We start from the raw sequence: 564,531 nt of genomic DNA, 5'->3' as shown, positions 1-564,531 counted from the left end.
ACATCTAGGCTGCAAAGCAGGATGTTGCCTGTGGAAGAGAGAAAAATGGTATTTCCGAATAACAATGAAAGCCCAAATTAAACCAAGCTGTGATGCACACTTCTTTGCTGTTTCCCTAGGTTTTGTTTAAAAACACAGGACAAATCCAAGGAGAGTTCCAGCTGAACACTCATCCAGTTTCCTTCCTGCCTCAGACAGACGTTGGATGAAAAACTGGTTAATGTGTGCATTGAAAAAGGCACGGTGTAGCAACCTGTTACCTCTCCACTGCTGCCACAGTTCTGCTGCCAGAGCAGAGGTGCTCACTCCAAACTGTGTAGGGTATTCAGTTTATCTGATCATCAGGGAAGGACTCCAGCAGCAGATCACAATTCTGAAAGACTGTGATGAGTGTAGAAAGTGAAGTTGCTGCTATTGCTGGAGAAGAATGGGAAGAGTAAGATGGCTCAGTGTAGGCTTGGAAACTTTTTAAGATGTGGTTGTATGCAGCTCTCAAGTCAGCCTGAAAGCCTGGCTAGGAGAATTGGGAAGTAAATACAAGCATTCCCTGCAGCGCTTTGTAGTTTCGCTTTAGAAGGACTGGGGAGAAACAGAAAGATACTAAATGAATTGAGAACTTTAATCAAAAGGACTAAAAAAGAGATAAGCTGACTAGAGGAAAAAAAAATGCAGGTTAGCAAACAAAGAACAAAGAGAGTGTTTGAATACAATTACCAAGAAATAAGGAATAGAAATAGGGCACTCATGCAGACAGAGAACAGGGAGGGAAGGTTGAGCAAGACAGGATTTTTTGAAGATCCATATGGAGTTGTACAGAAGGTATCGGAGGGAAAAAGGATGCAGAAGTTCATCTGTCTCTGAGAACCTAATTGAAGTGAAGGATGGAAATTGGGTCAGAAAAAAATAACAAAACCCTCCTTCTCTTCCTCCCAATTTTCCTTCCCTTCCTTTAATATTTATGTATGTTATTAAAGAAACATTTCTGGAAGGCACTAAGAGCAGAAGCTGTAAGTATCCCTGCAGAGAATACCTTGCTAGAGCAAAATGTTCAGCATTTGTGCCTGACTCCCTCCAAGCACAGAAACAGTGACTGGAAACTGCAGATGACAACTGGGAGGTGTGTGGGAAAGGCCAAACTCAGATAAATGACAGTGCAGCCAGGGTAATAAAGGAGATATAGGAGAGGGCAACAAGCAAAAGCAGTGACAGGGACGGAGGAGCAGGAGGGATGGCACTGCAGTGTGGAGCAGCGTGCCACAGCCAGGGTTTGACATCGCCAGCAAATGAATGGGAGAGTCTCTACAGCTGCAGAGGATGGATCTGAGATCCTCTGGCTGGCACCCCAGGGAAACACTGTCTCTTGCTCGTAGTGTGGCAGTGGGAGCGTAGTTTGTCATGCTAAAGCAAACAAACAACCCCCACCTTGCTGAACCGTGGAGTAAATAGGATATTGACAGTCTGTTCTCAGTGAAAACACCTTCCAGAGTGGCAGTAAAAAGCACTTCGATGGATTTGGTTTTTCTCTTAAAGCTGTAGTTTGACAAACGTTTCTTTTGGTGGCAGTACTGGCTTAAGCAGCTTGTATCCATGTCCTGGTCACCCTGGCCCTCTGACACTGAGCTGCTCAGGGGGCAGGTGCTGACCACAGCCTGGGCCAGTTCAGAACACAGCACCCCAGTGAAGCGTCCTGGTGTGGTGTGTGCTGGGAACGGGGCGAGGCTGGGCATCAGGGCGGTGGGGCTGTGAACCAGCAGTGGCACAACAAGAGAATGCTCGTGTCCACCACTGGCCTTCCCAGTGGATGGACAGATGGAATTTGGTTCATTTAATTTGCATGGAGGCAGCAAGTAGACACGGGTATACTGCTATACCTGAAGCTTGGAACAAAAAAATGTTCTGGTGTTGGTACCCTGAGTAGGGTTAGAGATAAATGGCTTGGAAGTCTGTTTTGGGACTTTACAATGATTTAAATGTTTCCGTCACTAATAAAGCCTCAATTGCTCCAGGAGGGACCTGGTTTTCCCACCATGGAGTTTCTCTCTGTTGACATGTTGGATGCTGAGGACTTAAACACACGTGCTTCATTGTAAACCTCAGTGAAGCATGCTGGTTTACCAGCTTCTGTTCCTTCATATTGAAAGGAGAGTTTAATTTCATTTAGCTGAAGAGGGTGGTCTTGTTGTTCAAAACACTGAACACAGAGAGGTTGGACTTGCAAAAATACTTAAATAAAGATTTCTCTGTGCCTTGCTGCAGATGCAGGAGCAGGAGGGTGGGTGAAAGAGAAGCATGCCAGATTTCTAGAGCAGCAGGTACAAGTATTGCCCCCCATATAAGCTGAGAATAGTTGCTTTTGACGTGGGACCTGAGCAGTGGAACAGCTTGGGTTTCTGAACAAGAAACTCTTGATTATTTTTTGGATCTTTTTGCTTTTATTTGGATTTGCAGAGAGAGGATTTTGTCTGTACTCCTGCTGTAGAACCGACTCATTCTGAATATTTATCTGGCTCACACAAGTGACTCTGTGTCCCAATGGAAACAACTCAGGGAAGCCCAGAGTACCAGGGCCCTTCCAGGGTCAGTACTTTATGCTGTGCTTTTTTGATATACTTAATTTGAGAGGCAAGAATGTTTGCTTCCTTCCCAAGGATAAGTGCATGCTTCACATAATGGGGAATTCTCAACTGTGCTTCTTTCTCTGCAATGACTCTTAAGATATTGATACTTTGGTATCCTGAATCTGGGTTATAAATTGCTGCAGAGTTATTTGTTAATAAAATGTGCAACACTGTGCCACAGTGTCTTATAGCAGGTGAATTTCTGATGTAGAGCTACCTGACTTAGCTCTTGATCCCATGACGGAAACTTGGATTATTTTTCTACTTTCTTAAACCCACCCTTGAAACAGTAGAAAGATGCAAACACTCAATTTTTTACTCACCAGGTAGGCTTCATTCCCATGCAGGCTGTCTGCCAACAATTAGAGATTGTAGTTGGCCAGATAGAATTTTAATTCTGTCCTTTTTGGTCACCTAGGAAAACTAGTGCTAACACCAAGGAAAGTGAACAAATTTCTGGCAAAACTGAAACATTCAGTTGTTCAAAAGCCAGTGTATAAAACAGTATATAAAATGACAACATCTAAAAGCTTCAACAATCCCCTGAGGGTGTCCCATTTCTAGCTTGGAATAGAATAATGTTTAAGATCTAGTAAATAGCAGATTATTCGATTCATTGCAAGTAGTTGAAAACTGCATTAATCAAGAGAGGTAGCTGTTGTGGAATGCCATGGTTACAGTGAGAGCATGTTTGTTTGTTTGCTTTGCTGTGTAATCAAACACACAAAGTTGTATGAAACAAACAGATTAAGGAGCAAGAAACGAACAATGGAATTATTAACAGGCTAACAGCAGGCCCACTACTTTGGACGAGGCACACTCGTACTCTGCAGGTGTCAGATGATCTGATTTAGGCATCCAGGAGATGGTTCTTCATTACTGCTCTAACCTGCTGAATCAATTAGCTCTCTCATTAGTGGTTTTACCATCATATTCAACTCTCAGAGAGGCTGTATTGCCACTGCAGAGTGTTCAAGGGACATTGATGGCCTCTACCCGAACTGCTGCATGAGGTGGTTGTTGCTGTGCCAGGCAGGGGTGGCAGTCCCTCCCTGCCCTCGTGTGCACACCCAGCTCCCCTCTCAGGGCAGCAGCTGTGGGTGGGTTCTGTCCCGCATTGCCATCACAGTTCCTGGCAAAATGATATGGAGGTGCTCTGAGTACTGCTTTCACCTCCAAGGGTATCTCAACAAGGTGTGTTGAGCATATTCTGACCTCTTACCATCGTATTTCTTTTTTCAGAGAAATGTATTTTTTCCCAGAGTACACTCATGGCTGACAAACGGGTGATCTCTCTGGGGTTTGTTGTAAAGCCCCCTGTAGGATGCCCAGGTGGATGTTTTATTGCACTTGGATCCAAACTGGCTCGGGAAGAGTTCTGTATTCACCCCCAGCAGAGTGTTTTGCCCCTCAGACGTATCTCTGAGTTATTTTGCTTTAATCATTATGATGATAGAATGGGAAAACAAGGCCCATCACCCTCAGTCAGCACAGACATATTGTCCTACCCACGGAGAGAACATTCCTTAACTTGAGAGAGGAGAGGGATCTCACTGGGAGTTGTGCCTGAGTGAGCAGGACAGAATGGGGCTACCATTTGTAACCAGCAGGGAAATTGAAGGAAACACCTGCTTTAGTTTTCAGAGAAAGATTAGTGTTTGTGATGGACATGTTTTTGCAAGGTTAGGCTGGCAGGTCTCTGCAGACAGCACCACCCTCCCCTCTGTCCTCTGTATTTTTTGTGCATGTTTCAAATGGATTTGGATGTCTCAGAGGAACTGAACACTTAGGAGCAAACCCCATTCTCCTGCAGCTCAGTCATGACTAAAATAGCTTAGATATGAGAATAAAGAGCTGCCTGTAGTTCGTAAGCAGGACTAGCTGAGCGCTGCTGGAGCTGGAGTGGGAGCAAGGATAACAAGAACATGTGGTCATTGGGGGGGAGCAGGGAGTCACCATGCACCAACCCATGTTTTCAGGCTCTATTTCAGGACTGTCAAGCATTTCTCTCGTAGCAGCCCAGGCATGTCTATTGATTTGCATGCTGTGGTTTCTGCTCAACAGATATTCCGTAGATCTCAGAGTACTTGCAGCTTAAAAAGAAAATTCAGCAGCCAAGGAGAGCAATTCAAGAACTGATCTTGCTTTAGTCTTCTCGGGCACAGTTACTATTGCAGGAGGAAGAAAGAGAAATAATGATATCAAATCAATAGTGAGGGAATGAGTCAAAAGAAGATTGTGATGTATGGGATATAAGAGAAAGGAAAAATTACTGGTAAATGAACTGGACCAAATCCTGATGCTCTCTGAATCAGTGTGGAGACAGCAGGCAGGATTTGGCCCTTAATGATAATAATTCCCTTTTCCTGGAAACTTACTGAAGCTTTCAGTGAAATTATTTCTCAAAAATAAAGACATGTGTGTCAGTGTAAACACTGTGATCAGTTAAATGCTAACTAGCGTGGGTTTGTGAAGTCTCATTCGTTAATCTTTCAGACTGTATAAGAGAAGGCGCTTTTGAAGTGCAAAGTATTATCATTATCATTATACGTTCATAAAACAGGTTTTGTGCCTCATTCAAATGTAAGAATGCTGAAAGTGGCACACAAGGATGCCAGATCTGTGCCAGATCCTGAGTCTCTGCTGGCTTCCCCACATTCTTCTCACCTGGAAGAGTCTGAAGGGGTGACAAGCTTTCTGATGTGCAACGCCTTGAAATTCCCTTTTTAATTTCCTGCTTTCCGTGCTTGAACTGCTCTGACACCTTCTTTGTTTCTGATGACTGCTTGTAGATTATTTGTGGGTTTTGAGGGATGTCCAGCTCAGGTCCCTCTGACTCTATGATCATACTTAGATGCAATTTAACACAGTCTCCTCGCTCTGCTTGTACACAAATAAACAGATCCTAATGCCTGGAAAATCGGTAGGAAGGGCAGAGAGCACAGTGCTGGGTCCGTGAGATGCAGGGAATTTGTGCATTCACACAGTGATGGGAAGGCAGCTGTGAGCCTGCTCTGCCTGCACTCCTGGTGCACAGCCCTGCAGCCTGGTAACTGATCCTGAGCCACTGAGTCCTGCTGGGAGCCAAAGAACACTGCCCTGGGCTCAGCAGTGAGCCACATCAGCACACACTGGTTAAAGCGTGGTCACTCGCTGCTGCTCATTACAAGTTGTGTCTTGTTAAATACACCAGCACCAAGAAGGGAATGAGAATCGGTGTCAGCGATTCCTGCAGCTCACCCGGCTGGTCTGAAGGGAATTGGCCTCATGACACCTTGGAAGGGAGCTCAAGGGCAGACAGATGGACACCGGTACAGCCTCCCCAGGGAAAGGGGAACATGGATAGGGGGCAGTGTGGAAAAGCTGACTTTTGACTGCCTTGGACATCTTGGAATATGTGCAGGCGTGTGTGCTGGGCTTCCACAGTCAGCTGAGAAATCCAAGTGTCTTGTAGGAGCAGAGAACCACCTGTTGTTGTTCAAAGCATTGCACTTCTCCCATCTGAAGCCTCTGAGAGTCCTTCATCTCTATCCTTAAAGCAGCAGTAGCCAGCTTTTGAAAGCAGTACATCAGAGTCCAGCACAGCTCCCTGGAAGGGAGCAGTACATCACAGAACCTCTCTGGGTTTTTTGCCCCTCATTTTTCTTCTGCTCTTCAGATAAAACCTGGCTGTGTCAGGCTCCTTGGAATAAAGCTGTGAACATTGGAGGGGGCAGAGAGGCAGCTCAGCTCCTTCCTGCACAGCTGCTCAGGAGGGAGGCTCAGGGAAAAGCCTCCTGTGTGTAATCTCAATTATTGATAAATAAGTGAAAATTGATGTTTGGCCCTGGAGTTCAGTACTTGAAAATGCCAATGAAGTAAATGGGGCTATAAAATCACTGACTTAAGCATCTGTCATACTAAAGAATCTGTGAAGCAGCGTGGCACAGGCACAAGGTATGCTTATCTCCAGGGACGAGAATAACTCTCAACAGAGCTGAGCAGAAATGAGAATTCTCCAATGGGGATTTGCAGAAAGAACATCACTGAAATTTTTCTGGAGAGCTAACTTTTTTCCCTCTGTGAAAATTAAAAAGGACAGGGGAAGGTTGGAGGCGGGGGAAAAACTTTTCTCATTTTTTATTGCTTTTTTTTTTTTTGTATCTCCTGGAATACCATGTGCGAGTACAAAACTTTTTTCTTCTGCTTTCTCATACCTGTTTTTTTAGGCAGCAAACTGCAAGAAATTCAAAAATAAGGAAAAACATAGCCTCAGCTTATTTACTGCTTTCCATCTACCAAAAGATGCAAGCCATTCACAGGAAACATCGAAACTCCATTTTCTGTAAATCATATTTTCAGCTTTAAAAATTGTTTTGCCAAAGTTGTTGCTTTCTGTGAAAGAAAATCTTCTGTTACGAAAGTATCTTTTTGTTCAAAAACATTCAACCAGTTATAGCACTCAGGAATTTGCACTCAGGTCCTCTTTTAACTTTTTTTTTATCATCATAATTTTTTTCTTTTTTTTTTTTCTTTGCCTTACCTTGATTTTAAGGTTTTCTTTGCTTACCAAATTAATTTCTTGGTTTCCTCATCTGCTTCACATCATTTTACCTGAGCTGTTTATTTATTAGCCAACCCTCTACAGAGGTAAAAATTAAAAGAAAAAGAAAAAAAAACCAGTATTTTGAAAATAAGTTAGACCTGGAGACAGCAAACCGCCATGTTTCACTCTGATGATGTGTGAGTTGCATGCTGATTCCATGGGTGATAGATCTCTTGAATAAGATGTGCTTTGCACTCTTCAGTGCTGTACACAAGAGAAGTTTAATTTAAAAACCTCACAGCAGCTCCTGTTAATCACTAAAAAATGTTTTTCCTCGATGTACATAGTCTGAAAGAATTACTGAGATATCTACCATTGACTCTCACCTGCTCCTAATAGCTCTCAGTACTGATTCCTAATTTATGTGTGCTGTTCAACTTTATGTGTTTAGCATGTGAATCCTGACAACTTAGGGAGCTCTCTCTAGCAACTTTCAGGAGCTTTAAGAGATCAAGTAGTTAATTAATTTCTGAAATGACATGGAACCCAAAGATATTTCACAAACTTCCTTCCCTGTGTCCTCAAACAAGCGAAGTTATTGGAGAAGCCCCTGCCTCTTGAAATAAGAAGCACAAACCTATTTTGATACAGGAAGGATATGATAGCTTGCAGAACACGGCAATAATAATTAATTTTTAATGTTTATGGTACTAAACAAGAATAATTCTGCTTTATTCTGATAATTTGACAGTCATGCCTACCCTGAGCTGATGGGCAGTGATGCCGTGTTAGTGTTCTGTGTACGCCGTGCTTTCAGCATTATGCATCATGTTTTCAGCATTACTGCTGAGTGTGAGACATATTCAGAGAAGAAATGCTCTTGCCCCTGCAGTGCAGCTCCCGTTCTCTGGCTTTAACTGTGGTCACTCAAACAAAGCCCCTCAGCTGCCACACGCCAGGAGTGCAGCACAGTTACCCCGTGAGTGGGATGTTTCCGCTGATCGCTTCCTCACTGGCTCGGTGACTGCAGTTGGGGCAGTGCAGGGAAATGCTTCTGCTTGGTTTCTAGAAGGCTTTGGCTGCTGGTGTGGGAAGTGACCCAACAGACAGTTTACTCCAAAGAAAAGTCATTAGCTCAAAATTCAGAGCTGATATTGAGAGAAGGAATGGCAAAGCTGGTCTGACTGTGCTTTGTGGACCACTGAGCCGGTGGGCTCGCTGCTGATTTATTGTTTAGTGCTTGGTGGTGACTTCCTGTTCACTGCTTTTCACGGGTTTGCTTCCATTCTTGTTTTTCTTCTTGTAGGTAGGTAACAATAGCAAATAAATTGCAGAAAATTTCGAGGCAAAAGCCCCACAAGCTGCCTGGGCTTGCCTGAGTGTGTGTGGGATGAACCCCTGAGTCATGAAGGTCACACCAGGAGTCCTGAGGTGGCAGGTCACACCATGACCCAGAGGAGCATGGGGGTCTCTTCTCACATAAGTTGCTGTGGGACCACCACAGCAGGTCCATCTCGTCCTTTGTCACTTCCACACCCTGTGGGTGTCTTCAGCTCCAGGTAGGAGAGATCTGTCAGCAGGCAGGTTCAAAGAGGAAGGTTTTGTGAAGAGGAACTAGTGTGAGTGAGCTCATTTAAACTGTTTGCAGATTGTCTGAGGAGATCAAGACTGTTATGGATGTGTTTGTTCAAACTTGCTCAATTAATAGTTTTTATTTGATCTGGTGGATAAACTGTTTGCAGAGCAGTTCAGTGAGAGTGTTCCATTGATTATTTGATATTCTGTGTTTATTGTTAGGTTTACATTCCTTGCATTATATACAAGATGCAAGATTATTTGAGAAATGCCTCATCTATAATGTGTAATAGATCCTCCATCAGAGTAATGAGCACCAGCTCTCAGAGTTCAACAGGAGCAATAGTTAAGGTATTCATGATCACATAAGAGTGCTGTAACTTTGGGATTTAGCTGAGCTATCTGTGCAAAGAAATTCATGGGCACTCACAGTTTTGTCCCCATAATTCTTGCCCACAAAACTCTTGTATCACAGGGGAACAGAAAATGTGAAGAAGTCACAGAGTGATAAGGAGGGTTGTCCCAACAACTCTGCGTTTACCTGCTTAGGATGAAAAATGACAAGAGATGATGAGAGGCACTGTTTTTCCTGCTTTTCCTTTCATTGGGAAAGGCCAGGAAGCGAATCTTCCATAAAAAAACTTGGACAGTCCCTGTCCCCACCAAGAGAAACAGCTCCAGTGCAGGCATTCCCAGGCCCTGGCAGAGGAGCAGCCCAAGGAATGGCTGCTCTTTCCTGTCAGAGCAGCGCCACTGCTGTAAAACAAATTACCAGCAGGCATTTAACCACTCCTCACACTGCTGTCTCCACAGAAATAGCTGGATACCAGTATTTCATCTCACATCTCAGTCTGATTGACCCACATAATCCTTCTTGTGGGTATGCTCGTGCAGAGACAAAGGAATGAGGGGGAAAACGAGCTCAGAAATGCCCTGTATCCAACATACACGGGGACTCACGCGTAAGCTCACACACACAGAGGCCGTGCTCGGTACAGAACCCGGTATCTCTGCAAAGTCTGGGGATCTGGGGTGTCCCAGGGAGTGTGGTTAATGAGTAATTCTGCTGTAGGTACCGCTCACCCCACATGACTGACTGTAAAGTTAGAACGAGGTGCCAGCCTGAGTGTGGGGATCAGGGTTTGTATATTTAGCTCATCACTGCAGTCTGCACAGCAGAGAGGAGTAGGATGAGTGCAAGCATTGGCAGGGATTTATAACAGGTGTTGGTTCAGTGTAAGTTCCTGCTGTGATTTAGCATTTAGTGAAGACTGGGGTTAGAGCTTTGGAGAAGATGCAGACATTAAATTCTCAAGTCTGTTCTTGTGCTCTGTGTGGGCTCCAAACCCCGTGTGGGCACTGTGACTGCAAGGGTTGAGGGCTGGGGTTCAGTATTGGTCAAAAGCCAAAACCAGGGAAAGGGTAGAGATAAATTTGGGTAAAGATGTTTTTATACATTTATACTTTTTTTATTGCAATTGTGTTTCGTCCAGAGGTCAGGAATGAGCAGAGGTACCCAGGCACTGATACCTCATGTGTCAGCTGTGTCCTGCTGGCCCAGGGCAGGTTACAGCTGTGTTGGGGCTGTTGTTGGGGCTGGGGCCACAGGCAGAGAGGAGCTGGATCCAAAGCTGCATTCTAGGAGGTGAAGGAACCAGGAATGACTGTAATGCTGCTGGAGATCACTTCTCCAAGTATCGGTTCCATAGGCACCACAAAGGCCAGAGAAACAGCTCACTTTGGAATAAAAGGTTATGCGTGAGATTAGTGTTTGGAAAGGAGCTGTGTTTGAATTGATTTTAATTCCACATTCTGCAGGGGAATATTGAAGTGTTAGGAGTGAGGAAAGACTGGTGCTTGATTTTCCTCTAGGCACAGAAGCAGATAGGATTTCCAGGAGGTTTATAGGTGTTTTGTCAAACAAAAGGAATGACTAATTCTTCTCTGCCTTGGTTACACAGATATACTTGACAAATTGAATTAAGGTTGGGATTTGGGTTCAGGTTTAGGGTCAAAAGAAGCATATACGACCTAGGGTTTCTGTTGGGACAGGAAATAAAATTAATTAGCTAATTGCTACTGGTCACCTAGAATTGACTAAGAATGGACTGTGGTAAAGCACACCTGTATTGTTTGAGTTTATTACTACATTTTTGGAGGCTCAGAGAAGTAGGAGACTGCCAGCCTTATCAGGAATGAGTGCCTGATGTTCCGTGTTTGGCTAAGGAATGGTCCCTTGGCTGCAGTGAAAGCTCAGCACGCGGGAAGTCTGGGGAATCAAACACTTCTGAGTCAAATTTATTTTTATATTCTCTAGGGCAGGGAAATGCACGATGAGATTGCACTCATCTTAAATGCATGATGTGTGTTCGAGGCACTGATAGCAGCTCCCCCCAGGTCCTGGCTCCCTGATGTGGGGAAGGGGAGCACCGGGGTGGGGTTGAGGGGTTGTGATTAGAGTTCAGAGTGAGCACAGACATTTCTGAGTCGGGCTGAGTGCTGCTTTCTGTGTGCAGTGGAACTGGAGGATAAGTGAAGTTGCCAGCAGTGATGAATGACAACTGTTTGTTTTTCTTCTGGATTGTGTTCCCCCGGGTATCGTTAAGGCCAGTGATAGGATTAGGGACAGGGAAGAGACGTGTTTATGGATCAGGTTTATTGTTGCAGTACTGCTGGTTTTCTGGGATAAATGTGAGTATCAGTATGGGAGAATAGATAATGCTTGGTTTTCATCAGGGACAAATTGTCTGCATTCAGATGAGGGAAAGGGCTGGGTTAAGTTAGATTTGGAAAACAGAAATTTCTGAGTTGGGTTTATTGCAGTGTTCTCCCAGTCTGTGAAGTCTGGGATGAGGACTCAGGTCAGAAGGGAGGAGTTTTTGTGTTTGGGTTTCCTGGTACAGTGACATCTGTGATGAAGGATGAGTTACAAGGCAATTTTGGGAAAAAAAAAAAAACAAAACCATTTATGAGTTTGCTTTGGGTAAATTTGCCTGGGTTTGTGTAAGTGGTAACATCACGGAAGATGAATGCTAAAGCTCTGGTTTTTGTAGTATTCCTCTTGAATGAGGTTCAGCTAATTAAATGATTAGTGTTAAGATTTAGGAGGAAATACCCTTTTTTGCTGAGGTTTGTTGTGACAGCCTTCTGGATGCAGATGTTAAAGTTTAATAGCAGTGTCAGTGTAGGCTTTGATGCTTTGCTGCCATGCAAAATTCACTGCAAAGAACAGGCTTAGCACTAGGGCAGGATTTTGGGTAGGAAATATGGCTTAGTTAAGTTTGATACCAAACCCTGAAACTGCTGTATTCTGCGTAAACTGAAAATAGACAAGGGAGAGTTGTTCATGTGCAGTTCTCATCTACACTTCCAACATTTGAAGATGGTTAAAGGTGTTTGCACCTGGTGTTGGAATGGGATTGAAAGAGCTCAGGTTACTTCTGGCCACAGTTTTAAGGTGTGGGCAGGGCTGATGGTCCATGATTTGCCTTCATGATAGAATTTTTTATTCCTTTAAAGCTTTAATTACTTTAGGAAGGATTTACAGTCCCCACATGCTACTGAATGCTGCACACCCAGAGTGGGATCCCAGGATGGACCCCAGTGACCCGGTGCCAGCACTGGAGATGGAGCAGGTCTGGCCTTGGTCTCAGTCCTGAATTGGATACATGTGAGAACAAGGTGAGAGCTCCACATCAATTGCTGGATTTCCCAGTTCCAGAAGAAATGGAGAACAGTCTTTATAACAGTGGGAAACATCCTGCTCTGTTTTGGTGCAGAAATCTGCCCTGTGGTTTAGAATTTTTCCACACAAGTGGTCACAAGCCATATCTGCCAAGTTCTGGGTTGATACCTGCAGATTAAAAGCTCTGAAAAAGAACTGACTATTATCACTGCTTGGTTTTCTTCATCCTTGTTTTCCTTTATTTGATAGAAAAAATTGCTCTTCTACCTGAAAATATGAAAATTTACAGGATGAATAGGAGTGATTTCATTCCATGCCCAACTGTTGAAAATTCTCAGAAATCACTTCAGAAATTTCAGTATTTTCCTCCTGCCCTGTGTCTGTATATTAGAAGATAAATAAATAGCTAAATGGAGTATGTTCAATTTTGACATGTGCTGATTAATGTCTCAAGCAGACAAGGACTTCTTGGGCTGTTCTTTTTTTTTAATTAGTGCTTTTTCCTCCTGTTGTTTTACTCAGCACAACAAAATTTCTGGAGGACCCTTGTGCAGCTGCTCTGTAGTCGGTGCCATTTTCAGATTACACTGGTGAGGAGTGAGACAAGACAGGAATATCCCTCTGTGTGTGTGAAATCCTCACTGCCAACAGCAATTAGGAAGTGGACTGAACACCTACAGACAATGCAATTTGCCAGTAGTTTTTAAAGCAGAAGGACAGTTCTTGCAATCGTCATTTATTTTAATATCCATGGACAGAATTCTTTCAAGAGAGGTATCTCTTAAATCTATTTTTAGATTTAAAAAAAAAAAAAAGAAGATAGCATTCATTTGCTTTCAGGTGTGAAAAGGATAGAATTTATTTTCTCACTTCACTTTCCTATATTCACAATTATTTCTTGCAGAAAAAAATCAGACACATGTGCAGTACCCCTAAGGAAGAAGCAAAGAAAGGACTAGCTCAAGCATTAATAAAAGCCATTTAAAATGCCAGGTACAAAAACATATTTTGAAAAGCAGTTCTTAATTGATCATTTTCTAAGTACAAACCTGGACAGTTTCTTTAATTTCTGTAAAACAAACTTACTAAGTTTGAGGAGGTCAAAGTTTCTTTTGGCTAGCTTAGGTAAGGGATAACAGGACTGGAGGATTTTTTTTTTTTTACTTCTAGGTATTACCTCCAGAACAGAAAAGTTATTTTTGGGTATTTGAATGTCAGCTGTGTGATCAAACCAGTGATCACAATCCATGTCGCCGTGAACAATCACATCTTCTCAAAACCCTGTCTGAGGAACTTTGCAGGCACTGGCCACTTTTATCAGAATCAGGGGATTGTGGCTTTAATCCATCAAAACACTTAAATCCCTGAGAAACTTTGAGCATATAATGGTTCCACTGAAATCAATCAGGCTGTGGATGTACTCAAGTGCTCTGCTGGATCAGTGCCTGCAGGAAAGGGGACAGAGCTCTGCTCCTTTTGTTTTAGGTATGGTCTCTGCATGGGCTGTGCCTGAAGCACAATGGCCACGCCGTGTTGGGAAGGGGCTCTTGCTCGTGCTGATAAACTGGTTTAATTCTTCCATGCTGTCTGTCCAGCAACGTTCTTGGCATTACATTAACTGGGGGAGGAAAAGGTTATTGAGCGGTGGACCTGATTCTGAGTTCGTATTCTTAAAAGACTTCATAAGTGAGTCATAAATTAGGGGGTCATAGGGAAGGGGGGGTTGATTTGCTCTGTAATTTGCAAACATCAGAATTTTCCAGGTGGAAACGGGAGCTTCCAGAGGCAGGGTGCCCCCTCAGGATTGTTGAAGGCACGTTGCCTGGTGTGCAAGGAAAAGAGACTGAAAAAGCCACAGGAGAAAGGGGAGCAAAGGGAATCAGCTCTTTGAGACAATGGGTCCAATTGTCATAACACAGAGTGAGATAAAGGAGAATTACAAATAATTCATGGCACAGAAATGCCAGACAACTGCAGTAGCCAGGACTGGGGCAGAGACTGATCTGGGGGTCATGTGAAAACCTCCAAGTCCCAAGGTGTGTCTGAAGGGATAGAGCAGTGGAGGTGGGGAGAAATGGAATTTGTTACTGTCTAGCTTGGATAAAGGACTGTGCAGACAAAGAGTACATCTCACTGCTGTGAAAGGAAAAAAAAGAAAGAAATAAAGAAAAGAGGTAAAAAGGACAGGGAGTTTCTACTCTAATTTTTGGTAAGGCAGGTAAAGAAAAAGATCATTTTCTGTGGAGTTACTCTGGAATAAGAGGTGAGAATCCAGCTCTGAGTGGTCTGTGATAAAATCAAATTGATCCAATTGGCAGAGAAGACCTACAGTTAAACAGGAAAAATAATGTGAAGAACTTGTGCTTTTGAAACACAACAAAGAACCACAATGGCCAGGCAGGACAATGAACTGGAGAAGAAAAATCACAAGTGGTAGCAGCTGAAGGATAGCTTTAAATTTGACACCTGCAAAATGGTAGCAGTAATTATGTTTTGTTCTTACTGTTAGAAAGGGGAAAACCATCGAGGTAAGGTGACATAAAATCTAAGAATCAGGATTGGGGTAGACCATGTAATTTAGAGCTGTTTCAAGAGGATGCTAAATGGAAAGATGGAAAATAAATAATAGCAGGAGCTAAATTTTCCTTCTGCAAATGACAGCAGTTTCAGTCAGAGTCCTTTAAGTGCTTCTGGCAGGAAGCAAAAAATAAAAGCAATTGTTCTAAAAAGTGGTTTCAACCAACAATTGCATGTGTTGATGGAGGGATTTCTTGCCCATTTATTCTGCATGACTACTTGTCCACAAATCACAATGATGGTGGTGTTTCTGCCTGTATCTCAAAAAAAAAAATAATCTCAGCCGACACATATCACTCCATATTTAGCATCCAGAGAGCCTTAAAACAAGGTGTAGCTCATCTGCAATTAATATAATCAGAAAAAAAGTTCAGCATAAATTCCTTCACTGAATCTTAGCCAGAAAAAATGTTCTGAACTTGAGCAAGTTAAGGTCAAATCAAACAAACAAAAGATAGAGATTGTAAAAAACCAAAAGATTCTATGCTAGATTAAAAAAAAAAAAAAAGAAAGAAACATCAAAAAAAACCAAACACCAACCAAGTGATTGGATGTTTTAGAATGAAATTCATTTTCAGCTTGGATAGTATCCATCTAAAAGTTTTTTCCCCTACAAATTAACAGCATAAAAGTCCCAGACTGTGATAAGTCTTATTCAGAGCTATTGTGTTTGCTAAATGGAATGTGACAGTGATCTGAAAAAGGGCTATACTACAGAAAATAATTAGTTGAGAAGTAACTTGATAATTTTACCACTGTGAAGAATGAATGGAAATCAACCTTCACTTTAATTATGTGCAAAGGAGAAGTATAATTACCTGCACAAGATACTAATCAGAGAAAATGATAATACATTCCTCTCTTATCTAGTAGATAGCAAACTAGCTTGCTTAATCTGTTCACCTCTGGAGTATCAAAGACAGCAAATTAGTTACTGCTGAGCTATCTGCATTCTAAGGTTACCTGAATCATTTTATTCAGTCCTTGAGATAAAACGCTTATGCGTTGAAATTTTGAAAAATAAAATTACCAGCCACTATTTGAACATTTCAAAGTTAAAGGAGAAAGTCACAATCGCTTTCTGCAGCTCCAGAATACCAACGAACTGTGGAAATGTAGATGCCCCGGAGGTAAGAGGTGGGCAAGAAATGAAGATGTTACCCTTAACTAATTTGTCACAACCTTCATGTTTCCCAAACAGGGTTGTCAGGGGAGGTTCTTGAGAGTCCTTGTCAAGATTATTGATGCTTTCCTAACTTCTGTGGGAGCAAAGTCAGGACACTGCTCTTGACAGCGCAGCTCTGTACCCTGAAAGCAGCGTGGCTGCTGGCAGCCACCAAAACGCCCCTTCCCAGATCAGACCCAACACTTAAATTAAGTGGAGGAAATTCAGTGCTTCTTTGTCTTCCCCATCGCTGGCACAGGGGGACAAACAGGTTTGATTCTGTTGTGCTGAGGAAGACAGAACTTAAGGGGTGTTTTCCCCCAAGTTTCTTCTCAGATATCTATCATGGAAATGAGCAAAAGCCTCTGAGGCTTTGATGTGGAGCCTGGTAATTCCACGTGTGCACTGGCACAGCGTGACTGAGAAGTTGTAGTGAGCAGGCAAGTTTCCCCCAGCCTGTGAGGAGGCTCTGCACTGAACTTTCTTGTACAGGCAGTAATGTTTGGCTAATGAAGCTCTCCAGCAGCTGAAGGCACCTCGCTCCTGTCTCCATTAAAACACTAAAGAGCAGATCAATAAAGTGAATCAGGACATCATATAGTTATATTACGGCAGTAGTCAGGGAACACCACAAGGTCGGGAAATATTAGAAATCAGTATTGGGGCATTCCCTTTGTAATGAATCTTCTGCAATCAGATCTAGAGGAATCTGCTAAATGCAGCAGAGCTCTGAGTGCAAGGGAGATACATGGCAATCATTTAAACAGGCATGTTTGTAGCTCATGGAACATATTGTGTTCAGTTGGTATGAATCTTTGGAGAGGATTTCCCCAGTCTGCATCTGCTTTTGGTTTGGTTGCTGAGAGGACTGATCCATGTGCTAATGACACCTTGTGGGTCACCAGAAATGCAGCGGCAGTGTCAGAGATTCAGCTTGGGGGTTTGGAGAGGAAATAATGAAAAAGAGATTCTTCATTGATCCTATGTTCTCCTTTTAGTCATGTTGGTTTCTTTGTGGCAGTAAAATATATCCAGTCTCAATTCTGTCTCTTCAAAGTGCCGGTCTGAAGAGCAGAAAAACAATGAATGCATCCTTTGCATCACCTTCAGCTTGGCAGAGCTGCTTTGGAGGTGTCTTTGGCCCAGTGCAGGCTTATCCAGCAGAGCTCTCTGCATTGCAGCTTGGGTTTGTCAGTGCTGTTGGAAAATAAAGGGAAGTTTCCAAAGCCAAGTCTCATTTCAGACTCGGCCCATTCTGAAACTCAAAGGGCTGGCAGGGCTGGTTGTGGATGTGGTGTAAGGCCAGCTGAGACTGCCACGAGAGAGCTGAGGTTGGCCCAGGTGTGTAGGTGAGACATAGCCCATAATAATTGTGAAATGTGCTCTAGACTACCAGGGTAACATTTTCAAGTCATTTGATAATGATACACCTACATGGTTTTGGTAAAACCTAAATGTTAGCTGGAAATTAGCATTATTTCACAGTGCAGCTCTGTACCCTCGACATGGCCGTGTGTGCAAGGAATGCAAAACAAGGGTGAGCTGCTGGAGCCCAGAGAAGATAGTTACTAGTCCTCTCCTTCCCCTCCTTCTCTGTTTGAAAACTGTAATCATCATCTTGCCAAGAATGTGCTGCTTTCTGAGCTGAGAAAAGCTTTTTTTCCTCTTGACTCTGACACACAACACAAGCTGCTGATGCTCAGGGGTGGGTGAGGACCAAGGCAAGGATGTCCTTTGATGGAACACCTATCCTTCTTCTCTCCTTCCCTTCACCTCACTCATGTTTAATGTACCTGGAACTTATTTTAGCCATCTCCAGTACAGATTATCATGTGTACAATGATTCGTACAACACGGCCCTTAAAGGCTGCTCAGTATTCCTTGCCACTGCCATAAAATAAGGAAATTCCTGAAGAACTGACACAAATCATCAAGATCTCTGCCTTTTCTGTTACAGTTGTGGATGTCTGATGCTTCTTTGGAAAACCCTGCTGTGTATTTTTATTATTATTCATATTTTACCTCTCCATTCAATTCAGAAGAATGAAAGGAGATTTTTTTTTTTTGCAGTCATTCTTGAAGTGATTTTGTTTACTTTCCCCAGTAATTGCTCAGAGTGTACTAACTTTCTATGTTCAGTTTTTTAAATAACCTTCTTACTGCAGGTCTAATTCTCTAGTTCACAGATGCAGGATTTTTCGAGAGAGCATCAGTTTTTTATACTGTTCTGACACTGCCTCTCTACATCTCCAAATTCACTTTAGGTGTTTCGCCTTGTAAAAGTCATTCTTGCTTTCTGAAAGTGGAACCAAATATCGTGCATTACACATTAATCCTAGAACCAAAGAGTCAAAGAAAATAATCAATTTAATTTCTTTTTATTGCCTGTGTAATTAGTTATATGTCATAAAAGTTCAGATTGCATCTGGAGTTAATTCCCCGAGCCTCATCTTAAATTTTCTCATCAACATTAAATTAATCTTATACATCCTTTGCATTCCACATCCGCAGCTTTCACCAACATTTCATTGACATGAGCTTCTCCTCTGAACCTTCTCAGGCTTACCTCAGTGGCAACTAAGAATCGCTGTACCCAGTCCATGTTGAGGGGAGCAGATTGCCAGCCTGTGAACCTTCTCTTTTGACAGTTCTGTGCTTACTATTTGTAAAGCCAGGGATTATAGACTGCTGTGGAATATATGAATGTTAGTTTACTTTTTTCCTTGATTAAAATGGCAGCTTTTCTTCTCATAACTCTGTCGTAGAATGCCATCAGTCTGCTGGATCTCAGGGGTTTGGGAAATGTAGTGATATTGTTCTGAGTCACTGATAGCTTCAGGTTCTGTACTCTTTGCTCTCCTGCACAGCCCGAAGGGTTAAAATGAAAGAGGGGGGGAAAAAAAAGTAGAAGGAATCAGGAAAGAAAAGGAAAGAAAAGTACTATCCAAAGCAGAATGAAGGTGGGTGTGTGTCTTTCTGAGTTTTCTGTCATTGAAAATAAACCCTTGGATTTATTTTATGAGGAATAAATGGGGCTGATAAGAAGAGAGGTGAAGTAATAAGTGAAAAAGAACTGCGAAGACTTAGAGAAATAGAAGTGGATAATGTGAGAAGTATGGGACTTAAATTTTAGCAAGGAGAATTTAAAACAAACATGAAGAAAACGTTCCTTCTGGTGACAGCGGTTCTGAAGGTTATGGATTTATGCTTACTGCAAATTTTTAAAAGTAACACAGATAAACATCTGTCAGAAATGTCTTGGGTGTGTTTATTCCTGCTCTAGGCAGTGATACAGACCGTGTGATTCCTCTGCATCTGCTTTATGTGATTTATTAAGCTGGGAAGTAAATGAGAGGGGAGACCAAGAGTGAAGAACAAGCAGTTTGGAAGGTGCAGTGAGAACAGTTTGTTGAGTGGCTGTGGTGGCACGAGGAGTGATCAAAGCCACATCCAGCAGCAAACAAGACCATGACAGAAGAAGAATCTAGCATCAGTTTAGAGCCCCAGTTTCAGAACTTTGTAGAAATATAATGGAGAGGTTGTGGTGCTTCTCTAAGCTGTTTTTCCTCAAGTTTTTGCTTCTGGTTCCTAACAGCCAGCTTTGTGCAGTTTACTTCTTGTCTCTTAGATGGTAAAATCTGCCTCATCCTCTGTGCTCTTATCAGCACTGAAGTGAGCTTATATAGCTGCTTTCAACTCTCTATTCACAGGAAGGAGTTTTAGAATATTCTTTCATTATCCAGTTGTGTGGAATATATCACAACTTGTGCTCTTCCCGTCTTTGTTTTGCTCCTCTGCCAAAAAAAGAGTTTTTCCTCAGACCCTTTTCTTATCATCATCCCCTATAAAAGCAGAGTCAACATATTGTTATATTTACAAAGAGTCTTTCATTTGGATGATGCAAAAGATATGCATGTGCACATGTCCCTGTGTGCGTTGAATAGTTGCTTGTTTTGGGAAGAGGTGAGCAGGCAATTAACCCATTTACATGCACAACTGGTGGTGCTGACTGAACTAAGGAGCGTGTGTTCACACTTTGGAATGTACACAAATCTAACACAGACTGGAAATTTGGCTTCTGATGCCGTTTTTATATCATTGGTTATGGGGAAAAAATAAAAACAAAATTCAAGCTGTTTTCCAGATTAGATAAACAAACCCTTGGGCTCTTGCAGTCAGCCTCTAAGACAGGGTGGAAAGCTCTAGAAGTTGCAGCATATAATGGGTTTGTGTGCAATTTCTCATTTCAGTGAATCACAGATGATAGTGGGACTTCTTATCACCACACTTATCTGCTGCGAATACAAATGTATTAAGATGAGTTACTGTGTAATTACGATTGCTCCAGACAGATTTATTATGAAGTTACCAGATTGTTACCCCCAAAAAAGCCTGTCTTATTTCATGATAATTATGCAAACTGGTGTCATTTTTGTGCACAAGTTCTTAACTGATAATAAAGCAGGTGCTCTGCCAGTTTAAATAAGCAGTAGAAATTAGTTACTTTCCAAGAAAGAGGAGATGGGAGACACATGATTGATGCTCAACAAAATCTTCACCTGCAGAACACACAGGTGAACATTTTAGAGGATGATTTTCAAATACAGGAAAATGACATAAGGATACACAACACACAAATATAAAACCTAGTGAAGTACTTCAAACTAGAGGAGATTGCACTTATATGGTATTCTAAAGTTTTCACTCTTAAACATTCTTTTATTATTAATTTATCTCAGTATTTTACGTAGGGAGTAGTGAGGGTTATAGCTCAGTGTAGTCATTTGTGCAGTATTTTCTATAAACTAAACTAGGATTTATTTAGTAATCCCTATTGGGGTTGTTTCATAACAACAGCTAAATTAAAGCTTCATGAGCGGAAGGGCAACATTTCTAAATCAAACTCAGTGTCTGGCTCCATAGAAATTCATCACCAGTTTGTCAAGAGAAATAACCGGTCCAAAACTTTACCAGAAATTCAGAGTGAATCTGTGGATTCTGGAAGAGATTTGTCACTTTCTCTCCTGTCATGCTGCATTTTCACATTCCTCTGCTGCCAGCTTCAGCTTGTGTTCAGTGTTGAAGTGCCATTGCAAAGTCTGTCTTGACAGTTGGACTAACCTGACCAGATGTGGGTAATATTGGGGAAACTTGTGCTAAACCTGGACTAAAAAGGATTTCTACCAAATTTTGAAAAACAAACGAATTAGACAATAGCTGAGATGATGGTCTGAGTAGGACACCCTTTTTTTGGTGCTTATCCTCATGCTCCCTTCCAGACTTTGGGACTCTGCCAATTACTGTTTAAATCTGTATTCATGTCCTTTTATAAAAGTTAGCATCTGGTGCTGATACTGACTTTTCCAATGACTTTGAGTGTAACACAGCTTTCAAAATCTCATCACTTTTCAAGATAATATAAATAATTAACCTAAGAATTCATTGAAAATAAGCAAGGACACAACATGCCAAAAAGTTGTTTGAACACTGACAGAATAGATATTGAAGAAAGAAAACATTAAAAAAACCCAGCAAGGAACGATTGCCATCTGTCAGGTTACGTCAAGATGAAGGCACTGATATTAGCCAAAGTGCAGTGGGAGATATCTGCCCCATCTCCCAGGAACTCCTCCTGGCCTCACTGAGGATCTGCCATGTGTGTTCATCCTCACTGCTGCTGACAGTGTGACAAGGGACATCATGACTCACCCACAGAAAGGCAGTGCCACTTAACAAGGTCAATGCAATCAGGAATGGCCAGTATCAACAGTGCCTGTTTCCCCATAGTTTTGGATCTCTCCAAATCCAGGCTCTCCATATTGCCAAAGGGCAAAAAGTGTCCAAAGGCAATATTGTCCAGAGTCTGTGTTCTGCAAGAAGGGTTTGTCAGATTTGTTGCTCACTTATTTAGGTAAAAATCCACAATTGTCTTGCTTATCGTTTGTGCTGTGGCGTGTGAGTTCTTAAGTGTTTTCCTGTATTTCGGAAGCAAAGGATTCAGGTCACGTGGACTAAATGCAACCTTGCCATTACTCCAAGCTCTGCCTGAGCAGAATGCCCTGGTTCAGCTCCCAGTGGTGTCACTGCAGTGGGCAGGGAGGGCCCCTCTGGGCAAGGGCACGCGGGGCACTACCAAGGTCACCAGCAAACGCCGCCTGTTGCCATCGAGAGCACGGGCGCGTTCTGACAATCAAAGCCACAACTCAAAAAAAAAGAAGAAAAGTCATAATTCATTATTTAGAGAGTGCATAAATAATGGATTGTTGGCTAGGGGAGTGGAGGAGCGTTCCATGGCAGTCGTGTTCTCCTGTGCTGGCAGCAGAGGGTCTCTGTGAGTGGGTTTGCTGATGTGTGGATCGTATACAGCCTGTTTGCTTTGAACCAGCAATAAAGCCACGCATGTCTTGCTGCACACTTTTGTCACTTGCAGTATTTTCCACAATTTTTCTCCCTGATAACTAATCCCAAATCCTCTTTGCTGCTTTTTAGACAAGTCATGCTGAGTTTTTTACTTCCATGATAAAAGGAAGCTATTCGAAAACAAAGTGAAGTTGTTTGTAGGGGAAGCATATTTTCTGCGATGTACTTTCTGATGCATTTTAAGTTGAGAGTCTAAACTCCTTTAATTTCTTGGAGAACAAGGTGCATATTTATTTACATTATTACATATAAGTATAATAAAATGTATATATTTGGAAGTAAATATTAACCAGCTTACCAAATAAGGCAGGTTACTTTGATCACACTGGAATTCTATTATTCATTGTCACATCTGCCTATACACTGAAATCTTTATCAACTGGACATGCCCAGCTGCATCAGTAACTCTCTGAATATGATTCTGGGCACTTGTGTAGCTGCCTGTGTGTCTGTGTTCCTCCAAAGTACCACAGCAGGCTTGAAAGGAGGCTGCACCCATTGTGTTCAGCAGAGCGTTTTGACAGAGAGAGTTCCCACCGTGTACAGAACTTTAAATTGTGTTTTAAATTAAACTAAGCCTTATGTTGGTGGCAAGGAGACCATGTTGCTGAAAAGAGACATCATTTGTGACAAAAGCATTACAGACATTGAATGCCAGACACTGTAAAACAGTTTCCCTTCTGCTTTAATTGAGAGCTTTCTCAAACAGCTGAACCTCAAAGCAAATCACAGTGATTCCCATTTTCCCACAAACTGTTGAAATGTTTTAAACTTTATTTTTTAAAAAAAGCCCAAACTGGGAGTGGTTTTGAGGATCCCAATTTAATTTTTCTAGGCTGTGATAAAGGAGATAAAATAGTTACCAAGAAGAGCAGTGGGAATGAATAACGAGTCAAAGGCATTTTAGTTACCATTGTAACTGTAGCTGTATCTGTGCTGGGTCTCTTAAAATACTGATTTAAAGAAGGTGAAGGAAATTTACCACTTTTCCCCTCCGCCCCCCTCATTCCATTGCTTTTGAGATCTAAATTCCCCTTTTCCATTGTGTGCACATGCATTTTTTTAGCTTGAGTGATCACCTGGCATCCAGAGATCAATGGGAAGCGTTACACAACCATGTCGTTACATATATTTCAACAAGCAGATGTTAGTAGGAAGAGTTCTCTGACCAGTTTTTGAAGCTGTTGTCAAAATGTGGCTTAAACATCAGAAGAACATTCTGCAAATTTACATAACCTCTACAAAGCTTGAAAAATTAATTTATGGTGAGCATCACTCAGCACTCATTTCCAGGAGAGAAAAAAAAACAACCACCCAACTCTTTGAATGTCCTTTTCAGTTGAGCTCGTATTTATAAAATTGCAAAGATAATAACGAAGCAGATTAAAATTAACAGCAACTGCGTATGTGGAAGCGCTGCTTGGGATGAATACATTACAGAAGTCAGAGTGAATCAGAGCCAGGGAAGTGCTGCAGCCCAGGACTGGAGTGGGCTGGGATGGTGTCACCCTTGGGACTGGGAGCTGGGAAGGAGCGTTGCTGCAGAGCAGGACACTGCTGATCTTTGCAGGTGGGCACGGACCCTTTGTGGGTTTATGGTGCAAACTTCAAGGCCTCATTCTCAGAATTGTTTTCTGTTTTCTTCTTCCTTCACCTGCTCTGCTTTCAATATGTCTCAGTTCAGTTAAAGAAAAAGAAATACCTGATTTGTAAACTTCAAGGTTGAGTGTTAAATTCAAAGTGGTGTCGGAGAGGAGAGCCTGCTCTGATCTAGAGGAGCATTGTATTTTCACTGGGTTTCAAAGGCCTGGAAAGAAGAGTGATTCAGGCTTGTTTTTCCATGGTGAAAGAGATCTCATAAGCTCTGAACCAAAGTGCTGAAATCCTCACGATGTCTCCTGAGCCTGCCAGGTGCTTCTTCCGTTTTCAATCTAAATCTCCGAAGAACTCATCTTTTGATTTTGAAGTTTGAAGGCCAGAAGGGGTTAAATCACCTAATCTGACCTCAATAGCACAGCTATTTATTTGGTTACTGTGCAAGCCCAATCAAATGTGCAAGATTTGAACTTGCATTTCAAAAAGACACCGAAGCGGGGTTCAGAAGGTGCAGAGATCAGGTTTGTGCCTTGGACAGCAGCCCAGAGGGACAGAGAACTGTGTTTGAATTCTGCATCTTCCTTCTGCCCTGGAAATGCAAAGGAGCCCAATTTGTACATTCTGTGTTAGCCTCTTTGCCTCGAACACAGGAGGACAAGAAAATTATAATTTCTTTCCTGCACAGTAGAAGAAACATTTTGATGTGTTGCAAATGCTAAAATGTCAGGGATAAAAGGGCTTGCTTTGTTTTTAATCCAGGAGCGAGAGAGTTAGAAAACTTAATATTAGCAGAACTACTTCCCTGCATTTTTAAGCACTTCAATAAATGTGTTCTTGATTGGATGTAAACTTTCCCCTGTAGTGTTTGCAACCCAGGAGAATATTAAAGTAAAAAATCTCTTTAAAAAGTTGGAGGACTGTAAGTGATTTTACATATATTTCAGTCTTCAGGGTCCTCATTTTTCTGGCTCATATTAATTTTATTCCATATTTATAGCTTAAGTGAGAAGAGAATCAAATTCAAGAGGTCCATAACTATGTATAAATAATTACTGTTTATGAATATTACTGCACAAATTATAAAGAGGATGGCAAATCAAAAGAGATGAAGTGAAAAACTCTCCTGAAAGATGGCTAGGTATTTCAGCTCACAGGGGCGTATCAGAAGGGCTCAGAAGTACAAGCATTTTGTGGATTTTGGTTGTCTGTGTGCAGTCAGCAGCTGGACCTCTTGGAGGTCATTCTGCCATGGAATTCCAAGCCTTTGGCTGCAGAGTTTGTGTGTCAGGCACTCACTGCTGGCCCGATCTGCTGAAACCTAAACTTTCCTCCTCCTCGCTGCAGAGAGCACAGTGGGACTTACCCAATGAATTAAAGGGAAGTCTTATTTCCCCCTACAAGTAAAGATGTAGGAAGTGGGAGAGTTGAGGGGAGAGTAAAGGACTTTTGTGCTTTGTGCCCGTTCTCCAAAGCAGTGTGTGAGCTTGTGCCAGTTTTCACCCAAAATGTATGCTGCTAGTTTCCTTCAGATGTGATAGTTATTTATTTGGGGGATTTTCTGTAATGAAAGAACTCTCCAAGGGTTTCCACAAGTCAGGGGTAATGTTCGATTTTTTTTTTTTAATTTTTTTTTTCACTTGAAAGGCTCCATAGCACATTTATTTACATATACATTAAATTCAGAATGCTGAATGCTATCTCAAATACTTTTGTCTTTCAAGAAATTCTCATGCTCACGTCCTGCTTTAACTCAGTTTAAGTTTGCAAATGCTGATGAGCTCGGGTACAAAATAAAACGGGCTGTGGCACTGTGAGCCTTAATTTCTCTGAGCAGGGCACAGCACTATGAGCCAAGAGCCCAGAAACAGAAGATTCTCAGGAACAGATTATTTCTTTCTTGGAAATTGGGATTTTTATGGAAGTACTGCTTAAGGTCCTTAGGACTGGAACAACTATCTGCACCATCTGCTGACCAGAGAGCACAGGCAGAGAGGAAGGGGAGGACTGGGGGCACTGATTCTCCCCCCTCCACATTTAACACCATTCTAAAGCCAGGCATGTCCTGAAAAAAGAAGTTTTATCCTGTAGTAAATTGGTATGGAAAGCTTCCTCTCAGAGGCTTGTACCTCCAAGCTTGTGTACCCACAGTTCTGATCACATGGCACTGTCAAAGGGCTGCCTGGCACACATGGAGAAAACACTCCTCAAATATTAACAAGTTTAAAATGTATTTAATACAGCAAAGACCAGTAAAGTTTGAAAATGGATGTATAAATATTTATGAAATTACAACACAAATAAATATTACAAAAGCTCATCTGATTAAGACAAGAGCTATGACAATTCTTGTGAATTTTTAATATTAAAATAAGCATTACATTAATGAGTCTTCATTATATCATTAAACATTTTACTTTGTTTTCTGTAGAGAATTTCATTTTTACTTGACATACTTTTTAAAGTGTCTAATGGGCTCTTATGACATTTGTAAATGAGCCAAAACATAAGGAATATAAGAGTTAATTCTTTATATTCATCACTAATTCAGACTAATTTATCATAAGGGAAATAATAGGGAAGTAGTCTCTTTTTTTTTTTTTTTAATTTACATATAAATAGGTCTAAGTCATAAAATTAGGATACAGATTTTAAACACTCCAGAGTCCAAACTGACTGATGCAGGGTTTCACTGTCATCTATTATAGCATAGCAAGGACCTGGATTTAAAAAAAAAAGAAAAAAAACAGAAAACAGAAAAATTCAAACATTTCAGTGATGCTGGAAATTGTCGATTGCTCTGAAGTACTTCAGTGGTTTGTGTGGAGCCAGCAAGGACCATGCACTCGAAGCCAGTTCCTGTGTGCTTCAGGAGCTGCATTTTCCATGTCACAGCCTGGTTTTGTCCATGGCATTTGTCACCCAGCAGCGGTGCAGGGTGTAATCCCTGTGTTCCCTCTGCCAGGGAAGGGACCCAGCAGCTCTGGGGCACACTGACACCCGGGAGCTTGGCATTCCTTTGTTCTTCTGCTGGGTGCTCAGCTGGCTTTGGGAGGGAGGGTCAGGAGTGTCCATCTGGGCAGGAGCAGTGCATGTAAGAAAGGGTTTGCCCTGCAGAGCAGCTGCCCTCAGACACTCCCCTGACATTCCATTTGTGCTTTTCCTCGCCGGGCACAGAGTATTTTGTTTGTATCTGGGTTTGTTTGAGCTGGGTTTGCAGTGGATGTGTTTGTTTGCAGATGTACTGGAGAGCTGATTTTGAGCTCTCCCACCGTGACATGTGCAGCAAGGCAATGGAGTCAGGAGCAGTTGTGATCAAGTATTTATATAATCCAGCACAAATGGAGTTCAGCATCCTCTGGGCTTCACTGGCCTGGCTGAAAGGAGTGAAAAGCTCCTGATCCTGCCTTGCACGGTGGTAGGGGCTGTTCACTCCTCAACAGACTGTATCAGGTGAGTGCTGGACAGACAGCGTGACCCTTCCCTGGTTGAAATTGATCTTCTGCCATCTCCTGTTCCTGTGGGTCAGGGAAGAAGGGCATCTTTCACAAACTACAGTTGCCATAACACAAATCGTGCATTTGCAGTGCCCTTCTCCTGCAGCTCTGTCCCACACAGTCCTGAGCTAAGACAGGTTCTGCCCAGCAGCAATGCTCCTCATCCAGTCATGCTGACCCCCAGGACACTGCCTGGAGGCTTCTGGCCCTTGCACTCACAGAAAGGGGGGGGCTCAGGGGAGCAGCATTGTTAATCCTTCTCCATTTAATAGGTGGAGCTCGTGTGGAGCTTCCATGCATGACATTAAACCAAATTCTTATTAGGAAGAGGCTGGGCAGCCCAGTGCAGGTGGTGTTACCTTCTTAAAAGCACAATCTGCTCCAACACAGTTGCTTATAAACTTTTTTGTTTGGGGTATTACCCATCTTTTTGTCATTTCCCCAGGCCACGTCTCCTGCGTGGGAATTTACAGCACAGTGCTCGGTTCTGTGGCTCCATCAGTGCAGCCTGCAGTCATTTACTGGATTAAGCAATATCTTTGAGAAGCCAGGCTTGCCCCAGTGCACAGCATCCATGTGAGTGCCCTGCACTGCCCCCTCAGTGGTGCTGTTAGGGGGAATCTCCTTCCTCCAGCAGACAAAGGGCATCAGCTCTGTGAGTGTGTCTCCAGCCTAATGCTGTGCTCAGACTTCTCCTGCCATTAGATTTATGCACCCAAGTAAGCAAAGCAAATACTGATGCTCTCTGTGCGTGGAATAACAAACGCATTTCTTCACAAACATTTGAATTTCTGTCAAACATTTTAGCACATTTACTTTCTGCTTTGCCCTCCCTCTTTGTGCATTTTTTAAGCAAATTAACTCAGAAGAAAAAAGTAGTTTACAGATCAAAAGGAAATGTTGAATTATACACTTTCTTATTCTCTCTATCCCAAGACTGGTAAATGCCTCTTCTCAAATGGAAACTTGAATGCTGCCACATTTTTCACACTTCTCCACTGATCCAGTTCCAATGTGATTATCTTATACTGCTCGTGCAGGAATGAATTTTACAAGGGAGGCAAGGACAAGAAATCTCCCTACTCCACAGAAGAGATGGGTTTCTTTAGGAAGCCGGCTGACCAGTCCAACCTCAAGATTCACATTGGTTATAGCTTCACCTACCTTTTCTTTACTCTTCCTTCCTTTTGGAAACATCAGAGACCTCTGCTCAATATTGATTTTTGTGATGTGTCAAGTCTGGCTGGAGCTGAACGTTGGAAGAGGTTAAAGCTGTGTCAAAAGCAGAGCCATCCCCCCAGTCCTTGCTTTGCTCTCGGATCAATTTCTGTAGGGTTTCCAACAAAACAAACCAAACAAAAACTGTATCGGGCTTTTGAGGCACAGAGTTATTAGGTACTCTAGAGTTCTCCTTCAGTTATGCTCCTTATTAAAAATCTTGCTGTATGGCATCATGGTGCGTGATAAAGGCCTGACAAGTAGGAGCCCTGCTGTGCTTTCCTCTTCTTTCTCAAGCTGTTCCTAACCTGACCTCACCCTTGTCTGGCCCAGCTCTTCAGAAACTTTTGGTTGTTGTAGGTGTTGTATTGAGATTGGCTAAACCCTAAAATTCAGGCCAAACCTCCAATAGCACTGGGCTGTGAACTGGGGGAGGGAAGAGGGATGAGGGAGGTGAAGACTCATATTTGCTTTCCCTCTTCATAATTATTTTTTAATTTCCGAGTCTTCCTGTGTAATGAGAAGTGATTCGCCTTGGTTTGAACGATCTTAGGGGACATCAGGTGGTCTCTGGCATTCAGATCACCTCATTTCTTACCTTTTTCTGGCACTGTTCTTTCTCAAACTTTGTGGAGGACATTTGGCTTTTTAGGACAATGACTTTACTTCCTGGAGAATGAGGCTAGTACAAGGCATGCTGTTGTTTATGAAGCTTTTTAAGAGCCTCCTGAGAAAGGACAATATGTTATTTTGGCTAAGCATGGTGGAACAAGGTTTCCTAATTTGTTATTGCTCCAAAACATAACCATGACCCTAAAGAAGCTATTAAATTTTTTTATATAATTTATGTGTCAAATAATGTCAGTGCCTGAGCCCCAGAAGCTCCTATAAAAATTAGAAACATTTATGTTAAATATTTTATTTGGGAATAAATCAGAGGTCAGAAGAAGGCAAGGCAAAGAGTGAATACATTCACAGATTCTGTTATGCTGCCCTTAATGTAACTTCTGAAGCTCATTTGAAATAATTGGGTCTGCTGGAAACCTTCCAAAATATTTCAAGGGGCCAACAGAAGAATTGGCTATGCTGTATCTAAACTTTAGTTACAGAGTCTTAGTTCTTAGATGTCTAAGTCTTCTAAAAAAAAAAAAAAAGAAATAAAAGAAAGGAAAAGATTTTCTTAGAACTCTTCACTTGGTCTTATTAAAATAGCACTTCTCTGTAGAGACGAGTTAATCATGATTGCCAGACTAAAGATTCTGTTAAACATAAAAGCCGTCGCAGCCCTTGTAGTGAACTGCAGCTTAGGGAGAAAAAAGACTGAGATGATGTTGTTAGAGGAAAGGTTGTTCAAATTGTACAGACACCCATCATAATTCGTGCTAATGGTAAACAAATATGCAGCAGAATGAGGGAAAGATCAGCAAAAGGCAAAAGAGCTCCTAACGCGCTGTGCTCTGAGTCCAAACGCGCCCGAGCAGGGGATCTGTGCCTTATCTAGAGCAGTGCCAGAGATGGCAAAAGGTAGAAAAAACAGATTCGTTGCAGTTAGCTGAGCTGCTATCATGATTAGTCTGCCTTATCTTTGAGCAGCTCTCCTCTCCAGCAGTGTCTTCTTCACGATCAAATGGCACCAGAAAGCGCCATTGAGAGATCAGGGGTGAGATCAGGGCGGCGATCGCTCCGTCCCGCAGAGTACGGCAGCGCCGGAACACGAGCGGCTCGACACCTCATTTACTCACCCAAATAGCCATGCATTAACTGGCTGGCCACTTCCCTGAGGCAACAGCAGCTGCCCGGCGAGCTGCAGCCGGAGGTTTTGCTCTGCTCGCCCTTGAGGAGTCGGGCAGCCTCACCCGGAGCTGCCGGGAGCGGAGATCGCCCCGGCCGCGGGCGCGGTGCTGCAGCGCTCCCTTCTAATGGGCACACATCGCATCGCTACTTCGCTCCCGCTTCTTGATAGCTCCAGGAGTTCTTAGTAACCTTGACACTTCAGAAATCTCCTTGTCTAAGCCAAGGAGCCTGGAGAGACATTAGGGTGAGAAAAGGCTTTGACTGACTGGTCTGGCTTTCTTAAATATTATGGAAAGTGTTATCATGAAGAGGCATCGCTCTGAGCCAAGTGGAACTACATTTTATGTTGTACAGAAGGAAAGACACATCAGAATACATCTGAGGACTGATCAGTAAGAACAGTCGTTTTACAGGGTTGGTATTTCCAGTTCATTTTATATTCAGGTTTGAGAAGTGCTGCACTTCTTGCAAAAGGAATTGTGTAAGAGCAGTTTTTGAAACTACAAAAGAAAGGTGGAAAAGGCAAATTGCACTAATCCAAGTCTGAAGAGCCCTTCTTGTGATCTTTAAGGATTGAGTCCCAAAAAAAAGATCGGCTTGTGACTGAGTTCTGAAATGGGGTTTTGTCAAGTGTCTACTCAGAGCTGCAGAACGAATCCCTGCAGAAAGCCCTGAGAATGTGCCAGGCAGAGGGACCTGCTCCGCACAGGCTGGGGCTCCTGGAGAGCTCATAGTGCTCTCTGTGCTTCTGCAAGAGCAGGGCAGCAAATTCCAATGAAGGAGGACTCAGAGAACCCCTCTGAGGAGAGTGCTGAGCCTGCAGCGGCTGGCACGGGGTACTCTGCTCTGAGCTGCCACAGCATAAGGTCGACGAGAAGCTGGGCTGGCAGGAATCAGGTGACACAAAGTCTGTGTGAAGGCATGAGGAGAAAGGAGACAAATCTGTGGAAAAGGCCCTCACCACCACTTAGTAAACAACAAGTGAAAAAATCAGTATGGAAAGGGAAGATGTTTCATTCTGCTGCACAGTGTGTGCGCTTTCTGCCCCACCATCCCTCACACTCTTGCAGGGTTTGTGCCACCAGGGGCATCCCCTTTGGTCTGCCCCAGCAAAATGAGTGTTGTGTGTTTGACCCACACTTACACTGGTGCTGTCACAGTGTATTTGCACAGCATCACTGTTGTACAAACCCCCTTGCCTTGAAGGGTGGGACGGGTCAGTACTTGGGGAGAGGTGGGAAATGTTTAACCAAGAGAAGCAGGATTGCTGTAAGATCTTGACTTAACGTGAATATCAGGGCTTGAGCCTATTTGGTGGATGGAAGAGGAGAATTTCTCTCTTCCCAAGGCACGTGCACAAGTGTGCTGCAATTCACCACTGCCGGTTATTAAAGCAGGAATAAAATAATCAAAAGCAGGCTGCTGTAGCTAAGAAGAGTTTTCATGTTTGTACTGTTTTTCAAGATATGCTGTATTTCCTTTCTACTACGTGGCCACCAAAGGTGTTCAGACCCACTGTGATAATTACCACTTCTCTGATTGCCCTCTCTAAATGTTGCGGGTTTATAATTATCATTTTAATTTATAATTTAGTTTATAATTTTACTATCATTTTAGCAAGGGAAGATGGAGAAATGGAGAAAGTCTAAATGTGTGTATGCATGTGCTTGCTCCTGTGTATGTGTGGAGAGAGATTTTATTCGATTTTGCTGTCATATCCCTAATGTGACACTTCAGAGCAGAACCTGCTGGGTGCCTTCAGCTCCCACAACTTGATTTTTCAGAGGTGGTGGCTCCCTGCGGGTCTGAGTGACTCCAGTGGAATTGTGGCTGCTCAGCACCTTTGTAAGTAAGGGCTGTCCCCTGCTGTCACTGGTGAAGGTGCTCAGCACCTTGCCATGTCAGGCTTCCCCCAGGACATTTTCAGTCAGACCTCATGGCTAAGGAACTCCAAAGCTGCCACAGCCTTTTCTCCGTTCCTCCCAGTCCCACACCACCCAGTGAAATGCAGCTTTTCCTGAACATCTTGCAGTGGTGACGAATCCTACAGTTATGATAAAAAGATCAGGAATATCCCCTATCTCCTTTTCTTGTGCCATCATTCACATACTCTGTAGGGTAGTTCTCTTCCTCACTGTATCTCCCAAAGCCCTTCCATTCCTCGACGCCGGGTGCTCTTTGCAGTGTTATGTCAGTGATCTCCTTACCCAGCGTATCTGCTCCTCGTCCTGCCTCTTGAATACTTCTTATAATGCCACATCTCCCTTCCCTGTAATCTCTTTGAGATGCTTATAATGCTTCCTTTCCTTGTCACACCTTTCAGATGCTCCATATATTATAACCTGAACATTTCTGTGCTCACCTAGCCAGAAAGATTGCCAACGCTCTGAATGACAAAAATGATCTAAAGAAAGAAGATGCAGTGAAAAAGTAAAGGTTACGTCTTACTGCTCTCAGGAAGGATCAGTGTGGCTTTTCAGGTCTACCAGCCAAGCAGGGACTGCAGCTACAGCGTCACTTGTAGTTCCAATTTGCCTGGCAAATATCATGAAATTTCACAGTTCTGGCCATTGTGTTACAAGAAACCTGTGCTGGCAGCATATAAGAAAAGCTAGACATTGATATAATTCACTGAAAGGATTTTCCTGTCTATCAGACAGAGAATTAAATTACCACTAGGTAGGAAGTTGTATATCTCCATTCAAACTGTGGAAATAGTTCTCCACAGCTTAATTTGGCAAAACATGCTCAAAAAGACAAATTCCTCTGCAATCTCCCTGAAATCAGGGGGACTGTGCTGAGTTAAAACCAGCCCCCACTTTGAATTTAGCACTTCTGCAAATTATTTGAGTAAGCCTCTTTCTTGCAATGCAATTCAAGGCTTGTTTGTGCCATCACTGAGATAGGAACTGGAGCTCCACCTCCCAGAGCTTCCTCGCAGTGTTTTGCTGTGTTTTGCTTGGACACGCTACCATCACTGTGGTTAAAGCAGAGTGAGGTGAAATGTGAGGCCCCAGTGCCCCAGCTAACAGGGAGGAATGGCAGCTGCAGGGCTCTGCTGATGTGTCTCAGTCAAACACAAGAAAGGAAGATATTTTCAATTTGTATCCAGGGATACTGCAGCAGGGAGCTGTTTTTATTTTATACCTGTAGTCTCTGCAGTTACACAGGGACTGAAGGTCAGAGACAGCACATAAATTCATGATTATTCAGTGATGGTGTGTGGTGCTTGTGAACACTCTTCCTTTGGGTGGGAAGCCCTCCTGCTGTTTGTAACTCCAGTGCCAGACTCAATGCACATCCACTGCCAGCTTTGGCACGAGAGGGATGGAAGGCTCGTACTGTGCCAGGAGGTACCAGGTTCTGGTGGGTATGGGATGAATGCCACAGTCCCCAAGGGACTCCGTGCTCACCCTACAGACAGACATGCACATCATGTACATCGGCAGCTGCCACCTCGCTTTCCCAGCCAGTGCTTCTGACCCTCTGCTTTGTCCTCCCTCTTGGTACCAGGGCAGGCTTTCACCATTTTTTACTGTAACACCCTCCAGAACTGACTTTTCTGCCCTCCATGACAGCTACAGGTGATTGCCCCAAGGCCAACCCATGTCTGTGGGCACGAGTGGTGCTGCTGCACTGGGGCCCCGCCACCCTGCTTGCAGCTTGCTCAGGCTTCACCAAGGTTTATGGGCAAACTAAATCAGAAAATTTAATATAATAACAATAATTCCATGTACCTGTGGCTCAAAATTTTAGTCAAGCCAATCCTCTCTTGTCTGAGTGCATGTCAAATTGAAGTTTTGGTGTTCATTAGGCATTTTGCTGTCACCTCTGCTAAGCAATGTGATACCATCTTCTCTTGTTTTGAGGCTGACAGCTTCAGTCCTGGCTCTCCCTCATATCTCAAGACTTACTTTTTTCCTTGTCCAGTGGTGATTCTGTTTTACTCTTCCCTCATCCATCATCCATCACCCATCACTGGATAGGAGTATGCTCTCCACCCATTCTGCTTCTTCCATCAGCACGTTTTGCTGCATCTGCTTTGAAGTGGTAATACAGGAGGTGTCTAATCAGAGCCTGATTATCCTTTTGCATGGAGGTGGAACCATTTGGATGGGCTCTAATCTCATTAACACTACTTTCCGTGTTTCCATCCCACTGATGACATCTGCAATTCCATCAGTGTGATTAACACCCTGGCCTGGCTTTTGGCAGGTTTAGTCCCGATTTATGCCTGTCTGGGATGAGAACCAGGTTATCTGACTTTCCCCAGCTTAGGAATTTGATCCCTCCAGATAGGTTTTGAGGGGGTTTGCTTCTGTTTTGAGCATGATCCAGCTGTTGTTTTCTCCATTCCTTCTTATTATCTGGCCAATGAAAACGGTGTTTTTCATATAAATGGATAATTTAATTACTGTCGCACCAGTGTAAGATTGCTTGTTGCAGAGTTTCCCTTTAAAGCCTGAAGTTATAAATCAGTTAAGAAAGTGGCATCGCAGTGGTGGATATGCTTGGGTTTTGTAAATATTTTTATCTGTGTCTGTATATTGAACCATGCTAGGAAGTGACTGGGTAAGTACTGATTTTATGAGTGACAGATAATCTAGTGTGATTTAGTTCCTCAGCAGACTTGTTACCAGGACTTTGCAAATTCCTTTCCTGAAGAATTTGACATTCGCTGTTATTAAGTCAAAAAAGCAGCACTTGCTCCGTATTGCAGAGCTGACATCACACTTACATTTCTCTGCTGAGTCTTTATTCTTGGTTATCCTGGAACTTCTGCTTCAAGTAGACCTCTTTCTCTTTTTAATTTCAATTTTAATTTCACTGTGTTTTTGTGGAAATTGGGCTCTGCAGTGGTATCTTACCCCAGCATGCACCATGGATCAAGTCTTTGCAGTAAAAGGGTATGTTTGAAATGAGCAGTAATTTTCAGTGAATGTCAATCTTACTGTGAACTACAGGAAGAATAGCTCGCTTTATTTTTTTTCCAGGAAGTTATTATCTGAAAATGGAAAGTTAATTTGTTTCTGGAGCTCACCTAGGATTCTTTTGTCATAGTGCATCCAGACTCTATGGTTGGTAGGCAGAGACATCCAGAAGAAACAGAGAGATTGTTTGCACAGTTCTGTGTCCACAGCAGAAAATCAGGCTGTGAATGGCACTGCTTGGGCAGGAAAGTCCTGAAAAGAAGTCTAACAGTCCAGAAGTGTGTGGAAACATGGCATGGAGAACAGCTCTTAAAGTCCCTTTTTAAGTATTAGAAAGGTTAGAAGAATTGCTTTTGTGATTTCTGAGCACTGCCACGTGACAGAGGCATTCAGCTTCTGCCCTGCTGACCAAGAATCATCTCCTGCTGCTCCTTAGAAAAGTCGCTGCCTGGTATCTGAAAAACACTTTGTATCTGCAAAGAAAGATTGGGTAAAGGTAATAAAATATTCACTTCCAATCTACTAAGTTGGTGAAAACTGAGCTGGTCTCTGGTTATCAGCTGACAAACATAATTGCAGCTTATAAATCAAGTGGGGCCACTTGAGAATTTGGCAGCTCCTCTGGTTTAAGATGTTTGCTAAAGTTGCTAACATTATGGTAATACAAGAAAAGTTACACAAAACTCGTTGGTTTTGCTCTTAAATAAAAATAACAAACATCTATAATTGGTTTTCCTTTTCTTCTCCTTGGGAAGAAATGGCATTTAATTGTGGAAGTGGAGCTGGAACGTGGAGCTGGTTGTCCCTGTTCTCTCTTTAGCTGAAGCTGGGAGAGTAGGGAACACATGGCTTGCACCTCGCCATGGACAGCAGCAGGGGACAGTGAGAAAGAGGAGGTACCCAGGGATCAGCTTTGAGAGGGGAGACTTTTAGCAGAGAAGGGAAGAGAGGAGCAGTTTCTGTAATTTGTATTATGTGAGAAACAAGAGGCTCCAACTGAGGCAAGAGCCTTGCTGACCTGGCATTGGGCACTCCACAAAAAGGAAGAGCAATCTTGCACCAGAGCATTTTTAATCTGAATAGGAATTGAATAGAGAAAATTACCTACTCTGCTCTCTGATTTTTCAGACAGGTAAACAGAAGAAAATTGAATTTAAGTGACTCATCCCGAGTTACATGGGGATTCTGTAGCACAGCTGGGAATAAACCCAGATAATCTTTCTTTCAGAGAGTTGGCAGCATTACCCACCTCATTTTATAGTCAGGTCATTGAACCCAGCCCAATGCCTCTGCTGGCATGCAGAAGTCTGTCTTGAATGCATCCCAGATCTGTCTCTCTTTCCCGATCCAGAAACACTTCCAGAAATCTCTCACAGCTTCTCTCAAATGCAAGCAATTCCTCTTTCTCTGCTCTTTGCAGGAATTACACAACCCCAGTAGTTCTTCTGCTCTGGCAGTGTTTTGACCTGCTTGCTTTTCTCCTGTGAAGATGAGAGCAGCCCTTCAGCATTCCCAGGGAGAAATTAATAACGAAGGGAAGGGAATAATGTTTCTCATCCACTGTCTCCCATCTGTTCTTCTAGAGGGTTCTGTCACCTCACAGCTGCATAAATGGCTGGAGAGTTACATGGAGTTTGATACAAGCCTCAAAATGCAGGTCAAGAGCAGCTGTTGGTAAAGAAAAGAGATCATAGTCCAAAGGGCACGAGTTTGCCTCTCACCTGTTAGCTCTTGGTCTCTACTGAGATTTTAGCAGTACTAAAAGCAGTATGGAAACTACTGCTCAGATCCTGTCTGTACTCCCATATCCACATCTGTCACATGGAAAACACTTCCTTTGCTAATGTACATGGCTGGTAACTCTCAGGTAACTACACGAAGAAAACAAGGAAAACAATCCCCCTTACACTTTCTATTAGAATGATTGATGCAGCTTGGAGAAGTTAAATTGGGAAAGGAGCAGCAGAAGCTGAGCAGCCCCTGAAAAGCTTCCCACGAGTTCCTGACAAATGCATTTGATTGCAAGCATGGTGTGACCTCTTGGCTACAAAAGAAAGGCCTTGTGACCCTGCCCAGCTTTCCCCAGTTGGTGTGAGCACTGAGTTTCCCTGGGGTGGGTGAGGTGGCAAGAGACCCAGAACATACCAGTGTCTTCCTCGCATTGCTAACTCCCTTCGTGGGGAGCAAGCCCAGGTCCACTCCACTCCATCCCAGGGCTAGAGGTGCTGAAGGATGTGGAGCAGAGCAGTAATGTTCACTCACTGCTACTGCAGTGCAGCAATGCATGACTGGGCTTCTGGAGCCACTCTGGCAAACCTGCCCAGTGCTGCGGTGTGCCCTGGGGAATTCCCAGCCTGCACCTTCCCTTTTCTGGGTGGAAGCTGTTGAGTCAGGCCGGAGAAGGAGCCCAGAGCAGTTTTCTGCAGTCAGCAGTTACACTGGTTGCTCAATGTCACGGTAGTGCCATTGCTTGTAACCCATTCAGTCTGAATACCCAAAGTGTGCCTTTATAATTGGAATCCCTTTGAGGTCAAAACGGGATCTGAAATCCTTGCTGGTTTCTATTATTCCTTGCACTGTCACAAACCAGAGATTCCAGAAGCCAGTTCCCAAGGGAGTCCAGGACCCCCTTTGCTCGTGCACTGGTTCACTGGACCTGCTGTGTTTCCCTCTGTAAACGTGGAGAGTGTGTGCTGAGCTCCTCAGATGGAGTCAGACAACGTGGCCTTTGTCTGTAAGAAACTTAATAGTACAATTAAGAAATAAATAATCAGTATTCATATGAGGAGTAGATGGACAGTGTGCCACTTTGCAGGGTGAATTTATGGGTCCTGTCTGTACAAACAGAGTATAAATGGAGTCAATTACTGACATACCAGGAGTCTGTAAAATAGCGTCTTGAATATGCTCCATTTTTCAACTCCTGGAAATTGGCTTCAGCCTACTGCTGCTGGAGCTCCACTAAATTTGAGTAATTTTGGTCAATGCAACTAATCAAGTTTACTTCAGCCCAGGATCTAATCCGCAATAAAGACTGGATTTAGAGTAAAGGCTTTCTCAAAGCAAAGTTCTTGTAGAGAGTTTGAGGCGATCAAAATTTTCCCTTGCCTGCTTTTTGGTTCCTTAATCCCCAATTAATTTTTAGATCTAAACACACATGCGACTTTTTCAAAGGACTTTCAAAGGATGCTCTGAGTCAATCCAATCAGTTCTGAAGCACAAAATACCCCTCGGTTGACATTCTGAGATCATGAGCTGTGGTTATGTGTATTTCACTGTTCACATGGTAACAGAATCAAAAGAAAATCATAATGAAATACAATGGTTGGATTCAGAAATAGGTTACAAAAACATTCTTTTGAGGAGTCCTAACAATGGGGAAGAGATGAATTTACATTGGGCCAAATTTGTCATTGCTGCAATGACAATTAACTCTCTGAAGTTGCGCCTTGGAATAACTCAATAATTAGGTAAAATTCTTTCAGTGAGACTCGTGCCACCCCCACCCTCCTTCCAATGCTAACCTGAAAATTATTTGGCTGTGAAAAACGAGGAGTTGGTATTTTTATTAACTCTTTGTATGCCTTTTAAATCATTAAATATTTAGTGTAAATTTGCATTAGCAATTGATACTGAAGCTGGATTTGTCAGAAAAGATGAGCCTCTGATGGTTTAAAACAGAAACAGCTTCTGTTAATGATGAGAAGAAAGGGATGAAAACAACTTAATTCTGTAGCTCTAAGCTGTCCTTTGTCTTAAAAGGTAAGAAAAGAATTACCATGGAAACATGCTCAGTTCTTCTCATAGAAAAAAGAGTTCGACTTAATTACTATGAACCTGTACTATCTTATCTTAAAATAATATTCCAGGTCTTTTTCCCAAGCCATGTATTTATATGTGTCAGAAAGAACGGAGGAAAATGCTATCAGAAGGGAAATAAGCATTTGTCTGTGTTTAAATCATAGCTCTCACTCTGTAGCAAACATTTTTATTGCTGTTGTGAAATTCACACCTCTCAGGAGGAAACCTTCTTATAGAATCTGCTGGTTCCTTCCAGCTCCTGTACGTGTATGTAAGCAACTGTAGCAAATCTCTTTTAACTGGCAACAATAAAGAACAGTAATTGCACACTTTAATTTAAAATTACAAGAACGTTCCTTCCTTTTCTGGAGGGAAACCTCTTCTGTGGGCCACTTTCCAGAACTAAATGCCTCATTGTCAGAAGGGACAAGCGTGGTGTTGTCCGGATGAAGGGGGAGCGCGGCAGCCGGGATGTGGGGCACAGCAGAGCTCACTCCTCCTCATCTTCACTCTGTCGGGCTCAGCTCAGGGGCTTGGGAAATACTAGAAGATTGTGGTGCCATGAATTTATGGTGGCAGGTCTCGGGTCTGGCTCGGAGCAGGGTTTGTCCCAGAGCTGCGTCATGCCTGGAACCACCGCGGCATTCCCCAGCTTGTGAGACACTGCTCCCATTGCTCCCTGTCCCAGCCTTCCGTCAGCCTGACCCTCGCTCTGGGTCAGGTGGAGCTGAATCCTGCAGCTGGGAGAAGGCACAGATTCCTTCTGAGACAGCAGCGAGAGCTGGCTGTGCTCCTCACACCAGAGCTCATCCCAAAGCCTGGCGGTCCCACCCACCTCAGCAGCCCCCAAAGCAGGATCGGAGCACCCCGTGAAACCCTGACAGTCAAACCCACGCTCAGTGTATTAAACATCTCACATCTCACACCTACAACAGCAGCTCTCCATGTGTCTCCAAGTACTGCTCAGGCTTTTGGTGATGGAGCTTCAAAATGCTTTCTCAAGGCCCCAGGGAGAGTGGAGCCTGCATGACTGAGAGATGTAGGAACAGGGTGTATCACTGTTTATCTCTGGAATAATCCTTGTTTTTCACATCACATCTGTGAGGCTTCCAGTCTTCTTCTGCAGATAGACTGCCAAGAATTATATCTGTGGGAGTTTGCAGCTCCCTAGAAAAAAGGCAAACAGAGAATTTTCAGTCTAAAGTAATTTAATTTAGTGGAAGAAAAGCATTAAAAACCAACAAAAACAAAGTTTCCATGAAAGGCCACAGGAAATACCTTTCCTGACATTCTCTACAGTAACTGTAGAACTGATTGGTTGATACCTTTGCACCCCTGGAAATGTGTGAGATTTAATTGTTTCAAGGCAATTGCTTTTAGAACAATATAAATTTGTGGCAATCGTAGATGTGTTCAGCTGCACTAGGATAAGTTAAGTCCTGTTTCCATCTACTTTTTTGGTGCCTTTGCATTGTAGCAGCAATCTAGAGGTTTCTCAAAATAAACTGGAATCTACCAACATGCTTAACATAAGATGATTTAAAGTGTCATTATCTTCTGACTTAGCCTGGCCGTGATTTTGCCTCGTGTTCCTCAGGGTGAGAGACAGGAAGACACAGACAGAGCAGAGAATTTGGGGAGATTGAGTTGTCTACAATAAAACTGTTGTAGTATGGGTTCAAATGCAACACATCAAGATGTGAATGTGCCACACAGAGAATGTGCTCCCCTGTGCCATTATCTTTGTGCCCCAGGAAAGTTGATACAGCCCCTTTTACATCTGGGCATCAGAGCTTTAGAAGCTTCAACTTTCAACATTTTAATTCAGCTGGTTTTAATAATGCTCATAACACACAAAGATCAGCTCCAACTTCACCGAGGAAAAACTGTATTTTCTGGTATCTGCTAAGCTGTGTGTCATGAGTTTCTGTAATAACTACCAGGGATTAGGTTAATAGCATTACAGCTGGAAGTGTTACTTGTGGCTTTGTGGGAGACCTGTTTACAATTTACAAGGTTGGAGTGATTAGTAGTGCAGATGCAGGCTCTGCTGGTTACAAAAGCTTCTGTTGGCTGGAAAGAGTAGTGGATTCATATTTATGGAAGGAAAGTACAGTATTTTACAGTAAAAAGTGTTGCTGGGTGCGGGGAATCTTGGGCTCGTTAGGGAGCTATTCACAGATAGAACAGATCCTTAAATTAGATGAAAATGGCCATTGCTGACACGCTGCCAGGATTTCCCCCCATGCCCTGGCATTAGCAGTGAGCATTCCAGAAATCATGGAATGAGCTGGCTCTGAAAGCACCTGAGTGGCAAATCCCCGTAATCCCTTCAGTGAGGGTGACTCAGGGCCTCCAGGAGCTCGCTTGCATGGCAGAATTCCCCCATTATGGAGCACAGTTGAGAGCCTGGCAGTCACCACGGAGTTGGGGGAGGGTTTTTGGGAGAGAAGCTGTGGCCATCCTTCACTCAGCCGGTCCACAGGGAAGGAACGTTGTGATGCCTTATAATGGTGTAGACCTGGCACAGGTAACCCTCCATTTCCTTTGAGCTACACCTGTGTGGGCAGACACTTCTTGTTCTGCTCTGGACATCCTCACATCTGCCCTGGGCTCCCATCTCCGTGGGGTCTTTCATCCAGACCCTTGATCAGACTTCTCTTTCATGAAGAATGGTGCTTCAGACACTACCATGCTGTCAGCTAAACTATTATTAACTATTTGTTACTGCTGAAAATGCAGATTTTCTGATCTAAAACTTGGGATCAAATTAAATTGGAGGTTGGAACTAGGTGGTCTTTAGGATTCTTTCCAACCTGAGCCATTCTGTGATTCTGTGATTCTAAATAAGATTGTTGCATAGTTGACAACCTGATGCTACAAAGGACTAAATGCTGACAGTTTTTATACCGATCTCCCTCCTTTAAATTGCTGGCACTGGTGTCCATGGCACTGCTAACTGTGTCTAACACCACCAGAGGCCAGCTAACACTGTCCTTCCCTTCATGGGCTTTGTCAGCTCTCTCTTTTTTGGTGCTGTGGTTCTCTCGGTTCGGCTTCTCTGCTCCTGAGTGGTTTCCAGAGATCGACGTTTTCCCTCAGTGTCTATAAAATGGAAAACTACTGATTCATCCTGACTGTTCTTCAAAGCACGGGAAGGAGTGATTAGACTCTGACCACAATGGCGAAAAGCCTTATGTCTCATTTAATTCCCTTTCTGCTGCATTTTTCTTAAAGATATCTTACTGGCTACAGCTTTCTATGGATAAACAGGCGCTGCGCTGGAGAATTTCACACTCAGAGTGAAGCCTACAAAATTTGCATTTGTCAAATTTTACAATGAGGTGGAAAAATGTCACTCTTTACCAGGAACAAACTCTGAGGCATAATTGCTTGTAAGCTAAGCAGATATCCAATTCATTTGGTCGTGAGTTAAACCACACTTTGGTTTAGCAGAGTGCAGCCCCCCAAAAATGTTGGCTGGCTTTTGTTGGGGGTTTAATACCATTGAAAACGTTGATGGTACATGATGTGACTAATAGTAGAGCAAGGCTCCTGAATCATCCTCACACAGCCTGTCTCTTCCCAGACTTCTGTACTTATCCAACATTTCAGTCAGCCTAAAATGTTTCCCAGTCACAAGGGCAGTTGTGCAAATGGTGCTTCCTTCAACCACCCTGCCCTGCACACCAAACATTTACGAAATAAGTTGGGTCCTTCTGAAGAAGTTTAATCTAAAGAATGCCCTAAATTTATCCCCCAAGGCAGTCAAAGACTGTATTAGTTTGAAATTCAGTCCAGCTCTCCAGGAGGCTTCCTGTCACTGCTGCTGGGAAGCTCCCATGCCAAATGGCAGCTGTGATTAAAAGCATGACAGGCAGTGACCCTGAGTTTGCTCTTGTAGCACAGGACTTTAAAAATGCTTCAGTGAACCTCAGAGGAAAATCAGATCACAGGAGAGACTCCTGCAAATTTGCCTAGAGGAACTGAGTTGTTTGGTTTCATTTTGTTTTTAATTCTCTTCAGAATGTTATTTCTTCATGGAAAAAAGAGATAAAGACGGCATTGTCCCAGGGAAGGGTGGCGGTGGCAAAGGAGAGGGTAATGGGGGCATGGAGGGGAATTACAAGTGCTTTTTGTTTGCTCAGGGGTGTTGTGAGGGCTGTGTTGCTGATGCTTCTTGTGCCATATGGTGGAACAGCTGATGGTTAAATGCTGATGCTGAAACATGATGCTGACACAGCAGATGCTAAAACGTGATTGTGGCAAAGATGATAGCAAAACACTGAAGGTGAAACACCAGTGCAGGAAATGCTGCTGATGAGATAGAAACTTTTGATGTTTGTCTGTGAGAAACTGTGTTTCTGGAGCTGGCAGCAGCTGTAGTAGCCCAGACAGAGTTTGGAAGGCCGGAGTGGAGATATGTGGGAAGCCAGAAGAGTTTTCAGCTGCTTGTCAGTGGGAGATAGTGGGAGGCAAATGTCTTGCTCCTTGCTCTACAGGGAAGGACACAAACCCTTTAGGAAGAAGCAAATCCACTATGGAACTCAGTTCCCAGCTCTCCCAGTCCTCCCAGCAGAGGCTGGGATCAGCTCCATGCTGTTCTCACAGGCACGAGAGGGGCTGGCTGCAAACCAGCAGGTTTCCAGCTGGTCACAGCGGAATAATGGGGTCATCCAGCACACACAGTCTGCTTGCTTGCTTGTCTCCCTTAGCATTTATGTATTTTTTATGGTTCTAAACACTGAGAACAAGAGTTTTAAACATTTAGTTGCAACAAAATGTGGTCCAGTGGGTTTTTTTTAACAGGAAAAGACATTTGGGATGTGTTTGTCTAAGTTTCTGACGGATGGCTTTGACCTTATTAGCAGATATGCACTGTGATCTTGGGAGGCACAGAAATGGCATTTTGTTTATTAAGTACCCCAGTTGCTCTAGAAAACTGAGGTAATTTAAAAAGCTGGAAGAGGGCCAAATAAATTAAGTGGCAATATAAAAGTTACAAGAAGATGTATCTTCAGAATTAAATATTCTCCAGTCCGATGGTCTGTGCCCTCAGAAAATCCAGGGTAAATGGATGCCAGAATGCTGCTCAGGAAAAGCTTCTCTTGTTTCCTGCAGACCACGTCGTATTCTGCATCATAGACTGTTGACAGAATGTAGATTGAATTTTAGAAAATAAAATTCATACTATGAAGATGCTTTGTAATTATTTCAGTAGGCATTTGCTTGTGAAAGGTCTTGCAGTATGCATAGGGAAAGTTTGACCAGCAGCATGTGCACATTTGGAAAGGAGGGAGGGCACGGTCATTATCTCCCACAAATACTGAGGATGTTCAGCCCATGAAATTGGATTAAAAGCCTTCAAATTGTAGGTTTCCTTTGAGAGTGCCGGTGTGTGTTTTGTTGTCTGTTTGCAGCTTGCCGTGTCCTGTGGCAGGGTGTGGGTTGGCTGCAGGGATGGGGACTTGTTCCTGGCTGTGGCACCATCTGCTGCAGGCTGCTCAGACAAGCTCGGGGACACTGGCAGGCCTGAGGGATGCTCCTGCAGCACAGACAGGGTTCAGGGACGTGGTGAGAGATGCTGGTGGCAACTGATGAGAAGAGCAGAGAGAAGCCATGGCTCAGATGTGGCTGAGGGGGTGGGGATCGTTTGCTAACCGCTGATCCTGGGTGTGGGTTTAAACACCTGAGAGCATCGGGCTGTGTGTGAGGAACCAGCTGATGAGATCCATGACCTGTGGGGGAGCCTCTGCAGACCTGGTCCCTCAGACACCCCGGGGCTTTCCAAAAGCACAGCCTGCCAGCGCATGGGGACAGCTGCCACTTCCCAGGAGCTCTCTGTCCCCTGTACAGGACTTGTTGTGCCAAGGAAGCCTCTGAAGGGTCACAGTGATGAGCACACAGCAGGGAAAGCAGAGTGAGCTCTGCTGTCAGACCCTTTAATTCTGTTTTGTGTAGCAGATCTCTGGTTGAATAGTTGCTCTAGTTCAAGGTTAGGGATTCAGAATCCTTTGGGGTCTTTGTTTTAAGGAAAAAAAAGGACATGATGTGACTAATAGTAGAGCAAGGCTCCTGAATCATCCTCACACAGCCTGTCTCTTCCCAGAGGAGGGAAGGACGCAGCAACTCTGCCCCAGGCTCTGCCTCACCACACTTGGTCCTGAGAGGGATGTTCCCAGGTTCTCTCGCTGGAGGGGCGAGCAGCTTGGGCATCCCTTGGCTGGCTGGGAGTAACTTCAGGGAATCAAATGCCAACTGCGAGTAAGAGTGCAGATTTTACGGGCTGCTACTCTTCCCTTCTGAAGTAACGAACTCTATCAAATAATGTCAGTGTTGGAAGTGGGTTGACAGAAGCAAGACACAGGATTTGGCCCAGATCTCAGCTCCTGGCGTGTGTGTGGGAAAGCAGAAAACACTGTACCTTTCCTCCAGTGAGAAACTTTCATTGTTGCAGACTAAAATGTGAATGATTAATTAGTTATTTTACAATAAATTGTGGCACTTGATTTAACTTAGGTGGGCATTCACATCCAACTCATACCTTTCCTGGTTCCAGGCTTGCAAGCTCTTTCCCAGACCAAACCTTGATTTGGAGTTCCCCTGGGAGGTATTGTGGTGGCTGTTTTTCTTTGCTTGATCAAAGTGACAAAAACATCAAAAAAATTATCATTATGGAATATGATCTAGAGTCTACCAACACTTAAGTCCAGAAAACGAGCTCCAGCATCCAGCCAGGTGTTGGCAATGAGTCAGAAGTCTCTAGCACAGAGCCTGGGGAAAGTTGTCCCTGGGAAAGTTCATTCCAGCGTGAAAGCTTATGGTTATCAGCTCCAGAAATGTTTTTGAAAAGTAATTTGCACCCCAGTGATTTGGGAAGAGGTTCAGTGTTTGGTACCTAATAAAGATAGCTGGCATGGAAGGGGATGTTATTTTAATTATAACATGGTGATGACATTTTCAGGAAGGGATCCCACAGAGTTCTGACTGCAGACGTTTCCATACTCACAGCACTTAAACAGCTGCCAAAGGGTTTTCATTAATAGGTTATTTGGATACAGTGTATACAGGCTTATGCTGTGCTATCGCTGCTTCACAGCCCTTCTTCCACTTCCTTGGCTTCCTTGGAAAGATGAGCCAAACAGATCTGGCCAGAGCCAGTGTCTCAGAGCAGAAGGCAAGGAAGCACAGGATGAGAGGCAGCAGTGCTGCAGCTCTGCACAGAGAGAGGGGTGGGAGCCACAGCCCCGGAGACGAGCAGCCCTGTAATCCCCTCCACACTCAGAGCTTTTCTGGGACAGCTTCAGTGGCTGCCCTGTGAGCTGGCTGACCCAGCAAGGCCCTCCTGGAGCCCTGGCTGTGCTGGGGGACTGCGAGCTCCAGCGCCTGTCTTTGCATGAGAGCTCTCTGACTGCCCGCTGGTTTTGGCCATCCCAGCACTGGGGGTTTGCTCTCATGTGCTGTGCTGGTGGGACTAATTGCCAGTGACCTTGCTGGCACTGGGAGCAGCTGAGGATCTCGCTCAGGGGCAGGAGCACCCCGTGCCCGGGGTGATGCACCCGAGGGACAGGTCCCACCTGGCCTGTGCTGGGCTGACATTCTGGAGCTCTGGAGCCACACCAGTGCGAGGGGAGAGCCAGGCCCAGCCACTCGAGCTTGCCCAGCCACTTCTCCTGAGAACAGGAGGTTCTCATCGTGCCTTCCCTCCTGGGGGAGGGAGGGATTCAGGGGGTACCTGGGGCCTGCCAGAGCCCGCAGCTATTCCCAGCTCGCTTCAGCTGCTCGCTCACATTGCTTAGAAGCTTTGGCAAAAACATTGCCACGCCAATCAGATTGCAGGGCCCTGTTTTGTATGTACTAGGGTCTCTAACCAGCAAAGCCTTATGTAAAGAAAAAAACCCTGAAAATAACCCTGTGTAAATCATCATCAATTTTTTTATTATTCATTAAAATAACATTAATCATAAACCTCTTTGGTATTCATGTGGATGTAATATGTAGTTCCAAAGGAATTATGGATTAAAGGGGACTTAAGCTCAGAACACTCAGTTCTCTATGAACATGCTGTGTTCATTATGTTAGATTTAGTGTGAACTATTTTCTTCAGTATTATTAGAAGGGAGTAATGGCTGAGTTTCGCATTTATTTGAAAGTGATTAAAGCAAAATTTTCACCTTGAATAAAACAGCAGCAACATATTAACAATTTTTATCATGCCCAGAAAAGAAATCTCTTCTCAAAAGATTGGAAATAATCCTCTAAAATCTACCTGCAGCTGATTATATTAACCCATGTGAAGTACACATTTCCACCTCCACGGTTTTTTATTTTTTTAACTTTACACTGTTGAGGTTGTTAATATCTCTGCTACTCACATGCACCTAGGGGTAATGTTAGGATCACTGCACATTCACTCTTCTCTTTCTGACTTCTGAAGGCCCTACATTAATATTCTAAGACTCATTACTGATATAAAAACTAACTGGTTTATTGAACATTGCATGTCTGGCCTCATGTCTGCATAGTACTAATTAAAAATCATGAACTTCTTTACCAGCAGGAGGTTTTGTAAAATGCGGTGTGGATTTTTGGAGGATTTAATCCTGTTTCTATGTATATAAACCAGAGGGCATTTTCTAGACACTGTTGCGAGTTTAAAGGTATTATTTACAGAAATAATTCCATGATGAGTATGCTGGGTTGGATTCTGCCCAACCCACCATTTTTCACCTCAGTACAAGACAAATTAGCTCTAGGCATGAGAGGTCTGATGATGGCAAATTAGTTCAGCCCGGGAATTGTGAGGGTGTGGATCACAGCAGACCTTGTTCCTGCCCCTGAACCTGCCATACAGTCGGTATCATTTACTTTCCAAAACACTCACCTCACCTGAAGGACAGAAAGTCCACCAGATGCCTGGAGGTCAGCTTGTATTTCACCGCTGAGCTTTTCCTGCTGGAGGGGAGATTTACGTTAGGACCTCTGTGGGACAGCATACAGGGCCATATTTTATCAGGCAGTGGATGTCTTTTCATTTTGTATTAGCCAAGTGTGTGTAATCCTAATTAAGAAATAAGTTAATCCTAATGTCAACTGGCATAAATCCTGTGAGGAAGAGTGTTTGCATTTACCAAGTGCTGCAATGTATTTGCTCGACTTTGGCCTCCGTGTCGTCCTTGCTCCTGTGCAGTCTAATCTGAGGTCAGGAGAATCATCAAATCATGGAATGGTTTGGGTTGGAAGTGATCTTTAAAAGTCATCTAGTCCAGCTTTCACTAGACCACGTTGCTCGAAGCTCCAACCAACCTGGTGACCTTGAACACCTTGAAGAGTTGGTCCCACTGTCCTTGTGAACGCTCAGCTGTTTGCTGGAGTGTCACAAAATGTCCTGTAACAGCCTGGACACTGCTGAGACCCCTCACCCCTCCTTGTCATCCACAGTGCTCCTTTCTGTGAGTTCTGGTAACTCTTGAGGATTTTTTCATGCTTTTATGAAAGCTGAAGTGCCAGAACTTCCAGCCACTACTCCTATGATCAGATGTTTGAGTTGCCTGCCCCAGCTGTGGCTGTGTGGTTAACTTAGCTTCACACCATTATTCAGAAATGAGAAGAAATTACAAAAAGGCAGAATTAACTCCAAATAAATTCCAAATGATCCCTTCACCCTGCCTCTGATCCTCAGTCTGGGCTGAGAGGATCCCCTTCCAGCCTGGGCTTCTCCATGACAAGCACCTTCCCCATGGCCAAGCCTGCTCTGTGAGGCTCCCAGTATGATTGCAGCCCAGTTCCCCACAGAGGGTTTCTTTGAAGTACTGAACTCATGCAGCTGAGGTGCCAGTCCCACAGTGTATCCCTGACTTTGGTTGGAAACCTGGTATGTGCCTTTTTCCATCCCCTGCGTTACTTTGCACATGTGCCTAGAAGAGAACTAGAATTTTCTCGGAACGAGTTTGGATTTGTTCTTTGATACATGGTTTTCTTGAGGACAAATCCAGGTTTCAAGTCATGATCCACTCCCTGTGTTATTAGGTAAACTCACCTGGCTTCAGAGACAGGGAGCCTGTGCTCAGAAGGATGGGTTTTTCATGGCTGTTTGAAGGTACAGGTGAGAAAAGAGCTGCCCCAGGAACAGCTGGGGGCAGGATATGGAGCCAGGGCACCCTTAGGGGGAAAACTGGGGGGGGAAAAGTGGGGGGAAAATCCCTTTAAAAATCCCTTTCCCTGTCCCTTCATAGAACATTGAAGTCTGAATTCTGTAAATATGCTTTTATGTAGAATAAAGATGGCTGTGTAAGGAAAGCTATAGCACTAAATACCTTCAAATAGTGCCTTCTTAAGTCTGTAGGGAACTTTTATCTGCAGGAGTCACAGCTCTCCTGCTAGAAATCAACCCCTTTATCTCCTTCTGTATGAACAGTGGTGCAGGGGGAGAGCAGAGTTTCTGCTGGCTCCTCTGGCATGCATCATTGTGCTTCTGAATCTCTCTGCTATTAATAATGAATTAGTCTCCACAACACAAATATAAGGTGTTTAGTAGTGTCATCTTTGGTCTAAAAAATATGGGAGAAGTGAGAGATGAAGAGAGCTGGTCAGGAGCTGCACCAGAAATTGGAGACTGAATGTAGGTTTCTCATGGGTATTATGCTGATCCTCTAGCCAGTTTAAAAACTTCACGTTTCTTTTATTACTAGCTTGCCCTGAAGAGTTTTTCTTTTTGTCCTATTTCTTTCCTCTTTTTTTTCTTCCTGTCAGTGTAGCACAGAGATCCATGTAAGCACAGCTTCGTGTTCCACCAAGAACACTGAAGGGCCTCAGGACACACTATATTTGCAACATGTGATGCCATTTTGCAAGACAAAAGTCATATTGCTGTTACTGAAAATAGTAAGAAAAACCACAGTGCCACGTATTGCACCAGTCCATGTTGCTGGAACGTGCCTGTCTGTCCTCCTCGCGTGACTTCTGGCTGTTCTTTTGTTCCTGGTGTTCCCTTCCTTCCTTAGCATCAGATGGTGGTCAAAAACTACTTGCTGTTTGTGCAAATGAAAAAGGAATGAGGTTTTCCTGTGCAGGTTTTTCAGGAGTGTGGAAGGCTGCCAAAGGGAGCATCCACACGCCCAGGGACTGGCGTGGATGGTGCTGGTGCTGCGTAAGCTACCTGGTAAACTGAAGGATAATGCTAACTTCTTTTTTCTTTTTTCTGGGGAGATAAGAAGATTGGCAACATTAATTTTCAGCTGAATTAGCTCTTTTGAGAACGGTCCAGGAGAGACTCTTGAAGCAATCATGAAATCAGAGCAGCTAATGCTGTTCTACAGTCTGCACATAGACCCAGGAGCCCCGCTGCCCTGCTCCGAGAGGGATCCTCAGGCTCTGTCTTCTCTTACAGGCTTTTAATCATGTGTTTCCATCACTTGCTCATGTATATCACAGGTGAGGAGGGAGAAGTGCCCACACAGCTTTGATATTCAGCCAGGATAAGTTCAGAGTCGCATTCAGGCTGCTCTGCAGTGTCCTAGGCAGAGCAGCAGCAGAGCCAAAGCAGGAGATGCGAGCTGTCTGTACCTACACTGAAGTGTACCCCAATTTATGCCCTGAGGAGCTTTGCTGTTTCTGGAAGGTTTGGGATGGGGTTTCTCTTGAAGTAGCAATAAAGGCTCACATGCCCAGCAGTTCCTCTGCTCAGCCCTCTGCCTCCCTCCGAACAGTGCCACCTTTCAAGTGCTCCTCTATCACTGGGAGCAGATGTGCTCAACACCAAAGGGAGCAACTCTCCTTTCAGGCTCTAACCAGGGTGCAGTATCGGTGCTCTGATTATCAGGAGAGGAAAAATACACCGAGGGAGTGAGAAGGCTGTTAGAGCCAGAGAATCCCAGCACGCTAAGAAAAAAGCATCCTCGATGAAGGATTTTTACTGGGCATGGTGGGAATTTGCTGCAGGGAAAAGTAAATCTTGGGAGTAATTGGGCTGAGAGAGGGAGGAGGGGAAGAGCTGAGTTCTAGCCCCTGGCTCCCACACAGGGCTGGGGCTCTGCAGCCCCTCTGCAGCTCCCGAGCTCCATGGCACAAGGGGGTGTCCAGTGCCTTGCAGGGAAAGGTCCATAATGAATAAACATCTTCATTTTGAATCACTGTAGGCTTCTGATTTTGCATTTCATTTCCAAACTCAGTTATCCAATTTTCAGTTTAGGCCCTCTGAAGTGTAGAAAAATAGACATATACTGCAGAAAAGGGGGAGGAAAAAACTTTAGGAATTGCTAAAATGATGCACAAAGAGAGAGAGAAAATGACCTTTGGTTGGGCATCCAACAGCGCAAAGAAATTCTAAAGTAGTTTACTTTGAAGTACATTTCAGTCAGAGGGATTTTCTAGCAGTAAAATCAGGCACTTAGCAGGGATTGCATATAATTTCCACTCTATGCCAGTATAAAGCTTCAAACATAGTGATTTTTTTCCATTCAGCACCAATAACTGAAGCCCTTGGTCATTAATAATGACTCATTCTTCACCTGTGCTGTTTGAACTGCATTTGTCATCTATTACTAGCCTGTAAAAGAACTTAACTCAACTCTTCTTTTTGCCTTGTCTTTCAGTTTCTGAGTCATTTTCTCTATAAATGACACATTTTAGAATTTGACATTTACATAGGACACTGATGTTAGAAGTGCTTTTAGTTTGCATTTGTCTTAATTTTAGGTGTTACTATTATACACCACTGTGTTTTAGCACATTGTTTAGTCTAATCCTCTCATAGGAATGTGAGGTCAGCAATGGCAGAGGTCTGGGAGGGGGTGGATATGGTAACTCCAGTGCCAGAACTGCCATGTGTGAGGTGGAATAACTCACCTAGAAGGCAGCCAACCAGTCAGAAAGGCTCAGTTTTACCAGAAGATCTGTAGCTGGCATCTGTAAAATGACCTAGTTCAGTGTTCAGCTGAGGCAGCCGAGCAGGAGCTGGTGGTGTCCAGTCCTCAGTGAGGAGTCCCAGTGTCCGTGTGGGATCAGCCACGAGGACACAGCAGCAGTGCCTGGGGTGCTCCCCTTGCTTTGTCAACAACCTGGGTAGGGCCGGACACAAAAGCTGCTTCACCTCATACCCTGCGTTATGTTTAGGGCTGAAGGCCAGGTGAGGAGTGACAGGTCAGCCCCTGCACCCGCCTTCTGCACATCTGTGGGAGCTGGCATCTCAGAAAAGCCCAGTCTGGGAGCTTCATCTGCTGTTGTGTCCTCACAAACAGCCAAATCCTCTGGTCTAAGCACTTGCAAACCTATCTGTACAAGGAGAAATACTCCTAGCTAGAAACTCTGCCCGTGATTAACACAAATTCTGTTGGTATTCTCATTATTGTGTGGTTCAGCCCAACAGAGCTTTCTGTTTGCCACTTACACAGTCCCGTGCTTGGGTCGTGCAGCAGCCCCGGTACCCTAAGCAATGCTAATGAGGGAAACAAGCCCTGCTCACACCAACATCACTGCAAGTTTGCCAGTGACCTCTGTGGCAGAGAGCTGGGCCTTTTTCGAAATTCAGAAATAAGCCAAAGCTGTAAAAACCAATATTTTCTTAAGGGAGTCATCCTTCTGTGTTTTCCTTCAGTGCCTGAAGTGCCTTTTGTAGAAAGGTTACTAACCTGCAACAGATGAAAGTTAAAAGAACACGGTTAGAAGGCAAAGTAAAAGGTGGTTATGAACATATGGTTGGTAGATTTATTTTTAGAAATGAAATACAAAAATTTTGAACAAATAGGCAACCGGTGCAAAAGTACCTTAAATTGGAAGAACTTCGTAGTCAAATATTTATGTCTCTCTTTGCAGAGTTTGAAAAATTAAATTATTAAAAGCAAATATTGTGGCAAATAGGTTCCCATCAATCTCAATAAAAGTTACATTTCACTATCTCTGTCACATTATTACTTTTTTGCTTTCAGTCTTTTAAGATTGAAGAGAACAGTAACAAACTCCAGTAACAAATCAAAGCTTTTCATTGTAATTTACTTGGTGAGTAATTTCTAATTGATTCAGACTGATGGGGCTGCATAATTTGATGTATTGCCGAAGTGAGAGATACTTTGGACGGAGTGAATTTATAAGCACCTCTTCTCCAAAGAAAAATGGCTGCTATATTTCATTTTGTCACTTTTAGCTGTAGCAATGTTCTTGTATACCTATCTGTGTGGAATTCCAAGGGAGGAAAAAAAAAAAGCCAGCGTGTACACCTGAGGGGAAGGGCAGGCCTGTCGCACTGAGGAGCTGGGGCTGGCTCACGGGGAGCGGGACACGAGGTGCGTTCATCCCACAGCAGCAGCCTGGTGTGCGTGTTCCGCCCGCTCCTTCCTCTCCCTTTTTTTTTCTGAAAGTGCAGTTGCTTGGCAACATAATTTAGTCACCTGCAGGTCAGGGTTCAGATCTTGTTAATGTCATTGCGAATTAGAAGGAGGAAATGACTTTGGGGGTTTTACAGCTTCTTTGTGACAGTGCTGTTAACCAAGAGGTTCGTATCCCGTGGTGGAAAGCCTTTCGTGGCTGCTTGTTTTCTCCGTGAGTATTTCCATCCGTGTTCTGCAGTATTGCTCAGGTGGAGAGGGGAGAGGAGAACATGACAGAAGATATGTAATTTGATGGGTACGTTGTACATGTCAAAGGTCAGAAGCAGTGCTTTGCACCCAATGACAGATTGCTCCAATTTAGGGCAACTTAAGCTCCAGACTTTGGAAAGCATTGCTCCCATGTCAGCCCTACCCCACAGCACATTCACAAGGCTTTCAGGAGAGCAGAAGCAAGTTCCCCTGCCACTTTCTTCCCCACAACAGAAATCCCTGAAGGCTGGTGCCTCAGGGGAGCACTCTAAAATTAGCAACTACAAAATTCATCTTGAATTTTTGCTCAATGCACTCTCAGAAACCATCTGACTCTTCCTGCTTCAGCCTGGTAGAATAAAAGCTTCAGTTCTCCCCTGCACCCTGCTCTGGTCAGCTGGAGAGGTTTGCTGAGTTTGCCGTGGAGGATCCAAAGCACCTGAGCTGCTGCAGTCCCAAATGCTGGGAGATTTGCAGGGCCACTGAGGCTTGGGGAAGTGTGTGCTCTGAAGCTCCCCGGTGCCTCCGGGGTGCTGCACCCATCAGATCTGCTCAGCTCACCCTCCAGAGCCGGCAGCACGGGGCTGCACTTCGAGGCTGGGGATCTGCAGCAGCTCAGAAAAACAAATCGGCTCTTTGCATGTTCTGGGTGTGAAGGAAAGGCTTTGCAGTTTTGATAGAAATATTTGTGTAGAGCTGTCAGAAGGGTTTTTCCACTTCATTGGCCTAACCAGCTGAAAGGAAAGCAGGCATACAGCCATGTGTACATGTACTTAGATCTAGCTGTGTGTTCTTATTATTATGGCTGAAGATCCAAATTTGAGCAATTTGGTCCAAAATTAAATATTTAATTTTATTTCCAGGATGATAAACACTTCCTATTACAATTGCAAAATAAGGTGCTTAAAGCAGAAGTAGAAGTCTCAGTGAAAAATAAGAAGCCATAACATTTCCCTTAGAAAAGAATAGAATTAAATATTTTGCACGTATTAAAAAAAATTCATCATTGTTTGAAGCCAAAACAGTTTTATCAAATTCAATCTGAACTCACGGGTGGCTATAATCTTACTGAAATAACATTTCTTGGCAGACTTATTATTCACCAATTTTCATAGTCAAAATTTCCATTTGATTTCCTGCTCAGATTTGCCTGCATCTCCCCCACAGCGTGGTGTGCAGCCCTGTGCTGCTGGCTGTGCCCCGCTGGGGCTTTCACACAGCCCTGTCCCACCCGGCCCCGTTGTGTCTGTGCGAGAGGCTGCACTTGTGTCCCCTGCTCACAAACACCGCTAATCCCAGAGCCATTTGCATGGCTGATTTGTGCTCTGGACTTCATTAATCTTCACTGAGGCTCATTATTTGTGCTATGTGGCTGGTCAGCTCAGACATATGGGGCCAGATTGCCAGCTGCTGGGACTCAGCGTGGCCCCGCTGATGGATGGGGCAGGCTGTGACGGATTGGAGCTGCAGCACAGGACCTTCCTGCCTCTGTGATGGGTTTTGTAATGTATGAGCTCGCACACAGGTGAAACCCACCTGTGAAACAAGCTGCCTTCAGATACTTTGCTTGTGTAAACATTTGGGATTGTGTGAAAAAACCCCAGTGAGAGCAGGTGTTTGCAAACAGGAGTTAAACGGCGACCAGTAACAGCTGAACTGAAATCTTGCTTAGAAAACTGCATATTTTTGTTCGTGTGACTCCCCAAATAATTTCTTAGGTGGCTCTTTTACTGCCTCAGCTGAGATGCAGAACATACTCTTGATTCCGGCTCCTGCAAAAGCTTCAGTAGAGAAAACAATATTATGCAGCAGTTGTCCTAACATGTAAAACCTGAGTAATACCATAAACCATTGTTTACGGGGCTCAGTGAGACAAGCATCAGTGCTTCAGGTAAAGCTTTTTAAAAACTGATGCTGGCAAAGGCCCAGTGCTCTGGTGCCAGCTCATAGTGAGCTCTGCAGAGGGGAGAGCAAAGCGCTGGCAAAGGGGAACTTTACCAGCTCTTCTGTGTTTTTATTCAGAGCTGAGGGGGCAGGAGCAGCTATGCATGGCAAAAATGTGTTGTGTGTCTGCCTTCATGTGAATTAGCTCTGGAAAGATTTCAGATCGATTGCCCAGCTCAGGCCCTTGCAAAGGTGTTGGCGTGTGAGACCCGAATCACTTGTGCAACGGGGCCTCTGCCGTCAGGGGTGCTAATTGGGACTGATGCTGCACTGGGGAGCTGATGAGGTAGCAGAATGGCAGAGAAAACTGCGAAGAGAGGGAATATTTCCTCCTTCTTCCTTCCTTCCTTCCTTCCTGGTAGCATTGGCATTGCAATTTAGGCTGATCCCTGGATTTCTCAGTCTGTCTGTGCTGTGCCAATCTCCAGCAGCACCTTCAATGTATGGCAAATGCCAGTAAATGTGAGGCCACCTTAACCCATGAGAGAGGTCATACATTTAGAAGATCTGAAAGTGGAAGATTTGTGTTGTTATTGATCCCCATCCCTCTCCGCCTCTTCCCCTAACATTTGACAGGGAGGTTATGGCTGGTAATAATACAGGAAGTGGAACTTTGAGAACTTTTGGAGACTTAATCCATGTATTTCAAAATGCTTTCTAGATGTTGACTGGCAGAACTGGTTTTCTACTAAAGTACAAGACTGGGGGAAAGGGCTTTAAACTGTCAGAGAGCAGATTTATGTTGGATATCAGGAAGAAATCCTTCCCTGTGCGGGTGGGCAGGCCCTGGCACAGGGTGCCCAGAGCAGCTGTGGCTGCCCCTGGATCCCTGGCAGTGTCCAAGGCCAGGCTGGACAGGGCTTGGAGCAACCTGGGACAGTGGGAGGTGTCCCTGCCCAAGGCAAGGGTTTGGTACTGACTGATCTTTAAGGTCTCTTGCAACCCAGGCCATTCTGTGAGTGCATCAGAAAAAAAGGGCATTGAACCATTAGATATTTGGGGTTTAACCGTGAAGTCTTGCACTTCGCAGCAGCTAGGGATTTATGGGTCCGAATGAAAGGAATGGAGCACAGATTTTTACAAGTCTTTCTATATTGCTTTATCCATCATGAATTGTCTTAAAGACATCCAAACCTACTGGCAGCCGGCTCTGCGAGACTGCCATGCCTAATGTTGGGGGCAAGGAACAGGATTTGTATGAGGGCAAAAGTCCCTGGGTTTTGTTTTCTACATGTATCTAGTGCTTCAGGGCACCCAGAGTTAATGAAATCACATAAAAATTAAATGGTTTAAAACAAACTTCTCTGTAAAAAAGTTTCTTTTATTTTCCTTTGTAAAGTTTGGACGAGTACCTGTTTTGTTTTGTGTTGTGTTTTCCTTAGGTAGAGAATCAACGGGGCTTGAAAAGAGCTGGATCTGTAGAGCTGTCAGCAGAATCTATAAAAGAGACTCTCTGGGAATCCCATCCACCTCTCCACTTGCAGGCAAAAAGACGAGGAAAATAACACATCAAAACTATATTTCTTAAATATTTCATACATAACGTCCAATGTTCCAGCTCTCTCAAGAATGCCAGAGAGTGGTGCTTCCTTTAGTGTTTTATATATGATACTTTAAAAACATCTGAAGGAAGTTTATACCTTGCATGAGCTACCTATAGCAAACCACCTTACAGTCAGTGAGTCCATGTGTGGTTCTGTTTTCTCAAAGGCAGAGGAAGGTAAAGCTGGAGCCTCTCTCCTGGAACGCTTGATCTTTAGCTTGATGGGGCAGAGCTGTTCCTGAGCTTGTGTTTAGGGCTGGGATATATTTCAGCAGCAAACCCATGACCAAATCTCAGATGAATCTGTGATTTGCAAGAACTGATCGAGCAAACAAATATCCTAAGCCTTCAGCAGGTACAGTAGATTGAAAATGAATTGGATGTAAGGTTAATGACTTGGCAAAAAATCCAAATGTCACCTAGGAAGGCTGGCATCGTGCCTCTGGTGTAATTATAAGTCCACAGTGATTGTGCATGTGAATGGCTGAAGCTAAACACAAGTTTGAAATATGGGATGCCTTACTCAAGAGCTGGTAGAGAACAGAAAAACATAACCCTGCATTTTAGCTAAATTGGCAGCATAAATCCAGATTAAATCTTTCTGTATTTCTTAATTAACTGCAAAGTTGCTTTATGCGGATAGAGTTTGATGTACATATTTGTGTGTGATTGGCACAGAGATCAACAATGTCAGCTTTAAGTAAAGACAAGCATACAAACTCAAACAGCAAGATGTTTGCCCAGCAAGGCAGCACCACTCTTGCAAACAGAAAGTCGTTTCTTCATCTTTGCTCAGAGAATCTTGTTTCCTAAGTGTCTTCCTTCACTAGGAGCCCTGCAGAGTCAGGACTGACTGCACTAAACAATTCTGTATGGATGCAATCAAGTGTATTGTGAAGTACCTCCGTTTTACTTACTGGTACAAAGATCCCTGCAAGGTGAAGCCTTTGAGATCTGGCAGCCTCAGACAAAAAACAAACTACTGCAATTGTTACTCACTTAGTAGACAAGATCTGCTCCAGAGCAAACTTTGACCTTCTTATTTCCATTATTTGAATTAATCTAATGTGTCTGGGGGATGCTGGAGAGGCAGCAGTGTAGCTCCAAGGCCATTGTCTATCCCATGGACAGTGTAAGTGAATTAAAGTTGTCTTTTGCTTTTCTCGCTATAAAACCTGGGGTGTGTTGGGCACTGTATTGCTGAATGTGACTCCGGAATACTCTCCTTCCCTGAAGAAGGTACAACGAGTAGGATCTGATTTCTCAGATGCCCACCATGTGTAGGACAGGAGGGGTGAGGGTGGCAGAGCTGCCTCCTCTCTGCCTGCGCTCCAGGCAGGAGCACCCGTGTGGCCTCTGGGGGGCTTGGAGCAACTTCACACACCACAGGAGACAAAGGGAGCCCCTCAGAGCAGCAGCAGTAAAGCTAATTAAGGTGTTAATTTTCCTTGTACTTGTGCCTAGACCACAGTAGCTACTTGGAGCAAGAAAGAATTGGCAAAGGCTTTCAGTCACTGAAGGCTTTGATAAGATCCAAACTCCGACTACTGAAGACCTGAATGATGCAGGGAGTGTTAAAAAAGGTGCAAAGAGTTCCTGCCAAACACCTTTAATCATTCCATGCTCTCTGTTCTCACTAAAACTGTTTCCATGCAGTCCCTGACACGCTGGGTCATGAGCCCGACTGGGTGTTTCTGTGGACAGACATCACAGCTCCGCGCGGCGCAGAGGACAGAGCGTGACTCACCTTGAAATAGAATCTTAGAAACAGGATTTCTCAGAAATTGTTTTGTCCTGTCCAGGCTGTGGCAGACTGCAACAGAAGGTGATCACTGCTGTGGGGAGCTGGTCTGCTGTAGAAGAAGTGAGGAGATGAGAGTGTGCAGTATTTTATGGATGGATTTTCTCCTTTGTGTCTGACTTCCAAGTCTGCCCATACATCCCTTTGGAGAAAGGCTTGCAGGAGTGGAGCAGCCAGGAAGGAGGTGAAGGATCACTGTCTGCTGAAGCTCTTTCAGCTTTCTTTCTAAAACCCCGAGGGAGGCAGAGGGGAAGGTGATGTGAGATCAAAAGCAATAATGGAGGAGCATTTGCAGGGGTGATATTTTAAAAGATGAATTGTTTGGCTAGAGATATTTCTTTCTTTTTTTTTTTTCCTCTGATATCCACATGCTGAACTGAAATCAAAATGTACCTGGTCAGCGCAGAGCATTGCAAGCCGACAGTCCAGACATCCCAGACATTTCTTGCCTTTTCTTTTATTACCCTATCCAGAGCAGGAATGCTTCCCATAAACAAGTACACCCTTGCCAGCCTCTCACACACAGCCACTTTTAAACCTCTTTATAGATTTAAGAATACAGCATCCAAGAGCTTTAAGACACTATTGCTTCAGAAGGAAGGGAAAGCTGCCATCTGTCTCTTCCTTGCTTCTCACTCCAAGCAGCAGGAGAATACTTTTTTCTGACCCAGCTCTTCCCATCTTTTAGCCCCTAAAGCATTAGTTAGAATTAAATGTCAGTGTGTTATTCCCATGGGAAAAATAAGGTAATTTACTTCCATGCCTGTGTAGTGGAACATCATGTTAGGGGAGGCAGCTAAGGCAGGGAGGACAGTCCATGTCCCTGAAAGAATAGGCTGCTGCTTTGAGCACTGAAAAGGAATAAAATAAAAATCTGCATTCTCATTTACATGCAACTTTGAGGAGGTGAAGTATTTTATGTTTAAGAGTCGTTTTGTCAGCTGGCTGGCAATGTGTTAAAGATGCTCAAATGCAGAGAGCAGAGCTGTGGTGGCTTTTCCCCTAATCAAATGGCATGGCAGGGAGAAAAGATGTAATTCTGAGGCTTTGAAATCAACAGAGCTGTGACCACAGAGGCTGTGGTTTCACCTGTAGCTGAGAGCAAGACATGCTGTGTGCTGTATTCAGTGGATTTCCTTTGTAAAAACTCCCAGTTGCAGCAGCCTCACCCAGCCCAACAGGGGTTACACACATCTGGGGGCATTCCTACAGAACAGGGGGTCAGATGAATTTCTGTGCTTTTTTCAGTAAGTAACTCTTGTAGCTGCACAATGAAGTCTTTTATTACTGTGAAAATCGAGTACCCATACAAAATAGCTTGGATTTCCACTGGACCAAGAGAGGTGGAATTCAAGCGGGGAAAACAGCAGAGTTTGTCTCATGATCTCTGTCGTGGAGTTTTTTCTGGTTTTTACAGCTGCACCAATGGCTTTTCTGATTGTAGGATCAGTCTTTTGGGGAACTCTTACCTGTGGTGTCAGAGAGAACCACACCCAAGTCTTTGGTAATTCCCACCTCAGGCTTTACCCTCTAAATGTCAAAAGCTGTCCTTTAAAAACAAAATCTTTAAAACCTGAAGGTGGGCTGAGGGGAGATCAAGGGGCAAAGGCTCCCCTGAAATGTGTGTCCTTTGAAGGGGCAAGAGTGGTAATTGTATGGATGAGAATTGCCTTGAAATTCAGGATCTTGGTGGATTTGAATTTAATATAAACAAGCAGCCAACTTGGGCTTGCTGAGAGTTGCCAGTATTCTCTTGGTGCATGGAAAGGACAGGAATTGTTCTTTTCATACGTCATTTACAAGTAACTGCAGTGACTCCACAAAGTCGGTACAACTCCCTAACACAAAGCAGAAAAAGTACAAAGGGAAGAACAGGCTATTTTGTTGCTGGTTTTTAAATAGAAGTTCTCTGTAGGCAGAGTTCAGCTGCATCGGGGTGGAATCAAAGGGCTGATATGGAGGAATTTTTTTCACCTTCTGGAATTTGAATATCTGGCTTTAGTGTCAATTATCAGTACTCTTTATTTACTGAACAATGCCTTGTATGAAGATAGCATGGTAATTTGATATTTGCTTATGAAAAGCCCATTTCTAAAGCAGTGGTACTGCAATTTTCAGCAGTTTTCACAGGGACCTTTTGCCAGAACTTCAAAGAACCCTGTGCTTGAACAAACGGCCATTTGGAATAGGCTTGTGTTTTCTATAAACCAGGGAGAGGAAATTTTCACCGAGAGGTGAAAATTAGTGAAGCCAATCTTCAGACCTTTTGTGCACAGCCCAAGCACGGCGGCGTTCTCCTTATTCCCCTTCTCACATGCCAGAGCCACATTTTCCTCGGCAGGCAGCCTCAAAGCACTGCCATTCCTGGAGTTCAGAAATTATTTTCAGATCAGACCGAAAGCCAGTTTTCACACCTATCCTCACTATTTATTTGCTGGAGTGATGACAGTTCCATCCAGCTATGGAGTAAAAACGTGGTTACTCCTTCCACGTGAGACAGCGTTCATAAGCGCCGTGCCCTGCTGCGTGGGAGGGCTCCAGCTCTTCTCCCAAATATCTCCATTATCCCTTTCGAATATGGCATTCCAGGTGGACAGGAAGGCAGACCAGAGAACCTATTACCTTTCCCGAAAGTGCCCTAACCTTGATGCACGGTGATTGAGAGAGATCAGTGAGCAGAGCTCTGTGCCTGAGGCCATGGGCCAAGCAGGGGAAGAGTTTTGAGTGGGACCAGTTACAGAGCTGAGCAAGGGGGAGATAAAAGGGATCAGGGAGAAGAGATAATAGTAGGAGAGTAAGGTATGCAAAACTCTACATGCTGCCGCAGAGGAGGGTTTAGAAAAAGTCCTTTGTGCTTGTTAAGGTTTTTGTAAATCCCAGTCTGCTTGAACATGGGATCGGCCTTCAGAGAGCAGGATGGCTGGCAGAGGAGGAGGTGCTTAGAAAAGTATCTCTTGACATTAATTCCTTGGATAGAAAGAAACTTGCTTGCGAAGGTATATTTTTAAAGGTCTTCTTATAGGCCTTATCAGCCAGAGCTCTATCTACAAGACGTGGAAACTGTAAGGATTTTTAATACTTTGTACCCTGAGATTCATTGTCCAATGCCCAAAAGGAGTTTAAGAATCATTTATCCATCTTTCACCCTGTTACTCTTCTGTTCTCCTCCAGATACTCCTGTCCTGGCAAAACTGTCTCTCTTTTAATGAAGTGTTTTTTTTCTTTTTCCCTGTGCAGCTGGGTGAGGTGGAGCAATCCCACGCTGTGTGACACAGGTCACAACGTGGGTGAGTCCTCCCTTTCCCACCCCTGTCCCTGGACACCTCTCCTATTTCACCACCACTTTGTCACATAAGTGCTAATCAAGGTTGCCCATGATGTTCACATCTGAGCTTATTATGCAGCTGATATTAACAATCATTATAAAAATCAGCCTGGCTCTGGCAGTCAGGTGGTGCTAAACTGCCTATGATGGGCTGAATTCAAGGCCACATCATTTCTGTTCTGAATATCTGAGAAATTTAAGTCTGGCTGTATTAAGACCTTAACTTTGCACACCACTAATCTTGGAGCAAGCTGCTCAGAAAACCTTGACCCTGTGGTTTTCCAGATTTTCTGATTTCATCTTAGTTAAAGCTTTACTGCTACAGTACGAGGTATATCTAAGCTTCCTGCATATCAAAAAGGATCTGCACAAATTGCCAAGGAAAGAAACGTTCAGGGGGCAGACTTTAAAAGGCATTTAGATGGTAGAGGGGCACATTGAGGGAAGAAATGATCAGAGGAATTACAAACTGACACATGTTTTGGAATTCTCGGTCTTAAAATTCTGCCCCAAGCTCCTTAATTACGGAACAGGTCCACAAGGAAAAGTGTAACCTATTTCCCTTTGTTCAACTCTTTCTGGTTGGAAGGATTTATTAAGCCAATGTCAATATTCTTCTCATCAATTTTGGAATGTCTGACTCTTTGTTGAAACAAGCTATTAGCAGCAATAAAAAGACACAGGACTAGAATAATTTGTCTGGAGTTCTCTTGTGTGAAATATTCGCAGTAGTGTGAAGAAGCCAGCAAGTAATATTATATTCACAGCTTACTTTGGCTCACAGGTGGCAGCAAAATCAATTAACAACTTCTATCCATAGGAATTTATTGACCTCTGCCCATTTTAAAAAGAAATGCAACTTTCACTTGGTGAAGTTACCAAATGCTGGTCTCACTCTGTGCGGTTTCGAGATGTGTTGCAAGATGTCCTCTCCCCACCAACCACCCTGGCTCTGGGCATGGGCTGCATCTGGTTATCCCTTCCCAGGATGCAGAGCCTCCCTCAGGGCTGCAGATCTTCCTTCCTCCAGCAAGCCACTCATCCATGTGCTCATTTGAATTTTCTCAAACTGCTGGTTGGCACTGCTACTTACCTCTGACTACGTCCTCACAAAACTCAAGTCAGCAAAATTTGCAGTGACTGGTATGAATCTCATAATAGCAGGGGCAGTGGGAAAGTGTGTTCTTGCAGATAAGACACCCCACACTCCTCATTCGGCCCTGCACGATCCCTACACTGAGCCTGACACTGCACCAGAGAAGAACGTGGGAGAGAAAGGCCAAGCTCTTAGAGCAGGTACATCCGTACACATGAATTCAGGCAATCATTTCAATGGCAGCTCAGATAAACAAGCCATTCCTTACCTTTTGTTCCTTTATAGATGTTTATGTTACTAATTAAGCTGTAGGTTTAGGTCTGCAAAGTAATGAAGCTCTTCCAACTGCTGATGTCAAAATATCTGACTGTTTGCGGATACTTTAAATAAAAGCAGGTATGAGAGATGCTGTAGTAATTGACTGGTTGCCTGCAAGAGTTATTTCAGGGTGAGTGCTGGAGAGGCTGCACTGGTTTAGAAATTCAGAAAGAAATTACTTTTCAGAGGCTGGTGATTGGAATGTTTTCCTGAGAAGCCTTAGTGTGTCTGGCAGTGCTCCTCACTTAGGTGTAGCAGGTACTGAGCCTACATCTGGGTGCTCATAAGGGAGCAGATTGTGTGTGTCTCTCCTGCATAGTCTAATTAAAATAACTTGCATACATATGTCAGTGTTCCCACTGAGTCTTATGGTATTTAGTTAACTGGGTTTCATTTTGTTGAACGTAGACTGGGATAGGTTTGTGTTTCTAAGCTTTTGTGGCTTACAAAGTTTTAATTGAATATATAATGAGTGTTGTATTTAGGTAATTATTTGAACCCCATGGCAGTGACAAACCGAAATGTAGCAGGCTCTGCTGTTCTGCTTTGTATTTAAATATTGCTGTTTGAGTGTTTTGAAGACCTCAAGCTATATTTTGGGCTACATGTTTTGATTCTGGACTACACCTGAGTGGAAATGTCTGAGGATCAGTGCGGGCTTACAGAGAAAGCTGGCAGCGCGCTCATGGCTCCTGTCCTTTTCTCCTCCCTCAGACTCTGACCCTGAACGAAGCCATCCTTGCAGGGCAGTTGAGCACCTAACCATGAGTTGTAAAACCCAGGTGCTGAGCACTTGCTGTGAAGTTTCTCAAGGGTAAGACCATTAACCCGGATCTGCAGGCCAAATTCCAGTCTCTGCATTTAGCTGCTTCTTTGAGTTCCTCTGGTAGTTTCGTTATCATGATCTTCACCCTCCCTCATCTCTGCTGCTGCCATGTGGCTTTTCCTTGCTTACTTCAGCAGAAGTTGCAGATTCCCCAGCTCTGGTTTGAACTCAGCAGTGAAGCCTGCATTTTGGAAAAACACATTGCTGCTTAAAGATGCTCACATTACCTTAATCATATGTTAGGCTAGGATCTGGATCAACATATAGGAATGAAATAATATATTTGCATTTCTGGGAAGATAACACAGCTTCTTGCTAACTACTAAACCTAGTTGGGAACTGCCATGTCAAAGTATCTGAAATGAATGGGTTATTTATAAAGTAAGTTATTAAAGTGCTGTGCAATAAAAGGAACTACATGTCCTTGTATAAGAAAGATTCCAGCAGGGTTGATACAGTCTGTATCTGCTGCTTAAGAGTAGATAAAATAACATAGCAAAAATAGGAGTGATGCAAAGGTGACCACTCAGTGACTCTGGAGGTGAAGGGACATAACAAGTGTGGAGAAATCAGTACCACAACACTGATAGGTTAACAGGGCTTCCAGGAAGGTGATGTAGCTTTTTCTGAATAGATCACCTGGTTCAAATCCAGATCACAAGGCAGGTTCTGCCCTGATATAAATCACTTCTTTAACACCATTGACCTTGTCTCAGTGATGGTGTGAATTCATTGCTGCGCACAAATACAAAGATCATGAGTGGGTACAATGCCTATCTAAATTTTGTTTATTTTTGTAGTCACAAACTGATTAAAAACTGATTATTTTTCATAGTCCTCTATCCAAAGAGCTTTTTCTGGGATGAAAGGGGCTGTTTTCTCAGTTGCTAGCTTTTACAGTCAGCTTTACCTGTTTCATGGCTTAGGAAAAGTGGGTATGAACTTCCTGGGTTATTGAAGGCTTGCCTAGACTTTTTAGAAAGCTGCTGCTGCTTTGAGCTGCTTTAAGGAAGAGACTGACTGCATCAGGAAGCTCTACAGCACTTTTTGCCAGCTGCTTCTGGCTCTCATCACTCGTGTTTTGGGTTGTGCCCAGAAACAGGAGATTGAATTTTCCCTAAAGAAAGGAACTTCCAAAAGTAATATCAGAAAGTTTGGTTTGCTACTAAGGTCCTTGTTTAGACTAAAACTGAGTGGTCAAAAGGAATTTTATGATTCATGATCTGTTCTGAATAGGGATGTGTTTGAACACAGGATTGAGTTTCAGGATCTAAAAGGGAAGAACAAGAAGCAGGAAGGAATGAAGAAGAGTGAGATGTGTCATATCTAGGACTGTAGCCAAGTTCTGCACCACCAGTATAAATAGCTTAGACGGTGCTGTTGCATTAATCTCTGGGCCAGCTATTTAACACATTGACGCTGAGGTATCTTAGAATCCCAGAATCTCCTGAGCTGGAAGGAACACATGAGGATCATCAATTCCAGCTCCTGGATCTGCACAGGACCACCCTGAGAATGCCACCATGTGCCTCAGAGTGTTGTCCAAATGCTTCTCATCCTTTATAAATAGAAACTCTGCCTCAAGATTAAGACCTGTATTGCTTATGTCTGCTAGAGAGTTAGAAAAGTCAGGCTGAATTTAGTTCAGCTTTAAAATGACTTAAAAACTTGATCTAGTTACTGCATTTTTCCCAAACAATGCATTTCTTTAGCGTGTAAAAATGAGCTGCAGCAAAGTTGCCACTGGAGCATAATGCAGGAAATAGACCTTAATCAATATTTCAATCAGCCACCTCTGGGTGACTGAGAATTGCTAGTTAGAGGATCTCCCAGGTAAATAAAAACCTGCTTGTTTTCCTTTTTTGAAGGAACAGCTGTCAGGAAGTTTACCTCTTTTGGAATTTCTTCACTTACATAATCAATAGTGTTCTTTAAAAAAAAAGAATTATTCCTTGAATTCAGTCCCAGCTTTCCAAAAGAATCCTGTTTAATTTTGACTTGTAAAGAGAATGCTGGATGTTTATGCATCAGACCCGAGCTGGTATTAAATGAGTGCAGCCCCATCAATTATCATGGGGCTGAGCTGAGCGATCCACACCGTGAGATAATCACACCCACACTTTTGCAGGGAAGATTGGTTTGAGTATTTTTATTCTTTTGCTGTTCAGAAAATCTCATCTGAAGAAAACGAGGAGCTGTGGTTCCTTGGCGCTGCCTCTGCCCTGCCCTCATTGATGGAGTGTGGGTGTGAGCGCAGACCCTGCTGGGTGATGGATGCGGCACTGCCACCGAGCACCTGTCATCTGCCGGGGACCACTCGGTGATGAGGCGACCCTGCATCCTCCCTCACACCTCCCAGCCCCCCGTGGTGCCATATGGGAACTGCTGATCGCTGCCCTCGAGAGCCTGGGAGTGCCTTCACACCACCCTCTTTCATTTATTGAATCACTCTCGTTCTCAGCTTCAGCAGGAGTTGAGCACCAAACTTAAGAGGATTGTTTGCTACTGTGGCTTTCTTCCTAGAAGGGTAATTCACTGGCTTGTCCTTTGAAATCTGCCAAGCAGTAATTCCAGGCAGGCTGCAGTTCCCCGTCCGAGGGAAGTGAGGCCGCCCCAGGCACCTGCTGTGCCCACACTGCGGGGTCAGAGCTGCCGTGGCCGGGATCCTGCCAGACACAGTGGGATGGCTGCGCCCACACTGGAGATGTGTCTCAGCACTGGGCACTGGTCTTGTTTCCTTCCAGAAAGGTCATACTAGCCTTTTTGCAGACAGCTGTGAGGAACTGAGGGGTGCTGGGGGCCAGGGAAGGGGCAAGGGCTGTGGGCAGTGGTTACTCACACGGTGCCCGTCCATCAGGGATGGCCAGCACTAATATCACACTGACAGAAAAGCTGTGAGCACTCCATGGGGCATGAGGTGATGCAGGAAACTCCATAACCCAGCTTCGTGTAGAGCATGTCAGTCCTGGGAAGGGGGAAATGTGTCACAGCTCTATAAAGCCACATCTCCTGTGGCCCTTCACAGGGGCAGCCAAAAGTGGCACGTGAGGGGCAGAGCGGGGCTGGCACGGGGTGGGCGAGTTTGTGCACTGCTGTGCCAGGGCAGGACCAGAGCTTGGTGCTGAGTCTGCTTCTGGAAGAAGAGCCAGTGTGTGTGGAGCAAGGAAGGGTGGTCAGGAGGGGACTGCAAGAGGGGAGAAATTTGTTTGCTTCAGTACCAAGAAGACAAATGTCTGTAAAGAGGAGAAATAAAACTCTGTGTGCTCTAATGCAACTAATAGACACCAGGGATCTTCCAGCTCCTCTTTACTCCATGCTGAGTTTTGACATTATAAGTTTATTTAAATGCCTAAAACATAAAAGCAAAGCTTTAATTTCTTCTGGCCACGTGGTGTGTGAAGCTTTCCTCGCAGGTTTCTCTGTCCTCTCTGAAGCCAGCAGAGATGCCATCCTTCATATCCTGGATTTGTGCTGTTAAGATCAACCTGAACTGACATGAGAGAGTGTATCAGCAATGAAAAAGTCCTGAAACCCTGGGCTTAAGGTTGTCAAATCTCTGAAACTCCTTCAGGGATCTAAGCAGCACAATACTGTTCCTGTGCACTGTATGTGCATTAGAATTCCTCCAAAATTTCATGTGGGGCTCCCACTTTTATCCAATGATGTGTGTATCCTACACACAATGGGGTTTTATTTAATTCTTATCCACTAAATAGACCAGACAGGTAGAATGGTATGGAAAAATGTGATTGTCTAGTCATTTTACTGCATCATAAGCAAAAGTCAGCTGATATGTGCTAAGATGCAGAACAAAGAGGAAGGAGGATAAGAAAGAGGTTGTTTCTCTGTTGAAACTCTATTTCTCCAATGATTTGTCAACATTTTATTTTATTTTTCTTTAAAGAAAGTTTGATACGTGTCCACTACATTTTGCCATTGAAAAAGGCTGTGCCTATCCTTTGATTTTAAGTTAAGTAGAAATATAAGGATTTAGTTATAAAATAACAAGGGTTTTCACTGGTAAAGAAATCTTGTTTTCTCTGTTCCTGCTCTCTGACAGTTGGTTGGCAGTAAAAGGAGGAATAATAAGTTTTAATTATATCTCCCCAAACAAGCAGATTTGAAAGCAATGCAGGGATTACATGAAAATAAAATCCCTTCAAGCATTAACTGTCGCTGGTAAAAGGATGCTAGATATAATCCTATAAGGTTAGATGTCCAGACATCCTGGTTTAACCAGGACAGTCTAATTTTTAATTTAACGTTCTGTCATCCTGATTATTTTCTTTGGGAGACTCATGTGTCATGTTTGCCTTTGTGCCATACTCAAGAGTGGCACAATCATGAAAATAACACTTTAAATCATCATGCAGCTTTTCTCCTCCAATTTCATCAACCAGCATCACATGTCAAAATGCATTGAACATCACAAGCCAGGAGAATAGGAATTGTATTATCTTCTGCATTAAAAAGGAATAGATAAGCAAGAGAACAAAGGAAAAGTAATAAAGAGGAGTGGGAAAATAACTCCAGATCTATACATGCCTTTGTTGCTTTATGAGGAAAGATGCCCGTGACAATACACAATACACTTGTCACTTGCTTGTTACATCGAGCTTGAACCAAGCCAGTTCCAAAAAGCTTCAGGTGCTGTCCCCTTCAGACACTTCTTGGTTGGCAGCAAACTCGTAAGCAAATGCCAGTGGAATAGTTAAGAAGATGGAAAGGTTTTTTTATTCCACCCATGAGCTTTCAAACTCCCTCAGACAACAGATGGGTGATCCAAATTGGGTCTAATAAAGCAAGGATAAGTATTTTTTCTGAAGTTTGGTCAGACTTAACAGAATGTTTATTGTGCTCTTGCAATTTTTGCTTTTAGGCTGAAAGCAGAAAAATCTGCTGAAATATGGTGTAGTTTCCAGCTGAAACCAGAACAGTATTGTGATTCACATGAGAGAAGCAGATCCTTTGTGATTTCTAGGCAGAGCAGGTTCAGAAAAGCATCTGAACTCCTTCAGGATTTTCTGATCATCCAAGCCTGAGGCTTTGCTTTTCTAATTCCTCCATCCTCTCTGTGAGTTTTATTGTGAGAGTCACCGAGTGCTCCCTTTGTCCAGCTTTGCTGTCAGGTATGAACATTCATTACCTCTGAGAAGGCACCAGTGCTCTGTAGGGTGAGATCTTAAAAATAGCATGGTCAAGAGGTAATGCACAAGCTTCTAATAAGCATCTGGCTAAACCAACTGCTTGCTTTCTTTTCAAGCCAGGTTTTCTTTTATAAATTGTTTAAGTCTCAGGGATGTACTGCCCTTACGCCCACATGTTCATCCTCACTTCACTTAAGTCAGGACTTAAGTCAAGCTGTTACTCACATGGAATTTCCCAGGTGCTCCCTGTCTGTGTGCACAGCTGGTGTCTGAGCAGCCTCGAGGGTTCCTGGAAGGTCTCAGTGCTGTACAGCGTGCTCTCCCCTTAGGGTAGACAACAGTGAGTTTAATAGGTGTCTCCTTGCATGAATAGGACGTGTCATCCTCAGACCTGGGCCAGGCACTGCTCACAGCCCTGGCGTTGTCACATCCTGGCTGCTTTGCAGATGTGCAAGCACAGGATAATGTGCTGAGGTGCAGTGCAGCATGTTAGTCATGCTGAGGGAGGCTCCTTGGGGAGCTTCTCCGTGACAGAAGATACAGCTGCAAGAATTAAAGATGAGGGGTGAACCAAGCACTGCCACTCTGAGGAACTAAACCAGCCCTTTCTTAAGTAAATTTTAGAACCCTAGAATGATTTGGGTTGGAAAGAATGTTGAAGATTATCTCATTCATGGGCAGGGACACCTTCCACCATCCCAGGGGGCTCCAAGCCCTGTCCACCCTGGCCTTGGACACTTCCAGGGATACACTCAAACCAGTCTTCCCTGCAAAAGTGTGGGTGTGATTATCTCACGGTATGGATCGCTCAGCTCAGCCCCATGATAATTGATGGGGCTGCACTCATTTAGTACCAGCTCGGGTCTGATGCATAAACATCCAGCATTCTCTTTACAAGTCAAAATTAAACAGGATTCTTTTGGAAAGCTGGGACTGAATTCAAGGAATAATGGTATCTCCACTGTCGCTCTCCAAACAGGATGTAAAATGGATACATGGTGCTGGGATCCATTAATCTCTGTTTCTCTTCTTTTTGCATGTTCTGTCGGACCCTTGATAGTTGAATTTTTCTGTCAATTTTCATCATTTTTGATTTACATCAAAGAATGGAAGAACAAAGTTTTCTGTTCTGTGTGAGAGGATGAGGTCATGGGTAAACGAGTAAAACCAGGCCACTGAAATCCCAGTGCTCTGAGGTTTGATGTAGCCAAAATGACAGGGACAATCTTCCAGTTGGGCAGGACACTCCCTACCACCCACCACTAATCATGTAATTCAGGAATATAACTCAAGATGCTTCGGACCAGATTGTGATTTGAAATACACCTATTTAAATCTGGCATCAGTCTTCCCTTCTGCTTCTGTATTAATTAATGTCTTGTGGGCTGTGTTCCTGCAGCTCCATGGTAGGCTGCTTTGGATCCGATTCACCGGATCAGGCAATTTAGTTCTCTTTGAAGTTTCCATTGTGATTTATATTTGGATGTGCCTTTATATAACTGAGAATTAAAAATGGGTATTTATGGTATTTATGCCCTTTTGTTGTTTTGATGTCTCTGTGATTAAATGCCTGTCTGCAGTAGCAGGGTGTCATCCAGGAAGGCCTTTCCAGTCCTGCACTTCCCCGCTGAGGGCAGCAGGATCCTGCAGTGGGGCTGGGATGCAGAGCTCTCTGTGGTGGCACAGAGGGGGAGCAGAGATTTGAGGATGGTTGCAGCTGAGATCCCTGCCAGGCGCTGAGGGTGTGCAGGGCAGTGAGGGCAGTGCTGTCAGTCCTGCTGCTGCTGACCCAGTCCTGCCCTGCTGGCTGCTCTTTGCTTCAAACCCAACGCCTCTTTTGCACTGCCCAGCTCCGTGCCAGCACTGGGGCACAGTCTTGGGCAGAGTCAATGAGGAGAGTTTTGTGAACCTTTAAATACAGAAGGCACTGTGCAGAAAACCAAACACATATCTCCCAGCCACAGGCTGGACTTGGGCATTATATTCTGTATAACCAGCAGCAGCTATTTCTCTGCTGGCTGGGGCTCAATCTTCATGGGAGGAAATGGAAGGAGAAAGATTAAGTAATGCTGCAGGCACAGCTGCATCTATTTTTTCCTCCTGTGGCATCACTTTGCCACTTGTTTAATGAATAGCTTCTGCTCGTTGCTTCCCCTGCTGCACAGTACAAACACAGGATGGGCTTGGATTCTGCTCTCCACCCCAGAGCAAAACAAACACTCTTAACTTCTTAGCAGCCAACAAATTAGGCAGGGCAGTTAAATAAGGCCACAGATTAGCCTGTTTTATCAACTAGCTGCATCTTGGGTCGTTAGAGCATTCCCCATTTTACATCTGCAAAGGAAAGGCAGGCTCCCCTCCCTCAGCTCAGCGTGTCCATCTCTAAGCACTCCACTCATACTGTTTAAACATCTCACTGGACCCCAGACTGGGTCTCCACTATGTTGAGGAGAACTTTGGATACAACCAGGACCAGATACCAGTCAGGCATGACTCTAAGAGTGCTGGATTTGACAGTTCTAAAAAGAATCTATGTCGGATATATGGTATTCACATTCATTCATTTGGGAATTCACCTAAACACTCACATTCCCAATTTGTTCTCCTCACCTGCTGTGTTAGCCCAGTATTTCTCCCAAGGACACGTCCCAGCAGCAGCAGGATGATCTTGAGCACCAGAGCTGAGCTCTTTGTCCCCTCTGTGCTGGTTGGGAGGTGCAAGGTCATCACTTTAACAGAAATCAGCAGCATTCATCAGGAGAAGCCCACAGAACATTTTGTTATGTACAAAGAAGCCTTAGTGCAGCCTTTCTCATGACAAGCCTTTGGCCGGAGCAATGAAAATATTCTGGCAGTAGCTGAAGGAGCAGTGCACTTCAGGTAGGATGATTTCTGGCTCCTCAGTCAAGGTGAAACTCTCTCCGAGTTGGTGGCCAGGGTAAGTCTCACTTTCACCCTTTCTTCCACCTCAAAGATTCCTGCCCTGATACTCACACCCCAATTCATCCTCCAGCAACCAAAAGCCCAGTGAATGGTGACACTACTGAGACCAGTCCTCTTGCCTTTCCTGAGCCAGCATTTTACCTCCCTGTGTTCTCAGACCTCCCAAAACATTTGCTTTGTAGACGAGAGTAGCCCTTCTCTCTCTCCCCATACAGGACGTTGTGTCTCTTGCCATCAGACCACCATACAAGCTCCTGTGGAACTTTGCTCTTTGCCAGTCTGTTTTGCCCAGGGGTAAGCCCCTTGACTGTGGGAACTGTTGCTGTTTTCCCCTGGAGAAGGGTAAATCAGAGTCACAGGTCATGAGTAATGTAGCATAAGTACCTTCCCTTCTATTTACCTAGAGAATGTAGTGCTCTTTAGGTGCTAAATAATGAATATCATAAAAAAGATGCACTGCTTGAGCCGGTGAGGTGTCCCCAGGAAGAGAATTCCACCAGAGAGGCTCAGAGGATTGAAAAACACAGCACTTGGAGCGTGGCAATATTTGGGATGATTAACTGGTACTGTAGAAGGTCGTGGCAGCAGCATAAAGAACATGCTGTGGAAAACAGTGATTCTTTTCCATAAATAAAATAGCATTGTGATCTTAAAGGAGCAGGACTTGGAAACAAGCAGAGGATGTAAATAAGTAAGTAGCAGGGGGAATGTGAGAATATCAATCAGGAAATTAAGCCGACAGCATAAATAAGCAGGCAGCCATAGCCTGGGGGGCGGATAGAAGAACACGAAGTCAAGCAAAGATGTCAGTGCAATAGTCGAGAGAGAAAAGAGAATCTGTGCTGTGAAGACAAATGGTGCAGTGGAAAGAGTCTGAAAAAGAACTTCACCTCAAATACCAAATTCCTGATAAGCAGGGCTGGCCAACACACGGATTAATATAAGTGAAGCAGAGGTCACAGTCGAAGAGACAGTGCAGGATCCTCGCCACTGATAAAACTGCATTAGCCTCAAAAAGTGATTTTGTATTTAAGTCACTGGGTTTATATCTCTGGGTATTTTTTTTTAAATACCACAGACTATATAGGCTGTGAATGTGCCTAGGGAGGAATGTATTATGGATATAAAAAGTGTCAGTTATTCTTTACATTTCTAAAATCCTGCACTTCGAAAACCCATAAATGAGCTGTAGGAGGGCATTTTGAGGCAGACAGCTGTACATTTTGATTTTGCTTTTAAGAGGTATCATTAGCAAATACTTTTTTGTTTTGCAGCTAGTAGTCCTTGTGGTATGATTTGGAATATTAGAAAAAGGGGAGAGAAGGTCAAAATATGTGTAGTAAATTTGGTTTTGTCATTTGATGGATTTTCTTCCATAAACCATCAAACTTTCTAGCTTGCCCTGTTTGGTACTGTGAGCCCAAATTAATTCTTTGTCATTAACAAGAGCTGTGGGTAATATCACCAGTGACAATTTAGGAGGTGTCTCAGAAGGTGTTCTGTGTTCTTGAGAAAGTGCCTGTGTGAGAGGACAGTTCAGGTGTGAGAGTGTATCTGCAGTCAAAGAAAAAGAAAAGAAACCTTCTCTGTAACAAAGAAAAGGTTGTTTCTTCAAGATTAACGCAGAAATTTGCTGAGGATAACAAAAGTGAGGGTAAAGGAGGCTTGACTGACAGAGAACCCCCATGGCCACCAGAACACGAGAGAGCATGGTTCAGAATTTGTTCAAACCTTGCTACATCACTGAAGCACATCTTGCTGGGTGTTGGCTCCATCACTGCACCCCTCCTGCAGAAACAAGTCCCTCTGTCTTTTTCCAGACCAAATTTCAATTTTTTCCTCTTCAAAGTCCCATATCATTTGCAACTCTGCTCAGAGACTCTAAAGAATGGGAGAATTATGTTCTTTCTCTAAATTTTTCCCCTTACAAATCAGTATTTTCCTGCATTTGCTTTTGGGAAAATCTTGATTAGGTCTAGTTTGAGCTGAAAAAATTTCCTGACCTTTCAGGGCTGGGCCCCAGGGTTCTCTTGTTCAGAATATAAAGCCTGCTAATAGGTTGTGAGGGCATTCATTATATCTTTAGTTCTTGGAGGAGTTGTGTGTATTGGAGGGTGAATGCCTTTAATCCGTGCTCTGGAGGCTCAGTGCTCCAAGGCCAGCAATCTGCTCCGTTTACCACGCTGGGTTTCAGCTTTGGGCTTCTCCCTGAGAAAAACAAAGTGAAATGATCACGTTAAGTTGACTGTGTTTGAGTTTTCCAAATCAATGCCAATCTACTGGTTAAGGATCTTGTCTCCCACCCCACTTTTTTTTCCTCCTGTGGTCTTTTCCTCATGAACCTCCATGCCATGGTTAAAAATCTTCTGTTCTTCTACTCTGAATTTGGTTTCATTCTCCAGAGAGTGCAGAGCCCAGTACTCCATGGAGGATGTCTGCTGGCCTGTGCAATCCAGCTTTATGTTTGCAGCTGCCTCGTGCAAGCTGCATCCCCAAAAACAGACACAAACCAAGGCAGGAGATAGAATATGACATAAATTACAGAAAACGCTCGCTCAGAGATAACATTTGGAAGGAATAAGAATAAGCAATCAATCACAAAGCTCAGGGGTAAGCTCTCTGGGACACAGCCTTTCCTGTGTTCAGAGCTGGATTCACACAGCAGCAAAGCCCTTGTCCACAGTGGGATTTCTAGGCATTACTACAATACAAATAATAATAATTTAAAAATAAGGTGTTTAATTCATGGTAATTCCAAACAAACTCTGCAGAGAATTCTGTCACAGCAGAAGATAAACAACTTAAAAGGGAAGGCACTGGATGCTTGATTGTGCTTGCTCACAGCTGTGATAAAAGCTATTACCAATTTAGAGTGGCTTATCAAAGAGGAGTATCGGGTGTATCAATAAGTAATTGGCAAAGGAAAACCAGCACTATTTATTAATTAGCACCTATCACTTCTGCACAGCTGACTTTGTTTGCAGAAGAGACAGCCTCAGGGCCTGGCCAAGTCCCGTCACTCATCATTTCTAGTTTTTACATACTATTTTTTTGCTTTACTTGAGTGAAGTTTTTAAGGTCCAGGGGGATTTTTTCATTGCCAGTCCCAGCTTTTTCCTGCTCTGTTTACCACCAGGTCAGGGCTGAACGTGTAGGGTGTCCATGAACCTGGTTTTGTACTGAAGCATTTGAACAAAGGAGCCTGAACAGAGCTGGGGACAACCCGTGTGCCAGGGCCTGTTGCAGTGAGACAGGGTGGTGGATTCAAACTGAAGGAGGGCGGGTTCAGATTAGACAAAAGGAAGAAATTTTTGCTATATGAGGATGGTGAAACACTGGCTTTCCAGAGAGGTGGTGATGCCACATCCCCGGGAACATTCAAGGCCAGGTTGGAGGGGCTCTGGGAAGCTGCTCCAGTGAAAGGTGTCCCTGCTCATGGCAGGGCTGTTGGACAGGATGACCTTTAGAGGTGCGTTCCACCCAAACTATGCTATGACTCTCTGATCTGTCCAGGAGCCAGGACAGAGCAGGTTGTCCTGCTTGCTTGGTGCAGCTGCAGGCAACACATTTATGGGTTGGGCCAGTGCAGGACAAAGCAGCAGTCACGGTTTTGTATCAGTGCTTTGTATCAAGTCACCGGTTTTGAGAAGACATTAATGAGCATCTTTACACTTCTGTTGAACACAATGATGCTTCTATGCATTTAGTCAAACAGAGGATTAATTTTTTTTTATCTTTAATGAGCACTTTAATACCCCTTCTCATTGTAGTCCAGTCACTATAAGATATGAGCTTTTTTAATAAAAACACAGTCAATTCTCCTTGAATGTTGCCAGCAAACAAAGATTGACTCTTTTTGATGTACATTTCAATTTACAGTGCTTTCAGAGGCCATGGGGAAAATATATAGTCCTAACAGCTTAGCTCAGGGTCGTTGCTCTGTCAATACAAAATCATTATAATAAAAAACTCCTGTCGGCTCTGAACTTAAAAAATCTAGAAATAATTTGATACGTATTTTATACAAATCCATAGCTTACCTCAGTTGGAAATGAAATTGTGGTTAGCTCCATTATCATTATTGCAAACTTATGATCATAATCATGGCACCCCTGCAGGAGGAGTTCTGAAAGGCTCTGCAGCCTCTCGCTGCTGACACGGCACTTTCTGTGGGAGGCTTTACATCAGGGTAATGCATCTGGTTAATGTGTTGTTGAACTGCTGGCACTGGCACGGAGCACCTGCTCTGTGTGCCTGGCCTTGCCACCACGGCCCGAATGCATTGACTGCTCTGACAAAGCAGGAGGCTCCAAGAGAAGTGAATGCTGCAGGTGGGACAGCTCACTCGGGTTGTGCAGCACCCTGCCAGTCCAGCTCTGAAGGTCGTTAAGCATGGAAATTTCACAGCTTCTCTGGGCACCCCTTCCAGTGTTGGACTGGTAATTTCCTTTTCCTAGCGTCTGCTCCGAATTTTTTCATCACAGCTCCTGTCCTCTACCTCTCATCCTGTCACCTCTTCACGTGCAAAGGCCGAGCTCTGAGTTCTCTGCACTGTGCCAGGCAGCAGCCGAACAGCAGTCGGATCCTCCCCCCTTCTCTTTTTAACACTGGCCACACTCAGTTTGCTCAGCCTTTCCTCGTGCGCCCCATACCCCAGCCCCAAACTGATGTGGTGCCTCTCTGCTCCCTCTCCTTGCATTTTCCAGGTTTGGGATAGAAATGGGTGACTCCACAGAATCCAGTGCCTGGAAAAGGAAGTAGGGGTTGGTACAGTTCCTCATTGAGAAACTTACCTTTGTACCAGGGGTGCTGCCAAGGCCAAAGGCCTCCTGCCTCGGGGGTGGAGAGCTCACGTCTGCTGTTCTTGAAGGTCTCTGGCAGGTGCTTAAGCCCTCAACTGATAGTTCAGACGGGTTTGGGAGATGATGCACAAAAGAGCAGCAAGCAGTTTTCAAGCTGACTGGATCAGGTGATGTGAGAGGAGGGTGATAATGACCTACCTGCCAGTTAAAGAATGGAACAGGAGATTTTTAATATCTTTGAAAGGTGTGCATTGAGGAGAATCTGGAGCAGAAAGGGAAGAGAACGAAAATCCCCTGTACTGATGAGCTCCTGCCGAAGCAGGAAACAGGGCCTCACTAATGAACTCCTCAAAGAAATTAAGGTATTTTGAAGGCAGCATCTTTCTGTCTCTAGATTCAGCTTCACACGTGACAAATGCTTTTGCAATGAGAGCAAGCATCTGACCTTTTCCTTCCCATCTCTCCTGCAGCTGCAGTGCTCAGCCTGCTCATTATCAGTGCCTAGGTATTAACCTTGGAATAATCCAAGAGAAAAGCCCAGAGAAAGCTGCAGCCTCTGTTCTTCAATACACCATTGCAGGCTAAATGAACAGAACAGCTACAGTGTTCCTCTGCTCAGGGGAGTTCCCATCCAGGAGAACATGTTTTGGAGACTACCAGTGCAATCCTTCTGAAAGCACCAACGTGAATATACCAGAAGTATTTTGGTTGACCCAGTAAAGTCTGTAAGATTGTGGATACACAGCTTCATGTGTGGTATGAAAGGATCTTCCCACCTCTTTATTCTTTGCGATGTGCAGGCATATGCTTAAAACACAGGGAGTACAAGGCAGGGGTTTGAAGGGAAAGGTGCTGGCAGGAGCCTGCTGACAGCCCTGATGCTCTGTGACACCCTCGGCCGCTGGTTCCTGGCTGTGGCTGTTGCAAGCACAGCTGCTGCTTGTTCCACTGCTGTCAACACCCCTGCGCTGCTGCTGGGAGCCTGTAGCAAGCACAGAGCTCTCCCTGCTTTTCTGGGAGTTGTGTTGGGAGCCTTCCTGAGCTGTGCTCAAAGACAGGTCGGAGGCAGGGCTGGCTCCCAGGATATGGCTGCAGACCGAATGACAGCGGGAGCAGAGCTTTGCCACTCCCTCAGAGGAAGGAGAGCTGGATGTTAGCAGTGACAGCTTTCATTGCCTCACAGGTAATCACCTGTAATTTTAGAAACATTTATGTACTTAAGAAATTGCTCACTTGTAGCCAGCAGAGTACAGACTCATGGTCTTACCCATTGCTTGTCCCCAGCTTTTGCAGAAGTCTTGCTTTGTTTTATTCCCTTCTCCTACTAATCTGGCTTCATACAGCAATTAAATCTTCCTCTAAAATTATAGAATCAGCATAAAATGCTTTGGGTTGGCAGGGACCTTAAAGATTGTCTCGTTCCAACTCCCCTGCCAAGGGCAGGGACACCTTCTACTATCCCAGGCTGCTCCAAGCCCCGTCCAACCTGGCCTTGGGCACTTCCAGGGATGGGACAGCCGCAGCTTCTCTGGGCACCCTGTGCCAGGGCCTCCCCACCCTCACAGGGAAGAATTTCTTCCCAATATTTAATCTAACCCTCCCCTGTCTCAGTTTAAAGAGGGTTAACCCTTGTCCTATAAATAAAGACTTAATATAATATTATTATTCTTAATAAGAATAATAAGTAAATACTGCTATCATTCCCCTGCTGTTCCTGATATCCAGTAATTACATTTTAATTCAAGCCTCCAGATTTAACTGGCAAGTTAGGAAGTCTAGTTACAGACTTGGAACCCAGTTGCCTTCTCTGGAGACCGTGTCAAGGTGTGCCAGCACATCACTGACATGAGCCAGTAGCTGGCAAAGCCCTGCACAGCCTTCAGACACACGGATATGACTTGCAAAAGCTTCTGGATGTGAGTTTCTACTCATTTTACAAGGCTCTTCAATAAATGATCAAGTGCTGTTCTGTACCCTCCAGTAATCTGATATTCATCTTAGGGCAGGGATACTTGTCATGAGCTACCAGCTTCACTTGTCACAGGAACAGAGGCCGAAGAGACCCAAGAGCTGCATGGCCATTTCAGCTGCTTCCTGATGAAGAAATGGTCTCTTCCATAGCTCTTCTCTGTCCACCTTGCCCTGTGATACCTGCAGCTCACACAAGGTAAGGGTAATCCAGGGTACTCGGATGGGGGCTTCCAAGAAACAGCGGGGCTGCTGAGGAGCCATCTCTGGGGCACTCGGTAGGTGAACAATGGCACATCTGTGCCACTAAAATGCAGTCTTTGCAACGGCACATAAAACCAGCCTCTGTGCACACACACTGTCATGTGGTATCTGCACTTTTGACAGAGGTTGTTCCAATAAATTCTCGTTTTGGTAACCTCCTGTGACATGTGACTCCAGAAAAGAAATACTCAAAAACACACACCAGGCTTTTCCTGTGGTGGTGCTTCCAGAGAGTTCCTCACTTGGTTGTATTTATTGTTTTCCCTCAGACTTTTGGAGGAAGTGCAATGGAAATGGAGTTTATTTGATCAAATATGACTAAGCAGTAATCATTCATTTCCAACCTGAAGAGTAGAAAGAGAAAATTTGTGAATAGCCATGTCCTAATAAGATGAGGTTAATTTGAATTGCCAAATCCCACAGATTAATTGATTTTGTACTTTCTACGGTTTTTTCTGTACTCTGTGCTTTCCCTCTTCAAATTCCCTAGTGGTTTCAGAAGAAAGAGATGTTTACTAGCTCCTGTCAGATGAGCTTGGATAGTGCTAACATGTACTGCAGCACAACTGCATCACACGTGCTGGATGGGTGCTCAGCAGTGTCTCTAAACTAACTCTTAGGGAAATTGTTCTTTATTTCTCAGGGATATGTGAGGATGGTCAGAAAAACAAAAACCAGTTTAAATTTCTGCAGCCAACCTGAAGGGGACACAGGGTGGCCTTGTGCCTGCTGGAATTTACATTTCAAGTAATTCTGTTAAATCACCCAAGCAAGAGATGCCCAACTACAAGGCCCGGGAAAAGGCTTCAGCAATGCTATCAGTGTGTTCCAGCTCCACCTAATCCTTCTCATCATTTCCCACATGAGCAGTCTCACTGACTTCACTTGGACTTCTCCCAGGCCGCAGCTCAGGGATGGCACCTCAGTGTGCCTATCAAAGCACAGCCTCTGGCTCCTTCATTTGCCACTCAGCACTTCTCCTGTCCCTCTGTTTGACACAGCTCAGCCCCCTCTCCCCACAAGAAGCGTAGCCCAGAGTAAGAAGGGAAAGGAAAGAACCTCTTATGATTTGGAGTAAAAAGGTGCAGTGGAAATGCCTGATGGAGATCATTATCACTTATCTCTCGCTGCCAAACATTCTCAGCTGTCAATGCAGTTGAGCCTCTCAGCTAAACGTCATTATGACTTGCTGTCCATTTGAGATCAAACCAGTGCATCCATCTAACTTATCTGTGTACTTTCTTAGCCTATGAGAGGGAAGTAAAATCATCCTTCTGCAGTGTATCTCTGTCAATAAACTGCCTGCATTTTGCATTAACAAAAACAATCCTTTGACAGTTAGGGAAGATGATGATTACCCAGTGCCTCTTTACTCCCCACCCTGCTCCTCCAAACTCAGCTGCACACATTAATTTAAAAGAGGAAAAAATAACAAGAGTAGGAAGAAAGCAAACCTCATGTCACAAGAAGCTCAGTTTGAGAAGTTTAACTTCCCACAGAGAGTTAGGAAGCACAAACTGGTCTATGTGCTCACCTACACCATTAAACTTGGTGTAATTTTGAGGTCCCTGGTTTTACATTATGTGGTTGGTCCAGCCAGGTCCTGCTATACTATAGTTGGGTCCAACACGACTTTTAGAGATGTTTTTTAGGATTTACAAAATAACAGCTGTACTTGCTTCTTTCTGCATGGGGTATTAGAACACTGGGGCTCAGCCTTGTCTTTGGGAAAGTGCCCCTTCAGCTGTGCTGCCTCTGTGATATTTAGGTCTCTTAGCTGATCCTTCTGTATTTTAGACTTGAGAAGATGTTTCACACTCAGCTGTTGTTAATACACAGCACCCTGTCTGCCCCTGGGCACCAGCACTTCCTGAAATGTTTCCACAGGATACACAGTTGAGCTTCTAACCGAAATGCATCTCCTCGAGGCAAACAGGCAGCTTCAGGCTCATGTCCCCCCGAAAACCCCATCAGCAGAGTCAAGAACAAGCCTAAAGGGGTCTCATTTAAAATGGTGGGTGCTGTAAAGGGGCAACTGGGATTCAAGCAGAGCACAGAATGCAAAAAAAAAAAAGTTATTACGATGAGAGCTGTTTTCTGTTCTGGGAATGGTAAGGAAAGGACAAATCTAAATTCTGACATCAGAGAGCTCCTTGATCCTTCCATCACACATCAGAAAGCTCCTTGATAAGCCCTGTGATTGGTACCTCAGAGTGCAATTGTCATTTTGGGGAGTGTTTCTTGTTAGATTTCAGCTTACCATGCAGAAGGAAAACGCATCCTGCAGAGATGCCCTGAGGCCAGGTGTGTTGGTGTGAGGGATGCCACAGCTCTCGGTGGTTTTGCTGCGGACAGAGCTGCGGGTCTGTCCCAGACCTGCCTTTCCAGCAGCCCTGCCAGGCTCCTCCCTTCCACGCTGTGTGTGCTGGCAGCAGCTCAGCAGAACACGAGGTGCAGCTTGGCCCTGTACCTACCCCTGTAAGGCTGTAATTTTTGGTTGTTGTTGTCCTTTTGTACCTGATGTGTTTGGGAAAAATGCTGCTATCTTGGCAAATATCTGGACATCTTTGCTGTTAAGAGAGCAGTGATTAATGTGCTTTTTTGTTCTCTCTGATTAAATTAAAACATGCATTCTAACATCTCTTGGAGACATTTATAATTGTCCTTGTGCAGCCCAGCTTATCAGGACGCAGTAGCAGGTGTTGTCAGCAGAGCCAGCCAGGATTTTTATTGCTGTATGCCAGCCTCTGTGCTGAAGGCCAAGGCCCAGATGCCGCAGCCCTGTGCTCATGCTGAGCAGGGTTTCCGTGGGCATCCGTGCATCCCTGAGCCTGGGATGGAGGCTGGGGACACAGCACCCGGCCCAGCCGTGGCTGCCACCCCACAGAGCCCCCTCCCCATTAACCTGTCCAGCTGCACTCGAGATTGGGCAAGGTGCCTTTGCAGATTTCTCCACATCTGTGAGCACTTGAAACAAACTTTGCTGGCTTTATCTCAAATGGAGCTTTCTGCTAGTTTATCTCAAAGTGTGTTTCAGTGGACAGAAGTCGCAGCTTTGATGTGAGAAGAAAACACATTTTCTGTGTGGAGCCCTCTTGTCCTCATGTGTTGATGTAACCCTGGGCAAAGTTTCCCCTCTGTCACCAGCACTGCCCCTCCCATCCCAGCATGCTCCAACAGGAGGGTTTGGGCAGGTTATGGCTGCTGAGGTCATCACACCAACCCACCAGGTCTGCCCTCACCCCTGCCATGGTGCTCGTGTCTCATCCTACAGAGGCTGCTGAGTTCTCAAGGCAGCATCTGATGGTCTGCCTGATGGTCACTCTTTAGCCAGAGCAGGATCAGCTTTGTGCTCATTAGGTTCCATCCCTTTCTCTGGTGAATTTTAGGCAAGTGGAGCAATCTTCTTCATTTTCAGCCTCTTTTGAAGGGTCTGACCCCGTAGGCTAGTGCTGTAGGAAAAGCTATCACTCAAAAAAACCCACAGTTTACAGACTTGGAGGTTACCTTTCTTGCTCTAGAACAAAGATGAAATAAGTTTCATTTGAACTTGATGAAGTAAGTTTCACTTGTACTTTTGCCACCTTTGTGTGAGGAATAAAGACTGAACTGATAGCTGCATGAGTTGTACATGAAGGGTCAGGTTTTCTGTTTCTGCCATTTTATCATTATTTCCCTTCAAAGAAGGTGTAAGCCCATGAAGGTGTTGGCACACATTGGTCAAAAGTCTGAAAAACAAGTATCAAAAAGTTTAAAAGGCAGGACAGTGCTTTCCATGATGTATCCAACATCTGGAAAGAGGAATGCATACTCATGATATTGTTCTGCTGCAACTCCTCGGCAAATTTTTCCAGTGTAGGGAAAAGAACAATCCCTAAATATGATACTTAACTTGGAGGCAGTTTTGCACTTTTTTGTTGGTGTCTCTTAAGTTTCCTTTTCCCATCAGCCCTGGAACCACATTAACTCGTCAGCTGTGTGTTTGGGGATGTAAATCTTTCTGCAGTTGTGGAATGGCCACAGAAGGGCCTGGTCAGAGCTCTGGCAGGGCATTCTTTAAAGGGCATCATGTAAGCGGTGTCTCTGATCACAGCAGTGGTGCTCAGGGTTACCACTGCTTTGGAAGCAGATGCACAACAGACAGCCAAGGTTTTTATCAAAGGTGTTCAGGGCAGCGAGTTACCATGGCAGTTGTAGTAAGATAAAACACTGTAGGATCTTTGAGAAGGAGTCTGTTATAATTTTGTAGTTCTATAGGGCGTATTGTCCAAGAATTCAAAGCACCCCATTACGTTTCACTGCTCTATTGTAAGGTGGGTAAATATGATTAGTTCCATTATTAGACTGGCAAAATGAGACACTGAAGTGAGATGATTCTCCCACTGTGGCATATGTACCACTGGTGTCAACTCTTCTGTGGTGTCAGCCTGCCACAGCCCAGCAAGGCAGCTGTGGGATGTCTGATGGTCCCTTTGAGCAGTTTTGCAGGCTCAGGTGCAGCTGTGTTTTCTCAGTGGTGTCTATTCCTGGTCTCTCAGAGATTCACCCCTGTAGTGAATATTTTACATATTTTACTTGATGTATCTAAAAGTGGAGTTCATTAAGCAGTCCTTAAAAAAAGCCCTAGCACACAGTTCATGCCTTCATTAGCGTCTGTGTGCTGTCAGCGCTTTCATCAGCCCCCTCACGTCCTACCCCATTGAATCCATGCTCTGCCTGCCCTCCCACGCAGTGCAGTTGTGCCTGAGACCAAACCTTCCCTGCCCACGGGTGCTGCACTCCCCCAGACCTGACCCCACACTGCCCCGTGTGCCCTCCACAGCTGCCTTTGATCCCAGAGCAGCAGCAGCCGCCCTCCTGGGACCCTCGGCACAGGCAGGTACGGGCAGAACTTCCTCCTCAGCAGAGAAATCTTATTAAAAATTACCCCCATAGGCTGATTGCTGATACTATTCTTTTTTATCCTGTTATTGTCTCCCTTAGGCCAGTCAAACAGCGAAAAGACAAACTTTAATCTGTGATTGCTTTTACACTCGCCTGTGTTTCACACATGCTGGGAGGTGCGAGGCTCCAGCCCGCACTCTCCCAGTTCACTGCGTGGTTACATTCCCGAGATTCTTTTTGTAGTTGATTTTCTACCTTTAAGGGTGATCTGTACTCCAAAGGAGACAACAACTCTTTCTTAATCCTGTCTTCCATGCTGGTGTTGCTCCACCTTTGTTAAAGCATGGGATTATCCACGGCTGAGTATGATCTGGGCTTTTCCAGCAGCAAGTGTTTGGGATGGGGGAAGGAAGCGCAGCCATGCTTAGCTGTAAAGCCAGCCTTAAAGAAATCCAGCTTTCCCTGGGAAGGGGCCAACTGCAGTATTACATCTGAGCTCATTCCAGCTCTAAGATCTTGTCTAATCTGTGGACGTGGGGAGATCAGTGTGGCTGGGGAGGCCAGCAGTGATCCTTCAAAGGGATCCCCTTTCAGTGCAGCCCAGCTCCAGTTCTAAACTATGATCCAGCAACTGGTAAAGTGCAAACGCCACCTGCAACTGTAGCCACACAACACAAACTGCCAGCTCAGCCCCACAGTCAGCTCCCTGCGAGCATGAACGGACCCTGGTGATGGAACACCTGTGTGTGTGTGTGTGTGTGTGTGTGTGCACTCTGGGCCCACATCTGGGAGGCTGCAGAGCGCTCCTTGCTTTGTGTTCTTTCTCAGAAGATCATGCACAAACTGTGGGTCAAACAGTTTTTAATCTCTTTTAATTAAAATACCCCGGTGCTGTTCCTCCTTCGGAATCCAGACTGCCCGGGTTCTCCTTGTTTCCTCGGTTACCTGTGGCAAGAAGGACTGAAAACCCTTCTGGCCCTTCCAACCCTGCTGCCAGGTTTGCAGTGTGCCCATCAGCCAGGGGTGCTCTCTGGAACTCCTGGCATCCAGCAGAACAGCCCCTGTGCCCTGGTCCCTCCTGCTGTGGCCTCCAGCTAACGGAGGTGTCCCGTCTTGTCCAGTTTGGGCCCATTTAACTCTCATCACTTCTCTCACCTTTGTTCACTATTTTGGGATCTCCCCAAGGCTGACATTTTGGTCATGTTTTTAGTGCTTGCTAAAAGGCTCTTGTTCAAACCTTCCTAATGTTTTCCTTCTCAGGCTTCTCGCAAAGGGCTCCTGTGGGAACCCTGCTCTTCTCTGTGCTTCATTTCATAATCCTCCACCCTGGTCTCAAATACGATATGGTAGATCTTGCTGATTCACCAATTAAATCGAGTGGAATAATTTGGACTGTTTAAAAAATAATTTTTAACACAGTTTAAATCAGCCCAATTGATTGTTCTCTCATGTAGCCCATATTAGGCATTTTCTGAGAGGGGAGAAAAAAAAGCATTGCTTTTATTATTTTTTCTGACTTTTGGCTTTTATGGCAGCACAGTATTTGACTCTTTGCTCCTTGTCTTGCTCCGAAACAGTTTATCAAATCTCCTTCAACAATTACTGTCTGCTCCTCTATTATTCACTTTCACTAGCTTGATTCTCTCCTATCAATCAGCCTTCTCCCTTTCCAGCCTGCATTCTGTCAGCATAAAAGTCTCCTGCTTGAACTGCAGCACAGGGTAAGTGCAGACTTAACCCTTCCCCTGACTTCCCAGCTCTCCACACCCTAATGCCAAGGCAGCCACTCATTTTCTGTCTCCCTGCTTCAGCCTAAGCTGTTGGAGCTCTCCATCATCTGCTCACTCTTTCTCTCCATTTGCAAGTGAGGAATTTCTGACTCAACAAAGTGGTTTTCTGCAGTTTTTGCTCACCATCCCAGTAAAGCTCCAAGTTACATTGAAACTTTGGTGGCTGCTGTGAGTTATAGGGCTAAAGCAAAACCTACTGTAGTGCTGTATCTTCTCACTGATTTCTGTGTGCTTCAAATGAATCTCTGCCCAAGAACTCACTTCACCATGAAATCTCCTCTGTCCATGTAAGTGGATTGAAGTAAGTGGGGAGGTTGCTTTGTTCCTGAAAATAAAAGCTGTCCATTCATTATGACCACAGCAGTGGATCCTGCTCCATGTTCTGCTGTCTTCTTCTCTTCTTTACCTTCCAGCCCCTCTGCATCCTCCCTCCCCCAGGGTTTCACCATCCCTAGTGCTGGGGTTGCTGGGTGCTTTCACCTTCATGTGTTTACATCATAAAGTCTCTCAGAGAAAAAGGTTTTCACAAGCAAGAAGTAGAACTCTGGTTTTATCGTAATCATTAATAAAGCAATTAATTTGGTCTGTGCACTGTGAAATTTGAAGACCTTTGGTAGGTCATGCTTAGAAGTACATGTCTTTTGTATTAGTGAAGTGATAAAATTCAAATGGAAATGAGAAATGTTTTCTGCTCTTTACATGGAATGTGGAAAAAAATATGCTAGAATTTTACTGGGTTATTAAAGGAAATATGTCAGAGGGGCTGTTCTTACTCTATGCTTTTGAGTGTCAGAAAAACACATGAAATATCACATTTTTTCCATTAAAAAAGTAGGCTTAAGGTATAAAAATACTGTTTATTCATGAAAAGTGTATAATTTTGTCCGACCCCGAAGCCTCAGCCATGAAAGTGTCCTGCCCCCAGTGGCAGCAGGCTGGGTGCAGCAGATAAATGCAGTGTGGGGATGGACTCCTACACTCTCCAGGCTCTGGTGTCTGGCCTTGCTGCTCATGTGGAGGGGACTGGAAGGAGAGTAATGGTGCCTGGGCTTCCTATCAATTAGGATCAAAGCCGCTTAGTTGGCTGAGATGTGCTTCCTCTGAATCCTCATTTTGGGTTTCTGTCATGCTTCTTTAATCTCCTACAAAGTTACATTTCCATAAAAAAAAATTTCCATTTTTCCTGCTTATTTTCGTTAAGTGGAAAGTCTCCTTAATGATGTTTTTTTGGATTCAGAAGCTCCTCATCTAGGTCAGCATTTTCAGAATGCCAGTTTCCCAGTTGTTATATCACTACGCCTCAAATCCTTAATTCTAAACAATGAAAGTCTTGGAACAGTTCTTGCTCTCCTTTAATTTCCTTCCTTCTGAGAGCTGAATTTTTCCTCTCATCACAGTCTCCATCCCAGCTTCAACTCATTTATCAATTTATAAGTCTCACTTCTTCCAGAATAGTTTTTCAGATACGTATTTTTAGATGAGAGCTGTTCCATCTTTCCGAAATGATCACTTCAAGCTCAGCCACTGGAGCTGAGACATACAATATTTAAATTATTATTTATAGTACAGGAACATGTGGAGACTTTCATTAAAGATAAGGCATTAGCCTTGTGCCTTGATGAGTAAAGGCACGGTGAATGATAGTCCCTACTCTGAGCAGTTTGCACTCTGCAGCCTGGGTGGACTTGCTGGCAGAATTTAAGGAGAAATTTAACCCAAACACGTGTTGGCATCACTCAGGGCTGAATACAGCCTCCAAGTGTTGTCTGAGTTGCCCAGCCCCAGCCCCAGCTCAGGGTGCTGCTGTTTGTGTCTCAGGGTCTGACAGGCAGGAGACAGCAGCATGGGGCGAATCCAAGGAGCAGGGGAGCTGAGAGCCCCTATGAGATCACAACCACTCATGGGAGATGCCAGGGGAGCACAGCTGGGCACATCTGCAGGGGAGTGCAGCAAAGTGATCCCCTGAGCTCAGCCAGGGACACGGAGCTCCAGGGCACGGTGGGGAAATACCACCTGGAGATAACAGGGTGCTGTACAAACATGGCCAGACAACTCCAGATTCCAGAGTTTTTCCAGTCATTGTTAGAGATCTCTTTTCTCCAGTGTGTCCCTAATTCTTTTGATTCCTCAGCTAGTACCAACTCATGATCTGTCAGGCTTCAGCAGAGCCTGGTGCATTTCTGTACTGAAAGAAACCTTTCTACTTGGATTACCATTTATAGCTCCAATGTTTTTCACTAAGTGGTGTAAATTAGTTCTGTGTGACTTGATGGATTCTCTCCCTCCCCCTTGACAACAGTGATAAAAGATCTGACCCCTTTCTGGATGTTTGTAAAACCAAACATACAAAATCTAATTTGTTTAGGGCTGAGCTTTTAATTGCTTTACCGTCACAACGTGAAACCGAATGCTTTAGCAATCTTGGGGATTGATCGACTGATTTATAATAAGGGGCTTGACCCAAGAGGAGTTATCGGCCTTGGATGTAGTAAAATAAATCTTTTTGGATTTGTCAGGATGTTGGTACAGACTTCTGTGGGGCAAGGATTTGGTATGCAGCTTCTGAACCCTGCTGTGGCAGCTGATGAAATGTCCCAGTGAAATGTTCTTCCAAGCTGCACTTCTTATCAGGCTTGAACACTGCAACAGAGAAATAAAGCTTAACAACACTGGCCAGGGCTTTCTCTGCTCCCAGGTGTCTGAAAATCAGGCCATGTTCACTGACCCAACAGGAGGATTGAAACCCCTGCAGGTTTGAGGGGCTTTGGGGTTTTGATTGCTTAGAATTAGGGTTGCAAAACAAACCCAGAGCTTGTATGCAGAGTATTCCTGGTCTTAAACTGCCTCTAATTAATTTAGGGCTCTTTGCCCTGGCCCACAGATCACAAAGCCTTCTTTAGCCTTTCAGAGGTAGCACTGTTTTAGCTTTCTATATGTGCTGATTAGTATCAAGTCAGAATAATTCTTTTTTCCCCAGAGAAATCCCCTGTGTTTTACTCATAAATAAAAAAGGAAAGGAAGAAATATTCTTGATGGTATTTTTGCGATTTGACTTTGCCTTTAGAATAGAACTGCACACATACAGCACTTGTCGTCCCTAAAACTTACATTTTGAAAGTTCTTTGAAGATCTAAATTACAGATCTTTCATATGAAAAGTTAATGAAGGACTCTAAACAAAATAAAATAGAAATGATGACATGAAAGAGTCTTCTTATGGCTTCAATAACAAGATAAACAGTTTAATATTCCACATACTGCATTAAAAATAACAGCTGGGCTCTGTGGAGACGAATCCCCTAACTCAGCTGCACTGGTTCCCACATTACCTGAGAATGGGTTGGAGACTGGTGACTCTCCCTCACTTGTCACCTCTCTCTGCCCCTGGAATTGCTGAAGGCAGCCAACACCTGGTAAGTTTTAGCAGGCACCACAAGAACTTTAATAAGCAGAGTAGTAAAGTGCCATTACCAGCACCACTTCAGTACCCCCAAGTGATAGACACATTCTGTATTGACAGCCTCCAATTTAATGAGCTATTGCTGTTTCAGACCATATTGATTGGCTTTTTTTTTTCTTTCTCCAATTCAGCAAGAGGAAACAAGAACCAACATTTCATTGAAAGGAGGCTTTGTCCAGTGTTTCATATTTCATGAATACTTGTGAGTGAACACATCTCATAAAATAACCAATTAATTCAGCCGTGCTGTCTCAGACTGAAAACTACACCACTACATTAACAGAAGCCTGGGGAGGCACAAAGTTTAACATTTCCTACTGCATAAAAAGTTCCCAAACATGATTCTCATCCACATCCCTTGATTCACTTCACTTTCTACCTCTTGGCTTTCCTGACAGCTTCTGCTGTGTTTGTTGCTCGGTGTGACTACTGTACCGTGCTGTTTGCAACTCAGGATGTTTCAGATGCAATCCCCGTTTTTCTGTGAGTGTTTTTTGTTATTGTTGCTTTTGACAACATCACAGATGCAAGTTAAAAGTGACCAAAAGAGCAGGGGAAGGAGTAACCTGCAATAATGATTTGCAAATTGTGTTAATTTCATAGTGGGATTCTGCTTTTTGATAGGATTTAATGCGTAATGATCTCCTGAGACGTTATTTTTGCTTCAAAGCTTTGCTGAGTACTAGATCCTATTAAATTCTTGCAGTGAACACACCAAAAAAATACTTTGAGCTAATTTTAATAATTTTTAATTGAAGGAATATTTTTATTCCAATTTGAATATTCAAGCTGTTCAAAAGTTAACACATTCTCAAAGTATTCATCAGTCTTTTCTTTCCATAAAATCTTTCTTTAGGCAGCCTGTGGCTTTTGGGGAGGGGGGCAGGATTTTTGTCTCATATTTGTTTTTCAGACCCAATTGAAACAAATGTAGGCATATTTTGCTATTTATTTCTTTCTAAGTGGCTGCATGCTGCAGTCTAATCTCCATTCTTTTTATTGCTGTTTTATAGTTTGCCGTTATTGTTTGTTTCCTTTGCATTTTCCTAAAAGGAGGAACAAAATACAAATTTCCCTGCTAGTCCTTTCTTGTGCGGTAGCAGGAGCTGGATTTGTGTGCATGTGGCATGCTCAGTAACACATGTATTTCGTTGTTAGCAGGGCTGTTTTATTACATTAAATCTTATGGGTTCCAACAGAGCCTGGCATCCCAGGCTGCAAAACAACTCACAGGAGCCTGAACAGCATCACAATCTACACACACAAGGAAGGTGTTACTGCCATGCTTCAGGAGGAGGAGGAGGCACAGAGTGTTTCAGTGGCCTGGCTCAAGCCTTCCCAGAGACCTGGAGCTGCTTCCCGTAGCCACAAGACTGTTTGATTTATCCTCTCGACCCTAATGCTCCCCAAAATCCCAGGGAAAGCTGGAGAGCAGCAGGCGGTGGTGTGAGCAGTGAAGTGCAGCCCTGGGGTCTGTCTCTCGCACAGCTCTGCTCACGTTCAGCTCGGCACAGACCGAGGGCTGGCTGTGCAAGGGGCAGCCGTGCTGACCCCCGGCCGAGCCCTTGGCACGCTGCCCCCGAGCCATGGACAGTGTGGAGAGGTTCTGATCCCACACCTCTGCCCGCAGCGGGGTCTGGGGCTGACAGAGGCGAGTGCTGGTGGAGCTGGCGTGTGGGATCCCGGCTTGCCTGGCATTTCCTGCACAGGTGAGTGCTGCCAGACACTCTGGGGACACAGGTGTGGTGTGGCCTTAGCTGTAAGGACCGAGGGGTTGTGGTTTGCTGCTCTGGCTTGCCAGGGCTCTGCCCAGTGCAGCCATCCAGGGGCTCTTTATTAGTGCTAAAAGAGTGACCCTAATGAGTCCCTTGGTCCTTCCATCTCCACGTCAGTTTTTAGGAATCAGAGACAGATGGTTAAGAGCTCTGAGATGTTTGGGGTGACCTTGGGGAGGCTCCAGCTACAACGCAATATTGCAAATGGTAAATGCAGTAAGCAGATTAAGAGTCTGGCACTCTGGCAAATCTCAAGACCTAGTCTTATGTTGCTATTTTTCCCCTATGGCAAACTTACAGATTTCAGAATGACTTTGCTGTAGCAGTGACTTGAAAATTATAGTGAGTGAGTGTTCCCTTTTAAATAATGGATTATGAGGCAAAGATTAATTTTTGCTCAATTTTCACACTAATTCAGTGTCTTGCTGCCAGCAGAAGCACAAAGAAGGACATGAATTCACAGTGGTTTTCTTCTCTTTCAAAGTCTTAGCATGCTTTTATTGGATGGGGCTGTTTGCAATAAAGTCCCATCATTCACATCTGGTGCCCACTGAACCGTGGGACTTTGACACCTTCTGGAACATCCTTTGGTTCGTGTCAGCAGTGAAGAGCTCAGCCCCTTCCCAGCCTGCCCAGTGCTGCTCTGAAGGAAACCAGCCCTGCCGTGGACAGAAGGTCACGTACCAGCAGTGACAGCCACCACTCTGCAGATGCCAAGTGCCTCTTGTTTTTCAGGCCAGTAGCAAAAGCAGGGGTGAGGGAGAGAGAAAGAGAAGGAAACAGAGAAAGACAGACAGCTGAGAAGAGGTGAAACCAGAAATGCTGTGTCCCAGAGGCATTTATCAGCCCAAATGAAATGGAAACAGTGAAAGGGAAACACTGCTTTGCTTTTCTCAAAATTGTATTTCCAGTTGAATGAGTTGAAAAGAAAATATCCTTTCCTTTTCCTGTGATTTTGAGAGATCTGTTTGCTAAGTCTGCAGGCTTAGTAGGAGAGACAAGGAGTATTTATTTTCTGTATACGTTGGTAATTTATGAGGCTGCTATAAATGCAGAGTTTATGGAAGTAAAATCAGGCCATGAAATAAAAAGGATTTTATTCAAATATCCCAGCTTATTAATTCTTTCTAATTCTTCACAGAGGAGGAGATGAGTGAGGATGCACACACGTTTTACTGAATAATAAGAGGGAGAAGATCCTGTAAAAGTAGCAAATGCAGGTATAATTTAAAAATAGAAAAAGATGAAAGATAAGTGAATTTTATTAGGGATTGAAATATAATTGAATTTTCCTTTTCCTATTTTGCCATCAAAGATGGCAGAAAGAAATTTACCTTTGTGGGAAAGGGTCTTGCATTGCTAACAAACCTGCACAAAGTGGCTTTACCTTCCTGTGCAGCAGGGTGTGACCGAAGGGATGTAAATGCAGCTCTTATCTGTGCCACATGGAGGGGTGGAGAGGAGATTTAGAGCCTTGAGCGAGAAATACGATGGCACAATTGCTTTCACTGGGATTTAGTGCTCCAGCAGGAGCAGAAATGGGGCAAACACGTCCTTCTTTATGAGTAGCACTAACTGTCTGCTCCACTGAGTGTCCATCAGTGTGCCTGGCTGTGTGATGTGTTATTGTCCTGCCTTCATCTCCAGAAATGTCCAAGAGGGTGAAGGGATGGGGAAAGATCCCATTATGTGATGTGCTAAGAGATACACAGAGGTAGAGGTGCTGCTGGGCTGTCACAGATCCCAGGCTAAGATGCTGTACCTGAGAGCCCCCAAGGCCCTCAGAAGTCTCTCCTCTCAAATGCTTTCTGGGAGAACAGAGTCAGCATAGCACGAACCTTCAGGATGTACTGGCTGCATGTCAGCAGGCCCTCCCCGGGCACACCACACTTCCCAGTGGCTGCTTTCCATTCCACTGGTGCTTGGACCTGGAAAGGGAGAACACATCAGGTGTATTGAATGCTGGAGGGGTCTGTCAGGTGATAGTGATCTCACAGCAATCATTTGCAGGCCTTCCCCACACCAAGTCCTTTCTCTTAGCTAACTTTGGAAAAATGCAAATGTCCCAAGAAACACCTCCTGTCCTGGCAGACCCAGAGGCCCTGCACTGCCTCCTCCCACACTTTCCTCTCCAGGTCTGTAACATGAGCGTATTCAGTATTTGGCAGCTGTGTTTAGGGTGTCTGCTTCCCCCTCAATTGACACTCCACGTGTGGGGACCCGCATGCAAACAGAGTCCCCATCCTTCATGGACTCTTTCCTGGCTAAGGGGAGCTGCTGGCAACAGCAGTCACCACCAGCTCCCTGGACTAAATGAGATGGGAGGACAGAAGCCGAGATCTGTTTCCTCCAATTAAACTGATTAGGGAGGGCTCTGTAGTTGAGGCAAGCGGCATAAAATGAGGAAAAGGTCACTGTGATGGATCTGAGTGGAGGCATCAGCCTCTTTTGTATCTTGGCGTCTCCTGACCTTCGTGTCCATCTGAGCCACTCCTCTCTGCGGGGTTTAGCTGTGACCCCCAGGGCCCTGCACTCTCAAGCTCCAGTGATGGTGGAGGAGCAGCTCTGCCCCCGGAGTGGCAGCTGGCAGGAGGACACAGAGCAGTTTCACAGGGCAGGAGGAGAGTGGGAGTCTGTGATGAAACCGTGGGATGGAGGAGTTTGAAGAGAGACTGGCTCTGGAGTTCCTAGTCCAGTGGTACTCCACAGGGGGCTGGGCTGGGGCTGTGATGGCGAGATGAGATGAGCTGCACTTCACACAGTGCAGGAGGAGGATCGTAGTTCAGGGTACTTTGGTGTCTTTTTTTGGAACGCTTTTGATAGTAGAGGTGGCATCTGACCTTCTGCATTTGAGATCTGATGGCTCAGGGATCTCCAGCTATAATATTGGCCATCAGTCCCTACTCTCATATACAGAACTAGTGCCAAGCTGAGAAAAGCCTCAGAGAAAGCTGGCTGTTCTGAGAAGCAATTCCCATTGTTGCATTCGCTAAGACTTCTGGGCCCCTGAGGTATACAAGGGAGTGTCTGAGTTGTAAGTATCAAAAGAAATTAATTATTCTATATTATAATTAAGTCTTTTTTAATTAGCTGAATAATTGGAATTTTTCTTGCATTACAACACAGGTTTTCACGTTGCCAGATAATCCGTAACTTTAGAGGGATTTACCTGAGAAATGTCTAGCATCCACAACTGTCTATCTGTAATATAAAGTAGTAAATAATGGTTTTAAGGTGGCCACAAGAAAAGCAGGGCTCTTTAAAAGAAGTCTGTCAAGCCAAACTTGTCCCTCAAAATGTATGTTCTGTAAAAGCCTTCAGAAAATGTTGGGTCGAACTATTTTAGTGTTATTGTGAGGAAATCAATATTTCCCTGCAGCCTTTGCAGCCCCCAAATTGTAGCATGTTGTTTGTGCAGAGGAAGCTGAAAGTGAAACTGTCTAAAAAGGAGAGTGAGGTAAACTGGCCTGTTTCCATAATTTTCCCTAAAAGTCCCTGAGGTAAACAAAACAACACACTTGAGCAGTCAAAACTGAAATATTCTCCCAGTGTAAACAACTGAATTGGAGGGTGTTGGTGGCATTCTGGGAGGGGGTTTTGCTTTTCTTTCAGCCCTTGTCCTGCTTCCCTCCCCCTTCCCATCTCCCTCAAAGCCCTGTTCCTCCTGCGCTGTGCCACACAGCAGATCTTCCAGGCTTTGTCCTCCAGCAGAAGCTCCATGGAAGTTGTGCAAGATCCCCACGTACTTCAGCACTGAAATCAATGAATTGCCTGCAGTGGGTTCCCCCCCACTGGAGAAGAGAAACCTTTTCCCACTGCTCTGGCATGGCAGCAGCATTCAGAGCATCAGACAGAGGCGGGGCAGCAGCTCCCTGTGATGCAGGCCTTTGGGACCCTTGAGCTGGCACAGATGCAAACAGCGCTCCCAGGTACTCCTGAGCCCTGCTGTGAACTCTGCCATGTGGCATGGGCACGGCTGAAGGGCTCTGTAGGGTTAGGACTTGGACAGGCGATGCCAGGAGGAGCAGAGTTTATCATCTTGGATACTGTGGCTGTGAGTGGGTATTCTCCATTGCTGAAACCGAGTTCAGGAGGGAACCACGTTGATTTGGTGAGTTTGGCTGAGACCTCTGTCAACAAAATTAAAAGGGAAAGTCTGGGAGACTCATAACTTGCTCACAGACACACCAGCGTGGATGCAGCAGCTTTACAATGTTGTATGTTCACCTGTCTCAGGCAGAGAAAAGATGAAGCCCATTTGTGGGAACAGGAGGAGATCAGGAGAGCAAAGGACCAGAGGAAAGCAAATGCTGTGCTGACTGGCAAAGAGACTGCTCTCTTTGTGTTCTTTGTGCTTGACTGAAGCATCTTCACAGGATTTTTTTCCCCTCTAATCTGGAAATAATTCTGATTTATTTTAAGCCTTCTATTAAGACAAGTCATGCAGCAGCGGCTGGCTGGCGGCGGGCGGCAGTGCGCGCGGACGCCTGCGTGTGCTTCCAAGGGGCTGCTGCCTTCTTCAGTTGACACTGCAGTCAATTATTGTGTTTTCAATTATATATAAAAGGCAATGATGGAGGTTTTCAGCTTTTATAGCACCACAAATCACAGAGTCCTTCACTGTACATGCGGCGTCGCTGCCACAGTGTAGCGCGGGAGATCACGACTTCCCCATGCCGGCTTGCAGAGGGAGCGGTGCCATCAGGGACCCCCAAACTGCAAGGTAACTCCGCAGGAAGGGCAAACCCTCACAGGCAGCTGCTCCTCTGTGTGATAGCTCGGCCACCAGCCCCTGGCTGACAGGCAGGGATGGGCAGTGTGATCCCTGGGCTGTGCCAGGGAAGGGCAGGAAGATCTATTTTCTGCGTGCTTCGCATGGTCAACAGCATGTCTGTGAAGGAGCTGTGCAGCCTGGATGGGCAAGGAAGGGTTAAGGTGAGGACATCATTCGTGAGAAGGGTCGTGGCACAGAGAGTGATGTTGGCTGCAGTGCTTTGTGCGTGTTTAGTCACACAATCAGTCTCTTGCCAGCTCAAAGAAACTGGGTAGGTCTGAAGCGAGTAGGTTGGAAAACTGTTGGGAACTGGGACCTGTTTCACAGAATGATCATTTAGTGGCACTTAGTGTCATGACATTCTTATATTCGCAAAGTTGGCCCTAGAAAAAAGGGCTTAGACTGGCAGACCAGGAGTGTTTGCCTTTGAAACCAGGCAATATGAGGAAAAAACCAAGGCTGTAATAGAGCATGAACAATCCTCCTCAGTAGCCAGAAGATGCCACCTACCATCCAGGGATCTGAACAGGACTCACCACTGGCACGCTTGGTCTTGACTATGGCATTTGAGTACCTTAATGCTCATAAAAATGCCCCAAAATTGCCTGGTGCAAAGGCAGCACTAGCACTTGTCAGCTTCTCCAGTTTCCTTTAGTAAAAGAGCTATCAGCCAAGCCATTTTTATTCTGCTCTGCACTGGTGGGAAAGGGGGTGTCTGAATGCATCACCAGGGTGCATTTCACCAGTGGCAGATTGGTGGTAACCCAGCAGTCAGGTCCAGGAGAGCGAGGCTGTGAGAGGCTGAGTGGGCAGGAACAGAAATCAAATCATTGCCACATAGAGTGGACAAGAACACTTGAATTCTGAGACTCCAGTGAGAAAGCAAGTAAGACAAATAAACAGAGGTTGTCAGCTGGACTGGATATATTGACTGCAGTACAAACAGGAGGAGGAGCAGTGATCCTGGTGACTGGGCTGGAGATGTTTGGAACGGTCCTGTTTCACCCAGAGCACACCCTGGACCCCCATGCTCCTTTGCACGATAAGGATACAGGCAAGGAGGATCCCCCATGGTGAAGGATGCTGTTAGTTCAGGGAGACAGGGACCGGTGGGACAGAGAGATCACTGAGAGACTCAGTTAACTGGAGCTGGTTACCACTGAAGGCTGAGCTTTCACCATGGAATGGGGACTTCAGATAGGGATATTTGTGTTGAGCAGATTGTGGCTTTAGGTGAACATCCCAGTTAGACCAGTTCTGCTAAAAGCTGGAGGTAAAGCTGGCTGACTGCACACTCTCTGTGCTCTGCCTGACACTGAGCTCCAGAAGTGGTGACAGAGGCCAGCCTATGGTGGTTGCGATGGGTGTTGGGGATTTGATCTGGTTTGGAGCCTAAGCTGGAAAAAGCCACCAAAAAAAAAAAAAGAAAAACAGATGAAGGACTGCATTCCTAGAAAATGGCTTCTGGTGTATGTGCTGCACTGTTGCTGGGGGATAATGAACTGGGATTTGCAACTGTACTGCTGGATGTTAGTCATGACTATAGGACCTGGGAATGCTACTAACATAAATTAGAGGCAGGGGTGGAAGGATGTGCCAGGAGGACTGGAAGGATTCTGTGGAAAGAAAAGGAACTTAGAAGTTCTTAGGCAAAACAATTTGTACCAGTAATAATTCCTTTCACTGCTCAGGGTCTAAAGGACAAACAAACCCAAAGCTATGGAGGAGGAGAGGGCCCTTGACTGTCCTACAGTTTGTGGCTCTCTGCCTGCAGGAAGGCAGAGGGTATCCTGTCTGGACTGGATAAATCCTAGAAATGGCATTTGAAGTAGACATGAAATAGGGTTTGGAGGGAACTAGAGCCTGGGAGAAGATCTGGCTGGATGGAATATAAAACCCATTAGTGTCTTAATGCATAAATTGGCAGAAGTGTACCACAGCAATGAAAAACAAGCTACTGGGAGCCCAAGCTGTTATTAGATTCTGGTGCCTCAGTGACTATTGAAATTACTATTTTGCAAGAGTGAGGGTGCCCGTAAGGTGCCCCAACAGACACAAGCGTACAGGGGTCTCCCGTGGTGTAGGGAGTGTCTCAGCTCTGCCCCACACACACCCCAGTGCAGACTGCCTACTGGAGAGTGTGCCTGAGGGTTTTTGTATTCAGCATCACGTGTAGGATAAAAAATGGGCTTTTCAGCAGCCTGTTCCTTAAACAAAATAGGTTAGTTTAGATTTAACTGTGCAAGGATAATACAGAAATGGAAAGACTCATAATTACCTTACCTACAAAATGATGTTTTCCTGTAAAGGCTCCTGAAATAGTCAGAACAGCTTGGGATGAGGGTCAGTTACCTTTCTGCAAGTATAAGCTTGAGATAAGTTGGAGTATGGGAAGATTAATGCCTTTGCTTTAATAGCAGGGCTTGATCCAAGACTGCAGAAGCGATGTAAGTACCCAAGCGAGCCCAAAAAGGGTGGTGGATCAAGGAGTGCCAGTGCAATGACCCAGTGTGTGTAATTCCCCTGTGTGGCTGGTATTAAAGGGAAAAAGAAAGATGCATCTGACTGCGGATTTCAGAGCTTTAAATGCTGTAACTCTGCAAACATCACCTCTTCTTGTTAAAATGCCAGAAATTACGGCTGCAGTAGTACAAGGAGCTAAGTGGTTTTTGGCCATAGATCTAGCAAATGCATTTTTCTTTAGCCCTTTAACAGAGAAACATCGGTAAAATTTTGGGGTTTACAGTTCAGGAGGGAAAAAAAAAATATTTCAGTTGAGTTCCTCAAGGATTTCACAAGCTCCTGTGATCTGTCACATACACATCACCTAAATGTGGGAGAAATTAGCCTGCAGGTCCAGGAGGTGTGTGACATCAGATGTGGCTCACACCTGAATTGGGTAGATTCTGGGGAACAAGAGTGTCAGCAGACTGGAAGATTTGGCTGCAATCCAGGAGGAAGGATTGAAGGTCAGCAGACAAAAGGTTCAATTAGTGCAACAAGAGGTAAAATATTTAGGAGCAATGCAAGGTATTGAAGGCCAGGCTCCTGATAAACAGAGTGTGGAATTAATTCCAAAGCTGCCCAGCCCCACTGCTCTGCCTAGCTAAGAGCACTGTACGGCACATTTAATTGTATGCAGGATTTTATTCTGATGTTCACTGAAGTGAGTCATCCTCCAGCTAAGCTTTTAGAGAAAACCAGGCAATGAGAGCAAGGTGCAGGCAAGCAGGCAGCTCAGTCAAGCTGAAGCCAGCCTAGCCCAAGCTGCAGTGCTGGGCTGTCTGGACCCAGGAAGCCTCCTCATGCATGGTTTGCCTCTGTCAGGCAGGGAAAAAAGTGCCAATTTGGCACAAAAAGAAAGATACCGTGTTCCAGGCTATTGTCTGTGCATCTCAAATCTTACTGACACTGCAACTCCTTGTCAAAAGGAATGAGTATATTTACTCTGGAAATCAGAAAAATTGGCTTGTCTTGTTGGAGGAAGGCCAGTGGCACAACACCCTAGTCATGCTTCCTTGAAATTCCAGGTGTTCAACACAGCACAGGATGGTGCCTATCGAGCTCTGGGTGGCAGCGCAGCCGCTGACGTGACTGGGAGAGTGAGACTGGAACGGGACACGAGGCACGAGCAGCTCTGTGCTCCAGTGGTGGAGGCTGCTGAAGAGGAGTCAGGTACTGCAGCCTCCTGGTGTGCAGTGGCCCGTGCAGGTTTAATTGCCTCTGTCAAAGTACATCCGCATAAGCCAGAAATCTGCTTTACAGGTGGGTCGGGCTGGTGTAGAGTGAGGCTGGCACAGGATGTGCTCCAGTGCGTGCGGAGAGGAGCAGGAGCAGCGGGGCAGGGCTCACCTCGCTCAGTACAAGTGGCAGCAATCCCATAGGCATTGTCAGCTGTGCTTCCCCCTGGACTGAGCAAACGAGGAGGAAGGATTTCATTTTGCTGAACAAGTTTTTCCCCTATCTAGTTACAAAGCAGCATCTGCACAGAGCAGAATGCCCACAAACCTCAGGATATGAAGAATTTAGCTTCTAAAGGAAGCTTTAAGGAAGTTAGTACAGGTGACTGGCAAAAACTAGGATGTGGTGTTCCCATCTAAATGACTCCACAAACAACTGCAGTCAGCCATGATTCTATTCCTCTTAAGACCTTGACATGAAGTGAGATATGATTCTGAGAGGACTGATGGTAAAAATTTCCTTATCAGATGAATAGCAACCGAAGGGTCTCACAGATTAATGAATAACAGGATCTGACAAACGACTGCAGCAGGATAATCAACAAATAGCTGAGCAATTAGGGCAAAATGTTCATAGAATAGATAAAAGGTAGAAAATGGTAAATAATCAACATGAAGAATGGTGAGTAGGGGCTCAGGTAGTATATCATGGGCTCCCAGGAAAGAACGCACCTTGGGCTGCGAGTGGGATGGATCTGGCACTAGCACAAATAAAGGCATTTCCATTGTTTATTAGTTCAAGTGAGTTCTGACAATGTCAGGCACCTTCATCAATCACAGCCAAAGCTTTGGAAAGCAGAAAAGCACTAAGCCATAAGGAAAGATGTCTTTACTTTTCAGATGACGGAAAGGAGTGAGTGTTAACCATCACCAGACCTGGATCAGCACAGAAACAGGGATCTGCTGTGGTGGGTAAGAATTGCTCTTCCAGCTGTGTTGTGCATCAGTGTTGCTGAAGCTGGGAACAGGGCTGGGTGGTGTTGGGGTCTTTCTGTTCTGCCCACGATGCGTGCACAGTCTGCATGCAGTGTGGTGTTGCCCGTGTTTCACACTTAGAGCTGTCAGGGATGCTCCCTGAGATACCCACATCTTCTCACTGGGTTGCACCCTCTCTGTCAGAGCAAAGCACTTTCTGTGGGCAGGGCAGATGGTCAGTGGGGTAAAAGCAGTACTGGGCAGTAGCTTGGGCTGGAGGTGGAGCTCTCTGGCCGGCATCCCCGATGTGTCTGAGTTCCCCGGTCATCCACGACTGGATATGTACAAGGATGGCTTAAAGCTGCATCAGCCTCACTTTCCCAGAGCCAGTCATGCTTTCCTGTGGCTGGAAGAAAAACACTAGCTCATCCAACAGCTTGAAAGTCCTTATGTTTTATTTCCTTTTCTCTTCCTTCCATTGCACAGTCCCATCCACTTTAATTTAAAAGTATTGCGTTCCCGCTTTCCTGAGAGGCCGGCGTGTGTCTAACAAGCAGTGTAGACACAGCCATGCACTATTGTTCCTGTCACCTCTAATCACACAGCCATCACCATCATGCTAAATCCCTTCCTCCCTCCTGCCTTCCTCCGGATCACACCACATCCTCCCTCACCCCTCATGGCAGCCTGCGCTGCTCTTTGTTTCTCCATCTTCGGCCCTCCCCAGCCTGCCCAAGCAATCCAGCAGCTCTGAAGGGGAAAACTGCCTTGTTATGGTGGAGGGTCTTTTTCCTCTCAGAGGAACTTGTTTCTTCTGCCATGAGCTAGGATGTCTTGAGAGGAAGCAAGCTAAAAACGTCTTTGAGCAGCCTCTTCTGTCCTGCCCTCCTGGTGCAAGTTGAAAATGAGAAGAAAAGGGGTGGGGGGGAAGATTAAAAAAATAAAGAAAAAGATCTTCAAAAAGGAAGACTCTTCCAGAGCCCAAACAATCAACGGATGATAGGAGATCAGGACTGCAGCTCCTGCCGGACGGGGAAGCCCTCGCTGCGTGGCCTGGGTGATGAGCTGAAAAGCTCCCTGCTCACGCTGCAAACAAAGCCTGGGCAGAGGGCAGAGGTAAAACCAACTGGGACCCGGCCTTCTAATCAGGCCCACGCTGTGAGCTCATAGCATTAATCCAGCGCCGGTGACACCGAGGCAGGAGGCCGGCGTGACCCCGAGCCCATCCAGCGCTGGCTCACACTACCCCGTACTGCTTGTTCCATTTAATAAACTCCATTGATATATTTAATAAAGACACCTCACACTTCCACAGTTTCATGTGTGACCTCTTTCTGTTTGCTATCAAAAACACAAAGTAAGAGAGTCAAGGATCATCAGCTGACGAGGCAAAACTGCCCCTTCCCCTGCTCTTCTATTTTTCTTGTGAATATCAGGTGCTTGGGAGGCAGCGGTTGCCTGTAATCCTTCCTGTCTCCCTTATAGAAGGGACAGACTCCTGTGAGAGCTCGGGAACAAGTTATAGCAGAACTGCCTGCAGTTTGGGCAGCTCCAGTCCCGCTCCTGCTTCAGTCAGACTCCTCGTGCCGTAACTCCTTTCCTGCCCAGAGGCTGAGTCAATGGGCCTCAGAGAACCTGTAGGCTCTGGGTAATGCTCTCAGCCCATCTCTGCCCAAATTTTTGGCAAGGAAGAAGGATTTGCAGCCACCAGGGACCAGGAGAAAACCATTACCACCCCTCAGTGAACCTCCTGAAGGTCCCTGGCTGTGCTGCACAAGCCAGGGGACTTTGGCTTCTGGAAAAAGGTCATCTGCCTCAGCAGAGAAGAAAAAAGATGGATCTGTACCTCTGTAACTTTTTCTAGGCAGGCTAAAGAAAAATGTGTAGAAAAAATGTATGGTTTAAAACCTAAAGAGTCAAGGAACAATTTGGTAGGTTTTAAGTTTTGAGCTTTCTGGGGGGTTTTTAATTACTATTTTATTTAGTGGTTGGATTTTTTTTTTTTTTTCCTGCATTAGAAGTAGTGTCAGTTGTCAAACAAGACTCTGGATTGATTTGGTTTTTTTATGTCTAGCTTTCAACATCCTCAAAGGCATCTAATTGTTCAGGACATACTGAGTATCTGCACTTACAGAAATCAAGCCTCGAGTTGAACTCCCCTGAAAGCCAGGCACCGGGAAGCCAAGATTAGTTTTCGGAAAGTAAGTGGTTTTCATTTTTTGGTTTCTCAAGGACTCTTTCAAGGGCCAAGCAGATGGCTGGGAGATCTACAGAATGGAAACCTGTGGTTCTAATGGGGACACAGAAGTGTGTGTGGAGGGGGTTGTTTGTTTGGGGTTTCTTTTAGCTAAATTGTCTTTTTGTTTGACAGTGATTTATGCTATTTATGCAGCTGGAATGCCAGTGCATTTTTTTCTATGTGGACTCCTCCTTTTCAACAAAGGACTGAGAAAATTGCCACACTAATTCTAGGAGCTTCCCAGCAGCTCTGAGGCATAACCAGAGGAGCAATTTCCAACTTAAAAATACAAAGGCAAACAACAGAAGAAAAGCACTGTTCAGTTCAGAAAGCAGCTCTGGCTCCATTCTCAGGGAGGTTCAGTGGAGATGTGGCTGGGTGTGTGTTGAAGCCTCAGCTGGTTTTTCAGGAGCACTGGGGGCTGTGTTGGCCTTCTGGCAGAGGTGACCTGCCTGGGAGAGGCTCCTTGTCCCCGAGGTGTGAGGGCTGTGGCAGAGGGAGGCAGCGGCTGCTCGGGGGTCCCCGTGTCCCCAGCACCGAGCCCCGCTGGCCCCAGGGCCTGGCGAGCCCCAGCCTTTGTACCCTGCTGAGGGCAAGCAAAACCCAGAGCGGGGCTATCAACTCCTGCCTCACCACTGGGCTGACCGACCTGCCCTGTGGCGTTAAGGACATAGTGCTGATCCTGCACCTGCACGGGGAAACTGAGTCACAGGGTAGGGGTGGTCCCTTCCTTGGGGAGCTCCACGTGTTCCCGGGGATCCTGCGCCCACTGAGCATGGCTTTCACTGGGGAAGTGCACAGACACCCCCTCATGTTTGCATGTATTTGCTGGATGGCTGTCCCACACATTTTCCTTGCTAGCCTGTCATAACCATTACTAAAATATGCTTATCTCATATATGCAAATAGCAGGATATTTATAAGATTCTTTGAAATTTCCATAATTGTGCTGTAAAAAAAAAATCTCTTTGCTTATCTCACAAAGTGTTGTAACCACAGTGTTACTTTTATTGAAATCCAAAAATCACTCAGCAAAATAAGAATAGTTAGAAAACTGTCAGGTTTTTATATTTTTGAAATAGAAGGGAAAGAAAGTGAGCAAACCAGGCTTTATTATTTTAAATTAGAAACTTTAATGCTCACCAAAAAGGATATAAACTGTAAATGTATTTTAGCAGTTCCTAGAGAAAAAGGGAGAGGTTTTAATAATAACATTGTGTGCTCCTATATCATTTCCATTAGAAAAATCTTGGAGCACTTTCAGCTTATTAAAGAATGGAATGCCTCAGAAGGCTCTTGGGAGGTACCATAGAAAAGTAAAGTAACAAATATAAATCCACATTATTCTCCATGCTGTGATTACCTGGAACTTCCCAGCCATCCTGGGCATGCACAGCTCCCCGTCACAGCTCGGGGCTGCCAGCCCCTGGCAGGGACAGGAGCTGCCCATGGCTCTGTGAGGGGCCCCACTGCTCCAAGCTGCTCATTTTGTGGGTGAGAGAACCAACCCATGGAAGGATTTTCCCAAATCTTGTGTCCTGCCCTGTGGGGACACACCAGGAGCTCTGCAGGGATTCCTGTGCCTCCTTTGGGGAATCCTGAAGGCTCTGTGGCCTCACATGAGTGGGTTCCTCACCAGGTTCCTCACACAGGAATATGTCGAGGCAGGCTCCAGTGAATCATCCTGGGAATGATGTGGAGAGGACAGAAAAATAAGATATTAACCTAAATTTAGCAAGAGTCATAAAATGTTCACTGGAACAACAAAAGGAGGAAGAGAGGCCGTAAAGGTAGGGGGTATTCTCTGTTCTGATGAAGAAAATAATATTGAAAAGTCCCCGGTGTTTAATTTCAGGAGATACAATAGACCGAGCGAGTGCCCAGAAGAGGAACAGCGTGTTAACATATCTTAGATAAACAGGAGCCAACTTGTTACCCTGACAGAAAAACGAGAGAGCCCATCAATGCAATGGGGGAGAATAATAAATTAAAAACCAGATGGTTCAAAGATGTGATTGCATCTTCAGCTTCAGCAGGAAGGAAGAAGGGGAATACATATGTTTTGCAGGCAGACCAGGAACACAAAAGCTGGGAAAAAATACAAGAACAGGAGAGGCAGGCTCATCATAATGAAATTAATTAAAAGAGCAGGACCTCAAGTTATTTTAGGTCCCAGTGGTAGAAACACCAGAATTCCAAGCTTCATTCTTCATTTATGCATAAAGTTTCCTGTTTCACCCATGCTCAAAAAAGGACCTCTTCCTTTCTGAGCTAGATAGTGAGTCAAGGCAGATGGGAATTATTCTGAGCTTGGAGAAAACAAAGAAGCACAAATTAATGGCTTACTGGCAGAAAGGCAGTTTAAAGCACTTTGCCAGAGCACATTTTATTCCTACATTTATCCTACATACATATTTTTTTCTTTAATTCTGTTCAGCACAGAAATGCATGACTAAGCAGAGATACATATCTGCCTTGTGCATAGGCTGGAGGGAGCATTAAAACAAGGAAAAAGCAGACAAAAGGAAGGGGGAAAAATCTGTAATGGCTGGTGCAATGACTTAACAACTTGCTGTGTGTCATTCAGCACACAGAAAATAGAACAACCCCATCTTGCCAGCCTGAACTCATCTCATCCCATCATTTCTGTGTGGGTTTATATGCATCTGCCTGCATTCTGTCACACATTCATGCACGTATGTACATGCACACCCGTATCTTACTGTTCCACATGCAGAAGCCCTGATTGAGTGTGGAGGAGTCCTCATGGCCGTGGGGACCTTGGCCAAAATCCCGCTTCTGCCATAATAGGAAGTTTTGACGTTGGCTTCAGAAGTGGCAGGGTTTTACTCCAGCTTCCTTTGCAGCAGTAAAGCTTTAAATCTGCAGCAAGGCTCTCCCTTGCCCAGGATTACATTCATCCATTTCTGTGAGAAATCTGGAAATTGTTTAACTGTGCAAATTTATCATGCATAAACAATTGAAGTTATGATGTCGATAATATTTCAGTCTTAATTTGGCAAAATGATGGAGGCAGAAACTCAAACTGTACCTGTGCTTGAAGAGTGTTGATTCTTTCATAACTATTAACTCTCAAGACCTCAGTTTGATATCCCTTGGGAACAGATTCCCTCTGCGCTTAGCGTGTTAGGAACAGGAGATCAGGAGGTGGAGGCTCAGTTCTTGCTATGAGACTTTCAGCTGCTTTCTTAGATTCCTGTCACCTCTTTTCCCCTTGTGTAAAATTAGGATAATGGCATTTCTTCATACGACAGTAGCGTAAAGCATTCATGTCTAAAATGCTCAGGTGGAAGGTGTTACATACTTCAGAGATTATTGTTTATTACCACGATTGCTATTACTGATATTTCTGAAAGTTTTGCTCTCACATATGTAATAAGGGTGAAATATTATGAACATTTTGCCTGATTTTGAACTTAAAACCAATTTTGTTCTGAATTAATTCCTTTGAATAGAATTATTCCTGAACTACATCAACTGGGGACCAGCTGCTGACCTCAAGTGTCTAAGAACTACAGATAATCACGGATGAAAAGAGACAAAAATACATTTTATCTAAGAAGTATCTAATGTTGTGATAGAAACTGAAATTAAAGTATAATCCAGAGAGAGAGAGAGAGAGAGGGAGAGAGAGTATTCTTTAATTAAAATCAGCTACCTCAAAAGATGGATTTTCTCAGGAGTGAAATTTGCACTGTGCTGAAGGCTTTCCACTTAAATCCTTGATGATGCAAGGAAAAAGAATTCTCAGGGAGTAATATTGGCATTAGCAGATAGCCACATGCCACTGCACAATAAGGAAAAATCTACCGAGAAAAAGACATATGGCCAATAGAATGGAAAGATGGACAAAACAGGAAACTCCCAGAAACACAGACACATGATTATTCAGTAGCAAATGAATAGTTAGGCAGAGGAAGAGACCTGAGATAGAGACTTGAAGATAGAGGAAGAAAAATAAAACCAGAAGCAGCAGAGATCAATGAAAACAATCAGCATTTTATGTTAAAAGGACCGAAAACAGGGCTTTAGATAACGTGTTCCCAATGATCCATCACCCCTCCCACCACCACTGCGGCAACTCCTGCCATGGAGCTCCTTGCCATGGAGCAAGGCATGGAGATTGTATGGACCCAGCGTGGGAACAGCAGGTGAGAGGCACAGCGTTGATTTGGGGTGGTTCTGGGGCTGGGCAGGCAGGGCCTTCCCCAGCCTGGAGAGATGCTGCTGCTGCTGCTGCTGCTGCTGCTGCTGCTGCTGCTGCTGCTGGCAGCGGGTGCTGCAGGGGAGCGCTGCCCACGGTGCCTTGGTGGGAATCCCGCTCCCTGCCCGCGTTAGCTGCCATCACAGATGGCTTCCTGCAATACAGAGAAGGCTCCTGGCAAGGCAGTGTGCTGGATAACTCTAGAACTGGCTGTGTGGAAGTATTACCTCGCAGCAGCACCCATTCACCAGCATTTATTCCATTGTGTGCAGCAGAGTAGATTCGAGCAGCTACTTCACACTGGTTTCCTCGCACATGCAAATCTCTCTTGCATGAGTCTTGTCTGACAACCAGGTGGGCTCTGTGAGAAGTGGTTCTGCTGCACTGAGGAAAATGTATCTCTTTTTTTAAAATCTTACTTTTTTTCTTCCTTTTTCAAATAAAATATTTCAGAGCTAAAGTGGAGGAGCTGCTGCAGTGGTGTCACATCTCTGGAGAAATGGGCAGGGGTGTGGACAGCAGCAGAGCACCTTCCCTGTGCTCGGGGCACCTTATTGCCAGGGAGAGGATACACATAGCTCCAGTGCCTATAAATACCTTACAGCTTTGCTCTGTGTGATGCAAATGTTTTTGTAGAAAGGGCCTAAACCCAAATTGTTAGTCTAATATTGGCCACGGTATTGCAGCCAGGCAGGATGGGATATGTAGCAGGGACTTCTTAATGTGTCAGATTAAAAAACCTGTGCAAATCTTGGCTGAGTTCAGGTTCCCAAAGAGCTGATGTGGATTCAGGACAAATTTCAGTTCAAGCAGAAGGGTTGGCTAATCACTAAAATACATCATACAGGTAATCTGGCTCACAGTCCCAGACCCTTAGAGGTATTTTAATACCCACAGTACTCCAAGTGCTAAAACAGCTTGGCCAAACTTGGCATTAGCTACCAGCAGCTCCTGAAAGGAAAACAGAACTCGCAGCAGTAAAAGAGCGAGGCCTTCTCGGTGCTGTGACTTACATGGGAAATCAGTGGATCATCCTGAGCTGAGCTCCACGTTCCCAAAGCTGTGGTTTCCCATGGCACCTCTCAGCACTCCTCCCTGGCACAGCCCTGCCAGTCCTGTGGCACAGACGCCGCGGTGCCGCGAGCCCCCGTGAGCGCGGGGCTGGGCGCTCGTGGGAGAGGAGAGGAGAGGAGCTGAGTCCAGCCATGGTGGTGCATGCTGGCGAGCAGTGTTCACATATTAACAGATTTCCACTCAAACTGGCAAATAGGAATGTCTATGTTAGAAATGCTGTGTGAAAGCCAAGGCAACAAAAGTCAAAATGTGCATATGAGAATATGTGGCACACACAGTATATGTCACAATGTTTACCATCACTTCAAAACATGCACCCGCCCACAGTTCTTCACTAGCAGCATCCTGGAACTTCTCCAGTTGGGATTTGCTATATGAAGCAAAAGTCAATTAAAATCAGCCATTATTGTACAGATCATGAGATCCATAGTACGAGATCCCATACTCATCCCAGATGCTCATTAATAGCAGTGTGCTGTAAACAAGTCCAGGACAATTGCTTGGGGTTTGTATACTTTTCTGATTGCTGTGTTTGCTCAGTTAACATATAACATTTTTAAATGGGTTGGATTAAAATTTTTAGCAAATATCAAATTCCCCAGAAACACAGTTCTGTTGCATTCTGGAACGGTTTCAAATGTAGGTCAGAGTCAGTAAGTATGTTTAGCTAATGAAAACAGAGGCGGGGGGAGAAGGATTTGGGGAAAGGGAAATTCTGTCTACCCAGATTGCTAGAAGAGCACCAGCTCGCCCACCTCCTTCAGCAGAGCCTGCTGCTGGGTGAGGTGTGGTGACTCATCTCTGCATCACACGAATCCCACTTTTTTAGCCTGGAAAGTCACCACCTGCTAAAGGCCTGGTGTGCTTGGTTGGGTTCTCTCAGTGTCTTGAGGAGCTCTTCCACGTAGTTGGGGAAATGTGATGTTCCAGGGAGGTGAACAGTGCAGTCCCCAGTTCAGAAGCTCACGTGCCTGTACAAATCCAAACACACATTTGTTTGTGAAGAGTTACTGGGCTGATTCAGAGAAATCCATGCAAGAACGGCCTGGAGCTGAGATCGTTCTGCGCGGTGGGTGGAGGCTTCCAGTCCTTCAGGTCGAGCTGAGCACCAGCATCCATCTTCCAGCTCGCAGGTAAAACCCAGAATTACAGGTGAACCTGACCCTTCATTCTTGCTCAGAAACAAAGCACTGGCAGGGCTTTTTCAGTCAGACAAAACATCAACTCAATATGAAACAAACATCTTTGTTTTGGAAAGGGATACCCCCACCGCTACACACACACACAAATGCACACACTAATTTTTAGGGCTGTTTTATAAACAAAAAATCTGTAATTAGAGCAATTTTATTTGCAATTAGCATGGATAAGTTGTTTGCTTTAGTGCCAACATCTGTAGCAATGGAAGTGCACTTGCTCTTTTGTTTTCAACTCTTTCACTACCTCTTTAGTTTCAAGGTGAGATCAGTATCTGGAAAAATGATGTAATTTATGCTGTTATCATTTTATGAACTTCAGCAAATCTACTCCTGATAATGTATTATAATTATACTGGTAATCAGAACTGGATTTGAAAATGTAGGAAGCCTGGTGCCAACTGCCACTGTGTGTCTGACCAGATCAGAAAGTGAAAACAACAGTTACTGGCATTTATTGTCAGAGGAGCTTCAACTCAAGTTTGCAGACAGATATGGACTGCAAAAATTAAATGGTTGCTCATTTCACATGTATACCTAATTTCTGTGGATTTTGAGGCCGGCATCCTAACCTCTGTCATGCTTGTTCCCATTTTCTTCTCAGTTTTCTTTTAAGACAAGCTTCCCTACTCTAAAGCCAAATGCAGTGTTCCCTGCTGTGATGGATTCCTTCTTTTTCCTTCCTAATTGGAGCCATTTCATCAGATCGAATTTTGACAAAGATAGTAATTGTCATCCAATTTTAAGGCAATGACAAGATCAATATGAATTCTCAGATGACAAGTATTATTACTGGGTGAGCACAAAGAAACAAAGAAAACGAAAAATCCATTTTCCAGGGATCAAAACAGAGGCACATGCTTGCCTTGATCCACGTGTATGTGAATCCTGTTACAACAATAGAGGCTGTGCCTGTGGATGGATGGGATAGAACAGATGGCCTTTGCCAGGCAAATAGTGCAGGAAAACGAGCACCCAGTGCTTTGGTACATTGCAGCTTGGGTAATGTAGGAGTCAATTAACTTGCCACCAAACAGGCTTACAGGGAAAATTACCCACAGCCCCATCTCAGAGAATTCTGCTCCTCCTTAACATTTTGTGCTCCTTCTGTTCCCCAAATGTCAGGAGTAAATACCCAAGAAAATCCTATTTCTTTAAGGTAAATATATTCAAAGTATATTTATGTAGGCAGAAGTACTTGATTATTTTTATAACATTGTTTAAATGAGATGATCTGATTAGTTAATGGCCCAAAGGGTTCAGACAGAGTTCAAATAAGGATCTAAAATGTGTAGCAGCATCTTCAGACGTTTTCTGCACCATGTGGTTTTGGGAGAGATTCTGCCATGTATGCATAACTTGCCAGATACTGTCACTTTGTTTTAGTAGGTTCAGCCTGCAACAAGACATTTCTTCAAGGCATTTGACCCTCAGAGGTCAGCTCTTGTTCCATATTTGCTACTCAGTGTGCATCCAGGTTCCCACTGCAGGGCTGCTCTGCACATGCTCATCTGGCTATTGAACCAGACCTCCTGCTTTCCCACCCCCAAAGCATTAAATCCAAGGAATTAGACCCTGCATGGGTTGTTTTTTTTCTTTTGCAGTATTTATATTCAAAATACATTTTAACTGAGGAAAGGCAAAATAATACATGGTTGTCGTACTAATTGGCAGCTGCTATGGGTAACAACCATGACAAGTTTCAGCTCTGTCCACTTCAACCCAGCCAAGTCATTAAAGGTTTCCAGGCAGAGAATTGGGTTATGAAACTCAGTATATGCTGGTAGCTATGCTGGTGCCCCTGCATTGCTAAGCACATTCTCAACCATCCAAATGCAGGTTCAGTAGGATTATGATCCGTGGAGGAAGGCCTCAGCCAAGCACTGAAAAGATGTTTGTGAGCCTCCAAAATATAAATAAAATATTTACAAAGAGAATAATTGACTTTTGATGTTTACTTCAGGCTATGGTTAAGCAGGCAGTGTCTGCACTAAGCAATGCAGTGACCACCTGCCACAAATGCTGTGATATTTGACAGATCCTTTTTTGCCAAGAACTATAATTCCTATTTAAATCTAAATAGAGGAGCCATGAATGCAGATTTCTCATCACAAAGACGCTGATGTTAATCCCCAGTACAGAAAAATAAGAAAAGCCAGAACGTTTTATTGGATTTTATATGGAAGATAATTAAACAGTATTTCTTCTTTACTTGGTATACAGCATCCCATCAACCTTCCTGCTGAAATTTGTTTATAAAGAAAGCCAGAAAGTTTTATTACATTTTTATGTAAAAGAAAATTAGCATTTTGCGTATTTGAACTTACATTAGAATTACAAAAAGCGGGTAAACAAAAAATGACCAAAGAGCGATGAAAATAAACAGGAAAGAAAAAAAGTAAAGAAAGCATAACACATACTCATACACACAATTTCATATTCTAAGCATGCAAACCAAATAAATGCTTGTGTGCATATGTATGTATTGTATACATTCATACCAAGCAGTTCTGAAAACCTAAGCTCGTGAAAGTGAGGAAATGCTAGAGCTAGGCCCTAATTTGGCCTTTTTGATTGTGTGCACACGAATGTAGGCTGGGGTTTTTTTCCACACACACCCCACAGAAGGTGGTGCAGTGTAGGCAGAAACTGGCTGTGAGAATGATGTAATCTCTCAGAGAGCTGCTATGCAGGAGCCTGTTTCTTTTCTGCCCACAAGCCAGTTTGGTATTTTGGACGTACCCAAGGAAGTTCTCTTAGCATGTTTCCCAGCAGGTGGGTGCTGCCAATCTGAGGCTGTACGAGAATATGTCTGAGGGTGCACTTAAAGCAGGCTTATTAATGGGGGGCAGGGGGGGAGACAGGGCGGGCTGTATCCAAGGTTGCATCCTCGGCATTTAAGAATGCTTCACTTCAGCCTGTGCTGCCATTTACTGCATTATGTGATGCATGTGGATTTTCCAAACAAAAGATGTTTATGAGGAGAGTATATTTTAAGATCCCTTTCATGACTGCACAGACCCCTCTCCAAGCAGATGGCCTGACAGTTGCAAGAAAACTATTCATAAGCCAGAAGTAGCATTTAAAATTCTTTTTTAAAAAGACAGTTTGTTCTCCACGTACATTTTAAGCAGGTACTAATTCTGTCCATGGCAGCACCTTCCCCGACCCAGCGGCAGCAGCGCAGCCCAGGCTGCCTTGGACCTGCGCCCTCCTGGGTGCTCCCACCACCGCCCCAGGTATGGGCACCACTAAAACTCCAGTTCCACTGCTGCTAACTTGGAGTAACATTGGAGGTACAGCAGTTTCCCTTTTATACCCAAAATAGGTGGTATCCACAGCAAAAATATTTGTTTAGAGTATGTAAGGGTGTGGAAACAAGAACTTTCCAAGGACGTGGATATGTTTAATTCCATTTTCGTTTGCAGCCTTGACTGTTACCGAGCTGTTGTTGATGATCTTTGGGGAAAATAACCAGCTGAGAACAAAATCAGTAAACCTGAGCCACTTCACCATTACTAAGTTCATGTATTCTGGGAGAAATCTGAAGCAATGGCTTCATACAGCTGCATTTGCTGACCCTTTTAATTGCCTTCTACAGAACCTCCTTCTTGAAGGAAACGAGCGCTTCCATATCATGCGCTTGATAAATAAATAATGCCATCCCTCTGGAGACAAAAATTCCATCTCTAGCACAAGGACAGGGACTAAGCGTCCTTCCACTTTGGGGAGATGGTTTGTTTTTGCTTTTCCTTCACCTCAGGAACTGGGGCTTATTATTTGTCACATCAAACACATTTAGAAATATTTCTGAGAAATTTGCCTAATATCCTGCAGCAAGGAGTTGCAGGGTTGATTATACACTTCACGAATGTTTTCAGCATTTTTCCTTCACCTTTCCATGCATATTTGTGCTTCAGAGAAAACAGAATAAATAGCCCCTTCTCTCTGCTTCTGTTATATCATCTTTTACCCTTGTGTTTGGTAAACTAAACAATGCTAGTCTTTCTAATCACTTTTTTCCTCTCGTGTTTAATCATCTTTGCTGCACTTTTTTGCTGCAGAAGTACATACATGTGGGCATATACACCCTGGAGCAACCAAAGTCTTCTAAGAACAGGTTTTAAGGCTTCATAGAGATTTGCTCCTTGCTCCCAAAACAATCCCTGTTCATCTCATTCTAAATTCACTTTTAGAAACAGGGTCCCCTGGCGCAGGTGCTGAGATGTGTGTGCAGATGGGCAGGTTTAAAAGTGAGGAGCAGGACAGGGAGGGCGGGGAGGCTTCACCTCATGCTCAGCCCAGTGAGCACCAGGGCAGCCCAGACCTGCTGCAGAAACAAAGCCAGAGACCGGACCAGGGTTAGAAATACTTTGTGCTGTGTGAGGATGAGCCTTCCTAAGGCGCACCTTTCAGACAGAGAATTTGTAGATGGTATTGTCTCATCTTCCTGAGGCTCACCTCCACTCCAGGCTGCCTTTGTCCTTCACTCACCCTGCAGAGCACTGCAGAAGCTCTGTGAGCAGTGATGGTAAGAGTAGATCTGGTGCTGCAGCTCCACTCAGCCCAAGAGAGAACATGAAGGAGGAATAAAGGAAGGTGAAACCTCAAGGAGAAATACTCTCTCCAGTTAGGACCAGGGTCCTCATGGACATGCAGTCAAGGAGGCGGGCGCTTCTCTTTTGGCAGCCTTTTGTTCTCTGTCCTGCAGAAGCTTTTTGCTTGTTCCTTTCTAGATCCAGAATCTCTGTGTATTATAAAGGGCAGAACTTTTCCTGGGGAAACACAGCACACACTCCATCGGGGGAGTGGACTGGCTGTACATAGGTTAGCTGAAGACCAAGGCCAAATATGTTTTGGGTAGGATTCCCGCAATCTAATTTGAGCCCTCCTACTTTCCTTTCACTCTTAAAATCAAACTGAATACACCTTGTCCTTGGGAAGTTCTTTGCTAATCCTGTTTGTAGTTTTAAATGCTATGTAAACATTTTCATTGTGGATTAATACACTGCTTCAAAGCAGTGGAGATTTTAAGATTGCCATTAATTCAAAGAGACTTCTGTTACTATTACGGTTCTTTTGGAAACCATTCAATGCCCTTTTGAAGGCTTTGCACTAGAGTGCTAAATGAATGCTATCAAAGGCCATATTAAAGAGGATTGTATATAGTTGACCAGGGTTCATGCCAGGGCCTAGTTTTAGACAGTATCTTACATTGAAAATATGATTCTTCAATTATACCTTCTATTGCAGAAATGAAATTACCTTGAATGCTTGGTGTAGGAGGCTTATTTCTTAGAATACAGTAGTAAATGGTCAAATGCTTCCTCACAGTAAAACATATCTGATTAAAAAATGAGAGAGAGAGAAAAATGTGAAAATCAAAATCAGTCATAAGAGCCCTGGGATCAGTGAAAAGACAGCTTAGACAAAGGCTCTGCATTTGAGTAGCCCAAATAATTCCAGGATTGTCTGAATGCTTCAAGTAGGTGTCTAAAGAGCCTAGTGTTCTGCCAGCTGATTCAGGATGCTGCAAAGGGGGATCAGAGGGCCAAAGTGAATATGCAGAAGCTTTTAAACACATTCCCACTATTCATGGTAATCAAAGTGATTTGCAAATACATCTTCTTAGCAAGACTTAACATCTTTGAGATCACAATCGTAAAAAATAATTGATACAATTAGAGGTATGAAGCTACGTTTTGTGTAACTGCAGCTATTCACATTTATTACATTTCTAAGCGTTTTCTTGTCTGCTTTCCCAACTCATAATGTACATCTGATTTATTTGGAGAATAATAGCGTTGCAGTCCTTCCCTGGTTTTTTTTTTCTGCAATGTTTTAGGTGTGGCTTCACCGTGCAGAGGGTCCAGCCCTGCAGGGCCACACCAGGCCTTGGCCAGCCTGCTCCGGCAGGCAGTGCTGGCACCTTGGGCTTGGCGTTGATTGAATTGAGTGGCTGCTGCTGCTGCAAATACATACAACCTACTGTGGAGCTTCCAAACAGCCTGCCTGCCTAATTCCAGGATTACAGCGCTTAAGGACAGGTAAGGATGATGAACAAGTGGAAAGGATCTTATGTCCTTACATCCACAGGGAGTTTTGTGCCTCTGTCCCGTTGGCATTACTCATGTAAGCCTCTCATTCATCCACCTTGGGAAGACTGATTTGCTCAGCCTTTGGTGTTCTGCTCAGGTTTTGATGTGCTAGCTGAGGAAACTCAGTGATTGCTTGTGTGTTTGGGAATTAGTTATGAATTTAGACTGTATAAAGCAATCTTGTGGACTCCTGCTTCATTAGTAATCCGATCTGCTAGCCACTGCACTGCCTTAGTTCACACCGCGGGTGCCATCGCTGGAAGGAGCGGACACTTGTGTGCAAGGTGGGATGTGGACTTTCACCAACTCTTTGCATTAAATTCCTGCCATCCTCCTCTTATGAGGAGGGCAGCTTATGATGAGAGGCCAGAGCACCGAGAAGTGTTGTTCTCCCTGCTGAAAACTTGCCCTATGAAAAAGAGTCCATTGATTTTCTTTCCCAGAGAAAGCGAGTCAGAGTGCAGCGGTCTGGCTTGCTGGGCATGGACGTGCACCCTGAGAATCTCATTCTCCTGCTGTCTTCAGAGACAGAGTAAAATGTCCCAAGAGCTACAGTCAAAAAGCAGAACACAGGAGTGAAGTGGTTATTTTCTTCTTTTCACCAGTCTCCTTCTTTTCTTATTTGTAAACTAATTAAAATTGTTCTTAGGAGTATACAAAGCAATTTGATACCCTGAGCCACCACCTGTAGGAATCTTATTGTTTGGTAAAAAAGGAATTATTTTTGTTTTCCAGAAGAGACCTGGATAGGACAAAGAAACATTTCTATATTGTATGCATTAGCAAGAAGGATTAGACAGGCTGTAATCTTGGTCAGTCTGACTTCTACAATTATGGAAAATTACAATGATTGATGTTAGTTGCAATTTATCTTATTGCACAAACTGGTACAGGATGAATCTTCCCTTTCGAAATACATATTTCACTAAAACTAGAATACATATGAAGTGATTTCTTTTTCTTTCTTTTCCCCATCAGATTGATAATAGTCTGTGTAGGAAAGGGCTGAAAAACACAAAAAGAAAAAGTTGGAGCTATTTGAATTGTCATGGCAATATCCTAGATTTTTCAAGAAGTTTGGTTCTGTTTAGCTAGTCACTTTAATTTTCCTTCACTAACTTGTCTCCATTCTCTGCCACAATGATAATTCTTTATATGACTGTCAGCCCTTTGCATTGTGACAGCTTAAATTAATGTTTTGATATTTCTCTCTTTGTAAGAATACAACAAAGAAGACAACTGCCAAGGATAGGACAGAAACTATATGACTGCAAAACAGACACTGCGCACCAATAAAGCCAGAAGGAAAAATGTTCATGTTATTGCCTTGTTAATAAGCTTTTGAAACAACTAATCCTGAAGTCGTTGAGTTCCCTAGGCTAGTATGGCCCTTGTGCTTCATCTGGGTTGTGGGAAACTTCTTCCGGGGGACCTTGGACATTTCTGGGAATACTTCAGCCCGGTGATGTTGGGGTGGTTTAATACCTCAGGCAGGCTCATTCAGCCTCTGGTACTGCACTAACCACAAATGTAAGCTGTGGTGGATTAGCCCATTTTACCCTCATAATTATTCCACTTCTGCACAGTGGAAACCCTTTTGCAAACTAATACATGTTCATCTCATTTTTACACACCACCTCTCCAAGTGTTAAGAGGATCAATAACGGGAATTCCAAAAGGAAGGTGCAGGAGGAGTTGGAAGGATTTGATTTGGCACTTACAAAAGAAATGATGAAAAGGAATTGTCTTAAGATTTTGTGGAGGTTTATACCAATCCTTATCTAAGGTTCAAGGCCTTTAGCAGTGTCGTTCCTGCTCTTAATGTATGCTTCGAAAATCCCAACCCATCTGGCATTGCCGTAAATGAAGCTTGACTTCAATGAGCATGGTGTTTTTCAATGTTCTTTAAAAAATCCTTTTAAAAAGATCTGAGATATTCAGATGCAGTTTAATGTTTCAGTATAGCTGAGGATTTCATTATTACCTTCTCTCATTTTTATCATTTTCCGTCTGTTTTTCCTCTCACACATTCCTTCAGGACCTGGCCTCACCTGAGAGATGAGGAATTTAAATGAAAGTAGAACAACAACAAAAAAAAAATCAATTAATCCATTCTTTGTGGCAGAAGCCACCAGATGATGCTGTTACTCTTACAGCTTCTTAGCATGTGAGCAAGATTTCAGTTTTTGAAGGAATGTTGCATTGTTATTAGCTTAGTTTTACAGTAATCCTCCGAGAGAAGCTACCAGCAGAGTGTTTTCTGCTGTATTCTCTGTAGGATGCAGTTCTTGGGACAAATTACTTTCCTTGGAGTTAAATGTGCAGTGCCATGCTGCAAAGTAGTGTGCTCCAGAAGGAGGAGGATCTTCTGTGATCACTGCAGGTACCACTGTTACAGGGTAAAAATAATAATTTTTTTTTAAAAATCATAGAATGGGTTTCACTTAGGTCAAAGTCCACATTAATTTCTGTTTTACCAACAGATCAGTGCCAAACCCCCGAATTCTGTCCCTGTAGAGAAAGAAGCGAGAGTTGTCACAGATGGAACACACTGAAGAAGGAAAGGACACTCATCACTGCAGGTGTGCTGGGCAAAGTCCGAGAACCGTAAGGAGTGCACTGTTTGGATCTCAAACCATCCCCTGACCTGTGCCTCTCCCTCTTTAACAGAGAGCTGGTCCCAGAGAGCTTCAAAGAATAGATCAAAAGTGTGAGCTGTACTATTTATCTCAATGGACCACAAGTGCTGAAAGCTAGAGATGAAAAATTTAACATCAGATTTGTCAAATATTTCACTGCTGATGGGATCATTTTAGCAGAAATGACCAATGGCAGTGCTTATCCATCAAATTGAAGGTTTAATATAAAAAATAAATAACATGGGAGATAGGGCTTCTACTGGATGATTCATTTATGCATTTTAATTAAAACACTTGATTGTTTAAATGCAAATGAAGCAAACTCAGAAATGCCAGCGCATTGCATCAGCGTGCTGAAATCCCAGCGGCAGCAGGGGCTGGGTTCGCTCAGGTGTGAGGATGGTAGTGGAGCATACGGGAAAGTTTCACTGTCTCTGCAGAAGGTATTGCCACCAGCTGCTCCTTACTCTGCTTCTACCAGCAGAGTAGCCCCACAAATGAGAGCTCCTGTGGAACAGCCCCACAAATGAGAGCTCCTGCCCCAGCCAAGCTGGGCCTGGACACTGATCTCAAGCTGGGCAGTTGTACTGAGGGGCACATGCCAACGTTCAAACAGTGCCAGAGCTGAACAAGGTAAGATGAAACCAGTCTAGACTGATTTCAGTCTAGAGACTGATGATAGATTAAACCAGTCATAGCCCTCCATATACCTGAGATTATCTTTGCCCCAGGATTTCCAAGCTGGACCACCATTTTATGTGAAATAAGTTCTGTTTATTTTTTATAGCTCTTACAAGAAAGAGCAAGCAGGCAACACACAGAAACCAAGCAAGCCCATTGCAGAGCTGGTGCATCCAGGCTTCGCTAAGCCAATTAAGCAATCGAATAAAGGCCACAGCTGAAATGGACTCAACAGATCAGTGAAATCAAATGGTGAAAATTAATATACTAGGAAATTAAATAAAAATTATAAAGTTGAGACTGAATTTGATTTGTTGGTCTTGGGCTCGGGATATTTACAGGGAAGCTGTTTCCTTTGCAGTCTGATGTTTGTGTCCATCAGGTGCAAGGTCTGTGCTGGTTTTTCACAAAAGAGACCCTCTAAAACAAAGGGTCTGACCTGTTCCACTTAAGGAGGAGGAACAGCCACCACAGTGCTATCAGCAGCTCTGCTTCACTATTTTCTACCTCGAGTCTCCCTGTTGTAACAAGTTATTAGCTTGCTGGTCTGATTTTCCCTTTCTAGCATAGAAAACCTTCCCATAGAAGTGACACAGATGACAGCCAAATCAAGCAGTAACAGCCTTGGGAAAAAAAAAATAATAAATGCAGAAGAATCTTTCTAATTATATGCAAGATTTACAGAATTTAGTGTTTACTTTTAGGGACCTGTATGTAGTGCTGTTTCTCCATTATAGAGTGCAAGTATGCGAGTGTGTCTTTGAGATAAGGCAGTATCATCCTGGTATAGTGAAAAGGAAATGAAAAGAAAGAGTTCAAAATGCTTTATATTTTGGGATCTTCACTTGTGGTGTTGACAGCAGCTGCAACAAAGACTCAGGTTGAAGACAACTTACAATTCATGTTGAACATCTCCGTGGCATTAGCACAGCCAGTAACAAGTCTTTTACCTCTTTCCCCGTGGATTGTACAGTCAGGAGAAGGAAAAGCTTTATGTCCAGAAGCTGTCCACGCTGCCTGGGAATGAATGTGCTTTTTTCCATCTAGATCCTCACTTCTTGCAGAATCCTGCTCGTGGTGACTAGGCCCAGACCTGGCGATGGATGATGTCGCCCATGGAAGCTTTGAGCCGTGTGGTTACCAAGAGGAGGGTTCAATGTCTGCCAGTCTCGTTGCAGGCTGCTTGTCAGAGAAGCAGAGATATGGAGAGCAGGCTGTGGAAACTTACCCTTGCTTCCTGGCTTAATAAAAAATATTGAGTGGATAGGACAGTAAAATACATAAAAAATAAATTCTTTGTGAGTTCTTCCACAGCAGTTGCTTCTTCACCTTACCTTGGGCACTGAGTGCAGGTAAATTCCTGTCCTGTCCCAGATTAAATACTCCTTATTTTTTGTCCTGTCAGGCTAAATTTTGCTCATAATTAGGATTTTTCTAGGTTCAATTCAACCTGATTGCAAGGAACCTTTGCTCTAAAGGAGCAGATTTTCCTTTGAGCGCAGGTTGGACTACCCTTGGGTCCAGGGAACTGGGCTGCAAGGTCTGGGCTGCCATTTCCTTTGGGCCAGAGGAGAGGGCACCTGGAGCATCTCCTGCTCTCACCACATCCTTCAAGCACAGTGTGATTGACCACTGGCCAGGGCTCACCACCCACCGTACCCAGGAAAGCCACATCAGGTTATGTCCCTGTCCTTGGCTGGGGTCTGGAACTAGGTGGTCTTTAAGGCTCTTTCCAACCTAAACCATTCTGTGATCTAAGAGCTGGGACTTTGACAGGAGGCGGGAAAGGGGAGGAAAGGACTTTTCTCACCGCTTGGGTTGGACACCCCCAAGGACGTGTAAATCCCGAAGCCCGTCTGTGCCACGGCTCAGCTCAGAGCATGCCAAAGGCTGCTGAGGGAACTTCTGTGAGCAAGTCTTCCCCAGCATGAGAGGTGAGCTGCAGGGCCAGGCCTTCTGTTTGGGCAAAACCCAACAACACCGTTGAATTCAAGACATAATTGAGGTTTTGGCAAAATTGCAACACAGCTGCCCAAGGTCATCTCCAGTGAAAGTAGCCGAGGAGGTTTACACAGAAGATGTTAATTGGATTTTCGTTTTCTCTTTAGAAAGGTTTAGAGCTATCGGATCTCACCCCAGTACAAGCTGCATGAATATGTCCAATGATATTGTGAGCTGATTATTGTTCATTCTTAACGGCCTTCCATCTCCGTAACAACGGTATTAGCATTAATATTGTGCCCAGGGCTCTGAATATGGATACTAATGGAACTCAATCAGCTCTTAAAGAACAAAGGATCTCTTTTACATGGCACCCTGTGACTGTCAGAGGATTGGATTAGCAACTTGTCAATCCTCCGGTTCGTAGTGCTTTTCTGATGTGCTCTTGAATGCTTGGGTAGTACGTGGAATTACATTATCTGAAAAATTAATACAAAACATTAAGTGAAAGCTATGTGCTATTCCCTCCTGACCTGATTATTCTAGATTATTTAACTAAGTAGCCAGCATACTCCCTAATTTAAGTGCTGAATTTCTACCACACAAAACGTTATCTTTTCTCATAAAAGAAGCCCACGAAAAGAGCAAGCTCAATTGCCAATTATGCTTCTTCCATGAAATCTCTTCTATCCCCTTCAGGATAGGTTTGGGTAAAACTATAATTGCAGTGGATAAGGAAGATTAAGAAAAGATGTAAATGAAAAATGTTATGTGTTGGCATCTGATTGATCCATTTGAAAGAAAGAGGAGAATTTGACGAGATGGTAAGGAGCTCACAGTTTGCTTCGAAGGAACCCAGCATTTTTTTAACCTGTACAGGGTGCTGAGCTATAATTAAGAACGGCAAGTCAGTGAAAAATCTATTTAAACTCCTGACAGCTTCTCTGCATTAGCATTTTTGACATCTACATTCACTCTGGCAAATCACTGATGTGGTTTTTTTTTTGAAATTATATTTTTTATTAGCGTTCTGCATATAATAACAAAGCAAAAATGATGTTGCAGCCTGGACAGGTCTTTAACTCAAAAGCTCAGCATTTGCATTGTGCTTAATTAGCCGTCTGATTATTGTTTTATTCTGAAAGAAGTTTTGTAAATGTGTTCTCATCTAAGCATCTTTAAGGGGAAAACACTTGTTTGATACTGTTAGTTGGTGAAAACTATGGCAAACACTGAATTACAAACAGTGTGATTAATTGATGTCAAGATACTTATCTCTGTGTTTTAAAAATTATTATTATTATTACCATTATTACCACCATTATTACCCTTATTGCTATAATAATAATAATAATAATAATAATTATTATTATTATTATTATTTTATTTTGGGTGAACTTTGAGTTATATAGGTCTTTCCCATTAAGGAAAGGCAAGGGAAGAACATGGCTCAAGCCTGGTAACTTGTGTATGGGTATAATATTTTCAAACACATCAACAGTCTTCCCCAAAGTGTGAAGAACTTGTGATAACCTTTAAGTCAGATGCACTGTGAATGTGTTGGGTTTAATTTGACAGCAAAGAAATACCATCATTAATTAGAATGCTTTCAGATTAGTGTTTGTCTTGCATAATTCAACATTTGCCAAAGTTCAGGAAAGATATGCACTAAATAGAAATTATTACTTTGATAGTGCTGCTACATTTCCCCTCCTTATTTTTAATATGGCTTTTTAATTTGGGTAATGAGTATATATCACTAATCATTTTGAAAGCCTATTACCAACACCAGCCAATTCGTCAACTTGAGTTAATAGTTTACTTTATTATAAAAATTGGAACTGGACACAGTTGTGGAGGACTGAAGGAAATAAATAAAATAAAAAAAGCCTCCTTAGCAGATAACCTATTTTCCTGTGTGCATAAAATGCCCCTTGTTCTGTCAGGACTTGTTTTCCCACTGCTGGAACTCCATTGGTAGCCATTAAGCTCCTACTCGAGATACATTCTACTGCAGGGCATTTGGAAATTAAATGCTCAAGGAATTAGAAGAAGACGGTCTTCTCCCATACTTAATTTTCCCATGTATTATTAGTAGCTGCCTCTGCACTGCTAATGCCCTTCTCCCACTGTGTAGGCATGAGCTGGCAAGGTCATTTATTTTTTAACGTGTTTACTGGAAAAATGCAGTTGCATCTGAAGGATTGTTTTGGGAAAAATAAAAGTCTTGGGATGAGTCATAAGTGAAGAAAAAAAGGTCATTTGAGAAGATTTCAATAAGGGGAGAAATTGATAAAGAATATGGAAATGCATTCTAATTAGAATGAAAAGTTTGAAGACTGCACCCTGTAGTGAAATTAGTGTCTGCAGCAGACAATGCTCCTCATTAACAAATCGGGACCTCACTTTTATTACACTTAAACCAAGATTCTTCACTGTGTCCTGCCACTTAAAAACATGCATCAGTGACCACAACACTCACCCGTGGCTGTTCTTAACCCGTGTCTGCATTCGTGAGCAGAGAGAAACTCTGAAAGAAGCCCCAGTCGAATGAGGGATGCTACAGAGATGGAGTGTATTATGCTGGAACTGAATCTTCCTTTGAATGGTGGAAGAATAATAAAGGCCCTGCCTACTGAATCATGCTAAACTGCAGCATTTATTTATTTTTAGTACAGTTTTATCTGGTGACAATGCAGTCATTATAGCCTTTTGTTGTTAAGGTGTGTGTATATTTCTGTTTGAAAACCTCAGGATAAGAAAGGCATGAACAGGAAAGCTTTTAAAATGAACCCCATCCAAACAGTCACAACTCCAGTTCCCCCAAGTTTTGATATTTTGTCATTACTCTGGGTCGTTCTGTGGGAAGGAGAGGAGCAAAAAAAGGAATGAGCAAACACCCAGAGAAATTTAAATTAGAAGCCTTGTCTTTAATAAGATCTTGCTTTGACATTAATCCCTGTCTGCAGCTGAGGTATTGTTTGCCTTTGCTGGAGTCGAGGTCCCATTCTCCCGCTCCGCTCCTGCCTCCCGAGCTGCCCTCGCATCGCGCCCGGCGCTGGCGATGAGTCAGCCCAGCAGGGCCAGCACCAGGCCCTGGAACACAGAGCTCTCACAGCAGCTGCCAGCAGCCCAGGTGAGCGAGAGCTAAATATACACCAAACCCCAACGTGGTCCAAGTCAGTAAGACGTCGTCTCAGATTCCCCAGTGGAATATTTCACCAAAAAATCAACTATTTGCACACAGTGAGTTTTAACAGATTTCCATTTTCTGATGAAAACTAATTTCCCTGAAATATGGTGAGTGGTGGCTTACTGCTGCTTACAGCCCACATGCTTAGAAAGCAGAAGCTGCATCTCCACAGCTGAACCAGCCCCATCTGTCCCAGCGGCTGCCCGTGCCCACAGCGTGTCCACCCATCCCTGCAGCGCTGCCAGCACCGGGGCTGGCTGCCCGTGCCAGCCCTGCCATGCCAGGAGCCAGGGACTGCTGTGCCAGGAACCTCACCTGAGCTTCCCCAGCAGCTCCTTGTGCCATTCCAGCCACAGCAGCAGCGCTGGGTAGCCAGGCTGATCCCTTAGAGACACCTGAAGGCCCCTTCCAGGACCTAGAAGGGCTAAAAGAAAACAGGAGAGGGATGTTTTACAAGGAGCTAGAGTGACAGGACAAGGGGAATTACCCCCACTTTGGGGGTCATACAAGGGCTAACCCTCTTTAAACTGAAAGAGGGGTGTTTATGTTAGATATTAGGCAGAAATTCTTCCCTGTGAGGGGGCTGGGGCTCTGGCACTGGTTGTCCAGAGAAGCTGTGAATGCCCAACCCCTGGAAGCATCCAAGGACAGGTTAGACAAAGCTTTGAACAACCTGGTTGAGTTGAAGTGTCTCCACCCATGGCAGGGGCTTGGATGAAGGTGATCTTTAAGGTGCTCCAAACCATCCTGGGGCTCTGTGATTCAGCAGGGCTCTGGCACTGGCAGGAGGATGATTTCTCCAACACCAGCATCTCAGCCCACCCGCAGCTGGCAGTGAGCAGGTCTCTAACAGAGAGAAAGCCTGACTAGCATAGCAAGAGGAGGCTACTTTTATTTACTTCTTTAGTCTCGTGAAAGAAAAGGGGGGCAGGGTGTAGATAAAGGTAATAAACACCTCCAAGCTGTGGCAGGGTTTGAAGTGATTCTGCTGTTTATGGTTTCTCCTGGCTACAAGTAATTCTGTGTCTGTTAAATAGCCAGCAGCGCCTTCACACAGATAGGGCTGAGTCCCACGGGCAGCAGGATGACAAAGAGGAGCACACAGGTACAAGGCAGGCATCCATCTGCAATCGGCCTGGCTCCTCTGCTGTTTATGGGCCGTGTTCTCCCCACTCCTACACTTGTACTCCACAGGTGTCAGTGCTGCAGCTTCAGGGAGCCCTCCTGTGAGTGAGAGCACTTCACACCCTCCAGACACAGAAGAGCGAGGCTTTACATGCCACGGCAGAGCCTGACCCCCCCCCCCCATACACACACAAACACACCCACGCCTACAGCCCCCAGCCTCACAGCGCTCAGAACTCCTCTCCGCTCCCCAGTGTTCTTGCTGTGCGGTGCTGTGAAGCCATTTGGGTAAACGTGTTAAAAACACTGATTTTTGTTACCTGCTTTGTCAAACAGCTGCAAGAGTTCACCTGGATGAGGTGATCTTTGGGATCCCTGCTGCCACAGGCTGGCAAAGCACAGCTGGGCAGGGGCCAGGGCTGCGCCTGCGCTGTGGGGACAGAGCTGGAGGGGGGATGCTGCAGAGCTGCAGCTAATTACAGTCAAAAATCATAACTTTAGACAACTCTAATGTTTGCAGCTGGAAAGACTTAAAAGCTATTTGCCTCTAATCTCCCTCTGACAATCAATGAATTGAACAGTAAATGTTATTAGACTAATTTACTGTTCATCAAGAGTAAGAAATGAATAAAATAATTTACTATTCATACATCCAACTGTGTGACATGTGTACAGATCAGTTTGAATGAAAAAGCAACATTAGGGTTCCAGTTCTCCTCCCACACCTTTTTTTAATTCCAATTTATCTCCATTCTCATCCTAAAGCTGCTCTGGCTTTACCCCAGTGGCAGAATGACCACATCTGTTTGGATGCACATCTGCCTTGGTACATGGAGCACTTTGCTTCTTGCCCAACCATCTCAGTGTTTTCCACTAAAGAAAGCAGCCAAAAACAGTACAACTCTAGGAGAAACCCCTGCTAATTCACACTACTCCCTGTGAGAAGCACTTACCTCCAGTGTTCAGGTACCTCCCATGAGGATGCTGCAGTTGTGCTGCATCTTGAGCACCTCATCTTTCTGCTGTGGCTACCCTGAGTATTTGGGAGTTTGGAGCATACAGGGAATAAATTGGATTAATTTTTCTTTCTAGGACAAAACAGGGATGGTGTTAGACATTGTAAAGGCTGGAAAACCTGAATATTCTTAGAGAGCTTGGCAATATTCATGTGTGGATAAAAACCTACCCAAAAGGTCCGCAGCCTCTCTAGTCAAATATTTTAGATATTAAAGACAGAATATGACATCACTTTCTGGCTGCCACAGACCTGAGCACAAGGAAAGCACATGAAAAAGTGTGATCTAAAATGGCTGGAACTGAGGTTCTCAGAGGGGCTGGTGTTAGCTCCTGACATGGATGCCCTTCCAACCCTCAGTGATGGTTTCTGGAGTCAAAGCTCTGGGCTTCCTGGTGATAAGAGGGGTGGCAGCCCTGGTGACTTTACCTTCAAACCCAGCACAAGACTGATGCCTTTCCTATTGCTTCTCCTTGGCTAAATACATTTTCTCTGCAAGTTGCACCAAACAGGAGCAGTTTTTAGTTCAGAGGAAATACCTGATAAGGGCACACAGACAACTTCTCACTTCAGCTGTATGGTTTTACCAGCACCCCAAGAGATCCCACAGTTCTTGTTTTGATAAACAAATGCCACCTACCATCTGCCATCTCCCATGGCCTCTGTCAGGAAGCACAGGTTGGAGAATTCTTCCAACTGGAAGAGTCTCAGCTGTCTCTGCACTTCAGCACTGCCCTTTGGTGTAATTGTAAAGGTGTGTCCACAAGCTCTGAAGTGCTGATGTTGAAAGGAAAATCTGACAAAACCAAAGGTTCAACCTTGAAGATTTAGGATTGCTTTTGCTTTTAAAACTATTTACAAAACCAACAACAAAGCAGAAAGTATGGTTTTATCTTTTTTTCCTGTTTCTGAGCATATTTCTTCTCAGGACCTGACAGTCAGGCTCATGTTTGTCCTAGTCACACACCAGCACCAGTAAAAGAGGTCCCACCAGCCAAATGCCCCTTGAAGTCTCCCAAGAAACTCCTCCCTCAGAACATCTCCTCTCACACACATGAAATGTGGGACGGCCTCAGCCAGGTTCCCCAGCATGAAAACTTCCCTCCCAGGGTGTCACCCATGACAATGAGCCCCAGAGGCAGTGATGCTCCAGTGGAATCTCTCTGTCTATCTGCTGTCTGTCTGTCTGACTGCTCAGTACTCCCCATGAGGGCTCAGCAGTGGAGGGGGGAGATGCTGATGGTACCACGGTTCCCATCCCCGCGTGACAGGCAGAGGGGGACACAGGGCTTCCTCTGGAACATGCCACAAAGGTTTTGGGGTCATCTGGGGCCATGGATCTGTCCACCCAGCCGCCCCCCAAGGAGAGGAGAGATAATTTGTGGAGCATTTCTAGTTGGTGGCAGCACAGTCATTAGGGGAGAGCCATTACTGTTACAATGCTAGCACCAAGCTGTGCCAGAGGCTGGCTGTGCTCAGGTGGATGGTTCATGGAGGAACACGGGGATGATTATTAACCTGTGCTGGATGTGGGGAGGACACCTGAGGAAAGATGCTGCTGCCCTGTGGGAGCACAGTCCGTGCCAGCAGAGGCTGGGGCCAGGCACAGCTCCTGCCCTGCAAGGCAGAGGAGTTGGGCTGCGCAGGGCAGAGCTGACGCTGAGCTGCAGCCAGCTCTGCTGTCTGTGCTAGGCAATGTTTAAAAAACAGAATCAACACATCAAATGATCTGTCATGTAAGTTTTCCATGTCAAGGAAAATAGCCCAGGGCCCTTCTTCCCACATTTGCTGCTACAACAGCCAGACAACCTGGAGTCTGAATTTATTCTGGTCTTTAATCAGGCAAAATCCCTGTGATCACTGAGGTTGGGCTTCATGGTTTTGGAAATAGATTATGCAGTTCACTCAAAGGAAGGCACTTACCCACTGTTCCTGAGGTCTGTGGTCACTGTGAGAGTCACACACGTGCGCAGCCTGCTGAAAACCCGGCCATGTTCTCATTTGTCCCAGTCCTTTCTGTGCAATGAACATCCAGTGGCTGCCTCAGAGCCATCTCTCGTGTTCTGTTTCCTTCTCTATAAACACAGGCAGATGCTCTCCAGCACCCAGATGACTCTGAGTGCTGCTTTCATCCTGTGCTAGTTTGTCTGTTTCTATGCCCCTTGTGCTGTGGTTTACCTTGCCCCACGACTTTGTTGCCCCAAGAACAAATCTGGCCCTCCACAGCCCAGGCACAGTGAGGCTGCACATGACGCAAGGTCACTGCTACTCTTAATTTTTTTTGTTCTCCAGTTTAGGGCACAAATGCAATTTCAATTGCCCAGAGTGGGATTTTCCCTCCATGCACTTACTGTGCTTGCCTTTCCACCTTAATTAACGATTTCACAGGTTTTTCAGGGTATTGTGAGATGCAAGTTTTGCCTTTAGGAAAGAACAGCAACCTGAACCTGTGGTCAGCTGATGCAGACTCTGCCACTGCCAGCTCCAGGTGGAGCAGGACCATCATGGTGCTCATGAAAGTCTCCATTTCAGGTTCTGAGGGCTCTGAGTACTTCAGAGCTCTAAAACGAACACACTTTGCAGGAGAGAAAGAATGTAAAACTAGATATGATCCAGGGTTTGAGAGCAAACTAAGCCTAAGCAGCCTTTTAGGCCAACATGCAATTTCTCTGGCAGGCAATATGGTTTTCTTGGATATGTATTAAACCTCAGTAGTCAGTAGTGCTGTGTGCTGCCACTACCCCTCTCTCCCGTGGTGCAGCCCTGGTTGCTCTCACTGATGTGTGCTATTTCTGAACTAGCAAAGCATAAGGTTTATCATCCCTGCTGTTCTACCCTGCAAGCAGGAGTTAAAAAAAGGTCGACTACTGTGTTCAGGCAACATCAAATTACTGTAAAACAAGTGAGAAACTGCAGCAATATATGGGAATCTCAGCATCCTCAGCTCTCTTTCAGCTTTTTGTTATAAATGGGTTGCAAACTGTTGCATTCCTAACAGAAACATGAGCCGTCAACTCACACATCCCTCCCAAATTAGTAAACAGTATGGATTTGCAAATGAAAGAGTTTTGTACCTGGACATGCCGTGGTGCACCTGGCATGCTTTGTGTGAGCTATCTAATGAAGAGCTTAGTGTTAAAAACCAGGCTGTCTTTGGCTTTGTTTGATAAAAATGATGATAGAAGATGTGCACAGCTACTTGGAGGATGTGTCACACACAGCTCTGGGTTGGGCATGTGAGAGGAATTGGGCACTTCTCCATCAGTCTCTTTAGTCTCCCAGAAGTGGGTGGGAGTCTCCCAGAACCCGCCTGCCCCAACACCAGCCTGCACACACCACTGGGCAGTGCTGCTGATGCCATGAAGAGTTTTTGCCTTTTCTTTTATACCCCTGTTATATCTTTTTACAACTTCTGTATTCCCAGTGCTTTTTGCCTACATTCTTGGACTTGTTTGTCAAGCTGAGAGATTAAACATTTCAGAAGCTTCGTAGCCAGGGATCAGTGTGCCCCAGAGCCCAAGGTCCTCTCCAGAACACATTCTGTAAACCAAGATAGAGCCATCCAGGGGAAGGCTCCTTGGGGAGGGGGGGCTCATTCAAGCCTCTCATTGGGGAATCTTTGATAGATCTGCTAATTAGTAACACCTATAATGATATACCAGATCTTTTGGGGTGTGCATTCTGGGGAGTGCATTTCAGTGCATATGACCTGGACGTGTGCACCTAAGGATCCTTAAAATAAATACCAAGGTAAAATCCCTTTTTCCCTTCTAACCATGTATGACTCTTGATTTTAAGACCAGGAAAAGGCATCACTGCCCTGGTCTGCATCGGCCAAGTGCTCAGGGAGTACGAGCCCTGTGCCAGCCCTTCCTCTGCCAGAGAGGACAGGAGCCTTTGCCCTTCCAAGCTGAAAGCGAGCCCCTCACTGGATCTGCACCTGCAGACAGGAACACACCTTCCATCCATCTGTCAGAGCCTGAGTGCTCCTGCAGGCACAGACACAGCGCTCAGCATCACACCTGTAACTAACCACAGCTCCCTCACTTGGGCTTCGGGCTGGGTTTAATTACTCCTTCTGCAGTTCAGGCGGGGCTGACGGCAGGAGATGCAGCCCACAGGCTCTGTCTCCTCACTGAAGATGCAAAGGGTAATGGGGAGCTGGCAAGGAGAGGTGGGAGGCATGATGTGGCCGGGAAGTTGGTGTAGAAGTAAATTAAAGAGGATGGATATGTAACAGCAGGTGAGCAGAGGGAGTTCAGAAGGGCTGCCTTAATGCACCTCCAGCACCCTAACCTGCACCTTCTCAGAGCTAGCACAGTCCCCACAGCGATGTCTTGGTGCCATGAGGGGCTGTTAGTCCCAAGAATGTCCCGACAGCTGGTCCCCCCCAGGTCAGGGTGCGTGCAAAGCCAGTGTCCCCTGCTGCCAGGCCACGGGCTCAGCCCAGCCAGGAGCACAGGCTTCTCCTGCCAGGGCCTGGTGGCACACTGCAAACGCTCTACAATACTGACAAAGGAGCTCAGTTCTTACCAATTACTTGTCAAACAACATGTAATTAAATAGCACAGAGCTCTCTGCGATGCATCTTTGGGTCTTTAGGCCCTTTTTTTTTTTCCCCTCTTTGTGGCATGCCTCTAAGGCTACTGCACACTGCAGAGCAGCAGAGGAACAGAGTGATAATTGGACAATTAACAAGTGATGTCATAAAACAATGCACTTAAAATAAAATGCATAATTAAAATAAGTGAACCAAAAAAAAAAAAAAAAAAAAAAAAAGATGTAACAATACACACAAATGTTGACAGTAAGTCTCATGCAGGAACTGAAAAATGTAATTTAAAGGGAAAAGATAGCACTACAGTGGTTAAATAAAATCGTGGCATAAACTAGCAAACATCTCGGTGATTTGCCAAAAAAATATAATAATGCTGCAAAAGAATTATTCTCTGAAGTTAACAAGTTTGGACCATAAAACAGTCCTTCGGTGGCTCCCTGTGTCATTACTTGCTACCAAGGCACCGCACTGATGGGCTCAGTGGGATCGCTGAATTCAGCGATAGATCAGTAAGCAGGAAAGCAGAGTTCCCACCAGATTTCCTGCCTGGAGAGTTGTTAGGATCCATGCTAGTTCTTTAAAGAGCAGAACTGTGTACAATGCTGCAGTCAAAAAGACTCCATTAGGAATATAATCCTCTGCTACAAATGAGATGTTTGGGGGAAAGAAAACCACAAGAACACCGAAAGGAAAAAACAAAAACCAAAAAACCAACAACAAACGAGCCTGCTTGACTGAAGTTCATTGTAATTGCAGTTAAAAATGCAATTTTGGAGGAGCTTTGCATGCTGCCTGTATCTCTGCTCTTGGGAAGGCCAGAGAGGGGTCATCTCCTCCTCCTCCAGGAAAGGCTCCAGGCTGCCCAGCCTGCATTCACCCCAGCTGGCTCTCGCTGCCATGGGGCACCCAGCACGGAGCTGGAAGGTGCCAGGAGGTGCCCACACCTGCAGCTGTGTTCATTCACAGCATGTAAAGTCCTTTACTGCAGTTTCTCTGCTTTCTTTCAGCACATTTATTTTTTTTTTAACACAAGACACTAGAAAAGATTTTAAAGCGTGAGGCAGACGTGCTTTCCAAGAATAATTGCTCCTTGGCTGATGCACAGGAGCTCTGCTCATGCATTTCTGGGAGATGCCTGCAGACTGCTAACTGCTCTGGAAGCCTTTCAGCCTTTGCTGCCTGCAAATGGCATTATTATTCACTAATAGCCTTGGCTCACCATGTTGTCTTTTGGTTAGTTAGCAGTTATTCTGCAAGTCAGAGACAGGGAAAGAGGAACATATGTTTAAGCAGTAGCCAACTTCTGACCTGTAAAAAAACCATCCTGGAAGGTTTTCTCAGAGCAATCCCCACCATTAGCTGGGGAGTGATTAGCAGGAAGCGTGTCAGCAATGGGAAGGGGTTTCCCCCCACCTCCCACGAAGCAGCTGCTGTTTCTCAGGCAGGTTTCTGGAGAGGAGCAGCCGAGGATGCTCCTGCTGTCTCTCTAACCCTAAGACAGCTACTGCCACAGGGTCATGGAGCAGGAGGTGGAAGGACTTCCCAGGGGTAGAAAGAGAGAAAACTTGATATGATGCCTGACCCCTGCACATAGCCATGGCTCAGCATTTCCAGACCTAAATGGCTTTCCAATGCATCGAAATGACAAATATTCATACATCTCATTAAAAGTCAAGGAGACTTAATAATAAAATCCTTCCTGCTTTGTTTTTTTTCTAAAGGTTAGGGATTGGGTTGTTTCATTTTGTTTCTCTAAGGTTACTTGCTCACCTGCTCGTTTCTTTTTGGATATTGTAGGATTCTGTTATTTACTGCTCAAGCAGTCCCAAGAACTGCTCTACTGACATTTCACGGTATTTAGTATTGACCAAACACTACATGATAAATCTTTATAATACTCCAGAGAGACCATCAAGGGAGCAGTTACAAATGTATACATTGCAGTGTGCTGTGTTCTGGGTTAAATGAAATACAAAACCCCAGCGCCAGCCTGGGTACTAATGTCTCTATCAGTATTCCATCACACCCAGCTGCAGGTGTGGTGGTTGCCATTAAGACATCAACATTTGTCGATCGCTGCAGATGGTAACTGATGGATCCCTCCTTCCCTGGGCACGTGGGGATGGGAGTGGGAGCTGCAGGAACAGCAGTACCTCACCTGTGCACTGCTGAGCGCCCCGACCGACAGAGGGACAGAGTGGCACGGGACATTCAGCATGGTCACCCACTGCCCTCCTACATGCAAAGCATTCTGCTCCAGGAGAAGAGCTTTTTCAAGCTCTCAGAAAGTTCTGGATTAGTTTTGAGTTTTGGTTAATTTATAGCCAAGTTGATTTCACCATCATTAGCTTTTGTACGTTCAAACACAGTTTAATTTTCTTTGGAAGATGCAGACGTGTGTACAGCTAGATAATGCCCTGTTTATTTTACTGACTAATTCATCACTTAAAGTGCAAGGCTATAGGTTGAGAGACCAAGACTTATGCACAGTCCCATACCCCTAAATCAGGCCAATAAAAGTTAAATTCACACTGTTTGCAAGCACTTCATGCAGATAGAAAATGTCACCTTGTCTGAAATACTTTATGGTGCGATGCTGAGGCAAAAAGAAATCCCACAGTGAGAGATTAAAAAGCTTCACTAATGCTTAGCTGGGAGGCACAGAGCTCTGCGCCGCCTCCTCCCCGTGCAGTGGGGAGGCTTTGCTGGGAAGCAGCATCTGGCTGGTGCTCTGGCTGGTTACAGAGCAGCTCCACGAGCTCCAGAGCCCCGACACCCACCCGGGCATCACTCAGCCCAGTCCTGAGCAGCGCTGGATGGGGTGGCTGCAGGGCATGTGGTCAGCTGCCCAGCGAGGAGCTTCTTGGCTGTTGGGTGAAGCTGCCAGGGCTGTTGTTTCAGTTCAGGTTCTTGTCCCACACTGTGGCTTTAGGTGTGGAACAAGAGTTTGGAGAATGCTCTGAGGTGGTTATGCCATGTATATTTTACCTCTTTGTTATCAAGGGGCTTCAAGTCACCTCTGTGCTGTCTCCTGCTCCCTCAGACAGAGCCAGGATGGTGCTTCAACCATGGTGGGAAGTTAAATTTCATAAGAGCAGCTTATAAATTGCAGAAAGCATATGCTGACTTGGCCAGTGGGCCACTGCAGAGCAAACCCAGTAGGGCTGTAGCCCATGCAGCAAGTGCCAGACTGCCCAAGGGGTACCCCAGTGCAGGAGAAGCCCTGCCATGACCCCAGCTCCACAGGACCCACCGCCAGGCCTGCAGCAGGCCAGTACAACCAGTACACAGGCACTGGGAAAGAGCCTGCCTGGCCCTGTGAACTGTGCAGAGTCACACTCATTGAAGCAAAACCAACAGTCTCAGAAGCCCAGCTCCCAAGAGGGAGAGACACAAATTGTGGGTGGATCTGTCCCCTCCCAGCCCGCCTGTGTCACCCAGGCTTGTGGTGGCTGCCAGAGCAGGAGTGATCCTCACTCCAAAAGTCCCAAAGCTGCTCTGAAACCCCTCGTGCCCCTCCCTGCCCAAGGTGGGGGCATCGCCTGGCCCCAGCGGCACAGCTGACTGCAGGCAGAGCAATAAATGCTCTGAAAGCATTTGTACAGTGGGAAGTGGAGGCTCTGCAAACAGCTAATGGGTGTATTTCAATTCCCTATTAATTGCATATTTATTACTCGTCTGCTGCAAGGAAACGTCATGTTACGTTGATTAAAGCTTTGCAAGCTGTACAGTAAATATTTTAAACAAAAAAGGTTTTGATCTCTGTTGCTGTTGGGAAGGGTGGGGGGAAGCTGCCATTAGAGCTGCTGTAATTAGCAAACTCCACTGCAGACAGTGTTTCCCACAGGCTCTGCAACATGCTTCGTGCTGCATGTATTTAGACAGAATATTATTTTATGTATACGTTATCTATAAATTATATATACTTTTATATATATCTCATGTGTGAGGAAAAAAGGAAGAAAGCAGAAAGCCTGTGCTGCTATCTCACACATTGCGGACTGGAAAGATAAAAGACTTGAAAGACAGAAAGAAAAGGGGATTTTGGTGCTCCGAGTGAAGTCTGGGGGGGTTAGGTGACCCACCTGCCAGCTCTGGCTGCCCAAAAATCATGTCTGATTAATGAAGTCCTGTGCATGCCTCTGTTCCAAACTGCCAGGGCTCTGCACACATGCTTTCAGTCCCCTCTCTTGCTGGTGTCACTGCTGGTGTGTATGTACAGCAAAATTTCACTGACAAAGATTTTGTCAGCATCACCCACACATGGGGCAGAGATGACCAGCCACAGCCATCCCGAGCTTTGTCTCCTGACCATCTGTGTAATGTCATCAACAGCAGAGAAAAAACCAGTCCATATTTCTGACAGACCAAATCATCTTCATCTGGTGTTTCAGCCCTCGCTCACCTGCTGCACAAGAAGCTGCTAGAAACAGAACCCACAGCAAAGCTATGCCATCCATATGTGACCAGCTGAGGTTTTGCTGCTGTGCTCACCTCAGAGGTGCTCAGGTATCTGTCCCAGCCCTGCTCTCCCCAGAGCAGAGCCCTGGCTCCAGCCCTCTGTGCTGGCCAAGGGCAGCTCCCTCTTCCTCTAGCTCTTCTCTTCTTGACATCTGACATGAATTAGAGAAGACATCAGTCATACCCAGCCAAACTACTGTGGATACCTGCCACAGGACAGGACAAGCTAAAATGACACTAACAGAGGAGAGACAGCTCCAACTAATAAGCCCAGTGATTTACAGTCATGGGTGAACTAGAGGGGTGTTGCTGGGAGGCTCAGCCTGCCCAAGCTCAGTCCCAGGGCTGAAGGACCAGCTCTAACACAAAGTAGTGCTGAGCTTTGACAAACCCCTTCAGGGCCAATACACTCTCCAGGGCACAAATTCTTTGCTACCTTCAAACTTGATTTCTGTAATCGCCAGTCCCACTGTGTGAGGCGATGCCCCCATCCCTGTGCCCGATTTCCTGCGCTGCCCTGGGCACAGTCACCCTGCTCCCTGTCCCCAGGTTTTCCCAGCATTTGTAGCTGCTGTAGGCAAACCAGTGGGCGATTTTCAGGAGAAGAATTTGTTGTTGTCAAGTCTTAGGAGTTCATAAAGCTGCAGTATTTGACTTGGCTCATTTCCTACAGTGGCTCTGTCTTGGAGCTGTGTGATTGCAGGGGATGCAGCAGTTATTAACAGAAAAGAAAGTTTCGATCTCTTATGATTGTACATGAAGGCTCAGAAGTGTGAACCTTCAAACGCACAAAATGCAGAAAGCAAAACCAGAAATTATTCAGAATTTATTTCTTCAACAAAGGTTTTGGAAACTCTTTTCAAAATTCAAGGGACCTTATGTCTGATTTTTGAAAAAAAGTTGGCAGTGCAAAAACTAAAAGAGCCGTATTTACATCTCACTGATTTCTGTGAATGAAAGGGTGGCAGTGGGGGTTTGGGGGAGACACAACTCCATTTGGCAAGTCCCAGTGCAGAGAAAAGAACTTAAATAAACAAAGCAGGAATGGAGTATTTTCAAAAAGAATCAAACAGCATGGACCATTAATGTTTTAAGAGATAGGAGCTGTATGTGAGCCAACCATCCCCAAGATATTTATTCCCTATCTTTAAAATTGGGAATTGCATTAGAACAGGTAGAATCTTTCAAAGCCTGGAAAATTTTTAAGGGCACTCACTACGCTTTAAAGAAGACTTCAAAAACCATCTCCAATATTGAGCTGAATAAGTTGGAGAGATTTGTAGGTTGTAGCAAGGGAGAGTGATGGGAGTACATACAGAGCAAGCTGGTTACTGCAGTAAACAAACCTCCCCCAAACTAACAGCAAGAGCTTCAGCTCAGGAACAAATGATTTCACATCTAGAAATACATTTTAAAGTGAGACAAGGTCCTGAGTAAACACCAGCCAAGAGCTATAAACTATTGCTGTGAAAGGTGAGAGCCAGCTAGCCTTGGCCATTGGGTTGGCGAGGAAGAGCAGAGCCAGACACCCTGTTCCTCACAGACTGAGAGGTAGCCTTGAGGCGGCCAGCCCCTGAAGGCTTTGAAATTAAAAATTATGAAAAAGGAGAAGTTTTCATTACAAAGAAGGACAGCACAACACAGCTATAGAGGCAAAGCTCCAAACAGTGCTGCTTTAAATCTGCAACAAAGCCAGCAAGTGCCCCGGGAGAGAGCGGCTCTGCGCCGCCGTTCATCGGGCACCGTCGGGGCAGCGCGGCCCGCTGCAAGAATGAGCCATTCTATCTCGAGGAAAGAGACATTATCACTAATTGACTTGCACGGTGCTTGTCTCTAACGGCTGGGTGCTGGAAAACTGAGATACCGTAATCATGCTGAGTTTGAAAATTAGCAATGATTGCTGGGCTTTATTTCCCCCCCCAAAAAATATGTGAGAAGTGGCAGCCCTCGGCCCTGCCAGCCGGCACACCCGTGGCCGCGGCCAGGCTGGGTGTCCCCAGCATGCCCAGCCCAGCTCAGCCCCTGGCCACGCTGCCTTTGGGCCAGGTGCCTTCACTGCCCCTTCCCCTCTGCAGAGCTCTGCCCAGGCAGGTCTGGCACCGCCCTTGTGGTCACAGTCCCAGGTCCTCTCCCAAGCACAGGAGCTGTGGCAGGGACTGCAGGAGGCTTTGTTTCCCGTCAGCAGTACGACTGGAACCCTGTACAACATCCCCCATTTCCTTGCTTTTCCACAGCTCTCCTTCCCTTTGTCTGATCCCAGCAGACAAAGGTAACTGTACCTCTTGCATCCTTGAAATATTGCCCCCCCCATTCCATGTTAGTATTATTATTAATAATAATAATAATTTTATAAGCCACTTGGATCTTCCTTTTTTCTGAGTTTGTTCTTATTTTATAATTACTATTCTAAAATACAGAAAAAAATTTTTGAGGACTTAAAATTATGATCTCTTAGACTCTGTCAGTTATCCAAGTTGCTTCAGGGGTGGACTGAGGGGTCCAAAGGCCTCTTTGTTTGCCCGTAGCTTGGGGCAGATGAAGTGCAGGGCATCCCCAGGGCTGCTGTAAATGGATCTCTTTACTCCTTCATGAGCCAGCCTCAGGCGGTGCAGCCCCGTGAGCCTCCAGCCCACCTCGGTGCCCCACAGGCTGGACAGGGGTCTGTGAGCCAGCCCAGCACTGCTCAGTGAAGCAATCTGCACCTCGTGTGCTTTCAGGGACACCTCTGCTGTTCTCCCTGCAGGCAAACATCTTCCCAGATAGCATGAAGAGCCCTTAGTATAATATAAGATCAGGTCCAGGACACTCCATTACCAAGAAGATACTTAACTAATGTTCTGCTTGTAGCAGGAGGTCACAGGAGATTTATCTGAAGAGATGCACATAGAAAGAATTAGCAGACAAGCCATTTCACAACCTCTAATACCCTCACCTTCTTAGTTGCACAGCTGAAATGCCTTCAGGGATACGTTTTACAGGAGCTCAAAAGTGAACTGGAAACTGCTTAGATCACACAACTTATGCATTTTAAATAGCAGCATAAAATACCGTGCTTTACAAAAGCCCAGTGTTGTGCTGAGCAGGAAAGCCATGCTCTGAGCAGGGAGGCTGCAAAAGTTGCAGGAAGCACAATAGAGAAAACCCCACATGCAGCAAAACAAATCTGTGACTTACTAAAGTTTATGATTAAAATTTAAAGACTCTTCAAGTTTTATTCCCTGTAGCTGCTGCTCCCTGGACAAGAAGAGACAGGGAGAGACTGACATTGAATAATTAAGCCAGTCTGTGGCACCAGATCAATTGCTGGTATTGGCAGAACTCCACAATCAGGCATTTTGAAATGCAAGTGTCAAAGAGCATGTAACTATGGGGCTTTTGGTGCAAAGCAGCCAATATAAAGGAGAAGAGGTGAAGAGTGAGAGAAAATAGATTGTGGAGTTTTGAGCGCAGTCATGGGGGAGGGATGGGAAAAGTTTCCATTTCCTAACTCTAAGAGGGCAAAAATTGCGGCTGACAGAAGCCCGACATGGTTGGTTTTTTCTCCTGTAACCTTGAAGATGTCACCTGGAGCAAGCTGACTGTCTCCTGAGCAACTTAAATCCATCACCAGTTCTGGAAACAGACTCTGAGCAGGTACCAGTCAACAGTTTAATTGAAAATAAACGTTGTAAATCCAGGGAAGCATCTCTGCTCAACATCAATTACTGAACAAACCCAAAGGTGTTTGAGTCCAAGTAGGAATTCCCAAACGAGTTGGGCATTTTTGCTGCTATTTCTGCCCTCCCTCAGATCATATAGCACTAAGGTGACCCATCAGAATGGAATGTGGTGAATTTTATAACAGCCAGGAAAGGCTTTATATTAATGTCTGCCAAATAAGACTTTGTATTAATTTCAGGAGCCATGGGAACTCCTATTTAAATCTCTTCCAATCCCTTGACCTACAAATGTGTACGTGGATGAGCAGCGTCAGGCAGATAAGGTGATCATTGTGTTCCCAGTGCAAGTCCTGGAAGATGCCCTTGATACTGGAGTTATTCCTAAGGCTCTCTGCCAGACATTTCTAGGCAAAATTCAAGACCACTTAGGTGGTCTTCCATAGAAAAGGCAAGGGACAGCAGGCAGAGAGGATTTTTCCACACACAGAGGCCCAAGGTCCTGTGCTTCCCAATGGCTCTGTCCAGCCACGAGGAAGGTGGCAAGACGTTGGCACGGATGTCACAAGGCTTTGGGGACTTTCCTGTTCCCTCTTGCAGGGTGGCCAGTGCAGCTCCTGCCAAAGGAGCAGACAGCATGGGAACAAGGAAAGGAGAAAATGTTGCCATTCCACTGCCAGTTCCATAATTTTTATAGCATGTTTTGTGGTGCCTGCTGTTTTCCAGGAAGCTCCAGCTCCTTGGGTCCTGTGATGAGACAACATCAGTATCCCTAGATGTAGTTTTACAGCTCATCAAGAGCTCCAGTTCCCAATTTTCTCAAGTGTATCTTATGGATGCAAATTCCAGGAGGAAACCAAAACCAACCCAAGTATCATTAACAAAGAAGAGCATTGATTCTTAGCCCAAGTCATTATCTACAAGACTTTGTCATGAATACCTGGGGTGGCCGTTCTGTAGTGATCTGAAGACCTGGCTCAAGTGCTGTGTAAGGCAATGAAGAGAGCTCGGTTATGGGCAGCTGCTGGTCGGATGGGCTGGACAATGGAGGACAATGTCTTCCTCATGTTCTCCCAGCTCATGACCACCCTTTCCAAGTACTGCAAGGACCCTGTACTCACTCCAGTTAGGAGAGCAAGAGACAGAAGAGCCTCTTGGGGCTTATGGGGCCGTCTGTTCCAGCACCCCTGTGCTACTCCAGCTCCCACTGATGCTGGTGCACCACAGGCCTTTCAGTGCCTTTGTTCTCCCCTCCTTCCATTTCCTGGGCTTTTGGTTCGCACAGTTTCTGTGACAGAGTGAGAGGGAATCAGCAGCCCGGGCTGCCCTCCTTGGTGGAGATGCTTTGAAACTTTCAAAGAACCCAACTCTTTCCCCACATCCCTGTTAATATGCACCAACTCTGCTCTTGATGCACTCCACTGTAAATGATGTATGAAATGAAATCTCCTCGCTCGCCTAATGCAGAGAAGAAAGGCTCTGTAGGCAACACTACAACATTCCCGTCTAGAGATAAAGGCAGCGAAACCTCACACTCCCTATGAACATTCTTTTTTTTAAAGTTGTTGCTCTTCAGTGTTGGTGTTTCTCCCTTTTATTTTTTTTCTTTTTTACTGAGAGTGGGGATTTGAATTCAGATTTCACAGAGAAACCCAAGCCACTTACATGTATTTCTAAGCCTTTCACACCAATTGTGTGACTGTTCCTGTCCCCTCCTCAGAGGGAATAGCAGCAGCAAATTCATTAGCCCCACAAAGCAGCAGAGTGAAAAGAATGGCTTAAAACTTGCAGGAGGGAAGAGGCTGAGTACGTGGGGGATCGACAGTGGATGTTAAGCTTGATCTGGATTTGAGACCTCCTTCCAGTTTTATATGAAGCTGTTTCAAAACCAGAGCGTGTCACCAGTCTCCGAAGGGAAAAGGGATCAGCGTGGCCTGGGAGCCATGGTGGGAGCAAAGCCTGAAGGTCAGCAGTTTGAAACAGCAAATACACCGCGGGCTGTTTCCAAATGATGGATTAATTAAGGGCAAAGGGAAAGTCGCTGGAAGGGAGATTGGAGAAGGTGACTGAGACACTGCAGGAGGCACAGAGCAAGTATCTACTGGTGACAAATTGCCATGTGCTGCTGGTGAAACCCTCAGCCGAGGGTAACTCATGTTACTGAGTAAACTCAGCATGAGTTTACTCCAGATGGACCAACCTCAGCAGCTCCTGGGCTCAGTGGGAGCCCTCAGAGGCCTCGTGCCCTCCGTGTGCTCCCCCCATCTCTCATGGAGCTGTTCCACATCTGTCCTGCTCTGGCCAGGCAGAGCCCAGCTGGAGGAAAAGGGCTGTGCTGGCAGGGACAGGCAGGGTTAGAGCTGCGTGTCCTCCAGTGCCTTTGGGCAGGAATAGTGCAGGGCTGCTCCCTGCTCTCCCCACACTGCCAACAGACACCTCACCTCCGCTGTGACCCTGAAGCTGTGGAGAGGGTTGAACAAAGCTTTGCAAGAATAAGAGACTCACAAGCCGTGCTGTGGGAAAGCAGACACAAGGACCCTCCCAAGGCAGGCCCCACTCAGGCCAGCGGGCAGTCCCCTGTACTGAGGGAGCTTTTGGTTTCCTCTGGCCAAAGTAACACACCCAGGCACTGGGTGGGACTGAAGGAGACCCGAACCTGTGGGTGACAGACATTTGGCCACACAATGCCAGCACCACACACTGCCAGCACCCTGCTGCTGCCACAAGCAGTAAACTCAGCTTAGACCTTAAAAAGCTTTAGTAAACTTCTAGGAATGATGCTTTTACAGCTGACAGATGAGCCACCCTGATGGATTATTAGTCACGGTTAGCCATCCTTGCTAGGCTTTATGTTACTAGTGAGTTTTAGGGGCCTTGCTTTCATTTTTCTTTCCCTTTTGTTTGTTCTGAGCAGCAGCTCTCAGAATGTCAAAACAAAATGCTTCAAGGCAGCAGCTGGAGCTTGAAATTAATAATAAAAAGTAGTTGAGCTGATGTTTGGTTGCAGAGTCATGCTAGCAAATGCATGTGTTTCACAGAGCAGTGGCGCTCATGAGAAACCTTTTTGGCATCCCCATTTCCGTGGAACCACTGCTGGACTGGCACAACATCGATGCCAGGGCAGGCAGGGAACCAGGAAAGGCTCCCAGGGCTGGAAAGAGCAGAACTCCTCAACATCAAGGTTCCCTGGGCACCACTGAGGCTGGTGACGAACACAAACATGGACTGTGTTTGCTCTGCCCTGCTGATGTTTGCCTTGCCTGGCACACATTCCCTGTTCCTGTGCTGCTGCTTGCAGGAAGATGGCATCCTTCAGCCCCGAGGAGCCCACATTCATTGAAACACCAGAGACACACCATTGTATCTGTAATAAATCTGTCCTTTTTAGACATAGGAAGGTAAAATCTGCATGAGTTAAAAGTATCTTCAAAAAAATCTCCAAAAGGCCAAAGACTTTGAATGGCCACACAGTTACACAGTTCTGCTGTGAGTTCAGCTAGAGCTGACCTCCTTGCTACCCCTTGAATATGAAGTTAACAACAAAAATATCTATTTATCTGAGAATGGCACCATTATTTCATAAAGCTTCTTTATTTCCCTTTCTGTATCAGAAAAAATTCCCCAGCATAAACTGAACATTACTGCAGGCAGATTTTATTCTCATTGTTCAAGGGTAAGAAGTGAATGGGAACGGCAGGAGGCCGACTATTCTCTAGCTACACAAAGTGAAAACGATATTTTGAAGAAGATCAAAACCAGTAGCAAACATTCAACCCCTTCCATGGTGTGTCGTATAATTTTGGCTGCAGACAGGTGACGGTGACACAGCACCTCAACCCTTGTGAGCAAAATGAGATGCAATAGTTTTTAATCAAGCTCTGCTGAGGGAACATAAACCAGAGGAAAGCAGACAAAATAACAAGAGCGATTCTCAGGCAGGTCTACTCAAGCTGTGATAAATAGTAACAACAATAAAAATACTTTGTATTCCCAGACTTTGCCTTATCCTCTACTACTTTTGCAGCACCGCCATCTTATTAAAAAAAATAGAAAAAAAAAACCCCAACGTATTATTCCCTTCCTAGGACTTTGACAGGAACAAATCTGACAACTAAATAGCCAGGGTGCTCCTAGCTGGATGGCTTCACTGCACAGCGCTGGGAAAAATGGAACCCCTCTGCTGCTGCTTCTGGTTCCCCATGTGCAAACACATCAAAACAAACACATTCAAGACTTAAACTTTCAGAAAAACACACACAACATTTCTGGTTTGCAAGTTTCTTCTTTTTGCAGGACATGAACATCTCATTGACATAGCTATCCTTCCTCCTATTTGGTACCACAGGTGGTAATGCAAGCAGGAAAACGCTGGAATAAATATCTCAGAGGTCTCAGTCCTGGAAAATGTTAACTGTGTAGTAGCTGCTGTGTTGGGAGGGAGTTTGCTGCTTGAATGATCCTGATTGGCACCTCGGGGCAGGCTAGGGTAAGGCGAGGATGGTTGTGCTGCTCTCCATGGGGGCTCAGCAGCAAAAAGCCCCACCCTGCACCATCCCACGGACACACAGACACACAGGAGCCAGAGCTTTGCTATTTGCAGGTGTTCCTGGCCACCAGACTCTGCTATTAGCAGTCCAGGAGGAGAGAAGAAACACAAAGCCAAGCAGAGGGGGTAACTCAGCACTGCATTCCTTTAAAAGTCTCCAGGAGACTTCTGGGGTGGTACTGAATAAATCAGGATCGAGGCAGAATCAGCACCCAAGGGGGCAGGAGACAACTCAGTGCAGCCACAGAGCCACACACAGAGAGGCAGCTTTGTAAACAGAGCTCTGGGGGCTCCTCCTGTGACACAAGCCCGAAAGGATGCCGCCTCTGAGAGACACCATTTTAAGCTCTTAGAATACATGAAAACAAATCTGACGACTACGACGCAAGTTCAGGCAGAGGACTTGAACACTGCCTGCCTTGTCTGCAAGTCCCCACTGTGGTGTGGGGTGTGGAGTTTCCTGTCCCCAGCAGGAGCAGGCTGGTGCAGAGCACCCCTGGCTCGCGGCGGTACCCACGTGCTGCCAGCAAACATCAAACATCCCCTCGCAGGCGGCTCCGCCGTGAACCTCATGTCAGACACATCAAGTCAGATTGAACCCAGAGGGCACTGTCCAATTATAAAGAAAACCTCAGAAAAGGTTTAGAGTTGGAGAGGGGCACACAGCAGCTTTACCTGCAATTGCTCAGCCAAGCCCATAAACTTGGCAACCCCCGTTCCGTTATAGCCGTGCTAATAGTAATCGTTAATCAGTTATTTAAAGTCACTTCCATGAAAAGCTATGAGCTTTTCTTTCTTTTTTGAAGCTAGTATAAATCAAACTTATAGGCAAAAGAATAAATACAGAGAGACAGCTGTACAGATCACACTGTCACACCAATCACTGCTTAAAAGCACACGCTGTAAATAGCAGACAAAATTCACCCCCAGTGGAATGCCATTGACTGCACGGGCAGGAGCTGCAACAGGGATAAATTGGCCTATCAAAAATACATAAAAATTTAGAAACAGAATTCAATGACGTGTGGAAGCGATTTGTCACAGCTATGTCACTTAAAATGACATTATCACTAGCAAACCCATTAAATATTATGGGTCCCGTTAAGATTCCTAAAGGGGCAAACAACAAAGGAGGTGGCAGTGGTTGGATGGAGCAGGAGGGGATGTGTATGCCAACCCAATGACCGGGGCCACTGGCTACTCACCTGGTCCTGGGCCAAGCCTGGGATGGACACAGCCATGGATCTGCGGGGTGACAGCCATCACCTGCACCAGGATGACATGGGCACGCATGCGCCTGGTGATGCTGGCAGCAGACAGAGCATTGTCACCAGGTCCATGCAGCAGAAGTGCCACTGGCTCCTCAGTCTATTGTCTCACAAATGGAAGAGCAAGTCCATCAAAACACAGTGCTTTGGGAGCCCAGTGTGTTTGTCCTCCTCCTGCAGGTTTCTGTTGCAGCATCCGAGTTCCACAACGCCGCCAGAGTGATGCTGCTCTCAGTATGCTGCTCTCTCCCATTCTCAGTAGCTGCAGTTTGCAAAATGAGCCCTGCAAAGAGTGGGAGGGAAGGAAGGCAGACATCTTTATTTTGTGTGTGACTCTCAAGGTGTGACAATGATCTCAGACCCTTCACAGACCACTCACCAGCAGTGGGAGACCAGCACACAGTGGTGCCTCCACAGCTGGGTACGGGGTGTAGCTCCAGCAGGAGCCGTGAGGTTCAGTGCGTGGGCTCGTCAGGGCATGATGGGGGTATCACAGGATGTACTTAATGACAGTAGTCATGTTTTTGTGGAGATGGGCTGAGGAATTTTGCCTGAGTCTGGGAGTGTCCAGACTGAGCAGTTCTGCTCAGGAACTTGAGCAGCCATGAGGGTCAGGATGGCTTCAGTGGCAAACCAGTCTTGCTGGTCCAGCCGTGGTGACCAGAGCCTGGCCAGGGCAGAACAGCCAGAGGGGAGTTGGTGGAATGCACAGCCCAGCTGATGGAATAAAAGAACAACTAACTGTTTTCTCTTGGGGAAAAAAAAACCACAGCTTGCTAAATTACCTTACCAGGATTTGATTATTGCAGATGCGGGGCCAGGCAGCCTCAGTCACAAAACATTTCATTACTCTCACTGGAGCTGTGGGTCGCATTCTCCTGCTCTCTCCTGCAGCATCCGTGGCAGTAGCATGGACACAGCGGCTTCTGCCTGCACACCACGGTGTTTCGGTCCACTGGCTTTGCAATTTCCCGCTTCTTATTATTTTTTAAAACTGTTAGGGACAGCAGGTACCCAGGAGCACAAATAGAAGCGTTGTCCCTTCAGAGATGTCACTGGGAGGTCTGACAGCAGCGTGGGGACGGGTGCCCTGTGTCCTCCCTGCCACCGGTGCAGGGGACAGCTGGGGACCCCGGGCGTGGCTGCTGCTGCTGCTGTAGAAATGGGGCAGATCCAGCCCTGGCAGCAGGTGAGCATTCTCTTGATTTGTTCACAGGCTTTCACCTAGAAGAGAGAGGGCAGGAGGAGCCATGCACTCATCATGTAATCGAGGTGTCACGATGCATTAGTCTGGAGACATAAAAGAACAACAATTGCATCTTAAACTGTGATAGTTAATTTATTATTGGAGAATTGAAAGGCAAAGCGTAAGAAGGGCTTTTTCCACACCCTGGATAGATTGTTAAAAACCAGATACATTAATCTTTTTTTTTTTTCCCCATGGCTATAAAAACAGAAAGCTACCAGAGGAATCAAGAAGAGAATTGCAGGCTTCATGGCAACTTATGCCTCTGAAATTCTTCACCGAATATTTCTAGCAGGAGTTTCTAACAATCTCAAGCTGTATGACTGCTTTTTGTTCTTCTGCTAATTGATGTTTTTACGCAGCACCATACCTAATCCCTGCCTCTTAATCAAATTTTATTAAAATTCCTTAACAGCGCAATGAGAAATAGTCATTTGGGATTTTATCCATCTCTTATTCCAAAATCCCAATGCACTTTCCTCGTGTCTGGTAGGCCTTGTAGGCAAGAGCTTTTATCCCCCAGTGACTGAAGGATGCACCAAGGTCCTAAAACTTGGTGCAGCTTCAGTAGTGTCACAGGTGAGCAGGCAGCAAGTCTGGCCAGGGAACAGCCTCTCCTCCCTCATCCAACCTGCCAGAGGCTTTTTGCTTTGAAACAGCCACTCAAGAGTGTTGTTTGTTTTCACATCTCTACTGTTCCCTGACCAGAACTTATTCCTGAAAGAAACAAAAACACCCCAGAAATGACCAGTTTCTTGGGAGCAGTGAATTGTTTCCATGCCCAATGGATTATGCTACTAATCAAATCCAACATATCACTAGCCTGAATACCTCCTATTCACAGCTGGAAACGTATCAAAGCCGCGTAATCAAGAGGTGTCCTTTAGATTAAAACCAAAGTAAATTTTATCCAAATTTTTCCAGATCTTGATTACTGGATGTGGGTAACAGGAAACTGAAATAGATCTGTAAAATCTGGGCTTCTACACAAGGTAAAAGCAGCGCAAATGTTACCACACAGCCCTGGAGGGTTTGGGATAAGAGGCAGCCTTGGACCACATTTCACAATCAGATGCTGAGGTTTGAAGAAGTCAGGCAGTAAGATAAAGAAGGCAATGAAATGGAAGTGGAACCAGAGGCTCTACAGTCTCAATCCTGCCTTCCTTTGTGTTCATCAGTCTAAGGGCTGCATCTCCCAGACCCATCTGGTAAAGCTGCGGGTGTAAATTGGACGTACTGGTAGAAGCAAATAAGGCAACTTTGTCCATAATGGAAACTTTTGCCACATTAGGAAGCAAATAACTTCAGAAAAAGAACAATTTGGGTTTCATATACATTGTGGGTTTATATGACTGCAATAAAATGACTGCAGAACCCAAAGTAACACGTTTCCCAATTCTCTTGATGTGGTGAGAGTTCAGCACAAAATGGGATACCAAATTAAATATAGCTATCACAGGCTGATCCTCCTCACTCAGATATTTAGTTATACACGAATTCATGTTCATGCAGAAGCACACATATGTCCCCAGCTCTGCCTGCACACCGATCCACCTACCCACAGAAGGTTTTTTGCATGCTCTGCTGTGACATTTATCCACAAAGTCCCAGGGGTATTGCACCTATTCTTTTTGGCATTACCCATGTAATGCAAGATATAAAATTCTTGGTTGATGTTCTAAGTTTGTATCTAATAGTCCTGGAGGCTCTGAGTGCCTTTTCACAGATTGTGTTCCAGCTGTCTGCCGATATTTGAATGTGCAGGTCTTGGTCCCATGCTGTGCAAACAGGCAGCCTCCCACGCATTTTGTGTACCAGCAGTAATTTATGAGTCTATCTATAAAGGAAATAACAGTGTGTTAAGAAGGGATTATGTAAAGCTCTGAGATTGAGAAGTAGCTCAGTTAACTCGGTACAACTTCCCAACATCACCGTTATGTTGCAGCTGATTTACGAATACAGGAGGCCTTCAACTGGTGATTCATATTCCTTCTGAAGCGGATGGGGGGGGGGGGGCAGGAGGTATAATAACTGTTTCTGCATAAATCTCATCTCACTGAAAGGCTCCCACCTTGAAACCTCATATTGCACCTTTTGCAAATACAAGTGTCTGGATTGACCTGCAAGTCCCAAGGCACCGGAAGATATTCTGGTACCAACCAAATAAATGAAAAAATAACACATGAGGTGCTGGCCATTTGTTTCCCGTCTCATGCCACAGGGACTTCTTGCAAATTGTCCTTTATTGCAAATACTACAGGCAGTGCATGGCAATCCACGTGATGGGAGCCCAGGGGGATGCCTGACAGCCCTGTCAGGAGCCGTGGAGGAGCAGGGGACTGCAGCAGGGCCTGTGGAGAGGCTGAAGGGAATGACCATCACCACACACAATGATCCATGCTGGGCACTTAGGGCTGATCAAAACAGAACCAACAATTTGCAGGACTCTTTTTTTCCTTTTCTCCCTTCAAAAATGGAAACCAGCCTGTAGGTGTTGGAGACACCTCTCTGCAAACTATTTCAGTCCTGCTTTTCAAACCCAGTGAGCAGATAACTGGGTCTGAACAGCAAAACCTTTCCCAGTTAAAGAGCAGGTTGTATTTAGCAGCCTCACATCTCTTCTCGATTGCAAACAAGACACAAAATGCAGAAGTTGCAAGCCACTCAGCTTAACAAGTTCAGCATTATTTATTTAATGTCACTCGGAACATGAATATTTAAAGTGGACAATGACCTCTAAGCAGAAGAAAGTTATCAAAATCCATGTGTGCCACCTCTCCACCCAGAGGCCAAGCTGAGTTTGCTGCTCGGCTCAGGTCAAAGGGGACCGGAGCAGAGGCATCATCCTTCATCCCGGCCACCCAGCTGTCCGCAGCGTGGCACTGGGCTGCAAAACTCTTACAGCTACAAATCTGCCTGTAAACCACTCGTGTCTGCCACCAGCCTGCAGCTCCCCACCGGCAGCAGGGCGGGAGCCAGCGGTGCCTGGCACAGGGCCCAGCCGGAGGCACCGCGCTCAGGTGTGTCCCCAACGAGCTGCGGAAGAGGTGGCAGGGTCTGAAATTTTGGCAGGCAGCCAGACTGCCCAGCCAGGGGTCACAGCCCTTGTGGTGGCCTGGAGGCTGACCTGAACTGTCAGATGAAAGGTTTTGTCCCAAATGATGCTTTCACAAACATTTCTCCCCACCTTACCCCAAGCTGGTGCCAGCATCAAACATTTTTAATCTCACAAAATATTCTATCCATTTTTACTCTCCTAAAAAAATTTTCTCCTCTCCCAGCTTCCTTGAGACTGTTACTAACATGTTATGCACATTTTTTTTGCAGGCATTTCTATAAAAATTCTCAGATATCTAGACAAAACCACTGACAATTCTCCCCAAAACCCACCAGCTGGTTTGGTTTGAAGATTTCAAGACAAAACCAACAGTGGACATGGCATTTTTTCCACATTTCTCAGCCAAAATATTGCTGATCTGGAGAGGTTTCTTGGTGGCTTTAGGAGCATCTCTGAGACCTGTGGTGGGGCCAGCCCCAGCCGCACGCAGCCACCGTGGCACCGTGGGGCCAGGAGCAGCAGCAGCACCTGCGTGGGACGTGTCAGCACCACTGTCACACAGGCCAGAGACGTCAGGCAGACAGAGCCACTTGGGGCAGGCTCATCCAGAAATCAGAGATAATCATATTTTCCTACCTGGCAGGCCCATTAGGGGATGTCTTCATTAGTGCTGGGGAGGCAATCAGAACGTCACCAGGATGAGAGCCATAAAAACCTGTCCCTGAATTGTGTCAATCACAGCCAGCCAGCCTGAGCCCAGCCCTACCCTCTCTCCTCCTGCCACACAAGTGAGACAGCCCAAATTTAAAAGCCAAGGAGCTGTCTGCCATTTTCTCTGGTGCTTTAGCCACTGGGACTCAAGCTTTGCCAACTGTTAGCACCTAATGTTGCAACCAGCACATTTCAGCTTCAGCTTGTGAGATTTCTGGCATTTCACTTATAAAGATGCTGAGTTCCTAAAAAAAGCACTTTTTGCAATGGAAGCTTCTCATGAAAAATGATTCACACCCATTTTTTTCACCAAAGTGTGTTGAAAGCCAAAGAAAAAAAGCCAAGAAGAAAGCAGCAAGCAAGCAGAGCTGGAAATCTCCCTGAGGAGATGAGACCCTGGCTGGTGTCACGCCAGTGCAAGGGTGTGATTCACTCTGGTGTCTGCTTTTCAGGGCTGGGACCTTCACAAGTTTCTCCTTCTGTCCAGGAAAAGGAAGAGCTGAAATAATCATCACCAAGGGACAGGGCCACACAAAATCTCCCTCTGGGACGTGAATCCATCGCTGGCACAGGGATGCTTGTGCCATCCCACAGAGCGGCTGGACCCGGCCCAGGCTGGGCTCTGGGGTGGCTCCATTCTGATCTCACCGGTTCTCAGCAGCTCCTGCAGGAACGAAGCACTTCCCAAATGCGTTCTCACCTCAACAACCGAAATCCCAGCTCTTCCAAACTGTCGGGTTTTTCAGACAGCCCCAGCACCCTGCCCTCCTCCTCATTCTGACAGATCAGGAGAGAAAGCAGGTTTCTGGGTGCAGTCTGACACCAGGCCAGCCTGAAAGTTGAAAATCAAAGTGGATGAGAAGTAGATTCATTATAGACTAATTAATCTAGAAAAGGCTCCTGCACAAAGGTTGATGACATTCACTTCAGGATAATTTTGAAATAAATATGAGGATTCATAGAAGAAAAAAATGCAGTTAGGAAAAGATTATTTTTGAAGCATAAATATAGCTCATTTCTAGCCCCCCCTCCTCCACATATCAATTAATGAAGCAAATCATCTGTCTGAATCAAAGATGTGGGAGAAAAACACAGTTATCTATTTGAACTACAAAAAAATTAAAGGATTTAAAATGAAACATATAATTAGCCTGTAGGACTCTCTGCTGTAGGTTATTGAGGCAAAAAAGAAAAAAAGCCCTTACTAATTTTCAAAAAAGGGCTCGACAGCTAAAAGAATAGCTTTTGCTGCTCTATAAAAGTGGGGAAAATGTTCATCTTCTGGAGACGAGCAGGTCCAGCCAGAGCCCAGCTCTGGGCTACAGCGTTTGTAACTCTGCCCTTACACGGGCTCCAGATGTTGTCAAGTTTTGCCCAACTTTGTGTTCTTTTACTGGTCTTTATTTTTTTTTTAACCTATTTACACATGCAGGAGCATCTCTCTGCCCACCCTGCTGCACACCGTGGTCCCAGCCCTCGCCGGGGCAGCAGCTCTCCGCGTACTCACCCGGCTTTCCCGGGACCACGAGGGAAACGGGGAGAGCGCAAACACCAGTGAGCAAAACCTTTCATCTGCCGGCTGCTGTGTTGATGGTATTGGTGACTGTAAGCGCTGAACCCCCATCAGGGGTGGCAGCTCTGGGTCCCCGAGATCGGGCAATCAGCAGAGAGCACCACGCGGCGCCCGGCGGGCGAGGCTCCGCTCCCGGCGTTTGTGCTGCCGGGATTGAAGGCAGGCGCGGAGCTCTCCTCGGCGATTTCCATCAGCCCCAGTGCTGCAGGACACGGAGCTGACGAGCACCAGCTGGCACGGCAGGCCGAGCTCCGCCGATGAGCTGCGATGGTGCTCCGCAGTCTCCTCGGCAGCGCCTGGCATGGGCCGCTGGCGGGGCTGGCACGGACGGACCGGCGCTCGGCGCCACCGGGCAGCCGCGCGTTCTTGGAGCTGAGACTGAAATGAGGAGCTCAATGTCAAACCCACAAGCCCAGCCAAAGACTCAGCAGATGCTGCACATATAGATGTGTACGGAGGTTAATATTAGTCTGGACAAGGCTGACTCTGGCTTTCACCGATATACCACGAGAACACTCCTTAGCAGGCATCTTTTTTCCAGAGATTATCACTTGCATAAATATGCAATACCTATGGGTCACATCTGAAAAACCCTCTTTATCATCGCTATTTATTTGGAAACGCAGAAGCTGCGAGAGGTGCCAGGCAGGACAGGCACCACTTATCTTTCCCCAAGCCCTGGATGCGTGCCTCACCTCCAGTGTGGCTCTGCTTGCATCATTGCAGAAACAAGAGCAAAACGCCATCGTAGGGAAGCGTTTTCCTCCACTCTTGTACTACTGAAAACACATCCTCCAAGGCAAGGGGGAGCTCCTGCTTGGTGCCTGCTGATGAAGTTTTCAGAAAGAGGCAGGTCAGCATAACCCAGTCATCCCCAAGTAACCATTTGACACCTCTGCAGGTAGAGCAGAGGTTCCACCAGCGCAGTTAAAAATTTACAAGTCATTTGATCATGATCTTAGGAAAAAACCACAGTGAACCGAAAATTATTCCCTCACAAATAAGATCACTTTGACTAAGTTACTTGCTTCCCCCTCAGAGAAGATTTAAGGTTTTTCTCTCTTCCTCTGCAATCTGGCTCCCTTTTGAAGTTAAAAGAAAGAAAGGTTCAGGGGCTTTTTTACTTAAGAAGAAAAAACAACCTTCTCCTCTTTGAAACTATTTTTTTTAGACAATTGCTGTCTCAAATTTTAACAAATATTCTCTAATTTGCACCTTGTTCAAAAGCAAAACAGTAAGTTTGATTTTTTTTTAATTATATTTTTTTTGCATACTGAATATTACTTTCCCTTTCTTTGTCTTAGTGGCAGAAGGGAGAGTCTTAAAGAAATCAAACTACCAGCTCCCTTCCAGATTTTCACAATTTGTTATATAATTTCTTAAAAGGAGCCATAAGGCCACTTGGAGGGAAAACGGAAATCTTCTAAAAAGAAGAAAGAAAATAGATTTTTTCACCCTTCTTCTTGTAGATGAAGTAGATGAGACTAAAAGAGGCATTTCATTTGAAACATTGAATTCAAGCCCAAGAAAAAAAGCTGATAAGGTGTCCCTGCTAGGAAATTCATTCTCAGCAACCAGGGGAAACCAAGAGACTTTCTTCAAGGACAAAGAGAAAAGAAGTTTGGAAAAATAGGAGCTCAATTTAAAACACCCCTTTTTTGTGTTTTTGGGGTTTTATTTTTTTAATTTATTTTTTCCCAAGCTGTATGAGTATAGATGTGTGGGTTTGTTTCCCCCAGGAGCAGAATTTGGGTTCTGTGTGTTCCAGGTGTGGCAGGTGCCGGGATGATGGGCAGGACTGGGAGCAGGCAGAGGTGTCTGTGTGTGTCCCTGCAGCGCTGCCTCATAAATACCACAGGGCTTTAATGCTGGAGCAGGATTTTAGGAACCGGGTACTCGGGGCTGCTCACACTGCTCTGCGTTGCTCCAGCAACAAGAAGCTCATCTGAGCTTTTCCCTGCGAGACCAACCCCACCAGGATCTCACAGCCACGAGTAAAGGGTGGCCAAAAAACAGGGAGCAGAGAAGGGCAGCGCCGTGGTGCTTCTGGCACTTGAAGGTTTGTGGTGGGTGCTGCTGGGAGCAGCCCTGTGCTGGCAGTGCTCGGCCACTGCAGCCCCTCGCAGCCATCCCACGAGGAGAGGCTGAGCAGCCTCCCAGCTGCCCGGCCCCTGGGCGCGAGCGGGACCTCCGGACACCTTCATCCCCGAGTGTGCCTCCACTGCTCCCTGCACACGGGCACTCTCCGTCCCTGTGCATGCCCACGAGGAGGCTGATGAGCTGCTCCCAGCCCGTGCTTTCCCAGGGGGAGCAGATCCTCCTGCAGCTGCTGTGCTGGAGCACGAGCAGCAGCTCCCCCACGCCGCCCCCCAAACCACATCAGCGGGCCCGACAGTTCCATCTCATCCAGTCTGCTCCTCCAGGATGGGCTGAGAGCACTTCATCCCCTGCCCCACCCTGCTCCAGCTCCTTGCAGCCCCACAGGTGCAGAGAAGTCCCAAGGCTGCTGGGCAGATGTGAGCACTGCTGGGGCTGGGGGGGCTTCAGGCCAGGGGAGAGTGGGGAAGGCAGCGAGAAAACAAAGCGAGAGCGAGAGGTGATAAGGGTGAAGGTGTTTCTGGGTAAGACAGGCTGATTGAAGGTGTTTCTGGGTAAGACAGGCTGATTTTCACACCAGGTGCTGGAGCTGGGCAGGGGGGAAGAACAAATGGCTGCGGGAAGGAAAACCAGCCCTGGTTTGTTGTTGTTTGTCAGTTTATGAGCACCGGTGTGTGCGGTGGTGGGTGTGCTTGCACAGCTCTGTTCAGCTGAACACTCTGTCTGCAGCCCAGCAAGAGTGGCAAATCAACCCAGGATTGTGGTGCTGGAGACATTTTGTACTGAAAAGATGTGTTTGGTGTCAGACTCACAGATTCCCTCCTGGATCACACATTTCCATCAAAGATGTTTCCTCTCCAATATAAAGCCAGGGAAAACAAAACCAAACAGCCAAACACCCTTTCCAACAAAAATAAATGAGCTTAAGCATCAAAACACGTCTGCTATTTGCTTAGAGACAAAATAAAAACAAAAGTCAAAGCCATCACTAGCAGACTTTCAGGTCTTTTCAGCTCAAAACATCAGTTCATTTACAAGTTTCCTCCAATTTTTTTAATGCATTCAGGTGAAAACCAAACCAGTATTAATCCCTTTTTCTCTTTCCATCTTTTTTCATTGAATTTTCCCTCTGGGACTGTCCCCATCAGCTCTCACCTCTCCAGGGAGCTCTGCAACTCCGTTCAAGGATGCACAGCCAAGACCAAGGAGTTTCCGTGGCCCTGTTCCTGCCTGCACCACATCAGCTGAACTCAGACTCTGCATGAGGTACATGGAATGTCCAGTCCTGGGGCCAGCCTGCCCTACCTGGCCAGGGTTGCCTCTGTTTCTCTCAACCAAGAAGGCTGACTGCACTTTTCCCGGCGCGTCTCGAGCTGCGCCTTCTTGGTGAGAGCCCAGGGCAGCCACCAAGCCGAGGAGCAGGAACACGTGCACCTGGGCAAACCCTTTCGTGGGTAACTTGATCATGTCGTGCAAATGACATTAGTAGAGACTGCATGAGTACAGCCAGGCCATGACGCCATCACGATAAAGATAACAGACCTGAGTGAGTTCTCACTGCGCCAGGGAACAGGTTTCAACCACATCCTGCTTCGTCAGCAGCCACCCCGTCCCTCGTGCAGTCATTAAAGGTGCACTACGAAGCTCTAGATGTGTGAGGGGGACAGGGACAGGTGAGCGGGGCAGAGCATCATTTCAGGGACCTGTTTCTGCTCCTTCAAGATTCACGGCGAGGTCACCACTGTTTGCTCTTTTCCTCCCTCTATTCTTTACCTGCTTGGTTTTCACAGATTAGAAAACCAGGTGTTAGCTTTGCTGGCCCAGGTTGTTCCTCCCTCCTCCCCAGCCATATTAAAAGCCACAGGAGGGTATTTATACAAGGAAACTTTTGCAGAGAATCCCCTCCTCGGTCCCTGTGGAGCCCTGGGTTTGTTCTTCCCCAGCTCCGTGCAGCAGAAAAGCTGCTTTCAACCCTACCTCCTGCAAAGACAGCTGTGCCAGCCCAGCAGTGATGAGCCTGCTCCTGCCTGCACTGGGATCACTCCATGCCTGCATTGCCTCCACCATGGGCATGTTCCAGTCCTGCTTTTGGTGGTACATGGATTCCCGTGGTCCTGCAACCCCATCATGGTGCTCTAGGCTTCACCTCTCTTCTCCACAGCTTGGGACTGATGGGACTGATTCCTGCCAGCAGCTCAACGAGACAGACAAACATCTCAACACAGAGACATTTCTCCAGTTATTATTTTTTCTTAGCTTTTGGTAACAAGCTAGGGGAAGCAGAAGTCTCCTCCTCATCCTCCTCACTGCTGGCACCCTTGTGCTCCCAGGCAGGAGCCATTCCCACAACCCCTCTCTGCAATTCCCCAAGCTACTTCCCAGCAGCCAGGGGAGAGGAAAAGATCATTACTACTTTCAAAATGAGACTGTGGAGAAAATATATGACGAGTCCAAAACAGTAATTGTATTTCCCAGGGCTGTAGGGGCCCTTTGCTGCCAGATACCCCAGGAACCCAGCTCCAGCTCTGGCTCCTCCTCCACAGCCAGCTCTGGGCACACAGCACATCACAGTACCCAGGGTACTACTGCTGGCGGCGGGGCAGGGCAGAGATGGGAAGCCCCTGGAAGCATTTAAGGCCAGATTGGACAGGGCTGTGAGAAACCTGGTCCAGTGGAGGGTGTCCCTCCCCGTGGCAGGGAGGGTGGAAGAGGCAATTTTTAAGGCTCCTTCCAACCCAAACTGTTCTGTGAACCTGTGATTCTATGATTCCGATTTTGAGATTCCATGGGCTGATGGTGCTGCCTGTTCTGTAGGGATGGGGCTGAAAGCAGCAGCCGTAGCCTCCACCACTCCTTCCACAGCCCCAGGGTCTGGCTGCGGGGTGCTGCGCTCCCAGCTGGAATTAGCAAGTTTACCTGGGACCATACCCCCGAGAAACCTCTGCCTCACTGCCTCCCCTTCAGCCCAAAAGCTCAGGGAAAGCTCCCCCCCACTCCCTTCCCTGGTGGGTCCAGTCCTGCTGCGATTGCTGCTGGTGTCACCCCAGCAGCTGCTGCAGCCTCGCATCCCCCATGGCTCGTGTGGTTTGAAGTGTTGTGTTTGTTTTCCTTCACTGTTAACTTTCAAGTATAAATGTGAAAGCTGGGGAAAGAGTTCATAATGCCCCATGTGTTTCCCCTGAGGAGCAGAACTATTCCTTACTATGCTTTAGACTTTTAAGATGTTGCTGCCTCTTTTTCTTCCCTCCCCGCTGCTGCAGAGCCAGGAGCCAGGCTCGGGGAGCAGCTGAGCATCCCTGGCCCCAAAACGGGGAGCAGGATGGGGCCCATGGCTCCTGTCTCACAGCGAGCTGGCCTGCCTCCTCCCAGCAGCTGTAATGAAATGCTTTGAACATAAAAATGAAAAGAGAAAGGAAAAGGATGTTCCCTTTCCTCCCCTGACACATCCACACGCACGCACGCACTCCTGCGGACTTCTCCTTTGCCTGCTATATCAAATGGCCGTGTCTTTTTGAAGTTACCATGGCAGTGAGAGCAGAGCAACAGCACAACTCGCAGAGGGGGAGAGAGCAAAGGAAAAACGCTGGCACAGGGAAGGGGAGGACAGAAAGGGGCCGAGAAGATCCTCTGATGTCTACAAGATGCGGTGCGGAAAAGGCTTTCCCACTGGAGAAATTATAATAAGCAAATAAATATCCAGCCATGAGAGGGCAGACAAAAAGTAAAGAAAAGCGAGATCTAAGAGCAGAGCTGGGAAAAGAACTAAAGTAGAAGCAAAGAAGAGACAGAAATTCAACTAATTAGAGAACAAGGTGTGTACACAAAGAAAAAGAGATGAAGGTGAAAGAGGATTTGGCATCCAGACCTAGAACAAGGATAATTTCAGGAGACAAAGCAAGAACTGCCAGTGACAGGTTACTTTGGAGCAGCTACTGCCACCAGTCTCAGGGTCCCCTCCCACCCTACACCCAAGGGAGCACCCCCTGCCAGCCCTCTGTCTCTCCAAGCCCAAGCAAGCCCAGGCCCACTGGATGCCCTCTTGGCTGGGTTTGCTTGTTCTGAGCAGCTCAGGACAAGGCTTGAGCTCAGGGGTGTTCCACATCAGGAAAACCCCACACCCTGCTCAGCCCCGCAGGTGCTCCCTGCAAACCCAGGCTGACCCCGCACGCTATCACATCCCTGCTGTGTGTCCGCGGGCTGAAGCAGGTAGAGAAACAGTGGGTGCTTCAGAAACCTGGCACAGAGAGACAGCACAGGGTGGGGAGAAGGAGGGACAGCCTTATCTCAGCCAGACACTCTTGCTGGTTGCACACAGTCACGCTGCACCACTCCGTTTCCTCTCTGTGCCATGAGGATGTAGCTGTCGGTTCAGAATCCTGTCCTCACTGAGTGTGGAGCCAAGCCTTCCCTCTGCACATGGAGAATGTGAAACTGGGGGCTCTAAGGAGCTCATGACCAGCCTAGAAAATCCCATGCACAGCTGACTGGGAAGGCACCACTGACCTGTCTTTCAGACAAGATTAGGTGTCTTTAGTGGGGATCTAACCTATCCCAGCAACAAGGACTCAACATTTCCCTCTTGGGCTATTCCACAGATTTCCTTGCCAGAAAGTCATTCAAAGCATCCCATTTTTTCTCAGCACAAGTCTGTACTCCCAGTAGAGCCATGCTAAATAATTCCTTTTTGCTTTGGAAGTTTAAAATCTTCATCTGTCATTTTGGCATTATACCTTACTTAAAATGGTTGACATTTCTTCAATTCCAGGCTTACCTGGAGGGTGCTAAGCAGAAGACCAAGAGACTGGAAAACTTTGGAAAGCAGAAATCTTACAGAAGAGGAGTGTGGGATGAAAACAGCATCCCACGCATACTTAAATACCAGCATCCAGAGTGAGCAGGATTATGATTGCTTGGCCTGAAACAAATGGTTCCACTTTTGCTGCTGCTGATACCATTAAATAACCAAGAGAGCGAATGTCACTGATTAGAAAATAGCACAGAGCGCTTGCAAGCACTAATCAACTTTACAGAAATGTTGACTTTCAGACCTAAAAAACCCTTGAGAGTGTCCCTGTGAAGTTATTTCGGGTGAGGCTCTGCATACCGGAGCTGTCCCTTCGCATTAGGCTTGATCCCTGCTCTCCGCGCGCAGCACGGTGAACCCTTAATGCTTTTCAATTACATGACAAGCAAAGCAACTTATTGGTGCTCTTTATGTTAATGTCCCAATATTTTTCATATTTATGATACCTAATTACATTTGCTCCTGATAGTGATGTAATGTTTAGGTATTGAAGATTGAGAAGACCGCTCTAATGTTAATATATTTACATTATTAAAAAGTAATACATTACATAGGCAGTCTGCTGCGTAGGGCTGGATCTCTAGATGAGCTCTCAAGGCAAATCCATTATCTTCTCCCTCCTCCTGTCCCCTGTACAGATTCTGATAACTAGGATTGACTGGCAGTGTTTAAAGTGACTGCAGCTGGTATCATGGTGCCAAAAGGGAAAAGGTATCTTACACGTGCATGAAATTAAATAGGCCCAGGGGTCTCAGAGGACCACGCTGCATTAGCAGGCAGAGGAATTCAAGACATTAGCTCAGATCAGCATTGCAAAAATGGTGAAAAAAAACCCCTAAAGAGGGCTAGAGAAAGGCGGGCTCCCTGTGCAGTGCCATCAGAGACACTTTCTGTGAAAGTCCTTTAGCTGGAAGAGAAGCCTCCTCAAGCCCCTTTGGTTTTAAACTGCCTTTTCTCCTTTGGCCAGGGAATTGTGCATGCCTGATGATCACCAGGACATCCTGCACATCCTATTGCCCTCTTCAGAGGAGGAGAAATGATGTATTTATAAGAGAGGTTGAGCTGCTATATTCCCTAAGGATCACCTTCTGGGAGGGACACATTCCCTTTGGGACTGCCTCCTCCTCAAGTGCTTCCTCACTGATCACATCTTCGGAAGTTCACCGAAGAAGCCAGGACCCAGGCCGGTGCTTCATACATTTTTTAGACACGCCTCAAGTAGCTAGCTCAGAGCTAAAATATGTTATTCAGTATTACATGTCCGGTCAACTCAGGAAAGATGTCAACTGCAAATGAAAATTGGGGGGACGGGAGGCAGAAGCTGTGAGCAGCCTTTCACCAGGGGATATTTGCCAGCCCAGCAGGTGCTGAGCATCTTCATCCTGTGCTGTGATCTGTGAGAGATCAGCTTGAATCACACCTCCTCTATAAATCCAACATCTCAAATAATGGCTCCACATCAAAACCCCTAAAGAGCCCCTCTCTCACAATAAAAATGAGTGAGAAACACAAGGGGACGCAAAGATGTCCAGCACCACCAGTGCTGGAGGAGAGACCAGCCTGTTCAGCCTTCATTTACAAATTCCTAATGAATGACAAATGGGTTTTTAATGAACAGCAACTGCAGCAGCAGTCTCAAGGCTCAAGTGGCTGACACTGAGAAAAGACAAGTCTGGGGCACGCAAGCCCTGCTAATAAACACTAGATAACAAAACAAAAAAATAAAAAACCAACAAAAACAGGTTCAGAATCCTTACCAAATTCAACAAGTCTGCCTGATCACCCATGAGCTGCTTATAAACTGTAGTCTATCACCTGTATATGTGCTGCCAGTCACACATTGGAAACTCCCCGCATGGGGCACGTGCGCTGTAAGAGACCCTGAGTGCCCACCAGGAAGGACAGTTTGCCCCTGGACAAGTGAACTGGACGATGAGGACATGAGGAGGTGGCCCTCTAGCAGCCTCTTCATCACAGGTATTTCCATTCAGTACAACGTGCTCAGATCTTTCAAAAGGAAAATACACAAAACTAGGTCTTCCTGGCTATTTCCACTCCTTTGGATGGAATTTCTGTCTCCTTAGAGTGATGTGTGCTTACACTGAGGAATTGGAAATGACTCCTGAGTCAGTAATAGTGGTGGGGAGGAGGGGGGCTGCCTGCAAGTCAGAACTCATCTACATTGACAGAGAAGTTATAAGGCAGCTTCTGTGATTTCCACCCAAATTAAGCCTAGCACAAAGGAGGATTCTCAACCTCTCCTTTTAATGAGCACAGAGTTATAAGGACAATTACTCTGAATGAAATAAAATTAATTAACGCACACATTTGGGGACTAAAAATGCTTATTATCTAATATGTATGAATTTGACCTAGCTTAAAATTAATGACAGAGCCAGGATGAACGCGGCATTCAGGTTACATAAAACTGCAATAAACAGGGTGCAAAGAGAGATGTTGCTGATCCTTTTAATATCAGCACTGTGAGAGCTCGGAAGAGCGGAAGAAAGCATGTGCTGTACATAATTTTCATAGAAATTTGCTTCAGTTGAGCTTGTACTTTACATGTGTTTTAACAACTGAACTTGCTGGCAGGAGTGAGCTTGGCAAAGTGATTATTAGGTAATACTTCTATGAATATTTTCTGGAGCTGGAATTCTCTTTTGAAAAAAGGCTTGCACAATGCAGCACTTCGCTTTCCGGGATGCCAATAGCACTCACGTAATTGATTGAGTTTGTGGTTGCCTGCATCCTGGCATTTCAGCCAGGATGCCTGCTTTAAATGCTTGATCAGGAATTTTTATTCTTGGAGGATTCTTTCAAGGAGAAGCATCCAACCAGCCTGAGAACATAATTACAGCATGTGGCCTACTGATCCAATTAAACTGACCAATACACTTAAACTCCAGCATCCAGAAATATGCAATTAATTAATCACTTACATGCAGTCAACAGGCCAAAACTTATTCGTCCAACTTATCTAGCAAGAAATAACTGAATTATGAGGAAATTCAAGAACATCATAAATTGTTCGTGGATTGCAGCAAGGCAAAGTTTATTAAATAACTCATCCAAATTACTTGGGCCATTTTATGTATGACAGAACAATTTTTGTGTATAAGAACTTCTTGGATGATGTTAAAGGGCAATTCTATCTGGATAGTGGCTGTGAAATCATATTTGGCATCTTGAGAACTCCAGCTCAGCATGCTTCTCTTATTCCAAAAATGTAGAAAAGTGTAGTTTTACTCATTGGTCCAAAAAATGAGCTTAATGGCAGTGAGGCACCGTGGGCCCGCCTGTGCTGCCTGATAATACGAAGCAAAGCCCCCGTGCAGATGAGAGCTCCCAACCATCCTCACTGGAACCCCTCAGGCCTACACTTGGAGAGCGCTACCGAAAAACACCCAGGCATGCGCAAATGATAGAAATAAATCCTGGGATCATTGTGTTTAGGACAGAAGAGGAAGATCTGTGCCTAATTATAGCGCCCGTTCCCCCAGCCAAGGCGAGGCTCGCTCGGCGTTCCAGCGCTTCCCCCGCTCCTCCAAACGCCGGGGAGGGAGGAGAATTGGATGCACATGGTTCAACAGGATTTGGACCAAGGATGGCTGAAACTTGGCATGTCTCATGAATCCAGCTGTCTCCAACATATACAAATCCAAACAGACTCTATGTGAAAGGAGCAAAATAAAATCTTCCCTGCCTGTGTACACGTGTCCGCAAGCCCCCGGCCCAGAAGGGGGGTGCAGAAAGGATGAAATGAAGAGCTGACTTCCCACCCCTCTGCAGACACAGTTGTTAAGAGCACTCTCAGGAGCAGATTCCTCAGGGCTGGCAATGCCAAGGAATGGGGAAAGGATGGCAAGGGACTCTCGCTCCCTGTGTGCAGGTTCCCGACTCTTCCTGGCACTGCGTGGCTGCTGTTGGGATTTGCCAGGGGGGATGGGCTCTCTGCAAACCCCAAATGCACCAGGGGTGGGGGGTCAGTACATGGGGAAAAATTCATGGAGAAAGCCTTTTCCCGTGGCTGTGATTGGTTGAGGCAGCTCTAGGGACACAAGGGTTGTCCCCACAGCACCAGTGACAGGGAGTGGCAGTAAAACAGAATGAAGACGTGCCACCCCTCAGTCAGAAGCCCACAGATAAGAGTTTTCTGAACTAAGCCACAGGTTTATATATGTAACCCCATTTTTCTACACTGAAATCTCCCATGTAATTCCTTATTCAATACTTCTATAATCCTATTTTTCTTCTGGGGAGATTTCCTTCACTTCGTCTGCCCTCAGATCCACATCAGGATAGAGGCTTGATTTATTCCTGAGGGAGAAGACTACCACCACTCCTCCCAGCTGCTGTGAAGCAGTGTCTTAACCCTGCAGAGGCAGGACCCTTTCCCACTCGTGTTATTAGCATTCCCTACTACTTGCATGTTATTTTTCTTTTTCGTCTTCATTCTTTTTTTTTTTTAAACTTCTGCAGTGAATTCTGCTTCAACACCCACATGTCTGCTATTGAAGCCAATCAGCAGGATTGACTCAGGTAAGTTCTTTTATTAGGTACTGATTTCTTTGTGTCTGATGTCTTTATCCAGACTCCTTTGAAAATCCCATTTTGGCTGAGCATATTGAAGCGAATGCCTCTCTCACTCTCTTTCATTAGCAATTTTAGGGCAGCTCTGGCAGGTTTTTCACTCCTCTCTCTTGAACTCAGAGAAAAAAAAAATCTGCAGTAGTTTTATCTCTTTTCACTGTCTCCGGAGGATGTCCTGCCAACACTCCCCCACCTCCAAAATTGGAGAGAAAAATGTAGGTCTTGGGTAGTCTGATGGGCTGAGATTTGGAAACAGCAACATTTCACGACACTGGCTTTCTCATTTCCTCAGACTAGAATTAGTTCTGCCACCAACATTTTGCCCAGGGCCCCCAACCCCAGGAGTGCTCACAGTGTGTGTCTCTCGCTCACATATTATTATGCTCCAATGAGGATGTTCCTAGCAGAGCTCTAACGTGTCTGGCACGGATTCATGTTATATCTAGGTTTTGACATTGGGCCTGCTCCTATAGAAGTCAATGTCAAAATTCCCTGAGAGTGTTTGAGCACAAGGATCAGGCCCGCTTCCCTGATTTATGCAAGTTATTTTTATATGATAGCAAGTTGGATGCGGTATTATAAAGTCTGGAATTAATCTGCATTCTAATACTTTATAAAAACCAGCAAAAAAAAAAAAAATCCCAAATTAACATCCTCCTTAACCTTTATTTTTATCAAGTGTACTAAATCAACTGAAGAATAATTGCTCTGAGGACTATGCCAAATGAGTGCACATTTAGTTTACATATTCCCTAATGTAATATGAATTGATGAACTTTCTGAGATACACATGATATAAACGATCATGATGTGCCATTCTTAATTTCTTTCAATTGTCTCTGCAGAAACACTTTGCTCTTAGTACAAAGAGTGAGGCACGTGCATACCAGGACCACAGGAGAGAAGGAAACATACTTGTAAGAATTTGCCCTTTTGGCAAGAAGTGGAGCTTTTCTAGACTAAAAGGTCAAAATCCTGCTGTACAGCCACCGGCTGGGACCTGGATTACTGCAGTGAGAAGATTAAAATCCAACCCTTCTCGGCTCTAGAAAGGAGCAATCTGAGTCAGGCCCACCACACTGTGATGGTCCTTCCTCCACTCCAGCTTCCTCATGAATGCCCCACCTCAGCTCCCAGCCCAAGACTCAGACCTGTCTCAGAAGGGAGGAAAAGTGGCTGCTCCTCCTCGTGCACGTTAGGTCAGCTCTGGGGCCGAGGGTGCTCATGCCCCAAGTACAAGGGGAGCCAGAGTCTCACCCTGAAGAAGGGCAAAAAATGAGCCACTGCTGTCCCTCTGGGTTTGACATGTATCTGTTGTTCAGTGAAGGCAGCAACACCTGCACATGGCACCCAGTTCTCTCTTGCCACAGCAAGCACCTCCATGAGGGTGAAAGACCTCACAGGGACCCTCCCTGCTGCTCCTGCTGACCACCAGCAGAGATCCTCTGTGGCATCATTTCACTACAACATGCAATTACCAGATGTTTTCCATACCCTCTGAGGCTCCCAACCTTGTACGACCTTGGGCACATCTTCTCTGGTCTTCAGTTTGCCATCTGTTAACTGGGGCATGATAATGTGTTACAGGTTTTAGAGCCAAATAGGATAAGCAATCATCTGAGTTGGAGTGCTGTATAATAGAGGCCACTGGACTTCCCTGAATTCTCTTTTCAATCAAAGCAAACCTCTTGGAAAATGTATCCTGCTTTGATTTGCTCATAGCTAGACTCTGAGGATCCAAAGGAAATGTAGTAAATGGTGCCAACATTAATTACTGTCACAGACAGATATGTCTGTGTTCAGCTCCCTGGATGGACTCCTGCACTTTGCTGGGCAGAAGTGTCCAACAAAAAGGTTTGCTGCTCAGATAGCTACAGACCACAATCAAAGCACACCTTTCCTTTCCTGTTGTGGCACTGAACTGTACGAGTAACACACTCTAATAGTAATATTTATCAAATGCTCCAGTCCCTGCCTTCAGCCATATGGTTCCTCCCTGGATCTTGCCAAACTCCCCTCAGCAGGTTTGGCACCAAGGGAGGGATGCCAGAGCTGAGCTCTTCCCTTTCCCTCTCCTCTGCACACATTCCATGGCTCCCTGGCACAAAGGGGGCCTCGTCTCCATTAACCTTGATGGGCACTCCTGCAGTGCCATTAACAGTGCTTGGGGGGATCACAAAGCCACTGCCTAGGGAGAAACTTTTCTTCTCTGACACCTGCGAGCAACCTGCAGCCGTTAGCCATCTCACTCCAATACTAATGATGCTCCCTTCAGTCATTATCACTTATTTTTTTTTTATAAAATCCTCACTAAAGCTGAATCTAACAGGTCATTAAAAGCCCAGGGAAGACCTGACTGACTTGATCCCAATTGTTCCTTATGTCTGACAAGATTTTCCCTATTGAGCATTTGACTTGCATTTTATGTTGCCTCATTAAACTGTACTGGACTTTAATCAAGGTCAAATGGGGGCAAATCTGCTTTTCCAGAATCCAAACAGCTCGTACCAAGGTGCTGATCTGCAGCTTGTGTTGCTGCACAAGCTCTCCCCATGGATGGAGCCCAGCGGATTTTGTTAACGTGAGGCATGACCTGCACCCCACAGGGCCCATGGAAAAAGCAGGACCCATGGTTGTTTATACTTCATTAAAGTCTCATTCAAATCCTTCCCCAATGCCTCTGAAGTTAAATGCCTGGACAAGGAGATCAGTGAAGAAAGAACGCTGTGTCACAGCATGAATAAAACATATTCTAATTTTATCAACACCTAGAGTCCTGATCTTTAAAATCCTGAGGTATTTTTTTTCCTTTATAAGGTATATGATGAACAGCCGATTACATTTTTGATGTCTTTTAATGATCATAATTAAGTATGATCCATCATTGTAATTTCACCACTAAATCAAGGTAGATCACCATAACAGTCATGATAAATCATGCTCTTTGCACAACTGTTCCTGAGGATGAACCGGAAAATGAAGTTAGAGGACTTCAGAACCTCTCTGCTCCGTCAGCAGGATCCTTAGCAGCCAGCGCATCCCGATGGCACTGCCAGGACCTGATGAGTGGAGCCACTCACCTCCCCTCGGACCCGTGGGCTGCGTGGCTCCTGTCAGAGCTGTGCCTCTGGTCCTGCTCTCCTACATCTGAGGAAGTGCATTCTTAGTCATCTCTTCTGCTTATTTTTCTGCCTGAAAGTCCAGGGTCAATGTTTCTTATTTAAAGGAATGTGGTATCTAAAACAAAAGAGCTCCTTTGGATATTCCCTCTGCAAGCCCTCACACTGAGTAGAACGCTGCTTTAAAGAATAGGAATAAATGTACAGTGCCACCAGACGTGGCTAAAGCCAAAGTCCTCACCGTTGGAGGTCAGGTATGACCCCTTGGCCCTATCCATATTTATCAACACCCTAAATTAGTCTCCAAGGAAGCTTACAATGGGACCATTAAGGCTTCCACATCGCTTCAGATATCTCACCACATTTCTCAACAGCAAAAATCTTGACAGAACTAACAAAATCAATTTCCCTTGGCCAAATTCAAGTTTGAGGGTCTACATGAAAGTCTTTTCCAGACTTTCATCTACAATTTCAGTTCTGTTAGACACTGTTCTGCAGTGTTACATGCCACAGATGGCTGCCTACCCAAGAAGTGTGATAAGAGCTCCTGGGAGTATAAAAAGCAAAAATCTTATGTAAGTTTCTCAGCCCAAAAGTTGAGCAAATAAGTGCTAAAGCGTCTTGTTGACTGCTCTAGAAGTCTCAGGAGGAAAAATAAATAGTCACACTAATATAGAATATTGATTTTTCCATGTAGTTTTGTGTGATGGAGCATGCTACAAGTTCACCAACCCAAGCTCTTAACAGCTCATACAAGAGATGTACAGTACTCATCATCTAACAAATGGGGAAACTGAGTTTTGCAGATGTCAAACGCTGTTGTACAGGATGCCAGTGACCAACTTTTTCCAGGCATCCGCTAGGTATGGTTTCCTCCTAAAGAGCACAAAGAGAACAGAACAGGGACGCTGGAGAGAACAGTAAAATGGTACATTTCCCTCATCATGGTCCAAATGAAAAGTACAGTAACGGCCATACATCACAGTGAGATTCCCCACTCTTCTGCAAGCTAGCAGAGGGCTCCCATCACTCTCAGACTTCTTTCTCACATTTATTTTAATCAAGTTTCTGTCATTTTCAGGTCCAGGTACAGCACGATCTGCTCGACCTGCCTTTGGCTCTGTGTCAGGGGTGTCATACTATCCATCCATGTTACATTGCAATGCTTGATAGCCAGGAAGGTCATTTCATCTCTAATAATTCCCCTCAAAGGGGATATGAAGGTAGAGTGATTATAGAGTCATATACCTTCTTTCAGAATACCTCATCTTTGTTCCTAGATTATTTAAATGATAAATGGAAATTGGCCAGAGAAAACCACTTAGAAATGAATTGTGGTCATAAGCCATAGAAAACACATTCTGTTTCCAGAAAGACAACATAAAAATCATCGAAGATTATTGTCTTTACTAGACACAGCCTAAAAACAGATGTTTAAAGTATTATAGATTTCATACCACATACTGCTTTTAGGGAGGGAGACACCATGGGGCAGAGTTCTGGTTTTACAGAGGTCCATCCCCACACGAACGGCCCAATAATCTGAAATAACCTGTCCAAACCTGGAGCCGGTACTTTGATGATCTAGAGAGAAGGCATGTGTACAGGCAGGCTCTGTAAGCCAGAGGCACTCACATGCTAATCTTAGACTGTGCCAAGCTAAGAGGAAGCAGAATTGCTCCTACATAGCTAAAAAAACAACCTGGGAGCTCAGATCCGAGCTCTTTCCTACTCAGGATGACAATACCATAATTCTAAAAATGTATTCTAATTTTTCTTCCCTGTGTCATCTAAAGTTTTGCTTTTGCCACTGCCTTTGTTCACATGCTTTGAAATAGAAGTAAATACCTCTTATCATCATCTCTTTGTGCAGTCAGCTGGGAGAAGCGAGCACGGGAATGCCAGTGAGGATGGCAAGGTTCACCCCCTCACGCTGCCACTGCGCAGCCAAGTAGCCTTGGGCTACCCAGCCCAGCACTGCAAAGCCGTCTTGGATCTCCTGATTGCAGAACGAGATTGTAGTAATACTGCTGTGGCTCTCCGATGCTTAATTAATGATTGGGAAGGTCTCTTCACGGTATCTGCACTGTCAAAATGCCAATGCCTTTGCCATGTTGCTTACAAGATGAGCAAATGACAGCAGGCAGGTTGTGGTCGTGCTGGGCCAGCCTGCGCCGCTCTGAGCAGTCCTCACCGGTACCACGTACACGCTCCTCTGTCTGCTCATGCCCATCTCCTGTCTCCTGGCTGATGTTTAAATCATGAGATCTTTAATGCAGAGGCATTCCTTGCTCAGGATCAGCCTGGCGTGGGGTCCTGGTTCGTGGCTAAAGCTCGGAGGCGTTGCGGGAGAACAAATATTATCGACGTAAACGGTTCCCTGCTTGCGGCACAGGTTTCGTTTGCGGGCAGGTACTGAAATCCACCTGCTTCTCCCCCCACTCTGGGTTTTTTCTTTATTGACAGCTTAATCACCTTTGTGTCTGCTGCTTATCTTGGAGGATTTGCTATGAATTGCATTCACCTCCTTCCAGTGTGAAAATATCTACACTTTGCTAATTAACCGCCTGGTGGACACGCTTACAAGCCACAATAAATATTGTCTGAGGGAATAATCACGATGCTGCCACTTGACCTGAGGGTTTTTACATCTTTTGATTTTATCTTTTTTTTTCCCCCTTTTCTTTTCTTGGTCCTGAAACTCTATAAGGTGTCTCACTGCAAATGCAAACAGATGTTTCACATCTTATGACTCAATGACCCATTCTACAAACCTAAAACAATAAAACTTCAGGCACAGATGTTTCTGTCAAATGAAAAGTCCATCTACTCCTTTCAGCCTGGTACAAGAGATGAAAAAAATAAAGGTTAGCCTAGGGAAGCTTAGTCTCCAAAAACCACCAAATCCTTGGAGATTACCAAAAATATTAGTAATTACTGCTCAAAACAAAGCTGAGTTGGCATGGAGACCACCAAGAGCTGGGTCTTTAAGAGATCAGCTCTCATTCAACACATATATTAAGTGCTGTATTAAGCGCCTACTGAACCCCAGAAAAAAATATAATCACAGAATTGTTTCTAAATGGACTTTTTAGTTTTTTATGTCAAGAAAGGGGGTCACGAATAGAAAGGGCGAAAAATCAGCGTGGAGAAACATTTACCTCAGCCTTTCTGGGTGCCATTAATCACCTTTTCTGGAAAGCCTAGTACAAAAGCCATTAAAATTTAAGATGGGAAAAATCACTGTCATTCCTACAGCTACAGCTATTGCTGCTGCTACTACTCTTAATTAAAGTCTGAGCGCAGTTAAACATTTAAATATGATAAGGCTTAGAGGTGAGCCGACTTGCCAAATGGGGAAAGAAAACATTGTCAAACAGAATCAGGGAGAGGAGCCCAGGCAGCAAAATGAGAGGGACAAAGAGATGCGGGATGCGCTGCCAAGCGCCTGCACCGAGACCAGCAGCTCCTTCCGAGAAGTGAAGCCAAAGTTACGCTCTGTCTCAGACAGTAAAAGAGCACAAAAGCTGATTCTTAAGAGATTTTTCTGCTCAGGTATCCTGAGACTTGTCTCAGTGGAGATGTTTTTTGTGAGGGCCACGCAACACAGGGAAGCAAGGAGGTGCTGAACATAACCACGGGGATCCTTCCCTAGAGAGAAGCCCAGGTCAAGAGCCAGTATGAAATGAAGAATCAGTCACAGCCAGATATGTCACATTTTCAGCTGTAGAAACTCAGTCCTGGAAGACCTCTGGGTGATGAAGGGGGTTCACACAATTGCTGAGCACAAACCACTCGACATAACTTGCACTCAGAAGCAGCTCTGGGCATTACCCGTGAAGTTATTGTCGCATTCTATAATCCACATTTGCTTTATGATGACACAGTGTCTTCCCTGCTGGATATTTTACTTTTCAAGCAGTAAGACAATGAACTACAGTCCCTGACAAGAAATGTTTTCATTGCCATTGTTTTAGAAACACATGTTTTCTCATTCACTATCAGCACCACCTAAATCAAAAGAGGTGACTTTCACAATAAATCAGATAAGAACAGCTCAAAACTGATATCTGCCAGCTTGTTTTCTCCCTTAATGGTGCTCCTGAGGCAGGCTGAGATGTCTTTTCCCCGAGCAGCCCAGGGGATGGGTGTGAGGAGGATGGCAGGGCACAGACACAGGCAGACTGAGGCACCACAGCGGTGCCCTGGCTGGCGTGGGGGATCGCCGAGCACCGCTCACACTGTGATGGATGACACTGCATAAAGTAGAGCACTGTGGGAAGTATGCAGAGAAATACAAGAGGTATTAACCATTTCCCAGCCCTAAAAAGGGCACTGCTGAACAGCTCTCTTGAAAGCCATTGTGAGCCCACAGTATAAGCACAGGCACTGCCGAGTGGGCTTTTGCCTTAGGGATAAGTACGGACTTTTGGCTGCCAAACTGAGGATGCAGATGCTGAATAAAATCCAGTGCTGTGGTTTTGATGATCACAATTAATGGCTTAGGATTCTCTTCTCTTCCCCTACAGTGTCCTGGGACACACAGGATAAACATAAATGACCAACAGGATCATCTTCTTCAAGCAGCTAAGCAGATGTTTTCCCAGCTGGGGATAAGCACAGGTTGTCTCAGCAGCTGTGAGCTGCGCTGCACACTTGCACTCTGCATCCACGGATGAACAATAACCCTGCAATATTCCTCCTCTTGGATGTTGGAGAGGTTTCTGGAGGATGAAAGAAGGGTAAGTGGAGGAGCTGTGCATTGCAATTCTTCATCTCAGTCTGCCTCAGCTGGTGAAGCACCACACTGAAGTGAGGCATTAGCAAAGATGCCTGAGAGGAGCAGGTGGGTGGTGATTAGAGTTATTTCTTCTCTTGCCCTGGGTGAATCTTTTCTGTGCTAAAAGAATGTTCCTCACACACAGGCAGATAACTTATTCTTTCCATCGTCTGCTGTCCTCATTTTCCTCCAGAGACAGTGGATCCAGTTTCTCTCCTCAAGGCAAGGACATCCCTTGCCCTCACGTGGTCATTCCCTTCTCCTCACGCCATCCCTGTGCTGCTGGTCATTAGGGCACCTTGTTCAGACACCAGCTTCCCCTTGGAGCCCTCACAGCCTCGCATCCAGAGCTTGTCTGAATTTTTAAAAGTTCTGCATTATGTCCACTTGCATTCTGTATTCATCTACATCACCAGAGCTGTTGTCTGCACTCTCATTATCTCAGACCTCCATTAACATGACATCTTCCATGATCTTGAGGCACTAAAGCTCACAGTGAATATTGCTGCCAAAATCAGCACCTTTCCTGACCACATCACCACCTCATACAGCTTTCCCAGAGCCCTAATCCCTGTGGCACCAAACACAATCTGAACATCTCCATGTGTTCTCCCCATGAGTAACTATCACTCCCAGTCCAAGCTGACACTCACCATTTTAGCTTAATGGTGCTAACCTCTGCTATTCTATTCCCTGGGAAACCTTTTCTTACTTCCTCTTCTTACCCTTCAGGATAACACAGGGTCTTTGTAAACATTCACCTTGTTGTTCTCCCCAACCATTTCTTAAGATGCCAGCTTGTGCTATAGAAATACAGACATCAATGAGACTGTTCATATGTTGCAAAGAGCATTTTAAAGGGTGCCTTGCATGTCCTGACCATCGTCTCATGATCCTCTACTTTTCCTTCTCCACGTCTGCATTTCTGTTTGTCTTGTCTCTTAAGTGAAAAGTTTTGTAAGGTGGAGACAAACTTTTTGTAGAGAAACATGTGCATCATGATCCTGCTCCACGATGTAGCATCTGTGGCTGATGCTGCAGGAGTACACAGGGAATTTGCTCCTTCCCCTTTGCACATTTTCCAGTGCAATGCAGGGATGGTGTCTCCCTCAGATGTTTTCTGCTGGTTTCTCCTCCCCTTCAGCCCTTGCCTGTTTCTTGTCTAGTGCCTGCTCTCCAGTACAAACTTCTTCCCTTCTCAGTTTTCACCTGTCCCCAGTATTTTGTCTCCCTTTGGAGGCTTTTTCTCTCTGCCTTTCCACCATTCAATCCCCTTGCTTCCATCACTCAGGGCCTACCAAAAGCCTCACTTTTTTTCTGCCATCTCCTGGTCTCTAGTTCTGCTCTCTCTCCCTGCTGCATTCCTGCTTCCCTGGGCTCTCCTGCCTCCCTGTTCAGTCTTTCCACTGATAATCCACATTGTCTGCTCTCTACTCATATCTTGAAACACAGGCACATCTCTCACAGATGGAAATAAAAATATATGAAAAGAGGAATGAGAGATAAGACAAGGCCCATTGCCTGTCTCATCCAGCACACTTCCACTGGCACCAGCTGTTCCAGACAGAGTATTAAAATCCCCTGAGCAGCCTTAGGATTCAAACTCCCCCAACAGGAACATTCAACTGTAATCCCTAATAGTTACAGATCATTTTGTGTCTTAAGGCAGGAAGTTTTATGTGTCTGTATTAAAACGAATTACAATTCAAGACATGGATATCTCATAACCCAGGTGTGGGAAGTAAAGCAGGACTTGCTGCTTTTCCAAATCATGACTTAATGCAAAGAGGGGGATCGGGGTCTGTACTGCTCCTGCTCAGCTGTGATGGAGCACAGGGGGCAAAATCCCATGTCTGGAGGAACGACACAAAGGTGTTGAGGGACAAAATGGCATTCTGATGACTTGCTTCAGGTCACAGGACATGTTCAGTCCTTGGTGTCCCAGACAGAATGTCCCCAGCACAGGAAGGACATAGACACAAAGGAGACACAAAGATGCTCAGAGGACTCAGCCCCTCTGCTCAGGCTGAGAGAGCTGGGGCTGCTCAGCCTGGAGAGGAGAAGGCTTTATGGATGCCTTGGAGCCCCTTCCAGTGCCTAAAGGAACTCTAAGAGAGCTGGAGAGGGACTTGGGACAGGGGCATGGAGTGAAAGGACAAGGGTCATGGTTTCAGACTGAAAGAGGGTGGGTTTAGGCATTAGATTCATAATTGCATGTTAGGAAGAAAATCTTTGCTGTGAGGATGGTAAGGCACGGGCTCAGGTTGCTCAGAGCAGCTGTGGATGCCCCGTCCTTGGAGATGCTCAGGGCAGGGCTGGAGGCTCTGAGCAGCCTGGGATTGGGGAAGGTGCCCCTGCCCAGGCAGGGGGAGTTGAAGTGGTTTATCTCCAAGGTCCCTTCCAAACCATTCTGTGATTCTGTATCCTAACACAGGCATCCCTGGCATGTGCAAAAGAACCTAATGACCACCAAAATTCACCTGGACTTTACCAAACCCCTGTGCCAAAGTCCACCATCCCCTGTGACTGCACAGCATGGGAAAGGGAAGCTGGCAGCATTTGCTATCACCAAGAGCTGGTTGCTCTCACCCAGGTCATGCAGTATTCACAAGGATCCCACACTGCCAGGGTCTGGGAACCCTGCTGTAACTCCGGTTTTGCTGTGATTCTGGACTGATCTTTCATGTTGCAGCAAACTCAAGCCCATGCCTTACAGACCTCATTAAAAAAAAAAAAAAAAGAAAAAAAAAACAAAAAGCCTTTGCACAGTTCTAATTTTCATTTCAACACCTCCAGGCTCACTAGAAAGCTGTGTTTGTACCAGCAGAGACCCTAATTCTTACACAGCAACAAAATAAAAATTCAAAATTAAACATCTGAATTCAATTGCCAAATACCACCCTTTTAACAAAGGGTTCAAATGTAATGACACTATCATTTAGAATAGCCTCATGTGGGTGGGTGCCTCCCGAGAGCCGTGAGAGGAAAATAAACCACATTAAAATACAATTCCTCTAGCAGCTTCTGAGATGCAATCAAAGCCTTACAACGGGGATTTTTCAGAAGACAGGGTTCTAGCTCAATAAAATCTATAGATTGGGTAGTCCCAGATGGCTCATGTGCAATTTTTATTCCAATCTAAAGGTGGAAATAATCTTTATATACACCTGTGTGCACACAGAGTCCTCACCATCAGAATTGCTGAGTGCTTGGATTCCTGACATTGTGGAGCCTGTGTAAAACCAGAAATTTAGGATGTGGGGCAAAGATTGAGGCACAGGCATTGATGCCACCTGTCTGAGTCCCTTATCTAGCTGGTCTGTCGGGGCAGGTACCTGTGGGGAGCATCAAAACCAGATTACCTGGTGTGGGAATCAGGGGGATGCAGCTGATGTAACCCACCTGAGTCCTCAAAGTGCTTCTGGCAACAAGGGGCTTTAAAGAAACTAGGGAGCCATGGTGCAAAAATCAAAACTTCTCTTGAAATAACAACTCTTCCATAGAAACAGAACTAAAATAGGGAATAAATGGGCAGTGCTTGCAGTGGAGAAGGTTATTTGCACTCAGGACTGCCCAGCATATTTCTGTTAGAAAGGGGAAATGCTCTGCTTTGGTCTGCAGCTTCTGAACGTGTTCAGCCAGAAACAATAAATAAAGAGCATAGATGTGGACATAGCTGCAAAAGGGCTCCCATCCAAGAAGCCCTTACCTGGGCTGGGATTCCCTTCCCCTGGGAGAGAGATACCTAAGGAGGCTATAAAATCAGGAATGTCACGTAGGAAAAATAAAGGAGACAATTATTTACTCTTTCCCACAATGCAAGAAGTAGGAGGCATCACTGTCTGGAAATGATTTGCAGCTGGTTCAACAGAAGCTGAAGGAAGCCCTTTTTCCCATGCTGCAGAGTTAAGCTAAACTCCAACAGGCCCCCAGGTGCCTTCTGCTGGCACACAGTGCTGTTGGTCACTGATGTCCAAGGGGTGGAAGGTCTTTTTATATTAAATAGAAACATATCAGGGAAGATTCCCTAGGCCCACATGGGCATGGGCTTAGTCAAGCCTTCAGAAGACAGGACTTGCATGACAGCCCCTCCATAAAGCCCAGTACCCTGAGCAAATCCCATTCATTCACAGCTTCATTCTTGGAAGGTACCGTGAGAAATCCTGATCACTTGCTCCTTGTCTCTCCAAGTCCCTGTGTGTGATCAGAGGCAATGACTTCCACCCAACAATCCTGCAGGCTTTGACCAGCCTGCTCCAGTGACGTTTGCATCGATCAGACAAATGGAGAGGAAAGTATTAGTAGGATTATGCTCTGAAAACAAATCTTAAATACCCATCACATTTAGTATCTTCTGGCTTATCCAGTGAGAACTGCTATGATGCTCTGCAGCAGAGATCCTGAGAGACCCTGAGCGTATTGTCAGACAATCTCCGTGCATTTTTCAATCAGATCCGCTCCTGGTGCCAGGCTCAGCAGTGCACATGACTCACTCCCAGAGTGTTAGGAAGCATGAAGCAGAAAAACATCCATAAAGCATTAGATCCCAATCCCAGTGACAGCGCTGACGATTACTAAGGGGGCAGAGAAAAGGCTCATATTAAAGACTTTTGCTAGGATGAGTATTTTGCAGCATTTGAAATTCTTTGAAGATTAAGCCTGTGTTAGAAGATACCCTTGCTGAGAAAAGACAACCTTTGGCCGGTATTATATGATACAGCTGTGTGGCCATCCTGATTTTGACTTCAATCATTTTCATTGATTCACAGGCATTTTAAAATGCTTAAGTTACTACATTGGATTTAAATTTCAGATCAATGTTGTCTTTGCAGAGCTGCTCTGCCTTGGAACACAGCTGAGCGGATGCAGTGCGGTGGCAGCGAGGGGCTGTGCCTGGCACTGCTGGAGTGGCACCTCTCTCACCCAGGCAGCTGCTGACCTGCACCCTCTGGAAGTTTCTTGTGTTCATCCTGCTTGTAACCTTCAAGTTTTGGGTGTCTTGGCTGGCACCAGGTCTTTGCACATTAAATTCTCCTACTGGCAACAGCAAAGATGGCTCCAATTACCACCTTCTTGGGAGCTAATTAACGAACAAATGGTGTTAGGGTAGTGTGGTTGGGTCTGCGAGTGGTTGGCATCTGGTTCCCTTCAGCCCTGTGCAGTGCAGTTGGGCAGCCCTCACCACGCTTGCTGTCCACATCGCCTGAGCCACTGCAGGTGGCAGGAGCAGCCTCGCCTCGGCCACTGCGCTCCTGGTCCTCGTGCCGGGAGCTCCGCGCTGGCCCAGCACGGAGCCAGCCCGTGCTATACAGGGCACGGCAGAAACCTGCCAGGTGTGCTGCTGGCAACTGTCCTCCTGTGCTCAAACATAATCAGCCACAGGTTCTTGCTCAATTATCTGCTTCGTACAGCGAAGATGAACTTTTCCCTCACACCCTGGCACGATTGCCCCTCTTGGCCTGGCTTTCTCCTTCCCCCCACCGTGCCAAGGCTCCGGAGCGTGTTCAGCCACGCGCTTGGGCTGAGGCTTTTTCCTTCTCCTCTGCTCCTGTCCACTGCTTTGCAAGAAGCCCCTACAGAGGGGAGATTAGCTCGATCCCCTGGTGCCTCTTTTCCGGTGCCTGTGCAGGGAATGGTGCTAATTACTGCGTTACATCCTGCAGCTTGAAAGGAATTCGCAATGAAGCTGACAGGATTGGACTGAACACGGTGTAAGAAAGTGAAACTTGAGTGTCAGCAGAGCTGTGACAGCACCACAGGAGATATGCAACCAAATGCATCTGCTACAATTATTGGGTCCTTTGGCCCATAGTGACAGAAATGAAGGTTTCATGATAAGCCAGAGAGCCTTGCATCAATAACAAGAAATACAGCTCCTCCTGGCTGTGAGGGGCTGCCGAGCCTGAAACAAAGACCTGTGCCAAGTTACGTGTGGGCGGGTCTCAACCAGGATTACATTTTTCTTCTGTATTTCGGTACAAAAGTGATACTGTTTCACAAAGCTGGAATGGGAAGAAAAGCTTGCTTCCTCCTTTCAAGCCACACACAGCCACTAAATCTTTGTTGTTCCCTAAATGCCCAACATCAAACATTCTGAAATCAGAGGAATTATCTTTTCCCCAAGCTTTCAGGTCTGTTCTATGGGGGTAAATCATGGTTGACATGTAAAAAGCCAGCAAACCTTGAAACAATTTTAGGAGATTCTTCCTCTTTTCCTGCACCCTCCAATGCATTTAGGGATTAGTATCCAGGGCACCTATCATGAGAGTCTTTAACCAGAATCAATAGAAGGAGAAATGTGTAATCAATACATTGATGAGTACAGCTTGACCTTTCTGCAAGGACTGCAAGGACAAGGAAGCATTTAAAGAAAGTTTGGGTAAGTTTTCATAAAACTAATTTTAAATTTGCAGAAAGTTCTCCGCTATAAATAGATCAGGACAGGGAGCAGACATCAAACAACTGCATATGTAAAGAGCCTCTGGCCAGCTTCTGGTCTGGCTCCGACACGCTGTCCATCTCCCAGCCTGTTTGCACAGCAGCCCAAGGTGAAAATATAAGATCAAGCAGGGAAAAAAAAATAAAATAATAATCCCCTGCTGTGGCTGCAGAGAGCTCTCAGGCAGGTCGAGCCCCCTCACCCATGCAGCAGGGTGATCTCACCAGGGCAGGGGCTGCTGCTGGCCCAGCACCTCTGCCTCAAGAGGGACAGCTGGGAAGTGCCTTCGCCTCTTCAGCAGGGAGAAATGCAGAAGCAGAGGCAAAACTCCACCCTGGCAGCTCTGGAGCTGCTACAGCAGCAGAAAGGCAGGGCTGACCCTGCTGCTTCGAGAAGGCACGCTATCGCTGCGGTGCCCAGGGCACCAGCAGAATAACTCCCTCAGAGAAGTACACAGCTAATTAATTCCCCACACACTGTGCTCTGTGTGTGCTGCTGAGCAGCCACCATTGCAACCAGAAATTAGTCTGAGTGTGAATATGACCAAGTAGTCAGGAGCTGACTTATGCTGTGCTAATCCTTGGCCTCCCACCATTTGGCAACACCAGCCTAATGAGAATTTATGACCAGCCAGGGAAGTTCTCCTGGGCTGGAGGATGGGTCATGGACCTTGGTTCATGGGGTTTTTGTTTGCTGAGAGGGCAGGTGTGCCTTGTGCTTCTGCTGGGGAAAGGAGAAGTAGTGCCAGCACAAACCAGAGCATGGACACGCTCAGTCTGCTTCCCACACCCAACACACTTTGTGCCCCCACAGCCAGGGACAAACGCCCCATGGGAGCTGGTCATGGCAGCTCCTCCCCAGGAGCTCCCTTTGCCAGGAGTCAGCATCCTGTGAGTCCCTGGGCTCAGCTGTCCTGCCCAGCTCGCTGTGCAAGCGAACCCAGGCAGAGATGAAACCAGGAAGGCGGCAGGGGAGCACCTCACGCCTGCCTGGGTACGGCCAGGGGAGCAGGCAGCACTCTGGAAGGCATTCCAGGAGATCTCACTGGAGCAGCAATCAGCAGCAGGAACTGTGTAATCTTTCGCTATAGGTGATTTTGCAAGCAATTATATAATTACTGCTTTCAAGATTGGCATAAAAGCACCATAGAACTCTGCCAAACTGAGCTCAGGACTTAATATCACTTGGAAACCTTTGATAGAGACAAGGGGTGGGACAGGCTCATGGCTGCAGTGCTTGGAGGGGCCTCAGTGACAGAGGCTTAATTTTCTACTCTGCTGCAGATTTCCTGGATGGGACCAAATATATCATTTATCTCCATTTCCAAAATGGAAATAACCTATTTCCATTAATTTGCAGCAGCACCGTGAGCTGCTGGAGGCAGCTGTGTGTTGCCCAGTACAGCAGGGTGTCTAGCCCCATTAAAACAAAAACCCCAGCCTTAATAATTGTGGCCAATTCAGGACTTGTATGACATGCTCAGACTTTGGAATTTTCAAAGAAATTCAGCAAAGTACAAGGCTCTGTTTTGCACTGACAGTACATTTGGTTTAAAACTTATTATAGACAGATAAATAGATATTACAAAGTATGTGTTGTATATACATATATATACTCACACATGGAATTTTTCTTTCCAGCATCTGTTACATTTCCCCTGTAAGTGTGATTGCTCTTCCTGTGCAACTTCAAACCCTGAACCACCTATTTTAAAGCAAAGAAATTATGACCAAAGGTATAAATACACCTTAGCCTACCACTGACTGACAACATGAGCTTCATTTCCATGCTTTATAGCACCACCTGAATCACTAAATATATTTCAGTTCTTGTAAGACAGCATTCCACATAACTTTTATTTGTGAATAAAAGCAGAAAGATGCACACACACTGTTGAAATCAAGAATAAATTATTCTGGCAGAGTCCATTACTCTGGGAAGTAGTGTGAATACCTGGCACCATAAATATAGACCAAGACTAACACTAGTCTGTCACCAGCACTTGCAATGCTTGTCCCAGACTCCCATGGTACCTCTGCTGAGCCCAAACATCCACAGAGTCCTCCCAGTGCTGCCCACAGGCCCCTGGTCCATCCGCAAGGGGCTCACTCTGCTGCCACATGAGAAGCAACAGCATCACAGCTGGGTGTCCACCCACTGCCCATCGTCACGAGAGAGCAGCTGCTGCACGCTGAGCTGTGCCACCACCCAACAGAGCCAGCGCCAGCCTGGACACGCACAGCCCATGGGCACCCCAAACGAGAAGCACTGTGGAGAGATGGGGTTCCTTAGGAGGCAGAATTAATAGCAGACATCTCTGGGGGCAAGAGAATATATTTTTGGAGAAAAAATTGGGAGGAGTTGAGGAGGACAGCAGTAGAAAAATAGTGGGTTTTCAACTAAGTGCGCAACCGGCAGGGGTTTTTAAGAAATGCTGAATGACAGTCAAGAGAAACATCAAAACATCCTTCAGTCACTCTTCTTTTGCATTATATCCCCTCTTCCTCAAGTCAGGGCTGCCACCAGCCTGCACCAGGCAGAAGAGGCGGGTGGCTGTACTGTCCCACTGCCCATGCTGTGCTACCCTGGCTGGCTCAAGAGTACCACACACCCCACAGCAGCCCTGTTCAGACCCCAGCTCTGGCCACGCACCTGAGCTGCCTCCAGCTCTCTCCCCTGAGGTTCGGTGTACCCAGAAAGGCTGCAGCTGTCCTGACAGCTCCTTCCAGCCACACGTGTACTGGGGACCCCTCCTTTGATCCTGTTGGGAGGGCTTGGCTTGCATGAGCCTTGGGCTCACAACGGATGATGCATTCAGGTGGCATCCAACAACGTCAGTCAGCGACAGTGATGTATGGAGTCAGGTCCTTGTGGCTACACCCGAGCTGTAATCCATGTTCATCTTCCACCAGACACGAGAACAAACGTGTCTGATCTACATCTACCGTGCTCAGCAGTGAACACGGGATGATCTCCGTTTGGTGTCAGCCCTGCTCCAGCCATGACACTAAAGGCCAAAAAAAGCTACAGCCAATACGTGCAAGAGTATTTCCTGAGGTATTTGTGACCATTTATTGCAAATGCTGCTTTGCCTCTGAGGACTGTATAAATTATCATAGTGACCGCATCTTTCCTGTCTATCCACTATTCAAATGCCTTTTTCACTCCAGTCTTCTCATCAGCCAAAGATACCTTCAGGGTATCCTCGTATTTCTAAATATCCCAGAAAGTGCAGATGATTTACTCTCACAGTCCTAATGTAGCTCAATCCATTCTCATTTTCTATTTGTGACAGCAGTCGTTTGCTAAAGAACATCGGCTCCTATCAGTTCATATCGTTCGTGACAACTTTACAGTATCTGATATAATTTCTAATTTTTGTGCCTCAAATGGCAACGCGCACCCCAGCAGCTGCGTGTTCCAGGGAAGCGCGAAGGCACAGTCTGCATCCCCCACCAGATGGTTCTCCATATGGACACAGCAGAGGAGGACATACTGGTGCTGCATCACCAGTGGCAATCCAGGCCCTTCCCCCCCACACACTCTCTCTATAGGCTGCACATGGTGTTGGGAATCCTGTATCCCAAGTTCTGCCACATAGACCCAAAACATGGTGGAGGCCACTTCACTTTTCTGCTTCAGAGAGTTGCAGGCAGGTGTGGCCACCCTATTTGTGTGCACTCCACCCCAAGCTGGTGTTCTGAACTTGCATTCCTCTACATCACCCACAAGCTCCTGAGCACCATCAGTGTAGCTGTAAACTCCACGTGGAGATAGATGGCATTTCTCCAGGGACACATGTCCCACTATGGTTCGGAGGCCACAGACCAGCTGCCACTTGGGTGGAGCAGATAATCAAAGCCCTGCCTGCTGCCAGCTAGAGGAGATCCTGGCCACAGCTCATTCTGCCAGAGCAGAAGAGGGAATGCCAGGGTAGTAGCCAGATCCCAATGTCTGTAATTACTTATTGACCTGAACATCTTTGCTTGTACCTTCAGGTGGAAAATCTGTTTGAAATTCTGGAGCAGAACCTTCCAGACAGGATGATTGGACTGTCACCAAGGAGATTATTTTTCAGTGAAGTAACTTACCCACCCCTCCATGAGCTATGGATCTGACAAACCTGTTACTGGAAGCTCCCCAGTGCACCTCCATGGTGGATAGTCACTTCCACACACAAGCACTGGATTAGTTTTTACTTCCACCCAAGTTTCTTACAACAAAGCAAGTTTCTGTCCGCAAAGCACATCCCTCTTCCTCCACTTCCCTGTGGCTGATGGCACTAAACACAAAGGAATATCACCCAAGTATGTGCCTGGAGATTGGGCACAGAAGAGGAGCACATCTACTTTTTCCCTGCATGAGGAAACAGAGCATCTTCTGAGCCACCAGCCCCAGCAAAGCCTGTTAATAATATATGCACATAGATGAGCTCTCCTTTAGAGGCAAGTCCAGTAGTCATCAGAACAGTGGAATGACCAGCACCAAGTATTCCAAAATCCTGACTCGCTACCTCAAACCCTTGAGTTCAGCTAAATAGGTATAAAGAAAACCAGTGCTGGGCTCTTACTCGCTCTCCCATTCCTCAGCACTGAGGATGCACAACCTTCTCACATCCGAGAGGTCTCGTGTGAGCCCATCTGCACGTGTCTGTGTGGTCACGCAGGATCTGGGCATGCAGCAGCACCCCACAGCTGGGGCAGCAGCTCTGAGCCCTCTGCAAGGGGGTCAGTGCCCCGTGGCACGAGGAGAACACAACATCCCCTCTTGCAGCAGCCAGGTCTGCTGCTGACCCTGTGCCAACCTGATCTGCCTGCGCTTTGCTCGTTGGCACCCAGTGAGCTGCCAGGACAACATGAGCCTGGAAGTGCTGCCTGGTCCTCCGTGGGGGCTGAGGGAGGAGAAGAGCCAGGCACGTGCCTGAACAAGTGCTCGCTCCCAAACCCTCCCCTGCTACAGAAACTGCTGAGACTCTGTGGTCTGAAGTCCCACTGGGCAGCAGAGCAGCCTGACAGCTCAGCTCAAACCCAGGACAGCTTCCCCGGGAAAAGGAGCTCCCAACCCCGGCACCGTGGTCCTGCAATTCCCACCATCCCCTGAGTGCAGAGAGAGCCAGCCAGTCATTATACCCCCTTTGATCTTTGCTGGAATAAAAGGCTAAGGAAGAACAGATTGTTTTCTTAAAATGCAGGGGGGAGAAGGAAAGAGGGTGAGAAGGAGCAAAATCGGCCTGCTAGGTTCATCTCAACCATGTGAAAAAGTCTTTTTAACTTCTCTTAATGAGGACTACTTTTTCCAGATACTACCTAATTATTGCAAATTGCTTCGTCTTTTAATTGTTACTGCAAGGCAACTAAACATTGTTATGTTGATTGCTCAAGAGTGGATTGTTAATGGCTTTAATCATTTGATAATCCAGTAATACAATCAATGTAACTCTGCACCTTGTAGGAATAATTTTTGGATCCACATGCTAGGAAAGATATCTTGCCTTACCATATGTCAGGCACCAAGGGCCGGATCCTGCCAGCCTTCCCCAAGTGCAGCTGTACTCCCACATGACTGACCTTGCAGATCTCCCTGGGAACACCCAAATAGCATGGACTCGTTTTATGTAGGGCTGACCAAAGCAGGTGGGCTGGGGAGGCCTGTGGGTTTGGTTCTGTGTGATCTGTTGCTGTGGGAGAGAGAAGCTGAGGTCACACCTGCACAGCATCACCAGGGTGGGCTCTGGCTATGAGGGAGAATGATGCCAGGGTTGAGCCTGGCAGCTGAGGGCTGAGGTAGATGCATGCAGGGCATCTCTGCAGCCTCACTCCAAAGCAGTCAGACCACTGCTGTATTCTGTAGGGAGTCCCAAAGAAGAAAACCAGACTGCTTGGAGAGACAGTTCTCACATGATGTAAAAATAGCAGTGTTTGTCTCATGTTGTATTCAGCCCCCACTAACTGGATCTCAACTCCCTTGGCTTTAAGGCCCTTCATAATTTTGTTGGCAGAAGCTGATGATTTCCTGAGGTCTGACTGCCCCAGAGGTGGTGGGAAGAGATGTTTCTGCCCAGTAGACCAGGGATTTTGGCCATGTCACTCTCAGCCAGCTTTTCAGCTTCAAACTGACTCTTTGGAAGCTCAGTTGTCCCCCAGGGATGGAGGACTGGACAGGTGGGACAGGACAGGCCACCCTTCCCCTCACTTCCATTGATCCCCCCATGCAACCGTGAGTGGTTCTCACTGGTGATCATAGGGGAGTCCCCAAAATGCAACTTTGAGGCATAAAAAATACCACAGAAGGTGAATTCCTTCAGAGTCACTGGGAGAGAAGGGAGGAGGAGTACAGCCTGACAGGCTCAGTCAAAAAAGTCAGTTCTGACAGACAGCTAGGAGACTAATGAACTAAAGAGTTGCTTTGATTTAGTCTTCAAGGAAAAGGAGACAATTAAGAGGCTCTGTAATTCAACAACAGTTAGCAGGAAAAGGAGCTGTCACAGGCACAAGCAGCAGTGCCAGAGCACAGATGCCCTGCAGAGGAAAGGAGCAGTGAGACCTGGCCTGGCACAGCCCCAGGGACCATGCAAGACCCCCACTGTCCCCAGCACCTCGGGGAGGATGAGGGAAGGTAGGGGGCAAGCATGCTATATCCCAGGAGGGCAAGGGAGATCAGGATAAGCACAGCTCAGCTTCCCTCTAATACCAGATAAAATGAAAGGGCATTAAATGAAGCTAGGGGGGGTACCACCAATAAACTAAAGAGATCAAAGTCAGGCAAGCCCCATCCAGGCAAAGGCTGCCAGAGCAATCTATCCCCAAATTTTCTAAAATGGTCTCAAGATCAGTAGGATCCATTTTTATCAGGACATCATTTTCTCGTGTGTTGGGAACATACTGTCCATCAGTGGTCAAGGGACAGGCTGATATTTGCTGGCCAAGAATCCACAGCGTTTCCACACATCCCACTGCCATCAAATCTGCCTGCAATTAAAACAGAAACGAGCTCTCCACGCATTGGTGATGGCTCAGAGCAGTCAGGACCAAAACTGAGGGGATGCTCCCAAGAGGCACTGGCCCTCAAGCCTTCTCTGGCAATGGCAAATGGAGTAGCATCCAGCCCTGGCAGCAGCAACCACCTAAAGCCGGAGTGTGAATTGCAAGCTGGTTCTGGCAGTCAAAAGCACATTGCTGAATTAGTGAGAATTTTTTTTCCTCTGTCACCTCTCCCTTTACTTAAAGGCAACTTCTATCCCCAACAGAGCGAGGAAAACATGCTAAAGATAAGCTCTTTTGCAGAACAGAGCATCTGGCAGGGAGGTGAGACCACCCGGGGGCTGGAACAGCCAGAGAAGGTGTGAGATGCCACCACCCACCCGCAGTCAGGGACTTGACCCTTTGGGTTACCCCTGGCTACAGGGAAGCGCCTCACCTCCTGCAGCAGCTCAGCACAGCCCCTGCCTCTGCAGACTGCCCACCTGTGTGCTCTGGATTAGGCAGGCTCCACGGGCTCTGAGCGAGCCCTGGCTGCTGCAGGGCCAGAGAGCTGCTGAGCACAGCCACGACTTCACAAATCCAAGCCCCAGCCTGGCCAGGGTGTGGGGCAGGAAAGCTCTGGAGAATGGGGGAGTCTTGTTACATGATCAAGACCTCTGAGAGTTTTTCTGACTGTAACATTTTCTGTAAAATCATTTCAGATTTTACACAAATCCTGCCCATGGTTATCGGCAGCTCCTCAGCAGACAAGGGCTCAGAGAGCATCGTGTCAGATACTATATCTATCACCAGGAAGATCCTCAGGCGGGTGGTTGGAGCTGCACAGATCATAATTTTTATTATCAAAACATCATATGGCTCCTTACGTAGTGTAAATGAGATGAACTACAAGAGCAAAGATGTACTGCTGATTAAAAATACATGTGCATGTACCTCAACAGGTCAGAGTCCAGTGGGCAGAAATGTTAAGTGGGGTCCCACTGAGTGCCCTGCAAGGTCAATACGATTCAATAGTTTTATTAACAACTTGGAAGCCAGACCAGGGGTATGCTAATGAAATCTGAGCATTTTACCAGGATGGGAGGGTAGCAAATAATTTGCAAGACAGGGATAAAATACAATACGAACTTGATGAATTAAAGAAGTGGCCTGCAATCAATACAAAGAGATTCAGCAGGACAAATGCAAAAGATTAACACATAGGAAGGAATAAACAAAAGGAGAGAGACTGTATGGAGATATCTGGCCAAACAGCTATCCAACAGAGAGTGGGCTGGGGGGATGATCGATTGAACAGAAGTCAATACCACCAGGCTGCTGCATCCCTGCAAGGTAATTATTCTGCTCTTCCCAGTGCTCATCAGGCTGCTGTTTGAAGCAACACACCCAGATCTGGGCATCACGTTCTAACAAAGACAGACAAGCCAGAAGAAGTTCAAAGGACAACAAAAAAATGCCAAAAGAATTCAGAAAATAAAAAAATCTTTGTGTGAGTGTGAAAAATGAGCAGCGAGTGCGAGGCCTGGCTCTGCCTTTGTTCCCTGCCATTCCCAGGACCCTGCTGAGGTACAGCCCCAAGAAACTGAGGCTGGGCTCAGACACAGCGTGAGGAGAGACATGTTAAACAACGGGATGCTACAGGCGGACTAAAGGGACACAGCATCGATGCTGGGATTAATTAGGGATCATTTTGCCCCTGGTGAAATTGCAGCACTGGGCCAAAGTTCCAGCAGAGAAAATTTAGGGGAAACTTAGCTCTGTAGTGTTTCTGAAAATTCAGGCAATGAAATACCAGAACCCTCCCCTCGGATGGAGCCGAGACCAACCAGCACAAACACCAAAAAAAAAAAAAAGTCCCAGAGAAATCTCTGGTTGGAAATGCTCTGCTTGCATCTACCCATCACACTCAGCCCCCACAGACCCTCCTGATGACGGATTCTTGGATGCTGCGGAAAGCCCAGGGCACCCAGGAGCCCCACAAACTCAGAAGCGAGACTCAACTGACTCCCACAGAGGTAAAGCACCACACACCCAGCGCTCCCACTGCCACCAAACCTGGCTGCAATTAAAACAGAAACGAGCTCTCCACCCTTTGGTGATGGCTCAAACTGTCAGAAATCAAATCTGCTTGGCTACAGTTGGAGCAAGGACCCATCAGAGCTCCCTCTGCCCCAGCACTGAGAGCCAGAGGAGGGAGCAGGAGCCTGGAGAGGAGCCAGAGCATCACTCAGTGCTCCAGCATGGAGACGGAGGTCTGCAACTCTGCAGCACAGTGTGCAGTCTCCTGCCAAAAGCCCAATTGCACCATCTGCCAAATTAATATTCCTATTTTTAATATCTCGTTTAAAGGGAAACATTAAGGGGGGAAAGGAGAGAAAAATAGAACACCACCTCACTGATTAGATTTATAAGCTCTGCAAGGAATCTCACCAGACACCAGGTCTGCTCCTTTCCTGTCCTGTGATCAATCCTCTCTCCAGAGGTGCAGGGCTGCCGGGTCGAACACAGGGAAATGCACCACTGAACACCATGCTGCTGCTGCCACTGCCACTTAGTGAGGAGAGCAGAGCGGGGAGACTCGAGGAGATGAATCAACATGGTTCATTTCTTTGTGAGGAGCTCTTGCCCTGTCCTATTTCCATCCTGGAAGCAGCTCCTGCAACCCTGCTTCTCCTGGAAGGCACATAGGCATTGCAGCCTGAACATGAAAGGGAAAGGGGTGAAAGTGGAGGGGACAGAGAGAAAGAAAGGCGGAAAATCCTCCGGTGAACAGAAACGGAATGTGCGAGCCGTGCGTCAGGGAGGAGCCGGCCCGCGGAGCGGGCAGCAGCGGCTGATGCTGCGTTAGCGGGGAGCACAAACGAGAGGCAGATGCTGGGACCGCAGCAGCGCCAGGAGCTGGTGCCCAGCCGGGGCAGGGGCTGAGCCTGGCTCCTCGCCAGCCCCTGGGTGCCCTTCCCGGGAGCGGCTCCTGCCGAGGCTCGCCCAAGCAGCTCCGAGGCCGAGCAGCAGCCACCGCTGCTGATGCTAATGGAATTAAACATTAATATGCTAAACAGAACGAGGAGCGAGAGAGGGGCTTGGATTTCTCTAGGTAGCAGACATGTCTGAGATTAATGCCTGCCAATTCTCATTTGCTCTGCCATGTCAAAATCCATGTCCTTATTAGCCAGCCCATTAGTCCCCCGAGGCCAGTAGCCCATTAGTCCTGTCCTGGTCCTCGCCAGCACTTAACGCTCTCAAAGAGATTCGCTCTCCCCGCCAGGCAGAGTATTCACAGCAGACCTGTTCCCACCTGGGAGCCTTTGCAGGGGACCAGCCTGCGGCATGACGAAACCAGCCTCAAACAAAATGCTCAGGGAGTGCTGGTTTTACTTCTCCCACCCCGGTTTGGTGGCAAGCAGGGTCACCCTGCCTTGCTCTTTGTGCTCTGAAAGGTGAGGTGGCTTCTTCACCTTCCTCCTCCAAAACATTTTGTGTCTGCCCTTACTCACCCATTGCTGACTTTACATTATGGATCCTATGGAACACGAAATTTATCTTCTGCTTGCCTATAAAACACCGCTGTGTACATAATTAAAACTAATAACTAGCAGGCATAACTATTAGAGCTAAAAGACCACAAACCTCATCAGGCTGTCAGTTCCTGAAGCTCAGAATCTGCTGTGTGTGGGGTCAGAAGCAATGAGAGCTCTCCAGCCATGGCTTCACTGACCAGGAGCTCAGAGCACCGCAGCTGGATCACTCTGCACCTGAAAACAGCTTGGCCGCCTCCCTCTCCCCTCTAAAAGGCGAGACTTGCTGTCAACAGTTCACTAGTGACACCTGGGTCATCATCCCCACCTCGCAGGTGGATAAACGAGGCGTGCAGGGCTTGGCCCAGGTCAGGCAGCAAGCTTAGAGTGTAACCCAAATTTTCTGCAGTGCTCCTATTTCATGGCCTTAAATTAATACTGATATAAGACTTTTTAGATTAAAAAGGTGAAGAGTGCCTTCCTCACCTCCCCTCACGAGGGGAGCTACTCACTTTCATAGTTTTCTTACATTTACATACCAGGCCACAGCAGGGAAATAAATTTTCTCCTCCTGCAACCATGACAGTAAATGGTCCAAGTTCAGTCTGGAGGCACACACTCAGTGTGGATGGCTTCCAAAAGGAGATCGCCAAAGACACTGGGGATAGGAAATTTGCCATACCTCCAGAGTAAATATTCTTCTACCTCCAGAGTAAACAGGTTCCCCAGATGGGATCCTGTGCAGGCAGGATCCTTCCATTTATTTCTATTCCCAAGTGTCAGATGTAGCAAAACACTGAAGCAGTTACTCACCTTTAATCAGGAGCATTAGTCGCCCCATTGAAGTCAATGGGACTTCTCAGGTGCTTAAAGCAAAGAATGTGCTCCAAGCGCGCTGCTAAGCCAAGGGAAGTGGTGGCTGATGAAGACAGAGAAAAAGCAGTCGACAAATGAACCAGAACCATCTGCAAATGACTCCCAACTGGGCAGGCTCCCTTCTATTGCTTCAGACTGCTTTGCTTGTTGAAGAATTTTTCGTTATGAATACAGAGCTCCTGCTGCTGCTACTGCTTTTAAACGGTGCTTAGCAATGCCAACCCCTTGGGGTACTCCTTAGACACAGCGTGAGTGAGCCACCTGCTCACTGCTCAGGCACCTCCAGCCCCAGCCTGGGCTGGTCAGTGCCGGAGAGGTCAAAGTAATTTGGTCTGAATGGAAAATAACCCCATAGCCACCATAAGGGGAATGCTTGATGGATGCACTCCTACCTGAGTTAGGCTGGCCCAAGCTCAAACCATGGCCCAAACACACTGGTGAGGTCTAGAACATCATGATGAGCTCCCAAAGGAGGGTTATGAAGAAGGTAAAGGGTCTGGAGGGGAAGCCACATGAGGAGCAGCTGAGGTCACTTGGCTTGTTCAGCCTCGACAAGAGGAGACTGAGGGGAGACCTCAGAGCAGTTATAACTTCCTCAGGAGGGGAAGAGCAGGGACAGGCACTGATCTCTGCTCTGTGGTGACCAGTGACAGGGCACAAGGGAATGGCCTGAAGCCGTGTCAGGGGAGGTTCAGGTTGGATATTAGAAAAAAGTTCTTCCCCCAGAGGGTGGCTGGGCTCTGGAAGGGGCTCCCCAGGGCAGTGGGCACAGCACCAGCCTAACAGAGCTCAAAAAGTGTCTGACAACACTCTCAGGCACGTGGTGTGACTCTTGTAGCTGTCCTGTGCAGGGCCAGGAGTTGGGCTGAGGGTGCCTTCCACCTCAGGATATTCTCTGGCTCGATGTCCTCCAGGGCCAGCTGGCAATCACACTGCGGGGGCGAGCACCACGCAGCTCTGCGTGCCACAGGGCGCTGTCGTTCCTCCTCCCTGCTGGAGCTGAGTCTGTGTGAGGGCACCTTGAGAAACGCTTCCCCACAAAGTGTTCTCGGAATGTTCTCCCTCTCTGCCTTCCTGCTCCATGGAGTGCATCCCCCACGTTTAGCACAACTCAGGGAGCAGTTCGGAGGCGGCACGTGAGCAGGTAGATTTGTGTTCTGAGGTAACTGCTAACCTGTGCTCAAATGTGAGCCTTGCAGGCTGCCGTGGGGAGGTGGCTGTGGACACCTGGGAGTGAGGCTCTGCAGTGAGAACTGCGCCTTGCTCAGCCACCCGTAACCCTGAGAACGAGCTCCTGGTGAAAACAGTTCCTCCTAAAAGCTCAAAATTCATGGTACAAACAAGCCCTTAAAAATTCACCATTTTCTGCAAGTAAACTACCATGAAGTATTTACAACTTTCAAAGTGAATCTGAATGCAAAACAATCCTTCCCTTTTTCAGGTGAGAAGTTTCAGAAGCTCTAGTCCTGGAGCTGTTTTCAGAGCAGCTTCTGCAAGTTCTCCATTGCTTTTTAAAGACATTATAGGTGGCAGTTTGATTTTTATTAATTATTTCTATCGCAACAAAACATAAGGCTGATCTGATGACGCTCTTATATTGTGTAGGAGTAGCAAATAATGAGATTATCAAGTTGTGTACTGCCTCTGAAATGCTGTATTTGAGACTTGTAACATGTGTTGCAACATACCCTGTAGACAGTATTTATCAGAGCAATGCAAAAAGAATCCATAATATTCAGCTGGCTGTTGCTGCCTCCCTGATGTGATTGCGATGGGAATTCAGCAGGATGGGTTTGAGAGCCCTCCCCACAAGGACCACACACGACGACCACCACGGACAATAAAAATTAACTATCAGCCTGTTCCACCATGTGTCCTTGGACAGAGATGTAACTCACAGACCTGACAAAGGCCCAGTCCTCATCCCTGGGGCCGGCTGGGGGTGACCTGTCACATCCTGGAGGAGCTGTTCTGGCAGTGACCGCTCCCCTTTGCTGCGAAGTCACCTGTCCCAGCACCCGTGGAGAGGGTGTGACTGCTGGGGGCTGCCAGCTCCAACCCCTCCCAGACCAGCTGAGGCGCAGCAGGTTCTCCATCCCCCTCAATCTCTGCAGCCAGCACCAGCCCTCATTATCAGAGATGCCCACATGCCAGACAGGAGATGGATATCTATTCCAGAACAGGATCCACTAGGCATGAAGGGAGAGAACTGCTGACAGAGAGAATATAGCTCACTATTTAAATCCCACTTTAAAAAAAAGGTCTTTCTTAATAAAATTTCCTTAGAAGAGACTCTCTTGTGTACACAAAGCCGTGGGGAGATTTCCCAAAGGGTACAGCAGAGATTACAAGATACAGCTTAGGCTGGAGCGTCAGGGGGTGGATGCTTTGAACTCAGGGGGTTTCTAAAAGCACGAGGGAAATTATTCCAGAGTCGGAGTATTTCACAACGTTTTAATAGGGGACAAATTACTCGTTTTTTCCACCCTCTGCAGATCTGCCCAAAGAATCACAAATATTTTTCCTCCCTCAAACCATTCTCTAGTGAGAGTGATAACAATACGTCCCCAATAACCTCACTCCACCTGTAGATCTCAAAGCACTCGATAAAGTTTCACAGGTCTACATGAGAGCTGTTTTCCAGGGGCAGGGAGAGGTGAAGTGACTTCACTAAAGACCTAACCCAAGTAGTCGAATCAAAAAAATCCCTTATTATAGTAGGACAAAAGCTTTAAGATGCTACAATTTGACATCATCCCAAAAAATATAATGCTTTAGGGCATGACTCCACAGCCATTAACGTTTGTGTAAGGCTTTCCATTGACATCCGTGGAAGCTGGGTCTGGCTTTTAAAAGCCATCCCTTCATCCACTCAGACAAGTCTTTTTTTTTCCTCCCCATTTGCAGCTGATGTTCTCCAGCCTGTTTTCTGGAAAGCGACGACTTTTCCATTTTCACATAGAGCAACTTTATTTCCATGGTACGCCAGTCTGCTTGTGATGTCATGGCGTGGCTCCCAGCAAACACTAACGTGACATGACAGGCAGATGCAACTCACCGCAGCAGGACAAGCCAGGGAAGTAGTTTAAAGCAGCTTTATTCCAAGGAAATGTGATGGAGAGGGAGGAGAGAAGGGGAGGACTGAATCCCCCATTTCTGCTTCCAGAGAGACTTGAAGTTTTACAGCCACGTTTTACTGCCAGCACAGCGCCATGGCCCCAGAGCCACTGGGGACAGTGAGGGCACTGTCAGCTGAGCCAGGGACAACTGCAACAGCCCAAGCCAGGGTGACATGTCTCGCTGCTTGATTTACCAGCTCACGGTCACACAGCCAAGTTGTGTGCAAGCTCTGGTTTGCCTCTCCAAACACCCAGGAGACATCGTCTAGCAGAGGGGCAAAAGGAATAAATGATGTCGCCTGCCCAGGCTGTCATGCCTTGGAGTGACAGCAAGACACTGAAGCACAGGGGCGAGTGACAGAAGGAAGGGAACATCCACATCTGTGATGGCACAGAATAGCCTGTGGATGTCCAGGAGGGTGAACTCATCACCCAGATGGGCTAAAGCAGGAAGAGGAGGGTAGGTAGAGGCTGGGTGCCTCCTCACCTCCCTTCACTGCCAGCTCAGGAGCTGGTGGTGACACGTGGCAGGTGTGAGCAGCCCCCACAGGCACCCCCTGCCCTGCTCCCTCCACCCTCTGCAGAGGATCTGGCCCAGCCAAGCACCGTGGCTTTGGTCTCACAGCAGCCACGCAGACTTCTTCGGGAATATTCCCCATCATCCTTCATTATCTCCCTGTGTGTGTTACCCTGCTTTCCCACGCCAGCCTGAGACACTCCCAGCAAGAACAAGTGTTGTGTCAGAGCTGAAGCAGCTCAGGGCAGCTTTGGATTCGAGCCTGCCTTCACAAGGTGTGGTATTCCAGACACACACAAGGCACCACCGCTCCTTGGACAGGGTGAGTATTGGTGATGACCCCAGAGCCTGCATTAATTCATTTGCAGCGATCCACAGGCTGGAAAGCAACCCTCAGCTCCAACAGGACACTGGCTCAAGTCCATGAACATCAAACTGTATCTGCAGCATCCAAGCTGTCCCCATCTGTTACCGTGACTGGGAAGTTTACAGATGAGAAGCCAGAAAAGTTATAAAGTACAAGGCTCAATCCCTGCTCTTCTGCAGCCGTGCAGGACACGTTTCACTTCTCACTCTGCACATAATCTCACCCGTCCCCCCAGACAACCAACGCTGCAAGAACATCAGCATCCGTGCAAGGCTGTCAGCACGCCCTGCTCAGTGACAGCAGAATTAAGGTCAACTCACACCTTGCAGAGCCCCAAACACGTACTTTTCAGAAGCTTCAAGCAGGTTGAGATAATTAATATCAATATTTATTCATGTTCATTAATATCCATTCTATACAGCGTGGAACACAGTCTCGAAATCCTGCGGAGCGCTCTCCTGACTCTCTCAGAAGGCACGACTGCTTCTTCCAGCGAATTTTGCAGGACTGTGTCTCTCCAGCCCTGGCACCAGGAGAGCCATGGGCTGGGTGACGCCCTGCTCACTCTCCCACCTCCACCTGAAGCACGACCCTCTCCAAACCTACCCGGGCACGGACATCGCTGTGAGGTTAGTGGCTCCCTTGGGCTGTACAAAGCCTCCCGGGAGTTGGTGGCTGCTTTCTCCGGGGGCTCTGGGGGCCTGTGAGGTGTCCCCGGCGGTGGAGGCAGCGGCGGTGCCTCCTGCGCAGCCGCTCGGCAGCCGCGGAGCAGCCGCTGCCCGGGAAGGGTCGGTGTCAGGATGAACAAAGACTGCGTGGCAGCGCTGGGAAGCAGCACAACAGACTCTCAACACAGAAATTACTCCAGGCACAAAGAAAACACCAACAAAGATCATACTCAACAAAGAGAGGCAGGAATTTCACAGCCGAAGAGAATAATAGAGACTTTAAAAGCTGCTTTCATTTCACTTTGCAGCTCTGTCCATGAACAGTCGGACTCGAGAAACGTTAGGGCTTGGGGCACACTGCAGGTCACCAGGATTTCCTCATTTATTGCTTATTTCTTATATAAGCTCACTACAAACACAGGAGTCCTCGTCCTCTTTGCATTGTTTGGAAACAGCGAGACTGAATGGTATCTTTTCTCTTCCTCTCGTTCTCCTCTGAAGGGCTGCAGTAATGAGCAGAGGATGTAGTTCACTTCTCTGAGAGGGGAGGCTATTAGAGCTGGTGCTAAACACCCACATCAGAGCGGCTGCAAAGCAGCGGCTCCCTCCTCTCCTCCTCCGGGAAGTCACAATCCAGCAGCTCCACTCAGGAAAGACAAAGAGGAAGGCACTACTAAAGGACGCTGCCGAAAGGACTGACTGCTCCCGGTCCCACGCATGAGCAGCTCCTCTGCACGCAGAGGTTTGGCTGTGGGGCTGGGGGTCAGCCCCAGGAGCTGGAACGGGCTGTCTGCAGGGAATGCCCCAGGCACTGTCCAGATGAATGCCGCCTGATGCCAAGGAATTCAGGTTCTCTGAAAACGCCTGTCACAAGGCCAGGCTGAGATCTGCTGTGACCCTAAAGAGATTATCACCTTAAAGTAGGTTAGTGTGTTAATAAATTAATTATGCATGGAGGTAGCCAGTTGTCTGAGGAGAGAAGGATTAAAATTACCTCCTAGATAAATCAGGAGCAAGACATCCTGTGGGAAAGGCAACGAAAGGAAGATCTGAACCCGAAGGATTCCTGCAGGAAACCCAAAGATGAGCCCAGAGGTGAGACCTGCCCTGTGTGCCCACCACTGGCACATGTGCCTTGGTGGTGTCGTGCCTGGAGTCGGCATCCTCCGTGTTCAGTGCCTGCCAGAACCACCATCACCATGGTCAAACCACGTGGGAGGACATGAGCACTGGAGGTGATGCCAACCTGCAGCTAAAGCTGCCAAAAATTCAAGGGCTGTCACCGAACACTCAGTGGGATGAGATAAACGCTCCAGGAGCACCTCGTCCCTCCTCCCCCGAGAAGCAGTGATTACTAAGGACATTTCCATGAGCGGTGTATGATCTTTATTTTTTCATGCACAATGACCTTTAAAAGTACTGGCTAAGCTATTTGCATTGCCTGGCCCAGAGTTCCAACAGACAGCAGGAAGACGAGCATTAACCTTAATGGCTAAATCACTTCATGCCACCGCAAAGATGGAACACTCCCATGAGTCGGCAAAAGACTGTTTTCATTTGATTATCTATTTAAGCAGCAACAAGCACCTCTGAAAGCTCAAAGTTCCAAGCCTCCCAGTGGTTCCCTGGTTTTCTGGAGGGGCAGCTCAGGAAATACTTTGGGATACTTTGGGAAGGAGGCAGGACACCTCTGAAGGCAATGTCCTGGGATGAGGTGGGGTGGGAGAGGCCGTGCCCCAGTACAGACACACTGCCTGCTGTGAGCGGCTCCTCGGCTCCTACCAGGCAGGAGCAGGCGTTGGAGAGCTGTGAATCCAGGTTTGACCCCCAAACCACCCTGTGACACTGACTGAAGGTTTGTGACTCCTTGGAACTGGGATCTCACACTTTCTTTTCAGCAACACAGTAATGTGTAAGTTACATACATATTGAGAGTACAGAAGCAGCACAAAGAGGCGTAAATAATATCACAGTGCCCTCAGCACGTGACTTAGGTGAAAACTCCTGCTTTGGAGTGGGTTTATTTGTGTGTTCATACACGCAGAGCCCAAAAGGTGTAAGCAATGCTGAAATGAATCCCTAGAAATTGCCGATGGCAAAATGTTGTGTGTTATTCAGCCAGCTCTGATAATTAAAACCTCCCATCCAGTCAAGGTCAAAATGTGGCCCTCATCCAAGCATATGTACTGCCATGGAGAGGTTTGAACTGATCCTAGGAGATTCCCAGAAGGGATCCATTTGCTGTACCTCTGACAGGCACACAGCCACCTCCAATCACACGGCTGTTTCCTAGCAGCTCCCAGAACTGCTCTGCGATGATTTTGGAAGGAAGATAAGAGCGGATGCTACAGAAATCACACAGCCCAATGTGTGTGTGTGGGGGTGTGTGCTTCGACCCCGCCGGGGCACCTGCTCGAGCCTCTCCCCCCTCATCACATCAGCTTTAATGACTGCTTAGAATCAGACCTTGCAGAGGTCACAGTACCCCTAAGCCACAGCCAGTGCTTTAATTCCAACCTGGAGTGCTGTCATTAAGCTGCTGATGTCACCTCTCCCAGCTTGCAGCCCCCCCAGCACTGAGCAGCACCTCTCTCTCCAATATCCGTGTGTGCAAGGAGAGCCATGCTGCTGAAAGCACGCAGAGCAGCAGCCCTCACCTCTGCCTGCTGCTGGCTTGCTTCTCCCTCTCAGCCTCCCAAACCTGGGCTGTCCGGGACAAGCACATCCCCAAGAGAGCTCCAGACTGCCGAACCTTCCAGGCTCACAATCCGCTCCCCCACAGACAACTGGGATGGTGGGAGAGTTGGAACTAGGTGATATTTAAGGTCCTTTCCAACCCAAATCATTCTGTGTTCTATGGCACTGTACCTGACCCAGCCAAAATGCAGACACAAGATAAGTCCTGGTGATGAGTCCAGACCTGGACATGGAGGGGTGAACATGCCCAGGGGATGTGCAGGCACCTGGAAAAGCTGGCTCCCTGCCCGAGAGGTTGAGGCACAGGAGACACTGGTAACAACTCCAGTGACCAGGGCAAGATTTGACACAGGACATCTGTCAAAGCCCTCGTACTACAAACTACTGGAGAGGAAGCATGTGATGGTATTATTGGAGTTTGTATTGTGCTGCTGAGCAGTGCTATTCTTCATGTCCTTTTGTCATTTAAGAGAGACTTTTGTGACAGCATTTGCCTATCTCTTGTAATTCCGTGCAGGTTTGTGAAGTGCCCTTTTTTTAAAAAAAAAGCCATACATTAGATTTCCCCATTCTCATTTTTCATGATGTACAAGACTGTCTAAATCAGTTTAAGATCAGGCCTGTACATCATCTCTGGAAATGAATACAAATACCTCTTATTCCAGTCAAATTAAATAATCAGGAGCTACAGTGGCCACTTGCATATTGAATATGAAGAAACACAAAGCCTGGAGGTTGCTGCTGCTGTGAGAACACCCACACTGCAGCCTCTCCATCCCACGGTTACCACCCCAGGGAGAGCCAAGGCTGGCACTGCTCCAGCCGGGAGCAGAGCCGTGAGGATGATCCCAGCCCTGTGCCAAGGGCTGCACCCACCAAACCCACAGAGGCACAGCCGGAGCAGGAGCCCCAGTGCTGCGGGAGCCAAGGAGCATCTCCAGTCCCTCCACAGGACAGCTGTGTCCTGCAGCAGCCTGGGGCCAGGGATGGTCTGCAAGGGGGTCCTCAGGAAGCCCCCGCTGCACCTCTCCTCCCTAAAGCCAAAGGGAGGCAAACACCGAGTGCCTCATCAGCAGGTTGCCAAGGACCTGGGTGCTGCCGCCTGTCACATTTACGCTTTTGTGTTCTCTCAATCCAAAACATAACTTGGACCTTAGTGTTCGCTATCAGCCATGCCTGCCTTAGCCAGCACAGGCTGCAGGGGCTCCCCAGTCCCTTAGCCTCACAAAGGGCAGTGCTTCCTCTCTCAGGACCAGGACACGGCCACTCTCCCTGCCCAGGAGCAACCACCGGCCAGAGGGTTCTAAGGAGGAGAAAATGCCTCACAGAAGCCTCCATGGAAAGGGAGATGGTGACAGCACACAGTGCCCCTCTGGAAACCATTACCTCCTTTAATTAGCTGCAAATCTTCTAACTGGATGGAAAGAGGAGGAGCAGGTGTGGAGCTCAGCAGAAGGAGGCTGGGTGGGCTGCAAGTACTGACCCCCAGCTATTCCTGCCTAGAGCCACGGGCATCTCTTGGCTGCCAAGTGATGTGAACCTTTCAGTGGGCAGTGAGCATGCAGGGCACCCTCACCTTTCACTGACCATCACATCTGTCCCCATGGGGCAGGGAGCACCACAGGTTTTGCTGGGCAAACCCTATCCCTGTCTGCATCCTGCATCTCCCCAGCTTTTGTCCCTGGCTTCAGCAGTCAGCTCGGCCACCCAGCTCCTCGCCCATGTTTTGTATGCCCAGCCATGCCTGCAGCCATCGGTATTAGCCTCCTCCTTTGGCTGCTACAGCATGATTTTGTTTGGGTGATGGAAGCTGAACGCAGTAGTCAAGGCTGACACATAACACTGATTGATATATTGGCGCATAAGAGTTTTTATGTTACTGGCAAGTGACTATCAGGCAGTGTGACTAGCTGCCTGCCCCTTTTCAACTCACCAGTGAAAAAATAAAAAGTAAAGCAGCAGTGGATGTGGCAGGAATGCTAAAGGAGATGCTGCCCTGCCAGCAGGCTCCGAGAGTGGTGCCTGCCCCAGCCCCAGAACCTGTGGCACAGCCCGAGGGCAGGAACATCTGCCCACCACAGCCATGAGGAGCCCGGTTCCAAAAGGAAGGTGGGACCTAGAGGTAAAGGAGGTGTTGAAATTTGTGCTTGGGATGAGCAGGACCACGGAGGCTCAGGGCCAGCTGCATCCTGCCCTCTCCCTCCTGAAGATGGCCAAGCACACCTGTGTCCCCTTGTCCTCGCTGAGAAGGACCCAGGGCATCCTCATCAGAAGAGTTCCTGGTCTCGCTGTGCTGGCACCACCACTCAGCCCTGCAGCCCCAGGGAAGCAGCAGCTCTCTCCTGCACTGCCCAGCTTCCCAGCAGCACCAGCCAGGATCAACCGAGGCAGAGTCCCAGGCAGCGAGTGAGGGAAGTGGACTCAAGCATGGGACTTGAGTAGTAGCTTTTATGAGCTTTGCACAAAAAAATATGCCTTTATAAAAGCTTAACAGCAGGAAGGCATAAGGCCATGAGAAACAGGGAGGTGGTAATGGTCTTTTGAAAGTAATTCCTTTCAACCATAAAACCAAGACTTGACGAAAATGATAAGCCATGGGACGAGGGTGCCTGACAGGGTATTAACATAAATGCTCAAGTAGCAGCCACTGCGGCCCCGTGAGCCGGGGGAACGGGGGGAATTCGCAGCCTCGTCAGCCAACATGGGGAGCTGCTGCACAAAGAGCCCCATCAGGAGCACGGCAGCAGTAATTAATTGTTTGGCCAGAAATTGGCCAAAATAAGCCAAAATAGGCCCACCTGTGTGAGCTGCCCCGCCTGTCCTGCACCCAGGCAGAGGCAGGACAGGGAGTGGTGCTGGGAGTGAGAACTACACCTCTTCCCATCCCATCTCATCCTAGCAGAACACACATCACCCTGCGCTTGCAGGAGAGCAGATCTTGTTTCTACCTCATTTACCTTCTCTGCATTTTCATTCTCCTGGTCCCTGGGGGACAAGCAGACATCCTGCAGAGAGGGCTCTTAGGAGATGGTTTCCAAATTCAGATCACCTTTCATCAGGGAGATTTTCACCTCCTCCAGACCACGGTGTTCGTAGGCTGGGGCAGCCTCCGCACCCTGCACTGCCCACAGATCTCCCCCTGAGTGTTCCCTGAAACACAACTTCTGACAAATGGATTTCCAGGACTCCAATGTCCCCTTCCCTTACAAAACTAATATTCCAGTTCACTGGTGTCCCCGCCAGCAGGATACGATTTGGTTGCACAGTCTATTATGCTCCAGAACGTGAAAGGTCAGGCTTAAATGGGATTTTTCATTGTAAAAGTCACCTACATGAATGACACACAGTACCACCACAAGGCATTTGTAAAGCAGACTTCAGGATTATGGATGCACCATTTACTTCTGTTTACCCCCCAAACAGGAAAGGAAAATATTTGCCTGTCCCAAGCCTTAAGCTTGAGAAATTTCCTGGAGCTCTGTCGACTTTGGTGTCAGGCTGTCAAACAAACAGGAATGCAGGGAGCAATAAACACAGCGGGATTGAGATCCTGCCCTGAAGTTTCATTCCACCTTGGCTCCACCCAAGGGGATGAAGATGCTCTGTGGTTGGGTCCAGGTGCTGGTAAACTGGGACGCTGCAGGTGCCAGGGCCTCGCCATGTGAGTGCACACGGATGGGACACGTCCAGTCTGACCACACATGAGGAGATGCAAGAGCCAAGTCAGTGTGTACCCCAGTGTGTTCCCCTCACTGCTCAGCAGCATCCCAGCCCATCCCAAACCTACCCTCCCTGGGTTTAAGCCCCATCTCTCTGTACCATCTTCCATCTTTCTCTTCACGCTTCCAATTTTTACTGCCAGGATGAAAGGGTTTTGAAAGCAGACTCCTCTGAGGACTAAGGGAAAAAAAAGGATCAAGATGTGAGACTCAAGGGGAGAGGGGAAAGGTTTTGGGGACAAAAGAACAAAGGCACTTTGGCCTTTCAGGATCACGCGTCCTGCTCTGTCTTACTGCAGAAGATCCAGAAGAAAGGGAGAGCCCTTTCAGCATGGAAAAGCAGAGAAAGGTTCAGCACAGAGAGCAGCAGGAGTGAGAGCAGCCCCATTATCTGACAGAAGTAGAAATAAGACTGGGGGAAAGAATGACTTAAAAATAAAAGAAACATTGAAACTGATGTTTCCTGGAGCACACGTGTGTGTTTCCTTCCAGGAGGAGGGCATTTGGAGGGATAAGCAGGGTTAAAGAGCCTCATTCATCTTCCCCTTACAACTGTGCTGACTCAGAACCTGGTCAAACAAGTTTAATCTTTTTAGCAACAACAAAGAGAAGTGGAAGGAGGGTGGAAAGGAGCCAGCCTGGATGGGAAAAGAGGGAGAAAAAGAAAGCACAGAAGAAAAACTTCCTTTTTACAGCTTTTGGTTGTTCATTCCATGGCAGAAATCCGTCCTGATAAGCTGAGGAAGAAAACCAGTGGTGTTAGAGTTGTGGCGCTCTGACTGTCCTCCTCCCTGGTGCTGTCCTGCAGGATGGACAGTGGGCACCTGGTGAGGACAGCACCAGTGCTGCTGTCCTGAGCCCAGGGTGTGGGGATGGTGGTGGGAGGGTGTCAGGGCAGTCAGAGGCAGGGTGAGGAGGAAGTTTGAGGGGTCACTGGTGGGGATGGAGCTGGAGTCCCCTTGTTCCCGAGCTCACACACTGACAGTGGCACACGGTGCCAGCCCTGTGCTGGCAGCCCTGGCATCCAGCAAAGCTCAGCTTCACCTCAGCCCTGAGTGTGTTTGAGCTCCCTGGGCCAGAAGAATATCAAAGTGAGGTAAAGAAACTGCTCTTGCCTTTTTTTGGAGAACAGCATGCGGACATCACCGTTGTGTCTTTTGTGAAATGGAGGTGTTCATTAACAGCACTGCTCTGCAAGGAAAATGGCCATCACGACAGGAGAGAATGCTTTAAAAAATCAAATGCACCGTACAAAATAATCCTACACTGGCTGGAAGATGAGGTCTTTTTCATCCTTAATTTCTGTAATTCCCAGTCATGCTGAGTATGATGCATCCTCATTTATAATGTAAGAGTTAAGGCTGGGGCAACAATTATTTTCAGGATCCTATAATCTCAACTGTAAAATTTCACCCCAGGCTGAAAATGAAAGAGCAAATCCTTCACTTTGGCATGAGCTGTGTGAGACACAAAGCAGTTCCACTGCTAGCGAGTTACGCAAATATAAATGCACATTAGATTCCCCACTTAACTTTTTTTTCTGATCTTGAGCCAAAAATAAGATCTGAACCGAAGTATGAATTTTTCATTGCATGTTTCTGATTCAAGATGTAAAAACAGACTTCCGAGGCTGCGAGCCTCTACCTGTTTCCCCCACCTCCAGAGCCCTGGAGATGTGTTTGCTGAGCACACACCCTGCAGACAGCCGCGCTGTCTGGCTGTGCTGTCGGCTGCTGCAGAGCCTCTCTGGAGCTGCTCCGGATCCCTACCTGGCTGCACGCTGTCAGGCAGCTTCAGAAATTAAAGGGAAAAAAGCCTGGCAAATGCTGAAAACACAGCCCCCCGTGGAAAGGTCTGTGCACAAGCACAGATCCCGGCTCAGCAGCCAGCGTGCCTGGCACCATCTGAGCCCAGCCTGGCTCTGAGTTGTGTTGTGCTGAGCTCTCCTGCCTCAGCCACGCTGTCTAGGGAGCATCCAGCCTTGAAAGGGAGAGTTTTTGATGGGAAAGCCCATGCTCTCCCAAGTCTGCTGGCCTCCAGACCTCAGCAGGCCATCTTTGGCTGGAAAAGGGGATGCTCTGACGTGAGTGTGTTTCGCAAATTCAGACACGAGCCCTGCAAAACACGCCAAGCACTGAAATGGTGAGAGACTGGGGATGGAATGAGCAGGAATCCACATGGATTGATGCCAATGGCAGGTCTTCAGCACATGCCACCAGAAAACACCCACACGTGCAGGGACACCTGGCAGACCATGTGGGTCTGCTCCTTTGGCTTGGTTTGACTATTTTTTCCTTCCTTTGTCTTTAGGGAAAGCAGCATTCCCTGTGATGGATCACTGCCCAGCAGGCTGGGCAGGACAGGCAGTGGAGCCTGCATCCAGAGTCGCTGCCCACCCATCCCAGCACAGGGACACAGGAAAGGAGCCCGACAAAGGAGCCCGAAAGGACTGAAGTACTTCTTTTGGTCATAAAATCTGATGGTGCTACGACAGGCTGGGGAAACATCAATTACCATTATTGTTGCTCTGGCCATTAAAAGGAGGAATGGTCTCTGCTCTGGAGAGGTCTGCCCTGGTCTGATCTGGGAAAGCATCCCAGGACAGCCCTTAAGCACTTGCTTAAAATTCAGCTCATGTCAAAGTGTCTCCCTCATTTGCGCTGGAGTAAGCAAGCACTTAAGGGATTTTTTTTCTCTGAGTAGAGACAAACCAAGGCCACACAGACACAGAGCTGGGAGGAAAAACAACAGGGGAGGCTTTTCCCTGTCAGAGCACCAAGATGCTTTGAAAGACAGAAAGACTGGGTCTGCAGGGGAGCCTGTGCCATGGACAGGAGAGGACACACGGCAGATGCATCTGCAGGCCACGAGGGAGAGGGAAGCACCGAAATTCTGTGCAGCTGCACACAGATGTGGGTGCAGCTGTGCTGCAGGGGCACAACCTCATCCCCCACACCTGCACTCACCTCAGCTCAGGCAAGCATGCCCGAAATGACCTCCAGGCAAAATCCTTCATCATCTTCATCTTGAGAGAGTAAATGGCGGATCTAAACCAGCCTGGCTGACTTACCTGGGTTGGGTGGTGGCAGGGGCTGCTCCATCTGCAGGCGATGGGAGCGGCAGCCCAGCTGGTTGTGATGAATAGCGGAGTGGGACTTGCCCCAGTACCTACAGCACTGGCTGAGGAGTGGACACCCCATCCTTGGGCACTGTGCAACATCTCTGGTGACACTTGTGGTGTGAGAGGGAAGTCAGACACCAATTTCAACCTGACTGCAGTATTTACACACATGTACATAGGGCTGAGAGATGACAGAATTATATAATTTGCTTGGTACAGATTTGCTGCTCAATTTTGCAAAATGTAGCGTGTGATGCAGATTGCTTTGAGTGTTTGTTTTTAAATACCAGATTAAATGGGCACATAAAATTACCGTAGCCTTGAGCTGATCCATTGCTCTATGACATTTAACGTTGGGTTGCATCAGTCATGCCATGTTGCATTGCATCCCATAATGTAATGTGACATGACTGATGAATCCAGACCTCCTGCTCCATCACCAGGGAAGGCTCACCAGCCTGAGAGCCATCACTTGGGCCGATGGCGCAGCTGGTGCTGCCACGCTGCTGCTCCTGCGTGGGCTCCCTGTCCAGAGCCCCCCAGGATGTGCAGACACACGGGAGGGATAAGCAGGGTTTTTGGAGCCTAAACATGCCGTAACAAGCTTTTCTCTCTTTTTAACTCCTTCTCTTGGCTCTGGAGTTGCTCAACAATGTGCTCGTCTGGTGCTCAGCACCCTCGGCCCTGCCTGGGCCCCGAGGAGCCCTCAGCACAGGAGGGGTTGAGCCGCCTCCGGGCTGGCAGAGGGCTGCACACCCTAAGTGGGCTGCCGAGATGGGGATGGAAATCCACACTAAGCTGCAGGGAAGCAAAATGGATTGGAGAGAGCATTAGCTAAATCCCTCAGTGAAAGGAGCAAGGGGGCTTGCTGTGCAGCTGATGCTGCCTTTGAAGCACAGGAGGTAACGCTCCTCCTCAGACTGGGAGGGAAGAGACTGCCTGGGGACCTTGCACCAGCTGGATGGAGGTGGAGGAGAGAGGACAGGTGCTCAAGAGGCAGCTAGAGCTGCCAAAGGGTGCCCTGCACCTCCTCTGTCCTAAGCATGCTCTGAGAGGGAGGCGAAGAAAATCACAGAGTTTTTTGCCAAACCCATGAAGAGACGAGGGACCACTTCGCACACCAAGTCCACCTCCTCAGGCCCAGCTGTGCTGCAATGATGCAACTCATCACTCTCCACGCGGTGGAAATTCTGCGCCTACACCCCGGAGGCCTCACCTTCACCCCCGCTGCGGCTGCAGCCCCGCCTGGGATGCTCAGCCCCCACGGCTTCCCTCTGCATCCCACCTGCCTCACGCTCCCTCTGGGCAGAGCCTGGAAATCAGATCAAGGAAATGATCTGTGCTAAATATAACCTAGATATAACCCTTTAAACTGCCAGAGAGGCAATCAAAATTACAATATTTAGGGATTTGCATCAGTAGCTAAACGAAGATTATCGTATTTAAATTAGCAGGGGAAGGAAGGTCCATCCAGCAGGGACAACACAGCGGGAACCCCACTCTGACCACCCCTGCCCAGATCAGCCCCTTCCCAGCAGAGCCAGGCCCCAGACAGTGTCCAGGCTCACTGCCCCAGCCACACTCGGCACAGAGACAGTTAATTGGAGTAAAAAGGGAATGGGTGAAGGAAGCCAAGTCGGTGTTTAGTTCTTGGAACCAGTGCTATCCCCGACAGAGCGCGCACAGCTCCCTCCCAGAGAGCAGCCAGGCGCATTCCCTCAGACAGCACTAAATGAGCACGATCTATCCAGCTACTACCACTCACATAATTTTTTTGCAGATGATTATCCCCAGCATGTGCCACTCTGCCTGGACACTTGGCAGCAAGGACACGGCCAGAGTGGAGTCAGCCTGGTTCTGACCAGCACACCCACAGCAGCATGCAGTGATCCAGCCAAACACGTGGTGGGGAAGGGAACGGGCATCTCACTGCACCTGCTGGGTGCTTGCTGGTCCTCACCCAGTGCATAAAATCTCCTGGAGTGACAGGGCTTAGGCACCAAAATGTGTGGGGAGCCTCAGCCCTGCTGAGCCCAGGGATGTGGGCTGGGATATGGGAGCACATCCTCTGCTACGTACGTACACCCCAAACCACAGCAGGAATGATCCATGGAACATCAAACACTGAACCAGGAAACTTCCCTCTGCCCAGCATGGGGTTAAGCTTTGAAATATCTCACCACAGGATTTTACAGATGATTAAAATTTACTCGAGTTCAAGAAAAGAAAGGAAATGAGTAGGAGAAAATTCCCTCGTGGGCTGAAGCAACCCAACCCATCCCATTCCAACCCATCCCTTTCCAGCTCCTCCAGCCCACCGCAGCGCTGGGGGTGGTGAGAGCCCTCAGGGAGGCAGCGGGGCAGTTTTGCCTCTTCCTACGCGCTTCCTAGGGCTGTGGCCAGAGCCCCTCCCAGGCTGGCTGGCCCTTTGCTATGACCTGTTATGACTGCTCTTAAACCCTTAAAACAGCTTAGTTTAAATGTCAGTTTAAATCCCTGGGAAGAGCACATCCACAGCCGGCTATCGGGCTCGGCTGACAGCAGGTAATTTGTTATGTTGCCGTAACACGATCCTATCTCCGGCCAGCCCTCCGATGCTAACATTAGTTTTGAAAATGGAGTATGGGCAGTCCAGACAGGAAAGGCTTTGGAAAACGTCTCCCAGGACAGAGGCACTGCCATCAAATCCTCCAGGACATAAAATCCCTCCTGTCGCTTTATTCTCAGCAAAGGTGGGGTTAAACATCCCTCTGTGATCCTATATGGACTGGTGTGGAGGAGCTGGGACTAGATGATCTTTAAGGTCCCTTCCAGCTCAAACCATTCTACGATTCTCTGTTATTGAATCCTCTTCCAAGAAGACTTTCAAGTCTCCCAGTGCTGGCGGGTGGTGAGGACTTGGGGACCTGTCCAATGGGGCTGGGCTGCCCACGAGCACAGCCACAGCCCAGCCCATGGGCCCAGCTCTTTTCTAGGATTCTCTGTAAATAAAACCTGTTTCTAAGATCTCAAACCAATGAATTTCCCCAGTGGATCTTTACGAAGTTATTTAGCTGAAGCCTCTCCGTAATTGTGATCGATTGAGACAATCGTCCCGGCTGTGCAGTGGGCAGCAGCAGGGAGAGGGGATAAACACGGACAGCGGCTCCAGCCCCTGTAACAGATTTTATTTACACCAGGGACATTCATCAGGGCACAGCAGCCTGAGAGGCCAGTCCATCTTCAGCTCAAGGGGGAGCAGTGGTGGAAGGCACAGCCCTGGGAAGGAGCCTGTGTCAAGGGCTGTAGAGAGCCAGGCTAAGGATGGCAGCCTTCCCCTTGGGGCAGCCAGCAGGTCTGAAATGGCAAAGGCACCGATCACCCCAGATGACTGCAGTGATTTAAAAGCCTCCCAAATCCAATCCTTTAAGGAACAAGATAGAAAACTGTAGCAGTACCAGGAAAAAGAAGTGGCTAACACCCCAGCTCCTGAGAGTCAGCAAAAGGGAACAGCAAGGAAGCTGCTGTGGCACAATCTGCAGTAAGGTTTGATTCTAAAAGAGAAAGAATTAAATGTATAATTTTACACAGCACTTTAAAAAAATCTATTTTCATTTTCAGAGATTGGATTTCCTTCTTGTCCTTCTCCCAGGTAATTTTCTCTCTACTCGGCCTTACGCTCGTGATTTCTCACCATGCTTCCAGCAAGTGTGAATGGCGAGTTGCTTTGCAAACTCTGTTCCCTCTAGACTCAGATTATTATTCGCTATTGATTCATTGCATCCATCCACAAAGATGCCGACTGCAAAATATCCAGGAGCAGTACAAGAAAAGCAATACAAAATACCATTAAAAATGTAAAGAGCCAGCCACCCAGACAAAGACACGGCATATGAGGAATGGCAGCATTGGCAGGCTGTGGCACTGGCTCCCAGCTCCCCTTCAACAAACCCAAGGGAATCTGAGGCAGAAGAAGAAAGAGCAAGACAAAGCTGGTGTCTAATCCTGACTTTGCCCACAAAAGCGTTCCAGGGGAGTAAGGGCAGCAGCCCGGGGCAGATGTAACAGCAGCAGGTCCAACTCCTCCCCAGTGCAGCCGAGAAAGGCAGCACGTGATGCTGTGCCTCACGGCAACAGGGAGAGATCCCGAATTTCCTAAAGCCTGGTCCCAGGTATCCCACTCTGTCTTCTAGTGATCTACAGCAAAAGAACTTCCCCCCTATGCAGCCCCACACTCTACAACTGCGCCAAACCACGGATGATGCGAGTTCCTCACAAGAGACTGCACTGAAGGACCTGATTGTGAGAGGACCCTCAAAATCAGACTTGCTGAAAATGCAGGCAGGATGCCAAGGGACTGATCCTTCTGCCATGTCTTTGGGGACGTGAGGGAGCCTGGCTTTCCCCTGGGCAGGGCTCAGGCATGGGAACTAACCAAGACATCCTCTCTCTGGGCGGGGCAGCAGAAGGTGTTTCCCCGCCGCCCTCGCTCCCCCAGTTGCAATCCAGATGTGCAAGTTACAGCTCGTCTTTGCAGCCTCCCCTCTACAGACTCCACTGTGAGCAGCACCTCACAACGATGTTCTGAGGGCACCAGAATTTCCCCATCTCCTTTCCCGTGTGAACCCTTCAGGGTTTGCGTCGCATGAAAGAGAAAAGAAGAGGAAAAACAAATGGCTCACTGCATACTCCAAGCAGAAAAACCTACGTACACAGGGCACACAAATCATCTAATTCAGGGCTTTGTTTGCAGGAGTTTAATATTCATAGTGCACCTATTTTAATTTTAGTGCTACCCATGAATATAAGTGAATAATTGCAGCTGATTAAAGACAAAAAAGAAAGGAAATGTTACCACTGAGACAAACAAACACTGACTGTGTGGTAAATAGAAACACTCAAGGATTTAATTCCCTGGATAAGAGGTGGGAGGGGGCAGTGAGAGCAGAGAGCTCCTGCCATAGAATTCCTCAGAACTGATTGCAGCTCGTGTTCCTGGTTGCACCTTCTTACTAATAATTTACAGTGCTAACGCAGTTTTTGCTGCCCAAATGGTCTCAGCCCCAGTGTAATGCTGGAAGTTTTTCTTTTCCTATCAAACACAAGACTGAATTTGTGTGTTCCCTCCTGCATTCCCTTCTGCAGCAGCTTCCACTGGTGGTTCATGTGCAGCTAAACTGGGCAGGCTGGGACCACTTCAGCTGGGCAAAAGGAGAGCAGTGTCCAGGGGATGGGAGCACTGGGAAAAAAGTCCCTCTCCCTCCAGTTTTCCATGCAGTTGTCCCTGACATCCTCACACCTTGGAGTGGGGAGGTGCCACGAGCACTGGGAGATGCTCTGTGCCCCCCTGCATCCCTGGCCCCGCATGAGGAGCACGCACAGGTCCCTCTTCTCTAGGGCACCAAAATGAAAGTCTCTTTGTCAAGCAGCAGTCTTGAAAAAAATACAATTGATTTTCTGACTTCTGGTCAGATTTTCCACCAAATTTAACACCCTACATGTCGTGCTCAAAATAGAGCTTCTAAGAGAATAAGGCATGTATTGTTAAGGTTTATTTTATTATACAATATTACCGCCATTCGAGATAGATTGTATCCCCTGGCAGTTTCAGAAAAGTTTTTTCCTTGTGTTCGTTAGAAGGAAAATAAAGTGCTTGCAAAAACTGGGAAATCCCCAATTTCAGTTAAATTGAGTGCATTTCAGGGACTTCACCTTCAAGAAGGCAGCAAGATAATTTACATTCTGACCTAGATTTCTAACCCAAATGTATTTGCCTGAATGGGAAATGACATTTCATTTGCTCAAGGGTTCTATTTATTTAATTAATTATCAAAGAAAAGGGATGGAGGGAAAGGCTTTCCTTCTCAGATCTCTACCGAAGAGCTGGGAAGAAATGAGACTAATTCTCTGGTCACATGTAAGTGGGGTGAGAGTGGTCCCTGTGAGGTCACTGTGCCCACACATCTTCTCTGTGTGATACCCAAGTCCAAAATGTGTGCTGAAGCTCAAGTTCTAGGGTCAGTCAGTGCTTCTGCCCAGTGGGACCTCAGCCCATGGACACCCTGTGCTCTGGTCCATGTGGCAGCAGGAGCTCAGATGACAGTGGCAAAGCCCAAAGATATTTGGGGTTATACAAGGCACTTCACAAATGTTTCCAGAAAGATGGAGTCCCAAACAATGTGAAATCAAGGTTTTTGAATGTAGGAAAGGATCTCCATCTAGGAAAAATACTATCCCCATCTATGGGAGAGTCCATGAAACAGCTCAGAAGGACCTTCAAGCACTGAACAGCTCCCCTTCACAGCCTGGGAGCCTCTGGATTTCTTTCCCAGCTAATTCAGCACTGAGAAGGGCCCAGAGCTGCTGTTTTGCAGGATGGAAGAGAGCAGCAGCCAGCAAAAGGACAGGCAGGGAGGGGAGTGCTGGTGACTCCAAGCTGCCTACAGGCATCTCCATGTCTCCTCCTGAGTCCTCTTCCCATGTTCCTCTAACTCACGGTGTTGCTGCTGCACTTGTAAACATCCAATCTCACCCAGAACAGCACTGCACCGTCCGAGGCTCCTAGTTTCACATGGTAATCTCTCCCTGCATCTCTTCTCCCCCTGCACATTTGTGATGGAGTCGTACTGAGTCAGATGGTTTCCTGCTCCAGGAGGAATGAGGGCAGCAGCAGATCTGAGTCAGACAGCCGCAGGACCCTCCAGCAAGGCTCTTTGAAGCTCCTCACCTAACAGACTCTGCAAAAAGCACGTAGGGAGGGAGACGGAGCCGTAATGTTGCACCACAGAGCTAATCACCGTAAGAGAAAAGCCTCTGTGCACCGTGAAGTGCAGGTCAAAGCAGCTCAGCTCGAGTGCCGTCAACAACTCCTTGTTCTGACACAAACAGATGCTCATCACAGAGTGACAGATGAATGGAAAAAGCAGAAGAAATTGACATAATCACAAAGTAGCACCTTTAAATATGAGTGTGCTAAGATGAAACTTGCCCCTGCCCTCCACCTTAGTACTGCCAGGCCCCTGGAATGGTTATGCCTGATACATGACAAAAACCAAGTCATTAGCTCTGTATTTGCCGGCAGCCAATGCCTGGCCTGCGGAATTCTTCTGGCTAAGAGGTTTATTTTCCTCTACTTCACTCCTGACAGCGTCATCTTTCAACAGGCACGCGTTTCTCCACCCTCGAAGCAGCTTAGCACGGTCCCGCTGAGGACAGGAGCCGCTCAGGAAGATTCCCCAGTGAAACGCCTGAATTGCACCTCAGCTCCTCTCGCCTATGCAGCCTCCCACACCATTTACGAGCCATTGGGAGACAAAATCTCCCTTTTTACCCAACCATGGGGTGACCCTGAGGAGCCCCTGCTTCCTGGCTTTGCTGATAAGCATCTGCCCTCCGGGATCAGCCCCATCCTTACAGCCTGGAGGTGGCCCCGGCGCTCCTGTGACCGAGGCTGTCCTTGTCCAAGTGCCTGCACCGGGGAGCAGCGCTGTGCCTTGGCAGCGGCCGATAATCCCCCACGGTGCTGTGTTCTGAGCACCCAGCACCCCTTTCCACCCAGCCATCCCTCCCCTGCCCCGACTCCGGGGATGCGGAGCTCGGCCGCTGCCTGGGAGTCGCCTGGGCTCAGGAGGGATAATGAGAGCGGCGAGTGTTTGTGCTCCGCAGAGCTCCATTGTTCCCGGCTCTTTGTCCTCCTGCCCGATGCCCACTGGCCACCTGCCTTCCTCCCCGGCCTTTTGAAGAGGATTCTTTGCTTCTCTTTGTTTCTGTCCCTGCCCCACGCTGCCCGAGCCACGGCGAGCCCGTGCTGACCTCTGAAAGGAGCCAACAAAGCGACAGGGACACAGCGTGTACAGGACAGGGACACAGCCTGCAGAGGACAGGGACACAGCGTGTACAGGACAGGGACACAGATTGTACAGGACAGGGACACAGCCTGCACAGGACAGGGACACAGCCTGCACAGGACAGGGACACAGTCTGGCCAGGACACGGAGCACCATGGCACACAGCAGAGCTAGGCAGGAGGCAAAGAGTGGATCTCCCAAGATGAAATCAAATTAAATAAAACAAACAGAGCAGAAGTGTGAAAATGAGCCCAACATTCGTTATGGGAAATACTCATACAGTGGAGGCTCCTCGTAAATTATCCAGGAGCTGCTGGATGAGAAGGGCACTGAGCCTGGCAAGTGTTTTCTGCTGCGTGCCCAGGCTCCAGGAGCAGCTGGACTGTGTGAGCGGCCGTGCCCACCGCCCTCCCTGCGCTCCCGGGGTGCAAGGGCCCAAGCTAAGCAGCAAAGGCTCCATCTGGGAGATGGCTCTGACTTGGGTGGTGAGACAGAGGTTGTACTTGGGGGCTCAGAGCATCCCTAAGCCTCAGCCAATCCAGATCTAGAGCTGCTGTGTGACTGGCAACACTGTCTGCCAGGGCATGCAGGTTCTGCATTGCTCTCACACTGTCCGGAGCCATGAGTGTCTGCACAAAACCAGTGCCACCTCTTTCTGCCCTAATGCTGGCTCCACAAAGCCACAAGGACTGCAGCCCCACTGCTGGCAAGGATAATCCCTCTGCTGGAGGCCAGTTCCTCATGCCCACATGGCAGCAGGACCCTGCCGGGCTGACTCCAGCATCCACCCTGCTCCCCGGCTGGAGCTCCCTGGCATGGAGCAGCCCCAGCCTGCATCACCCTCCCAAGCCCTGCTGCAAAGGAGGGGAGCAGCACCTTGGGTACCACCGAGGAGGGACTCAGCTGGCACCATCGGTGAGGGGCAGAGCCCCAGCAAGAGGAGGGTTTGTAGCACACGTGTGTTCTCACACAGCAGAGCCACCTCCAGCCCATCCTGGGAGACAGTGACTCTGCTCTGTGCCAGCCACATGCTCCTGCACTGCCCTGTGTTAAGGACAGAAGACAAGTCTTTCCATGGGCATAAACCCAGCACACAAAAATAGATAATTCTCTGTTCAAGCCTGCAGACTGTGAATGCAGTTAAGGGAACAAATTGCCCCCAGCTACCCTGTGCCCTCCTGGCCCCAGCCCACTAAGGTGTTTGTGGGAATGCTTGCGGGTCACCGCCTGGCTCACCCTGCCTCACCTGATGCATCCCAAAATACCAGCCTCCTCCAGCGAAAATCGCGGAGCTGAATTAACTATGGTAATCAGCTCCACACACCGCTCCTACCACGCGCAGGCAGCTCAGCTCCTGTCGCCTGCAGAGCCGGGCTCCTCGCCGAGATAGCCCTGTCTGCAAGGACGCCCTGCCCAGCTGGGACCGGCTCTGCTGCCCCGCTCCGTGTGTGGAGATGCCGTGCTGCCGCAGGAGGTAACTGCTCCGGGAAGCTGCTTTACCCTACAGGGAGCACTCGCATACAAAAAAGCTTACAAAAAGCTGGTGTCAAGAAGCTCCTTATTGCCGCAGCTCCAACCTAGCAGGAGTATAACGTGTACCCTGACATACATCTGCTAAGACCTGGCAGTGTAAGGTTTATTTTTTCCCTAAGTTATTTTTTACCTCCCTCTGGTCCTTGATTTACCCTGCATGGGAGGATTTATACATTCCAAAGAGCGTGCAAAATGCTTTGTGGAAGAGGGCAAAAGAAGGGTAAAACAGCACTGATATTTGCTGTTGCTGTGGGCTGGAGATGGCCAGCCAGGGGTGCAGGAAGCAAGTGCGAGAGAAGTGCTGGGGTGGCCACACAAGCAGCTCCATCCCAGTTCCCCTCCCACCTTGCAGTGCCTGTACTGCACTGAGGGCAGGACAGACTGGGGGATGTCTGGGAAAAGCATCACCGTGGCTGGGCAAGCCTGCAGCTGTGACTTGCCCAGCATGGGATCATCCCCCTGGTTTGCTCCCTGCAGCCCAGGGACCTGGCAGGGAGATGCAGCTCATCCCTGGCCTTGGCTGTGACGGGAAGCAGTGGCCTTGGCCAGCACAGCGGCTTCCTGGGGATGGAAGGACACCAGGGCCAACTGCCCTCGAGGATTTTGGCGCTGCTTCCCAGCATCACTAGCAGGGACACAGCTGTGGCGGTGGGAATCTGCCGGCAGAAATCCCCGGTGTCAGCCAGGATGCAGGAAGGGGAGTGCAGGGGGAGCCTGTCCCCCAGCCCAAACACTGCCCAATTAGCACATCCTCGTTCTCATTCCCACACTGCTGGCACATTCTCCCCGGGCGCTGGGGAAGCAGCAGGCAGCAGGGTGGTACTCTCACCCTGTTCAAGCAGGGAGCCACCGCACAAAGAAAGGGGAGTGAAACCCAAACACCATTTTGCCCAGATGCTTGACACTGGGTGATCAAAGCCTTGCTGAGAGGCGCGGCTCTCCATGAACTTGCGGGGAAGCAGTTAGCCCAATTTCCTCAGGAAATGAGGCTGGTTGAGTCACACTTATTAGTCACAGTGCCTAATGAATTCTGAGCCCCTTGGCCAAGTTCAAACAAAAACTGGCTGGAAGGGGAGTCCTGGAGGTGTCACATTCTGAGGGGCTTTGGGGGGCTGCAGAGCCCGTCCGAAGGGGGACGCAGGAACCACCTCCCAGTCTGAGCACTCCCAGGACGCAGCTCCACGCTGACCTACATCAGGAGCCCCGAAGGGAGGCTCAGCCAGCTGAAACACCCACAGCCTGGTTTTCCTCCCTGGCACATCCCTGAGGAGAAGGGACACCAGGATGGGCCGTGTCTCGCCGGAGGGGCAGTCAGCAGGAGCAGCCTCCATGCCCGGCGAGGAGTTTGCTCTGCTCCAGCCCACAGTTTGCTGATTTATGTTTAAAACACAGACAATTAAATTACATGGGAGCTGATGCCGCTAAATGCATAAAGGCACTGAAATGCCAGGCCTCATCGTGTTGCCATGTAAATCACCATGGTTAAGCTGGTAACTGAGAGCACAAATAGCAGAGGCTGAGCATGCATCACCCAAAACTCCCTGCCAGCAGCAGAACCCAGGGGCATTTCGGGAGAATGTGCAGGCATGAAGGGACATGACGGATGGGCTGGCATGGGGGCCTTGACCTCTCAGGGGGGATTTTGTTTTGGGGATTACACCCCAAATCAGAGCCACATGGAAGAGAGAGTCAGACTCCAGCAATTTACACACCCAGCAATTCAGGTTCCAGTGAACTAAAATCAATACAAATAAAGGAATAATAAGAAGAGACATTGCAAGGATGGATGGGAAAGAAATAGCCAACTTCTCTGCTAGAAAAAGAGCACAAATCCTGTTGAGCTCCAGGCAGTTCCATGGAGTAAGTTTAGGGTGTTGTGGGGCACGTTTAGGGCGCTGTCCCACCCTGCTACTCACCCTGCCCTGGCCCAGCACTGGTGACTAGCTGGTGGGCTGCTGAGCTGAGTCAAGCAGCTGAACCAGCAAAAAACCCAAAACCCTACGAAGTGGAGCCTGATGGGATGACAGAGCCAGGCTGCTCCAGAGGCAGATAGCCCCATCCCTGCACGGAGCAGTGCCGCTGGCTCGGCACAGGGCTGGGAAGGGGACGGAGCAGAGCTCTGTCCCCACAGCCATCCACATCAGGGTCCTCTGCAGATCACAGTCCAAACCACACCAGGATTTTCTCCTGCAGGGAAGTTTTTGCTCCTCTCCAGGACTCAGCCCAGCCTGGGAAACACCTACAGATGTGTCAGTGCCCCGAATGCTGCCTCAGAAACAGCCCAGAAGCCAAAAAAATTGACAATGTTTTCTTCAGTGCCCTTTCCTAACAACTCTGAGCACTGGACTTTTGCTGCTCATTAATTAACTCGTTGTTAATTAACAAGCAGCATTCCTGGCATGTGTTATTGAGGAGGAGTTGAGTGCAGTGGTGGGGAAGGCCTGGGAGAATGAGAGAGGGGGAAGGCATGAGAGAGCAGGGGAGTGGGGGAAGGCATGGGAGAGCAGGGCAGCAGCTCCTCTCAGCAGATTTTCACAGCAGGAGTGACGGAAGGCACTGAGCTTTGGGGATTTCTCTGGAAACATTAGTACTGCCAAAGGTCACCCATTTCTGTGAGAGCTCCACAATTCAAACAAGCAGCCCTTGCAAGCCAATTAGCAGCAAATGTGACATATCTGGATTTTATTTATGTAGCATCTAGCAGACAAAAGCAGATTTCAGCCCCATCTAACAGGGACACAGAGCCTGGCAGGGCCACGTGCTGGGTCACCTTGGCTTGCTCGGTGCACTCAGTGTGTCCCCGTGGGTGTCAGGTCTTCCACAGCACCACAGGCTGTGGCAAGAAGAACACCCCACAAATTACCACCAGTGCCACAATGAGTAAATTTAAACTGAAAAAAGAGGAAACCCATTTCCACACAGAGCACAAGTACATGGTACAGCTTATTACCACCAGATGTTGCGGTAGCCAAGGGCACAAGCTGCTTCAAAAGAGACAGCACGCATAAACAGGGGAGAGGATCAGCTGGCTAGCAGGCCTGGCAGCCTGGCTGCCATCCCTGGCTTGGGGCATCCCATGTCTCTCCCTGCTGGAAGCCAGCAGGCTCTGCTGTAGGAAAGCTCAGACCCTGTTTCCAAGACCTTCTCCCAGAATCTGCTGCTGGCTGAGCGCAGAGCTGAGTCCTGGGCTGGGCTGGCACAGCCACTCTCTGCTCTGCTCACGGGTAGCAAGGTGCTAAAGAGCAAACCTGGAGTCAGTGGCACCCTGGCAGGAGCTGGGAAATGCTCCAGCTGCGCTCTGCAGGCGTTTGAGGGATGGTTTTGTTTCAGGCCTCAGCAGAGCCCTCCTGGTTGGGGGTAGCCACCTGCAGAGGATGTGCAGCTTTTTTTTTTTTTTGTTTAAAATCAGAATACTGTGCCACAAGTGAGCCCATCTTCCCAGGCTCATCAGGGGCACTGCAGCATTTCTCACGCCGTGGCTGGACCTGCCCCGCTGGGCACAAAGTGCTGGAAGCCCCCCTGGAAGAACAGAGCAGGAGCTCATCCATCCCCAACAGCCCAGGCAGGTCGTGGGGGTCACACCAACGCCCCACCCCAAACTCCTCCACACCTGAGGAGAAGGAAAACTACTCCCTCCCCTTTGTCACCAATTTATATCCAGCGTGCTGCTGCTCTGTCCGCACTGAGAGCGGCTCAGCAACAAAAGCACACGGTGCTGTTGGATTAATCACTGCCACTCACTGGCGAGGTTCACACACACATCAGCCCAGCAGGAGTAGTACCGAGCTTTGTCACTGCAGAAGTACTTTTCAAATATACATATAACAAACCTAACATCAAAGATCCTGAAAGGAAAACTTCTTTCAGATAATATCCCAGGCTCGGCGTCTACCGAGCACAAACAGAAGGGATGAATGATGCTGGAAACAACAAAGAGAAGTAAATTGTCTCCTCTGGATGAACTCAAGCTTAAAATCTAAAAAAGGAACTTGTCTTGCTTTTGTCTCTGCTGAAAATCCACCTCCTGCCTGGACAATACATGGCTATTCAGGAGGCAAGAGGCAGACAGAGAGCTGGGCTGGAGCCTGGACAAGCTCTGCTTACAACCCCAGAGCTCACCAGGGGAACAACAGAACCCGAGCATTTGCTTTGGTTGGCATATTCAAATCTCCATCATATTAATGTAACATGTTAATTAACAGCAACAGGTCACCCTCTGAGGAGCCTTTTATTCAATGATAATAACCATTCCACCGACGCTCATCCTCACCCCCCAGAACCAAGGTACACAAGTGTCTTGTCTGTCCCTTTGAGATGACTGAACAGAGGAAGAGGGAATCTGGGCTGAAGTGGGCTTTGCAGGGAAGCCCCCAAACCCTCCTGGATGGTTCACACAGAAAAATGCCTGGAGCCAGCCAGAGCAGCTTCAAGCCCTCCCTACAAACCCCGGATGCTGCAGTCCCTAAAGGTGGCAAGCGTGGCACAGCAGCAGCGACCACATCCCCAGGGCAGCAGGAGAACGGGCAACACCCATCTTTGGAAGGCAGCAGGAGCCGAGGCTGGGGAGCAGCAACACCCAAGGGCTGTGTGTCACTTAAGGAGAGGCATCCCCAGCCATTACATAAATTGCTGATTCGCCATTTAACAAGTTAGCATTAATATTTATTACAGCATGTTCACAATTGTAAAGATCTTCATTTAAAATGTTTTGTGCCTCACACCCTGTCAGCAGGGAAAGCACTATAAGGCAGTAAGCAGGCTTGCAGGCTCTAATGCAAAGTGATGGCTCCAACTTCAGAAGGGAAGCCTATTTCCAGCAGGAACATCTGCTCTCGGCGTGGAAAGTGGGTACCTAGTCAAGGAGGCTGGGAGCAGATGGAACAGGAAAGTTTCTCCTCCTCTTGTCACAGACCCGCAGCAAGCGAGGTTCACCACCCATCCCCGTGCTTCCCTCTCCTCCGGCTCCGAAGCAGCCGTGGAGCAGGGGGTGGCAAAAGCACTTTAATTGTTCGCTGCAGCAAGGCTATCCCAGCTTAAATCCCGTGCCAGAAGCCACGCCGCTGCTGGCAAGGCATTTCCCGATCTCTCGCATGCCTGCAGAGCCGCAGCCAGTCTGGGGAGGAGAGATCGGCGTCTCCGACCTCGGGGAAGGTGAGAACTGTCCGCGCATCAGGAGGAGGGAGAAGGAGAGGCTGAGCTGAACCAGGCAAGGGAAAGGTGAGAGGACTGTGAAGTAAAATAAAGATTAAGGTGGAAAAGTGAGAAGAACTTAATGCCAAGATCTGTTAAACCTCCCTCTTGCAAAGTCTTATGCAGGTGCTTAACTTTGCAGGCTGCAAGTAATCCAATTTAAGTCTCGGCAGGATTTAACAACTTTAATTCAGGGGAATTAATGATAGTGCGCAAAGTTAAGCGCACGCTTACTGGGTAAAACAGTGTGAAAAAGGCTCCTCAGGAGAGAAAGCTTCGTGACTTGGAACTTTTAGAAGTGGAAAAAAACACCACCAAATATATCAAGAAATAATCTTGCGCTGGGTTGGAAGAAGCGTTTGATGTGACCTAAAAGTCTCTTCCATCTCCGACTTCTATTAGTCTGTGACAAGACTTAAAAGGTCAGCCAGTCCACCCCTTTGCTAATGCAGGATTATTCCCCTCAGCACAGTGCCTGTTACTTTGCCCAGTCCAGTTTTAAATGAAAAGCCTTGCAAAACTTCCTCTTCCCCAGGACCATTATCCTCCCAATTCTAATGTGTTTCTTTTTGTCAATAGTTCTGTCAGTATAATGAAATCCTCACTGTGCTAAATTGCTAAAAAAGATCTAAAAGTCGAATCTTCTTCTAATATGACATGAAAGTGCTAGTATAAAAATAGGATTGTATTAGCGATTCTCCACTGTATTGTATTAACATCCTATTTCACTTAAGGGAGGCAGGACTGAATTATCTGCGGATTCCTCCAGCCACTACTCTTGCAGAGCTGTGTATTTGGGGTTCAGACCTGCATGACTTCCCATTAAAGCAATACAATAAAATCCTCTGCAGCATGCAAAATACTGAGGCAAGCGTTTGGAGCACGTGCCAAGCACGGAGCCCAACCCTGGTATTCCTTGCACCCAGGCAAAGCCCACAGGCTCTGCAAACTGGGGATGTGGAAAGTAGTGTGGGAAGGCAGGCGGGCAAAACACGAGGCCCCAGGGGTAGGAAAGAGGACAGACAAGAGTCTGAGAAAATGCCAGAGTGAAAATATCCATTGTGGAAGCACGGTCTGGTGGCTCCCAGGTCAGGGCTCTGGACCAGCCCAGGAGAGAGAAGGGAAGAGCTGGTGACAGAGCCTGTGCATCCTCAATACAATAAAACTGGGCAGCTGTAGCCAATTTAGACAACATGCCAAGAAATTCAGTTGCCAGGAAGGGGACGGATGCTCACAGCACTCTCCAAGGAACAAAGCTCCTGGCATCCTTCAGGAGGGTTGGGGAGCAGCCCAGAGGCAGTGCCTGGTGGGGAGCTGAGCCAGGCAGTGCCCGAGCAGGCAGAAATCAGAGGCGATGCTTGGAGCTCTCTCAGCGCCGTGGGCACGGCCCTGACCCCCCTCAGCAGAGTCTGTGCACAGCCTTTGCCTGCTGCTCAGTGACAGCCACGGACAGGTCCTTCCCCACTGCACTGGGCTCTGAACAGGTTTTCAAGCAAGAAACTTTTTACATCCTATTCCTATCAGGATCCAACAGAGGTTAATACAGATTTTTGCATTACCTTGCAATAAAACTCAGCACTAGCACAGCCCCATTTTCCTGAAAACCAAGTCTGAATACTCAGAAGGCCCCTGAACTTCAATGAAGCTGTGGGGAGCATCCCATTTACCAGGAATCTGGGAAAGAAAAAACTGTTTCATCTTGTTTCAGCCCAGTTCTAGTCACTATTCCCAGCATGTTCTGCAGCCATGCCCTCCCTGGGATTTATTGGGGTTTATTTTCCCAACACATGCTCCTTCATTGCTATTCTTTTTCTTCTTTTCCTTTTTTTTTCTTTTTTTTTTCTTTTTTTTTTTTTTTTTTTGTTAACTGCATAGCAGAAAGCTGTTGAGCAGAAAGCCAGTGGGAAGCCACAGCTATTGTATCTCTGGTTTAGTCCCTTATCTGCTGAGGGGTCCTTTTGTGATTGTGTTGTGGAAGGACAAGGAGACAGCGCCTTTTATCACCAGCACAGCATCTCTGGAATGAAAGGAGAGGCAGCGGGGATGCAGATGTGACGTTAAAGTATAAAAATCCACCATATGGTAAAGATTGCTTCAGCTACAGTCTGGTCAAGATGTTGACACTTTGGTTATGAAAAGCAATATGTCTCTCTCTCCTGGTGGTTTCTGTTCAAATTAAATGTTTTGTATCAGGCAGAGAACTAATAAAGAGCCAGGATTTCCCTTGACAGAGGATGAGTAACAAATACGGAGTAATGTGAAAGCTGACTTGAAAATTACTATTCCCAAAGATGCAATAAACGTAGAGATAAGATTTGCTTAGAGGACTCGAATGAGATAAATGCTAAAGGTGCTGCTGGTGGGAAGAGAGTCCGAGGGGAACGAGCAAAAATGAAAAAGTAGCATTTAAAAAACACAGTCTGACCTGTCAATGTTTCTGTTAACACTGAACACCTCCTGGACACCAGGCACTGTTTCAGCCTCCTGCAAGCCCTCCTCCTTCCACAGCTAAGCACAAGCAAAGGACCAGGAAAAAAAAGGGTATCCGGGTGTCCGCCACTGCGTGTTCAAGCAAAAAAGCAACTCCTGCCTCAGTCAGGGCTCTCGGAAGGGGTGCAGTGCCCCAGCACATGCGGGCACGTGTAGGGAGGCCAGGGTGCTGCCAGGAGCAGCTCTGTGGGCAGCAGGCAGGGCTCGGGCACAGCCCCCGCGGCCCGGGACGCGCAGGGACAGGGAGTGAGGTAGAAACGAGGAACTGAGGTGCAAACCCAACGCTAAACCGTGAGAGGCTGCTCCTCCGACTAGCTGCATTCTGGAGGCACAGCGATTCCGGCCTGGCTCAGGCTAAAATAAACTTTTCCCATCAAATATTTAATACCCGCAGGTCTGCTCCCGAGGCTGTGGCCCGCGGCTGCGTGCCCCGTGCAGGCAGGCTCCCGTCCCAGCCGCGCCCGCCTCTGCCGGCATCGCCAGCGCTTAATGCGAGTTAACAGCACTGCCAATGACTTATTTAAGAGCAGATCAAGAAATATCCCGGCTCTCTTTGGAGACTTCAAAAGCAGCTGAACACCACCAGTATCCTCCGATAAAGACACAGCTTCGCTGTACCATCTGCCTCGGGGGATGTTCCCTCCGCCGGCAGTGGGGAGGGGAGACGGGGCTGCCGCGGGGACACCTCTGCAGAGGTGGGACCCTGCCGCCAGCCAGCGCAGCACCGGGGCTGCCGGGCTCAGGATGACCCTTCCCGTGAGAGGGGCTGCATCCTGCCCCGGGCTGTCCAGCCAGCCCCCATCACCTTCCAAGAGGTGGGATGAATTTACTATGGCAACAAGAAGAAAGAATTAAACAGCTAAAAAAGAACCTAAAAAGAGTAAAAAAAAAAAAAAAAATTTTTTTTTTTCCTCTTGGGACACCCTCTCAGAAAGGCTCTGGGTGTCAATGCTGGACGACTTCCCTGTGCCATGAGCCAGTGAGGAGGCACTGCAGCATGCAAAGCCATGCTAGGCTTTGGAGACTGGGGCAAACGATGGAGGAGGGATGGCACAGACAGAGCTCACTGCTGGCTGAGCAACACTCCTGCCTCACCCAGCCACTGCTGCGCTGTGCCTTCACACCCATGAGCATCTTCCTGACAGAGGAGGAGAGTGAGCCGGAGGAGGGCTGGGGAGGCAACTGGCAGTGTGTTGGAGGCTTTCTATTGGAATTTAGAACTGGGGACTTATCCCTTTTCTCAGACCCAAGCACAGGCAGGCAGGGCTGGAGCAGAAAGACAGAAGAATCAATGTGATCTGAGGGACACCTTGGGACCCGCTCACTGAGCAAGGAAAGAATGTCCTCCATCAACAGATGACATTTCCCACTGGGAAGCAGGGAACCTCAGCTCCATGGCCAAAGTCTCTACCCCAGGCTCAGGTTGATAGGAGATTTGTTATTGATTCACTGTGGCCAGAATTTCATCCTGCGATTTAAACCTAACTCCTCCAAAGAGAATAAGATCAATTTTACAGAGAATCAAATACATAAAGAACAGCCTTTGAGCTGGTGTGCAGCAGATGCAGAGAAGGGAGTTTAAAAAAAGGCTCTTTCCTTATCAGGAGAGTTAGGAAAGAAAAGAAAAAAGGAAGGAACCTGGAGAAGGTTGTTTGCTCATTTTCCCTTTCTCAGTCAAAACAACCCTGTCTGTGCCTGCTCTCCACATGGGCACTGAGGGAGTGGAGCAGCAGAGGGTTTCTGACAGCAGTGCCAGGATGAAGCTGCTGCAGTCCCTATCCTTGGAGCCTCCTACCCAGATCCCAACCTCATATCCAAGGTGGTCCCTGCCCCATGAAGCTGCATCAGCACTGCAGTGGCCAAGCAGGTCTGACATGCTGGGGTCTCGTACCCTCCAAGGCTGGCACAGGCGATGGGCAGCCCTAAGGGTACAGGGAGTCCCAGCTCCAGTGACCACCAGGTCTGGGGGACATGAGCTCCCACCAAACAACCTCCATTCCTCCCATCTGGGAAGCTGGAGACCCTTACACTAAGCTTCTCTCTTGGAGGTTTTATTATCATAATTCCTTTTTATTTTCTCCTTGGAAGACAATCCATCACCCTCAGGCAGCAGAGATTGGCCTCTGTCAAGGCTGATGATCTGCTTCCGTGCCGTTTCCCCCTAAAGCACAGGACCAACTTGGAGCTTCTTACATCCTGAAGCTTTGCAAGGGAGCAGCCTGGTGTTTGACCCTCTGCTGCCATCCCAGCCACCTTCCCTTGCCCTGGCCAGGAGAACCTGCCAGCACCATGGCAGAGGCTTCTGCAGGCAGCCATCCCCTTGCCCATTATTTAACTGCAATCCAGAGACAATTTTTCTTGGGAAAAGCTTTTAAGCTTGATCAGTGATGGGGTTAATATTGTTTGCCCTGTGTCTCAATTTTTTATCTGTATTAATGGAAACTGCCACAGCAGGATTTTCCACAGCAGCACCACAGTGCTGCTTTCTTGGGTTGTTTTATTTTCCAGGCTGGGCTGCAGTGACTGATCACTCTGCAGCACAGCAGATTGCAGCCATGTCCCCACAGAAGCTGCCCAGACACCCCTGCCAGTGGCGTGATGTCTACCCTAAAGCCCAGAGATTGTCCCCAAAGAGCCATCCCTCCTGCAGATCCCATTCTGTCGGCGAGGGCCGGGAAGGAGGAGCTGAGCAGGGCTGTGTGCAGCAGCAGAGGTGAGCTCTATAATTGTGCACCTGCCTGTGTTTGTTCTGCCACAGCTCTTTGGGGACGCTCACTTACATCACATTCAGAAGGAAAGGACAGCAACACAAAACAAAAAGCAGCTGCAAGTTAAACAAGTGGAAGCCCGCTGGGGCTGCTGGGGAAATTGGACCCTGGTTCCTGCCCAAGGCAAGCAGGCAGCTGGTCCAGCACCTTCCCCACCAGCACCAGACATGGGAGCAGAACCTGGACCCAGACAACAGAAAGGCAGGAGAGGGAGCATCACTCACCCCTCTGGTGCCACAGCACTCCCTGAGAAGGGCCCTGCTTCAAACAGAGATATATTATATATATTTTTTTGCTCTGTGGTTTCACGCCTTTGATTCCTCCAATTTATTTATTCATGTCTTTGTGGGCTTAACAATCAGAGTGTACAATAAGTCATTTCTTCTTAATCCAATTTTGATCTATTTAGATATTCCAGTTTATCATCAAATGTAATATAGAATAATGTCCAGAAGAAACAGAAACAAGATTTGTGTCTCTGAACCATCTCTGAACCTTGCCTGTGAGGGCTGCCTGCTTTCTTTGCTGATTTATTCTCTCACTGGCTTCACTGAACTGGTCTTCACGGCTGAGCCCCTCACTGCAGCCAGAGGCACAGCAGGGTGGGGGCTCTGTACCTCGGGTGCAGGACAGCACCCCTAGAAACCTTCTCCCATGGGAGAGGGACATCCAGCCACCTGTCCAACCCCAGGAACCCCCTCCCAGGGAGGGTGGGGAGCTCAGGGGACCAGTGTTGGATTCCCGCAGGTCCCTAGGGAGTGCAGCCCACCTGCAGCACCCAGCTCTCCACACCGACGGCTGCTGTTACCAGCAGGGGCACAGAGCAGCACCCGCAGCGCCAGGCACAGACCCGCCTGGCCAAAGCCCCCAGTCCCAGGGACTTCCCTGGGATCGCTGCATGCCAGGATCCTTCCCTCGGCACCCAGCAGCCGCCAAGCAGCGAGATCCAGCACACCCCTGGGGCCAGCGGCGTTTCCAGACAGAAGCGATCCCGGTTTTATCTGCAGCAGACGCTCAATCCCTCCCTCGGGCCGCCCACCTCGGCCCTTCCCGGCGCTGCTCTGGATGCGGAGCCCAACGCCGCTGTCTCGGCACGGGAGATGCGGCGGCTCCTTGGGGCGCGCCGGGGGACAGCGACAGCTGCCCGGGAGCCCCGCACGGACACGTCTCCAGCCCGGCACCTCCCATGCCCCAGCCAGCGCAGCTGACTGGCCTCGGAGCGGAGGGAGCGGATTAAATCGGGAGCAAGCCCAGCACCCGCGCGGCTCCGGCAGGTTCTGCATGGGGCTGGTCTGGGATGCCACGAGAGGAGTCTTCCCTCCGGGGGTTTCAGCCCCGTTTCACCGCTCAGCCGGCACTCAGCTCACGCCTAGCCCTGGGGTGGGGCTCTGCATTGCCCCCCAGTGAACCCCACTCCGCCGGGACAGCCCCTCAGCTGCTGCCCTCATCCATCCACCGCCTCTGCTCCAGGGCGGCTCACCGGGGCACCTCCTCCCCAGACAGGGCCAGTTCCTACCTGGCAGACGAGTCCGTAGTGCTGGCACAGCCCTGGCTCCAGGTCCTCGGTGCAGGCTGGGTCACAGCCTGGCAATGCTGCACAGCCCAGTGCCTCCTCGGGCACGGGAGCTGCTCTGCTGCGGCACCGCTGCTCCCCAGACCGGCTGCAAACCACCCCCCCAAACAAGCACCAACCTCCCTCCCACAGCCCGGATTGCTCTCCTTTTACCCACCTGCCAAATGACTCACTAATGAGAGTGCAAACAGGCTGCAGGTGCTGGCACCGGGCTGGCTGTGAACCATCACCTGTGCTCTCCGTGCCAACACACACCTGTGACAAAGCTGACCCCAGGCCACACGGTCAGACCCTGCTGGTTTAAAGCGACGGGGGCTCATCCAGGTGTGGTTAACTGCAGCTGGCCTCTGTTCCTGTGTGTCCCTGTCATGCAGGATGACACTCGGTGTGCGGCTCAAGCATCTTCCCACCCCACGGAAAGGGCTTCCCGTGTCGCTGCTCTTGTTCCAGTTCCACCTTGGTGTCACCCTGAGCCAGAGACCCTGTGGGGGGCATTCGGCCTTGTAGCCACAAAGTGCTCAGATGCTCCGTGTGTAAATGCGGTCCATGAACCACTGCTAGTTCAGAGGCAGTGGATGCTCCTCACCATCTCCTCCAAAGCACCCTCCTGAGAAACTACAAAAAATAAGTCTTCTCTGCCATGCCTCAGTGGAGAAGCGCGAGTTGGAGGTGTTTCCTACCCGTGCTCATCCCTCTCACGGCCATGTTTCCCTCAAAGGTGAAGGTGGCAGTGCAAAGGCCCAGCACCGTGCCCAGTTTCACGGGAGCTCAGAGCCTGCCTGTCCCAGCCCCTGTCACCCGTGGGGATGGTGATGTCCCCTCCTCAGGACCAGGAAAGTTCTCCCTGAGGTTTGCAGCCTCTTGGGTGCCCAAGCTGATCAGCCATGGGACAGGAACAGGGCTGGGGTGGCACCCAGCTGTGTGCTGGCTTCTGCAGGACCAGCACCTGGAGCCTATCAAAGCAAACCCACTGAGGCATATTTAACCAAACACTTACTTTCCATTTTATTCAATAATTGCTTTAATACTAAAATGCATTAGATGCTCAAAGCAGAGAAAATAAAATCACATTTAGGTGGAAAACAAAGTTCTCATCAGATGAAAAAATCCCAATGTGGCAGGTACACCATTTGGAAACAGAATCATAATAATTTAATAAAGCTGCTTTATCATCTTCATAAAATAGACAGAATGGTGATTCTTTTTTTTTTTTCCTTTTTCCATTTTGTCGTTTACAATGATTCAATCACTGTGAAAATGTACATAACATACATATCAGCATATACAACAATTTATTCTTCATATACTCGGCAACGGAGACACCATGACGAGACGTACCGCGCTCAGTCCCGCGGCCGCCCGGCCACCGCTGCCCGCTGGGCTGCCGGGGCCGGGTGCTGCTGAGAGCCAGTTTGTGAGGGGTGTCTGGAGACTCTACCCCAGCTTAGATCAGCTGAACATCAGCTGACGCCGGCGAAGGCTCCGTCTCAGTCTCAGCAGAGCTCGCAGCGGGGGCGGCCAGGCTTCTCCCCGGCGGGTACCGCAGCTCACAGGTTGGATCAGAGATTACCCATAGCTGCAAAAGCAGCTGTAGCAACAAGACCATCCATTTTCCCCAATGACAGACAAATGTGTTTCCACTGATAGATTTTTTTTTCTCCCCCCCCCCCAAGAATAATTTCAACATATTCATCAGACAGTGTGTTCTTCACAAAAGCAACTTGTTTCCTATTTGGAAAAATAAAAACAAAAAAAGAAAGGAATTCACTTTTGCACGAAGTGTGATCCACAGGCCACCTCCAGCTCACAACAAACAGGGAACGGCAACAACCTCAGCAGACAGTGCTTGGTGGGGGGGAGGATTTTTCCAGCCATCAGTTGTGCCCCCCAGCCCTCCACCATCCCTCCCGGCACAGCCCTGCAGCCTCAAGGGTGGGAAAGGCCGGGGCTCCCAAGGGAGCAGGGAAGAGCTCAGCCCCCGGCCCCCAGCCCCAAAGCTGCTCCAGATGGGGTCCTCGTCATGCTCGGGGGAGAATCGTCGCTGCTTGCTGCTCTCCTGGATAAACGGGAGCAGAGCAAGTTTGCCTGAAGGAAACCAACAGATCCCAGCGATTTTTCCTAAACCAAATCTGAGGACAGGTTTAAGTTATTAAAAAGCACAATAATTACATCTGGAACCCTTCCAAAAAGCCTTCCTGCCCGCCCTGCAGCTCGGAACATTTTTTGCATGGCCAGTTTCGATGCAAGTAGGAAAAAAACAAGAGACTGCAATTTGCCCAGGAGCCTGAACTCATCTCGAGTGACACAGAGGGACAGTGACAGGAGTACCAAAATATTCTGGAGAGGGCCAAGGCAGCGAAGCCGGGGCTGCTCTCTGGGTCTCGCCTTGGCCCTGCGCAGCAAGGCCGTACCAGGGAAGGGCCCCTCGCTCACATCCCCCGCTGCAGCCTGGGTCAGCCCAGAAAACTGGTGTTTAAATGATTTTCTTGGAGGCATAAGGGTTTACTGACCTCTTTAATGCCCCCTTTTAATACAGAATTATTTCACATTCTTTCTCAGCTGTGCTTTTATTCAGAGTGGCAAGGAACGTTTCCTCTGGGTAAATTAGAGAAGTGTTTCTATTTTTTCTTTTTTTTTTTTTTTCTCTCTTCCTTTTCAGTTAGCATCTATTTTTCATCCGAAACACCAGGCTGGTGGTGGCAGCTCCGCAGGCAGAGGGCAACGCTCAGCAGGAATTATCGGCCGGCACCTTTCCGGGCAGCTGGGGAGGATGAGGGGGCACCTGGGGGGGACCCATGCTCCCCACCCCACGATGGGCTATGGGGAAGCTGCGTCCCCTCCCAGCAGAGGTGTGGGGTGGTGATGGGGCCACATGGAGTCGTTGAAACACAGGGGAGAAGCTTCCCCCCCACAAAAAAACCTCCCAGAGATGACAAAACCAGGTAACATCAGAACAAACTCAGCTTAATAGTTACAGAACACCCAGTAACTCCAACAGCCCTGAGTCAGCCCCTCTCCTCTTTGCTTGTGTTACAATAAAACACACATTTGGGGAAAAAAAACCAGAAATAAATGACAGCAGTAACAGTACACAGGCAGGAAACACGGCAGGAACAGAAACAACACATCCCTGAAAAATGGGCTCAGAATCCAGAAGAGGGGAGAAAATCCCCAGTTTGCTCTCTGGAGGGATGCAGGACATCATGTTAACGCGTGGGATGGGAGCTGAATGAGGTAGTCATCACACCAGTGAGGGAAGCATCACAAATTTCATTAGACAGCTGTTTTTTTGTTGATTCTTTCCCAATTCCTGGCCCTAGCAAGTGGCAGGGGGAACAGGATGACTACAGACCTGTCTCAGACCGTCTGTGGCTTCAGGCAAGATCAGTCTGTCCTGAAGAAATAAATGGCTGGAGTTTAATTTTATTTTGAAGATAATAATGACTGGAACTTGTTTTCTTGTTGTTTTTCATTTAAATAAATCAAGTAACAAATACTTTATCATGATATGTAGGCCTAGAAAGACTCTTTCTCTAGAAACCACTAATTTCAACTTGCTGGTACAGCAAACATTGGCAAGAGCTATATATTTTTCCTTCCATAATCAATTTTAAATTCTAGGAAACATTATTGAGGGTAGGAAAAATCTGTTCAGTGAAGGGTTAATAATAATAGCAATAATAATAATAGTAATAATGCACTAACTGAAATCCTCCTACCTTACTCATACCTCACTGAGGAATCATCACTGCAAGAGAGCAGAGAGCTGTGGAATCCCTTCCCTCTCTCCCTTCTACAAAATGGCTATTAAAGTAGCTCAATTTTCAAATCAATTTTATATGAGTAGATTTGTACCCACACAAAAAAGTCCTTAATTATGAGAAAAAATAATGAATTGCTTTAATTTTTTCTCCATTAAGAAGGCACATTAATTGAATTAGTAGCGTTGTTACATATCACCTGTCTGCCCCTAAATTAACATCACTATTGCTCATCCCATACTTATTTATGATGCAGGGATAGAAAGAAATCAGAACAGTCTAAAATCCATGCCATGATGTCATACATACATACACACTCTTGGCGTAATCACGACCAGGAAACGCTGACTTAGAAGTGTGTGTGTGTCTAATTGAGAAGGTAATTTAGATCTCTTAAAATAATTCCATCTCTTTGACTTGGAAATGACTGGAGGTGAGGGATAGCTAAATCTGGGAACTGGAAAAAAACCAAAATAACCAACTTCTGGAAAAAAACCTTTCCATGCATTGCCTTGAAATTATGCAAAAGAAACGGATGAGGGGAAAAGTTCAGCACAGTGCATCCGACAATTGCAATCCAGGCAGGATTTTCCCCAAAAACGTCTTCCCATAATGCCCTGTCATTTTCCTGCAGGAGCCAGGGGAGGCTGCAGGCAATGGTGGGGGCCGGAAGAAGCGCTTGCTCCACCGGGGCTGCAAACTGCAGGTTCCCCAAAGTTTAAGTAAGATGATTGTGATTTATTTTTTTTTTTATTCTTTTTTTTTTCAAGCCTGAAAGCCTTTTGCCATCACTAGACATACAGTAATTTGCAATATCAAATACAATAATAGTACAGATAAGTATGTGACAGCAAAAGGATTCATAAATGCAGGGGTGTCCATAGCAAAACACCAACACCTTAAAATACAAACAACCTCGTGCTGGGTGAATCGGAACTGAAACTCACCCGACTGTTGCTTTGAACAGTCCCACACAAGAAACAGCCGCTACTTTGTCCACACTACAAAACCGCCGGGGTGGTTACTAAAGATGTCCGAATAAGGAATTCGCCACTCAATCCTTTCCAGGAATGGAAATTTATCTTTGTTTTGAGATATAAAAATATATAAATTCCGAGGAGGGAATACCGAGCGCTCCTGAGGCCTGGGGGGTGTCTCGCCTCTGCCCCCGCCACCCGCCGCCTCCCGGCAAAAGCGAACACCGGCTCCTCCGCTCCGCCTGCACACCCCTGCCGCCTGTCGAGACACGTGGGATTGTCACACTAACGATAGCTTCATTTATAAACAATACATTTAGGGAAAGCTTTTAAATACAGCAATCTGTGAACCATTGGTAAGCAATAAAAACAATCTGCGCTGGGAGTCGTGCGGTCCCTCATCCTCATCCTCCTCTCGCCGAGTGCTGCTCAGAGGACGATGTCCTTTAGTCTCCGGGCGCCGGGCGAGTCCTTGTCCCGGCGTTCCTGCAGGAGCGGGTTGCCCTCCTGCCCGCTGCTCTCGCTGTCCGCCCCGCGGGGCTCTGCCTCCGTGGGCCGGGAAGGGCCACTGTTCCCAAAGGACTCCCGTTCCCGGCTGCCGGCGCAGTGCCCGGCTCCGTACGGCACCGCCGGCTTGCCGGACAAGGGGCTCTTCAGGTGCAGGGGCGAGGTGACGGGGCTGACGGCCTCGCAGCCGTTGCCGGCCTCGCGGACGGCGCCGCTCACCTTGGGGCTGCAGGCGGCCGAGTCCACCGTTCTTTTGCCTTTGGGGTTGGCGAGCCGCTCCTCGGCCGGGGGCTCGCTGCCCTCCTTGCCGAAGGTGGCGAAGGTCCTTTTTGTGCTGCAGTCTGCGTAAGGCTCTGCGTCCACCGCCGTGGCCTCGATGGACAGGGCGATGACGTTCCTGCCGTGCTCGGGGGACTTGGCGCGGCTGGGCACGGCGCCGCGGGGCATCCAGCACCTGTCCGAGTGGCCCAGGATGCGGCACTCCTCCCGGCAGTGGAACCCCTCGCTCTGCTCTGTGGGGGTAGAACACAAGGATGGTGAACGGGGGAGCCCGGCCGGGAGCGCCCACACCCGCCAGCCTGCCCGGGCTGGAGGAGACCACCCTGAGCCGGGTGCTGCACTTCACCCCCCTCCTGAGCAGAGGTGATCCTACCCCAAACAGCAGCGACTGTACCTCAAACAGCCATCGGTTTTAAGGCTCTACAGACTGGACTTTAATTTCCAACAGGTTCTGTGTCACCTGTCACCACCACAACAGAAGCCTGGGGAAGGAGAGACGGCAGCAAATCCATCACAACAGGGCTGTCCGTGTGTCAAGCCCTCAGAGCCAGTGGTTCCTGGGTTTAGTGACCAGTGTTAAAAGCCACCATGTTTTAAGCTTGGTTTGACGTGACATTTAAGCTTGACTTTTTGCAGAGAGGGGAAAGGAACAGAGGGAGGAAAGAAAAGGCGGAGGAGGGAAGGTTCTTTTTGGTTCTGCTGTATGTGTGTTTTAACTTGTTGCTTAATCCCCACTGACCTCTCACACAACAGAGGCTTTATAAATCTCCAAGATTGTCCACTCCACTGAAGATTAAACATGTCATTCCCAGTGCTGGGGCTTTATTCATACAGGAGCAATAAAGTTCCCTTCACTTGACTTGGGGCTGTCCCAACACCACTTTACAGTGCTGAAATATGGACGGGTGGTTTAACCCTTTCCAAGGACCCTCCATGACTGGGTCCAAGGGCTCCCAGGCAAGTGCAAACCCTTGTGCCCGGGGCCTGCATGATTCCTGCACTGTCAGTCAGTCCCAGGGGACTGAACAGCTTTACCCCCACATCACAGATGGACACACTGGGGCTCAGGGAAGCAGCCAGGCTCAGCCAAGTGCAAAGCTGGAAATCAAATTCAGCAGTTTCACCATCCCCAGCCTTTGCTGAGCATCCGACCGTGGCTCCCACTGAAAACCACAGGATACTGCCTGCTTTTCAGTCTCAGCTTTTCCTTCATTTGATAAGAGCTTGTAATTGCAGCTGGCCCTCATAAAGCACAACCTCTCCCCACGCAAAGACGTGGCTCCTTCCTCCCATAACCTGCACACACTCGGAGCAGCATTAAAGCTCTAATGCCATTACCCATACGAGACCACGCTCGGTCGGGGCCGGTTTGATGGATCGAAGGCGGCAAAGGTGCAGACTCAGCCTGGGTTTCCTTCCCGTCCGTCTGCAAACCGTTCATTTTGATGCTCTGTACATCTGTGTGCATAACCTCCGCTCTTCAGACACATTGGTATTTCCACCACATGCGAGCACTAGGGCAGCTGATAAAAATTCTCAGCACATAACACAATGCACCAAAATATGAGCAGCTTAACACTTACACAGAATAAATGAGTAAAAGGCAGACCTCAAAAAAAACCCAAAAAAAATCAAAAAAACAAAAAACATACCAAGAAAGGATTTTTTTTTTAAGAGAAAAAGCCAATTAATTGAAAAATATGTGGGTAAAATATCAGCTTTTTCTCTACATCAGAGCAGCAACCCAGTGATGTGGAGCACAGGGCTGGGTGGAGGGGAGGAAGTCTGGGTTTTGGCAGCTGCCTTTACAGCAGCTTGAGAGAAGGATGCCCTGAGCCCTACACACAGAACAACCTGCAACGAGCTCTAAAAGCCCATGATCTTATACTTTGATTCTGTTAATTTCAAGTACTTGAGCAAAACAGAAAGGAAAAAAAAAGGAGAATTGCCCAGAAAATGTTGCTGTCTCCCTATTTATCCACAGCTTAACTTCAAAAGGGTGCTACAGGCATACAGAGTTGTGTAGTCTGGCTGTGATAGCAGAGGACTTGGTAATGGCCAGAGGGGCAACAGAAATATCTTGGATTCTCATCCCCGATGAGACACTGATTTATTGTGCTGTGTGACCTTGGGCGCATTGCTGGAGCACACATCACTTCAGCATCTCCACAAACATGAAAGGCTGGATCTGGGAGCGTGCTGGGCTGGCTGGTCCAGCACAGGCACAGGGCAGCTGCTGCTCCTCACTTGCCCTGCCCAGCACCACGGCTCAGCCCCAAATCCATGGGACCGACCACCACAGCCAAGGCAAACCTCAGTCAAGGGGGAGCACAGGCGGGTTTGTCTTGCCTTGACCCATTTATTCCAAACTGGCACGTCACAGTTAAAAACAATTGGAGGACTTCGCTGGTTACCGCAAGTGGATACTCCTCAAAGCCTAGAAAGGGACCTGTGCTTTAAGAGCAGTTCATTAAGGAGCACTGGCCTGGCGCCTCTCTGCCAGGGAGGTGATCAGCTTTGGACACGACGATGCTTGTCTAGAACTCGCACCAGCAGCAGCTGAAATGCAGGGAGGAGAGGAGCTGAAAAGCATTACATTAAACTATACTGTTTCAATCTTTTATATTAGGAAGGGAATGTTAACAAGTCTCAAAGAGGCCAGGCTGACAGGCAGAGGGGCAAAAGTCACCATCATCCATAGACCTGAGACAACAGGTAGTTCCACGGCACATTCCGTCACTCTGCCTCTGTGCTCAGCACACATCTCAGCTTTGAGACCATGTCCTGCAGCCAGAAACCGCCCTGCTCTCGGGGACAACATGTGTCTGGGCTGCCCAGAACAGCCCTGACCTGGCAGCAGACACAAGGCTCAGCACAGAGCCCCACGCAGCAGCCTCTTCTCCACGGCAGAATGGGGACCTTCAGCTACCCACCCATCCATCACTGTCTTAGCCCTGTAGCTGATATAAAATACTATTTTTACGCCACAAGCAAGGCGTAAAAACAAGGATACACAGAAACACCATTCCCCTGCTACCCCAGATGCAAAGAAGGCATGCACAGCAGGGTCTGGGCTCCTCCACTGGTTGATCCCAGGGCTGATCTCTGCATCCTCCTCCTGCCCCAAGCCGAGGCAGGCAGGGAGCCACCAGGCGCGCTCCTGGTGCTGCCCTTTGCAGCTCAGTCTGACTCAGCCAGCCTTGACAGCACCCAGGACGGTCATACACATACACATTCACATTACTGTACTGCTCTGTCTTTAACTATCAGAAATAGGACAACAGGAAATTCTTTTACAGCCCCAGACCTGCCCTAGTCAATACAACCATTACTGTCTGCACTAATAAAATGTTCTTGATGCAAGGAGCAAAGCCCAGTTAATAACTACCACACACACATGACATGGTGAGTGCCTGGCAGCCAAAACAGGCAGCTCCCCACCCCTGTGCTCATGGCAGGGGGCTGAGCAGGCTGGAGTGAAACTGCTGCCTGACTGGGCCAGGAGAGAGGCAAAGGAAGGGGGAAACAACGGAGGGGCAGAGTGGGGTGAGAGCCACCGAGCTCTGGCACTGCTCTGGGTGAGCGTGGAGTGAGCAGCTTATCCTGACACGCAGTCCCCAGGGGCCCCAATGCACCAGCCTGGCAAGGACCTGCCAGCTGGCACGGGCTGGGGCTAGGGAACACCACGGCCTGGGAACCGAGAACACCACAGCCCTGGGATGGAGACCACCATGGCCCAGGGCGTGACCGGGGCTGGGCGTCCTAAGGAGCTGAGGACTGCACACACTGAGGGGATAGTCCTATTGCCAGTCAGGCTGTGGGGACACCCCTGTAGCACCCAGGTGGCCCAGAGAGATGCTGAGCATCTCGCCCGAGGGCAGGAGCCCTACATGGGAGCGGCTGTGCCAGCGACGTGCAGGTCCCACTGCAGTAATACCCGTATTTCAGCCAGACTGCCCTCACCCAACACAAATCCAGAACCTTGTTTCAGAGCACCTTAGGGCAGGGTCACTTTTTAAAATGTTCCCCAGGTACAAAACGTCCTGGCAGAAGTCTTTTCATCAAGAGGTTAGCAGTTATCCTGAAGTCAGACTTGGCAGGAAAAAGTATGTCATTACTAAACATAAGTTCTCGCATAGCAAATACGAAGTAACATAAAATCCACAGCCACCTCTGGAATAAGTATGTTCCTCAACAAGTAAAGCAAAATCCATGTTAAGCTCCACATTTCAAATCACAGCTCTACTTGCAAGTCAGAACACCAGCACGAAGGCAACTGCTGTGGGTCCCAGCCAGGCAGCAGCAGCCAAGGACCAGCAGCTGCAGGGGGACCTGGTGGGAGAGAGAAAAATCCTCCACCTAGCCAAGACCCTCAGCACTTCCCAATCCCACCGTGCAAGCTCTTGGTCAGAGGAGCAAGGAGACAGGATGGATGCCCAAAAGCCAGAGCCCAGGAGGAGCTGGCAGAGGACATGTGGTGGGCACTGGAGCTGAAGAGCCTCCAGCTCCACACAGCACAGGCTCTTCCCTCATTACAAGGAGGGATCAAGGCACGTCCGTGCTGCACAAATCCTCCAGCCTCCTGCCCAACACGTGCGCACCTGCGGCAGAGCACCACGGAGCGGGTGCGTGAGGTGCCCATTCAGCTCTGAGAGCAATTGAATTATCTCCAGTGGAATTGCAGCGCTGGCCAAAGAGACAAAGTTAAATCGTAGCAAGGTGCAAGTGCCTGGGAATGTAATATTCCTGATAAATGGCCAGATGACATGTGCTGTTACACAATCTAAGGTGCAATTTGGGCGATGACAATAGTCCCTGGAGTTTCCATTTCCAAACAGCCGCTCAGTTCAATCCAATCCATGTCAGAGCAGCTTTGCCGAGGTGAGTAGAGCTCATTTGTGCTATTACATGGGGAGCAAAGAAGAGGAGCGGAGGAGTTGCTTGAAAATGAAAAATAAGGGGAGAAAAAGAGTGACTGGAAGAATCCCAGTCTGCTGGGACATGCGCAGGCGGGCGAGCGCCGTGCCGAGCGGCCCCAGCCCAAAGCCCCCAGCCCTGCGGCAGCGCCGGCCGCGGTGCCCACACCTGGGCAGTGCCACAGGTGCCCTCGTGCAGGAGCCTGGCTCTAGCTCCACATTTCGGTGTTTCTTCAGCAACCGTATGATTATACTGTAATCGCGATGACACTGCTCCTGGGTACAGCAAACAGCACGATCATTAAAAAATTCATTTCAAAATCTTCCTGGAAGCTAATAAATTTTACAGCAGTTTCAATCCTTTCTCATTGCAACAAAGAAAAGCTTAGTTCCAGACAAATTAGAAGTAAATTGATTGCCTTAGGGGAATCTATTCAAATATCACTTTGCCATGTTAGAAATCTCTTCCTGAAACAAGAAGAGAACCAGGGAGAGCCAGCACAGGAGCAATGTGCAAAAGCAAATCATTAAATCTCAGTTCATGAAACTGAGGGGTTGGGGGGGAGTCAAACTTAAAATAAAATGCAAATGTCTCACTGGGGTGCGGGCCCAACATTTGTGACAGAATTTATGAATAATAAATATGAATAAATAGTAAACACGAAGGGATCAAACACTGTTGTGGATGTTTACTCATGGTTAGCCATCTTTCATGGACAATGCGCAACTGCATTATTTAACACTTCTCTTCCAGCTACTTCAGGGTTTCTTTTCAACTCCAGCACCTTCATTTTTTCAGGGGTGCATGCACAAGGTGCAAGGCTGGTCCCCCAGCCCCTGTGCAGCACCCAGCACCCTCAGCACACCAGTGGAGCCCCTCCCCCTCCAACAAGAGTGGCTGTTCCCGGCTCGGGGCCAGCGATCCACCGCATTACACTCAGGATAAAATAATAAGCTCCAGCAAAATACAAATAGTCCCCAACCATGGTTCATCATTTGCTTGTAAATTAAGACTCTGCACCTCTCCCTTATCTCCTCTAATAGCATAATATCAGGAAACAAGAGGTGGGGAATAGTGTATTATATTTTTGACCTATGGGCTTTACAGAGCCTTCCTCGCCTTTCCTAATAAGAAATCTCCAGTCAAGGCAGCAATGTAATCCTGGCGTGGCTTCCCTTCCACAATGCTCAGAGGATACTAATAACCAGGGACAGTGACAAATGCTCTTTACCGCAACAAGAAGCCTTTCTTTTCCTCTCTTTCACCATTACTCGGGATTTATGCAAGCTAAAAATGCTGTATTTTTAATCCTGGATTGTCTGTCCCAACACAGAAGGTCAACAGTGCTTGGACAAAGCACTGGAATTATTTTAATGGAATGAGGGCTGTGATTTAGATTAATTTATTGGGCAATTGCTGATAAGGACCCATGGCTGCATGCAGCTCATGGGCAGTGCTTCTGGAATGGTCAATGGAGGTGTGCAAGGGGGCTCGTTCCCAGCTGCTGCAGACACAGACAGCTCCCAGGAAATGCTGAGGACTCCCATGGATTTACACCAGCCAAGAGCTGGCCCATTCACCTCTTCCCCTGCTCTGTATTGCCATTAATAACTCCCTCTCTTCTGCAGAACTGTCCCTGTTTTATCAAAGAGGACTGAGGACAGACAGAGCTGGGTGCCTGGGTGCTGCACGCCAGAGGGGAAGGACAGACTTGATGCGAAGGATTTCCTCTGGGGATGCTGATGCCTTTGGGATGAGAAGCAGGCTATGGGAAGGAAGGTGATCACCAGAAGGAGGAGGAGCTGGTGTGTGGGTATGCCATGCACTACAGCAGAGTCAGACCCAGAAGGTATTATGGGCTGGAATGCAATTTAATGCTGGCTGCTCCCCTTTATCCAGGACCGCAGGCCAATCCCCACTTCATTCACAAGGAAAAATTAATTCCATTACAGAAGGCCAGCAGAACACACCATTTAAACTCCAATTAATCCTTTTCTTAAGTGGTCCGTGGAGCTCGTGCTGGCCCCTGAACGGCGGGGATTTCACCTCCGAAACTCCACTACTCATGCCTCCCTCCACCCAGGGCTCATTAGCATCCTAACTGATCTGGGATGCAGGATCCAGCCCTGCGAGAGGAGAGCACTCTGGGCTCTGATGGACCTCCTCCATCTCGAGCCACCACGGCTCCACAACTGCTCAGCACCGCTCCTGTTAATGCTGATGGCAGCTCCTGCACCGCCTGCACGGTGCAGAATACAACCCTCGACTTCATTACTGGAATTCAATTTCATTAGCACTGGATACAGAGGGATTGTCCTAAATACACTCTTTCTTATACTTTTTTCACGTTAATGCAACCATTTGAGTATATTATACCCTGCAGAGATGGAAACATTTCTAGTCTGTTTAAACACATTTCCCACAATTGGGAGCAAAACTTTGTCTCCGTTTATGCTTCTGACACCAGCTGCCTTCCGTTTAATGGGACTTTAGTCGCTAAAACAAATTAATCCAAAGGTTGCTGTTCTCTGCTATTGTCACAGACGAAGCAAATTCACATATGCTGTCAGGGTAACGCGGGACCAGCCAGGCAGCCGCATTCCAATGGCAGCAATAAATCGAATTACTACTCTGTCCTATTCAAAATTAGGCATCGGTCAGAAAATGGCAACTCAGTGATTCTGATAAAAATCCAACCGAACAGAAATTACAGTTGGGGGAGATAAGAAGCAATGCCTGGATGTCTGTACTGGGCCAGCTCCTGGCCCAGCGCCTGTTGGAGCAGCATCCCTGCCCTCTCCTCGGGGGGGCTCATGGTTAATGTCTTACTTAACCAGCACCTCCCTCAGCCAGGACAAAACAGAACAACCCATCCTGACCCTCTTCCCGCAGGGATGCAAAGGCCAGGGTGCTGCAGGGATGCTGCCTGCCCCCTCCTCCTGCCACCCGCCCAGCACGGCTGCCCCTTCCCTGCGAGGTTTCTGGTGGCTCCACACAACAAGAGAGAAATAAAGGAGCTGAGGTTATAAACGCTGATACATAATTTACTCCTATTATCAAGATTAAACACATCTTTGCATGCTTAGCATAAAACAACTGCCTTTCCCCGGATTTCTCAAGGACATGCACAAACTTCATTATTATCTAAATAATCAAAAGAGTATTTCAATAGAATATTTAACTGTCTGCCTACTGGAAACTCACAGCCTTAATCTAACACTGATCCTCTGTTGTCCTTCATGTAAATATTGTTGGGACGTCAGCCAAAGCCTAGGGAAGTGAGCTTCATCTTGGTGGATGGGAATCTCTCGTGTCAGATACAGTCAGCCTGACTAATGAGACCTACAGCTTGCCAAAACCTACAGCCTTGCTGTCTGTTCCAGCCATTGAATGCGCTCAGAAACCCAGTGGCACCAGCCCAGCAGTCTACAGATCCCAATCAACTATCAATAGCTTAAGTGTAAGTGATTGTGTATGAAGTACGAGCCAAATGTGTTTCCTCTTTCAGTCTTAGGACCTCCAGTATTGTTATTGCACCAGTAATGCTTGCACGGAATTAATCATAGACGTACCCACAAGGCAAAACATTATGAGAAGCTCTTTGTACTTTCTAAAAGTGTGCAGCTCTGAAGAGTGGAGGGAGCTGGAAGGCTTCCCAGCACGATGGGGCGTTCCCCATTGTCAAGAGAGAGCTAGGGAATTTTTCGCCTTTTCTTAAGAAACCGAAATGTTGGTTGCTGGCCATCTCTCATCATGACATTGACCTCTCATGCCTCCACCCTGGAGCTCAGCATTATCCCCTCCCTGGTGCGCTACTTTAAGTCTTTTTCAGATGAACACGGGGGTTTTTCCATGCTGGTGGATCTTTGCTCTGAAGTACAGGGATGTACCACAATGAGATGTTTGCCTAGGGCAGTGGGCGCATCAGAAAATCCTACAGGGAACTGGGACAGCCACAGGGACAGGTCTTCAAAAGCTGCTCTACATTGTCCGGCACCCAGGAGTGCCTGACACAGCACCATGACTCACAGGGACACTCCTGCTCTCTCTGCATGGCCACGGAGCTACAGTGAGGGCTCAAAGCAGGCTCCAGCTCCACACCAACGAGGGATAATGGCAATGCCAGGGAAATGCCAGCTGTAGGTTACACTGGCCCCCGGGCCAACAGAAGAGATGACAGAATTGCCAAAGTCTGGGAATCTGGTCCATTTAATTAGATGAAACTTTGTTCTGACAATTAGATTAACCTTCGTTAATCCAGAGGGCAGATAAACATGCACATAAAATTACTATAAGGTCAATAGTTAAATCTAAAACCTCATTATAAGCTTGGGGAAACCACATTACCTGTGAGTCACAAACAAGCACAATTCCAGCAATCCAGTTGGGGTCCCCTCCTGTCCCACCCCATCCCGTTCTGTTGGCCCCACAACCATGGGGTCAACGAGTCCTGCAGTATGTCTGGGGTTGTTAACAACCCCACAGGGAGATGGCTGAACAAGAAGAATGGAAAATGAAAGTATTTTCATGCACAGGCACTGCAAGGAAAGCAGTCGGCTCCACAGCTCCAGCCCTCCCGGCCAAGTTGCTGCCAACCCATGGGCACCTGGGCAGTGGTTCTGAGTCCTGCACGAGGGGCTGCACAGCACACTGGGATCCTCCCACACATCCCTTACTGCGGCTCCAGTGCAGAGGTGGAAGGCCCCTGCTCCCCAGGACGGGCTGCTCCAGCGCTGCTGGAGCACAGCAGGCTCTGCCCCAGCCTCTGCCGGCGCTGACTCCAAGGATTTCTGGTTTCCCGAGGCACATTCCTGCAGCACTGCCCCGAGGTCAGGCTGGATTGTGTTGGCTCCTGGCCCTGGTACATGGCGCTGTCAGCTAAATTGCACCACAGCATCGTTGCTCCCAGTGATGGTGTGAGAGACAGACAGAGCCCAGCTGGATTTTCAAAACCTAGGCACTTTGCGACACTGACAGGCAAGAAAAAAACAACCACCAACCCACAACCCTCTTAGTCTGAGCAGGTTTTATCTGGAAATACCCAAAGCTAGTCAGTATAAGACCCCACAAAGTCATTCCTCCTGAACCACCTTCCTGACCAAACCTTTTAAGTGTCACTGGGAAATAAAGAGCGATAGGTACCAGCCCCAGCCGGCGTTACCTGATTACTCTAGTCCCCACCGCATCCTCAACACCACCCTTCTTCAAAGGGATAAAGCAAGGCTGAAATGACTGATGTAATTGGTGCTTTCACATAGAGTTAGCACGAGAAGAGTCAAGTTCATTACACTGGAGTTCAGCACGGGGCTGCAGCCGCAGAGAGGACGCAGCCGGTGCTGGGGCTGAGCCGCCGGCCGGGCTCCTGTTCCACAGAGATGCACCACAAGCGAGTGGGTTCAACCCAAACGTGCCCCTCTGCAATGGAATCAGCCTGATTTTCCCTGAGCACGAGACGGGGGATGCAGAGGGAAGGCAGGCAGCACAGTCCTGCAGCAATTCCACTGGAGCCTCTCTACAGGGATCCACCCTGGCTGTCTGCGGCACACGGATGTAATGCTGCCTCTCTGCCACTGCACGCTCGCCTCATTGCTAAAACACTTACACATGCAGCATGCATTAGAATTAAAAAACCATTAAACCTCGGAAAGGAAAAACTTTGACAGGATGCGTAATATACTAAGTATAATTAATTAAATTGGATGAGGCACTGGGGGACGAGAGAAGAGTGGATGGAGACTGTTCTTGGAAAAGGGATGGTAATGCACTAATGTTCAGTGTGTGCCATTAAGAGCCAGGCTTGGAAGAGGCAAGGATGAGAGACGGGGGCTTCGAGAGAGGCACCAGCCAGTTGGGCACCTCAGATGAACAGCAAAAAAGGTGATAGCACAAAATGTGGCCAATTAGAGCCCTAAAAAATTATAATGAGGGTGGAAAAGGCACCTGAGAGATGGAAAAGCAGAAATGGCAGCAGGTTGCTAAACAGCAGTGCTCTACCAGTGACAGCCTCCTCCAGAGAGCTGCTCCCACCCACCCCACCAGGGCACAGACACCAGACCACCTTCACCGACCAGCTCCAGGCTCCTTGGGGCAGGCACAGGCAAGAGGGGATTCACCCTGGAAAGCATCTGGCTCTCTGTGGGATTATTCTTCAGCTATTTGTAACTCCAGGTGCGGTTCCCCAGCGTGGGTAGCACCCTGCTGCATCCATCCATCGCCTCAGCAGCGCCTGAGGTGGGTGGGAAGCATCAACCAAAGACGGGGCCAGGGTGGGAGCATCAAAGGCAGCCCCAGTCAGCACAGCAGGCACAACATGATGAGACATGCACAGTCTGGCTGTTCAGCAGGACAAAGTTTTAACAGGCTTAACAACAGCATCAGCACTGATCATTAGGCAATTACAACTGCTGAAAGTTGACAAAGCACCAGGACCAAATGAATTATCTCCCCAAATCCTGCAGGCAGGAGCACAGAAAAAAGTCATTGTCAACAGCCTCTGATAGCTCACTGGGTGCAGAGCAGTAACTAAAAACTAAAAGGCTGTTCATTTACTTGCTGTTTTGAGAGATGAAAGGGAAAGAGCAGGAAATGAGATCCTCAAAAATATTCTCATCACTCAGGGAGTGGTGGGAGGGAAGGTCCTGGAAACACTGATACAGCCAGGATTGCTCAGCGCCTGGGGACATCTGATTCAGAGGAAGGGACTGCGTGTGTTTGGAAGGAGAAGGCAGATTTTGGCTGGGGGAGTTCACTCCTGAATCATCCCCAGAGTTACTTGCTCAGTTCTGCACATTCCTCCACAGCTAAGGGGACAGTCATGAGCTCTTCCCGAGGATGTGCCAGAACCCACTGCTCCAGGGATCTGCAGAGCTTAATCCATGCAGGACCACGGTGACTCGCTGCCCTGCTCCCTTGCAAAGCAGGGGAAGCTCAGCCCTGTCACGCTGCACTTCTCAAGCACAGCCCTTCACTTTGAGTGACTAGGCATGCTTTTCCGAAAAACATGCAAATGTGATTTAAAGACTCTAAGTGATACAGAATATATCACATCCCTTGGGAACCTGTTCCAGGGGGTAATTATTCTAATTCCTAAAATCATGCATCTCATTTGCAGCTGGAATTTTCCAAGGCAAACCTCCATCTCCCAAGGCTCTGTCTTGTTCACTGAATTAGGGAGATGCTCAGCTGCAGAGATCTCCTCTTCCCTCAGTCACTTCTGAACACAGGCTTAGATGACCGATGCCTCAAGTAAGGTTCAGAGCACGTCCCCCAGGGATGCCATCTCTCTCAGGTCCTATTTCAAGCCCAATGGTCGCAGCTGAAAGAATCCTGCTGGATTCAAAAGGCTTTGAGTGAGGTCCTAAATCTCCAGACACATGTTTGGAGGGTGAAAGCCAATCTGTTCAGCTATATCCAGAAGCTCCTGAACAGTCTCCAGAAAGCCAGGGGACATGTTTGCACTGACAAGGCCTCTCCTCTCCATCTGCTTGCCATAGCTTGGTGGTCCCTGCAAGGCAAGGCTGCCCAAAGAAGGGATTGTGTGGATTTTTACAGTGAATTAATTTCACATATCCACCTCGAAACAATGGAGGAAGACTGACAAAGGAGAGGTCAGGCAATGAGGGAATTGCAGGTAGAATTGTTAATTTTAATTACTTGTCTTTATTAAGGTGAGGTTTCTGGATCCTACACTGATGACTAATGGTTCAAAATATTTGCATGAGTGAATATACTTCCACTAAACGGTGGAACAGACACAGAATTTTCTTTGGATTTTACAGGGGCTTTTCCACCACATGATGAAGAGAATTCCCAGAACCCAGCCGCATACCGGAGGGGAGCAATCCGTAGGTGCAAGATAAACATTTTTAGCAGGCACAGAAGTGCCCAGAAAAAACACAAGGTGGAAGTAAGTGACAAACGAGGTAAAACATGGGTTATACCTGAGCTGTTTGTGTCTCCTTGGCACTTGAAGGAGTTGCAATACAAGCATCAGGGCTACCTGTGCTCCTGACAGCACTGAAAGGAAACAAAAGTTTGGAACAAGCCAAACACATTCAATTTGCCTGAATAATTTAGGCTGCTGAGTTATCATGTGCTTCATGGCCTGTCATCGAGAAAAGCTGTACTGCACAGGAAAGGTCTGTAAATCAATGCATCTGAGGGACCAAAAAAGCACTGCCTGTCAGAACAGATGCGCGACGTGCAAGTCACCCGGGGAGTGCTGCGAGGCACTCGGCATTCCTGGGCTCCAGGGGTGGCCCCCTGGGAGCCTGCCACAGGACACACGGCGGGACATCCAGAACACACGGCTCCCACTGAAATGTGCTGGTGAGCAGCAGTGTCAGTGGCACAAATAACAAATAAAGGGGCTGCACGAGAGCCAGAAGGGACTTTTGACAAGGGCATGGAGTCATAGGGCAGGGGGGAATAGCTTTGGACTCAGAGGTTGAGATAAGACATTAGGAATTAATTCTGTACTGTGAGGGGGGTGAGACACTGGCACAGGTTGCCCAGAGAAGCTGAGGGTGCCTCACTCCTGGAAGTGTTCAAGGCCAGGCTGGATGGGGCTCTGAGAAATCTGGGATAGTGGAAGGTGTCCCTGCCCATCGTAGGGGCGTTGGAAGTAGATGATCCTTAATGTCCCTTCCAACACAAACCCTTCTGTGATTATGAAGGTGATGGACTGGTAAACACAGAGAGCAAAAAACAAATCAAAGTCCAGTATATACACAGTAACCTTCCAGGACACACCTGAGTGTGCCAGACCCTCATCAAATGTATTTATACCCTCCAATAATGCAGCTGCTGTTCCCAAAAAACACTCTCTCTCTGACTGTTCCTGAATTACTACTATGCACAGTTATAACTTCAGGTTTCTAGCCAAATTCCTCTTCCCACACAAGAGCTGCCCCTTTATAACTTCTCAGCAAGCTGTGCCTAATTCAGGATCGCAGGTAGTTGAGTTGAGAAAGTTCCTCTCCCAGGGCAAACCCGGGGGCTCCTCGCCTGGCTCGGGAGCCCTTCGCCTACTGAAGCAGCTGACTGGGATCGTGCCCGAGCAGACGAGGCAGCGCCGTGTGCTGAACTCGCACCAGCTCCTCCTCTGCCTCATGTCTTTAGTGAAGCCGACACTTCCAAAGCAGTCAGAGGAAATCAAGAGCTCGACCTATATTGGTTTGCAAGAGATGAGGACACCCACCTCCCTTGGCTTCTCACAAGAATTTCCAACCGACGCTCTTCACTCTTTCATTTTTCACATAAAACAGAGCAGGAACAGCCACAAAACCTGCTCTCTCTCCAGCACGCACCCAGCAGAGCCAAGTCTTCCCCCTAGGAAGTGCCAGAAGCTCCTCGCCTTTCACCCCCACCAGCTGCAGGTCCCCAGCACCCCACAGGACGTGGCAGCCCGTGTCCCTGGCTGGAGGGACCCTCCCGTGACCGTCCCCACACTCCAGCTGTGTGCCAGGGCGGCTCCGTGGCGCTTCCCCCGGATGCAAGGTAGCATCTGTGGTGAAATCTCACCAAATGATCCAAGATAGTTTTCTCCAGCTGGGACTGATTGAATATAGCCTGGGCACCGGATGATGTGGGAAATCAGTCGTAGCCGAGCACAAATTGCATGCATAGAGGTAATTACTGCAGCACAAGGTTGGTAGCACCACTACCCACATGACAGTGTATCTCAGCAATTTTCATTTCCTATTGCTTCAATTCAGAGAGGGGGTTTTTCATCTTTTTTTTTTTTTTTTTTTTTTTTTTTTTTTTTCTGTGGTTCAATTTACTCCTTTTCCTGCAGGGACTAATGCTAACCCAGGATTTCTTTGGGATACAGCTCTGGTTTCACTCCAGCCAGACATTCCACATACCCAGATGTCCCCCTGTTTATGACACCCAGACCTTGAGCCCGACCCATCTCGACCCGCCTCCACTGCCCTGCCCCAGGTGTGACTGTCACTGCCCGAAGGTGAGGTGACACAGCAGTGACCTCCTGCCACCAGCTGCCATGTGCCAGCACCCCCAGCCAGCTGTGGATGTTGGTAATGAAACACAACGTGCTGGTAGCTAATGAAGCTGGTTACAAACCAAGTCGTTCTTCACACTTGAAAAAGGGTGAAAATGCAATAAAGAAAATGGAACAAAAAGGGGTTTCTGCTGAAAAATAAAAACACTAGGAGAGCTAATGCTGAGAGTGGGGAGGCTGATCACTACCATTACAGACACTCAGCAAAAATAGGGGCCACATTATGTGTACTCTGATTATACACATCGTGACTAACACAGATCTATAATACACTTGCTATAAAGAACTTATTTTCCAAACAGACACAGGGGTTAAATGCAGGATGGAAGGGGAAATGACTGCGCAAAGGCAACACACACCCAGCCAGAGCCCGGCCCGGCCCACGCTCCTGCTCCCCAGCCCGCCCGCTCCCTGCGTACCTGTGAGCACCAGGAGGAAAGGCTGCCAAACTTCTTAATAATTCTGTGACCCATTTAAAAATATCTACTCTTACATTCATATATGCTGTATGAGAAATAAAATATAGCACTCACGAGTTTTGAGTGGCAGCACTTCCCTCAAGACAGATAAAAGCTGCGAGTTCTCTTTGCTGTTTGGTGCCAATTATTACAGAGTTTTGACTTATATATTATTACATAGATCATTTAGTAAAACAACCTACATACAAACCCAGTGGTGTGTCTCCCTTCAGCAGCTTCCTGCAGGAACTGGAACAGTTCAGACACTCACCCATATCACCATATTTCAGAGACGGGTGGGCTCCTTCCCCTGCACCCAGGGGAGACACAGTCCCTGCCCTACAGCTCTCTGCAGCACGCAGCCTAATTAACAGAGGTCCAAACGATTTGTCATTATTGCGCATATCAGCATTAACTGCACCACGTTTTGGAGGGAAAAACAACAGGCACCTGACTTGTGGAGGCCCTCTGGAGATGCTGGTCCACAGCAGAACGCCGCAGGCTGCCGGGCACGTGTCCTGGTGCCACAGCAGGCTCCCACCTGTGGCACCCACCCTGCCCAGGAGGCCGCCCCGAGCCCGCCGTGCGCCCGCGCCCGCAGAGCCGGGGGTCACCGCGCTGCTTGTGGTGATTATTCCTTTAATAAAGGGCCCTGTATTTTCCAGCGGCTGCAAAATTGATGCGGGTTGCCATGGTAAGCACACACTTTCCCATTTAGCAGAATAATAGGCAGCTTTGTATAATTCACTGATTTCAGATGATTTCGCACCCCAAGCGCAAGTCGCTCAAGTTACGTAAGTCACCTGTTGTTTAGTCAATCTGGCAATTTTAATTAGAATAAATTTTTATGATTCCTCTTTGCAACACTTAGAGCAGCTCTGCCACCAGAATGCCGAGATGTCTGTAAATTATATGGGCCCCAATCACACCTTTTTTTGCTGTTTTAATTACAGTAACATTGCAGCATTAATCATGCAAGCCTCTGTTAAACAAGTAACAGCCATCCTCCATCATAATTAAAAAGAAAGGCCAAGCAAACAGGAGCTCTGGAGTTTCCCATATTTTCTCTGAAAATTATATTTTAACTTAAGAGTTTCACAAACACTAGTTTTATTTGGCTCTAATCAGTGTTGTGAAGGGAACACCGAAAGGTTAATAAGAGATGGTTAGTTTGTAATGCAAGTTTCCCGGTGCCAGCCCCAGCAGTTCAGTCTGTTTTCAGAGTCATTAACGATGTAGATTGATTACAGGAGGAGATTGGGAAGTGCTGGCCTGCTGTGTTAGCAGAAGGTTTGGTTTTATTCATATACCTTCCCTACTGTAAAATCTGATGGCCATTACCTTGACCACTTTGCCAGTCTTAACTGCTGTGAGAAGGAAAGTGTTAAAGGTTTCCTTAGAAGTTACTGGCAAAGGGGAAAAAGAGGCCATGTGAGCCTTTTTTTGACTTGTTTATAAGGCAAAAGGAAGCTGCAAGCTTGACTGAACTGTTTATTTATCTTAAAATATCTTGAAATCCAAGTATTGGGTAGTGGTTTTGGAAAAGGTTGCTTTGGAAGAGCCAGGGTTAGAACCGCCCCATCCCTCAGCTGAAGCCTGAGACAAAGATCTTCTCTGCAAGGCTTCTGCTTGGGCTGGAGTTTAGGAACAGTTAACTAAACCAAGCACAAATAGAAGCTAAAATTCTCTAATCAGAAATACCTCTTCTTCATATCTCCTATAAATTGCTCTCCAGTCACCCAGCAAAAATATGGCTAAGCAGTGACTGAATTTGACAAAATCTCATTAAAAAGTACAATAAAACAGTAGAAACTCTCCAAATTTCTCGGCTGATCATTCATCCATTACAAACCTACACAACGAGGCATGGATTCAAGTTTTAATTTTCCTCTCCAAGTTGCCAAAATGTTCACATCTGGTGAGTTTTCTCTGTGCTTAGGGGGAAAACACTTGAGGATCTAAAGGTTATAACTCCCGTGACCCTGAATGGAGTAACTTCAGTGATGAAGTCTCTGAGAGAGCTATCTTTGAAGGAACTTGAAAACGGAAGGAAGGGTGCCAGGAATGTGGGATATAGGATAATGCTTCTTATGCAAACAAAGGAGGTTGCACATCTGTTTGTTATTTCGTTCTGCTGTTACAAAGAGGCATTGGCCTCACTTACTGCTACAGAGATGACTTCAGTGTCACCCCTGCCCCCCATCACCCCCCAGCAAGGACTTCTCCAAGCTGTGCTCAGTGTTACTGAGAAACTGAGGGAGAGCAGCACGAGGGATCTGTCCGTGCCAACCAGCACGTCCACGCATGGGTTATGACACCTTCTGGAGTGACCACTGCCCTGCTCTGCACTGACGTGGCGTGGAGCTGAAGGGAGCTGAGCCCAAAGGCAGGGCCACCTGTCCCTCTGCCCGGCTCTGCCTGTCCACATCACCCTCTGAAGAAGGAGCTGATCATCACGCTCCTGGCAATGATAAGGGTCATCCTTATAAGGATGATAAGGGATCATCACGCTCCTGGCAATGATAAGGGTCATCTGAAGAGAGGCTCATTAGACTGAGCAGGACAGACTTTTTCCCAGTTACATTCGATGGTCTAACAAAAGATATTACTCCCCTCCACAATTCCAGTTCGGCAACGTCAGCAGGAGCTTGGGGAGCATGGAGAGAACATGGACAAAAGCATCAGTAACCTCCAGACAGAGCTCAACACGCAATCATTTAGAAGTGTGGGAATCACAAGACAATCAACTCCTCTTCCCAAAGACCAGCTTACCCACTCATCAGAAAAATCCTTCTCTGGGCTTTCAAAGTACCGTGAGAAGCTGATTGCTCCCTCCACGCTGGCCACTGCAGGAGCACACTGAGCTCACTGTGGCTGCTTTACCAGAGAGCTGTGCAATAATACAGAAATCAGAGGAGCTGTAGTAATTGACACTGCCCTATAAAGAAAGCTTACAGCATTTATCCATCTTAAGGGATGTGCTGTCACTCACGTATGAATGCTATACTTTATGTCTTGTGCTGCATATATGAATACAAGAAAGTAGACACTTTTATTTTTATATTTTTATTTATATAATTTGTAGAAACTTCCAGAGAAATGCAGCCTCCAAAGCCCTAGAACTTGTCACTTAGGTCTTCAGGTACCTGCAGCTCTACAGAAAGGCTTTTCTGCAGAGTAAAAGGGGGTTGTAGGTAGAACGACTGCTGGAAATCAGCTCAAAAACATCAACAGTTTCTAATACCTGTGTTTGCCTCCAGTTAATACCATTAGTCATGTTCTCAATTCACAACTGAAATACACCCAGATACTATGGAGATGAGCATAAGAACCAATTGGAATACTCTAGGTAAAACCTGATCCCCTAAATGATGATACATCTGAATAATTTGGAATGCAACCAGCGAGAGAAGTTCCAGTGAATATCATGGGCCCATTTCTCCTTTACATCCAAATCTTACTTCTATACTGTGTGACAGTATAAAGAAGACTTAACATAACTATTTAAATATAACCCATTTCTATTCAAAGAACCCTTCATCTTGCTGGGGTTTATGGGACTCAGACACAGTTAAATCTCCCCTGTGAGCAAAGTTACACAGATGTGGAAATGTATGCGGGATCAGGTCTTTCCAGATGACATTTCACGTGAACCTTTACTGCTGATCTGGCACCAGAAAAGTGGAAGTGATGCTTTTAGAAGCAATTCTCTGTAGAGATCCATTACTGACATTGCTTAAATCTCATTTTGATTTTAAAGCTTTTTCACTATTTTATGGCTGTGGTGACTATTTCTAACACTGCCATTTTTATGATTAGTGTGTGCTTATTATTTTCGTATTTTCTATTTTTATTTTTATCTTAAACAGCGAATCACTGCTTCATTGGACCAATGATTTTCTTTCTACAATTGATGGTTAAAATACTGGCCAGCACTGGGAATTAAGATAAGTGTAAAATCTGTCGCTTCTAACATTAAAAACTTATATTTGAAATACTGCCTTTCTGATTTCTATGCTGGAAAGAGCTCCTATGACTTACAGAGTACGAGAATGGCTCTCGCTCAAGGCAAGGTGAAAAAGGCAGTAGAATACATTTAAGCAAATCTAGGTGCTGGTGCACATCCACACAAAGAAAACAAGCCAAACCTGCACAAACACTATGTTTGGAAGAGGGCAAAGGGATTTAAAGAAAAAAGCACCAGTATGAGCAAAACCAAGGGAGGAATAACTACCTGAATCACAAAACAGAGTACCTAGCCTCAAAGATGCTAATTCAGGTCCTGAGGGATCTAATCAACCTCTTTGTTGAAGTAAAGATAAAACTTTTTGACAGCAAACGCTTTCTGATAAAATGGAATTTTCAATTACCCTGTGAAACATCTGGTCCATGCTGCCATTTCCCGGGAAAACCACCACCACAGTCTGCAGTGTTGGGAAACATTTCACGCTGAGATCTCCCCGTGTTGCTGGGAGGAACAGGTGTCAGGAGCTTCGAACCCGCAATGTCTCCATCCCCCACACCGTCCACAGGGGCGATGCGCCGGTGGGTCCCTGCCCGGCAGCACCACACGCTCCAGCTCCTCCTGGAAAGCAGGGTTTCCTCCAGTGCTGGACTTCGAGTCACAGGATATGGAGAAAATCCACCACATCTTGCAGTGAAATAGGCCAAGACACGAAGAGGACCCCAGGATTTACCCCCGTCCTCCAGCAGACTGCTCCAGCCATCCCAAAACATCACTGAGATCCAAGAGCCGCTGAAAACACCCCTCTCTCAAACAAATCCGTTTGGAAGTTCAGCTGAGGACGTCGTTAGGAAGAGAGTACAGATAAACTTCCAGCAGCGCTTTACACCTCCACAGATAAACAAACAATTAAACGGCAGCCAGGCAATCGTGGAAAGTGGAACGGCACCAGTGCCCGCCTTCCTCTGCATCCCATTTGGTGTCAATTAGCAAGGGAAGGAAAACAATCCTGGGCGATAATGAACTCCAAATTGGGTACATATTAGAGCAATTAAAGCCATCTTTTCATCAGATGAATTTATAATCAATAATTAAGATCCTGAGGTAAAGAGGGACTGGGCAGAAGTCCTGCTCCCAAAATACGCAATGTGGCTGAGCTCCAGGCAGTATTTCTGATGACCTGCTGCTACCCACTAACGCTCAACACTCCCCATGCTATGGTTTGCCATTTTTCTAGAAATCTAGGTCATTTCCAAAGGTGGAGAAAGGGCTCCTGCCAGCAGGACTGGCAGCTGGTGTCACTCCCACCCAAGAGTGGCACCAGGAAATTGAAACACCAGCAGCTCCCTGGGGCTTCCACACCCAAGTACTCAGCACTGGTGCCAGCTCACACACTGGTTTAAGAAGCCAAAGGAGCTTGGACCCATCCAAGCCTACCTCCCTCTGCAGGAAATCTAGCATCTCAGTAGGCAAAGACTGGCCAGACAGGTCCACACTGACCACCCTGAGCCACCACAGAGGGATCATTCTCTGCTACCCAGCTACCAGGATTTCTGCCAACCAGAGTCTGCCTTTGGCAGATCCTGGGTTACCCACTGAGCAGGTAAAGACTAACAAATTATTGGGATAAAGTCTGAGAGCTGGCCACTCGTGAAGGACTCGTGGTGTCACCAGCTGAGGTCCAAGACCAGCAGAGACTGGCCACGGGAGAACCACGCCAGGCTCCCAGACAGGAGATCATTACCATCAACAAGCAAACTCTGACGACAAGTCCCCCACCCCATTTCTCTGGATTACATGAGAGGCAGTTTGGGCAGGGACAACAAGCAAAAGCAAAGCATAGGTACATGAGCTGCCAGGCTGCTCTTCAGACAAGGACTGTGTGTTTGGAGCAGTAGTCAGCCAACAGTCCTGTCACTGAATTTCTTGTGTTTCCCCCCCACCCTGCCACTCTGCCCCAAAATCCACTAAAAATTACCAAGCCAAAATGATCACTTTAATCATGTGGGAACTGCTGTTATCATTATCACCTCAGCATTTTGATTTTCCTGATTACTTTCTGCAGTACCTGTTTCACAAACCAGCTCAGGCAACACTCTCTTTAACCTTTTATCCAGCTTCTGTGACAGTAACCACTAACTTCCCCACCTGTGCTGCTCCTCTCCTTGCTCTACCAACACCCCGATAACCTCACAGGGTTACCCCAAGCTCTTCCACACGAGACAGTGGGGGCCCCGCAGGACAAGAGAGCTGATTGTGGCACACCTGCCTGCAGGTGCAGCTGGATGGCACTGCAGCACTGGCATGCTGCTTTCCTCCCAGAAATAAACCAGACCCAGGAGCACCAACCCCCTTGGCCACAGCAGGACCAGGAGACAGACAGGTTGCTTTCAGAAGTCACCTTCTGGAAATACACTTGATTTTTGGGGTGTATTGTACACGCAGTGAGAAGTTCATGCTACAGTGGACTGAGCCATATTTACTTCCATCTGACTCCTCTGATGAGCTCTGCCTCCAGCTCAGCCTCTTTAACTTATTTGCATTGTTATCAGAGCCAGCACGCAGACTTATCAGGAATGTAATCCCTGTAAAACCCTATCTTCAGTCCATTGAGATTGGGTTTTTTGCTGAAGAAATGTGACAAAAAATTAACAGATGTTGCTCAGACCATTCACCAGGATGGGAATCAATTATGAACATTTTTGCTCCTGCAGTCATCCCTTACTACAAATGCATCTTAGGAAACCCTCTCCTGATCGAAATGAAAAAGCATTTCTTTGTAATGGAAGAATAATAAATGATAGCTATCAGCCTGCATTCTCTGACACGGTGCTGGTCCGCAGAGAATTAAACTGCCACTGTACAGTTATATAAATGTTTAATTTTTTTCATCTTTGGCCACAGTAGGGTTGTCTGGAAATACATTATCTCTGCGGATGCCATCCCTCTCCAATTAGTGTGGCTGGCAGCGTGGAATGTGTAGGTGACCTCTGTGTTCCCCTCCTCGTGGAGTCTTACAGGGTTAACTACGGCCATTTAACAGACTCTATCGAGAATTAATACAGCGATCAGATTCTCTCCAGAAAAATCCCACACTCGGAGGCGCAGATGGCAAGAACTCTCTCTCCCCCGTTTGACTCTTTTATGACAGCAAAACAAAGGCTTTTAATGATGTTTACCATGAATTGAATTAAACAGCTGAAGACCAGTTCATAATCACAACATTTTGTTTTCATATCCTTAAGTCTTTTAGCAGTGGGGCTTCCAGTTGAGCCTCAGCTACAGCTTATCTCAAGATATAGCCAAGTGCCCCGAGGCTCCCCTGCGCCGGAGCACCAAGCCGCACTCAGGCTCCTTAATTGAAAAAGACAGGATGTTTGCATAGGATGTTTGCATCCCTCAGACATTAAAAGCGACATTCATGCCCAAGTACAAATGACACTTGGGCTCAGCTGAACTCCTCTGACTTCCTTCCTCTAGCTAATACCGGTCTGATTCCAGAGCAGGGCTTCATCCCTGCACGTGGGGACGGTAAGAGCTGAAACCTGCCACCTATGCAGGAGAGAAGACTCAAACCCTCGCCCAGTGGCCTCAGCTAATCCCTCGTGGGATGCCTGACTAATTGCCTACATGCTCTGCTGACCTTTGAGACAAGTTGCCTGGACAGGGCCCGCATAGGAGCTCCGGAGCTGGGCCAGGAGCACCAGGAAGGGCACACACACACCATCGGTGCTCCAGAGGGGAGCGCGGGCAGGGACCAGCCCTAATCCCAACACCCACTCGCTGTCAGGCAGACGCTCAGGGCCTTGGGTTTTCTGCCTGTGAGTAGAGGATAACCCCAACTGCTCACTTACCTGACAGGAGTGGCGTGAAGATTAATTTATATCAACGCAGCGCTCTGACGATGTACAGCATTATCCCCAGCGAGCACTGAGCATCCTCACTGCACACCCACCTGGGCAGCACCAGAGCCAGCAGATGCGGCATGCGGGGGGCAGTGGGCACCACTCAGGGTGCAGCAGTGGCTCACCTTGCTCAGGGCCCTGGGAGCCCATGGAGGGGACGCTGGTGTTCAGCACATCGTTGACGGCCGTGTCGCAGTAGAGGCCCCGCTGCACATCATGCTCGCTGTCTGTCTGGTCACTCTCCTCATGGCCACTGTCCTTCAGACTGTTCCCCTCCAAGTCCTTGAACGTGGAGCTGCTGGGGAAACACAGCTGTCACTTACTGGGTGGGACAAGGTGGCCCCCGACACCCCACGAGATGGGAGGTCCCTGCCCTCCACAGCACCCAGTGATACTGCCCAGCCACGGAGAGCTGGGGCAGGGAGCGTGGGGGGAATGCTCCCCGACTGGCACCTCTGCACCCCGAAACACAGCATCCAGCCTGCACCACCCCACAGGCTGCTCCTGCCCATGGGTGTGGTGTCAGCCTGTGGGTACAGTCAGGCTGCCGTGGGTCTTGGGGAAGCTCAGAGCGAAGCACGATTTGAATTAAAATTTTTAAAAATATACTTTAAATGAGCTGCTTCTACAACTTGGCTCTCCCAAGTTGTATTACCTCATAATGAAGTTACACAAGATCTAAACCCCATTTTTTTAGGTTATAAGCCAAATCCTAATCACTTAAACCTTAAAAATAAAAGTCTTCCCAGAAACAGGAATTTCTTTTAATCATGATGATGCATTCTTATTTTTAAAAATAAACCAGTGATTCTGGGTCCAAGTTCATGCAGCTGTAAGGAAATCTGATATGCAGTCAAACATCCTTGAGAGCCCCTGCAAGCACAGCCACTGCTGGGAGGACCCAAGGACTGAGCTGCTGCCAGATTTCCCCCAAAGGGCTGAGCAGCCCCAACACCCCACAGAACGCAGCCCCCAGGCCAGAGGGATGGAAGAAGGACAGCTCCTATGAAGACAAGCTGAGAGAGCTGGGACTGTTCATCCTGGACAAAGCTCTGGGAAGACCTTAGAGCGCCTTCCAGTTCCTAAAGGGGACTTATAAAAAGGAGTAACTTTTTACATGGGCAAATAGTGATAGGACATACAAAAAAGAGGAGAGTGGCTTTTTACACAGACAGTGATAGGACAAGGGGGGATGGTTTTAAACTGGAAGACGAGAGATGAGACTTAGATATTAGAAAGAAATTCTTCCCTGTGAGGGTGGAGAGGCCCTGGCACAGGCTGCCCCTGGATCCCTGGAAGTGTTCCAGGCCAGGATGGACAGGGCTTGGAGCAACCTGGGATAGTGGAAGGTGTCCCTGCCCATGGCAGGGGGGTGGAACTGGATGATCTGTAAGGTCCCTTCCAACCCAAATCATTCTGTGATTCTATGAAGAGCTGCATTTCTGGCTGCATTTGGGACTCTTCTGCTACTCCCCAACACCCTGAGAGGGGCCATGCCCCAGGACACTGGGCTGCTGCAAGTGGCAGGGACACCTTGAGATGCACCTGCCCCATGTGGCACAGCCTGTGCTCCTTCCATGCCCAGCCTTGGCATGGGAAAACTGTGCTCATTGGGAGGATCCACCTGCATCCACTTCTCCAAACTTTCTCACTGGTTGATCTGGTGTGAAACGTCAGTGAACGACACGGCCCTCAAAGCCCCAAAGAGCTGGAGATTTTCACTACTTTGAAAAGCCCTTTTGTGTCTCCAGGGGAACCAAGCAGACCACCCACCATCTGATGCTCTGCAAAAGCACATGAGGGGGGAGCTCTGAAATACATATAAATTGGCAAACCTTCAAACATCACCTTTTAAATAAAGATGTCCCTGTTGAAGCCACTGACTTTGATTCCAGGTGACATCAAAGTTTTCTAAGTTAAGAAAGCACTACAAATCTACAATTCATTTGTGCGTGTGTGGATGAGAGAGAGAGGCAGGCAGACAACACAGGAGAAGTACAAATAGATTAATTAAGTGCTGGATTTGAGAAGATTCACTCACCAAAGATAGTAGAGCTACAACATCTTCATAAAGGCAAAGGATGAAAATGATGCCACGGTATGTTACAGCAAATATTTTTTGTTCTCAGATGTCTGCACAGCATTCCTGGCACTCATTGTACTTAAGATACAAGACAAAGGTAGAAAGCAAGGGGAACCGCTGTCCTACACGGAGCTGCTGTTCATAATGCGCAGACAACCCATGTTACCAGGCATTTATCTTCCCCACAGTGAGCCAGACCATAATGCAGCAGCCACACGACATGTTTCCACGGCTGACACTTCTCTAAAGGATGGGCAGGTCTGGGGGAACCGGCAGCAGCAGCATTTCCCAAACAATACAGCCTCGGAGTAAGCCCCGCCGCGGCAGGCGGGAGCGCTGTTTGCCTTTATCTTAGATGTGAATGAGGAAAGATTTAATAGATTTGGGGTTTTTTCAGTGTGCCTGAAGACCTCTGGCGAGGAGCAGCGTGGCACAGGCCCAGCCAACTCTCACAGTCACATTAGCATCGTTAAACACCACAAGCCACGCAGGCAAATACACCTGCCCTTCGCTGCCTGAACCCGCACTGCTTAAACAATGCGCTCGCAGCTCCCTTACTGCTCAGGTTTTTAAGATGTAAACAAATGGGATCTCAGCCAGGCAGATAATTGGATATTTTTACTGCTCAGATCAGATCTCAACAGTTCAGGGCCAGCTTCTGCTCTCTGTAAAACCCTTGGTTCAGCGATGGCTTCTGCAGAGCCACCACGCACAGCCCCGCTGGGCACTGGCATGGGCGCAGGCACGGGCATGGTTTGCTCCCCACACACCTCGGCTGGGCCCTGGGGAGAGGAGGGATGTGGGCAAGGAGCTGCTGGCCGTGTCCTGCACCCTCATCCTGCACAGGGAGCTGGCCCTGCAGCCCTGCAGCTCCTGGTGAGCGGTATTGATCGTGCTGTGCCAGTGCCTTTCCCGGGAGGCAGCGGCAAGCCCGGCCTCCTGCCCCCGGGGCGATGCTCGCCTCTGGGCTAACACAGCCCAGTGGGGTTCAGCTGGGCAGCCCTGGCATGAAAGTGCCAGAGACATTCCCTCACCACTGCTAGGCTCTGAGGATAGCGGTATTTCACCCAAAGGGTTCAATTCCCCCAAGGGTAACTGCCAGGTTGCAGTTGAACTGATTGATTCCTTTTTACCCACGGAAGAAATCAGCCTAGCAATGTGCTGTTTGCCTTGGTATTCAAACTGAAACAGTGAGCTAGAACAGTGAGCTGCATCCAACCCAATTACCTGCCCCCAAACAACTTGTTGGTTTTTTTTTTAATTCTCCCCGCCTCACATGGCAGGGAGATCTCACCACCCAAATCTATCCTTTTATTCCTGTGCATTCAAATGGAATAAACTCTCAGAATTTGAAAGTTGTCAGGGTAACAGCACTCTACCTCACTTACTGCACCTTCCCAGCATGAAAAAGCCAAAGAGAAGGAAAAAAAGACTTTCCTTTATTGCAAACCATGAGCAATGGGACTTAATGGGAAGTAAGTACTGTTTTAAAATCAAATTATTACTCTTGAAAAGTTTTGCATAATAAAATAAGCAAGTAGTATATAATGCAGCATGGAAGAACATTAAACCCTTGGGAGTTGGCAGGGCCAAGCCAAGCCCTTCAAGCAAGCCTACGTACCTTTTTATTAAATGAGCTCTGCTGTTCACGTAGTTGGAATCAAAGGAGTAGTTTTCAGTCTGGAAGGAGGAGAAGAAAACGGAGATGGTTACAAGTCTGATTTCTCCATGACTGGGAAGAGTCAGGTTTGCAGGGCCAGGACGAAACCCCACAAGAGGGAAGGAGCACCCCATGATGGGACAGGCCCCTGTGAGCAGGACAGAGCCAGGAATGGAAAACTCCCGTACCTGTCAGTCTTTCCCCCAACTTTCACCAAAAAAGAGGCTGGCTGGTGACCACAGAACAATTTGCAGACAAGAAACAATGTGACTATGCTCTGTTACAAAACTAATTGCTTCTAATTCCCTGATGGACTCAGTTCTGTGTGTGTCAATTTGACTGAAAGTTCAAAAGGTATTTTTCTTATTAGTGTATAATTAACATGTTAAAATATTTATTGCATGGATATGTAAATGCCAGCAAGGTAATCCCCTGCCGGAGAATTTAATGCGGGCACTTTTCTTTGTTTTACATCATTTCATTTGCAGAGACAGTGGGCTCTGTTATTAATAAAAAAGCAAACAATGGGTGACATGCTTAAAAGTTAGAGGGGAGTAAAAGAAGGGGAGAAAAGTCAAAGGAGTTGTTACTTGCAAGCAAAACCCACTAACTCTCTCTGCAATTGAAACGCCGTCTTTCAACGTCAGATTACACAGCCCCAGGGTTCTGGTGCTGCCAGCAGGTAAGGAACCACAAAAAAAGCAACCAGAAGGTAGGGGAGAGAGCAGGGAGAAAGCCACGAGACCACGGAGGGAGCCATCAGGGGGCACGTGGCAGGAGCTGTGCAGTGGGATGCAGTGGCAGGTGCATGGTAGGATGTGATGGGAGGTGCATGGATAACCACAGTGGTGGAACATGGTGGGATCTGCACAGCCTGGCCGGGATCCTTCCTGCACTTCAGGGAGCCCTGAGGATGCCAGACCTTGTACAAGTCAGGCACCCCAGTCCACCTGTCCGTCCACCCAAAGTCCCCCCAGATCCGCAGGGATCCCACCTGGGCTCCCACCAGCACCATCCCTGGCCCTGGGGATGCTCCTTAAATCCTGAACAGCAGAAGGAGCAGTCTTTGCTCTGCTCCCCTTCCTCAAAACAGCAGCATCCTCCCACAACAGAACCGGGGACACCCACCTGCCCCACAGCCCTGTCCTGCCTCCTCTCTGCCACGCTCCTCCTCGCCCCAGCCCCGTGGTTGTTCTCCTTCCCAAAGCACCGCTCTGGGATACTATGGCCTGTTTTTATGGCAATTATGAACATGGTAAAAATAAATGCATGCATCTTTAATGTCTCAATAAATAAAGGAAAGCAGAGTCTGCTGCTAACGTAATCACAATGGCAGGATGCAGGGAGTGGGGCCACTGCAGCAGAGCCGAATGTGAAATCCAATCGTACCCCAGCCGAGGTTACACGGCTCTGCCAAGATAATAAAGCAGAGGCAGCATTGGTTAAGTGTAACCTTTTCTGAAATACAGCACAATATCTAATTTACCAAACAGGAACCTCCCAGAGAGGAACATGCGAGGAGCAGCGAGCCGGGGGAGTTGGCCTAGCACTCAGCACAGCTCGGTTATTACTTTCACACAGTAATTACTGCTGGAGAGTCACGCAGGAGATTTACTGCACAAACTACTGGTCCCTGCAGTTCCTGCATTTGCGGTCCTGCCGGACGACTTTGATGCTCAGAGCTCAGGAGCAAACACACACATGTATTTTCAAAGCACATGATACCCAAGAACCTAAATACCACAGAAAATACCTGATCCTGTGTTTATCCATCACTCCTGGGGCTGGCATCCCAAGGGGGTGGATGCCACCCCACAGCATCCCCCCCAAGCAGCCTCACAGCAGACCCCAAATGAGCTGAGAGAAGCCAAGCAATGGGGGGCAGAAGGGATTGCAGCCAGTTTTGGCACAATCCTTGCACAGGGGGGAGCCTCCTCTATCACCCAGCACTGGCAGACAGGGGAAGGGGCTCCCAGAAGCCCAGAGCCTCAGCTGGATCCATCCCTGCATCCCCAGCAGCAGGGAGACCCCCTGCACCCACCACCACCTCCATCATCTCCATCCCTGCATGTGCACAGTTCAGCCCCGGGAAAACCAGGAGAGGACCAGCTGGGTGAGGGGATGCAGACAGCCAATTTCAATACATACAGGTACACTGAAGAGCTTTAGAACACTCAGAGCATGGACACTGCATCGCCCAGGCTTCAGGGGCCAAGGAATACCCAAGGCCATCCACAGGGAAAGACTGACCAGTGCCACCAAAATGCCACAGGCTGAGGAGATGCCACACGTGCACCGCACCACAGCCCAGATACAGACCTGGCACCAAATCCTCCTCGGACCAACAGCATTGGGAGCTTTGCTGTTGATTTCAAACCAAAAACAAAGACCATATCCTGGCTCAACTCATTCACCGATGAGCAAATTCCCGGGATTTATGTTTGATGGACTGAAGTAACGTCCTTCCTGTGTACTCCCTGCTCCATGTGTCCCCCCTCCTCAGGACGCTCTGCACCACGCCACTGATGAAACCCCACATCCGCACGGAGAAGAGGGTTCCTGAGGGGCTGGACACAGCATCCGTTCCCAGGCTTCCAATTCCCCCACTGCTGGACACAGCACAAGTAATGATAATTACTTCCAGACTTCAGACGAAACAAGGAGTGACACGGCCACAGGGATGGGAAATCCTCTTCCCTGGGTCTGCATCCTTGGAGGTGAGAGCTGCCTGTGCTGCCCACACTGGCACAAGGGTGGGCTGCCCATCCTTCCCGCACTGGCGCACTCCCTCCAGCCCGGTTTCTTTACTTTGCCATGGGATTATCTGTCAAGGTTATCTCCATGCAGACTAGGGGATCAAAACAGAAAAATAAAAAAGAAATCAGATTTTTCATGGAGAAGGGCTGCTTTACAGCTTGCATTATTCAATCAAAGTTCACTTGATTTAATTCTAGTTCATCCTGCAAGGTGCAATCATTTACAAACAGAGGCAAAATGACGGGAAAGGAGAGTGTCTTCGACATGTCAACATCTTAATTGGGAAAGGATCCGCTCCCTCTCTTAATGAGACCCAAAGAACAAAGTCAAAGAACAAAAAAGAGGTAAAAGGTAAGGCTGGCTGGCACCGTTGAAAGTGTGCTCTTCATCAAGTGCATCACTGAGAGGCTGGCCCACATCTTCTTCATTATTTTGGCAAAAGCAAATGAACTGTCACTTTCTCACTAATCAGCATCGCTCCTGTAGAAATCAAAGGGGAGCCCAGCCCCAAGTCCAGCCTCTCCTTTCCGTGTTCAGAGCCAGGCGCAGCAAGGACCTCCCAAACATGCTGCCAGCTCCTGCTCGCTGTAATGCGAAGAAAGGATGTTCACACTTGTCACGCTCAGCCCCACAGCCTCTGTGCCATGAATAAACAGTGCATTCCAGACATCGGCAAATGCTGAATAACACCTTGCATAAAGTCTGTAGCCTCAGCCTGCTTTTCTCTTGGAGGAGAGAAACCCTGCTGTCCTCTGGGCTCAGGATTTGCTTTCCAGATGCAGACGTGTTGGTGTCAATGCCATCAAAAGGAGCCCTGGCTCGGCATACAACTTACCAGTGCCTAATTTGAAAAATGCTTTCAACCGCTGCCTTAGCAACACAAATATAAATATAACAACAGACACATTCCAAATCAAGCAATCAGGAGGGAAATATTAAACACTTTTTTTTTCCCCCCTTGCGGTTACTTTTGGTTGAGGACTGCCAATTCCATTAAATTAAAAAAAAAAAGGATGTACAAACGTCAGTACAACTCTTCTTGACCTGGATATCGACGGGGTGACTTCCCCGACAGCAAAAGGTCTGTTAGCAACAGGGCACTGCTCTAACGACTGCTCACTCTCTGCCTTAGAAACAGAAATAAACTCTGGTGGATCTAAAGGCAGTTTAAGAGGAACTAATGCAAGTGCCAGCAGAAAGGTCAGCGGGCTGCAGCAACTCCGGGCACAACCAGCACCGCAGACTGCTGGAGAAATAGAGGATGCTGGCTGGGGTCAGTCCCCAGGGTGGGAGGGATGTGTCCTGGGCCATGCCAGCAGGCTGGGATCAGCACAGCCATGTCCCCGTAGCCTGCTCGCCTCAGGGCAGATGCCTGGCATCTGGTTCTTCATCACTCTTCCCTCTTTCCAGCTATTTCAGATGTGGGATTTTTTTCAAAGCAAACTCCACAGAGGTGAAAATCCAGCTTTCTGCACTGCATGTGGATCCAGGCTCTTGATAAAGGGTTTGATTCCTCAGTCCACACATCAGCCAGCCCCCAGCAAAGTCCATGGTTGTTCAGAGCTGGGCCCATCTCTCCCAACCCAAAGTGACAGGTATCCATCCATCCGCCAGCCTCTGCCTCGGAAGACGGCTCTGAAGCATCTCAACACAGGGTTTTTGGCCCTTCTTCTCACTTCAGGGTGAAAACATTTCTATCTTTCCACAAATTATTGTAAACCTGCTGCAACCTCCTGCCAAAGCATGTAGGGACCCTTCACAAACTCAGCTTCATAAAAATGACACATTTAGCGCCACTTTTTCAGGGTTATCCCTTGAGCCTTTTTTTCCCCTACATGCCTCGTTAATAAAGCTTGCATGTCACCCTTTATTATTAAAAAACAAAGCGGACCTTTCTCCAAGGCTGCAATGTGCATCTCTCCTTTTGGGTGTCACAAAATCCTCCAGAAACACGCGACGGCTCCTCATCCTCTGCATCAAGCTGCACATCTCCACCTGGAGCACCAGCCTCCTGACTTTCCCTCTGTGCTGCAGGCGCCACTGGGGACCACAGAAATGGCAAATTGTTCCCAAAAATCCACTGTGCCTCCCTGGTGGGAAGGGTAGAGCTTGTAAGACCGCTTCTCCTGGTCCTTCTGTATCCTCAGTCCTGTTCTCCATGGGCCACTCAATCACAGGCTCCAGCATCTGCAATAGAACTGATGCTGCCTATTAGGAGATCTCACCAGCATTTAATTCTTATGGTTTGAATTATATTGTGGGTGATACAGAATTCATGCAAATTAAATAAGAACACTCCAGCTGCACTTGGGCAACAGTGAAAATTTCCAAGTAGGGACCAGGTCAAATGAAGTACGCATCAGCAATGAGGGAAAGCCATTATCATTTAGCAAGCTGCTCATTTAGCCCATGGGAAATAGGGAAACAGTCTGAGACTCCTTCCCACCAGGAGCAGGCGGAGTAGGAAACCCCACGGAACACCGGAATCGAGCCCCACGGCCCGAGAGGAACAGCCAGGCTGGTGCTGATGCTCTCACACCCAGCAACACGGCTGGTCCCCCTCTGCACACCGGCAGGAGACTCATCAGATCCAGCTCCGGGCTGGGAGCACATCACAAAGGACATCAGGAGAGATTTTCCCCCGTTGTGTGCGATGGCACATAATTAGCCCCATGCTATGGCCACTGACGAGGATGCTGCTGCCAGGACCTGTGACCAGCTGCAGAGCCTGACCCACTTGAGGAGCTCTGCTCCTCCTCTCCCTGCTCCCCACCAGCTCCGCTCTGGCACTGACGGCACGTGTGGCATCCGCAGCCGCGCACGAGGGTCTGAGCAGCACCGCTGCGGAGACGCCAAACAGACCCCTATTCCCCAGATCCAACTATCCCATATCCGCACCTCCTGGCATGGGGGGTGTCAGAGGTTTGAGAGCAGCAGCAGCCCGAGGCTTTGGGTTAAGCAGCAGTGCAAACTCCACCCAAATAGCTACTGGGCTTGCCACCATGGAGGAGAATCAGCAAACGCTGACAGACACAGCGGGAAGAGCAATGCCCACGTCACACCAAGGAACCCACCGCCCTCTCCCCTGGCAGCCAAGCTGTGCTGTGGCTCTGAGATCCCCCGCAGGGCCAGCGCCCTTGGAAAGGACCCATCTGGCCACTGGTGTCCATCAGTAGCTCCAGCCACTCCACGGGCACTGAAGCACAAGCCAAGGGAGGGGGCAGAGGACGCGCCTTTGTCAACAGCCCCAGGCAAGACAGAAGGAAAACATGAAGCGATTCAGCTCCTAAGGAGCATTTAGGAGCCAGTCACCTGGAAGAGCTGAAAGGACCTGACCTCTGGCATCTCCCTCTGCAGCCATCTCCCCACACCCAGCTCACTGACAAAGCTTCTCATAGAGGAGACTGCAAGCTGTGAACTACCAACATAGCGTCTCTGGAAAAGTAAGTGCATTTAGCATCTGATATTGATGTTTTATAATTAGATGTAATACAGCAGATCATTTTCCTGCACTTGATCAATGAAACCAGGGTTGGGTTTGGGGTTAGGCTGTTTTGCAGACACTGATTGCTGCCTAAGCCTACTGGAGCAGTGCCTTGCTCGCTTCAGCAGGAACGAGCAGAGATGAGGATGTGCAAACACAGCATCCATTTAGATTTACTATCCCCGAAATATAAACAGAATATTTATTTCTGGCCTTTTAAGCAGTAATTCCAAATTTAATGAGGTACAAGGAACATTCCTCAGAGCCAGACACTATGGCTACTTAACACCACCAAGGCTCTAATTACTACTGCAGCTTAAATAAAGGGCATTTCGTTCTGATGGACATTATTAACACTGAAAGAACTGAGTCCAGCCTCCATTTTCTCTTGATGAAATAAAAAGCATTGCAGAGAAATCACTGGGAGAGTTCATCCTTTAGCATCACTCCTCTCATCAGACTAAGCAGAAGTATCAAGCCAGACCATATTACAGTGCAAGCATCCCACTAATCCACGCTGAACTCCTGTCCCCTCCCCAAATAAATGCAGGCTTTGTCATTTTTTGTTTGAAAACGGATCAGAGGCAAGAGAAAAGTTGCTGCTGAGATGTGATTTTGAAAAAAGGTATAGGATTAAAAACCCAGATTGAATCCAGGAGCAGCAACACACAACTAAGCCAAAACTGCACCCCACAAAGCCACAAATTGTGTCACCCAGTTGGATTTGTCAACAGAACAGAAATCTACAGTGTGGTTATGAAGAGCAAAAATGCAATCCTAAAAAACCTGCATTACCTTCACATGGTATCTATAACCCCGAAGCTTTTTGGGGGACATGGCACAGGGGTCCCTCCATTGGAACCATCACAGCAGATACCTGCTTGGCACCACCCCTCAAAATCTATTGAAAAGCAAAATACTGACCCAAAAGTGGGGCAGGCTTTCTAGGGAGGAGCATACAGACACGTTCTCACACGGACCAAGAGCAGCCAGGAGGCTGGTGATGCTCCGGCAGCTACCCACTGCTTCCCCCCTGGCTGGGACAGGAGGGATTTGGGGGCAGCAGGGGCAATGCCTCCCTCCCATGTGCCCACTGATGGGCAGGGGGCTGAGCTTGCCAGGCCCCTGGGGCACAGCCTTCTGCACAGGGGTCCTGCCTCGATATGCCAAGGAAAACTCCCTGCAGGGATATAATAGCCAATAAACCCAATAAAAGGGGCTTTCCCATCACCTGTACCTGGGGTTTTCAGATGTGTGATGGACCCATGTGTGCAGCTCCTAGCACAGACTACACCCCTCCCTAAGCAGTGTGAGAAACAATCTGGATCTAATCAGCAGCCCCAGGGTGATGGGGCACGACTTAGAAATTTGTTAAAAAACCTTTCAGAACTGTCCTTTCCCTGCCTCCTGCCATTAGGAATGAAAACAAATATAACAGAAGAACTTTTTTTAAAATGTTCCCATCTCTAGGGCTAAATAAAACTGCCTGTCATTCACCTTCTGGACTGGCAGGTCAGACCAATGCGTTTTGTAGGGAACAGGAGAAATCACAGATTTGTCACTGCAAAAAGAAAAAGGGAAAAAAAAGAAAAAAAAAAAAAAACAAACGAAAAAGCAAAAATCATTGCAGCTGAGTTAAAAATAGGGAAGGCGTGAGATGCTGCTGCCAGCTTGGCACATCGGAGCCATGGGATGCCCGGGCTGCATCCCCGAGCGTGCACAAGCCCCGGGGTGTCAGGGGGCACAGGAGGGACCTTGGCCCTGTCCCGTTTTCCAGGGAAAACCCCATTTCTTCTAATTTTTGGGCAAGCAGACAGAGCTTCCTAGCCTACACACCCCCCAGACATTTTCCTCCCACAGCTTCACCAGAGGCCAGACCTGGTCCCACGCGTGCCCTGGCACAGGGTCACGGGCATCCAGACCCAGCTCTGGAGTGGAACCTCCGCAGCAGCAGCTCCTGCCTGGCTTCAGCTAAAATCCCCCCGCACTGGCAGATAATCAAACTGAGACAAACACCGTCCTGTATGCTCATGGTTTTATCATTCACATTGTTTATCTGGAATTGCATGGGAAGGCTTGCAATCAGGATAGCCTCAGGCAGCTCCCACTCGAAGCCTCGAGGGGATTTCGCTCACAACAAAACTCTTTATCAAAACCAGTTTTCCCTTATTTTAATTTTTTTTCCCTACTTGGGCAGAAAAACACAGCTCTCCAGCCCACAAAATCACCCTGCAGCCATGAGACTGGCAGCAAATCTGAGCGGGACTGGCCTTCCTCCCACTGCCATCGCTGTCTCACCCTGGGTGGGGAGCGGATGTGAAGCCTGGCTCTGCTCAGCCCAGCCCCACTCAGAACCCACTGCCTCCCAAAGGTGCCATGCTGGCTCCAGCATCCTTGGGGACACAGCAGCACCCTCTGAATAGCCCTTCCTCCCCGCTGAGCCGTGCTACCAGCTCCTACCAGCTCTGGGGCGGCGGGAAACTGAGGAATTCAAGCTAACAGGAGCCTGTGTTCTCCCAGAACAAACTGTAGGGAAATGAATGACAATAAAGTGCTCACCACGTTAAGGGATCTCTCTCTGGCACTAGCTGGATGCCCTTCTCCATCCCCATGCTGCCCTCTCCCCTGCCCACAGCCACCCCACATTATTAACAGCCTGGTAAACACAGCCCGTTGGTTATTACAAAGATGCCAAAACCTTACTACTTCTTGTTCCTTCCAGTTAATGTACCATAGCCGAGGATAAATTGCTATTACAAGGAACTAAAAATAAAAATGTTTCAGAGGCCGTAATTGGCTTGTCTTGTTGGGCTTTTTAAGGAGCCAAAGTACCAGTTCCAGGCTATTAGCCCTAAGGTTGTAGGAGAATAGTATAAAATATTTCTTCATTAAAACCCTACCTTCTCCATAGACGTGTTTTTCTTTAGGGTTTTTTTTTTCCCCCTTTCCTTCTTTCTTTTTTTTATTCCCCCTTTTAAAAATTATTATTATTTTCTTTTTAAAAGACATGCGTTATCAAATGAGCTTTAGTTAAAAGAGGGCTCTGAAAGCCCAGAGGTGATATAAATAGACAGAGCTCAGTGCAGCTGGAGAACCAGCCAGAGCCTTCACTCATCTATTCAGGTCATTTTTCTACAACTTACATAATATTCCTCAGTTGCATCCATAATCTTGGGTCATTTTTAATAATCAGCACCAAATCTCGCAGTCCTTGAGGAGACAGTGCTCTGCGCTGGAAGGCACCCAGCCCACTGGTGTGGGACAGGACCATCACCACCACAGTCTGCAACCCACTACGAGGCTGCCAAGGGTGCCCAGGGTGCTCCCTGAGATGGGGACTATGGGTTTTTTCCTTTTGAGGCTTTTTGGTGCTATTTGGTTATTAAGAGCTTCAGTTACCACCATTACTCAGTGTCAGCAACAACCACGACAGTCACGGTTTTTAGGAGAGAGCCAGGAGTTGGACTCCATGATCCTTGTGGGTCTCTTTCAACTCAGGATCTTCTACGATTCTATGAAAACCAAATCCATTTATTCAGCAAAACCCTCCTTTCAAAAGAAGCAGATGCTCTGCTGAGCGAGGATGCGGCGGTTTGGCACCTGCTGTCCTGATGACGATGGTGACGATGCATCAGCAAAACAGCTATAATTTATGGTCACAACTTTAAAATTGGCTTTAAGTCCTTGTGGAGCCCGCTCCAACTGACAGGAGCACCTTGGGGCTGCCCTCCCCACTCGCACAGAGCCGGGCATGGCAGAGACCTCTCCATGACAATGGCTCGGCGCAGCACAGCATCACAATAAATAATGATGATATCAATAAGGATGATGATCAATCTCTTGGTAATACGGCCCAGGAGGGGAAGCACAGCAGAAAAATTACAACAGAGCCTCTAACCCTCTGCTTTTCCTCGAAGAGAAGGTCGGATGACACATTTCTTTGTGAAACAACAACCCAAGAGGTATTTACTACTTTTATTTTGTGATGTGAGGGTTGCTGCTAAAAAAAGACTATTTCTGTTAGGTACAATTGCTATTTTTTGATAGTGTCTCAGCAATACCTTGTTAAAAAGGGCAAAACAACAGTTATTAATTACCCTAATTAACCCAATTCATAAGACACATTTGTGTGGCTGTCATGACAACTGCTTTGACTAACTTGCCAAGAATAGCTTAGCTGTCCATTCAAATAAATCCCTGATAATTACTAGTCTAGTTTACTGGGCTTCTGTGATAATAATAATTAGTGCTACTGTACAAAAGGTCGCGCTAAACAGTTTATGAATGATGCATTTTGCATGGTGATTACATGAGTCACACAGCATCCAGCAAACAGACACAGCCACATCTCCAACATGGAGAGATGCGACTAGATGGGAGCCTGTGGCTGCTCTGCCTGCAGACAGCATGGCAGGATGAGAAGGAGACGTCAGGAAGCTTGGAGGAGAAATAACCATGAGCTGGGTTGAGCTTGGACAGTCACCAACCTGCCTCCTCAACCACTGGAGTGGCCGGCTGGCCACCACAGGAGATGGTTCTCTAACGGAGGCACCAAAAAGCTTCCAAGCCTGACCTGTCACATGTTGGTATCTCACCTCACCACCTCATTTCCCTCTCTGTCAAGAACACACGATCATGGATCACCTCTCTGGTTTTGGCATACGTCCATTAGGTTTAGGATCACTGACAAAAGGGGGGTTAGATCACCAGAGGCAACGTGAGCTTGGGGTGGACAGTCCCAGCCCTCTCTGTCTTCATCTTTGCAGGGAGAAGCCCTTCAACTTGCAGTTTGGGTCTCTCCAAGAGGAGCTGCAGCCCCAGCACACCCCTGCAATCAGTGAGTGTCCTGTGGGCAGCAGGCACTGCTCAGCCCAGCACTGCTCCTCCTGAGGCTGCTGCTGGCTTCAGGAGGAGCCACTTCCTCCAGGACCTTCCCGTGCTCCTGACAGGGCAACGCTCTTACCTACCTTCATAGCAACAAACCCAGGCCAGTCAAATGTCATTTTAGCTCTGCTGAGGTTTATTGATGAAAACTGATCCATGGGATTCCCTCTGGCTATACCTACACAGAGGCAAGAGGGGATGGGACCGCACTGTGCCCACGCTGAAAAATCCTGCAAAACCCCAGGGCAGAGAGGGCAGTGGGGCAGGGACAGAGGCAGGATGTTCACTTCTAATACAGAGGACAGCTGCCAGCTCTGTGGAAATCTATGAAATCACTCCATTTACAATAAATTCTGATTAAATACCACATATGGTCCTTATTGTCCCTCCCTTGTTACCTATCACAGAGGCACCTGCATGTAAACAGGGTCTTAACCGGCAAATATTTGTCTGCTACGGCCCCCTCCTCCCTCACCCCACCTGAACTTGCAATTATTCTTATTGATTGACTTTAAGAGAGCACCATGCACATGCCTCGAGCTGCCACGCGCCGAGCAAACAAGGGAACAACGCCGGGCTCCGCTGTAATCATTACCAGGGCGAGCAATTGCCCTGTCACACATGGCAGGTTATGGCTTCAGACTGGAGGCAGCAAGGCCAGATGAACGCTTAAAACGTCATTACAGTGTGAAAAGCGAGGATGTAGAAATGACACCTCCTTTCTCAACAAATCTGTTCCCCAAGCATCTCCCAGCTCTGTGAAGAATTCATCTCGTTAAGCCCGAAGAGCCAACAGAGCCCTTGGAGGGGGGACGTGGGCTCGTGTCCTCTCTGCATGGCAAAATAAGCACTGATGAGGAAGTCTTAGATCTGGGGGAAGATGGATTTGAGGTCCCGCAAGGATTTCAGTGCTGGGCCCTGAGCCCAGGCTGAGCCCAGGCTGAGCCCAGGCTGAGCCCAGGCTCGCCTGCACATCCTCCCCAGTTGTAGATGAAAGTACATGCCAGAAGATGAGGTGCTTTTATCAGACCAAAAGGAGAAATTAGGGAAACCTGACGCCGAGCAGAACATTCCCCAGTTCTCCCAAGTGAAGTTTGCAGCTCAGTTCAATATGTTAGTGCCTAATGAAGGTTTTCCCCATACTCTGCAGGGTACAATCATTCTCCTCCTAATGAGCATGTGTTAATGGCATATTAATGCCGACAACAACTAAGTGCAGAGAACAAGAGATGAACATATTCCAAAATTCATCTTTTTTTTTTCCAAACAAAGGAACCCATCGCGCGGCTGAGCAAGCCCCAGCCCAGCAGGAGCCTGTGGCTCCCACAGCGACGTTGCTGGCTCACCATGGGATGCAGAGCCCAGATGGGACACAGCTCTGGTCTCTCACTAACCCAATCCCCACAATGAGTTGTTATGAGTTGTTGTACAGGGAGAGCTCTCAGCCCAAGCGTGGTATTCCCCCCAGACGCAGCCTCGCTGAGGGCTGAACAAGGAAGCAGAGGAACCGCTCGCCAGCGCCTGCAGAAGTTTCACCGGGCAGACAGGTTCGGGTGCTGTACCTAAGCCAACAGCCGGGCGGATCTGCTTACTGAATGTCGCCTGAGCTGGGTCCCTGCCAGAGCATCCAGATGTGAATCTGAATATGAAAAGTCCAGGAGGCAGCAGGTGACAGAGGCGCAGGCGCGGGCTCCGAGCCCCATCCTGGTGCCGGCGTCCCAACCCATCTGGGTTTGTCTCAGCAAGTTTACACAAGCTCTCAGGCATGGAAAAGAACACACATAATGGGTGTTTTCCTGTTTTTTCATCTTTGCTTTTGAAAACAGCTCCCAAAACCCTGACAGCTCCCCAAAAACAGCATCAGTCTGCCCCAGCATGTGTGGCCCTCCACCAGGCACTGCAGGGAAGAGGCAGCCTAATTCCCTAACTGTCCAGCTTCCGTGTGCTCCCACCATCACTTACATTTACATTTCCAGATCGATAATCAATGCTAGAATCAATAACAAGGAATTTAGCTACATTATAAAAACAGTAAAATCAGCCAATACTGAGAAATGACTATTGAGTCCTGTGTTTTCTGTACTCACTTAGTCTAATAATGGTGAATGATATTTTCCAAGTACATTATTCAGCAATAAAACCACCGAATTATTTGATCTCTTTCTAACCTTTATGATTCTAAGCACTCTTTTTGACCCAGATTGAATGAGGCAACATCTGTAGAGCCTTTCACAAAATTGTACTCAGTGTGCACTATTGTAGGTCTGCTGCCAAAGATAAATGTTATTATTTTAAAGCCATCATCCTTCTAATAGATGAGCAAACACACTGCATTAGCATAACCTGCAGAGCTCGAGCATGGGTGAGAAAATGCCAGAGGGTTTCGCTTAATGGAATTTTACATACCTGACTTAGGATGGGTTAATGCAATCCACCAACACGGGAATTTTAAAACCTGCCCTGTGGCAAACACCTGCCATTACAAAAGATGGTATAATTCAACAAGCTCCAGATCCCTGTGAGAAACGTGAAGGATTCACACCCAAATTCCAACAGGGTGTTGAGATGAGGACCTTATCTACAGGGCTCCAACACACTGACCTACACCGTTCATCACCGACCTGCCTGTCCTGGTGTCAGCAGCAGCAGTGCTGCAGTTACCTGTGGGTGCTCAGGGTTCCATCAGAGGGTGTAGGAAGTGCAACACCTGTCACACACCTGCCTGCTGCAGCATCAGCTACACTCCAGCCTTCAGCAGACCTAGGAGAACTCACTGTAACTCCATGTTAAACAGGGAGACACTTCAAGGCTCAGCACTAATCGCTTGTCCAGCTGACATAAGCCATTACTTCCCTCCAAATTTAGACAGGGAACTAGAGGAAACACTGAACCAGTGATGTTGTGCTATCTAGACTCCAGCAAGCCCTCCAACAGGTGCCACAGACAAGCTCTGCCCCAGCAGGAACAGTGAAATTGGGAGCTGCCAACAGCCTCAGCATCCCTTTGCCAAGCCCTGGGTGATGCTGTCCTGGGGACAGCGGGACTGGAACTGTGGGGTGCTCCAGGGGACAAGTCCCAGCACAGTCCTGCCAGGGCAGCACTGCCTGCAGAGCACCCCACCATTGCCAATTCTGAGCACGCTCTAATTTAAATTATAATTACACTTATAAGTACACAGATTACAACTATTTATGCTACAAATAAGACCATTCTGTATTTTTAATTAACGGAAAATGATCGGAACTCAACTATAGCCTCTACTGGGAACAGTATCTAATACTTTATTGAAGGAAGGCCATGCCCAGCCCCACAAACGGCCTGGCAGGAGACAGGGAGTGGGCAGGGCTGGGGGTCCCACCCATCCAAGCCCGCACACAAGAGCAGGAGCCGCTGCCAGAGCGGGCAAGAGGCCGGGAGAGAGGGCTGCCAGGAGAGATGGAGGGCTCGTCCCTGGAGAGCCTGCAGGCAGAGCCTGGGGATGGAAGCAGGCAGGGCACAATGGGTGGGCCGGGCTCTGCCCTTGCTGGCTGATGGGAATTTAGGAAAGACCAGAGCAGGGCACCCTCAGTGAGGGCAGGAGCCCAAGGACCTGGAAGGGCAGGAAGCAGGCAGGGCACAATGGGTGGGCCGGGCTCTGCCCTTGCTGGCTGATGGGAATTTAGGAAAGACCAGAGCAGGGCACCCTCAGTGAGGGCAGGAGCCCAAGGACCTGGAAGGGCACCTGGCTGAGGAGCTTCTCTGGCTCAAAGCCCTCAGGAGGGACTTCAGGAAATGGCAGCTGGAAAATACAGCTCTTCCACCCAGCCAAGCAGATGCACACGAGGTTATTCAAAGGCTACTGCACTTGGCCTCGATGATGCCCCTGCATGAGCATGTGCTATATGTAAAGGACACAAGAGGGAGAAACCACAGAGTTCAAACTACTCAATACAACACAAATCACTTGGAAACTGCTGTGAGAAAGCCCACAAAGTACCATACAAGAGTACCCTTTTGATGAAATTTTTAAAAAAACTTACTAGAAATCTTTCCCAATCTAAAAGAAAATTCTTATCTGCCATGTAAATATAGTTGCAAAAGCTTTTTTTATAGACTTCACGAGTTATGCATTAGAAATACGCATCAGAAATTCAAATTTTCCAAGAGGAAATATTTAAGGAACCTACCAACCCAAACCATTCTATGATTCTATGAAAACAAGAGGAGCCTCTCCACTTCCAGTAAAAGCAAACCATAAAACCCAAAGCAGTAGCATAAAAACGAATGAGATGTATCTGATTATATGACATACTGTATACTCACTTACATAATTAGGTGCAGTATGTAATAATTGTACACACACTTTTTGTGTGCATAGGGACACAAGCGTGAGCCTGGCAGTATTAGGTTAATGTTTCAACTTTATGATCTTAGAGGTCTTTCCCAACCTAAATGATTCATGATTCTGTAGTGGATCACAAATACAAGATATAATATACAGTATGTAATCTGTGACCGTGAGATCACATCCACGGGAGCACTCAGGCCTTGCTGTTAAACACAAGCAGCTACTGCCACACCAGCCCTAATCCTCCATGGACCCTTGGAGCAAACCCCTTTGGTCCCTCCCGACCAGGACCCTACCCGTTGGAAAGCCCAAAGAGCCGCCAGGATGGGGAGGCAGCCCCAAATCACCAATACAAAACATATGCTGTTCACTGGGGAACTTGGCAATGTTCAGCTCTTAGTTGCACTCAATCTTAAATGCTTTTTCCAACCTAAATGATTTGATGATTTTAGGAAAAGCCAAAGAGTGTTGAACTGAGGGCTTGCCTAAGACCCAGGGAGCGTGGCATGGTTAAACATGAATGGGAGCTGGCATATTTATCTCTGTTGCAAGGTATTCAAGTGAATTTCTCCATACAACAGCTTGGAGCGATTACATTAAGAGATGTATAATTTGGTTAGGCTGACCTTAGAATGGAATAAAGAGCTGCTGATTTCCATAATGTCAGCCTCCAACGCTCAGAGAGGTCAGGCAACCTACAGCGATACACGAAACACTTTGGGAGTAGTTAAGCTGAGCGATCTGCTGGGATTTGGAGTGAGTAGGGACAGCAGACGGGGAGGTTTGGGGGCCCCACCCCATAAACTCTGGTCCCTGGCAATGCAGAGCGATGCTGGCTGCCCAGGCAGGGACCAGGAGCTGCCCCAGGGAGGGGATAACCAGTGGATGTCTAAAGCTGAGAGCATGGCTCCTGTTCGGGGGGTTCCTGCCGGATGAAGGCTGGGGCTGGCTCCCAGACAGGGCTGCGCAGGCACGGCAAGGCGCGAGCTGAGCCCTGACCTGCGCTTACCCGTCGTGGTGCGCATCACGTTGCAGGCACAAAAAAGTGCTGAGTTACAGTGACCTCCCAAGGAGAAAACAAGACTGGCAACGCTGGCTGCGAAGTCAGCCTTCCCGCTAGTCGAACATCATCTCTGATAATGCTTTAATTACTATCCCTCCTGAAAATAAGCCTTATTTCATCAGCCTGACCTGTCTCAACACTGCAAACTTTCTCTGGGTTGGAAATCATCTCCTTTTTTTCCTTTTTCCCCTGCTCTGTACACAGCATTACTCAGAAGCAAGCCAAATCCCTTCCAATTATATATCATGACGTTTCCCCAGCGCTGCACTAAAGCAAGGCCCTTCACTTCTAAATGGCGTGGTTTATAACAAATTGTCTGTTATACCAGACAGAAACTGATTTCCTCAAACCCAGCATATTAAAGTGAGTACATTCATTCTGGTTGTAACACACAAAATGTGATTATAACAGACACTTTGGGGGCTTTTTAAGGCTAGCGGAGAAGAGGAGGATAAGCTGGAGGGGAAGAAAGAATTGACAAGTAGAGAAATGACAGAGAAAGAGAAACAGCCACGCTGATTTCATTTCTTACAAAACAAAAATCTTTGTGTGTTGTAGAAATGTGCTTTAGTTAACACCGCCAGATAGCCAGAGCAAAAGCTGCTGGTGCTGCCTGAAACGAAAATTGCTCTATTGTGCTTAGAAAACCATTTCCCACAGTGAGGAGAACGTTTTCCAGGTAGCACAAAGCAGATCTGAAACCAACAGGGCCTTATCCTGCAACTGTTGCTCCCTCAAATAATCCCTGCAGCCACGAGGAGCCCAAACTAAATCAGTGTGAGTGAGGATTATGTGGGAGTGTATCAAGGTTGGGGGATTAGACCAGGATTATCACTAAAACCAGTAATTCCCCATCTTACTGATGGTGACCATCAGCTCGGGAGGCGGCGGATCGCCACGGCCCCCCCGGTGCCAGACACGGCTCTGGGAGCTGTTGGGTGTGCGGGTCCGCAGAGGACTCGGGTCCTGCTGGATCAGAGGCTGCTCCACCTTGAACTGCTTCTCCAGTGGGCCCTACCAAAGCAGCACCAGAGCAAGACCACGCCTGATCCACACCCTGCTTACAGCGTAATGTCACTGCTGCCACTTCCCAACGCTGCCACAGCAGAGCCATCCCCGACCCCCAGACAGAGTCACTGAAGAACGTCCATGCTAATTCCACCTCGGGACATCCAGCCTCTCAAAGAGGGCTCTCCTGCTCCCATGTCACACCCCCTCGCCTCTCACATGCCAGGTCCTGCCTGGGACTGGCCACCACAGGGTGGCCCCAGGGGAGACCCGGGGGCAGAGTGAGCTGCTGTCCTCAGGGTATGTTTCCCATCCTGGAGCAGCAAGCGAACATCACTTCCCAAAGTAGTGCAAATCTGGGATGTAAAACTGCCTCTGAAACACAGATACAGCCATCACACGCATACTGCTTACTTTTTAAACTGTCAAGTCAAAATCCAGGCATGTAAGTGTTACCCAAGGGTGGCTACTCTACATGCAAGTCACGTCCCTTGGATCCTAAAAAGCTCAGCATTCAGACCACTTTCCACACCACCCCAATGCAACACGCATTTTTATCAAGGAAGCTGCCTAATGGCTCCTATTAATTTTGATTTTTAATCTCCTGGTACAACTTCCAGCAATATACATGCAAAACCTGACAACAAGCCCTTTCGGTTTCAAAGCTGACTTCTCCTCCAGCTCAGAAGGAAGATAAAAAGGAGCCCTTGGCAGCAGCAAAGCCTCTGAGCAGCAATGCCCTCACAGCTCCAACATGTCCCACTCTCCCTGCTGCAAAACAAGTCCAAACGGGGGCCAAGCCTCCTGCTGTCAGCCACGATCACCAGAGCTGCTCACAAACGCGTTTTGCCATCGCTGCCTACAGCCACAAGGATGCTGAGAGGCTGTGGGCAGGCATCCCCAAGTGGTACCCAGGCATCCATGAGACCACTGAATCCCAGCAGGGCCAGAACACCCCAGGATATCCCCCACTGCCTCCCCGATGCTCTCTTGGCAGTCATGCCCTGAGACAAGCAGAGCTGGCAGCCAAGCCCGGCCCCACCCAAAGGGAAAAGCTTTTTAAGGGTGGTCTCAAACTTCTTTTGCACCCTCAGAGCAGGGTTGCAGCCCCCACAGACACCACTCTTTAATCCCTTCCAGATCACCAGGGAAAGATGGGAAGCACCAACAAACCCAATTATTCCCAGCCCCGAGACCTGCCACCGCACTAGAAGAAACATTTCCTGAAGCTCCACAAACAAGCCATCCTTGGGGACTTTTATTTCAAGGCTCCTGACTGTTAAAGTAAATGAGGCTCACGTTAAAGACCAGCTACATCACAAACCCACCGCTGCTGGGGCAGCGTGTGTCTGCAGAGGCAATCGTTTACCTCCAGCCACAACCATCATATGCCAAGTGACATTGCCAGAGACACATTTACCTCGTATTTTATCTGTTATCAACCGATGCTTTGCCTTCCCATCAGGAAAAGTCACTCCTAGGTGGAGCAGCAGTGATATCTCCCCGATGCTGACACCTCATAAAGCCTCCCAGGGGAAACAACGGCGGCTTCATCACTGGAGGCAATTCAAACCAGCCCAGACAAAGTGCCACTGGAAGCACTGCAGGGAATGGTTTGGCTCTGTAAACTCTGGGCAGGGACTGTGTTTATTAAATCCTCACCACCTGGAGGTGTACCAATAGCACCCTGCACAGCCACAGCACCACACCACAGCGCCTGCTCGGGCAGCGACGGGCTACAGGGGGTACAGGGCTGCCATGCCCCTCCACAGAAACAACTTCTGTGGAGTTCTGCGTCACCCTGTGTGCCAGGACAGGGCTGTCACCCCAGCAACAATGAACCTCCTCACTCTCAGGGGTCACTGGGATTTTTAGAAGCCAGTAGAACCCACACCACCAGTGAGATAGCTTTGCCTGCAACAGCTGGAAGCGTAACACTGGGGCTCTGCCAAAAAACATAGACATTCCCACCCTAAACCAAACTTCCAAACAGCTTCCAGTTGGGACTTCTCACCCCATACCCTGACCCTGCCCTTTTGTCCAAAAGCACCTGCAGAGAGTGAGCAGACCCCCACCAGGACATGTTTCTCTCGCACAAGAGCTGCCGGTCCCCTGGCAGGACAGGCGAGCTGCTGCTGCCCTCCTGCCAGCTCCCGGGGCTGCTGGGGGAAAACGTTCCACTGACACTCCGCCCACTCAAGAGACAAACTTCTTTCTCCAGGCAAGGCACCAGCTCTTCACAGTGCATCTCACCTGCACAAGTGATGGAAAAATGGGGCGAGTTGGAGCCACAGGGATAAACAAGCATCCCATCTCCCTCAGAAGAGGGTGAACAAGGCAGGGAAATCTCTGGAGGGCACATTCTGTGAGACCCCAGCCCAGCTGTGGTATCAAAGAGAAGCACAGGCAGCACTGCCTTCTGCCTGCAGCTGCCTGTTAACTTTATCAGCTGAGTTATGATGTTCCTGATGGTCCTTCCATCCTCCCTGGCACCAGAGACCTCCCACTGCCAGCATGCACTTCTGGATAGTGCCAGCATGTGATGGATTTTGTGACTGGTGGCAGTGAATCACAGGCTGACAGGATGCTCCACTGCTCCAGTGCCCATAGCAAGGCACCAGCCAGAGATGCACTCCAGAATCCTCTCCAAAGGACACCGCTCCAGGAAGACAGGAATTCCTCAGGGACCACTGCCCACAGCATGCCAAGAGCAATGGTCACTCATAGAGGCCACCACTGGTACACGACCTCTCGGAGCTGGTTCTGCCTCAGTGGAAGTTAAACACCAGCGTTCAGTGAGCATTCTGCCAATACAACCACAGCAGGACCAGGCCCCCGGCACCAGCCCTCTCCAGCAGCCCTGCAGAGGGCCAGGCTCAGCTCTCTGCAGCACCAGGATGAATCTGAAGCAGCTCCACTGCCTTCAGCAGCAGCATTTTGCATTTACACCAGCACACCGAACACAAAACAGAGTGAGCCATAAATATTTCAGCTGCTTTTTCAGCTTTGTTATTCTGTTCAAAGCAGGAAACATGACAAACCTTTGATTGTTTTGCTTAATACCAAACAATAATTCAAAGAGAGACAAACAAGCAACATTAAATGATGCCTGTGATGTACAGGAAAGCTGAAGAATTAGAAGAAACTGATGAGGATGGTGTGGATGAGAGCGGCCCCTTTCCCTGCCTTTGGCAGGTACCACACATCCCTCCCATGCCAGCCAGGGTCCTGCCCAGTGAAGGCACAGCACCGGGCCAGGCGTGCAAGTGGTCACAATGGAGCATCCTGCGCTGTCTGCATCCCCAGCACAGCCAGCTGCCTCCAGAGAAACAGCCACCCACATCACTTTCAACAACCTTTTAAAAAAACTTCTATGAAGGCAAGTGTCTCCTCCCTTGAGCACCGCCACACTCAGAATCCACCTGCAGAGCTGCCACCTCCAGCCTCCCACACAGGCAGAGGCAGCCTGGCCTGGCCCATCCCCACCTGGGCACTTCGGAGGGTCTCTGCAGTGTCTGGGGATGAAACATTCCCCCATGGCCACACGTCAGGGCTGCCCCAGAACCCACAGGTGAGTGCCTGCTGCTCCCTCCTGCCCGCCCTCCATCACTGCCTCCCCCTGGGGCGTCCAGCACACGGAAGCGTGCTCTGTCCAGCACACAGAAGCCACCAGTGCCTGTTTGCTCAGCACCCCATTTTGGCAGTGCCGACACCAACAGACCGGCACACAGTCCAGCACAAACCCGCTCCCGACGCTGCGGGGCACGGAGTGCTGCCCGCACTCACCTCCGGCAGCGGCATCCCGTTGATGATGAGGTCGGGCTGCTGGGGGCTCTGCCCGGTGAAGGTGTGGTGGTAAATGTGGTTGGAGCCGGCGTTCCTGTTGTTCTGGCTCTCCACGTTGAGGAAGGTGCTCTCGGAGCGCCGGCAGCCCAGCGGCAGGGTCTGCTGGTGGTAGTCGAAGTAGTTGAGGGAGGAAGTGAGAGAGGAGCAGCTCACAACGTTCATTTTATCCGTCTCCTCCACGTCCCGCGGCACCAGGCGGATATCATTCTTGCTGATTTTCTTCTTCTTGCTTGATTTCTTTTGATGCCCATAGGAGTACTCTGCGATTCTGGGGGACAGAGGGAAAATGAGAAGCTGAGAGCATCCTAAACCCTGCCCCGCTAAATACCCATGCAGAAACCCAGAGGGCTTGGCCCCCATCTGCATGTAGGCTTCTTAGTCATGCACATTACATCATGTTTTGGGTCTGGTGGCACGACACGGTCTTCAGCTTATTTTCATATGTATAATGTTTTCAGGTCAAATATGTAAAAAAAATGGGAAGAAGAATGCTTCTGTTTTGATCTAGTGTATGAAATTGCTGATATTTAGTTACTAGAAGTAAAGTCCAGCCTGCAGAAGAGAAAAATGGAGATGGTAAAATCCATGAACTGAAAAGGGTACCTGCATTCATTTCCATGCATAATAAGGATTTTTAAAGTGATTTAATTTGGTCCCCATAATGAAAATTCAAAACAAATAGCAAATTTTTTTCCCAGTTCATTTTCCAAAGCAATAAATAAAGCAGACCCAGAAGCAGTCCTAGCTGGCAAGCTCAATTCTCTCACACTCCAAAGGCTGCTTGTTTATTAATGCTTTATCTAAATTGCTGGTGTTTTGACTGTCTCTTGATCATACCTGATCTTTTCTCCAATTGAATTCCATTCCTCCCTCACCCTGACACACACATCCCCTTCTACTGGGAAATGCTTTCACCTTCTAGAAATCAGAGAACAACAACCGTGTGTTTTGCAAAGAAAAATGATCCTTTTTGACCTTTTTTTTACTGCAAGCTTGTTTTTCTCTGCCTTTCCTTCCCTCTTCGTTTCCCACCTGCCAAAAGAATCAACTGATGAAGTGCCTTGTTTGTCTTCTGCAAAACACCGGAGGAAAAAAGTTACTGCAAAACACCACCCAAGCAAATAACAACAAATTATTTGCACCTTGCATTAGTTGGGTCTGCTCAGCTCAGAGTGACTATGGCTCATCTTCCCACAGTGAGCACAACAGTCCCTGCCATGAATTTGTACATGCACAGCACTGGGCAGCTCAGTATTTCCTAGGGAAGCACATCAAATGCTACGCACAGTCAGAAACACACATTTGGAAGTCAGGATTTTGCTCCTCTTCTTGTTATGATAACAGCATTAAAAAAAAAAAAAAAAAAGAAAAAAATCCAATAGCTGCAACAGAAATAATGGGATGAATAAATAATACAGTTTATCTGGAAAGGCAAATATTGGACAAATATTCTTGTTCCAGAAAGCTAATTGCCTGAGAATGAAAATGCCACAAAGTCGAACAGCCCTCATATGTGCCTCATAAATTAACACATTTTTTGAAGACTCTCCAGCAGCTCTTGTGAAGAATCTCTAAAACAAGGCACTGCGAAGCCTAAAGGCATGGGGAGAGGGTGCCCCATGGTCACTGCTGCTGCTGAGCCTGCCTGGTGCTTCCTCACCTCTGCAGCTGACTTCTGCTCAGACACACACTGGTAACAGCCCGAGCACCCCCTGAGTGTGCAAATAAATCAGAGGAAGGCAGGGATTTCTGTTGTGCCAACAATCTATATGCTGCTGACTCGTCTAACAATGCTTGATGAAGCTTTAATTGTTTTGTTTACCTAAATGTTTAAGTTTGGCAATGCGAGAGCCCAATTATTTCCTGCAGGCATTCATTTTGCTGTCCTTTCTCTATTGACCAATTATTTAATTAAACCGCACTTCATTAATCCCTAAGCCGTCACAGTAAACCCAGGGCTTACACGTATGTGAGAAGCTGTTAGGGGCACCACCACAACATGATTTTTATCCATTCAGGTCCTATCCTCTTTTAATGGGCCGAGCTGGCAAGAAATCTGGTCTATGAGCTTTCACTTGAAGCTAGACATCCCATAATACAGCACAGACCGACCTTTATTTGCAGATGATTTTTCCCCCATCGAGCAAAAAGGCTTATATACGCACTTTACGCTGTGAAAACGGGGTACAATGCCCCAACTCTCCGGCATTATTTCTGCGTAAATAAAACTTTAAAGACCGCACATCCCCCCGCGCTGCTGAATTGCCAGGGGCGAGCGTGCGTTTCCAAGGTAGAGCAAAATTAATTTCCATCCCTCCTCTCTGAAACGACTCGGTGCCGAAGGAATGGAGAAGTCATGGCTATTTCACTAGTAACAGGATTAAACCATTTATGAGGCATTGCAGCTGCTCTTTTATGGCATCTGATTGATATTCATGTGTGGTTAGCATTTGTCTCCTAACTTGTGTAACACAGAGAATAGTAAAAGAGAGACAATAATCGCCAGGCTGTTACATATTCAGGGGACTGGATTTCCCCTATCAGCCTTTCAGTGGCTCCAGGCGCGGGGCTGACCTCCCCTCCGGCATTTCGGACCCTGGAGCACTCACCCAGCCAGGGCAAAATGACACAGCGCTGCAAAAATCCTCCCTCGCCCCATCTCTCCAGCCCAGCCAGCCATGCCTGCTGCTGGAGCTGCGCATCGGGGGCGGCCGGGCGGTTTTGCCACTGTTCCATGCAGTTGGCCCCACGGCTGGCCGTGGCGAGGAGCCGCAGCGGGCACACAATAGCTCCTTTGAACGGCGAGCGAGGGCTTAGGGATGCCACCGCGCCGCTCGCACCGTCTGCTGCGGGGATGCTGCGGTGGCTGGGGGGCTTTCCCCCCTCGCCAGCCCGGGGAGCTGTGCTGGGGACGGGGGGCTGCCCACGGGAGCCAGCCATGCCCCCATAAAACCGTTCTCCTGTGATGGAGCACGGAAAATCAGGGATGCTGCAACAGATTGTCAAGCCGCACTATTAAGTCGATTCGTTACTCGGCGGGGATTTCTGCTCTCCTCACAGAGAACAATTTCTTAAAGCTTTGCAAGAAATTTCCTTACAGGGACAGGAACCTCACTGTCGTTCCTGAGGCAAACCCACCCCTCTTCACCACCCCCAGGTATACAGCAGCAAATGCAAAAGTAACCGCGATGGCAAAAATCAAAGCAGACCCGCAGGTGCACATAAACAAAGGTCTCTTTACCTGCAGTTGTAGGTCCTGATTTCCTTGTTATCCCTTTTGCACTTGACTGCCACAAAGATCATGGTGACAAAAAGAATGGCTGCAATAGACCCCAGGGCAATAATGAAAATCAAGGAGAGGTTAACAGATCCTATGGACTCCTGGGCATCCAGGGCTGGAGACAGGTATATCAAAATCAAGGCAGAAGCCGAGAGAGATGTTTTCCCATGGTCATGAGCCACCACGATGAGCTCATAGGCTGTTTTGGCGTTCTCCCCGAAGGCTCTGGTGGTCCTTATTTCTCCATTGACCTGGTCGATCTCAAAAAATCCTCTGTCTCCTTCCACCATTTCATAGGAAAGTCTGCCATTTTCACCCTCATCATAGTCATCTGCCTTGACCACTGTCACCAAGTAGCCAACCCCCGCGTTCCTGGGGATGTACACCTCCGCCGTCCCGTTGACCAGCGGCGGGGCCGTGATCACGGGCGTGTTGTCGTTGACATCCAGGACGATCACCCTGACAGTGGCATTGCTCTGCAGAGAGGGATTACCCCCATCTTTTGCCAAGACCTTGAACTCAAAGGCCTTGGTCTGTTCATGATTGAAGGACCTCAAAGCATAGATATCTCCAGAGTTGGGGTTGATGGAGACATAGGTGAAAACAGGCATGTCCCTGACTTGGGAGGGCACAATCTGGTAGGACACGCTGCCATTGAGGCCCAGGTCAGGGTCTCTGGCTGAGACTGAGAGGAGGTAGGCCCCTGGGGTATTGTTCTCCTGCACGATGACTTGGTAATAGGGTTTGGAGAAGTGGGGATGGTTGTCATTCTCATCGGTGATCTTGACGGTGAAGGACTTGGTGGCCTGCAGGGAAGGGATGCCATTGTCCCTGGCCTGGATGGTGAGGTTGTACTGGTCCCTCTGCTCCCGGTCCAGCCGCCCATCCACCAGGATGGTGGAGAAGCTCTCGTACTCCTGGAGTCGAAAAGGCACATTGCCCAGGAGCTTGCACTGCACCCGCCCGTTGGCCCCGGAGTCGCGATCCGAGACCCGCACCAGGGCGATGACGTACCCCGGCGGGGCGTTCTCGCTCACCTCCACCAGCTCACTGTTGACAGAGAGCAGGTTGATGACGGGCGGGTTGTCATTGGCATCCTGGACACTAATGGTCACTTTGCAATGGGCAGGGATGGAGTTAGGCCCCAAGTCCTTGGCCTGCACGTCCAGCTCATAGACGTGACCCTCCTCATAGTCAATGGCACCGCTCACCGTGATGAGGCCACTCTGGGGGTCGATTTGGAAGAGCTCCCGGGCCCGCTCAGAGACGTAGCTGTGGAAAGAGTAGAGGACCTGGCCGTTGGTGCCCTCGTCCGGGTCAGAGGCATTGAGGCGGATGACCGGTGTCCCCGGTGGGGCATTTTCAGGCACGCTGACGGTGTAGGCTGGCTCCTCAAAGAGCGGGTTGTTGTCATTGGAGTCGATGACGCGGATGCTGAGCTCAACTGTGCCAAAGTTGGGCGGGTCACCACCATCCAGCGCTGTGATCACGTAGCTGTAGTGGGACTGGGTCTCACGGTCCAGGCTCTTCTCCACCACCAGCTCAGCAAAACGGGACCCATCACCCCGCGTCTTGGTCTCCAGACCAAAGAGGTCATTGGGGGTGATCTCATAGCTCTGCACACCAAAGCTGCCCGAGTCCGGGTCATAGGCACTCTCCAGTGGCACCCGGGTGCCAGGGCTGGCCGTCTCCGAGATCTCCAACTCGATTTGGTCGGTGGGGAAGCTGGGCGCATTGTCGTTTAGGTCCTTGATCTCCAGCTTGATCACGCAGATCTCCATGGAGCTGGACATCACCTCCAGCGAGATGACACACTTGGGGCTCTGTCGGCATAGCAGGTCCCTGTCGATCTTCTGCTTGGTCACCAGCAGCCCGGACCCGGGGCTGATGTCCACCAAGTGGGGGGCCGAGTTGGAGACCACCCGGAAGGCGGCAGGCTGCCGGGGGTCCAGCACGAAACCGGCGTCCCGGGCGTCCTTGGCGACGTTGGCGATCACCGTGCCGGCCCGCTGCTCCTCCTCCACCGAGTACTTGAGGTTGACGAGGGCCCCGGCGCCGGCCCACAGCAAGGCGGCCCCCAGCAGCGCCGGGAGAGCCCCCATCGCCGCGCCGCCCCCTCCGCCCGCCGCGCCGCGCCCCGACGGCCGCCGGCCGCGCGCCTCAGGGGCCCGCCGCGCTCATGCGGGCAGCGCCCGCCGGGCTGCCCCGGCGGCGGGCGGGCGGGTGCGGGCACCGGAGCCGCGGTCCCCCGCGCACACGCCAACGCCGTCCGCTCAGGCGCTCCGTGCCGGCGGCGCCGCGGAAGAGCCGGGCATGGCGAGCGGGTGCGGGAGCAGAGGCGGGGTGCTGAGCCAAGCGGTGCCGAAGCGAGAGGAGCCGCGCCGAGCCGCGCCGAGCCGAGCCCGCTCCCGCCGGCGCTCGCTGCGGCGGCCGCACGCCACTGCCCGCAGTCCGGAGCGCCGGCGGGCGGCGCGGGGGCGGGCGGCGCGGGGGCGGGCGGCGCCGAGCTGCGGCCAATGGGCGCTCGGGGGCGGGACCGCCGCGCCGCGCCGCCGCCAATGGGATCGCGCTGCCCGCTGGGGGCGGGGCTGGGGCGGGGCCGGCGGGGCGGCGCGGACGGGAGCGGAACCGCGCGGAGCGGAGCGGGACGGGAGGCACCGGACTCGCTGCCCAAGCCGGGAGCTCGGTGTCCCGGCTGTCCCTGCTCCCCCTGCTGCCCCGCGCCGCTGCCCGGGAGCTGCGGACGGAGCGGTGTTTTGGCTCCGCGGCCGCGGTCACCGGCGGTTGCTTCTTTAGCAGGTGCGCACTGGGCGGCGGCGGCGGATCCTCGCGGGCAGCGCGGGGACCACCGGGTCCCGTGGAGCGCCCCAAGTCTGTTCAGTGGAGACTGAACCCTCTGGGGCAGGAGGACCCCGCCCCGCCGGGCAGCGTTCCCGGGAGCCGGCGAGGGGCCCGGGACCGCCCAGCTCCTCAGGGAGGCTCCAGCCCCGCGGCGCTCGCTGCACCCTGCGGATCCCTGGAGGAGGCACCGCGGTACCGTCTCCTCCTGACAGTGAAATAAAGCGTCCCTGGTGCGTGTGCCGTGCCTTACCTCCTGTCTCCGCGCGCCGTACGCAGGGTCCCGGGGGCTCTGTACAGGGGCCCGGGGAAGGTGTCACCGGGAGGGGGGGACGGCGCGGCCCCGGCGGGTCGCGGCCCGGAAACCTCCCAACACGCGGTTAAAGTGGGGCCGGTGCCGGCGAGGTCCGCGGCAAGCCACCCGGCAGCCCGCCGGTCGGGAGAGGCCAGGAGTCGGGGGTCCGGCGCACCTGCCGCGGCACAGGCCCCCCTTGGGGCGGTTGGCAGCGGGAAGCGACGCCCCGGCGGTGCCGCGCCCCGCGGGCACAGCCCGGCCCTGCCCCGCCCCGCCCGGCCCGGCCCGGCCGCGCCGTCGGGCCCCGCCGCGCCTTCCCAGGCACAAGGGCGCCATCTCGCGGCCGCGCGGGGTTCAGCAGCGGCCCGGCCGCGCTCGGCGGCACCGGGACCCCGGGACACCGGGACACCCGGCCCGGGCGGGGCTCCTCGGGCGGCACGGCCCGGCACCGGGCCCCGCACGGCTGGGAGGGCCCGCAGAGGGTGACGGGGATACCGCCTGCCGCCAGGGACCACATCCATCCACGGTCACCGTGCCTGGGACAGCATCCTTCCTCGTGATCCCGTCCCTCGTGACAGCATCCGTCCAGGGACACCCCCTCTCCAGCGGCACCTGTCCCGGACAGCATCCGTCCGTTGACTCCATCCCTCCACGGACACCACCCCGTGAGATGCCACCCGTCCGGGGAGGGACACTGTGCCCAGGGAGAGCCGAGGGGTCCCCCCTCCTTCCCGGAGGACGCCGGAGGGACGCAGGGCCCCTCTGGTTCCGCTGCCGTGTCCTGGAGCAGTGGGACAAAAGCCGGCAGAGGAAAAAGCCTTTGCCAGGTGTTCCTTCTCCTCTCTGGAAAGCAGCGGCATAGGTCACTGTAACCCGCGGGGGAGAGGCAGTGGGACATGGGAGCGGGGGGCAGGTGGGGATGGCACGAGGGGGCAAAGCCCTGTCGAAGTCTTCCATGAAAAAATTAATTCTGATGACTTGAACTGTGCCATGTGGATTGAAAACCTGGCTGAGGGATCATAAACAAAGGGTAATTAGAAGCAGGGGGAGGTGTTTATGGGGTACTGCAGGGATCTAGGTTAGGGCTGCTCTCATTTAATACCCTCATTAATGACCTGGAAAGAGGGAGTAAACTACACATTAATGAATTTGGCAGATGATGCTATGCTGGGAGGTGCTGTGAGCTCCAGCAAGCATAGAAAATTAACACAAAAAAAGGGCCTAGTGAGATTAGAAATATGGGCAGGAAGCAGTGAAAGGAGCTCTGCCTTGGACAGATGTGAGAGAGCACAGCTGGGATGCAAAGGCCAGTAGGAGCGACAGCAGGACAGGCAGTGATGGCCGAGCCAAGCCAAGCCAAGACCCAGAGCAACGCCCCAGAGAAAAGCCTGGGGCCAGGGGTCAGCAAGGGGGACACAGGAGACTGCAGTGCACAGAGGCGGCAGGGACAGGTCAGCCCCTGGCCTGCGGTCCCGCAGGGACGCGCTGGGGGGCTCAGGTGTGGCTGGAGCCGGAGCTCAGGGCTCCCTCGGCACAGACGTGTTGGCGGCAGTTCAGACGGAAGCCACACAAATGATCAAAGGCACGGAGAGACTGATTTCTGAAAGAAGATTAAAAGGCTTAAATATATATATTGCTTGGTTAAGAGCTGTCCATGGGGAGACAAACTAAGAGCCTTACAGATCTGGTTGGAGTAAATAGAGAGGGAGGGAAGGAATTATTTAATAGAGTACAAGGGGCATCACCAGAAGGGATGACAGGAAATGAAGAAATGGAGCATTTAGGTTGAATGTCACCGGGGAAAAAATCCCCTCTGCTGACAGCGAAAATTATGAGGTTGCAACGTGGTTCCCTGGAGGGAGAAAGTTCTGTGGCTTGAGATATTTAAAACCAGACAGGATCAGCCTGAATATAAAGGCGCCTGGGATCAGCGCTGGCAGGGGCCGTGCGGAGGAACAAGAGCTGGGCAGGGATGCACCTCATTTCCCACATCTTTTTCCACTGAAATATTTTTTATGTATCAACCTATAAAAGACCTGCATTTTTTTATTTATTGCATGTATGTATTTCTGCTGCTGTGAATGAAATCACTGACATGATGGATGCTGTGCCGGTCACCTCATAGCCAGGCAGGGCTGAAAAGGCCCTGAAATCAGAGAAACTTCACCTCTGTATGGGTATGGAGGGGGATTAGAGGCAGGTTCGTAACTGGTATGAGGTTGCTGAGTGTAGAACCTGAACAGTGTGTCGTGGCCTGGAGCACAAGGTCTCCACGTTTGGCTTCTGTAGAACACCTCATCTCTCAATGCTTTTCTGCAGGATGCTCTCCAGTTGGGCAAGGAGAAGCCAGGCCACAGCTGGCCAGCTGCGCATCACCTGTAACCTTGGTTAACACTCCATCTTCTCACCTCCAGCTAATGCTCAGTTTGTCAGAGGCTGTGACAGGATCCTTTTGGAACAAAACAAGCATCGATTGCAGCCCCACCTCTTCCCCATCTCCTGCCTCACTGGAGGTCTGTGCGTGCTGTCAACAAAATGGATTAATAGTCCTATTATCAGTTCAGATGGATGGCCAGGGTAAGGAGAAAACATCGCGTCCCAGGGAACTCAAGTAGGCACATTAATAAAGATGCCACACGTTGGCTCTGAAATCTAAAAGCTTCACTCCTCTCCTTGCAACACAATCAGCTTATCCAAAGCCCAGCACTCCTGCTGCAATGCACCTGATGATGCCCTTAGCATCACTGCCTGGTGGCCTGGCTGGGAGGGAGCTGGTGACATGGTGGTCCCCATGTCCCCTTGGCCAAACCCCCTGCAGGAGCTCTCCCTGCAAGCCCATTTTGTAGCACCACCTCATGCTGCTGCTGGGGAGCTGCATCATCCCCCTTGGAGCCAGCTTGATGCCCCTCAGCATCAGGCTGGGGGTCCGGTGGCCACAGGAGGAGGCTGAGGAGCAGAACCATGACCTGTCACTCACTCACCTCATTGCTGGGTCTGGGCAGCACGGGGCAGAGATCCCGATCTGCCCACGCTGTAGAATAAGGAAAGCTTTGAAGTGTAGGCGAGTGGTGCTGCCCTTTCTTTGAGCACTAATGTGATGATTCCTCTCCAGCCCAGCATTTACAGCTGTCTCTCTCATCCCTGTCAAAAATCTGAAACATGTATATTTAAAATTGTGGTATCAGCGGGTTGGCAAGCCTGGGGGTTTTATTAAACACTCCTTGTGCAGGGAAGAGGGAAAAGGACAAGCAGGGGAATGGCCCTTGCTCACAGACATCTCCTGTTCCTGTCCCTGCCTCTCCTGGAATGTGGGACTGCAGAGGATGGTGGGCTGGGGGGTTCAGTGCCTGCTCTGCATCCCTCCAGAGCCAAGGCTCCCACAGGGCCCTGCACCAGCTGCTGGGAGCCAAGCCACCACTCATCATCTGCTAGAGCCAGGGCGGAGCAAACCACAGCCCAGCACCCCAGTTCTCTGCAGAACTGGAGAGAAAATGCACAAAACAGTTTGAAAATTTGAAATTTGTTTTAAACATCAAAGAGGAACTTTATCTTTTTAATTTTTCAGAACCTTTCTTTTAATTTCGCAGTTCTGAAGTGTTGTTTTTCCCCTTTCCAGCACCTTTTCCTTTTAGCTACTAGGTGAGGTAAAACAAATGATGTAGGTTTATTTTTTCCTTTCTTTGCTTATCCAGTTCTGCACAACTTGAAAGCTTTTCAAAGCATCTGGTGTCAGGAGTTACAGTTTCAGTTTGTGCTTTTTCTTCCCCTAGCAATGTTTCTAATATCACAGTGAAGTAGAAAAAGAAAAAACCTGTAGCATAGAAAAAGGAAATGAAGAAATAGGAAAACTCAGAGCAAAATCCCTAGACCATTCAGCCATGAAACATCTACTGTGTGATGAGAAAGGGAAGCCCTAAATGGAGAAAAATATAAGTTTTTATATTCAGGGGGTGTTTGGAAAATAAAGTATTCAGCTTAGATTTAAACACTTTTTTTTTCTTTCATCTCACAGGAATTCAGTTCCCATTCTCAAGAGGGTTTGGAGTGAGGAGATCTTGGCCAGCTCTGCCCATCAGCCTTCTGAGAGCCAAACTTTATTGAGCATCTTCAGGACTTGCAGACATCTGTCTGTGAAACTCTGTTAGCAGTTTGCACATAATGCAGATAAGAGACCGCTGCTGTAAAATATTGAGTCTTTAGACTATAAAAAACTGTCTTTCTAAGCTGAAATCTAACTTTATTTGTACTCCCGCAATTCCACCCAAGTCAGCAGGGTTTCCTGGCTGTTAGCAAGGGCAGCGTCTGGCACACTCCTTCCACTGAAGAGGTTAAAGTGCCAAAGAGAGGACAACATCACTCTGAGGAATTCGATAAACTCCTATCACTCAACAGTTTAATTCACTTTTACCGATGCAGCATCTTTTATCAAAGGTTACATAATGCTGAATAATCATGAAGCACATAATGCAGAGCCAGACAGGCAGTCATAATCAGATTTAAAGCCTATATTAAAAAAGTGACAGGTGCAGGGCTAATTCTCTGCTCCAAACACTGGTGTCGGTCCAGAAGAAGCCCGCTGGACCCACTCCCAATTTACACAGCCTGCCTGGCAGCACAACGTGGGGAAAGGGGAGGAATAATCAGATGGTGCTTTCTGAAGGTACCTGAGGAGCCAGGCAGGCACATCCTGTGTGAACAAAAGCAGCACAGGGAACAGCGAGGAGCTGGGAAGCGGCTGCGTCTCAGCAGCCGGCACGGGGCAAGAGCAAGGCAAGGGCAGCCAGTATCCCAGAATGGTGTGGGTTGGAAGGGACCTTAGGATCATCTAGTTCCAAACCCCGCCCACGGCCAGGGACACCTTCCACTGTCCCAGGTTGTTCCAAGCCCTGACCAACCTGTCCTTCAACACTCATGGGAATGGGGCATCCATGGCTTCTCTGGGCAGCCTGTGCCAGGGCCTCACCTCCCTCACAGGGAGGAATTTCTTTCTAATTTCTAATCCAAATCTACCCTCTGTCAGTGTGAAGCCATTTCCCCTCGGTCTGTCATTCTATGCCCTTGTCCAAACCCCTCTCCAGCTCTCCTTTAGCCCCTTTAGGTACTGGAAGGTGCTCTAAGGTCTCCCTGGATCTGAGACATGAAGCAAAATATGCTGCACAATTCAGGGGGCTGCAGTAAGTGATACAGCCTTTTTCCCCACCTCACTGGGCTGCGTCCCGCTGGCTGCTGCAGGATCACACCAAAACACTGTACAGCTTGCTTGATTTAATCCCATATCTTGTAAGAAAAGATGACCTGAAGGTCTGAAGAGGGCTGCTGATCACCCCCTGAGTGGCTCCCTGCAGTGCAGTAGCTCACCTGCACCTGGCTGCCTGTGGGGAGACACACATTCCAGCCATGCTGGCTAAATATTTCCCATGCAATCAATTCCAGGGTATAAAACCATCAAACAGGATAACCTTGTGATCAAATGGCCAACAGAGAAAAGTGCTTAATATTACCCACTCCAGATAATGAGCCATATTTCCAGCTCAGGCCCCAAACACACATCACCATGCGCTAAACGCCCTGCAATTGCCTGCACAACAAGTTAAGCAAAGATTAAAAGCGAGGGGGAGAGAAGAGGGAGGGTAGAAAGTGGAGCACAAGGAGACTGGAACGTGTGACATTGGCACACGAGCAGGGAGCGCGGGGAGCAGCTCTGGGGCAGTTCCTGCTGGACCTGCCCTCCACATGGCATTGGCCGCCTGCCCGCGGTGCAGACCCTGCGTGCTGTCCCCTCGCAGGGGAGGAACAGACGGCCCCAGGCTTTACAAGGCAGCGATGCCACGGATGAATTAAGAGGCAACCAAACCTCTCTCTGCAGGAGACCTGCCTGCTGGGGAAGGTTATCCCAGGTGATGGGACGATCTCTGCACTTTCTAGCCTGCCTACAGATAGCACGTCTTAATGCAGTCTCCAGGTCCCCGCATGGACAAACAGATTGTGAAGGTTGGGGAATAAAGACACCTGGGGAAAGACAGTGATTTAGTGAAACAGAGCAGTGCAGTGTCTGAGTCTGAACGGCACCACAGATAACACAGAGAGCCCAGCCAGCTCTGCACAGCCACTCCAGCAACACCCATCCCATCCTTCAAAACAGTCATGAACAGAGCTAAATCACATGTTCTGCACTTCTCTTTCTACTTTTCTCCCCCTTTTTTCCTGCATGCTACTTAGTCTGCTGCTGACCCCATGCAAGGGGTCGGAGACGCTGCAATTCTTCCATCTTCCGGCATAAACTGGATCCCTGGCACTGGCAGAATGTTGACAGCTCCCAAACATTCATCTGCCTTTACCCCTGAGCCACAAGCTTCCCGCCCAGCGCGCCAACAGGCAGGATACATTTCTGGGATATACAGCCTCCTGCTGCAGCAATGAACGTCAGCTGGGGGACTGTGGCAGCATTCCTCAGCTGGTGCAATTTGTCCTGGCTCCGGAGCTGGCGATGGAGATCCAACACCAGCTGAGAAGCAGCCGCGGTGCTGAGACCAGGCTCCAGCTCCATCCCACCAAGGTGCCCACAGCAGGGAATCTGGCTCTGGTTCCTCGCTGGTTGTGACTTCACAGCATCCCGTGCTTTGGCATTTCAACGCTGCCTGCCCATATCCCACACCCAAGAGTTGGCACTTCCCTCCTCCCCAGCATCCCCTGCCACTTCTGCAACTGCAGACGCAGGGAAGCTGCAGAATGCACCCATCAAAGCCCCAGCTCTCCCCCAGCGTTGCCACGTGGGTCATTTTCACCCATCAAACTGAGATTCACATGGTATGGCTCCCCACCTGCACTGTCTGCAGTGAGCCTGATGTTCCTGCACCACAGCACAGCCGGGCGAGCAGTGGTGTTTGAGCTGAGCTGGGGATGTCAGGGAAAGTGATTCGTCACATAACATTACCTGTGAGAGAAGGCAGAAAAAGCTAGAAAAATGCCTAACAATTGCTGTAATTATGTCCTCTTGAAATGGCTACACGATGTCAGACAAGGGCTGGCATATCTTATCACAACTGAACCTGGGTGGATGCTGTTCCAAGCCAGTGATTAATAGTCTGCAAGGATTTGTTTTGGCATGGTGGAAAAAATGAGTACAGTGTCTCAAAAAGATGCCAGATGGATGGCCTGGAGCAGAGCCCCCCAGCCAGCCACCAGCACGCTGCAGAGCAAGGGCTTGCTCCTTATTTGTGGGATAACAGCATCCTGGCAGGGACCAGCTCCTGCTGCTGCCGCGGCACTCCTCGAGCTGTTCCCAACGCCTGGCAGAGCAGGTGGAATGCTGGATGCAAAGGGGAGTGTGCAGGCAGGGTTGCTGGCTCTGTCCTCCTGCAGCACAGGCTGCTGAGCAGCACAGACAGGTGGAGGCAGCCTTGTCACCATCCCTGCATCAGGTCCTCCTCCACAACAAGTTCCTGGGCCTCATTCCCAACAGGAGTGCCATGACCAAGCCTTTCTTCTGCAGCCCAGGCTGGTCTTCTTCCCCTTCCCCAGCCTGCAGAAATCATTTGCTCTGGGATGATGAGACGTCCCCATCTGGGCAGCCAAAACAGCAGCTGCAGCTCCAGCAGGGCAAAAGCACAAAGCACGGTCCCTTGAGAGGCCACCCACCTGCCCTGGAGCAGGAGTACAGCGTGCCCAGCCTGGGGAGGACCATCCTTCTCCCCAGAACCCTGGGCAAACGTGCCACCACAGCCAACATGGACCCTGTCCTTCAGAGAAGTGGCAGCAGTACTCATCCAGCATCTCATATCACTCATCCCTTTGGAAAGGAAGAGGCAGATCTTGGCTGTCCATGCCATCAGGTACCAATCTCTCAGTGTCTGCTGATGCCAACATATCCTGATCATGAGGCTCAGGATAAAAGTGAGCCCAGCTGGGCCACAAGATATATTGTATGGATCAGGCTGAGAATCACTTATGCAGTGTTTTATTAACCATAATGGATAGCTGTGCCTGGTAAAATGAGTAATAATCTTGTTTAAGGGCTCGCTCCTGGATCACACAGTGTTGTTGCCAATGCTGCAAACTTTCCTCACTGCTCTGCAGGCCAAATTCTGTCCTAGAGCAAGCAATACCCTGAACAGAAGACTACAAATCAGACAGAAACAGCTTTCTGGGTTTCTTTTTAAGAAATAGAGATAATATGACAGGTAGCATCTTCCATCTCCCAATCCCTCTGATTTTCACCCTTCATCTCATCTCAGTCCATCAGCAGTGCTATCTTACCCAGCACTTACCCAGCCTGCTGCTCCACATCCAGCTCGGGTGTTTCCTTGGGACAGAGCTCTGCCTGGGGTAAATGGTTGGTGGCTAATGGAAGGAAATAGAGGAAAAAGTAATTTACATCAGCTAAGTATTCAGTACACTGTTATTTCGTGATCATCTGTAATTTTAATCTATTAACAGTAAAAGGTGCATCTGTTCCCTGGGTTCATATCGTTTACAGGTAATGTAAGCAAGACCAAGAGACTTATCTCCTGCTTGAGGGCATTTGGGGAAATTTTGTATTTCTGCAGACATGAGTCACCCCTGAAAGCGAGGGTGGCACTTGGGGAGGGACAGCACCCCACCTGATGGAGGAGCTGCCTTTAAAGCGAGACCTGCTCCTGTATGTGACACACCCAGGAGTGCCACTTGGAGCCAGCCAGCCAGGAGGAGCAAGGAGACATCACTGCCATCACCTCAGCTCTGGTGAAGGAGCAGAGGCAGGCAGCAGCCTGGAAACAGACACCCATGCTCTGGGCAGAGCTGGGATCACAGACCCAGGCTTGGGACCAATGGGGAACACTGCAGGATCCCAGAGAAAGCCACGGCCCACAGCTGTCCCTGCACATCCGCCTGACACTTCTCTTCCCTGGGCATAGATAGTGCTGAGAAAAGAGAAAATGGTTTTAAACGGAGAGGAAAGATTTAGATTAGATGTAAGGAAGAATTTCTTTACTCAGAGGGTGGGGAGGCCCTGGCACAGGTTGCCCAGAGAAGCTGTGGCTGCCCCATCCCTGGAAAGGTCCAAGACCTGGTTGGAAGTGGCAGTGGGCAAAATCGCCCAGTGGAAGGTGTCCCTGCCTATGGCCTTTGGTTTCCAACCCAAGCCTTTCTGTGATTCCCTGGTTCTCCACACACCGTCCAGGGCCCTCCTGCAGCTGAGCCGTGACTGTCACTCAGGGCACCGAGCTCTCCTGCAGCCAGGGAGCCAATACCCCTTAAAGTTAAGGCAGGCACCACGTTCAAAGGGAAAAGCAGCAATTACAGCCGAGACCCTGCGCCAGTTACGTGATACACTACGTGAAACACGCCCTTCACGGTAGGGATCTAATGCATACCGCGACCCTGCCAGCATTATTTACTTTAATTAGCGAGCTAATCAGCTGTCGGCGCTGTGGAGCCAGGCATGGCAGTGGGTGGCAGCTGAGGGTCCCAGCGGAGGCAGCCGGCAGCTGCAGACCCGCGCAGCCCGCGCCGGGCACCCCTCGGCCGCTGCCAAGCTCGGAGCGTGCGGCTGCGGGACTCAGCTGTCCTTCCCCATCCGTCTGCCCATCGCTGAAGGCCTGAGCAGCCAGAGACCAAGATCGGATTTCCAGCAGAATGATTCCAGAAGAACGAAAACAGAGCTCGCTGAAATTCCGCCTGCCTTTGCAAACAAAGCCGGCTGCTGCTCCGGGCTGGGTGTCCCAGCTCTGCCCGCACAGCCGGGCGCTCGGCTGGACCGCACACAGCCGGCAACAGCCCCGCACGGCCTCCTGTAAACGACAAATTAAACCAAATAAATGCTAATGAGGTCTTTTGCAGTGCATGCAAATGCCGTGGGGACCATCCTCTTTAACACGAGCTGGTTCCCCACCCCTCAGGGAGCCTCCTTTAAACTCTGTTTTCTCCCAAGCCCTGGACGGTATCTTCCCTTTCCTGGCTGCTGCCGAGGCCAGCAGCACAGGCGGCTGTCCCCTGCTGCCCTCCCCGAGGGGATGCTCCTGCCCGGACCTGGAAGTGGAACAGTCTCCCTGAGATTTTGACTAAGACCCCTATCTCCAGAAATCACAGCCACCCCCAGCAGCTCTGCCCAGCAGGCTCTGGCTGCTCATGTCATTCCAGCACTGAGATTTTCATGGCTTTGGGCACCGCAGAACCTGAGCTGGAACGGACAGAGCTGGTTTAGGTATTCAGCAAATTTGCAGCAAACGGTTTATTGGAAACATTTAGCCCTCTTTCTGTTCGTTAATGAAGTTCAAACGTACTTTGATTTTCTTCATATTTGCTCATTATTTGAAATTGCACAGGGATGCTTTAATGGGGATGTTCTGGAGTGGGGACAGCCTGCCCGTTGTTCCAAGGCAGGCAGCAGCCACAGCACGTCCCTGCTCCAGCCCCGACACGCTCTGCGGGATGGAAACCTGGCAAGGATTCAGGCTCCTACCACCGCCCCCCAGACCTCCTCTTCCGCAGGCTTTGCTGCAAGCAGACTTTGCTCCAGACGCAGCAGCGCTTGCTGAGAGCAATTTAAAAGGGTTTGCAAACACCAGCATGGCTCTTATTGAAACAAATATCCACCAATGTGCGTCACAATCCAACAGCACCAGCTCTGGGAAAGATCACGGCTCCCCAGCTGATTTGGGCATGGTGTCATGGCAGCAGCCTTGGAGCAGCTTGGCCACAGGCAGCCTCCTGCCAGTCTTGCCTGTGCCACAGGGCAAGAGGGGACACACCCCATGACCAAAATGTTCCCTGTGGTGGGAGCACCCAAGCCCAGAGAGAAGGTCAAGCGCACATTCTCCACCCTCACAACAATTCCTGCATGGATAACAAAGCTCCACGAATGTGAGGCTACCACACAGGTAAGGAAAGGCAGAGCAGGGCCATGAGATGTCTCCTTCCCCTGCTGCTTCAGCCATCCCTGACCTGGGCCAGGAGGTCTGAGGTGCCCCTGGCTGGTGTGATCAGAAGAGAGAACTGCGGGGTAAGACACAAACCCCTTGTTAATCCTGTTACACCAAGAACTATTGGTGCCACTGCCACGCCTCCCAAACTGCAGAAGGGCCCACCAGACTTAGCAGAGCTACCCTGCCCCAGCTGGGGGACGAGCACCACCACAGGGAGTTTCCAAACAAGGAGCCGACACCGACCAGAAAAAGGGTTTTGTGTGAATGCTCCCAGCCATTGCCAAAACTTCTGTAGGCTGAATATTCCAGACCTGCTGTGATATTCGGGTTACTTCATGTACGTTGCACAATCCCAGTTTATTTTGGGAATTACATGGTGATGGATAGCTAGATGTAAGGAAAGGCCATTATAGGCTATAAAAAGCTGCACAGTCTTCCTGACTGCTCTGTGCTCTGTGACAAACCATCTGCTTCTCCTGCACCTCCCTCTGTTTATCCTGCTCAGCTCAGCTGAAATTAAAATTGACAAAAGCAATTTCTCCCGATCAAGTTAGAAAGATAAGGAGAGCGGCTGCTGCACACAGTGCCATAGAAACCTGGGCTACTCCAGCACTTCTTCCTCCTCCCTGTGCACCAGCTCAGCCTCTGAAGTGAAGTGCCCAGCTGCAGTGGGAAGATCCTCCTGCTCCCGTCAAAGGAGAAACACAGATGGATTTAGCCACGGGAGATCAATCTCACAAACACAGCACTGAGAAGGAGTTTTGTTTTATTCGTGTTCTGATCCCCTCCCCTTGGATTCAGAAGTACAAAGTGGCCCCTTTGATTAGAAAAGCACATTTGGATGAATTTGGAATTATTTCCTGTTCAAGGGAAAGGAAGGGTAAAGGCAACATATTTTCTTGGAGAACATTTCTGGGGCATTTGAGAACCTTCTAGGTTATATTTACACTGCTAAAGCACTTTTCAGATCAAAGCACTCTGAAAAATATGGGTCCAGGCTGCAGACACAGCTGTAGCTCAGCTTTGGCACCAAGGATTCAGTCCCACAGCCTCTGACAATACACCTGGCATGGGGCTGCAAAAGCTGTAGGATGGAACAGAGCCCCTCATCACCTCCTGGCACCTCTCCTCAAAGCGCTGGGGTACAACTTTGCCCCTTTGAGCCCGGCAGGGTCAGCTCCTGGAACCTATTTGCATCCCACAGTGCCACTCCGCTCAGGCAGAAGCCAGGAGCCGGAGGCAGGGAGTGCAGCTCTTAAAAGACGAGGGACCTTCATATTTCTACATCCAATTTCTTTAGACATGTTAATAGCACAAGGCCTTTTTTCTCTGAGATGCAGGAACAGCTGCTCAAGTCTCCACTGAATTAAGCTAAGGGCAAGTTTTACGTTTTGAAGAGAGATTTTTTTGGGTCTGGTATTTTTCTTTCAAACCTGAGAGCAAAGAAAGACATCACAAAAACATCAAGCTGCAAGACATGCCATTTTCCCTGTGCTGGTATAACTCAAGAATCGCTAAACAAAACCTCAGTCCATGTTCCTGACAAATTCCCCAGTGGGCTGAGTAAAGCCTGGAGAAATTCCACCCCAGAAGGTAATTACTTTCTTTTTTTTTTTCCCTTCCTGAAGTTATTAGAGTTGCAGGAAGGCCTTGCAACAGAAGCACCTTGGATCACAGGAGCAGCAGCCCTCTATGTGCTGGAGCTCACTGCATGGGCTGCAGGTGCCAGTCTTTGTAGGGCAATGCAGCAAAGTGAGGGGACAATCAGATGTCACAACCCTTCTGCCCACTAAAGGCACAGGTAGAAACCTCCGGGGTCAAAGATGAGGCCGAGGAGCACTCTAGGTGGGAGCAGGAACCTCACTGACACAGACTGCACCTCTTGCAGGCATGCATGGCTCCATGGCCACCTCTCACGGCAAAGAAAATCTCCGTCAGCTCAGGTGAAACAGGAACAGAGGGTGCCTTGGTTCCCAGCCAGCACTTAACCTCCCCCCTCTATTGTACTGCAGTTACGTAGGAAGTGCTGCGGCCTCACAGCTGGAGCAGGCACCACAGTGCTGCAGCCAGAGCTGCTGACACTCACTGCCAACAGTTAATCAAGATTCATCAAGATTCATCAACTGCTCTGATTGCATTACACATCAAGGGGCAGATAATGCCGATAAACCTCTCTGCAGCGAGGCCAAAACAGAGCGACCACGCCAGCAAATCAATAGAGCCATTCTGGATTTGCATAGGATGCATTACCTTAGGATCTGGATCTGCTCCTGGGTTTGTCCAGGATAAGCAAGATTAGATCTGGATCAATCCCAGGCTTACTGGGGCTAAGCAAGATTAGACCACAATCAGCCTCCATATTGATCATATAATTTGTCACTACTATGCTTGGGAAAAACTCACCCCGTGCAGATGACAGAGGCTGCCCTGGCACGAGGGGGTGGCAATGCCAGCCCTGCTCCCCTCGCCACGTTCATTAGACGTGTCACTCAGTCAGCACTGTCATTGTTTTCTGTGATAAAGTACTTAAAATTCAGCAGTGCGCTCTTCCCCACATTTAAATAGGAACAGAGATTTACACCCAGACATATATTATGCATTAAAACCATACTTTAAGAGTTGGAGTAAGGATTCACCTGGCTCCTCATTTATCTGCAGCTCTGCCAAGCAGCAGCCCAGGAGTGCTCGCAGCTGAGCCAGAGGGACCACAGCAGAGCGATGGCACACAGAGGGGCAGCGTGAGGCCTGGGAGGGGAGGCTGGGCAGAAGGCAGCCAGGTACACAAAGAGAGTGGGGAATGACCCACAGCACCACTGCCTGACGGCATCTGCTGGCACAGGTGACATTTTGGTGCCTGGGATAGGGATGTGGCTTCATCTAGAGCTTGCTAAGCTCCCCTGGGATTTTGAAGGGTTTGATGATTACAATAACTGGTTGGGGTTTTTTTTGCGTCAGCTGCTTTTTATGCATCCCTGACTGTAGGAGTTAGAAGGAATCAAAGACTTTCAAACCGTCTGGCAGCTCTGGGGCCCACAGCCCACTGCAAGGAGGGAGGCTAGGGAAGAGCTCTGCTGGCCTCTGAAGTCTGCTTCTCCTCAGGGAGCAGTGGGAAGTTATTTCTGCAATATTGAAGCTGGATCAACCAAGGAGGAGACGACATGAGATTAATGAAATAATCATTCTCTGTGGGCTGAGCGGGGAGCAGGGCAGGATATTGCCCTGGCAATGCTCCTGGCAGCAAGCTGAGCACCAAGCAGGGAAACTAGAGGCACCAGCCTTCTGCCCCAAACTTTTCCCTCCAGCAGCAAGGACTTTTGTCTGCATCTTCCCTCTGCCTTGTACCCTCCTGCTCAAGGGAGGGTCATTTCCAGGTGCAGAGACCACAGTAACTCTGACCAGGAGAGCTGAACCCAGCTTGATTTGTTCAGTGTGATGAGTCCAGTGTTTGGTTTTTAACTATCCAAGCAAACACCTCCTAAGGTATCCCTGTCCTCCTCTTACTGACTGCACTATTGAAAGGGTTACCTGCTAAAGACAAGCATTTCTGTAAGTGTGGCAGGTGACACCAATAAATCACTGGGTCACACTGCTGCCAGGCAGACCCTGATGGGCCACATAGCTTGTGGCCCTCTTGACCCCCTTCTGCCCCCATTTTCATTTTCCACACCGGGGTCCTGCTCTGTCATGCGCTGGGAGTCCCTGGAGGGTTCAGCCACATCTGCAGACACCAGTTTCTGCAAACAAGCCCTGCGCAGGTTTTTCTTCTCCTGCTTATCCCAGTAAATATGTTTCAGTTAATCCAATTTGCTCTCGTATTGAGTTGCATCAAACACAGCGGCTGCCAACCAAATTTTAAAGATACAAAAAAAAGCAGCTCCAGCCCCTTGCTCACGGTTTGGGAGAGGAGGCTCCGTGTGGGCATCACACATTGCAGAGGGCAAACAATTCCCTTGGCCCCCCGAGGCACAGCTGGGGTGCACTGGTGACGGGCAGCAAATAACACAGGGGTAAAGGACTAAATCACATTTGTACATCCTCCTCCACCACATTCCTCTGCATTATTTAAGAGAAAACATGTTCTCTTCTAGTCTTTATTCTTTCCCTTTTGCACTCAATTCCTGCTGTGGGCAAGTGAACTAAATCAAATGCTCCAAGCCCAGGTTTCATTAAGCCTTTCTGATCACACTCTGGGTTTAATATAGGTCTGGAAAGCCACCCCTGTTCCTGCAGCAGGCCACAGCCAGCTCTGGGATCAGGCAGAGCTGTGCAGACCTGGGCTGGGCAGAGCCAACGGCTGCCATGCATGGACTGAAAGCCCAGAGCCCAACACCTGCAGCTTGGAACTGCAGATCCAGGGCCAGACTGGGGGAAAGAGCCATGCTCTGGGAGCAGACTCATGGGCAGCTGTCACTGACTCTGCCTGGGACCATCACGAGACAAAGCACGAGCCTGGGGCCCCCATGGCAGGCGGTGTTTGGAGCCAGGGCAGGCACCACACAGCAGCACAGCCCCAGTGAGCTGAGGTGGGTCTGGAGCACTTGCAGTGCCATCACACCAGCCTGGCTAGACATCCCAGAGGGAGCCCACAAATCCCCCACACCAGGGCCTTGCAGGAGCAGCATCACATTTCCCAGAAAAGCAGCTCCTCACCTACACTGCCCCTGCAGATACCACGGGCAGGAGAGGCTGGGTGTCAGAGGGGCAGCCCCTCACACAGCTGGGTAAAGGCAGGGGAGCTGCTTCCCACACTTGACAGGGAGGGGATTCCCCCGAGGGCACCCATAAGGGCATGAGGTTAGAGCAGGCACCAACATCTCTGTGGGTGACCCACCCCTGCAGGGCAAAATTGATTTTTTTTGAATTAATCTATTTACAGAGTTGGAGTTGAGCTAGCTTTAGGTGTTATTTAAGCTGCTTTCCCTGTGCCTCGTGTGCAGCATTTGCATGGTGGGATTAAATCAGATGGGGGGAGTGAGAGCAGAGGCACAAGCACCTCTGGGTGTCTGAAACCTGCACACCCAGAGCAGGGTCTGAACCTCCTCACAGCCCTCCATCCTGCATGCCTAAAGCATCCCCCCAGCAGGGGAGCAGATAAGGAGCCCCAAAAGCTTTGGGATGAAGCATTGGAGCATCAGACCCCACCAGCCTGAGAAGCTCCAGCCCAGCAGGACCCTCAGCACCCTCCAGCAGAGATCCTTCATGCTTTGGAAAAAAGCTTAGCAAGGAGGATTTCTCCTCTCTGTCATTAACCTGACATAATGTCTTTCCTGCTGGCAGCCTTCAGGCTCAGCAGGTTTGTTATAAAATTCATTATCAGATATTGCAATCACAGTCACCTTTATTGGGCTCTGCATTTACAATAATTAGGCCAATAAACACTGATTTATAAAAATGACAAACAGGAACTCCCGGTAAGCAAGAAAAATGTGCTTTCTTTAGCGAGTAGTTTCTCACAGGACAGAAAAAAATTGTAAAAAGGTAGAAACCAATCACTGTAGGTGACAGCAAAGTAAAGCAGATTCTCCTGGGAATTTCCACATCCCAGCCAAGACATCACCAGGGACAGACCCAGGGTGCAGACCCCAGTGCCGGGGGTTGCAGAACCAGGGAGCAGGGAAGATGCTGGAGGTGCAATGGGAAGAGAAGATCACAGCAGGGGGCACAGAGAGGGAAAGGGCAAGGAGGAGGAAGCAGGAACCGGGAGGGAGAGTGGGAACAAAGCAACAGCAGAGGGAAAAATCCAACAGAAGGGAAGCACTTTGGCAGGGAAGGAGGAAAAAAAAAGAACCTGCCAGGTATAGCAAAGGGAGAGCAGTGCAGTAGGAGAGAAAGAGGGTGAGATAGAGCTTCAAGCCTTAATGTCCAGGAAAAAACGAGCGAGGCGAGAGGGAGGTGTTATCTGAGAGAGGGCACTGCAGATGCTCTCTGCCTTCCCAGACTGCTCCAGAGGCACAGGGGCTGTCTCAGTGGGCTTTGTGAGGCACAGCCGGGCTGTGACAGCAAGCTGACCCCCCAGAGCAGCCCCTCGGGGGTGCACAGGGTGGAAGTCGAGGGCAGACACACCACACACGGCAGAAGTGGGCGAGAGTGTGACCCCAAAGGCAAAGACTCACTGTTCCAAGGAAAGGGCAGAGCTGCAGCCAGCCCAGCTGCAGGGGAAGGAGCTCATGGGGCACAGAATGGGGCCCAGAACCACAGGGGTGCAAGCCAGCCCTTCTGCAGACTCCAGCAGGGGTGCTAGGAGACCCTCACCCAGGGCCAGTGCCCTGGGACTCTGGCACCCTCTCAGCGGGCAATAGCTGAGTCACCCAGGTTCCAGCAACACCCCCAGTCACTGCGGGACACCAGCTCCTGGAACAACCCTCAGCATCTCCCTGTCCCACAGCCAGGAGCACTGGGAGCCCTCTGGCCTGACACCACCCCTGCAGCAGCCTCTGGAGGTGGGTACCCCCAAAGCTGGGCAGGGAGAGCCCAGCAGCAGCACCGTGCCCATGGCCCCAGCAGCCAGCCCGCCCTGGCAGCATGTGCCCTGGCACCAGTGTGCTCATCATGCCCCCTCTGCACCCCCTTGGCAGCCCATCTGCCATCACACACGGCTGAGGAAGAGGGAAAGCAGAGCAGCAGGAGGAGGAGGAGCAGGCCATCCCCTCCCATCCCTGCCCCATGGGCCCACAGCCCAGCCAGCTGCAGGTGCCTCTGCCCGACAGCAGCAGGGCTGGTCAGTGCACACCTCGCTGCCCTCACAGCTCCCACCTCTCTTTCCTCCCTTTTCAGTCTGTATTTCCCCTTGCTGATACTCAGCTCTCAGCACACCTGGCTGCTGGGAGCCCTGCAGCCCCACTCTGCCAGCCAAGGGCACAGCCCAAACACCCCTGCAGCCACCCCATCCCCTATATACCCTCCCCAACCACTTTTGCTGAGCAGCCTTGGCCCCAACCACCTTTGCTCATGAGGAACACCTGATGCCCAAAGAAGAAGCGTGGCTGTCAGGAGTGCCCCCAGTCTGGGCACCCCCAGCTGCCAGGGAACATCCAGAGGGGAGCCAGCATCAGCTGATGAGCCCCAAAACTCATGGGGTTACAGAGCTTTCCACCACTTTTTTGTATTTGAGGCAGACGTGGGCAATTCTGCTGACTTTGGTTCGTTTTATTTATTTTATTGATTTTTAAAATAGCTGCTTTTTTCCAAAAGGGCCCCGGGGCTGTGAACAGCTTGACTGTACATATGAGAGCTGGGAAGGAGGCAGCAGCAGAGCTGGAGGCACAGGGAAACAGGTGAGGCTGCATGGAGACAACACAGGGAAAGAACCAGGCAAACCCTCATCTCCTGAGCCTCAGAATCTCCCCAGGAACCTCAGTGCACCCAGGAGACCTGAGAATTCATGCTCCTATCACTGGGCTGCAGCTGCATGTGGTCTCAAGGGATGAGGGAAAATGTTGTTTGCATTGTCACTGGGCAATTAATGGTAAAGGCCATCAATGGGAGAGTTAATGACAATCAAGGAAAAATTAACTGTGTTGAAATTCTTCAGTTTAATGGATCCTTTCTTGATTAATAGCACGTAGGAGTAATCTCAACTCTTTCTTTACTTGCTGTGGAAGTAAACAACATTAATGCATGTATCAGGTGGCAGTAGAAGAAGGAGGAGACACTGTGGTACTGCACTGATTCAGTAGGAAGTGTTCAATATGTTAATATTAAATACTTTAGGTTTGCTAAGCAGTGATAAAATGCTGGTTATTCTCTTCACACAATCCCGGTGCAATGAAGTCCCTTTTACCAAATTTTTTCTTCTCCCTATAGGTTTCCCACAGCCAAGTTCTCAGCTGAGGTTAGATACTGACCCGGCAGGTCCTCAGAGGGGACCCGGGTGCCTCTCCACGTGCTGATGAGTTTGTTGCTGGTACCCAGAGCATCCCTGCATCCTGCACTGCACCCCCACACCTGCAGCACCACACCTGCACCTCTCCGAGCAACCTCCTTCCCTCAGACACAGTCATCACAAAATTGCCTGCTCCTAATGAAGCAGGCTGGCAATTAACTGCTGCCAGCAGAGCGTTGGCATCACTCCGAGCATCCGTCTGCTGCCGTGAGCAGGGAACCCGATAACCCTGTGGTGGTTTTGGGTGATGGGCGACAGGGGGGAGATCACTGCAGGGCAGGGGGAGACACCAACCCATGGCCCCCAGGTTATCCCCTTCTTGCTTTCCCTTCTTGCACATCCCAGAGGAGCTGCAGACTGTTCCTTAACAACCCTCAAACTATTGTTAATAAAAGGCATTTTGGTGTGGCACCAACACACACATAGCTTTCAATTACATTTTAGCTCTCCCAGTAGGAAGCAGCTCTTTATTGGGAAAAGTGACTTACGATAGTGCAGGATTATGGGTTTGGTCTTTGCATTACAGGTATTCAAAGCCTGGTGAAAATAAAAACTGCTCAGCACACATTCCATAGCTGAGCTAAGCCTCGTGCATGGGGAAGCATTTCGGAAGAAGTTAAGTGTTTGAAATAAAACTGTGTAGTCATCTGGTAGAACAGAGACATGGAATTGTTATTTATCAAGATGAAACTGGCATTTGGATAAAATTCTCCGGCGCTGTTAATAACTTCTGTTGACGAGGGAGTTGCAAGAGCAGCGATGAGGCAGCTGTCCCCGGAGCTCGGAGGAACGGGATTTTTCACGGGCTGTGAGCAAGGGAAGCGCGTGTCTGCTGTAATAACTTTCTGAGCGCCTCTGTCAGAACGGCCACCACGAATTTATCTTTTTCTGTTCTCTCCCAAAGCTTTGTCAGTTTTGAGTAATTTGCTGTGAGTAGCAGCTCCTGGAGTGCCACATGGCCACGTGCTTCTCCAGCATGAACTCCAGCTCCCTAAGCAGTTTTATCATAATGATTAAGTTCCTTAACTTGAATCAAGGATGTCTCTGGAGTTCCCTACGACGATGTGAACTTAAGATAAACAATGAATGATGAATAGGCCAATTACTGAAACCTCCCTTACTGAAACCTTCGGCTGAAGCCGTATGTGGCTGGTTGATAAGAGGAGGTACATGTCCTCTCATCTGGCAAATGTTACTGAAAATTGGATGGTTTGAAGCAAAGACAGTTCTGGGTAATCAGGCACTGGCTAATGAGCAACTTTCTTTTATACGTGATTTTTCCCTTTCTCTGTTTGCTGTCCATGATGCTGGAAGTGGAGAGGGAGCTGTCAGCCCGAGCCACATGGTGCAAATGCTTCTCCGCGGTACAAATCCCTGCCCTTGTCCCCCACAGTGCGCCCCAGCACAAAGCACAAAAGCAGCAGGAGAGAGCCAAGGCCTGTCTGGTGCTCCTGCACATCTCCTGGGGGTAAGGAAGCCTTTCCTGAGTGAGCCACCCAAACGAGGGGAACAGCCATTCCATAAGCCTACCAGCAGTCTGGTAAAATTTTGTGGGTGTAACTGCAAAAGGATACAGACACCACAGCTGAGGATGAGGGAAAAGCACCTCATAGCAGGGAGGCAGCGCCTCAGCCATGCTGTCAGTCAGCATTCTGGACACGTTCGGGGCTGAAGCACCGAAAAGAGCAAAGCAAGAGGCATTTTCCCTACCAAGAGATCTCCCAGTGGCAGGCAAGGAGAAGGGCCACAGTGGAGGTGGGCACAGTGGGGTCCCCCAGGTGCTGAGGCTCCGTGTTGCTCCTCTGGCTCCATCCAGGAGCAGGTGTCACCACTGACACAACTGCCAGCCGTGAGAGCTGCATGGCACCACATCCCACAGCAAATGGTATGATTTACTTACTACCTATGGAATTGCCCAATTAATTCACTATCCACATTAATATTATGGCTCATTTTTAACTTTACTGTCTCCATCGTTCCAATTTAGTGCTGCTCAGAGATGCTGCCACTGACCTTAATGGGTTTTTCATTATAACGAAGAGCACGATATTAATCACGCGGGGGTTTCAGCTGGAGGTTGCTGCCCAAGCTCCACTGCTTTGGGGAGCTGCTTTTTAGTGGTTTGGGGACCTATCTTATTTCAGGCTGCTCACCCCCGTTCACACCATGTACAATCCTTTGTGCTGTCCAGGAGGAATTTCTTGGTATAACATTTCCAAGCACAGAAGTTTTATGCGGCAGTCAAGCTACGCTGCAGATATGATAGATTTTTCTGGGCAAATTGGAAAAAGGAGTAGAAAACTGAAAGGATGCACCAGTCATAGGCAATGAGCCTCTTACTGTCCTGTATAAAAAATCAAATGCCTTTTAATCATTTCAAATGTTCTTCTGGGTATCAATTAGTCACACATTAACATCAGTATTGCTTCTCTTCCTCAGTTCATATCAGATTAAATTCTCCCCTCTCATATACCCTCGCTCTCATTAGCTTCATGGAAAATTAGTGATTGTTCCCTCTCCATTGGCACTGATGGGAGATTTTCATTAGCACTGCTTTTTATACAGAGAACCTGGTGGTCATCTTAAGGACACTAAGGGGTTTCCCCCCCAGACTTGTTGTCTTTTCATAAAAAATACCTTTTCTTTTTTTTTTTTTTTTTCCCCCTCTGAAACCCTGAAATCTGAGCCAGAGCATTGGGGAATTGGGGAAAAAACCCCAACACTTTTGATGAGTGTCAACCTGCAGATTCTGTCCTTCTCTGCATCCCAACTATTTGTCTCCTTGTCAGGAAGCAGTGGCTGTAACACAGCCACAGGTGCTGAGGGGACGACACCTGGGGTTGCACAGGGGTTTGCTGCTGTCAAACCCCCCATCCAAGGCTGGGTATTCATACATAACACTCTCTGTGGAGAGCAGCACTGTGGAGGGCTCTCATCCTCCTCCCTGCCCTGCATGGGCCAGGACACTCTGGGCTGAGCTGGCCGTGAGGCTGCGTGCCCACGGCTGTGCATGTGGTGCCGGTGCTCACTCCCACTGCCCCCCAGCCCAGTTTTTGCAGGACCAGCAGGTCAAGGGCTCCAGCCCAGCCACAGGATCCCCCACAGCCCCACCACCCACCCCAGCCTCTCCATCTGCAGCACTGCCAGTGCTGGAAGGGACCTGTGATATTTATTGAGTTTTATTAACTCCCAGCCCTGGGAGGTTCTCACCTCTTGCAGCTAATTCAGACACCCGGCTCCTGATGGGGTTACAGTGATTGCCATTAAAAAGCTTGACATTTACCTTACAACAGTAATAAAATAATAATGCCTAATTTGGTTTATGAGTGGTATTTGCAGTGTTTCCTGTGCCTTGAGTGGGGGATATGGTGAAGATCTGCTGATCAATTATGTCTGCTTAGCAGCACTGCTGTAATTCTTTCCTGTAATCAGAACCATCTTTCAGTAGAGCTGCTCCAAAGTTTTCTTCTGAAACTCTAATTTTGACAAGAAAAGAAAATGTTTTCAAATACTTGAGTTTCCAGTGAATAACAAAAGCTTCTGAGATGGAACTTTCTGTTGGGAAGTGGAGACAGTCAAACCTGGTGTCTGCACAGATTGGCTGCATTTAGATTTCCAAAACCTCTCAGATGTTTTCAAAGGCTGCCTGCGATTGCTTTCCATTAAAAAGGGGTTTTTTCTCCTCCAAATAACCTCATCAGTATGATTTCCTTCTGTTATTACTATCTCAAATATTAAACCCCCTCAGTGTGTTTTACACCCCCAGCACTGCTGAGGGGCTGTGGGGTGAGCAGCTCCTGCTGCTCCAGGGCCAAGGAGCCCAAACCCCTTTTCAGGGAGCAGATACACACCAGGGCACACACCAGGGCACACACATGGGCACGCTGCTCCCCCCAAGCTATTCAGCGTCTCCACTTCTGTCCCTCCAGGATTTATCCCAGGTTGCAGGCAGCAACATCCCGATGCTCACAAAGCCAGTGCCAGACCTGCTAAAAGCAATTTCTTTCTCCATTTCTCATCCTGAGCAAAACTCGATGCTGATTTTCTTTTTTTCAGTGCAATTTTAATTACTGCATGATGCACTTTGGGTTCTTATTAGAGTAAACAGCTTGGAAAAAGAGTCCATGCCAGCTCTTCTACACCAGGGAGCCTCATCCTGTTCAGACTAGAAACCTCACGCCTGATTCCTGAAAGCCTTCCTTAAGATGGGTTCATTTCCACAAAGAAATGCTACGATTTCAACAAATGGAAATTTTTGAACATAGAAAAAGAAAAAAAAATTAGTCAGGAAATTCCTGGCTAGGCCAACTTTGGGGTAAGGCTGTGCTCTCCAGGGGGAGCGCTCAGGCCTCACACACGCCCTGCACACATGGGCACACTGCAAGGGCGTGCACACCCACGCACACCCTGCTCACGTGTCTGCACACACGTTACACACACGTTACACACACGTTACACACACACGTTACACACACACGTTACACACACACGTTACATACACACGTACACGCACGCGTCCCCCCGCCATGCCCGTGTCCCCCTGCCATACCCATATCCCTCTGCCATGCCCATATCCCCCTGCCATGCCCATATCTCCCTGCCATGCCCCTGTCCCCCTGCCATGCCCATATCCTCCTGCCGTGCTCGTGTCTCCCTGCCATGCCCATATCCCCCTGCCATGCCCATATCCCCCTGCCATGCCCGTGTCCCCCTGCCATGCCCGTGTCCCCCTGCCATGCCCATATCCCCCTGCCGTGCTCGTGTCCCCCTGCCATGCCCGTGTCCCCCTGCCATGCCCATATCCCCCTGCCATGCCCATATCCCCCTGCCATGCCCGTGTCCCCCTGCCATGCCCATATCCCCCTGCCATGCCCATATCCCCCTGCCATGCCCGTGTCCCCCTGCCATGCCCATATCCCCCTGCCATGCCCATATCCCCCTGCCATGCCCGTGTCCCCCTGCCATGCCCATATCCCCCTGCCATGCCCATATCCCCCTGCCGTGCTCGTGTCCCCCTGCCATACCCATATCCCCCTGCCATGCCCATATCCCCCTGCCATGCCCATATCCCTCTGCCATGCCCATATCCCTCTGCCATGCCCCTGTCCCCCTGCCATGCCCATATCCCCCTGCCATGCCCATATCCCCCTGCCATGCCCATATCTCCCTGCCATGCCCCTGTCCCCCTGCCATGCCCATATCCCCCTGCCGTGCTCGTGTCCCCCTGCCATGCCCGTGTCCCCCTGCCATGCCCATATCCCCCTGCCATGCCCGTGTCCCCCTGCCATGCCGGTGTCCCCCTGCCATGCCCATATCCCCCTGCCATGCCCATATCCCCCTGCCATGCCCGTGTCCCCCTGCCATGCCCCTGTCCCTCTGCCATGCCCATATCCCTCTGCCATGCCCGTGTCCCCCTGCCATGCCCATATCTCCCTGCCATGCCCATATCCCCCTGCCATGCCCATATCCCCCTGCCGTGCTCGTGTCCCTCTGCCGTGCCCCTGTCCCTCTGTCATGCCCATATCCCCCTGCCGTGCCCATATCTCCCTGCCATGCCCGTATCCCCCTGCCATGCCCGTGTCCCCCTGCCGTGCCCATATCTCCCTGCCATGCCCGTGTCCCCCTGCCATGCCCGTGTCCCCCCGCCGTGCAGGGACCCCACTGGCAGCTCCTGGGCTGTTCCCACACACGCATGAACAGCGCAGCAGTGTCCCTGTCCCCAAGCTCCAAGGGGACCGGCAGTCTGGGCCCCTCCAGCCATTGGCACATGGGCAGAAGTGCAGGGCAGAAGCGGGGATGACACGAGAAGCGGGGCCCCGGACGCGTCTCGCAGCCACCGCGCCGTGGGGCTCCGCGTGTCCAGCGGCGTGGGGATGGCCGGAGCGCTGCGGCCAGGAGCGCTGCGGGAGCGCCGGGCCCCGCGGGCTGCGGGGAGAGCTGGCTGCCCCTCCGCGGGGGTGGCCGTGGCCCAGCCTCCCCACCGCGTGTGCAGCCAGAGCCTCTCTAACTCCACCTCGGAGCGGGCTGGCGTCCTCGCACACGGAGGAGACCATGGGAGAGACGGCTCGGCAGAGCCCGCAGGACTGCCGCTTTCTGGACGTAAGTTCATGGCTTGCCTTGCCACCCTGCGTCCCTACGGCGCCAGAAATGTCTGATACGTGCGTGTCCTCCTCCCTCCTGGAGCCCTCAGCACATCCCGGCTATCACTGGTTTGTCATTAAATAGGCAGATGCAGCCAAGCCGCGGAAGAAGATCTGCCCCAGGTACCAGCTCTGTGGACTGCTCTTCAGCGCGCTGCTCCTTTCTCTTATTCTGATATTTTTTGGTGTCAAATACCTCTGGAACCCAGCACCCAGAAAAGTAAGTAAAAACTCTTTGATACAGCATTTCAGAGCATTCCTTCCCCAGACAGAGCTGTCCCTCTCCCCTTGACTCGCTGAAACTTATAACAACTCCCCAAAACCCAGGCAGCTTCACAAAATGCATTTTCTCAGACCACAAGTATTCAAGGGACTTTTAAAAATCTTTGTATTATTCATAACTAGCTTTTACTTTATACAGGCTGGGCTTTTTCCCTGTCACCGCATTCTTTCCCCAGTTAACAATTAACAGGGGATGGGAGCTACGCCACGAAGAGTTAAAGTTACTCTTATTTCACCGGCAACAAATTTTATGACAAGTAAGAAAATATTTTCCATTTCATTTCAATTATCTTGCCAGAAACCGGTGGAAAAGTCATTATGCCACCGCATAAAGAGGAGAGAAAGCCAGGACACAGTGGTGATTGATTGTCATGGATTATATTTCTTACTTTAATGTGTCTGCAATGTGAGGCATGGTGAGATGGATTAGCTTCTGGAGGAGCTCCTGCTAACTGGATTGGGCTCGTTTATTCCCAGCTGCAGACGGACGCTGCTGTAAGTGCCGAGCACATCAGGGACTTGCAGGACTGGGCATCTCCAGCCATCTCTGCCCGCTGCTGCCCAGCATCCTGACAATTCTGCCAAAACCCTTTTTTATCCCACACCCCAAGTAAATAATTTAACCTTGAAGCCTGCCTGGTGCCAGTCATCCTCCGTTACTTTGAACGTCCATGTTCATCCAGGAGGCCCCGCTTTGCATCCCATCACCAGTGGGTTTTGCTGGCTCTTAAGAACATCTCCAAAATTCCTGTGCACAGCCAAGGCAGTCTCTTTCCCACGCTGGCATCTCCAATCTCCTCCCTGCCCTACCCTGGAGCTGCTCCAGCCTGGCCAGGATGCCCTCCTGCCGGGTAGAGGAAGCACCCTGCTTGCTGGAAACTTTATCTTCTTATCAGCAAATAGAAATAAATACCCCCCAAAATAAAAGAAAAAACAATAAAAGCCATATGTTCCTCCAGAATCCTGCCAAGATGATTATAAAGTCTCTACTGTTCCTAGAAAAACAGGAGTCATGCCAGCCATGAGGGGAAGAGGCTGTTAACCCCTGGAGGGGCAGTTTTCTCCAAGCAGGCAGTGCAGAGACAATGCCACAGCCTCGGAAAGGACATCCAGAACTCCGGCCCTTGGTGTCCTCGCTCGTGGCACTGGTGGAGCATGGAGTCCACCCAGCCCTCCCCAACACCTGACGGGCAGGCAAGTAGGGCGTGAGGTCCCAAAAAGCAGAGCTGTTCCTGCAGTGGAGCTGCACACGGACACTCCCAGAGCCCAGCACTGCCCTGTCCCTGTGGCTGTAGGGCTTCTCCAGCTGGCCTGGGAGTCCTCAGGACAAAGCAGGATGGGGGGTGGGGCTGGAAATTCATAAAGCTCAGAAATATCAGCCAAGGGGAATTAATCTCTTTAAAGAATATGAAACCCTTCAAGCTTCCTTGATGTAACAGGAGAGTGGAAAAAAACTTGAAAGAAGAGTTGTTCCTCTGAGGGGTGGCCTTGGACACGGCTCTGCCCTCTGCACAGCAGCCTCTGTGCCAGCCAGCACAGCTGATGATTCAGCTAACGAGGGGTTCATCACAGCCTTGCAGAGGGACATATTTCAACCATTCACCAGCAAGTGTCATTTTTAGCCCTATAAAACATCTCATAGCTCTCTGAACAGCACAGAGCTGGCAAAGCCCAAGTGGGTTAGCTGGCCGCTGTGCTGGCCAAAGTAATTCTTTGTAAATGGAGAGGCACTTGAAGGTAAGGTGCCACCAGGGATCCTGCCCTCCTTGAAATGGTTTATGGCACTGTGTGCATTTTGTCAGTCAAAACCAGTGGCCATCCACCCATTTCAGGCTTCAGACTGTTTTTACCACATCATAAAATCCATTGAGAGCTATATATCTTTACAAAATCTTCCTGCAGACCAGCAGGAGATGCTCGTGGCTGCCAAGGCTCACATCATTCCTCTAGCCTTTAAGCAGGGGTGAAGGCCCCCATCAGTTCCCATCTGCACAGCCAGTTCTGCACCCTGGTGGATGCAAAACAGGGGATACCGATGCTGGGAACACTGCTAAGAGGCTTTGAACTGCCCAAGGGGAGGGATGTGCAGGAACCAGGGGACTGTGAAAGGTGGTTTGGGTTGGCACTAAAGGCAGAGCTCCTGCCCCACACAAGTGGGGCCAGCATGCTCCTGCCGTGGTTCCATGGCCGTACCGTGGGATGAACAGGGCTCTCGCATCCCCAGGCCTCCATCTCTCCTCCCTGCCCGTGGACTTGAGGGGTTTTGCACAAGCCCTTTGCTTCCACACAGCACCGTTTGATTTGGGAAACGAGTCTCCCCGGGGCCCGGCAGCTCTCGCCGCGCCAGCAGGATCGCTTTTGAGCTTCAAATAGCATCTGCCACTCCTCATCCTGTAAGGGTCAGGCATCCGCAGAGACTGAGGGCTGCCGGGCTGGCGGAGCGCAGCGAGCACCTGCGAGCAGGAGAGCGCTGCTCCTCCCGGCGCCTCTTCCCGAGGGGATGAGCGCCGCCGGGAAGCCGGCTGCTACGCCCCGAAGCTCTTCAGCAGCCCTCGAGGAGGTCTTTGATCCGCAGGCAATCCTTGATCTCCTCCAGGCAGAGAGAGGTTCTTACTGCTGCCTTTCCAGGAAACACAGAAGGCGCAGAGATGGAGCAAGTCAGCTGGGGAGGACACGATGGAGCAAGTGAGCCGGGGACACAGTGATGGAGCAAACAAGCCAGGGATGGATGCGGTGTGGAGCAAGCAAGCCAGGGAGAAGGGAAAATGAAGTACCTGTGGATTCGGGAACTCAGTCCAGCCTGGGATGTAACCAGGCTCATGCCACAGAAAGCACCAGCAAAGGCTGAGCTGTGGCAAAGCTCCTGATGCAAGCGTGGGAGCAGCATCTTCTCCCAGGCTTGACACACATCCCAGGCTTGACACACACTACCCCTCATCCTGGCTGCAGCCTGCTCTTTCACCCACCCCTGACACCTGCCTGGGAGCTGCCTCTCCTTGTGCTATCCAGGTGATTGCTCCAGCTCAGAGCTGGGCTGTGAGGAAGCAGCCAGAGCCACGGCAGGGTCCCCAGCAGTGATGGTCACACACCCAGCACCTGCCTGTCCACCCATTGGACAGGGTGTGACACCAGAGGGGTGCTGAGCTGACCCCTGTGTGACTTTGGCCTCCCAGGTTTATGACATGGAACACACATTCTTCAGCAATGGTGAGAAGAAGAAGATTGTGATGGAGATTGACCCGCTGGCCAGGACAGAGACCTTCAGCAGCGGGAACGGCAGTGAGGAAATCCTGGAGATCCATGACTTCAAAAACGTGAGTGTGGCAGCTTGTCCCTGAGACCCTGCAGTCTTGCAGCAGGACTGATGGGATCCTTTAGGACACTGTGAAGCTGCTGGAGCAAGTACCAGGACTATTTGCCCCTGCATGAGGGAGAGCAAGACCCAGACTCCCCGGGGATGCTCTCAAAGGAAAGGAGATGCGTTACCTACATAAGCTTCCACCTGTATTTAATGGTGGCGTGGTTCAGTTCCGATGAAATACATCTTAGAAGTGAGACCTAGTTATTGGATTTACCCTTGCAAAGGAACGCAATCATCATCTGTCTATCTGAGCCCAGTGCATTTGTCTGTCTGGAGAGCATTAAAACCTCATGACGCTGTAGAAGGCTCTCTCTGAAACCTAATTAAAATTTGTAGGGAAATACCCTGTGCAGTGACATATGGCAAAATTTTGAGCTAATAGCCTAGCAGGAACGGGGGCTGAATGTTCATATAACCATAACGGTCAGATGCTATTCTGTATATTTTTATTTATGATAATGAGAGCTCATGATAGTTATAAGGAGAAGAGGAGCAGAGTAGAATTTTATGACTACCTGCCTTAAAATATTTGTAAAAAGCCCAGTTCTCCCAAACCATAAAATGCAATATCCCTTATGAGAACCTGTTAGTACATCTTAGCACCACGGCTGAATGGAACTGGCACAAAAACATCAACAGGGAAAATATGACTAAACCCTCCTCCTCCAGCTGTACCCTCCCTACAATGGGTTATTCATCCAGCTCTTTGCCCTGACTGCTTTTGGGGTGTTTGCTTTGATCCTGTAGGGAATAACCGGCATCTTCTTTGTGGGACTTCAAAAATGCTTCATCAAAACTCAGACTAAAGTCCTACCTGAGACAACAGAGGCCAAGATCCCCGAGCTTGAGGTAGGTGAATAAAACAGGGCTCCCCTCTGCCCTGCGAAATCCTCTCCTCTCCCTGGCATAGGAGCTGCCATTCCTGCCGCCCTCCCATCTGCTCCAGCCTTCCCAGAGACGCTGCAATAAAGAAATAATGAGTTGTGATCGCTTCATAAAATGATCTTATTTCAGAGGATTGCTTATAAAAACAAGTGAAAAGAGACAGGATTAGACAGCGACCGACAAAAACCTCTAAACACAATACCGGAGATCAAGAACAATAATCCTGTTGTAGTCAAAAGGTCGTAAGGCAGCTCAGGATTAGCAGGCACTAAAAAGTCAATCAAATTCTTTTCTCCAAGATTTGAGCCTCATGTTTTCAAACAGAATGAGGCAGAAATAAGGGATTTAAATGAGCAGCCACTTTTAAGAAATGCAATTTGAGAAAACTCTTGGCGTGCAGACCTGAGAGGTAGGAAGGGCTGGGGCCACTTCCCTGTCCTGCATGGACCTTCGTCCCACTGATGTGCCTGATTGCTTCCTGCATCCACTTAACTGCCCACTGCATCCTGCTGCAAGGAGCCTCACACCTTGCATGCTGCAATGAAAAAAGTGTGGACTCCACGATTTAATCCCTCTCTGACAGCGTGACCTGGAGTGACGGCTCAGTCCCTTGACAGCAGTTGTCCTTTGTCCCTGTCCCCATCCCCGAGGCCCTGGTGGTGGCACAGCCTTCCTGCCTCCCCATTTCCAGGACGACGGGTGTTAGCAGATTGAATCCCCCCTAGGGAAGCTGCTGCAGATAAAATGCCAGCAGGACACGTGTTTGAAATGAAGCGTGGGCAGAAACATTTCCCTGAATCATGACCCAAATTCCCAGACACCGATCCTTTGATTATGCCCTAAGAAGCTAATAGATCTTTTCAGCTACCATCGTAAAAGGGATATGACTTCCCAGGCTTTAGCAGAACATTGCCCCAGGTAGAGAGCTGAAATGTAAAACCCAGTGAGATAAATGTAGATTTAAGCTCTAGTCATGTCTTCTCAGAGCCTGCACGCTGCCAGGTCCTGAAGGCAGCACCTCCCCAACCCCCCAGCTTCCACCAGAGACTCCAAAAATGACCCAGACTGGGTCAGGTTGTGTTGGCTCCTTCCTATGATTTCCCAAAGCCGCAAGAAAAAACTATAAAAGAGATATATATCTCCAGACACCTTCTGGAGAGAAAAATGCTTTCTGCCAGCTTGCTCTATGGGCCACCACCACCAACATAGACAACATTGCCTTGGCAGAGAGCTCAGTGCAGGCCCATCCAATAATCTTTATATATCTCCCTCCCTAAGTGCCTGCCAAAACACACCATGGACTACTGCAACGGCAGAGACATGTGGTATAAATTACAGAATACAGCCATGCAAAGAATTTCTGTGAGGAGTAAATTAAAGTGTTCGATCAAAAAATCAGTAGCAGAAGGAGAGAGGAGTTAAGTCCTAGGAGCAAAGCAGAGCAGAGATGTTTTAATCTTGTGTTTTAAATGACACTGGGGGGCTCCAGAAGGCTCTTCCAGATAGTGGGGACTGCACAGGAAAAGGGTCTTGGATGATGAACTAAGAGAGGAGAGAGCAGGGTGGTGTAGACTGAAGGTGGACAGGAAAGCCAAGGCTCATGATGGGTCTCCCCATGTGAGGACTGTTGGGGTAATTTGTGTGCATCCCGTGGGCACCGTGAGCCAAGGCAGGTGAAGTCCAGCTGCTCTCTGGGAGGGGAGAGGTGCCTCGGGGTAAGCCAAGGGGAGGAGAAGCAGCCAGTGGTGGGGAGAGCATGTCTCACCACACCAAGGTGAAGTCTTGCTCTTCTTCCAGGGTGAAGAAATCACCACCACCTACTTTGAGCAATCTGTGGTCTGGGTGCCAGGGGAAAAGCCTATTCAGAACAAGGAATTCCTGAAGAGCTCCAAAATTTTTGACATCTGCAAAAATGTGACCATCTTCTGGATCCACCCCACACCAATAGCAGGTACCAGGAGCCATCTCCCCCACAAGGGGCTCATGAGCCCTCTCACTGGGAACAGCCCTGTCACACACCTGTGGGCGCTCTGCCATGTCCCCCTCTGTGACATGGGGGGAACCCACTTTCACAGCCTCGTTGTACATCTCAGACATGAACACAGTGTTGCCCACGACCACAGGAGATCATGGCCAATGTAATAGCAGGGGCTGAAGTTCCTCTCTGCAAAGCACTCGTCTCTGCCGTCTCCCCACCGCCCTGCACTTTGCAAAGTGGCCACCCTCCTCATAACAAGGCGGGAAAAAAAATAATCCTTTGTACCTGCAAAGAAAGCAGCGCTGCTGGAAACTGGGACGCCTAAATTCTCGTCACCACATGAACATCAGAGTGTGAGCAGACATCTGCATCTAAATCACACAGCGGGGTTGCCACCTCCAGCTGCTCACTACACAGCCCTCGCAGAGGTTGTGGCCTCTGAGATGTGCCGGTGTAATTACCTGCTCTCTCTAACCCACTTCCAGCCAAATGAGCCGGGTTAAAAATCCCTGCTGAGAATATTCCCTCTGCTCTGCAGCCACAGAGGCGCATGGCATCGCCCATAGGTACCGGCCCGCTCGCCGGTGGTCCAGAGGGCAGGTGGGCATCCGAGATCCTGATGCAGAGGGAGGCTGGTGGCCTTGACTGCTGTGTCCCTTTTCTGCTTCCTTGTCCCTGCTGTTAGACCCTATCTGCAGCAGTGTCCTGGGTTGGTGGGTCCAGCTGGGTCACAAGGTGCATCCAAAGCCTTGGCCAGGACAGCAGTGTCCCAAGGCTGTCTGGCATCTCCCCAAGCAAAGGAAATTATTGCTGCTCTGGGTCTTTCCTAAGCTAAGAGAGCTGTAGCTGGGCATAATCTGCCCCAAATCATGGCCTTGGGGCTCATGCCAATTCGTGTTGCTTTGATGAGGCTCTACAAATCCACCCCCCAGCAGCAGAGCCCACCATGACGATGTGCTTCCACACACCCACAGCCCCATGCAGGGGATAGCAACAGCACCCATGGGCCTGGGGATGGGACGGGCCATTATCTCCTACAGCCCTGCTCCCAGGCCAGGTGAGAGCAGGAGGCAATGGAGCACTGGTTTGCTGCTGGGCTTTTTGTGCATCTTGGCACCAAATTCTCATAGAGACGTTAATTCTTGCTGCTGCGTTTGTTCCCCTGCTCCGTGGTTATTGACAGCAACATTTGGACTCTTCCTGTAGCTCCTGAGCTGGCCAACCTTGAAGGGGCAGAGGAAGAAGACCCTGAGCTGCTCACGGACAGCCAGAGCTGGTTGGACGGGGGGAGCGAACACGAGCTGGAGAAGGACATGCAGGCGGGGCCCAAGCGTCGGGCACGGCAGCTCACTGAGGAGGACCTGCCCGTCAATGACTACGTGAGTGAGGGAATCACACCCTGGGGTGCCCTGGCCATGGGCTGGGGTGCCTTGGCCACAGTCCTGGGCTATCTTGGCCATGGTCCCAGGGTGTCCTCGCTGTGCTCCTTGGGATGGCCTGTGCATGCCCTTGGGGTGTCTCCACGTTCCTAGGGAGCTCTGCTCCTCCTCTGAGCTGCCCAGGCTGCCCTCCCAGGCTGTCCTGTCCATGCTCACGGGGTGCCTCAGCCACACGAGCCCCTCACTGCACTGGCTCTGTCTCTCCCTGGCAGTCGGAGAACGGGCTGGAGTTCCACCCTCTGTGGGACGAGCGAGGCTACTGCTGTGCCCAGTGCCGCCGCGCCAACCGCTACTGCCGGCGGGTCTGCGAGCCCCTGCTGGGCTACTACCCCTACCCCTACTGCTACCAGGGCGGGAGGGTCATCTGCCGCATCATCATGCCCTGCAACTGGTGGATCGCGCGCATGCTGGGCAGGGTGTAGGCCCCACCGTGCCCGCCTGCTGCACGGCCACCACGCCGGTGCCTGCTGCCACGGCCCGCAGCGGGCACTGCCTGTGTGATGTCCGGTGAGCCTGTCCACCTGCCGGCCGTGGCACCGCCCGTGGGTGACCCCCGCACCCTGCGTGCTCCCACGGGGCTGGCAGAGGCCACGCTCGAGCACGTCGCCGCCGTGCTGAGCAGCAAGAGGCAAACAATAAACGTCTTGTATGAGCGATTGCAAAGAAAATGGAAAGTCATTTAGTCTCAGTCTGATGCTTAATGGGTCTGAGAAGTGATCTAATTGCGTGGCTGCCTCGTCAGGAGCATCCATAACTCAGGTACGGGCACCGCCAGCGCTCGCCTCACTGGGAACGTGCAGACGTGCCTAATTTGCTCCCTGATGGTGCTGGTGGCTGTTCAGCATGTCCTGACCCTCTGTTCCAGCATGCTCTGACGTGTTTAGTAGTTGTTACTGACAGCTCAGGGTGCCACCAGCCCCTCTGGACTTGTGCGCAGCACAGGTACAGGGAGAAGCTGGCACAAGGAGCTCCCTGAGGAGCCAAGCAGCCAAAGTCAGAGGGAGTCCACTCCTGTGGAGGACCCCAAGTGCCACCAGCTGTCTCCAGCCCTGTCACCAACAAATGGGCAACACCTGAATGGCAGGAGGGAAGAAGGAAGTCCTTGACACTGCAGCTGCCCTGAGCACGACACTGCTACACCAAAATCCCCGTGCACCCCTGGGCAGACTTCTTCTGCCCATGACCTTGGGGCTCATGCCAAACCCAGGTTCCAGATGTCATCCCAGGGAGGCAGCTGCTGCTGAGGAGCTCTGACATCCTGCAGGTGTCACCAGGCAAAGCCCTCTCAGCATCACCAAGGGAGTGCACGCTGCCATGGCCAGAACATACAGACAGGGGAGGGAGCAGAGACAGGTGCCAGATGTGGTGTTCCCAGGGCTGCCAGACCCCTGTCACAACCCCGCAGCTCCCATGGGGATGTGAGCATATTTTAAGGGCAGTTCTCTTCCTCCCTGTTCACGGCTGCACTGACAATGTGGTTAAAACACCGGGAACACAGTGCAGCAGAGCTCCCCACATGGCATCCCAAGGGACACCAAGCAGCCTTGGGGACACCAAGTGTTTCTGACAAATCCCCTGAGACCTTTACCCCACTGAGAGGGGAGGTTCAAACACAGCGGGGGGATGTGTGAAACCCACCCAGCCACAGCTGTTGCAAGAAACCAAAGCCCTGGGGCCAGCCAGCAATGCTTCTGTCCCTGCTCAGGATGTCCAGAGAGGTGACCAAGGTGCACCCAATGCCTTTGCCAGGACATCAGTGTCCCCAGTGTGCCTGGCACCTCCCGCAGCACATGCCTGTACCTACAGAACGTCTCTCCAAATTAGAGTGAGTTGTCTACATAAGTGCTATTTAACCAGGGAAGACCCACACCCTCTGATGGCTGCAGTGCTTTTGCTGCCTGTGGGGATGAGCAGGCTGCACAAGCCTCCACATTCCCCACGTTGGCACAACCCATGCTGGTTTCCCAGCTGGGCAGCTGCTTGGAAACCTCCAGGTTCCTCATGCCACCCTCTCCCAGAACCATTCCCAACCACCTGGCATCACCTCCACCAGCTGCCCCAGGAAGGAATCTGCCTGCGGAGGCAGGGGCACGGACCAGGGCAGGGTCCTTCCCTCTGTGCAGGCTTTAAGATGACAATGGGTTTATCCAAATCTGTTCCTGCTTCTCACATGGCCCTGCCCTGTCTCCATCCATCCGTTCATTGTCGTCAGCCAATCTCCAGCCTGGCTTCCATGCTCTGACGCATTCTGCCTCGCCATCCCAAGCCAGGAGGCTTTCAGCCAGCCAGGAGCTGACAACAGTCTGATTTACTCACCTGGGTTAAATGCAACAGGAGGATTTTGGGTGTTTCCCTCCAGGCTCTTCCGTCAGCAGTGAGGCTGGCCCGTACGGGGTCATTGTTGGGCTGGGGCAGCTCACCCAGCGCCGAGGCAGCGTCTGCCAGAGGGGTGACACTGACAAAGGGCCACCACTGCTACCATGGCTTCATTGCTCTGTTTACACCTGCCTCCTCCCTCTAGGAACAGAACAGGCAGCCCTGCATCCAGGCAGACACAGCTCATTTGAGGTCGGTGCTTGAGACCCAAAAATCCCCCAAGCTTGGCAGGGAGGTGCTTCACTGCAGCACCGCAGCACCAGGCTCACAAAGGCAGAGGCTTGCTGACAAAACAGCCCAAAAATGAGAAGTAACAAATGAAATCAAAAGCTTAAATCCACATTTCTTGCCCTGGGGAGCAGCTGGGGCCTGGCACTGCCCTGCCCTTTGCTCCGAGCCAGCAGCCAGCAGGCCGAGGATGCACATGTTCACACTGGGCTGAATTTACCCACGGCTCCTGGGCTGGAGTGCTCCAGGCCCTCTGCTCCAGCACGGTTACACAACCCCGGTTATGAAGAAAATTCAATTACAGATGTTATTTGCAAGCCCAAGTGCACCAGTGCACGTTGGAGGAATGCAAGCTGCAATGGGCACAGGTTCCTGGCTGGCCCAGAGTGAGCGGATCACCCCTGGGGGGACTTGCTGCTCTTCAAGCAGAGGAATTCCCAGGACATGAAAAGAAAAGTCAAGGAGGTTTCATAGAGTAAAATATCTTAGTATTTATTGTGTCTCAGGACAAAAGAATTCTACTCAATACATAAAATGAGTTGAAGCAGCATATAATACTGACAATCAAGTCACAGCTGAATCGGTGCAAGGACACCTACCAAGGTAAAGGCACCAGGAGCTACATCACCAAACCTCGCTACAGCTTACAAAGAACCACTACAGCCTGTACTTAAAGAAGTACAACTATAAAAAAGTATATAAAACCCAGGGGAGGGATGAGACAGCTTGGCAACAACCTTGCTGAGCCAAGGCTTCAGGCAGGCAGGACTGCGTTTTAACAGCCCTATCTCAAGAACAACCGTGTCTGGAGAGCGAGAGGACATCAAGGGGCTGCCAGAGGGAAGGGGAAGCATCTCTTTCCCAATGGAGGCACTGAAGATGAGCACTGGGACACCCAAGAGGCCACCAGCACGGTCTGTTCAGCACAGTGGGGCACTCGGGGAAAGGGCCAGGGGCCGCAGCACCCAGAGGAGCGCCCTGGCTGCAGCCACCACAGCTACACCAATTATCCCAGGCAGTGGCACAGCAGAGTAGTGTCAGGACAAGTCCCTGAGTGCACCAGGACAGCTGCTGCACTCCTTTCTATGAGCTATTTGAGAAGAAGATCAGTCAGTTCAAAGCAAGATTTCACGATGCGGCATCCAGAGGAAAACTGGAGGTGGAGGCCTCCTCCCCAGCCATTCCCTGCAACGCACACAGCAGAGTTAACAGACAGGATGGGTTTATACACAGGGTAAAATGACACAGCAGACATGGCCTTGCAGGTACCCTCCAATCCCACACCCCCCACACATGGTACCCCCACCCCAGCGGTGACCAGCAGCAGCCAGGGGGGCAGGGGCAGCCCACCAAGCTTACAGACATACCGAGCCACAGGCACAGAGCGCTGAGGGCCAGCTACACCATCTCATACTGATTGTTCGTGATGTACCGGGACAGGCAGCAGGAGAGAATGATGCCAATCAACTGAAAAAGAGAAAAAACAAACCCCACATGTCAGAGGTAGCCACACCAGGGAGAGGTGTTTTCAGGAGAAAACCTGACAAATTGATCCAGGGCTTTAGGAAATCCAAGGATGGACAGTGGGGTTTACAGACCACAGCAAGGGCTGCTGCACCCTGCTTCAGAATCACCGAAAGTGGCTGCTGCACCAGATCTGTCAGGCACCAACTAAACAAGCTCCTCACAAGGGATGCTCCAGGTCCCATCCTGTTACATTTTGCTTCATGAAGCATGTACTGTTTTACGGTAATTGCAGAGATTACACAGATATCAGGAGTGTCACAGCCAATTACACAGCCACCGGAGAGTGGCAGCACCTCTCCCTGTTGCAAGGACAGTGGGGAAGCAAGGCTGCTGTTCTCACATCAGGAAGGTACTGTTATCACAACATGCTCTGCTATCACAACATAGCCTCCCAGCACCTGTGCAGACTGCAGGGCCAGATCCTCCCTGACTGACCTCCACAAGCAAAGTTAGAGGCACATCAGCACAACGTGTCCCTGTCAGATGCATGACTCAGCCAAGCTTGCTGAAGAGGCAATAAAAGCTAGGAGCTGGTTACAGTTCCCAAGCCTGCCATCAGCTGAGATAATGTTGCAGCTGGGAGTGTGTGTCCAGTTCACCATTCCCGTATCAGCCACATCTCAGTAGCCCAGAGCGAGACCAGCCCAGCCGAGGAGAGGAGCGGGGCGAGCAGCCGGGCACAGCAGAGCGGCTCCAGCTCTCCCGAAGCACTCAGTAGCCTGAGCTGCAGCCAAGGGCTGTGAGCTCCCACCTCTCCCCCAGTTCAGTCCATCCCTCACGGGAAGCACACAGTGACGAGCTCATTACAGCTGAACATCCTGGCGGGGTTCCTGCTCCCCAGGCCGGCGCAGGCAGCCCGTGGTCCCGGCGCCTTGGCACTCACACCACGGCCTGTGCGTGCCGGGTCAAGGGGAGGCAGAATGTGAGCCCCTCCAAAGCCAAGGCCAGCAGGAGGCCAGCTGCACATCCCACATCCCGAGACAGCCCTCGGCACCTCGGGAAAGCCCAGCGCGGCGTCAGTGCCCGGCGTGGCTGAGCTGGGGGCAGGGGCCTCCCGTTTCCTGCCGGGGCTGGGGCTGCCGAGCACGCTGCTGCTGCGGCTCCTGCAGGAAGCGTCCTGCAGGATAAACTGAAGGAGACACTGGGGAGCGGGAGGGAGAGGACGCAATGGCAGGGTAGGGTAGCCCGTGGGGCGGTCGCCCACCATCACAGGTGGTGCCCCACGGGCACTCACAGGGACCCCACCACACAGAAGCGATGCCAAAACACCTTCCTGATAACAGTGGTGGGTGGGCAGGAAAAGGAAGGGCGCAAATTTGATCCCTGCCAACAGCAGGCGCAGAGAGTTTGTCCATCTCCGTTTGTTTTTCTTTGAAGTCGGTTGTTTCAGAGAGGAACTCTTTCCAAATAAACCTGGGCTCAAGGAAATAGAGCTGTGGCTTCAGCCCTGGGTGTAAGAGACTGGGCCCTGCACAGCAGGCAGATTAAACCCAAGGGGAATCCACACAGTAGCTGCTCCTCCCTGGCTGAAACCAACCGTGCCTTTTGTAAACACCAGACTTTGCACCAGAATTAAATACCTCTGGAGACATGCTAGCGTCACTCTGCACTCCTCCCAAGCCAGACAAGGGAGATTTACCTGGAAACACGCGATGCCAAAGGAGATTCCGGCCACAACGCTCATTTTGGACTCCATTGTTGATGTTACCAGGAAAAAACAACCCTGCAGAGGGGGCAAAGTAAGCACCTGGAGTACTCCTCCCCCAGGAGTACAAACCAGCTCCTCCCCAAAGCACCAGCAGCTCCAGGGGAAGATGCTCCTGTGCAGGCAGCAGGGGGGTCCTGGCTGCCCCCCTCCCACCAGACCTCAGCAGAGCCATTTCCCTATCAGGGCTGCCCCAGCCAGTCTCCCAGCCCAGATGCCTTATCAAGGGGAGCACTGCCCTTGGGCTGCTCCCAGCCTGAGCAAGGTGACTCATCAGAGGAACGCTCCTTGCATCACTCAGCCATCCCCGTTGATGAGGTCACACTCACCACCGGGTCAGGACTTTGCACCGATGGGAGATGTCAGCACTGCCGAAACAAACTTCACTGGAAACTACTTCCTTACTCACCTGCTCTTCAAAACACCATCCCCAAAGGCCAGTGCTTGGGTCTGGCTGGTCCCTGATCTCAAAGGAAGGAGTAGGGGAACCTCAGATAGAAGGGAGGACTCCATACCCTTACCCTACCTCCACTCCAGAGAGTCCCTGGGCCACTGAACATCTGCATCAATAGGGCAGTTCTCCTTTCAAGCCAGCCAGGGACAGACTAGCCCTTCTCTACACACCCGTCCCTGCCCTCCCCATCTCCAGAACTGGCAGGCGGATTTTTCTGAGCTTAACTTACATCCACAAACACTTTAAGCTTCGCCTTGTTTGGGTCTTTCAGATCTTCCTCCGAGCAGTCGTTCTGGTTCTTGCAACAGCTCCGGGGGATGCCCCTCTGGCTGAAGTATTCAGTCCTCTCCCAGTCAGAATAGTTCTGCACCCCGCAGCAGTGCAGCTGGAGTGGGAAGCACATTTGGGGAACCTGGTCACACCAGGGAACTGACCCCAATCCCACCATCACTGCCATGGCTCCCCTACCCTTGCCCATCTCACCCAGCATCTGCCAAATTCCAAAGCCTGTGACTGGGATGCCAATGCCCCAGAGGTCCAAGGGAACACCCTGGGCCAAGGGGAGCATTCCCACCTGCTGGCAGCCAGACGCCAGCCTGGGGCTCTCACCGTTCTCTGGATGGTGTCGACGGCCTCGCTGTGCCGGTCCGCGGTCACGTTGTAATCCTCCAAGGCCAGGTTCAGGTTACTCTCAAAGTTTGTCTTTATCTGTAAGAGAGAGGTCTCAGCAGCGGTGCCGTCCCCTCCTGCCCCGCAGGACCCGCGTCCCCGCGTTAGTCACCGCTCGGTGATGGCAGGAATGACTCCGGCCACGGCCAGCAGACATTTCCCAGCCACCAGGCAATTAGAGGCTGTATTAAAGGGCAGGCTGGCTGCACTGTGGCAGCAGGGATGCTGCCTGTAATAACACGGACCTGCGCCGTGCCAGCTCCCTCCCAAGCAGGCTGCTCCGCAGCACAGGAACCCTCCGAGGAGCTTTAATTACTGAAATTATTGCAGAAGATAGACCAAAGCCAGAAATTACAGTCCAGGGCTACTCTGCCTGCTCTGATGGAGGGACAGCGTGCTGTGCTGGGCTGACCCTGCACCCAGGCTTGTCCTTCTGGGTCCTTATAGGGACCAAGCTGCTCCTTGTGCTGGTTTACCCCCATTTTCACTAAACTAAGCACTGCTCCCAAGCAGCACCTCCGTCCCTCCAGTGACATCTGCAACTGCCCTTGGGTTAAAAGCAGCCTCAAACTCACTCTGCAGCACTGGGAGGTGGCAGTGGCCACCCAGACTCACCTCGTGCCTGAAGACGAACCCCACGATGGCGGCCACCAGGACGATGAGGAAGATGAGGGACAGGAGCATTGCATACTGCGGGCAGAAAGGGTGGGATGGGAGGCGGTGGATGGGATGGGGTAGGACAGGACGGGACAGGGTAGGGTTGGGATGAGATCAGACAGGAGTAGGATGGGATGTTTCGGGATGGGTCGGGATGGATCAGGAGAGGATGGGGCTCCATCCCACCCTGTCCCAGGCCACCCACCAGCTTGAGCATCCAGGTGCTGCCGCGGCAGGTGGCAAAGCAGCCGAAGGTGCCCAGGAGGACAACGACGGTGCCAGCGCCCACCAGGACGAACGGGACATTGGTGGCTTTCTCGTCCAACAGGGAGAAGTAGACGGCCAGGCTCACCCTGCCCCAGATGCCCACGGCCAGCAGCACAATGCCCGACACCTGGTGGGGAGAGGGGAAAGCCGCAGTGGCTCGCGACTGTCGCGACAGAGCGGCGCGGCCGCGGCTTGCCGGGGGGTAGGGTGGGCGCTTACCCAGAAGACGAAGGTGTAGGTGAGCAGGACGCTCTTGAGGCAGGTGATGACCGGCTTCGTCTGCAGCCGCCGCGACGGGGACGCCATGGCCGACACGGGGCGACTGCGGGGCCAGGACGGGCCGGGGCGGGGCGGGGCCAGGACGGGCGGGGCGGGGCCAGGACGGGCCGGGCGGGGCCAGAACGGGCCGGGCGGGGCCAGAACGGGCCGGGGCGGGGCGGGGCCAGGACGGGCCGGGGCGGGGCCAGAACGGGCCGGGGCGGGGCCAGAACGGGCCGGGGCGGGGCCAGAACGGGCCGGGGCGGGGCCAGGACGGGCCGGGCCGGGCGGGGCCAGGACGGGGCGGGGCCTCGGGAACGCGCCCCCGACACGCCTCCGGCCCCGCCTCCCGCCGGACGTGCCCGAGTGCTCACGGAAAGGGCCGAGCGCGCCAGCAGGCGCGGTGCTACTCCCCCCTCCTCCCACAGGGGGCGCCCTGTCCAGTGACACCCCTGTCCTGGGACACCCCCCGTCCCGGGACACCCCCCGTCCCGGGACACCCCCCGTCCCGGGACACCCCCTTGTTCGGTGTCACCTCCTGTCCGGTGTCGCCCCCTGCTTGTCCTCTGTCACCTCCTGTCCGGTATCATCTGCTGCCTGGCCGGTGCCACCCCGTGCCTTTCCCTACTACCCCCTGTCCGGTGCCACTCCGTGCCTAGCCCGTGTCATTCCCTCTCCAGTGCCACCCACTGCCTCCCCTGTGCCACCTCCTGCTTCTCCCATGCCACCTCCTACCTGCTTGGTACCACCCGCTGCCACCTCCCGCCTGCCCCGTGCTACCCTGTGCCACCCCTTGCCCGACCCATGCCATCATTCCCTGCCTCCCCGGTGCCATCCCCCGCCTGTCCCGTGCCACCTCCTGCCCGGTGCCAGCCAGTCCCTGCTCTGCTGATGCAGCCCTAGCGTGCCCCACCCCCTGTCCAGGTGTCCAGCGGGACAGCCACCCCGCGCCCCAGCACATGGCATTACCGCCATGCTAACGAGCGCCGGGCTTCCTGCCCTCCGCGGGGCGAGCCCTCCCGGGGATGTGTCCGGGCTGCGGGGGCTGTGGGCTCCCCACAATCGGCAGCAGCAGCCCCACACGGGGCCTCCCGCCTGCCCTGCCCTGCCCAGGACAGCGGGTTATTAATTAGCGCGCTCACCAGCCTGGCCGCTACATAATTAGCCCATTGAGACAGCAGCACATCCTCCTCTGCACACCCCACGCGAGCGCTCCTACCTGTCCGTGCCAGGCTCATGGCCCGCTTTTTCTTGCCCACGCGGTCCCGTGCCCCCGAGCCCAAATCCCGGGTGGCTCCAGCTCCTGCCGTGCCTCCCGCCCGACCCCAACACCGCGGGCTGCGGGGCAGAGGGTCCTGACAAAGGCACTGCGGTGCCTCTGCCTCGCGGGGGCTGAACTTCAGCCGGGAAACAGACCCCAGCTGCAAGCGCTTGCCTCGGGAGCGGTTCCGGAGCCTTCCCGTCTGCAGCGGGGTCTCTCCCTCCCTCCTGGCGAGAGGTGGGAAAGGGGACCTGGCTCCTGCGGTTTTGTGCTCGTCTCTGCAGGCCCCCGTTCCTGGAGCCCGTCAGGGCTGGCACAGGCTCGGTTTGGCTCTCTCCTGTGTCTAAACAGGCTTCTGGCTCTTCTGCTTGCAGAAGAAAACCTCTTACAACCTTTTAAAGCCCCGGAGAAGCAGGAGGCGCGTTGGAAAACGGGCGATCCTGGGATTTATTATTTTTTACAATCTCATCATTTTGGGCCTGACTCACGGCTTTTGAATGTTTGGGATGGGCAGCTAAGGGGGAAAGTAAGTTTGCTCAGCACAAGCAGAGCAGCCAGGCAGGAGGGACAGACATCTGTGCAGTGACAAGGCGACAGAGGGGGCCGTCATCCTGCCTCCAGCTCGTCTCCATCCTCGCCAGGGCTCACGGCCGCTCCCGGACTCCGCACGACAGGCGGGCTGCCCACCCCGGCTCCCCAGGATGGCGCAGGAGGCAGCCCCCATCCTGCTGGTTGTCCTTGCCAGGCTGGTGTCATCCACGTGGCATGAAGGTGAGTGCCGGGCTGTGCGGGCACAGCGGGGCTCCTGGGGTGGCAGCCTGTGCGGCTCTGCTCCTGCTGAGGGCTCGTGCTGGGAAGGGATGGAGGGTGCCTGGGTACAGCGGTGCCAGGAGAGCATCAGTGACGGAGGGCATGGGGTGCTGTGCGGGCGAGCTGTGGGTGCAGGGAGGAATGGAGGGGATGCTGGGATACTCATCCAGGGAGGAGTAGAAAACCAGCCTCTCTTCCTCACACCCCCGCCTGCGGGAGCGCAGTTTCCCGCTGACTCTCTGCTCCCACGGGGGCCATCGGCCGGCAGATGTTTGCTGGATGGAGCACACAGTCCCAACCCAGCCACGGCTGGACCACCACGTCACAAGCCTTGCTTGAGGTGGTTTCCACCTTCCCTGGCCATGCTGCCAGCACGCCTGGCTGGGGATGCTCCTGCCCGGTGCAGCCGGGGCTGAGCTGGCCCCAGGTGAGAAGGAAAAGGCAGCGCTTGCAGTAGAAGGAAACATCACCATTAAATGGCGCATCTACCTGCGGGGACACAGTGCACTCCGTCCCCAGGACCCCGAGGGGAGTCTTGACAGCCCCCCTGGAAAACACCTTTGCTCAGCCGGTCACGGATGCATCCCCACTGCCGTCCCCATGGGTACCATCCCTGCTCCTCTGCTCCCCGAGGCATCCATGGCAGCGTGTGAAAACAGCAGCAGGACAAACGCTTTGTGAAAACGAGTGGGAAGCTCCATAGTAAAGTTCATGTTGGAAAGATTCGTAATGGAGTTTCCTACCCGTGACGGCGGGGCTTCTGCTCGGGTTGGCCCTGGCGGATATCCCCTTCCCAAAACCCAGAGCAGAGACAAGGGGAGATTGGGTGCAGCCACGGCGGGGCTGCCGCTGTGCCTGGGGTCCCTTCCCGGGCCGAGCATCCCCGCCACGGCGGAGGGGAGCGCGGTGGGCTGGGCTGGCGGCGAGGAGGGGGCAGCGCTGGCGGGGGCCAGCGGAAACGCGGCGGAAACGTGAGCTCAGTGCTGGGGAATGCCGCGGCCGGCCGAGGCGCCGAGGGGCCGCGGGCAAGGACGTCAGCTCTCTCCCCCTGCACGGGTCCCTCCCCGCCGGCGAGTACCTTGCCCATGAAGGCACGGTGCGCGCCCGGGGGCGGCCCGCAAGGATGGCGCAGGGCTGTCCTCGCCCCGTCCGTGGGGCCCCTCTGCGCAGCACGGGTGGCGTGGGGCCAGCGTCTCCGGCCAAGCCCCTTCAGCAGCTTCATCCTTCCCTGGAGCACGGGCAAGAGGCTGCATCCCCACCAGCCCCGGCCGGGCAGCGTGCTCACCATCCCTTTCCTTGGTGAGGGGATGGGCAGGAAAGGGCAGCTTTCTTCCTTCCCTTGGGATGCCCCGTGGCAGTGATGATGCCATGGGAGCGGGTGGAAGGACTTCCCGGCAGCACGAAGCTGGGGGTCGGTGCCAGCCCACTCCGCGCCAGCACCCGTTTCCTGCCACAACCACGGCTGCTCCTGCCGCTGTTTAGTCTGCGGCTGGTGCCAGGGCACACCATGTCGCTCGGGACTGGGCTCGCGGTCTGCCCGGCTTAACCCTTGACAGCAGTCCCAAGGACAGGGTCTGCCCAGGGCTGGGGTTGCTTGTCTGGAGTTGTGGGACGTTTTGCAGCCACGAGCTACCCCGCAGCCTGCTCGTCTCTTCCTTCCTCCCCAGGGTCTGGCTACTACCTGGAGAGTCACACCAACGAGGTGTACGCAGAAGAACCCCCCCCTGAGCCTGCCCTGGACTACCGTAGAGGTAACAGCACCCAACCCATCCTTTGGGTCCTCATGGGGAAACCGAGGCACGGCAGGTTCCTCTGTCACCTCCCTGCTCTCCCGCAGTGCCCCAGTGGTGTGCCACGCTCAACATCCACCGCGGAGAGGCCACTTGTTACTCGCCCCGGGGCAGCTCCTACCGCAGCAGCCTGGGGACACGCTGCGAGCTGAGCTGCACCCGCGGGTACCGGCTGGTGGGTCCCAGTGCTGTCCAGTGCCTGCCCAGCCGCCACTGGTCCGGGATGGCGTACTGCCGACGTGAGTGTCCCCGGCCCTTGCCTTGCCAGCATCCCCACAGGCACCCATCGCGGCCAGTCCGGGGTGCTCTGCCCACTCGCATGGCCGGCAGCCGCTTCCCTCCCCTCTTTGCTCTCTCTATCCCAGAAATCCGGTGCCACGTGCTGCCAGCGGTGCTGCGGGGCTCCTACGTGTGCTCAGCAGGCGTGCAGATGGATTCCCGCTGTGACTACACCTGCCTGCCCGGCTACCAGCTGGAGGGTGACCGGAGTCGCGTCTGCATGGAGGATGGGCACTGGAGCGGGAGCGAGCCAATCTGTGTAGGTAAATTCTCACCCCACGCTGCTGGGGCACGCAGGGGCTGATTGCTCATTCCTGGGGTGTCTGCAGGTGTCACCTCAAATCCAACCCGGACATTCCCTGCACCTTCCTCCCTTGGGACCCCTGTCCCTGCTGCTCCCCGCAGTGCCATTAGCCCTGAAGCACTGGCACCAGCCCGGGACTGGGGCACTCAGCGCTGGCTTTACAGCAGGTCCAAATGGCTCCGAGGTGCCTGGGGTGGTTCAACACCGGGGCTGGTGCCTCGTTCTCATAGCTCAGCTAAGATATCCACAGGTTCCATGAGTCCCTCTCCTCCCTCTGGGCAGATATGGAGCCTCCCAAGATCCGCTGTCCAGACTCCCGGCAGCGCATCGCAGAGCCAGGCAAGCTGACTGCCACTGTCTACTGGGACCCTCCCCGCGTGAGGGACTCTGCTGACGGAGTCATCAAGAGGTGAGGGCAGAGGTGCTGCAGGCCCTGCCAGCGAGGGCTGGAGGCCGTGCCGGGTGCCCCTGCCCGGGGTGCTGATGGGGAAACCCGTCTGTTGGGCGCAGGGTGATGCTGCGGGGCCCGGAGCCCGGCTCCGAATTCCCTGAAGGAGAGCATGTGATCCGCTACACCGCCCACGACCAGGCTTACAACCGAGCCAGCTGCAAGTTCAGCATCCGTGTCCAAGGTGAGAGGGCTCCCGTGGGGCCGCTTGCTGCTCCCCCCAGCTCCAGGCTCCACACCCACTGCTGGGGCTGCGCTCCATCAGCCCCAGCCCTCAGCCAGCTTCCCTCCGTGCAGTGAGGCGCTGCCCTGTCCTGAAGCCTCCGCAGAACGGGTACATCTCCTGCACCTCCGACGGCAACAACTACGGTGCCACCTGCGAGTACCTGTGCGACGGGGGCTACGAGCGCCAGGGCACCTCCCTGCGGGTCTGCCAGTCCACCCAGCAGTGGACGGGCTCCCAGCCCCTTTGTGCGCGTAAGTGGTGCGGGCAGGGCAGGAGCTGCCCTTGCCGATGCCCTGCGCTTCGGGGGATGCTGCCTGATGGGTCAAAGGGGTGATGGGGGCCACGATGGCAACTCCCCCCACACTTGTCTCTTACCCCAGCCATGCAGATCAACACGGATGTGAACTCAGCCGCCAGCCTGCTGGATCAGTTCCATGAGAAACGCCGCCTCTTTGTCATCTCAGCCCCCGACCCCTCAAACCGCTACTACAAGATGCAGATCTCCATGCTGCAGGTGAGGAGACCTTCCTGCTGCCTGCCTCCCCACCTCCACATCCAGCAGCCCCTCACTGTCCCCCTCCCACACAGCAAGCTGCCTGCGGGCTGGACCTGCGCCACGTCACCACCGTCGAGCTGGTGGGGCAGCCCCCACACGAGGTGGGACGCATCCGGGAGCACCGCCTGTCCCTCGGCATCATCGAGGAGCTCAGGTAGGGAGACAGGGGGCTGTCCTGCAGAGCCAGGTGCCTGTTTGAGGGGACAGGGAATGCCTCTAGGAATGGCAAAGCATGAGGTTGCACTTGGGTTCATGAACAGCCCCTTTCTGCTGCACCAAAGGGGCTCGTGCAATGGGGGGACCCCCCTGCAAGTCTGAATGCAGTATCACCAGAGCTTCCCAGAGCTCACAGCCCCGAGGAAAGGATGGGAGCCCCCACTCCTGGGGGATCTGAGCATGGTTGCAAGAGGTGGGCAGGCTCAGCCCTCAGTGCATGCCCCCAGCCCTGAGCAGCGACCCCCCCTTGCACCTGCAGGCGCTTTCTGCACCTCACGCGCTCCCACTTCAACGCGGTGCTGCTGGACAAGGCGGGCACCGACCGCGAGCGCTACATCTCCCCGGTGAGCCCCGACGAGCTCTTCGTGTTCATCGACACGTACCTGCTGAGCGAGCGCGAGGCGGCCCGGCGGGCACAGAGCGGGGATCCCTGCGAGTGAGCCAGCGCCGGGGAGAGCCCCCGCCACTGCCCTCAGGGGAGGGACACCTTCCTTTCTGCTTTTCTAGTCGCCCACTGTAGAGGAGGAGCAGGGTGCCAAGGACCCCGGGGAAGGGGAGCCCCTCTCTGGCTGTTCTGGCACAGAGAGGCGAGCAGGGACTGTGTGCCAGCAGCGTCCCACTGCCCAGCAGCCCGGAGCTGTTTCCAGCTGGGGGATGGTTCAGCCCAACCAGGACCATGGCAGGAGATGCTGGAGTGCCCCTGCTCAAATCCCAGGGCAGGGAGGAGACAGGGAGCCAGAGGGGCACGGGCAGGGCAGGGAGGGCAGGCCGGCCAGCAGTGTGACAGCCTCTAACACAGCAGCTTCAGCCTCCCCACAGCTCACCCTGTGCACAACCTGGACCTGATGCCTCCCACTCCAAAAGCCCTTATTAAAAGCAAATGGCCCCGTGCTCAGCAGAGCCCACAGCAGCCAGCCAGCGTGCAATCCACCCCAAAGGGTTTGGCATCTCCCCTGCCACTCACTCCCTCTCCCACCACCTACAGGGAACCCTTTCTGGGAACTGCTTTGGCAGTAGAATATTAACTAGAAATAAATAAATTTGTATAAAAGTCAGTGCTGGCACATATGTCACTGAGAGGCCTGGAAAACAAATGTTTTCCAGGACTCCCCAGGCTGACCCCACACAGTTCCACCCATCCCGTGCTGCAGCTGGGGCTGGACTGTGTATGGGGAAGAGGGTGGAGAGGACAAGGAGAGAGCAGACTGTGAAATGGGGTGGTAGGAAAAAGAATGGGAAGAAATAAGAACACAATGACATTTCAAAGCATTTTGCCTGGGGGAGAAGAAGGGAGGGTCCACAAGGACTCCAGTTCAGCCTGAAATCTGGTACAAGGCTTATGACAAGAGAAAAACCCTTTAAACGAAGCTAGGCCAAGAAGACTTTCTGCCCAAGCCTGTTTAGAGAAGGTCATGTTTATTAAAGTGTAAGAAAAAAAACCCAACCCACAGTTGGCAGCCCTGCCAGGCTGTGCAGCAAGCACGGCTCCCGACAGCAGTGCCAGTCCTGGTGCCACAGCCTACGGCCTCAGCTTGGCCATGGTGGAGCGGAGCTGGAGTGTCCCCTCTGCCCAGGAGCCCGGATACTGGCACATCTTCTGCCACAGGTTCAGCTCCTCGCCCGTGGAGTCCATCCAGTCCACAGCCTGCCCGTTGCTCATGCCTGGGAAAAAGATGGAGAAAGTCCCTGCCGGAGCAGCCTCCTGCCCACAGCACAGCAGCCCCAGCAAGGCTGCTGGTGCCCAGTTTGGTGGGCCCCAGGCTCCTCACCATTGCCCACCCCCAGCCGGACACCCCCGAGGAAGTCGTTGCTGGACAGCGGCTCCCGGTCCCAGACCGTCAGCTCCAGGCAGATGTGCTGCAGGTCCTCAGGGTTGATACCATTGTACACAAAGGTGTGGTTGTAATGAGGGTTCAGGGTCTTCTTCACCACAGGCGTCTTCCTCTTGGAGGCTTTGTTTTTGTGTGGCAGGAGGTAGCTGGGGGAAGCAGCCCCTTGGGTTAGCACAGGGGCAGCTGCCTCCTGCTCTGCAGGCTGGGGCACCTCAGTACCCCAGGACACGGCCTGGAGCCCCCTTCCTGCCTGTCCCAGCACGGCTCAGGAACAAGGACCATGACACCCTGCAAGGGGCCCTCCTCCAGGCTCCCCGGCAGCTTTGGGAATACAGCCATGGAGAGCAGTGCCCTCATCGCTCCCCCACCCAGGACCCTCACTCACCCCTTGACAAAACTGTCTGAGGTCCCCCCAGACTTGGCAGCTGTGAGGTTTTTGGCTTCTTTGATCCAGACCTGGAGTTCACCGCCGTCCCCCGTTTTACCTAGGAAAAACCCGACACAGTAGAAATTAATCAAATTTAATTTCCACCACTGTAAACTTCTGGAAAGGTCCTGCTGAACACTCTTCATCCCAGAGGCAGGTGCAGAGCCCGGGCTGGCATCGCCTCTTGCCTTCTCCTGTACTGGCCCTGCCTGATGAGGCAAAGGCAGACAAAATTGCTTCACGCAGGGCCCAATGGTCGAGCCTAGTCCAGCTGCAAGGAAGCACTGGGATGGTTCAGGCAGCCTGAGGACAGCCAGGTCTGCCCTGACCCAGGGCAGCTCTGCAGGCATTCCAGAGAAGGCTGCAGTGAACCCCATCCAGAGCCAGCTGGCATGGCCACGAGCAGGTCGTGCAAGGCTACACACTGATCCTGGAGCTTCAGCACTTACCTTTCCTGCCATTCCCAGCCCCAGGATGCTTGGCAGATGGGATGTACTTCATGGAGACAACCAGCTCCCCCTTGTACTGGTGGAGACCAGCAGCATCTGCGCCAATCTGCAAAGAGGTGAGAATTACCAACCACTGCAGAGAGGCCATGGCACACACAGTGACAGCCTGGTGTGCAGCACCTCCCCAGGCTGGGACAAAGGACTTGTCTTCTCCTAGATGTGGCTGAGCTGGCACAAGTGCCTGCAAACTCTCCCCGGCATGACCAGAGTAGCCCAACTCCTTTGGGATCTTATTTTGGCTCAATCACCTGACAAGGAGGAGGGAAGCCAGGCTCACGGCAGATCTGCCCTTTTTCACTACAACAGCACTGCTGTCTCCACTGGGGTTTTCATATCTCCAAATATTTGATTTGGCACAAGCCTTTTGGCAATGCTCAGCCGAGGTCTCCACACCCCTCTGCCCACTGAGGGCTATACCCCAGCAGGAGCAGGCAGAGGAGGCTGTGGGCAGCAGGGCTGGGGTGGCAGGGGCACACCTTGCCATGCAGGGGTAGGAACTCCTCCAGGTGGCTCTCAAAGTTCCAGGCGTCCAGTGGGACCTCCACCTCCCCCAGGAACGTGTTGCGGCCAAAGCGATCGTGGTGCCACACTGAGAACTGCAGCGTCCTCGCAAGCAGGAGGGACTTGTTAATCTCATACTGGGGAGAGAGAGGAAAACCACTGGTGAGCAGGCAGCAGAGGGCAGGGGCAATACCATCAGCTTGGCATATATCACCAGCCACAGCTCTTGAGAATGAGAGAAGACAGGTTTGAGGAGCAATGGATGCACACAGGAGCCTGTTCCTCTTCCTTTCCATGCCTGTTGAAACCTCAGAGTCCCAGGGCAGTGGTGCAGGAGCCTGTGCTCTCCCAGCAGATGGACCCATGCCATCTGGCCATCCCACCACAAACTGAGCTCTGCCAGCCCACCGAGCCTCAGGTGGCCAGAGCACAAGACCTCAGCAAACCTGGCTGTGGGAGCCTAAAAACCGAACCACAGCTCTCACCTCCTTCTGTGCAAGAGGGTCTGGCCTCAGAGGTGCGCTGCCAGGCACAGGGAGAGTCAGCCAGCAGGAATGGTGAAGGGCAGTGCCAAGTTGTTCTGCCCTGGGGCCCAGAACTGTCTTATCTCTGCCCCTGCAGACATGCTGCTCTCCCTCCTGCCACTGTAGCCTGCCTCCAGGGGCCTGGAAGCCTTCACCATGGAAGAAAATATCCAGGGTAAGCAGGATGCCTCTGCTCTGGGGAGTGCCACAGGAACCAGGGACATGTCCCGTGACACGTTCACACCTGCAGCTGTGCCTCCACCCCACCGTGGCACTGGGGCTTGGCAGCACAGAGCAGAGCTGCGAGTGGATTTTTGTAGCTTTCAGAGTGCATTCTCTAGACACGGGTCCTCTGCAGAGACTCCGCTGCAGGGTTAGGAGCTCACCCCCCCTTTGCTTGTTCCAGCAGCATCCCCTGAGAACCTGCACCCCAACCCATCCCCACCCACCTTCAGCAGCTCGTTGTACAGGGGGTTGATGGTATTGCGTTTGATGGTTGTCTTGCGTTTCCCCTGCCGGGATTTGTCAGGCAGAAGGTAGGTCTTCACATACCTGAAGGGAGGAACAGGCAGCACTTCAACAAGGTCCCCTGCACAATTAATCGCCCGAGCTCCCCAAGGCAACCCCAGACCTTCTGCCTCACCAGGACCCTCCCACTTACAGCTCCCATCTCTGGTGAGCACCCCACAACCCAGCTGGGCACCACCAGTGGTGCCAGCAGCCATCACCCCCTGGCTCTCACGGGTTGGAGCGCTTCCTGCCCTCGTCCCCATAGGCCAGCTGGCGACACTCCTTCACGTGAATGAACAAGGTCTGCGTCTTCTGCTCGTAGCTCAGGGAGAAGGAGATGCCCCCGGTGACAGCCACGCTGCCGAAGTCGCCAGCCTCACTGTAAATGCTGACCATGCTGCCCAGTGTGCTCTGGAAGACACGGCAGGGCTGAGCAGGCACAGGATCACCAGACAGTCCCTGTTCATCCTCAGCAAGGCTACTCCCCGTTCCTCTTCTGCACAGCCTCATTCACCTCCCTGTGGCTGGGGATGGCCACCAAGTGCCTCCCACCCACACATGGGCTCCCTGGAACAGAGTTGAGTCTCTGCATTTTGATTCCCTTCAAGGGGAAGAAGCCCCCCCACACAAGGCTCTTGCCCCTTCCCTCCAGGAGCTGCCTGCCCTGCCTCCCTCCCACCCAACCCTTTGGCCCTGCCTTTCTCCATCACTTCTCCATCACTTCTCCTGCAGTGGAGCAGAGCACAGCCACGCCACAGAACTCACTGAGGAGGTGCCACTGCGCATGCTGCCCCGGGCCACCCGCTGGCGGTGGATCTCCACCAGGTTATCGATGTCCTCCTCCTCCTCCTCCTGCAAGGAGAGAGACAAGCTGCCTGTGTGGGGAGCGGTCGGGCACAGCCAGACAGATACTCGGCTCCTCCAGCTGGCAGCCATCTCCATGGCACTCTGAGGGTCTCACCAGCTCCGTGTTGAGGCCAGGGACTGACTTGCTCCTGTCCCCCAAAGAGCCACCTTCCCCCACAAGGTCCTCAGGGCGCAGGTCGATCACCGACTTGGTGTAGTCTGCACGAGAGGTGGTGAGCGGGAGGCAGCGGCACGGAGCAGGACTGGCAGAGCCCTGCTGCTCCCTCCCACAAGAGGCCGTCCCAGCCTCTCCCATCTGCACTGAAAGTCCATCACAGCCCAGGGAGGAGCAGCTGCCCACCCCCGGCCGTGTCGGCACCCAAACCCATGGCACCCGCGCAGCTCTCACCCGCGGGCCTCACCACCCGACGGGGGTTCTTCTTGAATATCGTTTCGTGCTCGTCCACCAAGGTGCTGCTGCGGGTCCCCACGGTGACATCCTGGGGAGGAAGAGTCCCTTCAGAGCAGGGCAGGGCTGGGCACCCCACAGGGCTCCCAGCCCCACGCCCCAGGACAGGGCCGAGCCTGCCGGAGCAGCGTCACACACCCGTCCATCAGAGAACGCGGTTTTGGAGCGGAGAGGGAGGGTCAGGCTGGAGGAGGCAGGTCCTGCTGGCGCAGCAACCTGTTTTCCAGGGACAGCTCTCTCCAGGGAGTTCCTCCTGTGGTGGAAACACAAAGGTCTGTCCCAGGCCACAAGCACAGCTGGCAGAGCAAGTGCTGGCCAGGAAGTGCCACTTGAGCTGCCTGTAGCAGCCGGGGAGCAGAGGACCTGCCTGCCCAGGGACAGGCTTCAGCCCAGCCAGAGGAGCCAGCTTCCCCTCACTAGACTGAGAAAAACACATTTCAGATGAAGCTCCTCATCCTCTGCCAGCCAGTCTTGCCAAGGACAACCCACCCCAGGAGCCTCTCACCTGCCCCCCACATCAGCAGGACTAGGTCTGTAGCCATCCAGGCTCATGTTTTCCATGGACTCTGTGTCGCTTTTGCCATCCCGAGGGTCTGAGGCATCTGGAAACAAACTGCAGACAAGCAAAACCACAGGTATGTCCTGTTTGGCAAGGAGGTCGGTCTGAGAGAGCTTCTGCACCACCGATGATCCACACGGTGTGGCAGATTCCTCTCAAACCTGCAGCAGATGAGAGCTGGTGCCTGCAGCATGAGGGACAGCAGAGATTCTTACCTGGACCCCTCCCGGGGTGCAGGGGGGCTGGGCTGCCGAACTGCAGAGGAGCTTTTAGGCTCGCTGAGCTGGGCTTTCTGTAGGAGGGTTTGTCCCACAGTCTCTCTTTTGTTGGCTGGAAGGAGAGAGGCATCAGGAGGAACACTGCGCCAAGCTCACTGCCTGGAGCAGGAGTTGCTCCCATCCAGCTCCACACTGGACAGAGGAGCACTGAGGAAAGCTGGAGCTTCCCAGATAGCTGGGCTGTGGGAGAAGGCATTGCTGTGGCAACCCTACCTGTTGGTTTGTGCCGCAGGGACAGCCGTACCATGTCGCTGCCCAAGTGGTTGGCAAAGCGGTTCACCCTCTGGTCATAGAACCAGTCGCCCGTTGTCTTCTTCAGCTCACTGCAGGGCAGGGGGTGGTGGGGGCAGTCAGGGGCAGTGAGGGCTGTCCCCTGCCCCAACCCACCCTCGGTGCTGCCACAACCCAAAGAGAACACAGACACAGTGGGCAGAATCAGCAGGTGACTGGGTAGAGACAATTCACTGGGCAGTGGAAAGGCCCCAGCAAACACAGGAGCAAGACAAGTTTTGTAGGACAGGGGAGGCCAGAAGGGAGGAAACCCGGGATGTTTGAAACACAGGCTGTGCAAGGGGCACAGGGGGATGCTGCAGTCAAGTCAGGGGGTGAAGGAGCAGGGTGGACATGAGGGAGACACAAGAGCAGGGTATGACCCATTTCTCCGTCACCTAAACATGGGAACCCTCTCCAGGAGTGATGGCAGAGCGAGCTGCCCTGCACTGGAGAGGACTAGCCAGGCTAGGAAGGGCTGGCCATGGGGCATCCAGCTGAGGCAACTGAGAAGAGGAAGGGGACAGGAGGCATGTACAGAAGGTGCCTGCCACCTGTCCCCGGCTACTCACGCCTCCTTGGTGCAGACTTTGCAGCGCCAGGAGTCATTGGGGCTGTAGGAACGGCAGTCCCGACACACCAAGTGGTTGCAGCCCCGGCAAGTGTTGGCCTTGGGGCTGACGCGGCCCAGGCTCTGCTGGCAGCGGGCACACGTCCTCTCGCTGTAGCGCTGGCTGCCCCGCTTGGCTCCCTTGCGCCGGATCTCCAGCAGCTCATTCTTCAGGCGCCTGCTCAGACCCGACACCAGGAGCTGTCAGAGCCGCCCCGGGACGCCGGGGGACCCCCGTCACCCCCACTCTCACTCATCCACCCGCTTCCAGAGCGGAGCGGGGAACAAGCTCCTGCCCAGCCCCAGCCGCGCTCGCACCTGATCCTCCTCTCCTCTGCTTTGCGGAGCTCCTCGTCGCGCTGCAGGACCTGCAGGATCAGATCTCTCTCCACGTCCGACAGGAAGGACAAATCCACAGCCTCCGACATCGCTCCCCCCGGGATGGCTGGCCCTCACCAGATGCCAGCTAGGGACATGCGAGCTGCTGAGCCCGGGTCCTGCCCCGCGAGATGCCCCGTGCCCGTTCCCGGGGCTGGACGGGATCGCGGCACCCAGGACATCGGCCCGCCCGCCGTCTCCAGCGCCCTGCCCCGGGCTGGGCTCGGGCCGCCTGCCAGCCCCGCCGTCCCGGTGACCTCAGCCGGCTCCGTGGGACCGGGCTGACGCCCAGCACCCGCGGGCAGCCCCGGCAGGAAGGAGCCGCCCCGGGCTGCCCCTCCCACGAACGCACCGGGGCTCGGAGCTGCCTGACCCCGAGGAGCCGCCGGGAGCGGACACGCACCAGGACCCGCGGTAGGGACAGGATCCGGCTCGGAGGCGGCGGCACGGAGACCCGGGTGGCTGCGGCTGCTCCAGCCTCGACAGAGCCGGAGCATCTGCTCGGGGGCTGCAGCCGCTCCCCGCCCGGGTCGGCGGAACCGGCGGAAGGGCCCTTCCCGTCCCCGCAGCCGCGCCCGGGCGTCCCTCGGGGAAGAGGGGCCGGCAGGACGGAACCCCGGCTCCTCTCCGTCGGGGAAAGGGGGGGCCGGGGCCAGCGGCACCGCGCTCTCAGCGCGGCCACCGGGGCTGGGACCTGCCCCCACTCCGGGACACCGCGGCTCGACCCCCCGACAGCAGAGGGACACCTGGCTCTCCCCGATTCCCCACCAGCCGAGGGATCCCCGTCCTCCCCCGTCCGCGGAGGAGCCCTCGGTACCCCCGGCCCCGCCGGCGGAGCGCCCCCCGGTCCCACGATCCTGCCGGTACCTGCAGCGGCTCCGGCCGGCGCCTCCCGGCAGCGGGAGCGGGGCCGGGACGGGAGGGCGGTGCCGGTGCCTTAAAGGAGCCGCGCCCGCCGCACCTGCGGCACCGCCGGGGCTGCCCGTGCGGGAGGCGGTGCCCGCTCCCTCCATCCCCTTTCCCCGGCCGGTCCCCCCCGGCAGAGCTGCGGCTCCAGCCCCGCTTTCCCCCGGCTCGGCAGGGCGGGGCCCGGTGCCCCATGGCCCTGACTGGGTGGGCAGCTTCTCCCGCAGAGCACAGAGCGCACCCGCACCCGAACCGCGGGGGACCCCCCGGGATGCCCAAGGGGGAGCCCCAAGGGCGCGGCCGTGGTGTCCTCCCGCCGCAAGGCTTCAGCCGCTGCCCTTGTCCTTCGCAGCAGAGATACGGTCCCCGCACGGCGCCTCGCCCCTGCCCGCAGCAGCACGGGCACCACGGGAACTCGGAGCACACGCGGCTGGACGAGGCGTGGGGCTCCACCCGTGGGGAGGTGGTTTCTCGCCGTGCAGGACAGCGGGGGAGGCCACCTGGGTGCAGCCCAAGGCAAACGAGAGGACGCGGCTCTGCCCAGACTTTCAGCCGCACCCCAGGGACGGGAGAGCCAGAGGCTTCTAGCCCTGTGGGAAGCGATGGGACACTGACACAGTGGAAAAAACCACGGAGACATCAAAGGGCCAGCAGGAGCTCACTCATGGGGCGGGGGTTCGCAATAAATACGTAGAGAGCTTTGGGCTTGCAGGCAGACGATGCCACAGAGGCTTTGCTCCCTGAGCCCCTCCACACACCACCCTAGGACCCAAAGTCCCCAGGCCAGACCCCCACGCTTGCACCAGTGTTCACGTTTTAACTGGACACCAACAAGAGGTAGTGAGAAACATCCTTATTTCTGTAAAAAAGATACAAGGAAAACGAGATGAACAGACTTGTTTCCAGTACATTAAAAAAGCATGCTGGTAAATATAAGCACAAAGCTTGTCCCTGACCTGCTGAAACGAACCCAGCAGGAACCCAAGGCTTCTCAGCCCTGTGGATCTCTCCTGTGTGAAAATGGGGCTGAAGGTGCTACCACGTGTCCAAGATCTGGGCAGCAACTGGCACAGCCAGGGCAGAACACTGGCACTCTGAGCCCCAGCTCGCTCCATCCTTGTCTGGATCCTGAAGGGATCTGCCATGGGAGCACAACCCTGGATGCCCTGGGCATGGCGAGGCACTGTTGGGCAGTGCTGCCACCTGGGAACTAGGGGACACAAGGCACATCCAGGCTGGCAGCAGGACACTGCTGGTAGCATCTCCCTGGCCCTGGTGCTTGATACCACCCTTCCATGGGAGCTGGAGCCCCAGCAGTGCCCATGCCCAACTATACAGGCACCACTGGCCGGCACTCAAGGTCCAGCACGAGGTGATGCACGTGTGGTGCGTAGGACTTCACTGCCTCGATGTGCAGGATGCTGGTGCGCCACGGCCGCCCATGCAGCTCTGCCAGCAGCCCCTGGATCCGTGTGGCCGTGGCTTCAGCCCACCTCTGCCACTCGGGTCTGAGCCTGGCGCCCGGCATCTCCTTCCCACCATCCTCCGTTGGGTGCTGTGCCTCTCCCCCAGAGCCAGTTGCCTCTGGAGAGCCCCGCTCAGCCGGCAGGGCCGGGGCCTGCGGCGGGGCCGGCGCGGGGGGAGTCTCCACATTGTGGTGGATGTGGAGAACCCCACCCGTGTCCTTCTTCAGGATGCGGCAGGCCACCGGCCAGCCTTCCTCCGAGCTGGGAATCAGCCCCAGGTTCACCCTGTCTGCGACGTCCCGCAGCTCCAGCTGGGAGAGGAGAGGAGGTGAGGGGATGCCAGCAGGGAGGGGGTCCGCGGCCAGGCGGCAGCGCTCACCTGCCGGCTGTCCCCAGCGTGGATGTGGCAGCGATCTTGCACCCCGTTCAGCACCAGGGTCCTGTGCAGGGCCTCCACGGCATGGCTGTTCCACTCACAGGCATGGACAAAGGCGGCTCCCGCGTGAACCAGGAATGGCAGTGTGAAATAGCCAATGCCTGCGGGCAGGAGGTGGCAGTGGCTGAGGGCAAGGACCTGCCAGAGAGCCACACTTCTCCCTGAGGGCAGGGCAGGATGTAAACTGCCTCCCTGGCTCTCCAAGTCTGCTTTGCTCTGGATTGGAAGAAGCCCAAACACTGGAAAAATGGACATTTATCCCTCCCTCTTCTTCAAAAGCAAAATCTCTTGAAAAAAGTTTAGAGGGGCTTATCTTACCTTCTGTCTTTGGCCATCAGGTTGAGACCAGCCCTGCTTTGCAGAAGCGTCCAGATTACCATTTATTTTAATTAATCCAGAGCAGTTTTGTGGGTGCCATGTCCTTTCAGTGTGGCACAAATTGGAAGCACTAACTTCCTTAAGCACAAACAGTGGCAAAGCTTTCCTCTGGATCCAAGTGATTCCCCAAACCAGCACCAGGTACAGAACACGGCTCTGCAGAACCTGAGTGCAGGACATCCTAAGTGTCCAAAGGCCACAGGGACACAGGAGGGACAGCAGTGCCAGGACAGTTGAAGGGCTCACAGACAAGACAAGAGCTCAGTATTTTTCATTCCAGGCTGCAAATGACATTTCATGTCTTCCTGGATGCCATCAGCAGCTGCGCCACTGCTCTGTGCCAGCCCATCCTGCCCGACCCCTCCTCCGTCCCCGTTACCTGCGAAGAGATCCACCAGGACCTCCCCGGAGCAGGGCAGTGAGGCCACACGCAGCTTCTCTGTGATGTTGCCCGGGGAGAACATGCACTTGGTCACGTCAAAGGTGTACCTGGAAGACCCCGCCGAGATGGTGAGGGCAGTCCCTTCCCACACCAGCCGCATCCTGCGGCTCCTGCCTACCTGATCCCGTTGTCCACGTGCTCCACCCAGCCATCCTGGCCCAGCAGCAGGGTTACGCTGGGGGTCCGCATCCCATCCGGCATCACCCGTCCTCGCCTGGCCACCCGCCGGGCCCCCAAAGCTGCGGCGACCGTCTCCCAGAGCGCCGAGCCTGCAACGCAGCCGTCCCGGCAGACTGGGAAATGCGGGCAGCAGCCCCGCGGGCAGGACCGGGGCAGGCAGACCCTGCTCTCCCTCACCCAGCCGCTCCCACGGCGCAGCCTGGAAGCTGTCCTCGCTCAGCAGGACCAGGTCCCCGTGCCTCTGCCAGGCGTGGGGCACATCCCGCTCCAGCTCCTCCGACCAGGTGCCGCCCAGCAGCCGCCGCAGCTCATCCCGCAGCTTCTGGGCAGGCGTCCGGCGGCGGGCGGCCCTGGAGGGGACAGGGCCCTGCAGGAGGGACGTGGCACGCGGGGCTGAGAGCCCACAGCCCACACAGCGCTCGGGCCAAGGGAGCTCTCCCAACCTGGATCCAGACCCGCTCACAGGGCACCTCCGGGGGCAGGCGGAGCTGGGAGAGCTTCTCCTCCAGCACAGGCAGCGCCACGCGGCGCCCCGGCCCCTGCTGCAGCTGGTAACGCCCGTCCAAGAGCTGCTCCTCTTCCAGGCATTCCCTGCACGGGGAATGCAAGACACGCTCAGACCCTCCTGGTGCAGGGCTGGCCCTGTGACCCTCCTGCCGGAGCAGCACAGGGCTCCCACTCCCCCTCGTTGCCGGTGCCCCTCACCTGAGGCGCTGGGCGAACCTCCGCTCTGTGGCCAGCCCAGGGACAGCCATGGGGACGTCCGTGGCTTCCATCCTGCCAAGCCCCAGGCGGTGTCAGGCTGGCCAGGGACTGTGCGTCGGGGCCGGTGCCCGAAGCTGCGTCCCGGGGGCTGCCCGGAGGCCGGCTCCTCGGTGCCGGGGGGATCCCCGGGGCCGCACCCGCCCCCCGTTCCTGGCTCCCGGGGAGTCCCGGCCGCCCGCCCCCGCCGCTGCCGGGCCCGCGTTTCCCGCCGGAGCGCTTTCTGAGAGCGCCGCTGCCATGCTTGTTGCGGGCGCGGGCGGAAGCGGGGGGCCGGTTGGTGCGCGGACCGGAAGCGGCGCGGGCGGCGCGATGGCGGGGCTGTCGGTGCGGGACCCCGCCGTGGATCGGTCCCTGCGCTCCGTGTTCGGTGAGGCCGCGGGGCCGGGGCCGCGACCTGGGCAGGGGAAGGGGCAGGGAGGGCAGGGGCAAGCGGGGGGCCCGCGGGTTTGCCCCCCTCGCCGTCGGGGCCGGCATCCGCCGGGCTGACCGGCGGCACCGTCTGTCTCCGCAGTGGGGAACATCCCGTATGAGGCCACGGAGGAACAGCTGAAGGACATTTTCTCGGAGGTTGGGCCCGTGGTCAGCTTTAGGTGAGAGCGGCCGCCGGCCTCCCCCGGGTCCCCCTGCTCGGCCCAGACCGAGCCTCGCGGGCTCTGCGGAGCCGGCCTGGGAACCGTGGAATCGCAAATCCTTAACGTTGGGAAAGACTTCTAAAGGCATTCAGCCCAGCCGTTCCCTCAGCCCTGCCAAGCCCACCGTGTCTCCCAAGTGCCACATGCACACAGCTTTTGAACACTTCCAGGGATGGTGACTCCACCACTGCCTTGGGCTGCCTGTTCTAATGCTTGACAATCGCTTTGGCCAAGGAATTTTGCCTCATATCCCATCTAAATCTCCCCGGGCCCGCTCGAGGCTGTTTCCTCACACAGAGCAGCGCAGCATCTGCGGGGGTTGTGAGGCTGTGGCAGCTGTGCTCAGGGCAGAGGACGGAGTGGCTGTGCCCGGGTCACCCGGGGATGGAGCACAGTGTCCCGTGCACAGCAGATGGACGTGGGCACGCAGTCCTGGGCTGGAGGAGCTGCCCTGCTGTGGCTGATAAGTGCTCAGGTCCTGGTCAGGCTCTGTGCTCCTCACTCCCATCCCAGTGCCTCTCAGAGGTGTTTCCCAGGCTTGGCACCAGGCCCTGGAGAGCTCTCAGTTAAGGGTTTGGGAGTTGCAGGAGCAGCCAGTCCCAGGAGCTGCCTGGTGGGGTGAAGGGAGGCCCAGAGCTGGCCCTCAGCAGCTTCGTGCTCTGTGCCAGGAGCCAGGAGGCCCTTCGGCTGTGGCTTGGGCCCGACTGTCGTGTGCCTTGGCCTGACTGCGGAGCCTTCGCTCTGCTCCCGGCGCTGCTGCGGCCGTGTCCCAGTGTCCGCTCTGGAGCTGTGGGAGCCGTGGGCACAGCTGGACGCCCCCGCCGCCCTCAGCAGCGCTGTCGCTCTCCTCGCCGCGCAGGCTGGTGTACGACAGGGAGACGGGCAAGCCCAAGGGCTATGGCTTCTGCGAGTACCAGGACCAGGAGACGGCGCTCAGCGCCATGCGGAACCTCAACGGGCGCGAGTTCAGCGGGAGGGCCCTGCGCGTCGACAACGCCGCCAGCGAGAAGAACAAGGAGGAGCTCAAGAGTGAGTTGGGATTTTGGGCTGTCGCGCTGGGCCCGGCCTTGGCAGTGCTGCAGGGCACGTCTCTTCTGCCCAGCTGGTGCAGCTGACCTGCTCTAAGAGGTGTTGCAAGTAGTTCCCAGAGGGATGCGTGGGCTCAGCTCTGTGTTTTCGCTCCCAGATGATCCCAGAATCACAGAATTATTTAGGTTGGCAAAGGTTTCTAAAGATCATGGTCCAGCCTTTGACCAAACATCACTGCGTCAACTAGACTGGAGCACTAAATGCCATGTCCAGTCTTTGCTTAAACAGTTCCAGGGACAGTGACTCCACAACCTCCCTGGGCAGTCTGTTCCAATGCCTAACCACCCTTTCTGTGAAGAAATTCCTCCTAACATCTCCCTGAGTTCAGTGCCTCCTTTTCCCCCTGGCGAGCTGTGCTCCCCTCCCAATGGCCCGTTGCCTGCGCTGTTCGTGTTGCAGTGCGAAGTCACCAACTCTTTTGCAGGCTTGGGCACGGGTGCGCCTATCATAGAGTCACCCTATGGGGACCCTGTCAACCCAGAGGATGCCCCCGAGTCCATCAGCCGGGCAGTGGCCAGCCTGCCACCCGAGCAGATGTTTGAGCTGATGAAGCAGATGAAGGTGAGTGCAGGAGGGCCATGCTCCCTATGTGAGCACAGCTCCTACTGCCACTGCCTGCCCCCTCCCAGCCCCTGTCACACCTTGTCAGAGCTCTGATCAGTGCCTGTCTTCTCAGCTGTGTGTCCAGAACAGCCCCCAGGAAGCCAGGAACATGCTGCTTCAGAACCCCCAGCTGGCTTATGCACTGCTGCAGGCCCAGGTGGTCATGAGGATCGTCGACCCAGAGATCGCGCTGGTTTGTCCCTTGCTGCTCGTCCGGGGTTGGGAGGATATTGGTGGTAGCCTTTGTGGATTGGGAGTGGAAAAGAACTCCTTTCTCCTCCTTCCTCCCCTAGAAAATCCTGCATCGCCAGACCAGCGTTCCTCCTCTGATCCCAGGCAACCAGCAGCCAGTGCCAGGGCCAGGACCTGGGCCGGGACCGGGGCCTGGGCCAGGGCCCAACGCGCAGCTGAACCCACAGAACACCCCCTCATCCCAGCCACAGCCCATAGTAAGAGCCTGCACGACACATGAGCTGTGCAGGAGAGATGGGCAGTGCCAGCTCCAGCTCTCCCAGCTGGGGACGTGCCCGGGTTTCGGGGTGTCTCTGAGATCCAGTGTCTCTCCCGGGCAGGGCGGGATGCATGTCAACGGCGCTCCTCCTCTGATGCAGCCACCCATGCAGGGGGGGGTGCCAGCCCCAGGACAGATGGCAGCCCCTGTGCAGGGCCCAGGCCCTGGCCCCATGGCTCCAGGAGGTGAGTTTGGGCCGAGCTGCCCCACCCGTGCGCACACGGGTCCTGCAGACACCCACCTCCCTCTGCCTTCCCCCTAACCAGAGGGCTCGGCCCTGTGAGAGCACACGTAACCCTGTACTGTACATTGTGCTGCTGCCAGAGGTGGGCTGCAAAGTTGGATTATCCCTGGGGGGAACCAACACCAAGGGAATAAACCTCCAGATGCTCCCCCAGGAGCTGGGAGTGAGAAGGTATTTGGGGCCAGAGGAATGGGTTAGTCGTCAGGGACGGCTGAGGAAGGGTCTGATCTCTGCCTGTCCCCTCTCAGGTGGGATGCAGCCACAGGTTGGGATGCCGGGTGCAGGGCCCGTCCCCTTGGAGCGCGGACAAGGTAAAACAGACGCGTGTAGTGCTGTGTGTGGTGCGAGCCTCGCTCCAGTGAGCAGCGCTGTGCCCCAGCTATCTGCAGCCTGGCTGTGCCCGGCCCCGGGGCTGTGCCCGGCTGTGTTCACTGAGGCACAAGGCTGTGGTAGCAGCTCTTTGGTTCCCAGGACTCAGCCCACGCCACTATTGGCTCCCAGCTTGTTCTGCGCCGTGTTGTGCAGTCGAGCCCTGGAAGCCAGGGGCTTCGAGCGGGATGTGCCTGTGTTTTCCACCTCTGCGAGCCCGTGTCTGTCCCTGTGCTTGTGCGGGCAGGCAGAGCTTGCTCTTCTCTGGTCCGTGTGCTGCTCCTCTGCTGCCTGGGTGCTGGGAAGCGGCTGGTGTGGCCGCCGTGTCCTCCCGCGCCGTGCCCAGCAGAGGGAGCGGGCTCTCCGTTTTGGCTTGAGGCTTGGCAGGGACTCTCCCGAGAGTGACGCTCGGCTTTCCCTCCGCAGGCACGGTCTGTACGGCCCAGCCCTGGGGCCCGGTTCCTTACGGTTCACATGGTGCCACACATAGGTTAGCATGACCCAGGTGTTCCTGTTCTCCCAGGAACAACACGTGCACACACCTGTCACCTCTGTTGCCTTGACTCGTATCCTAGGCCTTGTTTCAGAAACATGGCAAACCTAGTCTGAGATCCTTTGGCCTTAGGGGCAGCCGACTCTCATTTTCTTTGGGGTGGGCACTGTCTTCCTGAAAGCAACCTGATAGTTCTTGGCACCCAAAAAGTTTTGGAGAGCAGAAGCTGGGTGTGCATTGTGGGGCCAGCGTGGCCCCACAGAATGCCGTGTCTCTCGGCAGGATGTCTTCTCTCCCTGCCTCTCTCCCTGAGTGAGGGAAGGACTGTGCCACCCTGGCTGTCCTGCCTGTGGTGACAAAGGTGGTGTTAATGGAAGAGGTTGATCAAGTCAGACTTGCAACATCTTCTCTGTAGGTTTTCCAGGGGACTTCAGGAAGCTGATCCTGCAGGCAGCACTGTCCCCAAAGCTGGTGCATGCGTGCATACACTATTCACGTGTCTGCTCTTTCCCTCTTTTCCTGCTGCTTGCCCAGGGAACCTGCAGCTCTCGCCCGTGGGACCTGCCAGGCCTGCGTCTATCGAACGCGTTCAAGGTACCCCGGCACCCGCCAGCTCCCTCTTCCCATGGAGCTTGTTGTGCAGTGTGCAGAGAGCAGCCTTCACCCTGCTGTTCTCAGGGCCAGGGACTGGCATGTCACTCCTTGTAGCCTGATGGCAATAAGAGGAGGTAGAGGAGGCAGGATTTCCTCTAGGGCTACAGGAGAGAACAGGCTATAACCATGCACGGAGCCTCCAGTGGAAAAGGAGCCTGTTTGGAAAGGGCTTTTGCCTAAGATCCAGCCCCCTTTGACACCGCGCTTCCAGGAGCCTTCCAGGTCTTGCTTTGCTCCTGGCCCCACGTCAGCACAGTGTTGATGCCCACACTTGTAGGGATTGCCATGGGGGCAACCCATTGCTTGATTTGGCCCCTGCTACCATAAGGAACATGAGATAAAACCACGGAGGAAAAAGAGAGGAATAAAACTGGCAGCCAGGGAAGGGGCTTTGGTGCACTCCAGCCTCGGGTGTGGGGCTGCGTCCCCGGCAGACAGCACAGCTCAGGGGAGCAGCGTGGCTGCCCCACACCCGGCCCGACAGCGCCGGGGACAGTCTTGGCACGGCACTGGTCATGCAGATCCTCACGAGTTCTTGTGTGTCTCTCTGGCAGTGCCCATGCCAGACCCGAGGGCCCCTATGCAGCGTGGACCTCTACCTGCTAGTGGCCCGCCGCCCCGAGGCCTTTTGGGAGATGCCCCGAATGACCCTCGCGGAGGGACCCTGCTCTCAGTCACTGGAGAAGTGGAGCCCAGGTGAGGGGAGAGGGAAGGAGAGGAGCCCTTGGCACTGTCCCCTGCCCAAGGGTAGCCTCTCGCTGAGGACAGGGATGGCACCAGCCTTCCGGGAGTCACTGCTGCCTGGTCGGAGGCCTGTGTGCTGCCAACCGTGGGGGCCGGCCCATTTCCCCGGGGAAGGGATATCCCCGGGGTGATGGCACCTGCCCTGCGGCATGGGGCCACCAGCACCCATCCCTGTGCCAGCCTCACCCTCCTCCCCTGCGGCCGGCTTCGGGGGCAATCCCAGCGCTCTGCCCAGACCGTGCCAAGCCAGTGTCTGATTCACACTCTCTCGCTTTTTCTCCTCCTCCTGCTTTGCTCTCCTCGTCTCTCTGCGTCAGAGGTTACCTTGGGCCGCCCCACCAGGGAGCCCCTATGCACCATATGCCTGGTCATGACAGCCGTGGCCCCCCCCATGAGATGAGGGGGGGACCCATGGGAGAACCCCGACCACTGATGGGAGAGCCGCGGGGGCCCTTGATGGATGCTCGAGGTGAGAGAGGGGGCATGAAATACTGGGTGGCTTGGATTGTGCAGGCAAGAAGTCAGAGTGGAGCCGGCTGCCCCCACCCAAGGCGTAGGAAGGGGGTTTGGGCAGTGAAATGACTGACTCCAGGCGAGGAGGGACAGTCACAGAGTGCAAGGGACTTTCTCCAGGCATGTCTCCTCTGCCCCCAGCCCTGCACCTTTTGGGTGCTTGCTAGCCCCCAGACAAAAGAGGCAGCGGGCTCACTGCCAGACTCCCTGCAGCAGTGCTTCCTTCAGGAGCTTACCTTGTCTTTCCTCCGCAGTCGGAAGAGATCCCCGAGGGCTGGAGCCACGAGGACTGGAGCCGCGCGGGCTGGAGCCCCGGGTGATGGAGGCGCGAGCGCTGGAGGCGCGAGGCCTGGAGCCGCGAGTGCTGGAAGCCAGGGCCATGGAGGCCAGGGTCCTGGAGCCCCGGGGCCTGGAGCCTCGTGGGCCTGGTCCCAACCCGCGTGGCCCAATGCCTGGTGGGATACAGGGTCCTGGGCCACTTAACATGGGAGCCAGTGGCCCGCAGGGGCCCCGCCAGGTACACACGTCTCTGCTCAGCCAGTTGGGCACCGACGGCATCCTGTGGGCTGGGGCTGGGTGGGGGGTGTCCCACAGAGCAGCAGCTCTGGGAAGCACCAGGCTTTGGTCACTGGCTCTGAGGGGTCCGGGCATCTGTCCCATTTCCCCAGGCACTGCCCATCAGCTGGGGACAGGACAAGGCTCAGGCCTCTCTCCACCTCTTCCTGAGGCGCAGGAAGGAGCACAGGAGTTGGAGGGAGAGGAGAGCACATAAAAGGCACTCTCTCTTGGTGCTCAGGCATTTTCAAGCTGTCCGTGAGGGCATCCATGAGGGCATCCATCTGATCATCTGCTTTACCTTCCTGGATTTGTATGGCTGAGTCCAGAGATCCCTCAGTCCTTAACCCCTCTTTTACTCCCATAGGTTCCTAACATGGCTGGGGCAGGCATGCAGGGAGGAGGCATTCCTGGGGCAGGAGTCCAAGGAGCTGGTCAGCCTGGAGGCTTTAGCCCTGGACAGAGCCAGGTCACCCCACAGGATCACGAGAAGGTGAGAGAACAAAAGGGGAAGGGTGAGACAGCAGGAGCAGCACTTCCTGTGTGCCTTTCTGTGGTGGGGTCAGCCCCTCCCTGGCTCTGGTATGCTGTGGCTGCTCTGGCAGGGCACGTCTCTGACCCCTCTTTCCCCACAGGCAGCACTGATCATGCAGGTCCTGCAGCTGACAGCGGACCAGATCGCCATGCTGCCCCCAGAACAGCGGCAGAGCATCCTCATTCTGAAGGAGCAAATCCAGAAATCCACGGGGGCACCCTGACAGGTGACCTCCTTTAACCCGGTCTCACCCTGTGCCTGTTCCCCTCCAGTAAATCAGAGCTGCCCAGGATGGGACTCTGCCCTGCTTCCCTCTGTGCCAGGCTCACCCTCCTCCCCTTCTTTCTGGCAGGTACATGATGGAGATGCCGTGTGCCTGGATAGAGGTGATGCTCCATGGCAGCTGCTTCCCATTGCTACTTGAGCTGATGCTGCATTTTGGGAGAGGTTGTGTCACCCTCAAGAGGTTTTTCCCTCCAGTTCATCCTTTTGTTTTTCTGTGTATATTTTATGATGTTTGAAATAAAGTGGGAGGAGGGTTTGAGTAAATCCATGTCCCTGGCTGCCTTGTTTGGTCTCTCATGGAGGCCAGGGTGGGATTGTTGGCTTCTGGGAGCAGTGTGGCCTGGCTCCACTCTTGTCCAAACAACTTGCCATCCTCCCTCCTTCCCACACCAGGACAAGAACTAGTCATGAAATTTCTTGTGCCGTGCTGTTTACAGGGGTGATGGGGAAGGGCAGGACAGCGAGCTTGGCTTTCTGTCCCTGCTGGCAGGGCAGGAAGGGCTCTGTATCCAATTGCAGGATCACTTACCACACCAGCCTGCTCGGAGAGCGGGGTTTCCCTCCCTGCACACGCTGGAGCAGAACCTGGTGGGAGCTGCAGTGGGAACTGAGCTGTGTGCTGGGTGCAGGCTGGCTCTGGGGGGTGCCATGGTGGCAGCGAGCCCCTGCAGAGGGGTGTCTGAGCCTGCACCCCAGAGGGTTTGCTATCAACCAGCTCTTCTATTGCAGCCCTGCAAGGAGGCAGAGCATGGGCTCCTTCCTACCTGCACAGCTGAGTCACTACAGAGGCTTTCATTACAAAGAAAAGAAAGTTTAATTTACTCTTACACAAAGCACTGTTTAAACCCTGAGGGGCACATTTGGCCCCTGACACCTGCATGGATGCACATGCCCCATCCCCATGCCCTGGTTCTGCCCAAGCCACTGGGCTCCCGCTGCTTCCCGCTGCTCCGGCAGCAGCATGCAACACGTGTGTCTGGTTTCTCAGTGAGGGGGCTGCATGGAGCTACAGGCCCAGTTGCTCTGTGAGGACCCCTTGTACACCAGGACAGGCAGGCAGCAGTCTTTGAACCTGGAATTTCTCATGGAGAAGGAGTACCTTGCTGTGTCTTGCCTGGCTTCAGTGCATGCACAGATGCTTATCCCTGGCCTTGCTTTGGAAAAGGGCTGAGGCAATCCAGTCAGGGTCCCTGCCTGCTGGGGCACCAGCCTCGCTGCCACTTAAAAGTTTTCCTTGTTGAAGTAGAATTTGACCTTCCTGGGGTCCAGGCTGGAGTGCTGGTGACAAGACTTCTGCAGGCTCTTTGCCAGGGCCTCTGGCCCACAGAGGAATACACCAACCACTGACCTGCAAACAGCATGGGGCTGTCAGTGCCAGGCGGGCAACTCAGGGAAAAGTGATTTAAAAGCTTTTTGGGCCCCCTGCAGGGGATAGCACACCTCTCCCAAAGCCTGCCCAGTGCTGAGTGCCAGGGTGGAGGGGGTGCCTCCAGCTCCAGCATCCCAAGTTCCCTGCTCAGCTCTCACCTGGGGTGGGCTGCAGCCACTGCTGCAAACTCCATGTTCCACATGGGCCGCCCGAAGATGGTTTTGTGCCTGAGGCCCGTCACTGTGTCCGTAGTGGTGTCGAAGTGGAGCGCCACATTGTTGGCCTGGGCAGGCAGGGATGGTGAGAACCCCAGGCACCACCCATGAGCCCCCCTCCAGTCCCTCACCGTGGAGGAGCATCCATTGTTGATCCCACCAAACACCGTGCCTGGACTTCATGCCCGAAAGCCATGCTTGCCCTGCCCTTCCTGCCCAGCTTGGCCACCCTGTGTCCCCTCTTGCAGCCATGCCAGCCCGTGGTCGACTCACAATGCTGGTGTTCCAGCCAGTGAGGAAGAGGCGGTAGGTGAGAAAGTCTGCCTTGCCCGACTCAGCCATCTTGTGCTCCAGGGAGGCAAGCAGGTCGTTGAACCAGGCAAAGGCTCCTGTGTCCCGGCAGAGCCAGTAGAAGTAGATCTGGGATGCAGGGGGAGAGGGATTGCTCAAGGTGGAGCAGAGCTGGAGGGAGAAACCTGCAGCTGGTCCCATGAGACACTCCGTACCTTCTTGGTTTTGAGGGTCTGGTCAGCCTGCTGGAACTTGTACCAGATGGACTTGAGGATGGAGGCGAAGGGGGTGACGCCGATGCCCGCTCCCACCAGCATGGCCACCTCGTACTGGAACACGTCCTCGCTGGCCGTGCCAAAGGGACCATCCACCTCGACCCTGGCCAAAGCAGGGCCTGGGTGAGACGTACGGCCTCCCCAAATCCCTGGAATGACCTGTTGGGCACTCTCCAGCCTACCTGGCTATTTCCAGCTGGAAGGTGTCAATGAGACGCTCTGTCCAGTCGCCAGCCGCCCGGATGTGGATGGAGAAGAAGTCCTCCTCGGGCGCAGAGGTGAGGGTGAAAGGGTGCCACTCCAGCAGGGAGATGGCGGGGCAGTTGACGAAGATGTACTGCCCCACCTCCATGCGGAAGCCCTTCTTCTGCATCTGCAGCTCCAGCACGCGGGCGGGGTGCATGACCACCTGGGGGCACGGGCAGGGCTCAGCGCCTGGCCTGGCTCCTGTCCCTAGGAAGGGGCGATGGCCATGGCCCCTGCTCGCCTCCCCATGGCCACCACAGCGAGGAGCTGTGGCACCGATGACTCCACGGGTAGGAGCTGGGATAGGAGCGGGCTCCTGCACCACCCACCTTGGTGACAACCACCTTCTGCTGCGCACGCCAGACGCGCAGGATCCGCTCAAAAACGTAGAGGATGATGGGGGCGAGAACCCACTTCCAGGACTGTGAAGATGGTGGAGACCAAAGGATTGGGAAAGGCCGGAGCATCCCAAGGGCAAGGGAAGAGCTTCTCCCCACAGCCATCCCAGCGCTGCCCTACCTCGGCAGGGATGCTCCCGAACTCAGGGTCTTTGCAGCAGTCGTGGGTGCAGTTCTGGTCCCGCTGCGGGAGGTACTCGGCGCATTGGTGGGGGGGCACCTCTGCCATGCTCTGCTCCGTCTGCCCACGCACCAGCCCACTGCAGGGAGGCGAGGGATGAGCCCAGGGGCCAGCTTCTGCTCCCAGCCAGGGCTGAGCCGCACTGCGTGAGGCCGGCTGGGCTAGCCCTCTCTGGAAATGGCAGTCCACAGCCCCACTGGGCTCTCCCTGCAGCTGCCCCACTGCCCCTCGCTGTCCTGCCCTGGGGAATGGTGAGGAGCCTTACGCAATGCCGTGGATGACGAGGCCAGCGAAGTAGACCAGGAAGAGGTGGTGTGTGTACCAGAAGAGCTCAAAGTAGTTCCTGCGGATGAACTCGGTGGAGGACGTGACCATGAGGATGAGTGCCAGCGTGATGATCACCCCCGTCAGCCCCGGGATGGTCGTGAAAGTCACGTACTCGACAGTCTGCAGGGGCAGCAGGGTGGGTTAGGGGGGCAGGGGACAGGTGGGGGTGGGTTGCTGCATGCCGAGGCTGTGCTCACCGTCTGGTTGGAGTGGATGGGGTTCAGCCACTTGTTGCTGCCCTGCAGGTGCATCTTGGAGAGGACAGCGGGGAGGCTGCCGTCAGTGGCTTGTTGGCTCTGATTGTAGCGCTCCAGGTTGAAGAGGTGGGCGATGGTGTGCATAGCTGGACAGGGGACAGGCAGTCACCCACCGGGCAGCTCTAGTCCCCACTGTTGCCCCGCCCCAGTGCAGGGGGTACCTGTGAGCAGGGCCAGTGCATAGGCCACCAGCTTGTGGAAGGTGAGGTTGTGGTCCAGCTGCTTCCGCAATGTCCGCCTGCAGCACTGCAGGGAGAGGCAGCGGTGTCAGGATAGGGACAGGGACGGGGATGGCCACACCGGCTGTGCTGTCGCGGGACACTCACCGAGCAGGTCCCACGGAGGAAGGAGAGCAGGTTGCGGCAGACGGGCAGCAGGATCAGCATGCTGTTGAAGTTGAGGCACTTGGCCGAAGCTCGAGCCCATGCCAAGGCAGACTGGGGAGAAGAGCGGGGTGAGCACCACCATCCCATCGTGCTGTGCCAGGACTGGCTCAGGGTGGGGCCAATCAACGCGGAGCTGGGACTGAGTGATGCTGGGCTGGGAACTGGGATGGAGCGATGCTGGGCTGGCATGGGGACTGGGAGGGGTGATGCTAGGCTGGGCTGGGATCCTGTTGGGCTGGGACCAGACAGGGATCAAGACAGGGGCCAGCATGGTACAATGCCAGGCTGGGGAGTGGGATGGAATGATGGTGGGCTGGAAGAGGACAGAACATGAAAGGGGCATGGGATGCTGCAGCCCCCACCCCACTGCAGCAGGGCCCCGAGGGGCTCATATGCCTGGGCAGGCAGGATGCTGTGGGGGAGCACCTTACCCCAAGGATGGCCCTGGTGTAGAAATACTGCACGTCCCGGTCAAAGAACAGAAAGTAGTAGGTGAAGAGGAAGATGTTGATGCCCAGCCAGGCTGCCTGCGGGGGAAAGTCACAGCCTCCTGTCCCGGGAGCCTCTCATGCTGCAGCACTCAGGGACAGGTGCAGCCAGAGGGTGTCAGGACAGTGCATCCCCTCCTGTTTCCTTATGAGCTGCCCTGTCACGCACAGGGCTGGGATACAGGCCCAAAGGTGAGGAGAGGTGTGGAAGTGTTGTAACATTGCTATCTTGTCACACACAGCCCTGTGCATCACCTGTGCATGAGGAAGGAGGAAGGGCAGGAGCAGACAACGCCTGTGTAACGGGAGGGCAGATCCGGAGGGTAGTCAGGGCTGTGTGGGGAAGATTCTGGGAGAAGGAAGCTTCCCAGGGAGCTGGCTCACCTGGCCTCACCGTGCTGCTGTCCCCTGCCTAACGCCACTAACACCCCACACTGGCACCTCTCACAGCTACTGAATTTTTGCAGAGGTCCAAACAAAAATCACCCTGCCGTGTATTTGGATTTTGGCTGTTTTCTTTTTCTTTTTTAAGTAACTTCAAGAGTTAAAATAGCCCAACTCTCTGTAAACCCCCACGTTCCCGTGCACTCACAGCTCCTCACACAGTGCTGAGCAGCTGATGGGTGCTGGCCAGGCAAGCTCTGTTACACCAGAGATGCTGCAGCACGGCACTGGCAGATGGTCCCTATGGTGCCAGCTCCTCACCCCGCCACGAGTTCTCACAGGATCCTCCTCCTCTCACAAGGGGAGAAGAAGCGTGTGGGAGGCTCCCAGCCAAAGCGGCTGGGCAAAGCAGCAGCATTTTTAACTTTTCCAGGACCCCCTTTGCCGTGAGCTGTGTTTTCCCTAAGACTTCGGTTTTCCAGAGCCCATCCCTCCCCTGGCTGCCGGGGTACGGGGGTTGGCTGAGCAGAGGGGACGCTTGTCTGTCCCCACAGCCCAGCCCAGGACAGCCCATCAGCCCCCATCTCCCCCACGAGCCCCCCAGGTCCGTAGCCCCCAGAGTGCCCCCGCACTGCCCCACCCCAGTGAGCCCCCAGCCCCACACACTCACGAGGACGGCGGCCGAGAACCAGTGGTTGACCAGCCAGTTGCCCATGGTGCGGTGTCCCCGCGCCCGCCCGCGCCCGCCCGCGTTTTATGGAGGCAGCAGGCGGTGCGACAGCGCCGGCCCCGGGAACGGCGCCGCGGGACTTTCCCCAGAGAAGCCTTTAAGGAAATGCTGGCGGTTTCAAAGGCCACCTTCCAGGAAGGCAGGGCTGACCCCATCGCCGAAACGAGCCCCCTGCGCTGGCCAGGAATGGCCCCCGCCGAGAGGTCCCCTGTGGCCCCCCGCCCCGGTGACACGCGGTGTCTGGCGGCTCCTCTTGGGGTTTTGCAACCTTTGAGGGCAAAAACGGGCTTTTTGGGTAAGGTAGGAGTTTGCTGGGAAGAAGTTGCAGAGGATCCGTCCTGTGCCTGTCTCAGCCACTCTGTTTTTCCCCGCCTCCCTCACCAGCCTCCGCTGCCCCTTTTGCAGGGAAACCACCAAAGGAAGAGAAGCATCCTGGGGTCACGGCACTGCCGGTGCCAGGATCCAGCCCGGGCATCCATTACAGGGCGGGTGATTTAAGACCGAGCACCAGTGGTGCTGCACCTCCATGGGCCCCCCAGGGGAGATGAGCATCCTCAGTCCAGCACCCAAACTGAGCTGACCCCAAAAATGGGTGCTGGGGGGGCATGTCACACTCCTGGTTTGGGGCCAGGATTCCTGGGTCCCATCAGCATCCCCACTGCTGTGCCAGCCACCCTTGCCCTCCTGCCTGCCCTCCACTGCAGGGCCCTGAGCTCTGGGGTGTCCAGTGCTCCAGCTGGGAACAGCAGCCAGTTCTGGGGCTCTGAGCCTGGAGGAACAGGTTGGACAGGATTGCTCCTTGCTGGCATGCTGCTCTCTCCTGGCCTGCAGCCATGGCCACGCTGACGAAAGCACAGGATGAGGCCAGCCCCCATCCCACCATGCTCCTGAATCTTATCGGCTCCATCGAGGGGCTCCCCCCATCCCCTTCCCGCTGGCACAGCCCCATTTCGATGCCTGTGAGCGAGAGGGTTACATGGACAGCAGGTGTGTGAACCCATGCCCGCCCCAGCGGGACCATCCCCACCCTCCGCCTGAGTCACTGCCAGCACCCAGACGCGCAGCCACAGCAAAGTTTCTTTACTGCTTAGAACAGTCCCAGTGGCACCCGTGGCCCCAGGTCACCGTATGCACCATAGCAGCAGGTGGGGGTGTCAGGACACCCCAGGGGCTGCGCAGCACGTGGCAGCCAGATTGCAGTGGCAGGTGGTTTGGGCACCCCTGCAGCTCTAGAATGGTAGAATCGTTTGGGTTGGAAGGGACCTCTAAAGGCCATCTAGTCCAACTCCAGAGATGGGCAGGGACATCTTCAACTCGGCCAGGTTGCTCAGAGCCCCATCCAGCCTGGGGTCTTGAATGTCTTCAGGGGTGGGACATCCACCATCTCTCCAGGCAACCTGTGCCAGTGCCTCACCACCGTCATTGTAAAAAACTTCTTCCTTATGTCTAATCCAAATCAACCCTCCTTCATGTTCGTATGAGTGGTCCTGGGCAGGCAAGCACATTCCTGTCCCCCTGCCACTGTGGGGATGCACTGGGACCTGCTGCCACTGCAGGACCAGGCAGTGCTTGGCCTGTGCCACAAGCACCCTCTGGCTGCTGGTGCAGCCCAGTGCTGCCCATCCCCATGTCCACAGCTGGCTGGAGGAGCCAGTGTTCAGACAATGCTGTGCCTCACGCCGGGCTCAAAGGGTGCCTCGAGGCACAGAGGGGTCCCTGGCGGTTGCCGGCGGCAGCACACACAGTGCAGGAAGTCAGCGACGTTGTGCCGGAAGAGCTGGCGGCAGGGGTGCAGGTACTGGTAGAAGAGCAGCATGAAGTAGATCCCCAGGCAGTAGCCGAGGAGCAGCTGCAGCACCAGCAGTGGGGTGCAGACGTTCTCATAGGCATCAGTCTTGAAGAAGTACCAGAGGATGACGAGGGCCGTGTTCTCCGCCAGCCGGGCCACGTAGTACACGGCCAGGCGACCCCAGTTCTGCGACTTGTCGATGAGGTCTCGGTCAGCTAGCTTGAGCTGCACGGCTGACCAGCAGAACATGTTGATGCTGGAGTAGAGGAGGGTGAAGGCACAGAGCACCACCACCGTGCCCAGGCGGCTGAAGTTCTTCTCGATGTTGTCAGGCAGGCTGTTGCCGCTGCGCCAGAACTGCACCCAGGGCAAGAAGAAGACCACCAGGAGGTTGGCCAGGGCGATGGGAATGATCCAGTGCTTGAAGACGGTGCTGAAGAGCACGAGGACGGCGATGCGGGTGGAGATCTCTAGGCTGCGCCACAGCACAATGCAGAGGAAGGCCAGTGGCCGCAGCTGGACCTTGTAGTCATCATACTTGACCTGGATGGCCAGGATGTTGCAGACAAGCGCTCCGTAGGTGACTGACACCAGGCAGATGGCCATGAGGACGGCTGCAGAGGGAGAGAGCAGGGGAGTCAGGCAGTGTTGGAGACCAGGCTGTGTCCCGTCTCTCCACTGCCTGGGGTGCAAAGTGTGGGGTGACAACCCCCGGTGGGAAATACGGGGTACCAGTCCCAGGGGAGAAGCACAGGGTGCCAAGCACTGGGGCTCGCAGCAGAAGGAACAGCTCATGGCTGGTGGTGACAGTCCCCATGATGAGGCAGCTGTGGGGGGAGCAGCAGGAGGCTCGGCTCCCCAAGGCTCTCCCTACACCAGTGAAACCCAAGCCTTGGCCAAACCAGAGCCATTTCTGTGGTTGGACCATGCCCCAACCCCCCTGCCCTGTGCAAGAAATGCTGCTCAAGGGTAAGTGGGGCAAAGTCTGTGCTGCGAGGCCCCTCTGCCTTCATCCCAGCCAAGAGCCACACCACTGTAGCCCCAGAAGCATCCCCAGAGCCAGCCTCATCCGAGGGCTGCAAAGCCGAGGTCATTTGTAGGGAGTGCTGGCAGCTGCTCACATTCAGCGCAGAAAAAGTAGAAGAGTGCAGCTGGTCCCATCCGTGCTGGCTGCCAGCTGTGGGGCTGAGCTGACACTCCAGCTGCGAGGGAATCACCCAAAACACATCATTTGGTGTTTGCTTCCTGCATCTACTGCTAGAGGAGCACTGGCACTCATTCTTCCTGTGCGTCTGCAACTCCCCAAAATGCCTTTGCAGGGGGCTGTGACCAGTTAGGGGGTTTCTACGGGACATCTCCTGTGCTTCCCTTTCTGTGGGCACAGATAAAAAGGTCTGGGCTCCCAGCACTGCTGGGAGAGCGGGTGGGTGAGGGCAGTTCCTTCACCCAGCACTGTAATTGGAATGGTGCAGGAGCACGCCTGCATGCCCAGCTCGGAACCATGCCAAAATGGGAGTTAAAAGTTTGCTCTGGCATATCCACCCCCAAGCACATAAACATCCTGGGAGCAGGCGAGGGAGCCTGGGAGTGGGAGTGCTGGGCTGGGAGCTCTGGCTGTTAGAAAATGTGCAGAAATAGATCCAATGGAGGGACTTTAGGGAAGCCAGAGCCTGTAGCTAGATGGAAAAAAATGAATGGAGATTGAAGCAGGCTAGGGCAGGGACCTGTCCTGACCCTCTTATGAGACACAGCACTGGGTGGATGGTCTGGTTCTGGAGGGCAGATATCCACAAGCACGGGTCTGAGAGCAGAACCTGCCACCTCAGTCATGGCCTGCTCCTCCCACTTTGCATCACAGCAAGCAGGAAAGCAGAGATCTGATGAGTGCCCAACTTCTGTGGGTTGTGCTCCACATTTAGGGGAGTCCAGTGGAAGCTGTGTCATTTTGCCTGGATGTCACATCGGCACAAGCAGCTAAGGAGCTGCCGCCGTGCCCTGGTGGGGTTCCTGGGGAGCCCACGTGTCAGGCGCTCTTACCTCGGGCAACAGGGACGTACTTCTCCAAGACGCTGATGTAGAGCTGGAGGGTGAGCTGCGGGGTGGAGCCCAGGAAGGCCTGGATGACGGCCACGCGCTTGAAGGCGTTGCGGTGCGTGGCCAGCCGGCGCTCCGAGTGGCCCACCTCCTGCTCCATCTCCACCTCGTAGCCCTTCCGCAGCCGCCGCTTGCGGGTGATGGTGACGTAGGGCTCCTCCTCCCTACCTGACCAGCAGTACACCAGCAGGGCCTCCATGCACCTGTGGGGACACAGGAGCTGTCACCCCGCCAGCCTGCCCGCTGCCCCCCACTCCCAGCAGCTCCAGCCGCCCCTTGCCTCGTGCTGGCCAGGCCCTGCTCCTGCTGAGTGCAGCCCAGCTGATTTGGGCAACTGTCCAGCAGTACTGTGGGCAGTCCCTGGCTGGTCACACCAGGACCATGGGGATGCCCAGTGGCTGCTCCTCTGCTCCAGCACTGAGGATGAATCATGTGGGGCAGAGGGGCAACAACAGCCCCAGCGAGGGCTGAAACAGCTGCTGGAAGAGGTGCAGCATCCAGGGTACAAAGCAGTGGCTCTGCTGGGAGCTGCAGCTACAGGAAGGTGTTAATCACCCTTGGGTTCTGTTTTCCCAACTGGCAAGAACCTCTTCCTCTAAGCAGAGGCAAAAGAAACTGTGATAGTGTCTTTGATCTCTCATCTTGAGCAGAAGAAGGCTTCCACGCTTCCTCCTTGGTGGAGACAGCAGGAAGGGGAGCACAGGGTGAAGCTGTGTGTGGCATAGGCAGATAAGGGAGAGCTTCCGCAGCCCCTTCTCCGTGGGGCCCTCACATGTGGGCACAGGTGTGACTTTCTGCCGTGCTGCTCCCCGCTGCAAGGACAGGGGGACCCCCAGCCCCTCCACACAGTCATGGGGTGGGTATGCATGGCCAGAGGCAATCAGCTTGGCTCCTGCTCGAGGACCAGCTGGCTCTGGGACCAACAGGACATCGTTATTTACGAGTGCTTATCAGGACAGCACAAATTGCTGTGTATCAAACCCAAAAGGAGTGAGGGTTTAGGATAAATTCTCTCGACAGATCAGGCCAGCACTCACGACTCTTTGCAAACTCTAACAGGAAAATCGTTTCATCCCAAAGGTCTGGCTTGAAGAGTAGTCCCAGCTGGCTCCCAGTGCCCTGCCAGACCTTCTCAGCAGGCTGGGCTCCATCTCCAGCCCGAGCAGCCGGATGAAGCAGCCTTCCCCAGGCAGCCCTGGCTGGCTCTTACAAGCAGCTGGGCAGCACTGTACCCATCTCAGAGAGCCTTGGTTGGTGTGGTGAGAGTCACGACACTGCTGTGGGCCAGCACAGGCTGGCAGCACCGAGGCAAGGCCCCCCAGGTGGCTCTGAAGATGAGACATGGTGACGGGGACACAGCTGGCACCCTGCTTGTTTCCAGTGACAGAGGAAGTGCAAAGCAGGCCACAGTGGTTTTGGAGCTCTCTGGGTACAGAGAGCCCCAGAGCGTGGCTGCTGGCCTGCCCTTGGGGACGGAGCCCCACAGAGATGGTGGCTTTGCCATGCCTCCTGTTGTGCATTCTCATGGAGCAGGCTGCCCAGGATGATGACAGGCCAGGAGGCACCACAGCATTCCCAAGGAATGAGGGATCAGCTTGTGCAACATCCATCCAGCCCCTTACTGTCCTCTTCCCAGCACAGTCCAGTGGCCCCTCAGTTCCCATGCCAGCCCCACTCCTGCACCTAACTCTTCTCCTCCACCTCCCATAACCCCCACCGAGTCCCACTCCTGGCCCTATGCAGGACACCCCAAGAATCCGACTATGTGCCCGAGGGCGTTGTCCAAACGCTTCTTGAACTCAGACAGGCCAGGTGCTGTGACCACTTCCCTGGGGAGCTCCACCACCCTCTCTCTGGGCGTAAAACCTTTTCCTGATATCTAATCTAAATCTCCCCTGACTCAGCCTCATCCCAGGTCAGTATTCACCCTCAAGCACCCACCGGGGATTCCCATCTGTGCTTCCAGCACAAGCACGGTGATGGCAAAACCAAGAGTCTGAGTGAATCGCTGGCTGCCTCCCGGACCTTGGGCAGAGCTTTCCCAGCAGCTGGGATTCAACAGGCCGGCAGAGCCGCGTCCTGCCCGGAGCGGGGTCCAGCAGCAGGAGCACCGGTAGCAGCACCGGCGAGCAAGGGGCCCTCGGGAGCAGCAGTGCCGGGGAGGAGGGCCGGGGAGCGGGCAGCAGAGCTCCGGGCACGCCGGGCACAGCTGGCAGACGGCGCCGGGTGCCCGTCCTGCCCGGCACCGCTCCCCGCTCTCCCCCGGGTCCGCGCAGGGGTGCCGGGGTGCCGGGGTGCCGGGGTGCCGGGGTGCCGGGGTGCCGCGCTCACCTGATGACGGGCCCGAGCTGCAGCAGGTGCATGAGCAGGACGAGCGGGCGGTCGCGGCTCAGGTCGCGGTGCACGAAGATGAGGGTGAGCTGCACCAGGACGGAGGGGCAGAGCACGAAGAAGACGGTGAGCGCCAGCCAGAAGCGGTCGTCGGAGTGGCCGTAGGAGAGGCAGAGCACGGCGGCCGCCGCCCCCTCCCCGCAGAACAGCGCCGTCGAGAAGACGATGCCGAGCGGCAGCTTGGCCCGCGACGGGGCGGCGGCGGGCGGGCAGCCCCCGCTCGGACCGTCCATGGCGGCCCCGGCCCGGCCCGGCCCGGCCCGGGCGCTCAGCCCCGCCGCGGCGCCATCCCGGGCTGCAGCGGAGAGAGGAGCCGCGCTGCGGGGCGGGGCGGGGCGGGGCGCGGCTCCCCCGCCGCACCGAGCCCCGACGGGCGGCCCCGCACCGGCCCCGCCGAGCCCCGCGGCCCCGGCACCGCTCCGGGACCGCCCTGACTCCCCCCGACCCCCCAGCCCGGGGTCCACCGGCCGGGCATCCCCACCGGGACCACATCCTCCGGCCCGGGGCCCCGGCTCCTGGTACCCCAGCCCTGCCCTGGCCACCACCCTCCTGCTCCGGGAGCCCCGTTGCTACTGTGCCCTGGTCCCCATCAGGTGTGATGTCCCTGCCCCAGGACAGCTCCACTTGCACCCTCTGCCCCGACACCCCTGTCTTGGACCAGGATCTTCTACTGAGGACTCCCCATCTCTGCAGGGAACCGCCCCCCCAGGACACCCCCAACATGGCCAGGACCCACACCCCAGCACCCCGCTGCAACACCCACCTCGGGACTCCCGTTCCCCAGACACAGCGCTGACAATCCCATGCGATGCCTTGTGTGTGCCCCGGAGCCTTTGGAGCCCTGCTCAGGGCCCCCCCATCGAGTCCAGGCCTGATCAAGTCCTGGCAGTTACCAACACCTCAAGATGCAGCAACACATGGAGGGTCCCTGCAGGGGAGAATTGTCAGGTAGCCCCGGGGACACTGGGGTCCCACCATGGGGCAGGAATGATGCCACTGTGGGTGCCAGCCTTGCCTGAATCAGACAGCTGCCAGAGAGCTGCCTGCACTCACCCCCACCTCAGATCCGGGGCCTGACCCCCGCTCCAGACCCAGAAATGGAGCTGGGCCAGGGCACCACATAGCCCTGAGCTCGATGGGGCAGCATGTGGGAGGGAGGGCGCTGCCAAGGCAGGGAGCATTTTGGTATCTTGCAGGACAAGCTGTGTCAGGGACACCCCTTCAGGTCCACAGAGCACCTGGTGTGTGTATCAGGATTTGGGAACTATGTTACACAGGAGATGTAGCTCCTGCATCTTGAATGTTCGTGCTTCCAGGTGTGACCTTGTGCTACGGCTGACCAAGAATGCTTTTCCCATCACCTTCAAGGACCCACCCTCAAGACAATGGGATATGTGGGCTCACTGGTGGAGCCAAACCTCCCACCACTCAGTCCCACATCTCTCCTGTGTGTCCCACCTTGATCACCTGTACAGTGGTGGGAACACCGGGCTGTCTGGGCTGCTCCCCACCTCCATGGCCGTGGGGGTCCCTGCTCTAGCAGCTGCCTCCAGCACCAGCCCTGCCCACCTTTCCCCAGGAGCGGTGGTGTGCACACAGGCGGGATGCACACACGCTTTCCTGAGCACCCACTGCCTGCCAGATCACTGAGTCCAGCCTGGGCACATGCTGGCTGGCTGGGACAGATGGGGCAAGGCAAAGAGTGTTTGACATCGGTCCATTTTCCCCAATTTAGGCAGACCAGGAATTTTTAGGCAACTCTTAAAAGGCTCTCAGTGCTCATCCCTCAGCAGCTAGGCCAGCTCACAAGGAGGTGCCCACGTTAGTGATGGAGACACTGCCCACTCACCTGCCCCATGCAAGCCAAGAGCACAAAACCTCCCAAACCACACACACAAGAGTTTTCCCCATTTCACCAGTCTGGAAGCATTACCAGGGCTATTGGGCTTATCAGCAGCAGGGCTGAGAATAAAACAGCCTGAGACGTTGGAGGCCACATCTCCCACAGCAACAGCTCCCACACAGAAGCAATCCCTGTCCCCGCAGCTGCTCAGAGCTTTTCCTTCCAAGGCTGAACAGCTGCTTTGGGAAACCACAAACCCCATGAGCTCATGGGGACTGGCCTGACTGGCGGGAACAGGAGATCTACGTGTGACCACTCAGCTCTGGTATGATAGTTACATATTTTCAAGCTGTTTTTGGAAAACATCCTCTCCAAAAAAAACTCTGGCAGGGCAGAGGGTGAAGGGAGCAGTGTCCAGGCAGAGGAGCCCACCACCAGCTGCTGGTGACCGTGGCCAGCCAGGGTGGGAGCTGTGCACGGGAGCAGCTGTGCCTGGCTGGGTGCTCAGCCAGCGACAACACATCGGGTGGCACTGCCAACTGCACCCACGGCTCTGTGTGAGCAGCAAGAGCAGCGTGCCGTTTGTACCATTTATGCAACTTCCACTTATCCAAATTAAAAGCATTCCCCAGGAGTCTGGCAGGTCACCAAGCCCTCAGCTGAGCAATGCCTGGGCTTCAACTCATCATATTTTTAACTTCAGCTTCCCCTGCTTCATGATGAAATACTTAAGAGCAATTGTTTAAGCAAGCAAGAATTCCAGTCCTGTATCCATAAGCCCCAGAAGCCGTCAAGAGGAATGGAGAGACAAAACCTCACAGCATTTTCCACACCAGTTATTATCCCATTTTCTGTCCCAAGCACAGAGAGGCAGTGAGCTGTTCACGCTGTGAGTCACCTCTACAGCCTGACCCCACCTGTTCACAGCTCAGTGCTGTAAACAGCAGACAGACCATAAAAGTGATGTGGGTCACAGATAGCACCAGCCAGAGCTCCTGTCCCACTGCCCTGACACTCCCTGTCCCTGCCAACTCAGTGCCTGCGCCTCTGCCTGCGAGCCCAGCACAGCTGGGGCTGCACAGGTGCCCTGGGACACCCCTGTCACAGAGAAACTGCCTGACCCAGAGCTGCCACAGGCCAGCAGGGACAGCCCAGGTGCTGGGGACATCCTACCCAGGTGTCCCCACTCTGCAGTGGCTGCATCCTGGACCAGCAGAGCTGGTGGCTGCTGACTGGCCTTCACTCTGGAACCTCCCAGGAGCAGAACAGCCCCTGGGCTGGTGGATGTGAAGTGTTATGGAATCACAGAATCAGAGAATCTCCTGAGCAGGTAGGGACCCACGAGGATCATTGGGGATGCCCAAGGCACCAGCTTGTGTCAATTTTCCTGTGGCTACAAGTGCCTGCCCTGCCCTGGAGAGCATCCCAACTTCATGAATTTCTTAATCCCGGCCTTCTTTTTTTTTTTAATCCCAGTGTTCACACAACACACGTTGCACAAAGAGCAGTGGCCACCCACTGTGTGAAACCGCAGGGTTTGCTGTGCAGCTTTTCCAGCCCCTTGGGTGTGCCAGGGCATTTGTGTGGGGGGGGTGGGAGCAAGCTTCCTCACCGGCTCTCACTCAAAATAGCCCCGTCTGCTTTACACATGCCTGCCTGCCTGGCAGCTCAGCTCCTGTAAAAGGAGAAGAGAAAACTGTTTGGAAAAGACAGGGAGCTCTGAGCCAGACCCTTAAAGAGCCCAGGTGGGGAGAGCTGCCAGCCTGCTCCCCAAGCTCTCCTCTCTAGGACCCAGAGCAGACACCGCTCCCAGAGCGCTCGCTGGGACATGCCGAGAGCACGCTGCCGCCTTCCCAAATATAGCCCTGCACACAGAGGTGGAGCAGCTGCTCGGGGTGTGGGGATGGCCAAGCTCCCTGACTTCAGGGCTGAAACCTCCTCAGGAGCACAGTCTGTGCTGGGGATTAAACATTCAGCTGGTGCCACACGCAGCGACAGTGGGGATGTGTTGATCAACCCCATGTGCTGGATGAAGTGGAAATCACAAAGCGTCCCCCAGCTTGACGGGTATGTGAGACGGGACACAGCCGTGTCCCCTCAGTGCAGCCACGCTGCCCTACCGGCAGGGCTGGGAGGTTCCCAGGAATCTGTGAGCTGGGAATTTTTTACTTAGTTTGGAAATAGCTTTGCAAATGACTGGTTTCCACAGCCTAAACTGTTTGGATGGTGCATTGCTTTCACAGTAACTCAGCTGTATTTTTTCCTGCCCCAGCAGTCTGTGGAATAGTTTCTGGTTGGGGAAATATTTATTCCATTTGCTTCATCATGCGACTGCTTTTACCGCTCCAGTTCCTCATCCAGCTTCACTCTGAACCTGCTGGGAGAGAACCTGGTATCTGTGCTGAGGACCTCATCCCTCTAAATCTCACTGGAGGCTGTGCTGAGCCCACTGGGACCTGGGCATGGAGCTCCGTGCTGCCAGGGCCAGGATGCTTGCAGGCAAAGCACAGGCCATGTCAGTGCTGCCTCATGACTTCAATTCTTTAACAAGAAAGCAGAGTTACCTTTGGGTGCATTTATAGGTCTTTGCAATAATTACACATTTTGAAGTCATGCCTCCTTGGCTGCAGCCCCAGCACAGGCAGCGGGTGATGCTGTAACACTAAACCAGGCAGGAAGGGTTAAAATTACCTTTAATTAAGCGATTCCCCCAGCCCCACCTGCTGTAAGAGTATACACAGTGCTAACCCAGCCAGGCTGCGCCTGCGTGTGCCCTGGGCACCCTGGCAGGTGGGAGGAATAGTTTATGCTCCCCTATCCCCCGTGCAGGAAAGCAGCAGGACCACCACAATGCTCTCAACAAAACCACTGTAGGAGCCTGGACAGGGTTTGTAGCCACTGCAGGGGCTTCCCAGAGCCGTGTGCATGGTGCAAGAAACAAGGTGGCAGCTTGTCTTGCAGCAGGGAGCAGAGCAAACAGAGCACTCAGATCCAAGCCTCTCCTAGAAATTTGTGTATGCTTTGGCTGGGAAGCACGCTGCCAGAACTGGGTGAAAAGCAAACAACTCCCTGCATGCTTCCTGCCTGCTTCTGCATCCAACGTAGGGTGATGGTGCCAGTGTGGGGGAGCAAAGAACACTCTGGAAAAAACAATCTCCCTTACCCAAAAGAGCTCGGGGAATGGTTGCCCACAATGGTTCATGGCAGTAGGGTGCAAGCCATCCCCTCTCCCCGGTGCCATTCCAGTAAGCCGCTGCGGTGCCCCAATTCCTCACCAAGAGGTCTCGGTGTCACAGGCTGTAAATATCCCGTGTTCCCAGCCTGACTCCGGGGCGTTTGCCTGTAATTAGCTCTTGGGATTTGGGAGCTGGTGTGATCCGGGGTTATCGTTATCCACCAGCGCTGTGCTGGGATTTAAAGGGACAATGCGGCTGTCTGCATATCTACCACCTAAGTGTGCTGTCATATGACACGTTAAATAGAGAGAAGAGTCTCTCCTCAAAGTCTGTGTGTGTCCTTGCCCACCACAGAACCCTTTTCGGGCAGAGTCAATGAGGTTCCAAGCAAAGCAGAACAGCTTGCTAATACTTCTGCCAGGACTTTTCGGTCTTTGCCATCCCCTTGGCTTTGGTGTCACCTCAGCTCAGGGCTCTCAAGGCTGCAGGCAGCCCCTATAGCTCTGCCCACTGTGTTCCCTCGTGAACCATCATTCCCCACATCCAAGCTTCCCGGCCGTCCCCCCCACTCTGCTGCTTGCCCCAGGGGTGCTAGGTGGGGTTCCCAGTGTGCCCGATGCCGGCTGGGGCACGTACTCACGGGGTCTAGTGAAGCCAAGGCAGGGCAGCCCGCCAGCCCGCGGCCATCTGCGCTTCTCCGTGGTCCCTGTGGTTTCGCCTCATTCCCTCTCCTGCGGCACTCCAGCGGGCAGAAATAGCCCCAAAGCACGTGCTGCCTTCCGGGGAGCGATGCCAGGAGCAGGCAGCCCCGGCGCCCCGGGCACAGCCCTCCCTCAGGGGCTCCTGGCAGCACTAGAGGGTCCAGCCCAGCACCGTGCCAGGGCACAGCCTGGTTATAGCTCTGGTGAGGAACATCTTCATTTATCTGCCAAGATAAGAAATTCTGCCTTAGAGTTTCTCACCTGGCAACAGTCACCAAGGAAACGAGAATGGCTGCTGCGGGTCCCTGCTGGCACTGCCTGGGGAGCCCCAGTGGCCCTGGCAGAGGGTGTCCGGCTGCACTCCGGCTGGCTGGCTGTGCGGGCAGAGGGCCGGCTACCCACTCGTAACCTGATCGCAGGCCCAGCAGAATGCACGTCAGTGTGGGCTTGGCCCTTGTGCCATCTCTCCAGAGCTGTGTGGGTTTCACCAGGTTTGGGGTGGATTTTGCAGTTTTCCTGGCTGTTGATCCTGGTGTGCATGCATTGGGAGGCATGACCTGCAGTTGCCTCAGGCTCCTGGGCGGGTTTTTCTGTCTCCAGCACTGGTCTGAGCAGGGATTTTTGACACTTGTTTTAAAAGCAGTGGCATCACAAGTGCTCAGAGATCTCTGGAAATCCATTGGTGCCAGAGGGAGACCAGATCCTGCTGCCCCTCAGGAAGATGAGCCACTGCCTCCAGGGCTGCCTGGCACATGGCGCTTCCCTATTTATAGCACCTGTAGTCATGCCCCTTCCCATCCCTGCCGGGCTGTCCACTCACAGTGCCACCCCTAAACACAGAGGCAAGAGCTGACACTTGGAGCAAATCATTTCAGCCCTCATACAGCTAATTCTGCAAAAAGCATCCCAGCCCCATGCTGTGTGTGAACCTGCCACTGCTGCTGCTCCCAGCAGGCTGCTGGCACAGGCACGGGACAGACTGGGAAAGGCCATCAGGCTGGGGACGGGGAAGTGCAGCCGCTGCCCCACCATCAGCAGCACAGGGGTGACCAGTCACCTCAAATAGGGCATGTGACTGTGATATCAGAACAGGAATTTCATCAGCCATTAGCCATGCATGGCTCCCTGCCCATGGCAGAGATCTGGGGCAGCTCCCTTGCCCAGGATGGGTGCCAAGTTTCCCAACAGTGTGTGGGGCTGGAGAGAAGGGCATGGGGCCATGCCCATCTGGGCTTGAACCCCTGGGGCCAGGACAGTGTCTCAGCATCTTTGGCCCGTGGCTGGTGCTCAGCTGGTCGAGGCAGTGTTGCTGGTGCTGGGTGGTTTATCACGGACTGAGGTGAGCCAGCAGGCTCCCTGTTTTGGCCTTTGAAGGATCTCATGTCTTTGTCCCTCTGGACCCCACTTCCCCCCCACCAGAGCTCCTGCAGCTCAGACATCCCTGTGTGACTTCTCCTCCACACCCATCAGTGGCAGCAAGCCAGGGAGGGCAGCTCTGGCTGGGAAAAGAAGCAGGAAACCTGAGAAGCAAGATAAGAGTTTCGGAGCTGAAGATCAAGGAGCTGGGGCTTTTTTTCCTCCACTCCTTGCCCTGTGGTCTGAAGGTCCCCACCACTTCCCTGCTCCCAGCCAGGCTCCTGCTGGGGCTGGCTGCTGTTTCTACCCCAAGCAGCACAGGACCTGCTGCCACTCAGGCAGTGCCATGTTAGGGCGCAAAACACAAGCAGTGAGCAGTGATGTCCCCCAGCCCAGCTCAGAGGGGACCCTGGGTGAGCAGCAGAGCTGTGCACACCATGAAGGGGATGCTCCTTTCAGGGGCTGCAGGGAAACATCCCCTCAGGGATCAGGCAGCAAGAAGCCAGAGACGCCGTTCCTTAGAAAAGTCACTAACTCAGCCCATGTGGGCTGTCAGGCAGTGTCCCCACCACAAGCCATTCTCGCCAGGGATGGAGACACAAGGCTGCCAGCACCACGAGGCTGCAGTGGGGTGGATGAGGCAGTGCCGTGTCACCCAGCGTGGCAGGCAGTCCCACAACACACCGTGTCCCAGCAGCCGCTGGCCTGGGCCGACCCACCAGGATTAAGGAGCCTGCAGGAGTAAGTAATATAAATCCAGATTAGATTTAAGCAGCTGCTATGCAAAGGGCATGTGAGCAGAGGCTGTGCAGTGGGGATGAGCAGGTGAGAGACTGACTCGCACACCTGTGATGTGAGGGGCTGTGAGAGCAGGGTCTGGCCGGCAGGTCCATGCCCGTGGGGTACTGCCCAGAAGGACGGATTTTGTCTCCAGGCTTGGCTTGTGCACACCAGACCAGAGGCAGCAGTGCTGTGCCGTGGGACAGGACAGCCCAGGATGAAGAGAGAGCCCAGGCAGGAGGATGAAGCACAGGCACACGCTGGGCTGCTCACTTCGTAGGTGCTGGAGAGAGGCCACCCCTCTGCACGGGGCTGCAGACCATGTTCCACCTCTTCTCCCACTGCTGGTCGTGGCTGCAGGCCATACAGGAGCCCGTCAGGTAGGTCCCTGTGCCCACTCCCGGGGCTCCTGGGGATGACAATATTTACCCTTGTGTTTATGAGCGGTGAGGGCACCAGTGTGGTGACAGGGTGAAACAGGTGCCCATTGCAGGAACTGTCCCCAAGCTGCTGAGCAAGGCACAGCGTGTCCTCGCTGCCCCCCAGCAGGCAGGAGCTGGCAGGCAGGGGAGCAGGCTGGGCAGGGATGCAGATGCAGGTTCCAGTGGGATTCCAGCTCTGCAGAGTCAGCGGCTCCCCAAGAAATCTGGGAAGGATGCACTGAAACACCTGCCTTGTTTGCATGTGTCAGGACACCCAGGTTAATTCCCCCACAACAGCACTGCAAGGAGGTTTATGGTCCTCTCCTTCTAGAGAGGACACCTTACCTGCTGTAATGCTGGAGGTGCAGCTGTGCCACCTCTGCTGCCATGCAGCCTGGTCTGTATGTTTAAGGAAGAAAATGATACTGCAAATAACTACAGTGGCTTGTCAGTGGCAGAGAAAATGTTGTCTGTGTGGCTCCGGTGGATCACATTGCTGGAGACTGGACAGGGCTGTTTAGCAACAGGAAAAACACCTGAGTCCAGGCAGAAGCTCATAAAATCGTCCTTGCTACCTTTCCCTACCTGTGTATGCTCAAAACTTACTGCCAGGGAAGGTGTAATCATTGACTGCATATAAGGAAGAATCATGTGGGCCTGTACATATAATTGCTTAATCCTATATGATATGAGAGTAAATCCTTGCCATAGGAAGCACCTTGAAGGCTTTGCAGTGTGGCTGTCCCATGGTGTTGGGGTGGTTCCAGGCACTTGTGCCTGTCCTCACCCTCTCCCGGGCACCAGGGATTGTCCCTGCACTTGCCCTCAACTCAGACAGAACCTGTGTCACCCTCCTGCCTCTCTCCTGGCTGAAATGTAGCTGCCATGGGCAGGGTCCTTTTCCTGGGGGCCCGCAGTAGTCACTGCTGCCCAGGGAGCACAGCCTTTTTCTGGGATGCTCACCTGCTGTTGTTGCCCCCCAGGAAGGTGACCCTCCTTGTCATGGGGCTGGACAACGCAGGGAAAACTTCTGTCATCATGGACATAGAGAGAGGTGAGGAGCAGCACAACCCCAGAGCCTGCCTCAGATGAGGCAGCACCTTTATGGTCCTTTCCAACCAAGTGCCCAAGCTTCGAAGGACCAAGACTCCTGAACTACAGCCGCTCTTCTAGGGAAGTGTGCAGGGCACCAGCCGTGTCCCAGGCAGCCCTGGAAGAGGGAGTGGGGATGTGGCTGGGGCAGGAAGGGCACAGGCATGCTGCTGGGCTCCGGGGCAGCTCTCTGCCCTCTCCACACCCGCAGCGCTGGCCGGCGAGGTGCTGCGCGACGCGCAGCCTGGCCAGACCCGCCTGCGGGTGGACAGGTTCGAGGTGACGCTGGTGGACCTGCCCGGGGGCCAGCGCTCCCGCAGCGCCTGGCGCAGCCACTACAGCGAGGCGCACGGGCTCCTCTTCGTCCTGGACTCCGGTGACCTGGCGCGGGTGGAGGAGGCCCGCAAGGTCCTGAGCCGCGTCCTGAGCCATCCCGATGTCTCCGGAAAGCCCCTCTTGCTGTAAGACTGGGTCGATGGGATGCAACCTCTGAGGCAGAGGGTGAGGGGTGGAGTGGGAACCTGTTGCTGGGGTTGTGGGCTGCAGCGGGGGTGTGCTGCCCAGGGAGCTGTCGGGGAGTGCCGGGACATGAGGACCCCAGCAGTGCTTGGGAGATCAGAGCATCCGTGGAGAGGAGCTGAGGAGGGGGCTCCAGTGCCAGGTACGGGCTGGGGCAGTGCTTCACCTAATCGCAGCCAGACCGGGAGACAGCGCGCAGCCTCCCCCGCCGCGGCCCAGCGAGGCACCAGGGGCCGCGGTGACGGGGACGGCCGCTCTTCCCGTGCCCCAGGCTGGCCAACAAGCAAGACGCGGCGGCCGCGCTGCTGCCCTGCGAGCTGATCGAGCGGCTGTGCCTGGAGCGGCTGGTCAACGAGAACCGCTCTCCCTGTCGCATCGTGAGTGCGGGGCTGGCTCCGCTCCCCGCTCCCCGCTCCCCGTGCCCGCGGGGCTGCCGCCGCCGCTCGGCGCTCCCCGCGCTGATCCCCCGCCCGCCCGCAGGAGCCCTGTGTCGCCAAGCGGGTCCCCCCCGCCGGCCCGGCCCGCGCCACCCTGCAGGGGCTGCGCTGGCTCCTCCGCGCCGCCGCCGCCGCCCCGGCCCTGCCGGCCGCTGCCCCGGTACCTCCCGCCCCGAGGGCCGCCCGAGCCGGCCCGCCCGCCCGCAGGTGGGTGCGGGGCTCCGCGGGCGCCTGTCCCCGTCCCCATCCTCCCCCCGCAGCGCTCGTTCTCACCCTGCTGGGCTCTCTCCCCCAGGGACCGGCCGTCCCCCGGGGAAGAGGGCGCGGGGAAGAACGGGGAGCACCGGGCAGCGCGCCCCGTCTGCCGCCTCCTGCCCCTGGTGAGTGAGTGACACCCCCGGGGTGGGACGGGGTGGAAGAGGGGCTCTGCCACCCTCTCCTCATCCTCCTTTCCCCGCCCAGGAGGAAAGCACTAAGGGCCCCAGGAGGAGGAAGAGGAAGGTGAAGAAGAAGGGCTTGGGGCAGCCAAGCCCAGCCGACGAGCTGGAGGGACCGGGAGTAGGGGGTGACAGCCGTGCAGGGGCTGCCGGGGGGCTGCTGCTCCCCAACAGGGTCGGGCAGGAGGAGCCCGTACCCACCAGGATGGCCACCCCCCACTCAGGTGAGAGGGGACTATGGGGGGCTGCCAGCTCTGCCAGCACCAGCATGTCAGAACCTCCCTACAGGGAGGTTGCCAGGCCTGGCGATGTGGCAAAATGCTGGACCACTGGTCCCTGCCACCTCCATCAGCTTTGCTTGCAGATCAGCTGAGTGCAGAGCCAGGTCAAAGGAGTCCGAAGAGGAAGAGGAGAGACATCTGAGCATCTCCACACGGGAGAATGCATGGAAGCGATGGAGGACTGCAAACCCGCCAGCAGCAGTCCTCTCAACTGGCTTGGTGACAAAGGCATCCTTGCTCAGGTATGGTGCCTGACATTTTTTATTTCTCCATCCAGCACAGGGCATGAAAAAGAAAAAAAAGAAGAAAATCAAGAACAAAATCAAGTCACAGGAACCTTCTCTGGAACAGCAGCATGAGGAGGCCTCAAGCACCTTTGGTTGGTATTTCTCAAGACAGATTTTGCTGAAGCATCAGGGTTCTGGCCTGCTGGCAGTGCAGGGACACTTGGCCATGGGGTGCTTGGTGTGGGGACATGGGCACAGGCAAGTGCTGCTGCAGGGCAAGGGAGGGGCTGTTGTGGAGGCAGATGCTGCTGCCTCTGCTGTGAGGTGGGATGCAGGGAGGCCACATGAGTGCACTGTGCTGGAGCCGGGGGTGTCCCTGCAGCCCTCACTCAGCACAGGTTGCCAGGTGGACAATGGAGCTGGTCCCTGGTCAGTGCCTGACTGCTCCCCTCATTTTCAGATTTGTACCGCCGGGCGATGCTGGCTCTGAAGATGAGGCAGGAGCAGAGGAAGCAGACTTCGGCCATCACCCCCTGAGCAGGGGAGGCACAAAGCAAGGTGTGTGTGCTCCTAGAGGACCCAGACTGCAGTGGCAGCGGGACCCACGCTCATGCAGAGCTGCTGGGGTGCTTGGCCACGGCTGGCAGAGCGGGGAAATGGGTCCTGGGGCATAAACAGCACCATTGTCCCCTGCATGGCTTGAAAACCAGGGATCCACAGGAGTGAGCCAAAAGTCCCTTTGTAAGATGCCTCTCTGGCAGCCGGGCTGCAAATTCATCTGAAAAGGGAACAGCCGGCCCCTTGCTGCCCCCTGTTAGTATTCTGTGGAAGACTCCGCTTAAACCCGGATAAGTCTGTGGAGGAGAGGAAGATCCGAGCAAACATCCCAGGGGGAAAGCCTGTCTCTTGAATTGCCCTATGCCCTGGGAAAGCTGTCTTGGCAGGTCAGGGGCTGACCTGGCCCGTCAGTCACTCCCTGGCTACTGCCTGGAACAGTCTCATTTCCTGATGGTGAAAGTGGGAGAGCAGTCCCAGGTGGTCTGCAGAAGAGCTCCGCCCAACCCTCAGCCACATCTGGCAGGGCTGTCAGGACTCTCTTCACACCCTGGAGGAGGGCAATACCCGCGTTTGTGCATCCTGCAGCCCGTCAGTGAAAATTTAAGTTCAATGGCAGCTGGTGGCAGAGGCTGCTGGAGGCTCCTTCCCCAGGATCGTTCCTCCTGATCCTGCCATCCCTCCAGGAGAGACATTGCAGCAAATCTTCCCGCGTCACTGGCAGCCCGGCACTCTGCTGCCCCGGGTGGTCCCTGATGTGTGCTCGGCTCAGCTCTGAGACGGGACAAGCAGCAGCGCATCGCGTCCCGACACAACCCGCCTGTGACGGGCCGTGTCCGTCCGACTGTGCTGTCCCGGGCCCGAGCCGGGCCGGGGACTCGTGCTGCCCGGCTCTGGCAGGGTGCCTGGGCCGGGAAACCAGCCCTCAGCCCTGGAAACACCTTACGTGGAGCCGGGAACTGGGGTAACACCTGCAACAGTGTTAGAATGTGAACTTGCGTTAGTCACCTCTGCTCCCGTGGTGGTTAGTGATTAACAGGCACTGCCTCTGTGGTCCGGGGAAAGGCAAATCACTAAAGCCCTTCCCTTGGCAGGGCTGAAAAGGGAGAAGAAGAGAAACCGTCTACTTTGCCTTGCCAGCCTGCCATAAAGTTCTGTCGAACTCTGCCAGATTCAACTGTTGGTGACTACAGGGATTATTTGTAAATAAATTGTAAATAACAACAGCAGAAGTTAATACTGCCCTGTAAATACAGCGGTTCCAGCAGCCCCTTGTCTCAGCCTGGTGGAGTTCCCTGCGATGTGGGTGCTGGGGGGTAGAGGGTAAAGTGGGGACCTGTGCTGTGATGGAGCCTCTTCTCCTGGGATGGGTGTCCCTGGGGGTCGTGTCCAGGCTGCCAGCCACGTTCCTTCTGCTGGGGTCCCAGATCTCCACAGCATCATAGGGAGAGAAACATTAAAATGTATCCCCTCTAACACCCACTTCTCACACAGCCACTGGGTTTGGGATGAGGCCAAGCACTCCCATACAGCTGGGACCACGAACCAGCCCACGGCCTGCTCACTGCAGCTCCAGAACCGGGTGGGGAGCAGGAGCAGAGTGGGTTTGGGAGCATCTGGCACGGGCGGCTGCAGCCAGCTCCCGCTGGTGCTCCCTGCAGCTCCCGACACCGCAGCTCCTTCCAGCGAGCACGGAGTGCCCCGTGTGGCACCCACAGCCAGAGATGTCCAGCAGGACAAGTCACAAGTCCAGCGGCAGAACTGGCTGGGAAACTTTCCTTGGAGCCAGCTGTAAGAAACCTGTCAGGTTGACCTAACACCTTTTCCCAGATATAATGATCTCCAGCCTGTGGTGCAGACAAGCAGTGAAAACGTATTTCAAAATCAACGCCCCTTACCCTGGTGTTTCCATGGGTGTAGAGCACCTAATCCCAGGAGATAATCCTGGTCTGCATCAAAAAGGAATACAACTTTCATCTTCTTTAGAAGGTGAGCAGCAACAACTCTACATTAAAAATGGTGTATCTCAAAGCATCTCAGAAAAATCTCAAAAATGAGATCTTGAGATCTATGTGACCAAAGATAAATCAAAATATATTAATTAATGGTTAATCTGTGCCACTGGATAATGGGCTGGGCTGCTCCTGGCACATGTGAGAAGCAGTGGCTGTAGCAGGGGGTGCATGCCTGGGGCAAGCACGGTGGGCAGGGCCTCTTTTTCCATATTTCTCCTTTTATTTATCTTACATCCCAATAGCTGAATAACCGGCTAGGGCAGGAGGTGTCTGGGAGGCATGGTCCTGGTGGCACTGCCTGCTGCTGGGGGTGAGGTAGGGCCCTGCCCAGGCTGGTCCTGGCGTGTCTGATCTGCACCGAGGCCAGGCGTGGAGCCCAGCAGCAGGGCGTGGCATGAGCAGACACCCCCAAAAATGAGATGGTGCTGAGTGGTACCCCCCCATGAATGCTGGGTTTGCTGAAAAGTGCTGGAGTGCCAAATGTGCTGAGAAGCAGGAAGCAGTGCCTCAGCAACTGCTGTGGAGAGACACACATTTTATCTCTTGTGGAGAGTATCAACAGCATTTTCTACAGGGAGCTGGCTGGGTGGCACAACCCTGCTTTGCATTGCTGCACTTGGAATTATCTAGCATACCCTTCTTTTCCGGCTTCCAGAGGAGCTGACTCAGGAGGGTCAGGGTAGGCAAAACATGGTGCCTGGTCCCACCAGCACTGTCGTGGTACCACAGCCTGGGCTGGGGCTGCCTTGTTGGAAACTGGCGTGTGAGTCTGCATTTCTACAGCTCTTGATTTTGCTCATTCAGAGACCCACATCTGCCAGCAGGGTCACCAGCAGCTCTCTCCACAGCCTGTGTCCTTCTGAGCCTAAAAGATGGAGAGAAGGAGAGATGGAGGGAGTGAGTCTGCACCCGGCTGAGCTTTGCAGAAGTCGATGTCTGTTTGTATGCTGCCAGGAGGAGATGAAGAGATGTTTGAGCAAATGCCTGTGGGAATACACCTCCCACCTCCTCATACCAGCATTGCTTTGCACAATTGGATTCCTTCCTGATGCTTGTTATCACTATCAAAATTTAAATGTGTGGGCTGAAAGTTGAAGAGTGAGACTGCTGCTCTTCTGTGAAGAGCACTGCTTGGTCACTTGTTTAAAAACACTGCCAAGTCCTCCTGTGTACAGGACAGCACCAACCTTTCCAGGCAGCAGGAAGACCTGGAGGACAGCCTGTAAGAGGGGATCATGTGGGGAGGCTGTCAGCTCCTCTAGTTCCACCCATGGCCCTGCTGTGCTTTCTCCCATGTCATTAAATTTCGCTTTCTGCGCACTGGCTGGGCTTAGCCAGCAACTACACTTTGTGTTATAACCCCTCCTTGCTCCACTCTACCCCCAGAAGAGGATGGGGAAGATGATGTTGACTCTGAAATCTTCCCTGAGAGCCCTTGATTTGTCCCATACACATGGGCAGGGCAGGAGGCTCCCCAAGGCAAGCTGTTGTTGAGATGTACAGGCATCTCTCCTGCTGTACATCCACTGTTGTGTTTTTTCAATAAAAACTAAACCATGTGTTTTCCCCATATATATTGGTGTTTCCGGGGGACTGCGAACCATCATGGATTTCACCACTGTTTCCAGGATTCTGATGGAGACACCCTTTGGCAATCAGCCTTCCTAGCACCTGCAGTGAGGATGCCCCGTGCTCCGAGGGGCAGGACAGGGAAGGTGAGCCTGGTCCTGGGGTGCTCCACACATCAGGGAGCTGTGGGGCGGCAAAACCCCACAGCAGCCAGGCCTGATGAAGGAAAGTAACTCAGAGACAGAGATTTGTGATGTGGGAAAAACATGGCAGTTCTTTGACCACTCCTTCACTAACCCAAATTGATAGAAGAAGGAGCCAGCAAGTGGTTTTTGCGAGCATCTCAGACACTGGAATTTGAACACTGATTTAGGGCAGTAAAAGGAATTAATTGCAAGTGATCCAGGTTAATGGGTGTTTTGCAAGGCAAGTGGAATGGATCACATCCTGTGGGGTGCCTGCAGGTGATTCTCATCCCCCGCCAACCCATCTGTAAATCCCAGCACCTGTTCTGGGGCATATAAACAGCCAGGGAAAAGGCAGTGTTTCCCTGGGGTGTAGAGCCTGGGGCTTGGGCTGGTGAGGGGCTTTCACATGAAGCTCTCCCCTCCCTGCTTTGTGATGAAGGTACAAAAATTAATTAAAATAAATCTTTTACCCTACCACAGCAGTGGCTGTGGGGGAAAGGTGAGCAGCCCCTGCTCCTTGGCTTTGCTGTCCCTTGGGAGGCACTGCTAAGGTGTGGGGCTCTTTCCCATGTTACTGTTGTCTGAAAGCTGGTTACAGTATGTACATACTTAAATAAACATGTATAAGCAAGGTAAGTGGATTTTAAACCTTGGAATGTGTGTTAGGGTTGATAAAAGCCCGGGGTGAGAGGTTTTTTGAGCTCGAGAAGCTGGTTGCTATGTACACTTTCTCCTGTTTGCAGGTTCTACTCTCTCACTAACTTGGGTGGGCTGGCTGCCAGCATGCTCTTGTGGAAGTTTCCTAGCTGAAAAAGCGACTGTTGGGAAGTAGTTCAACATTTTCTTTATATGAGCACACCAGGGTCCAAGTGATTTTCAAGAGATCATTCAAAATATTGTGATATATGTGATAATAGGCAGCTCTCAACACACTGAGGAATGAGTAACCATGCACGGAGTTTCTTTCGGATGTGTTGTTACCTGTTGTAGACCCTCTGTTGTGTTACACTAAAAACATGATCTGGAGTGTTTGCTGTCATGTATGCTGAAAAATGTTAGGAAAAAACCAGGTTGAATTCATTGAGAGTAGCTCCCTAAGCTTCTTTTGATTGGCTTGAAAGGGGCTATCAAGATTTTGTAGGAAAGGAGAAGACAAAGGACTGGAAAATGAGAAACTATGAAAACTTTCCCTTTCTATGTTAAATGAGCCCTGTTGGAGACATTGTTGCTGGCAGAAGGAAGAAGGATATAATCAAATTTATTTGGTAGATGTGTTTGTCTTGGGGCACCAGGAAATATGCTGGAGTCTGAGGTACATAGATTTATCATATTGTGTATCAAATATATTTGCTGGATTTTCCCCCTTCAAAAAAGAAAAAGGGAAATTTCATTAACTGAAATTGGTGTTCTTTCACTTTCTTTTATCACTCTAAGTTGCTGTGAGCTTGAATAGGGTATCTCACACTGAGGGGAAACTGCCTCTTGGGAAAGACTATTTAATTAGAAGGGCTTTTGCTACAGGATATCTCTGGATATGGGCTAAGAGCCAATTTGTTAACCAAAATCTTTCATTTTAAAGTCTGCTGCAGCAATCAGAGCTCAGGCCTTGCCTGTGAGAGAACTTTCACCTTCTTCAGCAGCACTTACCTTTCACTGCAGCTGAGCTTAGTGGGACTAGCTCAAATACCTGACTTGGTGGCACAAATCTTGCTTGTTACCAAGCTCTCATCTGATTAGACCTTACACCCCACCTTCCGTGCATAGCGTAGCTGTAGGAGAGGTTTGTGGGGGTGATTTAGGGTTTTTCTATGGGTTTTATTTTGGCTAGGCTTGTTGTTTGTAGATCGCAGGTACAATTACTGCAGAGGCCTGCAGCAATAGGCATCTGAGCTCTGTGCCCTGTTCCAGCAAAGAAAGCTGCTGGGGGAGGGATAAACTGATTGAAAATGCACTTGAGGGGTGGGGAAAAGCATGTGCACGTCCCTTTGTGCGATGGACACCGCAGTGTGGGTGTTACTGCTGACTCAACTCCACAGTGCTCAGTGTGACTCAGAACTTGCCTCTTCCTTCCCCCCAGGAAGGCTGGGGAAGGCCCAAAGAACTCCCTGGGAAGTCCCTGCTGCAGGTTATGCCTCACCAGAGGCAGATGTTTTGGGTGCAGGTGCGAGGCAGGACTCGGGGAACTGGTGCTGAGTGCCGTGCCCAGCTGGTGCTGGTCAGGCCCTGCTGATCCGGGAGGAATGGGATGCACAGGCTCCAGGGGATGTCAGGAGGCGGGGCTCCGTGCACACCCTCTGCAGACAGTTACTGCTTCCCTCACGGCTGTTTTGCAAGAGTGATGCAATCCCTCCTTGGAACACCCACACACACGAGAGTACTTGCTGGCCCCTCCCAGGGGAAACCTGGTTTTTCCAGGCAGATTGGCATGAGGGGAGGATGAAATCTGCACCCTGCCCTGCTGAGGGGCAGTGAGCACTGCCCAGAGGTGTTGGCAGTGAAAGGCCATAGGCAGGGCTCCACCAGATAGAGGATTTGGGTGGCTTTGGCTGCTTTCAGAAAGTGAGCTCCTGGTCGGTCCTGTGCCTGCTGGTCACCCTGTGCTGGCAGGGTAGACTTGAGAGTCTCAGGTGTGCACAGACAAGAATTCTCTCTTGGAATCTGCTGGCAAAAATGCTCTCATTTCTTATAAAACAACATTTTTCACCAAATCAGTGAAGGATCTGTTCTATTCAGGAGCAGTGAAGGGAAAAAATGGTGTCAGCTTCTCCTTGGCATTCCCGCAGTGATCCTGGCATGCTGTGACGTACCTGCAGACCAGGACAGAGCCCTGCCAGTCTCTTCAGAGTGCAGTGACTGTGGCAGCCCTGAGCATGAACTCACCTTCCCAGATGGAGGTGGCCTGGAATGGTTGTCGGGGGAAAGGATTGCCTCAGAAGTGGGTGGCACTCGGCAGCAAGTGCCTTGTCCCGGATCCTCTTGCCCAGTGTGAGGAGCACCCAGTCAATGGGCAGGTCATGCCCTGGCAATAAAGTAGCTGCCAACCTACACACTCGGGTTAACAAGACCTACTTCAAGCTGTAGCAACACCGAGGACAAACCTGTAGTACCTGCCAGGCAGTGGGAAGGACCTTGATGAGAAGCAAATCCATCTCCATTGACTTAATTCGACACTGGATATTATAAAAATCCATAAAATATTTGGAAGACGTGGAAAGCCGATTGCATGTTTTACAGACAGCTCTTCATCCTCCAAGTGGCCACACGATGGCAGAAGAAGCAAAGAACACTGCAAAAATAAGTGTTTGTTAAAAAACTCCCCAAACCCCGCAAGGCGGTGAGGGTTAGTGTGTGTCCCCAGGTCAGAGGGGAGCCTGGCTCCCGCCTCCTGCTGTGGTACCTGCCAGGGACTGAGCTTCAACACCTCCATCGCCGTGAACAGTCAAAACAAAGGTTTTCACAGGACATGAAAACTATTTTGTGAGAGAACTTGATGGATTTACCCAAGGTGTGAGGTGTTCAAGGCCATCCCCCGGGTCCCTCTGTTTGTGCCCTGCTTGCAGTCTGCTGAGCGCTTGGCTGATGTCCTGGATAATTCATTTTTTGTGCTAATTGAAGTGGCGACGGATGCCAACCAAGCTGTATCGTGCAAAATTCTCCCTCGGAGGGGGACCTGCTCCTTGTGGTCCCCTCCACGGGCAGGGCATGCCCGGGTGCGGGACGGAGTCCCCGCCAGCTCCGTGCCGGGCAGCGCCTGAGCCTCGGCTGTTCTCCACACGGCACCGCCTGTTCGTGGCTTTAACAGGCGCGTTAAAAACAGATTTCCCTTGTAAAGACCTGTGAACTGATACAATTGCTACCAAATCAGCAGCGGAATCGTGCAGCCTGTTCCAGGCGGTGAAAAAGCCCAGTCAGGGTTGTTTGCTTCCTCTCTGCGGGGCTGGTTTCTGCTGAGACAGGGGTTTCGCTGCCCCGAGGCCACTGTGTCAGCAGCTCACGGGGGATGACAGCTGCCTTGATTTCTCCAGTGAAGTCCTGCCTTTGGCTGTTCGGGGTTAAGTAAGGAGATGGGTGGATTTAAACAGTCTGGTTCACAGCAGGATACTATGGTTGTACTCTGGCTGAGTTTGGGAGACCAGGCACTCACCTGTAGCTCTTACCAGCTGTGCGTGGATGTATTCCACCTGGGAGCTCCCTGGAAAAGGGTCTCTGTCACTGCTGGCAGTGCATTTAAAGCTAATTATCTAATGTTTAATTCTGTATCACCATCCAAGTCTTGCATTTTGTTTCTAATCCCTGCAAACTTTAAAAAAATTAAGACATCAGCATTTCAAACTGAAATGGGTAGGGGCTGATGTTTGCGTGGCACAGGAATTGTAAGGACAAGTACAGATGCATGGATTCTCTCTTCTGCTCATGGGACCAACTCTCTTTGTGATCAATTAATGCAGGTGAAAGGTGAGGAGCAACTGTACCTGCAGGAACATATTGAAGAGAAGAATAGCTATCTTTCTGTGGGCCAGGTTGCCTTGGCCTTTGGAAACATGCAGGTGTCTAACCCCAAAGGCTGCAGGTTCACTGGGCATGGCTTGGTCTATTCAGCACCTACCACAGAGCCCTGCAACAGGAAAATGTCTGAGAACAACAGCTCCCTCTTCTAGCCAGCACAAACAGGCTAGAAAAGCATCAGCAGAGTACCCAAAAAGCAGTGCAAAAGCTGCAGGGTAGTGTTGGTCTAACTTTAGTTCTCTATTGTTTTGTGGGGGAGGGAACTCTGCAGCCAAGCTGGTTAGGCATTATATTAAGATGTTTAACAATTGCCATTCATTATTTTTAAATGCCTGGCATTGTTTTCTGGTTTCCTCTGTTGTGGTTAGGCCTTTGTGTAGAAAGGTGAGCAACAGCACAGCTGCACGGGGAATAGTGGGCAGGTTGCACTTGGGAGTCAGATGAGTGCTGGCTGTGCCCTCGGCAATGCTGCCTGGCTCAGCAGGGATGTGGGAGCCTTCACCGATCCATCTGCTGCTGCCCTGGGAGAAGTGGGGTTAAAAAAACCCTGTAGACTCCTGCCTGTCCGACACCTGACTTCTATTTTGGTGCTGGGGCAGGCGTTCTGTGCAGGCTTAGATATGTCACACTGTGTGAAACTGCCAGACAGTGGGTGCTTGTGTAGAGCAAATGTGACTGGGTTTAGCCTTAGTAAAACCAATGTGATGCTATTCTTGCTTTAAAAATGTGGAGTGAAAAATCCCTGTGTGTTTTCCAGGTCTCTGGAAGCTGACAGCTGCTCTCTAGGCCCAGTTGTGGTGCCACAAGGTGAGTTTTGCTCAGTTCCCAGAAGAAGCTGACTTTAAAACGGGAGTGATGCAAGCTGCTGAAATGGCAGTGGCACCTGGGTGCTGGGGTCGAGCAGCTGCCTGCTCCTGGAGAGGTGCTTGGAGCTGTCAGCAAGGGACAGCACCAGGAAAACTCCCTGCCCTGTGCTGTTGCAGAGGATATTGCTCCAGAAAAGGCTGCTTTATTACTAGGCAATAATGAAGCTGAAAGCATAACAAAAACGTAGATTTTGTTAGGTTACATCTTGTCTTTCTCAATTTTGGTGGTTTATATTTATTAATATTCTCGTGCTCTGTGCCTGCTCCCTGGAGGAAGCATTTCAGGCGAGTTTAGCGTCCTCTCTGGCGCTATCCCAGCCCCGGGGAAGGAGTGTGTGTTTAGCCTGTGTGCTGCAGGAAGGCTGGAGGCACCAGGGAATTCCGGGCTAAGAGGCTGCAAAACAGCCCTGGGAATAGGCTGGTCTGGCTGAGCCACACATGGCAGGAAGAGTTTCAAGTGGGGAAAAGTACCCAGAGACTCTAAACAGCTTCTGTGGTCAGTCAAGTCTTGGGAAAAATGCTCCAAGGTGTGTTTATGTTGGCTGCTTGAGCATGGTAACAGCGACTGGGCTCCTGCACCAGAGGAGGGGACGGCTGTGTGCCTGCAGTCCGGAAAGACAGCCATGCCCTGGGTTGCACCACCAGCAGGTTGAGGGAGGGCGTTCTGCCCCTTATTCCACTCTTGAGATCCCCACTGGCAGTGCCATGTGGAGCTGTTTCAGAGGAGGTCATGCAGATGCTCTAAGGACTGGAGCATCTCTGCTGTGGTGACAGGCTGAGAGAGTGGAGGGTGTCTGAAATGTGGAAGAGGTGGCTCTGAGGAGGCCTTGGCGTCCCTTCCAGTGCCTAAAGTGGATGCAGGATTGCTGGACAGGGGCTTTTAATGAGGGCATGTAGTTATAGGACTGGGGGATGATGCCTTGGGCAGGTCGCACAAGGGGTAGCAGCCCTCTTCAAACTGAGAGAGAGCAGGTTTGGGTTAGCCATGAGGAAGAAGTTCTTCCCCCGAGAGTGTTGTGGCACTGGCACAACAGGTTGTCCAGAAAAGGTGTGGATGCTAAGGCCAGGCTGGATGGGGCTTGCAGCAACCCGGTCTACTGGAAGGTGTCCCTGCCGGGACAGGGGTTGGAAGGAGATGGTCTTTAAGGTCTGTTACGACCCAAACCGTTCTATGCCAGTGCCATAGCAGAGGGGTACCGGCACGGAGGGCAAATTGCACACATGCAGATGGTGGGGAAGGGGCGGGGCGGTGGGTGTAACAGAGCCCGGGGTGGGTGTACCAGAGCTCAGGGTGCGGGGCGGTGGGTGTACCAGAGCTCAGGGTGGGTGTAACAGGGTGCAGGGCAGTGGGTGTACCAGAGCTCAGGGTGGGTGTAACAGGGTGCGGGGCAGTGGGTGTACCAGAGCTCAGGGTGGGTGTAACAGGGTGCGGGGCAGTGGGTGTACCAGAGCTCGGGGTGGGTGTAGCAGAGCTCAGGGTGCGGGGCAGTGGGTGTACCAGAGCTCGGGGTGGGTGTAGCAGAGCTCAGGGTGCGGGGCAGTGGGTGTACCAGAGCTCGGGGTGGGTGTACCAGAGCTCGGGGTGGGTGTAACAGGGTGCGGGGCAGTGGGTGTACCAGAGCTCGGGGTGGGTGTAACACGGTGCGGGGCCGAGCCCGTCCCCGCCGCGCCCCCCTCGCTCCCGGCCGGGCGCGGTGGCTCCGCCTGGCGGCGGCGGCGGCGCCCTGCACTCCCAGGCTGCTCCGGGGCGGCCCCGCCCCCGGCGCGGCGGGACAAAGCGGGGCCGGGCCGGGCAGGGCCGGCGGCATGGAGCGGGGCGCGGAGCGGGGCTCGGAGCGGGGCATGGAGCGGGGCTCGGAGCGCGGCCCGCGGCCGGAATAGGAGCCGGGCCGGGCGATGCGGCGGTGAGCGCGGCGGGGCCGGGCGCCGCCGCGATGCTCCGCCGCAGCCTCAGCCGCCTGGTGAGTGCGGGGCCGGGGCGGCGGGCAGGGAGAAGTTCGCTGTTATTGTCTTTTTGCCCTGTGTTGCGTTTGCTTTCCCGCCGGGGCGGGCGGTGCTCGGCGCGGGGCGCATCCCCCTCCCCGCAGGGCCCCGGCTCAGTCCGACCCTGCGAGCCGTCCAGAAGTTGCCTTTGCTGCCGGAGCCCAAACCTTGTTTTTTTCCTTCCCCAAACCTGTTGGAGGGGACTTCCCCGCCCCGGCAGCGCGCTCCCCGGACCGCGTGGCTCCTCCTGCCCCGGGTGGGAGGCAGGGGGCTGCCCCCGCCGACGCTCCGCGCCGCCAGACCCATCCCCGTCCCTTCCCGCTGCCACATAAGCTACTCGGAGATTTCACCGTGACCTCATTGCTTGGCCTCAACTCTGTAATTACTCATTTTTTTCCTTTTCCACAGCAAATGTGGCAAACCCCGTGTTTTAACATCATTTCGGGCGCTGCTGTTTATTCAGCAGTGTCACTGATTGCGCAGTGCGTAGTTAGCAAAGTTCCTGGAGTTCAGGCGGTGGTGAGTGGTGTTAGCACAGCCCCGACACCCTGGGAGGCTCCGGAGCCGCTTCCCGAGGCACCACCCCGTTACCTGCCGGGATAATGGGCTCTGCCCGCAGGGCCGGAGCCGCCGGGAGATGCGCTCTCATATTCACTTTTGGTTTGGAGCGAGGTATTTGTGCCAGATTTTCCAGGCTTATAGCGCAAGGGACTCTAATTCTCCTTTATAAGTCTGGAGGTAGCTCTGCGGGGCTGGGGGGCACGCGGGTTGATTTCCCGTGTGTAGGCTGTGTTTCTGTTGCGGGCTCTGGGTTGTTTGTCAGCCTCGGGGACAGATGGAAACTCAGTGCCCTGAGTTGCTGCCTTTGATGCCTTTTGAGTTTAGCTCTGCCTGTGTTAAGTGCTTCCTACCCCAGCCTAGCAGGAGTTGTTGTCTCAGTCGTGTCGGGAGGCATTTGTGGCTTGAGGCATTTCCACTGAGTTCGGTTAAAAGCGTTTTTGGGTGGCCGCTTCCTGTAGCGGGTAACTGTGAAGCTGCCTGGCCGGGTTCTGGATCCAGCACCCTCCTCGCTCGTGAGGAGCGAGCCCTGCCCTGCCCGGGGTCCCACAAAGTCTCTGTGTCACCTCTCACAGTCCCTCGGCGTGGGGAGGGGACGTTCAGTGCTGCTGGGATGTGATGTCCTTTGAGGTGGAGAAAAAATATCCTGAGCACAGCCCAGGTATTTGTAAACGCTTAGTGCAGGGCTGAGCTGTTGCAGCACCTATTTGTAAGGGTAGAGGTGGTTTTCTTGCTAGAGGAACAGCTCTGTTCAGAGACCAGGACAGAGTGCCAGGTCATCTGCAGTGTTGGTGTGGGATTTAGACGTTGTTTCCACCTCCTGGCTTTGTAAGCAGCATTTCAGCAGCAGCAGTGAGCTGTTTCTTATCAAGCTGGTGCAAGTGGTACGGGTCCCCCGATATCACCCTTTGGCTGATAGAGCAGCTCCTGCCATGCTGCTGCAGCTCTCCCCTGTCCCCAGCCCTGCAGGGTGCCACAATAGGCTTGGGTCAGTCCTCTCTCTCCTGCTCCATGGGAGGAGAGGGCAACCCGTGCCAATCTCCATGGAACTATCCCCAAGCTGCTGTCTTGCCCCCAGTCCTGGATGGGTAGTGCTGGGCTTCAAGAGATACTCATCTTGTGGCAGTGGCATTGCAGAATTCACTGCAGTTGTTAAAGGCTGCAGATTTTCTCACACTTAAGATCCCATAGGGCTATTCAGACAAACGCTGTAACCTCTGCACTGTGTGGTGTCTGCCAGAGGCTCGTAAATACCAACAGATACTAAAAATCCTGCTTTCAATTGTATTTCACAGCTTAGGCACAATGGATGTGACTTGCCCTATCAACATGACTGTTTGTGGCTCTGTTTTTCCCTCCTATAAACTCTTATCCTGGATAGGGTGTAAAATAGGATGGTAAAAAGAGCAGGAAGGGTAGAGTGGTGCATGTGGGTCTGCTTAGCTACCTGGGGGTACAGACTGATGCTCTGCAGAAACAAATTGGATTCTGAACTTCAATTTGTATCACTGAAATAATCCCTGTCAAAGGAAGAGTGGGGCTGGGATCACTGCAGGGAGGTGGGATTGAATTGCCATGGTTAATCCACTTTTAGGAGATGCTGTCAACTTGAAATATAACTTTAATTCTTTTTTGGAAACAGGTTCTAGTGCTGGAGTCTTATTTTTAGTGTCATGCTGCTCGTACAGCTGTTGTGGGGAGGATGTGGATGTGGAATGGGGAAGTGTGTTGGTGTCCAGGGAAGGATTGGGGTCACTGCTGTGCTGGGCTCCTCACACTCCTTCACTGGGGCGAGCACTGTCCACTTCCAGACCTGCTGGGAAGTGCTGGTCCCTCTGTTGTGCGTCACAGACAATGTGCTTTTCCTCATTTATTACTCTGCCTGGGTTCCTTGGAAGCATGCAGACAGCTGTACCCTGGGGCCACAGCTCTGCACCACAGCTCTGCCCCACAGCTCTGCCAGGGCTGCAGGGCCAGTGCCCACTTGGGCTGTTGCAAGAAATAAGTGAGAAATGCTGAAAGAGAAGTTATTGATGCCCTCGTTGTTTTCAGTTTTCCTCAGCCTTTCCAGGAAGGCTGAGATGGTGGGTGAAGCGCCCCAGGGTGCTCTCCATCCTCTTGGGATGCCTGGTGCTGGCTGAGCCCGTGGGCTGATGCTCACCTGTCGTGGTGCTCTGCCCTGGGTCTCCTGCCTCTGCAGTCAGTGCAGTTCCTTGCTCTGGTACTCTCCTATTTGTGTTCAAAGCCCAGGATAAGTAAGAAAACAACAAACAGTCTGTAATTGCGAGCAAAATTCTTCTGTTTGAGTACTTGTGCAGTGCCTAACAATAGGACCTTAGTTGTGTTATTCCCATTTAATTAAATACCTTGGGGTCTGATCCTCTTTGCAGCCTGTGCCCTGGTAAATCCCTGGTGTTTGGCGAGTGCTGGGCTTGTTGTGAGCTGCTGGCTCTCAACAGTGCTTGCTTGGTGTTGGGGAAGAAGGTGCCTCTTAGATGGGCTTGCAGTGGTTGTCCCTGGGCTTGACCTGTGTGACTCTGAGCCTTTGCCTTGTTGGAGGCTGCAGTGATGTTCTCTTGCTGCTCCTCTCCTGGGGTCTGCATCCCTCTGTCCTGTGCAGCTGCCAGCAATGGGGGTACCCCCAGCTTGGTTATGAGGCCCTGTGGGGCAGTGTCTACCTGGAGCCCTGCAGGAAGATAGCCCTGCTTGGACCTATTCAAATGGCTGAAAATGGGAAATGGCCCAAAGTCACCTTTTAGATAGGAAGTAAATTCCCCACTGGCACTGGGAAATGGGTGAGAAGGGACAGGGGCAGATGGGAAGAGCCCTGGGGTGCACTGGGCAGTGTGGGGCTGACCACTCTTGGCTGCCAGCCCCTGCCCAGCTTGGGGCATGCTGGAGCATGGCTTGTGAAAGATGTCCAGGTCTGGGGGTGGAGGATGCTGATTTACACTCTTGTCTTTACTATTTTAGCGTGTAATAAAATCTGTTTTTGGACACAGAGCAGATCTGTGATTTTCTTTCACACTTGTTTTCTTTTTCTAGCGAATATGAACCAAACATTAGTGTGTGATTGCAGTTCCTATTCTAATAGTAAAGATGACTATAGGTAGGAGTTGGAAGCTGTGAGAATTGCCTTTTCCCCCCAGTCCAGCCATGTTAACACCTGGAGGGTGAGGCTGCATGTCAGATACCTTGTACCTGTCTGCCAGCTTCTGCAGGAAGTGTTTTGCTTTCATTGATGTGACAAAAGCCTGCAAGCAGCAAAGGTTGGGGCTGGGGTGTCTCTGTGACACCAGGTGGCAGTTCTGCTTGGAGAAGTCCCACACTTCAGAAGTGTGGATTTTAATGAAGCCACTTGAATTTTTCATGAAAATTGCTGAAATTTTATTTTGTAAGATGTGTTTAAGGTGACAGCAGCCTTCCATGTGCTCAGGGCCAGTTCCCCTGTAGCAGCCACATGGCAGCCCATGCTTGACCACAGAGAAGTCAAGGAAGGCTCAGCTAGGAAAGCTGGAACTGTGAAAAGTTTAGAGTTGTGATCCCTTATTGATGCTCCTTCATCAAAGTGGAAAATGGGGCCACAGGAGTTTCTCAGGTTCTGGGGAATATGGGGACATAGGGGTTTCTCAGATTCCTGTAACCATTTCCTCTTTAGTGTCTCTTAACTGTAGACCTATTCCCAGAAATAGCTCAACTATTTGGCTAAAAATAAATAAAAAGCAAACAAAAAACTTGGCCCGGGATAAATGGCTGCATGGAAGTGTTCATGTGTGCAGTTGAAGCTTGGGGAAGTTGGAAATCACTGCAGGGCGGGCTGGAAAGCACCGGTCAAACATTAATGATAAGTGATGCTTCTAATTAAACCTGTGGCATGCTGAAACTGTTCTGTGGAGAATTAGTTGTCTTGGCTCTATTCTTCTTCCCTTCTTACCACTTTTGTCCCCAGCTGGTATTTTGCTAAGGGTAATGGTGATTGTCTGGGCTGTATGGGAAAGGTTGGGAGCTGACTGGAACTGCAGCTGAAGGCATGGCACTTTGCTTTTAATAATAAAACTTGTAAAAGCAAACAGGGCATCTATTAGTAACAAGCTTTTCAGCCTTGCCTTTAATTTCATCCTGTTGCCTTTGGTTTGTACACTTCCTTTCTGATTAAAGCTGCTGTTACTGGCTGTAACTGTCTCTAGTGGAGAGATTTGGGTTTTTTTAAGCATTAGTTAAAATCAAAGTTGATGGAGAGCATTCATGGTATCTGTGAGTCAGAAGAAACCCTCATACCCGAATCAGTTGTTGCCTGCCAGTGATCATGTTTTTAGCAATGCAGGTTTGGTCCCTATGAGCATCTTCCTCCCATGGCACCATGTTTCCATCTCTTATCCCAGATGTGTAATTCCTTGCGTTGTGGGACTGTGTTTCCTTGGGAGATGTAAACCCACTGTCCTTGCTGAGAAAATGCTGGACTGGCCAAGTGGGGGACCATCTCTGTGGCCAAGATCTGCCTGCCAGAGGAGCTGGCATTGCAGGGGTAAGGGAGTTGCTGGGGTGCCTGGGAAGGGGGGAATTTTCCAAGGAACTTGGGGTGAGAGTGTGTTGTTCACCCATTTGCCTTTCCTTGAAAATGTTTGCTCGGGGGTTTTTCTAGGGAGTTTCCTGTATTTAGCTGTGTGTGGGAGGCGGGTGCTGAGACTGGAGGGCAGCAGGGAGGTTTTCCTGCATGGCTTGGGCAGTCACTCCAGTGGCCTTCTGCCCAAATGTGTCCCCTGCTGAGGGGAGAGGGCAGCAGCTCCTGCCCTGTGCCAGGACAGTCTATCCCGAGGTGATCTCAGAAAATAGCTCTGCATCTAGACTGAAATCTTCTCGCTGCTCTTCTCAGAAACATTTCTGTGCTTGCTGAGGTCTGGGAAGGACGGGCTGGTTTTACCCGAGCAGGTTTTGCCAGTGCTATCGATACACAGGGTGTTGTGGACTTCACCTGCCTGTGCTCTCCCCAGCCAGTGCACCTGTGTCCATGCCTGGGCTTGGAGCCCCACAGTGATGCTGCAGGAGCCAGGAGAGCCTGGCACACATCTGTAGCTCTGCCCCTGCCAGCTCCCTCACCTCTTGCAAGTAGACAAGATTTTTTTTTTTTTCCCCCGCTTTAATTACCAAGTAGTATTGAGGTTCAGTGATGGGGGTTTTTTTAGTGTTTTCCCTTGTTTGCCTGGAGACTTGCAGCTTTCTCTAACTTGTGGGGACCATGCAGATGGTGGGCTGCAGGCAGGGCTGGTTCCCAGCAGCTCAGGGTGCTGGACTGTGGCTGTGTCCTGCTGTCACTCAGAGCCTCACACCGCTGGGCTGCTGTTAGCAGTGGGCACAGCACGAAGGACATGGTGAAGTGGGCTCTGCTCAGACCCTGCCCTGCCCTCAGTCAGAAGGGTGTCCTGCTCGTTGGAAACAGGTAGCAAGGACACTGCTGCTCACGTTGCTGATGACTGTAAGCCATTTCTACAGTTATTGTTGAAATAACTGTACAGTAATCTCATGTAGTTCTGCTCTCCTGAGGCTCCCTGCACCCTTTTCCCAGGCTGGCTCCACGACCAGCACGCAGCCCCGGCTGCTCTCGGTGTGACCATCACACTGCAGTTTGCTGAACTGCTCTGAATTATCCAACACTTGACCAGTGACTTACTCGCTAGGTTTGCCTGAACTGGCTAACATTTGGTTAGAAGTTTGCTTTTTTGCAATAAACTCCAAGACTCGAGCATGGAGCTGTTCCTGGGTTGCCTTAACCTTCCTGTGGGAGCAGGGTGATGCTGCTGCCTGTACGCTGCAGGGGATGGCAGCGAGTGGCAGACTGGTTTACAGCTTGATTTACGAACTTGTAGCCTGGGGAAACAGTGAAACTTCCCTGTTTTAAAAGGTTTCCTCTGGCTCCTGCCCTCACCTGGCTCCCGCTTGGCTACTGGGTCAGGAAAAGCCTGTTTTGCCCAGAGGCTGCAGTGATTTCAATATATATATATGCATTAAATATACATGCATGCAATATATGCACATTAAATATGCATATAAGCAATATACAGAGATGCATTTATATATATATATATTTATTTTTGCTTATGGGCTCTTTCTCAGGCTTGGCCAAAACCCAAGGAGCTGCTGGGCAGTGATTGGCACAAGGCACCACTTTGATGGTTGCAAAGTGCATTTGGATATTGAGCTGCGTGTGGGACAGTGGGGTGGGGAGAGGAGCTGAGGCTCACTGGTGGGAGGGAAGCAGTCCTAGGTTTTGTTTCTCCTCCCCTCCATAATTTTTCATGCTCTCATAGGGATGCTCACTGCCACAGATGCTGATCAGAACCAATACTCTCTAAAATTTTTAGCTCTTTATGCAACCCCTTCTGCACGTGATGTGCAGTTTGTCCACTCTCGTGGGCACCTGTTGCATCCTGCTGACTCCGCTGGTTTTTTTTCCCAAACCTCAGTCATGTTGTTTGGGATGGAATTCCAGCTGAAGCCCATTTAGACTAAAAGCAGATCTCCTCTGGACATCCAGCCTAATTGACAGTGCTTCAGAGACATTTGTCCTGCCCTCCTTAATGAAAGCTTAGTGCATGATCCAGTTGTTTGTAAAGAGCTTTTTGTTTTCCTCCTGCAGCAGAAGGAGGGGTAAGCCCCTGCGAGGCTGTTCTAGCTGGGTATTTTGCTCTCAAATCAGGCTTTTCTTGTGGTTTTTTTCCCCATCTTGAACAAGATTCCTGTTAAACTCCATTGTGGCCTTTGCTGGGTAATGCTTTGCTGCAGGCTTTTTGCTCTTGTGTTCAGCTGAATTTTCAGGATCGATAGGTGAAAGGACTCCAGCCTTGCTTATGGAGGGCTTGGTAATTTCTTGCTCTGTGTTTTCAAAGTATCTTTTCATCTGGCACTTCTTAAAGTGTGCTGTACACCTTAACAAGAGTCTGTAAGACGATGGAGGTGGGAAACAGAGACATCGCTCACTTGGTCAATGCAATTTGTGTGCAGTATTGTGGCAAATGCACTGATTTGCAAAACGGAGGGATCCTCTATTTCTTGTACTATAAAGGACCTAGAAAAGCTGAGTAAGATGTGCAACAGGCAAGACCAGACAATTTGAAGCGCTTCTTTGGTACTGCAATCCAAGATCTCTTCAGCAGTAATACAAATTAAATACTGCTTGACTGCAGCAACGCTGTGCTCTGTTGCTGGAGTCTCAATTGGCTTAAGAGGGGAAAAAATAAAAAAAATAAATCTCACTGCCAGGAAATTAAATGCAGGGGAAAAAAAATCCACTTTTGTGAGGAGCCTTTCCATCTTTTATTATGATTTCTGTGTAATTCCTCCCCAGCATTCATACAAAGCCAAGCAGCTGCTATCTGTAGGGACTCAGACTGCACTGGGGGGGCTCCAAAGCCAACCTTGAAATGCAGCATTAATATATTTTTGTTCCTGTTTGCTTTGGGTGGTGTTTTGCATGCCACTTTTGTTCACTCTGAGTTGTGGAAGTTTTTTATTCTTTTTGATTTTCCTCCTTCCTTACAGCTCACCTTTTCTTACATTGTTTGCTCAGGGAGGGAGTGCAGTAAAATTAGCTGTGATGCCCAGAGGGCTGTTGTCTTTGTATCAGCCAAATTAGTATTGTGGAGTACATAATTTCCGTGGGGTGGTTTCTCCCAGTGCAGCTGAATGGATGGAAGTGGGACTTCCCACCTAACAAGTACCCTTCCAGTTAGTGCAGGGTGGGAAGCAGTCAGGCAGAGAGAGGAAACCTTGGGTGAAGGAGCTTGTGCAGATAACCATGAGAGTAGGAACGCCCTTGTCTTGGTGCCGGGCTGGGGAAACAGCCTGATGGGATGGAGATGGCTGAGTCATTTCCAGGGATGCTGTCCTGCTCTCCAGCACAGGACGGGCTTGCTTCTGCAGCTGATGGTGCTGGGGTGGACCACAGTGAAACCCCCTGAGCTCTGAGCCTGATGTCCGAGGGCCAGCTGAAACCTCAGCTCCCTGTCCCTGTGGCTTTGCAGTTTTCCAGGCTGTTTTCTTAGGGCAGTGCTTGGTGTGGGGCTCGCTCAGCCTCTGCTCTGCCTTGCCCAGCCAGAACAGGAGCCAAAGGATTTCCTGAAGATAAACAGTTCTAGGCCACATGGTGAGGATTTCTCTCCTGACTGGGTGGATTTCACTGATCCAGTATCCTGGTATGACTGTGCCTGCAAGCCCCAAGGACGAATCTGTTGGTCGCTGTAGTACCCAGAAATGAAAATATTCCCAGTGCAGTCTGGGTCGTGTGGAGCTGATTTGGGCTGTGGAGCAAGGGGTGAAGCAGGTGTTCTCTACCTCTTTCCCTTTTATCTCCTGCTGCTTCTGTGGAAACATTTGTCTGTAGTACAGCAAGGGGCAGAGTTAGATAACCACAGCTTTTACGGTTTTGGAGTTGAAAAGCTTGATCTGAACCAGTGTGAGTGAGGAGCATGGGGGGGTGCTGGCACCTTGGATACCCAGTCGGGGATTGAGGGCACCCCAGGATGCTGGTGCAGAACTCGGGGAGTCCTTGTGGCTGGACCTGCCCTCCCATCCCTCTTCGTGGCTGTTGTGTGGGAGATAGGACAGCTTCCCTGGGGCAAAGCTTCATCTGGGGGATGGGTCTGGGCAGCCCTGGGTGCCAGCCCTTGCTTCTGGGGGGCTGTGGTGAGATACATGCTGGCAGGGCAGTCTGTAGCCTCTGCCCCTGGAGTGTGGACAGCCAGGCAGGCTTGCTTCCCAGGGGAAAGGGAATAAACTGCTCTGGGAAATGGGCTTCTTGCCAGTCAGCTGGCAGCCTGGCTCTGAAATGCTGGGAAAACTTAAAAAGGGGCAAAATGTTTGTAGGTGGCAGAGGTTAGAGTAATGTCTGGCCGAGCTGGGATGCATAACATAGCATTTAGGGTTTTTTTGTTTCCATAACTGAAGAGCTCAGGCTTTCAGAGGACCAGAAAACAACGGGAAAACCAACAAATTATACCTCTGCTGGGTGATGCAAGCACTGACAATTGCAAACTGGGAGGTTCTTTCCATTTTGCTCTTATTTTAATTTTTGCCAGGCCAAATCACTGCTCTGGAGAGCTTGCTGCCCTGCTAAAATAGCTCCCGATGAACAGACATATGTGCACAGCTTGAGCTGGGGAAAGGAGGGAGGAAGAGTTCTGAAGACAGGAAGACCTCGTTGTATTTGCTTTGTGACCTCTGCAAAACATTTGGCTCTTATTCAAAGTCCTTTTTCTGTTCTTGAGCCTGAAGTGTTCCTATGAGCCTGAATTTTATATGCTGGCGGCATGCTGGTTGAACTTTTCTTTTGGACTGCCAAAAATAAAGATCTGCTGCCTGTATTTCAAGATGAGCAATGGTTTCATAACCCTGGCTGCCAACGGGGCAGGGAAAAAAAGAATTGAGATGCAGAAAACTTCCGAAGGTCGGTGGTTGTGTTTGAGCAGGAGCAACAGATTTTCCGCAGAACAGCAGCGCTGAGGTAACGCTGCCCCAGTTGATCCCGTCTGGGTTTGGCTTTCTGCATCACTCGGGAACCTGACTTTGTGCAAAGTGCTGCTGAACAGAAGCTGTGATTGCAGACATTGTGGCACGTTTGCTGGGAAGATGCAGTACTGCCTGCTTTGAGGGTAGACTGCCTCCAGAAGGAAAAACAAAATCCGTGCCAAAAAAGGTCTTTACAGCTGTCACTCCTGACCATGGCACTCCTCAAGTCCAGGATAGGGCTGGGCCCTCCTTTGAATTTATTACCTAGGGAAAAAAACCTCTTGTATTTCCTTTCTCCACCCTTATTAAATCTTTCAAGTAGCCTTTTCCCCTGTTCTCTCCCCCCGGCCATGTCTCTGCTTTTATTGGTGCCTCTGTTGGCTAAGTCAGCTTTTTCAGGAAACGCAGCCTGGTTGGGCTCTGCTGTTCCCCACCCCATTGTCCTTGGTGAAGGTGATCTTCCTGTAAGACCATATGGTGAGGCAGCAGGTCTTTGGGACAGAGGGGATGTGGGGATGGGCTCTGTCTGGTGCCCTTTGCTTGGCTGCACCACTGTTTCCATTAAGGGTGGTGTGATCTGTGTCAGTGATGCTGTGCTAGAGCTCATCATCTGCTGCTTTATCATGCCCAGGAATGAGGTCTGGGTGTTGAGCCCTATCACATACTGACTGTGGTGTAAAAAACCCCCCGGTACTTCTTTTCCCATGACTTCTCTTTTCCTCTTGCTTATTCTTTTGGTCTGGGGGCTCTCATGGTTGCCCCTGCTGCCCCCCACCTTGGCTGGAGCCAGCTTAACCCAGCGGTCACTCCTTGGTGGTCATGTTTTGTCCCTGGCTGAAATATCAGTGGGAGCTTCAGCCTCATCACAGGAGAAGGGATACTGGTTTAAATTTCAACCTTCTGTTTTCCCAAGGTACCAGCCTTCCCGTCCCGCTTAGGGATGAGCAGCAAAGTCCTGTCCAGTGGGAAAGGAGATGGGGCGGTGTGCACCTTCAGCCCATCCTCTCAGACCTATGAGCTCTTAGTATTTCAGATGCAGTGTTGGTTGTTTGGCTTTTTCCGAGGTCTGTGCATGTTATTGACCCTTCCTGCAGGCACAGGGAGAGAGTGGTGGAGTCGATCCTGATTGATGGAGTTGTCTCTCTGAATCGGGAGATCTGCCTAAATATGTGGTCGGTGTGGGTAAGCACAGTCTGAGCTGCTGAATTATTCAGGGTATTCTCAAAGCATTGCTTGTACCCTCATAGAAATGACTAAGGACAAAGAGTCACAGAAAAATTGGCAAGAAGAAATTTCAATTAAAAATATATCGGTTGGGCAATGAGGTTGATGTGCTGAGCGACTTCCCGAGGCTGATGGATGTTTTGGGGAGGTTACGGTAAATTTATGGAGGCTTTTTAGAATTGTGGATGTGTTTTCCTTTGTTCTTCTGAGGCTAAATGAAATGGGAGCTAGAACAGGCTGTTTTGGGAGGTGCTGTTATTTTTGCAAGCTTTTTTTGTAAATCAGGTCGCCTTCTCTACTACTTTTATGATAAATGGAACAATACAGGAGCAATTAGACTTCAAACTATTCATGAGATCGAAGCCAAGTAATGTGATCTTTCTAGTGCATATATTTAATATAAGCTGTGATTTCATTCAAATGCTTGAGCCTTGTACTTGTACTGTATAATTATCTCTGGGTTTAGCAGATGATTTTTTTTTTAAAATGCCTGTGGTTTTTATTAGATCCGTTTTCTATGAGTTATTTGTGTTTACTTTGTGGCTTAAAGTTATCTTCAGCAAACATGAAAGGAGAGGTTTTTTTACTAGTTAGTTCTGGTTTTGGTGCTTTCTGGAACTGTAGTAAATCAAATGGTGGTGGTTTTTTTTCTTCTGCTGCTGTTTTTTTCTGGAAACAGGGCCAGAAGGTAGCACAGACACTTGCTTTCCATATGGGGGATATAATTAAACACTCTGTTTTGCAGCTGCCCTAGAAATAGTCCACTTGAAGTGGCTCCTTGTCAGTGGTGGCTGCAGAGCACAGGTTCACCTCTGTGTTGAACTCAGTCTAACTCCGTTAATTTTTACCCAGGCTTGCTAATTTTTACCCATGCTTGCAACTTTTATCTGGTGCCATCTGGGTCCTGTGCATGGTGATGTGATGGATTCCCAGAAAGTGGGGAGGGTGGTGAAGAGGAGCTGCTCCCCACAGCAGGCGGGAGCTGTTGTGCTGGGGAGGGATGTTCCTGTGGGAGGAGGGCACACGTGGAGAAGGGGCAAGAGGCACGAGGGGGCAGTTGCTGGAACTCAGGCAGAGAATTTGGGGTCTGCTGTGGGCTGCGAATGTAATTCTGCCGTCTCTGAGATGCTCCAATAGCTTCAAGTCATCAATATGTCGTGTTATTAATTGCATCCATGGGCATTTTTACTGCTGGCCTGATGCCTTCAAATCATACCCGTTCTTATCTCCCCAAAGAAAAATTTATAGTGAAATGCCAAGCCTCAGGTGACCTTCCATGGGCATGTAGTTGGGTTTTTGAGTTTGGGCAATGTAAGAAAATAGCCATTATCCTTCCTAATGCCTTGATTTCAGAACTGCTGCTTCTGGCAGTACGTGGGCTTGATAAAAGGTGCAAGTATGGGAAGGTTGGGTTACGTCAAAGCATTTGACAGAAATACATTCATGTGTGAGCTTTTCCCTGGCATGAGAAGGGTGGTGCTGCAGCAGCAGCCCTTGGCCCTGCCGAGCGTGCAGCAGAGCGTGCGTCCTGCATCAGTGCAGGCATTTATCACTGCAGCCGGGCACCTGGGCCTGCCTAGGGGCAAAGCTGGGATGGGCAGCCAGCTGCCAGCTTGAGGGATGTTCCTGGCAGAACAGCCTCGCCCGCTTCATCTTTATCTCCTGTGATTTGTGTTTGACTCTCTGGCTGGTGTCTTCCAGCTGAGCTCCTTCAGCAGAAAGCTGGTTTGGATGCCCTGCTGAAGGATTGACTCGCTGATGGGCTTGGCTAGGCACGGCGGGAGTGGAGCAGGAGCTCTGAACTGGAGCTTGAAACATTGCAGGAGGGACCAATGTCTTTGGGGCTGGGCCTCAGGTGATGCAGACAGGATAGTGGCTCTGCTCAAAAATGCCTCCTTCCCTCCTTCCTCTCAGTCCTGGCGTCTGCGGTGTCCCCCTGGTGCTGCTGCGTGTCTGCCAGCTGCTGGGAGCGCTTCTGTGTTGCAGGGACATGGTACAGCAGATGGGTCTGTGGTCACCTACCAGCATCCCCAGATCCTCCAGGCTTGGTGGGAGAATGCAGCATGGCATCCCTGGCACTGTCCCGAGACTGTGACCAGTCTGACACTGCTAATCCCTGCAGACAGCTCTGCTTCTCCCCATGCTCACGCAAACACCACGCCTCCAGCCCAGGGAGGTGAGAAAGTGCCTGTGAGGGGAATGCAATTGTTTATTTTCTTGAATAATCCTTTTGGCAGGCTTGGCTCTAAACAGCAGGAGAAACTCTGGTGTTTGCCTGCACCAGCTCACTCCAGGACTGTGGGCTTTGTAGAACCCCAGAAGGCAAAGAGGCAGCTGCTTGAAGTGTATCCAAGTAATATTTTCTTCTTTTTTTTGCCATCAGAATTAAACTTTTTAATGAAAGGCAGTCAGAAAAAGTCGTCTAAATCCTCTCCCTGCTAATCTGCATATTTTATAATTTTCCCCAAAGCCTGGCAGTTATTCCCTAAATCTCCCTCTAAGTCTCTGTTGCGAACCGTTATTAAGACGTAGCAATCTATTAGCGACCCGGCGAGCGGCTGAGCTGGGCTCGTCAAAGTGAGAGCTTTTAATTGCTGAGCTCAGCCAGCACCTCTTGCTGCAGGCGTCTGGTGTGCGCTCGCTTTCTGGAGGCTGGAGAAGAGAGAGATGTGGTGTGAAGCCTTCCAGCTTCTCGTGCGGCTGTGGGAAGGTGTCACACCGCGGGGTGGTTGAGGAATGGGAAATGAAATGCTGTGAGTGGTGGGAGCCTGGTTAGAGCATGGAGGGGTTCTCCCTCTGCAGCCCCCGCAGAGGGCTGGGATGCACCCTGGAGTTAGTGTCACTGTTACTGTGGTGTTACTCATCTTTGTAGGTGATGCTGCAGATGAATAACTGAAGGGATTTGAGTGTGAAAGCCCTCCCAGGAGTTGGTGCTGATAACTCGGTGTGGCTTGGTCAGCCAATACACCACACCTGGGTGTGGGCTCTCCTCTGCTCTGAGGCTTCACATACTCCATGCTCTCTATGGCCAGCTGTGGATAGTCAGGAAATACTTGTGTGTACTTTTTCAGAAGTGCTTTAAGCAGAACTTTGTGGTTTCCATGCCAGTGCATGTGATTGGCAAACCCTCACCCTGCTCCTTCCCAGTGCTCTGCAAGCGGCATGGGCAGGGGAAGCTGTTGCTTCCTCCCTGTGCTGTAGGGATGCTCGCCAGGCACGCCTGGCTCCAGATCCTGGACGGGGCACGACGGGGACCAGACGTGGGGACATCTGTCTCAGCTGCCTGGTACCACTGTGGCGTGGGTGGATGGCTCTGCCTCTCGCTCCTGGGGCACAGGTTGGTGAGACCACGGCTGGCACCTCCCTAGTGCAGCAGATACATCAGGGAACCCTTTTTGGGTCTAGTTTCTAGTTAGGAAGAGTTGCTGTTTGGTGTTACGGGTGGTGGTGGTGTGGCTGGGAGGAAGGTGGCGTTCCCTAGCTGGGAGTGTGTGCCAGCCCAGCCCAGTCCCTGCTGGGGGTGCTGGTGGCTGCTGCTGGCTCTGTCGGGAGGTGCAGGGACGTTGTGTAGGGCTTGAGAATCTTCCTCCTGCTGCTCTAAGCATCAGCCACTGGAGGTGTGAGGATGGCTGTAGTCCGAGTGGTCAGCACACCTCCCCAGGTATAGGCATGGTGTAAAAACACTTCTTTAATTAAAGATGCTGCAGTCATGGGTGGGAGACCAGGGAAAGGAAGAGCTGCTGCTTCCTTTGGGCAGATCCTGCTCCTGGTGCAACAGGATCCATTCAGTTGTTGCTGCTCCAGGTCCATCAGTTTTAGCTGTTTAAATTTTTGGTTTTGACACTTTCGCCAAGCAGCAGTTAGTCCCAGGCCTTGCTGTCTTAGCATGTTTTTCTTCAGAGCACCTTTCCTCTAGCTGGGTTTTGTTTGCACCTTGACAAGCTGTGTGTGATAAGCCCTTTGGAGAAGGGGGTGCTGAGCCAGCTCCAGGGCACTCCAGGAGCATCCATCTGCAGAAGGCTGAGCCTGGGCAGCTGACACAGGACAGGGATTTGGCATTTTTGACACCTGCTCTGGTGGGGTTTCAAAGCAAGCAAGCTCTAGGGTTGAGGATTAGTATGAAGTGGAGTATGAACAGTATCTGCTGGTGTTTTAGCAGCCCTGCTGCCTGCTAATGCCCTTGAACCATAAACTGTGACAAATGTCTTCTCTATTAATGTTTAAAAGCTCAAAACCTTAACTCTAAGGAAACCCTACCCTGGTCTAACACCACTCTTTCCCCCCCTCCCCTCTTTACTCATTTGCTGTTAGTGGGCATTTTAAATGCACTGTGTAATTTTAAGTTCAGCGTCACAAAATGCTTCCTGGTGCCAGCCAGGTCTTCTCCCTTGGCTGTGAGCATCTGTGGCAAGAACACTTTGTTATATGAAAGGGGGAACCTGGACAGAATGAAAAGCTGATTTTTAAAGTATTGCACAGTTCTGTTGTTTTTGAACATAAAGTTTTCTGGTCCACTGAGAAACTTGAGTGTGCTGTGCAGGCCAGAGCTGGAGGCTGTAGAGCTCGCAGTGCTGCCTCGTCCACTCAAGAGCTTCCATTGGGCTGCAGGCACTGGCAGGGACCTGCCTGCCCTTGGCTTTGTCACACGTTGGGAAAGGTTTTAAAATAATTTACAAGAAGTTGGAACTTGGATGTTTAAGAGTCACATTAAAATAGAAGAGCTCTGATAGTTTTGGTGCATTCAGATGTTTTGTTTACTATGTGTTAACATCCTCTCCCTTGGATCCGGAGGATGTGTCTGTAGTTTGCAGGGTGCTGTCACGTCCCCTGGGTAGCCTGGAAGGGCTGTGGGGTGGCTGGGTCTCTGCTGGAGCCCCGTGTTGCTGATCACAGGTGTCTCGTGGCTTTGTGCAAGGGCTGCTGTCCTCCTGCAGAGCAGCCCTGCTTCCCTGCTGAGGTTATTCCGCTGCAGTTTCCCTCATGCTGCTGCGGAGCAGTGGGGCTGTCATCAAGCCCCCATGACATGAGGCTGACATTCACTTGTGACATCTCATTCTGCTTTAAATTAACCCCCCAGCAAGCCCAGCTGGCTTCCCAGCACCCTGTGTGTCATCTTGAGGAGTTTGTGATGTGAAACTGTCTGCTTCATTATTTGAGATTTTAGCTGAGATTTTTAAATAGCAGAAGAAGACCCTTTTGGTTTTTTGAGCTAAGTGCTAAATCTGTGTGTACCAGTGTGGTGGTGAGACATTTTGCATGGGCTTGAGGGTTGGACAGAAGAGTGAGGATAAGGGAGGGTGCAGTTTCCATCGTCCTCCACGCAGTGAATAAACACAGAGCTGCAGGATTCTCCAGGTCAGGACTAGGAAGAGATGTGTGGATGATAAATTATATTCCTAGTGACTTGAGGTCCTTAATAAAGACATATTCTTCTTCAAGAGGAAAAAATAACCTGGCACAGGCTGCACATACAGGCAGCAGCTGTCCTGCACAGGGCAGGAGTGCAGTGACCTGTCCTGGTGGGGTGTAGGACAGGCTGTGGTCCTGGGAGCTGATGGCTGAGCAAAGGTGTGTTTGAGGCTCAGCATGGCCTGAGTTTTGCTGAATGACCTTACGTGTTCTCCATTCTTGTGCTTTGGCTGGGGCAGAGAGGTGAATTTTTGAGTTCCAGCTGCCTTATTTCCAAAGAACAGCGCGGTGCACTGAGAAGCTGGAAGCTATTAGTACAAATATTTAAGTTACTTTGAGCTAAAAGCTGGTTTTTCCTTTTCCTGGCTGCCCGACAGTGTGCTGGGGAGGAGAAGCGGGTGGGGACGCGCACCGTGGTGGTCGGGCACCGCCCCGTTTCGGACACCGAGGCGTACGTGGCACAGAAGTTCTGCGACAACAGGATCGTCTCCTCCAAGGTGAGCTCGCCCTGCTCGTCCAGCTGCACCGTGTGCGTGATGGCTGCTCGGGTACTCACCCTGCTTTTATTCGGGGGGGGATTTGGAAATGGAGAGACTCTGAATTCCTCAAGGGTGGATGTAAAGGTCCATCTGCAAGTGGAGCAGCCTGGTACAGCCCTTACACACAGCTCCAGTCTCTCTCGTAGTCTTGCTTTTTTTTTTTTCATCCTATAAATGCTGGTTGGGGCATGTATGAGTTCCTTTCTTGTTGGCTGGATGAAAGCAAAGCACGTGGACACATTGATTTTGTGGGGTTGGGGTTTTTTTTTTTTGGTGTTTTTTAAAGTCTTCTGGTATTCCCTTTGGGAAGAAAAGACAGCTTAGATATAATACAGCACGAGATAACAGCAACTAAGATTTGCAAACAGGAATGGGATTATTTTATAAAGGGACATAAAAATGTGATTCACTTTTTTTTTTCTTTGGTTCTATGGGATTTTTCTCTCTTGAGATAGGGCAAAAATAACCATGCTCTGTTTATCCCTTTGGATGAAAGGGGGGGAAACATTCATATGGTATTAATGCAGCTTTTGTTTATGGTGGAAAACTGTGATGACACCCATCTGCTTTCTGCCTAGCTTTTTTCCATGACATTCATGAAGCTATTTCAAAAGATTTGAAGCCAATTCGAGTAAAATATCAAACAAGTGGCATTCCATATTGTCAACACAGCTGGATACGTATCCCAGTGCCTAGGATTCATGATGCTCAGCATACACTTGGGCTTCAGTTTTGCTGTACTTGAGCTCTAAGGGGTTTTTTTCCCCTCTCCTTTCTTTTTTTATACATCCTGGATCTTATCTGTTTTTATGTCTGAGTTTATTTTTGGGAAAAGTTTTAAGTCTGTCCATGTTTAACTTGTGTAGCATTCCCACTGACGTTTCCCTGGCACACAGGAGGGGCCTTCAGCGAGGACACCTTCCCCTGTCTCAGTTCCCTCTCTGAAAAATGATTTGGTTGAGCACTAATTTTAGTTCTTCCTTGATTTAGTTTTGAATGTTGTGTCCTTGCTCTTTTTTTCCATTTATATTTGCTAGGCCTGGGACCTTACCAGTCTCTTTTATAATTAAATGGACATTGGTCTTGAGACTTGGCTGCTTATTCTTTTTTATTCCAGACAGACTGAAAGATAGATATTAGACCCATTATTTTCCATGTTGTTCCTAAATTCTACATGCTTTCCAAAGTAAATGAAATGATTCAGCAGCCTTCTTAAAATTATAATGAAGCACAACCTAATACTGAATTTGTATGGGCAGCATGGCTTTTTGCCTTTTTTTTTTAAATAACAAAAGCAGCTCTAAGATGGTTTTGGGAATTGGAAAAAATTTATCCACTGTACATTATGTTGTAATGAAAGCAGGTGTCTGCAAATGCCTTTCTGGAAGTTGTCAGTGAGGCACTTCCAGGGTTCGGTGCTCCAGCAGAGAGCTGGAGCTGGAAGCCGAAGCAGAGCTTGGTGGTGTCTCTGCATCCAGCTGCCCTGTGCTCCTGGCTTTAGATCCAGGACCTGCATCTCTGCCTGGGGCCCGCCAGGGCTGCTCAGCCGCCTCGCTGCGCTTCCCTTGCCACGTTAAAGGAGAGCTCCTTTGCTCCTCTGTGCAGATCATTCCCTTTGGTAGCTCTAGTCCCTGTCAGCCACGTGCCTTGGTCTGTTTGTGAGTCCCCCTCTCTCCCCGCAGTACACCCTCTGGAATTTCCTCCCGAAGAACCTTTTTGAGCAGTTTAGAAGAATTGCCAACTTCTACTTCCTTATCATCTTCCTCGTGCAGGTAAGAGCTGTGATGCTAAGAGTGAGTTTTATTTAGACACTGATGTTAAACATAGCTTGAACGAGAATTGAGATTTAAAACTGTTTGTGCTTATAAGAGGTTTGGAATTTGTTGAATTGGAAGCTGTGTTATAATTCTGCCGCACCATCCAAGGCGTAAAAATAATTAAAATATCTGGGCCTATCTGAGATGGGGTTTGAATGACTGCTGGAACATTGAAAAAACGTCTTAATTCTCACTGTTAAGATCATTCAACCACTGAAAATACACTTGATGCTATACAATTAAGATCTGTTTTTTTTGTCACCATTACTACTTCTGTTTCCTATTTCCCCAAGTGATACGATATTTTATGTCTCAGGTATGATGAGTTTCAAGGCAAGCAGGAGAGCTAGGATGTACTCAGTAAAATTCAGAAAATGCGTAAGATGAATTCTGGAAACCTGAAGCTTCAGGAAGTTGCTCTGCATGGGCAAAGCAGCAGATTTATTGCAGGCACAAACTTTTCGTGCTCTGCTTTGTGGCTTGTATGAAGGGGCAGATCCTGAGGAATACTCATTTTCTGTTCTGTCATCCAAGAAAAGCAAGCTGTCAAAATGCACTGGGGCAAAGGGAGTTTGGGAGAATCACTGCAATGCCTTTGCTCACATTTTAAATCCTCAGGTCTGGGGCTCAGCACACAGTCAGCTCTAGGGCTGGAAAGAGGCACCAGAGCTCTACTCCACAAATAAAAAGGCGTTGTGTGGCTTCTGCAGGGTTTTGGTGGGTCAGGACTGGGATATCACTCTCTCCCAGGCTGCAGGTTAAAAGATGAGTGCTTGAACTGTTTTATCCCTACTGTAAAGGGTTCTGGTTTCCAGTCACTCTGGTGGTGGCTGCAGGAGCGGGGATCCCGAGACACAGCCATGTGGCTCCTCCTGGCAGTGTGACATGAAAGGCCAATTTACTCTGGCGTCAGCTGGCTTGCCTCCATCTCTTCATTTTGCTGGCGTTGCTCCATTTTGTCAGACCCAATTTGTAATTTGCCTTGAACTGAAGCGATACCCTGGAGTCAGGATGTCCTTTTTGTGTAGCTGGCCACTTAGTGACGTGCTATTACATTTTATCTATTGACCCTCTGGCCATGGAGAACATGAAATATTCCTGATTATAGTTACAAAGTGAGTTTCAGTCTAGCTGCTTGCCCATTTTAGGCACAGGTCTATGCAGGTGAGAGAAGAGCCTGGCTGTTCCTCCTTGTTTTTATTCTGTGAGCACCTCTAAAATCAGGAAGCAGCCCTCGTGGTCTATTAGAGAAAAAACAAACGCAACTGAGCCAAACCCAGCCTGACAGCACTGATCCACTGGCTGCTGTAGAGAGCAGCCACCTGCCCCCAGGTGCTTGTCATTCTGGAGACGTCACTTGCCTTAAAAAGGCACTCAGGGCCACTCCATTCATTTTAAATGCCAAGGGTTATACCTTGAAAAATGCCATCTATATCTTTGTGTTCATGCTTATCTTTAAATTTCTTAGAATTGATGGGGTTGTCCTACCTGGTTCTGCACGAGGAGTGAAGTGTCACAGCACTCGGGTGCATCTGCTCTGCCTGTTGTAAAATGCTTTATCAAAACATCTATTACTCTGTGCCTCCAGATCCAGCTCTTTGTAAGACAAAGTACATGCATTAAACATAAAACACGTTGTGCACAAACAGGGATACAAATTGCTGTTTCTTTGGTTCATCTGTTGCAGCACTTGCAGGAATCTGCAGGGAACCTCCCGGTAGAAGGGGCTGGAGCACAGTCCCAGAGTGTTTGTAGACAAACCAAGCTGGTGGCAGTAAGCTATTTTAGGAGGTAGCAGGAGTGAAAAGTGTCCCTTTGAGGAGGAAAGTGTGGTCCTTAGTGTCCTAAGGAATCTTGTAAGAAGCTATTAAGTAACAGGAGGACTTTGCCACTTTTAAGTGGATTCAAATCAAGCTGTTCAAGTCCTAAACCAGTTCAAAAATAGTTTCAGGTGAGTTTGCCTTTGTCCTGGCTTGTTGCTTGTGTGTCCCCTCAGCTTTTCACCATCCACAAAGGGGGAGAGTACTGTCCAGCCAGGGGATTTTTGCAGGGAGTCCAAACTCCAAATATGTGAATTATTCCAGGCACTTCATCTGGTATTTGTGTTCCTATATCTGTAATCCTATATCTGTGTGGACAGACATGGTATTTTTTTTTACATAAATACAACTACATCTTGTCCAGTGTAGGAAATTCTCCTGCTGGGCAGCAGGAGGTCCTCAATTTTGTCCTTCTCAGCAGAAAGCCAAAGTTCTTCTTGGATTCTCTAGATCTGTCCAATTTTTGCAAGGTAACTTTTGGCTGACTGGCTGAAACTTCATGATAATGCCCCAGTGAGTGGCCATCACTTGTGCAGTGTGTCTGTGTGACTCTTGGCACTATCCTCACTCGAGGCTGTTCCTCCAAAGTGTGGTTTCTACCAGACTTTCTGCTTGGAAACATTTTAATCCCATTTGAGTGAGCCAGGGCTTTGTGTGCCTGGAAATATTTTTGGTGTTTATCTTGGTTTACCTTCCTGCTGCTTAACTAGTATGCCATTTATCTGGCTGCTTCTTGTGGTGTATCTCTTCCACTTCAGAATCTTCTGGCTTTTCTCTCTGGGTTCAGTAGTGCGGGGTAATATTGCAGTGTACAGCATTTCATAGTCAAAAATGTCCACGTAGCTGATAAGAGGAGTCCTGTCCTTAACACAGCTTTTTACAGGCAGCCTGAAACAATAGATATCCAGATACTGCTGTTTGTGAGCATGCTGGGGAAGCACAAACAGGAGACAAAGTCCCTTTGTGGGGACACAAAGCCTTTCTGCTGAGTTTCCCCATCCCTTTCATTGCAGCCCTCATCATCTGCCTCTCATGCTCCCATTCTCTCCAGGAACAGCAGGAAAAATGACCGATTTATAGTGTGCTGGTTTGGAAGGTGGAAGGTGTTCCCTCTCACTTATGAACCTGTTCTGCCATCCTTACCCATTGGGCCAAGGCCTGGTACAGTCAGAAAGAACAGCCCGAAGGTTTAATTAGTGATCAAGGGGCTTGGTCTTTACCATGGCGCTGGCTCGAGCACTGCAGTGAGCTCAGGAAGGATCCAGCTCTCTGCCCCAAGGCCCCTGAGCAGCCATGGTGCTTAAATCATGCTCTGAACTCCAAATCTGAGAGCTTAAAGACAAAGCCTGGATTTCTCTTTTACTTAAATATTCATGTTCTGTTCTGCAGTATATTTCGTAGGTAATCTGGGCTGATGGGTGTTATTTTTAGCCTCCAAGTGTCAGTGGTTCAAGATGACTGGTACTGCCCTCCCTTTCATAACCAGCCCTTCCTTCCCTTTCTCTTCTGCTAGGCTCTGACTTGCCCCCAGTGGGATAAGCACCCTTTTCCCCCCATAACCAAAGCTTTGGGTTTCTTCTACTGCCTAAAAACCAGGGCTCAGCAATCCATTTTTCTTTCCGCAGGTGATAGTGGACACCCCAACCAGCCCGGTGACCAGTGGCCTCCCGCTCTTCTTTGTCATCACTGTCACAGCTATCAAACAGGTACGGTGTCAGTGTGGGGAGGAGCAGATGCTCTTTGGGATATGTAGAGAAAATGATGAACATGTATTTAAATATACTCAGAAGCCACCGTGTGCTGTAGGTTTGGTGCACCCTTCTTAGAGGGTGAGATGTGCACTGGTGCTCTTCAGGAGAGGCTGCATTTTGAGTGTGGTTATTGGTGTCTCCTGTTCTGGCAATGTAAAACACCTCTGTGCTGTTGTAAGCGGGCCTTGAGGGTCAGTAAAGCTTTCTGCTGTAGTTCTGGTGTTACTTGAATGTTTTTCCTCTTTTTAGAAGAGCTCTCTGAGTCCTTGCAGAGACGTGCTCCAAATATAGCCCACGCTCTGCTCCCATGCTGGTAGGTGGAAAGGACAGGTTCTGTTCAGCCACTCAGCTAGCCCTGAAAACATGTAGTCCTCATCTCCTTGCAGTGTTAAAAGACCTTTTTCCTCCCATCACAGGCACACATGCCATTTAAAATTTCCTTATTGAATAATAAAAGAAGTTTCTTCTATGAGGGCTGGAAAGGGAGAGCTAGAATAACATCTATCTGCTTCAAATCTCAGTGTTGTATTCTTCCAGTAAAGACTGAAGAGGAAGAGTGTCATCCTGCGTTACCATAGGAAAGAGCTGCAGGCTGCTGAGTGTATTATTCATATTATCAGTCTGTTCTTGCCAGCACTGAGAATAATAGAAATGTGTTACAGTAGTTTAGCTGCTCGTTGCATGCCCCACATATAGATTATTTTTGTGTTATTTTAATCTGTTCTGAATCTGTCAAATATGCATATGAAGTTTTTAAAATAAATTGATTCAGTCTGAGCTACTCTGGTTGATGTTTTGTCAGGCATGAAGGAGGTCTGAGGACTGGTTGCCTTATTCAGTGTTTTAACGTGTCCCTCTCATCCTCAGTCCTCCCTTTTCATTAGTTTACTTGCTTTGTTACAAGTTTGTGTTCCTGTGTCTGTGCCTTAGGGGTACGAGGACTGGCTGAGGCACAGAGCTGACAACGAAGTGAACAAAAGCAACGTCTTTGTTGTCGAAAATGCAAAGCAAGTGCAGAAGGAGAGTGAAAAAATCAAGGTAACTGTTAGCAGAGAACTCATGTGTGTTATCACTGAGGCTGATGGGAGCACAGAGGTGTGTGCTGAGGGGGCAGGGGAGGAGGGGTGCACTGGGTTAGAGCTGCCCCAGTGTGCTCACTTTCAGATGAGATGCTCTGAGAGCTGTTCCCAGTTAAGGAGTGAAGCTGCCTTTGATTGCTTTTGAAAAACTGTCTCATAAAAGCTGTACAGGGCTGACAAGTGACAGATCTGTCAGCATTTTACACTTCTCCAGGACAGGCAGTCCTCTTCTATTTCCAACTCTCCCAAGGACACCACGAAAGTACACTTAGCTTTGACGTTAATTTATCACACCACACTTCAGGCAAGTACAGTCTTTCTCCATCAAGATTTAGTAGAGAAATACTTACTAACTGTGCCACGTGGGTGCTCTGAGTCAGTGCGGGCTGCATCGCCCCATCAGGCTGTGGAGTGATGCTCAGGGATCCGTGCACCTCTTGGACCTCAGTTTCCCTTTTAGCCAAAGTGATTTCTTCTAGGCTTTGAGAGAAGCTAAATCATAACCATCTAATAACAACTGAGAGGACTGTTCATGGGACTGTTTCCTGTCTTCTAGGTTGGAGACATAGTAGAAGTAAAGGCAGATGAGACCTTCCCCTGTGACTTGATATTTTTGGCCTCCAGCAGCATTGATGGGACCTGTTATGTCACTACAGCAAGCCTTGATGGCGAGTCCAATTTCAAGGTAGCGGGGCTGGGTGGGGCAGCGTGTGGGATACTGGGGTACCTGGAGATGCCACTGCTTGCATGGCGGGGCTGTGCGTACCTGAGGGTGCTGCCCTGGAGCCCATTCCTGCAGCTGCGTGGCTCTTTAACAGCTCTTGCCTCTTGTTGGCTTCCAGTGCATCAGCAGCGAAGCCCTCGGGGATTGTTTGTGCTCTGTTTTGTCTCCAAGGGCCATTTCTGCTGGCGCTGCCCCAAACTGGATTGCTGTTTATCGATACAGCTTCGCTGCCCATCGCAGGAAGTGTCAGCACTTCCCTGCTCCGGCCACACTCTGTGAGCTCTGGTGCGTCAGGGGAGCAGTGCCTGCAGCTCTCCAGCTCCTTTTCCAGGACCGCCAATGCTCCCATTACTTAACTAAGCATTTCCAGTGAGATTAGGGACTTTTTTGAGGCAGCATGTCTAGACTCATTCGGGGAATTTTTCAGCAGCGTGAGAAAAGCATCGCTTCTGGGATTTTCTCTCCCTTTCCCTGAAGCAAGCAGTGAAATTTAATACTAGTCTTGCCCAGGATGAATATTTTCAGTTTGTTTTCTTTCTTTCTTTCTCTCCTCCCCTCTAAACTAGGGAAAGAAGCAGCAACAAAAAGCTTATATACGTCAGAAGACATGAACATTTGGTTGCACTTGTGTGATAAATATTTATACAGATACTAGCAGCTGCAGTAGTAAGACTGGAAGATACTTTAAAATGACATGATTCATTCCAGCACTCTCTGAAGTCAGTGGGAATACCACTGTGGATCTGATATGTTTATCTGAGATTTGTGGCTCTTCTCTATGGGCTGCTCTTAATTGGCACTGGACAACCTGTGTAGGTGCTGGTGCACAGTACTGGTTCCACTAGTGAGGAGTTGGAGCTCTGAAGTGTCTTGAGGCTAAAAATAGCTAACCATGTTAAAAGGCTGTTGCTTATTTGTGGCAGGTGTATCATATACGTGAGTTCACATTACTTTTGTAGAGTCTGGGCTCTTAGTAACTTGTGAGTCTGGGGATGCAATGCTGAGTTTCTATATCAAGCACTGTGGTGTTTTTTCTTGGTTTGTGGATTCCTGTAGGTGACTGGGAGCTGTCTCCTGTTTCATGACAAGGTGAAGATGAGTTTGAAGGGGAAGAGGGAATAGAAAAGCCAGCTCTGTTTGGGGGAATAGATCTAACATTACAAACCAGGGTTTGCTGCAAAAGGGGGGTGAGGGAAGCGTGCTTGGGTAATCACCACACCTCATCTGCAGGGATATCTGCTGCCTTCTTGGTGGAGATTTTTCTGGTATTTGGGGCATGTCAGGTTGAGGTATGGGAAAGGTGCCTGATTAAGTGAAACTGGAATAGAACTGTAAAAGAGATTTTGTCAGGGCTCTGTCTTTGAAGCACAAATCTTTGGCCATACGTTAGCTAAAAGAACACGTGTTTTCTAAATACGCTAAAGGATGTAAAGATTGTGGAATTGATTGGGAGGCAGCTTTGAAGTATCACTCGGTAATTGCACAGTGTCTCTGCTGATGGGAGCAATGCAAAACCCCTACAAGGGCTGGGTTTGGTACTGGGCACTGCAGGATTGGTTTTGACTTGTGCTACACAGAAGCTGTGATGTGTGCTGGAGATCCGTGTGTGCTGTCAGTTGGAACAGCCAGGTAGGTCACCAAAGCAGCACAAAGGTGGGGGTTTCCACTGCCATGACTGCAGCGTGTGTCGCGTGGCGGTGCCTCCGGTCTGCGCAGGGAAGGGGATGCAAGCGGGAGGGGTGGAGGAAGCATTTAAATGAATTTGTTTATGAAGGTGGATTGAGGCAGCCCGCCGTGACTTGGAGCTCTGAGTAGGTCCTATAAATAGAGCCTGAAAGGCAGCGAGCAGATCCTTTGTGGGCTTTTCAGTTAATTATGAGAGATGAACCTTTGCAGCAGCAACTGCTAAAAATAGCTCAGAGTCTGCCAGTGCTCTGCCTGATCCCTGGTGCTGGAGCTGGTGTCTGGTTACTGTCAGGAGCCAGGGCAGGTGGTCCCCAAGAGCCCCTTCTTCATGGGGCACCTGCAGCCTCCCCTCCACCCCAACCAGGGCAAGTCCCCAGGGAGAACCAAGGATGCTCTGCTTTTGGTGTGTGCCTTACTGAGACACACCCAGCAGCTCCTTGCTACTGTGGTTTCCCTTAAGCTTTAGTGACTTCATTCTTTCACTGAGAGGTGCTTCAGCTGCCTCATGGGAGCATGACAAGGGCTTGGGAGAGCTGCTGGTGCTGACTAGCTTGTGCATGGTGGCATTTTAAGTAATGGGGTATAAAACTTGCGGATGGGATTGTAGCTGGGGCTCGAGGTGACGCTGCCTGTGCTCCTGTGCCCAGACTCACTACGCAGTGCGGGACACCACCGTGCTCTGCACCGACGAAGCCATCGACACCCTCACCGCCACAATCGAGTGTGAACAGCCACAGCCTGACCTCTACAAGTGAGTCTGTCCCTCCTGCATCCCCCCGCCTGTCCTGCCCCGCAGCTGCCTGGTGTCATCTCCCTACAGGCCCCTCAGCACCATCGCTTGGGGGATCTGCAGTTCAGCACAGCGAAGGCTGTCTTCTTTTCATCAGAGGCCAAAAGGTGTCTCAAGGCAGTGATAAGCTACTGGGCCTCTTCTGTATGAGGATGGCAAAGTCTTTAAAGCTCAGTGTCTTTGCAGAAAAGCCTCCCTTGTGCAGCACTTGTCATGGTATAATGGTTTTTGTCAGCTCCGCAGTAATAATGGTCCATGCACCTATTTTTAGGCCACTCTACCTCCCAAGTAAAAGGCAATGGGCTGAATGACTTCCAGGAGTAAGTGGTCTGTGTGGTTAAATCCCTTGAGGGAGGTTTGCTGGGGTGTGCTGCAGTCTGTAATGGGAATGTGCTGGGGTGTGTAGGTACCGGGGCACCCCTGAGCATGGGAAATGTGTGGCTTCTCTGTCCTGAGCACAGACACCCCTCTGAAACATTAAACTCTCAAATTCATTTGTTTCTGTGTTTGCTTCCATTTCCTGTCAATGAATTTTCTTTAGTGTGTTTATAATACAAGTTTCTCATCTTTTTATTACAGATTTGTTGGAAGAATTATCATCTACAGAAGTAACCAAGAGCCCGTAGCCAGGTTGGTCTTGCAGCTGTGTGCTGGCCCTCCTCAGAGGGGTTGGCCATCTACAGAGAATTTCAAGGATCTGAGCTTGTGCTGCCATCATTTGGGAATGTGTTTTTTTTTTTTTCTTTAACCATTCCAAAGATTTTATTCTAAAAGGAGGCCTCCCTTGTGCCATCCTGTGATTTATTTGAGCCCCTTTTGGGGAAGCAGTGCAGGACCACCTGGTAATGTCCTGCCCTGCTGATGGGGCACAAATTTACCAGGTAATTACAAAATACTGTCACTCGAAAGTAAGCAAAAACTTAAACACCAATCAGTGTTTCAAGGGGAAAAACAGCAAATAATGTTCATAAGCCATCAAAAACAGTTTGCTCTCACCAGAGCGTTGTTGGATGGGTTTTGTGCTGTGGTGGGTCTGTTCATACCCTAGAAGCAACAGAGGGGTCATTAGGGGGTTTCAAAGAGAAATAAAAACACAGATGGGGCTGTCAGCTCTGATGGTGCCGTTGATTGACTGGGCTGGAAGGGACAGGCTTCTGATGACTTTAACGTTGCATTTTTACAAAAGTCCTGGAGCATACTAGATTTGAACATTTTGCACTTGTTCCTCAAAAGCCTTAATGAAAATCCCCCAATAAGAGTGGAACTTGGTATGTCGGGGACAGTATTTGTAAAATGAAATGGAAGTGTAATTATACAAAGAGAAAAACAAACTCAAACAAGGCCCCATTTAACATACAAATCATGTAATCAGATCCAAGGAACCTTTGTTTATCTTTATTACCTATTTCTGACTCTAATTTATAAAGTAGTTTGAATTACCTTTGAGCGATGCAATGTTATAATTTCTTTTATGTTTAGGTCTTTGGGTCCTGAAAACCTGTTGTTGAAAGGTGCTACCCTCAAAAATACCAAGAAGATTTATGGTGAAGTTATTTTTGTTTATTTATTTAAATAGTTCTGATAAATAATGACAAATGTAGATGTTCACTACTAAATCTGGAGAGGGAACATACCTCTCTACAGCCTGTCTGCCTGGGCTGTAGAGCTCAGTTTTCATGCAAGCTGATGGCAAAGTGGCTGGGGTGAAATCAGGAGGCACTGGTTCTATCTGCAGGGCTGCCCTGCTGTGCAGGTTGTCTTAATACACCAGAGCAAGTTTTCCTCTTTGCCTGAGACATGATGAGCAAGGAGTTGTTCCCAAATCCTTTGCTGGAAGTGTGCTGGGAGCACAATCTCAGACGCTGGTGATGGAGGGTGACAGCTGTGATGGGAGACTGATGCTGTTCCGGACTGTATGTGATCCATGGGCTCTGGCTCAGTGCTCTGGGATACAGCAATTACATTGCTTAGCAGCCTCAGAGGTTTCTGTAGCTGAACAGTCCTTGGGCAATGCCTCTTTCTTCAGCTGGGATTGGAGTTTGGTGTAAACACCGATGCCCCTGATGGCCAAGTGCCAGCTGGCTCCCTCCGGGGCTGCGGGTCCCTCATGAGCCCTGCTTTGATACCCTGCAGGAGTTGCAGTCTATACTGGAATGGAAACAAAAATGGCTCTGAACTACCAAGGGAAATCTCAGAAACGGTCTGCAGTAGAAAAGTGAGTATTTGTGTTCAGAAAAAAAAATCAGTAAAACCTGCTGGGTTTGGGTTTGTTTTCAATGGATGACTTGTACAGAAATAATCCCCTAATCTGCTGCCTTTTGTTTCAGATGCTCTCTGATTGCATAGAAAAATCTGGGTATTTGATAAAGCATATCTTGCAAGAAGCAGCAAAATTTAGTAGCTTTCTTTCTTTAAAAACAAAATTAAGAAATGTTATATGAACCTGACCCTGAATATCAGCAGTGTCAAAAGCACTTGTTCTGTAATTCCCTTCTTAAAAGTAAGGAAGTCTTGTTCCTGTCTATTTACGTGCTTTTCTGTATAAAAATAGCTGCAAGAATTTTTAAAAAAACCCCTGTTTTTCAGATCTATCAACGCTTTCTTGATAGTGTATTTGTGCATCCTATTGGGCAAGGCCACTGTGTGCACGACTCTGAAGTATGTCTGGCAGAGTAATCCATTTAATGATGAGCCTTGGTACAATGAGAAGACTAAAAAAGAGAGAGAGACGTTCAAGGTAAGTGGATTTGTATTTCAGCACCTCCTCCAGCTTTACTTACTCTGTTTTGGTTAATCTGATAGCGCCTGCTGCCTGCCCTGGGAGTCCTGTTTGCTCACACAAAGTGCTGTTGTTTCCTTTGGTCTCTCCTGCTGTTTGTTTCTTTGGGCCTCTCTCATGCTTGTGCAAAGTGATATTTGTGTGGAGCAGGGCAAAGCATAAATAAATACTATATAATACAGAAATGCAGCTGATTTAACCTGGGTCCTTATCTGAACTCGAGCTATCTTTCAGCTTTGAATAGGTAAACTTAAATTGAGGCCATGTCAGCCAGTTTCTTAAACTTGCCGAGATGTGGGCAGTCAAGCCTGGGAGAGTGTGAGCGTGCAGAGATCTTTATTTGATGGCTTATTGAGGAGGACTTACAGGGATGTCACTGCATCACTTGCACCCTTGCCACAGCTTGACTGGTCTCAAGCCACCTGCTCCTTTTTTCCAGTTACTTGGGATCAGGATGAGCCTGTAGCAGTGTAAAATTATAGCAGTATAAATTAAGAGGAGTATGCTGAGATGAAACATTGTTTTGGTCCCTGTGAAGCAGTGAGATGTATTCGTGTACCTGGTAGCTCTGCAGAAGGCAGTAAGATTTCCTGTGCCAAAGGAAAATGGGATTTAGCCCTGTATCTTAGCTGCCTTCATTTTCATGTTGTTCTTTTCTATCTAACTTAGAGGAGAAGCTGTCCAGAACCCCTGAGGTGTTGCTATAAAGTGCCCCTGTGTCCTGACAGCCACAGGCTGCATCTTCTCCTCTTTCCTTTGCAGGTCTTGAGGATGTTCACGGACTTCCTGTCGTTTATGGTCCTCTTCAACTTTATTATCCCCGTCTCCATGTACGTTACAGTAGAGATGCAGAAGTTCTTGGGCTCCTTCTTCATCTCTTGGGACAAGGAGATGTATGATGAAGAAATGCAAGAGGGAGCGTTGGTGAACACCTCGGACCTGAATGAAGAGCTCGGGCAGGTCAGAGCGTGCTGTGTTTGCATCTGTTTGGATGCAAATGTGGAGGAAAGTGCCCTCCCTGCCAGGAGCCCTTGTTGTGGCAATCCCACGCAGTCCCCTCGGGCCAGAACTTCACCCGCTTTGGTGGCACTTTCCATTTAATGTGATTCCACTCGCTCTGCGAAACAGATAAGGTTATAAATAGTGCATGAAAGAGCAGGAATTGGGTCACGCCAATTGTTTCCATATTGGGGAATATCAGGCGCAGCACTCTGCGTGTCAGGGTGATTTGCTTTCACTGCTTCAATTAAAAATTAAAAATCCTCTGTCTCTTTGAGGATTAATGAAAATGTCTGCCCAGTCATCTCCCTGGGTGTGCAGAGCACGTGCAGCTGTACTGCTGCTGCTTTGCTGGGGCACCTAGACAGATCAGTCTTCCCTTTCTGATCTATACTGGGTGTAGTGCCTCCTGCTTTTGATTTTGCTTTAAAAACAATAATAAAAATATACTTGGAGTAGCAATTAGCTAATGGAAATACAGCAGCAAGATGAAAATTCCCCAAAGGAGGCAGCAGACCTGCAGCAGCAGTTCTATAAGCACTAGGGCTATAGGAAAGGACCCAAGAGGGAGGATGAGGGGAAAGTGAAGAGCCTGGATACAGATTTTAAGTCTTCAGAAGCTGCCTCCTGCCACCTATGCAACAGGCTGAAAAGCAGAGGAGCTGCTCCGAGGAGCAAAGTAGCAGAACTGCACAGTGATGTAGTGGGGCACCTGCATCTTTTTTGCAGGGTCATGTTAGGACAGCAGCCAGGTATTCTCCAGCATTGGCACAGATGCACTAAAATGCCCCAGCCTCTGTTTTTGGGGGTTCCTTCCCTGTCCCTTGGGGTTGGGGGTGCAGCAAAGCAGTGCCTGGTGCTTGCAGGTGGAGTACGTGTTCACGGACAAAACCGGGACTCTGACGGAGAACAGCATGGAGTTCATCGAGTGCTGCATCGACGGGCACAAGTACAAAGACTGCATTTCGGAGGTGGATGGCTTCTCCCAGACTGATGGACCCCTAAAATACTATGGCAAAGCTGAAAAGGTAAGAAATGTGCGTGTTGGTGGCTGTGAGGGTTTTGTGGCCAGCTCCTGGCTGGGCGGTGGCATTCAGCTGGTAACGAGCCCTCCCTCCCTCCTGCCCAGAGCCGCGAGGAGCTGTTCCTGCGGGCACTCTGCCTGTGCCACACGGTTCAGATCAAGGAGGCAGACCAGGTGGATGGGCTGATGGCGCATCCAGAGCGCAAATGCACCTATATCTCCTCTTCCCCAGATGAAATCGCTTTGGTGAAAGGCGCAGAAAAGTAAGAATGTGAAGATGTCGGGGTTTTGATTCCCTCTCTCTGGTGGGAAGGAGGGAGGTGAGGGTGATCTGAAGGTGATAGATCCCTTTCCATGGTCTCTCTAGGAAGCAGGTTGTGGTACCAGTGCTGAACCTGACCTGCAGCCCTGTGAAGCCACATGAGCCTGGGGGTTTAAATGAGCTCTCTGTTAAAGGGATGCTCTGTAAAGGATCTTCCCTGAGCAGCTTCCTGGGAGGCTGTGGTTTGCATTCACTGAGAGTAGCCCCAAGGTGCTGCAGTGCCCAGGTGTGTCAGAGGCTTCTTTGCTGGAGCCCACGTGGCCTTTGCTTTAATCCCCTAGAAACTGAGACCAGTTACCATGTGCATATTGCAGTGAAATTGTTTCCTTGCCATGCAGTGGCAAAATAATAGGATGGTTACTTTTGTCAACCCCACATTTGAGTCCTGCCGGAGATGCTCGAGGCCAGGCTGGGTGGGGCTTTGAGCAACCTGGTCTAGTGAAAGGTGTCCCTGCCAGGACTAGGGAGAAGAGTTTGGGACTAGGTGATCTGTAAGATACTCTCCAGCCCAAGCCATTCAGTGATTCTATGCTCTTGCCAGCCCCTAGGTTTTAAATGGAGTCTGTTGCAGCTGTGTACACTTGCTCATGGCTTGTAAACCTGCCAGAGACCCAGTGGACCATGTCCAGAGGCTCTCAGTGTCTGTGTGCTCCAGTGCCCAAGCTCTCCAGGGGATGGGAGCGGTGCCAGAACATCATAGCAGGCTCTGCATGGAGCAAGCAAACATCCAGCCGTGCTCCTTAGCTCGGGCTCACTGACTTCTTTGCTCTCCTCTGCAGTGCAGAAGGTGAAACAAGAACATTGTTATGTATAATATGTGCCAATGGGTTTTTTCAATGTTGTTCTGTCCTTTTGTTTATTGACAGGTATGGTTTCACTTTTCTAGGACTTGAAAATGATTTCATGAAAATACGAAACCAAAAGAATGAAACTGAGCTGTAAGTGCTGCTGGGACTGCTGAGGAACAGGGCTGCTCTTCTGCACCACTCCCACCCAGCTTAATCGAGTTTGGTCAACCTGGCAAGGTCAAAGCTGTTCCTTGAGGGCTGTCAGACAGTGCTGACCTGCCCCAAAATCCTTGTTCCCTTCACAGAGCACAGCACATCAAGGTGTAGGCAAAAAGGCTCACTTGCAAAAGTCCACGGGTGGTTTACTGATGTCTAAATTCAGGTCCCTCAAGAGGCTGCAGTCCTTTGTATGTATCCTTCATCTGTGCCAGGCTGTGCAGGACACTGTAAGCCTAAATTCGTGATTCAGTTCCATTCCCTGTAACCTTCCCCCCCCCCCCCCCCCCCCCCCAAGCTGAAAATAGTTGGATTTTACCCTGTGCTCACAGCTTGGTGGACATCTGGGAGTCTCTGACTTAGTCCCAGCACTCCCTGAAAGCTTGCCCTCACAAGCAGGTTTCACTTCTTACTTCCCTCATGAAGAAACTTCTTATTTAAATGGGAGACTCAGTGTTACTGCTTGTGGCACGTGGTGCCCCATTCCCTGCTGAGCCCCTGCCCAGCTGGGGGGGGGTGGGACACTGGTGGGCACCTGCACCCTCACTATCATGCTCAGATCACCACAGGACTACTGGAATTTGGGTTTTTTCCTCCATTTTCTTGTGCAGTAGCTGTAAAATTAATTCCCCCGTGGGTGATGCCTCTTGTAGGGTGTATTGATTTCTGGAGCTCATTGTTAGTGATTTTCTGTCTCAAATAGTTATTTTTCTATTTTTCCTTCACTGAGTCAAAGCTTTTTTCTCCTTTTTTAAAGGTACCAACTTCTCCACGTGTTGAACTTTGACCCTGTCCGGCGCCGTATGAGTGTCATTGTGAGAACCACCACAGGTACAGTCAAAGTGCACTTGTGGACTCTCATACCTGTGTGCACAGCTATAAAACACATCCCCCTTATCCCTAGACCCAGAGAAGCTGAGCTGTTAGGTTTTCTAAGCTGGTCTAACTAAATCCTGCACTGGCCCTGGTTTCCATAGAGTTAATTTTCCTTTGTAGCAGCTGCTTGGCACCAACAGCAGATCAGGGGATGAGAACAATGACCCACAGGGAGCTCCCTGCCTGCCTTGTTCCAGGCTGGAACAAGTACAGGGCAAGACATGTGAGACTGTCCCCTGGGTGGGATGGGGTTTCATGGGAATAACAGAAAAATTCAGAGGTCACCATCCTTCTCAAGTACCAGTCCTGTAAGGTTTGGGATGCTGGTTTTACCCTCCCTGGAGAGGTTGCCAAGGCTTTCAGGTAGGAAACAATGTCCAGCTTGTTGCAGAAAACTTGCTCAGAGGCAGGTAGGGACACCCAAAGTCTCAGCCAGGTCAGACAAAGGTTTTTCACAGGGTGAATGGTGAAAGGCCATTTTTGGTAGGCAGTTGGGCTTCTAGCAGTTCCCTCTTTAGTCCTGCCAGATTTCCTCCCTCTGCATCACTTGCTTGCTATTGGCGTTGTTAAGTCTTGTTAAGTCTCTCTGCAGCTTGTGACTGCTATAAACTATTTATAATTTGCTTTTAGGAAAGTTGCTTCTCTTCTGTAAAGGAGCAGACTCCTCTATTTTTCCAAGGGTGCAGCAAGAAGAAATCCAACAAACAAAAGTCCATGTGGACCGCAATGCTATGGTGAGCACATGGATGGCATTTGGCTGGCTCCTGGGGTCAGGAAAGCCTTATTCCTAAAATAGGGATGTGACCTTGCTTGGGAGGGAAGTGTTGAAAATGTGAGTGTCCCTTCACATTGTTTTGATACCAGGCTTCTTTCCTTTTCTGTTTCGTTGGCTTCCACCTTTATTTGATATACTTACATGGTCTCCATCACACTTGTGTCCAAGCATCTCCCAGGCAAGTTAAAAATAGAAGTAGCAACAGCAGCCTGGTCCCAGCTGTGGTGGCACCCAGTCTCTGCTCTCCCTGCTGGCTGCATGCTCTCAGCCCTGGTCCTGTCTTAGTTTCTTTCTGCCATATTACCTGCACATAATAAGCAGAACCATGATTACTCTGGTGGGAAGAAGTTGCTGTATAAACACAGAAAGTTGCTCTTTTGACACAAGCCAACAAATTGTCCTTGCCCTCAGGGTCAGTACTGACAGAAGCACTGATGGTAGACAAAAGCACTAACCCTGAAGTGAGGAGCTGTAAAAAATCTGGATTTAGGGCATTTGTCCACTTTATTTTCTTTCTGTCCCACCACCAGGATGGCTACCGAACGCTCTGTGTGGCCTTCAAAGAACTAACTCAAAAGGAGTATGACAAAATTGACAGACAGCTCAACGAAGCCAAGATGGCTCTGCAGGACAGGGAGGAGAAGATGGCCAAGGTTTTTGATGACACAGAAGCAGACATGCACCTGATCGGGGCTACTGCTGTAGAAGACAGGTAAAGTGGGGGCTCCACCAGCAGCACTGTGCTACCTGTGGTTTCTCTGTGATGTGGCCTTGTGGCCCTGACTCGCCATGGTGGAACTGAACAGCCAGGCAGATGCTGGCAGTGTCCAGGGCAATTAATTACACCATGGCACAACCCATTTCACAGTGCCCTAGTTGCTTAAACTGGCTGGTGTAGTAGGAATTGGGATTTATTAATGAAACTGCAGAAATACTTGCACTTCTAGAGAGTGAATTAAGCACACGGCATTAATTTGCACATCAAAACAAATTCAATTCCACGTTCAGTTATAGTAACTGCAAGTGTAAATGAAACTCTTACTGTGAGGCCTAAGAGTCAAAAGTATAAAGCAGTGATTTCTCTTTTTGCCTGCAAATAAAAATTTGGCATTGCTGACTTGTAATCCTTATTCCTGTGGCAGTGGTCTCCCCAGCACAGGAAAAGACAATTAACTTCTCTTGAGCTGGTGTCTCCTACCTGCAGAATCGGGGTTCCGTGGGTTAGGTGTGGGCCGACCTGCAAAGTGATGCTTTGCTTCTGCTTGCAGGCTGCAGGAGCAGCTGGCAGAGACGATTGAAGCCCTGCACGCAGCTGGCATGAAGGTCTGGGTGCTGACAGGAGACAAGATGGAAACTGCCAAATCCACCTGCTATGCCTGCAGGCTCTTCCAGACCAGCACAGAGCTGCTGGAGCTGACAGCGAGAACGGTGGGCGAGAGCGAAAGGAAGGAGGATCGGCTCCATGAGCTGCTGCTGGAGTACCACAAAAAGCTGATTCAGGATGTTCCCAAAAACCGGGGAGGCCTGAAGAGGTGAGTGAGCCAGAGGACCCAGTCATGCGCATTTCAGGTGCAAATTTGGTAGAGAAATAGGACCATGCTGTGGCCCTGGGGACTGGTTCCTTGCAGGCGCTGTGACCAGTTCTTTGCTTCGCTCATCATCTCTGGTAGCAGTTGGCTTTGAACTTAATTGCGCTGTTCCTTTAGTGAAGGGCACGTGTTAAATCCAAGCTTTTTAAAATTACTAAGCCCCAAAAAAAGGATGGGAAGACAATTAACCCAAAACGAGGGGTTTTTTTGCTAAGGTGTTACAAGCAGCTAGGTTGACTTCTTAGTCTGATTATGTTTCAAATGTGTTCCTTGTTGTGCCCCAGAAGCTGGACGTTGAGTCAAGAGTATGGACTGATTATAGATGGCTCGACGCTGTCGCTGATACTCAACCCTTCTCAGGACTCTGGCTCTAGCAATTATAAAAGCATATTCCTACAAATCTGCTTGAAGTGCACTGCAGTCCTTTGCTGCCGGATGGCTCCGTTGCAGAAAGCACAGGTATTTACCTCTAACTGGCTGAAGCACGTCACTGGCTGATGTGACGCACACTGAATTCATCAGCTGGGACTTGACCTGATCATCTTAATCAACCAGGACTTCTCCAGGCAATGTGTAAGCCTCGTCTGAGCTTCAGAGCATGATGAAAGCACACCATTCTTTCAAATCTGAATGCAAACCCTTTGTTTAATATGCTGGCAGGAAGCTGTAAACCCAGGCCAATTAGAAATAAACAAAACCTCCCAGTTTGCTCTTTTTTTCTTTCCTTCCAAATTTGTCAAGTGGAGTCTGACTTCCTCACTCCAGCAGATGATGTCCCAGCCTGATAAGTGATGTGTTTCTGCACCCTGAGATGCCTGCAGAGAGAGCCCACCTTTGGGAGAACAGGGTCTGGCAGAAGGGAAGAGCAGGATGTTGCTGCTGGGGTTTGTTTTTAAATACTGTCCTTCAGCCCTGCACAGCTGGATTGGGCTTTTGCTCTGGTTGTGACTGCAAAGCAAGTGGCAAGGGCTTTTATTAACCTGAATTCTCCAGGCGTTATATTGTTGCTGTAAAAACCTGATTACTTGTCCTGGGGGGAGCAGTGGCAAGGTCTCTGGAGGCTTTTTAACTGAATTTTGGGTTCTGCTGCTGTCCTTTTTTTAAATCTTTTAGATTGTGCGAATGGTGAAGAACACAAAAGGAAGCCCGATAACCCTGTCCATAGGGGATGGTGCAAATGATGTCAGTATGATTTTGGAAGCGCATGTGGGAATAGGTAAGAGTCCCTGAAACACCCATCTCACACCCCAGACCTGTCTGCTCTCTGGCTGGGGCTCACTGCTGCGGCGCAGTCGGTGTTTCTGACTGCACACAGCTAAACCAATCCCACTGAAAAATGGGGGAGGTCTGCTCTTGCTTTCTTTGGAGGCAGAGTTTAACTTCAGATTAATGCTTGAGATCATAGAATCATAGAATAGCTTGGGTTGGAAGGGGTCTTTAAAGGGTCCAATGCCTGTAATGAGCAGGGAGATCTTCAGCTATATTGAGTTCCTCAGGGCCCTGCCCAACGTGACCTTGAATATTCCCAGAAATGGGGCATCCACAGCCTCTCTGGGCAATCTGTGCCCATGTCTTACCATCCACCATCCCCACTGTAAAAGAGAGGGAGATGAGACCATCATATACTGCTCACCTGTGATAGTACCGTTCTCTCTGTCAGTGATACTCTGCAGGTTATTTTCAAAAACTCTCTGACCACATTTGTGGTGGTAAGGATTGCTTTGGGGCTCAGGAAAAAAGGGGCACAAGCAGCAAACAGATGGGTGATTAGTGGCAGTTGTTGCAAGGGCAGTGTGGTGAAAGTGTCAGACTTCAGTGCTGACTGGTCCTAGTAGCCCAGCACGGGGACCCATGTGTGTTTCCTGGGGCTGATGCCCAGGTGCATTGTGTCTCCACTGTCCATGTGACTGACAGCAGGCTGGAAGCTCCTGTCTGCAGATTGGTGTCAGAAATATGGGAGACTTCTGTAATGCCACTAAAGAAGGGTCAGTGGAAGAGAAGGGGCACGTTCTTCATTTGGGGCTGTTGGAAATGCCATGGTGCCCTCTAATGAAGGGAATCCAGTGCAGTTCATTTGGATGTGGCTTTTGAGTGAACAAAACAGCTCTGTGGGGATGTCTCAGGAGGCTGAGCAGCTGCAGTGGAATAACTAAGCTGTGTGAGATGCAGGCCAGCCCACGGGGAACCAATTTCTTATCTTTCATCAGGTTTGCCTAGCTACCCTTCTCTACACTCTTACACAGGAAATCACAGAGCAGCCTAAATATAGCTTGAAAAGTCCAGAGGCAGCTCTGAGTGTTGTGGAGCCAGAACCACGCTGAGTGTATTAGTGTTTGGTCTCCTGGGGCACTCAGGAGGGAAACTCGGCCTTTGTCACGCCTTGAGACACTGAGTGATGTGAGCAAACCCAGTGGGCAGCATCCACATTGCAGCCCCTCGGGATTAACCCCTTGCCATGCTTCTGTCTGCAGGGATAAAAGGCAAAGAAGGACGCCAGGCCTCCAGAAACAGCGACTATGCTGTGCCAAAGTTTAAGCATTTAAGGAAACTGCTACTAGCACATGGGCATTTGTATTATGTGAGAATAGCACACCTTGTACAGTATTTCTTCTATAAGGTAAGGGGCAGTGTGCAGCTGATTTCTTTGTTTACGCTATGCATTTCTTTGGCAGTAGAATAAAATAATAAACGGGAGAAAAAACGTGTGGGATATTCTGTAGTTCTGTTTTCCTCCCCTAGGGCAGGTTGCGTGTGCCATGTGCCTGTCCATTGAAAACAGTGCTTACAGGGGAATGTGAGCATTCTTGTAGTGTCTTCTGCAGATATTAACTGTGCACTGGATTGGTTTTGTGCTTGATTGAACAAGTGCCCTACCTTGTTTGATGTTGTAATGTCAGCCACTAATGTCTGATAACAGGAAAAACTGCTTAGATTTAGACTGAGAAGACAGGTGCTTCCCTACTGACCATTTGTCTTTTGTTTTCCTAGAACCTTTGCTTCATTTTACCACAGTTTTTATACCAGTTCTTTTGTGGATTCTCACAGCAGGTAACTTCCAGTAATTTGTCTATAAAGGCAAGATAAAAAGCAAATGGCATAATGAGGCTTCCTAGCAGAGACTTGGCTTTTGGCATCCTGTCCCTTCACCACCTTGCTCTAGAGGACAGTAGGAACTGACCTGGTTGCTCAGCACTGTATCTGGAACATAATACTCTGAGACCATAACTGAAAAGAAAGCAATCTGCTTGCTTTCCCATCCACCAGCCGTAAACACAGGTGGACGCCTTCCTGAAGTAATGAGAGAAGGATTTAGCTGGTTTGTCAGCACCTGATTTTGCTACTTGTGCTTCTCTTAAGAGAACAAGTTTTGAAAGGTTGCCTGATCTTGTCTCCTCTGCTGCATTTTACTGCATTAAAAATGTCACTCAGGAGGAAGAACAGTTCATTCTTTTATGGCAGCTTTAAAAAAAGACACACAACGAGTGTCATCAGAGCTTTGGTTAGTCCAAGTAAGCATCAGAGGGACAGATCCATGTGGTGAGTGGGTTCGTGTGCCTGGAGACAAGAGCTTTGGCTTTTGTGTCACTTTAAAGGGCTTTTGTGTCTATATGGGCTCAAAAGTAACAGGAAGAGTAAATGATGAGAGATAATTCTCTGCTTGTTTTGGCAGAAACACTTGCCTTTTCCTTTTTAAAAAAAAAAAAAGAAGCTGTAGTTCCTCTAAAACAGTCTAGTCTTTAGAGAGCCGCAGGTGGCATCAAGTGTATTAATAGAAGCAGCAGCACAAGAGCAGCAACAGGAAAGCTCTGATAAGGGCTGTTTGGTTATGTTTTTCTGGAGGATAAGCTGGAGATGAGACCAGCCAGTTACAAAGCATCCTGTCAGTGGGAGCAGGTTCCTGGCCACGCAGCCTGTGGGTGCCTTGTTCCCCCTTGCATCGCACGGAGCACAGCTCCTACCCAGTGAAGCTGTGCTGGGTGACAAAGGGATGAACCTGTAGGGTATGTAGGAGACAAGGGCTGGAAGTTTGTGGAGAGGCTTTTAAAGAGGCTTTTTTCTGTCTGTCTCATTTAACTCTTTCTTCCTCTTCTAAGCCACTGTATGATGCTGCTTATCTGACCATGTACAACATCTGCTTCACATCGCTCCCTATCCTGGCTTACAGCCTCCTGGAGCAGCACATCAGCATCGACACGCTGACCTCGGATCCTCAGCTGTACATGTAAGTACGCGGTCTGGGTAAGGCTCTGCACAGCTCTGTTAGCCATGGTTTGAGTTTTCTTGGTGCAGGAGTATAAGCAGGTGTCCTTGTCCTGTGTCAGTGGTGGGATCACCACGTACTGCAGAAAAAGCCATTCTGTCCCTCGTGGCTCAGCTGTTTCTGCACTCAAGCTGAGCAGCCTTGTTACTGCCTATTGCTACTTGTTTATGCTCTCTGACAGTATCTGGTCTAGCAAATTGCACTGCTGTATCTCTATAAAAGAGTAAACTGTAGGTGGAATTCTTCATCTGTAAGAAAAATCGAGCTGTGAGTGTGGCCAGACCATTCATTCATGTTTCCTTTGAGCCAGGCAGTGCGAGCCAAGCACGTGATAGAGCGTGTAACGCATGGCGGGGAGATGTAGCTTTCAGGAGGAAAAAGGATCCATTCTTTTTCAGAAAGATGAATGTTTCTGAATCCCAGCTCAGGCAGGTAGTTTCTCAGCTTGTCTAAATGGATATGGTCCCCCAGGCTTCCCCTCCACCGGCCAGGTCCCCTTATCAGAACCCAGGGAGCTCTGCTCATTGATCCACGTGCTCAGTTGTTGGCCGTGTTGCCCAGGGAAAGGACAGCTTACACTGTCTCTCTCTGCTTTGCTTATTGTCTTCTCTCCTTGGTTGCAGCGGGGAGAGGCTCCAATCTTGCCCAGAAACAGAGATGCTTTCCATCTTCCTCCCAGCCCTGCCCACACATGCGCTTGGGGCAGCCCTTCAGCAAAGACTAAGGAAGATGGTTTTTTGGAGAAAACCCCTCTCCATGTGTCCCTGTTGCTAATTCCCCAGCCTGGCAGTGAGTTCAGCCCTGTGGAAAAAACCACATCAGGGCTGCTTTGGCCAGTGCCCTGTGCAAGCCCTGTCACTGTGGTGTGATGCTCCTCACCAGTGGAGGAGCCACGTGTGGCACAGCTGTGCTCGAGCCAAGAGTGATGTCTGTGCAGAGAGAGAAAAGGGAATTACCAGGTGCCCAAAATATTGTGTGGAAGTTGCCTTAGGTGTAGAAGAAGCAGTGAATGCAACAAGAGCTGTAAGGCTGGGAAGGGGCTTGGGTGGTTTTGAAGTGAACACTCAGAGCCATGACTGATTAGAGTTCTCTGTTCCTTCCCTCGTATGGTAAAATGCCACCATCTGTGTTTTTAAATAGCTTGGTAATTGAGTATTGTGCGACAGAGAGCAATAACAGCAGGCCCCTGTGCCTTCCCCTGGTGGGCTCTCTGATCTCTGGGGTCTGTCTGTTGGGGGGAAACAGCCTTAGTTTGAATATTCATGACTGTGCATGTGCTGCTGGATGCAGAGCGCCCGCTGCGCTGCTGCTGGAGGAAGTGCTGAGCTGCTGCAGTGCAGATCCTGAGTCTGGAAAAAGCCTGTTTACCATGAGCACTGCAGGACAGAAATGGGAATGCTAAACAGAGCTCGCAGGGAGGAAGCTGCTTGTATTTTCTCTCCTTGTGATAACCCACACTTCCAGTCTGGTTTATCCTTGCTCTTTTCTCAGACCCAAACTGTGATACGTTAGAGCGTGGTCACGGCATCGTTGTGTGTAGGATTCAATAGGGTCTTGTTTTAGAAACTGCAATTACAGGAGCCCGGCACCATGCAGGTTTGCAAAATGCATCTTGCTGAAAATGGATGTACTGCTTTAGGAGTTAAGGAGAATAATGTGAAAAAGATAGGGATTTTAAAGAAAGTAATCTGGAAAGATAATGATGCAGGGAACTGTCTTTAACTCCCTCCTGCCCTGATAGCCACCCTGCACTCCCCAGGCCCTGTGTGTGGTCCCTGCAGAGCTTTGCTCATAGCCCATCCATTTGGTGCTGCTGCCTCTGTGCCAGATCTCATCCTGAATTCAACCAAGAGCCTCCTGCTACAACCCCTGTGATAAAAACACCCACCATACAATTCAGGAGGTTATTTTCAGCGTGTGCAGAAAAACACCTCTTGAGGGAACAGGACTTGCAGAGCTTTTCTCAAAAAAGGACTTTGTGCATTCAACAAAAAGAGGGAAGCACACCATGGATTTCCTGCATCCCAGACAGCTGTTCTTTAGCCCTACCCTGCTTTTAAAATTAAGCAGATAGTGTCAGATACCATGGGCAGTGCAGGGGTTCAGGAGAGGCTCAGGACAGCGTTGCCTTGGTTCACTTTGTGCTTTTTCATCCAAGTTACCTAAAGGAGAAGGACAAAGCAATTCATATGCTGAACCTCTTGTGATTTCTCATGATCAGCAGCTGCATATGAGAAGTGTTCTTTATGTCCTGAACACTGGCAGGTATTTTTGTGGTTTCCCTCCTGCCTCCTACAGCAAGGGCTTGCTCCAAAGCCCCCTGATCCTGTGCCTGTGAGGAGCTTTGCAGTGCATCCTAAACGTGGTGGTGATGGTCTTGTTACTCCATCTCTTGGCAGGAAGGTGTCGGATAATGCAATGCTGCAGTGGAGGCCGTTCCTATACTGGACCTTTCTGGGCGCCTTTGAAGGACTCGTGTTTTTCTTTGGGGTTTATTTTCTTTTTCAAAACTCGTCGTTGGAAGATAACGGAAAGGTAACGCCACCAAAAAAAGGAAGATGAGTGTTTGTTTTGTGCACTGCCTCTGATATGCCTGGCAGGGAATATCTACGCGCTTAATCTGTGCAGTGTGTCTCGAGTCTTGTCCGACAGTGTAGCCTTGCTTATGGTGTGATTCTGCAGCAAATGCTTGAAATAAAACGTTTTCCAGATCACCATGGAAACAGGGCAGAGCTGGTTACACTCACTAGGTAAAATGACTAGTCTTACACACAGCTCTATTCCAACCCAGTGAGCTTTGCACAGCGCTCGTCCCCTCTTCTGTGTGATCCCAGGCATTGGCCCAGGGCAGGAGCAGTGTCTGTCCTTCCCACCAGGGACAGCCAGAAATTTGGCACGTGCTTGGCTGGTTGTGAGCAGCTGAATTAGCCCACCTTGATGAGATGCTGCTCATTAGCGCAGACATGGTGCAGGGCTGCTTGTGTGCTGTGCATGCTCTGCGCTGTGATTTCAGCCTCCCATCTCCCTTTGCCCTGGGGGAAGGCTGGTGCTGGCCTTTTGGTCCTGTTTTGGAGCCAGCACAAGTCCCCAGCTGCTGGAGCGAGCAGGATGTTGTCCCTGCTGTCTGCTTGCTCATGCCTCTGCTGTGGGGACGAGCACTTGCACCGCCACATGAGCGAGGTGTGGGAGCTGCTTGGGTTAACTTGTACAGAAAGAGGAGGAAAAAAGTTGGAGGTTTTTTCTTTTTCCTTTTTTCTTATTTTTTCTTATTTTGCTGGTTAACTGAGTGCAGAGTGCAAAGCATTAGTGCAGGGTGGCTGCCACGTGTAGTGGCCTGAGCTGTTTCAGGACCCTTTCCCCAGGGTAATGTGCAGCGTGTTATTAGATCTTGACTGATGGGAAACTTCTTTACGTCATCACTTGTGACCCTTGAAAATACCTAAACCTTTTTTAGCAGCTAACACTTGGAGAAAAGCTGATGAAATTTATGTATCAATGCCAGGATATGTGGCCCCAGTCAAGCCCCTGTATTGTCAAATCAGTGCTCTTCTGTATTTATAGCCATTCTGGTCATACTTGAATGAAACATGAAGCCCTGGTATGTTCTGCAGATGCCTTGAGGGGTCAAGTCTATGTGGCACTACAATAGGATCTGTGGTTATGTCCTGTTCTGTAAACACTTATGCCTGTAAGAACTGCTACCAGCAATTGTTCATAATATCCATGTATGTTTGATTGACTCCTTTTTCACTCCTATTGAATTTAATTTTTTTGCATTTTTTGAAAACTTTTACATTTCACTTTCTGTTTTAATGTATGCGTTCAGATCTTGACAGCCTTTGGTAAGCATCCCTCCCATTCATTGCCATCATTTGGATTTATATACAGTATCTGCTTTTCTTTGTGTGCGTAGTCACTAGTACCCACAAACCAAACCAGATGAACAGTACCCACTGGTGCATTCTGCAGAGGGGACTGCAAAGACATGATGATGAATGTGGCGAGAAAGCAGAAACTGAGTAAATTGCCAAGAAATCCTGAAATGCAGGTGGTGCAATGACTTGTATCCTCGATCGACATTGCTGTTAGTAGGAGGTTGTAGCTGTCACTGTCCCAGCTCTGGTCACCCGTGTGTGTGGCACTGCATGGCTCAGGGTGGCGTAGGGGGCGGCGAGTCGTGCGGGTGCCTGGAGCCTCTCGAGTGTCGATCTCCCGTAGCAGTCGCTCCCTCCCAGCCCTCCCTGCTTGCACCCCGTCCCCATCGTTGTTTCTGTGCCTCCACGGGGCAGGGCCGAGGCGCCTGTGGCAATGGTGTGTGTTTTACAGGTGTTTGGAAACTGGACCTTCGGGACCATTGTTTTCACCGTGCTGGTGTTCACCGTCACTCTCAAGGTCAGCATCTCCCTTCCTTCCTCAGTCACTCATGGCAGGTGTTTTCCAAGGCCCGTGTGTGCTCTGTAAAACTGTGTAATGAATGTGTGGAAGGTGAAATGTCTGAGTGTTTTCTACCACACTTAAATCTTCTTCCATAGAGGCAGAACCTGCTTACTTTCCTTTGTGCAGTCTGTGGTCTTTAAGCGTTTATCTTCCGTTTAAATTATTTTTCTATTTTTTTCCCCTCTTTTGAGGACTCCAGTTGGTTATGGTTGACTTTTCCCCCTGCTTTCACCCCTCGATGTTCAGTTCCAGCAAGAGGAGCGGAGCAATAGAGAATTTGGATTTGTTCACCTTGTTTCAGACAAGGCTGAGTGCCAGAGTGATCACAAAAGCACGTGTGTCAAATAACAATAGCAAATCTATTTTGTTTCATGGAGCTTTCCAGAACAAACTGTTTGCGTAAGACCTTACAAAAGGTCTTTTATGTTTGGTTCAGGACAGCAGGTGGTGACAAGAGGCAATTACAGTCCCTGTAACCTTTAGACATTTCTTTCCTGTAGCATCAAGGGTTGCATCAAATTTGTTCCATTAAAAAGTGTCAGTTACAATTAGAATGTCACTGTTTCCCTGCTAACATTGTGCCAGACTGTGGGTATTGAAAATGTTTTTCCTGGTGCCCATATGCACAGAGGTAGCTGTTTGGAGAACCTTCAACCTTAGTGTGAAACCAGTCTGAAATTTCATATAAATACAATCCCAATACACCCTGCATCTAAAGCCTTTCTTCTCTCTCTTTTTATTCCCACAGCTAGCGTTAGACACCCGATTCTGGACGTGGATGAACCACTTTGTGATTTGGGGCTCCCTTGCTTTCTATGTGTTTTTCTCATTCTTTTGGGGAGGAGTCATTTGGCAAGTATCTTTTCTTCTTTCCATGGTCTTTCTTAGGGGAATGCCCAGTGCTGGCTGTGCAGGGCACATGGCTGCAGCATCCCCTCATTTGGGGTATCCTGAGATTTGCAGGTGGCAAGGGATGTGCAACCCTGCTCCTTCTCTGCTCAGTGAGGAAGGGATGCCTCCATCCAACACCCACCAAAAGCCAGTACTGGAAGAGGGCTGTTGCATGATGAGATGTGTTTGAGGAGGTCTCAGCCCACCAGAGGGAATAGCCTGAGAGAGAGAACGCCCTGGGTGCCATCCAGGTGCTCAGCTTTGGCAGGGGGTGTTTGCTTTTCTGCCCGCTGGGTCGTTTGTGGTGCTGAGGCTCTTTATTGGGAGGTTCTAGAGTAAAAACCTTTTAGGGTCTGTTTGTGCATGTGGGTGAGAGAGACAGGAAGAATTCATGGTGGATTTCACCCAGTGAAACAGAAGGAAGGAACAGATGAGGCAGATGCAGAGCAAGAGGACGTGGCCCTCTGGGACAGCTTAAGAGGGAAAAATAAACAGGAGAAAGCACAGGTCCTGGTGTTGAAATCATGGATCTGAGTAGAAGAAATTCTCATTGATTTGAGTGCAACCAGTATTTTAGGTTCAATGTGCTGCAAAGGCAGGTGAGCATTAGTACCTTACCAGCATTACCAGCTGTGTATTTCCTGTGCTGCAGTAAGTGCTCAGTTGACATTCACAGTTGACAGCATCTCCCATTTTACACCTTTGCTTTCCCATGGGCTATTGGCTGGATCCCTGATCAAGTAACCTGCTAGTAAGGATGTAAACAGATTTAAATCTTTTATTTGGGCATCACAAGCTTTAACTCTTCAGTTAACTCTTGCTGACCCACAGATCCAGATCTGCAGTCTAGCCACAACTCCGTGCTGAAATGTGTGAGTTTTCTACTGAAAACTCCTTCTGCTGTTTAACTTGCATAGCTCAATATTTTTGACTTAACACTAAGCAAAAACTGCTTTGGGATCCTTGTCATCAGTTATTGATGGTGTTTTTCACAAACGGCTGTTGGTTGCTCTTCCTCATCAAGGAAGGGGGAGGAAGGAGCAAATAACCTGTTGTGATTGTGAGACTCTGGATTTCCACTATCAAACCCAAACTAGAAGCCATAGCAAAGCCTGAAGCTGAAATAAAAGTACCTGGTTTTTGATGAGGTGAATAACTTATCTTTCAGTGATGGTAGCTAAATTCAATCCTCTTCCCACCCTGAAAAGTAACAGATGTGGAAGATTCAAAATGGATGGTGACATTTCTGAAGTGCAGTCAGAGGCAGGAGATGGATTGGGAGAAGGATGGACAGTGTGTTTCTGTGCTGTACCCATCTCCATCTGAAAGGGAGGCATAACTGCTGACAGCTTGACATGAAGTCTCCTTTGATTCTAACCTTGGAAAATCCATGTTAACCAGAATTTATTTGTATCCTTTCTTTTTCAGGCCTTTCTTGAAGCAGCAAAGAATGTATTTTGTATTTGCTCATATGCTGACTTCTGTTTCCACATGGCTGGCAATAATTCTCCTGATCTTTATCAGCCTTTTCCCAGAAATTCTTCTAATAGTTTTAAAAAATATAAAAGAGAAAAATCATCAGGTAAGGAACAAGATGATGCATCCCACTGTATTTTTAGGAAGACCTTTCTTACCCTTAGGCACCAGATGAACCTGTAACAATACCATGTACCACTCACATCTCAAGGGAGGCTTTCTTGAGTCTTGTCTTGCTCTTTCACATGCCAAAAACGTCAAGAAGTTATTGTAAAAATACTGCCTAGATCTGTAGCGGGGAGAGACTCAACCTGTGCCTTTCCTTAGTTGCCTTCCCTGGGTGGGAATGTTCTGTCTCCTAGAGAAATGTGTAAGCCTTGTCCAGCCTGAACTGACCATCAAACACGCCATATCTTGTCCTGAAAAAACTTGCTCATTTTTATGTCAGAAAAACACAAGCAGGATGCTCCCCTGGGTGTGTCCTCAGGTGCTGGTGCAGTGGGAGCAGGGTCAGGTCCTGTCACATCTGCCCATCCTCCATACATAACCGAGGGCTCAGACCACGGTGTTCACTGTCCCTGAAAGGTGTCTGGTTTCTGAACAGCTTTCCTTCCCTGCTGGGGAAGGAGGGCTCCCTTTGGAAGTGGAAACCTCTTAAAAGTTTTCTTCATTGCTCCTGCAAGTGGGGAAGGCCAGCACTGCCAGGCTCACAACTCGCTGTGCTGAGCCCCCCTGCCTTTGTCTCTGCTTGCCCAGAGGTGTTGAACGTCCCAGGGGTGCAGCCCCATCCCCTGGGCAGCCCCTGCTGACCCCCCCTGCGCCTTCCCCTCCTGCAGCCTCTCTCTTCCCCTGCAGCATCAGCGACTCCTGCCCTGGGTCAGCATGTGCTGTGTTTCCAGCCAGCCCTGGCCTCCTGACCTCGGGTTTACATGTCCCCAGGCTGCAGTAGGGCACAGCTGAAGGGACATGGTGTGGGGTCACCCCTGGCCAACTCACAGCCAGATTAGCCCCACCCCTGGATCGTTGATAGAATCACAGAAAGGTGTGGGCTGGAAGGCCCCTTAAAGATCATCCAGCTCCAGCCCCCTGCCATGGGCAGGGATGCAGTGCACTAGATCAGGTTGCTCAGGGCCACATTCAGCCTGGCCATGAACACTTCCAGGGGTGTCATTAAAGTTGAAAACAACAGAGATGGTAAGAAAGCCATGGTTGTATTTTATGAGGATCTATGTAACTTCTTCCACTTGAGTATGATTTAATAGTTTCTAGCTTGGCACCCCTGTTGAATAGGCTGGGAGTGAGTTGCTCTCAGCTGCAGACATAGGACAGTTTGGGGACAGTGCCCTGGAAGGATGACCTGGGGGTTTCTGAGCCCCAGCTCAACTCACCTGGGAGGTGACCCATTTTTGCCTTCAGCTGCTGACCAAAGATCATTCCCTCTTGCAATACTTACTTTCAAGAGTGCTTTATATTCATTTAACAAAGGCTCTTGTGAAATCACTTAGCAAAGCAAATTGGGTGTTGTCTGGAAAAGTCTCCAGATGTGCATCCCAAACTAAACACAGGCTGAGCCATATTTAAATGTACATTTTGTGTAAGAGCTTTACTGTAAATGCCTGAAGGAGCTGGATATCTGTGTCTGCCATCAGACACCAAAGTCAGTCGCCTGATTTGTAAAGGCATCTAAGACTAGGTAGAGGATTTCAAATCAAGACCTTTGTTGAAAATTCCGACCTTAATATTGTAATAAAAAGACCCAAGGGGAGCATTAAGTGAAAAACAGGATTAGGAACATTGTTTAGGGGTCTGAACCACAACTTGGCAGCCGAGGATCCCTTCTGGAAGGGTAGGATGGACTTCAGGCCAAGCTGATGGGCATTTGCCCTTGACCCCAGTGGGGATAGGGTTTCACCCCCAGTGTCCTATAACACAGCTCATCAGCTCTGCTCAGCCTTTATTAAGTTTTCTGTGTGGAAGTGTGGTGGTTGTTTTGATTTTGTTTTGATTTTGTTTGTTTCTTTAACTGCAAGGCGCATTTGTGTTTTCCTTGGTTTCTGCCTTTCTCTTTCTTGTACTGCAATTTTCTGTCTTTTGTGCTGTTGTGAACTAGGTAACGAAGCGCCTTCCTTCCTCAGGAACATCCACTATCTTCATGCTTTCTCAAACTTCCAGCAATCACAGCTTTTCTTGGAGTGAATAAGGTGATTTCCTTTCTGAGTCGCAATGTGTTGCTTCCTCAACTGCTTTTTTCTTCCTTTTAATGCCTAACTCCTGAAAACCCACATTTAGATTTGCTCACACAGCAAAACCTTGCTTTCCCCCGCCTTTTGCCTTAATTTAAATCTTTTGCTTAAATATTTCGTCTGTCTCTTCCCCTTGGGTCTCTTGCTGCACCTCAGGTGGGTGAGCTGGTTGTGCTCAGGATGTCCAAGTGAGGTGGACACAGACAAAGCTGGTTACACTCTCCTTCCTTGCTGTAGTTTTGTGTTAGTGGACCAGATACAAGTGGGACAAGGTGGAATGGATGTTGATTGTCCTCTGGATGAGTTGTCAAGTGCCTCAGGCTTGTCTGACCCAGGAGGAGCTTCCCCAGTGCCCACCTTGCCCAGTCCATCCCAGTTGTTAATGCTGCCGTTGTTCTTTGTGTGATTAAGCCACAGCCCTCACATTGAGGGATAGTCTTGGACTTGCTGACCATGGGAGTGGTGGGGCCATGCACAGAAAAGCACCTTGATTACATGTCCCTAGTGTTTGGTTCCATTGCACATCTCCACCATTACTTGCTGTTTTAAAAATACCAGTTATGTGGAGATCAGGGATGTTTTCCTCCTCCCTCAAATGCACCTGCAGCGTAAACCTCCAGACATTTTGAGAAGCAGGGCCAGTTTCTGAATACCCTCCATGCCTCTTGCCCTGCAAAACCGAGCCAGTGTTAATCACCGTGTGTTGCTCCATCCTTTATGAAGTGACTCAGCTGTAAAAAGGATTGTGTGTCTTGCACTGTTTGACCCCAGGCAGGCTGAGGGTCATGTGTGCTATAAGTCTCTTTGCCTCGCTGTTGCAGAGCAGCAGGAAGGCACCTGATTCATTGTCGGCCAGACCTTCTGTCACACCACTTCTTTTAAGAACATTCTCAGATGAGTCTAATGTGTTGTAACAGGTACCCTGTCCGGAGGAGTTGGGATGGTTTTAAGGGCATCAATTAACCAAATGTAACCCCCTCCAAATCAATTAAACCATGGTTCTTGTAATCCTTTTGACTCTTGATGTGGGGCACCTGTCCTTGTGGAATGGAGATGCAATGCTTGGGATACATTTTAATTTGGGGATGTGGTACTATCCAGCTTCTTCAGAATCCCATATCTGTACAGATTCTTTCAAATATTTGGCAATATGTAAACAAATCTTTCAATCTAACTGCTATTTCAGTCTAATATTACAGAAAGTTTAATTTGAGAGTGCAGTCTGAATTGTGCTAACACTGGTTATAAAAGCTAATGCTGATACATTTACAGTGAAGCATTGAAATCTCAGTTGTTAAAATGATTCCAGTATTGCATCTGAACTGTACCAAAATCCCTTTCTCTAGGGTGCATGCTGTTCTGTCAGATAGAATAAGTATGTTTTAATTCATCTGCATAGATGGAAACTAAACACATGTACTTATCTGTGTATGTGGGCACATGGGACGGAGGCATGTCTCGGTGTCCGTGTGTCTGTACGCACACCCAGAGCATCCTCCTGTGGGTTGACTTGATTTTAAACTTGGTAGTAAGGCAGTAGCAGAATAAAAAAAGTGCCTAATTGAATTCACAATTCTGCTTTTAGTGGAGATGTCAGGTGTGGTGTCTGCTGCAAACATAAGCCTGCAGATTATCTACGGACCTCTCACACCTTTGTGCCCGCGCCTGCTGCTGGAGAAATCAGGTTTATGGGCACGGCAGGTGCAGCAGCCCGGCTTGCCAGGCCTCCAGTGCATCTGGCAGCCGGCCCGTGCAGCCAGTCCTTCCCCACCGACATTAGGTGGTGCTCTCCACCACCGCATTCTGATGCAGACTGGTGTGGGACGCGGCTGGACCAGCCCAGAGCGGGAGCTGCCGGGGACAGACAGCGAGGCAGATGCCACTTTAGACTTCATGCAGCATTTTGCAAATTGTGAAAATCGATTTGTCATCTGATTGCTTGGTTGTGAATGATATTTGGCACTTTTATCATGGGCTAATCATTCTTCTTCTCCTATATAATTTAATTTTTTTTTTAAAATAACCCAGGAAAAGGTTTTTGAGTTTGGGAATGTAACAGTTGCAATACATGTTTGTTTTTCTTCTGATTTTGCAGGCTGGCCCCTTTGATCTGCCTGTATTAGTGTCATACAAACGTATAGAGAATGGTTATGTGAAGACTGAAGATGCTGTTACTAATTTGGCAGAAAGATATCCTCTCAGGATACCTTAAAGTGCTCCACACAAACACTGCTGTGTGTACATCACAGTATTGTCATGCTGTAGGAAAGCCCGTGGGTTTAACCTGACAGTTCCCTTTGACAGTACCAAGGACTGTAAGAGCCATGCTGGTAGAGCAGCAGCCAGGGCACTGGCCCCACGGTACCCGTGTCTTTGGTCTTGTGGCTTCCCTGCCCTCCCAGAAAAACCAATTCTGCCAAATTCTACATCATTGGAGGCTGAGAAAGCATCTTTAGGAAATCACCCAAAACAGCATGAATTGAAGCGCAAGAGTGCAGTGCCAGCCCCATCTCACATGGGGGCTTCCTCTGCCCACTGCAGATCTGTCCGAGAGCAGCAGAGAGCTGCTTGAAACTCTTGCTCTGCCTGACCAAAGAAGTAGCACAGACTTCAACCCAATAACATCCCCCTCCAGCCCACTGAGGGCGCTGGGAAGAGGCTGCTCCTCTCACACAGAAGGTGGATGCACCTGGAGCCCCTCTCCTGGTGCTGGGGCTGCGCTGCCTCGGCCAGCGGCTGCCCCCTCCCAGCCGTGGGTTCCCAGATGCACACAGCAGGATCAACTGAAAATCTGGGAGAAATCTTTGCTGCTCCCTCCTCCAGGTATGGCTGGAAGCAGTCTGTGGTCTCTCCACAGCAGTGGTGTCCATGTGAAGACCTGCAGTGCTGGGAAAGTGCCAGAGCATCCTCCCACAACCAGTTTGCTGATGGGTTTATTCCTGCTGAAGGGTGAAGAAAAGGTTGTTTTGTGGCTGTTTGTGATGGAAAGAAGCTTTCATGGGGGAGAAGGGAATCCCAAAAGTTGGGCTGTGGCAGACTCTGAGCCCCTCTGCCCAGGCTCCTGTGGCTGTGCTTACATTACTGCACTGTGCAGTTGCTCCAACACTTCAAAGGCCTGAGTGGCAGTGTAGTCCTTGGCTGATCCCGGGGACATGGGCTGTGCCTGTGAACCTGCAGGCGTGTAAAACTGCATCTTGAGTTATCTGCACTAAGGAGAAAGAAGACAGTTTAAAATTGAATACATGAACCTGATTTCATTTTACATTTTATTTGTTTTTTAAATTGGCATGTTCTTTTTACATCTACCTATACCATGGTCGTAGGAACTCTTCTCTTTAGGTCCTGCACAGCAGAGGTGAGATGCCTGACTCTCAATGGTTTTGGGTTTTTTTTCTCTGATACTTCATATGTGGAAAGAGCAGCTTTTTTTGTTGTGTTAAGTCATAAGCAGTGACAGAGCAGCCTGTGTGGCAGCACTGGTTGGTGTGACAGTCCCTCCCTCGTGCTGATGTCCCCCAGGGGCAGAGGAGCCCCTGTGAGGAGCTCCAGGGCTCATTGCAGAGGCACCGAGCTCTGCGCTGCCCCTGGGTTTGGCTCCCGCTCGCTCAGGCTTTGTGTCATGTACATACCACAAAACAACCTGGGACTAGACAGAACATTCCCCTCACCAAATTTTGTTGAACCTCAGACTTTTAATTTTGGGAAGAATCAAGTCTTGCTCTCTGGCTGCCACCCCTGTGGTTCGTCTTCAACTGGTGCAGATCAGCTGCTGGCAAATTCTCTCGTGCATCATGAGGGCTTGGACGGGCCTTACCTGAGAGGGAGAGGGGAGTGCACAGTCCCTGTGGCTGCTCTGCCATCACCCAGCATGGGAGGGGACATTTGGACAGGACCGCTGTATTATACACTCTGCACTGGTGTCTGCGCCGTGTCAGCGCCCGCGGCTCGACTCCTTGCTGCATGCAAGTAAGGAGCTGCACTGCCAGCATGTGTCCCATGGGCAAAGCTTTCATTTTCTTCTTCTTTTTTTCCCGTTTTCCTAGCTCATTTCACAGACCTAGAATTCAACTTGCAGACCGTGTCCCGTTCTCAACTTTTCTTGCTAAAATGTGGTGCCTACAGATCAAGTATACGATGAATACGAGGAAGATGTGCTCTATATGCCAAATCTAACCATTCTCCTTAAATATACAGTTGCTGACTTGTGTTTACATAACTTTTAAAAAATGGGCGCTAAAATGCCTAATTCCTGTGATTCAAAACCATTCCAAGCCTGAATGGTCCCAAGCCTGACACCTTGCTTCTCTGTTTGTTTTGTGTCATGCTCTACTCCAAGGGTCAAAGTCTGTTCTCCTGGAATTCCATTGGTGATATCAGTGGGAACAGTGAAACTTGACGTGTGTGAACTGTTCAATAGTCACTTAAACAGGATGATTTCTGCTGCCTGTCTCGAGACAGAGCCTTCTGAGAACCAAATCCTTCTCTTGGTGTTTCCAAGTGTCCTGTCTCCAGCTGGAACAAGCCGTTGCAATAGCTGTATGTTCAAACCCAAGGTCTGTGTGCTGACAGGTGGGGTGGAATTCATGCACAATGTCTTGAGTAGCAGCCCTTTTGGGGGAATGCAGTTTTTCTTGGGCTTGGATCTTCAGATAGTGCACTGGTGTAGTGCTGTGTGCCAGGACAACCAGGCCGCCCTGGTCCTGCAGAAGAGCTGATCCTCATCATTCAGCAGTGGCAGAAATGAAATTGCTGTTGCTGTGGGTGACTTGTGAAATCGGGGGAAACAGGACCCCTTTTGAGGTTAGAGAGGCGAAGAAGTGGTGGTAGTGGCTGTAAGCAGGAAGCTGAGGTGGCAGCAATGGGACAGTGATGCCGTGGTGGGTGCTCGTCAGGGCTAGAAGGCCAGTACAGGCTTTTTGGTGGAGAAAGTTGAAGGAAAAAAGGCTGGGTTTTTCTCATAATAATTTGTTGAAGTTTAATCGCTGACTAGTGACACTGAAAGATAAGGAAAGTAATTAAGATTCCCTCTAAAACTCTTATGTGATAACAGTGGAGCTTGGTGTAGTCATAGCGACTTTTCAAAAACTAATCCTAATCGTTGCGGGAATATTATAAATGACTTGGAATCGCATAAAAGCTTCAAATTGAATTTGTATACACACAGTCGAAAAACTTTCCTAATACTGCACCATTTATCCAATTTCCCAGCTACAAATTTTTTTTAAAAAAATGTAGTGTATAGAAAATGTAAATTATATATACAGGCAATGAGCAGATACATTTTCAGCTTCTTGCAAAGAAAAAGGACTGCAACCTTACATTTTTTTCACTTTAATGCAATTTTATACATTTATGTTGCTTTATATCAAGGAAATTGAATGTGAATGTTACCTTTTATGAATGCAACTTGCTCCTTTTTCATTACAGAAACTTTTGTTTGAAGTAATCAATAAACTTTGGTATGTTGTTCTGATTAATATATATTTGTTGTCTGTCTCGTGTCCTTTGAAACTCCTAGGGGATAGTTGATTATGTGGGCTTTTCCAGCGTAGGACTAAGGGCACCATCAGCATTTTCACTGGGGGTAGATGCCAGCAAGGCCATGCTTGGTTGTCTGATGTGGAGCAGCATTTGCCTAAGGAAATACTGGTTGCTTCTCATACATTTTTATTTTTCCAGCAGTGTATTAGCAATTGCTGGCATCAGCTGCTGCACACAGCTGGCCTGTGTGCTTTCAACTCATTTCCCTCAAAACGAATGTTTCCATTCATGAAGTGTTTTCCATACTGCTGTGTTGGTTCTTGGTTCTGTGTGTCGTGGCTACCTGTAATAAATGAGTATTTTTTAGTTCAAAGCCTACAAGTACACAAATGAGGTTTGCAAAGTGCCTGGTGCTGGTGAGGTTCAGGCCCAACATTTGCATTGATGAAATTCCAACAACACAAGGAAACTGCTAAAGCACGACTTGCAGTGTTTGTATAATACACAAGGAAAATATATAGACTTCACTTTTTTTTTAAGGACACAGGTCTGATTCACGCTGAAATGTTTGTAATGAAAAACTGACAGTTTGAAAAATTCTGTTTTGGCTGCTTCGATCTCTGCAGCTCCCATCAGCCAGTGCAGGACAGATGGCTGAGCTATTTAAAACAAACTCTAACCTTTCCGAGGCAGCTCGTACTATTGGAAACCAGATCCACGCATTGAGAATCTTAATAGCACCAGGGAGTGATAGTGAAAATCATCTGAAGAGCTGGAAAGGATTTTACTCTGAGCTGGCTGCCCAGGCTGGCAGGACAGAAGCTGTAAACGTAAGTGATGGGAGATGACCACCAGGCACCAAGTATTGCAGAAAGCACCAAAATTAGCACTTAAAACACCCATGTAGCCCTTCTTGTTAGAAAGGAGGAGTGTTGTCACGTTGTAAGGTGATTTTTAACAAGGACAGCAGTTTTTTTAAGGTCAGGCTGTTGGCGTGTGAGGGCTCTTGGCTCGTGGAGGGGTCGTGGTGTCCCTATCCCTCGCTGTCCCCCTGCAGCTGTTGCAGGACATGCATCCGCAGTGTTCTTGCTGCTGGGATTGGGCTTTGCTTCTTAAATTTTCATGTCTGGGGCTAACCTGCTGAGCTGGAAAATGCAGTGTGGCCTGGAGAAAGGGTGTGTGTGTGCACCTGTGTGAGTGTTCCTTTCCAAAACCAGGGCTTGTAACAACAAATACGGCAGGTCTGACTGACGCAGGGGGAAAGTGAGAGTTGCAGAACAGAGTGGAGCCCTTTTTCTTTTCACGTTCAAGTAGGAGACATAAAATCCTCCTCCTGATTAAATCTGTGTGGGTGTGGCTGGCTTCAGTGAGGCCAGGATTTCTGCCAGGCTATGGAGGGTCTGCCCACCTGGACCAGCTTGGAAAGACCCACACTGGACAGTACCCCTGGACTGAGGGTGATGCTGCTGTCTGCTCAAGAAATCCTCCTAAAATCCCATGAAAACCAACCCAAGTTTAATTACTCTTCTGCACAAGTAGTTTATTGTTGCTGTGCTTATTCCAGAGGTGAGCAATTCCCTTGGTCATCACTTTGACTCTAACCTGTGTTAGCCAGTTCTGTTTTCCCAGTTCTCAGCTCTTGACTGAACAGGTATTTTTGAAGGGTGATTTCTCAAATCCAAATAATGGCTCCAGTCTCAACCCAACCTTCTAGCCTTAATCTGGGAAAGGGGAAAAAAAAGTACTTTTTTTTTTTCAAATTCAAGAGGGTTTGAATTTTGTTTGAGTGGGTTTTTTCAGCCTCTGATCTGGATTTAATGAAATAAGTTGGAATTCTTCCTACACCTTCTCCCTAAGATTAGATTTAAGGATGAGGCTTTGCACCCACATGAAATAAATCTCTGCAAGCAGGTGCTGCAGGTGCTGTCAAGGTCTTCCACAGCTCTAAAGGGCTCTTGCCCCTTATGCACAAGTTTGTATGTGCCAATCTCAGAATGCTGAACATTGCTGTGGGGCCTGAAAAAGAAACAGCCATGTTTCTGGCTGTCATTGTTTCCTTTTTAATCTGTCTCCTTGGTCCTTCTCTCTCAGTTTATTATCTCCTGGGCAGGCAGAGAGTAACACTGAGCTCTGGAGGGGACAGACGTGCCAAGGAGCTTCTGCCAGTGTAAAATGTGAGGAGCTGGCTCTGCGGAATGCCTTGCTGGGATAGCTGGGCATTTGTTGTGAATTGCCCCAAAGGAGGGTCTGTAGCAGCTGGGTTTCCAAACCATGAATCTTCGTGGCCATAAGGAAAAGCCACGAGCAATTACCCTCCAGTCTGAGTGAACGCAGCTTTTCCGTGCTGAGAGCTGGCTGGGGCTGGCTTGTGTCGGCTGAACTGTCTGGAGGAGGTGCAGCTCTGGGATGTGCAGGATTCCTGCCAGCATCCAGTGCCGTGGCCCAGCCCAGCCCACCTGGGGCTGGAGTAGGGTGTGTGCTGGCTGCAGAGACCTGATCCAGATCCTGACTTGATGACTTTGCCTTCTGTCCAGAGAGCAAGAAACGGATCGATTGTGAAAGTTTAGGAGTGACAGCTGCATCTTCTACGGGGTAGCCTCATTTCCCCAAAATCCTGTGTCAGGTGTGTGTGTGACACTCGTTGGGGATGAGCCCCGGTTACAGCAGGGCATCCCCTGCCCAGTGGTAGAGCAAAAAAGAGACTTTCAGCACCTGGATGGGCCCCATTTCTCCATGAGCCGTGGCAGTTTAGCGCAAACACCGTTCCTGTGATAAGAATGCAGCAGGAATGTGGCATGGCTGTATTTCTTCACTTGTAGCCTTGCATATCAGATGGATTTTTTCGTGAGTAACTGCACATGAGCTCTCCCTGTCACACAAGAAGTGCATTGTGACCAGACAGAAAATCATCTATCCAAACTGTTTGGTTAGTGAGAACCTGCTGTGTCACGAACAGGGAGCGCTGACTGAATGGTAGTTTTTCCTTGAAAAATTCTGTATCACTGTAAGAAGGGCCTACCAAAAGATGCTGGGTTTTGTATTACCACTGTTAGACCATGGCTCTTTAATTAATAGCCGTGACTGCTGAAGTGTTGGAAAAAGGCTGCTATTACAGTAAAGAGCATAATTAAAAGGTTGTTTTGGAAAAACAGGAACATCTACTTCTCCGTGCTGCCTTCCTGGGCAGCTCAGGCTCCTGTTGAGAATGAGCTGGCATCGTTTGAACCTCAGCACCAGGGAAACTGAGAATGATGGGTCAGCCCTGTGCTGTGTTTGGAGCTCTGGCCAGCATTGGCTGTAGTACGACTTATTGTAGTTCTCATAAATCGTTCAAGGAATTTGCTAGAATGCTGTTTGCAGCGGATGGAAATGCCTTTTTTTTTTTTTTTTTTTCTCCCTACAGAAGTGCTGTAAGCACTAAGGCAGGGAGTAAATCCAGCTGCGGGGTGGTTTGCTGGGGGGCACTGGGTATAGCGGTAAATTTAAAAAAAAATAATAAAAGGGGAGGGAAAGAAATGAAAGGGGGAAAGGGGGAGAAGAAAAAAAGGGGGGAAACGAGGAAAAAAGGAAAAGAGGGGAGAGAAAGAAATAATGGGAAAAAAGACTAAAAAGAGGGAGGAAACGAGGAAAGATAGGGGAAGGGAAAAAAAGGGGAAAAGGAATAAAGAGGAAAAAAAGGGGGGGAGGAAGAGGAAAAGGGGGGGAGTATCACGGGGGGAGAGGGGGAAAAAAAGTGGGGAAAAAAAGGAAACAAACAAACAAACCAACCAAGAAGGAAAAAGCGTGGGAAAGGGCTAAAAAAAAAGGGAAGAAATGCCCGCGGCCCCGGGGCCGGGGCGGTGCGGGGGGCGGGCGGGGGGCGGGCGGAGGCGGCGGCCCCGCCCCGGCGGGCCCGGGGCGCGGAGCGGGCGCTGCCGGCGGGGAGCGCTGCCCGCGGCATGGCCCTGGCCCCGGCCCCGGCCCCGGCCGGGCCCCCGGCGGGCGGCACCTCGGCGGGGGACATGGAGCGCTACTACCGCCTGCTCCGCGCCGCCGCGCTGCTGGAGGCCGCCGCCGGTGAGTGCGGGCGGCCGGGCCGGCGGGGCTCGCAGGTGGCCGGGCGGGGGGCCAGCGGCTTTCCCCGGACACCCCCGTGGGGGCAGCGGCACCGCTCCGCCCCCGGCGGGGCCGCACGGGTGTCCCCGCAGGTGCCCCATCGCTCGCCGCCCCATCCCTCCGCGGTGCCGGTGCCGGGCGCGTTATGGGCGCGTTATGGGCGCGTTATGGGCGCGTTATGGGCGCGTTATGGGCGCTCGGGTCCCGCTGCCCGGGGAAGCCTCGGGAGGGTTCGCCGCACGCGGGTGGCTGAGGATTCGAGGTGCTGTTTTGTTATGTGTTCAGTGGACGGCACGATGGGTGCGGAACGGCCCCGGTGTTCAGGAGAAGCCGCGTTCCCCGCGCCGCTGACATCCCCCGACATGTCACCGGAACGCGTGGCTCAAAGTGCGGGCTGAAGGCAGGAGGTGCTGCCGGTGACAGGGGGATGTCCGCCAGTGCAAGCCCTCTGCGCGGGTTCCCGTGGCCAGAAGTAAAGAACTCTTCCCTGGAAGTTGTGTCTCAGCCTGCTGGCAGTGACCGCCTGTTCCCAGCGCCTGAAGTAGGGAAGCAGATGTGTCTAAGGTGTGCGTCTCTCTTAGACACCTCGTCATTCCTCCCTTGTCCCTTGGTCCTCAAACACCTCTGAATGCCGGGTTGTGCCGGGAATGCAGCACTGTACTGATGTGGCTGTGGTTCTGGGGCTGCACACCCTGAATGTGAGAAGCAAATGCAATCTGATTCCTTATCTCAGGCCATAGCTGCCTCAGCGATGTTTCTTTCCTTTGATGGACAGTGATCTGCTCAGAAGTTGCGTGGAGCCCTCGCTTTTTCATTATTTTCCTGTTTTCCCATGGGGAGTTACAGGAAATACTGTATTTTTACGGTGATGTCTTTCCTAAACCAGGAAGGCTGGTGGCACCTTGGGTGAGTCCAGCCTCACTAGGGGATGCAAACCTTGTCAGGAGTCAGAAGCAGGCAAAGGCATCACTCCGTGTCTGTTTGCAGCTGGCGGAGCGCTTGGAGCTGTGCCAGGCACAAAAAAGACACAGTGACCCAAAAAAAGCTTCCTGTCTAAGTCCAGGTTTCTTGACCTCTTTGAAAAGCACAATTGCGGGTGCAGGAAGAATTTGTCGGGGGTAGGTCACAGGTGAGGGCTCTACCAATGTGTCACCTGCTTCCCAGGAGCTGCTTGTGTCCATGCCCTTCTGAGATGGTGCCAACAGCACCTTCTGCTCTGGCTGTCCTGCCCACCTGGCCCTGTTCATTTCCCTGCACCCTGAAAATGGAGTAGATGAATGTAGGCAGGGGTGGTCATGGTCAATTAGCAGAGGATGCTGCTTGAATGGATGTGATTAAATCCTCCTTGTGCTGCTGTCGGCATGGAACACCCACGCTGCTGGAGCAGGAGCTGGGGACGTGGGGATGGGGACACAGATGGTGAGCGTTTGCTGTGAGCCATGTAATAGGAACCAGGTGAAAGCAGGTACTGCGTTTCTTATGAGCATGAGCCCTCTCGCCTAACCAGCTTTTGGTAGATGACCTTTGTGTAATTGTCATACAGAGTCAAAATATCCCCACAATGGCACACTTGTGTGGTTGTAGCTGCAGGATCCAGACCCATGATTTGGCATCTACATAGGTTCTTAAAATAAAGCATTGAAAAAGAGACAAAGTTGAGTAAGGTTCTCCAATCACGAGATTAAAAATAAATCAGAAGCTTTTTTCCCTTATTGCTGATTTCTGAGCATTCAGCCTGATCTGGGACCATGTTTTAACCATTTCCCTACATGTAGCAGTACTGGAAACTTGTTGGTTTTTTCCAGTAGAAGGTGATCTGCGTGTATCTGCCTTAGACTGAGATAAAAGCCTGTAAAAATCCCAAGCCTTTAATGGCCATTCTGATGTCTAAAATGGCTTGGGCTCCCTCAGAGCATGGCAGAACCACAGCAGCCTCTGTGCTTCCTTCAGCCCAGACCCTCTGGGTGGGCCACTGAGCAGTAGTAGTCTGGGAGCAGTCAGTAGTATGTGGGATGCGCTTCCTCTCCCTACATCACATTTGCTACAACCACAGTTTAATGGTTTATCATTCATGTACCAGGACAAAAGTGAAGTGACAGCAGGGCTGTGTGGGAGGGAACAACCAAAGTGTAAAACATGGGGAAAGAAAGAGTTTTCCCAAGTGCTCTCTTCACCACTGAGCTAGAGGATGCTTGGGGACACAGCTTCCCCCGTGTGCGTGGAGATGGGGAGTTCAGAGCTCAACATTGCCCCTGGTTGTGCTGCCGTGGGAGCCTTTGGTTGGCGTTGGTTTTGGCCGGTAGGACTTGCAGGGAAATCCTGGAGCCACAAGCCAGGCGGGTGCCCTCAGCCTTGTCCTGTGGACAGCCACGTGTGGCTGTGACAGTGGTTGTTTCGGCATGTGCTGGGCACAGTGCAGGTCCCTCCTCAGCCTGCTCTGCTGCCACAGCCTCGCCCATCTCATCTGCCAGCTTCCCTAACACGAGGAAATTTAAGGCTGTTGGAAGATCGGTGGGCAGAGGAGCTGGAGTGTGAGGAGTGGTGGTGGAAGTGACTGGGTGGGGCTGCCTTGTTTTCTGAATCCCCTTTTCCTCCCAGGCAACACTGCACTTAGTTTTAGAGCAGAGATGAGTCAGGATCTCCTGGGGCAGAGCTGTTCCCTGGGACCCAGCACACAGCACAGTTATCCTGCTGCTCCGGAGATGTTTGTCCAAGGGCTGGGTGGTGAGACACCCAGCAATATCCTCCCCATCTCACTTTCTATTCCACAGGCCTGCTGCAGGAACATGGTTAGCTGGATTTGGAAATGTACTTCTGCTCAATGGGGAATGCCAGAATCAGGCATTTCCACTTCCAGTTTGGGAAAAATTGTGTTTGTTTTCCCTTGCTTTACAGTAGAGTTTCCAGGTGATGCCACTGGGGGAACCTGGCTGCATAGTTTAGTTTCCTGGCTATAACACTTGTGAAAGGAATTGTTCCAGTGACCACAGTGAACTTCATTCCAGGTTCCCCAGGCAGGTAGTGGGGCCCAAGGATTTACTGCTGATATATCTCCCAAGAGTTACTTTGTGCACAAAGCTGGAATTCCTCTTTGAAAAAACAGTGTTTGCATGGTAGTGAATGATGATGGGAAAGTTACTGATGTCTGTATATTTTTATTGGGTTTTGGAAGTCTTTTGTGCTGAATGGGCTCTGGTTTAGGGGCTGATGGTTTGGGCTGGGAAGATGGGTACTGGTGGCAGATGCTAAATGTGCCTTTTCCTACACAGCTGGCAAATGTGCCCTGGTGCTGATGTGCAAACACCTGTACTGCTCTCTTTGGTAAGGGAAGAGTGGCTGAAACTGGAAAAAGGAGGAAACCAAAAGTACATTGAAGCTGCTATATATTAGAAATGCAAGAAACTAGATTTTCTCAGCTCCCACACTGTGGTTCAATCCAAAAGAGTGGGTGTTGAGAATCTTTTATTACATTTCTTGCAATAGACGTGAATTCACGTATAGTGGAGCTGGCTTTTATGTTTCCCAATTTTTGCTTAGTTTGGTGTGATATGAGAATAGAGTTTTTCTGACTGGGCATGAAAACATCAGAGCATAACAGGAGGTAACAAGTAAGCCTTGTTGCTGCTTAGTTTGCTTTTGCTTCACCTTTTTTTTAGCAAAGCTTCCACGGTTTCCCAGTTGCTAAATATAAATTGGAAGAGATTTTCCCCCCAGCCCCAAAACTCTGTGGTCTCCAGCACACTGGGACACCCCAGATCTTTTAACCTCCCCTGAACATCCTCTTCCTCCTCGCTGGCTGCGTGGCTCAGCCACTTGCTCCTGCAGACCCTCCTGCTCACTCCAGCTCCCAGAATTGTACTGAAGGATGACATTTCCATGAACGTGGGATCCTTATCTGGCTGCACCTTGTCTGGGATCCTTGGCTGGCTGCACCTTGTCTTGCTGGCAGGAATGGCCCGTGGTCAGCAGGAATGAGGTTTTGCTGATCTGTGTGTTGGTGAGTGGCTGCAGCTGTGCCATACCGGTGCCCAGGGTGCTCCTGCCCAGCCACAGCCGGTGTTTCCCCACTGCAGTTGCTGGAGGGATGCCTGGCAGTGGGATGCTCCTGCCCTGGGGCTTGCAGCTTGGCTGTGGGGCCAGATCCCAGGTGGCTGCCTGGATGTGGTGGTGTCCCACCCCTCTGGCCACACTGGAAGGTGGTGATTCTGATGGGGCTGGTCCCGTGAGGACATTCCTCTGTGGGTCAGTCACGCTGCCTGAATGGCAGTCCTCAAACCTGAATTGCACCGAGTTAACGTTTTCTATTTCTTATCTTCTTTTCCTTTCACAGCACTTTTTTTTGCGTTTTTCCTCTTATCCTCAGTGTATCTAAATCTAAGCCTCTTGAAAAGGTCATTCTAGTTTTTGAGAAGCTTTCCTTTTTTCTGCTGTACGGTTTCTCAGCTGAGCACACCCCCAGGTGTGGGTGCTGGGGATGTGTGTCTGCACTGAAGCACTGACTGCACACAAGCCCCGGCAGGCCTCGGAGGAGAAGCACAGCCCCTGGGTCAGAAGAGAGGACCATCTGGTGCTGCATCCTGCTTCCTACGCTGTGTTGGAGCAGGTGCTTGGGGAGACGTAAAAGAAGGAGCTTGAAAATAGAGTGAGCCTTTCCTTAAAAATCTTCCCCAATCTGAGAAAAGATAATTAAAGGCATCCTTGAACCTGGTGAGGTGACCAAGCCGTCACTCCTAGCGATGGACTAATCCTGGTGGGACTTTCATGCCATGTGCAGGGCATGCAGGTCTTGCAGGGGCCGAGTCCCTTTGTTGGCATTGTGGGTGCTGCTGGCATCTGTCTTGCCTGGCTCCAAAGGAGGTGTTTGCTGCTGACCTGCCTCCATGTGAGGGCCACCCAGTCCTGGCCCTGGGATGGCCCCACTGCCACCTGTGGCCTGGGGACCAGGGTGTGCTGCCAGCACTGCACCACCCTGTCCATTCACAGCTCTCACCATGTTCCAGGGGTGCAGCTCTGCTCGTGGCTCTGCCATCCCTTATTCCCTGTACTGTGCTGATACTCTTCCAAAGAGATGTTAGAGGTGGCAGTTCAGCCACCCTCTAGCAGTGGGTTTTGCAAGCCTCTGCCAGCTCAAGAATTTACCAGAGATTTGTGAGATTTATGTGCGGGTGGAGGTTTGCCGTGAGGATATTGACAGAACTGGCCCAGGAGCCCCATCATCTTCCTCAGGATCAATACATCATATCTTCCAGAAAAATAGGCATTATAAACCTAATGTAGTTGCTAATCTTTCCCTCAAGATGAAAGCCTGGTTTTGACTGGCTGTAGATGGGCAGCAGGTGCCTGCAGGCTGAGCCCAGGGCTCGAGGACTGCAGATGCTCCCATGAGCCCCTGGCCGCAGAGAGGTGCGAGCTGTCCCTGTGGGCTGTGGGGACAAAGGGACCTGCAGCAGTCGCTGGTATTGAAGCTTTCTGCCATAAATATTTGAATGTGTCTTTTGTGTCACTCACTTGGCGTGGGGAATGACTGCACCACCTGGAATTGCAAACTGTTGGTTGTGCCAGGTGTTGGTGCAGCAGCAGCAGCACTTGTTGTTCGTACACTGGGATGGCTAAAGGAGAATTTGGTGTGTGTGGCTGCCCTGAGCAGCAGCAGTGCCTTGTCTTTGCTGCAGGTACAGCCGGTGCCAAGGGTCTGTGTGGTGGTTGTGCAGGATGCACAAGCAGCTGAATGTGGTTTTGGTGCATACGAGGGTGTGTGCAGCTCAGCGGTGCTCTTGGAAGTGACTAATGATGACATATGGAGCTTCTGCAGCATACCTGAGGTCACGTGCAAATGCAGGACAGTCCCACAGCAGCTCATGCACTGTACACAACAAAGTCTCCATGTTTCTTTAGCAGCTGAACTTCTCAAGTATGGAGAGAAGGACACTGATGCAAGGTATGCTTTACTGCAGGGTATTTCTCACATGGGGAGAAGGTCCTGCCAGGTCGAAACCTGTGGTCAGGCTGTTTCCTCAGCTATAGAGGTGTAATTGCAGTGTAAGGTTGTTAACCCCCATGTGCGCTCTGTGTGGGTGACTTTGGTGGAACAGAGTGGAAATGTCTCTTATTATTAGCACCCCCCTCTGCTCTTCTGCCCTATGAATCTTTGTAAGTGCTGGGTGGGGGACGTGTGAGCCCCTGTGAGCCAGCGCACTGCAAACTCACTTGTAGGGAGAAATGGTCCCTGAGCCTGAGGTCTCTGGGGAGGAAGCCACCAAGTCCTGTCTTTTGGACTTCATGGCTGATCCCAAGACCTTCCATTCTTTGTTGTATCCAGAAACCAGTGCTGTGGTTTGCCCAGCTCTCTGGGTTGGTCCAACACCACCCAACAGCTGGTTCAGCAGGGTGTCTAGCACTCACCCTTTGGTGCCAGCTCTCACACAGCCGTGCAGACATGGACACCTGCTTCAGCCTGGTGCGTGGGGGCTGCAGGTGTCTCTCCTGCTCCTGTCATCAAACATGCTCATGGCCCTTTGCTAACACCAAACCCTGCTGGCACTTGTGCCTGTTCTGTTCCCAGATGAGGACCTGAAGCCCCTGGAGACATGGTTTGCTCTCAGCTACTGAAGAGTTCACTCTCAGATCCAGGAAGCAGCTTCAGGACCTTGGCTGTCCGTTCTCTGCTCAGACCAGGTCCTATAAATAACCTTTTGGTGAATAGAGCAGGCCTTGTTGAGGAGCACAATGTGGTGTTCTGTGCCACACGTTCTGCAGTGCACGTGCCATGGGGTATCTCCATCAGCCTCGTGCCCCCGGCCGGCTGCCAGCCCCTCCTGGCTCCAGTTCCTACAAATGCTGTGTAAACATCTGCTCTGCCTGTACCCAGCAGTATGTCCTGTTCCTGGGCAGGACAGAGACACGGGAGCTGGGTCTGGGCACGTGGATATTAGGATCCTAGTCCAGGTGTAAGCTTGCTGGGGAAGCACACAGGTGGGTCAGGTCCCCTGGAAGGTACTGGTTGAAGCAGTGTGTGGGCAGTAAGGGCAGCTGCCTGGATGCCTCCATCCTCCTGCCCTCTCCTTCTCTGCAGCCAGGGGCAGGCACTTTGTCACTTGGCACAGGCTTTGTGTGGACGATGGGCAGGTGTGCTGTTCGCAGTAGGGCAGGTTGCAGGCAGTGTAAAGTAGTATTTTTTTCCCCTATTAGCTCCCTCTGTCCTGCTTTCTGGACATGGTGTGTGGAGAGGGAGAGTGATGGGCTGCACGGTCACTCGGCTAGGGTGTGTGGAGTGGGTATGGCAATCCGGGCTGGGCTGGGGGCGGATTGCAGGTGGTGCATTGCTCTTTCTCCTCAGATGCAGGGCTGTATTTCTGTTCTTTGCCCCAGTGAATATTTAATTTTGCAAAGTGGAGCGGCATCAGCAGGAGAAGCTGGAAGGGCCACTCTCCCCACTGTGCTGGGTTCATGGTAGGAGCACTCTGCTCCAAGGGAATTTGGTTCCCATTCCTGCACAAAGCAAAATGGGAATTTAATTTGATTTAATCCTTGCACCTGCCCCAGTTCGTTCTCCATGGGCTGTTTGGGGGGGCTTGCACTGACGCTGGCCTCAGACAGGGGTGCCTGTGGCAGCTGGAGAAAGCCCAGCTCATTGAAAGTCCCTGAGCACCAGAGCTTCCTGCAGACACTGCTGGTGTGTGTAGGGCTGTGTTACGGGTGGTGTCAGCCTCAAAGGACCTGCTGGGGCAGGTGAGCCTTCCTGTGCTGGGACAGCCTAAGACAGACGCTGGCTGGTTACCCCAGTTAGCCCAGAAAGTCACCAGGAGAGTGGAAATCAGTTGCAAATGTGCTGATTTGAAGGTTCCTCAGTACCAAATAAATGCTGCTTTGCTGGGTGTCCAAAGGCACAAGCAGCTGAGAACAGGCAGATCATGGAGAAGCTCAGTGTGATCCTTTACACTTTTCATTTGATTTACTTCAGTTTTGTTCCCTAGACTACAGCAGCAACCCCCACGTGAAAAGCTGCTATTCTTCATTCACAGCAAAACCATTTCCAAATGGATTTCCCAGCAGCAGACAGTGTTTGGTCAGTGTGGTGAGCGTGAGGTGCTGTTACAGCAGCTTGGCAGATGTGTTACACAGCTGTGCCTGCAGATGCTGCGGGCCTGCGAAGTTTGGTGAAGGAAAGAAAACAATAGTTGCTAAGAGCAAAGCACTTCAGAGTGTGAGTGTTACGAGAGGGATTTGGACTGGGACAGGAGCTGTCCCCTCTCTGGATGTCACTGCAGAGCTCCCTGCGTGCTTGCATCTCCTCGAAAGGGGTGCTCACTGACAGTGGGCATCATTCTCACCACTGCAGTCTGTGCACTGGCCTCAAGGTACCCCCCTCTGTACTCTGGTACACCCCTGGGAGATGTTCTGGGCTGTGGAAGCCAGGAGATGGGGACCGGACAGAGTCGGCAGGGCTCCTTGCTGAGCCACACTGGCTTTCCTCAGTGGGTACAGAGCTCTGAATTCCCCCTTTGTCTTTTCCGTGCTTGGCCTCACGCAGCCTCCAAAACTCTGTATCATGGCAACAGTCTCCCCCCTGCAGAGGATTCTCTGAATGTAATAACTGCAGCAACATTTTATGAATGTCCATTTTAGAACGTTTATAAAAATGGCACTACACTGTTACGACAATTTACCATCCAGACGCTGCTGTTTTAATAAGACCCTCAGACCTGAGGTCATGCCAGCTCTGTGGGGACAGCAGTTTGTAAAGTGCTCTGAGATGCTGTAGCATGGGGAGTTCAGGCTTGATTTTATAACAGCTGATGATCACAAAGCCTCTTTCTGGCTTTGAAAGAAATGAGTGGACGTTCTTGAAGCCTTGGCTTCCTCCACCCTGTGCCAAGCAAGATGCAGGCTGGCTGTGCTGTCCATAGCCAGCGCTGGGCAGTGCCCCGGGGTCTTTTCTGTACTGTCCCAAGAGTGTCCTTTAAATAACAAATCCCCAGTTTGCTAAAGAACATCAGCTGAAGCCTTGTTTGAGAGGCTGATGTCTTTGGTGCCTCACTGCCTTTCACTGCTCTTTCTCCAGAGATTAATATTTGAGGACAAAGGTCCTGCTTCTGTACAGGATTTATTGCAGCATCCAAATGATGTGCCCCAGGCACAGCAACATGCTTCTGGATTTGATGCCAGCCCTTGATTTTCCCTAATATTTGCCCAGGAGGTTGAATTCAGTGGCCAACACAGAGCAAGTGCCAGGGATGAGTTGGCTGAGGAGCGGCTCTAATCAGACCACGGTCAGGCTGTTGTTGTGCCCTGACCTTGCCAGAGGGCAGCCACTCTGCTCCTCTTGCTGCTGGGTTATCCTACTCCCCAGAGGATGGGAACAAACTCCCCCTGCCTCCCTGCAGATTGTTAGGTGGTTCTCAGTGAGAAAATGTCCTGTGAAACTTTTAAATTTAGTGATTTAGTGATAACCACGCAAAGGTTAACCTCCTTTCTCCAGCCTGTTTCCTGATCAGCCTCAATTAGCTGGCACATCCCTCTCAAATCAGTGCAGAACCAAAGCAAAAGCTGCATTTACTGTCAGCCTGGAGCTGTGTTTGCTGAGCACTTGAGTCACAGGGATGTTACAGCACATGGCAAGATGTGCCTGGCTTGGCTGGTGCTGCATTTTGGGGAAAGCCAGGGGTAGGCAGGGTGAGCTTTGGGAACAGGCTTCACCCTGCCTGTGGACACAGACAGGCTGCTGAGCAGCCCCACACCGATTTGTGACAAATATGTGTGCACAGCACAGGCTTTTGTCTTGTATTTTCAATGACACACACGTTTAATATCATCTACTTCATGTGTTGGAGCTCATTAAGTTATTAAATGTGAATTTTATCAGTATGAAACCATTGACCTGGTGAAAAAAATCAACAAATAGAGAAGAAATCTCTTGCTGCTGCTTGTCCTCAAGTTGGGTGAAGCAGTTGAACAAGAGACAAATATTTGAAATATCTTTGCAAGATAAACTTCTTTCTCACCAAGACCAATTCTAGGGCCTGTTAAAATCAAGAATGTTTCTGTAGATGCCAGTGGGACTGAGGCTCGATCTTCAACAAACAAAAATCACATTTTTATCTACAAGAGGGAAAACTAGCAGTGTGTGCATAGAAGGGCAGAGAGCAGCCCATGGCTGGTGGGGGCTGTGAGAGGATGAGTACCCCCCACCTCCTGCACATCTGGGCTGCTGTGCTGCAGCACTGTACAGGCCTGAAAAATATTTGAATAAAGCAGAAGTGACCAGAAAGCTTTTGGAAAAAGGGAAATAGAATAAATATTGATTATGCTGAAGTGTGCTGAAGTATGCAGCTTGTTTGATTTAAAAGAGCCAGAAGATTATTCCGTAGGACCAGCTCTGTGAAATAATCAGTGTTTAAATTTGATTATCAAAAAGCCCAAGGACTTTAATCTGTATAGATGTGCTTCAAAACATTTATTTGCAGGAACAAGGATGTTTAATTTTTAGCTGTCATTCCATTTATAGATAATCCAGAAAAATGCCTGCCAGCTTTAAGCTCCTCTTGTGTTTAGTCAGTCTGGTCTTTGTTTCCTTCTCCCAGAGAAAGGTAAAGTTGTGTGTGTTGTTCCGATGCGCTTCATTGCCACTGAAATGATCGTGGTGCTAAATACAGCATTAAAACAGCCTCTCCCATTATTTAATTAAGAAGAAATCTAATAACTGAACACAAGAACAACAGCCTCTCCAACGTCTATGGCCCCATGCCAGGTGAAAACATGATTTCAGAAGCTTATTTGTTCAAAATTAAAGACTCTAACAGTCTGAAAGCCCAACCTTGTTCCCAGTGCAGCAGCCTTGGACGCTGCTGCTCCCAGCAGAAACCTCAGCCCATTGCATGGCCAAGGTGGGAAGCACTGGGAGACTGTAAAACAGGGAGTAGAATGACTAACTTCAAAATTCAAAAACTTACATTGGATATGGCCTGTTGAGGGAGGGCACTCAAGCAAAGGGGCAGCGTTCCCTTGGTACATTTAGTGGAATACATTTGTTGCTGACTTGTGGCTTTCACCCTGTTAGAGTCATTGGAAACATTAGAAATAATGTCCCTAAGAGCCATATATGCTTTGTTACAAAATTTCAGGCATAGTTTAGGGAAGCTGGGCTGGGTTCAAATTCCACCTTTGGATTAACACATTGATAAATATGTGTGGTTTGGATTTGTGCTTCATTTTGATTGCTGCTTTTCCCTTTCTCCAGAAACTGCAATACCCATCTATGCAAAGGACATCAGTGATGATCTGATGAAAGAGTTTGCTTTTCTGTCTGGTGAGTACGAGAACTTCTTCAGGGCCTCTCTCTCACTCTCTGTGGCAATTGAATACTCCAGATAAACTTCCTTGCTATTTGTCAGAATGATACTCCACATGAGATATTACCCATCAGGTAGTATCCTTTGCCACTAGAAATGTTGTTAATAAAACATTGAGGCAGTTTGAAAGAGCAGATTAGGTTTCTGTCTCGTGCCAAACTGTAAAATATTCTTACCTGCCGATGCTCAATGCATTAACAGGCAGTTTGCTTGTATTTCTGTAGGTTCCAGACGAGTGTGTTCATTTGCCCTTGTATTTCTGATTTCTTTTGCTGTCCTGTGTAAAGTACACTCAGTAAATAAAGGAAGTATCTGGTACTCAATACATTTGTTTTTAGAACCTGCACTTGTGTGTTGTGCTTGGACTCAGAGGCAGGATTTGGCTTTGTTTTGCTATTCTGGTGAAGAGAAAAACCTCTCTGCCAATGGCAGCGTGTTCTGACCTGACTGGTGCACCTGGGCTTTGCTGCTGGCCCTCCTCACAAGCATGGCCAGGGAAGCATCTGTGTCTTTTTTCCAGGTGGAAGAGGAAAGGACAAGGCCTGGATTATCACCCTCCCTGACAACGCTCGCTTCAACGAGGTGCCTGAGGAGAATGTATCTAAAGTCTTAACGTACCTAACGTCAGTCCCAAGGTATGAGGCTCCCTTTTAGCTCTTGCCTGTGGAGGGCAGAGGTGTGGGTCCTGCCTGGGTTAGGCAGGGATCTTCAGGGTGATACCATGTGTGGGGTGAGGGGCTTCTTCAGCTCTCAGAGCGCCACAGGGGGATGCAAGCCCTTACAGGTCCAGGTGTGGTATTTAATGTGCCAGGAACTGCAGAGTAAGAAGTGGACATCATCCCTGTGACCTGTCAGCTGGAATGTATCACACATTTAGCTTATTAAGTTTCTAATTAACAACAGGCTTTCCCCAAGCTTTGGCATGTGTCACCACATAAGTATGCCGTGCCACTGCAAAATAATATTTTGACGTGTACAAGCGGAGAGTCATTACTGTGGAAAAAGAGAAATGAAACCAGAGGAAGAGATTAATTACAGGAACAAAGAGTTTGGGGTCCCCGTGACAGGTGATGGCTCAGCAGTGAGCAGCAGCTCCCATTACCTGCCTGTGTGTTAGGGTTAAGCTGCTGACAGTCTGCCTGTGCCTCATACAGGGCTGTATACTTAGATTAATGGCCCTCCTATTTCTTGTTGCTGAGCCTGGTGACTCAGTTACCTGGAATGCTTAATTTTCTTGAATAATGCCTGTTTTGGCAAATTTCTTCCTGCAGGGAGAGCAGGCTGACAGCAGCTAGATGGGAGCTTTCCATTAGCAGCTGCTTTGGAGGAAGTGTGGAGTGTTTGGGCACCTCTGTTCAAAAAAAAAAAAAGAAGGAGCCTCTGGTTCCTCTGTCCCTTTTTGATGGACTCTGAGGTTTCAAGGGCTCCTGGCCCACAGAGCACTGGCCCAGCAGGAACAGGACCATGCCAAGTGTGTGTTGGCCAGAGGGGTTTCTCCTTGGTCCTGTGCAGGCAGCCCTGGTCTGTGCATCTGTACTTCCCGGCTCTGTCTGGTTTCTCCAAGGCTTCTTGTTCCATCTGACTGTAAACACCCTGGCATTAGCATGACAAGCAGTCTTGCTGTCCCTCTAATAGGTCAAACTCAATCAAGAAACTAATGAGAGCTGCGAGCTTGCTGGTGATTCAAACATGTTCTGCATGTTTTTAGTAAAACCACTTTAATTGTCCTGCTCTGCTCCTCCTACCACCATAACAGCCTGCCCCAATATCTGATCACCTTTAAAACGTGTGCTCCCTAACACTGTGGAGCTGAAAGGCTCAGGTGACCAGGCAGAGCATCACCTAGGTGAGGGTGGCAGGTCTGTGTCAGCTCTGGTGCCCCTGTGTCCTCATCCCTCCGCAGCATCACACTGTGGGATTAGAGCTCAGACTTTGGCCCAGAAAATCCTTAAAAGAGGTAAATATTTACCTGCCAGAGGTATTTTATTTCCTCAAATATCAGAGTTAGGTGTGGGAGCACCAACACCTCCTTGCCTGTGGATGTGCAGGGGCAGACCCTGTGCCTTTCCTGTGCAAAGGAACTGCCTGGTGTCCTACTCAGACCAGTCTGAGAAAACCTCATGGATGTCAGATTTGTAGTATTTGGGGAAGCTGAAAGGCTTGAAGTATTTGGGGAAGCTGAATTTCATGAGACATTTTTCTCCTGGAAATAATTGTTAGACAAAGGAGATGAATGCTAAAAGCAACTCCTGAGTCCTTGAGGCAAGTGCATTAATAACAGAGCCAGGAGGAAGGTGAGTCCTGTAGGCAAGTTAATTTTTAGTATTCCTGGGAACTGTGCTGCAGGCAGGAGGCAGCTGCAGAAAGTGCTTGTGTGGATGAGCTGTAAAAGAAAATAAGTAGTAGGTCCCCACTTTCTATTCCATGCACATCCAACTCAAAATGCTGCCCTGCCTGCCTTCAGGCTGGCTGTGCTGAGCAGCACCTGCAGTGGTGTGCTGGAAGCAGAGGCACAGGTGAGTGTGACAGATCCTGGTATGTGCAGAAAAGAGACCCAAGGAGTGATAAAGCAGCACTTTATCCAGGCTTGGATTGAGGACTGTGACAGTGTGGTCTTTACAACAAATACAGATCTTTCTGTAGCCTGAATGATTTTATCTCTTCCAAGTTAAGCCAGAATTCCAGTAGAAGCTTAAATGAAAAAATAAAAATCAATTGAAGTCAGTTATAATATCTGTAAGATTGTTATTACAAAAAACTGTCCTAATTCGTATTAAAGTAAAATTTGAAAACTGAAAAGATCCCTCTGTATGTAGCACTGGTGTGGCATCACCTTGAGTACTGTGTGCTGTTTTGGGTGCCACATTTAAAAAGGATGTGAAGGTCCTTCAGTGTGTCCAGAGGGCAGCAAGTCTGGTGGAAGGGCTTGAAGGAGTGTCCTGTGAGGAGCAGCTGAGGGCTCTGGGCTTGTCTGGTGTGGAGAGAAGGCTGCAGGGGGATCCCATTGCTCTCTGCAGCTTCCTGAGGATGGCATGTGGAGAGGAAGGTCCCTGGGATCCAGTGATAGGACGTGTGGGAATGGTTCAAAGCTGTGCCTGGGGAGGTTTAGGCTGGATATTAGGAAGCATTTATTTGCTGAGGGGGTGTCAAACCCTGAAAGGGTTTCCCTAGAGATGTCATTGATTCCCCAAGCTGTCGGTGTTTAGGGGGCATTTGGACAATGCCCTTAACATCTAACTTTTGGTCAGCCTGAAATGGTCAGGCAGTTGGACAGATTTTCTCTGTAGGTCCCTTCCTACTGAAATATTCTCTTTTCTCTTCTCTTCTCTTCTCTTCTCTTCTCTTCTCTTGACTAGCCAGCTTTTTGGTATTTAGACAAACTTTGCCTGTTTCATTTAGACTGGGGGGTGAGGTACAAAGTGGTTTAGAGCTGTGACTGATAACACAGAGTAGTGGCACAGAGCAGGCTGCTGTTGGCTATAAATACCTCTGAATTTCAATATTGGGCAGGTCATGACGGCGTGCTCTGATCCCACCAGCGGCAAGGAGTCTGTCAGGCCTGTGCTAAATCTCACAACTGCAGACTCCAGGATCCGATTTCAAGTCCTGCAAAACATCCCAGGTCTTTATTTTTAGTCTGGTGCATCCTGCAACACATACAAAGTTAAGGATAAGGAAAAAAAAAGTAACAAGAAACACCCAGAGAGAAATAATCCTTGCCCTGGTTATCTGTCTCCATCTTTCTGCTGCTGGATGCAAACAAACAGCCCTCAGAGCCTTGCGAGAAAGCATTGATTTAATTTTATTGTCAGTCTAAAAGGTACATCACGGGCCTGGAAATCTGATAAACCTGCAAGGCCTGGGTTGCAAATAGTCACAGACTTTCTCCACTGGCCCTAGAATACATGACAGATTTCCCACAGTAGATGTCAAGGCTGTCAGACTGCTGGGAACTTTCTTCTTTGTTTCTGCAAGGGAACTGATAAAAGCAGATTAGCGTGCTCAGGGGCTGCTCTCTGAGTATAACCTTGTCCTGAGTTCATGGCTTGCTCTGGCTTTTCTTAACTGGCAGTGCACTACAGTCTGGCTGCCTTTTCTGAATTACTTGGATTCTGGGGTTTTTCTTCAGGTTTTATTATGATTACAGCAGTTCTGTGTAAACACAATTTAGCTTTTTCAATTGCAGACTCTTGGGAAACACCATGAGGAGTTCGGGAATTATTTCTTATAGCTCAGAGACATACCTTCTAATTAGAGTGTGCTGAAAAACCAAAGGGTTTTCTTTTTGCCTCGAACTGAAGGATCCTTTGGCCTGTTCCCACCCACCTGGGTCACATAGCTCATGGTGGGGATGAACAGAGATGAGAGAAACCTGCAGAACTGTCTCATGTTGCCTAAATTATTCTAAGCAAAAAAAAAGGTTTTGGCTGAAAAGTTACACTCACCATGCTCTCAACCTCAGACTTTATTACATGTAGAAGTTCTGTGTATGACCCATATGTAAAATTTGATATTCCTTTCCTCTGCTCTTTTCTTCTACACCTCAAAGCCACTGAATAAATTTAAATAAAACCTTTGCACTTTGGGTGTGATGTTACAGATCCATAAGAGCTGTCAAAGGATAGCTTGGGACTTGGGTGCCTCTGCGTATCTGCAGTCAATTGTTGTTAATGGTCAAAGGGAGTTTTATTTTTTATCCCTCCGAGCACCGCTGCTAATTCCTTTTAAATATATTTGTCAGAGTTGCAGCTGCCACAGACCAGAGCAGCAAGATGTGCACTCAATGAAAGTTCCTGCACTGGCTTCAAGTGTCGTCTTTTTTTTTTTCCCTGTGATGAAGTTGCCGAGTGTTGTCTGCCGTGGGATACTTCTGAGTGATCCACCATGTGTTTGCCGTGCCAAATACAGGAGTTGGCAGAGATGATGCTGGCAAGAGGCTGCTTGTACAAGGCTGTGCCTGGTGCAGACACCTGAGCCACCTCTGGGGAGCCAGCACGTGTACTGGGAGCCTCTCCCCAGCACGGAGGTGCCCGGCTAGGGTGGTGTGGGACATGGCTATCCTGTTTCAGCATCCACAAAATAAATATTGCAAATATGACCTAAGTGTCCTGTAAATACACTCACGTTGGAGGACTCGGTTACAAGCTGGCCTAGCCGTAGCTGTGTGCAGACATGACTGCAGTGTGTAGCTCAGGCTGCCTGGGAGGAGGGTGGCTGTCACAGCTGGAGCCTGGCCGGGCTGTTCCAGCCAGCCTGGAAAGGAACGTTTGAATTACAGACAGGGCGTTAGGGCCCCTGCCAGACCTGCACCCCGGTACAGCTGGCTCGCTCGTCAGACTGGGCATTCCAAAGCAACTCAAAGGATTTGGGTGTTAAAAGGGATGTCAGGAAGTCTGTGCTTGCCAAGTGAACCGGAGAGTGTTGGAAAACGCCTTGGAGCAATCGCTGATTCCCCAGCAGGACGTGCTGGGGAAGCCACCACAGCCTGTTTGAGCACCAGCTCCCCCTTTCCCTCTGCCAGGCTGGCATTGCCCTGCCCTGGCTTGGTGTCATCTCTGCTGTCTCCTGCCAAAACAAGCCAGGAGTCATCGCTTGGTTGCTGTAACCTGAGCTCAGCAGGAAGATCTGGGCAGTGAAGGCAGGGGGGTCTGGGGCATCAGCTGGGGGAGGCTGCTGGGCACCCTGGAGCTCCTGGGCAGGGCACAGCTCCTCTGGCCTCTGCAGGCCCCTTCTCAAGACCAGTTTGGGTTTCAAGAGCAATCTGGTCTCCAGCAATCTGCTGTCACCGCCTTGCACACAAATCAGAGGTGGTGCTTAACCCTGGGCTACTACAATCACAGAATCACAGAAAGATTGGGGTGGGAAGGAGCTGTGGAGTTCACAGAATCAGGGAATGGCTTGGGTTGGCAGGAATCGTAGAGATCATCTAGTCCAACCCCCCAGCCAGAGCAGCTTCACCTGGAGCAGGTTGCGCTGGAATATCTGGAGATATTAAGAGCCCCAGGTGGCTTTTTAAAATACCCAGAGAAGGAGATTTCACAATCTCTCCTTGCAGCCTGTTCCAATGTGCTCTCACCATCAGGAGAAAGACATTTTTCCTCATATTCAGATGGGATTCCCTGTGTTTCAGTTTGTGCCTGTTGCCCCTTGTCCTGTCCTAAGCACCACTGGAAAGAGTCTGGGTGCTCAGGAAAATTTTTTCAAAGGGAATTTCAGGATCGGTAAAAATACTAAAATGTGGTTTGCATTCTGTGTTCTTGGGTTTGGGGTTTTTTGGGAATTGAGTCACATTTCCTCAATACCAGAATGTGGTTTGCATTCGGTGTTCTTGGGTTTGGGGTTTTTTTGGGAACAGAGTCACTTTTCTCAAAACATTATCTGGTTATTGGTATTTTCTTATCTTGCAGTCAACATGAGTCTGACACTAAATTTATCCTAATCCTGGATAGAAGATTGGACACATGGACATCAGTCAAAACGACTCTCCAAAAAATAGCAGTAAGTTTTCTTTAATGTTAATTGCATTTAATGTACTAAGTCACCATGCCCACTCTGTGTCTCCTTCAGAAAGCACTGGGAACCAGGAGCAGTGATGCTCCTGCTTTCTCTCTAGGTAGTAGTTTGGTTTATGGCCCTGTAATTAATTTGAGTGCATAAATGGGCTGTTTGTGTACTAACTTGCTTGTTTGATCTATTTGCTGGGTTTTATACTCTTATGCAGTGGTTCAAATGCATTTTGTGCCATGTTCTGTGCTTTGGACGGGTGGAAAATTTGGCTTCATGTATGTTCTTTCTAGACGCTGGTTATTAGTGAGACTGTGTTTTACCTAATTGTTGGTGACTGAAAATTTTAGGTTCTTTAAACAGGCTTCACAAGCATTTGTATGTGGGCATGGGTGGAAAAATCTATTTTAAAAGTGTACGTATTCATTCCTGTGTTTTAAATGATCTAGCACACGTTTATGTGCTACACATCGTTAGCACGTATCTGGTCTGAACATAGCTCACGAGTGAGGTTTTGCAATTCTGCATTGCACTGTCTTGGAATCAGAGCTTGGATTTACAGTAGAGCATGCAGCTGTAGAAAAGTCATGTTTGGGGGTGCATGGGGAAGTAGGAGCTAAGAGACAAATCGTTTCCCAACCACACCGTGCCATGTGGGTAACTCCATGGAAATACTCTGAGTGTATTATTATTGTTTGTTTCTGCATATAATCGTTGAATGGTTAAAGACATTGGTCCGTCTGAGAAAGAATGAAGTCAAGGGTGTGTACTGAGGCAGGAAACCTGGTTCTGATAAAGCTACGTCTTACAGTACTTTAAATTGTCAATACTGGTACAGCTGAACTTGGTGTTCAGTGCCTGGCTTTGATGGCATTTTGCTGGTCAGCATCCTGCAGGCAGAAGAGAGGGTTCCCTTTTTGCAGTGTGAATGAGGTACCACTAAGAGTATTTTTGGTTCTGATTTTTCTGAATGTCACAGACTGAACTAGCAAGTGTGGTTACCATACCACTGGAGAAGAAGCAGCATTTAGAAAGCAGTTCTTTAAAGTGATCATCAAAATTCCGTTCTGCTGCCAGCGTTTGAACAGGTGCTAGTACCAAGAGCATCCTTTAAGGATGATGTACTTGCTTTGCATAGTCTGGAAGTTTCAAATGGGGAAAAATCCTGCCCTAATTTGTAGCTTCTACAGAAGTGTCATTCATTTTGTGCTTAATAAGAAAATGTAATGGTTTGAGCATACACCCTGTTTGTGTACCTGTATGTGCCATGTGTCCATGTGGGGAGGTGACTTTGCCTGCAGTATCAGGGCTGTCCATGCAAAGAATGGGGAGGTGCTCTGTGCAAAGAGGGATGAGAAGCAGGAAACCTGTGTCCACTAAATCTTAAGACTTGAGAATATTGCCTTAAAAACAGAATCTGGTCCTAAAGGGCTGTCTCTGTGTCCAGAAGGTGTAAGGACAAAAAATTAAATCTTGATTTCCTGTCAATCACACATCATAAGCCTTGGTGCAATAAAAAAACCCCATCTTTTTCTGATCTTTGTACAATTTTGGAGTAAAGGAGTGCCATGAAGCTGAATTTAAAATACAGAGCGTGTCCTATTTTTTCCAGCATATGTATATGCAATTGCAGCTCTGCGGTTGTGCATCTGATCTTGAAAATTTTTCTATCACACTGTACAGATTTTTGTTTTAACTCTTTGTGTATGTCTCTAATTGCCTGGGCAAATCAGGCTAGCGCTGGCTTCGGGAAGCGATGCACTACTGCCGGGGTCAAGCTTCGGGTTTTGGCCGGAGCATCTTTCCTTACTTTGTCCCCGAAACACTAAACAGCCCGAAAAGGCACCTTGGAGATAACGGCAGGGGGGAAGGGGAAGGGTGAAAGCTCCAAGCTGAGAGCCCAATCCTCGCAGGAAGGAGCGTCTGCAGGATGATTTTTGGCATTCCACCTTAAAAGCAAAGCCGGCGCTGGGGAGGAGAGCGGGGCTGCCAGCCGGGAGCCGGGTGCCGGCAGGGCTGCCTGCCTGCCCGAGCCGCTGCCTGCCCGGCCCTGCCAGCGGGGCAGCGCCCGCTGCCATCCGCAGCATCCCCATCCCATCCCAGCCCATCCCATCCCATCCCAGCCCGGCCCAGCCCGGCCCAGCTCCCGGCGGCGATGGCGGAGGCGGGCCCGCGGCGGGGCGGGCGGCCCGCCCGGGATGCGGTAAGGCTCCGGGCCCGCCGGGCTGCGGCTCACGGCGGCGGCGGGAGAGCGCCCGGAGCGGCGGGGTCGGGCTGCGCGGGGGCGTTCAGCGGCATCCTCCGTGCGGGAGCAGCCGGGCACCGCCGGGCACCGCCGGGGACCACCGGGCACCGCCGGGCACCGCTGCCCCGCAGTGCTGCTCCCGGCGCCTCCAGCCGCAGGAGCGGCTCTGTCATTGCGCCTGCAGGAGAGGAAAGGAAGGGAAAGCCGCTGGCAGGGAGGGGGCCCTGCACAGATCTGTGCCCCAGTGATGCTGACAGCATCTTTGGGAGGTTAATTATGCAGCCGGCTGAAATAAAGGTAGCAGAGCGCTTGGGAGTTTCATTCTGGTTCTGGGGGAAGTTAAAGGCTCAAATTAGCGGTGGCTGGCATTTTATTGCATGACTTTTCCTTTAAGGGGCAGCAGAAAGTCATTAACTTCAGCACCTGTATAAGGACTCCTGGCCGCAGTCTGCAGTGCTCAGAAACAAACTTACTGGCAGATACTACTTTTTTTTTATTATTATTATGTTTATTGATTACCAACCTCATGGATGCCCCGGTGAACTGCAGGAAAGAATATTCTCTGAAAACTGAGTTCCTAAAATTGGGGGTAAAAAAATCACACTAAATGTGTCAGAATGAGATATTCAGTAAGGAGGCAGTAACTGTGATGCTTTCAGTGCTTGTCCTTGTGCTTTATTAGCCCAGTTCATCTGTATTGATTAAATCAGGGCTCTCTGTGTGGTTATAGTTAAATGTGCATTTAAAAAGTTGCTGAACTGGCCTTAAGGTATCCATATCTGTGACCTCGGAAGGGGAGGGACGTTGTGAGCACGGGCCGTGGTCGGTGAGACAGTTAACAGTAGTGAAATGTTGCCAACTGCCTGATTGAGTGGAATTGTGCTGGTAGCTTTCTGCCTTCCCTGGTGCGCTGCAGAGGGCAAAGGCTTTAGAGGGTTCTTTAGGTGTTTTGTTACATAACCTCAGGTTTATCAAGTGCACAAGATTCTTTTTAGTCTTAAAAATGTTAAGATAAAGCATAAGGCAAGATTAAGGACCCTTTTGTCTTTGCTTTCGTTAATATATTGTGGGAGAGGTTTTTTTGCAGCAGTACCTTCAGCATCATTAGAGTTCAGTTTTCGGGAAGCTTATCTACACTTCAGCCCTGAGAAAAACTGAAATTGTAACAATGATTAAAAAAGATGCAGTCCCTACAGGAATGTTATGTTGAGGAATCATTGGCCTATGTAGGGTTTTTTCTAACATTTCATCCCTTCCCTTAAGTCTCTAAGAGGGCACAGGACATGGCTTGGTTGGTGTCTGTCTTTCTGCAAGCTTATTTCTTGGCTTGTTCATTTTTTTCCATGCTTGGAATACATTAGGGATCATTTGCGAAGCTGCATTTCTTGTTTTGTAGCTACTCATAAGTGCTGACCTTGATCCTATAAGATCAGCTGAAAAATCCCCAAACGCTTTCTAAACTGAATGAAAATCAAATCACCTGCCCTGGAAGCTCAGCTATTTTGAGGTGAAATATCAAGGAGCACAAAGGGTGCAGTTGTGTGTGTATGGCCGTAAGGTTGTCCCTGTGGCAGAAGGATGTGAGTGCTGTGGTCTCTTCTTGTGTGTTGTGTGGAACATGTTGGGCATCCTGAAAGCAGGTGTGTCCAAGGGCCTCTCTGCTCTCAGACAGGCATTTCACACATTGTCACTGTGCAGTGCAGTTTTGGCAGGCAGCTCTGCTTGCCTCCTGGTTGCTGGTCCCTCTTCCTGGAGCTGTGGGTTTCCTGCCCAAGGGCTTGTAGGAGAAGACATTCAAAGTCTACACGTGGGGGAATATGGTTTGGAGACCTGGACTCTTCCTCCAGGGAATTTGCTCTGCGCTCAAAGGGTGCCTGTTAAAAAGGACTTGAAGGAGTAAGAGAGGCCAAAGCTCGAAATGCCAAACAGGGTTAAAGGGGACAGGGGATGAAGGGGAATAGTGATATCCGACCAAGGGAGGATGAATTTCTGGCTGGTTGTTCTCAAAGATATTCCTGATGCATTTTTCAGGAGAGGGTCAAGGTAGGAGCCTAAAGGTCACAGAGGAGGCACTGAGTGCTGCCCAGGTGCTGGAGCAGGAGCACAGCCCCCGGGGCCTGGAGCCAGCACCAATGTCTCTGTTGTTTAATGGTTTGCTGTTGTTTCCAATGCCAAATCTTTGTCCCTGGCACCGCTCTTGTTGGCTTCCAAAGGGTATGAATTTGTCATTTCATTCACCTTTTTTTTTTCTGCTCCTACTTGAAATAACGGATCAATATATTGGATTTATGTGGCTTATATGATCCTAGAAGTCACTGTCCATTTCTAAGTGAAGTTGTGGGCAGTGGAAGCCACAACCTGCCCCTTCCTACCCAAGAAAACAGAGCAAATGAGTGACAGTGCAGTTCACAGATGTCGGATCCCAAGTGTAAATCAGGCCTGTTTTAAACAACACTAATGCATGTTTGTGGGAGTGATCTTTGTTTTGAAGGCACAGATGAAGTGCCCTGCAGTGCAAAGTACGTAAACATGTTCATTACCCTCACCCTTGGTATAGATGTTATTGTCATGTTTCACAGGGGAGGATATTATAAGGAGGAATATATGGAGAAATGTAACCTGGCCTGGCAGGATCTCAGAGTAAATCATGTCTTAATTAACCCAAGTCTTTGCATCATGCGCTTATCCATAATTTAATGATGCAACTCCTACTTTCTTAAAAATTCTTTTTCATTCTCAAGCACCCTTTTCACAGATCTATTTAAAAATGCACCTGCCAACCATATGCTTGAGAAAAGGCTCCAGCAGTGTAGACAGGAAATTCCAAATTCTTGCCACAAATTAAATGTTGCCTGATAATTACCAAGGACAAGACGAGTGTGCTTGATGAAGTTATGGGATGATTAGCAAGTTTGGCAATATATTTTGCTTCCTCAATCTGTCATTCCTCTCAGCGTTCCAGCCCTCTGTTCCCTGCTAAGTCGTAATTTCACTCCCCAAGTTATAATGATGAACAGTATATGTATTATTAAAGTTTATAATAAGTGTGCCTGCAAGGTGCATGGCTGAACTCCTGCCTGCTCCAAAGGGAAGTGGGGCTGGACAACCCCACTGCAGTTACATCCCATATCTCTAAACCACTCCCAGCGTCTCCCTCCTGTTTTAAAAATAAGAAAAGGCTGTCAGGAGCAATCAGAAAAAAACCCTTGAAATTGAATGATGCCCCCTCTTTTCAGTGCATTTGGAAGCTGTTGTTGGACCTGCCATGTGCCCAGGGTGGATGTTGTCTCTGTTTCCTTGCAGGCCTCCTTCCCAGGGAATCTGCACTTGGTGATGGTTCTGCGTCCCACGGGCTTTTTCCAGCGCACCTTCACTGACATTGGCTTTCGGTTCAGCCAGGAGGATTTTCTGCTCAAGTTACCGGTACGAGGGTGCAGAGCTGTCTGCGTGGTCGGAGGCTGCCCGTGCACCTCGGCTCGGGGGTGACACTGTCCCACTCTGCTGCTGCCCCAGGAGAAGCAGGACATGGATCCACTGGAGCACGTCCAGAGGAGGCTCAGAGGGCTCAGCCCCCCTGCTCTGGAGCCAGGCTGGGAGAGCTGGGGCTGCTCAGTCTGGAGAAGAGAGGGCTTCAGGGAGATCTCAGAGCCCTTCTAGTGTCTAAAGGGGCTCTAAGAGAGCTGGGGAGGGACTTGGGACAAGGGCCAGGTGGGACAGGACACAGGGAATGGCTTCCCACTAAAAATGGGTAGGTACAGATTGGATATTAGGAAGAAATTCCTCCCTGTGAGGGTGGTGAAGCCCTGGCACAGGGTGCCCAGAGCAGCTGTGGCTGCCCCTGGATCCCTGGAGTGTCCAGGGCCAGGTTGGACAGGGCTTGGAGCACCCTGGGATAGTGGAAGGTGTCCCTGCCCATAGGAGAGGGGCTGGAAATTTCATGATCCATAAGGTGCCTTCCTACCCAAACCATTCTATGTGAAGAGTAGCCAGGAATTTGTCTGAAAAGTCAAAAGACGTCCCGTGGAGCTTTTGCTATGAATTTCATCCATATTCATCTAAGACTCCATACCAACATCATGCTGGTATTTGTTCCTAAAATAGCAACTGAAATGAGTTTATATTCTCAATTCAAAATTTCCAGACTTTTAAAACCACCTTGATTATAGGACATAATGAGAATAATTAAGAGAAGAAAAGTAAATTTATAGAATCTCAGGTTGATGCTATTACAAACATAGGAAACAAATTAATGCTTTTCTTTAGGAAATAGCATGATTTTCACAAACTTTACATTTTTCACTCTATAATTGCTGTTCTTTGCACAATTTTGAACATTCTTGACATATCCCATGGCAGATCAAGACACACGAAAAATCATGAGTATATATTTATGTGAAATTGGTCCGTGCTTCATAACCTATTAAAATGTATATGTTTTTTCCAGTTTATTGGTCATCCCTTACTTAAACCTGCATCACTTTGCTTTCAGCCCTGTTCAGCAGCATCTCACTGTGCTTTGCATTTAGGGAAGGCAGCACCTGGGAGGTGAGGGGTGGCTCAGGAATGGTCAGATACACCAGATAAAAGCTGCGTTAAGCCATAAGTGTAAGAAGAAAGCCCTGCTCCAGAACAATATGTAGAGCAAACTCAAGTTTTAGGTCCATAAAAGTTCCGTGTGCCTGGTGTGTGTCTGCTGGGTGGGAATGGTGATCCCTGGCTGACAGCAGTGCCCTGTGTGCAGGTGGTTATGCTGAGCTCGGTGAGCGACCTGCTGACGTACATCGATGAGCAGCAGCTGACCCCGGAGCTCGGGGGCACCCTGGAGTACTGCCACAGCGAGTGGGTCATCTTCAGGACGGTGAGTGCGCCTGGGCACGGGCTCTCGGCCAGCTGGGGCTCACTGAGGAGGGTTTGCAGTCAGGCAGTGAGCAGTGGGTGGCTGAAAGTAGCCCCCAAAGCCACTGCACCCCCTGGATCAGGTGTGCAAAGGAGCCAAGGGGTGTTAGGCTTTGATGGGTTTGCAGGGGAACTGGATGATTGACTCCCTCAGGCTCCTTTTGAAACGGCTCCCGGAAGATGTGTCTTTATAAATCTTTATTAAAATTCCCTTAATGGGAGATACAAAATAGGCTTCTTTTTAATAATGGTCTCTTAATGTGATTAATATCAGAGCTGTGTTTGGGAACCAGGGCAGTGAGACTCCCTACTGCATACTGACCAAATGGAGAGAGTTCAGAAAATTTCCTTTTAGTTTTGTTTCTTCCCTTTTGCAAGAATTTTCCTTTAATGTTGCCAGGAATCAGGCATTTAATTCCCTGAGTTGTGCCTTGCCGTATGTTTTTATGCTTCCTGTACACTCTCAGTTTTCCCTGGGATGTTGTCTCCCAAATGAATGGCAGGTTGGATTGCCAGTGGGATATTCTCTCTGTCTGCCGTGGCCATGCCACCCACCTCTCTCTGAGCAAGCTGGTGGGCTCCCCTTGCACACCTCAGCCCTGGCTCTTCGCGCGCTCTTAATGAGCTGTAGGAGTATCGTGAATCCCGAGCTGATGGCAATCACTGTGTCCCACCAGGCCATAGAGAGCTTTGCACTAACTGTGAAGGAAATTGCCCAGATGTTGCAGTGCTTTGGCACGGAGCTGGCAGAGACGGAGCTGCCGGAGGACATGTACTCGATCGAGCGCATCCTGGCCCTGCGCACCGAGAGGTACTGCCAGCTCAAGGTACGGCTCAGCCGAGCTCCGAGGTGTGCACAGCCTGGTGGGGCTTCTGCTGGTTCATGGCCTGTTTGTTTGGTGCCCACTCCTCCTTCCCTGCCGTGCACGTGTACGTGGTGTCAGACAGCAGGACACAGCGTGCCTGTTTCTGTGCGTTCCCTGGGCGTTTGCCGTGCACTGAGCAGCTCTCCCTGCCAGAGCCAGCAAACTGCCTGCGCTGCCAGCTCCCTCCTGCCTGCAGCAGCCGCTGTCTGCAGCCTGCACCTCCCGTGGGCTTTGCACGTCTGGCTGCCAGGAGGGCCGTGGGAGGCTCTGTCACCTGTGTGTTCGTGATCCCCTCTGCCTCGCCCCCTTGTCTGCAGAAAGCTGCATGCAAAGCTCAGCAGCAGGTCTGGAGGGGTGGTTTGTCCCCTGGTCCCTCTGCCTGGTGGATCTTCCCAGGGGGACTTAAGGGAACCGTGCTGGGGAGTGTCCAAGGTGAAGATTTCTATGTGAGCACACAGCACAGAGCATTCATGACGTGATCCCCGTCTTCATGTGAGCCTTCAGGTTTTGTCTTAAACAACATTTGTTTCTTGAATATTTAAATTTTTTTTCAACTCTTCGTGATTGTAATTAATATTGTTACAGGAGTCAACAGAAGCTTTAGTGCAGCCAGCTGCTGCTTTATCAGGCTGTTGTCTTTGGTGCTCCTGCATCTTTGAGGGAGCAGCACAGGCCTGGCCCCAAACCCTGACTTCAGAAGCAGTCACTGTGTTAATAGTTGTTCCATGCAGCTGAAGAATGAGCTCCTTTGCTTTGTGACAGGTTTCATTTACCTAAGTCAAAGAATTGTATCTATTTTAATTTATAATCATTTGTCATTGATGAGTTCCCAGAAAGCTGCCTCTAAGAAATACTGAGAATGTCATCCAAACTGTGCTGTGTGTAGGCATAAACGCGTGTGTGCATGTTTAGAAAGTATCATTATAGATACTGCCAGTGGGCCTCTATCTGCTCTTTGAAAATGAGGAGAGGGATATAAAATAGCAGCTACATCTATTGCAACATGACTCAGTGACTTCAGCTTCGTGCTCAGGACTGTGGCCACAGTGTAGGGGGCAAATATCAACTACACAGAGTGGTTCTGTGGATAAACCAGTCAGCAATGCCCACTTCTCTCTGTGGAGAAATTAAACATGTCACGTGCTTTCATTTGCGTAGAAAGCACAGCAGCACTCAGTACAAGCCATCTGTTGCTTTTAATTCCTCATCTATTAATTTCAAATATCAAAACCACTCATTGGCTTTTGACTGAAATGAGGTCTGTTGGCTTTTTTCTTTTGTTCCTCCTAAGACCATGAAACACAAAAGCAGATGAGAAACTGCACAGATTGTGGTGACAGCAAGACATGGGATCCTTGTCTCTCTCATGACAACCCCAAGATTGGTACAGTTGACTCCTGAATTCAGATAATTAGTCAATCAGAATAATTTATGTAGCTGTGATGCTGAAGAGAAACTGGCTGCAAGCACAATGAAAAAATGACAGAAATTAATTAAATCGAGTAACTAAGAAATTAACCCCATTGATATACTGAACAGAAAAAGTCAAGTTAACACCCTTTTGACAGGCAGGCTGCTTTGCTGTATGGATAATGAATGGCTTTGAATCAAAAGAGGAACATGGGTCTCTGGAGAGTGAGGTGTAAGAGGATGAAATAACAGCCACCCGCAGTCTAAAGCATGCTGCATAATTCCTCCCCCTTCTGAGTCTCCTGCATGTGGCAGTATCAAAAGGAGATGGGGTTTTTGCCTTATGGTTGTCTTGCAGGATGTTTTAGTGACAGGGATGCAAACTGGCAGTGGACACTGTGTGTGGCAGAGGGGAAGTTCCTGCAGCCATGTCCTGCTCCTGGGCTGCTGTCCTGAAGCTGATGTTATGTTGAGGTTGCTGGGAGCTGTCTGGGGCAGGCAGACATTTAAGCAAGTCTGGGCTTTCTGAATCTTCTCCCTGAGGAGGTTTTGGCATTGTTTCTCTTGCAATAATACCCTGGCCATCTCTCAGGATGGGCTCTCACTCCTCCAGTACCTGGCTCTGCAGTGGAGCCATACACAGGTCATTCCTTCAGGGCCTCTTCCATCTCAGTTTATCAGCTACATGTGTTCTCTCCCTCCCTCTCATTTCTGTGTTCGGCCTCTTTTTCCTGAAAATAGTTGTCTAAATGCACCTGTTTGCTTTGGGGCTGAGCCCAGCCAGCACAAAGCACCTCAGCTGATGCTAATGAACCCACCAAGGGTTTAAATTTTCCCTAAGCAGGGGTTGTATTGGAGGTGTTGACTTTATATGTAGAGGTTGTAGTGAGTGGTGCTGTGGGGGCTCAGTCCTGGCTTTGTCCCCCCAGGGGATGCTCTTCTTACAGCCTCCTCTCCTGACTTTGATGGAGAAGCACAGCCTTCAAGCTGTGGAAAATCTTGCTCGAAGACATGAACTTGTGGACAGATGTCTCAGGAGATGACCACCTGCTCATCAGGAAAGAGCTGGGGCCGTGCTGGCCTCCTGCCTCTTGAATCATTTTGTGGCCTGATGTTTTCATGTGTGCTAGTTTCCACCCAGTGACCAGTCCATGGCTCAGCCTCATGCAGCTCCAGGGCTAACTCCATGTTAAGAGGACTAAAACATCTGCTGGGAGTCCTTTGGTCTGTTGGATATTGGTGCTTCATTTCACAGAGGGAAACTAAGGCAGGAGAAACACGAAATTACTTACCCTCACCTCACAATAAATAGCCTGAATCAGAAATGTTTTGTGTTATACAGGAAGATATTACAGCAGTCACAAAAGAGGGAAACTTGCTTTTGAGCAGTTTTGAAGAGCCTGACTCCGGGGAGTGCAGTCAGGACCAGCAGCAGGAGAGGCCTGGGGACTGGGAGACTGTGAATCGGTGAGTGCACTATGTCCCCAATTTCCCTGATTTTTCAATGGAAACACTCCAGTGATTTAGGTGTAGATGTGTTGTTTAGGTCACCTATCAAATACAAAGATATACTAGAATTTTGCTGCAGTCCATCAAATTGCTGGGCAACTTGTCTCATGATTTTGACTTGCTCTGATTTTTATCCCCACTGTTATGATGGGGCTGTGGAGCAGATGCAGGGTTCTGCCATGCCAGGCTCCCAGGTTTTACCCAGATAAATGGAGATAGCAACAAATGCTTCACACAGGTGCTGTCACCTGCAGTGAGGGTTTCATTAAAACTCTCTCTGACTCATCTCAAGTCATGTCTATTGACTTCTTCTGAGACCTTGGGTCCAGAAGACCTGTATAAGTGATCTCTAGCTCCTGTCCATCTCTGCTTGTCCTCTGTTTGCAAATTGTTCCAATCCTGTCCTTTGTCTGTGCCCAAGGTTACTTGGTCAGCTGCGTGAGATGGAGACTGCTTTTGACGGCTTCTGGGAAAAACACCAGTTAAAAATGGAACAATATTTACAACTCTGGAAGTTTGAGCAAAGTTTTCAAGAGGTAGGATCAGATACGCTTCCATTGGCAGAAGGGAGAGTTGGAGACCTAATGGAGAGGAGAGAAGTTTTTATGCTTTTTATTTTGAGAGCATTTAATTTACACTGCTGTTCCTTGACTGTGGCAGAGCTAGCTAGCCTGGGGAGAGCTCTGTGCTTCCTCATTCAGAGCTAATTGAGGTATCACTGCCCTGCAGCCACGTGGATTTTGCTGATGGACGCATCTTTGAATTTAGAAATTAGTTCTTGGACGCTAGTTGTATTATTGGATTTAGCAATCTTAGCTCAAGTGTGATTAATTTTGGTCTCAGAATGATTTCCTGGCTGTGCTTTGTATCCTTTTGCAGCAGTCGTCTTCTTTGTGTCTAGGTCAAGAATGCCATTGAATTTTTAATGGGTCAGCAAGTGGAGCTGCCCGACACTGGCGACAGTGTCCCCCAGGTGAAACAGAGGCTCAAGGACTTGGATCATTTCGATGGTATGGCTCAGGTGAGATAATACATAGAAAGGGCACTAATGAAACACTAACAAGCCACATTCTGTATTTGTGGTAGGAGGTGCTTTGTGCAATTACCTGGTTCTGGTGTAATTTGTTGATAAGTGCTGCACGAAAGGATCGATTTCATGTCTCTGCTCTGCGCAGCAGCACTGTGATCACTCTGAAAGCCAGGGTATTTAATTATCATAGTTAAAATAAATTGCTGAGCCACCGTGAAAATCCGGAACAGATAAATGTCTGAACATGGAGGAGGCGTGGGATTTAATGAGCTGGAAGAAGAATTATTTATATTTTAAGTGCTTTAGCTGTGCTAATAGGCAGAAACTTGTTACCAGGCACATGGAGTTGCAAAAAAAAGTTGTATCCTGACGTGCCTGTGACTTGAACATAACATATGGGTGAAGACTAAGAGATGTAGGGGAAAGAAGAGTGAAGAGAGATGATTCACAGGAGCCCAACTGAGGATGTGACCTTTGCAAAGGGATGTGCTGGGCACATGGGCCAGGGTCAGCAGAGAAATCCTGGGGGATCTGGACACAGAAGATAAGAATTCTAGAGAAAGGTCTGAGGCTGCCTGGCCATTTGGAAGAAATGTTTAGGGAAAGAGGGAGGAGGATCAAAAGGCCAGGCAGGCAGGGTGCAGCAGGAAAGCCATCCCAGTGTGGAAAGCCAGCCTTGGAGAAACCATTGCACTGACTAAGGTGTGCAGAAAAGATAGTGTGTTCTTGGCATCAGGATAAACCTTAACTACCCCAGTTGCCTTTGGTGCTTGGGAGCATAGTGGGCCTAAACTGGACATCAGCTGCGGTGTATTCAGGGTGCAGTTCCTGGAGAGGGCAGTGATGCATTGCCAGCAGGCACTCACAGCGTTGCTGCTGTGGTGAAATATTGTTTTCTTCTTCATCCTCTTTATGGATAGCAAAAGTTTTTCTTCCCAGATGGTGGGTACCATTTTATCCTGCATAAGGCACCCATTCTGGCTACTCCTAATGGTATGGTCATCTCCATGTGTGCCTGAAATCTGGTAAGATGAGAAAGTGCATGTTGGTTTATGTGGATGTGTTGGCACTATTTCTGTAAGTGTGCAATGCATTCTCTCCCTCTCCCTGAAGGATCTGATAGGGAAGGCTCAGGTGGTGATACTGCACGGACACCAGCTCGCAGCAAACCATCACTATGCCCTCAACCTGATCTGCCAGCAGTGCAACGAGCTGCGGCACCATTCCGACCTCCTGTCTGATGAGATTAAACGGAAGCAGATGCGCCTGCAGAAGACCTTGGACCTTCATACCCGCCTTCAGCAGGTAGAGTTCAGAGACACAGTGCTCTGAGGAGACAGTTATCTTCTCCATGGGGTTAGCCTCTCCACTTCTTAGCTGGAAGCATCTGAAATTTGCAGCTTTTCTTCAGCAGTTAATGGTAGGAGGGTGTTCCCCAGGTGCTGGAGGAGTCCCACACCCCTCACTTAGCTGAGGAAGTCAGCAAACAGGTACCTGCTGGTGCTGTGAGGTCAGCAGAAAAGATGTGGGCATCTCAAAGGGCAATTCAGAACACCAAGTTCAGCTGCTGCTCTTGGTCATGCTTTCATGCTACATCCATGTATTAATTGACTTTGGAGGTTTTCATGCCCAGTGTGACAGAGGTAATGCTTTCACACAAACTCCAGCTCTTTTTTCTGAGTGATTTATTAAGAGTGAACATAGCTGAGTGTAAAATAAGGTGACAGATTGGTAGATAGGCACAGCTGCTGTATGCTAGCATGGAAGTGGAGTCATGTGGCTCCAACGCTCTTTGATATCTTAATCAGCATCAAATATTCATTTAGGGAAATTCACGCTAATTAGGCCAGAAGGCACACGGCTGTAATACGCTTGAGGCCAATTGAGAGGAACAGGGAAGTTTGACCCTGTTCCATTTCCCTGTTTTGAGGAGCTCGTTTTTTCTCTGTGCGCTCCACTTCAGCATTGTGTTGCTCTGTGGGGACAGACGGTTCCTTGGCAGCCTCTCAGCTGCAGGACAGGGGCTTCTCCTGGGCTCTTTGCAGTCCTGGTTGGTGCCCAGGGTCTAGCCTGGGGCTGTGCTGGAGCACAGCATGGTCCTGCTCTCCATGTCTCCCTTCCTGTTCAAAGCACTGGAGATTCTCTGTTGTTCTTGGCTGGAGCATCTTCTCACCCCTGTGCACACCACAGTGTGTGAGTGCCAATGAGCCCCAGTTCACGTCTGCACTGAGCCTCAAGAAACCTGCCAGTCTCACTGTAAGCTCCATAGGGCCCACTTCAGCTTTCCCATCTGGAGAAATAAACATCTGCTTATCCCTTGGGTCAACTCTGCACTAGTACTTCCATGTCACGTATGCCACTAATTTTAGCCAGGTACCAGTAGGAACAGCTTGGCTGGATATGTTGAGGACTGCAGTCACCTTACAGAAAAAATGTGGCCTTTCTGCTTTCTGATCAAAACACAGTAAGTGCTGAGGTCTTTGGGAGTGCTGTTTAGCTCCATACAGATCCAATAAGTGATGTTCCTCGTGAGAACCTCGTTGCAGTGGAGGTAGCACTGAGGGTCTCGCTGCCTGTGCTGTCCCCAGGCTCTGCAGTGCTGCGATGAAGGTGCCTACCTGCTCGCCAACCAGCAAATGGATAAGTGCCAGTCTAAAGAAGGCGCTCAGAAAGCACTCCAGGACATAGAAAGCTTTCTTGAAAGCTCTTCAGCCTACTTAAACTATGATCCCCAAGCCCTACACTATGATTTTGAATCAGTCTTAACATCTGAGTTGAAGGTAAGCAACGCCTCCAGTTCCTTATTACCCAAGTGAAAAGCAAGGTTGGACCGTGTGGCGGTGCTGTCACCTTTGTAGTCCTCTGCTTTGGGTCAAAGTGCAAGTTAGTGGTGATGATGTGAGTCTTTGTTCACTCTCTGCAGTGCCAGATCCAGTCAGTGCAGGTCAAGCTGGAAAATGTTCGCAGCATGTTTGAGAACCGGCAGTCCTGCTTCAAGAAGCTCTTGGACAAACACGTGCGGCCCGTCCAGTTAGTAGCTCCTCGGCCCGAAAATCCACCGAGATCAAAATCACCCTTGTTCTCTCCTAAACATGGTAAAATATTGTGGAATTGTGGTATTTTCAGCTGATAATTTTGCTTTGAGGCAGGAAGAGTAAGGCTTAGCATGATTCTGAGAAACTACCTAACCCTTGCTGGCAGATACAGTTATTGGATAGTGTTAATTATTTATCAGGTTATTTATTATCTTTCCAATTTTTGTGTGAATCTTCCCATACCTGTGTGAAACATGAAGCTGGTTGCTTGTTACTGATTTCCACTTCATACTCAGTGAAAAAAGAGCTGTAAGTAGTGCACACCTCCAGTTCTGCTTTCCTGGCATCCTGCTGGGCTGGAAACTGGTGAATTAATATCACAGGGTAAAAAAGGGAAAGGTTTATAAATTTATTATCTTGCCTATTCTCTGTGGCTGTCTTGAGCTGGAACTGACATAAAGTTAGACTGATGTTTGCAAAGGAGCTTGGAGAAATGAGGAGCTCGAATCTCATGAACAGAAATGAGCTGGATGCTTGACTCCTTTTGATTCCTTCAGGGTGTCCTCCTGAAATCCCAATTGTGGAATAATTAATGCCCGTAAAGGTACAAATTCTCATTGAACTGAGGTCACTGAATGTTTTGCCCTAGTTTTGGTAATGGGATGTGGCACCATGTTAGCTTTAAATGATAACATTAAAACTTTCATCCTTGGCAGCCCTGAGTGTATCAGGCAGAATTAAAAGAGATTTCAAAGTAGTGTCCATGTATTTTCAACCAGGGACTTGCTAAATTGTGTCAGAATATTAAATTCAGCGATCTGACTACATAAAAGCAATTAAACATTTGTGTTTTAACACTAGGTTTTTATGATGAATTAGCAAATATTGGTTATGGTGGGTTGTAGCAGGTGTCACACAGCAGCAAAAGCAGCTTCAGTTCAGGGAATGAGAAATGTAAGTAGCCAGGGGTGGGAATGAAGCTAGATGGAATGAAGGAAATGAAGCTACTCAAGATGCAGGCCAGTGCAGCAAATAAATCCCAGGTTTCCTCTTCCCAGGCTGATGCCATCCTCTCTAAAGCACATTACCTTCTGAAGCCCTTTCCTCAATCAGTAAAAAAGCTCTGAGTCTTTAAACTAGAGCATTTCTCATTTTACCTAGCACAGCTTTTCCAGCTTTCTAGAAAGAGGAAAGGGTTAAAGACAAATTATTGACTTAAAGAGTAGGGTAAATGCGTGGCCACTTCTGTGGGATGTCGTGAGATCATTGTCACTCAGCTGGGCTTATTTCATGCTTTTCTGGGATGCAAGTTTTTCTAGCAGAGGCACTCGGTCACCTGCAAAGCACAGGTATCCTCCATTAATCCCCTTCCTGAAAGCAATGATCAAGTGAGGGAAAGACAAAAGGGTCCTCTTTGGATAGATCATGACAAGAGAGCTTTTTAATAAGGCCTGTTTGATACCAAACATCAAACCACTGCAGGCCTGCTGGTGTGATGTGCAGTGTCAAAGACACATGCTGAGCTCTGCTGGGAGTGCTTTGAGATGGATGGGTTTTATGGTGTGGATTGAAACCAAACCAACTCTGAGCACATCACTTTCGTCCTCTATTCTTTTCTTTCTTATATTTCTATGCCCCTTTCCCCTCCTTCTTTCTCTGTCTGAGGACAGATGCTTCCTCTTTTATCTTTGCCCTGGATTTGAAGCCTGTCTGAGAAATGCGGTTCTAATTTTTAAACCTTTTTTTTTGGAGGAGCTGGGGAAAGAGCTCCCTGAGCCCTAAAGTGTAGTGAGATGTGCAGAAGTGGCACTGCAGGCTGTGGCAGAGCCAAGTGCTGGAGTAGAGTCACTCTTGCAACAGAAGCTGGTGCCCATCTCCCAGCCAGCTTCATATCCGTGTTCCCTTCGTCCCCGTGGCAGTCTCTGAGCAGGACCACTGGCAAGTCCTCAGCTCTTCCGAGTGTTCCCATGTGTGATGGGTCACACCCCATGCACACCTCTGCTCTGTGTCCAGCATCCAGAGCTCTCTGTTTATACCCCAAGGTCCAAGGCCTGGGTGTGATAAGGTGGAACAGCTGGATCTCACAGCTGCCCCAGCTGAAGATGGGCTGACTGCTCTCCACACCACTTTGCCCTCAGAGCATCTTAGTGGCCTCCTCTGGACTCTCTCCAGCATGTCCATGTTCTTCTTATGAAGTATTTGAATGATGTCATATAACTCCTTGGAGAGACTGATGCTTTATTTTTAAGCTTCCAGTTTACCTCTGTGGCTTAATTACAACTTGTAATAGTTTACTGACAATATCAATACATGTGTGCAAGATGGAGAAACAGTTCATTGCAGCTGAGCATCTTGCCCTGCATTCATAAAAGGACTTTAAAACAGTGTCCTAGTAGGGGATGTTCTTTTCTGTAGTTTATTTGCTTTTATTGTTTTTGCTGTTACCATATGCTCAGGCTGCAGAGACTTTTGTTAGGTTTTGATTACTGTGTTCCCTTAGTGGGCATTTTGTTTTTTCTAAATATTTTTACTTTACGACCTTTATGACCGTGTGACATGCTATGTGGCATTAGGATTGTTTGGGATAAATACCCTTTATTTGGACAGTTTGCTATTAGTATTAGCTGACTAATTATTTAATCTTAAAGTGTGTCCCATTTTTCCTTCTGACTTACTAGTTTCTGTCAAAAGAATCTCCTTCGCTATAGATGTACATTATGTAATTCTGCTTTTTTCTACCCAAGGTGTGGATTTTAATTCCAGTTTGAAATTTTCATTTGATCTCTCTCTCCCTGGGAAGAAAACTTCAAGAAAAACTCCAAGTTCTCGCAAGGTAAAAATTATTCACGAAATCTGAGTGAGTTTTATACGCTGAAAAACTGAAACTGCTCTAAAGATTGATTGTACTTTGGATTTGATCTCTTTATTTTCTTTTCTTTTTTTCTTTAAAAAAAATCAAGCAAACCCAAACCCTCTTACATCCATACGCTTTAGTTGGATTAGTCCAGCACCTGAGCTCTATCTTGGATTGATTTTCCAATATCCAGATACCTATTTCCTGTGTGTTATTCCCTGAACTTAGTTTTCACATGACAGAGGTGTGTATTAGGAAATATCCCCATCCACAGATACTACCCCTGTGGAAGCTGTTCTCTGACCTCTGCACTAACGGATTATGTCACCAGTATTTTCCAATTTTATGTAGCAGAGTAATTTCTGGGAATACTTGGCTACCCACTACATGTTATTCCCTTGTAATGTTTACTGCACAAGGGTTCTTATAATGAAACATATTTCATCCTTCCCCAAAGAGTTTCCTTGCTGGCCCCAAGGGCTGGGCTCCTCCTGCCCCTGCAGTGCCCTTCCTGCAGCTCCTTCCAGTGCATCCCATTTCTCTTCCAGATTGAAGTCATGCATGACTATCAGGAGAAGCGGAATTCCCTGCAGTATTTTATCTCAGACAGTGATGACAGCTTAGATACACTGAAAGGGTAAGCACTCACCCCATTTACAGCACCTAAAATGATGATTATTTCTGGCCAATCCTTGCCCCATCCCTGTGTTCCTCCAGCCTGACCCAGCTGTCATCTCTTGTGCTTTTACCTCTTGGTTATTAATGAGATCACACAATGTTTTGGGCTCCTTGAACTGCAGTGATCACCTGTGGGGCTTTTTATAGACATGCAAATAATATACTTCTATTTTTTTTTTATTTTTTATTTTAGCCATGTCATAAATGAGCTTATAGAAACAGAGAGAGTGTATGTGGAGGAGCTCTTCACTGTTTTGACGGTGAGTGACTTCTCCAGGTTGCTCATTACTGTTCCCTGGTGACTTGTACAAAAGGGCACCTGCCACTCTGTCAGCCCAAGCGAAGATGTGACAGGGCAGGTTTCCACCAGACTGTCAGATCCCAAGCTAGGCATAAATGCTCAAGTTTTCTCCTTAAGTTTTCTTTGTTAGAAGCATCTGCAGGAACAGTTGGTGTCAGGATGAGCTTTTCATCTACAATGGAGGAGAAGCCTTCTGTTTGTACACAAAAGCACTGGTAATTAGTCTTAGCAGTGCCTGTAAAATACACAAAAAGCTGTTTCTTTTTACTGTTCCCTAATTCCCTTTACCTTTCGGAGACAAAAGAAAGAGGCTTGTGTTTTATCCTTGGGAGAATTCCATCTCAATACTGTGAAGTTCATGGCCATATGAAGCACATTACTTTAGAAAGCAGATTATGATTTCTCATACTGCCATTTTAGACACTTCTACTTTATTCCAAAATAACTCTTGCTGATGGCCAAAACAAGTTGGCTGTTAAATAGCTCTTCCCCTCACATTTCTCTCACCCAGGAGCAAGCAGGATATAAATCTGTTGGACTGCAGGTAGTTACACGTAATTTCCCTGCACTGATTGGGTTTTTGTTAAACCACACTGTCTGTGATGAAGCAGTTGGCAGGTACACAGATTTATTGCTGTGCACATCAAGTCTAGATAGAGAAAAATGGACAGATAGACTTCAGTTTTCTGAAAATAGTATTTCCTTTAAAGAGGAATGCCTGCTTGCTGGCCTTAAATAAAAATGACTGATTTTCCAGATACATATCATCTATTGCATCCTTAATCAACTACAAAATGCCTGCTTAGTATAAGGAATATTGATTCCAACCACAGTGAGTGTGAGAGATTAGTTTGGAAAGCCAAAGGAGATGTGCTGTACGTGTTGAACACATTCTTGCTGCTCATGTAAAAAGGGCCTCAGTTCTGTGCAGTCCTTGGGGACCAGCTTGAGCTGTGGCTAATGGCAGTCTTGGGGTCCTCTTTGCCCTGATGGTCCTGAGCTCTGGCTGTGCCTTCTCCCTGCACTGCAGTTAGGAAATTTGCCCTATCTGGTGCAGTTGTGCAGTGATGGGATGTTACTTTGGGGAGCTTTACATTCTTTCCTAGTTCCACCCAACAATTTGTATTTCAGTGTTCTCCATTCCAGCTCCTCCCCAGTTTGGGAGCCTGTGATTTCAAGGGGCAAGTGGAGCCACAGAGCCCAGAATTCCTGAAGCACTAAGGAAAGCAAGACCCCGGTGCTCAGCATGTCTTGTACAGGAGCAAAAAGCCCATTGATTTTGGTATTTGATCCCAAGCTGTGTCTGGTTGGTAGCTCACTGCCTCCTGCAGTGGTTCTGGTGGGGCTGTGTGTAACTGCTCCCTCTGCACACACACACTGCCACTCCTGAGTCCCCTGGGCACAGAGGAGATGTGACAGGTATTCCTGTGGGTCCTCTCCAGCAGCCAGGCTGATTTGCCTTTGGAGAATTGGGAGCATCTCTGCAGTGCTGCCGGCCCCACAGGAGCTGCCCCAAGCCACTCCCTCCTGGACCACAACCCCATGTGCCCAGAGACTGAAAGACAGGGTTTTAGAGACCGAAGAACAGGGAATAAAAGGGATATTGCACTTAAAAACAAAGAGATTGTCTTGGAAGTCTGTTCATGTCCCCTTTTTATCTGCCTTTGAGGGGATGGCAGCTGAGTGATGAGCCCTTTTTGCATCTGGCAGGGCTACAGAGCAGAGATGGATAATCCTGCCATGCTCATCCTCCTGCCCCCCGTGCTGAGGAACAGGAAGGACGTCCTCTTCGGAAACATGCCTGAGATCTATGACTTCCACAACAAGTATGGTGTTGCTCTGTTCCCTTGTTATCAGACTGAGCCCTTGCAACGATGAAATACGCAAACCTTACCTTGCTCACTGCTGCGTTTTTGTCCCTTCTCCCATCTCTTGCAGAATTTTCCTGCACAGTTTGGAAAACTGCCTGGGAGCACCCGAGAGAGTGGGATGTTGTTTTCTAGACAGGGTGGGTGACTCATTTTCACGTATAAAGCAGACTCGAAGGCCAATGTTTCTCCTGGTTTGTCACGCTCTGCAACACCTCACTTATGTTGGTTGAGTGAGAAGCTCCTGAGCCTCAGGACCCACAGCCAGGCCAGCAGTGGCAGAGCCTGGCCAGCAGGGATGGGGCAGAGCAGCCATCGTGACCACGCCGGGGTCTGCTGGGATCCCCAGCAGTGCTTTTTTCACCCAAACTCTGTCACTTTGAGATAGTAAAGTTGGCAGCAGAGATAAAAGCACGCACAGTTTGGGCGTTGGCCTCATTTGCTGCCCAGCAGGATTGGGTCCCTGAGGGTGACTTGCCTTTCGGCTTCCCTTGCAGCGGGAGGATTTCCAGATGTATGAGAAGTACTGCCAGAACAAGCCCCGCTCCGAGTCCCTGTGGAGGCAGTGCTCCGAAAGCTCCTTCTTCCAGGTGAGCTGCCTCTTCTACCCAGGCTGGCATCACTGTGGGACACTCCCTTGTCTTAAACACCCTCCTCGACAGCCCACAGTTCTCCTGCATTTTGTTTGGTGTTGTGTGAAAAGTGCACACAAAAGACTCGCAGAAAGAGATGTTGGAGTTTCTTGTACACCAGGAGCACAAGGCAGATCCACTCACTGTGCTATTTTGCATGTTGTTGTAATATTTCTTTAGTTGTAGGCACCATTCAATGCTTTGACATGAAATCTTGAGAGCCATCAAACCCCACGGTCGTGCTGTTGGAATAGCTACTTATAGATGCTGCAAAACTTACTTAGCCTGAATTCTATGTTCCAGGAATGCCAAAGAAAATTAGAACACAAGCTCGGGCTGGATTCCTATTTGCTCAAACCAGTACAGCGCCTGACAAAATACCAGTTACTTCTGAAGGTATCTCATGCTCTGCTTTGTAAAGGGCATCACAGATAGATTAGACTTGTTTTCCAGTTTGCTTTATTTTTCAATTAAAGGTTACCTGTAAATCAGCAGGGAGCTTTGGATGACATATTGCTTATCTTGGCCCTCTGAAGTGACTTTCAGTGAAGATGAATGTTCACATACCTGAAAAGGGAACAAGTGCTTTTAACAAGCCATTTTTTAAGGAGAGAAAGACTGTTTGAATCCGTTCAGAGATGCAAAATTACAGAAGCACCTGTAAGAAAACTGAGCCAGAGATAATCTTGAGAATCTGATGAATGAAATAGATTGTTGCATCTCTTCTCTTCAGGTGTTGATAGTGCCTGTAATCTTTAATGCCTTTATTCTTGTGTCCCCTGTCTGAGGCAGGGCAGTGCTGTTATTCTCACTTTGTAAGGCAGGGTTAACACTTGGGCAGTAGCTTCTGACTTCACCCTCTAGACTCTTGAATGAGTATACATGCAGCTGTAAGTGGACACAGGAGATTTGAAATGAAACTGATTTTATCTCAGTGGTAAAATTCTGTCTTCCATTTACTGACTTGGAACAGAATTTATAAAATCCAGAGCCTTCTTGTGTCTGCCAGTCTGAAGACAATCATCTACTGCAAGCCCATTTGAGGGCATGTGTGGCATATTGGCAGCTAATGAAGAACCTGAGCCTTATTTCCCATGCCTTACCAAGCAGGAAAACACAACACAAAGGAATCAGATGAATGTGGTGCTGCTCTATACTGACACCATCCTTACGGAAACACATTAAAAATAGGCCATCCTTCAGTGACCTGTTCCACACTCGTACTTGAGTGCTTTAGAGGGAGTCTTTTTCCAGTGACATGAAAAAAGAAACTCAGTGTAGGTCACTTCTGGCCATTGCAAACTTCGGGCAAGGTGGAAAAACCTGCTTTGTTCAAGTGCAAACACGTGCTCTCCTATTTCTATTTTCAGGAGCTGCTAAAGTACAGCACGAGCTGTGATGGAGTTCAGGAACTTCAAGAAGCTCTGGTTGCAATGTTGGATTTGCTGAAGTCAGTCAACGACTCTATGCATCAGATTTCAATAACAGGATATGATGTGAGTAGGTTTGAGCAATGAGAGCCCCTGCACAAGGCCGGGTGATGCACTGGGAATGGATGGTGTCCAGAATGTGTGAGCTGAGAACTATCCCAGAACAGCTACAAAGTGAGTGGGATCAGGGAGCCCTCACAGGTGACAGTCTTCCATCTGATTTCAGGGGTTTGGGACATACCCAGGGCTGCACAGTGCCCATACTTGCCACCTTGTGGTTTTCCAGAGTATTTTTCCAGTGTGCACCTTTGTGTTCTCACGGCTGACCTAAGTTCACCATCTTCGTAGCATTTCACATTCAGCATTTAACAAACTGCTCTCTGAGGCTGATTCTGAGCCTCTCCCACTGGAGTGGTTGTCTTTGCTATGGCTTCAGGGAAGGGTGAGGCTTTCAAAGCTGCTGATCCCAGTTCTGGCCTCCTTGAGAATTCCAACTTCCGACACCTCAGTTCAGGCTCAAATTTCATCTGCCCTGTCTCACTGAAGTAGCCCAGAGCCCCTGAGCTCTTCCATAGGAGCTGGATGGTTTTCCTTTCTTTTGAGTTCTTCCAGTTTCTGACTTTCTAGACTAGCTGCAGCCCTGCATGAGACCTCTCCTTCCCCCTGGGACCAGGTCATCACTCCCAAAAGATCCTCTGATCCTTCCAGGAAGACTTATTCTTGGAGGGACGTGCCTGGAACAGAGCTGGCCCTGTGTCCAGTCACTGGAGAGTCCTCTTGCATCTTAATTGATGTCTTTTTCTTTCTTTTTTTATTTGTCATGCTCTCCTCAGGGTGACCTGAGCGAACTGGGGAAAGTATTGATGCAGGGATCTTTCAGTGTTTGGACAGGACACCGAAAAGGGCCAACAAAAATGAAGGATCTTGCCAGGTTCAAGCCCATGCAGAGGCACCTGTTTCTGTATGAGAAAGCCTTGGTCTTCTGCAAGAAGCGAGAGGAGCACGGAGATGGATATGACAAAACCTCATCTTACAGCTTTAAGCACTTTCTGAAAGTAAGGAGTTTGTGTTTTTATTTATGAAGGTATGGGAGTTTTACACAGCCGTGTGTATTGCAGACCAGTGATTCTGCAGAGCCAAAGGGCATTTCTTCTGTGACCCAGTGGCTTGTTCTCTGCTGCTGAGGGCTGTGATGCCTCACAGGGACGTGCCATATCCACGGAGGGCTGTTGGTTGAATGAACTCTGAGGACCCCAGAGCTGAGGCAGCAGCCGGGAGACCCCATGGACCCGGAGCCACGGATGTGACTCTGCCAGGGAAATGGAGCTGTGCCAATCCCAGGGGTACAACTGTGCCTGGCCCCTGCTCTAGTCCGTGTTCCAGGAGTGGGTGAGGGCATGGAAGGGCGTTATGTGTCTTTCAGCCCACATGGGAGAGCGAGGAGGCTCCTCGTGCCCCAGGGAGGCCCCTAGGGCAGGCTCTGCCTGGCTGCTCCTGAGCCCTATTTCCCACCCCGCAGGAGGATGCAGGGATAATCTTCTCCCTCCCCATTGCCTTTCTCCTTTGCAGGCTCCAACTGCAGCTAAAAGGACAATTATCAGATGACAAGAGTAGCCTATGGCAAAATACGAGGGATGTAAGCAACAGTCCCAACCCTATAAATGCTAACTATTGCCAGTAAAATTCCCCAAGCACTGCTCTAGAAGAGACCTTCTGGCATAATGCGTGTGATGAGCAGTTCTAATATCAGCATTTGTTCCTCAGTGCTCTGCCTTGTTTTTCTTGAAGAATAGAAACCCAGTAGGGGTATATATTAGATTGGAAAAAATTGAGAATTGGAGGCAGAGCAGATCCCTGCTGCAGGTCCCTGCTCTCAGTGGGGTCTGGGGAGGGAGACGCATGAGCAGTCAGAAAACAAGGTAACAGTAGGTAAGTCTGTTCAGCTCTGGTGCACGTTACAAATGATCTAATAAAAGCAAGTCTCAGGCCATATGTTTTGGTACCTAATGTTTTCCCCAAACAGCATCATTTTCTTTCTGGAGAGCTTGTTTTCCCTGCAGTACTTGTTTTACCATACATGCTTTTGAAAGAACTGAAGAGGTGGCAGGGGGAAATCCAGCTCAGAGGAGAAAATCCTGTGCTCAGGAGTCCAGGCAATGTTTTCCTTTGCCTCAGGAGGGCTCATTTTCCAGTTGACACACAGAGAGGTTGGAGTTAGGGAATCCATGGATGCGACAAGATTACATCTGCACACATATGTTTTGAGAATTGCTGTTCTGAGGGCAAAATCCTATTTCTGGAGCTCGACATTTATTTGATTCGTGATCAAATAAATTGAATCATTGATATTGGAAAAGACCTCTAAGATCATTGAGTCCAACTGTTAACCCAGCAGTGCCAAATCCACCTCTAAACCGTGACCCCAAGTATCAGGAAATTGTTTTTCTTTGCAGCAATGTTTTTTTTGGGATTCAGGGTTGCAATGAGCTGTTGGGTAGAAGCTGTGTAACAGATCATCCGTGAAACAAACAAAAGAAACCCTCAGGATAATATTCTGTATGCTGTAAAATGTGCAGTGGTCAATACCTCTTCAGCTGAGAGTCAGAAACTTAGAGGATGCAGGTTACTGCAGTGCCAGGTAAATCTGCCTGGTGCCACGTGGAAGCCGATGCAGATAAACACCATCCCAGAGCTTTGCACTAACCCAGCCTGGTTGGCACTGCAGTGATCCAACTGCTGACAGTAAATCCTGGGCAGGGGGAAGAAATAGAATTTTAAAATCCACTAACCTGAATGAACAGACTTTCAATCTGTCTCTTCCTGGTGCTTTTTCTTTGCATCATCATAGTAGGTCATCTAAAATTTCTAATATCTTGATGCCTGGGCAGTTTTGTAGGAGCCTCTGTAAATTGCCAAGGTAGAGAAGATGCACAGAACTGGGAATTGCAGCGAGTGGGTGAGGTGCTCTCTAGGCTGCCCTTCCAACAGCTTTCATAAATTTTAAGTTTTTATAAAATCAGAATGGAGCCTCATTTGGCTTTCTAAGGCATCTTGACAGGACAAGGGGAAATGGCCTCAAGTTGCACCAGTGGGTTCAGGTTGGATATGAGGAGTGGTCAGGCACTGTCACAGCTGCCCAGGGCAGTGAGGGAGTCCCCATCCTTTGAGGGATTTAAAAGATGTGTGGATGTGGCACTTGGGGACATGGGTTAGTGGTGGCCTTGGCAGTGCCGGGGGAATGGTTGGACTCGATGGTCGTAGAGGTCTTTCCCAGCCTAAATGCTTCTGTGATGTCAAGAGCAACTTGGTTGCTCCTCCCTGAGGCTGTTTATGTCACTGCAAAGGGGCACCAACATTTGAAAAAGCTGGAACAGAACATTTGTTCGTGGGACCTCTTCTGTAAGTCATCGACGTCTTTCAGACCAAAAGCTCTGGGCACGCGCATACTGCCAAGGAGGAACAGCAGTGTTGAACAGATGTTATTTCTAAGGTTCTGTTTGTTTATAATGGATTTGTCTAATGCAGTCTGTGTGAATAATTTATGATAGATGATACCTTTGTTATTACATCTGCTCCAAAACATGCAGGTGGGATACCTGAGCTATTTTTGACCATCCCTTAATTGCCAGCAAACTCTGCTTTGAGGGAGAGGATGGTTTGTGTGATATCAGGTATTACAGCATTTTTCAGCTTCATGGCCTGTTCAGGAGGGATGTCAGAGGTCTCCTGTTGTTGAAGAGTTTCTTGTCTCTAATCATAGTTTTAAGCTTGGTTCAGGTCGGTCACATTGTGCAGATCCTGAAGGATTTGGGCCTGTGGTATTTTCATCCAGACTATCAAAAGTGGTTGGTGATACTGAGTAAAGCAGCATTCAGCTTCAAGCCTGGGTGCATCCTGAAAGCTCAGGCTTGGGGCAGCTCAGGCTGTGTATCCAAAAGCTAACCCTGCTTTTGGAAACCTTAGGGTTTTTCCCATCACCACTACAGGGATGGTCAGGGGCCAAAGGGTATTGAACTCAAACCCCTAAAGGAGCTAAGGGCTTCACAAATGGGTTTTAAAGGTCACTGAAAGAGGGAAACAAAGAATTTGGTGAGCAAATAAAGAATAATATGGCAGAAATAATATATGTAGATAAATAACATGTCACGTGTTTATAAATCTTCATATGCCAAACCTGAGAAATTCTGTGCTGAAAGAGGCAACTGAGATGATGCTTCAGTCAGTTCCACTCATTCCCAAATGAAAACTTCCCGAAGGTCCATTGATTGGTTTTGGAAAGCTTATCCAAAATGCAGCAAGCTGATAGAAAGTCAGGAGGCACGAGACAGATAATGACTTTTGGTTGCTACTTGAATTAAAATTGATAAAACATGTTAAATTCAGTGAAAACAAGTTTAACTTGCTGTCAAAAGTCTGGATTCCTGGGGAAGAGGGAGCTTTGAATTGTGTTTAAATTTGTTGTTTGGATTTGCAGATGAATGCAGTTGGAATAACTGAGAATGTGAAAGGAGATCATCGGAAATTTGAGATCTGGTACAGTGGGAGAGAAGAGGTGTATGTGGTGCAGGTTTGTAGCTTCAGAAATCTGGGTATTTGCACACCCTCAGAGCAGTGAGAAGAAAATGTGTCTCATTGGTCTTTATGGTTGTAGTGATAGCTCTACAATTTCCACTGTGCCTTGCCTGGATGTAATGGGAATCATCAATTTGAAAAGATTAAGACTGTTTAAAATTTATTGGTAGCTTTGGGAAAAAAAAGGGGATTTCAGTTAATTACAGCAGAGAAAAGTTAAGATTTTATTCCTACATTATAATGATGACTCCTAATTCAAAATTCAGACAATTTTCTCTTCTTCCAGGCCCAAACAGTAGATCTGAAGATGGCATGGTTGAACGAAATAAGAAAAATTTTGTTCAAGCAGCAAGAGCTTATAAAAGGTACATTTGACCAATTTCTCTGTGGCTTTCATTGTGCAGCAGAAGCTTTCCTGTTGTCACATTGCTGATCTTCAAGTCCACTAATTTTCACTGGAGAATTGATTTTTAGAAGCCTGGTAGCAAAATGCTGGAGTGAGGCCTTACATTACAGGGAAATAACATAACTTGGAGCAGTAAAAGCTGGGTGCTCATGTGAAAATGAATTACAGAAGTACATTTTTTTGGTTGTCGTTACCTTGGGGATTATTTCACATTTGTTATCATAGGTTTAATTCAACGAGATACATAACAGACCCCTGATTTTAAGCGTATTTTGGTCCTCAGTAGCATGCTGGGTATTGGATTTGTGCTAGCATGCCACCTTGATCATAATTAAGTCTGTGCTTTGCAAGAGTCCATAGGTCTGTTTTTCTCTGAACAGAAATCAATAGGGTTGTACAAAAGGTCTAATTTTAAAAGTAATGCTTCAAGTGTGACAGTTGCTAATAAAAAACTGGATTTGAAGCTGTGTTTGCCCTCCCAGCAGTGGAGAAGCAGCAGCCTGGCTCGTGCTCGGAGCAGCTCCCGCTCTCGTCCCAGCTGAGTGACGGGTGAGTGCCAGGAGCTGGCTGGGGCTCCCTGGGGTGCCCTCCCATCAGTGGGCACCCAGCTCCTGCTGGCTGGGTCCTGCTGCCTCTGTGCTGGCCCCGTTTCTGTCTCTGGGGAGGGGACAGGAGGGACGTGCTGCTGCTCTCACCCTTCAGTGGCAGTGGCTGGGGACAGGGTCTGCGGGGGCCACCCTTGAGCCTGGCAGCTCAGCCTGAGCTGCAGCTGCTCTGCAGATGGAGACAGACCAAAGACAGGGCTCTAATTCACACTGCAGCAACTTCATCTCCCCTCCCAGAAAGATTAGGAACCGGGCATTAAATCCTCAATCTTTATAGAAACATGCAGTAAGAGGTACCAGTATTATTTTTGACGCTGTTTTACAAAACCTCATGGAGTTTGTGTTCATTCGTGAAGTAAAACTAAGATTGATTTCTCTATTTTTTTAATGATTCAGGAAGCAGCAGAGAGCCTCCATCAGCTCCGAAGAGAACGACTCGGAGCGCACCAGCCCGGTGATGCTGGACAGCGGGCTCGTGTCCCCCCAGAACAAGCCCCACAGAAGTATGGCCCCTTCCCCTCCCTTCAGGGCATTTCTGTGCGTGCCCGCCTACCCCAGCCTGAGCCCCACACTGTCTTCCAGGCTGGCCAGGAATGTCCCAGTCCCTGGAGATCTGCGAGGGGCTGGAGGAGTGGTCGGGTCACCAGTACCTCTCCAACTGCTCAGACACCGAAGAGGAGGACGGGAACCAGCTGGTAGGTGGAGGTGCAGTAGTGGCAGAGCTTGGGGGGCTGCCATGGTCAGTCATCTTGCCTTGCTTTCCTTGGGTAATGGATGGATCTTGTCCATGCCTCTCAGAATTTCCGTATCTCAGTTTGGGGAATGAGAAGATGTCTCAGCCACAGTTTCTTGAAGTAATTTTAATTAAGGTAGCTGATAGGGCTCTGTCACATTCCCTGCAGCAGTCAGAAATCACAGTTGTGTGATGTGAAATGCAGCTAAATAAGATAAGTTTTTCTTTCTTCCACAGTCTCCAGGAAAATACACAGCCCTTGCAGACTGCAAGAGGAGAGGATCAGAGGACCTGCTGGTGAAAAACGGGGATGAAATTCAGCTCTTGCATGAAGATGGTGAGGGACAGTGGTAGGTATTTTAGGATTTCTTTGCCTTATCTTTAAGAGCCTGCAAAGCAGTCCCTTGAAATGTGGCTTGCCTGGTGATACACTCACTGCAGCTCCTGACTGAGCTTTAGACTATTCCAGAAAGCTGGAGAATTCATTCCCTTGCCAAGATGGGATGCCATCCACACTGGCTTGGCCTGGGGAAACAAGTCAGGACTTCCCTTGCCATGGGTGTCTGGGTGAGCTGGGTTTTACCAACACCTTCACAGCCCCTCTTGCCATGCTCTTCCCACTTCAGATGGTGCTTCCCTTTGCCTGTGCCAGCTCAGCTCCAGGCTTTGTTCCTCTGGGCTTATTAACAGCCATAGTGAGTAATTGCAAGGCATTTTCCTCCCTCAGACAGCTGTAGGAACGTTAACTGGGGGATGGCTGCAGACCCTGTTTCTCTTCTATGTAAAGCTGTGGCTCACAAGATACCCCCTCTCAGCTGGTTCTCTCCTGGTGGCTGGGAGCATCAGGCCTGCTGCCTGTCGAGCCATTGGTGTCCTTGTCTGGAAGGGCAGCGTGCCCCCTCCTGAGATTTACAGCAGTTTGGCTGAGGTTTCTGGCTCTTTCCTTTCCAGGATGATTCTGCCCAGCTCTCATCAGCCAGCGCGGGCTCTCAGCAGGAGGGAGCCCAGTGTGCCAATGCCTTGTTTGGGGTGTGGGAAGGGTGATGTTAGCAGGAACCTGGATCAGATTTGTGCAGGCACCAGCCTGTAAATGCACAGATGTCAGTGCCCCGTGGAGGATTCCTGGCTGACAGCTACAGCCCTTGCACTTAAGAGAAATTAAAATAGGATAAAACAGAATATTTCAGTTGCAAGGGATCTGCAAGGATCATCTAGTCCCACTGCATTTTGAAAAATTCCATTTGTTGTTAGCAAAAGCAAGATGCAAAGCACCTCAGGTTTGCTGCAAGTTCACCTCTCCCTGAGGGCTTCAGCCCGTGCTAGTCAAGAATTTCTCACACCAAGCTTTATTGTTAGCACCAATTTCACTGCATGAGTGAGACACGGGGTTGTCACTTATGAGCACGAGTATTTCCAGCTGCCTAAATCTTGGCTTGAATTTACTTACAGTATCCTGACTAAAATCATCCTACCAGTCTAAACAGCAGAGGAGTGAGGAAAATAATTGCCCTTGACTCCATCAGAAGCCAGTTTTCCTCTACTGGCATCTCTGGAGGTCTTGGGCAGGATGACTTGAGAGGGAGTCCTGTTCCTCTCCATTGTCTAGAGAGGTGTAGGCTTTTTAATTACGTTCCTAAATTTAGGTGGGAGGAGTACTTTAAAGGCATGCTCAGGTCCTGTTAAAATGCTGCCCTGGTTTGAACAAATTGTTGCTTGCAGCACCAGCTGCGTAGAGTGTGCCCTCACCAAAGGGCTCCTGGGTGTTGGTTGGCTTCTGTTACTAATGCTGTTGTCATTCAAAGGTTGGTGAAAAACCTAAACAGAAGAAAAGAAGGCTGGATTCCTGTCCACAGTCTGCAGATTGTAGTCGGTGACTGCAGATTTCGGAATGCCAAAGTTGCAGGTATTTGATAGCACGCCTAGCAGAAATATTTCATATCTCAAATCAGGTCTTTTAAGCCATTTGCTTTACACTTGATGTACTAAATCTGGCTGCATATGCCTCTGCTGGAAAAATAGAAAAGCAAGCAGCTATTCCAAAAAGCCTGCAAAAGTAGTAAATTAAGCTTTTGTTTGTTTGTTTAACACATTAAGATGTTTCTGAGACTTTAGGCACTAGTAAATTAAAACCAGGCATTTAAAAACATAGATTTCTTTGCAAGAGCGCTGGGTAGAAGATCGGGGAGAAGAGACGGAGTCTGACCAGGGATTCCCGTGACTGTTTTGCCTCCTCACTGCAGTAGCTCAAACCCCGTGTGAACAGGAGGTACCTAAGCAAAATCTCCTCCTGCTGCAAAAGACATCGTGGCCTGACCCCAGCACTCTAAAGGCAATACTTCCTTCCTCCCTGCTGCCTCACTCCTGCCCTCACTGCTGCCTGCTGGTTAATCCATCCTTAGATAAAGTTTATAATAAACAGGTTACCAGGTTTCGGCCAAAGGCTTCGAGTCTCCAAACCCATATTTCTCATTTTCTAGCTGTAAATGTACATAGAAATAGATAGGGAAGCATAAGAGATGACACAAGAAAATGCCTTAAGAGCAGCCTGTTGCCCTTGCCATGTACGCAGCATCACCTCCATGTGTTGCCTCATCACCATGCTGTCCATTGGAAATGGGAGACCAGGGTTTGCTATGGAACAGCTCAGGAAACTCACATAGACTTAGTCCATTAAAAAACCCCAAAAAACTAGTTATGACTATATGAAGCAAATTTTGCAAGGAGATTTCTCTTTAAATACTTCTTTCTGTCAGAATCTATTATTCTGATGAATGTGAAGGAAGCCGTCTGAAAGGCTTAAAATTCCAGTCAGCTCTTGCTGGTTTTTCAGTATATTTCAGTGACATCCATCCTATACAGGAGGGTATTTTTTATCCCCTTTGTTGCAGGGCGGTCAAATCTCACAGGTTGAAGGTTTTCTGATTTTATGTAAGGGGTAGTTTGCTAACCAACGTTCAGAGTTTACTGGCACCCTGTTTTCCAGGTGCAGTTATGGCTCCCTTGATCATCTCTCCATGTGTAGCTATCTCACCAGGTCCTATGCAGAAGGGTTTTCCAGCTGTGACTGCATCTCAAAAAAAGGGTGCTGGCAAACTTTGAACCCTGGTTTGCATTGTCAGTGGTCATATCCCCAAAAACCTAGAGACTGTCAGCTCCAGACTGGTTTACAAAGTTGCTGAGTACAAACTAAGGAGAATTTCACGAGGTGAAACCACAGAAAATGCCTCCTGTGAGTCCCAGGTTCTCCAGAGTCATGTCCCGGGGTCTGAGAGCACTGAGGCTCTGTGTTCCCTGCTGAGGTAACTGTTCTCTTCTGCTGTTGCTGATCGTGGCTGGAGTCTCGAGGCATGATTCTAGTTTTACATGCACTCCAGGAAATATTGGGGGAATGATGTAGGATGTTTCCTTGCTATTTCCTAGAGCTATTCCTAGAGTTTTTCAGCGATGTGTCCTTAAGCCATAAGCAACTTGCACTCTGAAAATTGATTTTCATACAGTACTTTTGCATTCAGCAATTCCCTTTACTCTGTGGGCTGGTCGCTTCACGCTGCAGGTGACACTGTACCACTGACTCCTTGGGAATGGTCTGGATCGGGCTCTTTCCTGCTTCTTCAGAAGATGGAGCTCTTGCTCCAGTATAGCAGAGGGAGAATTAGGCAGCCAAGCTCGTGGAGCAAAGTGGGGGCAGGAGGGAGCATCAGAACCCTCACAGATTATGAGCTGCTTGTGCTGAAATACTGGTTTGCATGTTAGCAATGTAAGCTTGACGAACATGTGGGGTCCCCAAGAGCTTAGAGAGTGTTGGAGTCACCTCAGTGCTGGGGGAGAGACAGTTCTGGCATTCTCTGGGGGCAGTGCCTTATTGCTCAGCCCCAGGTTCCCCTAATTAAACTTTATGTCCAGTCACAGAATTTCAAAGCAACATTCATACAAATCTGGAGGTTGGGATTTTTTTCAGGGCAAAGCCTTTAGCTGAATAGATTAAATGGTTCCCTTACCTTCACATTTCCTCTTAGATTTATACTGTGGCCCTAACAAAACCTCCCACCACAGGATGACTGATACCTGCATGCCTACAAGCTGTTCCTCTCCCATCCTGCTAATTATTCCAGTGTTGAGCCAGTACAAATCATAATGAAGTTACTGGGAACTTTTTGCTGTCCATTTTAAGTTAGCAGAGGGGCACTTGGTAAATGCTTCACTCCCCAGCCATTTCCAGCTTTGCAAATCCATGGTCCTCTTGTAAATCTTGGCCTGGATAGAAGCCATGAGGCTATCTGGGAGGAAGGTGGCTGGCTTGGAGATCATTTTGAAAATGAATTTTCCTTCTGGTGAGCCTCTAGCTGTAAATTCTGAGATTAGTCCTTGCTCCTTTCTTCCAAATAGATTTATTCTCTCTGCTGTGCAGACCCATGGTGGATTTTTTTATGTGCATGATGAAAGAATAGTTTTGTATTGCAGGTGGTAACATGCAGAGCTCAAATGAAAAATATTTGGAGAGAACTGTGCTCAGAAAGAGCAATATTCAGAATGTAACTACTGTTGAGGCTCAGCCATGTGTTGCTGGTTTCAGCTGCCTTGCAAGTGGTCAGGCATTGCCTGGTCAACTGACTCGGCTTTTCCATGAATTCACACAGAGATGCAAGATTATCTCCTCATTCAGGGAAGGTGGGGGCTCCAGCATTGCAATCCCAACTCCTTCTCTGCACTGCAGCAGGAGACAAAACATTTCTGCATGTCCCTTGGTGGCCAGTGTGCCAAAGATCACACTTTGAAGCACTGGCAGGTCTGTGTCAGTGAAGAAAAGGGCATCTCACCTCTCAGCTGCACTGCAGCACCCACGGCAAAGGCTTGGAACCAGATTTTCTCTGAAGTCTCTTCTTACTCAATCCATGCTGTGATTTAAGGTGGACACAGGCTCCTGTTCTACATGCCAAACCCTCTCCTAGTTTGTTTTAACATCCCACTTGCCAAATTCTCTCTTCCAAGCCCTAAGGGGATTCCCTGTGTGTGCTCTTCATGCCATAAAGCTGAGCAAAGGTTTCCCCCCGCTGGCAGTGCCCGAAGGACCAAGCTTGCATGTCCATGCCCCCACTGGACAGGGCACTGGGGATTGTCCCTCAGCCAGGGGAGCTGGAGGCAGCCCTTTTGTGGCTCCCATCTGCCTGATCAGGGTATTTATTGTCTGTGGCTTGAGCTTTCGCAGGCTGCTGCGAGCATGTTGGCTGAAATGTGCACTCTTTGTCCAAGTTTGGTTAAAATGCCACTTGTGGCTTGCAGCTGCAGCACAGCAGTTTGCACTGCTCCTCACGCACTTTAAGGACTGCAGCCACAGGCTTTTGTGTCTATACAGGGTCCCTTAGAGGAAATGCTGATTTCTTTTTGGCCTTTGGAACATAAAGCAGGGTCTCCTCCTATGATCTGAGATGCCAGCCAGCTTCACAGAACAGCTATTTAGTAACGCCCTAGAAAACCACTTCAGGCCTGACAAAATAAGGAGCCTAGAGAAGATACCAGCTGGCCTTGCTGTGATAATGAAGTAATAGATGATGGAAATGAGTCAAACCCTGTGGTCCTGCCTTAGTCAAGGCTCTCACTGAAGCCAGTGGGAGTTCAGCTTTTAGGGAGAAATACAGAAGTGCATTTATTTTTTTTATGTTATACAAATGTTACATGATTATAGGGAACAATGTATTTCTTGGAATAAGATGCTTTAATATTAACATCATTCTCCATTACTTTATAGATGCTGCCCTGTGTAACACGAGAAAGTTCAGTTCCCCTTGAATTAAGGGTGAACTAGTAGCATCTTATTTTCGATGCTCTTTGGAAGCTTTCAACTAAGTGTTACAGAGAAATAGCACAATAGTTGGAGTTGTCCTGTACTATTCATCACATTCACAGACCTCCACAGCTTCATCTGCACTGAATGGGACTGGGGTCCTAAGCAGCTTCTCATGCTCATAAAGGAAGCCATTCTCTGCTCTTTGGTTTTTTTTTGCCTGTGGAAAGTATGATATTTTATTAATTTTTCCTACTGTTTTTCCATGACATACATCATGTTTCATCAGAGAAGTACACTACAGTTTCCTGACACTTTGTTTAGATGCTTGAAATTTCCTCTACAGGTTGAAGTAGGTTTTGCCTACTTGTTAGCTGACAACTGTTGAAGTTGCAAACAAGAGTTGAGTTTTGGTAAACCAAAAAGAAAAAAAAAACCAAACAAAGAAGCTGTATGTCCCACTTAATTGATTTTATGGGTGGATTTTTCTTAAATATCTGCTTCAGCTATGTGAATGTAATGTTCTGTAAGAGCATCATCTGGCTGACTCACATGTGAGGATGCAATAACACTAAAGATCCTCTTTTTGCACTTAGGGTCTGAGTCCAGCCCATTGCAATCAGCCTCCTTGATTTCAGTGGGGTTTGGATCAGGTCAAACTGACAACTCAGGGTTGTCACCAATCACTTAGGGTCCCAAAGCGTCCCAAGGCTGAAACCTGTATCTAGCAAGTGTTGAAGTTTACATTAATGTATGTACTTTTGGAACACGTGCCATAAATCCAAGCTAAATGTCCATGTTTGCACTAAGGATGTTCTTGTGATAAGACTTTTTCAGCATCTTTAACAATAATGTATCTATTGAATTTTTGAGAAAGGAAGGAGAATGTTGAAGACTCATAATTTAATTATTTTGTGTTTCTTTGTCTAGTTTTGCTTTTGTAGAACATAGGTAGGTACAGGTGGTTTGAACTTTTAAGCAGATGTGTGCAAAGAGCACCTGAGTGTGTGGAGAGCAGGGTTAATAGTGTGCATGCAGTAGTGAATTTGCTCTGTCCCAGTCAAATGCAATGTTTAGACCATGGACTAAAGGGGGACCTTTATGATCTGACTTTTATTTGTGAACCAGTCCTTAGACACAGTCCCAAGTTGAGTTAAACATACTGGGGTTTGTTTTGTGATCATTTTTGTGTGGAGGCACTGTTGAGCCACTCAATGGCTGTGGTTGCCTGGGGGTTCCCCATCACTCAGTGGACATCTCTCCACTATGGGTCTCCAGTATGGGGGATGACCCTTGTGCACCCTCAGAAATGTGACCAGCTGAGTCTGAACTGAGCAACACCACAGACCTAGAACAATCCTGATATCCTTCAGCCACTGACAATCACAGTGCAGAGGTTTTAAGCCACTGAAGGTTCTTTTCATCTACTTTAAAATCAATCACAATGCACTAATTGGGTGGGAAAGTAGGAGTGTCTTAAGTTACTGTTGGGGCTGTTTATAGCGGTAACAATTCTTGTGGTAACAATACACATTTTGAGGTACAACTGTAAATATTTGTCTGAAACATAGCACACATTGCATATTAAATGATTTTAATCTTTTTTGTCTTCCATGGTTTTAAATCTAAGCTTTTATTAATTTATGAGGTTGATAAGTTCTGCAAATCTGAATGTACAGTCTGAGGTTTTTAACATTTGAAACTTTGCACACGACATGGTATGTTCCCCTGAGTATGCTGTTGAACTAGGCTCTTCATGTATATGTATAAATTACAGTAGAGAATTTTCTCTGACTGCAAGTTTAAATGAACTATATTGTATATGTACCTGTAAAAAATGTGTTAAATCTATATTTAAAGATTAAAAACTTGTTAAATAAATCCATCTGAGAATATGCAGTTCTGTTCAAAGACGCATCTGCTGTAATTCTAGATAAAAAGCTCCTCACAGTGTTGGTTTTATTTCATTTCCTTGGAACAACTTAAAACCTTCTTATATGCATTTTGATTTTGAGGTAAGCAGTGGCAGATGATCCAGTTAGTTTCTTGCTGGATGCAGTGGCACTGAAATTGGGAGAGGCACCTTAGTGCTCATACTGATGTCTGAATGAGCAGCTGCTGCAACCCTGCCCTGGCTCAGGGTGTCCCCAGCCTGCCCCTCATCCATCCCAGCACGGCTCAGGGTGTCCCCAGCCCCGGCCTCCCTTTCCTTCCAGCACCGTGCAGCACTACCAGGAGCCACCTCTGGGCTTAGGAGCACAGGCTCTGCTCACGGGTGGGCCCATGGGGACAATGTGGGCATCAGCAGAAGTGGCCTTGGGGGCAGGGAGAACACCCCTGGCCGTGGGTTCTGCCCCTGGGGACATGCTGGGGTCCCTGCGGGCTGGTGAAGCCTGCCCATGCCAGGCAGCCCAGTGCAGGTCCTGGAAGCCCCCCTGTTTCCTTGTGCACCCCTGGAGGTTTCCATGGAAGGAGAGACAAGCTGAATGAGCCCTGGTCAGAGATAAACTTCTGTTCCTCTGGGATTATTCCCTTCCCTTGAAGTTGTGAACTCAATTAAACATACCTGAATCAAGCAGACAAAGGACCCCTGCCCAGCACTGCCTTTCCCTGGGCTGCCACCTCCCTTCCCTGTGCCTCTGTGTCAGTGCCAGCCTGGACACAGGGCAGGGGTCTCCTGGGGATGTGTCTGCCTCAGGGTGCCCCAGACTGTCTGCACTCAAGGGACATCCATGAGCTCGTTTGGGGAGGGCAACACATTGCTGCCAGCAGTGCCCATTGCTGCAGTCCCTAATTCAGCTGATTAACAGGGAGACCAGGACGGGGTACGGAGCACTAAGCAGTTCTCTTTATAACCCTAACAAGGCCCAGCAGAAATCATTAGCTTAAAGCCTGCCACTACGTTTAGATGAGTTTTATACAGATTTTAGGTGATTTTTACAGTCAGTTTTATGCTGTCCCAAAGCAGGAGGAGCATTTTCTGCTGCCCATGATCTACCTCAGCCTGATTCATGTGAAAACAGCTGTTTGGGAGCACTGTGGGTGCACTGCTGAGGGTGTTCACGTCCCTCACGGGCTCCTGCTACTGGGATGCTGCTGAGGCACCAGTACCTGCTGGGCTTCCCCTGCCCACACTGCTGTGTGCCAGCTGTGGGCAATGCTGGTGGCACACTGGCCTGGGACATGTGTGAGCCATTCCCCAGCTGATCCACCAACCTCTGCATTCAGGATCTGGGGACTTATACCACCGTAGTAGTGCCAGTGCATTCAGAAATGGAGCCATGAGTCATTAAAAGGGCTTTTTATTTCCTTATTACCACATTTTCATTGCATTCTCTCAACTTTCTGCCTTCCAAGAGCAAAAGTTATTTCATTTAGAAATGTTTATTAAAATGCAATGATATCTCAATACCACAGAGCTTGCTGTGGTCCCTCTTCAGCTACCCAGTCCATCCTCCAGCACCGTGCAGCCTCCCCAGCACGGCATCGTGCTCCCCTGGGTTAGGTGAGCCTCGTGGTTTGCTTTATCCAGTTCACGTACTTCGAGACCCTGGTGTAGATGCCGTATTTGCCTGGCAGGGCACATTCCTCTCCCCAGCTGGTGATGCCCGTGAGGAACCAGGTGCCCTCGATCTCCGTGGTGTAGGGACCCCCGCTGTCCCCCTCGCAGGTGTCCCTGCCCCCGGACGGGAAGCCTGCACAGAACATGTTGTGCAGGATGGTGGTGGAGGTGCTCTTGAGGCAGGTGGGCCGGTCAACAAAGGGCACCCTGAGGACCTGCAGGGTGGTGGCCGTGCGGCCGTGGAAGAGCTGTTTGCCCCAGCCACTGACCGTGCCGATGCCTTGTTTCAGCAGAGCGTTGGTGAACTCGCGGCTGCCCAGGCAGATGGGGGTGACGTAGCTGTTGAAGGTGAGGGGCTGGTCCAGCTCCAGGAGGGCAATGTCGTTGTGGTACTCGTTGACGGCAGCGTTGTACGTGGGGTGGGGAAGCAGTCTCACCACCTTACGCCACTGCTCTGTGTGGTCATCGCTCTCCACGTTGTGTTCACCTGCAGAGACAGATGTGACTCGGGCTGGGTCCCTCCACAACAGGACCACTGACCATGCCCTGGTGGTGCCATCCTGATGCGATTCCAGCCCAGCCCAGTGGCTGCAAAGTCTCACACTGCTCTGAGACTGTTCCTGGCCAGGCTGCTGGCTCCTTGTCCCAGGAAGCTGCAGGTTCCCTCACGTCTCAGGTCCCCGGCACAACCCAGGTTTGACACTGGGCACACACATCATCCTATCAAGCGCCAAAGATGCAGGCGCTTTTGCCAGAGTTAGCAGCAATGTGGCTGTTTTGGGGATTTAGCACCCTCACAGAGATGTAAGGGGATGTTGCCCTTGCAGCTACGGGGGCAAAACTCGCTGATGAAAAATCTTGGTTTAGAATAAATAATTTATTAGTGAAAAGAAAGCTTACCTCCGCTTTCTAAAACCACGGAGCCACGGGGCAGGATGGGGCGCAGCAGGGTACCAGCGCCATCCCTGATGCTCACAGGTGCCCCCGAGCCCGTGCCGCAGCTGCTCGCGGTCGCTGCCGGCAGCCGCAGGTGGCTGTGGCTGAGCTGCCGGCAGCCTGCTGCCTCCCCCCGCTTGTGTAACAGGCAGAGGGAAGGGAGAATGCTCCGTGCTCTCGGCTCGGTGGAGGGGCAGCACTTGGGGCCGCCCGCCCGCCGCCTGTGCTGACGGCTGGGGAGCAGGATGGCTTTTCCCGGCCGCTTTCCCGCAGCCCCGGGTGCGTTCAGCCCCTGCTGCGGGGCTCCTGCTCGCTCCGCCGCGCTCTCCAGGACGCAGCATCGCCTCTGAGCAGCTCCTGCGGCGCCCGGGCCCTGCCGTGCCTGCGGAGCCGGCCACAGGTGAGCGGGTCCTGCGGGCTCGGCGAGGGCTTTGGTTGGGCAGAGCGGGAATGTTAATTCCCTCCCGGGCTGTTTCTACAGTGTAAACGCAAGACAAACGTGGGGGAGACTTTCAGGTGGCTTTTCTTACGTTAGAGGTGCTTGCTACTGCTGGGGACCTGAAAATGTGATTCAGGGATGAAAGTGGAGAAGCAAAGAAGTGTAGGGGAGGGGAATGCTTCTTCCACACCCTGCTACAGATTTATTTTGCCTCTTAGGATGTTATATACAAAGCCAAACATTTAACGTGAATGGATGTGAAGGACTCAGATGTTGCCCATGGAGGGAACATGGTGCAGACACAAATTCAATAGTACTGGAGCCCTGCAAAATCATGTTTTGCTTTCCTGACTTGCTGTCTGGCCAAAATCCTGCCCTGGAAACCCAGTGGTGCCACAGAGCAGTGTGAAAGGAGTGTGAAGGGACTCAGCTGATAATGTGTACTAAATGCAGGGAGTGTGTGATGTGCAGGAGAGAGCCTGAAGGGAGAGGCAGTCTGCCTGCAGATGCAGCAAACACAAAACTTCTCATCAGGTGGAAATGTGCTTTTCTGGAGAGGCTGTTTTTGCACTTGGTATTTTGTACTTCCGCGCATCAGTGGGTCCAAGGCTGGGCTTTGTGCTGGGCTTTCCAGCAAAACTGCTGGGAAGCAGCAAAAAATACTGTGTGCAAGCTGTGGGCCTCCTCCTGCCAGCACCAGGCAGTAGTGCCCAGCCCCAAGGCACTCAGCCTCCAAGAGCCAGCCAGGCCCACTCAGGAGCTCAGCCTTATTAACAGGATGCAGCTGGAGCTGTTTTGATGAGCTCATTTGTGCAGGTATAAACTTAGTGTGTCAAGACTTAGGTAAAATGTCATTTCTGTCACCAATACATAACATAGTGCTTAAAGAAAAAGCATCAATCTCCCATGCCTCCTCTCAGTGCAGCTGGAGGCAATTACTGACCACATCACTGCTCCCCTCCTGTTCCTATCGGTGTAACCTATGTGAGATTCATACTGGGGAGACGCAAATGGTTTGGGGAAGCTGATTCTGCCACAGCAGTGGAAGGTGTCACCACCAGGCTCATCAAGGCCCCATGCTGAATTATCAGCAGGATGCTGAGCAGGGGGTCTGGCACAGCTGGGTACCACTAGTCAGACAGAAAAACCCTTTCTGAAGCAGATACAAATGTGATTTTTGGAGTAGCAGCATCATGTGTTGTGCAGCCCCTCCACAGAACCCCGTCTGACTCTCCAAGACCCCGCTGCACAAGCACACTTTCCCACATGCCAGCCCAGTTTCTCTGCCTTAATACATAAATTCTACTTACTGGCAAAAACGTAGGAGCAAAAGTAATCATCTTCTCCTTGCAAGGAGATTCAGGCTACTGCTGCCCCTCTTGAACCAGCAACACAAATCCATTCTGAGAGTGGTGGGAAAACAGTGTGAGCTCCAAGAAGAGCAGAACTCCCTAGTGAGGCCTGAGTGGCCAGCAGAGATAAAAATCCATCACACCAGCCCATGAGGCAGCATTTTAACTGAACTCCACTGGGCTTTAAAGCTGCCTAGATGAGCTTCTGGCTCAGGTGAGCCTGCCCGTGGCCAGGCTGAGCTGTGTTTACACTGCGGTCCAGCAGCTCTGTGGCTTTGGGACCAAGGCAGACCCAGCTCACTGCTCCTACCAGAGGTGGTGGCACCTGCAGGGACCAGACTGATGAAATGTTTTAACCTACAGCAGCCTGTGTCAGGCCCTAGAGCAGCGTGCGTCCTGCTGCTGCCCGTACCGCGGCCACAGTGCGCTGCGCCATGCACTGTCCAGCCGGTGCCAGCCCTGCCCCGTGCCCCTCCCCTCCTGCCCAGGGTGCTCACCTGCCACGGCACTGAGGTTGTGGGTGTACCCTGGCTTCAGGCAGTGCGCCGCCGTCACCACCCACTTCTCATTGATGATGGACCCACCGCAGAAGCCCAAGCCATAGCTGTTCACCAGCAAAACCTGTGGGAACAGGGAGAGCACGCCCAGGGCTCTGTGTAAACCTGGACCAGTGGAAGGTGGCCCTGGTCACAGCAGGGGGTTGGAACTAGATGATCTTTAAGGTCCCCTCCAACCCAAACTGTTGGATGATTCTATGATCTGGTGAAACTTATGGAGCCAAAAAATGAGTTGTATTGCTCCTTGAAAAACTCCTTTCCCTCAGCCTTCAGCTTACTTTTGGTACATTCATGGACTGCTGGGCAATCTGGTGCTGTAGCTCAACCCTTTGTGTCTCACCAGGTAAAGCTGCTGTGACTGACTCCTGGCTTTTTTTGCCAGGGGAGAGCCCCATCCAGGCGAGTTTTGTTGCTGTGGCATTAAACTGTGTACAGAAAGAAGCTGTGCTCCTGTTAGGCTTCTCAGGAAACCAATCTAACCTCAGGGACAGGCTTTGGGTATTTAAAAGTAAGATGATCCTGTACTCAGAACACGACTGCTGGGGTTACAGATTTGCAGAAGCAGCTGGTACCTGCCAGGGCACCTCTCCTTTCATGCTCTCTGACCCGCCGACAACCCGTGTGCCCGTCCTGAGCACGGGGGTGATCCTCGTGGTGGCAGCAGTGCTGGTTTCCGTGGTGTTGTCAAGCACCTCGTCATGGGCATCGTCAGGGTCGTTGCCAGTGATGTTCCAGTGCTCGAAGGTGTTCATGGAGCGGGTGAGCTTCCTCTTGGCCTCAGGAGCCGTGATCCTCCCGCAGGGATAGGGCACTGGAAGAGAAAGAGCCACAGCTGTGACTGGCTGTATCACACTGAGTGACAGTGACCAAAGGAGCAGGGCAGGAGGCAAATGCTGCCCCACCTCAGCACCGTCTGGGACCAGCACAGGGCTGTGGGCTGACCACGTGTACCCTGTGCACACGGGCCTGTGCCTTGGAGCCACAGTGAGGGTGATTTGTAAAAGTAGCAAAAGCATAGGTTGTTTCTGGGCTTTGGAAACGACACCTGAACAGCTTTAAAAGTGAAAGAGGCTTGTGTTGAGCGTGCGTGCCTGACGGGCCGGGACAGCTGTGCCTGCTCTCGGCCGGATGCTGTGCTGCATACCTGGGAATCCTGGGCTGGGCAGCCGGGCACTTGGCCGGCATTTCTACAGCAATGACTCCAGAACAATAGGGAGCCAGCTGGGAGAGGGCAGGAAATGATGTCTGCCAATTGTACAGATAATCCTGCTTGGCACCAAGGTGAGGAACACATTAATAAACTCTTCCTAGAGTTGTATATTTTCTCTGTTAATGAAGATCTCATCTGTAGGCTCGTTTCAGACGAGCTCTTCCCATTCCTCTCCCACGCAGTGTGTGCCGAATTCCTGCTGGTAGTGGCAGTCAAAATAGTAAATAGCACCAGGCATTGTCTTTCATCTGAAAAGCTTTCAGAAGCACTGAGCAAACAAACATTAGTGTAAAATCAGATGTGAGTGTGGCCTACTGAGACTTCATCCTTTATTTTTAAACAGTTCACTTTAGGAACAGGACTTAGATGAGTGTTGAGTGATGGAAAGTGGTGCCTGCAAGGTTAGCCTATGAAAGGAAGTTTTCAGAGCCAACAAAAGCTGTGCTTTTGCAGGAAGGGCAATCACCCAACCTGAAAGATGATCTTCTTGCTAACTGAAAACCTTTCTGGTCCAGTGAAAGTGATACGGCATGTTGGGCAACACAGGCCTGAGCTCTTGAGGATCTCTTTTAACAGGATTCCTAGCCTAGGATACTTCCTACACTGACTGCTGACAGCCAGCACGTTCAGGAGGTCAAGGTCAACCTTGCTGTAGCTGTCAGAGCTCACCTGTGCAGGTACCTGCATGCAAGCTTGGGTGTGCAAACCCGCTGCACTCAGGTGTTAGAAATGTGATAGCATCAAATGTTAAACTGACTTCAGATGACAAAATATTTATCTGCTCAGTGTCTTCTCTGCCAGATGTGCTTCTGAGATGTTCATGCCCAATTAATTTGCTGTGTTGTGGTGGGTTGGGTCTGCACGTGTCAGTGTAATGGTCTAGGAGCAGGGTAAAGCTGGGGAATATAACAAGAACCAGCTATTCCTTAGCCCTTTGTGAAGCTGCAGCCTCAAGCAATGCATTTTCCTTCCACCCCACTCAGTATAACAGCTAAGCCAGAGTCTGTTCTCACTGAGGGTCTCTGCAGATACAGTGCTGGGAGGACAGCACCACCACAAAGCTTCACTTGTACCCACCCAACTCAGGTAATTATAAAACACTGGGTGATGGCCAGCCGTGAAATGAACCATCAGAAGGATTCACAGTAAGCAAAATCTTTTGTTCTGAAAAGTTCAGAGCATCCTCAGTGTAGAATCAGTAACTAACTAGTAGCTCCCACTGGAAGAACACGGGAGCTCTGGTTGGGTGCTGGTGCGGCTGAATATCAACTTTCTGCCTTCAGAAAACTCCTGATCCATATTTAGAACTGTAAGATGGCTGCAGGTAGGAGAGGAGCCTGTGTGAGCAGCTATCTGAAACAAGCATTTGCCCTTGAACAAATTCCTGGACAACTACCCTCCCTCTCCACCCACCTAGGCTAAAAAAGGGATATTTACATTGAATCCTTCCAGCCAGACCCCGCAGCTGCCCTCGGGAAAGTGCAGGGTCGGGCTCTACATTTGCTAAGCAGGAAAACATGCAACAAGGTTTCCAACAGGATATTGCATGTCTATGAAATTCATGTCTCTAAATCTAGAACATGACCTTGAACACTTTAACCCAAATCTCTTAAAAACAGTTTGAAAGTTAACCTGTAGGTTCGCAGGACTTTCCATCTTCGTGAAGTTTATAGCCAGCGGCACAGGAACACACAACCTTCTGCGGGGGGTCATGACTGCAAAAGTGCTTGCAGCCTCCATTTTTAATAGCACAAGTGAAGTCTGAAAAAATTAAAATGAAGTTGTGAGAGCTCTTTTGAAACACAAGTGGTCAGAGATTTGTTGAGACTTGGGGTTTTGGGCTCAGTAACCCCCTGTGTTGGATCCAGACTATGGAAAACAGATGATTGTTTGCAAGGACACGGGGAAGAAGGACAATCCCATCCCTGCTCACAGTGAGGGAGCAGCAGGCACTTCTTCGAGCAGGCAGGTTGGGGAGTTCATAGAGCCCCACAGAGCCCTGGCACAGCCTCCTGTCTCCAACAATGGCATGCTGTCTGAAATTTGGCAGCCTGACCCTGAAGGACTCCTGCAAATATTTGGTCACAAGCCACGTGATTTCCCCACTGCTGGGCTGCTTTCCCCATGCCGTGCTTATGGCAGCGGGGGAGAACACCACACACCAGTTTGGAGCAAACCCTGCACCCAGGCAGGGCTTCGCACTGCGATTATTGCTGGGCTCTGAATTAAAACTTTAGGACAAGCCTTATGTTCTTCCTGACGTACGAATCAGTCGTCATAGCCTGGCTTGGAAGACCCATTTCAGCAGGATGTGTGATGAAACAAGTCCCAGCCTGAGGCAGAGAGAGATGTCCATGACTTGCACCTGTCCTTTCCCCCCCCACCTCTCACTCCTCTGTGGTGGGAACACCTTGGAGGTGGGAAACCACAAATCTGCAGAGGCCCTTGCAATTCTCAGTGAGTTTTCAAATAACTTCACAGCAGATTAACTCCACTCCTACTTCCTCAAGGACACCTCCCTTCCTGTAGCCATTTTAATGCCATCATTTACTATTTTTACAGAGCTCTTCTTCATGCCTCACTTCCAGCTCTATTTTTGCTCCTGTCTCACTTCCCCAAGAAATTTGCAATGAGACTATTTAAATTTGATGCAACTTTGAAATGCTCTTTTTAACGTACGCTCTTCTCTTGCCAGAGCAGAAATACAACTAGAAAGAGAATCTTTTATTAGTGCAGTGAGTCTAGCACATTATGCGAGTTGCACAGCCCCTGATTATATTATAAGAGCTGAATATCCCTCTTGCTTAAATTATCAGCTGTATGGTTTTCATAAACTCCTAAACCCATCAGGAAAATATTTGCCTTTTATTTGCCTTCAGAATCAAGGTTTCTGCTGATACTTATAATTATTAATTAAGCAGAGTGCCATTGAGAGGAAGCTGGGATAATCCTGCCCTGCCCAGCACCTGCTGCCCAGCCTGGCATGAGAAAGGGAAAGGGGAGTGGGAGAATGGGGGCTCCATGGGGGTCTGTGGGAAACTGCTGCTCTCAGCAGGTGAGCAGGTTGTCCCTGAGCGAGCAGTCCTGGAAAGGCTTGTGCTGGGGACATAAAGGAAGGGCTCTGTGTCAACATTTGCCCTGGCAGCCACAGCTGAACAAAAGACCTTGAGCCTGAGTCTCCACTGAACCCTCCATAAGAGCAGGTGCTTGGCAGAGGTGGAACTGGGGCTGCACTGGGGGCTGGGAAGGACCAGAGATATCCACTGCAGTATCCCTCTGCAATCTCCAGTGCCAACAGGCTGAATTTACACTTTCCTGCAGTGCCTCACAGCAAAGCAAAATGAAACAGCCCCCGACAGGGTGAGACTCTGACCCCATTTGATCCCATGGGGTTTCAAGCAGAGCAGCACAGCCACTGGAGGAGCCCCTGGTACATACCTATCTCACAGTTCTTGCCTTCATACCCAGCTGGGCACCAGCACACGTAGGAATTTATCTGGTCCTTGCACACGGCTCCGTTTTTGCAGGGATTGGGGTTGCACTGATCTCCATCTTGGAGAGAAGACAGGAGAGTTAACAAACACGAGCGTCCTCCACGGCTGGTGCCCACCACGTGCTGGAGCCTTGCTCTGTGCAAGCTGAACAAGAGACAGCACAGCCTCCTTCTTTATAACGGAGAATCAGTCAGATCCTGGCAGCCAAGTGCGCACCAGACAATGTCAGCGCTGGGGCGACAGCAGCAGCAGCAGTTACTGCAGTCCCAGATGTGTCCCCTGTGGGCTAATTCTGCTCATTTCAGCAGAACCCCTCTTCAGTCACCCTCATGCAACATCTCAACAGGACCTCAAGTCTTGGCCAAATTAGACAAGTTTAGAAGGTTTGCTACTTCAAGAGTGCTGTAAGTGTCCTAACCTGGATTGTTTTAGCACTAAGGCTGCTCTGTGAAAGTTTGGGTCTGTCCACTGTGGTTTGGAGACCTCTCTGCATGCTAGGATTGACAGTCTTCATCATTGCTCTTTCTTTCTCAGTCCTGTACTGCTATTACCTGGTCTAAATTTTTCCTTTATGTGCCAGGGCTTTTATTTGCACAGCTGCCTCCAGCTGAGGACCTGAGGCTTTAATGAAAATACTCACTAGTGCAAAACTGGTGATCTAACACTTTGGAAGGGTAAACCAGTGATGTTAAATGACAGGGGATGCCCTTTGAAATACTTGAGCCAGGGCATGGAGACAGGGGAAGGTCTTGCTGTGTTTGTGTCTGCCAGTAAGTGTGGCAGTTAATGGGGTTTTCAGGAATGGGCTGGAATGCAAACGGGAACAAAATGGTTTGGGCTCACCTGAGTCATGGTGCCGAGGTTTGCACATAAGGTGAGGGCTGCAGCTGTTGCTGCTGCCTGGTGAGGGCAGTTGGGTTTGGGTGCTGTGCGAGGGGTGAGCTCCTGTGGGCTGCACTTGTTGGGAATAGCTTGCACACTGAACAGTAAACCAGGCACTTCGGATGACAGAGGAATATATGGCATTCCTTATTTTTGATGAGCTAATTTGTTACAGTGGCAGGGAAACAAATGCAGTGCTGAGTTTCATCAGTTGTTTTTTCAGAGGACAGTCCTACAATGCAAATGTAATGCTTTTATTTTATAGTCTGGACTGAGTAATCTGAATTATTTAAGGCTTTCTAGTGAGATGTTCTGGGCACTTTGCCAATCTACGAAAGAGTTCATTTATTGAAATGTCCTTAAAATTAGTTACAGATGTTGTAGTGGGCATTGAAATCTTTTTGTTAAGAGACCAAGGAGTCTTTGGGGATGGAGACTGAAAGGAAGAAATAGATGTGGAAAGAAAACAGTGAAGTTAAGGGTCTGGGAGCAATGGTGTGAATTGCAAACAGCTGTTCGCTATGATCATGTTGAGTCTCCACTTTAATATGGCATTTCTAGGGATTCACACTGTGCTTTTGCAAGGCTGTGCCTTATCTGGAGATCTCTGCTTGAGAACAGAGCATTTGCTGTTTGCTGAAGGGGTGTTAATTACTGCTGTGGTATTTTACTCTGTAACACAGCTGAAGCTGAAGCCCAGAGCGTGACCTGGGCTCAGTGAGATCCAGTAGTTTGCCTGAACTGGTTTTGTTCCATGAGGTTATTGAAATTCATTCAAAAAACCCCTGCTTGAACAAATAAAGCGCTAAGACATCTTTTTTTTTTGTTGGCTTGCCATTTCTATACCAATGGGACAGGCCCAGGCTGGGTGGCTGCAGGATTTGGAGTGCAAGGCTCTGACTGGCTCTGTCATAACACAGTTTCTGGATGCTGAAATACATTTGTTACAGTAACATCAGCTCTTTATGCACTGAGAGAGGAATATTAGACATTAGAACATGAAGAAAGCAGCTCTTACCAATGTATGTTTGCCAAAACTGCATCTGCAAAGGGAAAAAAAAAAAGTTTTCTTTGATTTCTAATTTCTGGGTACTGTCTGATGGCAGTAGTACTGGGATGGCTCCAAAGATGAAGGAAAGCACTTGCAGGGAAATCACCACCTCCATAATCCCAGTGGTGACTGATAAAGCTTCTAAAGCAGTTCCCCAGCCCAGGTGATGGAGCACAAATGAGAATCAACCATGCCAGATGCTGCCCTTGGCCCTTTAAGTTTTCTCCTTGCTGTTTCCTCCTCTGCCCCCTCTGTGCGCACCTGAAGGGCCCGTAGAGGTGTGGGCTGGAGGGAACAAGGTGCTGCCATTTTGCAGCAGCAATACTCACCGTCCTCTCTTCGTTTTCAAACACTTCTCGGGCTTCTTCATAGCTGCACTTTTCTTCTATGCACTCCCTCTCGAGGTTCCCAGGAATAACCTCTTCCAGCCTGTTTGAGTTGGCTCTCCTTTGCCTCTGCAGAACCGAGCTTGCCTCTTTGTTCTCGATGAACACTGCAATTGGGGCAGAAACAGGGGCTGGGGAGACGCCTGTGCCGTGGGTGCTGCAGCTGGGATGGGCTCTGCTCTCCCAGAGAGCCCTTTCCAGGTGTGCAACCCCTGTTGCCCCATGGCCAGGGACATTTCAGGAGGGTTATTGTGGACCTGAGGTTTCTTTATTGCCCAACTTCAGTGCAATCCAGAGGATCAAATCTGGAGAGCCAAATGTCAAAACAGTCAATAAGCAGAAAGGACTGATGGCAAGAGGGTGATTGGAAGTGCTGAAGTTTGATGCTTAAAATACCCTAAAGCAGATGGTGTGAGAATCTCCCATCACAGATGCACAGACTGGAACAAGCTGTTTGAGAGGGGAAAATAATAGGCTTTTTCATGCTGCTGCTTGGTGAGGTCTTGTTTGGACACAGAAATTGTCCTGCTCTAACTGCATGTGCCCGTGCTGGCTGTGAAAGGCCATTTGCCTCCGCAGCAGCTGTGGCCCTTGGAAGCTAGGGGCCATTTACTCCCCTCCCTGCCCCTCATCCTTGCCCACGCCGCTGTGTCCCAGCATCTCCTGCTGCCAGGAGGGGTGACACGAGCCTTCCTCAGCCCCTGGGCCACGTCCTGGCAGCGGGGTGTTTGCATCCACCTCCAACAGCGGCCCCGCTCCCGGGCACGGCCTCCGGCGAGAGCTGCTGGCACTGCAGGGCCCGCAGGCCGGGTGGGATGGCCACAGCCACTGCGGCCACCAGCCTTGCCGTGGTGGCTGCCTGGTGAGGGGCAGTCCCCTGATGGTGCTCCCACGGGTGTTCTCCCGGCAGGGCCAGCAGCAAGGGCCAGCGGCAGGGCCAGCAGCAAGGGCCAGCAGCAAGGGCCAGCGGCAGGGCCAGCGGCAGCGGCAGTCCTGTGGCAGCCCCCGGCAGGGTTTGCTCCTGACCCAGCTCTCGGAGAACCCCGCCCGTGGAACACATCATTCACCCGGGGCTGTCCCTGCTTTGCTGCCGCAGCCTCTCCTCGCTCTCCAGCGTCCCGCAGCTAGCTCAGCATGTCCCTTTTTGTCACCAGATGGCACGGTGGAGCAGCTCTCGGAGCCGTGGTGGCCGCCCGGGACACGGACCCTCATCTGGGGGCTCTGTGCAGGACGGGGTCGGGCACGTGTTGGACTGGCCCCACTGAGGGCTGGGGACACCATGAGCTTGGCCAGGCAGGGAGACAGGAGACCGAGGGACACGCACCAGCCACCCGTCCCTTCTCGTGGCCCAGTCCTGCTCCCGATGCGGAGCAGAGCCCAGCCCTGCTGAGCCTGCAGATGAGTTCAGTGGAGCTCTCCTGAGCCCCAGGCAGGTTGGTCTGATTGACCCAGGCCACTTACAGTGCAAGGAGCCCCTTCACTGACAGGTGTCTCTGCAAGGGAACTAACAGCTTTGGCAGGGCTTCTAATCCCTGTGCAGCAAGCTTGCCCTCTGCCTTCCTCATGCTAGCACGGTTTTGGTTAAAATGAAGTGTGTTAAAATCCTGACCTTAGTTTGGCAGTAGACATTGATGAGTAAAGCACTTCTGATGAAGCCAGGCTTGTTCCAGACACCGCATCCCCTGCAGGGTTGTGCTTTACGTGTGGGACATGAACAAGCCCAGGCCACCCACCCTGACCTGCCCCCTTCTCCTCATGGCATGGGCTGCAGCCTCTGGCTTTACCCCAAGCTGGGCAGAAGAGGCTCAGGTGGGAATGACAGAGCAGCCCCCCTGGTTTTGTGCCCTCTCCACGTGCTGAATGCCCAGGAAGGCGGTGCGGGGGCAGCTGCACAGGGCCCTGCGTGCAGCGAGGCAGCGAGACACGCTCCTGCAGCTCTTCCTGGTGGGAGTGCTGGGCACCTGCTGCAATTAACCCATTTAATGGAGAGAATTCATTTTAATGAATGCAGCTTTACCTCCTGTCAGGTCCCTCTAGGCTCCATTGCTTACTGATCCCACACGCTGCTTTACAAGCAAAACTTGATTTGGACTGAAGGCTGCAGGCCCTGTGGGGTGACAGGAGTGGCACTCACCAGGCTGAAAACCATCCACACACTGAGAATACACTCACACACCATTTACCAGCCTCTGAACCAGGATCTGAGAAAGTGAGACAGGTCTGGCAGGACACACCTGTCTTGTCCGCTGTATTTTATGGGGGGTGCACCTGGGTGGGTGGTGGCAACAGCATGAGGTTCTGCTCACTCTTCATTGCTAAGCAAATATTTTAGAAAGAGCCTTTTAAAAACTTGTTTCCAGCAATGTTTTAATGAAAGAAGAAGGGGCAGCCTTGCAGCAAACAAGAACTCACACTGGATGTGAAGCAGCCTCTGCTGGAGCTGTTGCTGCTACAGATAAATCAAGCAACAGCCTGCATTACTATGTGTGATTGCCCACATCCATCAACTGCTCTGTCTTGTCTACAGCTTTGGCTGCATCCTACAGTCTTTGTTAAAATCACGCTGGGTTTGGCTTTAAACAATCCTCGCAGTGGCAAATCCAATGAGTGTTTTATGGATGTGAGCACTTGTTTGTTCTCCAGGACAAAGTGATGGCACATGAAGAGGTGTGACTGTCACCCACCAGCAGCGCTCTCCCCTTTTCCCCTTCTGTGTGTGCCTTCTAAAATGGCTGAATCCAGCCCTGACAGCTTAAAGTTGCAAAAAATCTAAGAAAAAAAATCCATTCTTAAAATTAATCCCTGTGACACATGCTGTATAAAATCAGCATAAAAGCTATTATTTCATTCCCCCGGAAAAGAACCAGAGCTTTAAAGAGGAGCTATAAAATGCAGCAATGCCTCTGAGCTGTTGTCTCTTACAAGACTGCACAAGCTGTCCCACTACCAAGTGACAAACTGTCCCTTTGCCAGTGTCTGTGACACCCTGTACCCAAAAGTGAAGGATTTGCTCAGTTTTAAATGAACTCACCTGTGTTTTCATCACCAAAACAAGCTCCCAGAAGACAAATGGAGAGTAGGAGGGAGATATTTGCCATCTTCTTCCCACTGCCCAGACCTCTTGCTGACAGCTTGTTCGGGTGGCGGAGCTCAGTCAATAGTTCCAAAGTGCAAGTGCTTGTTTACTGACTCTGGGTAACCCTTTAATTTAAGGTCCCAGATGTTCCAGTTCCCAGCAAAGCCAGGTGGATGTTCTGCTACCATCAGTGCCAGGGAAGCCCACGGTGTGTTCTGTGGCACCGGGGGGGCTCACAAGCTGGCAAACGCTGTCCCAGGAGCCTGGGTCTGTGCCCTGCTGGATGTGCCGGTGTCTCCCGGGCTGGAGCACCAGTAGTTGCTCTGGGGCTGCCGTCGCCCTTGGGTAGTTGTTAAAGGTTTTCCTCGAGCTTATGAACCATAAGTTCTGTGCACTCAGTCCAGAAGATTAAGAACGTTCTTTTGTGAGGCAAAGGGCTCAGACATTTATGGTTCATGGGTATTTGGGGTTACCTCTGTGTGCAACACAGACCCATCAGCTGCAGCTGAAGAAGAGATGCTGGATATGAGTAGCAGCCTCGTGAGCTCCGTCTTGTCTAGGTGGAAAAAATCCTTTTTCTTCCTTTTCTTGAGCAAACAAAAGGTCCTGAAACCTATAATTCATCTTGTTTCTTCTTGCTCCATTTGAAATGATCTTTATTCATCACTGACAGTAGCTTTTGTTATCAAATTTCTGTGGTTGATAAATGAGTTAGGATGAGGTAATGCGCTGTTGATGTAAATTGAATGCAAAGTGAAGAAGGTAATGATCGCCTCTCATTTTCTGTGCATAAGGAAATGCAAATGTGAGAAAATAAATTGAGCTAAAATGCTGAAACAATACATGTCCTATCAATAAAAAGGAGTGTGGAGAATGATCTGCCATAACAAAGGATAATTAGAATCTCATTACTGTAAATATTTTACTTTAGAACATAGGTAAGTCAAATTATTTTACGTTTATGGTGCATATTTCACTTGTAATAGTTTTTGCAACATTATTGCCAATTAATCTTCACAGAGAATGCCAACATCATTAGAGTAAACATGGCTATTAATACAAATAATTTCTATTGCTTACTACTATTGCTGTCAATTTCTGGGGCACTAATTTGAAAGCAAAGTGCTTCTTTTTATTTATTTTGCAAACAAATCCTGAGAATTGTGATCCCCACCGTGGGCCCTTTGGAGATGAAAGCTTTGTAGTTTAGGTGGGTGACATTGATCAGATCTGGGTGTATTTTGACTTGGTGCTCTATGTTCCCAAAAGAAGGGTATTTAAAATAACACCCAAGTGATGTTCCTTCCCATTAAATAGGCTTGCTGTAGCAATGAGCTGTTAGGAGATGTCTCTTCTGGTTTGATGTGGTTTGGGGTTTTTTTGTTGAAATAACCCTTTTTTTGTTGGAACAGAAGCATCCCACGCAAGTGATTGCTGAGTCTGTGCTCGTGCCCAAGGCAGAGGGAGCTGGCAGGGCTGCAGGGCAGCATGTTCCTGGCAGGGTCACCGCCTCTGACCTGGGGGCTGCCCCTCTTTCAGAGGAGCTCTCTGCTGCAAAGTGAAATGAAGCTTGTGAGAAGTCAGAACAAGAAATCTATTTCCATTTTAATCTGATAGATTTCTTTAAAAATGTGCTCCGGCTGCACTGATCAATAATGTTAAACGGCCTGATGGCTTGAGGATCTTGTTAAAGGATTGTTCATAATCTCCCTTGTCTCCAAATGCACTCTTTTAAGTGAAAAATCCTCACTCAAAACCTGAAGCAATTTGCCCTTGCCCTCTAGAGAGCTGTGGTAAGTAATCTTCCCTTAACCAAGAGCAAACAAGCTATCTCTGAAAAAACAAAACAAAACAGGGGAAATAATGCTTGTTCTTTATTTTTTTCTTATTCTTTATTTGATTACTTTGGAGTCCCTGGGTTTTTTTTTCCTGCAGCTCTGATTGTGGGGAATTATGCAAATATAAGGGCAGCACAGCCATGGAGTCCCTTGCAGTGCTGGTCGTTCTGTTGTAATGATTAACGTCCTGGAGAAAGTACCAGCACTGGTAAAAGTCCCACAAGCTCCAGAGATACTCAGGTGTGTTTGGCCATCAGTGACCTCTCCCAGGAGAGGATATGCCCTGAGCTTCCCAGGTGGGCTTCCCAGAAGCCCTTGTCCCCATGGGGGTGGCTCTGGGCTGGTGGGATGACAGGCACATGGAGATGCTGCTGCTGACTTCAGTTCTGTGCTGTGGGATGGGATTTAGGCCAAAGGAGGTGTCTGGGCTCAGTGATGTCAAATAGCAATGAGGATCAACTTTTCAGTGGTGGCAGCAGAGTCTGTACAGGAGCAGTGGTGTCTCTCCTCTCCTCTCCTCCTCCTCTCCTCTCCTCCTCCTCCTCCTCTCCTCCTCCTCTCCTCTCCTCCTCCTCTCCTCTCCTCCTCCTCTCCTCTCCTCCTCCTCTCCTCTCCTCCTCCTCTCCTCCTCCTCTCCTCCTCCTCTCCTCCTCCTCTCCTCCTCCTCTCCTCCTCCTCTCCTCCTCCTCTCCTCCTCCTCTCCTCCTCCTCTCCTCTCCTCTCCTCTCCTCTCCTCTCCTCTCCTCTCCTCTCCTCTCCTCTCCTCTCCTCTCCTCTCCTCTCCTCTCCTCTCCTCTCCTCTCCTCTCCTCTCCTCTCCTCTCCTCTCCTCTCCTCTCCTCTCCTCTCCTCTCCTCTCCTCTCCTCTCCTCTCCTCTCCTCTCCTCTCCTCTCCTCTCCTCTCCTCTCCTCTCCTCTCCTCTCCTCTCCTCTCCTCTCCTCTCCTCATCAATCTCAGGGCTTTCAGTTTTGTGTTGGGCACTTTACCTCTGCTTTTATGCTTCAATAATTGTGCCAAGAAAAGGCTCCCTTGCTGAATTCCCTCTAGATACATCCATTCCAGTTAGCACTTAGCTCCATCCCTCCCATTTTATTCTGTTTTTAATTAGACTCCTGAACAGGAGCACAGAGCAAGCTCTGCTTTCATCTGGGAGGTCCTGTGGCTGTGAAATATTTACAGGAAGTAAATAACTGTCAGAAAGTAAATAAGTCCCTGACTCTACATGAGTGTAAAAGTGCTTTGAAATAGTCTCATTCAAATAAAAGCTCCTCACATTGAGTGGCAGTAAGAAAACAGCAACACAGGCAAAAAATCCCCAATGTAGAAGATAAACACAATTACTAATTCATGGAGCAGCACGTTTCACAGTAGCAGCTTTAGTATCTTTCTTTGCAGTTTGATTTAAAATAGGCCAGATTAAAAGGAAATCTGGATTTGGTTTGGTCATCATCTTTTCAGAAAGCAGAGTACAGGCACGGGTAGACACAGCGTGCTGCTGAAGCCGCTCTAAATTTAGAATTCACCATCTCCACTTCAAACTCTGGATAAAGCAATGAAAGAAAGCTCTGCTCTTGCAGGTTTTGATGGGTCAGGTAGATCACCAGGCTCAAACATCAGTGTGCAGAGCAAGAGCTAAATTAAACATAAACTGAAAATCTGGCTTGCTGCTGTGTCTTGGCATGAGATGACACAACGCCTGTCAGGCCAGGCATGTGTGTGAGATAGAGGCTTGTCCTGCCCCAGGCTTGGATCCAGCTGAGCTTGATTCTTTCTTCACTGTCGGGGAGGATTCACTGTACCTTGCTCTGATGCCTATTGTTGGAGGAGGGAGGTGTCTCTCTCTTTCCTTTTCTCTTAACTAGAAAAGCAGCCTCAGTTGACAGATCACATTATGTGTCAAACTTTATTTTTGGATAGTTCAAACTGGGGTGAAACAAGTCTGAACCAGCACATCCAAACTCACCTCAGCCAAAGCTCTTGCACCTAACACTGAGCTTAAGGTAATAACCTTGTGTTCTTGTTCTGCCCATTTTGTAAGTCAGCATTTGTGGCTATTCCTTTGTTCATTTTCTTTGCCTTAATCATATTTCACTTGTAGTTTTTATCTTCTCCTTGTCTCAGGGCATCCTTGTGTCCTATTCACTTTTCCCACCTCCCTTTCTTCCTGCTCTTTAGTTTGCCTTCTTGCCCTTTAGGAACAAAACTGTCTGTGGTATCAACACCAAAATCCAAGGGGAGGATATGCAGAGAAGAGAGAGGGACATTTCTAAGCTCTGCATCCCTAACTGACACCACCAACCAGCTCCCTGAGTCACAGGTACTTGAAGCAGTGGCACTCAAAGCTTGTTCTCTGCTTAATAAGTGTGGCCTTAGAACATCCCTTCAGCTGATGGACTTCAGAGGCAGCTGGAGATGCTGAGAGTCCTCCCCAGGACTCTTGGAGCTGCTGCAAGAGGCAGTGATAGTGGAAATTCAGAGAGAGGGACTGCACAGTCTCCACTGTCCACTCACATCCACACATATGATGAATGAAACCACTGCTCTGGTTCCGGAGGAAGACACTGCAATTTTCTTCCTGAAATCCCAGGCCCAGCAGAGGTGTAAGATATGATGAATAGTTAAGAATGAATTGATGGTTTTAGTGAATGTGACCTACTTGGGTTTTCTCTCCTGTTCCCTGACCCAGTGCCCTGGAGTGTTTTTCCTGCTCACAGTGTTCACTAATGGATGCTCCGACTTGCCAGTTCCCAGAGCCAGCAGATATCTGCTATGAAGATTAATTTGCAGCCACATTCACCAGGAGAGGCAGCCAAACTCTGCACTGCTTAGGCACTGCTTTGAAAGATCAGCAAGGACGGCAGCTGGGTACCCAGGGTAGCTTCAGAGGGGGGATTTTTACTGGTGTTCAGGGCAGGCACCTCCCTGATGGTGGAAGGAACCTGCTGATGTGAAGATCTGTCATGATGCTGGGAGCTCTGACAGCAAGAGGATGGAGGGAGGGATGGATGGATGGATGGATGGACAGTAGGATGCAGAGGGGCAGACGAGGGCTGGGACCCGAGGTGATTGCACAGAGCGTGGTGGTGCTCCATCAGATTTGCACTGGTTGAAACCTCAGCTGAAGCTGCTAATTTAAACTTTACTGCAGATGTCCTGAAAGTTTAGCATTTAAAAAACAGCATTCCCACCCTGTCCTAGGAATATTCTCTGTTTTGGAAATTCAGACAAGGCCTCTGGTTGTTATGGACATCTGCACTAGGGCAAGGCCAGGAGACAAAACTGCTCTGTCAGCACAGGAATAAATAACCCCCAGGGCTGGAGGTAAGCAAAACTGACCCTCAGGCCTCTGTATTCTCTGCTCCAGGTTAAGACACTCCTGCCAGGTACATGTGAGGAATGGAGCTCAGTGCTAGTAAATACTTTTGACCTGTGCTCTGGCTGTGGGTAATTTACAACACACTTGAAAATCTCATCTGGGTTATGTCCAATTCACAGAAGTTTATTTCCAAGGTGGTTATTTATAGACTGCCTTCGTGACTCTTGGGTTTTTTGTGGAAATGTCTGAACATCAGCTCTCTCAGCAATCCCCATAAAATTAAAATTTTCAATTTTAACGGTGAATAAACAGTTTAAGGGAAATGAAATATTATCCAACAAATCCTTCCTTTCACTTAAAGCTCTGAGACTTTAAATATTTATTAGCAGTGTCTTGCTCTGCAGCGATGTTAAAAGGCTCAGCACCATTCTAAGGGGGGAAACAATCCATTTGATTAAAAACGAACAGAAAATGCCACTTCAGATTACAGTGTTTGGAAAAATGATTGGCACTTTTGTCTTCTCTTTAGTACAGCTAGAAATGGGTTTTGGGTTTGCTTCCTCCTTTAAACCTCCTTTGCCTTACAAATTGTTGTGGTTCTTTCTCATGGCTTGGCCCTGTACAGGCAGTGCTGGTACTTCTCTGGGCAGATCCACCAAATTGCTCCCCACATTGAGTTCTTCATGTGCCTCATGCTCTTCATTTGTAGATGTGGGGCCTTTGGGGGCTTCTTGTTCTATTTTGGGTTCTGGTTTTCCCTTTAGCTATTTAGGAAGCAGCCTGTTGTAATCTCAGAGGACAATAACTTTAGGTTTGGGAAATCTGAGGAAAGTTTTTCCCCCTGTGCAACGATCGAAATACCTGTACTTTTTCTTTCTTAAAAAAAAAAAAAAAGCTTTAAAACCTTCAAAGAGTTCTCTACACAGTAGTGAACAGAAGAAAGGTGTGATTATTGAATAGGATTTCAAATTGCACAGTGTCTCCCCTCCAAAACCTGCACATTCGGCCCATGAAGACACTCTCCCCTTGCCATGTGAAGGGTCCAGCTTCCTCCTCTCTGGTGCCAGCAGACACTGGATTCTGGTAACTGAGCCCTCTGCTAAAAGGGCTGCTGCAGTCAGGCTTCATGGAAAAGATAAGGTGGCAGCAAATTGTTGATGGCAGAATGAAGGAAAACAAATTATCGTGCCTGAAATCAAATGAGTTTTAATTAATGCTTCTAATCTGTCTAGTGAAAGTTCTAAATGCCATTTGTGCCTTCATTTTTGCTCTAAACAGTGACAAACTCATCAGAGACAAACAAATTGCAATGTGTGCCACTAAAGCTAAAACATACCAGAAGTGAAGCAATTTGGAAAGAATTTCATTGTGGGAAACCTTCTGTAGCCCTGAGGTTCATGCATCAGATGCCACCTCTGTGGGCTTTAAATACCACTTAGCCACGCAGAGCTGGGATTTGTACTTGCTCCCAGTCAGACACAATCTCAGGTGTCTGAGAGCCCCTGCAGACACCCTCCCCACATCCCCAGTCCTGTCTCTCACAAGGACACCCCTCCCTGTGTGCTCCAGCGGGGAAAGATCTGGTTGTGGATTTCCTCTGCAGGCAGCTTCCTGCAAAACCACCACCACCATCCTGCCTGGGGATGGGGGAAGCTTTGTCTGTATCTGGAGAAGGAGTTTAAGCCATCCAGAAGGCAATTTATTCAGAGTTAAATCTGAGTAACACCTTTTCCTCAGCACAGGCTCTGTAGAAGCCTAAGCAAGATGAGCTGGTGCAGATCTTTATTTTTCATGTCCATTCAGTTTTTTCCTCTCATTTCCTCTTAAAAGCTACAAAATACCTAACTACAGAAAAGAGCGAATTTACGTCTTGCCAGCGTGTGCGTAGCTTGCAGGTTGGAGACATTCTACAAGACTGAGGCAAGATCTTGTTGGGGCTTTTGTTATGGTTTGGCTTTTTAAAATCCAAATCTTGTGTCCTACAGGAGAAAGGGAACAGTGATTTAAGAGCAGAAGAGTATAATGCAGTAATAAATAAGCAGGGACTAGGATTTAAAGGCAAGTACCTTACCCGAGAAGAGTTTGGAAACTGCCCAGTAGCAGCAGGAATGGGGGATAGGTGAGGAAAAAGTGGTTTAAAAAAGTTTAAAAGCAAAACCTGCTAAAAGCAACTGGATGGGACAGTAGGCAACCCAGGATTGGGGTGGAAGGGGACAGAGCTGTACCTTTGATCACAAACTGGAAGGTTTATCTGGGCAATTGCCCTGTGGTCATTAAGGGAAGAGCTTCTTGGGTGGAAAGACCCACTCCCAGTAGGAGCAGTGCTCCAAGTCCTTGAAGGCAACATGTGAAACAAAGCAAAAGTGGGAACGCAGCTCTTTGATGTGCCCAAGCCCCAGAGCACCTCAGTATTTTACTTTTGATCTTTTAGAGGAGCTGGCTGCACGTCCTTCAGGCCTTTGCTCCTCAGCTGTAGGAGTAAAAGCTCGGCAAGCTGAGCTGGTTGCTGATTCACCTCTAGGAGCAGAAACAGCATCAGAGTCTGATAAAAGATTTATTATTTTATTTTATTATTTTATTTATTATATTTATTTTATTCAGGGGTCTTCCTGAGCACTTTCTCACACACCTGAGGAGATGTAAATGTTCTGTACAATCTGAATGACATGTTCAATGTCATTGCTGATGAATTATTGCTAATGAGAGGAAACTTTGAACTGAAACAAGCCCTTCTGAAAAGGGGTCATTGTTTTTCCCATCCTGCAAATTTGATGCATCTTGATTCTGCTGATGCTTAGATGTGTGAATAATCTGTCAAGAGCCTCGAATGTTTCTCTCTTTTCCGTTACATAGAATATGGCAGATTTCTGTAATCTTCTATAGCCTCTGTGGTACATTTAACAGCAGAAAACAACCAGTGCCTTAAAATAAAAATGAATTTAGGTTTGCATTAGGATGCAGAGGAAAGGAGTTATTTTTGTTGCTATTTTCTTTTTCTGCCTTTTTTTTTTACCTGCTCCGAATAGAGATTCTTTTAAGTCTTTGGTGTTTATGCTTCAAGCTAATGCAAATAGAACAGTGACTAAACCTGCTGGGTTTTGAATGTGTGCAGAGAATCACAAATTTTATGGATTGTTTATGTTATCTGAAAGAAATCTCAAAGAATTAGATTGAGTAGTGAATTATAGAAGGAAAAATTTCCTTCCTTCCTGCCCCTGTGGGTTAAGGGAAATGTAATCTATTTGAAGGAGCTCAGCGTAGTATTTTGAGGTGAATTTACAAGTTTAGCTGATGAAAACACTTGGTTGATACAGCAGAATATATATAGACTTCGGCAAGATATATAATTTTGTATCTCAGAGCCCTGCATATTAAGTAACTTGAGAGCACAAAAATGAATAAAGTGTGTGTTAGATGGATTTAAAATTGTCTAACTAATGATCCTCAAAATGATCATTGTCAGCTGCTGGCATGGTGGGTACTATCCAAAGCTCACCTTTTCTCCCTTTGCATGATGCATATCAGCTGACTGGAAATGGCACTGGCAGGAGATTCCAGCCCACAAATCAGGACAGTAGGAGAGACAATAGGGAGAGAGGGCAAAGGATGGCCACTGGGAAAAACTACTGCACATGAGTTCACCTTTAGCCAAAATGTTGGTGTGGTCTTTGATCACATATCCTTTGGAAAGGGAACATCGCCTCTGTGCAGCTATTGCTGTGTGAAGAGTCTGTCTAGGCCAGCAGCTCACAAAGGTTTGGGGTTAATCAGGGTCCCCTCTAAGAAGGTTTACAAAAATAATAGCAGTATTCATTAACATGCCTTGTTGTGAGAAACCTGAGCAATTTGCTCAGCTTTTAAAATAACAGGTTTGTGTTAACCAAGGCGAGTCTGAACTCTCCACATTTGGAACAAAAGGTTGTAAGGGGAACCCTTTCAATATAGCAGATAAAGCTCTAATCACATCCTGGAAGTTGAAAAGAAGCTTCTTCACTCAAGAAATATGAGTGAATGGTCACTGGGACAATAACAGAGGTCATGGTCAAGTACCATTGCTGCAGAATTCTAGATGCATTTAGCATTGATGTGGAATTAAAAAAATGATGCATTGGGATGACCTGTGGCTCCTGCTGTGCAGTTTAGGCTGGAGTTTCAAAGCAATTCTTTCATAGCAATTAGTTTGCTTCCCCGATGGTGAATGATGCTTCCCCGATGGTGAATGATGAGGGCTGAGGAGGGAGCACAGGGCAGCAGGTGATGCTCTGTGCTAAATGGGCTGCAGAGGCAGCACCAGAACCTCTCCCCGGGGAAGAGTCCCAAGACCCCTCTGAATTAGTCCCACTAATCTGTCTGAACACCTGAGGTGTAACAGTCTGGGGGAAACTGTGTGTCATGGAGCCAGAAACCTATCCTGCCCTGTGGGTCTCTGTGAAGGGCAATGAGCATCTCCAGCAATCTGCTGGATCAAAGCTTTTGATTTTTTCCTACATCCCATTGTCTTTGCACAGAGTGAAGAATCAAGCATGCTTTTAAAACAGGAACTCTATTTCCTATTCAACATTCAAGCCTAAAAACTGATGAAAGCAGCAGCAATTAGAGCGGGTGAGAGTGAGTAAGGTGCCTCTTCCACTTCATTTAGTGAAGAAACTGAGTTGTCTCCCCTAAGCGCTTGTCTTGCAGCTTGTGTGACTGCAGATGGCTGGCAGTTTGAAGGAAGTCTGTAGTTTAAAAGCAACTCTGAATCATCCTGCCTGCTTTTCCTGGCATGCCAGCACCTCCCTGTGCTGCTCTGCAGAGGCCGGTGTTCACGGGTTTCTCTCCCTGCGTGCCAACACCAGCGAGCCGCGGGGCCAGGCTGATGGAGGGGCCTGGCGAGCTCGGGGAGAGGTTCTGGTGCTGCCTCTGCAGCCCTTTTAGCACAGAGCATCACCTGCTGCCCCGTGCTCCCTCCGCAGCCCTCATCGTTCGCCATCGGGGACGCACCTCTCTTGCACTCGTTCCCCTCGAGATCAAAGCTGTGGTGTGTGTAACTGTTGCAGGGGGGAAGCTGAATATTTCTTGGGAATAAGACAAATGTGAGGGCTCAGCTCTGGCTTGGTAGCTTGGAGTGATTCAAGTAGATTTCTCTGTGCAGTATAAAAGGGTGTTGGATTGTTACACTTCCACGCAGAGCCAAAAAGCCCAGCCCTGAGGCCTCCAAATGGGGTCCAAAATGCACCACCGCCCCCAATACTGTAATGATTTCAATGATTTCAGTGATTCCAATGATATCTCAGGGTAGCAGGACTCATTAACAAGCGGTGAAGGCAGTGTGACTGCAGGTTTATCCCCTTGTGCTGGTTCCTCTTTCCCATCTGCCATTCTCCTCTTTGCTGCTCAGTCAGCTTCTGCTGTTGCTGGCCGGCCTGGGGAGGAATGGACGGGAGCTCCCCGGGTGCCTCCTGCAGTGCTGTGCCATCAGCAGCCAGCTCTTCCCAGGGGGCTGGAGCTTCCATTTCCCTACAAGTTCTTCCAGGAATGACGTGACCTGGGTTCTTGAGCCGTCTCCCATTTTCCAGTTGGGTGCTGAGCGCCCTCCTGATTATGGTTTTCCTTCTCTCTGGACATTTTTGCAATGCTATGTAGGCTCATTGTAACTGTGGGGGAGAGGGATCTTGTGGAAAGGGACCTAAGGGAATCATCTAGACTGACCTCTTGCTCAGAGCAAGGTCGGCATTGAGTTTGGGAGTGGTTGGTGACTAGAAGTAGCTGAGAGTCTGCTGATGGAGGCCAGAACTCGAGGGGTTTCCTGTGCTGTTGAGGCATCACTCTGTTTGTCGGGCTTCACATTTCTCTACCCTGCTCTGTCTCCCCTCTGTTAAACCCCTGGGCACAGAAACCCAGGCTTTTCCGTGCCAAAAGTCACTGAAGGACACTATAGCCAGCTGGCTTTCCTCAGTGCTGATGGAAACTGTGAGGGGCATTAAGGTGGCTGCATCTCAGGCTAAATAATCAGACCTAAAGACAGCCTGGATCAGAATGGGGAGAATCATCCCCAGAATCGGGACCTGGGGAGGTTTTGGAGTGTCAGTTTCCCACAGTCTGGGAAGACTTTCAGGCTGTATTTTTAGCCTGGTTCATTTTAGGTTAGCTATGAGTTAGTGTAGAAGAGGTTAAGCCACTGGAATAGAATGAAAGCCTAAACTGCCCAGAAGGATGCTGTATAAATTTGTCTCTCAGCTGTTCTTATGCATTGAGGCTAAGTAATGGCCGTACCTGCTTCCCAAGACATGTTTTGACCTCTTGTTTAATTATCTTTCCAAAAATTGTCCATTCCTTAAGGTTGCTGGGTTTTTTTGCTGAACAAACTGCTGCCCATGTGCTTGAAAGAGATTATTTTGCAGCAAAAGCATTTTCACAAACAGATTTAATGTTCACTTTTCTTCCTTTACCTGAGGGCTCTCTACCTATTTTTATTCCTTATGTTCCCTTATCATGCACTGGAACCTGAGGCCCTATCTCCTGAGCAGGATGCTGCCTGTCCATCCCTCCCAGCCTGCCTATAGGCAGTGGGCAAAGCAGAGCCTCATCTTGGGGGGCTGGTTTTGTTCACAGCACAGCCCAGCTGGGAATGAATCCAGAGACCGTGGCAGTGCCTGGCGCTGCTCTTGCTCCTTCAGAAGCAACCACATGTCTGACACAGCCACCAGGCTCCTGTTTTATTGACTCCTCGTGGCAGGGTGGGCTCTCTGAGGGGCAGAGCACTGAGGTCTGCAGGTTTGCCCAAGTTCATTCTCCTGGGGCTGGTGGGACAACCACTCCTGCATGTACAGGGTGAAGTCTGGCTCAGAGCCACGAACACCTCTCGGGGTTTGGATCTGCTGCTGTTTTGGAAAGAGGTTCAGGTGCTGGTAGCAGCTGTTTGCCTGCTGCCACTGCAGATTAAACAGATGTTTGCCCCCAATCCCAGTATTAGCTATGCTGGGGAGAGCCACTCCTGCCTCAATCTACCCTCTGGAAAAAAGCATTTGTGCATTAGCAAAAGCATTTTGGGTGGAGAACACAAGCTTTCCAGCGACCTACTCAGTAAATAACATGTGGCACATGAAATGAGCTAATGGTATTTTTATGTAGGAAAGAGACAGGCCAATCACTCATTCACACTCATTTTTACAGTCTGTTTTATTCTCTCTGATTCAAACCAGCCAGGTTCCAGCACCTTTCTGTCCATTAGAGGAGCAGACTTCAAAACCCATCTGCTTGTCTCATACTTGCTCCATCAAGCTCCTTAGGCAAATGCTTCTGTGCATCTCATTTGAACACCTCTGAATCTGGTTGTTCAGCTCGGTACTTCCAGATGCAAAAATCATGTAGTGATGGCCACAGACTGAGCCTCTGCCTCCTCCAGCCAGCACAGAGAGGAGAAGGAAATGTGAGGCTCAGCTAATGTCTCTCAGAAAATGCATGGAAAGCCCTCTAAGACATCAGACTTGAATGGGCTGGTCCTGGTCCAAAACCAAGGTTGAGGAGGAGGAAAATAATTCTAGGGGTCAGCTACTACAGTTAGACTGATCTTGGGAAAAACTCTCTCAGCAAAAATCTACAATTTTCTTCTTTGCAGAGGGATAAAAATATTAATCTGGAAGGGGAACACGTCCCAGAGAACTCTGATTGCAAGTGGTGGGAATGGCTGGAGCCTTCTGCCATGCGCCTTTGGTCTCCACGCAGCTCTTCAGGTGTCCTAAGCTGAGGACTGCTCTGCCACTGTCACTGGTGGCTGTGTGAAGTGGGAATGCTGCTAGTTAGGCTCCTGAATCCCTTTTGGGATCGGACAGGCTCAGAGTGCATCCCGCATTCCTTTAGCTTTTCTTCACCCTTCTCCATTCCCTATCCCAGAGAAATGGAAACATCAATGCTTTGAGCTATGAACCAGCTTACACCTGGTTGGGGAAAGGTTTGAAGCTGCAGATAAAGACTTGGAGTTGTGAATTTTATACCTTGGGAAAGGTGAATCCTTAAATTTTTTCCTAATTCTGTAAAAAGCCATGCCAAAGCTGCCTACCAAGGGCTGCTGTGGAAACAGGAAGAGCTGCTGCTGCTGCTGTCTGTGCAAGCCTCATCTTACTGTGAGACCCAAACTCACAGGCAAGGCTTCACAGAAGAGCATTATGAATGCCTTACCCTTCCAGGTAATCAGCTGGATTTGCAGTTCCACAGACTCATCAGGGCACAAACAAAATGCCTGCTCCAGAAAAAGTGCAGCACTGGGCTGTATCATTTCTAAAAGCTCAACCTTTTAGTGAGTACAAGTGAGAAGCATCATTCCCTTCACAGGCGTGGGAAGGGAATTTGGGGTAGACTCACTGCCAAGCACCAGCATTCCTGCTTGGGCCCAGAGGCAGGATGGGGTCCAGGTATCCCAGGAGCACCAGGAGAATGAGCACAGACTGATTCTCTGGCATATGATTCATTGTACTACTCAGATCGTTTTAAAAATCAGGATCATACTTGGATAGGAAAATATTTATTAAAACATTGCCAAGTGCTTTCCCCACATGCCTGTTGCATCACACCTTGTGTCAGTCACTGCTTGCTGACTGCAGACCACTGTTTGCAAAGCTGCAGTGGAAGTTCTCCATACATGGATGATTAACATACATTTCTACATTATCCATAATATAACTTTCATCTCTTTAGCCTTTCAATTTTCACAGCTTTATTTTAAGGATAGAGAGTCTGTAGTGCAGGGACACTCTTGATTTGATGGGAGCTGATGAATAGGGTAAGATAAATACCATATAAATATTTCTTTGAAATAATGCAGTTGCTGGCAGAGTGAATCAGATGTCTGTGTCTCATGATGGTGCTGTCACTTTATTAGACTTTTTAATTCAACATTGAATCCATGCTTTATGGCCAGCTATTCCTTTCCTACTTTGTAACTTGTCATTTACAGCATGTTCACTGTGCACCTAAAATATTTGCACATCTTCTCAAATGCAGTTTGCAGAGAGAAATTTCAGCTGGCAGAACAGCACCAGCAAGCTGGAAGTGCAGCGAAATCCCTCAGGTTCAGAGTGGGGTCAGTTTTGGTGGGTGGCAGTCAGGCAGCTTTTCTGGTGGATCATATGATAGTTATTTGGAGACTGGAGAGAAGAACCAGAGCTGAAATGATGAGTTGTGGATATTAAGTGCTTTCTGAGTTCCTACGCAAACAGATGCACTTCAGAGCTCACAGTGGTCTGCAGACCACAGGGAGGACAAGAACCAGTTACAGCTCCTAAAGGCAGTGTGAGCTCCTGGTTCACACTGCTTCATGAGGTCATTACAGTGTTTAATGAGTGGGTAGAGGGTTAACTTCTGGCACTTGACAATGAGAAGATCTGTGCACTCATCCAAAGTTGGAGATTCAAAGCTTTCAGACAAACTTAAATGAATGATAGCCTGACTCACCAGGATGAGTCAGGCTTGTTCTAGAAGGAGAACTCCTTTCTGCCTGGATTTTTTTGTGACTAGGTATCAGTAAAGTGTTTCTGGTGCTTTTCTCTGAAAACAGAATAGTAAAGCAGGACAAAGCAATGAAATTGCTCATGAAACTTGTGCAGGTGGCAAAAGTCACCCAGATCCATTTCACATTCTTTGCAAACTGCTCTAGAAATGCAGTAATCTAGGAAGATGCAACTGCCTGTCTATTCTCTGGAGTCTCTTTGTACTTGTTCACTGCAGCAAAATCTCTTGAGGTAACTCTGCTTGTACTTTCTGTTGAGCTGTGAAATGCTGGAAGATGTATTTGCAAAGAGAGACTTTCATAGGGCAATGTTCTCTCCAATGCAGCAGCTGCTTTCCCAGTCATCATTCTCTTTTGGTTTACCTGTTTTACCTATTTCTCTCAGCAGCATTTTCTGGGCAACATTTTGAAAATAGCCTTCAGCCTGATGGGTAAAATGAAATGGGATCTCTGCCTCCTCACTGCTGTGGTCCTTTGGATTGCAGTTCCCATGTTGTCCCAGGCTCCAGGCAGATCTGCTGCAGTGCTGTGGTCATTCTCCTTCTGTCAGCCAGGGAGGGGCATTTGTCTGGAACAGCCTTGGAAACCTGAAGAATGGCACTGTCTAAACAAATGCTACTTTGATTATTGGAATGGGTCCAAAACCAATTGTAATAACAACATTTGGGATTTGGGTTGCAGCTGCCAGCCCCTAATTCTTCCCTGAGTGGCTTTTTGTGGATGACTTTATTTGTTGCCTGAGGAAGAGGGTGGGTGGGGTGGCAAACAGATGGAGAACTGCAACACAGAGATGAAAATCCTGAGCCCCCAAAACCTGGAACTCGAAACTAATAATACCACAGTGTTCAGAAAGATTAGTCTTTTGATCCTGTTGGCAAAACCTGCTGTTTCCCAGCTGGTCAGCCAGCTCTGGCATCCACCAGTCACAATTGCAACTGAGAAATGACTGGAGAGCTGCTTCTGTGCTCAAATCCTCATTGCCAGATGTACAATTATCTCTACTGAAGTAGCAAAAGAGTCTAGCTTGGAACACAGCAGGCTCCAAGCAGCTTGATTTCCTTTGGAAGCTGTTGCACTGCACTTTGTCTCTTACCTTTAATTCTTGACCATGGCTGACATCCCTCACCTCTTGACCTGTGCTGGCTGTGCTGTCCTGGAGCTGTGATTACTTCAAATGGCTAAAATACATGAGACTATTTATAAGGTCATGTAAGATTTTGGCTAAGGAGGAAGATGGAAGGGTCAAGTCTCCTTTCAATGAGAAGATCTGTTTTCCTCTCACAGATATATGGCTTCCCTTCTTGACTGCTCCTTAATTAACATGAAAATGGACTAAATATTTTAAGCAAATCAGAATTTCAACAAGCAGTTACAGCAGTGTCTCATGTTTAAATGTACACAGCACTATGCACGTCATCATTGAATAATGAATTAATAAATATATCTGAAGGAATTTTTAGCCCAGGAAGCATACCCCATTTTAGCTTCCAGTCAATTGCCCTATTTACTGCAGGTTTTTTTTAGCAACACTATCAGTCCTGGAAGTAGCCTTGTCAATATTTTAGTTGCTTTGGTGCACAGAGCCATAGCATTCAGTTGAATTGTAATCCTTAAATTGGCAAGCAAACAGGTTTGCTCAGCTTGCCTGTTCCCTTTTTGGTAACAGAAACTTGGAAAACCTCCTATTGAGGGTAAGGATGAAGCTTCTTGTCTGACACAGCTGTGAGGTTCTGTTGTCCACAATTAAACCTCTCTCTGATGCTGCTGATTTGAAGGGTACAGAGAGGCTTCACCAGCAGAAAAAATTCTATTGTAGGTTGATCTAAACCTTTCAGAGACAACAAGAGTTTAGCATTCAAATCACATCTTTTCTGCTCTCCCTGGGAGAGAGTTCATCTCCTCCTCCCCATTTTTAAAGGTATTTATAGCCCTTGGACCCGAACCTGCTAAAATGTGAGGCTCAGTTGTGATTTGGATGACAAGATTTTGGACTCAGTTTGACCCTGCTGCGTGGATTGCATGGAGCAGGCGATACCACCCGAGGGCCGCGGGTGGCTGCAGCCTCTCCTGAGCCCAGCGCTGCCCTGCCTCGCGTCCACCTGGGCTGAGGGAGGGAGGGAGGGACACCGGAGTGCTGTGCTGGGATTGCAGTGGCAGGAGCCTGACTGCCACTCGGGTGACGTGGTGCCCTGTCCTTAGCACCACCCAGGATGGTGTGCAGGCTCTCAGCATGACCAATGGCATCCCCCAAATAAGATGAGAACCGTGTCTGTACCCCACAGGTACAACTCCCTGTGGCTGCAACTTCCACTCTGAGAGCTCCTGTCCTTACAGTGTCGTGTTTGTGTTGTGATTCCTTGCTGTGCCTCCTGCTGCTGTGCAGGGACATGCTGGTGACAGGAAGAACCTGTGGACCTGTGGGAGAGGGAGCACTGTCAGATACAAGGAGGAGCATCCACCATATAATGACAGTGATGATACACTAATGATTGACAAGAGCAGAAAGTAAATGGACTGGCAAATAGTTTTCCCTGGAGTCTCATTTTGTAATAGCCATATCAAGTGCTACTTCTAATAGAGGAGGTAAAAAGATAAGATGCCTGGGGAACATGATTTTTTAAGAATTGAGTGCTGTTAAGCTGCATGTGAGACAGGATTTGTGTTTAGGCTGTGCACGATGGAGAGCAGTCAGCAGAGCTGGGCTGTGGATGGAAGTAGGGTATCAGGTCACACAATTCTGTAAGATGAAACCAACATTTGTTCAGGCCAGGATTCAACTTGGCTCCAAAGTATGTGCATTAAATCCCATTGACTTCAGTGGGACTATTCATGTCCTTTTAAAGTTACACAAGGGCTTAAGTATTTTGCTATGTTGAAGCCTCCCATTGAGACTTAAATTCATTCTTCCATGTAACATAAAATATCCCAATGGCAATATTTACTTCTAGCTAGGAAAACCCAGAGAAAAGATGAATTACATTTCTCATTGAGGCACACTCAGCATTCACATAAATAGCTTCTGTGAGGTGTTTTCTAGTTGAAATTACACATGCGCCATTTACCTGAACATATTCTGAGGTCTAAAATTTTATCTTTGTTTCTCTTCAATTTCTTTAACGTAAAACCAACTAAATACAGTCTCTGAAGACTGGTCAGTTGTTTAAGTTATATTGTGAACGTTGATTAGCCTGCCAGCAGGACACTTCCATTTGAATGCCATTGGAAGGTAAGTGGGAGCCACGCTGGAGCACAGGAGGGAAAGAAGCAGTCGTGGAGGAAGGGATGTGCTTCTGAAGGCTTCATGAGGCAGGAGAGGACATAAGAAAGAACTGAACAAAATGTAGGAACTCAGGGCTACTGCATGAGAACCAATAGGATAAACCCTTCTCCTTTGGGGGAAAAAATGGCACAAAGAAAGCAGTGAAAACACAAAGCTTATTAAGGCTCTGTGTCAACAACACCAAGCAAGGTTGTTCTTACAGACCTCAGCTGTGCCATGGGTAGGAAGACTTGAAAGTCCCCCAGCCTGAGGATGCTCAGGAGAGCAGGTAGGGCAGGTGCTGTTGCTGCTTCCCAAGGCTCCTGCAGCCCCACAGGACACAGGTGAGCTGATGTGTGCAGAGACGGATGGAAAAGCAGCTGTGGAAAAATGCTCTCTCCATCCCTGGGATCCTCTGGGCAGCTTGGTCACAAATGGGTCATGTAATGCTCCTGTAACACTGAGAAGGACCACGCTGACCTGTTCAGTGAACTGGCCCTGCTGAGGACAGTTTCATTTAAGCCACTCTAAGTTGTATTTATTACGTGCTACTACCAGGCACAACCTGCTTGTAGGATGTGAATTAGGATGAACTCATGGTCTCTAGGAGCATCTCTGTGAGTAGATGCTTTAGCAGCAGGTCTGGCAGTGCAGAGCTGTGATTAATGTGAAGCCTTGGTGTAACTTGCACTGTGTTACTCGGTGGCTCTCACATTCACACAGCTGATGTAGTGCAGTGAGTCTGTGGTCTGACTTGGAGCCAGCTGGAGAACCTGAACATAAATCTTGAGCTACACCTCCCTCTGCTTCTGCGGGTGGGAGTGATGCAGCTCATGTGCACTCTTCTCTTCTCAGGCTGCTCTTCTGCTCCCTCTTTTGATAAAAGGTGCATCTTCCTGTGGCTAAGCTGATAGTCACTGAATAATCTCTTCAGCAGATCTATCTTGTGCAGCTGAATAATTTGTTACAGTTTCTAAAACCTGGTAGGAGCTTTGTGAATACTGCGTGGCAAAGGAGCTGTCAGCCTGCCTGTCTGCTGCAAGCAGGAGGCAAACACACAGCAAACCCCTTCAGAGCTGACTTTAAGGGCAAAACCTTGACTGCAAACCCGAGAGTTGTGATTTCAGGTTATAACACACCTGGTTCTGTGACAGAGCTACCCAGCCCAGCAGGGGTGGCATTTGCCAGATGTCATTACTGGAAGCTAACTCAAATATCTCCAGCTCTGGCAGGCGTTTGAAATTCACACTCAGCAACGGCAGCAGTTTTGCTGGAATGGATTCTCTGATCTCCTGCCCCTTCCATTGTCAGTCCTGGTTGTGCAAAGTGATTCGACCAGCAGCGATTCCATGCCGGAGTGTTTCATCCTCGTGCTGTGCAGGAACAGCTGGTGGGACCAGGTAGAGTACAGAGGCATGATCAGGCCCAAGGAGCTTCTGTGAAAATTTCAGCCAAGAACTCTTTTTACCTTTTTTTTTTTTTTTTAATGGCCAAGATATAAATCCTAGAAAATGGCAGGTGATAATGAAAATGCTGACTCAACCGTAGCTGCAGTCACAGTGGCCCTGCTCTGTCTCTGTGTGGAGAGAACAGAGAGTTGTCAGCAGATGACTACATTTTTCAATTTTAGGAGCAATTCTCTTGATGTGTTAACCTTATTTACACTTACTTCAGTACACTCATGTCTTTCTGCTGAACGTCAAGGGCAGCTCAAAAGTTAAAGGGAATTAACAATTTCTTCCCATGTCCTCTGCTGTGATTGCTGGAATTGCTTCAGCTTTGAAGCAGGGAATGGTGTTGAACAGCAGTGTGTTGGTGACAGCGTTCTCATCTTGCATGCACTGGTGTGTGCAGACAAGTCCCTTCAAGTCCACAGAGTCACAGATCTGCGTATTTAAATTTAGGACACAATATTATGTTTAATTCAATGCATTGGTTAATAGGCCACCATGGTCTCCACTCAGTACAGATGGGTGTGGGGTGGATGGGCTCTCCAGAGAAGACGGAAGGAGCTGGACATGCAGCAGTGGGACCACATCAACTTTTTAGGGTCACTGAAGTTTTCGAGTGTTGTTCAAAGTCTTTCAGAGCTGCTGCTGTCCAGGTGCCTTCCAAGCCAAGTGCAGTTTTCATGTATCCTTATTAAAGGATGGGGAAGAAGCTTAGGATCAGAGAGGAGGAGGATTAGAAAGAGAAAGGAAAAATTAAACGGTACCAACAAATTCATACTGATAATAATATGAGCTGTAACAACCAGCTCCAAATGGCCGATTTCCTTTTGGCCATTTTTGCGTAGGAGTTTAAGTATAGATTTGGGTGGCTAAATATAGACAGTCTGAGATACCTATTATGTGAAATCTCAGTTTGAAATTATTCAACATGTTCCTATTATGTATGAATAATCAGTGTTTTATCGCGCTGTGAGACTGTCTGAACAAAAATCCTTTTAGAAGCTACTTCTTGCTGTTAGTTGGATAACTCAGGAGAGATTTCCTTTATGAACAGCAGCCTTTGGAAACTCTTCAGAAGATGAACATCTTTGCAGACTCTAATCAGAAAAGAGAGCTGACCAGGATGTGAGATCACACGTGCCCTCTACCTCCCACAACTTTTGCTTTTGGGAAAGTTGGACTAGAAACTGTTCCTGTAAGAGCTAAAACTTGGTTGTTAGAAGCCTTGTACAGGTTTTTGGAGGGAAATACCATGTCTGATTCTTCATCCTGAGCCTGCCCATCAAGATCTCATTTACCCAGATAACATGAGCAGCTTGTTGTGCAGCATTCACTGTGCAGTCATATCATGCTTGAGATTAAACCCCAGCTGATGAATGAACCCTTCACTTCTGTGAGTAATTGCTAACCATTAAAGCCTTAAACTGGCAACAGTCCTGCAGCACAGTCAGGGAAATGGTGAAAAGCTGTAATTGCAACCTGTGCTTGTTCGAAATAATTCCAGTCTTATTGTGCCACATATAGATTGACTGGTACACCACTGTATACTAATATAGAGTATCAGTGCCTGTCCATCCCAGCAGGAACCTTGCGAGCTGCAATCCATTGAAAAGGGTCTTTGAACTCTATAAATATCCCAGCATTGCCCCCTGTTTCTAAATCAGAGCAATGGAAGCTAAATATATGCTGACTCTAGTTGTGACAGATCCTGAAAGCGATTCTCATTCATTTTGATTCTTGCCCAGAATATCTTTCTTGCAGTCCTACTTCTGAACCGTTGAAGAAAACAACACTGACAACTCGCCCTTCAGCCCCGCGCTGCAGAGAGGAAAGGCTCTGCACAGCTGATTGCAGAGTGAAACACAGTATTGGTCATTTCCCTCCTTTCTGTACAAAATCCAGACTCCCATTAAGTATCAGGGCCAGGATCTTTATCTGCTTTCCCCTGGCACTGCTGCATTGATTGAGTGCCATCAGCACTCTTTGGTTTAACTGGCAAGAGGATCCAGTCTCGTGGCTTCATTAGCCCAGAGGATGCTTTGGGCTTCTCTGGGCAGCACAGTGCTGTCAGCAGCTGCTCCATCCGTGCCTCCCACAGCACGAATTCCCAGCTCAAAAGGTGGGAAAATGAAAAACTGAGGCAGGTGTCAGAGAACAGGGACGTTTCTGAGGAAGGTGTGCTGAGACGTGGGGAGTGCCTGATGCTCGGGCAGATGGACCTTCCCTACAGGAGGGGTCGTGCAGGAGGAACCAGGAACAGGGCTCCTCCCGATCCCTCTGGAGGCAGGACACCAAGAAGCAGAGGATTCCTGAGAACAAAAAGACATCTAGGATTTTGTTTGTTGTACATGCTGTGTACAACCTCCCAGGGAATACAGATGCATTCACACTTTAAGGTTAAAATCCAGACCAGTGGAGAAATGGAGGTGTTATTCCTGCTGTGGAAATGGGGAAGATTACAAGGGGAAAAGCATAGCCAGAGACAGGAGGAAATTCAATTTGGTCCTTCTGCGGTACTGACATCCCAAAGGCAGTTTCTCCTCTGTTTCCAGGCATTTTGGAAGCCCTGTAAAATCCCAAAGCCACAGAAATTGCAAGTTTACACCTGTGGGTTTTTGCATCTCCAGCTCAGGAAATGGAGGCAAGAACAGATGGGAGCTATCAGCCAGCTCAGAAGTGATGTGCCTCAGGAGGTGCTTTATTTGTGGAGTTGTTGAGATCAAACAATCACAGAGGATCCTCGGTACCATCTAGAGGGGAGAATTTGGTTCCTATGGCCCAGTTCTGCCTTCTTTCAAACATTTGCTTTAAGCTTGGGGGAGGACAAGAGGGCAGCAGGGACATCCAAGCTCCACTCTCCCACGAGAAGCCTGGGCTGATGGAAGGCATCCCTCATGTGTAACGTTAATATTAGAAGGAAGGAACAAGGCACCCTTCTCCTTCTTACAGAATGAAACAGAACGGGATTGATGTTGAGCTTTCAAAAGTGCACGAGAAATGTTAATGTCAGATGCCCAAAATATTGTTAAACACGAGAGATTTGCAAATTAAAATATTACAAGCCTGCTATTTTTAGCACAGTGGAACCTTTAGTCATTCTACATTTAGATGGCTTATCAGAATTAAATAAATAACAGCAATGGTTACTGCTCAAATTAGGTCTGTCTCGGTTTCCATGGCATCCAATCTGTTATCTCCAATACTCTTGCCAGGATTTGTACTGGGACTCTGGGACAGCAACATTTCTTATAAGGCTTATAAGGAATTATCCTGTAGCAATTTCAGCTATATGGTTTCTATGAAACCCTGGAATAAATGGATTTATTTAAGATGAGTTGAAGGGGTTTTTTTCTTTTTTTTTTTTGTAGCTGTTTTCTATTTTTAGCGCTGCTGCCTGCTTTCCCATGGTGATGCTTTAACCCTTGTGGGGACGTGCCAGTGTGCTGTCAGGGGAACCTGTGTGGTGTCTGTGCCTGTTGCACTCTCCTGTGAGAGCAGAAGCAGACTTGGATGCTTTGATGCCAGCAGCAGAGTGTATTTGAAAACCAGGACTCAGGAAAATGTGATAACATGAATCTTTGCTTCTACCTTTTTGGTACCTCATGGCTCTTTGAAGGCAGCTACACAGAAGAGTTTCCACTCGTTCTGAGACACCAAGCGTAGTCATCCTCACAGGAAACACGGCAACGCTTTGTCTGAGCCCAAGAACTTTTGTCTGAGGCCAAGACAAAAAAATATTGCCTGTGTCAAGTTTCTGGGTGCAAGGTAGAGGTAGATGGGTGGAATGCAGAGACTTGTGTTATGTGGAATGCCAGGCTGGATGAGTTATTGTTTCCCTCTGACCCAAGACACTGTGCAACTGTGCATTAAAAAGACAGCTATAATCCAGCTCACAAGAAGGACACGGTGAGCACAGCAAGCTCTGTTGCTGCAGAGAGCAGGGAAATACATTCGTGCTGTTACAGCTGTGTATTTCCCCATAGCTCCTCAATTAATATTACCTTTTATGGGTACATTTTTTACTTCCTTGGCCATTAGAGTTTTCAAGTGAGGGTTTCATTAATCTTTTGTTTTCTAATGTTATCTAGGATATAGATCCTGTTCTCTTTTCCCCTCTGGTAAGCACTAATTTACTTTGAGTTTATTTGCATCCTGTTGTGCAGAAATTCTGGGTCCATGGCATTTTAAAAATCAATGGCTCACTGGGTTTCTAATTTCCAGGTAATATTCCTAAACAAAATGTACTGTTACACAGCATGGAGATTTATGGCAAATATTAAGTAGCTCTAAACAACACTTTTAATATTTTTATAGGAGTGAATGATGTCGCAGGGGATAAGCACTTTTACAGAGCTGCTTTGAGGGGATCTCAGGAGGACAGTGAGGGCCACAGTGAATATTTTGGTGTTCGATGTTTACTTATTTGTATCTCAGTCTTGCATGAGCGATACTAACACTGCCCTGCAGACCTGCAGCTGGCAGAAATTGGCATCCTTTCCTCAGACATCAGTGGAGCTGTGCTGATTTATACGAGCTTAGGGTGCACCTCTGGAGCACACAACATTTCTACCATGCCTCACATGGAATTTGATTTACTCTGAATCATGATTGAAATATAGCAGCGTGTTTAAAGTAGGCAAGAAATGATGAAGTACTTACTATTTATAGAGTCACAGCTACTTTTCAGAGCCAGCTGAGCAATCCCCAAGTAGAACCACAATACAAAGGCTTTAATATTTTAGTGCTCTGTCACCCTGTGGTCACTATAAATTTGCTGTGGGTGGGCATGCAGCCCCAGCACAAACCTTTTTGAAAAACCCTTACCTAGGCAACTGCATTAATGCCGAGGCTGGCTATTCATGTTTGCACACACCCTCTCTCGACTCTGTAAGGGCCGAGCTGAACCTGTGAAATGCCCCAGGGCACCAGGCAGTGGGGGTGAGACCATGATTATGGACCCAGCAGACACTGGAGCACCCTGCTTAAGATTTTTGCATGGAAAAAGGGGGTTAATGGCTAACATTAGTGGTGCACCAGCCATTGTAGTAGTTACTTCAAGATTCCTGCTACTGAAGCCAACTTCTCCTGTCTGCACTCTAGCCAGCATTTCTTCTATTCCTGGGCTCCATATTTTAGTGCAATAATTTGCTTTTTCAGCTGTATTTTCTTGTTAAGGTATATTTTTACACCGGAATGCCCTTGAAAGGCTACAACTTGTCTGATTACAGAGGTGGCTTCGGCATGGAGCTCTGGTGCTGGGATCCCGGAGGTAGGAAGCTTAATGCTACCTAAGGTGCATAGCAATGGCTGTTACCGGTGTAGTCAAACTCAATAAGGCAAGCTGTTAGCTCAGATTCATTGGAAAAGCTCCCAAGGAAGGGAAAACAAAGGCAGTTGTGGCATCTCTGTATCTGCTCTCCCAGCTCACTCTGATCAGTGCAGTTTTCAGATGCTCCTGTGGCTGCCCTGAGCTGGTGCTCTGAGGAGTGAGAGAAATAACATTTTCATGCAGCTGACATACATGGGAAAATTTTTCTATAGCTTCTCCAGATAAGGATGTCGTCCAGTCTGTTCCTACCCTCTCTGTGCTACTTATTAAATCTTCTTGAAGCTCCTCTTGTCATGTCCTCGGGGATGCAACTTGTCGAGAGGAAAATAACGTGGAAATTGTATAGCATTTACTGTGGCTTTGGGTTCCTCTAAGCTGAAAATAAACACTGGGAAAGCCACTTCTGAAGAGGAAGTGGATGCTCTTGAAAAGGCTCACCCAAGGGAATGGGCTTGTGCCATGCAGCCCTTAGGAGGGTGATGAGTGCACACATCACTGCTGGGTTTTCTTGGGTCTGAACTTCCTATCTTGCTACTTTCAGTTGATGCTCCTTAGTCCTTGCACTGAGAGATGGTGATTAAATGTCATGGAACCACCAGATAAAATGACAGCCCCTGCCCACAAGCATTCCCATCTAACTTGTGGGCCAAGTGTACCTGAAAGAAAGAGGTGGTGGGAAAAAGGGTTTGGAAACCGTGACTGTGGTGTGGTGCTGCAGAGGCTGTTAGTGAGGAAGGACTGTTCCCACCCTGATGGATTTCTCTGCTATGCCTTTTCACTCTCCTGTTCTGAGCACATCACTTTTCCTTTGCTGGGAGCAAACTCCCACTTGTGAATACTTTTGCTGTTGCAAATATCGATATTGCTGCAGCGTTTGGCCCTTCCCAGTTAATGTGCTGAACACTGGCAGAGTGATGTGTGGGTTACATAAACCACCAGCGTGTTTGTGTCTTGGAAGTAAAGGTGTTAACTCTTTCTGACTTAATTCATTCAGGTTGAGGGGCACCAAGGGATTGAACCTGAAATACAGCAAATCAATAATATAAACTCTTTGAGCTTTGTGAGCTAAGAATAAACACCAACCACAGATCGAGTCAAATGAACCTGTGTGGAGACACAGGGGAAATGTAGCAGCAGTATTCTGTTATTGCAGGTCAATAAAGGCTGGATAATGTTTGGCTTTCATTACTGATTAAAAAGATTTCCTTGCAAATGTTATGAGATTAAGACTGAGCTTTCTGTATGTGCTGAAAGGGTAATGTTTAGAAATGATCATCCCGTGCTGTCCCCACGGAAGTGGTGCTGCAGACGTTGCTGCCCTGGCTGCAGCTGGAGCGGGTCCCCCTGCCTGAGTCATGGCTGAGGTGGGACCCTTCCCTGGCGATGATGGCTGAGGTGGGACCCTTCCCTGGCGATGATGGCTGAGGTGGGACCCTTCCCTGGCGATGATGGCTGAGGTGGGACCCTTCCCTGGCGATGACGGCTGAGGTGGGACCCTTCCCTGGCGATGACGGCTGAGGTGGGACCCTTCCCTGGCGATGATGGCTGAGGTGGGACCCTTCCCTGGCGATGACGGCTGAGGTGGGACCCTTCCCTGGCGATGACGGCTGAGGTGGGACCCTTCCCTGGCGATGATGGCTGAGGTGGGACCCTTCCCTGGCGATGACGGCTGAGGTGGGACCCTTCCCTGGCGATGATGGCTGAGGTGGGACCCTTCCCTGGTGATGATGGCTGAGGTGGGACCCTTCCCTGGCGATGATGGCTGAGGTGGGACCCTTCCCTGGCGATGACAGCTGAGGTGGGACCCTTCCCTGGCGATGGTTTCCAGCCTGTGGCAGCCTGATGAGCGCAGGTGAGAGGAGACCCCGGGCCAGTGATGCCCTGACTCAGTGGGATGCAGGGCCCCGTGGGCTTTGGGGGGACATGGTGCATTATACCCTTACAGCAGTTACGGCTGAGGAGGCAATTTCATTACATATGACTATTTTTAGGTGCTTATAACTCAAAAACATTACCCTCTTGGCGGGAATTTATCACACTTGTTCTCAGCTCAAAGCTGATATATAAGACTTGGCGGGGCTCCAGATAGCTGAAGAACAGCTGCCTGGGATGTTTCCCAACTGTGGTTTTCACCAATTAAGAAGTTTGTTTTCATACAGTTCGGAGGACTTTTTCCTGTAAGATCTTACCTCAATAACATGCCATGTGTGGTCTTTGCAGTCTCATGACTCTGGTCCTAAAACCGGTTCATTCAGAGATCTCAAGGGCCTTTGTTCTCCTTGAGGAACCAATGGGAGATAATAGGATCTACCACCATTTAGTCTATATAAATCTAATCTATAGCTCTATAAAATCAGTAACTGCACACAGTGAAATAAGAATTGCTTGCTTTTATTGCCACAACTGTACAGCAAAAGGAAGGTGGCACAGACTGACAGAGGATGTGCTGGGCAGCAGAGCTGTGGATGCTCTGGTGCCAAAATTGGCACCAGACTGCTCTGAGTCTTGCCTTTTTGGTTCCCCTTTCCACACCACTGTGTGGCAGTTCTACCAACACACCTTCAGTGCTGTTCTGCTTGGCTAGAGCTTTTTTCCCAGTGTTATGACAAGCAATCACCTTCAGTGCCATGCCTGATTTACAGCATTTTCCCACAATTCTGTGACATGGATATGTCTACAAATAAGAGCTTCTAGGTGGCTGGATGGTAGAGGTGCAGGGTCTGTCAAGCTGAGCCAAATGAAAAATTAGTTTATTTTAAGATAAAATTCTCCTCTGGATTGAGTTTACCAGATCTCAGAGAAAGAGAGAGATTTCTTAGAACTCAACAGAAACACTGCCAGACAGAAATTTGCCTTTTTTTGGAAACTGCCTAGACTCAGAAATTTGTATGCTTCTCTGCAGAGAGGTAGACAGCTGAGGCATTTAACAGCTGAATATTTCCTTTAAACATAATGCTTAAAGCTTGTCTACATTTCCTTGGATGTTCTGAAGCAACACCTGCAGCCGGGGAAATATCTTCTCTGAGGCAGAGCAGCTAAGGCTCTGAGAACGGTGCTGGGATGTTATAAAGCTGTTTTCAGTTCAGCTCTCTCTCGGTGTTTCACCCCCTGTGCCAGTGAGATACTGACCCACTGCCCAGCTGTGGTAAGACAGGGGCACAGCCAAAGGCCCTGGGTGAGTTTGTGAAAAGCAGCAAAGAAAACTCCTCAAACGCTTCTCTGTGCCATTCCTAGAAATACTGCTGAAGGAAAGGATGCTAGAGGGGTTTGTTCTGGCATGAACTGGGCTTGCAGAGTACATTTGATGTTCCCCAGACACAGAAATGTGTGCATGGCAAGAGTGCAGGCAGGTCTGTCCGGGGACAGGGAGAGGATGATGATGATGGGCAGCCTTGGTAGGAAGCACAGCTGGATCCCGCAGCCGGGAGGGGAGGGCGGCAGAGCAGGAGCCGGGCAGCCCCGTTCAGTGATGGCTCGCCTTGTTTTCAGCTGAGTGCAGCTGGTGGGAGGGCACTGAACGCCCTGTGCTGAGCCCCTGTGCAGGGAACAGGGCACACGGGGAGGGAGAGGGAGGGGAGAGAGCCAGTGCCTGCGGGAGGGCGTGGGGAGATGCTGCAGGGCAAACCCCCAGCTCAGGCTAAGGGAGGATGCTGCTCTCAGACTGACTGGCTGGGTTAACTCCAGCTTGTGAGGATGGAGCAAATGGTCCACGAGGGGTACATGCAGCATCCTGGACTAGAGATTCCTGTTCCTGGGATCTGGCAGCCTTTCAGAGCAAAGAGCAGGAGAAGGGGCAGATCTTTCCTCTTTCCCAGCACTGCTGGTGGAGGCTGCACAGCGAGGGGATGGAAGGACAGCACCCTGCTCATCTTGCACCCCTGGAGCACCAAGGGAGGAGAGCGTCCTTCCTTCCCACCAACAGCTCATGGCACAGGCTTGCTTTGTCAGATGTTTTCTGTCTGGAGAGTGGAGTCTTAACTTAATGAAGTCCCTCCGAAGATACAAAAAATTCTCATCACTGCAGCCAGCGGCAGAGTGGCAGTAACAGGCCACAACAGGCTTTCTGGAGTCCCAGGAGAGCAGCTAGCTCTTCCTTTTAAAGCCCCACCATGAAATGTATCCGAGTGTTTCCTCAGAAATAAATATCCTGGGTTACAGTAAAAGGTCTTGCCAGTCTGGCTGACGTTTGGAAGTCTGCAGAAGTTTGATGGTGCAGCCCACACACTGGCTTTCACGGCAAGAAGGTTTTTTTTGCAGATTTTTTTTTCTGTTATGTGAGAAATGTAGCCCATTAATCAATTTCCTGGCACATAAAACTGCAGTTGGCTGGACAGGAGCAAGAGGCAGAGTGCTGTGAAAACTTCTCCAAAGTGCCTTCTCTGTCTTGAACCACAGAGCTGTAAAACCTTCTCCTGCGAGGGCTAGAAGCTATATGGCCATATTTGTTTGTTTTCAATTGTTCTGGACTCAGGATCCAGTTCAAGCAGTTGTCTCTGGGTACTAGGATATGGCAATTTCCCGTGTGATCTCTCTTTCCCTACCGTTTTTTTATTATTATTTTATTTTTAATTCTCTACTAAACTGATACTGTTTATGGTTTTGTTCCAAATGGATGAAAATTTCAATTGCATCTGGCATAAGCCAAAGCAGAATGGAATGTTTCTGGTGGGGTTCTTTGCTACTGAATTTTCTGGGACCAAACCAACATATTTCTTGCTTTTAATCCTGACCTGTCTTCCTTTGGCAGTTTTGATTTCCCCACCTCCTGAGAATAAAACTTGAGGAAAAGATTTGTGTGGCTCCGTGCAGCAGGAACCAGCACACCCACAGCACTACAGGGGAAAAAGAGAGACAACCCAAACCACAAATCTCCCTTTTTCTATTTTTAATGTCTCTTGGCAGATTGTCTGATTTTCATTATCTTCATTCTTTTTCTTCCCCCCTTCTTCCCCAGAAGACACCATTTGGGCCATTAGCAATCTCAGTGTTTTCTGTGCAGTTCTGCTAGATATTTTTGTCAGTCTCAAATCAAAACGGTGCCAGATGGAAGCCCCATGCTCTTCATAGATGATCATTTCCAGCATTCTTCTGTGAGATTGTATAACATATGTCCACAAGAAATTAAAAATGCTGTTTCCTTGTATGAATTGTGCACACTCAAGGACACCAAGAAGGTTAAGAAAATAACTGAGCCAGGACTGTTCTGTACTTTTAAAACAGATTAATTTCCTAAAGTGAGGTTATATTAACATTTAGATTGGTTGTTGATTTGTTGTGGATTGTCTTACTGCTAAAAACACCTGCATCTAGCAAAGTAGTCACGAAACCCATCAGCAAAGAGAAGTTTTAAATTGTAAGTTTTACTATCAGGAAGGTGCTGTTTTTCTGTTTTGGGGGGGTTTTGTTGGCTTTGTTTTTTTCCCTCCAAACATGCTCAGCATTAGTTTAGGGCTATTCCCACTGAGGCCCACGGGAGCTGAGCACTGACTCCTCCTGTGCCGGAGGGATTTCCACCCTTGGGGCAGGACTTTTGGACGCAGCCTCTGTGGCGCTGTCACAACGAGCCTGAGGTTTCTGACGCTGATATTTGGATGCTCAGCTCTCATTAAATGAGCAGGAACAAACATCCCAAGCCCTGTAGTGGCTCTGAGGAGGTCTGCTGGGGCCAGCTGCCCCGGGAGGCTGCTGTCCTTGCTGCCCGTGCTCTCCTGCTCCGCTCCCAGCCTCCGTCTCTGCCAGCTTGTCTCCTTTCATTTACATCTACACAGCGGGTCAGCTCTGTTATTTAAGTACAGTCCCTTTGCATCTGTTTGTATGGGGTTCGTGCAAAGGGCTACATATGTTTGTGAGGGCTATAAAAAGACCTTTAATATTTAAGGTACTGAAAGAAATTTGCAGGGGCTGCAAATAGCTGCACTAAACACTAATAAAAATGGCCAAGCATCCCCCTTCTTTTAAAGTGATCATCTTACAAACCTGAGTAGACTTACTAGCCTGTGATCCTGCATGCACAGAAAGCATTTAGCTTTGTTTATTGTGGGCATTTGGCAGAAGGATTCAGATCTTGTTCAAAACAAACGTCTTTGTGCTAATATAAGTAAAATTTTTCCACTCTGCTTTTGGGGCAGGCAAGAGAAGCACACAGCATCAATCACTGTGGGCTACCTGATGGGTGGGAGGTTTTTCAGGAGAGCTAATTAGGTTGCTTGCAAACATTCTATGCAAATTTTAAGTCTGCTTTCCTAAGGAAAAACGTCTTGTTGCGAACCTGCTGTCCTTTGCTGTTGAACAATTTGGTCAGCTCCAAAGAAATTGGCGAAAACAGCAGAGGTTGCAAAATGTTGGCTGGCTGCAGGTGCCACAACACCCACTAGCTGGGCAGAAAGCAGAGATTCCCACAGACGAGGTGGTGGTGGGAGCTCAAGCCATCCTAGACAGCAAAGCACAGAGTGATCCCTCTGCCTTGGACCAGCCGCCTCTGTGGGGTGCTCCCCTGGCATGTGGGGAGGGGCAACGCCAAATCCATGAACAGACAGGGACATGAAGCGGAGGGGTTTGGAGCTGGGCGATCCTCTGGCAATACAGCTGTCCCTGTCCTTCCCTGGGTACATGCCACTGGTGTGACAGTGAATCCTCCCGGGGTGCTTTGTCCATCCTGATCCTCCACTGCTTGTTGGCATCATCCTCATCCATTTTCAGACACAATGCATGCTGCCACTTGGGAAAGCATCAGCGTTTTTGGGAGGAGGGAATTGTTTGGCTGGGATGGCTGTTTTGCAGATGTGGTTTAATTTAACACCCCTGTACTTTCCTGGGCTATTTCCTGGGTCTGGAGCTGTCAAGTGCTAGGTCAGGAGTTTTGAGGCTGTCAAATATTGTGGCAAAGGCATTGCAAGACAACAACAGCTAACTGACTTTTCACTGGATATTCAGAAACTACTCTGAGAAGTTGGGAGACTGGGGGGCCCTCTGTGGATTCTCTGAAAATTAGCTTATTACTTGACTGTTAAGCATATTGTATATGCCAAGTAATTAATTTTTACAGCAAACTTGTCTATGACTTGGGCAAAGGAGCAATTAATTCTCTGGAAAGAGATCCATTATCATAATTGCTAATGGATCCAAAACTCCCTTGGACACAGATGGACAGAAAAACCCTCTTTCATCTCCACGATTAGGGTACCTGAAAGTCGGGTCCAGCCTGCACGGCAGGTAGTTAGCCCATTAAAATCCCTAATATAGAGCTAATTGTGGCTGCTGAGCTCCAGCATATCAGATGGAGGAGAGACCAGGCAGCTCCTTCCTCCTCTCCCCCTGCTAGCACAGGAACACCACCCCATCACCTTTCCCTCCCTCTCTGCATGTTCTTCCCCTCATGGGTACAACTGGGATTTTCCCACTGGCAGCAGGAATCAGTGGATGTAAAGCTACGGACATCTCAAACCAGAGAGACTTTCACACCCCCAGTGCTGAGCAGACCCAGGTGTCCTGTGCTGAGAGAGGAGCGTGGTGCCTGCCACAAACCCCTGCCAATTTGTACAGAAGGTGGGTTTGTCTCTCTGCAGCCCAACAGAACAGGGCTGATCAAAGGAAACAGCTGTGCATGGGACAGAGTAAGGCATTTACTCCTTTTTCTATTTGCTGCATCATTCTGCAACAGATCTTGTATCTTCAGCTTGATTTATGGTTGAAAGGACGTTTGGGACCTCACAGAATGGTAATTAATATTTCATCCAATCCAACCCTCGAAGAGCAGCTAACAAAGAGCACTCAGGGCTGTGCAGCTGCCAAACGCTGTGTGTTTCCCTGGGCCAGGGGACCTCTGTGCCCCACGGGCATGAGCCTCCCCAGCCTCCAGCAGCATCTTCAGGGTCCCGGCCCTGCTGCCCAGCAGACACAGCTCTGCATTTGCAATGGCTAAAGTACGACTGCTGGAAGATGGGAAGGGATGAAGGGAACAGAGCAAGAGGCTTTTAGGAGAGTTGATCCACTGCTGTTTAATCTGCAGTGACAAAGGCACCCCTAATAGAACATGGGGAGGATGCTGAGATGGGCCAGACCTCGGGCCTGAATGCTTGTGACATCTGGGAACACAGACCATGCTCTTCTGACCTCTTCAGCATCTCTTGAGCTCCTGCAAGGTCCTTCTAGAGCATCTTCTTGCTCTAGACATGGCATTTTGCTAAAACTGAAAGCTTTATATGGTTCAGACCTAGCACGGGTCCAGCCCTGCTTGTTCTAGTGTCTAGTTAAGGGTGTAAGAGGAAAGAGACAGAGAAGAGGCAAATGGGGAATTTGTAAAATACCAGGGATAGAGCTTTGTTTTCTGTGTATTTATACAAGTCTGCAGCCTAGAATGAAGACATCTAGTTTGGGTGAAGAGCTAGGAAAGCACTCAGTAAGCAGTATTAACCACCACCATGGAGCCCTCCTGTAAGTCAGAAGGATTGCAGCAGTATGGTAGCTGGTGGGAGATGAAGCTGGGACTCTGCTCCTCCCCAGGCTGGGAGCTCCAGGAGCAGCTGTGCAAACACTGTGAGCTTTGGACCCGTGTGATGAACGAGACACAACGGGAGCAGCTTTCCAGAAGCTGATGTTCAGCATCAGAGGCCATTGTGGAATCAAGAATAAATCCCAGCCTGGCGAGGGCATTTCTGGCCTCGCCTTTGCCAGGCACAGAGCAAGCCTGAATCCCAGGCAGCAGAACAGCTATTGACATTCCAGATGTAATTGCAGCTCCTTCCAGAAATCCCAGCACAGGGATGAACTGGCCCAGAAACACTCCCAGGGAGGTTGGGCAGCCAGCAAAATACTGATTGAACCACGTGATGGAATATGAAGAATTACACTCACTAATTTGGCACAGCAGTGGAGGCTTGGTGGGCAGGAGGGTTTCATCCTCATCCAGTTTTCTGGGATGGGCTCAACACATCCAGTGAGGCAGGAGAATTAACATGATCTTTCATGACTGTACAACCAAGCAGAAATATATTGACAGCATTTGCAATAATGACAGTTCTGAGGGAAGGAATAGGCACCAGCTTCTCTGTGGGTAACGATTCCATGGGCAGAGCTTTCAGTTCCTGGAGTTGTGCTGCACAGACCACATGAAATGAGTTTTGGCTCTTTCTGGAGTGTGGGAAGCACCTTGCCTGTGTAAGTGTGAACCGACCTTCAGACAGAGGAGAGCATTATTGGCCACAAGAAGCTACTTTAGAACTGCTGGATAACAAAGAAAAAGCCATAAAATATTTTCTTGGTTTGGCAATGCTCTATGTTACTTTCTGGGTAGCTCCAGGAAAAGACAAGGTTGCTCAAAACTTCTTGTATTTGGCCATACAACTTTTCAGCAATTTCCAGCCTTAATTTCTTGCTGGTGGGTGGTGGTCCAATGTCCTTGATGATCATCCTGAATTCCCAGTACAGTTGAAACCGTGAATCAGGAGGGCAAATATTTCTTCTAGAAGTAACCTGTTTTTCTAGGGGATCAAAGCTACCCAGATAGTGCAATGGCATTTTTAATCCCTGACTAAGTCAGGAAAGGGAAAAACCTGAAATTGTGTACTGGGCATAGCCCTGGAGATGAAGGAGTAGGTGCTTCACTCGTGGAAGAGAATACAACAGTACTTCATTACCGGAGGTGTGAGGAAATGAATCACAAGTCATTAGTGAAGAGCTCTCAGTTCATCCCTCCTTCAGGGAGAAGTAGCTCTTCCAGGTATTCTTAATGGAAATTGTTCTTAGTGCTTCACTGTCAGGAAGAGAAGTTGAATTGTTTCTTGGGAAGCATTATCTTGCCACACTAGATGTCAGTAAATACAGGTGTATCTAACTTTTTGCTCAAGGAAGGGAATTTTCAGTTGATTCATTTCCCTCTTTTCAAGTTACTGCCTGCTGCTGTTTCCCTTAATTATCTTTCAATGAAAAAAACAAATATGACACTACGTTGTACTGATTAACACAGTAAAAAGGTTCTTAAACAGCTTATTGTCAAATTCATTTAAGTACAGAGGGATTGAGTCACGTGGATTGCTGATCCCAATCCCTTCGCAGGTTTGGCACTTGGCAGGGCTGGCTCACTCGCAGAACAGAGCATCAGTCCCTGCCCAGCACTGATGGCTTGGGCTTTGTGCTGTACAGGGACTGCTTTGACTGGTAACGGGTGCACTGACCACTCAAGGCTTTCGTGTCTAGCCTGGTGCCGGGGCAGTGGAAGCCCCCGGGGGCCAGCACAGCAGCAGAGGCGGCTGCAGAGCAGAGCAGAGCCTGTGCAGGGTGATTTGGTCCTTATGGAGCAGAACCAGGGCCCCGAGCTGGCAGCTGCTGGTCAGAGCACCAGGCCCGGGGGACAGCAGGGGGGCAGGCAGGGTGCTGGCCGTGCTGTGATGGGGAGGGACGTCCTTGTGAAGCCGAGTGTGAGCAGGGCTCTGGCAGCTCCGAGCGTGCCTGCCCTGGCAGGATGGGGCTGTCGCTTGCCAAGAGCAGCACCCAGCCTGTGCCTTACACAACAATCTGTCTGCTCCAGCTTTTGTCACAAGAAGCCAACAGAAGTCACTTGCCTGTGAGCATCTGTTTGCAGGAAGGCCGGCGGGTGTAGCTCTGAAACAAGGATGGTTCCAGGACCATGTGTTTCACTTGCAGTATGTTATAGCTGAATGCTTCCCAGGAAAACTTTGATCCCATACAAAGCAACTTTTTGCTTAGGCCAAATGTGACAATGACATCAAGCTTCCCTCCCTTTTGACTGTTTCCCACAGTGACTAACACGTTGTCAATGCCAGTATTTGTTTTGATTTGCAGTGGGTCTTCAGTAACTGATATCCATGAGTTTTTCTGCACCAAGAGTGCAAGGATTTTGCTCCAACACTACACTCAGGAAGGAGCAGTTTCCCAGCAGAAACAATCTGTTTCTCTTTTTTATACTGGACTCAAATGCATGCATCCATGTTGGTGTCCTAAGGTCAATAATCACAGAAATATTGGTCTGGAAGAGACCTTATCAGCCTGGACACTGGGAGGATGTGCCATGGCCATCACCAACCCTTCTGTGCCCTCTCCTGGTCTCCTCCTCTCCCTCCCAGCTCGTTACTGATGGGCTGAGAAGCTGGAGGGAAGGCCAGGTGGGAATACAAGGACATCATGCATGAGATGAGTGCTCAGGAGCCCTCCTCTGCCTCCAGCTGCCTTCTTGCTGAGGGGTCACTGCATCACTGCTCCTCAGTGAGGGTGACAGCTGAGGCCATTCAGAACATGGCACGGAATCTGCCTCACTAATTATAACATTATCTGCTGTTGTACTATGGTGGTGACCTCAGCTCTACATGCAAATGTACTGTGGATGTCCTGGAATACCAAGTACCACAAATAAGTAGAACTTTTGAAAGAAATTTGGAGATTTTTTAGATTCCTCAAGCTGTTTCTGGCAGAGCGCTTCCTGGGAGTGGTAACGAAATCAGTCATTTTATAACACTCTCCCAGTTTAATGCAGACAGTCTCATGGTGGCAGCTTTTAAAGGCTGTTTGTCTCATTAAAGTTCAGTTAACTCATTTCTGAAATTAGAAACTTTTGTGATCAATGACTCGTGGTCGTTTGCTTTAAAGAAGATGCTTGCTAATCAGATCTGCTTTATTTCCCTAAATCTCTTCTGAGAGTTGTATTATTGCCTTAGTTGTGACACAGTGACAGTGATGCTTGGTACTTCAAGAAAAATCATTGGTAGTGATACAATTCGTGCCTACAAGAACTGTGTCTGAGGAGCAATTGAAAACTACATGGCTGTAATAACAAAACACGAGGAAGATGATTTTTGGTGAATTTTCCAGCTTTAGCACAGTTCTCATTCATTTTAATGGAGGTGTGCCAGGCTAAAAGGCTTAAGATGAAGTCTACAAAAAAATAGGTGACATTCAACTGGACTTGCTTTCTTTAACCTTTGTGAGTGCCTCCGAGCTGAGATGTAAATAACGTGGGTGCTAACCTTTCCATGGTACACACTCACAACTGGAATTCTGAGTCAGAAATAGCAGTTCTGCAAACCATCACTTCCAGAGGCACACGAGTGAGGATGACAGCGCTGGGGGTGTTATCTCTCAAAGGGCACCCGGGCTGCAGCTCCCTGCGTGTTCACAGTGTGGATGCTGGAGTGTGGATGCAGGGCTCAGACTGTGGTGACATCTCTGCTCCTCCCCAGTTCAAGGAGAGTGTGTAAGGGATTAATCCTGGGCTTTACAACGTCTCACACCAGCTGAGAGTGCTGGCACTGACAATGTCCCTGGATGGCCTGTGCTCTGTGGTTTTCAGCTTTTCTTTCCAGTTGAATTCAAAAGCCTTCATGCTGTGCCTGGGTGCTGTGGTGGTTTGGGGAGCGTGTGAGAGCAGGTTCCCATGCAGGATGACCGTGGCTGCAGCCCTGGGCCATCCCCATGGCCAGCGTGTGGCCCAAGGAGAGCTCCCAGCTCCCTCTGAAGCCCTGAGCCAGCTGAAGGTCCGGGGGCCCACCTTGGGGCCAAAACCCCCCAAATCCATCTGTTGGGCATGTTCATCACTCAACCCTCAGAAGTAAGCAGCCAAGTCTTGTTTACCAAATATATTTGCCTCTAGTGGGAGGCAGTGGTTCCTTCATTAAAAAAGTAAAAGACAAAATAGAAGACAAAATCTTGTCAGAGCCTGGTTCTCTAAGGTTAGTATTTTCCAAGACAAAAATGTTTTCCCTTCCACTCCTTTTGTATCCTTCCCCCTGCCAGTTATGTATTCCTTGTTTGTTGTGATTCCCTACTTTGAAACTGGTCTTGTCAGGCTACTCCTCTCTGTATGTTATAGGGGGATTTTTATGCAAGATTTAATTCTGTTATCTTTAAAATTACAGACGTGGCCCATGCTTTCATACTCCACACCTCTCCTCTCCCTTTGGAAAGGAATCCTACAAGCATACTAAAGCAAGAAGTGTTTGTAGAGTGACTCCACGAGTATAAATAGCTCGCAAGCAAGAGCAGCACCTGCCATCTTTGATGTGTCTCACACTTCCCACAAATCACTCGTGCACGCCGGGTTTGATCACAGCTATTGTTTGTGCTAAGCTGCCTCCTACTCCTATAATCCTCCTATTTAAATGGATGGGATATTTTGCATACAGGAAAGAGTGTGGGGTCATAAACTGCAGCTGAGTATTTTGTGGACAGGACATGGTGCGGGTGTGCGTGTTCTGCCAAGGGCAGAGGAATGGAAATGGTGACAAGCACCACCCTTTAAATGGAAAGGATATGGCTCTTCCAAAAGTGCTCTCTGTCACACTGACTCTTACTGCTTCTTTTAAGGAGTTGCTGATGCTTTCCAAATACAGGAGCTCTGGGCTTGTGTGAAAGCTGGATTGACAGGATCTGTGGCTTTTGGTGAGCTGCTGAGAGTGTCTGACAGCATGCAGGGGAGCCACGGCCAGTGACAGCAGCAGCCCAAGAAGCCGTGATGGATCAGGGTGTCCCAAGGACAGTGCCAGCTGCATACGATTGCCCACGGCCTCTCAAAGGGTCTGTTTCAGAGGTCTGCTGCAGGGAAAGTGCTGTAAAAGAGGGTACACAGTGGTGAGAAGCATCAGGGCAAGGCTGTCTGTGCAAACCCTTACAAATAGGACTCTGTGAAACTTTCCTTGGAGCAGCTCCCCTGCACTCAGGGGATGACTTGAAGAGCAAAGCACAGAGCAGGCAGTAGAGTAACTGTGGTAAGCAGCTGTATTTAATAACTGTGTGTGTCCGGAATATCCTGATTGCTCATCCCAAATATCTAGTTTATATATTTCCCCCTTTTTTTCTCTTGAAGAGAATCCCAGCATTTCTACCAATTGCATTAGTTGTACTGAATAAGCTCAGTAAGATTTCCCAGACTGGGGACTTCCTGTGGAATTCTCTCTATTTCTTTTGTGGAGATGATGTTAGTTTTTCTCGTGTTGAGCTAGTAACACCTAGCAGAGGGGAGTTACGCTTTTCAGTTCAGTTGTTTTTCTCTCTTAAATAAATTCAGCTCTTTCTGAGAGTTCCTTCTATAACCTGAGGTTTATGGCCATGTATTTTCTCTTTCAAAAAAAAAAAAGAAAAAATAAAAGTGGCAACAGTTCTTTAAGACTGGAAAGATCTCCGAACAGCTTTGGTCTGGCCTCTTGACATTTTCTAGAGATGTTTGCTTTATTGGGCTGTAATGGTATTTTTTGTCTGTTTCTTTTTAGAATATACCAGCTCTTCTTTTGTGTATATTTTAATCTCCTTCAGTCTTATGAAGCCAATAGATGGTCAGAAAAGACATCGTGGTTTCACTATGACTTTCAAAAAAGCATTGTATGTGTAGCTGTATGTATGCATGGGCTTTGCAAAACAAGAGAAGCCAACGTGCTGCTTCAGGGTCTACAAAGACTTGAGTTTAGTTGCCATGATATATTCAGATTGTTTGGCATCTGGTTGGCAGCCTCTTCTGAGGAGCCTGGATTTTATTGAGCGCATTGTTTGAGCACAGCACTGCTTCTCTGATGCCTTTTCCTGGTTTTAAAATCAAGAGTCATACACAGTTAGAAGGGAAAAAGGGATTTTACCTTGGTATTTATTTTAAGGATCCTTAGGTGCACACGTCCAGGTCATATGCACCGAAATGCACTCCCCAGAATGCACACCCCAAAAGATCTGGTATATCATTATAGGTGTTACTAACTAGCAGATCTATCAAAGATTCCCCAATGAGAGGCTTGAATGAGACCCCCTCCCCAAGGAGCCTTCTCCTGGATGGTTCTATCTTGGTTTACAGAATGTGTTCTGGAGAGGACCTTGGGCTCTGGGGCACACTGATCCCCGGCTACGAAGCTTCTAAAATGTTTAATCTCTCAGCTTGACAAACAAGTCCAAGAATGTAGGCAAAAAGCACTAAGAACACAGAAGTTGCAAAAAAGGTATAACAGGGGTATAAAAGAAAAGGCAAAAAATCTTCATGGCATCATCTCTATAGTCATGTTTTCCTCCAGACACAGCAAAGGCTGTTTTTATGATCTGTTACCAGCCTGTAACTGCTGGAAGAAGGGGTACGTGGGGCTTGCCCACCCTGGTTAATGTTCAGTTGTCTGCTGTACCCAATGTGGCTTTGTTTTCCCTCAAGCTTGAAACTGCACAGCGCAAGCCTGCTTAGAGACCGCTCACGCTGTGGTTTCCTGGCCTTCCCCTGTTTCACTGGCCCCAAACCCCTGCCCTTTTGCTGGACAATATTCCAGCTGACCAAGGCTTTTCCTCCAGTCTCTTCCAGGCGTTATGGAGGCCCTGGAGAGTCTCTCCAGCTGAAAATGTGCTCGGTCATTTGTGGTGGTGCTGCCAGGCCAAGGGGTGTGGAGCCAGGCGAGGGGCTGGGCACGGGGAGGTGGCAGCTGGGGGAGGGTGCCAGGCGCTGTTTAAACCCGTGCACACTGTCCACATGCCTGAGACGTTCCTCAGGACGGCTGGGGGAGCTTGACATTCATAAATGATTCTTCTGACTCCTGCTAATTTTAGCCTTGAAGTGTTTACAAACAGAGCAGCATTTTTCTCTGCTCCTGATCCAGAAGGATTTCAGCCCCATCCCTGCTGGCATATTCCCTACAGGAAAAACAAAATGGGATGCAAAGTAGTGATAGCTGAGGGACCACTCAGATCGGAGGCACAGGAAGACAAATCCTATGGCTACAAATAATGTGTCTGAAGCTAATCACAGTGTCACCAGAAACTAAAAAGTAGGTACACTTAGGAATAATTTTGGAGGAGAGAAATGGGCATCAGGAAGCCAAATCTGAAAGCACAGTTTTAGTGGTTCTCTGTTGCAGTGGGGATACTGCAACACGCATATATCAAACCAGGAGTCCCGTGGAAAGGAAATATATATGGACAGACAGATTCTTGCTAGATGTTTCAGAGATGTTTATTTCTCCAGCCGCATGGCCGGAGCTCTGCCGAGGAACTGTCCCAGTCACGGGACCAAGGGTCCTTCTGCCCGCGCAGGGAACACAAACCAACCAACGGGAACGAGGCTGAGCAGGGGCAGGGAAACCCCGTGTCTGTGCCCTCAGGGCCCCTCTCCCAGGGCTACACGGCAGGGGAGGGACCCCAGCACCTCACCCGTTTTATTTTAATAAAAGGAGAATGAAAACAACTGGATAAACATTACAAGAACAGTTTCAGAACAAAACAAGCCACCCTCCTGAGTCTTTAAATGTCCAAACAGATTCTCTGGAACATCTTAGGGCTGACAGAAGGGAGACAGAATTCTCTGAGCATGCTTTGTGGGGAAACTGAGGCAGGAGAGGGTTTAACTTCTTCCCTCCCCCTTTTCATCCCCCACTCGGCATTGGAAAGGGATTTTTGGGGAAACAATTGGCAAAAGCATGGTTTTGTGAGGGAAACCATGGATGAAAAAACGGATTGGGAATACACTGGGGGTAATAGGACATAGGGTAAAAGGGAAAGGTGGGATTAGGAAAGGGAGACTGTAGGGGGGACTTACAATAGAGATACTGTCTAACATGACTACGATTTTTTGCATATATACTGCCTTTTACAGGAACACCATCAGGCCCAGTGACCTGCGATGCTTGTAACCCTTTTCTCCCTAGTACAATATTAAATTCCACCACCTCTCCATCTCCCAAGCTTGGGATGCATTTTTCAGGGTTATTCTTTTTAATAGCAGTTCTATGCACGAATATGTCTTGCTGGTTGTCACACCTTGTTATAAAACCATAATTTTGCTTAACATTATACCATTTTACTATCCCTAAGATCTTAGTTTCTATGATCTTTTCCTTTTTCCGAGTGGCTGCTGTTTTCTGTCTCGCTGCGTCTTTGCTCTCTCCTTCGGTCGCTCCCGTGTTGGAATTGTCGGGGCTGCTGGTGCCTGCGCGCTCTTCCCGGGGTCGCGTTCGGGGCTGCGCGGGCCGGGCCGGGCCGCGCCGCTCAGTTCTCCGCGCGTCGCCTCCTCTGGTCGCAGCTTCGCTGCCGATGCCGGGCGCTGCACCCACGTCTCGGCCAGGCCCCCGAGCGACGATCCCCCCGCGCCCTGCTCCAGCGCGTGTTTCGGTTCGGCGCGGCTCCGTTCCACCGCCGCTGCCGCCAGCCGCCGCCCGCGCGCCGCCCCTCTCGGTCGGGCGTTCACGGGGCTCGCTCCACCACGCGCTGCGCATGGCCAGGCAGGCACCGCCGGGTCCCGCCGCTCCTCGCTCCGCCACCGACACTGCGGCTCGCGTGGCTCCGCCCGCGCGCGGGAACTGCCTCGCTGCTGCTCGCAGAGCGCTCGGTGCACGTGGCCTGGGCCGCACGGTCCCTGCGCCAGGCTTCCCTTCGCCAGGACACAGCTGACATTGCTCAACAGTCTCGGTAACTAAATAATATTCACGAAAATATTCTTCCATCGGCATATATTTTGACTCAAATATTAACTGTGTCCAAACGGTTTTCCAAAAGCCCTTGGTAAGAATTAAATCCCAAGAAACATAGAAAAAGTTCTTAAACAACCATGCCAGGAAGTGTTTCAGTTCTTTTTGAGCTTGAATCAAGCTAAAATTTACAAATCGTTGTTCAAGAATCATTTTAAGTTTAAGATAAATGTCCATATGCGGCTCGGAGAGCCAAGAGTCTTCCCACTGTTCCTCCATAGTTTAGATACGGAATAGCAAAGCAAAACCAAGAAGAGGAATCCAAAGTTTCCAGGGTTTACTCACACAAATCAGTCGCTTAGGGATCGGGGATCGTTCTGCCCGCATTCTCCACCATTTGTTGCAGTGGGGATCCTGCAACACGCATATATCAAACCAGGAGTCCCGTGGAAAGGAAATATATATGGACAGACAGATTCTTGATAGATGTTTCAGAGATGTTTATTTCTCCAGCCGCATGGCCGGGGCTCAGCGGAGGAACTGTTCCAGTCACGGGACCAAGGGTCCTTCTGCCCGCGCAGGGAACACAAACCAACCAATGGGAACGAGGCTGAGCAGGGACAGGGAAGCCCCGTGTCTGTGCCCTCAGGGCCCCTCTCCCAGGGCTACATGGCAGGGGAGGGACCCCAACAGTTCTCCAAGGTGGCATCTGGCAATGTTTCAGGAAAAGGCCGGTGAAGGATGGCATGACAAGGAGCCCAGGTGCTGCTCTGCCTCAAACAAAATGTCAGGTGTTGGTGCACACAGGTTACTGCACACAGCATTTCTGATCTGAATGCACTGTTTCGCTACTGCTTTGAAATGAGGTGAGAGGAAAACATCAAAAAAATTCAATTACATCAACACAGTTCATATAGAGCTTTAGAAACAGGTTTTTAAATACACACAAACCAGTTTTAAATCCTTTCCCTTTCTAAACTATGACCTCCAAGTACAGTTCTTTGAACAGGGTACATCTCCTGAAGTGTTTGTGGTTCTCTACAAAGGATGAGCAGGCAGAATCCTCCTGGGCTGGGAAGGCAAGGACTTGCACTTGATTCTGGTCTAAAGGAGAAAGGTTGTAGCTGCAAGCTCTGCCTTGAACAAATCCAAATCCCCCAACTTACCTGAAGTCTGCTTTGTTAAAAAAAAAATCTCCAGTCATGAGACACTTGATTTTCAGAGCTAAAGCTTTGCTTTTCCTCAAAGATCAAGCTAGGTACTAGACCACTGCTACAGCCAGCCCCTGGTGCTGTAGGAATTTGGTGGGTCAGGAGGATCCATACAATTCTATAAAAACTGAAGGGAAAAGTATTTCTCATTTCTTTGCTCGTGCTCACACATGGCACTGTCCATGTCATCGAGATCAAAACTTGGTTTACACATAAGAAATACCAGCTGCCATCTGATTAGGACATGTGAGAAGTTTATGAGGTAGCTGCAAGTTCAGCTCAGCTGGAAATGAACAGGAAGGCTGGGGGACACATGATGTGACCGGAGTGTCATGACCCGAGGAAACAGGAGAAATGGGGCAGAAGTGCTCAGTGTAATGTAGGTGAGCTTCATCTTCTGATCCTGGGTGAGCACTGAACCTAGATCATGTCTGAGTGAAGAAAATTATAGAAAAAATTCCATCAGATGCTGCTTAAAATTGCTTCAAGTTAAAAAGAACAGAGGCAATGGGATGAACTGCACAGATTTTTAAAGGAGAAGGCAATTCCATGGAGGAAAAGAACAGAAAGTAGTAGAGGTAATAGGCTCATGTCAGAGGAAGCAACTTATTTTGTGGCTGTACAATTCTAGTGCTGCTTGGTGTGAAAGAGCACATTCAAATTAGCAGAATATATCTTGTCTTACACACTGTAGGCTTCTTGAAACACTTAGAACTTTCTTTTAAGATGAGTTTTTAAAACTGAATTAATGTCTTTCTGTTTTTCCTTTAAGGAACCACTCTGAACTTTAAGCATAACTGGTTTTTTTAGATTTTTTGAGGCCAGAAATAGCCCAAAAAACTAACTATCACATTTCCCCCTCTGTCTCTCCGGCTTGTAAAAATCAAACACTGATTAATTTTTACAACACTTAAGGAAAATGTCAGACACGAAAATGTTATCTTATGCCGTCATTGTATATGCAAGCCTCCAATAATGTTAGAGCTCTGCTGGGCAAGTTTCCTTTCAAATACTGCTGTATATTCTTCTTCCTGCTGTTGTTCTATTATCTCTATTAAATTCAAGTGTAACTCGAGGGAAAGCTCAGATCAGTCATGAAATGCTCTTTGCAGTCCTTCGCCTGCCCATTACTGACGTGGCCGAAGGTTTCTAGTGTCAGGTCTCCCATTGCACTGCGACTCCAGGAACTGGAGTCTGAGTCTGCCTCTGGATCCCAGGCTCAGGTTTGGTATGATGCACATTCTGCCTCCCCAGCCTCTCCAGGTGCTGTTTTCTCTCAGCTCCACAAAGGCTGGAGCGAGATCAGCCGCCGCTGCCAGGCTGCAGCTCGGCACAGTCAAACATCAAAGCTCCTGCTCCAGCTCCACTTCAAAACCCTCTAAGTTTTAAGACTTGACCAAGTAGAAGGAGGAGTTGTAAGGGGAAGCTGTACTGCCCAGAACGGAGGGCTGTGTGCAGGAGGGGCACTTTGCTCTTACTTTACACAGTGACAAGCAGTGAGCGATAGTGATTTGCGCTTCTTGTTCTGCCCATGAGGGGTGTGGGACAACCTTCACCCTTTGACTGTGCTATGAATAGCACAAGAACCACTCCCAGGTCTTTCACCTTTACGCTGTCACAAACCTTTTACCAGCCTCGGAGAAGGAGCTCTGGGCAAAAATCTGTTTTGACATCAAGGCACCTGGTTTCAGTTTAGAACACCGAATACTTCCTTCATTTTCTTTCACTCCACTGTTAAAGTTCTGTCTGCAAGCGTCCAACAAAAGCTATCAAGTTAAGACTTTATTCAAGTTGGTTATGGTCCCCAGTGTCTCCCCTGGAGAGGACACACACTACCTGTCATCTCTGCAAGGCCCCAGCCCCGTCTGCTTTGTGTGTGTGCATTTGTGCGAGCGTGGGCAGGGCTGGGCGAGGTGAAGGGAAAGGTGCACCTTTATTGCACTGGCCCACTGCAGCACAGCCCCGTGATACACCTGAAACCTCTGTCCGTGCCTCCAGTGCTCCTCAGTGTGCTGGTGATAAATGGTTATTGCACATCTAAAGGTTCTGGTGTCAGGGTGACGCTGCTGGTGCAAAGGAGAATCCTTAAACAGTCGCAATTCATCAAACTTGAAGAGGGGGAACCTCAGAGGCGGGCTGGCAAGCAGGAATCTATTAGATGTAATCTGGGTAGGATTTTAAGACATAAAACTTCTTTTGTAGGTTTTCAAGATTTAGTTTTTACTTCTCATTATCCTACTCTGACTTTATTTTAAAGACATTGAATTACTTGTTTTGCCTGTGGCAGTAACTGGTGAGTGATCTCTCCCTGTCCTTATCCCAACCCCTGAGCCTTTCATTATATTTTCTCCCCCCTGTCCTGCTGAGGAGGGCAGTGATGGAGCAGTGGGACCTGGCACCCAGCCAGGATGTATGAGCATCTTCCCTTCCCACTTGGATCTTCTCAGGGCGTCTCTGTTGATCAGACTGAATTACTTAGAGAAATTAAACTGCAATCTCCATACTATCCATTAGCTGGAACTCTATTTGCATGTAGCAGTTGGGTTTTGGCAATCAAAAGGAGGAAGATTGTGCACCACAAGCTGTCTGCCCAAGAAAGATCTTCTGTGTAGTGCTTAAGACTGCGTAGGAATAGGAATGGTAAAAATAAGATGGGGGCCAAATTAAACATCCATTGGAACAGGGATGTGCCTGCTCGAGGATAAGCTTTGCCCTGTGTTTAGTATTTATCTCATCTGTAAATCTTTGTGGGTTTTATTGTAACACACAACTGGTAGTAAAGAAATTTGCAATTCCAATCGAAACAGTGGTAGGCCAGGAAATAAGGAGATGTGCAATGGATTTCTTTGGACTGATTTTATAGCACCATTGCAAACCAGTGGCAACTAAACTAGACAAATGCCTTACTTATTTATCAACATTGAATAGATACCTCTAGATGCCAGTATGAATATTGAAATATAAAGTGAAATGAGGATTAAGTACTTGTTTTAGAGAGACTTTATCATGTCTGGGATCTTAAATGGAAGGCCTCATCCTGCTCTGCCTGAATGTAGGGAGAGTTTTACTTCAGATTTAACTGGGAACATACCAGGAGCCATCACAACAAAGCTTTAACAGCATAATGTAAGATTCCTGCTACATAAAAGAGTACAATCTGGACCTTTTATGAACCCCTACCTACAGAAAAGAGAAAATTTCAACTTGAGAATATGCCAAAGAACCAAGGAAAAGTACATTGAGGAGCAATGTCACTACTGTATCTGTGTGAGTTAACAAATTCCTCAGGGAATATATGTCTCTATAGATATTTTACGAGGCTATGAAGAGCATGTTCATGACTTGAGTGTGTTTTATAGACTGACCATACAGCTACTGCACATTAAGCAGCAAGAGTTTTGTTGTATAAAAGCACTTACAGTTTACAGTTTCAGATTGTGAAGTGACACTTGACTTAGCCAAGCCTGTGCCAAGTCAGAACCTTCTGGGAGATGTTTCTGGGGGAATAAATATCCTCAGCAGAGGCACAGCTCCGTGCAGCACATCAGCTCTGCTGTGCCTGCTTCCAGAGAGCCACCCTGAGCTGTGAGTATTCAGAGAGCCCAAATATGATCTGCTGTGTGTGTCTCTCTGCTGCAAAAGCCTCATGTTTCACTCCACGCTTAGAGCTTGTGAGACCTTGCTCTGCCCAGGGCCATCGCGTTTGTCCCTCTGGGAAGGAGAGCTCAGAAACCATAAAAGGGTACAGAGGATGCTCCAACCATTTGTGCTGCCTGGCTTGTTGCCACTCAGTTTAAATGGCTCCATCACAATCTTGGGAGGCACACAAAAGGTGTTTAATTACAACAATTTACTGATATTTGACTGCAAACTGTGCTCCCCCGACAAAGACTGTCTTGAATTTAAACCCTCCCAAGGCACACAGGTGGTCAGGGAATGCCTAAAGAGCATTTACACGGGACACATCAGATTTCTTTGTACTGAACTTCACTAAATCTTCTTCCTCTGCGTACCTGATTTATCTGGAGGTGCAGATATTGTTTAAATTCAGAAACTCAGAATGCTGACAGTGAGAGGTACAGGATCCACGTCAGGGCCATGTATAGGTAAGTTTCTGCATGAGCCTGGCTGTGCTATGTAGCTTGGTGTGTATCACTTGTCACCACGGCATCCGAGTGCTTCTCAGCTTCCAGGCTTGTAGCTGCAAAGCAATGAGGTGACAATTTTCCCTGCTATAGTTGAGAACTGATGTACCAAGACACTGAGGCTCAGATTCATGTTTAAGCGAGTTAGTTGAAGAAATTTTGTTAAAAAGCCAGACCTCAAGTGATTTACCCAAAATCCAGACATGCTCACTTCAAAGTGAGGAACTGAGGAGGGAATCTGAAGACATAAGTCAGCATCCTGACCACAAACACCATCTCCACTAGAATACTCGGGCCACCAAGGCAGCTTTAAAATTAAAGGCTGTGCAAAGTGTACCTCGATTGCAATAAGCCTTCATGCAAATCCCCTTATATTTTACATGCATAACACGATATTTTAGTACTGTTTTAACTGCCACTTCTAAGCCCTGAAAACTAGTAAGGAGAAAAACTAACTCATTTTAAAACAGCAGGGTAAGCTCTCTCTGCCCACCAGTTAGTACAATTCTTCCCCAACCTGCTGAGCTGCTGCCTCCTTCCAATGTACTAAGTTTGAGTGTATGGGCCTCATTTGGTCAATGTAATAACTATTCCTGCAAAATGTAACAGGTGTCCTGGCAAAGATGGGAACGGCTCAGGTAAGGCAAGTTCACTGTCAGCACTAACACAGCGTTTATTAGTGACATTTGGTGCTGGAAAGACCTCAGACCAGAAGTGTGCATTGTCAGTGACTCTCAGCAAAGACACTGCAAGTGCCTTTGAAAATCAGGTCTAAGTTGTATTGGACAGCTTAAATCTCCTTGCTGGGGTTCATCAGCTACTTCTGACAGTGCTGGCTCAGCTGAACCACAGAATCCCTCCTTTCCCATTCCACATCCTGCTCTCTGGATTCAGTGGTCCCTGTTGGACTGGAGAGAAACAGACAAGAAAAAGACCAAGCTTTTGAACCTCCTGGAAAGTCTCTGATGTGTTAAAAAAACAAATAACTGAAGAGGCTCATGTGAAATAGACTTACATGGAGAGCACTCTAAGGCCACTATCATCAGAGGGCTTACTGAATCCTAGAATCATTTTGATTGGGAAACGCCTCTGAGATCATCAAATCTGTTAACCCAACACTCCCTTGTTCACCACTAAACCATGGCCCTAAGTGCCACATCTCTGTGGTTTTTAAATACCTCCAGCCATGGTGACTTCACCCCTTCCCCAGCAATCCTGTGTCTCTGCAAAGCAAAGCTGACCCTACCAGGTCGGTCAAGAGCCAGGATCACATCTGCCATCCTGGCTCTTGATTCTTAGCTTAAACAGCCCTAATATCCCTTATTGCACCTGATCCCCAGCCACTTGTGTGCAGTGGGAATGAGACTTCATCCTACGCTGTGTTTCATCACCCACTTACTCAGAGGCTATTCTGCTCCTGGCAGCCCGGTGGCCCCGCCCGGGGCAGGAGCAGGAGGAGCCGAACCCGCTGGCCGCCGAAAGCCGAGCTGCGTCCAGCTGTCCCCGGGCTGCAGCAGGGGAGGGCGCAGGGCAGGAATTCGGCCCCGCTAAAAATAGCGGCCCCGGGGCTGCTCCTGTCCCGGGGACCCCCGGCGGGCTCGGGGCCGCTCCTGCAGCGGGGCACGATGTGCGGGGAAGCGCTCAGAGCACGCTGCCTTCCCCGGGGGTGCCAGCCCTGCCTTGTTCCCTCCTGCTCTGGGAGAAATCCCTCGTGTCCCCCGCCCCAAACAGGCCACTTGTGCCGTGGGGAGAGGGGGCAGGAGGAGCCCGGGTGCCGCACCGAGGGGCTCCCCCAAGCACTCCACGGCTCGCCCTTCCCGGCGTTTTATTTTGGGCGCTGCCGAGCGGGGCCGGGCTCCAAGGGGCGCCGGCTGCCTCGGGTTTCTGCCTCCCCCGACGGCGGCCCCGGGCAGAGAAAGTTCTGCCCCGCCGAGGAGAACGGGGCAGGGGGAGGAGCGGGGCGGGACACGCCGCTTTGTAGCACAGGTGAGGGAGCTCTGGCTCTTCATGGGGTCCCCTCCTGCTCCCCGGGGGCGGATGGAGGAGGCGGAGGGAGGGGGTGAGCGCCGTCCCACGCCCCGGGGCAGAGCAGCAGCGCTGGGCGGCGGCCGGCGCAGGCTGTGCGGGCTCCCTGCTAAGGGAACCCGATCCTCCCTGTGCCCTCCGTGTTCCCCGTTAACGGGAACCCGATCCCCCTTTGCCCCCCGGCCGGCGCTCTGCACTCCCGCGACGGCAGCAACAGGC

At 49.3% G+C, this 564,531-nt stretch overlaps 14 protein-coding genes and 2 long non-coding RNA genes across 44 annotated transcripts; 8 read left to right on the top strand and 8 right to left on the bottom strand.

Annotated features, from left to right (window-relative positions):
* Nucleotides 1-100,970: 100,970 nt before the first annotated feature.
* On the top strand, nt 100,971-116,370 carry LOC116451087. The gene is made up of 3 exons (XR_004243088.1): nt 100,971-101,283; nt 103,361-103,487; nt 115,866-116,370. It is a non-coding gene; the product is annotated as an uncharacterized LOC116451087 (long non-coding RNA).
* Nucleotides 116,371-142,863: 26,493 nt separating this feature from the next.
* Nucleotides 142,864-150,430, bottom strand: LOC116451252. The gene is made up of 3 exons (XR_004243150.1): nt 150,142-150,430; nt 145,992-146,491; nt 142,864-145,484 (listed from the first exon to the last, which is right to left on the bottom strand). It is a non-coding gene; the product is annotated as an uncharacterized LOC116451252 (long non-coding RNA).
* A 75,298-nt stretch (nt 150,431-225,728) lies between these two features.
* On the bottom strand, nt 225,729-284,186 carry PCDH19 (protocadherin 19). Of its 3 annotated transcripts, none has more exons than XM_032123830.1 (5): nt 281,723-284,184; nt 278,422-278,749; nt 257,074-257,132; nt 253,495-253,667; nt 225,729-230,337 (listed from the first exon to the last, which is right to left on the bottom strand). In XM_032123830.1, exons 1-5 carry the CDS (start codon nt 283,861-283,863, stop codon nt 229,748-229,750), a joined length of 3,291 nt encoding a protein of 1,096 aa, XP_031979721.1. In that variant the 5' UTR covers nt 283,864-284,184; the 3' UTR covers nt 225,729-229,747. The 3 variants fall into 3 exon arrangements, with proteins under 3 accessions (XP_031979721.1, XP_031979722.1, XP_031979723.1); XM_032123831.1 differs by having other exon boundaries at nt 253,495-253,664; nt 281,723-284,183; XM_032123832.1 differs by lacking the exons at nt 225,729-230,337; nt 253,495-253,667; nt 257,074-257,132 and adding an exon at nt 257,143-262,056 and having other exon boundaries at nt 281,723-284,186.
* Nucleotides 284,187-309,454: 25,268 nt separating this feature from the next.
* TNMD (tenomodulin) lies at nt 309,455-318,433 on the top strand. Its single transcript, XM_032124329.1, has 7 exons — nt 309,455-309,779; nt 309,906-310,040; nt 313,276-313,416; nt 314,211-314,312; nt 316,146-316,299; nt 317,533-317,705; nt 317,978-318,433. Exons 1-7 carry the CDS (start codon nt 309,477-309,479, stop codon nt 318,185-318,187), a joined length of 1,218 nt encoding a protein of 405 aa, XP_031980220.1. The 5' UTR covers nt 309,455-309,476; the 3' UTR covers nt 318,188-318,433.
* A 2,407-nt stretch (nt 318,434-320,840) lies between these two features.
* TSPAN6 (tetraspanin 6) lies at nt 320,841-326,010 on the bottom strand. Of its 2 annotated transcripts, XM_032124216.1 has the most exons (8): nt 325,868-326,009; nt 325,587-325,775; nt 325,340-325,414; nt 324,665-324,763; nt 324,285-324,440; nt 323,536-323,619; nt 321,737-321,836; nt 320,841-321,554 (listed from the first exon to the last, which is right to left on the bottom strand). In XM_032124216.1, the coding sequence occupies exons 1-7, from the start codon at nt 325,952-325,954 to the stop codon at nt 321,768-321,770; spliced, it is 759 nt and encodes a 252-aa protein (XP_031980107.1). In that variant the 5' UTR covers nt 325,955-326,009; the 3' UTR covers nt 320,841-321,554; nt 321,737-321,767. The 2 variants fall into 2 exon arrangements, with proteins under 2 accessions (XP_031980107.1, XP_031980108.1); XM_032124217.1 differs by lacking the exon at nt 325,340-325,414 and having other exon boundaries at nt 325,868-326,010.
* A 1,299-nt stretch (nt 326,011-327,309) lies between these two features.
* On the top strand, nt 327,310-332,851 carry SRPX2 (sushi repeat containing protein X-linked 2). 3 transcript variants are annotated; one of them, XM_032124326.1, is made up of 11 exons: nt 327,310-327,693; nt 327,809-327,938; nt 329,645-329,728; nt 329,815-330,006; nt 330,133-330,309; nt 330,633-330,759; nt 330,861-330,982; nt 331,096-331,275; nt 331,405-331,538; nt 331,613-331,734; nt 332,056-332,851. In XM_032124326.1, exons 2-11 carry the CDS (start codon nt 327,869-327,871, stop codon nt 332,234-332,236), a joined length of 1,389 nt encoding a protein of 462 aa, XP_031980217.1. In that variant the 5' UTR covers nt 327,310-327,693; nt 327,809-327,868; the 3' UTR covers nt 332,237-332,851. The 3 variants fall into 3 exon arrangements, with proteins under 3 accessions (XP_031980217.1, XP_031980216.1, XP_031980215.1); XM_032124325.1 differs by having other exon boundaries at nt 327,310-327,938; XM_032124324.1 differs by lacking the exons at nt 327,310-327,693; nt 327,809-327,938 and adding an exon at nt 328,998-329,276.
* Nucleotides 332,852-333,191: 340 nt separating this feature from the next.
* On the bottom strand, nt 333,192-341,155 carry SYTL4 (synaptotagmin like 4). 3 transcript variants are annotated; one of them, XM_032124450.1, is made up of 17 exons: nt 340,663-341,155; nt 339,450-339,597; nt 339,094-339,309; nt 338,465-338,574; nt 338,189-338,303; nt 337,920-338,027; nt 337,553-337,667; nt 337,355-337,445; nt 337,061-337,164; nt 336,865-336,951; nt 336,332-336,510; nt 336,039-336,141; nt 335,041-335,202; nt 334,505-334,610; nt 334,014-334,113; nt 333,566-333,774; nt 333,192-333,458 (listed from the first exon to the last, which is right to left on the bottom strand). In XM_032124450.1, the coding sequence occupies exons 2-17, from the start codon at nt 339,557-339,559 to the stop codon at nt 333,316-333,318; spliced, it is 2,058 nt and encodes a 685-aa protein (XP_031980341.1). In that variant the 5' UTR covers nt 339,560-339,597; nt 340,663-341,155; the 3' UTR covers nt 333,192-333,315. The 3 variants fall into 3 exon arrangements, with proteins under 3 accessions (XP_031980341.1, XP_031980340.1, XP_031980342.1); XM_032124449.1 differs by lacking the exon at nt 340,663-341,155 and adding an exon at nt 340,377-340,600; XM_032124451.1 differs by lacking the exons at nt 333,192-333,458; nt 333,566-333,774; nt 334,014-334,113; nt 340,663-341,155 and adding an exon at nt 334,120-334,264 and having other exon boundaries at nt 339,450-339,708.
* Nucleotides 341,156-341,253: 98 nt separating this feature from the next.
* TRMT12 (tRNA methyltransferase 12 homolog) lies at nt 341,254-344,193 on the bottom strand. 2 transcript variants are annotated; one of them, XM_032124458.1, is made up of 7 exons: nt 344,023-344,193; nt 343,761-343,908; nt 343,495-343,684; nt 343,256-343,406; nt 343,075-343,184; nt 342,261-342,418; nt 341,254-342,192 (listed from the first exon to the last, which is right to left on the bottom strand). In XM_032124458.1, exons 1-7 carry the CDS (start codon nt 344,091-344,093, stop codon nt 341,746-341,748), a joined length of 1,275 nt encoding a protein of 424 aa, XP_031980349.1. In that variant the 5' UTR covers nt 344,094-344,193; the 3' UTR covers nt 341,254-341,745. The 2 variants fall into 2 exon arrangements, with proteins under 2 accessions (XP_031980349.1, XP_031980348.1); XM_032124457.1 differs by having other exon boundaries at nt 343,075-343,684.
* A 141-nt stretch (nt 344,194-344,334) lies between these two features.
* On the top strand, nt 344,335-351,577 carry CSTF2 (cleavage stimulation factor subunit 2). 4 transcript variants are annotated; one of them, XM_032124453.1, is made up of 15 exons: nt 344,335-344,449; nt 344,594-344,672; nt 345,574-345,743; nt 346,228-346,364; nt 346,480-346,599; nt 346,700-346,855; nt 346,979-347,102; nt 347,410-347,472; nt 348,558-348,617; nt 349,232-349,373; nt 349,739-349,890; nt 350,189-350,451; nt 350,857-350,982; nt 351,125-351,250; nt 351,377-351,577. In XM_032124453.1, the coding sequence occupies exons 1-14, from the start codon at nt 344,392-344,394 to the stop codon at nt 351,245-351,247; spliced, it is 1,773 nt and encodes a 590-aa protein (XP_031980344.1). In that variant the 5' UTR covers nt 344,335-344,391; the 3' UTR covers nt 351,248-351,250; nt 351,377-351,577. The 4 variants fall into 4 exon arrangements, with proteins under 4 accessions (XP_031980344.1, XP_031980345.1, XP_031980347.1 ...); XM_032124454.1 differs by lacking the exon at nt 348,558-348,617; XM_032124455.1 differs by lacking the exons at nt 348,558-348,617; nt 349,232-349,373; nt 349,739-349,890 and having other exon boundaries at nt 344,336-344,449.
* A 522-nt stretch (nt 351,578-352,099) lies between these two features.
* Nucleotides 352,100-357,817, bottom strand: NOX1 (NADPH oxidase 1). The gene is made up of 13 exons (XM_032124447.1): nt 356,797-357,817; nt 355,686-355,781; nt 355,195-355,305; nt 355,030-355,114; nt 354,809-354,954; nt 354,550-354,731; nt 354,225-354,363; nt 354,035-354,127; nt 353,642-353,868; nt 353,400-353,562; nt 353,167-353,313; nt 352,837-352,961; nt 352,100-352,657 (listed from the first exon to the last, which is right to left on the bottom strand). Exons 1-13 carry the CDS (start codon nt 356,839-356,841, stop codon nt 352,531-352,533), a joined length of 1,686 nt encoding a protein of 561 aa, XP_031980338.1. The 5' UTR covers nt 356,842-357,817; the 3' UTR covers nt 352,100-352,530.
* Nucleotides 357,818-357,921: 104 nt separating this feature from the next.
* XKRX (XK related X-linked) lies at nt 357,922-368,860 on the bottom strand. The gene is made up of 4 exons (XM_032124448.1): nt 368,790-368,860; nt 363,071-363,425; nt 360,683-360,942; nt 357,922-359,259 (listed from the first exon to the last, which is right to left on the bottom strand). Exons 2-4 carry the CDS (start codon nt 363,361-363,363, stop codon nt 358,514-358,516), a joined length of 1,299 nt encoding a protein of 432 aa, XP_031980339.1. The 5' UTR covers nt 363,364-363,425; nt 368,790-368,860; the 3' UTR covers nt 357,922-358,513.
* On the top strand, nt 363,362-363,804 carry LOC116451085 (vegetative cell wall protein gp1-like). The gene is made up of 2 exons (XM_032124219.1): nt 363,362-363,723; nt 363,792-363,804. Exons 1-2 carry the CDS (start codon nt 363,362-363,364, stop codon nt 363,802-363,804), a joined length of 375 nt encoding a protein of 124 aa, XP_031980110.1.
* Nucleotides 368,861-371,037: 2,177 nt separating the features above from the next.
* On the top strand, nt 371,038-376,225 carry ARL13A (ADP ribosylation factor like GTPase 13A). Of its 4 annotated transcripts, none has more exons than XM_032124319.1 (8): nt 371,038-371,366; nt 372,392-372,462; nt 372,712-372,961; nt 373,291-373,396; nt 373,752-373,836; nt 373,919-374,117; nt 374,452-374,553; nt 374,862-376,225. In XM_032124319.1, exons 1-6 carry the CDS (start codon nt 371,308-371,310, stop codon nt 373,930-373,932), a joined length of 585 nt encoding a protein of 194 aa, XP_031980210.1. In that variant the 5' UTR covers nt 371,038-371,307; the 3' UTR covers nt 373,933-374,117; nt 374,452-374,553; nt 374,862-376,225. The 4 variants fall into 4 exon arrangements, with proteins under 4 accessions (XP_031980210.1, XP_031980211.1, XP_031980209.1 ...); XM_032124320.1 differs by having other exon boundaries at nt 373,919-374,553; nt 374,862-374,959; nt 375,112-376,225; XM_032124318.1 differs by having other exon boundaries at nt 373,919-374,553.
* A 9,738-nt stretch (nt 376,226-385,963) lies between these two features.
* On the top strand, nt 385,964-441,138 carry ATP11C (ATPase phospholipid transporting 11C). Of its 11 annotated transcripts, none has more exons than XR_004242973.1 (31): nt 385,964-386,061; nt 403,153-403,272; nt 404,997-405,086; nt 408,577-408,657; nt 409,633-409,740; nt 410,338-410,466; nt 412,839-412,942; nt 413,561-413,611; nt 414,461-414,525; nt 415,115-415,196; nt 415,568-415,718; nt 416,523-416,720; nt 417,626-417,787; nt 417,889-418,046; nt 418,972-419,043; nt 419,867-419,940; nt 420,616-420,719; nt 421,291-421,472; nt 422,029-422,292; nt 422,634-422,808; nt 423,463-423,565; nt 424,821-424,966; nt 425,338-425,397; nt 426,444-426,571; nt 429,010-429,145; nt 430,437-430,452; nt 430,937-431,002; nt 431,796-431,899; nt 433,367-433,520; nt 436,479-436,574; nt 437,753-437,816. XR_004242973.1 is itself a non-coding variant. In XM_032123513.1 (31 exons), the coding sequence occupies exons 1-30, from the start codon at nt 386,035-386,037 to the stop codon at nt 435,608-435,610; spliced, it is 3,396 nt and encodes a 1,131-aa protein (XP_031979404.1). In that variant the 5' UTR covers nt 385,964-386,034; the 3' UTR covers nt 435,611-435,615; nt 437,753-437,841. The 11 variants fall into 11 exon arrangements, 10 of the variants coding, with proteins under 10 accessions (XP_031979404.1, XP_031979405.1, XP_031979407.1 ...); XM_032123513.1 differs by lacking the exon at nt 436,479-436,574 and adding an exon at nt 435,525-435,615 and having other exon boundaries at nt 437,753-437,841; XM_032123514.1 differs by lacking the exon at nt 437,753-437,816 and adding an exon at nt 435,525-435,615 and having other exon boundaries at nt 436,479-436,564.
* A 3,949-nt stretch (nt 441,139-445,087) lies between these two features.
* Nucleotides 445,088-499,850, top strand: MCF2 (MCF.2 cell line derived transforming sequence). Of its 5 annotated transcripts, none has more exons than XM_032123890.1 (30): nt 445,088-445,194; nt 456,470-456,538; nt 457,102-457,216; nt 462,989-463,079; nt 468,634-468,753; nt 470,072-470,188; nt 470,904-471,053; nt 473,845-473,969; nt 474,433-474,547; nt 474,913-475,032; nt 476,155-476,346; nt 477,630-477,821; nt 477,965-478,136; nt 480,821-480,909; nt 481,479-481,567; nt 481,802-481,868; nt 483,620-483,735; nt 483,848-483,917; nt 484,275-484,367; nt 484,713-484,805; nt 485,780-485,905; nt 486,673-486,894; nt 490,314-490,406; nt 490,698-490,776; nt 491,303-491,366; nt 491,819-491,925; nt 492,005-492,117; nt 492,393-492,505; nt 493,958-494,058; nt 494,305-499,850. In XM_032123890.1, exons 1-30 carry the CDS (start codon nt 445,140-445,142, stop codon nt 494,355-494,357), a joined length of 3,321 nt encoding a protein of 1,106 aa, XP_031979781.1. In that variant the 5' UTR covers nt 445,088-445,139; the 3' UTR covers nt 494,358-499,850. The 5 variants fall into 5 exon arrangements, with proteins under 5 accessions (XP_031979781.1, XP_031979780.1, XP_031979783.1 ...); XM_032123889.1 differs by having other exon boundaries at nt 491,300-491,366; XM_032123892.1 differs by having other exon boundaries at nt 445,089-445,194; nt 497,902-499,836.
* Nucleotides 499,851-501,223: 1,373 nt separating this feature from the next.
* F9 (coagulation factor IX) lies at nt 501,224-514,964 on the bottom strand. Its single transcript, XM_032123716.1, has 8 exons — nt 514,838-514,964; nt 511,750-511,913; nt 511,388-511,412; nt 509,432-509,545; nt 507,626-507,754; nt 505,356-505,594; nt 504,724-504,847; nt 501,224-501,986 (listed from the first exon to the last, which is right to left on the bottom strand). The coding sequence occupies exons 1-8, from the start codon at nt 514,902-514,904 to the stop codon at nt 501,439-501,441; spliced, it is 1,410 nt and encodes a 469-aa protein (XP_031979607.1). The 5' UTR covers nt 514,905-514,964; the 3' UTR covers nt 501,224-501,438.
* Between the last annotated feature and the right edge of the window lie 49,567 nt (nt 514,965-564,531).

The sequence above is a fragment of the Corvus moneduloides genome, chromosome 14 (assembly GCF_009650955.1).
Source record: "Corvus moneduloides isolate bCorMon1 chromosome 14, bCorMon1.pri, whole genome shotgun sequence".
Lineage (NCBI taxonomy): Eukaryota > Metazoa > Chordata > Aves > Passeriformes > Corvidae > Corvus > Corvus moneduloides.
Note: the sequence above shows the minus strand (reverse complement) of the source record. Positions and strands in the feature narration are given on the sequence as shown.

Bases quoted from the DNA above. Each gene is read 5' to 3' on its own strand.
- PCDH19 (XM_032123830.1), bottom strand. From the start codon at position 283,863: ATGGGGGCTCTCCCGGCGCTGCTGGGGGCCGCCTTGCTGTGGGCCGGC. The intron at 253,668-257,073 runs GTACGTAGGCTT...GTGTTTCCCCAG, and splicing joins AGAGCTCATTTAATAAAAAG to CAGCTCCACGTTCAAGGACT. The intron at 230,338-253,494 runs GTGAGCCACTGC...CTACCCCCACAG, and splicing joins CTCCCAGGGCCCTGAGCAAG to AGCAGAGCGAGGGGTTCCAC.
- TNMD (XM_032124329.1), top strand. From the start codon at position 309,477: ATGACACGAGAAGCGGGGCCCCGGACGCGTCTCGCAGCCACCGCGCCG. The intron at 310,041-313,275 runs GTAAGTAAAAAC...TTGGCCTCCCAG, and splicing joins GGAACCCAGCACCCAGAAAA to GTTTATGACATGGAACACAC. The intron at 314,313-316,145 runs GTAGGTGAATAA...CTCTTCTTCCAG, and splicing joins CCAAGATCCCCGAGCTTGAG to GGTGAAGAAATCACCACCAC.
- TSPAN6 (XM_032124216.1), bottom strand. From the start codon at position 325,954: ATGGCGTCCCCGTCGCGGCGGCTGCAGACGAAGCCGGTCATCACCTGC. The intron at 324,441-324,664 runs GTGAGAGCCCCA...TTCCCACTCCAG, and splicing joins TCGACACCATCCAGAGAACG to CTGCACTGCTGCGGGGTGCA. The intron at 321,837-323,535 runs GTAAATCTCCCT...TCTCTTTTTCAG, and splicing joins TTGGCATCGCGTGTTTCCAG to TTGATTGGCATCATTCTCTC.
- SRPX2 (XM_032124324.1), top strand. From the start codon at position 329,063: ATGAAGGCACGGTGCGCGCCCGGGGGCGGCCCGCAAGGATGGCGCAGG. The intron at 329,277-329,644 runs GTGAGGGGATGG...CTTCCTCCCCAG, and splicing joins GCTCACCATCCCTTTCCTTG to GGTCTGGCTACTACCTGGAG. The intron at 330,007-330,132 runs GTGAGTGTCCCC...TCTCTATCCCAG, and splicing joins CGGGATGGCGTACTGCCGAC to AAATCCGGTGCCACGTGCTG.
- SYTL4 (XM_032124450.1), bottom strand. From the start codon at position 339,559: ATGTCGGAGGCTGTGGATTTGTCCTTCCTGTCGGACGTGGAGAGAGAT. The intron at 334,611-335,040 runs GTGTGCCCCTGC...ACCTCTTTGCAG, and splicing joins TCCTACCCCTGCATGGCAAG to ATTGGCGCAGATGCTGCTGG. The intron at 333,775-334,013 runs GTGAGTGAGGGT...TGCTTCCCCCAG, and splicing joins TCAGACAGTTTTGTCAAGGG to CTACCTCCTGCCACACAAAA.
- TRMT12 (XM_032124457.1), bottom strand. From the start codon at position 344,093: ATGGAAGCCACGGACGTCCCCATGGCTGTCCCTGGGCTGGCCACAGAG. The intron at 342,419-343,074 runs GTAACGGGGACG...TCCTGCCCGCAG, and splicing joins CCTGGTGGATCTCTTCGCAG to GCATTGGCTATTTCACACTG. The intron at 342,193-342,260 runs GTGAGCGCTGCC...CTCCTCTCCCAG, and splicing joins ACGCTGGGGACAGCCGGCAG to CTGGAGCTGCGGGACGTCGC.
- CSTF2 (XM_032124453.1), top strand. From the start codon at position 344,392: ATGGCGGGGCTGTCGGTGCGGGACCCCGCCGTGGATCGGTCCCTGCGC. The intron at 344,450-344,593 runs GTGAGGCCGCGG...CTGTCTCCGCAG, and splicing joins GTCCCTGCGCTCCGTGTTCG to TGGGGAACATCCCGTATGAG. The intron at 346,365-346,479 runs GTGAGTGCAGGA...CTGTCTTCTCAG, and splicing joins AGCTGATGAAGCAGATGAAG to CTGTGTGTCCAGAACAGCCC.
- NOX1 (XM_032124447.1), bottom strand. From the start codon at position 356,841: ATGGGCAACTGGCTGGTCAACCACTGGTTCTCGGCCGCCGTCCTC. The intron at 355,306-355,685 runs GTAAGGTGCTCC...TCTTCTCCCCAG, and splicing joins ACACCAGGGCCATCCTTGGG to TCTGCCTTGGCATGGGCTCG. The intron at 352,962-353,166 runs GTGAGTCGACCA...CTGCCTGCCCAG, and splicing joins CTGGCTGGAACACCAGCATT to GCCAACAATGTGGCGCTCCA.
- LOC116451085 (XM_032124219.1), top strand. From the start codon at position 363,362: ATGGCGGCCCCGGCCCGGCCCGGCCCGGCCCGGGCGCTCAGCCCCGCC.
- XKRX (XM_032124448.1), bottom strand. From the start codon at position 363,363: ATGGACGGTCCGAGCGGGGGCTGCCCGCCCGCCGCCGCCCCGTCGCGG. The intron at 360,943-363,070 runs GTGAGCGCGGCA...GTGTCCCCACAG, and splicing joins CAGCTCGGGCCCGTCATCAG to GTGCATGGAGGCCCTGCTGG. The intron at 359,260-360,682 runs GTAAGAGCGCCT...CTCCCTCTGCAG, and splicing joins GTACGTCCCTGTTGCCCGAG to CCGTCCTCATGGCCATCTGC.
- ARL13A (XM_032124319.1), top strand. From the start codon at position 371,308: ATGTTCCACCTCTTCTCCCACTGCTGGTCGTGGCTGCAGGCCATACAG. The intron at 371,367-372,391 runs GTAGGTCCCTGT...GTTGCCCCCCAG, and splicing joins GCCATACAGGAGCCCGTCAG to GAAGGTGACCCTCCTTGTCA. The intron at 372,463-372,711 runs GTGAGGAGCAGC...CCACACCCGCAG, and splicing joins CATCATGGACATAGAGAGAG to CGCTGGCCGGCGAGGTGCTG.
- ATP11C (XM_032123521.1), top strand. From the start codon at position 386,035: ATGCTCCGCCGCAGCCTCAGCCGCCTG. The intron at 417,788-417,888 runs GTAAGAAATGTG...CCTCCTGCCCAG, and splicing joins ACTATGGCAAAGCTGAAAAG to AGCCGCGAGGAGCTGTTCCT. The intron at 435,616-437,752 runs GTGATTTCCTTT...CTGATTTTGCAG, and splicing joins CTTTTCTTGGAGTGAATAAG to GCTGGCCCCTTTGATCTGCC.
- MCF2 (XM_032123889.1), top strand. From the start codon at position 445,140: ATGGAGCGCTACTACCGCCTGCTCCGCGCCGCCGCGCTGCTGGAGGCC. The intron at 456,539-457,101 runs GTGAGTACGAGA...TCTTTTTTCCAG, and splicing joins AGAGTTTGCTTTTCTGTCTG to GTGGAAGAGGAAAGGACAAG. The intron at 473,970-474,432 runs GTGAGTGCACTA...TCTGTGCCCAAG, and splicing joins GACTGGGAGACTGTGAATCG to GTTACTTGGTCAGCTGCGTG.
- F9 (XM_032123716.1), bottom strand. From the start codon at position 514,904: ATGGCAAATATCTCCCTCCTACTCTCCATTTGTCTTCTGGGAGCTTGT. The intron at 511,914-514,837 runs GTGAGTTCATTT...CCCCAATTGCAG, and splicing joins TTTTGGTGATGAAAACACAG to TGTTCATCGAGAACAAAGAG. The intron at 507,755-509,431 runs GTATGTACCAGG...TAATTTTTTCAG, and splicing joins AGGCAAGAACTGTGAGATAG to ACTTCACTTGTGCTATTAAA.